Source organism: Sciurus carolinensis, chromosome 15 (assembly GCF_902686445.1).
Source record: "Sciurus carolinensis chromosome 15, mSciCar1.2, whole genome shotgun sequence".
Taxonomy (NCBI): domain Eukaryota; kingdom Metazoa; phylum Chordata; class Mammalia; order Rodentia; family Sciuridae; genus Sciurus; species Sciurus carolinensis.
Window position 1 is genome coordinate 55,642,040 of NC_062227.1, and position 473,090 is coordinate 56,115,129.

The 473,090-nt window shown below is 48.6% G+C and overlaps 1 protein-coding gene, 2 non-coding genes and 2 pseudogenes across 5 annotated transcripts; 4 read left to right on the forward strand and 1 right to left on the reverse strand.

The window, feature by feature from the left end:
- Positions 1-59,720: 59,720 nt before the first annotated feature.
- On the reverse strand, positions 59,721-386,029 carry Zbtb7c (zinc finger and BTB domain containing 7C). 3 transcript variants are annotated; one of them, XM_047526756.1, is made up of 6 exons: positions 385,736-386,029; positions 325,396-325,622; positions 319,093-319,316; positions 199,874-199,935; positions 71,979-73,202; positions 59,721-62,290 (listed from the first exon to the last, which is right to left on the reverse strand). In XM_047526756.1, exons 5-6 carry the CDS (start codon positions 73,184-73,186, stop codon positions 61,639-61,641), a joined length of 1,860 nt encoding a protein of 619 aa, XP_047382712.1. In that variant the 5' UTR covers positions 73,187-73,202; positions 199,874-199,935; positions 319,093-319,316; positions 325,396-325,622; positions 385,736-386,029; the 3' UTR covers positions 59,721-61,638. The 3 variants fall into 3 exon arrangements, with proteins under 3 accessions (XP_047382712.1, XP_047382711.1, XP_047382710.1); XM_047526755.1 differs by lacking the exon at positions 325,396-325,622; XM_047526754.1 differs by lacking the exons at positions 199,874-199,935; positions 319,093-319,316; positions 325,396-325,622; positions 385,736-386,029 and adding an exon at positions 154,679-154,964.
- On the forward strand, positions 183,890-183,961 carry Trnaa-agc (transfer RNA alanine (anticodon AGC)). Its single transcript has one exon. It is a non-coding gene; the product is annotated as a tRNA-Ala (tRNA).
- Positions 253,482-264,744, forward strand: LOC124965384 (60S ribosomal protein L21-like; annotated as a pseudogene).
- LOC124965385 (ribosome production factor 2 homolog) lies at positions 309,225-364,380 on the forward strand (annotated as a pseudogene).
- A 12,634-nt stretch (positions 386,030-398,663) lies between the features above and the next one.
- On the forward strand, positions 398,664-398,766 carry LOC124965897 (U6 spliceosomal RNA). The gene has a single exon (XR_007105280.1). It is a non-coding gene; the product is annotated as a U6 spliceosomal RNA (small nuclear RNA).
- The last annotated feature ends 74,324 nt before the right edge of the window (positions 398,767-473,090 follow it).

Consider the following 473,090-nt stretch of genomic DNA (forward strand, 5'->3'; position numbering starts at 1 on the left):
TAGTCAGAACTATAAGAATTGAATTCTTATAGTCAGAACCATTAAAAAGTATATCAGTAAACTGGACCACAGTATCACTAAATTCACTCAGGATGCAGCACAAAATACATTATAAGTTTTAAAGAATAATTGATGGACATGGAGAAACTATATGTTTAATAAGAATTTCAGAAAAAAATAATACAAAATAATGAAAGAGAAGTAATAATTAAAGGGGTCATAGTTGCAAATTTGCCAGAAGTAAGCAATGAGGCAGGAAGATCACAAGTTCAAGGCCAGCTTGGGCCATCATGGAGACGCTGCTCCAAAACTAAAAAGTAAAATAAAAAGTTCTGGGGGTATAACTTGGTGGTGAAGTGCCCCTGAATTCAAACCTCAGGACTGTAAAAAAGAAAACAAATCAATAGAAAGCATCTGTATTTGTTGGTAGTTATTTTCGGTTTTGGTACTGGGGATTGAACCCAGGGGTGCTTTACCACTCTGCGCTACATCCACAACCCTTTTAATTTTTTATGTTTTTTAATTTAGAGACAGGGTCTGGCAAAGTTGCTGAGGCTAACCTTGAACTTGTAATCTTCCTGACTCAGCCTCCCAAGTTGCTGTAGTTACACCATGCCTGGCTGCCTCTGTTGTTGTCTGATGATGGGGCCCATGTTACTAAAGAATGCTTTAAAATTTGCTCTGGTTTTCTAATGCAGATAATTCCATTTCCTACCTTACCAACATATTCATTAATTTTGCTCTTTGGGTTTTCACAATGTCCTTCTGAGACCAGTCTGGTGACAGATGATTTCTCCCTATTTCAGAGGAGCGGACAGAAATATAGAGCTGAAGTACCTATCCTAAGGTAGCTGTGTAATTAGAGATGGAACCAGGACGAGGATTCAGCTGCCTGCCCAAGTCCCTTAACCTAGGTCTCTTTCCAAAAGAACCACCTGGGACAGAGAACCTTGCATGGATACCATAGAAGTCAAGGAAAATAGGCCCATCAGTTCAGCAAAGATGGTCCATGCTTTGACCAACCACCTAAGGAATGAATGGATGTATTCTGTTAACTATTTGTTACAAATACAAATGCTGTTTGTATTTGCCCTGGCTCTGAGAACATATGGATACCTAGTCATTGTTCTATTCAAGTTTAAATGTAGCAAAGAAAAGCAAAAGTAAGACATTTTTTCAAAGAAGAGAGGAAAGTGTACAATTGGCTCCCCAAACAGCTAGAGTGGAAGAGCGGTCAAGAAATATTTTGTCTGCCCCACTTGTCCCTTCTCTTCAAACTGCTCCCTCACATATAAGGATCCCACAGGGACTCCCATGTGCTTAGACCACCCCGACCCTATTGTTCCCTGATCCAACCTGTGGCAATCAGAAAGGTCCTACTCAGGGCCACCACAAGCCCATATGGCACCTTTGCACAAATTAGAAAAATTGACCCTTCCTTGAGACCCCTTCCTTGAGACCCCATCTAGAAGGGAATTGTTGAAATCTGCCTTCTTGATGGGTCAAGGGCACTCGAGTTTGTGCAGCGACTCTAGCACCAGGATTTTTGAAGTTTGAATTAGGAAAATATGATGGGCAGGGTCTCTCTAGTCCAGAGATCATAAAATTCAGGAGCTTAGGACAGACACCCACTGTGACACGTGGCAAAGGCTGGTCTGTAGACAGACAGAGTGAAGTCAATGTGTGGAAAGAAGCCAAAATACGAGCAAAGGAAGATGGTTCTGTCCTATTTGGAGCCCTAGTTCCAATCGTCCTGGAGAGTCAACAGCATCCCTGCCTTTCCCACATTGGGTGCTCAATCCTTTACTTTTCTCCCACAAGCCAAAACATTCCTCGGTTTCGCCTATGCAAGATCAAGTAGAATTATTTTTTATTGTTATTTGCAATGCAGATGTGAATTTAATTTCACTTAATTTCCACATCCCTCGATTTTAAAAGCAACTAGAGGGGGGCACATTAGCTTTAATCTCAACTTGGTCAAGTATGATTTTTACACAAAGGGAAACAGCTCTGCTCCTATCTATTCCGACCCAGTAAGTGGTTTCTTATTCTAAGTCCATGCCTAAAAAGAAAATTACATGTTGGCTGCCCACTTTAATTGTTTGTAATCACTGAAATTTGCAATCCTCTCCTGGGGTGTGTTCTGAGACCTCGCCCCATGGGGTATTCTTTCAGTGTGCTTTGTTGGCAGTAGCTGTAGCAATTAGAAAATTGGGAAATGTATAAAATCCAGAGGGATATCAATTTTGGCTTTTTTTTTTTTTTTTTTTTTTTTTTTTTTTGCTTTAGTCAGTGTTGTTGTTAGAAATGTGTTAGAACCTTGGAAACAATTAAACAGTACTAAGGACTCCACTTCTGACATACAGAGATCACCTACTATCCCTATTGGTGAATCCAACCCTCAGATCACCGGGGTCCAATGAGCGTCTTCCTGGAGGCAGAGGGGTGGAATCCCTCTTGCTCCCTGAGATTGTTTAGATGCCAATATCTTTAGAAAACCATCTTCCTTCAGAATGTGACTTTTTTTTTTTTTTATGCTTGTATTTGCCATGTTGGAGTTTTAGTTTGTAGTTACACTTATATAGTGCAGAAAAATTGGGCCTTGTTAGGGTATGTGCTCATACACACACACACACACACACACACACACGCACACCTGATCAAATGCAGCTATAAAGTCATAAGACTAGTTTTTACACACACATAGAAGAATGGAGTATCCCCATCTCCAGTGTACTTTGAAGGTGTATTTTCTCTGTGGAAACAGGAAGGAGTTGTTTGAGCCACATTACCTGGTAAAATGGGTATAATTAAGCTGCAGGATGTAATTGTGGGTCCAAAAAAGTACTATTAACTTACAAGCCTGGTTTTTTTATATGGCTCAAATGATGCTTCCAAAAACAATTTCTAAAGGAAATCAGCAAATAACTTTTCAACAATGGAAGCATCCTTAGAATAATTGCATAGCTTTTAAAGAGATTGCTCAGAAGGGGAACCACTCTTTTGAATATAAGAGGTTATATAGGCTTGCCATTCCAAAAAGTTGAGACAAAAAGCACAAACTAATTCATGTGCACCAGATACAGCCATATAAAGATTATGTTTCTAGAATTTTCATCAAATGACACAGGGGAAATTGGCAGTTTGAAAGTAATCAAGTAATCAATTTGTTTTAGATCCTAAAACAAATTCCCAATATAATAAAGGGAAAGATAAATTCATAAAATTTTAGTGATTAACAAAATGTGAAAGAAAATAAGGACCAACATATATGTTAAATGCTCTTGGGATAGATTTTCTAAGTATAAAAATTATGAATGAAATAGAAATGTAAGAATGAGATGTCTCACTACATAAAACATGTTACAAAGAACAAAACACTATATACTGTGCATTAAATAAGGCAAATAGTTAATAACCTAACTATTGATAGAGCTATTGTAAAGTAATAAGAGAATGTTATATATTTATATAAACAGGAGACATGTATTTAGAATTGTTTAATCTTATTAGTTGCACCCCCCAAATTGCACATTAAAAATGTTCTAACTTGAGTAACATTTCTAAGCACATTAATGTGCTTTTTTTGCTTAATGGTTGTGTGCATTTGACTCTATCTTAATCTACCTATGAAATCCATCTGTGTTGTGTGAAAGGGAAAAAGGGGAGTTGATGGAGTGGGGGTGGGGACAGAAGGGACAGACAGTTCTTACTATAGCAAAAGCATTTGATAATTTGAGTCTGGAATCCAGAATAGAGTTTTTAAAGCATATCTCTCTTTCTTTCATGAGTTTTATTTTTTCTATTATATATTTCTGTATTTTTTCAAATGTTTTCTATAAAAAGCATATAAACTAAAATTACCTTTTTATAAAGGCATGCAATACCTTTGAAATTAAAAAAAAATACATATTTTTTGAAAATGTCTGTTTATTAAACAAGACCAGAAGAGACTCTGGGGTGGTATTTTAGTTGAAAATATTTTTTTCACCAGGCTTGGTGGCGCATGCCTCTAATCCCAGCGACTCTGGAGGCTGAGACAAGACAATCACAAATTTGAGGTCAGCCTCAGCAATTTAGAGAGACCCTAAGCAACCTAGTGAGTCCCTGTCTCAAAAGAAAAAATAAAAAGGGCTGAGAATATGGCTCAGTGGTAGAGCGTCCCTGAAGTCAATCTCCAGTACCAAAAAATAAATGAAAATAAAAGTAAAAAATAACTAATTTCTGTTAAGTGCAGCATTCCGTCAAAAATCCAAAGGTTCAGGAAGCTGGGTCTCCAGAACGCCATCTCTTACCCATACGTGCATATTTCATGGCTTTTTTTCTTAGATGAAAACCAGTCATCCCCTGCACCGATTTCAATTATCGCTACTGTGAAAGTCCACCACACTCTTGCCTAATTAAGCATATGCTTACTGGATTAGCGCGAGAAGAGATTTACCGTCCAGCGAGGCTCTCCGGGCCTAGCGCCATCTGTGCGGCAAGCTGTGCTGGGAGCGATTTGGTGATTCACTGGAACCTGGTGAAGAGCCTGGCAAGGCTCAGACAGCAAACAGGATATGGTAATTCTCTCGAGGCTGCGCCCGACTGCTGTGGTTTCCTTGATATGCTCTGGTTCCCCCAGAGCGGCCTTCAGTTTTTATTGCTCTACAGTGGTTTTTACACACACGCGCACACACACACACACCCTGGTTCAGGCAGAATGAATGGCACATGAATCTGTGAGTTTGGAACTTCTCTGTGAGGCCCAGAGGAACAGAGGCTCTTGCCCAAGGTCACAGTGCAAGCCAGTGGAAGGATGAGGAGAGGACCAAGCACCCATGAGGAGAGGCTGTTCACCCAGAAGTCCTGGAGCATTAGAGGAAAATACTCCCAATCCGAGGCCAAGGCACTTGTTACCTATCAACAGTCATGACCCCCCTTTCATTTTTATAATCCACTGGAGGGTGACTCAAGGTCAAGCTAATCTAGTCTCACATGGCAGTCACCAAACATGATATCTAAACTCGGGCAGGCTGCGTTGTATTTAAATACAGGCGTTCCCTTCCCTGGACCCCCAAAGGCTTTCCCTTCCCAGGATGTCCCTGTACCTGCCACTAACTGGAGTTTTTTCACAAAGCAGTCAGATTTATTATTATTATTATTATTATCATTATTATTTTGATAGGTAATACAAGCACACTGTACTGATGTCAGAAAGCACCAACAAAGTAACCAAAGGAAAGCAACTTTCTCACACACACAGTCATTCAGTTCTCATCCCCAGACTTACATAAGTGCTATTATCAGGTTTTTGGATACCCTTCCAGAGTTATTTCACGAATACACAAATATATATAAAATTATATACATATATATCAGTTTTATCAGTTTTTTTTAAATGGTGGAGGTGTTCTATTTATACTGTTACTCCTTGTTTGAAATGTCTTCTTGACTTATTAGTTTAGATGTAATAGAAATGTGAAACATATTTGCCTTCTTCTGTTTCTTCCGACTGTAACAGAATAATACAAACTAGGTAATTTATGAGTAATAGAGATTTATTTGGTTCATGGTTCTGGATGCTGGGAAGCCTATCAGCATGGCATGGCACCAGTATCTACGCGGATTCCGGGAAGGGGCGACTTGCTGCATCACAAGATGGCAGGCAGTAGTCCATGGGTGAGAAAAAGCAAAAGATTAAAGCTGCAGTCTGAAGCCCTGTCATAATTGGCATTCACTGAAATGCATTCCATGAGGCCACGCCGCTAACATTGTTGCTTTGAAGATTGTTTCGAATGCATGCTTTTATTTTGAGGGGGTGGGGAACACATCCAAACCATAGCAATAATATTCCAAAATAGAACTCCTGATTTCCCTTGATTGTCCCCCCTTCTCCCAATCCTAGTCTTTGCCATCACAGCTAATGGCACTACCCAACTGGGAGTCAAAACGTGGGAGTCAAAAGACAGGAAGACCGAAGAAATCTCGTAGATGGGGAATGAAGAAGAAATATCAAATGTAATATGGAATCTTAGATAGCTCCTGGTACAGAAAAGGGAACAGAAGTGCAAAAACTCTGGTGAAATTTTAACAAAGTGTGTAGTTTAAGCAATAGTATTGTGCCAAAGTCAATCTTCTGGTTTTGAGCATCGTGGTGAGGTTATATACAATGTGAACACTCAGGGAGCCTGGGGAGGATAGCTCAAACTACTCATCTCTCACCACATCTGTGTGCTTCCTACCTTGCTCCAGTACAACCCACTGTCCACAGAGCAGCCAGGATGCCTTTTAAGAATGCATCAGAGGATGGGCATGGTGGTACCTGTAATCTCAGTGGCTAAGGAGGCCGAGGCAGGAGGATCTCAAGTTCAGAGTCAGCCTCAGCAACTTAGAAAGGCTCTAAGCAACTTAGTAAGACCCTGTCTCTAAATAAAAAGGACTGGGGATGTGGCCCAGTGGTTAAGTGCCCCTGGGTTCAATCCCTGGTACCAAAATAAAATAAGAAGGCAGCAGCTTGTGTCATTTCCTTGGTTAATACATGCTGGTGACTTTCCCTAGTGCATCTCAAATGAAGCGTGAAGTCCTGTCTGGAGTTCACAGGGCCTACGTGACCCAGCCCCTGCCTACTTTTCTGACCTCATGTTGTCCCACCAGACTGGGATGCTGCTGCCATACTTGGCCTTATTGTTTCTCAAACTCTTCCTGCTTCCGGACTTTAGCTTTTGCTGTTTCCTCTGCATGGAGCATTCTCCTCCTGATTTTCCTCTTCCTTGAAGTTTTAATTCAAATATTAGTTTCTCACAGAAGCCTTTCCTGAAACTCTGAAGTAGTTCCCAGCCCCAACAACATTCTCCATTCTTTTTAAAAAACAATTTTATTGAGATATCACTCACATACCATGTAATTCTCCCATCAAAAACGAGTGATTCCATGGTTTTTAGCACATTCACAGAGTTGGGCAAACATCACAATTTTATAAACCACATGTTTCCCCCAGCCCTCAGGCCCAGAGAACCACTGATCTCCTCTCTTCTTTGTAGATTTGCCTGTTCTTCCTATAAATGGAATCTTACAATATATAGTCCTTTTTGGCTGGCTCTTTCACTTAGGATGATGTTTTCAAGATCTGTCCATGATGGAACTTACATCATTACTTTATTTCTTTTTGCGGTGGAGTAATATTCTATCATATGGACTTACCACATTTTGTTTATAGATTTATCAATTGATGGGCATTTGGATTTTTTCCACTTTTAGAATCTTATGCATAGTGCCTCTCTGGACATTTGTGTACTAGGTTTGGGGTAGATGTCCTATTTTCATTTCTCTCGCACCCTTCATTATTGATTCCTTTGAAAAAGGCAGACTTTTCTAGCAAAGGGACAGATAGTAAGCATTCTAGGCTTCATGGGACAATGGCTATAGAAATAGCTGCCAAGGCAGCGCAAAAGCACCCACACAACATGCAAACAAATGGGCGTGGCTGAACCACTCTAAGGTCTCATGTATGAACACCGAGGTTTGAAATTTCATGTAGTTTTTACATGCCATTAGATAATAGTTATCTTTTGTTTTTATCCAACTATTTAAAAAAAGATGTAAGAATTAGGGACTACAGCCCAGTGGTAGAGGGCAGGGCCCTGGGTTCCATCCCTAGTACTGGAAAAAAAAAAAAAAAAAAAAAAAGGGAATCATTCTTAGCTCACAAGCTATACAGAAACAAGCGGCAGGCCAGATTTGGTCCATTGTCTGTATTTTGCCAACCCCTGCTCTGAGACACATCAATTTATTTCCTTCAAAGCATTTACCACCAATCTAGAATGGCTGTGTAGCTATTGCTGTGCTTTTCCTCCCACAGGAGTGCTAGCCTCATCAGATGGTAGACAATCAACATTTGGCTGAATTAATAAATGTACCCTGATATGTCTCATTGATCCCCTCTCAATAAACATTTGGGTTGTTTTCAATTTTGTGAAGTGACAAATGCTGCTTTCAGGAATGATTCTGCCAATAGGTATAAATATTTAAGTTCAAGGGATTTGACAAATTGTCCTCCTGAAAAGTTACACTAACAAGAATGTGGCAACATTCCCATGCCCTGATTGACCTGGGGTATTAAGCTAGGGGACAAAGCAACCAAAGAAACAAGAATGAAATTTACAACATGTGAAGTATCAGTGATACTGGGGACTTTGTCCCAATTATTGGGCACTGATTTATAAGAGCCCTCATGACTTGTACAAAAGGGAAATTAGCCCTTACATGTCCCATGTGTGGCAAACAAGTTTTTGAGTGCTTTTATATTTTGATTTTTTGACTTTTGCTTTTTTTTTTTTGTAGGATATTCTTTTTTCTACAAGAAAAGTTTATTTTTTTAAGTTATTAAACTCATCAAACTTTCTTTAGTGCTTGCATTTTTTACATCATGCTTAGAGAAGTCTCTCTCATGCCAAGATTATAAAGATGATTCATCTCTGTTTTCTTCTAACTATCTTATGTGTTCACAATCTCCCCCCCCCCTTCTACCTGTCTCTCTCTGGCATTTTAATCTTTGAAGTTTTGGTAGTGGCCATTAGGATGGGTAAGGTAGGGACCAGCTTTATTTTATTCTAAATCATGAATCAGATCTCTGTACAAGCCGTATTTTCCCTGCAGATTTGAAACAGCAATTTTAGAAGATAATATATTTCCAAAAATATTTGGTATATTCAGGGTGATACTGAAAATGTTCTAAAGCAGATATAATACAGATTCCTGATGAGGGCATCCACAGATCAGAGCACAGGCTAGGAGAGTGTGAGTAGGCACTTGCCCCAGGTTGATTTCTGGATTTGACTTTTTCTCTCTGATCCAACCAAGGTACTCCTCTCTTATCACCTCTGAGGATAGGGCTGCTGGGGCTATGGTCCCTGAGGGGCTCATTAAATGCCTGACCCATGAGAACACCCACCCCTAGACTTCTGTCAGCTTTGATGGTAAATGGCTGACATCGAGCCACTTTTACTCCAAGATTCTGGTACCTGTAGCTCAAAGCATCTCAGCTGACACCTGGCTGTGGGTGCGCACAGGGGGACAGGGTTACCTGCCACATTTGTCAGCTCTCAGCATCACTATAATGCTGGCTTTGTGGGGGAAAAAAGAAGCAAAAAGTGTTCCTTATTTTGTTATGCTTTGGATATTTGCAAAACATCAAAATAATGTTTTTTGAAATATTCACCCATAAAGCTCCTTAGGCAGGGCACTTTGACAATTTTCTTTCTCAATTTGTCCCTTATCTTTATGCTTATTATTGATAATTTGGGTTTTCCTTCTTTTTTATATTTAATTTTGAATAATTTTTATTTTTTAAGAATATTGCCCATATCATTCAGATTTTTAAATTAGGAGAGAGCAGTGCAGTCTCCAACAAAGTTCTTGAAAGTTCTTTCAAGAAATAGACAGATGTTTCAAGCAGGATACAGAGAGGATAGGAGGGTAACCAGATTCACTGTTCTCTATCAACTTGGGAGAGTAGTTCTGGGTCCTCCTGTGTAATATGGAGATAGAAATCATGCTTCAAAGGGTAAATGCACGCAAGAAACTAAAAACGGTGTTGGCATGTTCAATTTCATTATTTTCATCTTGTGATGTTAGCTTCTTATTTTTATTTTTTGAGCTTGTTTCATGGTTTAACACTATAGAGAGGTTTTACCTAAAAAGGTTTTGTCTCCTAGAGTAATTCTTCTCTTAGAGTATTCTTTAATTTGTACTTGATATTTTCTATCTTTTTCTCTTTTCTCTTTGTAATGGCAAAGCACAGGGAATGTGGGGTGGGAGGATGGTTTGTCTTTGAAGGGTCATTCTGTTCCAGCTGATTATGTGCCCAAGAATCCTGTTCATAGATTATTCTGCACTGCTCTCCCTTCTTCCCTAAGCAGTGTTTCATAAATGCACTTGAAATTTCAGTGGGAAGGCAGGTCACTGATGGCAGCCTCCTGTGATGTTGGGTGCCCGTGGGAGAGATGGAAACCAGCAGCTATGAAAGAAAACCATTGTCCCTGGCCATCCCTCCTCTGCTTACCACTCCTCCCATGAGAGAGAAACTTCTCGGTTTGATGGTCCATCACGTTGGGACCAGTAGGACATCAAGGGTTTTCCCAGTTAGAAACTGAGTGAGACAGAAAGAGGGCAGCCTTGGGGCTTCTCCTCCAAGCTGACCTTCCTGCCTTCCTTTGTCACGAAATTGAGTCCAAGCAACGCATTCCCTTTGCCTTCAATGTCCTCGCCATCTCTCATTCCCCACCCAAGGGAAGGGACCTTGTCACTTCAGGAAGGCGTAGCTCACAAGATGTCCCTCACTCTGACTACAGTTGCAAGTTTGGGGGTCTCCAAGACCATCCTGAAGTTTGATAATGCACTAGAAGGACTCAGAACTCACCGTGATACTCAGCTGTGGTTCATTACAGTGAAAGGCTGCAGGTGACATCAGCCAGGGAAGGAGCTCACGGGCAGAGTGCCAGGAGGGTCCAGCACAGCGTTCTGGTTGTCCTTTACTGGTGGGGTTAGGAACAGGGCTGCTCTTTACAGGAGTGATGTGTGACACAAACTATTGCCATCTGGGGAGCTCACCCAAGCCTCAGTGTACACAACTCTTATTAGGACTCTGTCACTAGGCCGGGTTGGCTACCCATGTGACAATCCTGGTCTCCAGCTCCTCTGAATGTGGACTGATACCACGTGACCCAAAGTGGCCTCCTTAAATCACATTGGTAGGCTATCCAGAGTGGTCCAAGGCTCCCAGACAAACAAAAACATTCCTATCAGGCATGACATTCCAAGGGCTTTAGAGATTACCTCCCAGAAGTGGAGGGCAAAGACCAGATCTCGCTTAGGCAAGGGTGAATTCTTTACTTCACAGCCCCTACGAATACTTATTTACCTTTCTGAATCTGAACCTGGTTTGAATTCAAGGGAAACGATAATGGACCTTGGTGATCTTTCTTTTGGCTCTGATTTCCTTATATCTGGCAGCTAGAGTTCCTGGCATCTAGAATAGGGCTGGCATCCAAGAGACACTGAAGGTGTTTGTTGAATGGATGAAGTATGGATGGATGAATGAATGAATATTTCTTGACTCTGTGGTGTGAGACTGTGGTCACTCTCTCACCTTATGGTGGACATTTGTTTGGGTCTTCGTTCTGAGGAATTGCAGAGAATGGAGATGCCAACTCCCTGGAAGACAACCCTCTCGGTATACAAAGAAGGAAATGTCCAGAAAGGCTGAGTCACCTGTCCACTGCGGAGGGACGGAGATGGGGTCAGAACATAGGTTTCCCAACTTTCAAAACTTCTCTAAGCCACATATTTTTGTTCCTCTTTTCCTTGCAAAAATGACAAGAGGACCACTTCTTTCTAATGAATTCGTTACCGAAGTGTGAAACTCTCTCTTTGGGGACGTCAGGAAACTGCCAGGGTTGCCGTGTGCTGATGGAGTTCAGAAGCTGGGACTTCATCAGTGCCAGGGCTGAGGACTGGACCCTGGTTCCCACTTTGTGAGGTTTTTTTTTTTTTTTTTTTTGGGGGGGGGGGTGGATACTGGGGATTGAACCCAGGGCCTTGTGCTTGCAAGGCAAGCATTCTACCAACTGAGCTATCTCCGCAGCCCCCTGGTTCCCCTTTTGAACAACTGGGAATTCACAGCGTTTGTGCTGATGTTGAGAGCTGACTGTCTGGATTCCTCAAATGTTCCGATAGTGTTATAGTTTAAAAGAAAAGCTCCTCCCCAGGGGTGTGCAGCGCCTCAGTCAGTGGACAGATTCTTGGTGAGAGGTACGTTATTCAAAAGTCCTTTTACAACATAATGTTTGACCTGAGAGTTAAGATTATAATGAAAAGATAGAAACAACCAGTTTGGGAGCCCAGAATAAAATGCAGTGTAGCAGGTCTTATATGGGGTCTCTCTCCTGCCACCCTCAGTGTCCCTTGAGGGTACCAACACTTTTCTGACCCAAGAGCAGCTGTCAAGTGCCAGCATGTTCCAGGTGCCTATTGGATGTCAAACCATTTACTCCTCACCATGACCTATGAGTTGCCATCATCCCTGCCAGAGAAACTGAAGCACAGAGAGGTTAAGTAACTTGTCCATGCTCACCAAGCTAGTAAGTGGTTCAGGGTTCGAACACCAGCAGTTTAGCTTGAGTACAGTAGATTGCCTGTCTTCCACATTATGCCTGCACCCACAATCGAAATACCAGTTACATTAAATTCAAATGAACTCTAAAGATGTGTCTGTTTTCTTTCTCTTTTTCTTTGTGGTGCTGGGGATTGAACCCAAGGCTTGACACACTGAAGACGTGCATTTGTTTACTATTGCTGGGTAACAAGTTACTACAAATGTAACATGTGTGGATTGTACTCACTTGAACTGATCATCTCCCAGCTTCTGTGAGCCAGCAGTCTGGGGAGGGTAGGCTTAGGTCCTGTTATTTTTGGGTGGGGGTGGGTACTGGGGATTGAACTCAGGGGCACTTGACCACTGAGCCACATCCCCAGTCCTATTTTGTATTTTATTTAGAGACAGGATTTCACTGAGTTGCTTAGGAGCTCGCTTTTGCTGAGGCTGGCTTTGAACACTTGATCCTCCTGCCTCAGCCTCCTGAGCTGCTGGGATTACAGGTGTGCTGCCACCCACGCCCAGCCTCTCTAGGGCCCTGTTTTTGAGGCCTCGTCAGGTGGAAATCAAGCGAGGTTGGGGTCTCTCCCAAGCTCACTGGTTGCTGGCAGAACCCACTTCCTTGCTGTTATAGATCTAAGATCCTAGTATCCTAAGGGCTACTGACCATCCTCTGCCACATGGCCCTCCCTACCACATGGCTGCTGCTGCTTTAAGGCCAGTAGTTGAGCCTCCCTGCTATTTCAATGCTGAGTTCTCCTGTCTCTGACTTCCAGACGCTCTGAAAGGGCTTACCTGATGAGGGCAGGCCCACCCAGGGTGCTCTGGGTTTGATCCGCTTACAGTCAACCTTTGTTATATCTACACAGTCCCTTCACCTTTGCTGTGGACCTAACCGCCCCACACCACTACTTCCACCCAAAAGGAGGTAGACACAAGGCCACAAGGCACATGCACCTGGCAGGAATCCTGAGGGCCATCCCAGATTTCTGTCAGTCATAAAGCATAACATTGAACTGAAAAATGTCACAAAAAGTAGGAGCGGAGGGAGGGAGGGAGGAAAGACACAGGAGCCTGTAGGTGCGGGAGCCTCAGCTCACCTTTGAGAACAGCAGGTGAGCGAGCTGTCCCTTCCCCAGCCCTACCACCTCACCATGACTACCAGCCAGGCACTTCACCATCAGCACGCCCAGGGGCACCACATGCTGGCTTGTCTTTCTTAGACACCTTCACGTCCCCACCCCACACTGACTTCCTCCCAAAACGTTGGCCTTCTCAGGCCATCGAGGCTGGGTGCCAGAGAAGCGGTGTCACCGAGAGCTCTTTAAGAGTATGAGTGAAGGATTAGCAGTGATGTCGTCCAGAGAAAGCTGGGATAGAAAAGAAGCAGCAGTGACCTGGTTTATGTCACCTCTGTCCTCTGAGAGGCGGTCTCAAGTATCTCCAGGGCAGCTTTGGCCTCTCAGACCGACATTCCCTGGGGATGGAATCGCTATCTTGTAAGCTCTCCATCAAACTGGACACACCCGGGTTCCCCTCCACCACGGCCCCTACTTCTTCCATCTCCTCCTGGTGCTTGCCAGGCATCTTTCCTGCAAAACCTGGAAGTAGAAAAAAGTGACACAGCTCTGTCCAGGCCGTGGGACCATCACCAGTTCAGTGACTTTGTCCAGAGACAAAGTCCCACAACCATGAGCATCTGCTCTCCTGCCGTGGAGCCTGGGGAAGAGCTGAGTATGTGTGTTTAAGATAAAGGCAGAGAGCTAAAACGCAAGCCAGGAGGTGCCCATCCCAGCAGTCAGGAGCCTTCTCTGCAAAGCACCCTACCAATTTTGTACAGTGTAGGTAGAATTCGTAAATGGTTAGGATTAGGGCCAGCACCCCTGCCGTCTGTATCCACCTGTACACTCTTGACGCCCAGCATTCTGTCCAGCAGCAGCCTGCGGAATCTAAAGAAAGAGTTCACTTCCAGCGAGAGCTTCTATTGCATTTGGCTTCAAATAGCAGTTTTGGCCATTAGGGAAGAGAAGGACTTATGAATGTCTTCCTTCCTTCCTTCCTTCCTTCCTTCCTTCCTTTCTTTTTTCTTCCTTTCTTTTCTTCCTTTCTTTTCTTTTCTTTTCTTTCTTTCTTTCTTTCTTTCTTTCTTTCTTTCTTTCTTTCTTTCTTTCTTTCTTTCTCTTTCTCTCTCTCCCTCCCTCCCTCCCTTCCTTCCCTTCTCTCTCTTTCTCTCTCTCTCTCCCATTTAATCAATATTTACTTAATACTGTGAAAAGGATTATTTCAGTCCCAGGGACACTGACAATAGACAAAGTTTTCACATTTATTATCCTAGGCAATAAAGCAGGCAAGCAAATAATTATTCTGTGTTAACAATATACATAATGCAGGGTAGTGATGAGGGCTAGGAAGTTCTCTTGTGAGAACATGATGAATGCTGTGGTTCTTTTCTTAAAAGGAAAGGAAGAGAAAAGGAAGCAGTCAGACTTAGTGTTGACTATAACTTCCAGAAGCGCAGCCCCCCTCTGAATCCCGTCCCCGGCGCCTCTCCCGCCGTGGCTCTCCAGGCCATAGAAAGTCTGATTTAGTGGGGCTCACATCAGGTCTGAGAGTTTTTCTTTTCTAAAGTTCCACTGGTAATTCTGCACAAATGGAGTTAAGAGGCATTGTCTGAAAGAATCTGATTTTAATCAACACTAGAAAAAAGGAAAACAATACACAAATGATAATTTATGGAAGGTTTGCCAAGAAGGACAAACACACCTGCCAGACACCTGGCCACAGGCCTGCACTGAGTTCCTCAGAATTTGCCTCTGCTGAAAGGCCTCCCAGCCTGGGGAGCCCGCGTGCAGCATGCCTAAAGCTGTCTTTATTTTCTGAGGTCCATCCTTCCTGCAGCAACTCCACCCCGCTCTCATACTCTCTTTGGATCAAAATCAAAATCTCATGTCTCCCTGGAAGTTCTGAAATAAAGTCTTCAGTGGGGTATAACTCTCAAGAGAGAAATGTATTTTCAGTATAATCTCATAAACGAAGACTTTGTTCCACCCTGTTTTTTAAATGTGCATTAAAAAATATCAAGATTAAGATTATATATTAACACTCAATATGCTTTTCAAATGCACAGCATATAATTCATTCTCAACTTACCACTAAGGCTATTAATTTCTGTGTTCTCCGTTCTTACGCTGGTGATTTCCAGGTAGCAGAATAAATAGATGGGAACAGAAAGGGAGAGTTTGAACAGCAGGGAGTTTGTGTAAAGATGGAAACATTTGATTTCATTGCTTACTGCAACCCCATTAGGGTGCCAGAAAAGGGATTTTTTAAGGCACAAACCCACATGAATGGGAAAATTGGAGAGTAGAAAACAGCAATAAAATTGGAAACCCACAAAGCAACTAGATAAGGGGTAATTTACTTAGCAGACCCAAGAAAATGAAGAGAAAATTGAATTCTAAGCCAACAGCACAGAATGTGGGAAATCAACCCGGTTTGTAAGCCAGAATCCACATAAGGCATTGGCAGCACCAGGAACTTCTAGAAGTGGAGGTGAGGGTGAGGGGGACTTGAATCAGGAGGACTGGTTGAAGCTCTGTTTATGAAAGGTTTTCCATCATGTTCCTTCCCCAAGTCCGTGCAGTTGGACAACTGCCTCGCCCACTTTGTAGGAAAAGAAAGGAGAAGGCAAGAGCCAGGGTCTCGGTGAGGAAGGCAGCACCCCGAGCACAGGGGTGCTGAACTCCCCAGCACCATCTCCTGCGCCCAGAAGTCTGTCAGCCTGGCCTTCATTCCCCTTTAGACAGGAGCTTCATAGAGTTCCCTTTGACAACCTGATCAAAGGGAAAGACCTAAAGACACTGACATGGGAGTTCTACCAGGAAAAGATCCAGACACACAGGAGGAAGTCTACAGTGGACAAGTTCCCCTGAGCCCAGAGCTTCTGCTGACTGTACTGCCTGGACTTAAATATCAACATCAACTCCCCCCTGAACATGGGGATAACAATCTCCCTGCCACACAGGCACAGGATCGAATGAAATGGTGCTTGTTTGTTTTTGTGGTGCTGGAGGTTAAACCCAGAGCCTTGTGCATCCCAAGCGAGTGCTGAGCTACGGCCCTAACCCCTCAGTGAAATGATACCTGTGCAGTGCTTAAAGCCCTGTGCTTAGGCACATAAGTGGGATCTAGATAGCTTTGTGCTCTAGAGAGATGAATAGACAAAGGATTATTAGACATCTAACAAAATCTTCTAGTACAAACAATAAAGACCAAAACAAATAGAAGATAAAGTTGCTCAGAGACTCTGCCACTTAGAACAAGAAACAATACTCCCTCAAACCCATCATTTATTTAAGTAGAGTTACACAAAATATATTTATATGGATATATATACATCACATATTAAAAATATGTGTTTTGTTTATGTATGCAGACATACATACACAGAGAGTTCTTGAAAATGCAAAAGTAAATCTGAAAACTTAATAAGAGTTTGAATACAAAATCAAGGAAATTTCCCAGAAAACAAAGCAAAAAGTAATAAAGTTAAACTCTGGGCAAAAAAAAGAGAAGATAACTAAACCAATTCAGGAATTCTGACAATCAAGTGTAGAAACTTCAGAAACCAACAGAAAAGAAAAATAAATAAATAAATAAGGCAAAACATCAAAGAAATAATTCAATACAATTTCTCAGACCTGAAACATTTTCTGGATTGAAAAGGCCATGAGATCCCTAGGGGATCTACACGGAGGAAGACAATTAAAAATTTCAAAGCACAGGATATAAGCAGATTTTGCCATTTCCAAGGTGAGGAAAAAATTAGTTATAAAATTATCAAGAATCAAGATGGCAGGAGATTGCCTGACAGTAACACTGGAAGCAAGAAGGAAATGAAGTAAGAGGTCCAGAATCCTGGAAAGAAAATTGCTTCCAAGAGAGAATCTATCAAATCCAGGATGCAGGAAAGGAAGGAACCAACTCCAAGGTCGAGGGAGGCAGATGATGGTGCAGGGAGATGCCTGGAGGGAGGATGGGCCTGTGGTGGAGAGGAGCCAGCCTGTGCTGGAACAGACCAGAAGGCCCTGGAGAGGTCTCTTCACAAGATGGAATCACTAGAAAAACTGATATGATTCTCTTGAGAGCAGATAGACAACCGGGGAAGAAATTTGGGTCGAATTAGTGAGGCATGAATAATTACACAAACAAGAAAACAAAATAACTATTCTCCTGAAAACAGAAAGTAGAGGAAAGTACAAGTAATCACAACCTACCCAGAGAGAGCTCCCACTAACCGTAATAACGTGAAGGGTTCAGAGTGGGTCTGACCCAAACGTGCAGTCATTAGACTGGGAAGGAGGGTCAGGACAGAGTGGAGGAAAGATTGCTGAGTTCTGTCCTCCACAGCAGGAGGTCACTAGATAACAGCCCCTACAGAACAGCAAGAGCCCCAACATTGGACTATTATCTAGAGACAGAAAAGTAAATACTAAAATAACCAGCTGAGAATAAAAGTAGTTGTTTCTAGGAAGAAAAAAATTTGACATGGCGAACAGGGACTCCTGTTTTGTTTTTGTTTTTTTTTAACAATAAAACTAGAAATATTTGGTTTTATAACATAAGGTATATGTACAATTTGAATAAAAAATTGAATTCTTAAAAAAAGAAGTTAAAGCATTGAGCACACACTTTTTCTGTTTCTTCTCTTTTGTACCCAGGTGGAACTGAACAGCTCTGGAAACACCCAGGTCGACTTTGTTGGTGCTTCTCCCCTTGTCATTTGTTGGTTGTTTTCTTGCAGGTACGAACGTCCAAATCCAGCATGGAACCTTCCAGGCCCAACCACAGGCAATTACAAAGGCTTCATTCTCCAGCGGGCTTCATGGCGAACACTGCTCTTGCCAGGTCAGGCTGGGTGCAAGGTCTGGAGGGAATTTAAGTCAGGAGCTCGGCCCTGAGGGGTAAGGAGCCCCAGAACTGTTGTTCTTGTAAATTTCTGAGATGTTTTCAGTACCCAGTTTCCTAGCTTGGTTCCTGGGCTATCCTGCCTCCCACCAAGCCCCGGACTGTGGGAAGAGCGCACCTCTGCTCTCTCCCTCCCTTCCTTGGGTCTCAGTGTCTGCATCCAGAAAATGAAGGACCTGAATCAGAGCAAGTCTGAGGGTTCCCGAGGCATCTGGAAAGTTACTAACACATACAGCTCCTCTCCTGGGGACTGGCGACTTTGCCACCCCCCAAGCCAACCATTGAACACTTGCTTCTTGTTCTCCCAAAAGATCAATTATTTGTTTTATTTATTGTTTTGTTTTGTTTTGTTTTGGGGTGTATCTTCTTCGAATAGATGGAAAGTTCTCTGGGGCCAAGGCTCACCCTATACTTCCTGTGCCAGGCATTTACTGCAGCCCTGTCCACATGGGTCATGATCAGGGGAAATTTCGGAAAGGAATAATGAGGAAGGGATTTTCTGTGATAGAAAAATTGTTGCTACTAAGCCTTGGTTTTGTTCGTTGCCGTTTCTCAGCAGCTACAGCAGGGCCTGGCACTCAGGAAGCGTTCAGAAATGTATTTCTTGGATGGATGAATGAATGAATCATCTAAAAGAATGGCTGGAGTGAGGTTTGATGGCTAGAAATACTGAAGCATTTTGGAGTCCAAAGAAGAGATTATTGTGGCCCCACAGAAAGGAACTGGAGGGAACCCTCTCTCCCTCTTCTCAATAGGACTCCCAAGGACAGACTACAGATAGTAAAATCTGTCTGGAGGATGGGTTAGCTAAATATTTAAAGCCTTACCAATCTGCATTACCAACTACTTCCTGTCTGAGAACTCTTTCTGAAAGAAATATAGCAGAGGTGAGCACAAGGTAAATGAGCAAGAACTTTTATCGCGCATTATTCATGATGCAGAAAAATTGGAAACAACCTAAATGTTTAAAATAAGGGATTGGTTGCAGGAAAATGTTCACTATATGTTACTTAATGAGGAAAAGAAGACAAAATGCTCTTTTCTTTTGGGATATATAGCTATTTATATGTATATGCATATAAAGTTATGTAGATACATACATATACATACACCTGGACATAGAAAAATACTGGAAAGATACATACAGAGTGATTCTGTAGGACAGAATTGAAGTTTGGTTTTTGTTTTTGGCCTCTATGCTTTTCTATACTTTTAAAGTTTGCATTGTTTTGTATTTAGGGGAAAACATATTTTGTTCCTTTAAATGACATCACACGACATACAGCTAGCGAAGGTTATATGCACAACCATGGCAAATACATGTTAAACACTCTCATGGACAGCAAGACATCACTATCTGCATTTTGAGACAAGTGGAGGTTTATTCTGGGTCTATGTAATAGCTGAGTGTGATTCTGAATGATGTGCCAATTAACTTCATAGTGTAACTTGTTCATGGGGGATGTAGATATTAAAAGTGATGGTGTAGAAAACTGAGTGGTTGTTTAAAAAAAGTGATATTTGATAATGAGGGTGGGAGGCTTCTTTGGAAAGGGGAGAGGATTTAAGCAGGGAGAAGAGGAGACACAAACGGAAGACGTGAGCCAAGCAGAGTCAGACACATCATTAAACTTTTACCGTGCGTGGCCCGCTCTATGGCAGGTGCTCTGAGAGGTATTAGAGACGCAAAAGACAGTTTATAGTCTAATTAGAAAGAGGAGCCTAGCACTTACAAAACCATTAAAGACTAGGGCCAGACTAGATTGTTTATAATTAGTGCTAAACAGTGAGATTCAGATGAGTGCTCTGATAATAGTCTAGATTTTAAATATTTTAAGATGCTTTGTGTGTGTGTGTGTGTGTGTGTGTGTGTGTGTGTGTTTTGAAACAGAATTTCATTAAGAATTCAAATAGGCTAACAATAGGCAAGAATTCAACATTGGAATAAGATTATGAATTTTGATGTTTCTATGATTTTACAGTTGACTCTCTGTATCCATGGGTTCTGTCTGCTGATTTCAACCAATCTTGGACCAAAAACTTTTCTAAAAAAGATCAGTAAAAATAGCAACACAACAACAAAGAATGATAAACAAACAAAAAGAGAGTATTACAATTATTGATATACATCACATTTACATTGTGTTAGACATTGTAAGAAATAGAGAGATGATTTGAAGATGTACATAAGTTACATGACTCTACTGTTCTATTTTATATAAGGGATTTGCTCATCCAAGGGTTTTGGTATCTGTGGTGGTCCTGAAACCAACCCCCCAGGATCCTGAGGGATGGACTGTATGTAACCTCCTGGTAAGGACGTTCCAGGAGCTCAGCGTCGGGACAGGAAAGATGTGTGAGTGTTTAATCTATAAGATCAGCAGACAATGGTGCTGAGGCCCCTTTTCTCCCAGGAAAGGGCTGATGGACAGGAAAGATCTATAAGGTCTAGGGACTCGAGGTACAGAGGCAGTTAATGGATTTGTGGGGGAGGGAGGGAGGAAACAGAGTTTCAAGGAGATTGGATGTGACAGGAATTGATGCCTAATGATAAGGGTGCAAGGCTGGAAGCTTCTGCAGAGTCTGAGGCTTGGGACCTGGTGTGGTGCTGACTGGGACTTCATCCACCCCAGGGTCCCTCCCTGTCTCCAGACTCTCCATAAACAGACCCAACAAGAAAACTGTCATTTGCTCAGGAATTAGAGCCTTAGGATTTGACACCCCCACGATACCAAAATAAAACCTGTTCGTAATAATTTAGCAAATACAAAGTCAAAAGAGGAAATAAAAATCACCTGTAATTTTCCTTCAGCTAGGATTGCCAGATTTAGCAAAGAAAAATGGAAATTCAATCTTTAGGACGCACGTGTAGTAAAACGGTGTTCAACCCAGGTGGGTGCCCGGCTGGAACCTGGCAGCCCTGCTCTCCGGGTCACCACAGTGGCTGGCTTCACTGCCCCCTCTGACTCTCCTTGGGCTTTGACGCTCCTATACCATGTTGGAGTCTGTGTCTCAGACCACATTCATAGGCACCCCCAGGAAAGCTCTGGACTTGTCAATGCTATGCTTCTCTTCGGCCTCCCAGGGTTGTGGGCAGTGTCTGCCGTCTCCTTTAGGAGGCGACTCCAAGTCCTCGCCATGCCCCTGCCTGCAACATCTCCCCTATATTGAGTAAAGTATTGATTTACTTATTGATTGATAATGAATGACTATGCCCTAGGGAAATTTATCTCGGAATATTATTTCCTTTTTTTCAACTTTAGCAAAGACAAGCCAAAATTGCTGAAAACTCAGTTAATCCATAGGGTTTGGGGGAAAAATAGTGCCACCTAGGTTCATTCCTAAAGCAATCTCTGTCGATTCTTCATTCAAGATATTGACATATACAACTAGCTTAGTAAACAGGAACATTTTCCATGGAATTAAGCAGTTGCTCACTAAAATAATTATCTGATTTTGCAGGGACATGCTATGAACCCCAATCCAGAATTCAATTCTGAAGATTCTGGGCATTGGAGGAAGTGTTCTTTAATGTAATCCTTTAATCCACCTTAATCTCCACCCTCACCTCATTTGACTACTGAAATAGAAAAGTTAATTGTTGTTGCTGCTCATCATCAATGCTAAGCAAAAGGCACTTGTGTCCCCAAGAGAGGCCTTGTAGCAGATGGTTAACGCAGAGTAGCCCCCTGTGGCCATTTCCTCTTGATGCATTAGAGTTGAGCACCAAAATACCACCAAAACTAAAGTAAGCAAGCGTGAGCAGTTCGGTACAAATAATTGTTTTCTATGACTTATTTTGTTTATTATTTTTTCCTCGTCATTTTAAAAACATTAAAAGGACACATCTACTCTTTGTTAAAAAAAAGCAAACACCTCAGTGGGGTGCCATGGTGTATGCCTGTAATCCAGCGGCTCAGGAGGCTGAGGCAGGAAGATCTTGAGATCGAAGCCAGCCTCAGTGAAAGTGAGGTGCTAAGCAACTCAGTGAGACCCTGTCTCTAAATAAAATACAAAACAGGGCTGGGGATGTGGCTCATGGTTGAGTGCCCCTGTGTTCAATTCCTGGTAGTTCCCTCCCTGCCAAAAAACCCTCAAATCATGCAGATATACAGCGAAGTGAAAAGTCACCTTGGTTCTTCAGCTGAAAATTAAAAACAAAGGAACTCCTTTGCAGGGTTTGCAAGTGTCCTTAGATCTTCAGTTTGTAACCCACTGTGGGTGGATACCATGACGCCCAGACATACCAATGGGAAAGCAAGAACTGGACCCCGGAGCCTCCTTCAGGAAAGTGAACCGTGTCCCTGACACACCTCCAGCAATTTATTGCTGATTCCAAGTGAACACCAGGGTGTTGGAGAACACTGCAGGTGGTAACAGTGAAGAGATGAAGCCACTCGCCGCTCAAAGCCAATGTCAAAGGAGGACCGGCCGCACCCTCTCCTCCCTTTCCCCTGTTCTCTATGGGATCCTCTCCGTAGGAGCCCTGGAGGCCCGTCGCCGCATTCTTGTCTTGCTCTGATTCCCTGGCTCCAGCCGGGGACCCAGCACAAGTTATTTAATTTGGGAGACCTCAGCTGTGCTGTGTCAAGTAGAGGAGATAAATATTTTATATTCTTGAAGGCAGACGGCTTATGGAAAGAGTGCATGCAGGGTGCCCAGGGTTACAGTGGCCTCTGAGAGAGAAAGAGGGAACAAGGAACAACACACAGAAGCAATTCAGGCAATTAGAGGGATCTGCAGAGGGTGGTCCTCACTGCTCCCCAGTGCCACAGGGTAGGGTCCTGGAACTTGGGACTCTTCAAAACCCCATGCTCTGTGCCTGTCTGAGTGGATCCCTGCGTAACATGCAGGCGACAAATGAATGTCCTACAGCTCCTTTGTGTAGGACACGCTGCCTTGTCCCTCCATCTGGAAGTGGGGCTATCCTCAAGAAATCCACCAACCTGGCTACGTGTCTGGGTGCTGCCGACAGGTGGGGGTCTTATGGCTGCTGCACGGTCCAGATAGGCCCACGTTTCCAGTCCCCTCAAACTGCCACTCACACAACCTCTGCGTCTGCACCCAGTCCGCTGTCCTCTCTGTGATACCTGCCCTGACCCCGAAGACACTTGAGTTTGAGGCCACTGGCTATTGTCCCCAATGCCAGGTGCATGAAGCAAACTTAATACCTCTACCTGCCAAAGTGACCCCAAGCTTCTCACCAGGGACACACCAATCCTGGCTCTTGCTCTTTCGGTTCAATCCTGAAGAACGGTGCTCCCCCTGGACAAGGAGCATGGCCTTCTGGACATTTCAGGTCTGGAGCAGGAGTCTCTGCCTGGGCCCCTGTACCCTGTCCTCCCCTCCTGCTCTTCCTCTCCCTGGCTGCCTCCCTCCAGCTCCGTGGGGAGAGGGTTGAGCACCTCACTGCAGGAGAGAGTCTCTGCTGGAATGGGCATCAGACCTGCCTGGAGACTTGCTAGAACAGAGATGTCTGGGCCTGTCCCCAGAGTCGGCAGAGCTGGGGTGAGGCCGATTGCACTTCTCGGGAGTTCTGAAGTCCTGCTGACGCTGTGGCCCAGGGCATACACTCTGAGAACAGCACTCTCAGGATTCCCAGAGAAACTTGAGGCTGTCTTCTTCAGACTTTGCCGTGCCCCAACTTCCTGGCTAGCGGGCTTTCCTGCAGGAGGACTGGGGTTCTTGGCAGCTTCCGGTTCCTCTGTGAGGAAGAAGTTTAGCTCTCCTGCTTCTGATCCTCTGCTCTTCCCCCTCTCCTCATCTTTTCTCTCCTGCTCACCCCATTTTCTTGCTCTCCCCGCCGTGGCTCCGTGTCTGTCTTTAGGCCCCTCCATGCACACGCGTCCCCAGTGATGAGCTGGCATTGGATTTGTGGAATTCACTCACAGCCATCTGGAGACGCTGGGCCACCCTGACTGACATATGCTGAAATACAGGCGGCAGAAAGAGTCTGGGCAGCGAGACCAGTTTGTTAATTTAATTGAGTCTCACAAACAAGCAGGAAGCCAACAGGGCCTGCATAAAACCCACGAGGTGTCCTCAGAATTGGCCATCAGGCTGGCCTGAGATGAGGGAACCCCTGGGTGACTTCAGGCAGGGGTGAGGCTGTCCCCCTCTGTGCTACCTCCAGGGTATGCGGGTGTGGAAGAAGAGGCCCTGTGGGGGCTCTTTCACTTAGTGGGTACCGTTAGAGACCCCCTACCTCTCAGAGCCCCTTGACAGGGCTGGTGTATCCTCTCCTTTCTCCAGATCTCGACCTCAGGGCACCATGTCCATCCTGATTTGGTGCCTCTCTGCTCACGAGTAGCCCAAAGCCAGGACCAACTGGCTTGGTTTAAAATGCTGGGCCCCTGACGATGGCATTTGCTCTGAAACGAGGTTCCATTTTGACGAGGACAGTTGGTCACCCTACCATTACCTCACAGTGGCATGCAACTTGTGTTCCCCGCAGACTGGACTTCAGCAGAGGCCACACCTTTGCTGCGTTCCTTCCTGGCCTGCCCTGCTTCCCTTGCTCCTGAGCGCAGTCCCTGTCAATCATGGGTGCTGAATCCTCTGCTTCTGGTGAGCCCAGCCTGAACTCCACCTGCCCTTGTGAACTGACAAGTGGGAAGGGGGTTCTTCAGCACTTCTGGGTGTTCTGAGGATAAGGAACATCAAGGACAATAACAATAAGAACCATAATTATTGTTGATTTGCAGGAGGCCTCTTGGCTTCACTGTGATGCCCCCTAACTCCAGCCAGTTGCCAGAGGTCGCACCTCTGTTGCACAGGAGGCCAAGAGTCGAGACTGGACAGTTCACCTTTCTCTATCTGAATGTTAGGTGCTGAGTATGTAGCAACACTGCTTGGGGCTCTGGGAGGGAAGAGATGAGCTGACACGGGCCCTGGCCTCCCGTGGGGCTATGCTGATAGACCCACACAGAACATCTTACAAGGCCACCCTGCAGTGAGTGCTGGGGCTTGCAGAGGTGGAGAGGGAGTTGAGAGGAGGGAGGCTGGGGGGCTCCAGACAGGAAGGACTGCAGCTGGGTCCATCTGATGGTCTGAGTTACAGGAAGTGAGGAGGACAGCAGAGTGCCACCGTGTGCAGTGTGCATAGGGAGGCAGGTGTGCTTGGGAGTCTGGAGGGAACCGTTGCGTACAGAAGAAGAGGCCAGGGTCTGGGGACCGGCTCAGCTCTGAGGAGCTGGCACTGCATTTGGAGGGCTGGAGAGTTAGGAAGGCTACCTGCAGACTGGTCTTTGGGGAAAATCAGGTTGGTCTCAGCCTCCTCTGAGGGCTGAGAGCATCGCCATCTCCCCTGAGGATGCAGGTTCCTGGTGGGGAAGTCTGGCGTCTCACGAGAAGTGGGGCCTAGACAGGCCTGGGCTCTTTCCTCAAGATGCCACCACCCCTCACCTCATAGGATGAGGCGTTCTCCCCCGCCCTTCTGCCTCTGGACAACCCTCTAGTCTCTCACCTCAGACCCAGGTCACAGCTGACTACAGTCACTCACCTCCCCCGCTTCAGAACCTGGTTGTCAGATCCCTCTTCCCGAAACACCACTTGCAGTAGCACATCACCCTCCATCTCACAGACGTTAGCATCTACACACTCCCCTTGGGATGGGACTCTGCTCCTCAGATCAGCTTTCAAGGCCCCCCACACTCTGACTGCCCACTCTCTGCCCTCCTACTCCCCAGCTTAGCTCATTCCCACAGGCCCTGGCTCCTGTGGAGCCTGTGGAAATCCTCTTAGAAGCTTGTTTTGAATCTGCGTTCAATTTTTCTCTCAGCCAGAATACCTTACTCCTTTTCTGGACTTCCACCCATCCTTTTTTGGGCCTCCCAAACGTTTACCCTCTTGGGGCTTACCCATTCTAGATTTCTACGGCCTTGTGTGCTGTGATGACTGCAAAGATGGCCTCCGTAGGGGCTCCCGTTCCTGAGCCTCGGTGTTGCTCCTCCTGTCAAAAATTGCAGTGTAGCTGCCCTCTGGTAGGATTCTGAGCTGCTCCCATGATTCGCTTTGACCCCTATAGCATATTGGGGGCAATCCTGTGACAATGTTGTCTTAGACCTTAAGAGACCTGGAACTTCTGCTTTCAGAGTCTTAGGGAATCATCACATTTCTTAAAACCAGGTAAAGAGGTCAGCTGCCCTGCTGAAGAGAGGGCCACATGAAGAGACAGGGGACCTGAAGTCTGAGAGTTTACAGAGAGGCGAGGCCTGGCCATTTGCCAACCAATCTAGCTGTGAAGTGCCTTGAATCCTCTAGCCCCAGCTGGGTTGTCCCAACTGATGTCACGTAGAGCAGAGATGAGTCTTCCCCACTGAGCCCAGACTGCAGAATCATGAGCAAATCAAAGGTGGTAGTTGTTTTAGCTACTAAGTTTTGGGGCAGATTGTGAGTCAGCAATAGATAACCAAAAACCTAAGTCACCCCTGTCCCACAGCAGGAGGCCTCCAGTGACCAACCACTTAGGTATCACTAGCACTGTGCTGGATTCAGCACTGAAAAACCCATGTCCAGGAGGCCTCTCAGTTCCAGAAAACTGGGACAGTTTGCCTACCCTAGTCCAGCACTTTGAGGGACTATACTTCACAGGGACAGAGTGGTATTAGGAGTCCGCCTCCACTTTGGTCTGAATCCTGGCTCTGCCATTTAACAAGAACAACTTCCTTTGAGAGAATGTTCACTAGGCCCAGGCTTTGTGCTAAGTCCCTTATATGTGCTAACTCATGGAGCAGGTGCTGCGACTATTTCCATGCTTTTGAAGAAGAGAGTCAGGCACGGGAGTTAGGTGACTCGCTGAGTCTGCATCTATTAAGTGGTGAGTGTCTACCATTCCCTGGGGTTGTCGGAGTCCAGAGTCCTTATTTTTTTTTTTTTTTTTTTGTATCAGGGATTGAACTCAGGGGCACTTAACCACTGACTCACATCCCCAGTCCTTTTTGTACTTTTTTTAGAGACAGGATCTCACTGAATCACTGAGGGCCTCATAAAGTTGCTGAGGCTGGCTCTGAACTCATGATCCTCCTGCCTCAGCCTCTCAAGACACTGGGATTACAGGGTGTGCCACTGCGCCAACCAGAGTCCAGATTCTTAACAATTGCTCCCCTGTCCTATGAGCAAGGCATATCCCCTCTTTAGGCCTCCCTGTCCTTGACAGTGAAATGCAGATAAAAATACAGAACTGGTCAGGGATGGTGGTCTATGAAGCTTCAACGAGGCAGCTCACATGTGGGTTGAGCACTGAGCAATTGCTCATGACATGCTGGTTCCCTTTTCCCTGGTGTGATGTAGAAACAGCCTCAGACCTCTTCCAACAAACGCTGTTGAAATCCTGAAACCTCAAGTCCTAACTTAGAAATAACAGTACCAGACTAACCCATCACACATTTGCTCAGACCTTAACATGCTAGAAACCCTGTATATATGTATTGGAATAAAAATGTTAGTAGAAAATAATAGCGATAATTAAACAAAACTGAGCTTCCCAGTTAAGTTTAACAGAAAAATCTAAGAGTGAGGACTTCAAAATCTAAAACTGCAGAATCTTGCTAGTTTTTTGTTATACGATAGGCCTTGAGCTTAATAGGCACAGAGTTCCTCCAGAGAGGCAGAACTAATAGAATGTGAATGTATAGACAGAAATTCTATAATTTATTTATAAATTATTACAAGGAATTGACTAGTGATCATGGAGGCTAGCTGTAGTTGTGCCCTACTAGCTCAGTCGGTCGAGCATGAGACTCTTAATCCCAGGGTCGTGGGCTCAAGTTCCTTGTTGGGCGCCACAATGTAGTTGTGCCAGGCTAGCTCAGACGCTGGTAAGGACGCAGAGTCAAGACCCCCAGACTCCGGGAGTTGGGTGGAAGCAGGCTTGTGGCAAGCAGCCTGCAAACTCATTTATTGCGGGAATGGCCATACATTTTATAGGCTTCTTGCCCAGTCACAATGTGCCATGGGGGATCAGACCACCAGGCTCCTATACGGGATCCCTAGGTAACACTGAGTCAACTTGGGACAGTGGTTTACTTTCCTAGGTAGGAAAAGCCGAATGCTCCTCCCTGCAAGTTTACACACTTGAGACATTCACTGCTGCCAGCCAAGACCTAGTAGGATTTCTCCCAACAGCCAACAAGTCCCAAATCTTCAGGATGGGCTGGCAAACAGGAGACCCAGAGGAGCTGATATCTCAGCCTGATGTAGAATGAGGAAGAGCTTATGGTACAGATGGAGTTCAAAGGCCATCTTCTTCCTCGGGCGGGGGGCGGGGGCGATGAACTTCTTGTTCTATTCAGGTCTTCAACTGACTGGATGAGACCCACCCACATTAAGGGGGACTTAAAGTCCACTGACTGAAATGTTAACGTCATCCAAAAACACCCACACAGAAACATCTAGAAGAATGTTTGACAAATATCTGGGCTTCCTGTGACCTGGCCAAATTGATAAAATTCACCATCTAGTAGATGTCACATTCTTTCTGATTAGTCCTCAGTCAGCCTCACTTGATGGTTATTGTGAACCCCCTTTTTCCTTCAGTGTTTAAATATCTTGCCTAAGCTTCCATAGCTGGTGAGCTACGAGGCAGGAGGAATTAAGTCAAAGTCTTTGTGACATCAGGCACTAGTGAGCATGCTTTTTTGTTTTTGTTCTTTTTCTTATGGCATGAGGGCCAGATGAAGAGCAACGAAAATGTTTGTGGGCTATATATTTTCATCCACAATAAAAATAATTTGACTGGATCTGTGGGAAATATAATTGCCCGAGTCATTGATGAGAAATTGTCTCTTCTTTTTAGTCACTAAAATGTTAATCTGGGCCTATTTGGGAGAAAACAGCTTTCTAATATTTTACCCTGTCAGAGAACAGGGTGCACCCTGGCACCTTCCAGGAAGGGAGGCGAGGACAAGCAGGCTGAACCTGACGTGGAAGAGGACCCAGTTGGACAGATAAGCTAAAGGCGGCTTCAGGGTGCTGTCCAAGGCTTCAGGGGTGAGTGTCTCTGGCTTTTCATCAGGTCTAATCCTTTTTCAAAACTTTGGGCATGCCTTTCCCTAGAGTATTATTAGACCAGCACTTAGCTTTATCAACCTTGACCCGATGCTCGCTGGAGGTCACAAATGCAGCGGACAAGCAAGAAGAGGAAGGGGAGGAGGCCAAAAGAGAGTAGAGAAGGAAGAGTGGAGAGGATGCAAGCACTGGAGAGAAGCTTTTTTCTTTTTCTTTCTTCCTTTTTTTTTGAACTCAGAGGCACTCAATCACAGAGCCACATCCCCAACCCTATTTTGTATTTTATTTAGAGACAGGGTCTCACTGAGTTGCTTAGCACCTCGTCATTGCTGAGGCTGGCTTTGAACTCATGATCCTCCTGCTTCAGCCTCCCGAGTCACTGGGATTACAGGCATGCGCCACCTTGCCCAAATGAAGGAAAGTTTTCTCAGGGACAATGGGAAAGAAAGTGGAGAGGAAGAAGCAGTTTAAGGATGTCTGAATATTTGAGAAAAGGGCTGTGCTGGGATTCACAGGACCACAGGGCGGTGGAACTCAGGGACAGGGGGAGGAGAGGAAGATCCGGTGACAAGCGCGTGCACAGCCTGCCAGGGGTGGGGCTGCAGAGATGGGGCTGGGCAGAAAATCAGAAAGGTGTGGTTGGTGGAGGTGGTGGGGAGGTTCTGGAGATAGTGCCAAGGCCACGAGCAACCATCCGGATGCAATCTGAGTCTGTCTTCACTGGAAGTTGTCTGTCAGAGGACAGAACCGTCCGTCCCATCCGGCCTGTGTAAGGACGCTCTGTGACGGTTGCACCATGATGGAAACAGGAAGGACACATTCTCAGAACGTGTCCCATGGTTCATCGACTCACGCCTGTATTGATGCGGTATTGTACTGGGCAAAAAGAGGATACCACTTACCTGCTCTCAAAAGGTGTAGGAAAATTAAATACAAATAGCAAGTTCCAGGCATGGAATTGGCTCCTTTCTCCTGTCTCATCTGGAGCATAGCTTTGCCGCTTTTCTGTGTTGGTCACTGCTTCACATCTGTAATTTTATTTTTCTCCAATGAGATAGAAGCTCCTTAACGGCAGGGAAGGGGTCACAGTGGAGAAGAGCAGAAAAGAGGGGCCTGGGAGTCGGATGGTGGGTGCAGCCCTTGCAGTCACTCACTGACTCGCCCGGAGCTCATTTTTGTCTCACCTGTATAGGGGTTTGTAACACCTACCTTGTAGGGATGAGCCTTAGGGAAAAGGGATGTTCTCCGCCTGTCTTAGTAAGCCCTAAACAAATAATTGTCTCCTGAGCATCCAGTTCAGAGCTAGAGCTAGAGGAAGCTGCTTCCTGAGTACTCGCAGGGCTGAATTCTCTGGAGCCCAGGCTCCAGGGAAGCTGGATTTCCAGTGCTTGGCAATGGGAATTCTTGGGTTCTGTAAACCTCCGAGCCAGATGTGCGGGTGAGGGGGCACTGAAGGTCCAGCCCCAGCATGTGGACAAGGAAGCCCAAATCACACGACCTTCATGCTCCATAATCTGGTCCAGGAGGGAGTGCGCATGTGCCACCGAGAGGTCAGTGGAGAGGGACCCATCCCCAGGGGACAGTGGACATTGGTTTGGCCCCCGCAGCCCCTCTGCTCCAGGGATCCGTTTGTCAGGGCAGAACTTTGCTTCCTCCTCCTCTCCTCCCCTGACTTTGAAATGCTGAGATCTGGTGGAAAATTAAAACCCACTTGTCAGATTCCCCAGAGATGAAAGGGACTCTGGAGCAGATGTTTCACGCTGTACTTAACACTCGCTGACTCTGGCACCAGCAGCTCCCAGCTGACGTCCTCTGCTGCATGGCACTAGAGCCACATGCTCCCTAGAGGTGCCCAGCCCGGTGGGTCCACTTTCCAAGGAGAGAGGTCGCAGGCTCCGGGAGGGCTCTGTGACAGCAGTCTTCTCCTCTGCACGGGCGGGAGCCTAGCTGTGCCTCTGGATCAGCCCTGGTTGCGGGCAGGACTCTCTGGGGCATTCTTGCCTGTCTTCAATGGCACATCATTCCAGGTCCTCTGCCTCACCAGATCCGGTCCCTGCAGCGCCATCTTCAGTGTGGCAGGTCTTCAGGCCAGCTCAAACACTCGCCATCCCTTCCAGGGTGCACAAGTCCTTCTTGTCCACGCAGCCCTCCCTGATCACTCCGCCCTGCCTCATCAGCCTCTCTGCCCTCCAGCTGTCCTTGGAGGCACCTGAGGCCACGGTTACGCTCACAAGTGCTGTTTGGTTATCTTTGATATGAGTTAGTGAGGGAGCCACCTGGGTCTTTTCCTCCTTTCCCATCTCTGCCTGATACCTGCCTTGTTCTAGTCACTGTCCTCTGGGCCCTGGGCCCCTAAGAGCCTGCTAAGTGAGTGCTGTGCCCACTGCAGCCCTGGACCAATCCACTCACCAACCCCAGCGAGAGCACTGTGTTTAAAAATCAGCACTGACGAGCTCTAGTCCCTCCCGACACTCACCTGCAAAGCCACCCAAGGCTTTGCATGGCCCTCAGTGGGGTTCACTACCCTCGATGGCCTCGCGATTGTCAAGCGAACAGAACAGCGAGTGGCACTCTTCTTCTGGGTCCTGGGCCCCTTCCAGAGCGTACAACCTCTCTGCTTGGCGGGAGAGGGTCGTGTCTGATTTGGTTCTCACTTTACGTCCATGTTGCTTGGTCATCCGTTAATTTTGTTGAATGACTGAATGAACAGTTGACCCGGTGGCCTGTGCAGACTTGAGGTCACTGTTGCATTCAGTCCTTGTCCTGGGTGGAGTTGCATGGCAGTGGATGCTTAGCAGGAGGCTTCGTGTGTGCGTCACTTGTTCAGAAATGGTGCCCAGTGGGACCAATAAGCAACTTGGGAGAAGCCAAGTGTGATAGAATAAAAAAATGTATTTGGGCTTTGCCCAGGTTCCAGGCGCAGAGATTTCTAAAACCTTGGAATTTCCTGAGTGACATGGATGTCTATTTTTATTCCTAATGAACCTTGGTCAATCATACCTGAGTTTATGATAATGAGGTAACTCTTGACAGGACCCTGAGAGAATTTCAGGGAGGGGACTGGTCACCAGAGGAACTGTCCCTGTGATTAGATGAGCTAACTATTGCTGCTTATCTCAAAATAATGTCTCTCTCTCTCTTATTTCTGTGCTGACATTTTTTTTTCTTGAGCCTTAGAGAGCAGGATCAAGGAGGTCACAATTCACAAGTCTCACCCCAGGTCCTGAGGCCTGGCTGTGAGCAGCTTCCACCACCTGAGAAGCACTGTCCTGTGCTGGACTCACTGACCCTTTGCCACCTGTGTCCTCTCCTTGCTCCTGGGCACAGGGAGAGCAGGAATCTCTGAGCAGCAGCTTGAGGGTGATGCTCTGGTCTGTTGGAAGGGTGGGCCGTGGTCATGGGGAGGATACCCAAGCCAGTGATGGCTGCTGAGTCACCCATTGGCTGCCACAGGGCTCGGTTCCAGAAAACTGACTGCTCTCAGTTTTCTGCTTGTGATGAATCATTAAAGCCAGGCTCTGTCCCTATTCCCTGCCACCTTGTTTTAATATTAATCACAGCCAAAGCAAATTAGAAGAACAAATCAGCTGTTCCTGAAACATGCTGTGCATGACAGAGCCAAATATGATTTTATTTTTATGCAAGTTATTTATGTGATTGCTCTCTTCTATTGGTGCTTATAGAAAGATGACTGCCTTTGAAATGAGAGGTGACAGGAAGGGAACCAGGCATGGTGGCACATGCCTACAATCCGAGCAACTCAGGAGGCTGAGGAAGGAGGATCACAAGTTGGAGGCCAGTCTCAGCAATTTAGCAAGGCTCTAAGCAAATTAGTGAGAGCTTGTCTCAAAATTGATAGAGAGAGAGAGAGAGAGGCAATAGTTTCCTCACTGTCAAATAGCCAAGAGGTAACTGCTGGGAGTCCAAAAGATATCAAGATGATCCAGCTGTGCCCAAAGTTTTGAGGGAAGAGAGATGAAGAAGCTGCCTGTGTCCGTCCTAATCTGTGAGAGCAGGGACATGTCCAACTTGGCTCCCACTCCATGTTCAGGGACTAGCATGTTGCTTGGTCATCCATAAATTGTGTTGAATGACTGGGTAGGAGTGTGAATGAATGGATACCCTATGTGTCCATCCACGGTACCCTGGAGCCACATCAAGCAAGGGTTGCGTTCAGTCTCCATCCTGGGTGTTCTGGCAGATGCTTTGTGTGCACGTGACTTGGAAGGAAGGGCACCCGACAGGACCAGTAAGAAGGCTGGAGGCAGCCTGGTGTGGTAGGGGCTGGGGCAAAGGGGCTGGGTTTGCTTTGTGGTTGCACTGCATCTGGAGAATTGATCGAAGACATGTCCCAACGTCTCATCCATCCTGAGGGTCCCAGTGCTGTAGCTCCCAGACCACTGCCTGAGGCAAGTGACTTGTGTCAAATCCAACCCTTGGTCTTCATCACCCCGTTCTACTGGGGAACTTGAGCTGTCCAGGTTTGCTTAGGAGACCTTGAATGAAACTGTACATCACTTCTTGGTGTCAGGCTGGCTGGATTGATTACCTAACAGACAGACAAGGCATTTATGTAGGCAAACAGCAAAAAAAAAAAAAAAAAAAAAAAAAAAATTGATATTTCCATAAATGCAGAGAAATATGAATATTGGTAGAACTATTTTTGTGTCATTTTAATTTAGATGTATGTGTAGGAGTTGGTTGCAACAATAATCTTTTGGGATGTAGGGCTTTAATGATCTCAGGTATTTTCTCTTCCTGGAAAGATGGAGAATGGGAGGGGATGGGACATTAGTGATCTGTGTGAGAATTTAACTCTTTGGGAGTCAGAGGTAAGTTCAGGAGTTCTTTGCTTGGCAAAGCCAGATGTAGAGAGAAATAGCCTGGTTCACAGCCCACATCTCTAGGGGCTTGCGTGGGCCTTCCTGGGGCCAGGGGTGTCCTTATCAGGGCATACTGAGTGACCATCAACATCACCTGTAGGGTTGCCGGATCACAGATGGCTGGCCCTTCCCAGAGTGCCTCAATCAGTGGGTCCAGTGTGGGGCCCAAGAACTTACATCTCTGACTAGTGCCAGTGATGCTGATGCTGCAGGTTCAGGGGCCACATTTGCAGAATCACTGGCCTAGAATGTGGTAGGACACAGGTTGAGGAGCTGAAGAGCAGTTTCCCAGGTGAACAGGGAGTAGAGACCGTGGCCACTAGGAGATTGTGGTCATGTCAAAGGTTACAAGCAGTCAAATGCTATTAAATGTTTAATAACTGGCTCATGGGAAAGGGGAAATCCCAGATTGTAACTTTGGCCAATTGCTGCCATGTAAATACACCAGTTTCAACTCACCAGAGTGATACCATTGGACACTGGGCATGAGATGTGCACAGTTACATCTTTTAGCACATAAAAGAGGGGAATTTGACAGGTGGGGAATAAGCTTACATCTTAAGGTGTTTGCTGTGATAACAAATGGAACCACCTGTCCATCACAGGCAGAATTCCAGAGGACACCCCCCAGAAGAATAAAGAACAGAGGGGGAGAATGACCAGAAGGAAATAAATGGTTTTTCCCTCTAATTAAAAGGATAATTCCATCTAACCTGCTTGCCCTTTTCTTGCTGTGGACCCAAGACACAAACAACTATCACAGATATTTTTTTTTTTTAAATTTATATAATTTTATACAAACATTTTTTTCTGTTTAATAAAGTTGAAAAATAATAAAGTTGAATTTTGAAGAAGTGCAAATAAAAGAAACACCATATATTATTCCACTGTGGAGAAATAAATACTATTGATATTTTGGGGTATAGTCTAGATTTTTAATAATATACTCATACAGATTTCATGAGCTCATTCTACATACACAGTTTCATAACCCAATTCTTGCACATAATAGAGAAAAATCATGAGCATTCTCTCAAGTTATTAAATGTCCTATGACATGGTCTTTAAGGAGTGAAGAGTATTCCTTTATTGAGACACATTGTCATTTACTTATTGAATCTCCTGTTCTTGGAAATCTGCTTTGTGTCCAGCATTTTTCATTTACAATTAGGCTCCTGCTGAGCTGCTATGTATCAGGATGTTGCCATTTTACAATTGTTTTTAGGAATTCTGTTTTCTAATAGAAAACACTAGCTCAAACAACAGAGTGCACATTTTTGAAACTATTTTTTTTTTGCGGGGGGGGGTACTGGGAATTGAACCTGGGGCACTTTGCCACTGAGCCACATCCCCAACCCTTTTGACTTTTTGAGACAGAGCCTTGCTAAGTTGCTAAGGCTGGCCTTGAGCTTGCAACCTCCTGCCTCAGCCTCACGGATTGCTGGGATTACAGGTGTGCACACTGCACCTGGCTCATTTTTGAACTTTTGCTTCATAAGGTCAAAGTGCTTTCCAAAAAGGCATTTACTCAGCCACATTTACAAACTCCCATTTTGTGGCTTACTTATCAACACTGGGCTTTGCAAGTTTTTTGTTTGTTTTGCTTTTAATTCAACGCATTAGTTAATTTGTGGGGTGTTTTTTTTTTTTTTTTTTTTTTTTTTTTTTTGCAGTGCTGGGGATTGAACCCAGGGCCTTGTGCTTGCAAGGCAAGCACTCTACCAACTGAGCTATCTCCCCAGCCCACATTTGTGGGGTTTTTGTTGCTGTTGTTGTTTGCATCGCAATGAAGGAGCCATGTCAGGAAAGACTGGCCTCCATGCACAAGACAGGCCATCAACAAAACTACCATCCCCTCAAACGTCAAAGTTCCACCAAATCCTGCAATACTGGGCTTCCAAGGAGTTGATGAAAAGTGCAGCTGTTCTGCTCAGCTCTGCTCCTGGAATACACAGGTCTAGATTGAAACAGGAAGAGTGCGGGGCACCTGGGCACCCAGCTGTGCTCAGGGAGACAAGGACCAGGAGATGCATCTCTCCAAATAGGAGAGTGACATTGTGTGATCTCAATTCTTGAAAGGAACAAAGAGTGAACAATAGCAGGAAGTGGGAGAGAGAGAGGACAAGCTATTAACAAGCAAATTAAGACCAGACAAGAGATGAATCAGAAGTGATCTAATAACCAGCCCTGGATTAAGTGCATCTGGCTCTCCGGGGGGATTTCACAGTTGTTCGCTTCAAATTGCTAATCTTTTCTGAGAGGTTCCCTTCAAACTGTCTGGAAGGAACGAATAAATGGATGGCTTGGCCAAATGGTGACTCCCCGTAATGTTTTATGCATGGGTGCACATATACGTTGTCATGACTCATTTTTTGGGAATTGAAAGTGTGGCTTTTTGACAGAACCACAGGATTTGAGAGTTAGAGGAGACCTAGATAGCATTGGAAGCATCTGTCATTTTGCAGATGGGAAATTGAGGCTCAATGTGTGATTTCTCCTACACGTACACATCGAAACGTTGATTGAGCTGGGACTAGCGTCCAGGTCTCCAACATTTAGTCCAGTATCAGTCCTGTTACTCATTGCCATTTGTTTAGTATTTTCTGAACTTTATTAATGGCAAGAGACAGAAAGAATTATGAGTGACAAGAGTGAAAGGTAGGAGAAATCATTTCATTAATTGTCTTCCCCAGCAGGGATGTTACACAAGTAGGCACAACCAGAGAGAAGGGTCAGACAAATAACTCAGTGGTTGTGATTTGAATAATTCAGGCCACAGTCCCTCATCTGTAGTGTGGGACCACTAACTGTACCCATCTCTCAGCTTGGGGTGAGGAAGCAGAGAGGGCGTGGCCCAGTACCCAATAGATAATAGCTGTTTTCTTCTTTTACTTCTCCTCCTCTTTTTCTTCTAATCTGAGAGGTCAATTGCTTCTTGGTTTAAACTGAGGCAGAAAGCCACCTTGCAGGAGATAGTCTTTGCATGCAAATATATAAAGTTAAAAAGGCACCAGTCCCCCCAAAAAGAAAGAAGGTGATAACATCTTTTGTGGTTGGATCAGTCTGCCTCCTGGCCTCCCTAGCATGCTCATTGGTGGTTGGAGAGGGAGGCAGGTTTGCCTTAGAGTCCAGGGAAACAAGCAGGAGGAAAGCGAAGACTGGTCACCTACCCACTTCCTTGGGCCTAGGACCTAGGCAAAGCTGTGGTTGGAAAGCCCTCCTGACCCAACTGCCATGGCATGAAGCTTGCCCTGCAAAAACAATGGCCGAGCACAGGGAAGTGCCAGCAGAAAGATCAACACCCAAGGAAACGAGTGTGGGATTTGTGATCCGCGGCTCCTGATGGTGCTGCTAACAGCTGACCACACTGTTAGCAGGGATACCTTGGCCCAGTAGCCACCCGGCAATGAAGGAATAAAGACCAGCAGCGCCCCATGTGGTAGCAAGAATGTGGAATTGAGCACCATTTGGCTGCTCTCTCTGGCTGCCATTTGCAACCTGCACAGAGTTCCTTGGAATAACTAAGTCCTGGGCAATTCTGGGTAAAGTCGAAGATCTTTGGAGGGATATGTTAAAATTTCTGTTGATTTGGGCAGTGATTGCTCCTTTAGTTTTCTTGAAACATAAAATCTCCTTATTCGTACCTCAAGCTAGTCATACATGTTACTAATTATGTAGCTTGTTGACCAAAAACCTGGCAAGAACAACTTAGAGGAGGACTAGTTTATTTTGGGCTCATGGTCTTAGAGTTTCAGTCCATGGTCAGCCAGCTCTATTACTTCAGGCACAAAGATGAGGCAGAACATGTGGAAAGGTAGAGAGGAGGAAAGCAGCTCACCCCATAGCACCCAGGGAGCTGAGAGAGAAAGAGAGAGTCCTAGGAGCTAGGAAGAAAATATAATTCCCCACGTGCACATCCTATGACCTACTTCCTCTAGCCATACCCCTTCCACCTACAGTTAATACCCAGAAATCCATTCAAATTATTAATCCATCAAGTGGATTAATCCACTGATTAGGTTATAGCTCACGGGATCTAATCATCTCTCCTCTGACTTTCCAGCATTGCCACATGAGTTTTTCGGGGGGCAAATCATATCCACACCATAATGCTAATCCATACCCATGAAAACATATGTATTGGTAAATATGTGCAGAACATTCACAACTAAAGTCCTCAATAGTTCTGAATTAAATATGTCATACGCAATTTCAAAACTTTTGTTTAGCTAAGGTTCCTAGCTTTAGTTAATAATAATGATAGTAATAACAAAAGCATTGACTATGCACCTGTTATACGCTGGTTTCTGTAAGAAATGCTCACATGCATTATCTCACCAAATATTTGCAGAAACTTTACCAGGCGGTACATTATTATGGGTGCGAAGACTGGGGTCCTAGGGGTGACTTGATAAGCTATGCATCTGGCAGCTGTACAGTTAAGATTTGAAATAGGTCCAGCTGCCTCAAAAACATCCTTTTAAAAGAAGCATAAAGATTGTGTGTTCACTGATGTTCTTCACACCACCAGCTGGAGGTTTTAAGTATCTATTTGATGGCAATTATTAATATATTTTCATATCAATAGCAAAGGCATAATTGCTTCCTTATTCATGCATTGATCATGGGTAGATTTGTAGGTCAGCTGTCTGCTCACTGAAATAAGTCTCTCCTAGCGCTGGACACAAAGTAGAAACTTCATCAATATTAGTGAAGTGAAAAAAATGGATATTTTCCTTGGTTTTAATATTCCTCCTAAATGATGGACATTTCAGACTTTCCAACCAGCAAAAGGAGTCTATATCTGCTGCTGTTTAGGAGGAGCAGAGGCTGTTTTGAGAGTGAGGCCAAGATTTGGGCTGTTAGCCCCTCCAGAATTCTGACTTTCGTCCCTGTCCTCCTTGGCACAGTCCGACCTCTTGCTCTCTTGAGACCATTCTCTCTCTAGAGACTTGCTCCTGTGGGTCTCCCAGTCAGAGAGCATTCTCTGTTTCACTCTGGGCTAATCTCACTTCTACTTTTTCTTTAAGATATAGCTTTCCCCCAAAGCTTTGACTGTCCTTGTACTCTCTCCTGTGGGGATGGGTCTGTCCCCTGTGGTCTCACAGTGTCTACTACAACTTGTCCTGAGGACTGAAGCAGCACTGGGGGAGGCAGGATTTTAAGGGGCCTCAGACACCACCTAGGTGGTGGAGGGCAAACTTCTCCTTGACCTGGGGGCTTCTGGGAAGCTCCTCAGTGAGCCTCTGGGGGAAAAAAAAGATCAGGAAAGAGAAGGCCAGCCTGGCAGGGTCCTGGGTCCCCTGCCCCACTTACCAATATACCTTGATTTCCTCTGTATTATGTGATTTCATTAAAAAAAAAAAAAAAAAAAAGATAATTCCTGGTCAAAAAACTGAAAAACAACTATTTCGTTCCCAACCTTCTAATTTCACAGATCAGAAAACCTTAACTCTGGGTTATACTTTAAACTTCCTCCCTCCTTCCTTTCATGTAAGATTTTGGCAAGTAAGACCTTCTTCCTCCACTTTCTTTGCAGTGAGCTGTATGGGACCATGTGATCAAGTTCCCACAAATGGAGAACAGAGCAATGTGGGAAACCTTTGCAATGCTCTCTAGAAACAACAGGCTCTCCCCACTTCTGTCTTCCCTGTGCTGCAGTGATTCAGCTTTGAGTGTTCCTGCGAGGATAACCCCTAGGAAAAGGGGCCCTCATCTTTCTGTGCCGTGAATTCTCTTGGATGTCTGGTGTGGCCTATAGATTTTGCCAAGTTAATTTATTTTAAATGCATAAAATAAAATACATAGGATTACAAAAGAAACCAATTCCATTGAAATGTAGATATCAAAATAACCGGAACACACAAACATAGATTTGCAGACCCAAATTTGTGACATGTAGAAATGTACTTCTTTATTCACATTGGGCAACAAAATCTACCAGCAGGACTAATAACGATTGGAATGTTTAAATGGTAATGAACACTAAATGATATTTTGAGATATCTAACATCTCTAAAGTGATATGAAAATCTTCATGATTTCTATTGGCAACAAAGTCCTGGATTCTGTTATCCCTCTAGTGGTTTATTGCTACATTAGTAATTGAAGGAAATGCTAAGTTTCATGCAGAAAGTTGTGAAAATACAGGTGTAATCTTTTTCTTTCCAATTTCACAAGTCCCTTGAATTCTATTTATGAATTCCAGGTTGAGAACCCCTCCCTGAGAGGATGGTGAAGCAAAAAGATGGAGAGAACCTGGATCCCTGAATGCCCTTGTGGAACAGAGCTGCCCTACTGAAACAGGCCACTTACCTCTAGACTATTATGGGAGAGAGAGAAGCAAATCTTATTTAAGCATTGTAATGGTGCTCTTTGTTACAGCAACTTAGCCTAGATCCTAACTACGCCTATATCCTAATCCAGAGAGAAAATTACTTATTATGCATTCCGTTTCACACATTTATATAAATGGCTTTGTGTTAGTGGTTCTCCTTAACCATCTCTTCTAGGCTTACCTATAGACAGTATCTAGATCAGGGTCAGGTAGAGAGTAAAGGTTCATTTAGTATGTGTAGAACCAATACTAAGCTATACAACTGAGAAAAAACATCTTAAAACTTGAGGTCGGTGAACTGTGAGGTTTTGGGTGGTGAAGTCCTGTGTGTAAACATTGCTTCTGTCATCTACTGGCTGTATCACTTTGGGTAGCCACTCACATTCTGGGAACTTCCCCTGTGTCATGTGTTATAACAGGGATAATGATCTCTTGGTGTCTAAAGTCCAATGGTGTAGACTGCTGACACTTCAGATTCCACGCTGCTGCTGTTTCGCCACGGTTGCCCTTGGAGCCCTTTGGTATGGGCTCCAGCCCTTCCATGATCGCTTTTGCCTGGAGTCACTGTGTACTGAGTTGGAGGGCCAAGGTAGGGACAGAGGAGCTCTCACCATCTCCTCTAGCCTGCTTTTATCACTCGGTGACACTAATAACTAGGTGCTCCTGAGAGCTCCCTGTGCGCCAGGCCCTGCATTGTTTCATTACTGGTTCATGGAAGCCCTAAGATGACGCTTTCAGTGTTACTCCCATTTTGCAAAGAAACTGAGGCTCAGAGAGGACAAGTAAACTGTCCAAGGCCATTCGAACTCAATGTTAGTGATTTGTCACCAGGCACAAACACCATGCATACGTGTGTGTGGCAGGCATGTGGGAGGGAAATATTGATGGTGTGAGATCCCTGAGCAGAGAGTGGGCCGCCAATGGTGGTGCCCTCCACGGGCTGCTGTCCCACTTCCTGCTGTGCATTTTAAGCCCATGGTCTCCCTCAGGCTGAAGTCTCTCTGTCCCAGATCCGGTTTCCAGCCTCCTGGCCTTCTAGGCGACATCCTCAGCTTACCTGCTAACTTCTCTGCTTCTAGTCACTTCACTCCCTCTGGCCCCTGCTCTGCCCTGGCCTGTGCCTGTGGCCTGTGGCCTGGCCTGTGCCATGTGAATGGCAGTGGCATTCCAGTGGGAGTGAGATCACCTCCCACCACCCTGGAGAACAGGCTTTAAGGGGAGGTTGGCCTGTGTCACTTGATGGCCTTGTTGGCAGATCATAAAAGCTGGAAATGCCTGATGAGGTCATTGTGCTCGGACCCTGGGGGCTGGACCCTGCCGTTCCTGGGGTGGATGAGACATCCTGCCACCTCCCTCTGGAGAGGCAAGGCAAGCAGACCCAGGCGGGGGCTCACTCTGGCTCCTGGAGGGAGAGGGCATAACCTCCACCTTCATGCTGGGAAGCCCCTGCTCCCCAAGCCCAAGACCTGCCCTGCTGGGCCCCACCTCCAGCAGGGACTGAGCAACTGTTCTGTTGATTCACAGGGGTGAGAAGAACAGGGAGGGGAAGCCACAAAGTCATTAATGTTGCTGTGAGAAGCTGAGTGCTGCGGGGGACGAGTGTGGCTGGCAGTCAGGGGGCCAGGGCTGTCACTCCCTCCTCTGGGTTCTCTGGGTCTCAGGTTCCTCCACGAATGAGCACGTTGGCCCAGAACCAAGGATCTCACTCTGCTGGGAGCGTAGGGCCCTCTGAGGTCAGAGGGAAAACTGTGAGAACATGAGTTCCAGGACTGAAGGGTGACGCCTTTCCTCAGATGCCACTGTGGGGTCCCCAGTGAGATCGGGTCTTTAAAAATCTGCTCCACCTAACAACCTCTGTTGCTTGAAGGCTGCCAGGCCAGGAAATGACACAGAAGCCCCTGGAGTGGTGCCCAAATGCCCAGGCGGCCCAAAGCCTGCAGCTCCTAGGGCCCGGCCCAGGGAAGGGGTGGGGGATGGGCAGCACTCAACTTCTCAGAAGAGCTGGTGCCCACAGAACCACTTTGAAGTACTTGGCTGGGTCCTGGCACCAGCAGGAATGGCGCCAAGAGGCAGCCTTGTCCCCATGCTCCCTTATAGCCACATGCACTGGAGGCGGGCAGGAGGTGACTTGGTCCAGTGCCTGAGGTTGGCCACATCAGATGGGGGCTTGCTCTGCTCTCTGTGGTTTGGGCTCTGGCAAAAATCTCGGCCCTGCAGCTGCATTCAGCCCATCTGGAGCTGTAAGCATGAAGAGCTCTGAAAAGCTGGGCCTGGGGCACACACCAGTAACCCCAGCAACTCGGGAGGCTGCGGCAAGCGTAGGGCAAGTTACAGGCCAGCCTTGGTCACTTAGTTAGACCCTGACTCAAAATAAAAAATAGAAAGGGCTGGGAATGTAGCCCAGATGTGTTAGAGCAGATCTAGATTCAGTCTTCAGTAACCCCCAAGCCTCAGAACAACAACAACAACAACAACAACAACAACAACAACAATCCTGCCAGTATTTCCAAGAATTCAAGAAAACAGGGGATGGTTTCTTTATCACCTAGTCATCTGTTAGAAATAAGTCATGATGCCCAAATACACATTGTAGGTCTAAAACAAGGGTAAGCAATCTAGAGCCTGCTTCAAATCTTGCTGCCTGCCTGTTCTTGTAAATAAAGCTTTATTGGCACACAGCCACACCCACTCATGTACATATGGTCTTTGCTTTCTCAGAGGGCAAAGCTAAGTAGTTGCAACAGAGACTGATGGCTTGCAAAGCCTACAATATTTCCCATCTGGCCCTTTACAGCAAACTGTTGCCCTAGTCTAGAATATAGAAATCAAGATGTGTTTTCCCAAGAAAGCAGGTCAACCCAGAGAGGACTTCCTAACCCAAGAGACTACAGCAGAAATGCACCTGTATTTAATCAAAAGTTAATGACACCCTGCAGATGGTTCATCCCAAGCTTTCAAGTTACAGCCTTAGTATGGTCCATACTGAGTCGTGGGTGGTAATTTTGAGGAAACAACCACCAGAGGAAGTTTGAGGCTAGAAACTGGTGAGTAGGGAGGGGCAGGTTTGAGAGGAACTGCCCTTGGGCTTATTGTGAGAGTGGAGACTCTTCTGCTTCCATGCACGTAGGAGGGAAGCTATCAGCAGGATGGGGCTGTGTAGCGGGTCCCCACAGGGTCTTGCACACGGTGGGTGCACCATCAGCATCCTGGATGAAAATGCTGGCAACACGGTGTCTTGTAAAATGCAGGGCAGCAGGGCAGGCTGGGTGAGAGGGGGTCCCCATAACCAGGAACTGAGTGGAAAGGAGTTCATGGCCCTACAGAATGACTGCAGAGACCTGCCAGGAGGGCTGTGTGTGTGTGTGTGTGTGTGTGTGTGTGTGTGTGTTTTCCCTCTGGCTGGATGAGCATCCTGTTGGAGTTTACAAAGCCACTCTGCAGGGAGTCAGGTCTCTGGACTTTTCCCTCTTGGGACTAAATCCTGGAGGTAGAAGAGGACCTGCAATGTGTGGGCTGTGGAGCAGAGATGAACCAGGGAACTGAGGCCACAGAGTGTGTGGGCAAAGGCAGAGAGAGGGTCTCGATTTCTGACACTCTGCATCTGCTTCCCTTCCAGCATCCTGATCCCCAGAGGGGTCTTAGTGGATGCTCTGAGGCAGACACAGTGTTCAGGGAGGGCTCCTGTGGTCAGATCTGGGGCAAAGCCCCGGCAGCCATGGCTCGTGGGCTGTCTTCACCAGGGTCCTCTCCCCTGCCAAGGTGGGTGAGTCTGGGTTTGTTTTATTGCGGGAAGAGGCATTTCCTCCTTCTGACCCTAAGGGAGGTGATACTGAGCAGGGACTGCCTTTGAGGGCAGGATCAAGGGATGGTACGGGTATGAGCAGTGGTAGGGCTCCTGGACTGAGGGAAGAGGAGTTTGCTCTGGAGATGGTGGAGGTGCGGCCGTGAGTGACTGCAGGACCGCAGCTCCTGCTCCACAGCAGAATGCTCCCTCCCTCTCTTCCAACTCAGAGGGAGTAGCATCTCTGCAGGTCCGAGTGGAGCTTCTCGGGTAACCGTCCCCAAAGGGTGTGGCGTCACAGCTCCTCCTCCCCTTCCTGCTTGTCCCGCTCCCAGTAATCTCCAGCAGCAAGTATAGAAGCACCGATGCTTTCATTTGGGGCGTCGGTCCTCCCGGCCCCGCCCCGCCACCGTGCCGGCTTTGTTTCCCGCGGGTGCACTGCGTGCGGCGGCCACGTGGGGGCGCCGGGGACCGGGGCGGGGCGCGCGCCTCCGCCCCTCCCCCGTCTCCGCCGCTTCCGCAGCTCACCTCCGACGCGGTGTCGCCTCCCGGGCACCCTGCAGCCTGCTGGCCAGCACTCGCTCCGCTACTGTCTGCCGTCGCCCCCTCTCGGTCTACACTGCGCACCACTGGCGCCGCCGTCCTCCGGTCGCGGTGGCCCGCGCGGTGGTTCATCTTCCCCTGGGGGAGATTTCTCGCCACCTGCTGGGCTCCCAAGCCTCACTCTGCGCTTGAGAAGAAATACCCATATTACTCTTATTGATCATCTATCAATACACACACGGTAGGCACTCCATAGGTGTCTGCCGAATGACTGGCTGCATTCATCATCTTACCATTTTCTAAATAAATAAACTTTTTTTCCCAACAGTTTTAGGTTCGCAGTAAAACGGAGTGGGAAGTAGCGTCCCTAAACCCCCTATCCCCCTCCCCCAACAATCTCCGGCACTATCAACATCAAACCAGAGTGGCACATTTATTAGAATCCACAGACCCACGCTGACACAGCATTATCACCCCAAGTCCATGGTTTACCTAGGGTTCATTCCTGGTGGTGCATTCTGTGGGATTTGACAAAGGTATAATGTGCATCCAATATGGTAGTATCTAAGAGTGTTCAGTGTCCTAAATCCTCTATGCTCAGCCTATTCCTCCCCCTCTCTTCCCTAACCTCTGGCAACCACTGATCCTTTTGCTGTCTCCCTGGTTTTGCAGAATTATACCCAATTTTTACAACCATCCAAGAGATAGGAACTCTTCCTGAAATACCTTCGAAGAAACTAAGGCTCAGGTACAATTACAGAACCAGTCAGGGCCCAGATCCAGGCTCTCTGGCCTGGGGGAGCTCCTGAACATTAAAGCCAGTGATGATGTGGCAGCACCTGGGGAAGTCAGGCATCCCAGCACTACCCCACCCTGGCACAAGCAGGGTCCCTTCCCAGGTCACCCTACTCAGGTGGTGCCACCATCCAACCTGGGTGCTTTTGCAGGCAGGAGGTGGAGGAAGCGCAGGAGGTGTGGACAGCTGTGCTTGGGGGAGGCGTCCTTGTGTGCTGCCTGCAGGGTTGCCCTGGTCTAGTGGGCCACACACAAGTTCAAGTTCAAAGGGAGGCTGCTGACCCCTGCCCTCTTGGACCTTCCTGTGAGTCTCCAGAGCATGGGTGGACATGTGGCTTGCAGCCTAAGTGTCACCCCACCCCAGAGCCAGATATCCTTAGGCTACTCCTTGGGCCTAGGAGCTTCCTTCCAATGGGAACAGACATCTGTGAGAAGAGTGACCTGCAGAGGCCTGAGAATTGAGTTCTGGGCCCTTGCGAAGGGTCCCAGGTACTCAGAGCATGATTTAGAAGGCAGCTGCAGGTGGTCATGTTCTCTGACCATATTCAGCTCATTAAAACACAGGGTTAATTTTGAATTTCACATTAACAGTGAATAAGGTTTTAGCATGAGCAAGTCTCAAGTGCATGCTTATACCCCTCAAATTATTTGTTTATCAAAAGTTCAAATTTCATTGCGTTTCTCTATCTTACCTGCCAACCCTAACCAGTGGGTCATGAGGAAAAAGTGTGGGACTTGGGGCAGGGGCTTAGTCCCCTGAGCAAAGCTGTCCTGGTTGCAGGATTTAATATCCTGCAGTTGCAGCAAGGTTCCAGGGTCTGGGGGTGCTGGGGACAGGGTGGTTTGACCACAAATTCCACCTTCAAAGAGTGGAATGCATATGTGTTGGGAGGATGGGGAAGGAGCAGATGGGGAGGGGAGTGGGATGGAGGAGCGAGCCTGCAACAGCTGCTCCATCAGGGTCCCTCCTGGAAGGCTGAAGAAGGGAGGGGAGAAGAAGGAAGCTCCAGGGACATGTGCAGCACACAGAAGGGACACTGATGAATCCTGGACTAATGACATTGTCGTTGTGTGGCCTGCTTTTCGGGCTGGAAGTTCCCTCTGGTCTTGCTGTAGGTGGCATCCCAGGTCAGTTGGTAAGGCAAGCCAGGCAGTGTGGTGGAACCTGACCTGCCAGCTTAGCAACCAGCAGAGGCTGGTCTCCCGCCTGGCTTGGTGTCTAGCCCATTGACCTGGGCCTGGGTCTACACAGCTGTGTCATCTCTCAGCGCAGCAAGAGGAACAATCATGGGGACAGGAAGAACTGGCTCAGAGAGATGTTGGACATTGTGGAGAGGTCAAAGCAAATGTCCCAGAGTGACTTCTGAAAATCACTTGTGCCAGACTGACTAGACGACTTGAAAAGCTGCCTTCAGGGCTACCCTAGTGACTTGGAAAGGGGCTGCCTGGAGGAGAGAAGCCACTATTGTCAGGGCAATGTCCTGGACAAGCCCCGAGTAGGTGAAAGTTCTTTTAAAACCCTCCCTAAAGGGCCGGAACCATGTCCTCTATTTCTTTTCTTTTTTTTTTTTTTTTTTTAATTATTATTATTTTTTTTATTTTTACAGACTGCATTTTGATTCATTGTACACAAATGGAGTACATCATTTCGTCTCTATGGTTGTGCACGATGTAGATTCATATCATTCGTGTAATCATACATGTACATAGGGTAATGATGTCTGTCTCATTCCACCATTTTTCATACCCCCCTCCCTCTCATTTCCTTCTCATGTCCTCTATTTCTTAAATCCCCAGTTTCCTCACCTGAAGAATGGAGACAATTTTGGAAGGGCATTTTAAGATTCAGATGAAATCACATATAAAAGCGACTTGGAAATGGAAAAGTGCTTTATCAGTACAAAATGGCATTGTTGGTTAATCCATTGTATATGGAGCCCCGCCTTGAGGCCAGACCCTGTGTCAGTCTGAGAGGGACTGCATGATACCCAAGGAACTTGGCTCTAGTGGGAAAGATAGGAGGGTGAGCAGGTAACGCAGGTCAGACAGGGGATTTGAGGGGAAAGTAGTCCCTATTCCCTGGAAGAGCAGGAGTGGCTTACCGAGAGGCAGTGGTGCTGGACTGAGTTCTCAAGTAGATGGAGCCAGGTAAGGAAGGGGATCCAGGGAGATGGACAGAAGGAGAGTTGAGGCCTGAAAGTACCTGGGTGGCAGCTGCAGTATGTGAGGGTTGTTCCACACTCTTGTCAACACTTGGTATTGTCAGCTTTAAAAAAATTTAGCTATTCTGTGTTTGTGTAGTGGTATCCATTGTGGTGTTAATTTGAGATACTCTGATGATTAAGAGGGTTGAGCAATTTTCCTTATGTTTATTGGCCATTTTGAGATTCATTTTTAAGGAGCTTATTCAACGTTCTTGTTTGTTTTCCTAAAGGCTGTCTGTTGTCTTTACGTTCTGGATATAAGCTCTTTGTTTCTTGTAGGTGTACCAAACATCCTCTGCTCCAGGGCTTCTCCCTTCACCCTCTAATGATGTCTTTTGATGAACAGGAGTTCCTCATTGTAATACAGTCCAATTATTCTGTCTTTCCCTTTATGGTTGATGCATTTAACAGAATGTTTAAAAAATCTGTCTTTCCTTCTATCTTGTAGGGACTTCATTGCTTTGCCTTTTGCATTGAGATCTACACCTCACCTGGAATTGACTTTTATGTAATGGCATGAGGTAGGGTCAAGTTTCCTATATTTTTCATGTGAATATTCAATTCTCCCAACTCCATATACTGAGAAGTGTGTTTTGCCCATTCCTCTGCAGTATGTCCTTATTAATCAACTATTCCATTTCTAACCAACTATTAATTAGCTGTACATATTTATTTCTGGAATTTCTATTCTGTTTTATTGAGCTATTTGTCTTTGCACCAATAGCACAATGACTTAATTCATAAAGCGTGGCAAATCTTGATATCTGCTAGAGCAAATCCTCAATGTGTTCGTGCTGTACTTATCACACTTTAGTGCAATTATTTGTTTAATGGTATGGAAGACAAAAGTCAACATTTACATGGCATAACATAAATGTGCAAAAATCTTAACTTTAAAAATATTCCATGACTTTCTTATTTTTCTTCAAAGTCTGCCATTCCTCCATTTCTAATCAGTGTATTGCTATTTTTAAAAATTTTTACTTTTGTTTTTCTGTTCTCTCTAATAGCGGCTTGTTAGTTCTAAATTATTATTATGATTTTTTATTGGTTTTCTTAGAGATAAAAATATGCATCCCCAAGTCTAATATAAATTGGAACTTTTACCATCTCCCAGCAATGTGATGATCTTAGGACACTTTAGTTCCATTTTATTCCTTTTATTTGCTTGTATATTGTAATTTATATGTACATTTTAAATCCCATTAGAAATGATAATTTTTGCTATTGTTTTAAATAGCCAGTGTTAATTTGGATTTATGTAGATAGATAGCCTTATTATCTTTGGTTCTTCCTATTTTCCCCATTCTAATCTTTTAGTATTTCCTTAGTGTGGTTTTACTGATGATACATTCTCTCTGGTTTAGGTGTCTGAATGTGAATTTAATCTCCTGTTCATTTTTTGAAGATAGTTTACTGAGCATAAAATTCTAAGTTGGTTGTCATGTTCTTACAGCATTATGAAGATTCTAGTCTGTTGACTTCTGGCTATTTTATATCTGTTGAGAAGTCAATTGTATCATGGGTGCTTCTTTCAATATATGCCTTTTATTCTCAGGATGTTCTAAAGATTTTGTCTTTGTTTTCGGTTTTCAGCAGTTTTATCTGATGTACCTAGGAAAGTGTATGTGTTTTATTTATTCTTTATGGGGTATCCATAACTTTTGAACAATTTTCAATGATTGTTTTTAAAATTTACTTCTGATCTATTTCTTTTCTCCTCTCCTGTTGGGACATCACTTACATATATGCTGAATCTTTTCATCACGTGTTTTTTGTCTCTTATATTCTATTCTTTTTTTTTTTCTATCCTTTGATTCTGTGCTTCAGTTGAACATTTTTCTTTTACCAGGTTGCAAATTCTCTTTTCAACTGAATGTAACCTGTTGTTAAACCCATCCATTGGATTCTTAATGTCGTATATTGTGGTTTTACTTACATATTTAACATTTGTTTTTTTTTTAAAAATTCCCCTCTCTGCCAAAATTCTCCACCTCATTAATTCCATGAACATACCAATCGTGGTTACTTTAAAATCTGTTTCTAGTCATTTCCAAATGTGGATATTCTATGAATTTCTTTTCCTTTTCCTTTTTATTATTTTAAAAATAAACTGTTGTGTGCACTTGAGATTTACAATGTGATGTTATTGGTCTATAGAGATAGGGAAATGGTTACTATAGTGAAGCAAATTAACAGATCTTGTCATCTGATCCAGTTACTGTGTTTATTTCTAGTGTCTTTTTTTTTTTTTTTTTTCTTTCAGTGGTTGGTCCGATCTTGCCTTCTTGTTTTTGCTGGAAACCTTGTATGAAAAATAGTGGAAATCAATCTGATGTCCTGAACAATGTTATCTTCTTCCAGAGAGAGTTTGCTTTTGCTACCTGCAGGTCTGAAGCTAAGAACAATTTACAGTAATTCATTCGGGGTTCAATATGACTGTGGGCATTGTGAATACTGGCCAGCTTTCTGTTCACTCATACTGCTAGGATATATAGCCCGTCTGTGTTTCAACTAAAAGTATGGGATTCTTACCAACATTCATCCTCTCAAGTGGTCTCTAAACTCCAGTTGTATGTCCATAGTCTCTTGAGAGAGAAGTTCTGATCAGTTTCTCAGTCTGTTGGTAATTTACCTAGGGGAATTTGGCCCCAAATTCCTGGTTCACATTATTTTGGCTTATTTTTCAATTATGCTCTACAAATTCTTGCTTCCTCAATTGTTGTCTAATGCCTTCGATAGGTCTGATTTAAATTTTTTTTTCAATTTTTCTAAATTATTTTAGTAGAAGGATTGGTCCAAAATATCCTAGTCAGCCATAGGGGGAAGTAGACTCTTCAACTGCTTTTTAGTAAGACAAAATGGGTCAAAGGTTGAGGACATACAAATGCGGATTTTCCATGAAGAATTCTTAGGTGTCATTGATACTAAAAAATGGGCTCAGTCATGAATCTTGCTTTTCTTAGCTGTTGCAGTGTGTCTTCCCAGTCAGTAAGTTGCTTGGTTGCTTTTGTATCCCTTCTGTTGGGAATGACTGGGCTATCTTGCCATTCCTTATCTCTGTCCCTTGCACCTGCCACCATGGCCATTTTTTTTTTTTTTTTTTTTTTTTTTTTTTTTTTTTTTGCTTGATCTTTCCCTTCTAGTCCTACTCTCAGGTGGCCCAGTGGCCTGAAGGGCCACAGGCCTGTGCCTAGGAATGCAGCATCTCCCATCTTTCAGCTGCTGTGAAGTCCCATCTGAGAGCACCATGGAGAACCTTAGAAGTCTTGGGATTGATTTTAAAATACTTGTGATGGAGGAGTTCATGGAACTAATGTGACAGAGTTATGTGTGTTTTATATAAAGTAATACACATGGCTCGTGGGCACATTTTTTATTGCTAAGGCTTCTGCTCATGGAACTGCTGGGGAATGGTCCTCACAGGAGATGTTGAGTCACTTCCCGGGTCATGTGTCCCAAATCCATTGGAGCTGGCCTCCTCTCATAAATCAGGGTGCAACATTGGCCCCAATCATGGATTTAATTTATCTTCAGGCAGAACTTGAACAAGACAGCATAGCTCTACTTAGGCCCCTCAAGTGTTCGCTTCAAAGGCTCTTTCCATCTGACCCTATGCTCACCCCCATTTCTCCTCTGTCCCACCACTGCACAGTAGGAAGTTGGGGGGTGCAGAGACAGAGGCTGGCCATCCCAGAGAAAACGGAGCCTCTGGTGTCTGAACATTCCTGATCAGACCCTGTTCTGTCATGGACATTGACTAGGCGTATCTACAGGCTAGTCATCTGTCTAACGTGGAGAAGAAAGTGGAAAACCAATTGTGAATAGGAAGCAAGCAGGGCCTCAGACTTGCTCTTTGCCTGCAACTAAGGAAAAACATGTGGAAAACAGAGATTTTTACACAATTCTCCACACGTGCAACTCCAATGACCATAACACAAGCGTGTGTGTGTGTGTGTGTGTGTGTGTGTCTGCAGATGTGTGCGTGTGTATCCATGTGGGAGAAAAGAATACTTAGCACGCTTGCCCATACAGGAAAGACAAAAGTGGAAACTAATTTACGCATTGTTTGGCATGTGGCTTGAAAGGCATTTCCAGGGGATTATTTTGGTCCCACGGTGGAGTCATTTTCAACAGTATTTGATCACACAACCTTGGACAATGCACATCCTGCCCATTTGGGCGACCTCCATCCTGAGGAGAGAAGGGCCTTCGACCGGGAAATGAGGCCTCTTGAATGCTCCTCAGAACAGAGGCGTGGAATCTTGCAGGGTGAATAGAAAGAAATCCTGAGGATTCTCTTGCCCATCCCCTAATTTTCCAGATGACAAGGTAGAGGTTTAGAGGGTGGAAGTAGCCTTCTCAAGATTGCGCAGAGAACCAGGGGCAGAGGAAGGCTTGGAAACCGGGCTCCTAATTTTTGGCAACTCCATTGAGCTATCCTTAGCAGCAGTTGGGGGAAAAAAGGATGGAATCTGACAAAGGATTAAGGAACCTTTCTAAATCCCCAAGTCATAAATAAAAGACTTTGAACTATAAAACTCTAAGCCAATGGTTAGACATGGGTGGTGGCGACAATGCTGTCATGACAGAGCCTTCTCATAGGGACAAATGACAGCAATGAAGTGTGAGCATCTTTCTCGCTGATCATGGTCAATACCTGTCACTCATCCAGTTGAAGACAATTACTATAGGAGGCAGAAGCTAGGAGGGTTGGGAACATCCTTTTCTTGTCTCTGGGCAACTGCAGTAGGGGGAACCTGTGTTTTGGCCTTGGTCACTTGGAAGGACCTCCGTGGGACTTTGCATCTGGAGAGAGCGATACATAGATGAGTTGGTGACCACTGTTGGTGGCCTAGCAAGATAGTTCCTGGGCCACGATCACCACCAGTGTTGCTGATGCCCTATCTCTTTCAGGCACTGCCTGTTTCCTGAACCTGAGTCTCTGACTTTCAGTCAGTCTGCTGAGCTGCAATGTCCCTTAAATAAGTCTCCTCTCTGCTCCTGAGTTTGTCTTCGCATTTCGCCCAGAACCCTGACTGATGCCATGGGAGGAGGGTGAACAGCCCTCACACAGTTCTCACCAGGCCCAGCCATGCGTGGTTGGCCTCTTTGTTATGTATGTTTCTCTGTGAAGATCAGAGAGACACTGGTCTTTGATGTCCAAATAAAATTGGAGTCTCTAATTAAATTTCACTAGCACCCATAGCCTTGCTCCAGGGAAAAGAATTTCAAAGGTCAGAACATCTCAATGTCCAGCTGGTCACTCAGTGGAACCTGCAGAAACTTGTCTGTAGGGTTCAAGCACTCTGATGTCATCCACTCCTGTTCATGAGTGACCAACTCCAGGCTCGGGACGACTCTGCAGACTCCTCATCCTGGTGAAGAGAGCAGCTTCCGGCAGGGGACTGGTCAGTGCTGCTGACCTGAGGGAGGGACTCGAGCCATCAGGAATTCAGCCAGAGGGACACTGCAGGCTTGGAGGCAAGTGAAAATCCTCATTTTCAGCTATTTTTTAAATAGTCCAGCCCAGCCTAATAGCAAAGCTTCCATCAAGCCTGGAGGTCCTGATGGAAGTCCACAGCCCATGCCTCTCCTTCAGAGAGCCCATGGAACCACCAAGGCTCAGGGCTTAAACTCAGTCCTTGCCCAACATTTGCAGGGCCTGTGCAAGGAAACCAAAAGGGCCACTTGTCATATGTCCATATGCAAAAGCATAAGTCAAGCTAACAAACTGTTCACGAAACCGTGTTCTACCCTCCCACCTTGGCAACCCACCTTCAGAAAGATCTGGATATCCAGGGTCTAGTTGGAATCCTCAGGCTCCTCATGGTTCTGAGCCACAGAGTCATGGTGGGGCAGAGCCAGTCTGTGGCCCTAACCCATGGCCATCCTCCTCTCTGCCACCCTGACTCCATCGTGGACCGAAAGGCCTTGTGTCTGCTCACCCACACAATCCTTGCCCGTTCTCCCCAACAAAGGGCCACCCCTGGCTGTCCCAACACCGAAGTTTGAGGGAGGTCCAGTGGCAACCTGCCCTGGGGGAGTAGGACCTGGCCACGAGGTCCAGTAGGCGCTAGAAGCAAGTAGTGCCCCCTCCTCCCTTGTTTTCTTTTTCCTTCCTTTCCCATTTTAAGAATAAAAAGAAAAGGGTAAGGACAAGTGTTATTGATGGGTGGGAAGAAAGGAAAGCCACTCTGAGCAAAGACCTGCTAAGTAGCACGAAGGACTGTGTTCACAGTCCCCACCCCCTGACCCCGCCAACCCATTCAAATGGGTGCCATCACCACCTTTTTATGAAGGTGGAAAGGAGGAGAGCCAGGAGGCCGGAGGACCCTGGGACTTGTCACTGACAGAGGCCTGGGTCAGCTGCCAGCACCTTGGGGCAGACTGCAGGGCAGGGAGCCTCCCCTCTCCCAGTCCTTTCCTGGCCTGGAAGAGGAGGTAGGGCAGTGAGCCCCGGCTTCCTGGGCGTCCCTTCTGACACCTTCACGTGTTCTTCCTTGTCTCATCTGCCCCAGACTGCTACCCCCACAAGGGCCCACCTGCTTGGGATGTCCCAGGTCTCAGGAAATAAAAATGCACTTTCTCAGGGTGTGGCTTCTATAGGAGAAACGCTGAAATGGAACACGAAAATCTGTTTTAATTAAAACAGAACGCACACCCTGGTTCTGCTGTTCTGATGGGATGAGGAACCCTCATGCTCAGGAGGGAGGTTGAGCTTGGACTGACTTCTCTGCACAGTAGGGAAGGCTGCGGTATGATGGGGAAGACTGCAGGGCAATCTCTGCCTCTGAGCGAGAGAGGGGTGTGGACAACCCTTGATAACCAGGGCTTACAGTGGGGAAGGCAGTCTTGAATGTTCCCCTGGTTTTGGGTGGGTGAAGATGTGAATGAGTTTGCCAAGGCCTGCAGAGGGCTGAGGTGTCAGAAGGAAGATGGCCAGAATGAACTCTGTCTAACAAGACAAACACACCCAGTGGCCTGGACTCAATCTGCCTCTCGGCTTCTAAGGGGCAGTGTGGTGCAGTGGTCAGGAAGCTAGTGACCCTGGATTGCAGCATTGGCTCTGTCAGAGCTGGCCCTGTAGTCTTGTCCTTACCATTTGCCACTTTGAGCTTAGGTGCCTCATCTGCCAAAGACCACGTGGAGATGTGACACCGCCCAGCATTAATGGAACTTTGCTGTTTAGAGAACTGACATTTTCGAATCCCGAGAGCTGACCTACCCAGTGAGCCTGTTGGGACCTAGGGTTTTCCAACCAGATGCACTGACCATCTGACAGTATGGTTCATGTTGTCCCAGCTTCTGGTTTCCAGGCCATGGGCTGCCCTAGTCCAGTGGAAGGCTTGGTGTAAATTCCACAGGCACCTCTTCCAGACACGTTACCGCCACCTGGTGGAAAACTGTTACGATACACACTTCTGCTGTACAGAATACAGATCTTTCTAGGGCATGAATGGCACCCCTCAAATGCGGTAGGGTCTAAAACAGCCTGCATGACAGATCTTGGTGGCCCTGATTCTCTGGGCCTGTGGAAATCTTGTGGGAGATCTAATTTCCTTTAATAAATGACTTTTCAACTTCAGTTGATATTTGACTAGGAACACGACATGGAGGTGACTATACAAGCCTCAAAAGACCAAAAACCAGATAATCAATGAAGGTCAGAGTCCTCTGAGAAGACACAAACACCTACGTTACCAAGGTTCATGCTTTATTTGTTGATTTTTTGAGGAGGGGGTCTGACTCACTCTATCTTCCTTCCTCATTCCAGAAACCTATTGTTTTATTCTTTTGCTTTTGTTGTCAGGGTCAGAGTTCTTGGTCAAAGGGAGGAACCATAGGATGAGAATGAGTTATAAATATCCCAGCAGGGAGACCAGTTGAGAAAATGGCTCTGCCGGGTCTCGTCCAAGTGCTGTGTGTCTCCTCTTGTTACCAGGAGAGGTGACATCAGCCTGTGCGTCATTTCTTGGTGACCGAGTGTCCGTATAGAGGGTGTGGGGCGCGTCTGGTTGCGGATGCAGCCGTCAGTCAGTCTCCTGGCTTTCAGGAGAGATTTGAGCTCTAGTCCCCTTATTTGTCAGACCCTTTCTGGGCTCATTTTCTGGGGGTGGGGGGTTAGGTCATGTGGGCGCCACAGTTCAAGTTTTCCATAGCCCGTGCCTAGAGTGTGCCGAGGAAGGAAAAGGAGAGGGGTCTGTCTCTCCAGGGAGTCCTCCTTCCATCGATTTATGGAAATGCGTGTCTGACTCAGTGCTCTTCCTTCAACCCTGAAAGAAGCAGGGAGCGGGGTCATTTGCTTGCTGCCTGCATTCACTGGGGGAGCAGGAGGACACCGTAGGCTGTTGGTACCAGCCCCCTGGGGGGACTTCAAGGCCTTTCTGCCGGAAGGAGCCGCCCTTGTCTGCTGCTGGAGGCCTGGCGTGGCTCTCAGCACCCTGACGTCTTTCCATCCTGAGCGAGGAGCGGGCTGGCCAAGGCCAGGAGAGGGAGCCTGTGAGCCACGATCGGGCGGGTGACTCCTGCCACGGCCCCTTCCGGAGGCTGGTTGGAACTGGGAAGACAGAGAGCAGATATCCACATAATGAGGGGCACGGGAAGTGGAGGGTGATGCCAGGAACAGGGACCAGGGGAGTGGGGTGTCTGAGAGCTGGGGAGGAGGACACTGGTGACAGACCTCTGTGATTCTAGAATCCGTCCCAGTGACTCGGACACTCAGCATGCCATGTGGGTCCCATTGACCTCCTTAGTGCCTCACAAGGCTTCTGGCAGAGGGACCGAACTTTTGGACCAACGTTGCCTCCCTACTCTGTTCGTACATCCTTACTGAAGCCCCAGTGCCACCTGGTGCTCAGAAGGGACCTCTGCCAAGGGCACACCCAGTCCTGCCCCGTCCTGACAACATCCCCTTGCGTGCCCAGCTGCCAGCTCTGCAGTGAGCTCAGAGGACCCTCAGGGAGGGCAGGGTGCACGGTCCCTCCCAGGAGAGGGGAAGGCTGAGAAGGGGTCTCCAGGAGGCCTTCGTCCTGCTCAGCCAGGGGCAGGTCTGGATCAGATAAGGGCCAGAGATGGAGCAGGCTACTTCCTGTTGGCTCATTCCTCCCTCGTTGCCACTGGTGGCTCTAAATAGGGTCAGGGCCTTTTCGATGGACCCTCATTATTTATCTGGCCCCTCATTTCTGAAATCACCAAGGGTGTGAGGAGAGGGGGAGACCTTTCTATGGCCATAGGGCATAGGGGTCTCTATATATCTATATCTGTATCTTTCTGTATCTACCTATCATCTATCTACAGGAACCAGATGGAAGGGACTCAGGAGGTCATCTAGAAGATGCAGCATCCTACTCTCCAGCGTTTTTGAAAGGCAGTGTTGAACCTTTCCAGTGACAGAGACTCCCTCCCTCGCAAGGAAGCTTGCTTCTCTCTTGGACTACCCTAGGTGTTAGAAAGTCATCTCCCTCCATTTGGGCACTCAGTTACCTCCTGGATCCTTTTTCCTATTGGTTCAAATTGGTCACACTCTTGGCCAACCCTCCCCCTATCCATCACACATGTGGAAGCCCCAAAGCCAGTTTCAGTGTCCCTCAAACATCTTCTGTGGATGAAGATGCTCATGTTTCTTTGGCCTGTCATTCTCTTTCACCCCCTGTTATAATTTGGATATGAGGTGTCCCCCCAAAACTAATGTTAGATAATGCAGGAATATTCAGAGATGAAATGCTTAGACTGAGAATTCTAACCTACCGCTATGGTTATGGTACAGTTATGATAATTTGAATGAACCAACTGGGTGGTAATGTTGGCAGGTGGGAGGAAGGTGGCTGGAAGAGTTCCCTTGAACTCTCTGTCCCTGGATCCTTTCTTGCCTTCTCTCTCTCCTCTCCTCTCCCCTTCTCTCTCTCCTCTCTCTTACCTTCTCCCTCTCCCTCCCACTCTCTCTCTTTCTTGCTCTCTTTCTCTCCCCTTATTTCCCACTTGCTTAGAGCTGATCAGATCTCCTCTACCACTTCTTTCTGCCATGATGTTCTGTCTCACCTTGGACCCAGAGCAATGGAATTGGCCCATTATGAACTGAACCTCTGAACCTCTGAGACTAGGACCCCAAAATAAACTTCTCCTCTTCTGAATTGTTCTTGTCAGGTATTTTGGTCACAGCAATGAAAAGCTGAGTAACACACCCGATCTTCCCTTCCATGGAGGTCCTTCGTCATCAGAACCGCAACACCTCAGGCCTGAAGAAACAGGCCATCCTGCTGGGGCTCCTGGAGTTTCCACCTGACTGGGGCTGGGAGATTGTGATTCCAGAAGCAGCAGAGGTTGGGGTTTGCTGGGCCCATTCCCTATCCTTCTCCGTCTTCACCTACATCCCTCCCACTCCAACCCCAGAATGAGCTCCACACAATCCCAGGATGTCCAAAGTAGTGGAATCCGGCGGCCTCATGTTCCTGCTCTGGGCTGGGCTTGTCCCTAAGCTTCAGGGGAGCCAAGGAACATGCTGACTTCACTAGAAGATTCAAGGGGAGAGGCAGGTCATTTACCTGGCAAGTAGTATAAGTTATATTTTTTAAGACATTATTTTTATATTAAGACAAATGCAAATGCTATGTAGTAGAAGGTAGAGGCATGGATTTCAAAACCACAACAGGAGCTGGACCCGACAGGAAGGTGGCTTCTGACTATTTCATTAGACTTCAGCTTCCAATCTACCAATCAGCAGGGCCCCTCTGCTGAGCGACATTTGGGTGGAGAACTCGGGGAAGTTCTTTCAGTTCAAGAGGTCAGGAAGGTGAGGAGCAGAGGGGACACAACTCAGAGGAGTCTGGACTCAAAATCCTGACCTGTCCTCTCCCCTGTACCAAGAAATGCTGCGTATGAAGTACCTACCACGGGGAGAGAGGGAATGGAAGCAGAAAGGGCTCATGGCTAACCCTCAGCTGTCCAGAAAGTGCAGCTGGAGAGTCTGTGTTCTGAATCTGCTCTGAATCCAGTTGACCCCATCCAATGACAAATACGTTTCCTTACTGCCTTCAGGATCCAGCATCCTCTGGTTGGAAAGAGGCTCAGATGACAAAAGGGAAAGAATCCTGATTCCACACGGCGGGGGGTGGGGGGTGATGAGAGGAAGACGCCAACATGACAGCAAGGCCAGCAGGAGGCCACTCAGGCACTGAGCCAGGCAACTGGGAGAACTGGCTGTAGGACAAGAGTTGGCAGCCGGGAACCTCCCTTGCTCACACCCCACAGGCTGCACCTGGGCACATGTGCACGTGTGTGCACACGCACAAGCGCACACACACACACTCACACACACACCCCTTGTGCTTGGCTCACAGATACCTGAGAGCTATGGTCAAACAGTGCTGAACTGTGCGAGATGAGATGAGATGATCGAGGACTGAGCTCCCGCCTCCCGCCTCCTGGCACCCAGATACCCGAATGAGAATCTGAAGCGGGTGTCAGCCTTACCCAGGGAGTGAGGCAAGGGGAGCTTGCTTTCCCTCAGACACTGTCCTTCAGATGATTAAATAACGGTCAAAGGTTTATGTTTTTGTAAAGGCGTCTTTGACACCCTTCTAAATTTGTGACACCCAAGAGTCTAAACCTTAAGCACTGAATGTCCACAGATTGGCTTGTTGTCCTGTGAACTTGCCAAAGTCACATCTCACAGAAGTGCCACCCCCAATAATAATTTAATCAAGTCAATGAATACTGTTTAATAAATAGGCCAGAAAATTAGCTGAGAGTTTCTTGGCAGGATGCAGCGTGCGACCAAAGTCATGGAAGATTGTCCCTTGAATCACTAAGGCAAACTTTGCTGAGTGTCGTTTTACATAGAGCAGTCACATAAAAAGAGTTATAAATAGAAAAAATTCCAAAGTTCTCCCACAGACAGAGAAATCAGAAACATTAAAAAAAAAAATTGAAACAAACAAAACACATCCAACCCTCCCCCCACAGCCCATTTGCTTCAAGTTCTTGATCATACAGTACTCGACATCTTTGGATATTTTACAATATACAACTCCAAACTTCGGCCAAGAAAAAAACAAAAAGAACTAACCAGTCATCTGAAAAATTGCGTTTATAAGAAGTCATTACCTTTACAAAATAAAAACAAAAGCCCCAACACCACTGGATTCCAATTTGTTCTTTTTTTTTTTTTTTTTTTTTTTTCCTTTTTAAGTTTGGTTCAGTCCCAGTCCCTTGGCGGATGGGGGAGCATGAGCAGTGTTGGCTGGCAGGTCCCAGGAACGAGCATTGGAAATGGAGCCTGGCATCCCAGGCAGAGGCCTGAGGGGAGAGGGGCAGTGGGGATGAGCCCATTCTGTCTGGCTGGAATGGCAGTGGGGAGCACAAGGGAGGAGCCAGGGAGTCTCTTCTGGGAGTTGTGAGAGGGACAGTCTGTGGTCTTCTCTGGCCTTTTTGTTTTTTTTGTATTTGCTCAGGAAAAAGCCAAGGCGATCGGAAGAGCCAAGTCTCTTGCAGCCACAGCTCAGGGACTGGGGACTCCAGCCCTGGGCCCTCCGGGGGATGCCCTGTCCTCTCTGGGCTACTGAGAAACCAAAGCAAACTCAGCAAGAAAAAGAAGGGAGGGAGGAAAAGGAGAGAGCAGTCAGGAAGGCACCCGGCCAGCAGAGTTCTCTTCCTTCTCAGGACCTGCCACCAACCCCAGAGCCAGGAGAGTGAGGGACATCTTATCTCAAAACTCTCCAAGCCCCAAAGGCCTCTGCCTCCTACCTTGAGTTCTTTTCTCAAAAGAGGGGAGGGGTCAAACATGGCAGCTTCATCTGGGAGGGTGGAGGAAGGGAACGAGGGGCACAAGCACAGCAAAGGGGCCATCACCAGCAACGGCAAGGCCCAGGGAGTCCCTAACTGGAGAAGCAAAGAGATGACCCCTGGGTAACTACATAAAGTAGGCAGCTCCCAGGTGTTCAAAGCTGGCTCTAGCCCTTCAATGTTGGCCGCCAAGTCCCAAGAGATTCTGTACAGCCTTGGAGAGGGCACATGGGGCGGGACAATGCTGACTAGTGTTCCCAGGGGTCCAGACATGAACAGTGCCCTCAAGGGAAGGAGGGAAACATGGAGTCCCCAGAGCTGCCTGTGCAGGAGCCCTGGATCCACCCCAGCTCCCTCTCCCATCCTCATCTAGTTGGGCCCCATTTCTCACCTATGCTAACAGTGCTACGATCGAGGTGGAGGTGGTAAACTAAGTCCAGTAAGAGAATGTTCTCCCAGGGCCTTTGGGAGAGCAAGCCTCCTGCAGTCTCAAGGTTCTCATGGGAAGGTTGGGTGTGTATGGTGTGGGGGTCAGGGGAGGGACCTAAATCACCAACCCCCTTCATAGCACGGTGACACTGAGGCACAGAGGGTTGACCTGTCCAAGGTCACAGGATAGGAAAGAAAAAAAAATGGGACCAGACTCTAGTGGCCTGGCTCCTGGCTCTCGGAGGCCTCCTTGCCAATAAGGCCTTTGCTCTGAGTGGCCCAGAGGCGTTTCTCTAAAGGATGTCTAGAGACCAGAAAACCACCCCAGAGCAGTGCTGGGAGGGACGCCCCCATACCCGGGTGGGACTCTACCAATGTGTGTGCCCAGGACCCTGCCCTCCTTCCTGCTCCTCCTGGCCTGCCTTCCCACCAAGCAATCCCCTCCTTATAACCCTGCCTGCCCCCAAAGTGTTCCTGTGCACCCAGCAGTATGGCCCTCCTCTGTGGCTGGGCCCTGTGAGTTTCTGTGCAAGACAGAGAGACAGCCAAGAAGAGGAGGCTCTGCTCCAGGAGCTCGGGGAGGAGATGCCCATCTCAGACACCAGCAAAAGGGAGGTGGCTTCCTTGGAGGCCTGGAAAATGCCATCCTGCTAGTATGTATTTTTTGATTCTCCCTTTGTGTTTGTGAAATAAAAGTTCAGACCCACTGGGTGGGGCAGGCTGGGCCTGCTGGGAGAGGGGACAGGTCTGGCTAACTGGGGTTGACCAAGGCCAGCCTAGTTGTTGGCTTCTGAGATGGAGGCCACATGGTTGAGGCCAGCGAGCCCCGGGAGACCGGCCAGGCCTGTGGCCCAGGGGTCTGGCAGTGGGAAGTAGGGCCGCGCAGCGGCCACGTTCTCGGCCAGCGCGAAGGCCAGGAGGCCGCCGGCGTTCCTCTCGGCCTCCAGCTGCGCCCGCCCGAACAGCTTCATCTGCGTCTCCTCGAACTGCCGCTCCAGCTCCTGCAGACTCAGCGCGCCCTTGGGTGCTGCCAGGAAGTGCTTGGCGGGGCTGGGGCCCGGGAGGCACACGGCGGCGCCGCCCAGGTGGCCGCCCACCTCGCCCAGCGCAGGCGGCATCACGAAGGTCGCCTTCTCCGGCGCTGGGCCGCCGGGCCCAAAGAGCAGGCTGGCGGCCCTCCAGGCGGCGGGTTTGCGGCCGCGCCGGGGCCGGGCCATGCGGCAGCTCTGGCGCTTGATGTGGCGGTGCAGGTGGTCGGAGCGCGTGAAGCTCTTGTAGCAGAACTCGCACTGGTAGGGCCGCACGCCCGTGTGGATGCGCATGTGGTTCTTGAGGTCGTAGTTGTGCACAAACTTGGCGTTGCAGTGAATGCACAGGTAGGGCCGCTCCCCTGTGTGCTTCCGCATGTGGATCTTGAGCTTGTCCTGCCTGCAATGCAGAACCGGGAGTCAGTCCCTGCGAGGAACACGGGGGTCACTCTTCAGGGCCCTTTGTTTTCCCGTCCTCCAGAACCGGCTAAGGCTCCCTGTTGCCATGGTGTCAAACCCCAGGAATGGTGCCCATGCTAGGATCTACCTTCAGTGAAAGCCGCAGACTTCTGCCCCTACTCCCAACAGGTGTAGCTACTCACCTGGCTTAGAGGGATGGGGAAGGAGGGAAGGAGCTGTGTCCTGGAGGACAACCTCCCAACTCCTTTTACACAGTACAGAGTAATAAATCGCCCACAGTTTATGAGGGGCCTGTCTTAATACTGGAAAATAGATTTTCTGGGGAGATATGTATTCCCAAATTGGCATCCGGGTCCTAGCCCTCTGATGTGCAGCAACTCCTCCGGATGCTGGATCATACCTGAATCTCACACCCTCTCCTGTCAAGCAACAGCCTTCCTTCTGGGTTCAGCCTCCCACATGGTCTGCAGGTCCCAGTCCCAGCCCAATCCACAGGCTGTTGAGGTCTGTCACTAATCTGGAGGCTCTGGAGCCCCGGCACACCTCCCTCAGGCCTCCTGCACTATGGTTTCTTGTCCTAAGCCCTGGGCTCTCTCCTCTTTGTCTGTAGACAATTTCGGGGTTTACAAAGGAGCCAGGTGCAGCAGGAATGCAGCCTAATCTCCAGCGAAGCTTTCGGGATTTAGGAGTTATTATTCAGAGGTAAGGTATGGTATAGGTGGGGCTCCTCTGGGGGTCTGGGAGCTCCTGCTCTATCCGCAGACCCACACCCGTTTGCTGGGTGATCTTAAGCAAGTTATGTAACCTCTCTGTGCAGAGCAGAATTTAGGGCCAGACATCAATCCCCAGAGCTGATGGAGAGTCTGGGTTTGTGTGAGCTACAGTCAACACACCTCCTGGTGGTCTTGAAAGGAAAACTGACATCCTGGGTTGTTTTCCTAAGGACTGAGTGCTCAGCAAAGCAGTTTAAGGAGTCTTTCAGGCTGGCCAAGGTGGAGGAGCCTGGAGGCAGGAAGTCCTCTCGGGATTATTTTGTAGTTTTTCCCAGCTGGCCAGGAGGTCAGGAAACTTGCATATGGTCTCCCACCTCCTCCCTGCAGGTGTGGCTTGGGTGGAGTCTCTGCATGTAATTTCAGGCCCAGCTTTGAGGTCAGAGCAGATGTGTCCTCCCTAAAATGACCAGATTTAAACCACCCTTGGTATAACCCCAGGATGTAGCGGGAACCTTGGTGCTCTGTGGCCACTAGAGGTCTCACTGGCTCTCGTTTGGGAAGAAAAAAAAAAAAAAGTACCCCAGGGTCGGAGGAGAGAAAAGGAGAATCTTGTGAACACTGGTGGTGGGAGGTGGACCAGAGTGGACAGGGTGACAGGGTCAGCCCTCCTTCCTGTGCTCACTGGAGGGCTGGAGGGCCCCTGGGAGGCGGGGAGGGAGAGGGTGTGTGGGTAGGGCAGGAAGTGGGAGGAAGAGGTTCCGTGAGTCTCCTCCACACACCAGACCCTCCTCTCTCCCACAACCCACCAGCCCTCCCTGCTGTGACTGCTGTGACTGCTGCCCCCAGCTGCACTGCAACCCAGACCGTTGAAGATTTGAGCAGAGGGGGCTTTCCAGGGCATCCAGGCCCTCGGGTCCACACTTGGGTGTTGCATGAGAACCAGTATCGAGACTTGACGTGACAGAGTGCCGGTGCCTCCCAAAGCTCCTGGCTCAGCTCTGGGCTGGAGGAGGGGCAGAGAATTGGCATTTCTAACAAGTCGCCAGAGGCAACTTGCAGGTTGCTGCTGGTGGTCCACAGACCCGCAGTGAGCCCCACTGGCCTCAGTAAATCCTTCACTCTGTCGGTGGGCACACTGCGGCCCCGTGAGGGGAACGGGCCAAGATCACCGGAGGGTAATGGCAGAGCTGGAGACTAGAACTCAGGCCCAGGGCCAGGGCCTTTTTCCTCACCACTGCACTGAGACCTGGGCAAAAATGTAGGGATGGGGCACAGAGAGCCATTTCTAGCCCATGGTGGTGCTTTCAATGCACTCTACAAATTCACCCAGGATCTGATGGCAGCATGGGTGGAAGGAGGACTCTCCGCCTCACCAGGCCTGGCAAAGGGCTGCACTCAGAATCGTCAAGCTCTAAATACGTCATCTCATTTAGTCCTCCCCACAGCATCAGGGCATGTGTGTATGTGGGTACATATATCCTACTATACGCACAAACAGATGTGTATACATATATGCACACAAACAGGTGCGTATGTATGTATTTTAAAATCACTATGACACATAATTCATAGAATTGCTTCTTTGAGTCACTGTCAAACAACAAATGATGAAAACGGCAAATCCTCAAATGTCTAGGGCCTCCCTAGAAATATCTATAACTTCTCCCAAACTTCTCACTAGGGCATCCAAAATAAACCAGTGGCAATGGGAGGTGTCTCCATGTCCTTTGTTGAGTACCTGCTCTGGGCAGGGGACTACACTACTGTGGTGACCCTGGAAGGTTGCTATTCGGAGGCAAAATATTGTCACCATGAGGACGCCTGGCCTGCAGCCTCTGAGGGCTCCTCAGAAGTGCACACTGCAACAGTGGAAAGAAGGCAGGGCAGGTGGGACTCTCCACTGGACAGTCCAGAGAGCAGGGGCAAGGGGTCAGGACAAGCTAGTCCTGGAAACAATGCTAGAGATCGTGGAGCCCACCAGGAGCACTGCCCCCACGCTCAGTTTCCAAGTCTGAGTCCCGGGGTCCATTCACCTGTGTCATCAGCTGTGCACTTCCCAGAACCCTGAAAAGGTCCCAGAACCTTGAAAAGGTTCCCAGAACCAGATGGAGACCAGTTCCCTCACTTCCAAGATAAGAAAATCAAGGACCATCAGGGAAATGGCATTCTAAGGTCACACAATCTTCTTCGTGGGATGACCTTTCTGTGTGGATGTCATGTCAGGTGGCTTGGCAGAGCTTGGCCTGGGCCAGGAATGCCCCAGAGAGCCAGACCAGGTTCCTTCACTGTCTTGGACCTGTTTCCTGACCTGTAAAACAGGAGCCAGTCTGTACCATTTGACTTCTGGTATTCCAAGAGTGTTTGCATCTGAGGAATGGGCTTTGAAGAATTTCTTTCCTGTCCTATTTTGGCTGGTTGGCTCCATGCAGGAAGTTGTTCTACCCTTGCTTCCCCATGAATTTGGCCTGTGTATGAGTTCCGCTGGCATATACTCAACTATGGATCTCAGACAGTGGGCTCTTAGCTACCCCTTCCTGGTGTCCAACATCAACCTCCCAGGTTCCCTCTCCACTGGCCTAGGTGCTAACTTATCCCTTAGCTTGGAGTTTAAAATTCCTCATAAACTCTCTCCGCTCCACTTGCAGCATCCCCCACCCCAGCACTGAGCCCAGGTGCTGCGTGGATTATGCTGTTCTCCCAGGCCACCCTCCAGCCAGCTTTGTATCATGGAACTATTGCCTGCAGAACTGGACTGTCGGTCCCCCACTACAGAACCGGCCACTGGATGGAGGCTCTGGTGAACCCTGGCTCCTTTCCCTGGGGCCTGTCTGGTGTTTGCACACTGATGCTCCATCCTGGCCGCCCTCTCTGAAGGCCAAGGCCAGGTGCCAGTGTGCTCCTTCCTTCCCAGTCCCACGCTCCTCGTTTCAGCCCTCCACCACCCTGCACCTGCCCTGCTAGGATGTTTCATGCTCCAAATCTCGCCTCCACCCCCCCAAATGCTTTGAGGTCAAACTCAAGTGTGGTCTCACCCTATCCACCCAGGGCTGTTGCTCAGATCCCTGACTTTCCATGCACCTGTTGCCTAACCATGGCTCCTCCAGGCAGGTAACCTGAGGGATAAAGTGGGAGCAACGAGAAAAGATGAGGTGGCAGTGGCTCTTTTTCTGTCCCCTGGTGGTCAGTATTGCCCTCCCAGCAGGTCAAGAGCCAAGGAGGACCCAGACTCCACACATGCATTGCCTGTGGTCCCTGCTCCAACATCCAGCACTCCTGATAGATGAGAACAGCTATCCAGAGGCTGTCTTGGCCAGGACCACCTTTACTTTCCACGTGTGTGCTGTTTCCAGGACGAGGGCCACTGTGTGTGAAGATCCCTTGCATGCACACAGTCACTGCTCATCCCTGTCCCCCCATGCCCAGCCCTCTTGCTAGAATCAGAGGCAGCAAGTAATACGAATTCATGGGCAAGGAAGCAGTGATCCCTAACAAGTGCAGAGAGGGTCCAAAGCTCATGGAATGTCTCTCAGTACCAATTGTCCCATGGCTCAGGCGCCTACTGTGGCTGGCCATTCTGCCTTGTCTCCCTGGAGCCTATGAAGTCCCTGTTACCATGATGCTTGTGAGGAAGCAGAGGCAAAGCGAGGTGTAGTAATGTCTTCTCAGCTTCCCACATCTTGGGCAATATCGAAATGGAATCAGGAAACTGGGAGTGACTTAGGGGACACCTATCCACACGCTCAGGTTTCACCTGGGAAACAGAGGCCCAAAGAGGGTGAGGTGACACAGCTAGCAGAAGAACCAGGCCCCGAACCTGAGTCTCCCGGTAACCACCTGGTGCTCTTTCCAAAGTCCCACAATCCCACTGAGCCCTGCATGCACGGTTATTCCTGAAGCCTTCACCCAGCACCTGACCCTCGTTCTCCTCCTCTTCACATCCTTCCACTTCCCTGCATCAGAGGCCCAGCCAAGGTCACAGGCGACCAAGCTCCATCTGCAGCCCCGCTTCCAGCTCACTGTCAGGAAAGTTGGGCGAGTCCTCGGGAGACTTCCAGAAAGGTCCCAGTCAGGGTGATGTCTCCACTCGACTTCCTGGTTACCTGATGGTCTGAGACAACCTCTCTTCCGGCTAGCCCTGCTAATGACATTATCTTATCTTAACAAGGTTCCCAGGGCTGCCAGGAGGGAGCCGGCTGGAAAGAGAGTCAGGGAAGAGAAAGCAGGAGGGTTGGCAGCTGCCCAGGGGTAGAGGGTGGTCAGCGTTCGGCTAGCGCTGCAGGCTGGGTGGGGGTGGGGGGTGCTGGAGTCTAAAAGTGGCCACCTTTGGGGATGTTGGAGGGGATTATGAGAAAATGGTTCATCACGGAGTAAATTCGTACAGAGTGGAGGTTGTCCATCCTTTCCCAGGATGGCATGTCCTCTGTGGGACCTCCGTTGTGTCCGGGCCAGTCTCCTCATCTTGCACTTTTCTGTCTCCACTTCTTTTCTGGCAGACACACCTGGGACACCTGTATGAGCCACACTGTGCATGGGGCTGCAGGAGGGAGATGGCCTATCCACTCTGTAAAAGTTCCTGGCAGAAGGTCAGGTGAGGTAGGAGGAAGGTCCCCATGGCCTGCCATCAGGGACCTATGTGGCAGGGAGTGAGAGGAGGCAGTGCAGAGGCCACACTGGCAGTGATGGCTGCAGATGGGGCAACAAGGTGAGCAGGGGTCACCACCTGCAGTTACTGCAGACAGAGAAATGCCACCAAGCACAGCAATGTCCCTTCTTATCCTCCCTGGGCCACATGCTCCCTGTTCTTCAGGGGCCATCCTAGTTGCTGCCTCTGGCGGAGCCCCACAGTCCTTACATTTGGTCCCTGGCTGCCACACTCTCTGGGAGTAGAGGGTGAAGAACTCTTGGGGAGGGGGCTGGGGTGATCTAGGTCCAGACTACCACTGACCTTGGCCTGAGCTGTTTCTCTGTCCTGAGTCTGACCTGAGAGGGATGGGTTTGGGCAGGAGCCGTCTTTCTGTCCAGCACAGACACCAGCCTTTCTTAGGAAGGAAATGGTGTCCTTGGATCAGGCCCCTGTCCCTTGCTCTCACCCAGGGAACGAGCTCCTGAGGACTCCCCAATGAACACAGACTTGGGCCCTGGCACGGGAGGAGGCACTCAGAGCCCAGTGACTTCCGGGGGACCACAGCTAGGAGCGGGCAGCAGGGGCCTGTAGAAACGGCTTGGGTGAAGCCCGAGATGCCCTGCCTAGGGGTATTTTATATCTAGAACAGATTGATGGTGAGACAACTGGTGGGACAGGCCAAAATCTAGAGCTACCTAAAAGGTAAGGTTCCTGACACCAAGGAACAGACAACACCATGGTGGGGAGAACCTCCTCTCAGAGGCTCAGAGAATGAGAGCAACAGGCAGGGCCTCAGGGGTGGTAGGGACTCTGTTGACGGGACCTGCACCCCTTTCCCTTGGTGTGACGGCTGAAAGCATGAGGAATGGTGCCCACAGGGTGTGGGCATTCTGGGAATTGGCATTTGGGAGGCATAACTCAGAGCCTGGGCCAAAGGGCCATAGGACAAATGAGAGGTGGGTCTGAGGAGCTGGACTCTTCCCGGCATTGAGGAGGGAGGAAACTGGGCTGGGCCAGAGGCTGGAGCTCCGCTGCAGCTTAGGAAGGACTCCACCTCCAGGTGGGGAAACTGTCCAAGAGGAGGCCTGGAGGGCAGTGTCCGTCCCTCCCAGCCTCCGTGGGGGCCAGCCTAGGCTTGGCCTCACAAGGAACTATGGGAATTCCAGTGGCCTCTGCGCAGAGCCTCCAGGTGGGCAGGAAGGGGAAGGTGTTATGGATCATGCAGGGACTCGGCCAAAAAGCAGGTCCCCGTGGAAGACCAGCAAGGGGACTTGGCCTCAGAGAGGAAGGTGTCAACCTGGAGAGGCCAGGAGTGGGACTCTTAGAGGACAGGAAGGAATCTTTGCAGGACAGCCCTGGAGAGGGAGCAGGAAGCAAAGGAGCAGCGGTTCTGAGGAATGCGGTGGGGAGGGGCCAGGAGCCGGCAGCATGGCAGCCGCAGCCCACGCCCCTGATGAGAGGCGACCCAGAAAAACCTCCACCCCTCCTGCCCGCTGACCCCGGGCTTTCTATGCTCCTGGGAGAGGGGGCCCCAAAGCTTGTCTGCTCTTTTTCCGGAGGGTCAGGGCACAGTGGGAACCAAGTGAGGGGAGTCTGGCGGGGGCTGGAATGCAGCTGCAGCAGCTGGAGCCAGGCCTGGGGCCCAGATGCTGTCCTGCAGAGCAGGAGGAGCAGGAGTAACCCGAGGGCTGGCAGGGCAGAGGGCCGAGTGGCCGGAACTGCCCCAGGGCTGAGGTGGCCTGGAGGAGTAGGAAGACTGCAGACACAGGGGTCACCCTAAGTGACCATCAGGAATATGCTGGGTGGGAGCATTCTGGAACAAAATGCATCTCCCATACAAAACAGCATCGCTGCTCAAACCAGGAGGCCTACTCCCAGAGAATATTCCAGTGTCCCAGAGAGGGTGAGAAGTCTGCAGTGACTGACCAAGTTTAAAACTTTCCCTAGGGAAGTCAGGGCCCACAGACTGGCCAGACCCGGGCGAACCTCACAGGAGCCTGAGGTGAGAAAGGCCTAGAGGGGAGGGGATGGGGAAGGAAAGGAGCAGGGGACTCTGAGTGCCAGGTGGGCTCATTGTGTGGTACCCTGAGACACATATCCCATTGAAGTCATTGGCCTGAGTGTCCCCTGAAGGGAGAGGTGTTCCCAGAGTCCAGCCATCTGCCAAGGGACAGGCACAGGAAGTTAGGGAGGAGGAGCTGGCTGGGCAGAGGGTGCTCCAGGCTGATTCATGGCTGGCTTTGCAGATCTGGTCTGTCTTTGAAGTTGTTCCTGGGGCTGGGAGACTCAGGCTGGAGCAAGGCCCTTGCTGAAGATGAGTGAATTGTGCTTGAGTTTGGCCTCCCTCTGAGTTCTGGTTCACCGCCTTCCTGTCACCTGTGCTTTGGTTAACACCGTGTTTGGGTGTTCTAGCCTGCCCTCTGGGGTGAGCGAAGTCAGGAGAAGGCAGGGGTGAGGAGTGGGGGCTGCACTGCCCACACGGCATCAGCTCAGGAGCTTTGGGTCCAGATGCTCTGTGGAGTTACAGGGTCGGAAAGCCCTGAGGTCAGCATTGGCAGGTGGCTGGGCCCACAGCAGTGAGCTGCTAAGAGGAAGGGGACACATCCTGCAGATTTCCCCTCCACTGTGACCTGGAGGCATCTGGGGCAGATTCTGTTTGGGGTTTCCCTCACAGAAGCAGCTGTGAGCAGGACCCCAAAGCCCCTTTGGAAGCCATCGGTGGTGTCCTTCAAAGTCTCAGGGCTGTTTCAGCAATGCCACTGCTATTGCAACAGATTTCTGAAACCCTTCTCTGGCAACTCTAAACTGAGTTCCCACCCAAGTCGCCCAACAACCAGTCTCATCACTTTATAGGGCCCATCTTGGTTTTCTTCCTGGAAAAGCACAGTCCTTCACTCAATATCCACCTCGAATCAAAAATTTCACTCTGTCCTCAAAGGCCAAAGCTTTGGGACCACTGAGAAAAATCAAAGGAATGAGCCCCCAATAACCCCCAAAGGCACATTTCCAAAAGAATGTGGGGTGATGGTGGTGACATTCAAATAAGTGGGGGGCTGTCAAGGCAAGCTCTTTAGGGGACAGTGCAGAGGGGAAGGACCTGGTCTAGTAAATCCTGGTTGCAGGATAGGTATCACCAGGGTCTGTCTACATCCAGCACACTGAAGTGACCAAACCCCGGGGCCAGGCCACTTATCCAAGCTTCTGCACTGAGGACATGACTGAGAAGATCAGTCTCACACTAGGGAGCAACAATGGCACCAAACAAAACAGGAAAGACAGTAGAATGAATCGGACATCACTTTCCTATGGTCGTGTGAATACATGACCAGGGTAACTCCACATCGTGTACAACCACAAGGATAGGAAGTTACACTCCATGTATGTAAGATATTGCAAAATACATTCTACTGTCATGTAGAACTAAAAAGAACAATTTTTTTTTTAAAAAGAAGGAAAAAGCAATGGTACCAACAAGCTGTATATTCCAAAAACGAGGCCTTTCAAAACCTAGCAGCAGACAGAGCTGACCTCATATCATCTCATCTGTCAGTTTTGAGCACAAAAGTTGCACAGAGAAAGTACATGACACATGTTTGCTGAATTGGGATGGTGTCCCTGAGAGGCCAAAAATTTACAGTGTGTTGATTCCCAATCGTACAACAGCATAAAGCTATGTTTCTTCCAACATGGAAAGGCAAAGGAGAGAATATACAGGGAGGCCTGTCCTGTAAGGATGAAGGAAGGGTCACAGGGGTCTCTGCAGTCTCCTGGCCACAGACTTTGATGTCATTCATGGACTGGGGTTCCAGTTTCCTGTCATTTTCCAGGTGCACTTACAAGGGGCCAGCTAGGCACAGGGAGGTGGGCTATAAACAAAGGTGACAGTGCTTGCCTGTGTTCCCAAGGCCCTTCGTGTTCAGGACATGCTTAATGAAGGGGAGCTGCAGCTTGTCCAAATGAAATGCCGGAGCTGCAGCCCTCTGGGGAGCTCCAGCCTGGGTTCCATGGATTTGCAGTGGGAAAGGAGACAGGGAGGCCAAGCAAACCAGGTGCTGAGGTCCCTCAACCCAGCTGGGCCCTGACCTGTCTCATGTCTTATATTTCCACCTAATACTGTATTTGAGAACATATTTTAGCTCCCAAATAGGGTTTGGAAGTCAAGGTACCGGGTAATGCTTAGCATCCTGCCTAGCAATGAACTTAACACATGTCAAGGATCTAGCTGGGGCTCTCTCTCCATCCCAGCCTTCCATGCCTCTCTTTGCTGTCATCCCCTGGCCTCTGGCCCTGTCCCCAGCACCCTGCACCCTGCCCTCACTGCAGCTGCGCACCTGGTGAAGCGGACTTCGCAGATGTTGCACATATATGGCTTCTCCCCGGTGTGGGTCCTCATGTGCCGTGGCAGTTTCCCGGCCCCCATGATGACTTTGTGGCAGATGGGGCATTGCTGAGATGCCTTGGGCTTCAGCTTGCGCTCCTCCACCAGTGGCCAGGGTGGGAAGAGGCTCCCCAGGTGGGTGGCACTCAGGAAGTTGAGATAGGCACCGTAGTCGTTCTCTGCCTTGATGGGGCCCAGCGGCCCCCCAGGCAGGTCAGGGAACATGTCCTTGAAGAAGTCGCTGGGGAAGGGTGGTGGCGGGGGTGGGGGCAGCTCTTCCTTCTCCTCCTCCTTGATCTTCCGGTTCTTGATGACCAAATCCAGTGGCCCACTGTCCATCGGCTGCTCAGGCAGCTGGGCAAAGGCACCAAAGTCCCCTGGCCAGATGTGTGGGAAGAAGTCCGGGGCAAATGGAGATAAGGAGGGTCTCCTGTCAGGGATGTTGGCTTTGGGGTACAGGTTCTCCCTCAGCAGAGATTCGATGGAGAAGTCCCGGATCACCCCTAGATGGCCAGGGCTGCCAGCCTGGAAGGAATCGGGGAAGTCCCTGGGTGTGTCTGAATAGGCCTTCTCCGTGAGATGGTCCGACTTGGAGGGGCTTTGGTGGCAGTTGATGTCCTGGGGGTCAGGCAAGTTTTCTTGGTCAGCAAAGTCCTCTGTGTCGTCATCGTCCTCCTCCTCTTCCTCCTCCTCCTCCTCCTCATCCTCCTCATCATCGTCGTCCTCGTCGTCGTCGTCGTCCTCCTTGTCGTCCTCCTCGCCGCCGTCGCCGCCCGGCTCCATGATCTCCAGGCACACGTTCACGATGCACTGGATCTCCAGCATCCTGGCGGCATTGAGGATGTGCTTGACGTTGGAGGCGGTGATGGTGAGCGTGGAGGTGTAGGCGAACTCCAGGATGGCGGCCAGCGCCTCGGGCTGGACGAAGTCGATCTCGTACACGTAGGGCTGGCTGGCCAGGCTGCCGGCCGTGAAGAGCTTCTTGAAGTACTTGCTGCAGGCGGCCAGGACGGAGCGGTGCGTGCGGTACTCCTGCTCCTGCACCACCAGGAGCACGTCGCAGAGCAGACCATCGTGCCGCTGCTCGTTGAGGCTGCACAGCACCTCGCTGCTGTGGTTGGGGAAGGGAATGCCGATGAGCTCGTCAATGCCACTGGCCATGTTCTCAGCCAGAGCCCTGCGGGACACGGAGAGGGAGTCGGGTTAGCGAGCACAGCCAGGGAGGAGGACTCGGTTGGAGCTCTGGACCCCCTGCTCCCCGGCACCCTCTGCTTGGCTGAAGGCTCCCCTGCGGTAGGAAGCCAGCCCTCCTCTCAGCTTTGCCAAAGCTCACCTGCAACCCCCAGCCCAGCTCAAGCTGCAGCTGTTCTCTGTGCCCTAGGACTCTGGGAGCTAGTATCTGGCCAGTGGGCGTCAGCTGCTTAGCAAAGGCCACAGGGCTCCTCGCAGGTTCCATTCACCAAATTTCACTTTGTCAAGGGAATACCAGCATGAACAACCTCCTGAAAGTCAGCTGTTCTGTATGCTCGGGCATGGTGTCCACCTCCCACACAAGGTCCCCGGGGTGCTTCTGCTGACTGGTTGTTTCCCAAGTCCTCAGACTCCATAGCAGACTCACATTTTGCACTGGCTATCAGGAAGTTTAAGACCAATTTTATGGTCCATTATCAGCAAGTGAATGGGGCCTCACCGCATCTGTTTAGTCTCCCGCCCCTACTCTTGGCTTCACTGTAGGTGATGGACTTTCCTTTCGTTTGCAAATCTTGATCTCTTTTTCCTTTAAAACTAACATCTTATATATGTATGTCTGCTTCTCTTATAAATAAACATTTGAAAATCAATGTAGATGCAAGTGCATTGCTAATTAATTTATCATGTCTGTATTCTGTTAGCCTCCCATTTTTATAAACCCCCGAGGGAAGAATCCTCTTCTGAGACTCCTGTCATTATGGGTGGTCCCGCATGATGGATGGTTTGACTTGGCATTTTCAACCGTAGGGTGGTGTCAGAGTGCACCCCTTCCACCACTGTTTTCCACTTTCAGCACAGTATTCAATGAATTACCCGAGACATTCGACACTTGATTATAAAATAGCTTTGTATGAGAGGACCCTGCCCACCGCTGTAGGCTAATGTAAGGTTGGGGGGGGCCAGGTTGAGCTATGTTGTCTAGTACATCAGGTGCAGTACGTGCATTTTGACTTAAATATTTTTAACTTATAATGCATTTATTGGGATGGAGCCCCATCATAGGCAAGGAACATCTGAATATATGTTTAGTTTGAAGTGTGGCCAGTGGTGATCACCAGGAGAGAGGAGGACAGCACAGAGGTTGACTAGGTCCCCTCCTGTCTGGAAGTACAAATCCCAGACTGTTGACATTTGCAATCTGATAAAAATTGATTCATGCCAGAGCAAGAACTGAAAGGGGCCCGTGGATAAATCCTAGCACTGGCCTGATCCTTATCTTGGTACACATTAAAATGAGCAGAAAAGAAAAAGAAAGACTTGTAAGCCCCATATGTCAGTGGGATCCCCATAGCTCTGGGGATCCCCACACATGTGTCTTCTGGGAACTTCAGCCCAGATGGCAGAGGGAGGGTAAGGGAGGAGTGAGAGGTGCCAGGCTTATCATGAAGATGCTCAGAGAGCTGGTGGGCATGCAGGGTGCTGGGTGCTCCTCCCCCAGCCTCTCCATCACTGGGCAGCCTGGACCTTCCTAGGCAATCCCACTGGGTCAGCGCTCAGGAGGTCTCCCAGAGCTAAGGCTCTTGCTTTCTACCTTCTTATCTTTAAAAGGATCAGAGACCCCACTTGCCATGCCCTTGGTCCCTCAATAGCCATTGGGTACTCTCCCTGTGCCAGGCACTGTCCTGTGCTCTAAGGATGGATGCACAGAGAGCAAACCTAGAAGGCCCCTGCTGTGACCAGGCATGGTAACTGTGATGATAAGAGAGCATGCTCCACTAAAGAGGGCATACAGAAGTCATCTTATTTGAAAGATGTTCCTCATTATTAGTCATCACAGAAGTGCAACTTAGAACCACAATAAGCTATTGCTACATACCTATTAAAGTGGCTAAAGCTTTAAATAGTGGAAACACCAAATGTTGGTGTGGATGTGAAGGTGGATCACTCACACATTGCTGGTAGAAATGCAAAATGGCCACTCTGGAAAATATATGGCAGAAAACCAAATATGTCACTACCATAAGACCCAGTAACTGCATTCTTGGGCATTTACCCCAGAGAAATGAAAACTTTGGTCCACACAATAACCTCCACACAAATGTACATAGCTGCTTTATGTTACCAGTCAATAACTGGAAACAACCCAGATGCCCTCCAACAGGTGAGTGGGTGAGCACACCACAGTGCATGCAGACCACGGGTCAGCAGAGAGGAGGAGCATGCAGGACTCTCCATGGGATCATGCTGAGCAAAACCTGCAGGGACCTGAAGGACTCTCCATGGGATCATGCTGAGCAAAACAAGACCGTCCCATTGGCTACACAGTGCATGATTCCACTTATGTGACATTTTGGGTATGACAATATTACAGAAATGAAGAGTTAAGTGGTTGCCAGGGGCTCTGGTGGGGGTGCTGGTGGGAGAAGAGTAGGCGTGGCTATAAGGGCCACAGGAGGGGGTCTCCTGGTGCTGGAAATGCCCGGAATCTTGACTGTATTCATGTCAGTACTATGGTTTTGCAAGATGTTTCTACTGGGGAAACTGAGCAAAGGGTATATGGGATGTCTCTGTATTGTCTTTCACAAGTGCATGTGAACTACCAACTAACTCAAAATAAAAAGTTTAATTTTAAAAATCAAATGATAGAAACGCACCTAAATCAATCAATCATGCCCCCCACCCTGATGTCTACCTATCTTCTATCTACTGCAGGATGAGATGGGGGCATGGCAGGAACTACTTTATCCTGGGAGGTCAGTGGAGGCTTCCTGGAGGAAGCATCATTGGAGTTGAGACCTAGAAGATGAGAAGGACCCAGCCATGGGACACTGTGGGGAACAGGGTGGGAAGACCCACCAAGGTGCTCTTGGTCTGGGATCACTCCATTTTTGACTGCTGACAAATCTACTTCTGTATTTCTCTGGTGGCTCAGATGGGCCATGTCTATGCCCATCCCCCAGGGCTTGTATGGGACTTGCCTGTCCTTTGCTCTGACCAGAGACGGTGTCCCCAGGCCATATGCTTCAATGGGCTGTGCTGCCAAAAGAGATGTGGGGCTGCCTCCCTCCATCTAGAGTGGAAACAAACTCTTAGGGGCTCCCTCCTTTCCCTGCACCCCATGGCCTGATCCCCACTCTAGCAGGGGGAGCTGGAGGAACTAGGGCAGCCTGCGCAGCTGAATACCAGGTGACTTTCAGGACCACTCTGCCCCAAGAGGGTGGCCTTGTGGGCAGCTGGACTGGAGGCCAGTGGGCTGCCTCTCTGGGACCTGGATCAGAGGGGTGCTCAAGTTTGAACTACATTTAATTTTGAATGTGTGGAGTCAGAAGCAGAATGACCTTCTAAGCAGTGAGCAAGGGCACCTGAGGACACCTGTCCTTGGACCCCAGCTCTGCTTCAGATATTGAAGACCTGGGAGGACTAGGAGGAGAGGGCAGGTCCCCGGGTCAGCACCTTCTCTCTTTGGGCCAAGTGCTGGCCCTGAACACACGTTCCCAGATGAGGTGCCGGGATCCCCATCTGCCCTCAGCCCTCCTCAGTCTTTACACACTGGGATCTAGAACCCGCTGTGATCAGACTCCTGCTATCCAGACGAGGGGTGGGGTGCAAGGATCTGAGCTCCAGCTCCTGCTTCTGGCAGCAAGGGTAACCCCAGTTGTTTCTGCTGTCACTCGGTGAGTGACCTGGACTGTGGGTGATTGAGAGGGATACCTCTATGGCAGAGGGTGGGAGCACTGGGGACAGCCAGAGTTGGGTGGTCCTGCCTTCCAGGGAGGCTAAACAGGCAGGGGCAATGGCTGGCTGAAGCCCCCAGGCAGCCTCGGGGGTGCAGGGTGAAGACATTCGGACCCCCAGGCTCCTGATCTGCGCTTTCCAGTCTTGGGGAGGCTTCTTCTCGGAGGCCTAGACAGAGCTGCTGTTTCTCTGGGCAGTGTCCCTGCCCTGTGGCAGTGGTAAGGCTCGCCTGGGAGAAGAGGAGGAGGGGAGGAAGGAAAGGAGGCTACGACTCAAAAGACCTTCTCTGTTCCACCTTCTGAAAACAGCCGTGTTTGCCACTTACGTGGATGGGGTAGCTGGCCACAAGACTCCCCTTCCATGTGTCCCAAATGTACCTCTGTGCCCCTACTCTTCAATTCCCAAACATAAATTCTGTTCTCAGCCTTCAAGACTGCTCACGCTGGGTTCTTGCCTCCAACAAATACACCTCCAGGACTCCACATCCCACCCACACTCCAAGGTCCCACTCAGATGACCACTTCTCCAACCCTCAGTTCGGATGCTCAGTCTCTCCAGCCTTTGGTCTCCTGAATATTTGGTAATCCCTGTCATTTATTTGGTTCTGTCTTGTACTATAACTTGTTCTATGCATGTCTGGGCATCTCTGCTAGATTGTAAGCTTCTTGAGGGCAGATATTACCATTAAATGCTGGCGTTCAGCAGGTGAAGGTCTATGGCAAGGGCTGTCCTTAGCCATGCTAAAATTACTGTTGTGTGCGTTGTTCACTGTACAATGTTACTACATCTGTTAGGAGACTGTGGTGGCATATTCAAAGATGGTCCCTGTGATTCTTACCTCTTAGTGGCAAGGTTTCATGCCTTTGTGACCTGTGTGACCAATAGTATCTATGGAAGTGGTGATATGTGGCACCTCTGGGGTGGGGTCAGGAAAGACATCATTGTTTCAACTTTGCTCTCTGTTGGATCATTCATTCTGGAGAAACTAGTAGCCATGTTGGGAGGATGCTCAAGCAGCCATCTGGAGAAGACCATGAGGCATAGAACTGAGACCTGCCAACAGCCAACACCTGCTTTTCAGCTGTGTGAGTAAACATCTTTTGAGTGGCTCTTCCAATAGCATTAGACCTTCTGATAATGGCAGCCCTGACTACAGCCTCATGAGATCCATGGAACCAGAGCTGCAGAACTAGTGAGACAATAAATGTTTATTCTTGCTTTAAACCACTAAGTTTCAGTTATTTGTTATGCAGAAATAGATATCTGACACAGGGCACTGCTCATTTCGCAGACATTATAGATTTGTGATATTTATCATGACAATTTTCTGGCAGATGGCAGGTTAATGTCTCAGCCTAACAAAATCAGCATATTACAACGTTTCAGTAGATGAAAGCGAATTTATTGAGGAGGTGAGTTTTTTTCTAGTTCCCACAAAGCCACACTGTGGGAAGCAGGGTCCTGAATGTCAGAGTGGCCTTCTCCTCCGAGTGTCTGTGAGTGGAATGCCCCTTCCACTATTAGGTAAAAAGCCAAGGTCAGTAAAACCCCAGGGAATTAGTTCTTTATGGGGAGCTGAGTTTTATTGCTTGCCAGGCACTTATTCTTTTAAAGATGACGATGTTTGAAAACCCTTCTTTTGGAAAATTCCTTAGGCTTTTCACTGCCTTTTGAAGCAGAGGAGTCAGAACCCTTTGGTGCTCTGTCTCACTGCATGATGACTGTGTCCAAGCCCACTGAAGTGTCTACCCTACACTAAATGCCCCATCTCTGAGCTTCTGGAGCAAAATCTACTTGGCATCTGGAATCAGGAAACCATAGCTGTGTGCTTTTTAGGAGGCCCCTCCACCTCTCTGGGCTTCTGTATTCTCATCCTGTCATTGGATGTTTGTGAGAAATCTGATAACACATGCATGCACGTCATTGTGACCAAGAAGAACTCGAGGAGGGGTAACAGGCCCTGGTCACCCTGGACTTGAAGGCTGGTCTTCCCAGCAGCAACTTCTCACTGTGTCTTGGTTTGTGGTCTTTGTTCCATTCCTGGAGGAACAGATGTAACCATGGTAGCTAGGGGTTGTTTTTCCAGGCAAGAGACTAACCCCAGGGCAGGGGCTGGGAGGGGTGCGCTGTGGTCTGAAGGCAGGCGGGAGCTGCTTCACTGTTTCATTGTCTCTCTGGGAAGAAGCACCTCCACCCTGTGCTCTGGGAGCTTCCCTGGTGACCCTAAGATTCCCATGCCCTGATGGGGCCAGCAGACTTCAGTGTCCCAAAGCGGGTGCCATGCCCCTCCCCGCCTTCCCGCCCAAGCCTTCCACCCCCTTCCCTCTCATCGTCCCAGCCAGGGTAGTCTGTCTCCAAGAATAACATGCACAGGGAAAAAAAATTAAACATTCAGGCACACACACACACACACACACACACACACACCAAAACCCTCTCCACAGCTTGTAGAGGCTTGATGCAAAATATAACCTCTAGAAAGAAGGGGATAGAAAATACATGTACAGTAGATCAAATAAAGGTGAAAGAAGGAAAGAGCAGAAGAGGAGCTCAGACAAGGAGGAAAGAGGAAAGGGGAAGCGTGCCAGTGGGGTGGTATGCCATTCTTAGGTATGGCCACCATTGAAGAGGACACAAGGCCTAACTTAGCATGCCCTTCCACTATGGTGGTGGAAAGTTCTGGAACCCAGGCAGGTCCAAGTAACTTTGTCTGACAAACACAGGGCCTTGGATTCTCCCACTGTAAAATGAGAGACTCTGCTCTTCACAGAGAGACCTGTGTTCCCTTCTCTCGCTTCCGTGGGGTCAGCAAGGCAGCCAGCATTTACAATCATCATCAGTACTAGCTACCAGTACCAAGCACTTCTCACATGGCAGTCATCAAACCTCTGACGCTTCCTCAACTAGCACACCTCTGGAAGGTGGGCATCTTTACCAGGACCTCCAAAGCATGAGTAAACAGGTAGAGAGAGGCCAAGGGATGTGCCCAAGAAGACCCAGCCAGGGAGTATCCAAGCCAGGATTTGAACCCTGATGCTTTTGGTGCCAGAGCCCACCTTCCTGCCCCTTCACCATGCCGCTGCCTCCTAATTCCACCTTGGGGACAGAGGGATTTGAATCCCCCTGAAGCCTGGCTCTTACTTCAGGGTTTGAGCAGAGCCAGGCCTGAGGGATGCATACCAGGGGACCGAGGCTCACGAGGCGGGTAACCAAAGGGGGATGGAGAGGAGCGGAGTGAAAAGAGGTGTGGACAGGCCCTGGACCCTGTGGGTGGGGCACCAGGGCAGGCAGCCAGGAGCAGGGCCTCCCCTGAGCTATGGAGGATAGAGAGGATTTTGTTGGACACAGTGGCAGGAGGGACCTACCCATATCATTATAATCTGGAATGCTTTGGATTTCCAAAATTTCTTCCAAAAATATATTCCACCTGGAACCCCTAAATGGGATCACACCAAAGCACCTGGGGTTGACGGAGAGCAGATCAGGGTGAGGGCCCTGCTCTCAGACAGCCTGGTCTGTCTCGTCAGATGGCCTCTGGGCCTTGGCACCTGGCCTCCTTGAGCCTGTTTTCCTCCTCTGTGCAGTGAGGATGTGTCTACCTCACAGTGAGGCTGTACGCATCAAGTACCTCCTGGTCCATAACAGGCGCTCACCTAATGTGAGCAATTATAAAGTCTAGGAAGGACACAGGCCCCTAACAGTTGTCTTGGCAGGATGGGACCATATCAGGAACCAATGTGCCTTCTGCACAGTTTTGTGGAGATCTAGGCTATCTGAGTACCTCTCCCAGAGACACTCTGAGAACGGCCATGTGTAGGGTATCATGCTCTTCTCAAACCTCCTGTCTCAAACACTTCTAACCCAATGAGGCAGCAAGACTTGCAAAAAATTATGTCCATTTTACAGATGAGGAAAATGAGGCCCAGAGAGGAGCTGTGCCCAGGGTCACACAGTGAATTAACATGAGAGGCAGAACAAGAACTAGGGTGTTTTAAAGCCCAAAGCCCTGTGCCTCCTGTTAGATTGTGGTGCCCCCAGTTCGGAGCAGGGCTGCCTGGCTAGTGGAAGGCCCGTGTTCTCGGTTTCTCTAGAAACATGGGAAGCAGGTGTGGACAGGTCACATCCTCCTGCGGTCCTTGGTTTGACTATCTGGGAAACGGGAGGAGCCGCAGGATGTGTGAGTGGACTCGACTTGGGTAATTGGTAAGAGCCATCTGCCCTGAGAGATGACGTCCCAGAGCAGGGTCTGTTCCTTCTATGTCTGTACCATTCCAGAATGCCATCAGGCAGGACCTGGTGGACTCTGAATAAATGAGATTGGTTCAAATAAACCAGGGGATAGTTCTGTCATCACAACTGGTGGCAAGATGGTCCCCACATTCAAACACAGCTCTGTCATTCACAGTTCATCTCATCCTTACTGCTGGTATTATGATCCCTGTTTGATGAAGATCAGAAAGGCTCAGTGACCTGCCCCAAGTCACACAGTTAGAAAACAGCAGAGCAGGGACCTGCTTTCTGCTTGAATACCATCGCCTTCTTGTCCTCTGTGGCTGCCTTGGTGGTGTGATTTTCAAGATAATTCTATTGCTATGATTCACAATTCCAGCGCCTCCCTGAATCTTGCTCAGTTCAGCATATCTGGGGCTCGGATGGGGTTTCCATCTGCCAAATCCCCAGGGCAGGCTGGGCCCAGCTGGCAGGCTCTCACTGCCCAGGGATCAGCCCCACCCTGTCTCCAGCCCCCAGCTCCCCTTGCCCAGGCCTGGAGCCTCAAGCCACCTGGTGGGATTAGTGGCTGTGGAGGGAGTGGGCGCAGTGCTGGTCAGGGCGGGTGGGGTGTGGGTTTCCTTTCCAGAGCTGGGAACGAGGCTGGGCCGCAGCTACCTGTCTTCTGAGCAGGTCTTTCTCCCCTGTGATCAGTAGGCTCTGAAACCCATAAGCGGGGATGGGCCAGGTGGGACAGAGGGAGAGCAGCCTGGTCCAAGCCTCTGGCCAGCCTCTGCCTCCGCTGGGCATGCTCCACCCCAACCTTGGCTGTTTCCCCAAGCACGGTGGCAACACCCCTTGACCCCAGAATGCCCCTGAGCCTCTGCCGCCCTACAGGCCTGGGAGGCTGGGCAGGGCTACTTCAACTTCTAGCCTGTGTCCTGACTACCGCAAGCATCCCTGGCAGAGTGCCACACTGGGTAAAGCCAGCCCCACCTGCTCTGCCACCCTGCCAGGACATGCTTAGAGTCTGCGGGCCCCAGCTCAGTCGGGTCCCACGCAGCCCGTCAGGGTTTCTGTGACACTGGCTCTGAGCTTCTTTTGCTCTGCCAAAGGCGACGACCGTCCAGATGTTCCCTTGCACCCTCCTCCATCTCTCGTGCAGGCCCTCCCCATCTCACTGAAGCCTGCACCCTCCTCCTCTCCGCACCCCATGAGGCTGGTCCCCTCTCTTATCCTCAGGACAAGACCTGTGAAGGCAGAAACCAGACCTGGGAAGTAGGCACTCCTGGGCTCTTGTCCCAACCACAGACAGATTTTCCATGGGGGTCTTAGGGTTTCCTCTCGGGGGGCCCTCAGGTTCACTCTTCTGTTAGGTCCCAAGTTAACGATGGCACGAGCTTGCTGAGCTTCACCTTCAGAACTTATTCACTTCCACTTTTCTCCATATGCTTTTCTAGGGGCCTGTCAGCCCCACCCCCGCCCCACCCCCATCACCTCCTCTCCCACCCGCTCCATCTCCTCCCACACCGGCATCTGTTGGCCGGTCAGATGGTGTCCCTCCAAGCTGCGTTCTTTAAGTATTTATTCATCCTGTATTTATTAGAGGGTGTGGAGCGGGAGGGAGGTTTGTTTTCTTTCAAGAAAAATTGTACACCTTTTTCTTTATGTTCAAGATAAAGGATTTACTACTTGCATTTATTACAGGCGATTTCCTGAGCCAGAAAACTCCTTGGGAGCCTTATTAAACCTTATTAAACCACTGAAAATTTAGATAATAAAATAAATCACTCATCTCCCATAAACAGCACTAGGCCACGCATTACTGAGTTTCAGAAACCCAGCTGCCCCTGGCTGCTTCTCGGGAGGTGTCCCCGCCTGGGCTGCAGTGGGTGACCCCCTGCAGCCTGCAGTGGCACAAACACAACTCACTGGAGTTTGGGGACATACGTCAGCCCACCGAAGAGCCCTGTTCTTTGTAATCTTTCTGCCCTGCTGGACCACCTCTGCAGAGGCATGGAAATCGCTAGCTCTTTGAGGGGATGTGTGGACACGTGGGTTACACGGTGCTACATTTAGCACTTCCTGGGGATACTCGAGCCTCTGTTCTGGAGGCACCAAGGTAGCTGCACAGCTGGCCAGCCTCTAGGTGCCCCGCGCCTGCATGCCACGCGAGACACCTCTGCCCCGTGCCTTGACCCCCAGAGCTGTGGCCAGGGCTCCAGAAGCTAACTCCATGCTGCGGAGCCTGGGGATTTTACCCAGGGAGGAAGGGAGAGTGGCACCAAGTGAGTGTGTCCCAGCCGGAGCACAGAAGGGCCAAGAGCATGAGGAGCGAAGGCTGGGACATGCCCAGGCGTGCAGTTAGCAGCGAGGGGCTCGAACCTTCCAGATCAGGATGAAAACCCGAGCTGTTCTGCAACCGACTAATGGTGTGACCTTGGACTGGCCGAGTCCCTCTTGGAGTTTCAGTTTCTTCTTTAGTGTCCTCCAGCTAATCCACTTAAGTATTTTGGGTCCAGGACAGATCCTTGGTCAAGGTCATGAACAGCTCTACTGTGGATGTCTTGGAGCTGTTGTGCTGGAATGTATACTTCCTGTGACCCTGACTCTGCCCCTGCCTCCACCCCAGGCCCTGACGGGTCACACAGGAACGTAAGTGTGGGCTTTCAGAGGGCAGATGCTCCACGGTCAAGGAAGCGCTGTTATTGGCCACACCAGGTGGAGTGATGGAGACTGGACAGGCAGCTGTGTTTCCTCACCCTGAGTGGACAAGGGAGAGGAGGACTACAGGTCCCTCTCCCCTGAGTGGCCAAGGGTGTCACAGAGCTAGGGATGGCTGCTTCTCCAGAATGTGCACGTGTTCATTATGGACAACCTCAGAACCCTGTGCAGGACAGCGGGAACAAACGGGGACCATCCAGACACAGTGCTGATGGTAAGGATGCTTGGCAGACGCCGCGTAGGGGACAGAGGGCTTCAGTCCCAGATGCCTCCCACTTTGAGTCAAACTGGTGACTGAGATGCACTGAGTGCCCTCAGAGCCAGTCACTGTCCTAAATGTCTGATGTGGGTTCTCTCATTTTATCCTCTCCAGAATGTCATGAGTAGCTGTTGTCATCACTGTCACCTCAGGTTTCAAATGTGGAAGCTGAGGGAGAACTGACACTGGGGGCCAAGCAGCCGGGCTCCGGGGCTCCAAGGACTCCGCCATGTCGCCTCTCCTGTCTGTGGTGTTTGCCTGGTTTGCTGAGTGTGTGAAACAGGGATGTGACGGACGGGTCTCCTGCCCTTAAAGCCCCACAGACGAGTGGCAGAGAGACAGGTCAAGACCCCATAAGACTGCTAGGTCCAAAGGTTTGGACAGGCACCTGGGGTCAGAGGGCAGGGGCTTGCTGGGTTTAGGGAGGGGACTCCACCAAAGAAGTGAGACCCCCATGCACCCAGGGGGCAGGGAGCCGGACCTTCCAGCAAGGGGACAGCATGTGCTAAGTGAGGCACAGGGGCTGAGAAAGCAGGGTATGTACAGACAGATATGCAAGGGAGTTTGGGGTGCTGGGTTCCAAGGGTGGGTTCAGAGACAGATGAGCCAGGGGCAAGAGCTGGAAGGGCAGCAGCCCCTGGGGGAGGATGGGAAGGTGAAGCAGGGAGATACTGGGCCTCCCAAGCATTTGGACTCCATTAAAGAGGCCACAGAAGGTTCTGGATGGGAAAGGAATCTGCTTGGGCCTGCATGTGAGGAAGGTATCAGCAACAAGCAGTCCTGGAAGGGGTGGGAAGGCAGCCAGCAGCCAGTGAGGAGATTGTGTCTTCTGACCCATATGCTGGCCTCCATTATTCAAGGCTACTCCCCTGCCCTTCTCCTGCCCTAGACCTCTGTGTGGGATCGGCTGGGAGGCCCCCGTGGGGTGGCAGCTGTGGGAGGAAGGAGCTCCCACAGTGCAAGGCCTGTCACAAGCGTGAGATGTGCTGATATGCCTTGGCCCTTGGAAAGCACTTCGGCCTCCCAGCGTGGCCCGGATCAGGGTCCCAGCCTGATGGCCTCAAGATTCCAACTCTGCCTGTGTTTTCCCAAGGAAGCAAAACCTCAAGTTGTCTCAGAGTTTGCACTTTTCTTCTAAGCAAATGCCATCCACCACGAGAACCGCCTCGTTTGGCATTTGGCTGGGAAAGAACACACTGGAAGCTTACAATTTTCAGGCTTAATTGCACAGTTACATCTAATATTATTATATAGAACTTTTATTGCAGGAAGAAAGTCCAAGCATTTCCTCTTCCTATTTATACTCAAGCCCAATCTCTTCTCTGCTGGAATTTCTCCCTTGTCCACTGTAGAAGCAGAGGGATGTTTGGTGCCAGGACAGTTTTCCAAAGAAAGGGTGATTAGGAACTCATTTGCCACAATATTGTGGAATATCAGTCGATGAAGAAATGCGATCACTCACCCACCCACCATGCTTTTGACCTGGCTTTAGACCTTACAAAATGCCCTATACCTGCTTTTGGGGGGACTTCGGCCTTCACTGAGCAGGGAAGACTAACCCACAGCAAGATATCATAGAGCAACGGAGCCAGTGAGGAATCTGATATGGCAGGGTCCTGCAATCAGGGATACAGAGGTTATTAAGTCTCAGGTGTACCTGGGTGGGCCTCAAATGCCTGGACATGGTCATGGAGAAACTGCTGATGGTACACAGGAAGGCTATCCCTTCTCTCAATGTTGGGTGCACATCTTAGGCGACAGGAGCCAACCTTCTCTCTGTAGACACTACCCCCAGTCTCAGGAGCTCAGCACCAAGGACCAGACTCTCTTATGACCTCCATGGAGAACACTTCACCTCTCAGCCCCTTACAGAATCACCACCCCCAACCCAACACTCCCACCCTGCTTTGGCCACCATCGGTAGTTCATTTGCTCTGAGATATTTGGTCTGCAGACAATCAAAAATTACAGTGAAAATATTCCCAAGCCATGAGAATCTCCATCCCTGCCACCAGCCCAAGGAAGACTGAGTGATCCATGAATGAGCCAGAATGGGTATAGGAATTCCCTCCCACCTAAGATGCCTGTTTCCCCTTTAAAGTCTCAAGATCAGAAGTGTTGAATAAGAAATATGAGGTTAAAAAGTTAGAAAAGGGTTGGAAAAAAAAAAAACCTACACTATTTGCAGATGGTATGATTGGGTACTTTCCTATACAAATAACAGACAGGTTCAAAAAAATGTCAGAAGACCCCATGTTCTTGGCAATGAAAATAGAAACAACACCTAGAAGAAGGTCAGAAGAAATGTGCGAGGTCCACACCAAGAAAGTTCTAAAACCCAACAGACGTGCTTTTTAAAAAGACTTACATCAATAGAAAGACATCCCCTGTTCTTGGATAGGGAGCTGTGATATTGTAATGCCAATCCCCCTAACTTATTGAATAAATGTAATACGATCCCTATAAAAATATCAACCAGAATTTCTATTGAAATTAGATAAGCTGATTCTAAAGTTCATATAGAAAAATAAGCCTTTAAGAATATCCAAGAAACTTTTGAAACAGATGATTAATAGGAACAGGGAGACTAGCCCAGACTAACCTCCCAGGTACGAAAACATTAGAAAGCCATAAAAATAAAATATTTGGTACTAGATTATGAGCAGATCAATAGAAAGTCATGGCACACCATAAATAGACTCACATAAACTCATACGCATATGAATTTAGCATGTTATTCAGGTAGATTTTCAATTTTTGTTTTAAGATGAATTTTTCAATAGATGGGATTGGGACAACTGACCAATTGTGTAGAAAATAACACAAATCAAAATAAAAGTTGGATTCCTCCCTCACTCCTTATACCAAAACAAACAACACATATAGCAAATGTTCAAAAGTTTTATAAAAACAAGAAAATATTGAAGTTATTATTATTTTTAATTATTTGTGTGTGTGTGTGGGATTGACCCAGGGATACTTTATTACTGAGTTGCTTGCCGAGCCCTTTGTTATTTTTAGTTTTTGAGACAGAGTCTCCCTAAGTTGCCCAGACTGGACTCAAACTTGCAATCCTCCTGCCGCAGCTTCCCAAATAACTGGGATTACAGGAGTGCACCCCCACGCCTGGCCTAGAGAGTTATTTTATAATCACAAAGGGCAAATGCCTTTCTAAATAAGACAGAAAACCCCAAAGTCATAAAAACTGATAAATTTGATTAAATAACGATAGAAAACTTTTTACACATCAAAAATTCAACAACAAAATCAAGACAAGTAAGTGAAAAAATATTTGCAAACATACGATGAAGGACTAATTTCCTTTGAGAGAAAGAGCTTATGTCAACACACCAGGAAAAGACCTGTAGCTCACTGGAAAAATTGGCAACACACACACAGAATCACAGGAAAAATTGCAAATAGCTTTTACATGTGTGAAAAATGCTCAGCCTCACTCAGCATTAAAGATATAAAAACCAAGCAGGGTGTGATGGCACACACTTCTAATTCCAATGAATCAGGAGGCTGAGGCAGGAGGATCACTAGCTCAAGGTCAGGCTCAGCAACTTAGTGAGGCCCTAAACACCCTAAACAATTTAGCAAGGTCTGCCTGGAAAAAAAAAGAAAGGAAGGAAGGAAGGAAGGAAAGAAAGGAAGGAAAAAAATGAATGAATAAGTAAATGGGGGAGGCTGGCAATAGAGCTCAGTGGTGAAGCATCCCTGGGTTCAATTCCTAGTTTTAAAAAGTGGTCTAAAAATTAAGTAGTTTTTTGGGGGGCAGGGGTACTGGGAATTGAACTCAGGGGCACTTGACCCCTGAGCCGCATCCCCAGCCCTATTTTGTATTTTATTTAGAGACAGGGTCTCACTGAGTTGCTTAGTGCCTCGCTTTTGCTGAGGCTGGCTTTGAAGTCACAATCCTTCTGCCTCAGCCTCCTGGGATTACAGGCCTGCACCACTGTGTCCAGCTAAATTAAATAGCTTTTCCTTCTCACTTATCACATGGGCAAAAATAAAAATTACGAGCCGGAAATATCCCCTATAAATCTCTACCTTGCAGTTTCATGATTGCATGCACCCGGCTTATACACGGAGTATCATCTCTGCAGCATGGAATCTATAGCCAATAACGGAGGCAGTGGGACTGGCTAGATACCCCACAGAGCAGCACACGGCGTTGGAAGGGTGAGGTGTATGTGATCAGGCTGCCCAGAGAACCACCTCTGAGATCTGTCACTAACACAGAGATGCTGCACGGAACATGGTCTGTGGCCATGTTTGGAAAGAAAAAACTGCCCAGCCCACATGAGCACCCTGGTCTGTGGACGCCTGGCTCACACTGGTTACTGGTTGCTTCTGAGGAAGGCCTGGAGGCCCACCTGTGAGGGCAGAAGCCAGATTATTTTCCTATATATACTGTCTGGCAGTTTGGAATTTTAAAGCCATTTCTTTCTTTTTTCCTTTTTTTTTTTTTTTCTTTTGGTGGTGCTGGGGATTGAACCCAGGGCCTTGCGGTCGTGAGGCAAGCCTTCTACCAACTGAGCTGTATCCCCAGCCCTTAAAGGCATTTCTGTTTCATAATGTTGAATGATTTAGATTCTCTTCCTTCTTTCACAAACTGCCAAATCTTTGGGATTTTTTGTCACTTCTGATCACTACTGATTTGTTGTGGAGTCTTTTAGCTATTCTGTGTGTCTTTCTGCCTGGAGTTAAACTCCAGTCTCTCTCGGGGTGGTTGTGAGGACCAAACAATAAGTGACAGCAGAATTTGGCTGCTGTCATGCAGGACCCAACGATAGGCTGAACCTGCAGGAGCTTGGGGTGGCCCAGGCTCTGCCCAGCACCTGTCTCCTAGCCAGCTGTGGTCCTGTGGCTAGACAGGCCATGGGCCAGAACTGGTTCTTCCCACATATGATTTCGATCTCAGGTGGTTATTTATTGGTCCCACATTCATTGCATAGCAACAGAGGACACAGGCCATAGAAGGAGCTATGAGGTTTTGATACCCAGGCAGGTGTGACTGCAACTGAGGATCACACCTAGGAACACTTGGACTTTCTGGAACAATCTATTGCATGGAATGAACTCGTCTGTTACCCCCACATTACAGGTGCAGACACTGAGCTCAGAGGGTTGAAGTGACCCACTCAAGGTACCGGCTCAGTCAGAGTCTCACCACCTAGACTCTGTCATTGCTCTGTGGTGAAATTTCTGCTGAGTCCCTCTAGGGATCCCTCCTTCCCAGCCTGCTCTGCTCAGTCCCCCACCATCTGATCAGGATCTTATTTCTCACCTGGGCTCTCTGCAAAGCTGGTCTCTGAACAGCCCTCCAAACACTCCACGCATTTCCTTCTCAGGGCCTGTGATCAGCTCACCCTTCCAATCCCACCTATTTTTCTTCCAGTCTCTTCAAGACGCAGTGTGAGTCCATTTCACTTCTAGCCTGACATCTCCCCCAATTTGGGTGACTTTGCACGGTGTGGTGGCCAGCCTCCGGGATGGCTCCCAGTGATCCCTGCCCCTGGTATTCACGCCTGGTGTAGATCCCTCCCATCCTGTGTCTGGATTGGTTGTGTGCCCACAGACTGTCAGGATAGCACCGAGTACAACTTCAACAGCTAGGTTAGGAGAGATAAGGCCATTTTCACCATGCTTTCCCTGGGGACTCTGCCATGGGAGAAAACAAGACCTTTAAACAGCCGGTGGAGAGGTCCAAATAGGGAGGAACTGGGGTCACCAACAACCAGCACCAACTTGCCAGTTATATGAGCAAGTCAGTTTGGAAGCAAATCCTTCTACCTACAACTAGACTGCAACTTCAGGGAAACCCTGAGCCAGCTAAGCTGCTCCTGAACACCTGGCTATCAATATTGTGAGGATAATAAATACTTATTTTTGTTGTAAGCTACTAAAGGGGCATTTTGTTATGCAGCAGCAACTTACTAATGCACATTAGTTAGAGCAGGATGTTGATTTTTGGTCCCTGCCCATTTATTCTCATGCCTAGATTTTTGTGTGTGTAATCTTGTCTCTCCAACATAACAGTAGAGATAGCTGTGCTTTATAAGTCCCTTATAAGCCTCATGTTTAGCATGGACTGGAAACTGAAGGTGAGAGTCACACTGACTTTCCAACTCACTATTTGTGAAGAGCCAGCAGGTGAGTACCTGCAAGTCTCTATTACATGCAAATGCACAGTGCTTCTGTTTCGGCTGGAGTACTCCTGTGTATGTATGGTGGCTTGGATATGGCTTGTGTGTGTGTCCAAAGGTTTATATGGTGGAAGCATGGTCTCCACTGTGTGGTGGTGCAAAGGTAGACTCTTTAGAAGGTAGAGCCTACCTTAGGATAGGTCACTGGGGTACCATTCTCAGAGATGTAAATGCAGTTCTTGAGGTATCTCAGTTCATTCCTTCAAGAGTTGGTTTTTATAAAAAGAGTAAGTCTTTTCCCTAGTCTCTCTGGCTTCCTGTGTTGTCATATGACTCTTCTCCCACCATGATGCCATCTGCTATGTTGTGATGTAGCCAGAAGGCCCTCATTGGAGCTAAGCAGATGACAGTACCATATTTTTGAACCTCTAGAACAGTGAGCTAAGTAAACCTATCTTCTTTATAAAGTGACCAGCCTCAGGTATTTTGTTGCAGCAACAGAAAATGAATAAAATGGTAAGCACAGAATACATGTGAACTCATCACCTAAGCCCTCCAACTCACCACCATACTGCAGCATTCCTGTGTGAGCTTTCCCCCAACTTCCCCAAAGTGTCTGATTCATAACCCACTTCTTAGGGTCTCCTAGAGGGAAAGAGGAGGGAAGGGAGAGAAGGGCCCAGAGAGGGCTGTTACTGCACTGAGTGCCACTCATGATTTATTTACTTGGTCCACACCCTTTCCAAAAATATTTCTTCTATAGTCAGAGGGACAGCCTCCCTTTCAACTTTCCTGATGCTAAATTCTAAGTAGGTGGTATGCTTAACCCCACAGAACAACTTAGGAGCTTAAGAATCATAAAGAAAAATGCTGCAGGGAGCCACTGCCTCTCTAGTCTCTCGTGGAGCTGCTAGCTGGTCCCCAGAGACACATCTCCACTGCCGCCCAGGCCATTTTCCCTGAAGGCAGCCCGTGGGAGGGTGTGACCCTCCCCCGCCTCTCCCAGCTCTTTCCCAGGCAGGCAGGACTCTTCTCATACTGATCAACAGACTTCAAGAGGAGGAGGAGAGTCCCTTTGTTCCATGGGGTCTCAGCAGAGGCAGCCCCAGCACGGTTTAGGCTGGGTGGGTGGAGGTGACCAGAGGCAATTATGATGGAGCCCCTCCCCTCCCACAAGACCCATTTAACCAGGGTGTAATAAAGCCCCAGCTCATCCACCCTCTGATTTGGGTCAAATGAGATGAATTTTTAGCTTTTCTGGGGAGTTTGCCAACAGGGGAGGAAGAAGGGAGAAGGAAGAGGAAAGGGAGAAACAAATACGCCGAGTTCCTCGCAAAAGAAAAGGAGGGGTGGACTTAGCGGGATGGGCGAGGCTACGCTTCACTTCCACCACCATAGTTGGGCTTCCAAATGAGCCTCCCAGGTCCCCAACCCTGGCGTCGCTATGGGTGCCCTCGCTCTTGTTTGCTCCCACCATTAGTGACTCCGCTGTCACCCCCCCACCCCCGTCTGCAGCTCACGCTCAGTTCTACCTGTCCACCTTGCTCATGGGCCTCTGGGCCCTGTGACCTTCCAACACCTGGAAGATGTCCCTGGCACGCCCAGCCTCCACCACCTTGGGCTGGTCCTTCTGTCCTCTCAGCAACCTCCTCACCCCACCCCATCTCCACTGGGCTGCTGCGCTCATGCTCTAGGATTGCCCCAGGAGTCACTCCTCTAGAAGCCTTCCTGAATTAGGTCCCCAGCCCCCTCCCATTGTCCCATCCTTCCCTCTCTCCTCACCACATGGAGATGTCACTTAAACATGGGGGCTGCAGTGACAGCCAGGACAGAGGATATGGAGGGGACCGAGCAGGCCTCCTGGGGTGCTGAGGCTGGGGTGGGATGGGACAGCAGTAGAGGCAGAATCTGACTCTGAAATGGCTCAGGTGGCTGCACGGGGAGGGAGTCACTGCGCGGGAGGGAAGCAGGGCACCTTGGAAGTGGCTCTGGGCCATTTACAAAGCCTCAGGCTAATGGCCCTTCATTACTGAACCTGCAGAGGGAACAGTGTGTACTCAGATGGAAAGTGCAGCAGAGTGCGGAGGGCAGATTTCCTCCGACGGGCCAGGGTGGGACTGGAGGGTGCATCCCCCGCAGGAGAATGCCACTCCTCCCGGTGTCCCCATCCTGACCTTCTCAACTCTCTGTCCCCGAGGGGCACCTCACCAGCACACTTGCTCCTTGGGACACTTGGGCTTGCCCTTCCTTCACTGGATATTCACCTTCTCTGTCCCTGAGTCCATTTTCTCCCAGCAATAGTCCTGAACGCTCATTAAGCTTCAGGCCTTCGCAGAGTTAGGGCGTCTTCAGACACAGAAGCACCTGACTCCACCAGGTTGGGGAAGAAATCATTCCACACAACATACGCATGCGCCTGGGCTGAAAGCATGTGGGCCGCATGCAAATGATGCACCTGGGAGGACTCCCCACAAATGTGTGAACACCCCCGAACCCCACGAAGAGGAGACAGTCAGGCAGGGAGGAGCCCATGAACCCTCAGTCCCCCAAAGGATGCTCATCTTTAAAAGAGGACACAGGACGGGAAGGTAAGTTCCTTGAAGGAGAAGGGGTGCTTCTCTGTGCACCCCACAGGATGGAGCACGGACATCCCCATCAGTGGGCATTTGGTACAGTGTTTGTTGAGTGACTCACTGAGCACGTGTGGGCTATTTACCTGGAAGTAGTCAGCACCACCTCTTCCGTCGTTAGGAGAGAAGGACTCGGGAGTGTAAGTATGAAGGAGGGAAAGCCCTCGGTAAATAGCAAGTGCCGGCGTAGGCTCTGCCCTTCCGGAAAGGCTGGGCCCGTGCATCTGCTTATATGTGGCAAAGAGCAAAATGCTAACCCAGGACATTTATGTGGGCTAAATCTCTCCAGGAAAAATATAAGAATTCGATTTGTTCTGATTAAATAATCCTCAAATCAGGATTAAAAAGATTTTTTTTTCTGGAAACCTCTGACCTAGCAGTGCTTCAATATTGCTGTGATTTCAAAACATAACAAAGATAGACACTGTGAAGCATTCCATTTTGCTTCTGAGTATGGCTATCCCTCCTCATCCAGGGAGGTTATGTCCCCAGACCCTCAGAGGGGCCTGCAGCTGTGGGTGCTACTGAATCCTACATACACCACATGTTCCCGATCCGTAGGTTCCTATGGTAGTCTAACTGAGAAGTGAGGAACAGTAAGAAGTGGAGAATAGTAACTGTGAAGAAAATAGAACAATTAGATCAACTATGATAATGAAAGTTATTTAACACATGAATTACTTATTTCTGGAAAATTCCATTTAGTAATTTCAGATGACTGTTGACCACGGGTAATTGAAACAGTGGACACTGAAACCCTAATGCAAGAAGTGAGGGGACACCTTCGAAAGGGGACCCCTGGGAGGGGCAGAGAGTAAACAGTTCCCTGCTACCCACGTCCCAAGGAGAATCGGCACTATCTGCAAGCCCAGGTCCATTGTATCCTTTCAGAGCTAACCCTGATGTTCTCTTACAGTCACAGAATCCGTGGACACTGAGAGTTCAAGGGCAAGACATGTCCAGAATAATTTTAACAGTTTTGACTTTTTTTTTTTTTTTTTATTACCAGAAATTGAACCCAGGGGCACTTAACCACTGAGCCACAGCCCCAGTCTTAACTTAATTCTTGAGCACTTACTCTTTGTGCCAGGAAGTGAACTGGACTCTTTAACCTATATTGTCTCTATTTAATCCTTCAGGTAATTCTGTGAGATGGTGATTCTTACCCCCATCTTCCTACAAGGAAGGCCAGGAAGGGTAGGTCACAGGCCCCTGGCCTGCAGTGAGTCAGTGGCCTGTTCCATTCTGCCAGCTCCATTAGAGAACATCTGGTTAGGTCTGGAAGAGGGGGGAATGCTGTCTTCAGGCATCAGAGGAAAGCTGCTACAAAGCCAGGGCCGAGGAGGAACTTTTATACTCAAGAATGCCGAGTCCCAGAGAGAGAAAAAGACAGGTCTCCCTGGTTATGGCAGAAAGTAAGGCCTGAGTCCTTGTCACGGCCAGGATGCTCATGCTAGCACAGAGCACCATAGCAGCTGCCAGGGGACCCCCTGCCCAGCTCTCCACTGGGGGCGCAGGCCCAGGCAATAGCAGCTGGGGAGAAGTTGGTGGCTCTGACAGCCAGTGCCCTGGAAAGAATGATGAAGACGCCATCTCACCCCCAGGATTACACTCCTTCTTTTCCACCACTCAAGCCCAGAGGTGAGGCTGCCAAGTCCTGGTTTTCTCAGGACTTTCCTGGTTGAAGCACTGAAAGTCCCGCATTCCATAAATTTCCTTGGTCCCTGGCAAATTGGGACTGTTGGTCACCTGAGACTGTCTCCACCTTTCTGGATATACCACCCACCTCCACTGTCTTTAGGGATCACATGACCCCAGCTCCACCAGACAATGTGGGGCTTTTGCTCCCGCCCACACCTTCAAATGCTGTCCCACCCCACTTGATGCCAGAGGAAGAGCTCCTGCCACCAGGGATTGCTCAAACCTGGCACCTCTCTGCTTTACCTGTTAGGGGGAGGCCTCTGCCTTGTGGCTCCCAGAGGGATACAGGGCAAGGAGAGGCAGAAGGTGGGGAGAGAGAGTGACAGAAACAGGGAAAAGGGAGGGGAGGGGAATGGAATGAGACCTAAACATGAAGACTGGGACCAAAGGGAAGCAGAAAGAAGGACGGTGTGGAGAAAGGAGAGAAAGAAGGCACCCTAATAATATGGGTTGTACAGGTAACAAAACCGCCCTTACTCGGGCCCAGGTTCTTCATCTCACTGGGCAGAGATGTACTTAGTTATGTGGGGCTGTGAGGATGACCTGGTTCAACACCCTCATTTGAAAATTTGGGGTCTACATAATTGGAAGCTAAGGGCCTCCATAGCAGAAATTATGTTGATCGCTCTCTTTCTCTCTCTCTCTCTCTCTCTCCTCTCTCTAATCAACTGAGAACTGTCAGAGTGTCTTGCACACGGCAAGATCTTAAATGTTCCTTAATAAGGACGGTGACAATAGTGATATTGATCTCTGGCAATCAGGTCTCTTAGGCAGGTCTTTCCGAGTCCATGTCAAAACAAAGTTGGGTAATTATCTTGGAAATTTGAGCAACCTGGCCATGAAGAATGAGAAGGTGGCCCCAATCCACTGGGAAACAGAGGCAGGGCCGCTCCATCTGTGGGCGGTGACTGGATGGGGCAACTGAAGAGCGCCTAAGCTCTACCCACCCCAGTGTAAATCTTTCACCAACCTCATCCCATGCCACCCAGCCTGCCGTCCCAATGGCTGGGAATTCCCACCACGGGAGATTTTAACAAGGAACTCTGCTGGCGGAAGCCACTAAGGCATTTTTATCTTGCACCCAAATTATTGTAGGATTACTGGACTAGTCCAAGAGTCATATGTGTGAGCTCATCAGATCAACAGCTTGTCTCCTGGGTCAGGCCACTGGCCATGGGTGTTGAAGGATGGGAAGGTGCATGGGAAGTAGGAGAAGAAGGTGGTTCAGATTAGGCCTGGCCTCTCTGGGAAGCGGAATGGAAGGAGACATGGTGGAGGCTCAAGTGACATTTAGCACTTGCTCTGTACAGAAAGTAGCAGCGGGCAGCTTAGTGCACAGAAGCAAGGAAGTCCACAGTGGGCTTCTTCTCACCTGGGCCCCCCACGTGTGTCCTTAGGTATTCTCCTTCCACCCAGGAAAAGGACTCTGGAGTCAAAAGATTTTTGACTGCCACGCAGCTGACCTGTCTTTGGGTTGGGAGAGGGCATCATGGGGAAAGTTTTGAAGGCAGCCAGCAGGACCTTGCCTCCTGCTGAGGAAGAGGGGGCTCCTCCCATTCTCACCCCAACAGCTTGCTCAGGAGCACGTCACCCAGGCCCAGGCATCTGAACGCTGCTGCCAGGACTGGGATTCTTAAGCAAGATCTAGAGCTGCGGTTTGTGTGTTTGGCTGGCTGCTATAAACTTTGAATAACACAAATGTTGGGGACACATGAATACTGGAGCCCTGCCAGAGATTCCCGATAAATATTAGACACACACACACACACACACCCCTGAAAAAGCCCATCATCAGAAGACCCGCCTAACTCTGGGTAAGTCTGCGTTTCCTAGACTTGTTTGACCTCTCGGCTTTGCCTAACACCTTTTGACATCCTGCAGATGTGGAATGACAGGCACACTTTGGGGAACACTGGTACAGAGCTGGGCTTTTAAACTTCTCAGTCATGGAAACAGAGAAATAATGTTTTTATGGCACATAGGATCCAAGGGTTCTCTGGAGTTACTGACCTGTTCAGATGACAAAAGGGTTTAGGGGGTCAGTATCTGGGCAAAGCCACTGGGCAGGAAGCTCTGAGGAGGACAGAGTCCTCTGGGATGGCACATGAAGTCGTGACCTCTTGCCCTGGCTCTGGTTCAAACCAGCCTGCTTGAGGTCACCTGGATCCTCCTCTCTGGCACCGCATAACTTCCCTCTGTGACTCTAAGAGAAGTGGTCTTATCCGAGGAAGCCTGTTTTGTCATCAGAGATGGGGGGTTGGGGGGCACAGCTCATCTCCCAATCCGCCTCCTGCCCTTGGAGCTCAGGGTCCAAACAAGCCAGCTCTGCCTTCAGCTCACCTCTCCTGCCTCTTCCCACTCAGTGCCTGGAACACAGCCCCAGGAGGCAGTGCGAGGGAGTTTCCTGGGCCAGGCAGCCTGTCTGAGAAGGTGTCTTGTCTCCAGCATGTGCTACCTGCACTCTGTTTCTTTCACCTGCTACCCAGGCACCATCTCCTGGCTGGGCCTGACTTGGGCTTCCATACCCCATAGCTCCTGGGGGCCCTGGTCCTTGCAGGCATCATGTGGTGCTCCACCATTACCATGTATATTCAGAGGATCCACACACCTGCCTGATGGGGTGATGCCAAGCCCTCAGGAGGTGGGGCTGGGGGTGACTGGTACTAACAAGATCAATCATTCTGCTTTGATTTAGAGCAAATCTATTTCACAAGCCATATTAAATGTTAAGCAAGAGGCGAGTGTGCAGAGGCCATATCTAGGTCACAGCATACAGGGCTGAGCAGCCACTAGTCATCAGGAAGCCTGGGTGTGAGACCTAGCTCAATTCTCTACCCCAGGCTGAGCTTGGAAAGGGTGCTCAGCTTCCCTCTGTAAGTGCAGGAGCTTGGTTTTACCTTGAAGTTCTCTTCACGGTTTTGCAAACTACAAGACTCTGACAAGGGAATGGAACTGGCAGAACCAGCCGTGGGCCCCTGGATGAGCTGTCTACTCTACTTCTTTAACTTGTAAAGTCATGGTTAATTTTATATGTCAGCTTGACCAGGTCATGATAATTGGATCAAACACCAATAGATGAGAAAACGATTTTTTAGATAAGATTCATGTTTAGATTAGTAGACTGAGTTAAGCAGATGACTTTATGTATGTGGGCCTCATCCATTTAGTTGAAGGTCCTAAGAGAAATAGACTGACCTCCCAGAGGAAGAGAGAGCTCTGTCTCTAGACAGTCTGTTTTGTGTTTTTTTAATTTATTTTTAAATTTTTTTGATTGTTAATGAACCTTTATTTTATTCATTTATTTATATGTCTTGCTGAGGATTGAACCCAGTGCCTCACCCAAGCCAGGTAGGCACTCTACCACTGAGCCACAACCCCAGCCCCTCTATACAGTCTTTATCAATCTAAAAGATCAGCTCTTCTCTACATGTCCAGTCCTGCCAGATTTTGGACTTGCTAGCCCTAGAATTGCAGACACAAGTGTGTGCATACACATGAACCTATTGGTTTTGTTTTTATGGATAGCCATGATTAAACTTGAACCCTGTGGGTATTAATCCAGGCTGCACATTAGACACCCAAGAACTGTTGGAACACTGGCAACCAGACCCCAACCTCAGGCCAGTTGAATCAAACTCTGGGGTCACTGCATAGGCATCAGTGTCTTTGAACACCTCAGGGCCTCCCCAGGTGCAGACCGGGCTGGGAACCACATTGAATACACACTAGAGTCACTTCAGAGCTGACTAAAAATGCGTATTCCAAAAAAAGAAAAATGCATATTCCCTGGGCCCTTTGTATGGGCGCCTGTCCCCTCTCAGTTTAACAAGCTCTTAGCACACGGAGCAGCTGCTATCTAAAGTTTGAGAGCCTTGGGCAGCAGTGGGAGAGGCCAGTGGGGTCCCATGATCCAAGGCAAATCTTTCCAGTGAGCAAGGACTCAGCGTCCTCCTGTTTCCACCAAGGACATGCTGTTCCTGCCAGGAAGGCCCCTCCACTCCTACAGGGCCCCTGTGGCTGCCCACCACCTTGTCCCAAGCCCCAGGGCAGGGCAGGGCAGGGTGGGACACAAGCAGGCACTTAGGCATTGCCGCTGAGTGAATCCATGACCACACCGTCCCGTCTTTGGGCTCTCCCCTAGCCAGGTGTCTCTGTGACTGGCACGCCTTTCATCTTGCCCAATTCTTCCGTCGCTGTCGGGAAACGCCCTTCCTTTCCTTGCTGTCTCGCCTCCCAGCCATTGTCCAGGGTCCTGTGGCAGCTTCTCCCTCTGAAAGATCCTCCCCAGCTCTTCTCTTCCCTCCACTGTCTCCCATCACTGCACCTGGGTGGCCTCAGTCAGGCCCGGGGAGCTGCCCCACAGTTGGCTGCCCTGGACACCCAGCAGGATGCTGTAGCACTCACGGCACACGCACAGGAAACCCACTGTGGTCAACAAAGGCCCAAGCCAGCAAGTCGCACTCCCGCCCCATTTTTATGGAACCTCTGCTGTCAGGACCAAGGTTTCGTGCTATGCATGCATCACTTAGAACCCTGCTCCTTCCAAGGCCAGGGTAGTGCTTTGGGTCAGTGCAGCACTGAGAGTGGAGCAGAGGAAGGCTCCGCTCTGTCCTTGAGAAAGGCAAGGGTGAAGGGCAGGAGCGGGCTAAGGTGGTGGAGCAGGAAGGAGATCGGTCCGCCGATCAGCATTAGTATATTGTGTATTTCAAGGCAACCGGAAGACGGTTTTGAAAGCTCTCGCCACAATGAAATGATAAACTTTGGGAGAGAGACGTATTAATCGCCCTGATTTGATTATTCCACATGTTCACGTGTGTTTAAACATCACACTCTACTCCACAAGTGTGTGCGATCACTTTGTGTCAATTACAAAACAAAATAAAACTGAAACAAGCGGGGAAATGATTGTTGAGCCTGTCTCCTGAACAGCAAATTTACCCCAGATTTGCAAAGAGATTTTAAATTTGATAGTTTTAGAGATATTATTAAAGACTTTATATAAAGCCAACAAATGTTCTTGCTCTTTATAGATTTATTATAATTTTCCTACTGTATTTGAATAAACCCCTCATATGTAACTAAAAAGGCCTGGGGAGAGCAGTATTTGGGAAAGGCGTCAGGGGAGGTGGGTCTGGGTCCTGCAGGGAGAGCAGAGGGAGGGGATGTGACAGGCACTACTCCCCCTGGCCCTTTATCTTTTGATGAGATTGGCAAGAGCCCTGGAATCAAGGACCATTACACAGACGAGGCTCAAGACCTGTAGTAGCTCACCCAAGGCACAGAACTCCTGTGCAGGGGAGCCAAGACCCAAACCAGGTGACTTTAAGGGGTACCAAAGTAGTGTCGTGGAGGTAGAAAGGGACTCACCTCTTCAGTCACTCAACACATGCATTTTAAGCAGGTACTTTGTGCCAGGCTTTGCCAGGCATATGACAGTGAACAGAAGTCTCGGGCACAATGGATTTATAGTGTAGTGAATGAGGGATGGATGGTGCCATCTTGCAGCAAAAGAGAAGGAGGAGGAAGCTGTCCCCATCCCAGTGGATATCAGCCAAGGACCTAGCAAAGCTGGAAAGACCCGCCCCCTCTCAGTACGGGGGCTTGCCACAAGCAAACATAGACTGAAAAGGGGACAGAGAATTTCGCTCTCTGTGGGAAGTTTGTGGCAGAGGTATTTTTAGGATGGCAGAGGATGGGAAGTATTTTTAGGATGGGTTGCTCTTCCTATTACTCCTCGAGAACCCCCTCCCTGAGGGGAAGCGATGAAGGTGGCACTTGGGGAGGGGGAGCGGTTGTCAGCTACCGGACTCTGCAGAGGAAGCCAGCTAGGCTTTGTCCTTGGGCTGAGGCCCCAGATGTTTGACCCTGGCCAGCCCCCTGCTGGCCTTCCCTCCACAGCCACTTCCCTTTTGGGACTAGAGTCTGATGCTCCCTTCCCCCATCCAGGCCACATCCCCACTCTCCCTTCAGGATGACCTGAAAGGGAAGTTTATAAGAGGAAAATGAATGAAAAGGATCCTATTTAACAGCACATGCTGGGCGGAGGAACTTCCTGACAGGAACCAATGTGGAAACCAGGCCCAGTTTGGCCATGGAAAACTGGTTTGGCTCAGAACTGGCCAGAGTGGACAGGAGACCTCGGGCAGCTGTACATCGCAATTAAACTGACCTTGTCCAAGTTCACTTTCTTTCTTGTCCCCTCGAAGCAAACAGACACTATAATAATCTGCACACCACAGCGGGAGAAAGGTACCTTTTTTTTAATCCAGGGGGGAAAAACCCACCATTTAGGTCGCAGAGAAGGATGGCAAATCGGGAGCAGATGTAGGCAGATGAGCGGGCCAGGCTGAGCAGAGCTGTGCCACCAGGCGCCCAGCCTGAGTCACCCGGGTGGGGAGGGCGGGCAGTGGTGGGCAGGGGTGGTTATCTTTATTCCTGGGTTTGGGTGTGGGGTGCAGCAGGAAACAATGCAAACAGCAGAGTCCTCGGGGCTGGGACAGGCTCACGACTGGAGCAGGTAGAGACAGGCTCCCAGCAGGCTGCTCTTTGGGCCCAAGAATTACAACAGGTCCAGAATTTGAACAGGGAGGTTTCCTCCTACCCTACCTTCCTCCCTCCTCCTCTCCACCCACTCTGGGAGACCTTGCTGTTTTGTTCCTTTTATTCAGGGCTAAGCCTGGCTGTGGTTGGCCAGTCTCCACCCCCGCTCCCCACTCCCTTTCTTTAAGAGCCAGCCCAGGCCAGTGACTGGCAGGAGAGGGTTGGTGCGGGCTTTTCAGCCCCCGTTGGGCCTCTGGGCTCCCATGCCACGTTCCTGCACGGCGTCCATCCCCTCTCCTCAGTTCTCCCTTTCCTCCTGTCTGTCTCTTGTAGGCCCTCACGGAAACATAACTCCCTAGCATGAAGGGGCCTCTCTGCTCTCAGGCCCCTGCTGGGCCCGCAGTGGGTATTCAGCCCTCTGCCTGGCACTCAGGTTCCTGAGAGGGGGATATTTCATCCACCTGGCACTGCCCCCTGGAAACGGAACTCAGGGGCAGGACCCCCCTGACTTGGTGACCCTCTGGCCCTCCAGCAGTGGGTCTGGCACATAGCAGGAGCTCAAATGGTGCCCATCATATGAGTGGATGAGGATGGACCAGGACGGCTGGGCACCAGGGGAGCCCCTGCCCCAGAAAACACTGCAGGGTAGAACACAGAACCTCCCAGCACTCACCAGGGCTGCCTCAGGGGCACCCTCCTAGTGCGAAGAGGAAGGTTTTCCTGATGCCCTCAGGCCAACCACAGTCAGAATTTGGCTTGGGACAAAGTGACCAGCCCCTACGAATCTTCCAGAGATAGGCAAAGGAGAGTGAAGGTGTTTTCTCCAAGATGCTCTTGATGGGTCAACATAGAAAAAAGAATCGAATCAGCATTTAGCCAGGTCTCAGAGCCCTGCAACTGCGACACAGAGGGAAGAGGTACCATCAAGGTCTCCGCCTGTCAAAGTCCCTTCCACCCAGGGATGTTTTTATGACGGGTTACATAGTTATTAACATACCAGCACTTTTTTTTTTTTTAATTCTCAAATTTCCCTTGATCCTTTGACCCCTCTAGTTAATTAAACTCCCATCTTTGCCAGCATCAAAAATAGGTCATCTATCGAGGGGCTCAGAGGGGAGGAGCGGCACAAGGTACAAGGCAGAAGGGGCCAGGGTGTCTGGCGGTGTCCCGTGTGCTTTCTCCACCGGCCCCTCCCACCCGGCCGTGCTGCAGGCTCCTCAGGAGGTTCTCGAGCGCGGATCGCAGTCGCTGCAACGGGGTGCACACCCGACAGCCTACTCAACAGACTTGGGTTCTCTCAGTCGTTCTCTCCCCTTGCAAACGTCCATCTTGTCTCACGGGAGACAAGGACACAAGTCCCTAGAGGGGCTCCCTGGTGTTCGCCGCAGCCCCTCGCATTCCTGTCCACAGAGGCTGGAGATGTGACAAAGCTCTTCTAGCCCTGTGCCCAACAAGGAGAAACAAGATGGAAGTGGCAGCAGCCAGGCCGGAGAGGGAGAACATGCGAGAACCTCCACAGATCTTTCGACCCTGGGAACCCCCGAGCGGCGCTTCTTCCCCGCGGTGGCCTTGGCCCAGCTCACCCGCTCAGCTACAGCGCGGTTCTCCCCGCCCCCGCCCCCTCCTGGCTCCCAGGCTGGCAGGCAGGGCTCCACCTGCAGCTTCAGGGGCAGCAGGAACCTCAGGCCTGCTTCCAGGAGGGGGAAGGGCAGGTGACTCCTCTGCTCTTGCCTAGCCTTGGTTTGATCCTGTCTGGATGTCTGAAAGGGAGAATGGTGGGTTAAACAGAGGGCCCTGGAGGGGCCCACCTGCTCTATGGCTAATCCCTCAGCACCTGCAGAAATCAGACACTCGGTGGAAGACGCCCCATCCTCCCACGCCTGCTCCCTGAGAGCCCCAGCTCTCCTCTCCAAACTGAACACATAATCCACCTACGTGCACCTAGGAAGGCACCTGGCACGCAGCACCCAAAAACGTCGCTGCCTCACCCCGCCCCGCCCTCCCTTCACTCGCTCAGCCCTGGCGCCTGCACAAATTCACGAATGCTGGAACTCTTTTAGGGGACAGGTCCTGGGTGTGGTGCCCAAGGCGGGGCCATGATGGGACCCCAGTTAATAAGATGCTTCTAGGTCCTGAGTACCTTGTGAGGCACTTTACTCCTGTGGCCCGATTTAAATTATTTTCACACACACACAAAAATTTAATTTATGAGGAGACTGAGGCTCAATAACTGGTGGAGAGTATAGAGAACGGGTTCTTTATAAATCACCATAAGGTTCAAGGTGATAAAGGCTTGCAAATGCGAATTAGAAAGTGCTGGGGTGCCCAGGGGAGGGCGGTGGTGGGGGAGGTTTCCACTGGGGAAAAGGGGATGATGCTAAGAGGTGGCCACAGTAACGCCCAGCTCAAGTGGTGAGGATGACTGGCGGGGAATGTGTAAATGGGATATTTTTTCTATATTCAGACAATATCCAGGACACTGACCCCAAGTACTCCCTGCTTTCCAAGCACCTTGCCAGCCACTGCCATCGTGGTCCACTGGTTGCCGGGCAACTGACTTCTAAAGCAAGAAGACACAGAAACCCAGCAGGAAGCAGAGTGCCGGCTCAGCTTCCTTGATGGACTTGTATCTTCCTTGACTACTGAACCTTTGGGACAGGTACCGTGGTGGCTCCACAAAGGAATCCTCTGGACTTGCATGTCAGAGCCAGAGGACCCAAAATGCACTGCTCAGCTGAGGACCCACAGGATGGCCAGAGTACACAGTCTTTGCGCCTCTTCCCAGAGCCCTGAGCACCCTGGCTCTTCCAACTCATCTAACTAAACCAAGGAGGGGGCTTCAGCTAAGCTCCAGCTGGCCTTCACTCCTCTCTTTAACATCCGCCTGTGTCTGAACTCAGCCAAGACAGCACCTAAGAGCCCTTCCAGCAAAGGCAATAGGAACAGCATAGAAAAAAATCCACGATCTATTGTTAAAAGAAAATAAATGCAATTCATCCTCTACTTATTTTTTATTATAAGGCAATTCAGGCTCATTTCTTTAAAAATCAGAAAATCCTGACAGGGGCGGAGGGGAAGGCACAAACTTTTAGTTACAAGATGAATATGTTGGGAGACCTAATAAATAGGATGATGATAATAGTTAATCGTACACTTGAAATTTGCTAATTTTTTTTTCTTTTTATTAACATAAAATCATGCATCTTTATGGGGAGAGAGTAGATCTTAAGTGTTGTCACCACACAAGGTAGTGATGTGGGTTGGGGTGGTAATTCAGAGGGTGGGATAGACTGGTTCTCAAGGAGATCACTCTGCTGGAGATTGTGATGTGGAATCTCCCAACACCCTCACTCCCTACCTCTCATTGATGAGCACGGCATAAACACACAACACTGGGGGCTGGGGAAGGATGTGGGGTCCATCCCACCCAACCCAGTGATGAGTCTGAGCCTAGTCCTGGGCTTCGCATGGAACAACTGCTTCAAATACACAAGGAAATGAGGTGAGAGAGGACAGTCAGGGCACACAGAAAACATACCAGAGTCTTGCTGCGTTCAGCCTCAGAGGTAGGTAGAAGGCGGTGGGAGATGAGCCCTCAAAGACTTAGCAGGTGACCGTAGCCGTGGCAACACCACTACTGGCAATAACATTTCCGGGGCCCTCTGGCACCCAGGCATTGTGTCTTACATGCCCTGTGGCAGGTGGTCCTCACCATTTGAGCTGGATCTCATCATCACCAGCTCCCGGCAGGCCAGACCAGGACCTAGGCCCTGTGTGATGTCCTGGTGGCCAGGATGAGCCCCTGAGGAGGCCTCACCACAAGGCTCTTTCACTCTTGGCCTTCCCTGCTCACCTGGCAGGACTCCAGCTCAGACTTAAGCTGCTTCCACCCAGAATTAAAGTGCACCTGGCATATCCCGGAGGGCCTGGGGGCCAGGCGGTGGAGCACCTATTGGATGAAGCATCAAGTTGCCTCCAACCATGGCTCTTTCTCAGGTAGATGCAGTTAAAGGCCACACGCTGGGTCCTCAGACAGTTCCCTCCAGGTTGGAGGTGACGGGAGATTTGGGTACAGCTGGAGTTAGTCACTGAGATGGCCCTCTGGCTCATCCCTTATAATTCTAATATCCATTCATCCGTTCGCTCATTCATTCATTAGGCAAGTAATTATTAAGCACCTGCAGTGTACCAGGTCCTGCAATGGGAAGAAGTCTGAAAGGGAAAGAGCCTCGTGCCACCCACAGGTGCTGTGTGCTCCAAGACCCAGCTTTATGCTGCCATCTGCAGCAGAGACTCGGGTGGCAGCATGAAATTGTAATTGTCTGACTTCTGCAGGTAGCACAGTGGGGTCCCAGAGCCTCTGCTGCCACTGGACATGTCCCTCTGGCATGGGCACCCTATGGGCAGCAGTGGGCCAGCCCGTGGGCACTGGTGCAACTGGCCCCAGCCTGGGAAGAGTAATCTGGAAGCTTCGGGAAAACCGGTGATCTTACACCAGAGCAGCAGAAAGAGCCAGAGACTGTGTGTGCTCCTTCCATAGTGTCCCTCGTTCGTCCCCAGGGTGACATGAGAGGCACAGATGGTGCTTCTGCAATGGTTATGAAGGGTTCTAGAGTTGTTTTTCAAAATGAGGTGAAATTCATGGGACAGTGTTAACCATTCTCAGTGAAGAATTTGTTGGCGTTTAGTTCATTCACAGTGTCGAGGGACCACACCTCCGTCTAGTTCCCACCCGTGAAAACCCCGTGCCTGTTAGAACACATACTCGCCACTCTTCCTCTCCTGTGCCTGGCTACCACCAGCCTGCCTTCTCTTGGTGGACTGACCCATTCTGGGTATTTTATATGAATGGAATCATACGATTTGTGACTTTGTCAGTCTTCTGTCACTTGGCCTAATATTTGTGATGCTCATCCACATTATAGAAGGTAGTAGAACTTCATCCCTTCTATAGATAATATTCCATTGTATGCAAACACCACAATGTGTTACTCATTTATTTGTGGGTGGACCTGAGCTGCCATTTACTCCACATTGTGGGGCATGAGGGTCCCAGGCCCTCAACCTAGGGGATTGGGGGAGGGGCCGTAACTCTCTTTCCAGGGAGACCAACTAATGGGCATCTCAACTGGCAAGAAAGCCTAGTACATGGGCCAGTGGGCCGCTGACCAGGGCCATGGGGTCAGGAAAGTCTCTCCTCAGCCTTCATGTCCTCTGACTGCAGCAGTGAGGTGGTCCTGACGACAGACTGCCCCTCAGGAACAGGAGAAGATGACGGGTTTTACGTATCTCAGTATCCTCACAATCCTGCTGGGTGGGCGTGGGTTCATTTTCTAGATGAGAAAACTGAGGCTTCAAGGCTAAGTGACTCACACGAGGCCCAGAGTAGGTTGCTTTGGTGGTGGGACCGCAGTGTATACTTCCCATGATCCCCACAGAAAGGACCTAATGCCATAAACTGCTTCGGGGAAGAGGTCTGGCCTGGAAGTCGGGCCATGTGTCCTAGATTTGAAGTTCACAAACTGGGTAACGGTCCCACCCTGAACCTCCTAAAATAAAAATGCAGGTATTGGTGAGTAAGACCAGAGTTTCTCAAACATTTTCCAACTAGAACCCTCTGTACCATTTTTCTTCATGACTACGATATAAATCTCTGTGTGTATAAACCTGAAATAAGTTTTATTGAACAATCTGTACTCTAACTGCACATGAGGCACTTTGATATTTTCTATTTTATTCTATTTCTCTCTCTCTCTCTCTCTTTTGCTCTCTCACTCTCTTTAAGTTGGAGGTTGTGACATATTGGAGTGATCAAACGGCCCATAGTGGAGGGTTACACCTGCAGCATGAGACACGCTGCCTTAAATGACTGGTTTCCAGGCTACTCTCCAGAACTCACAGCTGAGGGGGTGAGACTGATGCCAAACGAAAAGTCTGTAGGACCTCTACCTCAGACCAGCTTTCCTCCTCTCCTCAGCCTGTTCTGGGCTCCCCTCAGTCACCCTCACCTCCACTCACAGAGGAAGGAGGCCTAGCAGATGCTACATATCTTTCCCCTGAAGGTCACACTGGAACCACTGAGAGACACCAGAGGGGTTGGCAGTTCAGGACTTTGCCTTGGATCCCACTAACACAGCCCTACTCCACAGGTCATTTGCTGGGACATGGAATCTCTCTATTATAACTGAATGCTTGTCTTATTAGAATTTGTCATATTCGGGCTTTACTGCCCAACCTAGCCACAAAAACATTCTGGAGCCCTGAAAAAAGATGAAATGAAAGACATTCCCTGATGCTGCCTTTGTAGGGAAACCCCTTTGTCCCTTCTGACGATGAGGTTAGAAAGAACCTTCTTTTAGCAAGCCATACCAGGACCTTACTTTTCCTTCTTTCCCTGAAGAAAGGAAGGGAGGCTTCCGGTGGGTCTGGGGCGGGAGCCTGAATTCCACATGGCAAATGGTGACTTCTGTTGGTTGAAGGCCTCTCTCCATGCTCCCCTCCTGTACTAGGGCGCTCAACCACTGAGCTGCACCCCAGACCTTTTTATTTTTTGAGACAGAGTCTAAGTTGCCCAAGCTGACCTCAAACTTGAGGTCCTCCTGTCTCTACTCCCTCGATAGCTGGGATCATAGAACATGCTACTGTATCCAGTTGAAGCCATTCTTTAAATATGACCTCAGGTGGTCTCTCCAGGGTCATCATGGTACAATCTTGTCCCTCTTCCTGCCAAGTGGCTAAGCAAGGTCTCCACATGGGAGGAACTTCTGGAATCTTTCGTGGGCACAAGGCCTCTCTGTATCCAGCTTCCTTGTCCATTACCTCTGAATTAATGTCCCCCGGTGCTGAAGTGTGGCATGGGGGCAGCCCCCAGCCCAGGCACACAGCAGAGCGGGGCGGGGAAGGCTGGAGGCTGGCTGAGGCTCAGTCTTCAGGGCACCTTGCCGTGGGACAGAGGAAGGGAGCCAGCAGCTAGGAAAGGGAGGTCTTGGACTAGCAAGGAAGGGGGGTCCTGCCAGACAAAGTGCTGTCGCCTGGCCACGCTGCGTATTTCAGGTCTCCTTCCTCGAGTGGGCAAATAGCTGCTTCACTTCACATGTTCCCTCTTCAGCTTGGGGTGGACTCCTAGGAGTGGCGGCAGGTGGCTCTCCGGTCCCTGTCAGCCTTCCCTCACTCTTCTGCTCCTTTGGGCTGGCTCTCCTGGGGCACATCTGCACAGTCTGGGGCATTCAACACACCCTGGAGTCCACAATGTGCCTGGGAGCCACGGAGGAGTGACAGACCCAGGCCCTCAATGCTCACACAGGCTCACACCATCACGAGTGCTTCTCCGCCTCCTCCGAGCCCAGACGCGCTGCAGGCATCAGGACACAGACAATGTGCTGTATCTGAAGCCCCGGGGCAGAGCGCAAGGAGAACCGGGGGCTGCCTGTGGGGATGGTCTGTGTCACCCTTTGCCTAGTGACTTCCCAAGCCTCCCCAGCTGGCTGATGCCCATAATTCCACAATCCAACCTTATTCCTTTGGGGTAAGCCGGACCTGTTCTTTAGCTCATATTAAGCAGCTCAGGTCCCAGGAGGGGTGTTATTAAATCTTATCAGTTACATCTTAGAATGGGTGAGTTCATTCAAATCAACTCAGTTGGGCTCAAGGACCCTCCTTGTGTCTGGTCCTCTGCTGGCCCTTTATGGGGAGGTGAAATGGCAAGGAGACAGTCCTCGTTTCAAAGACCCCAGCACCTCTCCTGAAAGCAGGCTTGCAGGGTGGAGCCGGGAAGGTCCACTCCCCACCCATGCAAGCTCAAGCTCCTGACGCTCACCCAAGGGGCTCCTCACCTCTCCCCACCAAACAAGTTTGTCACCAGCTACCGGGAGCCAATTTGTGCTGCTGTGGCAGAACAGGTATGAACTGACGGGGAGCAGAGCTGTGGGGAGGTAGCCCCCAGACGAGGCTTGGAGTCCCGCTTGGTGGCTGAGCCAATGGTGGAAACAGTGCCTCGTTTTCCCATCTGTCAAGCGGAGAGAACCGGTGTCCTAGGACTACTGTGAGGATCCAGCGAGGTTGTGATCTGAACACAGAGCGGAGCCCGCCCGGCACTCTGCTAACATCAGCTACGATTTTATCTAACAGTAAATGTCCTCAAAGGAAAATGGAGTGCAGGTCATGCAGAGTGGGTTCTGGGCTCACTGCAAAGCTTGGTGGTCAGACAGACTCTGGTACCCTTTCTGAATGTTTGGGACCTTCAGATACCCTTCCCTGACTGGTGAGGGGCCAACTGAGGTGACTCTGGCCCTGTGGAGGCCTCTGCAGGGTTCCAGTCCCTTCTCTGGTCTTAGTCAACATTCCCACTGCTGCCTAACCAGGCCTGGGTGTCTTGGCCCCAGGTGGCTGTGGACCACCTGTCCTTTCTACCTGCCCTGGTCTACTCTGAATATCACTGGCTGATTCAACTTCCCGGCAAACAGCATGGATTGCATCACTCTCTTGCTCAGTCACCTTTCATGAGTCCCCACATATGGCATGTGGGACAGTTCCTTAACCTGCCATTCATTTGTCACCCGCCTCCCAGCCCTGATTCCTGGCTTTTCCTTATCTCACTGCTGTGCCCCACATGGTAGCCACAGGGAGCTCCCATTGAGCCCTTAGAGGGTGCCCTCCCCTCTTCCACTGTATTATCTCATTTAACCCTAACAACAGCCTCATGCAGTAGACACTATGATTACCCCACTGTATAGATGAGGACCTTGAGACACAAAGAGGTTAAATAATGTACTCAAGGCCAGACAGCTAAGAAATTGGAGAGCAGGGACTCCAAAGGTTGTATCCATATCTCCTGTCCCATAGGGTCACACCTAGTATCCTCTAACCTGGGTCACTGTCTCTTCCCCCAACACACTGTGCACTGCCCTGCTGCTCCCTTGAGTTTATCCTGCCCGCCTCACCCCTGAATCCACTCTCCTCCATCACAACGGATCCTGGCTCAGCTCACGTAGAAGGCATGCAGACAGCCTCAGTGCCCAGGGAGAAGCTGACTCCTCCAAGCCACAGAGCTGAACACAGTGCCACCTTAAAGCATGGTTCCTGCTGGTTACAGAGTGGGGGTCTCAGGTCCTTGGCACTCGCAGTAAGTTATATTCTTATTCTCATTACTCTCTCACTTCTTTTAGTCTCACAGTCTCGTAGGGCACAAAGAACACACTCAGAAACACACTCAGAAAACGTACTTTGGCCTCCACCAAGTGAATCCTACAGTCTGAAACTTCAGGAGTGTAAACGGGCTCACACTGCTGAGTTTGGACTGCCAGAGAAACTGGCCTTGCTGGACAACACAGCTAGGGATGAACAGGTCAAAGGCGGAGAAGAGACTGACATTCTGTCAAATATAAACTAACAAATAAGCAAGTACAAACACTCCACGATGGTAGAAACTGAGGAACAAAGGAATGAATCTAGGTGACGTGCTCAGCCCGTCAAGGGGTTTCGTTTTGGTTGGTGGAACAGATTGACAGAACAGCACTGTGGCTGTGGACTTGGCAGTGAGGACGGGAAACCCTGGAGCTTCATGGCGGCCAGCCTGAGGAATCTCGCCTTCCCCTGGCAGGCCACAGGCAGCTGCTGAGGACACCTGGGTGCCGGAGTGATAAGTCGAAGACACAGCTCACCTGGTGGTGGCAGGCAAGCAACCTCCTGAGCCCGTGGACTAACCACACGGGGAAGAAAAGCTTTTTGAAAAGATTAAAGTCAGGCGAGCGTGGTGGGGTCTCTCATCCCAGCTGCTTGGGAGGCTGAGGCAGGAGGATGGCAAGTTCAAGAACAGCCTGGAAAACTTAGTGAGACTCTGTCTCAACATAAAACTTAAAAAGGCCCAAACCCATTATTCCAATTAATTATAATCATCTTCCTGCCCCTGGCCCAGACTTGAAAGTCGAGCACAGAGATCAGGGGTCCAGATTTCTAGTTTCCCCAACTGCCCAGGTGACTGATGTTCACTGCATCAGGCTGTCACTTGTACTGTGCAGAGCGATCACCTGGGGCTCTCACTCAACTGTGGAGTCTGACTCAAGAGGCTGGGATGGGGCCCTAGGCCAGGCCTATGCTTCTGGTTCAAGGGCAACATTTTAGGCATCAAGGTGATAAATAAGGTTTTGTTCTAAACCTAAATGGTTGTTCTCCATGCTATGAAGCTTAAAAACAAACACCTTCTACCACCTTCCACCTGGTTACTGTGGTCTAATCAATCAGACCCTCTGGAGGCTGGGTCAAGCTTGGGTATAGTTTAAAATCTTCCTGGGCAAGTCTATGGATCAGGTACGGTTGAAATCTACCATCCCATAACTCTACAAGGTAGCTCTCCCTTCTTCCCAAGACGGGGAAAGTCCCATGATTCAGAACTGGGCACAGGTGGTGGGAGTGTGGGCAGCCCTAAGCCCTTCCCACCCAGAGCCAGCAGCTGGTGCCCAGGAAGGTTCCCATGGGCTGGGACCCAAGCATGGAGAGTGAAGGAAAACAGCCCTGGCCAGAGACAATATGTGCTTTTTCCTATGAGCCCTTGGGTTTTCTCAGGTCATAAAAGGGAGAGGTGAGATGGCACCTGGCACTAGGCCAGTCACATGGACTGGGTCTGCTTACTAACGCACGAAGGGGCACCGGCACATGTGTTCAACAGCAGGAACTCTGCCACTGGCTTCGATTTGGGTTGTCCTGCCTAGCCCTGAGGTGTGAATCCCTATCTAAGGGAATTCTTTGCAATGACACCTGCAGGATTCTAAATGTAATCCTGTGTTTTCCGGAACATTCACTGTTCCCTCTGATGAATCATGCTGAACTAGCCTCACAGACAACAGGGCAGGATGAATGAAGCAAGTCCCCTTTCTGCTATTTCTCTACCCTCAAAGCTCCTCACCGGGCTGAGCATGCTCAGTGAGGAGCATCAAAACAGGAGCAGAAAGTGGAAGGTGACTAGTGGAGTTGGGGGAACAGAGAGAGGTTGAGACCATGAAAGCTCAGTGGGATGCGGCCTGTCTTTCAGGGTTTTGCTCCCATGGTCCTTTCAAAACCTCCACTTCCAGAAAGGTTGGCCATGGAGTCTGTTGGCTGCGGATGGGTTTCCTGCTGCCTACCCATGCTGGCCTCAAACTATAATCAGAACCAGGACCAGTGCCTTCCAGTCCCACTGCCTTCCTACCCTGCCGAGTGACTGCAGTTTGCATGTGTCCTTCCTCTTTGGATGTCTGCAGAAGGCGCGTGCCGGACACCTCTTTCCTCTTCCTGCAGCTTTTCTCTGGAGCAGAGCTTTTCCACAGAAATGACTGCAAGCCACAAAGGCAACCTCAGCTTGCCTGCTGCCACATTAAAACAGTAAAAGGCAACAGGTAAAGTAGAATTGAGCAGTATATTTTAGACCAATATCCAACATATTATTGTTTTGAGAAGCATCAGTAATGAGGTTTTTTTTTTTCCACCGAGTTTTTGGAATCCAGTGTGTATGTCACATTGGCAGGGCATCTCAATTTGAAGTGGCCACATTTCAGGTGCTGGATAGCTAGAAGCAGCTCATGTTTGATGCATTGAACAGACCTAGACTGTGAGCATGTCCCAGGCAGAAATCATGTCTGAGAGCCCTTGGACACATTGGCTGTAAGAGATGAAGGAAATTTTAGGACCACATGGTCCTGTTTCTGCAGGTAAGAAAACTGCCTCAGCCAGGAAGGGTGAATAACTTGCTCTAGATCACATGGTGCCAGAGGGTCTAGCCAGGTCAGAGGTCCTGCCTTCCAAATAAGACCCTAATGATCTTTTCTATGTGCTGTTCTGTTTCAGTCTGTGCAGGAAGACTCTGCCATCCCAGACATTGGGGCCCTTAAGAAAGGTGTCAATTGACATTGCCCAGAGTGATACCTTCCATTTATCCCTCTTGGCAGGATCCAGTGCTCTGAGTATTTACACTTAGGCCAATGCCTCCCTCAACATCCAAATCCTACTGGGCCAACAAGTAAAGACATGTGGACACAGAAAGAAGGACCCTTGACAAAGAATGTAGACGTCAATCACACAATTTGTGGCAGCAGAAGCCATTGAGGGATCACTCATTCACTGATACTGCAAAAAAGAGCCAGCCATCCATTCCATCAGCCCCTGAGTCTTATCTCTCCATAGTGGGTCCATGCCACCTACCACAGAACGCTGGCTGGCTTATAGCAGGAGAGCCACCTCCAGTTGCTAGACTCTGGCATTAGTCAACTCTTACCCCATCCCCTCCAGAACACATTCTGAACACTGAAGGTGACGGATCTCTCTCCAATGCACCCCAACACCCTGCACCCAGCAACCCAGCTGCAAGCCCAGGAAGGAGCCCAGACCCAGCAGCTGTACTTGTTACTGTTGTTACTTCACAGTTGATATACCATTTATACTGATGAAATAGAAATAAAAAAGGAAAGCAAACTGAAGTTTTCATGAAAACTAAATTGACAGACTGGAAGGTGAGTTATTACCAAAACTCTGGTTGTATTAGTTATGGACAAGATAATAAAAATATCAGAAAGTAAACCAGAAACCTAAGAGGATTTTGCACTCAAATATGCTTTGCATATGTCTTTAAGTTCTATGCCAGTAAATCCATTCTAGAAATCACAGAAGATTCTTATGGGATGGTTTGTGCAAGAGCAATAAGGGGGTACCCCAACTACTAGGCCCATCTGCAAATGAAAGTTCTTGACTCACCCCAAGATTAGTGAAGAAATGTACATTTACATGTTCTAAGTTAAAATAAGTTGTGTGAGTTATTTATGGAGCTTTGGCTTCTGATAACTGCTTTAAGTAACTTTTTAGTCAGGCTCACTGCCAGTTTTGATTAGGTAGACTGAGGCTTACTGGTCAAATTTTTCTGGGCCTCGCTGCTGGGGGAGAGCCCATGGCGTGCAGCTGGTCTCCACTGAACACTGGGATTGGCTGTATACAGGGATTTTGAATTTTCATGGGGACCTTGTATTGGTCAGGGACCAGCCAGAACCAGATAATTCAACAATGAGAATTTCATGCGGGGCACTCAGCAGCAGGAACTCATGATTAACAAGAGCAGAAGCTGCTGGAGTATGCAGGTGACAGTGTATGCAGTGGAGTATGCAGTGGAGCCAACTCTAGGCTTCCCCCTTGGTGCCAGAACCATCGTGGGGCCATCTGGGAGAGACTAAGGCTGCAGAGCAGGCACAACCGTGGTAGAGATGCCATCAGATTTATAAGCGGTACAGACAAGCAGCTTCTGCCTTCCTTCTGCCCTCCACGGGCCAAACCCAGCCAGAAGCCCACTGGCGAGGGGCCCCCAATGCAGCTGGTGGGTCAGCTCCCAGCATGCACAGCAGGGAAGAAATCTGAGGTCATCTGAGGGCAAACAGGCCAAGGCTGACCCAGATCTCCTGAAATCCAGAGTCCCCACTGAATGACTCAGAGTGGAATTTAAGACACTGCTAAGGCTGAGCAGGAAAAGTGAATATTTGAGGCTGGAGCAGGGAAGGTTGTCCTCCTGGTGCCCTACAATTGTGCTATGTAATGGAGTCCTGTTCTCAGGCTGGCCTGGAGGGGAGCATCGAGGAAGAAAGAGGCCCAGAGATCCGTTTCCACAAAGAGGCAGCAACTGCATGGGGCAGTCAGAAAAGACTTGGTTGGGAAGTGATGCTGGATGCACCTTGGCTTTTACAAAACTTTCAAAGACTCTTTAGATCAATAGGCTTCTTGTTTATTATGACTCAAATCCAAAGGGTGGTCAATTTAAATTGCATTCAATTTCCTGTCCAACTATTGTCCCAAAGGCAGATGCTCTGCACCCAGTGAGCAAGGTGGTCCTGGCAACCTGGCGAGTGGATCCCCTGGCAGAGCCCCTGTCATTTTCTCACTCAAGTGTTGTGCTCCCGTGCAGGCATTATGGGGACTCCCAAGATTAGGCAGCTGAGGTTGGGGTCGGTGGCACCTGGTAGTCACAGCATTTGACGAGCATTTGGAGACTTTGCTGCTTGTTGCTACCAGCTCTGTGTCCCAGGGCAAGTCACTGCACCTCTCTGGGTCCCAGGCCCTCTTCTGTAAAATTAAGGAGGTGAACAGACACTACTCATTGTAGGGTCGTCACACTGAACATTAGTCTTCACCCTTCAGGTTTCGAGTGGCGGGGAAGAGGGAAAGAGAGATTAGGGAGAAGGTAGATTGAGTCCAGGATGACTTTGGAACTGGTTTTTAAAAAAATTCAGGTTTTAAAACAATCAGATTTACACCCCTCCCCCTTATCATGTGCTTCCCCCCCCAACCCCCAAGGCAGAATTCTAAGAAATAAATCCCAGGTAATTGAGAGTTCTGGTTACTTGGGGTGCACTTAATCAAGGTTTTACTGCATTTTCAAACGCAGTGAGTTACACAGAGGTTTGCATATGCAGTTATTTCTTAAGTGACTTCTGTTCCCTGACCTCATATCTGTTTCATTAAAATTGAACACTCTGAAAGGAAAAAACGAAGCCCGGCGCAGAATGGTTCCACTGGATACAGCTCTGGGGAAACAGCAGGCGAGGTGATGAAAGCAGAGCCAGCCATGCCCATACATTAGCTGCCCTGCCTGAGAGCCAGTGACTGTATTTTCAACCACACTTCACAGCAGATTTCAACCTGGCGAGGCATTTCTAGGTTATTCTTCTCACACCGGCAGGTGAATTTGGTGCAGAAATCTGCCCCACCCCCCAACTCCCTGCTAGTAGTGATCATACTTGAACTTCGGCTGGCTAAGCAAATAAGAGATCACCTCAGTGCTTGCAAAATACTGTGCAACCAGAACTCAGGCACATCCTTAGGTTTGGAGAGAAAAAAAGCAGTCCTTGACTTCTCATGACCACTTGGAAGCAGTTGCAAGGCAAGAACAGTATTGCCATTTTATATTGAGGTGGAGTCGGGATACACAGGGTAAAGCAATGAACAGACCTGCACCCAATGTATGCCAGAGGTTTGGTTGTCAAAGCAAAAAAACCCCTGAGCAGGGTATCTCAATAAATGATTATCGGGTGGAAGAATGAGTGAATGAATGCATTTCTCCCAGGTGTCCTCCTGCAGCCCCCAACTGAGGGACAGATGACTGTCCCTTACACTTGTTCCTCCCTGAGAAGGTAGATGGGGAAAATCCCAGAGTTCAAGAGCTGTTAAACTGCTGGTGACCCGGCAATGGGTGGGAAGCCTGTTTCAAGCAGGCAGAGCGGGTTGGAGCAGGGCGGCTCCAGCAATCACCCAGCCTCTGCAAAAAGTTGCCCGTTCTTCTGGAAACTCGTGTCAGTGTCTAGCACCTGCAGCTCTGCCTTTGTAGGGGGCTCAGGTCCCCGGTCCCAGGATGCCCTGCCTCCCTTCAGTGGAAGTTTCCTCTAGTTCAGGCAGGTAAATGTGGTCCCATTCTTTAGCAGGAGAAGAAAAACAAGAAAGTGCCAAATGCAAACATCTGGAAAGCTAAAAAAACCAAAATGAGCATTTTGGATTTTTAAGAGCATGTGTAGAAGTGAGCAGTAGAGAGGGAAACTGCACCATGAGGCTTGTCCCCTAAAGATGGGGTTCGAACAGAGCCAACCTTCAGTGAATGCTCTGACATGCTCAGGGCGCAACCCCCTGACTGTAACTGTGCTTTCTGGGCAGGGCAGGTGGAGGGAAAGGAAATGAGGCTCCTGAGAACTCCATGGTGGCCATGATGGTTTTCTGTGCCCCAGCCTGATTTTATCCTTATTTATTTCCTTTCTTTTAAAATAACTCCCAGGATGTGAGAGTATTTGACAGGGAGATGACAAAGAGAGGGCAGGGGCTGGCTGATGCTGGTTGATGTGCCTGCCCTGAGCTGTTGCTCAGGGGCAGAGAGCACTGCTCCACTGGTGGAGGAGGGGTGGTCAGTGGGGATGGGACAGATGACAAGATGTTTCCACCTTTGGTCCAAAGTCTGAATCTCAACGTGATCATGCAGTCATGAATAAACATGGTCCCACCCTTTGTGGGGTTTGGGATGAATGGGTGAGGAGAAAGCAAGGCGTGTGGTGAGTCAATTCAGCTCAGTGATCTCCCACCCTAGTTCCAGAAACTTCTTTTCAACAGTTATTAAACTGAGTCATTTTTGCCTCTAGGTTGCAAGTCCCTCAAGGGAAGTCCAAGTTGCATTTATTTCTGTACATTTGCTCCCGCTCCATCATCACTGCCATTGCTACTCCTATTTCCCCTGTGGCCACCATCAAGGTGTGGTCAGCAAACACACAGGATACCTAGAAAGGAGCTGCTCTTGGAGTAGCAGTCCAGTTCTTGATGACTGTCTTCCTAAAAGCTTCCTAAAAGAGGAGCACCCTAGGAGCACGTGGGGAACCATGCCCTTAGACAGGGCCTTCTGAGCAAGGATTTCTTTCCTCATGCAAGATCCCTTGTTCTTGAGGAACCAGTCCATTGACTGCACTTGGTGGGTCAGGTAAGAGGTCACTAAAGCTCAGGCCAGCTGAGATTTTGTCTACACGTGCTGGAGCCAGATGCCATGTGTACATGGATCTTGTATGTCCTCCTATCACGTGCAAGGAAAATCAAAGAACCCTTGTCTGCAGAAAGGAAAGCTCAAAGAAGCCAAGATGAGAGTACATGGCCCCAGAACCATAGACAAATATTGAAGAAATAATTAGTCACCCATGGCTTTCCTGGTTCCTGTCTCTCAAGAGGTCTTGCTTTAGTGTTCTTCCTACTTTTAAGACCCATAACAAACTTCTGTGTCCTTATAACAAACGGCATTTTCAGTGTAAGCTTAGTTTGAATTGACTCTCTGCTTGCAACCAAAAGCTTCTTAATACAGGGGACACCACCCCGCCTTGCTTAGCAGGCATCACTAATCAATCGGAGTAGCCTTCCCAAGCTGCAGAACCCTTCATCTGACAGTCACTACTGATTGATCCAAGTTAGTAGACCAGCTAAAGCGCTTCTGGCAAAAGCAAACAAAAGTCCCCACACACTGTTGACTAGCCCACAGTCTCTGGATGAGCCAGAGGAGAGAGGAGCACCCTAGGAGCATGTGGGAAGCCATGCCTTCAGACAGGGCCTTCTGAACAAGGATTTCTTTCTTTCTTTTTTTTATTGACAAAATTTTTGTGTTTATTGTGTGCAACATGGTGTTTTGAAATATGTATATATCATAGAACCACTAAATCCAGCTAATTTACATGCATTATCTCACATACTAATCATTTTTTTGTGGTGAGAATACTTAAAATTTGCTTTATTCAGCAATTTTTGAAAATATAATATATTGGGGGCTGTGGATGTGTCTCAGGGGTAGAGGCCTTGCCTCACACTTAGGGAAGAGCCTGAAAAAGCAAAACAAACAAAAATACATCCATAGTCCCATGTTGGGCAACAGAAGGAAACTTAAAGTCCTAAATGGATAAGGGAAAAGATCAAAGGCCAAAAGTTAATGAGACAAGTAGCGAATTAAAAAGTTATAAAGTAACAATAGAATAAACCCAGGAATTGGACTGTAGAAATTATAGAGAGTAGAGTAGAAACCAATGAAAAAGAGACAAGGTAAGAAAGGATTAACAAAGCCAAAACATGGTTCAACATTATGTAGAGAATAATAAAGGGACATACCCCAAGGAGGATCAGAGGTTATAAAGAATTTAAGAGAAAATTTTCATGGCACTAAATTTTAAAATAAGGAAAAATGAACAAATGTCTAGAAAAAAAATGTAATTTGCCAGAATTAACTTGAAACAAGCAAACCAACCCCTGAGTACTCGTTTAAACATGTGGAATTAGACACTTCAAATGGGATTTTGGTAAAGGAAAAAAAAAAAGAAGAGTCTGAGCCTGGATTTCAACCCTGGGTGAACTTCGCCAGGCAGAGATGGACAGAGTGAGCTACAGGGATGATGGAGACACCAGCAGCCTTTATGACCATGTCCCCTCTGGATTGCAGGTCCCTTGAGGGAAGTCTCAGTCGCATTTATTTCTGTGTTTGTTCCTGTCGCCATCACCACTGCCATTTCCTTTTTTTTAACAAAAGGAAAACCTTTTTTTGTGAACAATTAGTTAGATGTTCTAGAAGAATCCACTTAGAAAAGGGATACTAAACAAATGGAAAAGTTGGCCTTGGGAAGGGCATGGTGGCACATGCCTGGAATCCCAGTTGCAGGAGGATCTCAAGTTTGAGGCCAGCCTCCTCAGCACCTTAGTGAGACCCTCAGCAACTCAGTGAGACCCTGTCTCAAAACAAAAAGGACGAGGGATGTAGCTCAGTGGTAAAGCAGCCTTGGGTTCAATTCCCAGTATGAGAGAGAGAGAGGAGTTGGCCTTGGCCAGAGCTGAGATGCTTGCTCTCCTCCTGCTTGCCAGCTCCCTGTGGGGCTGGGAGAAGAGCTGAATGATTCAAATGGCTTTGTCACCAAGACACCTTCCCTAGGGAATGCTGTGCTTTGGCTTCCTAGAATTCATTCCACCTTCTTCAGCCATAGCTCCTGATTTCCTTCAGTGGGTCGCTGGCACCTACTCTGGTCCATGTGGTGTGGAAGGACCCACATGTAGTGAAGCAGGGGGTGAAGCTTGTTGCATCAATCAATGCGTTCTGTTCCCTGGCCACAGGAATTGGCTCAGTGACAGACACGTGGCATAAAACAGCCACACACACTCAGTCAGAGCTAACTGTAAGGCTTGGTCTTAAATAATCAGAGAGTAGTGTTCTCTATTGCTACTGGATTCGAACTGCCGGAGTTGTGAGGACTCTTTGCTACTGCCAGCTTGCCACCTCTGCAGACCCAAGGGTGCAGCCTACCCATCTGGAAAGCAGAGTCAGGGACAAAGAAACCTGAGTCACCCGCTGCTGAGCCTGGATATGAGCTTGACCTTGATGGCTCTCTGCATTCAGTAGCCAATACATATTCCATTTTACTTACGTCAGTTTGATATGGGTTTGCTCCCACCTGCTTCCCCCAATTCCTACTGCACTTGGTCTCAGTCATCTTATCAATAAAAGGGATTCATAACAGTTTCTCTTGCATACAACTGAGAACTTGTGAAATATTTTATTAATTAGCAAGGAAGCCGTAATGGAAGATGATAATATTACTCCAATGAGTGATTTTAAGAAAAGGGATCAGTGTTCTCCAAAGAAATGCAAATGTAGGTGTGTCGTCTTGTCTTTCACACAATTGATACTTGCCTATGCTGGGCACCAAAGAGACACCTAATACCTAGTGGGCAACTTCCAAGGCAGAAGCACTGGCCGAGGCTTTCCTGAGCTCTCCTTTGGGGTGGAGCCAGCCCAAGGAGGCCCCATGCCTTTTAAGTGAACTTCCACTCTCTGACCTGAGATGGAACTTGGCAACAACCCAGCACCCCTCCTCCCGGCATCCCTCTGAGAACCTCATGCTTGCCCACTCACCCTACCTGATTGCGAGGTGACAGATCCAACTGAGGGACTGGGCAAGTTTGGTAACTGTGATTCTTGACGCTGAACTGGCAGGTGGCCCCCCGCTAACTCCCAGTTCTGCTGGTTGAGATGGGTAGTGGGGATCAGGTGATCCCAGCTGGTTCTGAGTTAGCTGCATGCCACCCCTGGATCCCCAGGTCACTGGCAGCCTTTCCCCACCAGCCAGGACAACGGGAAGGCTCCGTTTACAGCTCAGTTGTACAGATATTGTTAATCACCTAAGACGAACCTCATAAAAGGCCAAAAATGCCCCCCAAGACGATTCACTTCAACATTATTGGCATCTCCCTTAACCTGCTGGGCTGCAGGCCTGACAGGTACCTCTGAGCCCAGAGCTGTCCCCGGAGCACCCCTCTGCACCCCCATTTCTCTGCTGCCACAAAGGATTCACTTGTGCTCTCCTTCGCTGTCCCCATCAGCACCCCTCTCGCCCGCCGTGGGTTTGGGGGAGTTGGCGGCATTCTCCAGCTCCTCCCACCCGGCCGCCTCCCCTTTCCTCCAGCGTCAGCACATTAGCCTTGGAAAGAATGCTCTGGAAGCAGGGCCGCTGAGCCCGCGCTTGACAATTAGCTAAATAAACTGCTTGGGGTCACTTGGAGTAACAATTCACAGACTTCCCTGTGACAGGCAAAAGTTAAGCCCCTCGGTGAGCGGGACCTCCCCACGGGGTGAGGAGGAGGCTGGTTCTGCTGGAGGAAAATTCTAGGCATCTTATTATTCACAGGCTCCCTTTCCAGTTCTGACCTTAAGAGTACTCTTAACCTTCCTCCTCCAGCTTGCTAATGGGGAAATAAATCTTGGGAGAGTATCTTAAATTCTTTTTTATCACAGACTGTATCGCCGAGATAATAAGACCAGCCTTCAGAGTAACCATTAAGCCACAAAAGGTGTGGTCATCATTTATGATTTTTTTAGCCTTAATTGCTAGACAGACACTTTAAGTGGGAAGTCTGTCTAATGAGCCCAGTCATTAAAACATCAAAAACTGTTATCTGGGGTTTCTATTTTAGTTAGACATTACATTATTTTAATAAGGGGGCCGCATTTCTTGTCACAGGGTTTGGTAATGGAGGCGGAAGCAACCCCGTGGGGAATGGGGGAGGGGAGGCAGCTTGCCTTTGGAAAACAAGGTCGCAAATCAAGCAGGAGCCCCAGAGGGAGGGTGCGGGGGAGCAGTGGGTCTGGGAACGGAGAGGGAGGAGGGCCTGCCTGCAGGGGTGGGGGACGCAACCCTCCTAGCGGGGATGGGGAAGGCGGTGGTCGCGGGGAGTGGCGGCAGAGCCTGCTGCGCTGTCCCTCACCTTTCTGCACAGCGCCCTAGTTCTTGGCCCTCAGGGCCTGGGGAAGGAGCCAGCCGGCAGGTCCAACCCAGCCCCTGGCCCCTCAGAGCACTCCTGCACTCCTGTCCCCTCTGATGAGCCCAGAAGGGCCCAGGAAGGGCCCCTCCCCTTCCTCCAAAAACCATCATCAGGGCTCCTTTACCTTGATCTGGACCAGCGCTGTCCTGGAAAAAAAAAAATGCTATACATGACAAGTAATTTTAAATGTTCTAGGGACCACATCTAAGAGGGAGGTCCTGGGGAATGAGATGGATCGAATTATGTGACGTGCATGTGCAGATGTGCACAGTGAGTCCCTGTTATGTGTAATCAATGCACCAATAAAAAGAAAAGAATTAAAATAAACAGGTACTTTCCATTTTAACCACCTATTTTATTTAAACCACTATGTAAGCCTTACATTTATAGCTTATCTCAATTTCGACCGGTCACATTTCCCGTGCTCAACGAGGCTCTGATTTTCCAAGCAGTTCCCCAGTATGGAGCATTTTCTAGGTGCCAGGCCCTGTTCTCAGCAGCCCACGCAGGCTAACTAATGGATCGCTGTCAACGAGCCCGTCAGGTGGGTCAGTAGGACGACTAAGCCCAGTTTACAGATGAGGAAGTGAGGCAGAGAGAAGTTAAGCAACCTGTTTGAAGTCACACTGCTTCTAAGGGCTGCTGCACGGAATGGACTCGGCCTGCGTCTGATGCCCGGGTGTCTGGCCTCTCGCTTATTCTAAATTTAACCAAGCCCCAGATGACCTGGCAAATGTCAACGTGCTGACAAGCCCCCCACCAAACCGGGGCAGCTGGTTTCCTCAGGATGACTGACATCCCTGGCCATGAGCGTCCCAGGAGCCAACCTGCCTCTCTGATCCCAGACCCTCCTCAAATAGGGGAAAATGCCAACTTCTCATCTTTATTTTGAAAAAAGAAAACAAATCAAGCCATTAGTTTTAAAAAGACAGCCTTTAAAAACCAACTTCTGAAAAAGAGGTTTTGCCACTGACACCTTCGGCCATGGAAGTATTGAAGATCATCCTGAAAGGACTGTTCATGCTGGAAGAGCAAATGCTAAGAGTAGCGGTGGTCAAAATGATGGGAAGGCACAGTGCACTCTGTTCTGTAGATGCTCAATTAACACCGACTGAAAGAAGCAGCCAGCCTAGTCTTCTTGGAGAAAGTGAGCAGGGCTTATCACCAATGAGAAGGAAGTTATGGTAACTACTGTTTTCACCCAGACAAAATGGAGAATGAGCAGCAAACCCAGGAACAAGGGGTAAGGTTGCTTAAGCAAAGAGGTTTGCATAAAGGGGAACCAAGGCTCAAGGTGGATGATGGAGACAGAAGGCAAACTCCTGAGGGCTCATGGCTGCACCACATTTATCATCTCACCATCTTTACTAGGTCTGCAAAAACACACATAAAGATGGGGTGTGTGGAGAAGGGCCCCGCCTTTCAAAAAGGGAGTTAATTCACAGTTCCATTGTTTGGTTTTAAAATTTCACCAAAGTCCACTTCAAAGGATTAACTGTATAAAGAAGAGAAGCAGGAAAGGCAAATAAATCCCAGGGAAGAAATGCCAGATCACTAGAAGAAAATGCCACGGTCCTAGTGGGTCGCAGACCAGCCTAAGACTTACGAAGTTCCAAAAAGCACATTCTCAGAAAGAGAAATGAGAGTCTAGGTATGGCCCCACCAGGAAGACCCAGATTTAGGGGAAACAACAAGGACAGCATAAGCCACCATGGCCTCGACAAACAGGAGAGGATCATAGGTTACAGAGGTGAGAAAAAGGCGACCGAGGGACAAGTCAATGTTAGTTCACCGAAATTCTGATTGAGAGACAGCACCAAGATGGTGGAAGAAGAGAGTCACACAACACAGGTGGGAATCCGGACCCAGCAGCTCCCTCGCTCTGTGATCTGAGGCAGTTTCTTTACCACTGGGAGCCTTGCTTCCTTTATCCATTAAACAGGGATGATGACAGTAGCCCTGGCAAGTTCAGCAAAGTGGTAAAACTACATATAAGGTAAAGTGGTATGGCTGAGGGATTCCATGCCTACACATACACCCAGGGGAAATGAAGACACACACCCACATAAAACTGTTCATAGCAACTTTATCCAAAAGAACCAAAAAGTAGAAACAACTCAATTATCCGTCAACTGATGAATGGATAAACAAAATGTGGTATATCCATACAGTGGAATATTATTCAGCAATAAAAAAGAATGAAATACCATTATATGCTACAACATGGATGAGTTGGAAAATCATTATGCTAAGTAAAAGGAATTGGGCACCTAGGACCACATATTATGTGATTCTAGTTTTATGAAATATCCATAATAGGCCAATCTAGAGGGACTGAACGATTAACAGTCATGAGGGGATGAGGTGGGAGGTAGGTTGGGGGCACTGTGGAGTAACTGCAAATGGGTACAGATTTTCTTTTTAAGGTAATGATTATGTTTTTTTTAAAAAATGATCATGGTTGTACTGCTGTGTCAACATTAAACACTTTGAACTGTACTCTTAGTTGGTGGCTGGCATGTCATGCAAACTCTCTTCTATCTGTGTCTCTGTATCATCCTATCTATTTCATATAGACAAACATAAGAGAGAAAGTTCTCTATATGGAGAGGTCTGTATCTAGCTTGTCTATCGCAGGCACTCTCCAGGGTGCCTAGCAGGAGGCATATTGAGAAGATTCGGTGCCCGCACCGGGCTTTGCTAGGAGGACACAAGGGAAGCCAGCCATAGGGAACTAAATACCCTGCACTTAGTCAGACTCTTCATCAGGTGGCTTCAGTTTCCCTGGGGGTCCATTCCCCAGGCAGGACAGGAAGGGGTACAAAGCACAGGGAGTGGTTGCCTGCAGTGCCTCCCAGGGCCTAGGCAGCCAGCCCTGAGGTGCAGGGCGGCTGGGTGGGGCCTAGGAAGAGCAGGCCACGCCCAGCCGTCTCAGGATAGTTCAGCCCCGGCCTGTGCTGAGGGCAAACTCCCACAGGCCTCCCGGATGGAAACACCCCTCCCTGCCTCTGAGGCCCGTGGGAGGCGCCTCAGGAGGAGGGCTTGCCCCCCAGGTGAACCCTGTCCAGAGTGCTGTTTCCAGCCCCTTCCTCTCCGTCCTCTCCGCAGATGACATGCCCTTGCCACACCCCAAATCTGCTGATGGGCAAGTCAGAAATGGGGCTTGGGATGTGGGTGACCTTGGTTCTCAGGAGACTTCATCAACAAAGTGGTTTCAGGATCATGGAAAGGCAAAGCTGAGAGTCTTTGTCACCCACTTTTGGGGCTTGGATGAACCGGATGCGACTCCTGCTTCACTGACAAAGCCGGGAGCCTGGCAGAGAACCTCAGCGCTAGTGCATCTCATTTGCAATAATCAGGGGACACGTGGGACCAGTATTTTGGGGCGAGCGCAAGGCCTTGCAGAACATTTAGCATCCAGGGTCCTGGCTCACTTAACAGCTGTAGTGCCCCCCAGTGGAGGGATGACCGCAACACGCCCCCACACACTCAAATGCCCCTGGGGCGGGCTGTTCCCGGCTGGGACGTTGCCTCTGTTGATCTCAGAGTCTTGCTAGCCCTGATCTGGTGTGCCGGTTAAACCTTACCACCAAAAGAAAAGAAAAGGAAAGGAAAAGTGGGGGAGCCCTGATGTGTGAACCACTGATATTAGGGCGGTTTTCGAGAATAGCCGCATGGAACACCAGGTTTGCAAAGATCCTCTCACGCTCGCTGGCCAGAGGAGCTGGTACCAGCAGACCACCGCCTGGCATCTCGGGTCTTAACCTACTCCCTATCGGCACCAGGGCGTGAGTGGCGGTGCACACTTGTAATCCTAGTGACTCCAGAGGCCGAGGCAGGAGGTTCACAAGTAGGAGGCCGGCCTCAGCAACTTAATGAGGACCTAAGAAATGTAGCAAGATCCTTAAAATAAAAAAAATAAAATAAAATAAATAAGGGCTGGGGATGTAGCTCAGTGAAAAAGTGTCCTGGGTTCAAACCCCAGTAAAAAAAAAAAAAGTGCACAAAACAGTGTTTCCATGGTCTCATATTTTAGAACCAAATAAAACTACTGCTAATTAAAAGTGCTGATAACACATCCTACGACTGAGCCAGGCCATTGACAAATGAAAAATGTTTCACCATGGCAAGGCTGATACCAGGCAGGACCAAGGCCACACAGAGCTGCCTGCTTCTGCCACTCCCCCCTGGCCTTGGTGGCTGTCCTGTACCTCACTGGTGGCGGTGGGGAGTGGATGCTTCTGGGTAGGTGCACCTTCTGATCATTTACCTACTTTCCACACGATTCCTCCCTCCTCCCAACTCCTCACCTTCAGAAAGCACCCTGCCCAGCCCCTTCCATCCCAGGTGGCATAGACAGAACTCCTGCCTTCTCCTGGGGAAGTGGCATTTCCAAAAGGGACAAAAAAAAAAAAAAAAAAAAAAAAAAAGAAAGAAAGAAAGAAAGAAAGGAAGGAAGGAAAAAGAAAAGAGGGTGACATTTAGCCCAAAGTGTTCCAGATGTCTGCAAGACTAGTGAAGTCAAGAGGTAGCCAGGGCCAGATGGTACAAGAAAGTAAAAGCCCAGGCTAGGGCTGGGGACCAGGAGGGGCAGGAGGTAAGGGGCGTGGAGCTGGCTTTGATTACCCCTTGATGGTGGTGTTTTCTCAGGTGTCTCCATGTGCCAAGCCCTCTCAACACTACCCTTTAAACACAGGAGATTTATTGTGCATCAATTATACTTCTATAAAGCAGCTTAAAAATGTCCCCAGGGGGTATCATGGGGATGGGCGTTGGGCTCAATTTGGATACCCACCAGCTTGGAACAAAACCATCCTGGCATGAGGAAGGGCACAGAGGAGCGGACTGGGGTGTTGGGGACGCTCCTTGGAATCTCACCTCCTACAGAGGCCCAGAGAGGGCTGCGGGAGCAGGCAAGGCACTGGTTATATAAAGCAGCCAAGCAAACACCGCACTGCCCGGAACCATCCGGTTGAGGATGTTGGTGATACAATGGGAATCAGAGCCTCGGCTGAACCAGGAAGAGGGGAGGTTTAAATATCAGGATGCAAAGTTTACTTAAAGGATAGGAGACAGGGAGGGGAGGAGGGAGGCGAGGTGGAGGATCTGTGGAGGGGCGGGGAGAGAGGAGGGATGGAAAGAGTCAGGAGAGGGAGGAGCAGGGCTTGGGAGGGAGGAAGGCTGGCAGTGGGGAGGGGAGGAGGGAAGGGCAGGCTAGGGAGGATGGGGAGCAGGGGCGGGAAGGTAGTGGCAAGGGAGGAGACTTCGAGGGGAGGAGGGCGGGGGAGGGCAGAAAGCAGCTGGGGAAGGGCTGAGAAGAAGGAGGGGAGTGAGAGGAGGTGGGAGGAGGGCGAGAATCCGCTGCAAAGGCGCTGACGCAGCAAAGCCAGGAGAAGTTTGCACAGTGGGCTCTCAGAGAAGGTTCCGGGAGGTCAGTGACCCCTCCCAGGCAGCTGGAGGAAAGAGGAGCCTGGAGATGTTTCTGGAGATAAGCAAGGCTTGAGCAGAGCAGAGGCCAGAGGCCACCCTCGGCAGGCACTGCTGGCCAAACTGCAGGTCATTCCCAGGTGGCAAGTTACACACACACACACACACACACACACACACACACACACAGGAGCCATCTGGACTGCATCCTCTCCCCCACCAGGGGGCTGTTCTCACATCAGAGCAGTCTGGGGGCATCCCCCCGAGTGCTGGCGGGAGCCTGGTTCAGGCGTTAGGACAGAGCCCAGGATGCCACCACGGGTACCCAGGGAAGCAAAGGGATGTCTTCTGCAACCAGGCCACCCAGAGAGAAGCTGCGCATCAGCCGCTGCAGCTGATTTTCTTAGCCTTGTCTCTTGCTCCCGAAAGTTTCCCCAGGATTTGGGCTTATGCCAAGCTCAGGGACACCTCTTTTTCTTTCCCTCATGGAAGACAGAATCTTCTCTCCAAATATTTGTCAGAGCATGTGAAATTCCACGGGTAGTCGTTTCCCTGAGTGGCCTCAGGGGCTGGGGGAGCGGAATTACTCGCTCAGGGTCAGAGGAGTCTGATTCCAGAGCCCATGCCCTTTCCACCCTCGGGGTGCAGCTGGGTACCTGTAGGGTGAGGAAGTGTCTCGGAGCAGCAGCAGGCTGGCATGGAGGCTGGCGAGCCGCCAGGACCTGGACTTTGCTCATGCGGGGAGAACCCACCGCAGGAAACTGAGAAATGAACCGTAGGGAGTAGCGTGCAGTGCAGAGACTGGAGGGCCAAAGGCTGGCCCAGCTGACAGGAGCCCTGGAGAAGGGACACCCTAGGCCCCGGCCTGGTGGTCCACAGGGCAGAGGCCTGCTTAGGCCTGACTCTGCAGGCAGGGCCTGCCTGGGCTCGGGCTTAATTAAGCCTTCTAGCTGTTTTGTCTGGCCTTGCCACACTCCTCTGTCCTTGGAGATGGGACACTTGCTCCTTGGGACTGGTGAGTTATGACAGTTACTAAATGACCCCGGAACTCTGTCTAAAGAGTGGAGAGAAGAAAGCACTCACAGGTGGGTACAGCCACAGTGGGCACATCCCTGGCAGGAAACATTTTTCAGAGGGTGCTGGAGACCTCCTGGGGAGGAGACTTGGAAAGAAGAAGAGAGAAAGACCAGGCAGGTAAAGTGTGGGGAGGAGGGTGCTGCTGGGAGCCCAGGGTGTGGGCGGTGGGCCGTCAGGGGCCCATTGGAGGCCAAGGGTAGAGAGCAAGGGGCGGAGGGGATGCAAGGCCTGCTGCCCTTCAGTAGAGGGTCCTGCCCCACCTGTCCTGCCCACCCTGTTTTCCAATTTTGCACACCTTGAACTTTGTCCCCAGGAACCCCTTCCTTTTCTAGAACTGGAAAGATTCTAGGTGACTTTCGCCCTGCAAAGCTGTGCTCATGAAAATGCTTACAAAGATGAGTGAAAGTGTGGGATATGGACTTTGGAAACAGCATCATCATTAATGTGTTGCAACGAACACCCAAAAGAGTGCAGGCGCGGAAAGACGGGTAGGAGGAAATACAGCAGTGATGGACGGGGCTGCCGGAGGCCGGGCCTGGGAGGAGGCACGGGAGGAGGAGGAGCGGGAGGAGGGCTGCGGGTGTAGATCTTCTAAATGTTCCATCACCAGCGTGCCTTACTGCTAACGAACACAAATAAATGTTATTTATTAAAAAGGAAAAAAAGGCCATATTTTTAAAAAAGAAGAAGCGCCTTCTTGTGCAGATGCATTAATGAGCGACTCAGACATAAGCAGGCACCTTTGTTACAAACAGTTCTCTACCTCAGCCCTGTGCAGGGAGCCTGGAGTCTTCCCAGGCCCTGGAGGTCCACTGGCCTGACCTGCAGCAGGAATGGGCCTCAGAGAAAGCCGTGGTGCTGAATGGACCCAGAGCGCTCAGTCCACGTGTGTCTGCAGAGGCAAGGAGGGCCCATTTCACAGACAAGGAGACTGAGGCTTGTCTTAGCCACAGGCCTGTGGGAATCATTAGGGGCAAGGGCCATGAGCCTTTAATTTCAGCTTGGCACTAACTTGATATGATTTGGAAGTGGTACCCAAAGGCCATGTGCTGAAGGCTTGGTCACCAGCCTGTGGTGCTATGTGGGACGGGGGATGGTGGCACAACTTTTTAGGAGGTGGAGGCTAGTGGAAGGAAGTGAGGTCACTGGGGGTGTATTCTTGAAAGGGATATTGGACTTTGGTTTCTTCCTGTGTCTCTCTGCTCCCTGGCAGCCATGACACGAACAGCTGTGCTCCATCATGTACTCCCACCATGATGTTCTGCCTCCCCTCAGGCCCCCAAATCAATAGAGCCAACCAACCATGAACTGAAGCTCTGAAATCCTGAGCTTAAATAAACCTTTCCTCCTTAAAAGTTTATTGCCTCAGGCATTTTGTTACAGTGAGGGAAAGCTGACTAAGACAATACTGTTCTGCATTATTGAATTTGTTATCATTCGCATCATCATCACCCAGCAACAGTGGAGTCCTCTTGCAGAGATGGGGGTGATCATTTTGTGTGTGTGTTTTACACATGGATGCACACTGATCAGAGGGTGGCATGTTCTTGTTAAGGACCCCCTGCGATTCCCTTGACCACATCTGTATTTGCTGTCCACACTCTGGCCCTGCCGTGTCCTCTCACCTGGTTTGAAGAGCAGCGCTCCGGAGACCCCTCCTGTACTGGCTCATCTCTCCCAGCTTGTCCTGCACTCCTGAGCATCTTTAGGGAACTAATTACCTAATTAGTGCATCTGGAGGAAGGCGAGAGTCAGGAGGCCAATACGAGGCGAAAGCATGGAACTTCGTGCCCGGCGGCTCCTCGTCTGTGTCAAATTATTAATTACGATTCCTAATCACTCCTTTCCTGTCAGAACCCCTGAGATTTCACTCACTTCGTCATTTGGCCTTCTCGAACACACGGATCTCCATGTCTTTCTTCCCCGGCGACAGGGAGAGGCACAGGTCTAGCCAAGCAGCCGTTCCTTGCTCAGATCTCAGCTGAGGTTGGGACGTACGTGTGCCAGCTGGCCCTGCCCTTGGAAAGGAGGGTTCAAAGAGGGGTTCCAGGATGGGGAGGTGACAGAACCATATTTGGGGAGACAATACGGGGGATCTGGAGGGAGGAATGGCACTGTGTCGCTGCTGGTGATCTGATGGGGCTGTGGGGGAGAAGAGAAATCAGGCGAATTCCACTGCTCTAGCAGACGGAGCTCCGAACGAGGTGCAGGTGGTGTGGAGGTGGGATCTGGGTGTGCGTGATAACCTGCTGTCAAGCAGAGCCGTGCCAAGACCACCTGAACTGTGGGGAGCAACCGGCCCTCGGGTACTGAACTCCATCTGGGTGCAAGAGGATCCCTCCCTGTGCTGGGCCTAAATTACTGGGGGGCTTCAGGGCCTGTCTCCTTAGTCCCCAGCCCTAAGGCCAAGGCTGTGCCTGACTCATGCCTATGTCCCCACTACCCTAGAAAGGGTGCTGGAACAATGTCTGTGGACTTGAGTCAGAATAAAAACAACTTGAAATTCAACAAATTATCATAGCTTCACATGCATGCAAAATGGGATATTCGGATTAGGGGAAATGTCAGTGGGGACTTTGTTATTATGGTTCAGTTTCTTCCAAGGAGTGGAATGAATTCATGCAATATTTGTGAAATGAACAATTAATTTGAAAATTAAAAAGTCAACATAGGAAACTTTAAAAGATTCCTTAGATGGCATTTCTTTTTCCTTTTCTAAATACTTGGGTCACCCACAGTGAGCTGCTCCCTAGGACTGTTCTGATTCTGTTGCAATAGTCCAGGGGATGGGGGCAGAGGGGAGAAGCCTGAGCCCGGGGTTGGGGAGGGCAGGAAGTGGTATGGAAGACACACTCTGTTTTCACCTCCAGTGTGCTACACACACATCAGAAGGAACTCAGACATAGTCAGGAAAGAAACAGAGAAAACATAAATACACAGGATTTCTTGTTAGGCAATTTAGCAATTTAGGACCCTAAAATGATTATGCATATTCTCTTTGAGTCAACAATTTCACATCTAGTTGTTTATCCGAACAGTTAAGCGTGTGCAATGGTTTTGTTACATAATATTCATCTCAGTATTGGTATGTTGTGGAAAAAATTGTAAATGTCCAACAAAAAAGCATACTGGTTAAGTATAAAGTATGAGATTACATATTTATACAATGAAATGACTTGTGGTCATTAAAATAATACAGCTAAGTATTTTATTACATGGAAATATGCTATGCTGTTACATGTACAAACAGTATATACAAAATAATCCCAACTTGTTGAGCAGAATTTATGTTCATAAAAAGTGTTTGGAATAATATACATTTGTAGTAATAATACTCAGAGAATTACAGTACTTTATTTTCCTTCTCTTGTTTGTCTTTCCCCTTCTCTCTCCTTTCCTTCATCTTTGCAATGGACATGTATACTTCTATAAATAAAAAAAAAATTGAATTATGTATACTTTCTCCAGGAAAAGAAGATCATTATAAAATCGAGGAAGAAAGTTTGCAAAGTGTACATGCAGTAAATCCACTCTGTGTGTGTTTGCACCCACTGAATGAAAAAGTGACAAGCTTGTCTGAAATTAACACCAGGCCACGTAACAAGAATTTGACTTTGGGTGCCTGTTATAGGAAAATCTACCCACAGAAAACCCTAAATTGATAGGGTGATAAATATTGAGGAATCCTTGAGAATGTCCTTCTTATCGTCATATGAATGGCATTTTGATGTGGATAGCAGTGTGACAAGGGGGAATGGTCCCTGGACCTGATGGTAACATTAACTGTGGAAATCCCCTCCAAGACTCAGTTGTCTCACCTGCCAAATGGAGATAACCTCCCTCTATTCTTAGGGCTGTGGATACACATGAAAAAGTGGAATTCCACCAGCCATAAGGGAGAACCATCACTGATAGTTATTGGGAAAGACAAAGCGCAATGAGCTTAAAAAGGGTCATCAAAACTCAACTGGTGTCTGGACCTGCTCAGGCTGCAGACCCTCCCTGGAAGTCACCCGATATCAAAGCCTGACAAAAGAGAATGAGGGTGGGGGGCCCAGCTGGGCCAGGCCATTAGCCCTCATCTGGTCACCCCTCCTGGCATAGAGTTTGGCCATTTTCATTTGGCTCAAAGTCAAGTTCGAAGTCAAGAAATTCCACAGGTCCAGGTCTGGGGATATATAACTTAGTGGTAGAGTGCTTGCCTAGCATGCTCAAGGCCCTGGGTTCGATCCCCAGGACTCCAAAAAGAAAGAAAGAAAGAAAAGAAAGAAACACTACATGTCTAATATTTCTTCCAGAGTCTTAGGGACAGAACATGTGCGCATGATGAATTTATCCTTAAACCCCACCCTCAGCAAGGATTCCACCGTAAGGGGAGTTTTGGCTGATGATGATGGAAACAGTCCTTGCTGCGTCAGAGCAACGACCCAGCTCGCTGGCTGTATGAGGAGCCTGCTGTCAGCAGGGCTCACTAGTGTGCATGGTGGCCTGGGACCCACTGGGACATTGCAGCCAAGTCCCTTCACTCTGGGTTTCTGTTTACCCGTATTGTTCCACGAAAGGTCTTTTCCATTTTGTGGATCCTGTATTGCTTGGTGATTTGGAGTGTATCTAATTCTTTCCTTGATTGTCCACCATAATGGTGGGTATGTATGTAAATTTACAGATGGCTCAAGAACAGGGCAGACATAGAGCCCAAAAAACAGACCCAACATTCTTGGTTGGGATGTAGGATAACAGGGAACTGATGGATAGTTGAAGAGTGACCACAGCTACCAGTCTTTTGGAAAACTGTTTTCACATTCTTTTATGATGTCAAATACACATACACCTCTGACCTGGCAACCCCACCCCTAGACATAGAGAAGAAAATATCTGGGGCATAGGCTCTAAGTTCCCACAGGCACTGCTTTTAAAAGCAAAAACCCTGGAAACATCTTCAGCATTGCTGACCAAAAAATGGATAAACAGGTTGTGGTACAAGCACACCATGGAATATTACTCAGTGGTGAAAACAGATGAACTGTAGGTGCCCGTAGTCGGCTGCTTCAACACTGATGACTTGTAAGAACAACACAGAGTGAGAAAAGCTAGTTGCAGAAGAACACATGCAGTTTGATTTCATTTGTGTAAAGTGCAGAGACTGGCACAACCATGAATCTATTAATACATATACGCACAAAAGTTGACGTTTGGCCATTTTTAAATACACAATTCAGGGGCATTCGTTGCCTTCCTGGTGTTCTGCAGCCTCACCACTGTGTAGTTCCGAACCTTTGCATCACCCCAGATAGAAGCTCTTAAGCACTAACTCCCAAGTTCCCCCCCACCCGGTCCCTGGTGAGCTCCCCCTCAGGTAAGTGGAATCGCTCCACAGCTATCCTTGGTTTCTCTCACTTAGCCAGTGTTTTCAGGACTCATTGATGTTCAGCACATATCAGAATTTCATTCTTTTTACAGTTGAATAACATCCATACATATATGGATATATGTATGTATGGACATACATATGACATAACGTTCATATATATGTCATATTATTTATATATAACTTTTCATCAGTTCATCTGCTAATGGACATTTAGGTTGTTTGTACCTTTTGGCCTTTAGAAACAACACTGCAGTGGACATGTGTACAAGCGTCTGCAGGAGTCCCTGTCTACAGCTCTTTGGGGTAGAGAACTAGGAGTGTCGCTGCTCAGTCACCTGATGATTCTGTGGTTTACCATTTGAGGAACCATAAACACTTTTGAAGGGGCTGGGGAGTGGCTCAGTGGTAGAGCACTTGCCTGGTATGTGTGAGGCCCTGGGTTCCAACCCCAGCACCGCATATAAATAATAAATAAATAAAGGTCCATCAACAAAAAAAAACATAAAAAATATTTAAAAATATTTAAAAAATATATTAAAAAAATTTTTTTGGAGTCCTACCTAAGAGGTAAGACCATCAGAAAAAGCAAGAGAATGATACCACACAACTCACCACAGTGATTATTTCTCGGAGGAAGCAAGGGGCTGCCAAGGAGCTTGAGGCACTTTTAGTTATTATTTAGCACCATTTCTTGAACAGAGAAATGGGTTCACAGGAGTTTCATTATTATTCTTCACAGTTTCTCTCTCTCTCTCTCTCTCTCTCTCTCTCTCTCTCTCTCTCTCTGGATACACACATGCACACATATTCACAATGTTGTGCAGTCATACTACACATAGATAATTATATATAATATATTCATATATGTAATTCTTTGATATATATGTCAGAAGATACAGTAAAAAGGAACAGAAAATGCAAAAGAAAAAAAAAGGTCCATCGATTTCCTCCCACCTCCATAGGATGGTAGCACAAATGCCCTCAGGGTGGGAGGGAGGCCCCACGGGGCTAAGGGGGCAGTTCCCTGACGCCCTGGTTGGCACCTGCCACGCGGCCCCTCCAGCTAGTCTGCAAGCTCCTGGAAGGTGGTGCCGTCCCTGGGAAAACAGTGCTTGCTCCACACATGGGTTCAATGAATAAATGAATATGTCAATATTAATCCACAGCCTCTCCCCAGATCCTGCCAGCTGTGGTCCCTTGTGTTCCCACCAATTCCTTACACAACCTGGAGGCCACCTTCTCTCTTCCATCCTTACCGCAAGTCCAGAGTCGGCTCCTGCCCCGTCCCTGCTGAGCTTGCTGCTTTCTGCCTCCATCATCCCACTTTCTAAGCCCTCTGCCCTGGGGCCAGCCAGGCGCGGGCCTTCCCCCGGCTTCCCTGGCCTGCTGGACTTCAGCACTTGGGGGTCTCTGCTCCAACCCTTCGCCTCTGTTGGCTGTCCTGGCCACTGCTGGCCTGGACCTGGGCCCTCTCTCTGTGCACCTGCTTTGGTCCTCACCTGTATTTAGAACGAGCTTATGTGCCGTCTGTTCTCATCATGCACCCCTCAAGGGGAGACGCTGAACAAGCCGGTGTGTGACACGTGGTCACTGGACGAGGAGCTGGCAGTGCTGGGTACTGGGTGCGCCACCCAGACTCCTGGGCTTCTAAGCCTGCTGTGACACGCCATTTCTCTACCGACCACACCCAGCGGGGCACCAGTCTGCAAGTCCTCTAACACACAGCCTGGGCTGAGGACCCCGGCTCATAGTTCCTTCTGTTCTCACTCAGTGCTCCTCTGTGCTCCTGTGTCTTTAGTGAGCTCACCCAGGGGAGGGTCCTGGGCACCCAGCTCTCAGAGGCTGCCTCACGGAGGCGGTCCTGCAACTCTTGAAGGCCCAGACAGGAGATAGGACCAAGTCCATAGTAGAAAATGGCACCTCTCAGAATCCCATCATCCCCATATGGGATGGACAGCAGGGTCCAAAAGAGGTGTGGTCATTCTCCCAGAAATTGTGGCAAGTCACAAAGGTTGAACACACTCCTGCCAGTGGTTTCCACAGGCATCGCCTTGCTCACCCAATCCTAGTGGGCTCACGGTCTCCAGGTCTTAGTGCCTCCTGATTCCTCCTGCTTGGGCATCACCCTCCCATCCCTCACCACTTGGGCTTCTCTTTGCGCTGACTGAGCTAAGATACTCCATCTCACCCTTACACACCCTTGTTCAAGCACTTCCAGGTTTCTCAGTCACCTCCTGACGTGGCTGACACACAACCACACATACACACACACACTGAACGCTTAGTAGGTCCTACAGCTTCTCATAGCCTCCGCTGGGAACTGGGAGGCACAAAGAGAAGAGAGCATGGTCCACAAGCCTCCGCCTATCAGGAGAAGCCTGGGCTCCAGGGATCTTGCCCATATTTCTGACTGGATCCTACCTGTCCCCTCCACACAGCTCTGGACCCGCCCCAGTGGATCATTCGCTATCTGAGACACCCAAGCCTACCACCCCTGTCTGTCCTCACTGATTGCCGTTGAAATCCTTCAAGGCCCAGCAAGCCCAGCAAGGGACAGTTCCAGCAAGCCCTCCCTGGGTAATCGCATCAGAAGCCTTGAGTCTGGGTGGAGAAAGTGCAGGGCCTGCTCCTCTTAGGCCACCGGTTCCTTTCCTGTCACCCCATGAGTGTGTGTCTGTGCTGCCTCCCAGGGCCTCATTCCTCAAGGGCAGGAGCTCTCTCGTTAATTCCTCTGATCTCACAGGGCTGAGCATGCTCACGGGCCCTGACAGAAAGCTGTGAGCTGAGAACGGACTGCACGTTTGCCTTTCTGAAGGTTCCACAATGCACCTGGGGAGGGTTGAGAGTGGGAATGTGGCCAGCTGCCACTCCACTCCAAGGGTCAACAGCATAGAAACTCCAGGTATGTTTCCAGGCAAAACTGGATATCCCAGGACACACCAGTCTCTGTGTGGACAAAGCAGGAGGCAGGACAAACTAGAAGTCATGGGCGAAGTCAGCAGATGGCGGGTAATGAAGAAGATGAACGAATGCTGAGCTAACAGACAAGAGAGAGCCCTTCAGTCTTGGGTGGCCTGGTGTAGGTAGCTTAACCTCTCTGTCCCTTAGCGTCTGCCCTATTGGAAGGCAACCTGTCACACAGGTTAGGAGCATGGATGTCAGAGTGAGAACTCTTGGGTTGAAATCCTAGCCTGGCTGCTTTCCTGTTGTGTGACCTTAACCAAGTTACTTGACTTCTCCGGTATTATTTTGTCATCTATAGAATGGGAATAACAAATAACCCCTGCCTAGACGGCATGAAGTTTCAAAACATTAATATAAGAGAAGCATTCAAACAATGCCATCTCACGTCCCGAACTGGAGGTGGCTTGGCTTACTGTGTGACCTCGTCCCATGTCCTAGAACACTGTTCTGTGGACAGACCTTCATGGAGCTGAGTGGAATGAATCTTGAGTAAAAGAGACAGAACACTTTCTAGAAAGGCGGTGCCCAGCTACAGGCCTTTCAGAAAAGCTGAGGGAATATCCATTTCACTGAGTCACTGTTTGCCAGCAGGGCTGTTCTAATTGTCAAAAAAAAAAAAAAAAAAGAAGGTAACTTGGAGTTTGTTTTTGATACCAGGGATTGAACCCAGGGGTGCTTAACCATTGAACCACATCCCCAGCCCCCTTTTGTTTATATATATATATATATATTTTTTTTTTTTTTTCTTTATTTAGAGACAGGGTCTTGCTGAGTTGTTTAGGGCTTCGCTGAAGTTGCTGAGACTGGTTTTGGACTCGTGACCTTCCTGCCTCAGCCTCCCAAGTCACTGGGATTATAGGAACGAGCCACCGTGCCCTGCTACCTTGGAGTTTTAAAGAGTTTTTTCCACTTGCAATAAGTTTCAGCTCTTTTTGGCATGTAAACTGGTCATTAGCTATATTTGTGAACGACCACTTCCTCTCTCCCCTTTCCTGCCCTGAGGTGTAGGGCTCTTTAGGCTAGGGAAGGTCTTCTCCTAGCATTAATACATGAATTTTATTTTGCCATATGTACTGCAAATATGTACATATGTTTTTAAAATGTCTTAAAAGTAAAAATTTCATTAAGAAACCTAGAATATTTAGTCCTCCACTTGTCCTCCCTCTTCTAGCATTTTATCCTAAGAAGATAATCAGAGTTTATTATCCAGAATGTTCATTCTCATGCCATTCATATTAGAAGAAATAGGAACTACCTAAAATATAATGTATTATGGTACATTAGCATGAGTGGATATTATCCAATCATTAAAATGAGATTTTTCTAAGAATGATGAGCTCAAAGATAAAATGCTGTGTTAAAGGCAGCATAATATCCAAAATAATTTCGATTCTTTAAAGTAAAAAATTACACATATGCTTTTAAAAAGTTTGCAAGAAGATACATCAAATATTCATATTAATAATATTAAATGTTAATAATATTAGAGTTATTTCTGAGTGGTAGAATTTTACTTTTCTGACTTTCTAAGTTTCCTATATTAATTATCTTGTACCTAAGAGATTTACATACTTAGATCAGATCAGTCCCTCAGTTCCCAGCATGTCACAGAATTACTTGAACAGCTGCTGTGCCCCACACCCAGACTTTCTGAGATGGTAGGTCCAGATGGGGCCTGGGACCCTGCATTTCTAACAAGCTCCCCATCAATGGGACCAGCTTCTGCTGCTGGTTCAGGGAACACACTTTGAACACCATGGTTCTATAGTAAGGTATTTCTCCTCCTGTGGCCTTATCTCCATCTAGATTGAGGAGATGACAAACATGAGCTTCTGATCTTTTTAATCTTTGAAGACGGATTGTTTCTACCTAGTGAGAAGAAACCAGGCCATCACCAGAACCCAACATGGGCGAGGTTCCAGAAGAACTGCGTCCCATATGTTCCTTTCCTGAATCCACAGTGCATCTCCCCTTCTTTCTCATTTTTCTGACCAAGTGAACCTGAAGTAAGGGGGGATTTCTCATTTTGAATTAATTCTCTTTTGTGACTGAACATAAACTCTGGGAGGATCTCAGCACCTTGCTTAGGTTCATTATAGGTGCCTGGGACAGGTGAATGGTTTGACTGGGTCCCTCCTGATCTCTAGGGACTGTCATGGGCTCAAAGGAACCCTCACGAATCTTGCATTCTTGTGTGAAGATATATAAAAACACATGAGTATAATAATGATCTTGATGGGGATGCAAGCTCTGGAGGAAATAAAATAGGAATAAAATTGCAGGTGACTTGGGGTAGGGGGCAACTTTATTTGGGGGCTCAGAGAAGGCCTCTGAGTCTAAGTGTATTGATCCTAAGTGAGTCAAAGGGATAGACTGGGCAGACTGCGGAGGGTCCCTAGACTGGCATTTCTCAAATTGCCATGTGCACACAGCCCAGGGATTTTCAGATCTAGGGTGGAACCTGAGAAGCAGTATTTCCAACATGCTTCCAGGTGGGGTCCAAGTCATTGGTCCCCAAGGATGTCCCTGTCTGAGCAGCAAGACTTTATAGTCTGCAGTGAAGAACTGGGAATTCAATCTAATCACAATGGGAAAACATTCAGGGGTTTGAAGCAGGAAGTGATAGTTCCTATTTGTGTTTTAAAAGATGATTCTGGGTGAGAGAATGTGTGGGAGGCTCTGAGCAGAAGTAGGGACATCCGAGTTCAGCAGCAGCCGTGGGTGCCAGCCCCCTGGGGGCGGCGGTGGAGGCGGAGGAGGCCACCAGGTCCAGGGTGCATGTTTGAACGGGGGCTGGCAGGACAGGCTGAGGGACCGGATGCTGCGGAAGCAGAGAGGATGGGAGAAAGACTCCAAGCTGTCATGCGCCCACCAGGCATGTCTACACAACCCCAGAGAAGGGGCAGGATCGTGCTGACTCCTTCTGCGCTCTCAGGTGGCTTTTTTTGCATCATGCACATGATGCCAAATCAGAGTCCCAGGCCTTTCTGGACTTGCCTCCAGATGGTTCTGAGAAGAAACACACTTCCTTCCCTGGAGTACCTGCCCTGATAGGACGGAGCAGGGCATGAGGGCTCTGGGGACCCAGGAGAGCCAGTGGGCACCTCAGGAGCCTCTGCCAGACCCTCCCAGTCTCAGAAGGCAGTCACTCTGCATGCTGCTCCCATGCTTCCTGCAGAGCTGTGTGCCGTTCTTCCCTGTCTTGCTCCTCTGAAAAGAGAGCTGTCCCTCAGAGACAGATCCAGGCCATCAGCTGGCCATGAGCCAGCAATGGTAGGTGGAAAAGAAGGAGGTGGACCATCCATCTGGTGGCAAAATTATGACATAAATGGCTCTCAGACATCTGTGTCTTTTTTCCTGGGCAACCTGTGTCCCTCTGCTGTCACCAGAGTCAGGGGACAGGTGACCTTCCCAGCTGCTCTTGTTGTGTGCCTTGAGCCTTCTAAACTCTTTTGCTTTTGAAGGCTGGTCTAGTGATAAGTTTCATTTTAAAAATATACTTATCGTATCACACTATTAAAGGCAATTTAACGGATGTGCTCCCTAGAACCTCACCCCCCTCCCTTTTAAATACACCTAGTTCCACTTCTCGGCTCCCTCGGAGCCTCCCATTTACATACACTGAGTCACAGTGGCTCTAGCAGGGTGTTGCCCTCGTGCAAATGGGGCTGTGGACTTCGCCGTGTGTGGAACCGATGGGCAGATTCTCATGGAGAGTCTTGGACTCAGTGGACACTGGGGATGGACAGGAGCAAGATGACAAGACCAGTGGTGTGACCGCCACTGGGCCTAAGAGTCGGGTTTGTATCGAGAAGTGAGGACTTGGGAGAGAGACTGAGGACTGTGGGGCCCTGGGCCCTGATGACAAATGGACTGCAAAGAGAAGGTGAGTTGTGCTGGGTGCAAGCGGCTCTGGTGTGCGGCAAGCTCAGGGCGGCCTGAGTGGGGACCCCTAGATGCAGAGGCTGAGGAGTTAACAACAGAGCTGACCGGTGCCTGGGGCCTGTGAGATGCTGCGGTCCTGGTGACTTGCAGCAGTAACAGGTTTCCTGCTGGTGCAGGGAGGAGGTGCCAGGCTCCTGCAGCTGGGCAAGCCAAGCTCAAGCCATTGCAGTTGGATCTTAATGTTTCCGTGACCAATATCCTGGAGACCGAGGAAACTGAGCTCTACTTGGACAGACAGCCATGCTAGCACAGAGCAGTGGAGGCCCAGCAGCATGGCCAGCATGATTTCCAGGCTGTTCCTTCTAAGCCAACAGAGCTTCACAACCCTGCCCCATGTTTCCGGGCAGTGTCTGGATATGTCCCTTCGATGGTGTATGACACTGAACCGAGCAATCAGTTGACAGTACCATTCTCCTATTTTGGTCTACATGGACAGTACTAAATTTTTTTCTCTTTCATTATAAGGATGGAGTGGTTGTTTTATCTTTATGGGAACAGAGCTGCTAGAGCCAGCGTGTGGGAGGCGGAGGGCGGAGACGAGATATTCTATCCTGCCGGCGAGCAAGCGCCCTGTGTCAGGGGCCTCTCAGCTAGTGAGCCATTAAACCATGGTGCCTTGTGGTGACAGCCACTTCAGCGAGAAGGCCCAGAGCAGCTGGATCACGGGGATTAGGCTGACTTCACACATTACAACACGCTCCAGAAAATATCTGAAATGGGCAGTGAAGTTCAAGGGGTGGAGCTGGGGCAGGGGGCATGCCAAGGGCGAGAGGAGGGTTATGGGAACCAGAGGCCCAGTGGATATGAATAAGATTTCCCTGGGTCGGTGGCTGTGGAAGGGCCGGGTGTGTTGCAGAATCCTGGTCCAGCTGTGCATACAATCCACCCCACGGGAAGAAGGCTGCCCACGCCTGAGCTCCTGAGCCATACAGGCTGCAGAGGGTACACAGATGAGCCACCAGGGTAGTTGCGGCTGCCAGGAGCAAGGTTAGTGGTCAGCTGTCAGCTCAGGACAGCCCCCAAGTGTTGTCTCCCCTGGAAAATACCACTTGGCCCTAAATGATTTCCTTCCAGGGACCATCCACATTCAAGGACTGCAGGAGGCATCTGAGGCACTGTAAAGGCCTGGGCATTTTGACCCAACTTGGAAGAAACTTGAAGGGTCATTTCAGTTCCAAAGGTCCCCATGGGGCGGGCTGAGACTGCGGGGCTGTCTTTATTGTGGCTTCTCCCTCCACCCCTCCTGCTGGCTGCCCCTACTCTACGCAGGAGTCCATCCCTCAAATATCCTGCACATCAAACTGCTTCCTAGTCGGTTGCCCAGAGAACAGGAAATACAATAGTGAAAAAGAATCCACACAGCAACACTCAAGGTTAATTCTGTGGCTCATTCTCCAAGCACGGAAAGAAAGGTGGATATAGAAGTAAGTGCTTTAAGATGCATCCTTAAAATATAGCTCTCCCTAGGAATGTTTATGGAAGTTCATATTAATGAATTTGTAAGACAATACATGTAGATTGTATTGTTTATTAATACCAAGAGTTGTTTCTTTCGTATTTGGGGTATAATGCTCAGCTCTGGGGTCGCTAATGGACAGGTATGATGTAGCCTGAGGACAGTGAGATGCTTTCTTCCCTGCAGGGCTCAACTAGCGAAGAAAAATGCCAATTAAGGCAAAGCTGTCTGCAAGGAATCATTTCAGTTGTCACGTTAACCCCATGACCTGGGGATTACAGGGTAGGTACCATCGCCTTAACTCTCCGGGCACTCTGGGCCCCTTTAATTGGCATCAGTTACTTTGGGGCAAGGTGACCTCTACCTAGACATGTCAAATTCTCCTGACTGATGAAAAAGATGAGCAAAGCCAGCAGTCTGTCCTGGCTGTGACCAGAGGGCAGCCTGGGTGGGAGGAGTGGGAGTAGGTGTCCATGTAGACACGGGGCACGTAGACCTTCACCCACTGCTCACAGCACAGGCTGGAACAGACTCTGTGCCACAGTCCCCATAGCCAAACCAAATGCAGCCAACCACGCTTGAGAACCGTGGTGTTCTGTTGTCAATTCCTTTTTCAGATGCATTCATAACTGATTTATTGTTTATCACGTTATTGATAAAATTAATCATCACTGTGGAGGAGCCAGCTGGGTAGGGGTGGATGATCCCACATGGCCACCCTGCAGTCCTGGCCTGTGTGAGGACCACAAGGGCCTTTGGACACAGTAATGCAGGGTGTTTGGGGGTGGTGGCTGGATGATCCCAGGATCCTGGGATGAAGGCCAGGCACTTACACTCAGATGGCAGATACCTGGGGATCCTCTTGGGATACTGGTTGGGATTTTTGGTTTGTATCAATTAAGTGCTGTCTGAGCCAGCCCCAGAGTCTCCAGTTCCTCAAACAGCAGGAGAGGGTGAGAAAACAGGATAATGAAAATAAATTTTTGGGAAATAGGAGGAGTTTTAACATTAATTGGGAAGAAGGCCCCTGACCTGTGCCCTCTCCCAGTGACTTTGGGAGCAGCAGTAGCCAACATGGGGAAGACCAGGAGGGAATCTAGGAGCAGGCCAGGGTGGGCAATGACTGCTCTTCTGCACTCGCATATTAATCAGTGGTGGCAGGAGAAATGTCAAGGTCATGAGCAGAACTGGAGAGTCACTAGGGGAAGAGGGGGTGGGGCTTAGAGATGTGTTGCATGGGAGAGAGCTCTGAGCCAAAAACTATTTTCAAAATTAAGGTTACAATGTTACAGATACATTGCATAATTTATCTTTTGAATCCTCTTCTCAGCTGGGAGGGTGGCAAGGATTATTCCACTGTACAAATAAATACCATGAGGCTTGGATGTTCTAAGAAGTCCACGGTGACTCAGTTAGAAAGTGGACGATCTGAGACTGGAACTCAGGTCCAAGTGGACTTATACCCAGTACCAACCTCCTGCCAGCCACGGAAGCCAGGGAGATGGGGCGTGTACCCTTGAGTCTCTTTTGCCACCGACTTACTAGGGAACCACCTGAAAAGGGTGCGTGGAGAGTCCTCTATGCCATGATGTGAGCCACCATTCAAAAGCAACCTGTTTAGGGATTCTTCTAACCCTAGAGAGCCACTAGGGAAGGATGACAGGACAGTGGTTGTGCTGGCTATAGTGATACAATGGCTGGTGAGGCTCTCAAACATCTTGGCAAGTGTGGCCTTGGCAGTCAAGCAGACCCATTTTCTGACTTCATTGTACACAGGGCAAGAAATTCCGGACCAGGAGGGTTTCTGATACCCTCACGTTGCTTGCCTTGCCTTCATCGGAGAGCCCCAGTGGACTAGGGAACCCAGGGCAGCAGCGCTTGTCCAGGCAGCCCCACGAGACACTGTCCGGCAGATGTCCATCTGGAGTGAGTGGCTGCGCTGTGGTAGCCCGCCGTGCAATCTAAGAATGTGTGGCATTGTGAAACTCTCTCCCTAGGGTGCTGTGGGCAAGAGATTCCAGAAGGGCCCTGCCAAGGGAAGGGAAATCAGTGTGCAGGTGGTAAAGCCACTGCAGGGACACGTGAGCACCTACGATCAGACTTTTGGAAGCTGTGCACATTTGGTCAAGACTATTCTTTGACAATATGTCATTTTTATAATGTTTGATCTCTTCAAGGCATATAATTTCAGAAGTTCATATAATGGTATTTTCTATTTCCTTTATTACATCTCATGCTGATTCCCCCCTCCCCCATATTGTTACCTTTTCTTGATTTCTGGTGCTAATTACTTCAAAAACTCTATTATAAGACAATTCTTTACTACAACTTAGTCTAAGAGCGGGCCAGGATTTTGTCATAGGCAGATCTAAGGAGTTTCTGATTAAATAGATCAGAGGAACTCTGCCTTTAACATACCCTCTAACCCCCTGAGACTTAAAGACAGCCAGGTGCCCCTCCCCTCTGTCTGAATCACAGCAGTGCTCAGAGCCCAGGCCTGGACAGTGACCACCTGTGGCTCCTGATTCTAGTCACCTGAAACCGACTGTGGTCTTAAGTCTTCCCTGTTTCCCTAAATCAACTTATTTTCAAAATTCCGGGGGAGATCCTATCTTTAGGAAACCTTTCATTAGCTTCATGATGCTCAGGGACACCTGCTTGAAATGGGTCACTGTGACCAATCCTGGTTTGTCGTGTGAAATTGCAAATGCACATTTACATTGCTCTGGGGTCCAGGGAAGCCTCTGAGGGTGGGTGTGAGATGGGAGCGAGGAATGAGTCGCTCCACGCCTGGTGGGAGCGAGCCTCCCAGAGCGGCTCCGGGACGGACCTAACCTGGCCAGCCCCAGGTAGGAGGGAAGGGGACTTCTACTCTCCTGGCTGGACACAGGTCAGAGTGACCACCTGCAGCCTTAGGGCAGGGCAGAAGGCGGAATTAGCAAGGGAAAAAGAAAGAGCAGGAGGAAAAGGAGATGGGGGGGTGGGAGAGATCTAGAAGGGAAAGCAGGGGAGGAAGGCGAGAATGGCTTCACAAAGGTTCTGTCCGAGTCGTGCAGGCTGCACGCACTAAGATGCGCCGGGCCAGGCACTGACGAGTTCTCCCCTCAGTCTTCTGAGGCTTCGTGCCCATTTTACACAGCGCAGAGAGGCTAAGTACTGAGGCCAACATCAGAGCCTATAAACGACTGAATACACTGGAACCAGGTCCTAACTGCACAGTCTGTGTGATACGACTTCCATGTGGGGCCTACTCAGAGCACCTCTCTGAGGCCTCCCGGACCCCGTGGGCCACGGTTCGTCTGGCACTCCTTTGTGTCATTCATCTGGGGGGTGGGGCCACAGACCCTTGCTTCCTTCTGGTCTTACCTGGCTAAACAGACGACAGTCCTTCAGAAGGGAGGGGAGACCTACATGTGTGTCCTGCTGGGCCAGCAGGGCCCTGGTGCGCAGGTTAGGTGCTTCTCTGCCCTTGCTGATCAGGCATCTCCTGGGACAGCCCTGGCCATTGGGGAAGGTCCAATGGGCCAACATTTCTCCTCCAAGGGCCCCTTCTGTCCCTCCTTGGCTCCTCACAAGAGAGCTCACTTGGCCTTTCATCGCAGCAGGAACTCTGGGGTTGGCTGATGTCCTGCATCTGCAGAGCTCACTCCTGTGTTATTGGAAAAGCTTCCAAGAGCTGGAGGCCAGATCCACTCGATACGACACTGGAGGGGGGGCAACAGTGGGGAAGCTGCCCCCCAGCAGGAGACCAGAGGGAGAACCAGGCAGCCGATTGCAGCATCCCACAACTGTGTGTCCACCAGAGCCGGGGCAGAGGCCACGCAACCACACCAAGGGGCACCCTCTCCAGGGTCTGAGCCATCTAGAGTAGCCACTAAGTGCCATTTATCCTCCAACCTGCCCAGGTCACACCCAGTATTTGTTACCTCAAAGAAGCCCAGTGCCTATGAGGAGGGAGACCTTTCTGCCTGCTTGAGTATCAGCCACCTGTTTCAGCCCTGTTTGTTCTTTCAACAGCCTTTGCATCTTCCTGCCATATGTGACAAAGTGACTGTCCTTCCCAGAGTACCCTCACTACATGAGGTTGATCCTGTGCACAGGCCTCATGAACAGCTTCCACATCATGTGATCAAAGTGTTTGAGGGGGTCCACTTCCCACTTCCAGTATAGGCAGCAGGTTCCACACTGCCCAGGGGGACGGTTCACTTTCTCCTTGTGCCTGATTCCCACCATTGAGAACATGCCTGCAAGTTCCCTGTTGCAAACTCAGACACCCTGTGCATAGCTGGTGTCTCCCGCCTGTAGGTGAACCAGTGTACAGCTGGCTTTTTCCTAAACCAGGTGGGATCCTTAGAATCAGGGGATGAAATGATGAAAACTTGGAAGAAGTGCCAAGAGTTTATAGGTGGCAGCTAAGCGGGTGCTGGGAGACAGAAAGATTCCTGGGTGGGTGGGCCCAGTGGGCTGGGGGATGTGAGCAATGGAAGAAAAGCAGGAAAAACAGTTTTCTGTAAATGCCTGTTCCCTGTCTCCTCACCTGGCTAGAACCCTGAAGTTTAGAGTTTAGGCATTTGCTGAGGACACACACACACATACCACACAGAAAGTCCAGAGGAAAGTACAGATTGCCCAGAAAACTGCCCCAAACATATTCCTTTCAAAGCTGCCAACTGGGAGGCCTCCTGATCAGCTGGAGGCAGATCAAGCCCATTTCCTTTTATTGCAACTTCCACCCTTCTAGAATTTCTCCCTCCTGCAGGTCCAGGCCACAGAGACATTAATCCCTATTCAAATGAACCCTCATGTTCTTCAATTGCACACGCGTACGCACAGACACACACACACACACACAATCTCAAAACACTCCAAAGCAGCAGCTCTAATGTAATCTTGTGTACACTCGTCAGGAAGGGAGGGAGGGCTCTGGGCATCTGCGTGGAGGCCAGCCTCAAGTTTCCTCACCTGGCCTCTCTCTTGTTGGAAGGCAGAAATGCGACCCTTCCTTCCCTCCTCCCCCTTGGCCCTCCCTCCAGCAGCTTTAATAAACACTGATTATTTCAGTCCCCAGAGCACAGCTGTCCTGTGAATTGTCCAGTCAGGGTTACGGGGTGGGAGCCAAGGCTGGAGCGTGGAGTTCAGATCTCCAATCAACCAGCCCTCCCCTCCCCTCCTCCGCCTGCCTGCTCCTAGCAGGTGGGAGTTGAGGGGGAGGGCATGTCTCTGGCTGAGACTGGGGATGACAGAAGCACTTTCCGAACGCCTGAGGAGGGCCAAGCCCCAGCGGGGGAGGGTGGGGAGTGGATCTGGCAGGCAGGGCTGGAGGTGGAGAGCCCACTGCACGACCTACCTAGGAGAATCAGGCGGAAGACCCTCCTTCATCCAAATCAAGGAGCCCTGAAATCGCACCTCTGGGGATGAGCCTCTGGCTGCTTCTCTCCCTGAAATGTGCCGGTACATTATTTGAGGGAGGAACAGCTTTAGTCAACTTGTTCTCTATAGGAGGTGTTTGGGAAATGTCGCTCTGGGCTACCACCAGGCAGAGAAATAGAAGGAAGCAGTGAAAAACTCTGGGGACCTCAAGGGAAGTGGGCAGGAGCGGGGAGAGGAAGTGGGACTAGGGCAAATCTGACCTCTCACGGTTGTGCAGGCCACCAGCCAGGGCAGCAGCCATAGACGGTCTGGTCCTTGCCCTCAAAGAATACAACTCTTGTCACATAAGTGCATTGTGCCGAATTATTTTCAGCACCAGTAGCCCCCTTTTAGGAGATCAGAACCCCCCAGAAATGAATCAGCTTAGTGGAAACCCTCTGGAGAATGCCAGTCTGACATATTCCTCATTCAAGAAAGGTGAAGGAGGGTCAGCCTGTGTTCTGAGACTTCACCACAGTCACCTGCCTGGGAGAGTTGACTGCATTCCTTCCAGGGCAAGCCCCGTAATCTTTCAAAAGGACTCACAGGTGATCGGTTGCAATGCATATGTTCAGGAACTGCTAGACTCAGCACTAGCTTGTAGGTGAAGAGTCCATTGGTAGCAGAACCAGGTCCAGGATGCTCTTGGGTCATACAGACCAATTCTATTACAAGGAACTACTGGCACTGAGGTTTGGTTCTACAGAACACGAAGCCACAGAACAGCTAACGATAGGACATTAGCATGTCCAGATGAAAGGGTTTTTATAATCTTTGGTGGTTTTAAAACAAGGTGAGTTCCCTTATTCACTTGGCTCCAAGTTGTCTCTGTTTACTGTCGGTCCCATAAAAATGGCATAAACTTATTCCACTGCAGATCAGCAATATCAGGGGGAACCCAGGCCCCCCCAGCCACACAAAGCAATTGCCTGTGGAAACTTAAAGAAAAAACTCAGTCTACAGCTCAAGGAAATATCTGGGTAGGTGGAAGGCTCCAAAGGCCCAAAGGACTATCACCACAGCTATGGTAAACATGACTGAGTCAATTCCAGAATACCTCCTGGGTACTGCTGCCGTGTGCATACGAACCCATAGAAAATAGAATGACTACAATGAAAAAGACATTATCAACAAGTGCTGACAAGGATATGGTGAAGATGGAGTCTTCGTACACTACTGGTGGAAACGTACAACGGTGCAGCCACTTTGAAAATCAGCCTCATAATATCCAAAAGGTAGAGTTGCCATATGACCTGGCAATTCCACTCCTTGGCATAAACCCAAGAGAAATGAGACCTATTTCCAAACAAAAACCTTGCACACAGATGTTCACAGCAGCATTATTTACAAAAGCCAAAGTTGGAAATAACCCCAGTATTCACCAACTGGCAAATGAATAAATACAAGGTGGTTTATCTATACGAGGAACACTCTTCAGCAATAGGACATGAAGGACTGAGCTGCATTACGAGGCGGATGACTCTGGAAAGCATTATGATAGTTGAAAGAAGTCCACAACAAAAAGCCACACGTTATGTCCTTCCATTTGTATGAAATGTCTGGAATAGGCAATGTAATAGAGAATATAGATAATTGCTGGACGGGGGGTGGGTAAGAGCTTGGGGTGAATAGGTCGTGACTCCAAATAGGTACAAGGGGTTCTTTTTGGTGTGACAAAAATACTCTTAATATGATTATGGCGACAGATGCACAACCTACAAATATACTAAAAACCACTGAATTGTCTACTTTAAATGGGTCAATTGTATGGCATGTGAATGACATCTCAATAAAACTGTTATTAAAAAAACAAAAACAAAGGGCTGGGGATAGAACTTAGTTGGTAGAGGGCTTGCCTTGCATGCATAAGGCCCTGGGTTCAATCCCCAGCACCACAAACAAACAAAAACAACAATCCTTAGAGAAGGTACTGCTTACTAGAGGCAATTCCTGCTAGGATTTCCTGGGGCTAGAAAAAGGCAGGTGTCAACGAGAACTGAAACCACTGTCACCTCTTTATGGACTTTATTAGTTACTTCACAAAGACCAGTGGACCAATCTGTTATCTCCAGAAACAACTGAACAGAATTATCAGCCAGAGTTCATAGCCAATAAAACAACAAAAAAAAAAGGACAAGAGCCTCGGGTGAGTGTGTGCACACATGTGCGCAGGCCACACAATTCACCCTGAAGGTCAAGTCCAGTTATACGCATCATTCCAGAGGGCCACGTGTTCACCTGCATCTGGTCTGTATCTAATCTGACAAGACCAGCAGAGATTGTGTGCCATCTTCTGTAAGTTTGGAGTCTCCGAGTGGCTCTGCTCAATTTGTCCAGTGAATGAACTCACTTATTAACTGATGGATTACAGCCTCCAAGGGTTCCTGCCCTGGAGGGGCAGGCTGCGGCCAGGCAAGCGCTCCTGCTCTCTGCTCTCTGCTTTCTGAGCACACAGGCCATGCTGCTCTTGGGGAACAGCTCTGATCCCGTGGGGGAGCTTCCTTCTCCCTCCTGCACAGTGGAAGGAGGTGCATGGGGGAGCGTGCGGTGGAAGGAGGCCCCACTTTGGCAGATCCCCTTCGGAGCAAGGCCAGGATGCAGGGCTCTTCCAAACGGAACAAAAGCAAGTGCCACAGAAGACAGCAAGCATTCCTCTTTATCTAAACACAGGATCGAGATGTGCAGAGGGAAAGTGAAATTATGCTTCAATTGTGAATGTCATCCACTGAAGATAAACTCTCCCTTCAAAGGAATTACTCATCACACTCTATCATGGTACCTCGGGGTCGATCAGTATTCAGATTTATTAAGCAATGACATCCTGAATGTATGATATCAAGGATCCATTTCATCACCCCATTCCCTAAGCTCTTATTTATTTATTTATTTTTTTACTTAGTCATGAGAAGTTTAGCAAGTTACAAATCAAAACAAAAACTAACAAGCATGCAACACACACACACCACAAAAAATGGGAGGCAAAAGCTTTGCGTGGAAGTTGCTCCGAGGCGGGTGGCTTCAGAAAGGAAAAACATGATCTCTGACTAATATGAAGGAGACTCCAAATTGCTCTTGGCAACAATCTCTCCACCCGATTCCCCTCCCTCTATTCATCTCCGTGGTTCCCAGCCAAAGGAAAATAAACTGAACAGCCCGCTCCCTGGCCCAACCTGTAGGTCTGCACGGGCTGAGCAAACAAATATCCCCATGCAATTATACACCTGTGTCATTGCTGTAAACACGGGACAGCCAGGCGGGTGCTCTCGCCCTTATCAAGTTGATCATCTCAGTATTAGGAGAAAATGCCTTTATTCTGTCAGCATGACATCAAAATGGAATGCACTTGTGACCTCAAGTTCAAGAATTTTTTTTCTTTTCCTTTTTCTTTTTAAGGAAAGGAAGAAGAAAGAAGGGAAAACTCTCCTCCTGGATAGTTGGTGTCCCAGAGCATGACCCAGACAGGCAAGAACTCTGAGGTCGATTTATCAGGTCACTGTCCTCATGACAGAGATAGTTCATGTTAGAGATAGTTATCTCACACTATTACACCACTTGAGATGGAAGGAGAGTTAAGTGGCCAGATGTCCTGGAATATTTATGGCTGCTCCATCTCAAACATTCCTCTGACACCGTTCTATTAGGACAGATATGTCCGGTCAGCTAAAACAGAGAGGGCCTGGAGTGTGGGGAAATGGCACTGTCGACGCAGGGCCGAGCAGGTGGAGTGGTCTTTTTGGTTGAGCCCTGAACTTCCCTGGCAGGCCAGCGTGTGCTGTTCTAAGAATCATGGTTGGTCGCAGGCGGGACTCCAGTCCTGGCTTTGTTCCCAACAAGTCCTATAGGGGCTTGAAGCCCCACAGGAGTCCAGAGTGTGTGGGACACACTATCCTGGCCATTGAGGGACTTGGTGGGTGATCAGGAAGGGGACACCCTAGGTCCATTTTCAGATCTGCAGGCGTTGCTCCCAAGAGGGGCCAATCCTTTCCCAGGCTGCACAGGTCTCTTGTCACTTCCAGCTGGCATGTGCCAAAACTACAAACTTACTGCTCATTTTGGAACCTGCAACCGTAACCCTTAAACTGATCATATGAACAGCAGGGGCTCAAATGGCTTCCTGGACACTAGGAGCAGAGGCGGATTATGCCGTGTGCACTCCACAGTGTCCCCTTGAGCCAGGGACAAGTCCTTGTAACTGCAGCATGGGGACAACTCCTCATTCCAACTTCCTCACCTCTTTCCCGGCTTCTTTGCCCCATCCCTCCTCTTTACCCAGGCAGAGGTGCCTAACCAAGCTCTGCCTCACTGTCCTCTCAGTCCCAGGGAGGGATGTACATTTCTATCACTACTCCCCTGACAGAGGTCAGAGACCAGTGCTAATTTCTCTTATTGTTGAATGCCCAATGATTAATTAGCATGGCACCTGTAAGCACACGGTACACAATAGTTGTTTTGATTGATTGATTATAAAAAAAATTAAGTTTCGAAAAGGTTGATCCCATGAGTAACTCATATTACTTTATATTGTTCTATAATTATACCAGAATAATTCCCATCTCCCTTCTTATGGTTTAAGAGTCTAAAAGATGTGGGGTAATAATGAATAGCTTTGAATTCTGCCTGTCACTAAACTGCTGGATAGCTACTTAATCCTTTTGAGCCTCAGTTTCCTCATCTGCAGAGTGGGCTAATGATTCATATCTGACGGGGATGGAGGACTGGAGGAGATGGTGTGTGCTGAGCAGCGTCTGGCACATAGGATGTTGTCCCCAGGTGCCCTGCCCCTTGCCTGCCTCCTTCCCTCTCTGATTGATCTCCCAGCACTTCTTCATAGGACAAATCTTATGTCCTGCAGCCTCCAGGCTTTGTGCTCTCTACGTCTTCCTCCTTTAAGTTCCTGCCGCACTGACACCTAATTTTTGGAGATGCTGTGAAACTCTCTAGCCACCAAGTGCCTCTTCTCAGATCCCAAAGTGGCTGTCCCAGCGAATGGTGGCAGGGCCCTCCTACTTGGTCCCCTCGCTTCCCTATGGTTGTACAAGTCTTATCCACCTGTGCTGGATGCCCCTTGGGATTGGGGCTCCAAGCCTGTGTACATATCCCTGCAGGGCTCAGAAGGAACTTGGTGGAATCCAGATTGATCAGGTTTGTTTGTTTGTTTATCGGTACTGGAGATTGAACCGAAGGTGCTTTACTACTGAGCTCCACACCCACTCCTTTTATTTTTATTTTGAGACAGAATCTGGCTAAGTTACTGAGGTTGGCCTCCAACTTTTGATCCTCCTGCCTCAGCCTTCCAAGTGGCCAGGGTTATGGTGCCCAGCAACTTTACCAAGTTCTGTAACTCAAGCTGAGAGCCACAGCACCCACTTGGCACAGGTGCCCCATGGTTCTGTGTAAGTGGCCCTGGTCTCCTATGCTGTCTAGCTTGTGATCTTGGGAAACTCACCTTGCCCTTTGGCCTTAGTCCCTTGCCTATAAAATGGAATGGAAAAGGATGATGGTGGCTGCGCCAGACATGGTCCTTAGAGTGGGGGTGTGGGAGAGCTTAGGAAGTACCACCAAACACGCTCCAGAATACCAAACCCATGGAGAGCCGCAGAGCTTGAGGGAGAAAGGGGATTTCTTTTCCTGTTCAGTTCAAGTTGGGCCTTAAGAGGACATGGTGGCAGCACCCAGGCTGCTTTCCTTTCCTAGGGGCTCCTAAGGCCTTTTGGCCTGGAGTCTGGAGAGAATTTCACTGGGTGATGGCAGTGGGAGAAGGGGAGCTAAAACTTGAACCCGACAGGGCCTTTACCATCCCACCCCTCCCATCCCTACCCCTTCCAAAAATTTATCTAATCCGGAGAAAACTGCCTGATTGCTTCAATCACTTCCTTTACATCGTCCAAATCCCGCGTTTCGCGGATTGGAAGTGGTCCGCCACTAGCTGATAAAGGAACAGTGGGGACTGGGACTGGGGCTTCCTCCTGCGCAAAACCAGCACCAGCTGCTGAAGAGGGCATTCGCCCGCGGGCGCAGCCACAGCCCAGACCGAACCCGCAGGGTCAGAAATCAACTCCTGGGAGCCTTCACCACTGCGCGCCTGCACAAGCGCCCAGGCCCCTGACACCGCACGCGGGGGTTGAAGGGTGGTGGGCAGATCTTTTTAGCTCCTTTCGCAGGTCGGCTCTGGGGCCGCTGCGCGGTCCGCAAGGACCCAGACCCTCGGGAGGGTGTCGCCCGCCCGGGTGCCCGCGGGGATCCGGGTACACCCCGCTGAGATCCCCCTTCCCTCCCCGCACTGGGCCGCTTCAGGCTTTTCAAGACACCAGCTTGACTCGCCCGCCAAGGAGGGAGTTTTCCCAATCCACTCGCCCATGCCGGAGTGCAGGGAAGGCTCCAGCTGCGGTTCACACTGCGACTCGAGCCGGGGACCCAAACGGGACTCCCTCCGGCGGAGCCTAGAGACTCCGGTTAATTCTGCCCGTCTCTGGATCATGGCTTCTGCCAAGTTGCGCTGCATTTTCTTACCCCCCCACCCCCAAGTTTTGCATCTGACATCTGACACTGGGGAGAATCGAGGTGGGTTTTTTTTTTTTTTGGGGGGGGGGGTGGGGGCGGTTATTTAACAATGTATATCCGCAACTGCCTTTAGGAGTCCCCTTATACTCTCTCGCTGTCCCCTCGCTCAGCGAGAGCCCGCCGGCACTAGCAAAGCGACGGGAGAGCGGCTGCGGAGCTCCAGGTTCTCTCCCGCGTTCCTCGGGGGCTGCGCGGCCCCGCGCCCCTGCCCCTTCTCGGGAGAGGTGGGGGCTCGCAGTGTCTCGCGACTCCGCCACTCGCGAGCGCCGGCCCCAGCCGCCCCACGGTCCCTCGAGGCGCCACCCTGCCACAGGGTCTCCGCGGCGAGGAGAGGGAACGATCGCAGCGCCCAGAGGTGGGGGCCGCCACGGGACGCCGGCCGAGCTCCCTCTGCCGCCCAGAAGGGCTGCCTCCCCACCGCCCGGCCGGGGCTCCCCGGAGCCCCGATCACAGCCCCGCTCAGGCTGAGGCCGCCGCAGACCCACCTGGCCGCCGCGGAGACGCCGCGCTGGTGCCCCGGCCGTGTCCTTAGCGCCGCCAGGGTCCGGGGCTGGGAATCCACGCGGCAGCGCTGCTCCGGGAGCCTGCCGCAGCCGGCGCGAGGTTGTCATTGATTCGCGCCGGGCGCGTTAAGCCATTCCAGGAGTGGTTTGGAGCGAGCACTCCCACCCCTCCCTCCAACCAGAAGTATTTGGCAGGCAGCCCCTTTCGTCCACCTGTACTGTTAAGCGCGGGACAAGGACCAATGTCACCGGTGGCGCTTTCTGCTTCACTTTATGACCCGTAAATTAAGCTCTTTGGGGGAAGGCAAAACAGAAACGAAAGCAGGAGGAGTTTTCCTTTTCCCCTCTTCTCTTTGGCTACTGGCACTTCCCCCACCCCAAGAGTTCACAAAACGCGTTACCGTTTATCTCAAGGCAAGAGAAGCTTTTCAGATCATTGTTTTATTCAATTCTGGGTGTTTTCTTATATTTTTAGAAGTATTTTGTTTCCATTTGCCTGGAACCTGAGCCCAATAAAATTACTAGAATTATATGTTTTCTCCTTAAAGGGTCGTGATTGTAACTTAACACAGCAAACACTACAAGGATTTGTTACTATTCAAGTGACAAAAACAAAACGACAAAGTGCAGGTGGTGAGGACGGAATGCAGCTCCTGCCCACTCAGGGTGACCTTGCAGGGCCTGGCCCAGGTGGGGTCACCAGGCCTGAAATGGGGAGGGTACCACTGCCACCCCTCTTCACCAAGCAACCCACACATCATACAGGGTGACTCAAATGGTAACAAGAGGTTCCAGCCTTCCACATCCGAGGTGGGCCATCCATCCATCACTGAGAGTGTGGCCCAGCACCCTCTCCCAGTCTTTTCTTCAAACCACGCACCACACCCTATTTGAAAACTGCCAGCTGTGAGGCTCTGGCTGGCTGGCTCCACCAGGCCTCTTTCCCCTGGAACGGTCTGTTCACCTGGAGAAAATTGTCATTAACTCCTCAACAGCTGGCTATTCTCAGAAAAGGAGGAGGAGCCAGGGGAGATTCCTCCCTGCTGACCAGCTGCCCCTGTGCCCTGAATGAGTGCATACCACAGGAGACAGTGAGATGCTCAGCCTTCTGCCTCTGCCACATGTCCAGGGGCAGGCAAGGAGCCTTAAAGCACCTCAAAGCCAAATGTAAATTCCAAAGACTCGGTGGTCCCAGGAGAGCCACAAAGGGACTGTGATTTGCAGAGCTTCTGAAACACGGTTCCCACTCAAACATCTCCAACAGGTGCCCCCTGTCTGAAATCCCAGTGTTACTGATTCATTTCTTTTGGGGGCCCACCCTGCCACCTAGCCAGACACACCAAATTGCAGCAGGAAGGGTGTCTCTCTGTGTTTCACCCTAAAGGTTCCTCTAACATGATAAATGCCTGGGAGCCTGGGGAGCAGGCATTTCCACAACAGCCGTGAGTGAGTTTGTCAGCTCCTCCTCGCCATGACATGACAGGAGGGCCACAGAGTGCTGCGCGGTGGGGAGGGAGTGCTGGATCAGGGAATCAAGGACCGAGGGCAAGACTTGGGCACTTCATCAGAGAGAGTGTGGACAGTTTCCAGGATTGGAGGACTCCATTTTCTTAAAAATCAAAACCCGCACATTCCCACACTTCCTGGACACCCAAGTGAAAGAATGAGAAGTCAGATCTCTTTGTCCAAGTCACTAACTAAATATCTGATCAAGTGTAACTCCATGCTCCACTCCCAGACCCAGGCAGGTAAAGGTGCCAACACATGACCTGGAGGGAATCAGTCTCAATGCAGAGTTGTTTGCCATGTGTCCACAAGGGATTTGCCTCCACGGCTGGCAGGTGGGTGGGTGCAGTGGGGTGCCACCCTCAGAGGCTCTCATCTGCAGGGCAGATAAGGCACAGGGGGACTGTAAAGTGTGGGGTAAAGTGCATACAGCACAGTCCACTACCGAGGAATGGGAAATGACAGGAGCCCAAAGCAGAGAGTGGGGCAGGCTTCTGAGAGCAGGGCTCCAGGAGGAAGTGGGCAGGCAGGCCAGAAGTGCGTGCTGCTGAGCGCAGGAGTGCAGTCAGAGGCCGAGTGAAGTCAGGTGGAGTCTGGCTCAGGGGTCGTCTCCACGGGTAGGGCATCAGGTGGGGATCTATGGGACAGAGCTGGTTTACGGCAGCTTCCCAGGCAGGGCTGAGCCTACTTTGGAGGGGAGGGAGGCTTGGAGAACTATTTCGAAGCCAGCTGGAGAGGGAAGTGGGCTGAGGGGATGTGGGGGAGGGCTCCAGCAGGGAGGGGTGGGAAGAGGGGAGGTGCCCAACCCAGAAGCCCTAGGCTGTCCCTCCTCACAGGGCTCCAGCTCCGCTCTGGAGGGAGCCTCTGGGTAGGCCAGTGGGTGGTGCCAGGGCCAATGACATTGCAGCCAAGATCCTGGGGGAGAGCTGGCTGCTGTCCAGCCCACCCGCTGGGTCCTGCAGTGGACAGTGACTGTCACTCCTCCCTCCCCCTTAATCACTGTGTGTGCGCCCTGCTGGGACGCGCCCTTTGGAATGGCTCTGGGCAAAAAGTGGGGAACCCCGCCCTTCTGCCCCTCCAGCCTCACTTGGTGCCAGCTGCCTCCTGGGAACAGGAACATAAAGGAAGCCACTCAGAGAGGGCTGGGGTGGGGAGAAGGGGCAGGGAGGCTCCCAAAGCCAACCACAGAAGGGGCTCTGGGAAGGCCAGACTCTAGACCTGTGATTGTGCATTTTCTTCTCTGCCCCATTCCTTCCGGGGCCCTATTTGGCTTCCTCCCTCTTACTCACCCTGTTCTCAGGCTCCTTCCCTCCCACCCTGCCCCACCTCTGCCCCCACCCTGGCTGTCGCTCCACCTTCCTGGGTCAGGTCAGCCTGAACACTTGGAAACAGGCTGGCTTCACAGGCACACTGACTTTCATGGCTGGTCCCAAAACCCAACTCCTTCCTGTTCCAAAAGGGCAAAGCCTCCTGCTCCCCAGAGGCTAAGCAGAAGCACAAAGCCCAAATGCACTACTGTCTTCACTTGAAACCCAGCAGGGTCTGGCTGTCAACTTCGTTGTGTGCACACAGATTCTGTGCACAGTGCACACATGGACACAGAACCTACTTGTACATGCACAAAGAGCTGTGTGGCCTGGAAATAGCGCTACTAATATCCACCGAGGGTCTACTCCCTCTCTGAGTCCTTACAGCAACGTCATGAGGCAGATCCCATTTTCCCACCTTACTAATGAGGAAATGGGGCTGGGAGAGGTCTTATAACTTGTTCAAGGTCATACTGCATGACACATCATAAAACTGGCAGTCACACCTGTCTTCATGGCCCGGGTGCCCAAAGGCTACCTTGGGGTTCAAGCTCTGGCTCTTGGTTTAGTTCATGTCATTGGTTCCCTAAGGGGCTTGGCTTCAGTGATGTGTGCCTGTTTTTCCATCTCCTGAACAGGCAAGATAATGCTTCTTTCTGACCCCAGAGTGTGAGGGTCATGCTAGCTGTGGCCAGTGGGGGGAAAGATGCAGATCAGACTTCCACCTAGAGAATGTCCTCAGCACTGGGGAGTGAGGGTAACTCAGTCCAGAGGTGTGAGGCACCCTGGCTGCCTCCCTCTCCTTTCTGGCCCCCCTGCCTGCTACCCTGCCCCCAGTCAATCCGTCCATCAGACAGAGTCTCTTTTCACAATAGGTCTTGAATCTGCCCTCTTCCTGCCCACTGTGCTACCTTTCCCCAGGCCATGCCACCATCCCCTCTCGCTTTGACTTCTGAGGGGACCTCCTAATGCAGCTCCCTGATCCACTCCTGTCCTGCTCTTCAGTCCAGGGCCACATGGCTGCCCACATAATCCTCTTAAAGCGAGCAGTTGGGGCGAGGAAGCAGTTGAGTGGTTGGGCCCAAGCTTAGCATGTGCCAGGTCCTGGGTTTGATTCCCCAGAACTGAAAAGAGAGAAAAAGCCTGCACTTGTGTAAATATGAGGCTTTTCCCAAACTGCCCTCAACCACTCAGAAAAGTCGCAAAGTATTTTTGTCCCTTATTTTGTCTGTAAAGGCCAGGTGGCCGACCACCCTTCCCCTAGCGGTCAGGCTGACCCAAAAGCAAACTTTGCTGATACAAAAGCGAACTTAAAAATAACGACCACCCTCCTCTCGGTGGTCAGAGTGACCCAGAATTTAAGATAACATACTTTGTATGCAATTTTATATGTTAACCAATCAAAAAGAGCACTGTAAAACTGCTTGCCTTTCATTATAAAAACCCTGCTAACCATGGGCTCGGGGCCTCTTAGCGTCACCGGTTACCAAGTGCACGGAGGACCAGGCTCGAGCTTGCTAATAAATGACTCTTTGTTGCTTGCATTAATTGTGGTCTCTGGTGGTCTTTGTGGGGTCTTGAGACACTGGGCACAACAGAACCACAAACGAAACCGAAAACGTGCATCTGGTTGTGTTCTGGGCCCTTTGGATGTTCAACGAATGTTTCATTAAATTTTGAGAAAAATTGAGAGAAAACTCAACCTGTTGGAGCAAGAGGAAGATGGTGACACCTCTAACTGAGGGTCCTTCAGGGGAGGACCTCTTCCTTTGTGGCCTCTGCTGCTTCCATCTGACAGCAGCCCCGTCCCTTCCTACGCTGGAGCCCCGGGTTCAGGGAGTGCCATCGGCGCCACCATTCAGGTGAGATCTCAGGGAAATGTGTTCAACGTCACTTTGAAATAACAATCCTTTGTTGTTTAGCATCAAGAACAGGGAGGGGCCACGCATTGACTCTAAGCTTGCTTTAACCTCCTGTGTTCACTGAGTTTATCCAAATCACTGAGTTGCCCAGGCTACGTCCAGTTCTGACCTGGTGTTTTACAGGGATGATCTAGTCATTGCTAGAACCCTCAAACCCCTCCACTCCTTCAAGCACTCAGTGGTGATCCAGAGAAGTGGCCTCCCAGAGAAGACTGGCCTTTGGCTGCCCTGTCCTGTGGGAGCTGGAGGGCAAGGGCTGTCACCCGGAGGAGAGAACAGATAACCCGCCTCCCGCTTCTCAGGTGCACTGGGGACCAGTTGGTACTTGTCTGGGGAGGTGCTGACTAAGCACAGAGTGCTGGGGTGTTCTCTCTGGGGGAAGTGAGGGGAAAGAACCCTGCTGGGCGGGGGCACAGGAAGGGTCCTGAGTCTGGCCGGCTGCACCATCAACAGGGCAGGTGAGTGGGGTCCCAGCCCACTGCGCACAGCCCGAGGGCCCAGCCTGCCAGGGCCGCACCCTCTTCTCAGATAGCCAGGCAGGAGGCGGGAGGGTGCCAGGTAGGAGCTTTAGCTAAGCCTGGCTGGGCGTGGGGCTGGGCCTGTCACCTCAGGAGCAGGCTGGCAGCCGGGCAGTGGGGGATGAAGGAGGCTGGTCAGAACCTGGCCAAGGTGGGGCAGTGGCAGGAGAAGGGGGTGACACTGCCTGGGGGGAGGGCGGATCCCCCCTCTCTCCCTCATTCCCTCTCCCCTTCCTTGCTCTTACAAGTAGGCACCATCTATCCCACCCGAGACCCCAGGCTTGCTATGAAGCAGTAAGCGAACCAGTGTGGTCTCCCCTCTCAGAGCTGACCTTCTAGCAGGGGAAAGACAATAAACAGGTGTGCATCTATGGTGACCTCAGGTGGGTGAGTCCAGTCATGCACCTCAGCTGCTCCCTTGGGTAAACCACTTGTCATCTCTCACAGCCTCTCACCTCAATCGATCCCCACCCCCAGGGACCGGCAGAGCAGGAATTATAGCTCCATGTGAAGTGAGGAAACGGGGTTGAGGGCGGGGAAGTGACTTGCCCAAGGTCACTCTGGGAGCAGTGGTGGAGCTGCCAAGGGCACACGGGCTTCCATGCCCTGCCCAGTGATCCCAGAAGCCAGCTGGACTCACCTCCACAGCAGGGGAGGCCTTGACTCTAGAGACACTACATTTATACACAGAAAACTAAGAGGAAACAAACCGAGAACTTCAACCTGGACAACTAATCTGCCTAAGAGTGAAGGAACACTCACCATGCAGGAGGGGTCCCCTGCGGGTGGGGGCCACACTAGCAGCACACTAGCAGACGTGACCCATGGCCCCTCTGGTAAGCATGGTCAAAGTTGGCCTGTCCTTCCTGGGGTCCCGTATGTCTGTGAGAGCCCCATTACCCAACCAGGTTATTGGGACCCTTGGCCATAACACATATTCTCTTGGTGTAGACAGGACTCTCTGATTCCCCTGAATCCACTTCCCTACTAGGTCTTGTCTCTGAGCTCTCTCTTGGGCTTAACTCAGTTTTAATAAGAATTCTGCTAAGTTTGTTAAGCACCCCACCCACCTCCACCCCAGTATCTAATTACGGGGGCCTGCTGGCCTGCTTCCAGCAAGAAGCCCCCTACCTCACCCCCATAATAAATTTCTGCTCATCCTGATTGAATTCAGAGCTGAGCACCATCTCTCTCCCCTTGTGCAACTGACTCAACTCCAAATACAAGCAAGAATAAGTGGGGAGGGGGATGCTCTTATTGTAATAGTCCTGGATAGGCTTCCTTACCCACCTTAACGACTGTATGGATAATGTCTTCTTCAATGGCTATGATGCCACACTCGGAAAGGATTGGACCCCCAGGACCCCAGGTGTGCCCCTCAGAAGCCTTTGTCTTCACTCCTGACTGGAGTGACCAGGGATCAGCTGGTGATCCTGTCTCCTGGTCCAATCCAGCGCTCTGATGACAGTCCTTTGAAGCATGGCCAGGATACATTTTGACTCTTAGGAGACTGAGTGTACTCTGAGTTGGGTTGCAAAGTACCTATTTGAGCAAGACTCTTCCTGGACGGAAGTCTTCTCAGCGCTTTCCTGGTGACTTAGTCCCTGAGTGGGGAGGAGCAGGACATTTTGGCTCTCTTGTGAGGCTTCTCAGCCAGAGGCTGGGTTAGAGCCCCAGGCAAGAAGGCGGGGTTAGAGTCCCAGGCAAGGAGGCGGGGTTAGAGTCCTAGGTCTCTTTGTTTGGGAGGTATCATTAGTTAAGAAGGTGGAGCTTCTTGGTGGACTCCTCCTCCTGCAGAAGCCCTGTGGACAAGGCTCCACAGTCACACTTCAGATAGGGTGGATCCTCAGTGGCTCCCCAGACCCGCTCCTCTAAGACCTCTGCCTCCCCATTGCCCTAGCTCCTCTTCCTTTCACCTCCTGCAGGGTCCCTTTCACCTCCCTTCAGTCCCTCCCTCCCCCATCTCTCTGTCCAAAGGCCCCCACCTCTCCCAGTCCAGTCCCTCAATTCCCTGCAACCAATTGAACTTTGAACCCCTGATTCTGTGGAGGCTGTCAAAGGACTCAGAGACCCCCAAAGCAGCAACCTATCAGGGCAGAAGAAAATCTTGAAAGTCTTTTCCAGGAATATTGATAAAAGCTTTAGCCTTCGTACAGAGCATGTGAACTTAACTCGTTCCATCTGTCAGAAACCAACACAGATAAAAATAGGAAGTAGAGCGAAGACAAGAGCCGACCATGATGTGTAAACCAGGGAGTTTTGTGTTACTGTGTTTACATAACTCATCGTCAAAATTTCAGAGTAAAAGCTGTAAGGTCTCATTTGTGTCTCTGTGTATGTTTATGCATGCATGCACGTATGCCCATGTGTATGTGAAATTCTACTTCCAGATGGTATTACCAAATTAATTTATAAAACCCTTTAAGAGAGTTCTAGTCAAATTGACTTCAGTGCAAATGCAGCAGTCCCCCTTATCCATGATTTTATGTCCTGCAGTTCCAATTACCCACTGTCCCAAAATACTAAACAGAAAACTGAAGAAATAAACAATTTATAAGTTTTAAGTTGCATGCTGCTCAGAGGGTTACTTGAACTCAAGTACAGTAATCCTGGGAGAGTCCATCTGATAAATGACATGGCCACTAAGCATACAGCCAGTATATACCGGAACAAAGGGATAATTCAGGCCCCAGGCGCGGCAGAATGGGAAGGCATGGGATTTTATCACACTACCAGAAGGGCATCCTGGGGACCAGTGGAGGTCAGTAGTAGCTTAATGCTACGACACCAAGGGCATTTGATCACATAGACGTTGTATCAGTTCCTATCACTGCAAGAAGGGTGAGTATAGTACGAGAAGATACTCTGAGTGTGTGTGTGTGTGTGTGTGTGTGTGTGAGAAAGAGAGAGAGGGCACATTTATGTAACTTTTATTATAGTATATTGTTATAATTTTTCTATTTTATTACCAGTTTTTGTTAATCCTTTCCTATGCCTAATTTATAAATTAAACCTTATAATGAGCATGTACATATTGGAAAAAATCTATCTATCTATCTATCTATCTAGCTAGCTAGCTAGCTAAGCTAGCTAATCATCTATCTATGGATCAATGGGCTAGTACTATCCATAGGTATCCAGTGGGGGCTTTGTATGTTCTATGTTAAGTGCTTATATAAATCAAGTATTCCTGAAACTCTCAGAAATATCAAAACTAATCCAAATGTTTTTCAAGTTCATATAATTTAGGTATATCTTTGGCAAATAAGACTAGTTTTAACATTGTTGGTTTAATAAAACCAGCTATGTATTTTGAGTTATCAGCATTAAATGTAATATGAGCATACATTTTATATTTGGCTTCTTTTTTTTAAGTTTTTTTTCCCTTTTGTGATTTTTTTTTTTTGGATACTTTCCTAACATGCATGTATTATAAAAATAGTGCATAAGGGAATGCCTTTAGGTGATGGCAAGCTTTGTTTAATGTCTTATGGAAATTTCAAGACAATCCAATCAAAATTGCTTATATGTATTAAGTTAGTGTAGGTGGGTTAAAAGTTTTATGAATGGACTTTCCAATAATAATTATGTTTTATAATATCTGGCTAGAAATGCTTTCCAATATCTTTTTAGTAACTTGCAACCTTAGATCTATGCTGAATTATGCTAAGCAACATTCAATTTCATTAAATGGCTGGATCATTTTTTAAAAATATATTTAGTAGTCGATAGACATAATAACTTTATTTATTTATTTTTTAATGTGGTGCTGAGAATGGAACCCAGTGCCTCACGCATGCTAGGCAAGCACTCTACCACTGAGCCACAACCCCAGCCCAGAATGGCGGGGTCATTTCTAAGTGAAACAAATTACTGAAAATTAATTACTAAGCACAAGTTTTAAGTTTGCATAATTTTGGGGGGAGTGGGTCCCAGGGATTGAACTCAACCACTGAGCCACATCCCCAGCGATATTTTTTTGTATTTTATTTAAAGATAGGGTCTCACTGAGTTGCTTAGCACCTTGCTTTTGTTGAGGCTAGCTTTGAACTTGTGATCCTCCTGTCTCAGCCTCCTGAGCCTGGGATTACAGGCATGTGACACTGTGCCCAGCTTAAGTTTGCATAATTTTGGCTTCTTATAGGCTTTATATATTTGGGCCTATTAATAAACATGATCTTTATGCTGAGAGTTGCACTGTAAAACAGTATACACCTAAAAAAAAGGTGAGTCATAACATTTGCTAGTCTGCTACAGAATCTTTGTACATGACAGACAATTGCCTATTTCAAATCTTAAATGAAATCTTGGCCTTCAACTGACCTTGAGATCTCCCAGAGAACCCCTGGGAAATTGAAAAGGTTTTTTTTTTTTCCTATCACTTTGTAAAAAGATATGTTAAAATGATTAAGTTTATTTGATATGTTGGAACTGCATGAAAAGTATCGTCAAATAAGATGTACTTAACCTTTGCTATGGTATAGTTGTATGGGCAAATGTTATTAGTATAAATATTGCAGAAACTATGTAAGCGTCCTAGAAATTTGTCAATAACTTTGCTGTTCATGAGAGGTCCTGGATATAATGCTATCACTCATAATTAGGGCTACTGTCTTAAAACATCGAGTGTCACAGAAATAACCAACTTTTATGCAAATGAAGTCTCATCAGACCTTTAACTACAGTCCTCTTAAATATTTTGTCATCCAGGGGTTGTTTTGCTCTAGTCTGATTCTTCTCTGCTAGGTTTGCCACCAACTATGGGCTTTGTCTTCAACAAAAAGGGGCTCTCTCCCAGGCCATGGACATGAATGTTCCAGGTATTCTGGGCTCCAGATGTTGGCATTGCTTAAGTAACTGAGACTCTACCACTGGGCACAATCAGAATTTCCACTCTAGCGGAGAAACTGTCACATTCGCAAACCTGCTAACCCAAGATCAAAGCAAAGCAAGAATTAATTACATGAGAATGAGTGAACTGAAGAAGGATGAGCGTCTGTTGTGTAGAGTAATGCTGTTGGCTTTATGGAATCCTGTTTCCTTTTCTTTTAAGCCATCTGTAACTCACAACCATTTAGTAGATTACACTTTTGTAAATAGCAATGAATCCATTTTCTTTCTGCCTGATTCCTCCACAATTCAGGAACTCTTATTGAACGTTCTCATTTTCATGGCAATAGAATTATTTGCATAAGTTCCATAAAAATCTGTCCCTCCTTGTAACATGACATACTTGGAAACTCTATTTGTAACCAAGGCTTTGACTGAATGTCATATTTGAGACTGATGCCTTATCTCATGGTCATGTGACCAGACACGGTTGGGGAACCAAGGTTGACTTTGTGGAATAGAGTCTATAAAACCTTCTCAGGTTCCCAAACCCAATTTACAGGGTCCCAAGCCTCTAACAGGAGTGGCAAAGTTGATTTCCTGGCAGGTCCAGGAACCTTAGGATACTTAGGGGATATCAAGAAGAGAGGAGTCCCCCAAACCTATAGGCCCTGCAGACATAATCCAGTGGCAAGTTCTTGGCTGAGCACCCAGCCTTGAGGGACTTCTCAGGGTCCCTCCTGAGGTTTCTTATGCAAATGTCCAGCAAAACAAATTTTAAAAGGCTTGTGTGGTCAGTCACCATGCTTGCTACATTTAATGCACATCATCGGGCCAAATCTCGTGAGACCAGACTTATTTTATAAAGAAGAATAATCCTGCTTTGATTATCTTCAATCACAAAAGGGTGGCTGCAGAGAGGAATTTTATGTTTCAAAATGACAGTACACCCTTGTGAGCTACCAGCTTCTGTCCTGTTGATGGGCTGTGAGGTTTTATTATCCCTGCAGACCGGATGGGATCCTGTCATCTTGCACAGAGAGTCAGGGCTCCCTTTCCTTTGCTAGTGTTTGCCAAGAGGAGGAAAGGTAGTGGCAAGGATGGGTGAGGTGAGTGCAGGCCTGTGAGTGTGTAATATGCTCATGCAGGTTAACGTGTGAAGAGACACTGCATGGCAGTATCTGGGCTGGGTGGCTGATGGTTAGGTGGGGAAGGGCGTGTACCTGCAGTTTTTCTGTTGCATCAAGCACCCAACAGGGCTATGACACCTTCCAGGAAAGCATCTTCCTTAGCTGGCTCCAGCACACGCGGCCAGGGGCTGACCTCACTCCTTGTGCTGGTCATTGTTCCATTAGGGGATTATTTTTTCTTTTTTCCAGTATTAGGGATCGAACCTAGGTCCTCACACATGCTAGGCAAGTACTTTACTACTGAGTTGCATTCCCAGCCCTTTTGGGGGGTCTGACGGGGGGTACCAGGGATTGAACTCAGGGTCACTTGGCCACTGAGCCACATCCCCAGCCCTATTTTGTATTTTACTTAGAGACAGGGTCTCACTGAGTTGCTTAGCACCTTGCTTTTGCTGAGGCTGGCTTTGAATTTGAGATCCTCCTGCCTCAGCCTCACAAGCTGCTGGGATTACAGGTGTGCATCACCGAGACTGGCTATCTCCAGCCCTTTTAAAATTTTATCCTGAGACAGAGTCTTGCTAAGTTACCCAGGCTGGCCTCAAACTTGCAATCCTCCTGCCTCAGCCTCCTGAATGGCTGGGATTAAAGGCATATGCCACCATGCCTACTTGTTCATTAGGGGATATTGAGAACAAATGAGCCAATACACTGCCCCTCTGCAGGAAAGGACGATGGGTCAGCACAATCTCCTTTGCCACAGTACGGGACCAGTGAGACAGGGACCTTGCAGCTGAGGCTGGTCATTTTGTACGATCCAAGGTTAGGTCTGGAGGATGGACAGGGGAACAGAGGAGAACTAAACTCCTGCTACAAGATCAAAACAATGGACTTGGTCTCCAGCAAGGACCACTGTCCACTCCCAAGGACGGAAAAATAATTGTGATCGTTGTAAGCATCGTGCTCAGAGCTCTGCATGCATAATTTCTCAATTCTCAACAACAATCCTGTGAAGTCCATCTATTATTTTCTCCTCTTACAGAATGGCAGCTCAGAGCCAGGATCTGAACTCGGGTCACATGTACCCCTCTAAAATCACTTTTAAGCCTGAGGAACTAGATAAGGTGGCTCTAACGCAGCGGGGGAAACCAAAACAAGGCAGAAGGAAAGCTCCGTTAATCATAAAAGAGGTAAAACACAAGACAAGGCCCTTGCTTGAGGCTGTTGGTGTTATTTGGGGGCATCTCCTAGCAGAGAATAAACTGCCCTCTGTCCAGCATAGTTAGCAGGATTACCTAGCTGCAAGTTCACAGACAAATGCAATTTTGAAGCCCTTGATAAAGACTTTACATCTCACTGATGGAGAGCAGAGGTTCACCAGCCTGGATTGTGAGCACAGAGGGTGGACTCGCAATGATCAAAGCGTGGTGTGTTTCCCAGATCTGGACGGATGGTTACCAAGCAGATTCCTGGGCTCCACCTCAGGCCACTGCCTCAGAATCCGAGCCCTGAATCTGCATTCTCACTGACAACCTGGGGATGCATGCTGAAGTGGAAGAGGCAGTACTAACTGGTAATTGATTGGTTGGGCTGAAGTTTTGCCATAGTCAATGCCAGAGCTGGGACAGGAACCTGGGAGTTCTTATTCCTGGGCTGGGTGCTGTTCCACTGCAGGGCTCTTCATTCTCTGACCGGTGCGGGTGGAGGGGCATCAAGCCTGGCACACCACTCTCTCTGTTCTGGTCTCCCTGCCAGCTCTGGCCTCAGCCATGTTAGCAGGTCACATTTCAGGGCTCTTCCTGGCTTTTTCACCTTGAAAGCTGGGGCCCCTCTGCTTGGCTCGGGCTCCACATCCTCCGTGAACCCTCCTCTGATCAGGCCGAGGGGGTCACTGCACACTTGCACTGTGAGTTGGATGTAGATAAGGGGTGGGGGAAGGGTGCTTGAGAGTGGGGAAGCAGTGGGACAAAGGTAAGGGACAAAGGCCAACCAGCCTGGTTGGAGCCATGGGTGCACATGGGGGACAACGTGGTGGGAAAGTGGTTGGGGCCAGGTGATGGGTTGGCGTGCCAGTCTTGGGAGTCCCAGTATTGGAGGTGTGGGGGTCAGCCACACATCTCATCTGCCATGTGTGTCGATGGCGACATGGTTGATGGTTGTTTATGTGGGTGAGCTGGGCTCTGGCCCCAGCAGGGTCCTTCACAGGGTGTCTCAGGTGGGCTTCCAAGGCCCTGAAACCCCAGTTAAGCCATACATGGGTATGGTACAGAATCAGGGCCTGGGTCTCCTGTGCGTCTTATCTTCCACTGCTTGAGAGGACGGCTGCGGGGAGAAGCACCCTGGTGCTGAGGAGCGCAGAGTCACCGCCCTCCAAGGATGGCTGAGGCAAAGATGAAACCTTCGTGAAACGATGAAGTCAGTTTGTGGGAAAACGGGATTTGTTTTCACAACATTCCTCGAGCCATGGCTTGCGTAAGATGGGACACATATGAACTAAAGACAGCGAGGCCTCACTGAGCACTTGGTGTCGGGCAACGTGCTGAGTGCTTTACAAGTACTATCTTATTTACTCTAGAGCAGCGCTGTGCTTTGGGCAGTACCATAACCTCCATTTTACCAGGGAGGAAACGGAGGCCGCGGATGGTGTGTCGCCTACCCCAAAGCAAACAGCTGTAGGTAGAACACTGGGCCCCACAGCTGGGGCCCTTGGTGCCTGGGCTGGACACCACCTCTGAGAGCAGTCATGTCCCCTTCTCAAAATCAATCCCCTCTCTGTCTTCCACAAAAGGGCCTGGCCCTAAACTTCTTCACCCTACCGTTCCCTCTGCCTTTGAACAGTAGTGTAGTGTATCCAGTTGAATTATACAGGCTAGTTGTCAACACAGGTGAAGATTCAGCAAGATCTGAAGCAGTGATGTTAATCCCTCCATTTACTGAACATCTAATACGAGTCAGGCAACATACAAAGCGCTTTACAGGCATTTTCTTAACCCAATTCTTTCAACAAGTTTCAAAGGTAAGTATTGGTATGCCCATTTTACCAATGGGGTACCAAGGCTCAAAGAGGCTTAGAAAGCTGCCCAGGGTCAGCTAGTGAGTGGACAGGGACCACACTCTCCGCCCCTTCTTTCTGCTTCTCTGCCTTTTGCTGGGTAATGCAGGGCCCCGAGGTGCAAGGGCTGGCTTCCTTGTGGGCATGCCTGACGACTGGGACATGGAAAAGTTCCCTGCCACCGTCAAAAGGAGCAAAAGGGAGCAAGGAGAGAGGGAAGAGGAAAGGAGAAAGGTAGGAAGGAAGGAAGAAGGAGAGAGCGACAGAAGGACACGGATGCAGATGGGCCGGGTGTCAGGGAGAACTAAGTTGTTAAGGAACCATCCAGGCACAGAGCTATAATTTCAATAGCTTTACATAAAACGGGGCACTGGCCACAGTGCTGGGGATCAGCTTGCCCGAGCTGCTCACTCCCGGATACAGTAAGGTGAGACCTATGTCTTGGGAACCTGGCTATGGTCTTTGAGGTCAGAGCTCACTGACTCATAAAATGTTCTCGTGAGGGGAAATAAAGGTGGCAGAGTGCTCCTTTAGTTAAAACCAGTGGCTCTTTGAGCTCCTCCCCTTTCTTGGGGTTTTGGCCTTGATCTTAGCAGTCCTAGTGCCTGGAAGGTATGAGGAACCTGAGGGGGAGGCCAGTGCCAATCCTGTCAATTCCAGAGGCCCAGCTGGATAGAGTCTGAGAGGTCTCTGGTGGCAGAACACACAGCCAGCGTTCTAAGCTGGCCGGCAGGGGTCAGGGCCAGGCACATTTCCTGGCAGTGGCCTGTCGCCTGGGGCCCTGACAAGCAGACATAAACAGGGGTCAGGAGTCCACTAAGCAGCCAGGAGAAAACAGTCTGGGGATGGAGCCCTGGTGGGGGTGAGTGGAGCCCCTGACAAACCACAAGTGGGCCTCAGGGGCCTCAGGCGATGGAGGTGCTTTCTGGGCCATGTTGTCCTGGGCCATGCTCTGGAGCGAGGCAAGGGCTGAGCTGTGACCAGGGAGAGTCGGGGAGTCCCAGGGGTGAGTAGATACTGACTGTGTCCCAGAAGCCAGGTCTACCTCACAGTGGCCTTTCTCCCTGTCTCCAAAGTCGGCCCGTCAGTCTTTCAAGATTCACTCTCCTAACTCCATGGCCCTCCTGGGTCTGGCATTTCCTTTCATTTTAGAAAATAAACTATAAAACTTTGTGTTTCTTCATCTTTTTTTTCTCCTATTAGTTTTGGGAATTGAACTCAGGGGTGCTTTACCAGTAAGCTACATGGCCAACCCTTTTCTATTTTGAGACAGGGGTCTCACTAAGTTGCCCAGGCTTTTAAATTGCAATCCTCCTGCCTCAGCCTCCTGAGCAGCTGGGATTACAGGTGTGTGCTACTGTGTCTGGTGGCATTTTGTTTTTTATTTTAACATTTTTAAAATTGTCAATGGAGTATTTATTTTATTTATTTATATGTGGTGCTGAGAACAGAACCCAGGGCCTCACACATGCCAGGCAGGCATTCTACCACTGAGCCACAACTCCAGTCCCTGGCAAAATACTATATACACCTTAAATAAAACTCATGTGTTTGGGACTCTATTATAAAGATAGGCTTTTTTACCCTGGATCCTTCACCAGTCATTTTAAGGGGACCGTTTTCCCAGGATGCACTTGCCCTCATTCTCCATTCCTGTTTCTTACCACCTCATGTCAAGTCTTACCTTCAAGTGCCTCCAGCTGGCATCTGTGTCCTCTGATTAAGCCCAGTCACCCTCTGAGCTACATTGTCACTACTAAATGCTCAAGTTCTGGTCTCCTTATGGGCATTGCTTAAACCATCTGAAAAGTCTTGTTTAACAGAAATCAGAGAAACCCTATGCCCTCTCCTGCTGTGCCAATCCTCACCACGCTGCCTCCTGGAGCCACCAAATGAGCAAGAGCGGGTACATACCTGGTCTTCATTAGCAGTCCTCCACCCTATTCCCATCTGCCACCAGGTCTCACGTAGGCTTGGAAACTAGAAAACTAAATATATTAGGACTGTGCATAAAACAAGAGCAAATAGGCCCCTAGTGACCTATTGGTCTATGGACCCCAGGGGAATGTGTGTTAGAACATCTATTCTATGACCTGTTTGGGTCATTCACAATTATTTGATTTTCTTCTCAGGTTTTTGGCTTTATCCCAGATATAGGTGGTAGCCAGAGGAATGAGGCTTCCCTGTATCTCTCATATTCTTTACTATGTTGTATGAGGATTTACTTCTTTAACATTTGACATTAGCTCTTTCCTGATGCTGTGATATCTGTGAGGTGTGGTCGTCTTGGTGGGGGAAGGGACCGCTCTTGAGACCCTCTGGCTGGGCTGAGAACCACTTCAGGGCAAACAGGGCTAGAGCAGAGAAACCAGATTTTGAGATCAAGCTGTGTGTCCCCAACAAGGTGGGAAATAGCAGCATAGGAGCTGCTGGGCTCCTCAGAGACCCCAAGGACCACACCCTCACTTTATTTTTGAGGAAATGGGGGGTTACAAAAGAAGCTCTTGGCTAATCTGTAAATATCTCCTCCATGGGAGACCTTATGAAATGATTAACAACAGCCTGTGTAGGAATGTGTGCAGCATAACCCACCTTGCTCCAAAAAGGATCGGAGCCAGCTTCCGAATGTGACTGTCATACCAAGTAAACGCACATAACAAATCAGGAAGAAAAGTGAGGCAAGGCTCAGCGTAGGGTGGAGATGGAGCCAGACTGAAGGTCGGCACCCAAGACGAGCACCCACAAGCACTGTGCCTGGCCATACAGGACTGCACCAGATGCCACATCATGAGTAGGGCGACCGTGCCAGGGCCCTGGGGCTCTGCTTTCTTGAGCTCTAGTTCTTGCCACTAACTCAGAATGTGCTGCTTCTTTCCCTGGGCATGTCTTCTAGTCGGTCTAAGGGGCAAATATTGCTTTGTAGGATCTTTGTGTGGATCAAGGTAGCTCTTGTATGCAAACGAAAGCACTTGAAAGGTCATGTAGGATATACACAAAATGGCGTACCCTCCACCTCCTGGGCTTTCTCCTTGTCATATGCTCAACACTGTTCATGAGCCGTTGGCTGATGTGGCTGCAGACCAAAGCTGCTGTAGTCGGTCAAAGTTAATTCTCCTTGGGTTCTTAAGAACATCAAACAAATACTGGGACCATCCAAACCTGGGGGGAAGTGCATGACATTTCCTGAGCTTAAGTTATACCCACACCATCATTACATCTTTTTCCCTTTCCTTGATACAACTGGGGAAAATTAAGGCACCTATAAGGGAAAAGGAAGGAATAATATCAGGTTGATCTCCCTTAATGATGTCTGTTTTCTGTAGCAGGAGTAATTTGGATAACGCAGAGAAGGGAATAGTGCTGGAGGAGAGCAAACACCTTTAGGGGTCTTTCTAGCTGCAGTGTGGCTGGCCTGGACCCTGCCTGTCACTCAGAGGGCTTCTCTAGGCCCAAGTGTTGCAGGTAGGATTAAGCAGCTTCTGAAGGCAGGCCAGAAGTTTAGCTAAAAGTTAACAGTGGTCTAGAGCAAACAAGCCACAATTCCAAAGGGAATGGGGTGAAGAAGCTGGATGTGAACGAGCAGAGCTGAGGGGGTGCTCACCTGGCTTCCCCTATATGGTTTTGCCTATAAATTAGGGGTACTCATGGAGAAGAGCTTTTCGATAATCAAGAACATTCACTAATAGCAAGAAGAATCATAAATACATCAGTAACACAGCTAGTATGTTTGGTTTGGGGTTGAACATGGGGATGTCACTATGGAAAAGAGGTCATCAACCTCCTTGGGAACACACTGGTCCCATGGGCAGGGAGTGCTCCAGAGCTTGCTGGCCCTGGGAGAGAGGAGCACACAGTGAGATGAATCCATTCTGCTTCATATTACAGATGAGGAAACTGAGACTTGGGTCTGTTGAATTACTTGTCAGATTGGCAAGAATCTGGTTGTCCCAGCAGAAAGGCAGCCTGGAATCATGTGAACTCTAGAGCTGGACTCTGCATCCTGGCTCTGCCACTGCTTGCTGTGGGGCCGTTCTCTGCCTCGGTGCCCTAATCTGTAACAGCTATTGTGTGGATTACCTGAGCTAATATTTGTCATATGCTCAGAAAAGCCCCTAACATATAAGCATGTCAAACACATAAACTTGTAACTCAGTGCCTGTCTCTGCAGCTCCCAAGCCTAAGGGGGGGCACAGGCAAGATCCCAAATATACACCCCTTTCTGCAGGAAAAGTGCTGATCTCACTCAACGTCAGCCAAGGCTGGTCACTGGGTAGTGTAAAGAGGGGCTAGAGTTGAGGGGATGAGGGAAGCAGGCACCTGGCAAACTTCCCCAGTGCCCTGGGGACAGTCCCTGCTTCCTTACTCTTTGAGGACTTTGCCAAAGAGGAACACTCAGTTTTGATAAACCCTTGCCAAGCAGGAACGAGAAGGTATCTAGGTTGGACAAGCTGACAAGTTAAACATGCCCAGGGTGCCAGCCAGGGCAAACACTGGCTCCCAGCTGTCTCTTTCTCTTTCCCTTTGCTCTAGGTGGATTTGTTTAAGTTGCTGCCTAGGGTACCCATCCAAGGTGGTGGTTGGTTTGTCTTTGGGGAGGGCTACCAAGGTTCCAGAAGAACAAGCCCTGGGGAACTTTCCATCACTGTGGCTCTAGCAGTCACAGGATGACCATGGGACTGACCAGTGTTTCCAAAGCCATGGGCCTGAATGCTTAGGAGCAGGGCTTCGACTGGGAGGCTGGAGCTTGCTTCTAGCCCTGGCCCTTCTTCCACATATCCTCAGACAAAGACCTCTTCCTCTCTGATCCCTACTACTCTCATTGGTAAAATGAGAATCTTGCTGGGTGTGGTGTCACGTGCTTGCAAACCCAGACACTTAGGAGGCTGAGGCAGGATTCCAAGTTTGAGGCTAGCCTCAGCAACTTAGCAAGACCCTCAACAACTCAGTGAGACCCTGTCTCAAAATAAAAAAAATAAAAAGGAAGTAGCTCTGTGGCAAAGGGGCCCTGAGTTCCATCCCTTGTATCAAAAAATTATTAATTAATTAATTAAATGAGGGTCTTGGAAGGATTGGGTGGGGGTGATGAACTTGAGGGACCTTTTCAGCCCTTTCACCTGTGAGTTTGTAAGAAGCATGCTGGGGCTGGGGCAGCAGAATCCTGAGTGGTTATTGCCAGGCCTGTGTCCTCCCGGCTCCTGGGCCCTCTTCAGCAAGACTCCGTTTTGTTATTGACCTGGCAGTACACTGGAGTGTTGGTTCACTCACAAATGGAGTGTCCCAGTGCCCTTGGCCCTGTCCTGGTGAGAACAGGAGACAGAAGACTCCAAGAGCAGAGGACGGCCAACAGAAGTCAACCGGGACTGTGTTGCGCCCCGCCCTTCCCACCTCACTGCCCTGTCCACCCATCTAGAGGCTCTGAAGGCACCTGGTTTTAATGATGGCTTGGGGTAGCCATCAATTTTCTGGGGGTCAGGGAACAGACTGGGATGGAGCGTGAAGGTGGGGTGGGGAAGCCGCAAGGCCTTCTCAACACAGTGGGAGCTCCCCACAGGCTGGAGATGAGAATGGGAGATGGGCAGGGACGATGAAGGCTCAGCCATCCTCTTCTCTTCCTTCTTTCTCAGGCCCCGCCTCTGCTTCCAAGCAGCCAATCAGAAGGCTCCTTCCGCTCTCATGGGAGGTCTTCTCATCGGAAATAGGCCTGGGCTAAACAACAGTTCCTGCAGTTCTGTTGTCTGTTTGGTGTCTATTGGGCACAAGCCTTGGGGAGGCAGGGGCAGGAAATACTGAATGGAGCCCACCCCAGCCTTCAAGGAGCTCAGCCCACCTCCTCACTCACTGTTTAACTGATGGTTCATTTGTTGACTACCTACTTACTGCCAGGCCCTGTGCTGACTTCCCCTAACTGGATCAGAAGCTTCTGGAGTGGTAGGGGCCATGGTCTACCATGTTTTCTTTTCTTTCTTTTCTTTTCTTCTTTTCTTTTCTTTTCTTTTTTCTTTTCTTTTCTATCCTACTGTGTTAAAATACCTGCCCACATGGTGGTTAAAGGCCTCAGGAACCAGGTTTCCCTAGTGGTCTTCTACTTGCCAGCCTAAGTTCCTCACCTGTAAAATAGGAATCATAATAATTCCTACCTCATAGGGTCCTCACAAGGATCCAACAAAGTAATGCCTAGAGAACACAGCCCAGGACCAGGCACATAGAGGGTGCCCCATGAATGTTTATAAATGAAAGGTTTATCACAGTGAATGGGCTGAATTGCTTCTGATCAAAATTTGTCATGGCGAGCAAGTCACCTGAGCATTGATAATTTATTCATCAAAGATCTGTGTCCACAGACAGTGCAAAGATGAACTTGACCACAGCCAATCTCAACTCCTTTAAATTCCAAATCATGATGTCTGAGTTTGTGAGCATCTACTATCCCTGACAGTGTTCCTCATTCATTCCAGCCTCTTTCTCTCTAAAGACTTTATTAAAATTGACAATAATAGCCTGCTGGCTTCAATTTCCTCTGCTTCACTTCCCCCCAGATGCTGCCCCCATCTCATGTATGTGCCAGAGCAACACTCACTATAGCTATGCCCAGAGACAGGACCTCTGAGGCCTGGAGGACAGCAGGTTCACAGAGCCCTGGGCAGCCCAGAGCTGACAAGGGGCGGGGGACTCTTGTCCCAGAGACCATGGATCTGTGGAACCATGGGCTCAGAACACAATGCCTGGCAGGGCTGCAGAATGGCAAGCACCCCGGCAGGAGCAGACATGCCCCAGTCTTTGGTAACCTGTTCAGATATTGGTTGAGGCTAATGAATGGAAAAGAGTCACAGCATTAATCTCTCTGATCTGGAGTTGCCAATTTGGCTCACACTTAGACCCTACCTTCAATTCACAGCCTTCTTGGGCACAATGACTGGGCTTGAAGTGACCCAAGGTGATGCCAAACTCCCGTGGTAGTCACCACTGGCTGGCTGATTGCCCTGGAGAAACATTATGCTAGCACTGGCAGTGGGAAGGGGCTGGAATCCCAAGAGCCCTAGGAAGCCTGGGGTCTTCTCATGGTTTCCAAAAGATGAATTAGTCCAATCCACTTAGTCCACTTGTTGAGGGCTCATTCAGTTATTTGTCAGTATGTACTGAGCATCTGTTCTGTGCCACACAAATGCCAAGCTAGGTCCCTAAAACAGAGCTATCCTAATATTAAAGTATAATAGGAAACACTAGCACAGGAGCCAGGAGGCTGGTTAGTGTTCTGGAGGGTCTCATCTACCAAACCTGGTTCTGGACTGATGATGCCCATGGTCCAGCTTTATTAAAGACCCTGATTATTTAATTTATTAAACATCCTGATGTATAGCTAGTGGCAATCTTGGTGAAACAGCTCTAAGCTTATAGAAAACACAAGCTTAGCAACCTACCAAGCTCCCCAGGACCACAGGGAGGGTTCCTAGTTTGCTACCTGGAAATGCAGCTTTGGAAATGAGGAGTTGAACCTGGCCACAAGGAGACCTGGGACAAGGCAGTGAGAAGTTTAAGAGGGAATTGACAGCTTTCTTGATGTGATATGAAGGCTCCAAAGACCTCCCCTGCCCCAAGTATCTGTTCCCGAAACCCCAATCTAGGGCTCCTATTGTGGGATTCTACCATTGAAACTTTTGAGAGGAGTATTAATCTCTGATTGCAGGAATACTCATGTGAAGCGAAGACAACCTTAAGAAGGGTGAGGGTCCCACTCTGCTAGGTTGCTTGGGTCCTCCCTATTTGCCAGCAGGGGCCTGGCAGCTTGTGGCCCTGTTTGAGGATGCCAGGGCGCGGGGTACCCTTAAGGTACTTGAAAGGGCTGTAGGGGTGGGGCAGGTCCTCTGGGCTGAATTCAAGTTAGAAGACTTTGCATTAATACACAGAGGGCCTGGGGGAACCGGGAAGGGCAAGAGAAAGAGAATGCGCAAGATTTGAATTCTCCAGGTCGGGTGGGAGTTGAAGAGTTGAGGGCAAGAGCCCAGTGCCTCCCTTTGGCTAACCGATTCCGCGGAGGAGCCAACACCGAGAGGGGAAGAAGGGAAGGTGGGTCGGAACACAGGGTGGGGCCGGGACAGGGGAAACTATAAAACCAATGGGGCGGATTCACGAAAAATTCCTGAGCTTGGAGAGCGTACAGGGTGCGAGGCAGCACCCCCGTTCGCCGGGCCCACGCCCCTCGAGTTGTCCGGCCTGTTCAGACTGGTTCGCCCACCTCTCCCTCCCCATCAATCCCCTGGCATGAACCCTGAAAAAGCAGGATCGGGAATGTGATGTAACCATAGCCTCTGCGCAGGCACACGAACGCTCCGGACTCTGCACCGGCTCGCAGCCCTTCTTCCGGAACCCCGGCTCCTAACCCCGCCCCCGGCCCGCCCCCACTGCCCCGCCCACAACGGGGCGCGTCCTGCCCGGCCCCGCCTCTCAGGGCCCCGCTTCCCGGGACTCGCGCCCTCCCGCGCACCCAGCACGCTCTCTTCTCCTGGGAGCGCGGTTCTCCTCCCGGCACCTCGGCGCCCGGCGCCACCCTCTCGCGCCCCTCCCGCCGCCCCGGCCTCATTCCCGGCCTCTCCTCTGCGTTCTCACACCGCGCCTGCCGACCTTTCACCCGCCTGCCTCCCCGGAGGGCCCGGCTCGGGGCCGTGCGGCGCCACCCCTGCCCGCCGTCACCGCGGGAGAGGCAGGCGCCTGCCCGGGCGGGCGGGACCTGCGCTGACCCGGGAGAGCGGAAAACTCGCGGCCGGACCCCCGCCGCCCACCCCCAGTTCAGGCTGTGTGCCAGGGCCCAGTGTGCGCCCGCCCCCAGGCCGCCAGGCTGACTGCCGCTATCTACTGGGTGGAGGGCAGTGCCAGCTGCAGGAGGCCTTGAGGCGCGAGTACCCGCCCCCGGCCCTTCTCCCCCAATAGCAACACCTTGTACTGGAAAAGGAGAGGAGCAAGGAGCTGAAGAGATCAGTGACCACAGGGAGTCTGAAATCCCACTCACTTACTTTCTGGATTATTTGGGCATATTACTTCCCTATGCCTTAGTTGTTGCATCTGTAAAATGGAGATAATAAACGTACATGGTGGAGTGTTATGAATTTTGGTGCCTGGCATGCCTCATAGTTATTACCTCTTCCGGACTTTTTCATTCCACAGAGGGATGTCCTTAGGGATTGGTTATATACCTGCTTTGTATGGAGGTCACGTGGTGTGCTGCAGATCTAGGAGTTAGTTGTGGAGTTACCCCAGTCACATTGCAGCTGAATGTGATCTTAAAGTAGTTCTTCTCTGCAGACAGTCCTCCACAGTAAAACAGGGACTGCAATGCCCACCATGCGGAGCCAGTGCTAGATTAAATGAGATTGTGGAAGAAGAGGGGTCCAGGGAACTTCTTAGCACACAAAAGGTGAGAGTGGAGAGACCTGAGAAGGGAAGGACAGACTTAGTTTCAGCTATATCAGAAATCTAGGGAGGTTAAAACCTATGTGAGAAAAATACCCCTAACTTGGGATGGGCACTCAGGCCAATGGTGAAGTCAGTAGGAAAGGCAGCAGCCAGCAGGTCTTAGCTTCTGAGAGAAGGAAGAGACTGCCAAGGGTGGGAACGCAGGCATGCGTGGGGATGGTTCCCAATGAGACCTCTCCGTCTTCCCCCACCAAGTCAGGAGGACCTGAGAAGGGAAGTCAGTGCTCCAGAATTACTGATGTCAGCTTCTGCTTTATCAGGGAGGCCCCCAAGATGGCTTGCCCATTTCCTCCCATCCTAACTGGAGGAAGGAAAGGACTGTTGGAGAATGAGCCCTATGTAAAACCTCCACCCTCTATAAGTACTCTGAATGTGCAGACCTGGTCCTGCCTGTGCTGTGGCTGTGTGACTCTGGAGCTCAGATGATTGTCCACAAAAGCTTGGCCAGATGCTTTACAGGGCCCCTGAACCAGAGCCCACCTGTCTTCCTGAGAGCAATACTGCACTCTGACCTGTACAAATGCAGGAAGAGGCCACTCCTTGGGGGAGCAGAGCTGGTTTTGGGTGTCAGCAACCCTTCTGTGAACTCTTAGGCGCTCTTCAGTGGAGTTGAAATGGAACAGGTTTCCTGAGGCAGCCCGGGAAGACTGGCTATGCCACTGAACGTGACTTGGTGTCGTAAGGAGCCTTGTGGGTAGGTGTCCAGCCACCCTTAGAGGACAGGAAAGCTCAGAGAGGGGAAGGGACTTGCCCAAGCTCACATGTCTTTTCAGGGACAGAGCCAGCTGCCTTTAAATCCCCTATGCTGTTCAGGCTCCAATTAATTTGGTTAACACCACCACCCAGTACACTGGTAACCAAGGCTGATCAAACCTCACTGAAGCCATGTCACAAAAGCAAAATGGAAATGCATTAGTGTCACTACTGGAAAATGCTTCAGAAAGTGAAAAGAGTCATTCAAACAGCCCAAACAGCCCCGGAAGTACTGTCCTGGGCCGGAGGGGTTAATGGGAGGCAGCGGGTGGCTGCTCCTACCAGGTCAGGGGCGTTTGCCTTTGTGATCTGCACAGCAGGCTCCATGAAGAGAGTCCAAGGACACTGGGCTCCGAGTACTAATATGCATTTTTATTCTGCAATAATTTTCATACTGAGTTCAAGAGGCACCAGCTCCAAGTACATAAAACCAAATCAAATTAAATTAATTGATTTTATTGAAACCTGCTGCAGTCGTATTCAAGCCCACAGCCAGGGGCATGACCCTCATGAAATACCAAAGGGGCTTTTGAAATAATTAAATTAATCACACCCTGGGTTATGCACAAGGGCTCGCTCCTGTGCTCACAGACAGGCGCTGTTCTGGTCACAGATGCATGCAGGAGAGGTGCACATAGCCATGACACAGCCCCAATTGTGGCACTGCCCGGGAGCTGAGGACCCAGACTTCTCATGAAGCCTTTGTTCATGCTCTTTTGGCAACACATGCACACGCACTCTCATGCACACACATGCTCAGATATGTCCATGTACACTCTCTAGCTGGAACTCTGTCCTGGTTCTCCCTGCTCAGCTCAGCTCAGGTCAAGGGCCCCCCGGCTCCCCTACCCTACTCTGGTTCCCCTTTCCTCTAAAAACTCAGGCTCCTGGACTTGGATGGCACACGTTCTTCCTGGTTATTGCTTCATTTTTACCTCACTAAGCCATGCCTAATAAGTCCCTGGATGGCACAGAGTAGGCTGTTCCTTCTCCGGATCTCTCAGGAAACCCAGCATGACCCAGGGCAGGATTAACCATTTTAAGCAGTCTGCACAAAGAAAGAACTCCAGACATTTATTAAACATCTACTTCGTGCTAGGCACTGTTCAAATGACTCTACTACTTCATTAACTCATTCAGTTCTCACCTGACCCCTCCCTCCTTACCTGAGTTGGGGTTGTTATGATCCTTATTTTACAGATGAAGATATTGATGCACAGAAAGTTCAGGTAATTTGCCTTAGGTCACCCAGCTGATAAAGGGTACAGTTATATTGCTTCTTGATAAATCTTCAACCAGTTCCATAAGCCTTGCTGCTGATCAACAGTGATACATTTGCTTTTGTGATGAGATCCCCAACACCATTTTGGGGCACAAGATTCCAGTATCCAATTAGAAGGAACCACCACCAGCCCTTCATTTTACAGAGGAGGAAATTTGCAAACTAGCAAGGGGGAAGGTCCTTGTCCGAGGTCACAAAGCAATTTAAAGGAGAGGAGCAAACTACCTCCTATTGTCCCCAGCTCTGCCTGAGAAAAAGGATGCTGGCTGGTCCAGTGACCCATGTATTCCAGGCTAAGAAAAAACCTTGATTTGGCCTGATCTTTGGATAACGTAAGTGTCCAGCGAGTCACTCTGTGGTGCTGCCCACAAGCTGAGCACCAGGACCTCCTGTGCATTCAGGAAGCAAACCCCCAGACCATGGTCTCATCAGAACAACCCTGATTCATTCCCCAACACGCCTGGACACCTTAGGAGCAAAGCCTGTGGCTCCGTCCCAGCAAGCTTTCAAAGCCACCCTGTCACCCCTTCTACGGTTCCCTCACTATGATATGCTATGCCCTCAAAGTTAACCTCAAAACAGAGCCCTGACACCTGCCAATATGGGTCCCCTCCCTAACTGTGAACCTGAGTCACTTAGTCCTGATGAGAGACATGGTCATCAGAACCTTGGCAGCTAGTCTTGGAGTCCGTGCTGCTATGGACCAGCCGCACATACTGCTGTTCCATTTAATGCCTGTGACAGTCTCATCTTACAAATGAGGAAACTTAGGTAAAGGACACAAAGCTAGTACCTGGCTGGGCCTCGACTTGAAGTTGGGTCTCACTTTCTCTCTCTGTTTAAAATTACTAACAATTTTTGTTAGTAGCATGGTATATCTTTTAGGCGCACCTGCATAATACGTTTCTCCCATATTTTTTGACTGATACTCTTTGATTATCTCTTAGAGGAAAATATTTTCTTTAAAAGTTGTGGTAGATATATAACATAAACACTGCTATTTTAACCAGTGTAAGTGCACAATTCAAGGGCATTAAGGACATCCACAGTGTTGTGTGACCCTCGCCACTGTCTACACTGTCAGTCCAAACCCAAACTGCTCAGATGACTGCAGGTTGACTCATTCATCCACTTTCATCAGCCTAAATACCCACTCCGTAACTGTGCAGCAGTGATTTCTCACTCCCTCTCCTGTTCGCCTCTGATCCACTCTGCCGCTGTGAATTTGCCTATTCTAGATGTTTCGCACCAATGGAATCACAGAGTATTGGTGCTTTATGTTTGCAAGTTTAGTTCTTCTGAGGAGTAAGAGATCCCTCTACTTCTCAGGCTTTCAGTTTCTCACCTGCCTAAAGGACACAGTGAGGAGTCCTCAGGGATGCTGCAGGGAGGCAGGCTGACATGGGGTGTCACACAGGGAGCGCCCGTCCCGTGGAATCTCAGTATCCTTGCCTACTTGAAGGCAGAAGGCCCTGGTTCAGTCTCGGGTGGACCAACAGGATCAGTGAAGCAACATGTTAGGGAAGAAGAGAAGGAAGTCTCCAGCGGGAGGCCACAGCATGAAGCCACCCCAAAGCTCCCAGGGCACTGTGTGGTCACAAGTGACCAAAGGCCTGGGTGGTGCTTTTACTGACACGAACCTAGAAGTCACTGTCCACACGGGCCAACAGGCCAAAGCCCTTTAGAATGCCATCAGTGAGGCCACTGGCACTTACTAGGCACCTCTGGTATACTGAGCAAGGAGGTAGCTGGGTCGTGCTGTCCTTACTGAAGGGGGCGGGGTGGTTTTGGTCGGTTTCCTTGCTCCCAGCCCCCACCCAGGAAGAGGCCTCTTCCTCTCCTCAGGAGGGACCCACCCTCGTGTTCAAGCCCAGGGCTCAGTCGGGCTCCACTCTCTGCTCAGTCCTGCCCTTCTCTGGCCTGCTGACCTCCAGCCCGCCCTTCCACCAGAGCTTCAGTGCGGCTCTTGGCACAGTGGCCATCCGGAGGTGGTTCTGTGACCCTCCCTCCTTGGCCAGAGGCAAGGTCCAGAGCCTTCCTCCACCCGCAGACCTCCCACCCACTCCTGAATCTCCACTTTGAAAACTGTCCTCTGACAGTGATCTCCTCCAGGCGCAGTGACCCCCGCCCTCCCTGGCTTCCCCTCCCGTCCTGCCTGCCCCTCCCAAAGGCCCAGCTACCCATTTCCTTTGTCCTTTTCACCCTTTGGCACCAGGACCTGGCTATTCTGAGCCTTTGGCCCAGCTCCTTCCTCCTTCCAGCTGCTCCCGTACTGGGGCCTCCATTTCTTGCCTTTTCTCGTTGGCATTAACTGTTACCAGGCCCTGCCCTGCACTGGGTGTGTGTGTGTGTGTGTGTGTGTGTGTGTGTGTGTGTGTGTGTGTAAATAGACTCTGGGTCCTTCCCAAGGGTTTTTGTTTGTTCATTTGGGTTTTTTTTTCTCTGCAATCTTTCCCCCCTTGCCAGAAACAATGAACGAGTAAGGACGAGCCCCACAGAACGAAGAGTCCTCTCTGGTAACCCAGGTTTCTTGCTTCCTTTATAACCCAGCAGCCACGGGGTTTCGCAGTTCCTTTGAGAAGATGCTAGGGCAATTACTGCAGGGCTTATAAAATTGCACTGAATGATATGTTTGAAAAGCTAATTTTCTGTGTTTGGCTGGGTGAAAAGTTTTCCACAAAAGCAGTTACAGTCAGGTAAATGTGTCTGCCCACATAAAACAGTTTTAGTAGGGTTTCAGGTCTCCTCTAGAGAGTGGAGGGGATGGGAAGAGGATCACAAAAAGGAAAACCAAGTCCCCATGCTCTGATTTGGCCTTGAGGAGGCCTCGGTCAGTACTGCGTCAGTGAGCTCAGTGTTAGCTGGGACGCACGGGGCGCCAAGGGCGAGTCCAGGCACGGAGGCTGAGCAGTGAGGGGGTCAGGGTGAGGGCTGCGCTGATAAGCTGTCCTGGGCCTCCCGGTCCAAGGCTCCCTGCAAGAAGGCCCGCGGAAAAGGCTTGCTGGCTGCAGGGCAACCTCCTGGCACCTTTGCAACAAAGCTTTCAGAGCCAGAGTGCGGCTGATTTGTGTTTGACAAATGCATGGTCCAAGGGCAGGCTGAGTAAGGCATGAAACCCAGGAGACATACAGGGGGGAAAAGTGATGAATTTGGTTAAAGAAGTAAAAGACCTTTACGTGATGGGCTGGGTAGCTCAGTGGTGGAGTGCTTGCCTAGCATGTGCAAGGCCCAGGGTTCAATCCCCATCACCACGAAATAAAAAATGCGTATGACAAAGACACCACAATCCAAGTTAAAAACAATGGGAGAAAGCATTTGCTATATATAATAGACACAGGTTAAAGCCTATAATACGCAAAGAGCACCTTTAAATCAATATGGAAACCAACCAAGTATAAACGCCCACTAAAATTATTTAAGCTGGTGGTGGGGGTGTAGCTCAGTGGCAGAGTGCTTGCCTAGCGTGCAAGAGGCCCTGGGTTCTATGCCCAGCACCACCAAAACAAAACAAAAACATGGACTGTCACTAATGTTTTCATTATTTATTTATTTATTTTTGAGACCAGGTCTTACTAGATTGTCCAGACTGACCTTGAACTTGCCATCTCCCTGCCTCTGCTTCCCTCGTAGCTGGTATCACAGGCATGGCTCTCCATGCCAGTGGGCTTCACTGATGTTTTTATATGTAAAAACTAACCGTTAAGAGATGATAAAAATATGTAGACAGAAGAGGGGATGGATATTTTAGAGGAACGACACTAGATTTAAGAGCTAGACCTGAGATCTAGTCCCCTGTCCTGTGAGACCTCAAGCAAACCATTTTCCCTGTGTGGGGACTCCCTAGTTAATATTTTAATGGAAGTCACGTCAACAATGGTGTTGGTCTTGGGTCTCTGCATCAAGCGTGAGGATCCCTGTCACATGCTCCCCTTCCCTGAGCCACTTCAGAGGCTTATTCCACTTTCTCTTCTACCCTTGACACACTGGCCTATTAGAAACGGGAGATGTACTCCCCAGCTGTGGAATCTGAGAACACGGAACACTGATCCAGGGCTCTTGCCCTGTCCCTGTGGGGTCTGTCTGTTCCACAGGGTCTTCTGTCCTGGTGGCTCTGCAGGGGACTGGAGCAGGCAGTGCTAGACAACAGAAGGATGAGGTATAAGGAAAGAGCAGGGCTTTACGGCCAGGCAGCTCTGGGTTCGAATCCCAACTCGGCCACCTCCCAGCTGTGCGCTGCCATCTCTTTGCAGCTGAGGTTCCTCTTCCATATACGGGGCACACATTTCCTCACCGTCCAGCCTCCTGCTTGTCCTTCATGCTCCCCATGCAACTGGGCACACTGCAGAGAGAGCCTTGCCCTGCTGCCACTTGGGTTTCCACCTCCCAAGTTTACTGCATGCCTTCATGCCTAGGAACCGTGTCTCTGGAGGGAACAGGACCCCAGGGGGCTGAGAGCACTGGACCAATGTCGGGGCCCGGCCTTTGTCATTTTTGAAACCGCAGCATCTGTACAGCATTGTCTTGTACACAGAATTCACTAAATAGTAACCACAGAATAAATGAATGAAAGTTATGCGTGAGGAAGCCAAGAGTCAGAAAGGCAGAGTGGCAGGCTGAGGTGTCTCACACAATGCATGAGGTGTCTGGAGAGGGTCCTCAAGTCCCTTATCACGGGCAAAGTGGAGAAGGGAAAACATGGCCAAGATGACAGGCGGCTGAAGTCTCACATTTGCCAGGGAAAGCCCATTTTACATCAGTTCCTCTTATAATTCTAGTAATGCCCACTTCCACCCTCAAGAGGGTCCCATTTTGGATGATAAATTGCCTGTCCTCCCTGTTATGAGGGAGAGTAAAGGGAAGGACTCTGGTTCCCGACTCCATCTCCTTCCTCATCCCACGTCTCTCTTAACCTTAGCCAGAAACAGATTAAAATGGCATCCATGACCTATTCACTGAGAGCACCCTCTGAACCACTCTCACCTGAAGGCCACCGCCCCCGGCAAAACCTGCCAACGTGCAGACCTCCATCAAGGGCGCTCTTGTGGCACGGGCTGAACAGTGGGGCGATGGGGTGTCCCCTGCTTAACCGTCCTCCATGTTCCACCCATGAGTGGACCCAAGGGCTAACCCTACAGCGTCCTCAGTGTTTTGAATGACTATGGACACACCCTGGCCAGGCCTGTCCCCAAGCAGCTAGGCTAACTAAGATGAACAGGGACTCATTGATCACAGCCCTGGGGGCCTGGCAGCCTCTCCAGAGGGTGGGCAGGGAGAGATGCACCTGGAGCTCCATCCTCCTGGAGAAATTCCGGGCCGGGGGAGGCACAGAGGCACCAGGAGCCAAGAGAAGGCTCCACCCAGGAGCTCACTAAGCCTTGGCGGCCTCAGAGATGGGCATTTTCTGACCTGTTCTGTCTTGGCTGATGGCTGGGAGGTTGTGACATGGCTGCCCAGCCACCGAGTCACACAGCCAGCCCATTAACCCCTACAGAAAAGTGGTGGTGGAGCAGGGGAAAGGCTGCCTGGTCAGGCGGGAGTCCCCGCTGGGAGCACAGGCCCCGGGCACGTGGAGCTCACCATGCCTGCTGCAGGCCTCAGGCTGGTAAGCCAGAGCTGGGCAAGCAGGGCAAACACACCTGTCACCCCAAAGCCAGGCCAGGGCCAGCTCCACACAGCCATAGTCGAGAACCTGAGCATCCACCATTGCATGACCTCAACCGCCTTCTTTCCAATAGCCACGGGGAAAATGGAAACGGGGCAGACCTGGACTGGGCTGCAGGCTAACCAGTAGCACTAGTACTTCAAGCCCTGATCTGCATCAGCCTGGACCAGTAACACTGACCCAAGTGCCAGAGAAGCCCCCGACTAGCACACTCAAGCGCGGCCGTCTGGACCTGCGCGAAGCCGATTTCTATTCTTGAATAACTCCTACTCCTTCCACTCTTGCCTTCTGCTGTCTGTGAATTTCTTTCTTGGGATTTACAAAACATGGACCTGGAAAGAGGTTTTCGGTGACCTGCCGTGGTCTGCGGCAACACTGGAGGGCACAGCCCGCCATTAAAAGCTGCGATGCTGTTCCCTGGCTGCAGGCCTGTAGCTTACGCAGACCCCACCCGCCAGCAGAAGGGGAGGAACTCGGGCTTCAGTTGGGGCTGCCCTCCTGCTGGGCCTCGGCTTCACAAGAGAAAAAGACCCACTAGCAACTCCACAGAGTGAGCACCTGAGAGCCCCGCACATCCGGGACGCCTTTCCCAGGCCTTCCTTAGGCAGCTCACGTGCCTGGCTCAGCCCCTCCCGGCATTCACCCCTCTGTACTGACTGACAGGCATCAGAAGACCCACTTGCTGGTGTTCCCCCAGCCTGACCCCCACCCGGGAGAGAACCTCCACTCCCTGACCCCCACAAAAGGCTGCATCCTGGGCCAGCTTAACTGTCACTTACCCAGTTGCCCCTCTGGGAATGGGGCATTGGAAATTGGAACCTGGGGGTGGCAGGTCGCACTTTGCTGGGCCTGGACCCAGAAGTTTCCTTAGCTTGGCGTCTCCCTAGTTATCCCCTGGACTTGCCTGAGCCCAAGGAGCCCCATCCATCACCTGGTGTTTCCAGGCCCTGCCCCCAATTAACCAGAGAGCAAAGCAGGTCTTGCTGTGCCTCTGAGCGGGACCCCTGCATTTCCCTGGAGGAGGAACCTGGGGGGTCTGGCATCTCTTGGGGAGCAGTGGGGTGCCACACCTGAAGCTCTTTGCTGTCAAGACCCAGCCCTCTCTGCCTTTTGAATCCTCCTCTCCTTCCAGCCCCCTTCCCGCTTTGGGCCAGGCCCTCTACTCTGTGAGGAACATCTCAGAAACCATCTATCACCGAATTCTGGGGGTTGATCTCTGCAACTATGTGGCTGGAAAGAACCTGGAAAAGTCATTGCTCCCGCCATGGGAGAGTCTGATAGTACCTGAGGGCAGAGACGCCGTACCTATGACCAAGACACCATCGAGCTGGACAGAGGGCTCTCCAGAGTTCTGCAGGCCACACTCAGGTGTCCACTCACTGTCCTCTAGACACCCTGGGTCACAGGTCATTGTATCTTTTAATGAATGATAGGTGCCAGCTGGGGACCAGTACTATTCTGGGCACCCGAGTACTACGTCTGGTGCCGTGGTCTGCAAGGCAGAGATGATGTCCCTGTTACTGGGTGAGGAAATGGAGGCTCAAGCAGGGCACATGGCTTCCCTGGGGTCACTTGGCAAGTGCCAGGCCAGAGTTTAAGTTCAGTCCTTCCTTTCCCTAAAGCCTGTGGTCTTCCCAGTTGCATCTGGGGGTTCAAAGTTGAATAAGAAGTAGCCCTAGATCTTAGGTAGCACTTACTGAAGAAGGCAGACAGGGTTATTCACAACCACCTGCTACAAAAACCAGCTGTGGCAGCAGAGGCAGAAAGTCACTGTCCCTCTGGGGTTTGAGAAGGTATCTGGTAAGAGGTGGCCTGGGCCATGCAGGACAGAGAGGTTCTGAGCCACCGACAGGCTGGGGTGAGGTTGGGGAAGCTTCCAAGGTGGATTTTAAGCAGTCTTCTCAGAGGAAGCCCCCTGGTGGGATGGGTCTGTGGTGGGGGCTTCCCAGAGCTCCTTAAATACCCCAATGCTGCTAACTGGGGTAGCCATTTGCCCAGCCTAGTGGAGTGGGCTGTGGTGGAGGAAGAGCTGGAGGCTGGAGGTCCCTGGGGAATCTGCTGGCCGTTTAATCCTTAGCAGGAGCTGCAGAACTGGAGGGGGCAGGGAGGGTGAGAGGGGGCAGCCACATCGGCGTGCCCTGCCTCTGCAGTGTGTCTGGGAGATTCAGCAACCTCCTGGCCTCCATCAGCAGGAGCTGGGGAGAGGCAGATAAGCAAGCCTGGAAGGACGCCGTGGCCACATCACTGCAGACTTATTATTTTTCCCACACGCTTGATTGACATGACCCATGGGGCACGAGGAATGGCCTTCACTAGGGCCCTCACTGGAGCTGGGAAGGGAGGGCAACGACAGCCCTGGGGTCCTAGGGCGGCCCCTCCCGGGGAGCCAGCCTGGGGTGGACAGAGGGGACTGCTGCTGCCCCAGGCCTGCCGTGGGGGCGGGGCGGCGCCCTCCTGCCTGCTTCAGGCTCTTGGCTTTTCATCCTTTCTGGGTCAGTGAGGGTGCTGCCTGAGGCTGCCGCAGGGCCTCCTGCAGAGTCTGAGAGGCCCCGGGCTTGTGGGGGCGGGGACTGGGGGAGGGGAGTGCGGAGGGAGGCGGGCGGCCCTACCTTTCTCAGTCTGCAGAGACCCTGTGGGGCACAGCCCTCAGCTTACTGTGGGCCATTAGCACATGGGAGACCCTCCCTAGGCCTCAATGCCCACTTCCGCACAGGAGTGGGGTACCTGGTGGGGTCCGGTGACCAGGGCCCTTGGAGCTGCCTTCTAGCTAGTGCTTGAACAAAGCTGGCTTCCTCCTCTGAGATGTCCCCAGACCTGAGCTGATCTCCTTTCTGGTGGCACACTGTTCTTCTCCTCCATTCTGATCTGAGCAGTCCACTGTGTCATGGGTGTTGGACTTGACACCTGATTAAGAAAATCAGTAGGTCGCCTCAAAGTACAGGGACAAACAGGTCTTGAGCTTCTGCTCCACGCAGGGCCTGATGCCAGGCGAAAACGCTCACATCAGCCGTCATTTAATGTTGAGCTCAGCTCTGGGAAGAGACCTTTGCCATCCTCCTTTCCCACTTCTTAAAGTCCCCCGTAGCTTCCACCCTTTTTGTTATAAAACCCAGAGAATTATGCAGCTGTGAAAAAGACCAAGGAAGAGCTCTATGAACTGGTACCAAGTGATTTCCATGAGATATTATTCCATGCAAAAAGTGTAAAAAGAAAAAAATATATAGAATATTTGACTTCTGTGTAAGAAAGAGAGAAAATATGAAAACTTAATATAATTTGTCCTCTTTTTACAAAAGCAATAGAATTGTAAGCAGAAAACAATTCAGTTGGTAACTTATAGGGGGTGGGACACGAGAGAGTGACTTGTCACCAAGGATACCTTTTGAGTACTTTTGGTCTCGAAAAGTGTGTTCTACCTATTTAAAAATTTAAATAACCCAGTAAAAATGGAAAGGGGGAAATCCCTCAAACTGAAAGCAAACAAAAAAAAAAAAAAAAAGAAAAAGAAAAAGAACTTAACTAAATTTGGTATTTCAAATAAATACCAAATGACTCTGAAGAGTCAAAAAAAGATGGAAGGAAAGAAGACAAATCCAAGTCATTCATGAACACAGCAGGTTGGGACAGAGGGCGAGGGGCTCGAGCTGGCTGGTCAGAGCGGGATCAGCGAAACAATTGTCAAAGTGATTCCGGTAAGGAAGGACCAAGTGATGGGGGTGCTGATGGTTCGGGGAGCCCAGGTTTCACTGTGGAAGGTCACAAAATAGATGGAGCAGGCAGGAAACAACCCTGAAGAAAGGAACTGGAATTGGAGGCATCAGTGTGGACTCGTGACTTCTAATATGGGACCATGCGCGTACATGCATATTAACACATGAGCTCTAGATGCATGTGAGTGTGCATGAAAGGTATGGAAATGGATAGGTGCACAGGCCCACGGGGACTTCAGGGTCTGTCCCTTGAAGGGGCTGAGAAGCAGAGATGCCCAGCGGATCTTGGCAGTTAATCCCATTTCCCACTATAAAGAAATCAGAGCTCCTCAGAGAAATGACCGATTCCCGCACTAGGGCAGGGCAGGCACGAGGTGAGCCTGGAGCTTCTCCGGCCAGAAAGCAAGAAGCATGTGCTCAAGACGGGGATGGCGGCATAGCAACGTCTCCCGTGAGGTGGCTGGAAGGAGCTCCCACCCATCAAGCCTGAGACAACTTAAGCACCAAAGTGTCTGAGGACAGTTAGAAGTAAGACCATCAGCAAAACAGGAAAACGTGAGTTAATAAGATGGTAAATAGACAAATAATACATTCTACTGCTTACGGTGGAACACCAAAGGCCAACTGGTAGATAGGAAGCCAGTGTGGGAATTTGAAAAGCAACATTGGCCACCACCGTGTTAACGACCAGATGAAGCAAGAGTCATCAGCAGATGCACAAGGAGCAGGGGACCTGTATGCCTTGACAATGCTCCCCACAGACTGCTTCCTAGTTTTAAGGAGAAAAGCAATCATTATACAGTGGAGAAAGCAGACAATACCTAGACTGGAAGATGAAAATTAACCTCACCAGTTGGGGAAGGTAGCATATGCCTGTAATGCCAGCGACTCAGGAGGCTAAGGCAGGAGGATCACATGTTCAAGGCCAGCCTCTGCAACTTAGTGAGGCTATAAGCAACCTAGTAAGACCCTGTTTCAAAATAAAAAATAAAAAGGACTGGGGATGTGGCTCAGTGGTTAGGCACTCTTGCGTTTCAATACCTGGTACCAAGAAAAAAAAAAAAGAAAAGAAAAGAAAAGAAAAATAAAGAAAAGAAAAAATAACCTCATCAATGAAGACTGGTGAGAGTCTCTGGATGTGGTTCCCAGAGAAGAACCAAGAAAGTCTATGCAGGATTCTGACCAAGAACACATAATCTGAATCCAATCATAAGAAAACATTAGACAAACTTAAAATGGGAACATTTTGTTAAAAACAAAAGGGGGGGGGGTTCATTCTTCAAAGATGTCCATGTCATGAAAGATAAAGAAAGGCTGTGGAAATGTCCAGACTAGAGGCTAAGGGGACATAACTAAACGCAATACCCAGCCTCAATGGAATCCTCTGTTAGACGAGACATGCTGTAAAGAACATCATGAGGTTAACTGACAAAGTTGGAATAAAAATTGTAAATTAGATAAAAGTATTGTATGAATATTACACTTATTGGTCAATCACACTATGTCAGGGAACGTGCCCCATCTTTGGGAAACCCATGCTGAAGGGTTTAGGGTCAACAGGCCCTGATGCATGCAACTTGCCCTCAAACGACTCCAGAGAAAAAAAGAAATGCACTCAAGAGCGCATACCTGAGTGAACGATAGAGCACAGGTGATGGAGACAATCAGGAGATGTTTTAACAGGTGAATCTGGGATGTAGGAATATAAGGGGATTTGGGGGCTGGGTTGTGGCTTAGTGGTAGAGCACTTGCCCAGCATGTATGAGGCACTGGGTACGACCCTCAGCACCACAGAAAAATGAATACATAAAGGTATTGTGTCCATCTACAACTAAAAAATATATTTAAAAAGAATATAAGGGTATTTAATTACTTTTTTGTTGCTTTGAGAAAGAGGGAGAGTGTGTGTGTGTGAGTGTGTGTGTGTGTGTGTGTGTGTGCGTGCGCGTGTGCACGTGGTACTGATGATTGAACCCTGGTGTGCTCTACCACCGTGCTACATCCCCAGCCTTTTTTATTTTTTATTTTGAGACAGGGTCTCGCTACGTTGCCCAGGCTGACCTTGAACTTGCAATCCTGCCTCAGCCTCCTGAGCTGGTGTGATTATAGCCATGTGTCACCATGCTCGGCTCCTGATTTTCTTTTTGCCATTGTTTTGTAACTTAAAATTACTTTTCAAAAATTAAAAATAAAACTTTTCAATATATGTTCCCACCCTTACAAGGAACTCCCTTCTCTGCAGGTGCAGACTCCTCAGTTCGGGGACGACAATGGAATCAAACCCATCTGGCTGAATGCGTGGCCTTGGGGGACTGACTGTGCCCCCGTCTCTGCTCCTCCTCTGCAGGGTGAGGCCACCCCTGGGCCTTCAGACCCTTGATGAGATCCCACCTGGAAGTGCTTAGTTCAGGCCTCAGCCATAGGAAGGATGATTTTCATCACAAGACTTTTCAGGGACACAGCTGAGACCTGCCTCCATTTCCCAGAGGCACTGTGGCCTTGAGCAGGACTGTGACCTCAGGACAAGGATTTGTCACAGGCTGCCTTGAGCAGGCTCTCACCTGGCCAAGCTCCACTGTGGGGTTGCAGACCCTGGTCAGGCCTCAGCTTCAGGGACACAGGCCCTTGACTCTCGGCCTTGACCCACCCTGTCCCACCTGTGAAAGCTTTTCCTTTGGGCTTGACCTCCTTCAAGGGCACTCCTGGATACCGGGGCACCCTGCTAGAGCTATTCCAGGCCCCTCCATGGACTTCTTCTCCAAATAAGGATCCAGTGTGACATTTCAGAGTCTTCTTTCCCAGCAGGACCCTTTGTGACAGTGTCACTGTTCCCTGGCAAAGAGACCTGTGATCCCGGTGAACAGGCAGTGTGTTTGTGCATGGGGTGATGCATGCCTGTGTGTCTTTATTTGGTCTGAGAACTTTCCCGGAGGCCTTGCAAGCGGCCCTCAGGCCACGCGTGCCCTGAGGAGGACTCTGGGCCGACCCTCACCCTGCTGCAGCATCTGGGGTGAGGTACTGGGCCACTGCCTTCCAGCAGCCCCCCCAGGCCCACTCTGCACCCTTCTCCACTCCTTGCTGTGCCCCAGGAGGCTGACACCTTGACCCCTGCAGACCACAGCAATGGGCTCCCTGGTCAAATCCACCAGTGGGGCCTCACGTGAACTCCACGGGAGGTCAAGGTTGGGTGTTTAATATCTTGTCTCCCTTTCTTCAGAGATGCTCAGGCTGACTGTGCCCCTGGACCAGCCATCTCAGTCTGGGTCAGGGGGCCCTTCATCCCACCTTCCCTGTCCCAAGGAGGAACAGTTCCCCAGCATTAAAAGCCCTGGGTGCTGTGCTGGGTCTCGTGAGCCCCCACACTTGGGCTTTTGGACTCAACTCCCTTCACGTGGCCCAGGGAATGTGCCACCTATTTCTTGCAGGCCCCTCGCTCACGCGGACGCCCGTGGAGGGCGCTGGCCCTGCCCATGACGCGTCTGGGTTTTGTCTGTGCGAGAGGCCCTGCGTTCCGTGCTCAGCGAGGGTCCACGGCAGACCGAGAGCAGGGCGGCCACTTCAGGCCCCCCTCTGCGGCGTGCTGCTCCCTGTTCCCACTTTATTTCATCTTTTTGTAACTTACTGTTAACTGAGAAGCGTTACAAGAAGGGAATTAAAAGAGAGAAAAGTTGGTGGAGGAATGCCTTTCTTCTTGGCAAAGCCTTTTGTTTGGAACTCTTTAGGAGCCCGATTCAATGAGCGGAGCATGTGGCAGCACATGTTCTTCAAAATTAGTTCCGAGAGACGCTCGGGGCTCTTTATTATTCATTCTATTAAAATCAAAATATTAGCTAATGCCTGTCGCGTCGTCAGAGCGGGTCTGGCAACTCCTCTGATGCATTGTCTACTTCAAAGTGGAGAAGGCCTTTCATGCCAGGCCTGTCAAGTCCATTCTGTCCCCTGCCCTGCATTGGAGACACTGGCAGGTCCGGGACAAAGCAGTGGAGCCAAGGTGTGGCCCACTGCTGCCTTTGCCTGGGTTGCACCCTGCGCTGGAGTCCCTGAGGGTGGCCTTGGAGCAGAGGGGAAGACCTCATCTGACCCCAGGAGGGGGTCTCCCACCTCCAGGGTCAGAACTTATTTTGAAGTGGGTGGAGGGGGTGATGCCCAGGGACCCTGAGGCTGAAGAATCAAAACTACTTTGCAGTTTTCTCCACTTCCATTGCTGCTTTATCTCTGGAAGGAAAAACCACAGTGCAAGCAAGTTCCATGTCTCCAGCAGGACACCCAATCTGGCTTCGGGTGCACTAGCATCCGCCAGAGATGTCGTGGCGGCCTTGTAATGGCGCCGTGAGGAAGATCGTTCAGCTCTTAGCTTAGTGGACACTTCACTTCCTTGAGGCCTGTGGGAGGGACCAGAGTTCCCAGCTGACAGAGTTCCCTGAATGACTGAGTGGGAGTAGCACCTGACAGCTAGGTTACACAGCAGAGCAGTGCATCTCCCTCTGGGGCCCTCCAGCTAGCTGGGAGCAGGGCTTCCTGGACCCCATGTGGGAGCTGCAGGTGGTGGGAGGAGGCTGGGTGGACCAAGGCAGGCTTCCCAGGGGAGGTGACAGACGGGTATACATGGGAGAGGAGAGGGAAGGGCAAGGAGGAACGTGAATGACGAGCTCAGGACCAGGCATCTGCTAGGGAACAGGCCAGAGGTCAGGCTGGAGGGACCTTGACAGCAAGCAGGTATTTCTTCTTCCTTCCTTTTGTTTCCGTGAGCATCCTAAATTCAATATTAATTCCCCAAGACCCATCTCGTTGATCAGTGTCGATTTCCCCAACACACCTGTTCATATCCAGATGAAGATGTAGTATACAACCACTCCATCTGGCTGGTGATTACCATGGCAATCAGGCACTCACCGTCAGGACAGCACTGCTCTTGAAGACAAGATTCTGCAGAGAGGGGTGAGGCAGGCAGTGGGCGGGGCTTGGGGGCACAGTCCCAGGGCCTGGGGGGCTCTGCAGGAAGAGGGGGCTGGGTCAGAAGGGACACAAGTAAGGGGCAGGCAGGTCCTGCATATGTCAGTGCTCTAGGGTCTGTAAAGTAGGGACAGCTTTTCAGGACCCCATACAAGAAAGCATCTGAGCCATCACGCACCCAAGGTCAGGCACCTTGGCTGGAAGACCATTCAACCTCCCACTTGGGACAGAAACCGCCTCAAATGTCCTCATGAAACATTACAAAGATGTGACTATTGTAGCTCCATTCCATCATAGGATTATGGCTCAGGGTCTAGTGAGAGTGCTTGGAGTGTATTTTTTAGTCCTGATGCAGACTCTTTTGTTTTTAAGAGCTCCAACCAAGCTGACTTCTCAGCTTCACATCCCAGCTCCATGATCCACTGGTTGTGTGACCTTGGGCAAGTTACTGAACTTCTCTGGTCCTTTTCCCTCATAAAAGGCAGATTCTAGAAGTTTCTAATGCACACTATTGTTGTTAGGATTAAGTGAATTAATACATGCAAAACAGAACAGTACCTGTTAGCTAAGTGCTCAAAAAGACTGGCCTCTGATCTCCTTGAATCACCCTGCACAGGTGTCACAGGGAGGGAACTGAGGCTAGGCCACAAGGCAAGTGGATAGCGAGGGCTGGACAGACTGGACTTGCAGTCAGGGCACTACACTCTAACGCTAAGAAAGCCTTTCTTCTGCTGAAGGAGTGCATGGAATTGGAGAGAAAAACAAGAAGAAAAGAGTCCTCATGACAGCCAGCATTTTGACACCCGGAAGACCCACCAGGGTTGTAGCAGTGCACAGGGGCAGGGAGGACAGAGGGTACAGCCGATATCTCTGACTTTGCTCAAGCACCACCTCACCTCAGTCTCCTGATAGCCCGCTGCCACCCTCTCTGAACAAAGAGGACACCAAGGCCCCAGTGGTCCAAAGCTGCGTGGTAATAATGGCGGGCAAGCCTGGGATCCAGGCCCTCTCCCTCTCCACCACAGTCCCTTCAGTCCCTTCCCAAAGATGTCATTCAGCTTGCTGGCTTCTGGCTGACCTTTTGACAACCACAGCTAGGTCCTGGTCCACCTTCTCAAGCCCAGTTGCCCCCTTAGTCCAAAAGAAGCCCTGGAAGCTCAGCTCTGGGAACGGAGCTCCAGAGCACTCACACCCTAAAGGTTCGAGAAAACAGCTCAGTGTTTGGTTGTTTCCACGACTGCCCAGATGGGGTGGATGTTGCCTAATAACCACAACTACCTTAGTAACAGTCATGGCTGCGCTTATTACTGATGCTGTTCTCGGCCCTATGCCACCCTCTTGTTTTCATACAATGACATTTGTCTAGATGGGATTATTTTACATCGTACCAGACACCATATCATGCAAACCTGTCCGGGAGCCTTGGGCTCTGTGTTACAGAACCTGCCCACCAGAGGCAGTGACAGGCCATTATTCTGTGTCCTGCAACTCCGCAGTGATAAGGAAACTCTACCAATTTGATGCTTTATCTGGTTGCAGGTTGAGGAAAGATATTATTTCAATCAAGATAATGATTCTATTTCTCGGACGGAAATGAGATTTTTTTTTCATGTGGCCTCATGGGGGTGCCACCAAAATCCGTCTTGGGGCTGGAATAGGCCATGCACACATTAGAGGATTTCTTGCAATCTGAGAGAGAGCATAAACATGAAGGAGAACTGGAAGAAGGGAGCTCGTTTGCAAGAGAAAAACACAGGCATCTGGCCTACGAGATTATAAAGTAAGTTCTATTTGGATATTTATTGGCATTAGACAAACCCAGGAGACGAAAATGCATCAGGTAAGCGAGCAGTGTGGGCTGGACAGCCTGTAAGGCAAAGGATGATCACAGAGAGGCAGAGACTAGACCCAGCTGTGATAGGACCTCGGACATCCTCTACGCCTGCCTGTCTCCTAGCAGAGGTTTCCTGTGCAACTTTGTTGACAGACGACCTAACTACTGTTTCAACACCTCCTACAGCAGGATGTTCACCCATTCCCTCACTGACCAGGTCCTATGCTGAGAAAGTGCCTCCAAATAATATCAAGTCACTTCATCAAAGGAAAGCACAGTGAGAATTCCCAAGGTGCTGACAATGCAGTAGATCTAAATATACTTTGGAAACCAAAAACATGTTTCGGTAAGTCATTAAACAAGTGCGAATGACAGTAGATAATAAATGCAGCAGGACCTCAATAATCTGCACTAAATAGAGCATTAAGTGAAACTTGAAATTATTTTCAATATTTGGGAATCCCAAGGGCTGCAATACAGTATTCTCAAACTACGTGTGATTGCTTTAAATAATAATTATTATTTGCATTCAGAAAACATAGTAGCTTGCAATTCTTATTTCACTTATTAAGCAGTTTGGAAATGTGTACAAAGTTGTTTAACATTTTAAATCTTCCACTGGGGGTTGACCAGGCTATGGACTATTCTCCAAAAAAAAAAAAGGAGGCACATTCCAGCTCAGCCCTTTCTGGAATAATCCCAACTGCTGATTCTTGAGACCCAAGAGTATCTTTCAGTACAACATTAGAGTCACTAAAACTTTGTATCTAAATCACACTGTCATTGTGAGCATAGACTTATGGAAAGCTCTGGTGATATTGGGTGTCCTTAGGAGAGGGGCAGCTCAGGACCAGGGATGGGGAGGGGGCTTTCTACTGGGGATCTTTTGGTATTTTTGAAGTTAGAGCCACAAGATTATAACACCTATTAAGAATGAAATTCCAATAAAATTCAATTTTAAAAAGCAAACATTATGAATTTCTTTCTTCTTTTTTTAACATCGCAAATAAATATAATTTTCATCCATTGTACCTCACTAAGGCATTATGAATTTCTATTTTAATACCTACACCCCTAAATGCAAACCCAACTGCAGTGAGAATGACTGCCAGGTCAGATGAGCAAGACATGTGGCTGTCTTCACACTAGAGACAGTTGTAGGCATGACAGGAAATGCAACCGGTCCCCTTTACCTGCTGGCATGCCCCTTGCCAGCTGCCGAGAGCATGGTACGAGGCTTTCACCTGTGACAGTCTCTGGATCCACTGCTCTTGGCTGACACAGTGCCATGTAGGCTGTGCCACCAGCGACTCTCGGGAGGCAGCAGCTGGTGAATGGGGTACCCAAGCCCGACCCGTGTCTCCAGACGCCGCTACAGGGCCATATGTGTGAATGGAGTCAAGGACCCTCACCCTGAGAGCACATCCTCGCTCAGGGCCTCCTTCCCTTTCCTGCCTCCCCTTCTCCCTAACAAGTGCTTCCTAAGAGTGCTCTCTCTAGAAGATTCCATGCACCCAAAGCCTCAGGCTATGCTTCTGGGGAGCCCCAACTAAGCAGTTACTGATGGTTCCACATGGAGCCCTCTCATGTTGACAGAAAGTGTCCCTGGTGCTAGAAGCACTCAGGGCCTTCTGTTTTCAGGGCAAAACCATAGCCACCCTGCGGAAGACCATCCAACTGACATACAGCCCATGAAAGCCAGTGACCCAAAATGCTGGTCTCCAGAATGGAATTCCTACAACAGGACCAGACAACAATCACTCTTCCTCTCCAGGATGAAGGCACAGAAGTCAGGACTAGGCCTAGAAGGGCCTGCTCCTTAATCAGAGAGAGATCCAGTCATGGGCAGTGTGGATTTCTCAGCTCTGTCACTCATGAGCTCAGTGAACATTAAGTGACTCCAAGCCTCAGTGTCCTAATCTCTAAAATGGGAATGCTGACAGAGTCTTTGTGAAGCTCTTAGGCAGCAAGAATGACACGTGTGCTACAAATTGGTAATGCAATGGAAATGTTGGTTGCTGCTGCTGGGATTCAGAACTAGCGTGGAACAAATAACAGATTAACTTTGGTTAAATAAATAAATCCCAGCTGCCCTTCATCCTGGGTACCAGAAGCTCTAGGGAAGGGCAAGGAGACATCTGGAAGCATGATCTTGGTGACCACCTGGAGCTCAGGGAATGAGCCACCACTTGTCCCATGGGGTGCTGGTGGCCCTCAGGTGCCACTGCTTGGAGAAGACTTACTCTCTGTCTCTCAGACCTAGGGCAGATTCCCAGTACAGGGTTTCCTGTAGTCTATCCAGTGTATGTATGCATTGATCTCAAGTACAATGTCAAGTTCGGTGAAAAATCCATGCAGTCATTTCCACATGTAGCAGCAGACAAACTATCAGAAATTTAATTTTATTTGCAGAGATGAGGGATTCTTCATTGCATCCTGGTTCTTTGCATCTGGACTGTTCAAGAAGCTATTCCAAACCTTCAGCACCTGACAATCTCACAGCCCTTCAGAACCATGCGCTGCACTCCACACAGGCCTGTCCAGGTTCTGGGAGGGGCCTCTGGCCCTGGTCCTGCCTCCCTGGAAAGGCCTGCTCCTCCACCCCAGGTCAGGAGTCTCCTCCCCAGGAAATCTTCCCTCACTCTGCAGCACCAGTCCCTCCGTCTGTGCCACGTGCCCTTCCAGAGAGCTCTTTATTTGTCTCAGATGTCGATGTCTTCTCTTCCCACACTGGGAGCTCCTCCAAAACAGAGCCTCGGCTGCTGGCTCTCCTAGCCTGCTCAGAGCCTGCAGTAATGCCTGGCCCCAGGTAACTAAGGATCTCAGGCTGGTAGAGGGATCGTACATATGACTGCTCTTAGTTTAACACGCTATAACATGGTCTAGATGAGAATTTACTGTTATAAATAGGGTCGGCCTAGCAGCAAACTTAGAACTGTGTGAAAGCTCCCCCCTGTTTTCCCAGAGGAGTCCTGCTCTGCCCAGTCACCCACCAGCAGGCCAAGGGAGCGACTGTCTTATGAAGCCAACAGGAAGGTCCTCCACTTGGAGGACAGAGCCAGGGTTCCAAGTCTCCTCTTTCAATCTGATGCCTTATATGCCAGGGTCCAACCCACCCAGAAAGAGACACCTTCCAGAAGAATCCAAAGCCAATTCCTCCCAGGTCTTGCTTCTTTTCCCTGACAGGGAAACTTGCACACTGGCCAGGAACGCTGTGACACCACACAACCAAACAAGCAAAATTCATACTCACAAGCACCAACGCCTTAGTCTTCAATTTCAGGCCACCAGCTTTTCGGCCAACCTGCTCATTTCCTGCAAAGAGAAGAAAGGGATGGAGAAGCACATTAGCATCTGCTCTGGGCATCCCTCGGCGCGCTCCTGGCCGACCTCAGGCTTCTGCACCTTCTCCGCATTCCCGCTCCCAGCAGCTCTTCCCTCCCCGGGAACACCATGTGCTAGCTGGGTGGGCGCCCCCACTCCCGCAGGCCTGTAGGCTCAGCCCACGCCGCCTCCTCCCGCTCCCGGCGCCGTGCCAGTCTCGGATTGACCACTGCCTCCAATTCCCTGAAGGCGCCGGGCTTCTTCCCACTCCGGAGAGAGGCCTCCACTTCTGTAGCATGGGGTTGCCTAGCAACCCTGCGCGCGCTCCGGAGGCCCTCCTAAATTGGACCTCGCAGCGCAGGGCATCTCCTTGTACAGCTGCCTGCATCTTAACAATCTGGCCCTGAATAATAACACAATGGTAATTGCATTCATGGACCCCCCAAACTACATTTAAATAATGTTCAAGAGCTGACACAAACCAACAAAGGCCAGAAAATGCATTGCGGAGGTTGACGAGGAGGCCAGGCGGGAACGCTTGGTGCGGGAGGGAGTTGACACCAAAGACTTGAGTTAATGACAATGCCAAGCTGCACCGCGACTTCTCCTGCCTTCTGCCGGAGTGTGTCACTGCTTTAATGTGTTGTAATGTGAGTTTGGGCAATTAATGCACAGAAGTAGTGACGCTTCGCGACAGGATGCCCTTTAGCTCTGCGGAGACACATGCGTACGTTTTTGGAGGGAGCAGGGGAGGGGAAGATGGTGGATGGGAAGGGGACTGTGCCTGAGTGATTTTTCTTGGCTAAATACATTTTAGAAGGTGAGGGAAAGGACTTACCACGCAAGGGTACAAAGCACTTGCTACTTCAGCGAGGGACAAATGCAGCCTGACTGATGTATTTTAGGATAAGAAGTGAAGGCAAAGAGGTCTTGGCACGGGCTTCAGCACAGAGCAGGGGGCTCTGTGTGGTGTGGCATGCAGGCCTGGCCTTCAGTCTGTGGCCCTGGCTGAGAGGAAGGCGAACCTCTGCTCAGGTGCAAGAGTCTAAGGCAGGTGCAAGAGCCAGGTGGCAATCGGCTCCTTGGGGAGCGGCAGCAGTGAGGGCCAGTAATCAGGCCTCATCATTTGAAAGTCTGGAGCATTTTTTTTTTCAGTTCACATACCTCCCATAAGGCACTCAAACATGTCATGCACACACGCCCACAGCAGCGTTTACGATAGCCCGAAGGACCAGGCAACCCAGTGTCCAACGGAAGCTGAACCGGTAAACCAAAGGTGGCACATACATACATACAAGGGAACATTATTTAACTTGAAAAGAAGGAAATTGTGACCCATGCTGTGCCATGAACGAACCTCAAGAACGTAGTGTTGAGTGAAAGAAGCCAGTCACAAGAAGAGACACCCTGTGTGACTGCACTTTTGGAGTCAAACTGGTAGAGACAGAAAGCGGAAAGGTGGTTGTGGGGGGTTGGGGGTGGCGTGGCGGCTAGCATTGGATGAGGGAGTTCCAGTTGGGGAACATGGAAAGTTCTGGAAATGGGCAATGGCGATGGTTGCACAGCAGTGTGAATGTATTTAACACCACTGAACGACACACTAAAAATGGTTTAAAATGGTAAATTTTCTGTTATATATATTTTACCTCAATTTTTAAAAATCCCCTTGCACCAGCAATATAACAGGCACAGCTTTTCCCTATGAAATTTCTGTCCTCTTCATCTTGGAAATCAGAGTGGACAGTGTCACTCACAAGCTTGGACAGAAAGACGGTCACCAGGACTAAAGGACACACTACAGTGTGTGCAATAAACAATTGAGTCCTTACAGATTTCGCTAACTTGGAAAGACCACTAGTACTAACAGTTTCTTTGAATGAGGTTGAACAAATTGCAAGGGTAATTTGGTTTTGGCCAGGGAAACCCATGGCTGGCAAGCATGGTGTTCGGGCAGTACAGTCTCACACGGGGGTCGGAACATTGAGAGGCAGGATTCTCTTGTACCCACATGGTGAAGTCTAGACACCATCACCCTCCAGAACCTGATCTCTTTCCAAGGATAGCACCTTCTGCATGTCCCCAACTGGCTCACTCTCCATGTGGACACGTGGGCCTCAATGACACCCTCAATCTTACTCTTCCTGGGCAAACTGACCCAAATCCTATTCTTTCTTCTGGGCTCACATCAAATCCCACATCTCTCGGGGACTTTCTAGATCCCCCCAATGTTGCTTTCTCTGAATGCCGTGGCCAGCAACCCAGCCCTTGCTTAGGTACTGTTTTACGTCCATGTCTGCAAGTGACTGGACAGGGATTGTTACTCGCACCTTATGTGTGCCATGGGCGGAGCACAGGGTGGTTGCTGGGCTGCCTGGGAACGCTAAACGCAGCTCCCTTGCCCAGGGTGCAGAGTTCGTGTGCTGGCTGCAGAGCCCTGGAGCTAAAGATTCCAGGCAGCCTGCAGTTCCCCGCAGCCATTCAGAGGGGCACCTCAGTGTGCGCAATAAACAATTGAGTGTTTACAGATTTTATTAATTTGGAAAGGTCATTAGAACTAACAACTTCTCTGAGTGAGAGTGAATAAATAGCATGAGTAATTTTTTTTCAGTGTCCTGGATTTTTTTTTTTTCTTGGAATAATGTGCTTTAAATCTCAAAAAATAGTGTTGCAAGCAAAAAAAAAAAAAAAAAAAAAAAAAAAACAGGCCTGGGGAGGAACTCAACAGGAGCTCTGAACAAGCCTTGCTTCTCTCTCTTCCCTTCTGTAAAGGGGGACTGATCTCAATGATCTTTCTAGCTCAAACAAATAATAAACTTGCAATTGGAGGCAACAGTTGCCTTCTTCCCCCACCAACTTACCAGGTGCCTCAGGGCAAATGAGGCGCCAGGAACACCCTCAGCCAGGACAAGGTTCTCAGTCACTCCAGGGAACTTCCCAGACACTGACCTGGGTGCTGGCAAAACCTATGCCTGGCTTGTCTGGCTCCCATTCGATCATTAAGGAATATTCGAGACTAATGACTTGTTTTCTCAAATCTCCAGGCATGGCTGGAAATGGGCCAAAGGGCATCATCCAGCTCTGTCTCCCCAGCTCTTGGCTCTGTGACCAGCGGCACTGTCTGTCAAGGGCCAGCCGCTGTGGGACAGATGCTCCTGGTTCTCCCAGACAGGCAAAATTAAATGGAAGCAGCATTCAAAGAGCGGGGGCTCCGGCTCCCGCCTGCAGCCCCAGGAGAAACGGCTGGCCCTTGACCAGACTGTGCTGTTAGCCAAGGCTTTCTCCGACATCCCGTGTTTCCTGATCATCATCCCCTCTTCTCTTTGCCTTGGATGCAGTTAGACATAGAAAGGTGGGAAGCCAGCGTCTGTCTGCGAATGTGTGACCACAAACACCATGTCTCCACCTCTGGATTGCTTGTGACTTTCAGGAGCAATAAAAAGACTAATAGTTGAGAATTAAAGCTAATAGAATAACAGCAACAACACTAATATCAACATCATTATTAACTAACGTTTGGGTGATGCTTTCCAGGCAGGTAGAATAACTTTGACCCAGATATTGGGTATCTGCCATGCCCAGGGGTCTCTGCCATGCCCAGGGGTCTCTGCCACTGGCTGGCAATGCAGACATTAGAAGGTGTGCTTCCCAGCTGCAAACTCCTCTCGGGAGGCTTACAGATAGGAAGGAGGCGTGGGGGCCTGGGGTTCATCACCCCACTGCACCTGGGAGATGAGCACATGGCAGTCACCCAGCAGGCATCTATGACTGGGACCAGGGCTCATTGATGTTGAAGGATGACTGGCATAAGCAGAGACCCACCTGGGAGATTCCCTCAGGATGGCCAGATGATGGTCTCTGTGGCAAGGTCTGCAGCTCCAAGGAGGCCATAATGTCTGATGGTTTAGAACCAGACTGGCCCTTCCACTTAGCAGCTGTGTGACCTTACAAGTAACTTAACCTGTGTGCATCAGATTTTCACCAGCAAAACGGGCGCACTAAAGACACCTACCTCTAACCTCACATGGATGAAGCAAGAATTAGATCAGAAAATGGAGGGCATACTTGGTATTGGGCCTCAGGTGAGGCCAGTGAGCCTAGCTTTTCCCTGGGAGGTCAGCAGCAGGAGGGGAGGATCCCAACTATTGTGCTTACTGCCAGGTCCCCAGTGCCTGACAAAGGGCCAGCACATAGTGAGCTGGTGTCCACAGAAAGTGCTTTGGGGGATGGAGGCAGCTCAGCACTGGTAGGAAGAGCTTGGTGGGATGAGCTGTCACTGTCAGCCAATCAGCCTTGGACTTGGAGACCCTGGGGGTTGGCTAGCAGAGGGTCTCTGGTGACAAGAAGGCAGGGTCACTCCTCACAGAATCTTTTAAAGGTTAAGCTGGATGGGTTGAAGTTTGCTCTTCCTTTGATATTGAATTAGCCACCTTAGGAATGCAAGATGGTATTGTGAGAGACACGCTCACCTGCCCACACCCAAAGAATGGACTAAGACACAGGAGGCAGAGCAAAAGTGGGGATCTTACTGCCTGTCTGAGGAAGCAGGCACACCCAGCGGCTGCAATCAGCATGCATTCCCCAGTGCACGAGGTCCCTTCCCGGGTTCTCACTGGCTGAGTATTGTGGGGTGTAGACTCTTCTAGGTTTTACTGTCTCCTGTTGGTTAGTTAAGGAGATGAACCTTTAGCTATCCTCACCTTCCTTTGTCTCTTAAGGCACAAAGTTCTTCTGGGTTGAGAGCATCTTGCTGTTTATCTCTGTCAGGTTGGTCCTTCCCCCTGTTTGTCAAGGGGCTGTGAACTTGTCACAGTTGGGTGTGACCTGCTGGTAACTTTCCACTCTGCTCTCCCCTCCTGCTGCTGTTCTTACATCCCTGTTTTACACTGAAGGCTAAGTGCTGCATTCTGAGAATGGACCACCAGACTTTCCATTTCTCACAGTAGAGTCACCTTGGAAGACAGCGTGGCAGCTCCTTCCAAGGCTAAAAGCAGGCCCATCATACAATCCAGCAAGCACGCTTGGGAATTGGCTCAAACGTACTGAAAACTCATGTCCACATTTTAAAAACTAAAAAATCCATGCAGATATTTATAGCAGTTTTATTTATAATTGCCCCAAACTGGAAGCAACCAACATGCATTCTCAATAGGTGAATGGATAAATAAATGGTAGTATATCCAGATAACAGAATATTATTCAGTGATAAAAAACGATATTGTCTCAACCAGTGAGAAGACACAGAGGAATCTTAGAAGCATATTGCTAAGTGAAAGAAGGCAGTCTAAAAAGGCTACATAGTCTATGATTCCAACAATATAACATTCTAGAAAAGGAAGAACTGTGGAGACAATATAGAGATTGGTGGTTACCAGGGGTGGAGGGTAAGAAGGTGAATGCGTACAGAATAGGGAATGACGTGGGGCACAGGCTGTACTGAAAGGCGGGTCAGTATGATACTCTGGGTGACATGCTAATGGTGGACATGTGTCCTTGCACATTTATCAAAACCCCTAGAACATACAATACAAAGAGTGAGCCCTAATGTAAACCCTAGTGTGAACGATTCACCAACATTATTCACCCAGGGCATCAAAGACACCAAAACTGGGAGACATAAGGTAATAACCCAGGAACCTGGAGGGGTAAGGAGAGAGGGGTGTATGGGGCCCCCTGTTCTTCCTGCTCACTTTTCCTGCAAGCCAAGAACTGCCCCCACTGGGCAGGTGGGGCCTTTGGGGAAGCCCAGCAGATGGCTGTAGAGTGAACTGGGGTCTGAGTCGTTCCACTTGGCCCACCAGAGCATGAGGCCAGTTTGGTCTGGTTTGATTCAGAGAGAGAGAAGAGGAGTGTGTGTGTGTGTGTGTGTGTGTCCAGGGAGATGGTATTCTAAAGCAACTGAATCCTCCTTCAGTCATTGCTTTGGGGAGATGGCCCTTATAAGTCTGAGTTTCTGTGACCTTGGCCTAGATCTTAAAATAGCCCTGAGAAAGAGGGAAGGCTGAGCCCACAGCCAAGGCCAACAGTGGAGCCTGGGCCAGGGGAGAGGAGAGGAGGGGAGAAGAGGGAAGAGGAGAGGGGAAGCGGGAGGGGAGGGGAGCTGACAAAGGCCTAATCTCCCTGGTCAGGCTGCTTCACCGGGTTCTTGCTCAGTCATGCACATTTTAGTTTCTCTGGCCTCAGGGAGGTGTTCCTGGGCCGGGCAGATCTGAGCAAGGGCCTCCAGCAAGGATGGCCTGGAGCTGTGGGGAGAGAGGGTAAGGCCACCCAGACCTGCCCCAATGTCCCCACTGCTATGGTGGTGGGCAAAGAATATTCAGTGTTATAATATCCAATAATAGTTTAAATGTGGAGAAAGGAAAAAACTTCTCTGTACAACACAAGGAAAAGAAATAAGGCTTAGGTGTCTGGGGCTCTCAGAGGCTGCAGGACCGCTCCCGGCGGGTGAGGGGTGGGGCCCTGCTGCTTGCTGAAGTTCACAGAGGGCTCCTGCTGATACCATCTGCTGATGAGCTTGGGTGCGCGCTGCAGAATTCCCAGGGTGGTAGCCCCAGCCCTGCTTCCTGGTTCTGCTGCCAACTGGGGCTGGGATTTTTGAGGCTGCCTCTTGGGAAAGTCCTGGGAGGGGAAACCAGAGGGAACACAGGCAAGGGTCAGGCCCCAGGTGGGATTCCCAGTTCAGACTGTGCACTGGGAGGCAGGCGGCCCTGTCTTCTGCAACCTTGGTCTCCCCTGGGTACCTCTTCTTGCCTCTGTTGGTTTAGTCCTTTGTCCTAGTTCCTGGTGGCCTGAATCCTGTTAGATTCCTTTAGACTCTACACCTGCTTTCCAGAAAGTTCTACCTTCACCTGGTGTCCAGCATGATAGGCATACTTAATGCCAGTCTTTTCTTCTCTCAGAGAAGAACCAGGAGTAGACAGGTGTGTTTGGAAAGGGGAGGAGCCGCCTGGGAGAAGCTGCCTCAGAATTTATACCCATGGTTTCTAGGCTCTTCCTAGGATTAGATCCCACCCAGAGTGGAGCGTCAGTAGGTTATACATGTTTCTCCCAAGCAGGACTCATTTAAGTGTGCAAGGTGACACTACTGATAGCTACCTGGGACAGCAGACAGTGCCAACCAGGATGTGTCACCCACCACAGTGTCCCCCCACCCTCGGGGATTGGGAAAACTCAGTACTCCTCTGGAGCTGCCATGGCATGACACGGGAGATGTCCCCTGGAGCACCCATTCCCCTCTCCACAGGAGGTGTCGGAAATGGTCCAGAGGGAGGCAACCAGCACAGCACAGGCCCCAGCGGAAGCACAACTGCCTCACGGGAAATGTGAGAACTCGGCTTGCTGGGTTCTGTACACTCCCACCTCCAGCAGGGAGTTTGCCGGGACATCCCGTATCCAGGTCACCCGATGGGCATTTCATACCTCATGTACCCCCGTTCCTCCTGCCAGCTCCCCTTGCAGATCTGGAGGGCAGGGGCTGCTGCCACATGTTGTTGCTTTCTAGAACCTCCTGTCTCTCCCTCCCCAACACAGCCTCCCATTTCAGGACCTTCACTTCTCTGGCTAAAAGTTGCTGGAAAGAACTAAGCTGATCTGAAGCCCCACAACCCCCCGTTAGTACTGGGACCCAGGTTCTAGACGGTGTCCTCCTCACTGTCACAAGTCACCCTGTCTAAGTCCCTAGCAGGGGTATTCATGGTGGAACCTGTGCAGGGCTGCAGAGTGGCGACGGTGGGTGGCGTGTGTGAAATTGAACCCAGTAAGAGGCCCCAGAACTGCGTGTCCACAGCTCAGGGGAGATGCGCTTCCCCAGGGGACTCTGGTGAGGGCTGAGGATGGAGGTGGCACATGCCGTGAGCTGGGGCAGGCGAGCTTCTTAGGGAGGCCTCTCTGGAGACAGCAAACAGTGAGTAGAGTCTGGACGGGTGGGGAGGACATGGAGAGGTAGGGTCAAAGCTGTAAGGAAGGAAGGGACCCAGCAGGACGGCTCAGGGCAGTGAGGACCAGGCCCTGCGAAGGGAAGCAGGAGATGCAGCCCTGATTCAGAGCTGGGCTGGGCCGCTGTGAAAGCACTCGTCCCACTGCCCTGGTCCCAGGAAGGGCAGAGGGAGCAGCGGGGGCTGGACTGCATCGGGCTCAGGGCCCCTGGAGAAAACTCTGCCAGAGACAGAGGGACTGGCCGGGCTGAGGCCATCCAACTTTCTTCCTGCTTCCCCTTGGCTATTTCCAATTTTGCCAGAAACCCACCCCACGAAGCATCTCCAGCCCAGAAATGAAAGCCCTTTCTGCACACCAGGCTCTGATCCCGAGGGATGGGAACTGGTTTCCAGGAGCCAAAGCCCGCTGCCTGTGTGCCGAGGTAGCAGGTGCTTGTACATTCACCCACGAAACTTCCAATGCCAAGCCAAGGCCTTTTCTTTAACGCTGCATCTCCTGAATGGAATTGTCCTTACTATCTTTTGTGCATAAATCACACACACATGACATTGCCTCCAATTCCATTTCAGTTGTTTCCCACCCCCAGTGAAAAGAAAAATAAAATATATTTGCAAAATAATCTGAACGTAAGGTTGGGGGTTTAGCTTCATGGTAGAGCATCTGCATAGCGTGTGCAAATCAAGCCCCAAAACTTGGGGGTGGTGGAGAGAAACAAAGAAAATGAAGGAAAAAATTACTAGATCTTTTTGGATATTTTCCCAATCATAGTTGTTTTACCTACATCTAACTCAACAGCATTTAAAAACAAAACATATTTTTAAAAGTCTTTCAAAGAAACAACCTTTTCTTCTTTATTTTGCAAAAGTATTTAATTCGTTTGTATATCATTTAATTAAATTGCATAATTACAATAGCAAGTTTCACTGGCAAAAAACAGGTTTGGGAACTAAGCCAGCTGCGCCCAGCAAAGCATTTGGCTCGGTTGGTGAGAGCAGACACAGGGGATGTTCTGGACAGTGGCCTTCCTGTCCCAAGTGTTCCTCCAGCTGTGGGCATCAGTCAGAGCACAGGAATCAAGTACACTTGGCAAGACAGCTAGCTGTGGTTTAGAGATGTGCACTCCCCTGAGCAGGACCAGGGCAAGGTTAATGCTCTGGGGCCTCAGGTGCTGCACTGCCCCCGCCTCACTCAGTGCTCAGCAGGTGCCACCTCCTCCCAGCTGTGCCCCAGGTCCATGGCCACACCTCTGCAGATGCCTCCTCCCTCCTGCCCATGCCCTAGCTCCCCATGACAGCTGTCTAGGAAAGATCTGGCCAACCCGGCAGCCAAGTGTGCCAGTCTTCACAAGTGATGGGATTTCTTTCAAAAGTGAATTTTTTCTAATGGTGTCAGTCATCTGCAGTAGGTAGGGAGGAGCTGGGCACGGGGGAAACATCTAGGAGTCCCTCAGTCACACTGCCCAAGGCTGAAATTTTTGATCATATCCAACTGTGTCAGGGTTTTGATCATTTCCCCTAAGAAGATGTGGCTTTAGGCTCGCCCCCATCTTGCATTCTTCATGTTTCCAAGTCCCTGGGTCCTGTGGAATGCACTCCCTCTTAGCTCCCTCATCAAGTCATGATCTTTATACCTAGACTTTCGTACCTTATGGATCACATAGAGCAAAAGTTAACTTTTACCCCAAATGCCATTCAACCAACCAACCAATCAATCCCAAGTATCACTAGGCACCAGCAACTCAAGAAGACAAAAGAAAATACTCTCCAAAGGAACATATTCTTAGTGGACATTTACTATTTTAAGGCATCCATCATTCATCTCCCCTTGTACTTAGTAAAAGAATCCTAAATTCCTTCCAGCTTATCACCCACCCCCAACCACACACAGCCACAGTGTTTCAGAGGTAGGTCATGGTTGACTTAAACCAATCTGTTCATCTAAGCTCTCTGGCCATGGATTGGACCAATTTTATCATTTAAGAAGATGTTTGCTGTGGATTTCTGGGGAAGAAGCTTCACCACTGATGATGTAGACAGTGCATGCAAAGACTGGACCTTGCCCTGGGCAGACATTTTGTTTCCAAAACAGCCCACAGTTCAGCACTGTGCTAATCACAGAACTGGAGACCGGATTAGAATCCTAAATTTCCTTTACCAATTTTACTTGTTTAACTTTTTTTTTTTTTTAAATCAAACACATATATATGCTTTGAAAAAATCAAAAGTAAGAAAAATCTAATAATGAAAAGTAATTTAGCTCTCCTCACACTAAATCTCAATTTCTAGAGATAACCACTCTCAATTGCTTTAGCCATCTCTTCTGTTCGTTATTGTCATATTTCTAAATAACATGATGCATCAGTCAGCTCAGGCTGCCATAACAAAATGCCACAGACTTGTGACTTCAACAACGGAGATTTATTTGCCACAGTTCTAGAGGGTGGAATTCCAAGGTCAAGGTGCTGGCCGATTGGTTTCTAATAAGAGCTCTCTTCTCGGCTCGCAGAGGGCCATCTTCTCACTCTATGTGCACATGGTAGGGAGGGCAGGCTCTCTGGTGTCTCCTCTTTATAAGAACATTCATCCTATGGGATCTGAGCTCTACTTTTATGACCTCATTAAGCCTTGACAATGTCCCCACTCCAAATACAACCCTCCTGGGGTCAGGACTTCAATATATCAATTATGGAGAGACACAGTCCAGCTCACAGCACGTGGTAACCTTACTGTTGTCAGGTATTACACTCTGACACATTGGGTCTCAGTGTCCCATAATGGAAATGAGGCTTTCTCTTTCTTTTGGCCCCATCTCCACCTCCAGTAAACACACAGTTCTGTTCTCTGTATCTTCCTACCATTTTTAGTAAAATCAACTGTCAGTGTTCACAGTGTGGTGATGATGTAAGTGTTGTTCATGGATGAGCCACATGATAATATTTCCTTTCTTGCATAACTTTTTCATCTTTGCTAGTGTTAAAATGGCTTCGTACACACCTGATATCTATTTGCATACCAACTGACTGCCAGAGCTATTCAAATCCCTTCGGAAACAGTTTAGTCCATGGACTCAAGTGGCAATGTTTCCTCTGGAGTTCCTCATCTCCAACTCCAGTCTGGACCAACTGCTCCTGAGTCTAGCACTCAGGATGTAAGAATTCACCTGGAAATTCTTACATCAGACCCCGAACACACTGCACTGGTTTCTACAGTTGCTCTAACAAATGACCACAAACCAAGTGGCTTAAGACAATCCCAATTTATTATCTTCTGGTTCTGGAGGTCAGGGGCCCAAATGGGAGTCACTGGGCTAAAACCAAGGTGTTGGTGGAGCTGTGTTCCTTTGGACCCTGGGGGAGGACACTCTTCCATTACTCTGACCTGCTCTCCTATCTCCCTCTTTCCCTCACCAAAGCACCTGTGTTTACACAGGGTGCACCCGGATAACCCAGGACAACCTCCATCCCAGGGCAAGCTGATCAGCAATCAGTTCTCCATCCACCATCTTGAATCCCGTTGGCCATGTACCCCAATGTTTTCACAGGCTCTGGGGATTAGGAGGTGGACATATTTGGGGACCATTATTTTGCCCAACACACACATATCGTTTTTGTTTTTATTTACTCTTGTCTCAAGATATAAATCTTCCTTAGGTAGCTTCCTGAGAAGAGAGCTCTAGGAGGTTCAGCTTTTGAGACCATATCTATCCCAAAGGGTCTGATTCTCCCTCCCTCTCCATGGTCCATCTGGAAGTGAACAGAACAGTGAGGCACAGGCTATGTTTCTCTGGAAGTTTGAATGCACTGTCCCCAGGTCCTCTAGATACCAGGGACATGGGTGGAAAGTCTAAGGCTATTCTGTATTCAAATTTCTGTATGTAAGTCACCACTTTTTCCTCTCTGAAAGTTTTATAAATCTTCAGTATTCTGAAAGTCCACCATGGTGCCTCTTGGGGAGGTTCTGCCCACTCATGGTGTTCCTTTATGAAGTTCAGAAGTCAGACCTGGCAGCTTTCTTGCAGAACTTCTCTGATAAATTCCTCCTCTTGGAGGTCTTTGTTCTCTGCTTCTGGAAGTCCTCCTGCTGGCCCTCCTGCATTGGCCTCCTAGTATCCTCAGTTTTTTCTATCCCTCTTTCTATGTCTTCTCTTCCAATATTCTAATGAAGTCCTTCAATTCTGTCTCTCAAACCTTCTACTGCATTTTTAATTTCTGACATTGTATGTTTAATTTCCTAGAGTTCTCCCTTATTCTTTTGATGTTCCCTTTTTATAACCTCCCATTCTGGTTTTATGGATACATTATCTCCCCTTATCTCTCTGAAGATATCAATTAGAGTTTTATGGATATTTTCTTCCACTCCTGGACTTGGCCCTATTCCTTCTGGCTCCTTTTTAATTTTTTGTTTACCTATGTTTTCTCTCTCTCTCTCTCTCAGAAATGTCCTTTCTACAGATATCGCGTAATCCTTGACTGTCATTTACACGTAAGAGTGAGACACTAGAAAGTTGGTGATTTCTCTACAGGGGTTTAGGTAGGGATCTAGTAATCTCTTTGGGTAAATGTATATCATTCCTTTTCCTCCCGAGTCAGTCAGTCACCTGCTAGGGAATTGCCCAGGCTGCCTGAACTCCCGGAGCCCAGGATGGAGAGTGCTCAGGGTGCTGACTTTAAATAAATTCTTCTATTCTGAGTACAGTGCTTAAACTTGCCCTCATTGTGTGCAGCCTCTCTGAGTTCAGACCTTCTCTGGATGGTTTCCTCTGGAAAAGCAACTTCTAGTCTCCGACCAAGGGGATGCTGGGAGTTGAGAAGGGGGACCTGGGGCTGACTCTTAACACAGGTTTTCAACAAGTCCCAAGTGTTCGAATCCATTCCTCACCTCACCTTCGCAGAACCTAACACTGCTGAGGCAGGTTTGAGGAAAGGGAGGGTGGGCAAATGCTTCTAGAGCCTTCTCTTCAGCACCCTGGCTTGGACTTCTGCTTTCTTGTTAAGTGAACATTCAATCACCGGCCATAGACTCCCAGCCTCTGTTTTGACACCCCTCACCTGCTGTCATCTATTCTTGTGTTCTAGTTGTCCTTGTGAAGCTGGGCTTTTCCCTGACTGTCACATGGTGGCAGGGTGGGGGTGACGAGAGGGGCAGAGACCAACATATGTGGTCACCTTGTCACTCTCAAACAGAGGACCTCCTTGGTCTTTTCTGCAGCTCTGGTGGACTGAGCCACAGGTGGGGGCAGACCCACCACGGTAGCTAGTTCCTGACATGCCGCCCACTTCAGGGCCCACAGGTCCCTCCCTCCCCAGGACTCATGCTGCCTCTGCCTGCAGTGCCAGGAGCTCCTAGCAGGCACCACCGGCTCTTGTCACCAGCCCTCAGCTCACACTCCCACTCTCAGGTCAAGAGAGTGCCCACCTGGGATCCCCCGCCCACAGCAGACAGGCCTCCACCCTGCACGCATGGAGTCCCCCAGGAGACTCAGAGCGAGCCTGTTAGGACAAACCAGTGCACAGCCCTCTTGCAGGCACAAGTGGCACCGATCATCCACATCTCCAGGCTGGTATCCTTGTGCAGCCCATTTCTCAGGTGGGAAACGAGGGTGATGATAGAGGGAATTCCTACCCTCCCCCAACCACCCGTGTAAGCGCCTGGAGCAAAGACACAGCAGGGACATAGAGCCAGGGGCCTGGTAGGCCACAGAAGACACGCGTTTGTATCCCTGCAAACTGGATCAAAGTGCCTCTGTTGTCCACTCCCACAATGACATCACCCCTGGCTCTGTCCTGGCCCTGGCATGGTCCCTGTCCCACGCTCTGGCAAGTTCCCGACAGAGCCGTGACTCACGGTTCTGGGTTTTCCATGCACCTCCTTCTGTCCCCTTGCTGGAACCCTGCCCCTCTTCCCACCTACACTCCAGGTGGCCTGCCTTTCCTCCCTCCGGCTTTTCCAGAGCCACCTCCTTTACCATGGCCCCAGGCGCCTCTTTCTTTTAAGAATTTGTTATGAAATATTCCAGACAAGCAAGGTGGCAAAAAATGAATACGATACACACCTGCTTATCCCCCACCCATGGCCTGAAGAGAGGCAGCTCCTCCTAATCCTGGGCCCACATCTCTCTCTGACATCACGTTTCCTCGAAGCCTTTGTTCCGTTCTGCTCAGAAAAGCCCAGGGAGCTGCATAAATCCATGACATAACCCGTTGTCACCTGGACTCTGCGGAGTTCCTGTCTTCGCCCCACCCACCAGCCTGGCTCCCTCCTTTGTGACTGTAGTGCTTCCCTGTGGGGGCAGGGAGTGGCTTGCTGAAGGTCCCCACCTTGGTCAAAGTCACATGAGCAGGTCAGGAAAGTTGGGCCTGGAACTTTTACCTGGGGGAAGCACCAGGTGGGACCACAGTGCTCCTTTCACCCTGGGGCACTGGGTTCCACGGTGCACCAGGCAGGTGCAGGGGCCGGGAGGAGGCAGGACGGGGACACTTCCCTCCTCCGTGAACTTGCAGTCTCTAGGGGGCAACAGGCCCATGACCAGAGGCAACTCTGGAATCTGGGGATCTGCCCCTGCAGCAGAGAAGGGGACTGCAGAGACCCCGGGAGGACGTGAGGGGTTACAGCCTGAACTTGAAGATGGGGAGCAGTGACGGAGGCAGAAGGAAACAAGTTGGGACCTTCCAGATGAGAGATGGCAAATCAGGAGTCACAGGTGCTGGCGACCAGGAGAGGGCGCCCAGCCAGGAGAGGAAGGGAAGCAGGCCCCAGATGAGGCCAGCTCTGCAGGTTCCTGAGACCCTCTGCTCAGACCCAGGAAGCGCTTTGTGACTGTGTCCCCCCATCCCCTACCACACACAGGCCATGGAATGGGACAGAACGTGGGTGCTGTCAACCTTAGCACCACCTGTGCAGAGGCTGAAGAGGACTGACCAGATACCCCTCTAGGCAGAGACGACCGCACAGGCAGGAGTCCATGGGGTCTGGTGCCACAGCCCTGGTGAGGGTTCGGGGTGGGGACAGCCCCCCAGACTTGAAGGAGGTCACTGCCTGCTGTGCACTGCACCCTGGCCTTGCCCCCACCTGCGCCAGGCCATTTCTCCCAGCAGTCACCCACCTCCAGCTACCCCTTGCTCACACCGGCTCCTGGCCCCGCCCAGGAGTGTCAGACTCTCTGCCAAGCAGGGTCAAGGCCCAGATGTCCAGCTTGGGTGCCTCACCCTGTGCGTCTCTGCCCCTTCCCTGCCAGAGCCCTCACGGCCCTCCCATTCCCTGGCTCACGAAGTCCTCACTCAGCATGGCACTGTCAAGGGCAAAGGGCTTCAAGCCATACTCAGCCTGTCTCCCAAGGATGGTTCTATCGCTCCAGGTGGGATCTTGGGCAGGTGCAAGAGACCAGGACCAGGCACCATGATTAGACACAGGCAGGGGCCTCAGACCTGACCGCGAGGGTGTGGCCTCACAGTGGCTGAGCTGGAAGGCAGCTCGTACCTCTGGGAGTTCTTTGCTTAACCCCTATTAGGAGAAAGCTGAAAGATGCTGAGAATAAAATAACAGTTTGAGTCCATCTTGGGAACACTCAGAGGTGCAGATGCACTCTCTCTCTTCTGGCTCCACATGAAATTCTGGAAATGCCAACATCAGAACCACTGCTCTGTGGAACTGCTTCCAGGTGCCCATTTTCTGCATTGCCCCTGACACTTTGTGAACCTCTCCAGAGTGACCTTTGAGCATCACCTTCCCTCTGTAGCTGGAGCATCAGCCCCATCCCCGCCCCACAGCTTGGCTGGGTGCTCCCATGATCTTGAACTCAGCTCCGCCATAGCAGCCATCCCACCACTGCATAAACAATCCCTCAGGCAGAATCTGTGTCTTACTTATCCTCATATCCCCAGCCCCCAGCCCTGGGCCTGGCACGAGGGAGGTGCTTGGTCAATATCAGATGACCCCAGTGGTCTTTGCATCGCTGGATTGAAAGGACCAGGCATCTGTGATACCCACGATTTCTCCATGGACTTTTCAGGGACAGCTGTAAGTCTACTAGACCTTTGTGCATGGGCTCCTGAGCCTGAGCCAGGTGCCCAAACCACCAGCCACAGTGTGAACCAACCTTGTCCACCTATGGACGGGTCCTCACCCATTCTCTCTGCAATGCCCACCCATCTTTTATGTTCCTTCCGCCTCTGATTTATACCAAGGTCACCTCCTGGGGTAGTGAGAGATGGAGAGAGGGTCCTTGCAAAGACAGTAGACACTCTGGGGTGGAGGGCCTCCTCCTCTCGATCCCCCCAACTCTTCCCATGCCCAAGTTCTCATTCAAGACCAATCTCCCCATGAATCTTCCCACCTTCCATCCCAGCTGGATCTTTCTAGTTAATTCCTCACTGCTCTTACTGTCTTCACCTCTTGCTTAGCCTCTGGACTGCTTCTAAGGTAGAGCCTCAGAGCTGGGCAGTGCTATACAGGACAACTAAGTCCCCTTTATCATTTAGCTGGGAGGCAAGGCCCAGGCAGAGTGGGAAGGCGCCTGTTGGAAGTCTTGGAGCTCATCCTTCCTCTTCTTGGGGCTTGAGCTTTGCTTTCTTATCTGCAGCACAATCCTGAAGAGAGGGGCCAGGCTACAAGCCTCGCTGCATCCTTGTGAGGGCCAAGTAGAAGGGTTGCCCTGACTTGGATCTTGGTGACTACTTGGCAAGCAGTTGTATTAGGTGTTCCAAGGCACAAACTAACCTCCACAGACGCACTCCTGGGTACCAGTACCAGCCTCGTCTCCTAACATCCCAGTGTTGCATCTGCAGCCTATGCCACAGCCTCTGCGGAAACCCTGCTCCTCAGAGGTGACGGAGGGGGCCTCTATGTTTAGACTCTTTGAACCCACAGGTGATTTGCATTTGGCCTGCTGCCTGACTCCTCTCAGTCACTGAGGAAACAGGCAAATCCTCATTGTAATTGTGGCAAAGGGAGGGAGCCACTTTGGTGTGGTTATGCCTACAGAGGGACCAATGATTGGGGATGTCCTCTTTCCCCTCCCTCTGCTGGGAAGGTTTTCAGGACAGCCAGTGAGCCATTATGGAAGCCCAGCCTTGTGCAGAGGGATTAAGGTCATCCTTCCCCCAGTAGATTATAGTTAAGGCAAAACTAGAAATAATAAATGAAACTAGCGAAGTTGCTGGGCACAGATCAATGATCAAAAGTCAACTATTTTTTTCTATACATTAGTGACAAACGTGGGAAATAAAATTATAAAGGTACTGCTTACAATAGCATCCCCCCCCCGAATTGAACACTTAATAAATTCAGTGAACATGGCACCACCTCTACACTGAGAAGTAGGAAGGAATGCCAGGAGAAATTGAGACTTAAATAAATGGTGGTACTGTCATCCATGGATCGAAGAATCAGTAATGTTAAGATGTCTGTTTCCCCAAGTTTGATCTATAGGTTCAATGCAAGTCCAATCAAAACCTCAACACGTGTGTGTATGTGTGTGTGTGTGTGTGTGTGTGTGTGTGTGTAGAATCCGACAAGTGATTCTGATGCTATATGGAAATGTGGAAAAGGACCTAGAATAGCCACAGCAGAAGAAGCCAAGTTAGAGGACTCACACTACTGTAAAACCGCAGTCATGAGAGAGTGGTATAGGTTCAAGCAGAGACAGAGGCCAACAGAACAGAAGAGTCCAGAAATCAATGCACTTGTGTATGGTGACTTGGGACAAAGGAACTGCTGCTCTGCAGTGGGAAGAATCACGCTTACGACAAATGGTGCTCAGTCGGATGTACATCGATATCACAAAAATAAATGTTGGCTTCTGCCTTACACCAAAGAAAAATTAATCTGAGACGGATCATAGGCCTAAACGTAAATGATAAGACAATAAAGCTGCTAAGAGAAAACCTTGGACCTTGGAGAACATACGCTCATGACCTTGGGCAGTCAAAGAAGACCCGTCAACAGGATGGAAAAAAGCACAGAGCAGCAATGAAAAGACTAATTGGACTTTATTAAAACTTAAAAAACCCTCCTGTTAATCAAAAGATCCCATTAAGAGAATAAAAAGTAAGTTATAAAGTGAGAAAGAAAAAAGTGTCAGAGAACTCATACCCAGAATACACCAAGAAAAATTACAGACCAGGAAAAAACAGATTTCTCATTTTAAAAATGGGGAAATGCTTGCATTTTGCAAAAGAGGAGATCAAAATGGGTGATAAATTACAAGATCATGCAAATGTAAAACAATAAGACCTGAGTGACATATCACTTTACCAACTGGAACAGCAAACTACAACATCATGCATGGGTGGGAGTGTGTGGCAACTGGAACTCTCTTAAAATTACTCTCGAAACTACTTCAGAAGAGTGTTTGGGAATACTTATGAAAGCTGAGTAGACATGCACATAGCGCCCAGTCATCCACTCCTGGGTATAAACCCCAAAGACATTAACGTCCACCAAGAACCATCACTAAGAATCCTTGCAAAGCTTTTTCCAATATGGTCTCAAATGAGAAATGACCCAAATGTCCACCAACAACAGAAAAAAACTGTGGTATGGTCACGCCATGAACATTGTACAGCGATAGAAAGAATGAACTGTGGCATAAGCCACAACCATAGACAAATCTCAGGGCTCTGACATCAGGGGAAACATGAGAGTGAATAGGCAGGACTCCACCACACGACCTTGAAAATAGTGACACTATTGTCCCATGACAGAAGATAGGGTAGTGCTTATTTTCAAGGGAGTATTGATAGGCAGGAGGAAAGAAGAAGGTATCAAGGGTGCTCAGAATATTCTAGAACATGGTCAAGGTCTGAGTCCAGGAGTGTTTACTGGCATCAAAATTCATCAAACCTGTACATTTAAGATTTGAGCAATTAACAGAAAGATGGGAGGGTGTGTGCGTGGGGAGAGGCCAGGGCTAGAACCAGAGGACAGGAAGAGACTAGGTGGTGAGGACAGGGATCATGAGGGTTGAGAGCTGACCTTGTGGCTTTCCTTGGACCCAGGAGCCTTGGGGGACAGAGTTGTCATCCGAGTAAAGAGGTGAATGCATTAAGGGCCCGTCCCAAGGATGAAAAGGACCTGTCACCACATCTAGTCCACTTTGAAAGGACAAACACGAGTGGCTACCCTGCTTGTGGAGTGTGGACCCTGACGTTACAGGAGATGGGACACTGAGGCAGGCCCCAGGGGCTGCAGCAGTTTCTGTCCTGTGTCTGGTTTGCATCAAGTGCTGGAAATTAACAGGATAAATTTTCTTTCCTTCCCCTTTTAAATACTGGGATCTATAAACTCACTTCTCTCTAACTTCCACTCTTTCCCCAAGAGAGGAAGCGGGGAGATACCTTGGCTGGCACAGAGTCTGGAGCTTACCAGATAAGAGAGACGTGGCTTTACGTTTCCTTTAACTCCTGCAGGCTCCTCAGCCTTCCGCCCACTGAATGTGGACTGCGCCGGCTGCCCCAGGAGCACTCGGTCAGCACTTCTTGTCATCTCTGCCACAGATCCAGGCTCCTCGGCCCACGATCTGGAAGCCCCTGTCAAGTTCAGCTCACACGCCCTCTCCCCACGTCTGAGACTCAGTGGCAGAAGGATGCCTTCCGCAGGCCACTTTCTATTCACTCTTCTTTTCCCCACTTAATTTGTGATTTATTGATATTTGTTTGCTTTTAGCAAACTGGCAATCTGGCTTCACTCCCCAACTCCAGTCACTTCTCTTAGGGTGGCTCGGGAAGTCTGCTTGGCTCTGCTCTCCATCTGTCCCGTGTACAGTGTTGCCGTACTCCATGTTATACTGTTTAAAAATAAAGCCGAAAAAGTAACAACCAAATAGATGACAGCCTGGCAAAAACAGCAGCTGTTGCCCATAAGGCAAAATAGAAAATATTCTCCTGGACGTATTTATAGAGCGATGGGTATCACAGAGGGAATACAGGGGGAGGTGGACCAAAACCACAGGAGAGGGAAGAGGTCTCCGTCCATGCAGGGGCATTTAACCCGCTCTGACGCAGAGGCGGAAGAGCATCCCCATGCCCGCACCTGTTACTCCAGCCCTGGGGCTGAAAACGGGAATGTGCAAGGCCAAGGTGTCCAAAGAGGCAGCTCGTGTCTGGGAACACCTGCGTTTGCATCCTGACCCAGGAACCCACCAGGTTCAAATCAAGTCATAAGTCCTGATGCTGGAGCAGCTACAACGAATTTCACAGGAATTCTGCCTTCAAGAGGCTTAAAATGGAGTTGAGTTAGAAAACAGCATTACCAAGAGTTAACAATAAAATTTCATTTTTAAAATCCAAGTCATCTGACACCAGCAGCACCAGAGACAAGAGAAAAGTTACTTTGGACTTCGCTGAAATTTAAAATATTTGTGTGTCAAGGGACACCACAAGAAAGTAAGAGGCAACCCACAGAATGGGGGAAAATATTTGCAAATCACATATCTGATATAGGACTTGCATCTTGAATACAGAAAGAACTTTTAGGACTCAAAAATAAAAAGACAATCCAATTTTTAAAGATGGCCGGAGGGTCTACACAGACATCTCTCCAAAGAAGACATACAGATGGAGGACGAGCGCATGAGAAGACACTCAACATCATCAGCTTCCAGGGAAATGTAGATCCACCCACAAGGAAATACCCCATACACCCAGGAGGATGACTAAAATCAAAAGTCAGCTAATACCAAAGTGGGCGAGATGTGGAGAAAGAGCAGCCTTCCTACACTGCTGATGGGAACGCACAAGGCACAGCCACCTTGGAAGGCAGCCCAGTGGTCACTCAAAAAGTTAAAGACAGAGCTATTTTATGATGCAGCATCTGCATTTCTAAGTACATACCCAACGGAAATGAAAATATAGGCCCACCTATAAACTTGTACATGAATGTTCACAGCAGCAATATTCAAAGTGGGAACAAATGTATATCAATTGATGAAGAGATTTAAAAAATGCAATATATCCCTTCAATGGGATATTATCCAGGCATTAAAAAGGATGAAATTCCAAACATGCTACCACATGGATGAACTTGAAAATGTTATGAGTGAAAAAGTCAGTCCCAACAAAGCACATATTATATGATTCCATTGATGTGAAAAGTTCAGAGACAAATCTATAAAGACAAAAAGTAAATTAGGAGGTTGGTAAGGGGCAAACGGGGAATGATACTGAGGGGCATGGGGTATATTTTGGGGGTGACTTAAGTGTTCTGGAATTAGTGTAATAGTTACCTAACTTCATAAATGTACTAAAAACCAGTAGGTTATATGCTTTAAGTGGATGAACCACATGCTATGTGAATTATATCTACTTAAACTGTGTAAGAAAAAAAATCCATAAAGCTCTTATAGAGCAGCAAAAGACCCAGAATAACTAAGTCAGTATTGATGAATGAAACAAAGTGGTTTGATTGAAATCATCTGACTTCAACACTTAACTATAAAGTTAGAGTAATCAAGTCAGGTGACATTGGTGAAAGAAAGGATGAGTAGACCAGTGGAACCAAATAGAGAGCCCAGAAATAGACCCACATATTGTTAGCTGATCTTTGACCAAAGAGCAAAGGCAGTACAATATGGAGTAAAGAGAGTCTTCAGGAGATGGTGCTGGAACAACTGGACAGCCACATGCAAATGACAAATCTAGAAGCAGGTCTTATGCTCTTCACACAAATCAAAATGGATCATAGGCCTAAATGTAACTCTTTAAAACCCCTAGGAGTAACAGAAGAAAACCTCACTGACCACGACCCTGGTAATAACGTTTTAGATACAAAAGCAAAGGCGTGATCCATGGAAGAAATAACTGATAAGCTAGACTTTACTAAATGAAAACTTCTATACTGTCAAGAGATTGAGAAAACAAGACACAGACTGGAAGAAAATACTTAAAAAGACAATTTTGATCAAGAAATGTTATTCAAAATATACAAAAAAAAATCAACTCATTAAACTCAATGATAAGAGATGAACAATACAAATAAAAACAAGTAAAAGACCTGAACCTCATCAAGAAAGATATACAGAGGGTAAGTAAATGTATGAAAAGATGTTCAACACTGTATGTCATTAGAGAATTGCAATTAAAACAAAAATGAGATGTCACTACAGAACTATTAAAATGGCCAAGATCCAAAATACTGACAACATCAAAAGAGAATATGGAGCAACAGGAACTCTCGTTTGTGGCTGTGGGAATGCAAAATGGTGAAGCCACTTTGGAAGACAGTGTGGCAGCTCTTTGTGATTCAACTTGCTGGTATTTATCCAAAACTTGTGTCCACACAAAAATCTGCATGTGATATCTATGGCAAATTTATTCATAAATTCCAAAACATAGAAGCAATCAAAATGTCCTTTGGTAGGCAAAGGGGTAAATAAACTATAGTATGTGCAGAGGGTGAAATGATATGAAGTGCTTAAAAGAAATGAGCCATCAAGTCATGAAAGACATGGGGGAAACTTAGATGGATGTTGCTAAGTGGAAGAAGTCAGTTTGGAAAAAAGAACCACACCATATGGTTGATTCCAAATGTCCTAACACCCAGCAGCTGACAGGGCTGGGGGAGGCTGGGAGAAGGCTCTAATACCTGTCCCTCGGCAGGAGGGACTAACCACTAACACCTAGTGGGAGTTGACTTCCCACAGGCCCTGCTCCAAGCGTCTGCACAGATCAGTTCATTTACTCCTTGCCGCATCCCTTGGAGACAGGTACTTTTATTATCCCATGTTCCAGGTAAAGACACTGAGATACACGGCGTAAGTCCCTTCCCAAGCCACGCAGCTGGTAAGAGGTGGGGAAAGGATCCAGACCCAGGCAGCAGCTTCTGGCTTCCAGGCAGCAGCTTCGTGGCAACTCACACTAGAATTGATTCCCAACGAGGACCGAGGAGTCTGCATTTCACAGGAGGCAGTGCCTGCATCCATAGAAAAGGTAGCTCAAATGGAGACAAGGGGACATGGTGACAGGGGGCGTGGTGACAGGTGGCGGAAGAGAGATGTCTGAGTGAGAGACCTGGCATGCTGCTTCCCCGCTTCCTTGGCCAGAGTGGGTCAAAGTGCAGAAGCAGCAGGGGATGGGCCAGTCCCTGTTTGGGTAACTGGTGTCGGAACAGAGAGCAGAATGGGTGGAGAGGGCTGGAGGCAGAGGGACTGGTCAGGAGACAACGGCACTGGAACCAGACTAAGCCGAGGCAGTGGAATGAGGAGGAGCACCCCGAAGGCCCCCTTCTGGCTCCTCCCTGCAGAGAGGAGGGCCCTGGGGTGCGGGGCTAGTCGGCTTCGCCAGCTTCTGTCAGCCCCAGATGTGGCGCAGCGTCCACAGGCCTGCTGGCCAGACTCGTCGTTTGCTGCTGAAGGGCCTCACGAACCCAGCAACATCTGCTCCCGGGCCACAGAGCCAGGGCTCTGCTTTATCAAATTCCGGTACTTGGAGCTGTGCAGGTGCCAGCGCCAGCGGCCTCTGCTGTCAGAGCACAGTGAGGTTCGCTCGCCGTGGAGCTGACCTGGAGAGTGTTTTGGCCCCTGCTCGACTCAAGCACACACCCAGGGTGACCGACAAAGGTGCCCCAGCCAAGCTCCACTCTGCTGAGGCCTGGTCCCAGTGCCGTCAGCTCGCAGAGAGGCTTGGGCATATTCAGTGATGCAACGCTGATGCTCAAATGAGGGCCAGGCCTTATTGTCCCTCAGATGCAGGGAGGGCAAGTTGCTTTAGGAAACAGAGATGCTTTAAGCTCCTGTGTCCCGGGGCCCATGCCGGGGAGGGGTGTACCCCAGAACCCACACTGCCAGGGCCCTGGGCACTGAACTCCAGCATTTCACCCGCATGCTGCGCCAGCAGGCAACCAGCTCTGCAAAACTTGCCTTCTGCCCCAAAGGAGCTCCATGGAAGCACCCAGAAACCTGGGAAGGAAGGAAAGGAGGCAGAGGTGGGGCTGGCACATCTAGGTGCAGAGTCCCTGCCCTGGGGCTGGGCAACCCTGAGTTGCATTCCGAGATACCAACCCCCCAGGCCCAGGCTCTGTGCCAGTCATGTTTGAAAACGCCACACCCATAAATCCCCAGCCTGTTGCCAGCAAGATCCCAGCCCTGGGAAGGTCTGGGATTACACACAGGGCCTCATGCAAAGCACTTCCTGATTTCTTCAGAAGAGCTGGGGGCGGGGGAACTTCAGAAGCAGGGAGGGCGAAGTGTACGCCAGGGCAGCCGCAAGACCCAGAGCCCACTCCCTGACCTGTGGGTGATGGGCGTGCCTCAGTAAAGGCTCCCAAACAAGGATCCAGGAGAGGATTTTCCCCACCTGCTAGAAGCCCAAGGACTTCAGCCCTGGCCCCACCTCCAGTTAGCAAGCAGCTCGTGGTGAGCAGAGACACCTCCAATTAACTGAGCTTCACAGGAAATGCGGGTGTGGGGGGAACCTCTGGGGTCTAGAGTATTTCCTCTACTTGAGCTCCTTTCAGTGGTCCCTAATCACAGACCCAGTCGCACGGTGCACATGTGGGTGGGTGTGTAGAGCTAACTTCTTCAACAGGTTGGCCCTAGAAAGAGGTGCCAGGAGTCCCAGGTCTTAGTCCCTGTTCTGCTACTGTGACTTTAAACGAGTCACTTAACCCCCTTTAGCCTTCCATTCTGCGTCTGTACAAGGGGAGAATAGCCTGTTTTCTCTTCTAGTCCATCCCAACAGGTGGACAAGGATCTGCTTCAGAGACTGCTGTTTTCTTACCCAATGGTCATCACCCCTTATGACTTAAGAACTTGGGTGACTTACCTACCTTACATTTCCCTGACAACCTAACAGAATGTTTAAAGCAGTTTCTAAATGGAACCTCAAAAAAACCCTTTAAAAGTTGCAATAGCTGGTAGAATAGAGTAATTGAAGGTCCAGATAGCTGAGGATATTTCATACCAACCCTGGACTACCTACCAATAGGTTTTCCTTACATGAGAAAAAAAATGCTCTTTTTTGTTTTTTGTTAGTAGATACTGATCTCAGGGCGCTTTACTACTGAAACACATCCCCAGCCCTTTTTATTTTTTATTTTGAAATAGCGTTTTGCTAACTTGCTTAGGGCGTCAGTAAATTGCTGAGGCTTGTCTCAAACTTGCAATCCTCCTGCCTCGGCCTCCTGAGGTGCTCGGATTAGAGGTGCACACTACTACACTCCGCTGAGAAAAAAAAAAAAACAAAAAAAAACTTTGAAATTAAAGTCACTGCCATCTCCGGCGTCCATTACCAGCAGCTGAAATACAATGTCTCAGTGTAACCTACTCTCCCAGAGCTCACAGTCCAGCACTCACCAACTCCACAAAAGTCACAATTGTAGAACCAATGGACACAAAAAAAACTCTCAAAACATAAAATCTGATTAATAAAACCAAAGAAAGCTAAAAGCATGGGAAGAAAGAACAACCAGCATAAGGAGCCATGGACAGTCCAAGACAGAAAGAAGCCAAGAGCAGACGGAGGCTGGAGAGGACAGGGAGGACCCCAGTGGGAGAAAAGGCAGATGGGACCACAGACAGGAAATGGCTCACACAGCAGCTTGGAGCCACCCAGAGTCTCTGCACCTCACTAAGGGCCAACCAGGCCAAGAACAGAGTGTTCTGGAACATTCAGCATGAGACGCGAATGGAGGGTCTCTGTCTGACAGTGCCAGGTTCCAGCACAAGACCACTCAGGCCCCCCTGGGCAAGCGGAGTAACCTGACCAGGCCTTGTCCCCAGTCTGTGAACTGGGAAGGATCAGATTTTTTATTCAGAGTTTCTGGGAATTATAGATGATGTCTATAAAACCACACATCTCACACAGCCCTAGACACACAGTAAATGCCCAATAAGCAACAGCTAAACAGCCTGAACATAGTCAAGGAGGCTGTATTAAAGTCATCTGAACTGGGTTCTAAATACTCAGTTAACTCAGGCAGCTATTTTTTCCATCCAAATTGCAAAGTCTTTTAGTGGCTTACAGCTTATTCATCAGATAAACATCGGTTTGTCCATTGGTTGCAGAATTTCCCCTCCTAACGTTTCCGAGTCTCCTCGCCCCAGTCCAGAGGCCCAGGGGGGTTCAGTGCCTATGGTTTCAGAGCATGTGCTTTTGCCCCATTACACACGTGTGTGCACCTGAGCACAAACATTCCCCACCCACAATCTACTTCCTCCCGGGGCCAAATGTCATCCACTTCTTCTGACAATTAACCCGACTTTGTTAGAGTCTAGACATGGAAGAGAGAGCGGGTAAGAAAGAAGGAGAGGGAGAGGGTGAGAATGAACCTGCACAGTGACCCAAGACCCCTGGAGACTCTGCCTGGTGCATTAGACAATAAGGAAAGTGAGTCTGCTACGGGGGGCGAGGTGGATGGTTCGACTCTGGCTGCCGTGATTCCCTTCCATCCACACACAGCCTCCTCGCAATGGGGACTCTGCTGCTCCTCTCATCTGATGGTGGATTCTGTTTTTCCAGCATTTGAATATAGGTTGGCCTTGTGACTCGCTTTGAGCAACAGAATGCCATGGGTGTTAGTCACCTTTGCAGCACAATAATAAGTACTTGAGTTAATCAACTTATAAAAAGAAAATGGTGGTTTTGGTTCGGTTTTGGAGGTTCCAGTCCACGCAGGGTTGGTCCCATATTGCTGGTGTAAGGCAATGCGGCACACAGAAAGAACAAGGCGGAACCCGCCTCATGTCCATAGAGAAAAAGAGAAGGAGGAGAAGAGACCAGGGTCCCATAATTCCCTTCACAGTATGTCCTCATTGACCCGGTGAGAGATTATCCCACTAACCCCACCTCTTAAAGGTTCTACCACCTCCCAATAGTGCCAGGGGCTGGGAACCAACCCTCTCACACCATGGCCTTTTGGTACATTCCAGATCAACGAGGGCACAGTGCAGTGACTGTAACTTCTGAGATCTTGCAGCTTCTATTCTCTCCCTCATAGAATGTCAGCACCATACAAACAGCTAGCTTCAGGGGGGATGAGAGACACACCAAGAGAAGCCCAGTCATGTCAGGCTGTCCCAGCCAAACCCAGACACGAGTGACCCAACTGACACTGTGCACAGCCTGCCCCAAAAGCCAATCACCATGCAGTAGCATGTAACTGGTTGTCATTTTAAGCCATGAAGTTTTTTGACTGGTACACAACCACAGATGAGTGACACAGGTAGATCCCTCCATATAGGAAGCATCTCCTGGGTGTCCTCTGAACTCTTCTGTCTCAGGCTGCTGGTGGGCAAGGAAAACACCCAAAGGCTTTCTTCCGGTTCGTTTTTCACTTTCTCCCAATTCTTAGTCCTTAGCATGCACATGCCAATCAAGATGCTATGTTGTCAAGGAGCTGCGGATCCACATTACAGTCAAAGGCCATTACGCATGGGAGGGCTGGTGGGTGGGCCTGTCGAGGACTCCAAGGCCCATGCCCTCCTTTAAAAGTAGAAAACTAAGTGAAATAAGTCAATCCCCAAAAAAAACAAAGTCTAAATGTTTTCTCTGATAAGCGGATGCTGATACAGAACAGAGGGGAGGGGAGGGCATAAGTGAAGAATGGAGAAAGATTAGACTGTGTAGAGGGAAATGAGGCGAGGGGAGGGGACGGGTATGAAAGATGGTGGAATGAAACGGACATCGTTACTCTGCGTACATGTATGATGACATGAACGGTGTGACTCTACATCCGGTACAACCAGAGATATGAAAAGTTGAACCCCACTTGTGTATGATGAATTAAAATGCATTCTACTGTCATGCATAACTAAGTAGAACAACAATTTAAAAAATAATAAAATAATTTTTTTTTTTAAAAGTAGAAAGTTGAGGACCAGGGCTCTTATATCGTGTGTTTGTGCCTCTTCTCTTGTCACCTGCACTGGAGCATCAGAGCGTAGGCCATGCCCAGGGTGCTGCCTGGGGCCTTGTTCACAGTGGGTGACCAGGACACCAAGAGAGTGCTTCTGTGTCCAGCTGACCACCAGGCTGATGGCAAATGAGCCCCTACCGCGTGGGCCAAGAGTCACAGTCTTACCTTTCTGTTTCCAGCCCGGAGGATGGCCACCCTCAGAAGCGTCCCCAGCAAAGCTGTGTGGGTAACGTCTGAAGGGCACTGCCAATCCCGCTACAACTAGAGCAGAGAGGTGCTGCGTGCCACCCGCAGCCTGCTGTGGGCTGCCCTGACCTCCTCGCAGGCTGGCCCTGCAGAGAGTGCCGTCTCAAACCTCCCTCCTCCCCTGACTTCTCCCGCCATCCCTCAGGTGGGGCTGGTGGGTAAGCCAGGCTGGATCACCATGGTCCTTGGAATGACCTCTACCAACACTGTGGATTAGATCTGGAGTCCATTCATCCGCCTGCTCCTGTCTTCCCTTTGCCACAGGAATCTTAAATGATCCCAGGAGGAGTGACTGTCATGTTGCCATTGGCTATCGCTGCTGTGAACCTGATCGTTCTCACAGCCCAAAGCCTCCAGTGAACAGGGAACCAAGGGACCACCGTCGAGAGTTGTTCGGATTCCTTCAGAGCCTGGTGAAACAGCGGTCCTCCTTTACCAAATCCTGCTTTACAGAAGGATTTTCAGCTGAACTTGCTGGAATGGTCTTTGCTTTCTAGGAACTAACCGGGGGGGGGAGGTTAGGGGAAGAAAGGTGTCTGGGGGCCTCTCCCTCGCCTTCTCCCCTCCAACTCAGAGTGAGGGTGGAGGACAAGGAGACATTTATTCCCTTTGAACAGTCATTCCAAAGGCCCCGCAGTGTGGCAGTGGGGGAAGGGAGGGGCACCAAGGGGAGAGGGGAGGGAGGCCTGGGAAGCCGGAGGGTGCTGACCCTGATTGCTGAGGGAGAGGTTGCCCTGAGCAAGGCCAGCGGGGCAGGAAGTGCGCTCAGGACCCAGTCCTGAGCCAGAGGATGGGCCCTGTCGAATGACGGCAGCAGTCAGCAGCAGAACAGTCACAGTGACACAAGCAGAAGCCTCCCTCACATCCGCTCACGTCACCTGTGTAGGCCTCGGTTTCCTTGTCTGGACCTAGGCAGGGAGGGCTGCATGAGCTGCAAGGGCAGTGGCCACAGATGGTTCGTGGAGGGTCAGCCCTGAGCGTGAACGCCCTCTACTGCCTCACTGGTGGGAGGATGTGACCCCTGCCTGGCCGGGGACACCGGGGCCTGGCCCTGGGAGAGGGTTCTGGACGGCAACCTGGCGGCCCGTGGGCGGGGCAGCCTCTTGGGCTTCTCCTGCTCCTCCCACCTCCTCCACCCTGGCAGGACCCCTCCTCACTCCCCACCCCACCCACTGGCCTGGAAGCAGCTGCCAAGGGCGGAGGCTGCGGCAGGAAGAGCAGAAGCAGCCTGGGCACGCTGTGGCTGCCCCCACCTCCCCACCCGCCCGCAGCCCTTCCCTGGGCGCCAGGAGTCAGGAGGCTCCAGGCAGAAGTAGAAACCATCGGCCTTTCAGCTCGGAGGGCAGTACACACTCACACAGCCACACCCCTCACCCAGCTGGCAGCCCACGCACACACACACACACACACACACTCCCCTCTAGACTTCAACAACAAGGATAGTTCTTCCCCTCTTCCCTGTCCCCTGACCCTACCAAAGGAATCCATCTGGCTCTCTAGTGGCAACCACAGAGCTTCCAGCCATCTGGAAGCACAAGGGAAGAGCAGCGCCAGGCCAGGGTGAAGACAGCCCGGGTCACAGGGAGGGAGGGAAAACCAAGGCGCAGCCAGGTTCCAGGCACAGCGTGTGTTCAGCTCCCAGATCTAACCCCGGTGGCCCCCATGACCCCCACAGGTCCCCCCAGTGGCTCTCCCCAGGCTTCACGTCCCTCCTGAGCTCTGCTCCAACCAGCCTTCCCAACCCATCCTGCCACCAGCACCCACGCCAGTGACATCGAAACACAGCCACACAGTCTAATTTTAGCGCTAATCTTCCCTGGCCATGGTTGCATGGTTTCTAATTATTTTATTCCCAAGATTAACCTTGATGGATAGTTATACATTTTCCAATTTACTATACAATATCTTGTAAAGTGCCCTTTAAAAAAATGTGTGGATTATTCCACGTGGTTAATTTTCCCAGCTCTAAGGAGAAATCTGCAGATAATCACCCACCCCAGAAGCTCTGATTCAATCCCCATTTCCTTTAATACTAATAAAATGGACAGTTCATTTATAAGAAGTTCCCTAAAAGAGGGTATTGAAAAACATTATATTTCTTTTAAAGTTGTTAAAGGGCATAAATCCATTACTCAGATAGAGATCGCTTAATAATTTAATGCCTTTGGCTTGGCATTGTTCCCGGAATATTTTTACTTTATCTGTCTTTATTTTCAGGTTGGAACAAATTGAGGAATAATCGGCTCTGTTGGCGGGAATTGTCCAGAGCCTGCAGGAAGGAATGGGGACGACTTGGGGAACCGGCAGCCTTAGGGAACTTCTGTCTTCCTCACTGGGCTTCGGTCCTGGGGCTGGTTCAGGTGGGAGCGGAAGGGGGACCAGGCTTTCCTGTGGCCTCCGCGTGGTGGGGCACGTGGGCTGCAGGTTGCCTGGCAGGCTCCAGGTCCCAGAAGCAGGGCCCCGGGAGAGGCAGCCCCTCCCTTCTCCCTGCCCCTGCCCAGCCAAGCGAGCAGGTTGGGGGAGGGGGCCATGAGACAGAGCCTTTCTGCAGAGGAAAGTACTTTGCATTTTCCAAATAAAATCATTTACATGATGTATTAACCCAACCCCATAATCAAAATCGTTAACGTTTCTTTGTGCAGATTAGCAATAAAGAGAAACTAAGAGCAGGAATCCACAGCTCCTTTGGCTCATCAAACACCCCCTGAAGAGGTCTAGAGGTGCAGCCCAGGCCCACCCCACTGCCCTCGCCCAACACGGTGCTCAGCTGACCCTGCTGAGGCCCCTCAGGGGTCCTCACTGCCTAGTTCCCTCCAACCCCACCAGAAGCTGTTTGAGAGCAGGGCCCAAGGGGTTTAGGAGACTGTCCCCTAGCGAACAGAGGGATGCTTGGCTCTTGGACCAAATCCTGGTGTGTTCCTTCCCCTCTGCTCCTTAGAGTCTCCTGTAAAAAAAATCCACAGAACTAAAATAATGTTTCAGGGTTCTTTCCAGTCCCCCGCCATGTGCAGGTGTGCTGTCCCCAAGCCTGGGACAGATTTTGGCCACAATTGGCACTGAGTGCATGTTTATTGAGGAAATTGAATTGAACATGCCAGACCAGGGAGAGGAAGGTACAAGGGGGCGGGGCGGGGGCGGAGCCAGGGCAAGGTGGGGAGCGCCGGCCGGTGGAGCTGAGCAGCTAAGGATGCTCCCAAGGGAAGGGCAGCAGGGGCCAGCGGCATGGCGCCCTCACCCACCACTCTGGGAGTGTGGCTGCCTCTCCAGGCCCCACCCAGGGAGTGACTTCACCTGGACTCAGTGAATAGAGAAGAGTTAACACAGGCTGTTACAGGAAGGATCAGCAGGGGACCTGGTGTGCAGGAGGACCAAGCAGAGGAGGCTCAGAGTCCAGAGTGTGACTTATCTTCCAGGGACAGCAGCCAGTTTTCCTGCAGAGGTGGACACAACTGGTGATGCCAATCACTGTACCAGTGAGTGCATCCTAGCACTGGCTGTCCCCCAGGACGGCTGGATGGGGAAGGGAGGATTTAGCAGTGAAGTGATGTTCCTGGTGACGACTCTGGGCCCAGGGAAATCTTACTGTCCTTGTTTGTGTACCACATACCTGAGTGCCCACAATGGCATGGGCACAGAAACCTCACACTTATGCCATCCCAAGGTTTCTGGAGCAGTTCAAAACATCTAGTAGCAACAGGAACTGGCTCTCTTTTTTTTCCAGGGTGGTGTCCTAGGACAGACATGCTTCAGAATGAGATAGCCAGAGTTTCAAATCCTACATCCAAAGTTCACTAGCCGTGTAGCTTTGAATAAATTACCTGACCTCTCTGAGTTTTGGTGGTAACATGAAGAGTGAGTATAACCTGACTCAGAATGGCTAGGAGATTAAACGAACACAAAATGCAAAGCCATCAACTGTGCACATGGAAGAGTAGTTTCTACAAAGATCACACACAGTGTGGCAGGTGAAAGATGGCTGTAAATTCTTGGACATTTCTTGTATCAAGAAGTGGGTTCCCTGTCCTTGAATCCAGCTGGTCTTGTGATTTGTTTGTCCAATGGAATGTGGCAAAAATGACACTTTGGGCTCCCAAGCCCACTTCATAAGAAGCCATGTAGCTTCCAGGTGGGTCTCTTGGGACACCTGAGGCCCTGAGCCACTACTGGGAAGTACAGCTATCTAAGATCCTCCAGCTGGAGAGGTCACAAGCAGGTCCTCCGCCCAGACTTCCAGCCAATCTGACAGTCCTATAGTGATCTGAGAGCGTCTCCTCCCCAAATAAATTCATGTCCACTCAAGTGAGATCTGTTTTAGAAATAAGGTCTTTGTAGATGTAATCAGGTTAAGAGGAAGCCATACTCAGGGGGTCCTAAATTCAATATGACAGATGTCTTTTTAAGAAGAGGCAAATCTGAACACAGGGACTACACAGACAGGGGAGACGGCTAACCGTGTGAAGACGGAGGAAGAGGCTGGAGTGGTACATTCACAAGCCAAGGAAGGCCGACCACTGCCGGCAGTCACCAGAGGCCAGAAGAGACAGGGAAGGATTCTCCCCTGGTGGTCTCAACGGGACCACAGCCCTCCAACTCCTTGATTTCAAACTTCTGGCCTCCAAGACTGTGAGAGCACACATTGCTGTTGTTTGAGCAACCTGGGCTGTGATATTTTGCTACAGCAACCCTAGGAAACAAATATACCAGCCAAGATGCCAGACATGTGAGACCACCTCAGACCCTCTGGACCATCTCATCCACCGGTTCAGTCAAGGTCAGCTGGAGGAAAAAATCACCTGCTAAAATCTGTCCAAATTTCAGACTCACAAAGTCATGAGATACAATAACATAGATTCTAAACCCTTAAGTTTTGCTGCAGTTGACAGATACACCCAGTTAGTGATTAAAGTGGACCCCAAATTCAGGTCTCTTGCCTCCTACTTAATTCAGTGGGACTTTCCATTCCTCTACAATTTTTCCTGTTCCTAAGCCAGTGTATTTTTAGCACTTTCGTATCTCCCAAGTTTTATCTCTGGACGGTGTCTGTGCACAATTCATTGAGATCAGGCACACAGCATGCCACCTTTGGATAACTCCATCAACTCCCACCCCTTGGCTGAATGTTGGAGGTGGGGGTATAAGCAATGGTGAAAATCATGAAAACAAGCAAGGTATGCAGGAGAGGTGGTGACAAGGGACAGGTTTTAAGGTGGGGGGAGTAGGGGTGTTGAATGGGAGAGATGAATTGGGATCATGAGGGGCTTTGAAAGCCAGGTTGGGAAGCTCCAGTACAAAGACCACAGCACTGGACATTCTACCGAGAGGATCTGTGCGCTGAACTCTGCCAATTGTTCAGCTGCCTGGGTGCTCCCAGCTCTCCCCTGCACTTCCTAGCAGTTAAGAATGCCAGCAAAACCCTTATTTGTACTCACAAACCAGCTACAAATATGCCAAATTAGTAGCAGTTTTGAAAATCAAGGTCCAGGTGTTGAGAGCTGTATTGCTTTTAAATGGGTCTTCGTAAGTCTCTGAGACAGGACCCACGTTCATCTGCGCTTCTGTGATAAAGGGAAACGCTCAGCTCAATCATCTCAGCTCCTGCAGGAGGCGGGACGCAGCAAAGACCAAAGGCCAAGATCTTCCAAGATCTTTTGATCCAATCTTTGCCAACTCAGCACTTCCCAAATGGGTTGGCATCTCCTTTGAGGACAGTTGGGTCCTGGCCTCCGCGTGGGTCATTGCCTTCACCAGGCTCCTCGCAAGCCCAGGAGCACCTCTTGCCTGGTGTCAATCTCCAGGCCAATGATCACAGCCTAGGAGCCTCAGGGAACTGCCGCCAGAAGATGAGGCTCCCAGGAGGCCCTTCCACTTTCTCCCGGGTTCAATCCTTCCTGAACCTCAAGGTCCAGTGGGGGAAAGCCCTTCTTTCTGAAGTATCCTGCAAGTGGAAGTCCACAGCAGACTGGTTTCTCTCCAAATGACAGTAGCTTACTGTCACTGCATATGGAGAGCAGGTTGTTTAAAAATATTTCTATATATTTAAGAAATATATTTCTAACTATTATAATATTTCTATATATTTGTCCTAAACCAATTTTACAGCTGCTTAAGCATATTTTTAATTTATAATTTTAATAAAGAGTAAGACACACTGATATATAAATATATTCTGTGTATATGTATTTACCTGCTAAAATACAAATGCAGCACACCAGGCCCCTTTTGATACCATAATCTACTAAGCCTTGCTTTTTAATCTCATATAAAATTGGTATGGGAATGGCTCATATGTATTCTCAATTGGTTGACACTTGGCCACTCTATTAAGCATCTTGATTGACATTTTCAAGTCTTCTGCTTATTACTTCTTGGTCCACTGTATTGGTCAACTACTGAAAGAGTTGTACTTAAGCTTCCCAATTACGAATGTGGATTGGTTTTGCTTTTCCTTGTATTTTTGTCTTTTGGAGCTTTTATTCCACAATTAATCTTTAATACCAGTACTTTTAATAACATTAATATTTTCTTATATTTTCCCATTCATTTATGGAGGTTTTCTTTCTTATTCCTCATTGCATCTTAGATCTCCCTTCTGTAACGAGTCTCCTTTTTTAAGCGCACATCTTAGGAATTCCTTTGGTGACTGTCTTCTGGTATGGACTCTCTGAGTTTTTAATCCACATACGCCTTTTTTATAATTTACATTTGCATAAAATTCCAGTTTGATGCCCCCACCCCATCAGCGTTTTGACAATGTCTTCTGGCTGCCATGGTTGCCATGGAGAAGTCGCTAGTTTTCCAGTTTTGTTGTCCCTTGCAGGTCATCCATCTTTCCTCCCTGGCTGGCGTATGATCTTTCTCTTATTAGTATTGTACAATTTCACTTTCGAGTTTCTCAATGTGGGTTGTTTTCCATTTATCTTCTTGGGATTCATTTTAGTTCTCTAATCGGAGAATTTATGTTTTTCATCAATTCTGGAAAATCCTCAGTCATGTTCTCTTTAAAGATTCTTTTATTCTTCTTATTCTCCTCCTCTCTTTGCATTAGACAGGTGTTAGACCCCCCTATCAGTTTGCTATTAGCCCCCTGGTGTTCTCTCAGTTTTTGTGTCTCTATGCTCCATCATTAATCCTTTCATTTCCACAATCACTCCTGTGTCCAAGTTTATCAAGAATCAAGTAGGAAGCCATTTGAATTAAGCTGATCTACACTTTGGCGTAAGGTCAATGTCAACCTTTCCTGAAGACTTTTAAGCTCATAAGTGAATACCTACTTTCACACATTTGGAGCAGAGTTTTGCTCACGATAGGGGCTTGATAAATCTATGTCAAGGGGATGTATTAACCTTGCAGAAATCAACACACTTAAAACTCAGGAAGTCAACAAAGATTCCACCTAAAATCCTCTCCAGACTCAGAGAAGTTGAGGGTTTTGTTTGAATCGAAAGAAGATTTCAGGGAGGAAATGGTGCTTGGACTGAGCCTTGAAATACGAACAGAATGTGTACTCTGTGGGTTGTGTGTGTGTTGTGTGTGTGTGTGTTTTCAACTGGCAGACCTACCTGGAGCAAGAGATGAAGGTGGGAGTGAAGAGACCAATCTACTAAGAAAAGTAGGTAATGTACGAATTACTGAGGGTTAACTGTGGAAATAGACTGTGGGCTCAGATTATGAAAGTGTTAGAGGATTTCAATCTGCTCTATTGGTAATAAGAACCTGATGATTCCTTGATTGGGTGTTTTGGCAAGGGGAGCCTGTTTAAGTCAGAGTCCAGGCAGAAAAGCAAAGTCCATGCCAGGTAGCTTCACAGAGGGACTTTAACATGGGAAACAGTTTTAAAAGTGTTAGAAGGGCTGATAAACCAAGTAGGCAACTGATGAGGGAATCTGGGAATTAGAGCACAGGAAGCTGCAAGCATCCCAAGGGGTGGCAGGGAACAGGACAGGTGACGTTAGAGCCAGGAGTTGTTGGGGAGCTAGAAGTGGGGGGCTGGGAAAGCTGCAGTCACTGCAGGAGATGACACTCAGAGCTAAGAGGAGGACAGATCTGTTCGGGCTCCCCAACACCCCCCCACACTAATATGCTTCTTATCTCCTATTCATGTCTTATGTTGGCCAAACTTAGCCAAAACCCATCTGACCAGGAAAACTGGAGAAAGAAATATAAAGGGGTCATTCCTCTGCAATACAGCACAAAGCAAACACCAGGAGGAAACGGCACAGAGCACATAAGGCAACAATAAGTAGAGACCCCACCAAAGATGACCTGTTGGGAGAAGCAGGTGAGGCTGGGAGCAAGAGGACCAGCTGGGGAACCCACAGACCCGTCAATATGGGGAGCTGGGACTCCAAGCACACCAGCGGCTGGGAGAAGAGAAAGAAGGAGAGTGCTAAGATCTCGAACAGCCAAAAAATAAAAGAAAAGATGCTCAATCTTGGCAATCAAGAAAGTAAACATTAAAACCAGACTCAACACACATCGGAAGAGCAAAACTTGAAAGATCCAACAACAGCAAGTGTTGATAAGAAGGTGGAGCAACGGGAAAGCAGTTTGGAATATGGCCTTTGCCTGCTTGAGAACAGAATTTGATACATTCGTTTCAGAAAAAAGCAATTTGCCATTATTTAGCAAAAAGGAAGACAGGCATATTCTAAGGTGCACAGTTCCATCCCTAGCTCTAGATTCCACGGAGATGTGTGCACATAGCTACCAGAAAACATGCTAAGAAAATGCAAAACAGCTGTATTTGTTATTAATCTCCACCTCAAAATAACCAAACATCCAATCAAGAGTAGAAACAATTGTTTTTAAATTAGCATACAAGCTCATATATTCATATAGTGGGTTGTAGTAATGAAAATGAACTACAACTGCACACGATCAAATAGATGATTCTTAGAAACACAGCACTGAATAAAAAACAAGACGGAAAAAGAATACATATACATTTTTTCCCTGTACTGGGGATTGAACCCAGGGATACTATGCCACTTAGACACATCCCCTGTCCTTTTTATTTTCAATTTTGAGGCAGGGTCTAGCTAAGTTGATGAGGTTCTTGGTAAGTCACTGAGGCTGGTCTTGAACTTGTGATTCTCCTGCCTCAGCCTCCAGAGTTGCTGGGATTACAGGTGTGTGGTACTGCCTAGCTTATAAAGATTCCATTTTTATTAGGCTCAGAAGCAGGCAAACCTAAATGATAAAGATGAAAATAAAGGGTATTTTTTTAAGCAAGGGAATTATTACCATAAAAATAAAGATAATAGTTATCTCTCAGGGGAGGAAGGAGTTTCTAGAGGTTCTTTCTAAAGGAACATTCTGATAATTTTTTTTTAATGGATGGTATTTGTATCATATTTGTATCATAACTATTTGCTAAACTGTACATGTAAACTGTATGCACTTTTTTCTGTAACACAGGTTTAAGAGTAAAAATAAAATAAAATTTAAAACAGAATGAAAGGAAGCAGGAAGTCTCATGTACCTTTTCTCATGAAACTATTACAGGATGTGCTCCATCAAAACAAGGGAGCAGGCAAAGAAAGGACAAGATATTAGGTAAAGAAACAGGAGATCCAAACAGAAATGAGGGGAAGCGAATCCTAGGATGAAGGAAAGGGAGGATCCCAAGTTGACGGTTATGGGCCAGAACGCTCTGACAAGAGTGCAGCAGGTCAGGGGTCTCCAGGGAGATTTCAAGAAGGAGGTGAAATTGACAGATTGCTGAGGTACTTGAAAAGACTAGGAAGGGACCCTAAGGGAATGTTTGGAGTTGAATGAATGATAAATACACTGAAAACAAAACAAACAAACCCCAAGATACATACTGATTCCAGAAAACAAAACGTTGTACCTAAAAGGAATCACCACGAAGCACACTGCTTAGTTAAGGTGTGACCAACGTATAGCATCACAATGACATAAACACTAAATGTGACAGTCTCTTGCATGATAAAAGGACGGGATATGGGAAACGTGGGTTTCTTATGTGGATGTAGGGTGAAGGGAGCCACCATCATCTTCCAGAGTAGGAAGCAAAAAAATAACACTTGAAATAGAAAAATGAAAATATAACTGTATAAGAAGGTTACTTAGAAAGAGGAAAATTAAAAATTTTAAAGGAAAATGGCTAGAAAGGGAAAAAGTAGTTGTCTCTGGCAAATGGGAAATGAGGTGGTGGGTTCAGAAAGCACTGCTATTTTTTTGTAATACGTTTTATGGGACTATGTGATCTTGAACCATGGACATACATATCTTGATAAAGACTAGAACTAAAACTTAGAGGAAAGATGGAACATGACGTGCAGGACTAAGTCAGGGACAGGGGGCCCCGCTGAGCTGACTATGAGCATAGAGAAGACTGTCACAGAGGATAGTGAAGTATCTGATGATACATTGGAAGGCTACCATGACAAAATAGAACAACCTCAGGATCGTAAGTAAGTTTGAGAGGTTCTGTTCTGTATCACGCTGCGCCACATCAAGATGCAAAACAAGAAAATCGTCTTGTAATTTCAATGCATACTTAAAAGGTATTTTATGGAATTAAACTACCATTCCTAATGAAAGACCTAGAATGAAAAGAATTCTTGATAAAAATATCAGAGAGTGCATCCATAGTTAAACTATGTCATAATCCATCTAAATTCAGAACATGTAAATATTCCTCTTCTTATCATTATTATTGAAATCATTAATGAAAAGGTAATTGTTTAACATTGTCATGAAAGTTCTTGTCCAAAAAATAGAAGGTGAAGACAGGGGCCGGATTGTGGCTCAGCGGTAGAGTGCTTAGCACTTGTGAGGCACTTGGTTCCATTTTCAGCACCACATAAAAACAAATAAATAAAGGTAATGTCTCCATCTACAACTGAAAAAAAAAAACATTAAAAAAAGAGGTGAAGACAGTGGAAGAGGAATAAGTATTGAAAAGGAAGAGATAGAAACATGTCTTTTATAAGATGTAACTATACCTAGAAAATCAAACCAGCCCAAATTATATGAATATAAATACGCTTAGTACTGGTAGCACATGTCTGTAGTCCCAGCTACTTGGAGGCTGAGGCAGGAGGATGGCCGGTTCCAGGCTGGCCTGGGTAATTCAGTGAGATCCTGTGTCAGAAGAAAATGGCTGGAGATGTAGCTCAGCGGTGGAGCACATGCCTGGCACGCAAAAGGCCCTGGTTCCGCCCCCAGCACTAGGGAAAAAAAAAAATCCACTGATTCAGTTAATTTGTGAGGCAGATGATTTCTCTTTTATTCTTGTCAATTCCAGGGATGTCCCATGTCCCTCAGATTAAATCCAGTGTCACTGGCCCTAGGTCATCTGGGGACACAGTCTCAGACTCATCCACTCCACTGCAAGCACTAGGCCTTCCTTCTTTCTCAATAGGCCATGTATGTCCCCCATCTTGGGGCCTTTGCACTTGCTGTTCCTCTGTCACCTCATTTAAGTCCCTCCCTGCTCAAGTGGTAACTTACAGTAGTGGCCCTCTCTGTCCTCCCTCACAAATGTCACTTTGTGAGTGGCCCTTCCTGGGCACATCATCTTTTCCCTGTCCTTCTTTATGTTCCTGCCCCGCTTTATTTTCCTCTTTATAAGATGTATTGCTATCTGACATATTAGTTATGGTTTTCCTCATTGTCTCTCTTTTCACTAGAATCTAATCTCCAAGGGCAGATGTGGTGGTGCATGCCTGTAATTCCAGTGACTCAGGAGGCTGAGGCAGGTGGACTGCAAGTTTGAGGTCAGCCTCAGCAATTTAGCAAGGCTCTAAGTAACTTACTTGGACCCTGTCTCAGAATAAAAAAACAAAAAGGGCTGGGGATGTGGCTCAGTGGGGAAGAGCCCCTGGGCTCAACCATGTGTGTGTGTGTGTGTGTGTGTGTGTGTGTGTGTGTAAAATCTCCATGAAGACAGGCATCTTTGGAGCGTAACAGGATCTCTGCCCCATGAAAGGCATCAGGTAAATCCATGCTGAATAGATGATTAAATTAAAGGCATATAAAACACTCAAAAGATCTGAGAAGAATTATTTTCTCTTTAGAAAAATGAAAAATATTCACAGATTAAGTGATCTGCAATTCCCATCCAGAACATCATAAAGCTTCTCTATAATGAAAATTAAGACTAAAGAAAGGACAACCAACAAGAGCAAATGTTTGAATAAGCAGGACAAAAGTAATTAATATTTATAATCTATAAAGACCTCATTTAAATTTATAAGAAAAACACCAGGACCATAATAGATGAATGAACAGATAATTCATGGAAATTATATGTGATATAAACAAACACATGGTGAAATAGGGATCTTCCCTAGTAAACAAAGGAATGTAAATAAGGCAAATTTAACACTGCTTTATCTGTCAAATTAAGGGAAAAATGCTTTTCCTAACTGCTACTGAAGTTGAGATAGAACTAGTACATTCATTCCAGAGTAATGACACTGTATTAAACAATATTTTCGGAAGCAATTCAGCAATACAGAGAAAAAGCCGTACACACGTCTGTGTCCTTCACCGGTAATTCCTCTATTAGGAATTATTCCTATGGAAATTTAGCAGCAGCCAAAAGCTCTTTGCAAGAGGATGCTGGCTGCACTGTTATCTATAAAAGCCCCAAACCGAAAACATACAAATGGCCAACATTAAAGGAAATGGCTTAATAAATTACGCTGCCTCTGCACAATGGAATATTATGTGGCCATTAAAATGATAATTATGTAGAAGCATGAAAAATATTTATGATCCACTGGTCACTGAAAACAAGCAGAATGCAGGTGTGTACCTTGGATGAAATTCCCAGCATGTATATTGGTTTAGAAGAGGTAAAGTGTGAAAATAATCTAATAGTTGGAGTGGGATTAGGGAGATGTTGAGAGGTGACATAGAAAAATTATTTTTAAAATGATTTCTTTAAATTTTCACTCAGACACTCCTGTGGTTGCTAACAGGTTCAAGCCTGAAGGACTCTTCCTGAGTCTGAAGTCACTGCAGGTGCCCATCTGGGCATCCTGGTGAAAGGGCATTGTCTTTACTTTTATTTACACTACAACGGTGGGACTCTCCTTACTGCCACTTTGAACTCTCCCTCTGTTGTGGTGCTTAATGCAAAGATGCACAGATATGTCAAATAAACAACAAAACGGAACTCTTAAGGCCAGGGTTCAAATGGGCTGAAATCACTCCCTCAACAGCTGTCAGTCAGCTGAGACAAGATATTTGTGCCTGGGGGAACCTCGGCTTTCCTATCTGAAAGCTTCCAGGTGGAGGGGGTCTCCAAGCCAGAAGTATGGACTGGACACCCAGCTGGGACTTGAACCAGCCACCCTCTGGAGCCAAATCACAGCCCAGGTGGATTTCCTGGGAGTTCCACCAACCCGGAACCCTGTGCGCTCTCAATGATGTACGTGACTGGATGGCATGGAAGGGGGTGAGTCCAGTTTCCCAGAATGCACTTGTCCCTGTCATCCACCTGGGGACAGATTCTCTCCAGCTGTCCTTACTGTAACCTCCTGACTTTCTGCTGTTAAACAGAACTAAACTCCTGCACAGTGCCCTGACAGACTAGACTAAAAACCAACATGGGGTCACCCATACCACGGTTCCACATCATCGTAGCTGACCTGAATCAGAGAGAGAACAAATTTCTCAAACAGCTGATTTTCAACTGGCATGACCATGGGGTTCCCTCTGCTTTAGTTGGGACACATAAAAGGTGACCTGAAGGAACCTGATGTTAACCAATTATTTTCTTATTGTTCCCACCTTAGAAGAAAGTCACTTCGAGATGACCGATCTGCCTTTCTTTGTTTCTGCTTTCGTCAGCCCTTCTCTGTCTATAAAACGAACCTCCTGCGCTTGTCTTATTGAACATTTATTCTGTTTTATGGAATGAAGAATTGCTTGATTCTAGAATTAAAAAAAAACAAACTGAAGATCTTTAAACTCAACCGCTATGTCTGTCCTTTGACACTGCTGCATCCTAGAGGTCAGATCCCAAGCATGTTACTTAGACTCTCTAGGCCTCATTTTCCTCCTCTGTAAAATGGGCTGACAGCCCCTGCCTCATAGCACCACGTGAGAACTGAGGGCATGAGTAGTTGTCAGCGAGGGGACGGAGCCTGCCACGTAACGAGCCAGCTCCCTGCTGGCTGTCATGGCTGCTGCCATCTCACGGCTCCATCCTCTCCACACAGTCCCAACCTGGTGTGGGACAGAATCTCTCCGCATGATGTAATTCCCAACCTCCTTCTGGGAAGAAATTAGTGTTGATAAATGCGTAAGCAATTTTCTGATAAACTTTAATGAGATTAAGACCTCTTCTGGGAAGCCAGTTACCCACCCACTCAGCGGCCCGCCAGTCAGGAGCTAATGATCTCGAAACAATCCTTTTCTGCATCCAGTCTGACTGTGATTACCTAATTATCCTGTTTCCCCATAAAATTTTTCTATATGAGGCAATCCCTAAATTGGTCTGTTTGAACTGAAACCTTGACACATATTTAAAAGCAAAATGTCTGAAAATATTAACAAACATTATATAACATGAATACTTCACAGCAGATATTTGTATTTCTCTTCTCATTTGTATACCCTGGGAGGCAGGGACTACACCCTTTATGGGTAATTTTTACCTATAAAGCATTTAATAGGGCTGGGGAGATAGCTCAGCTGGTAGAGTGCTTGCCTTGCAAGCTTAAGGCCCTGAGTTCGATCCCCAGTACCGTAAAAAAAAAAAAAAAAAAAAAGCATTTAATATTGTGACTGATTATAAAAAGCAATCATTGTTTGTCAAGAGAATAAATTAATGAAAGAAGAAATAAACTTTTAAAAAGAATATATATATTTTTTTGGCATTGTTAGGGATGAAACCCAGGGTCTTGCACATGCTAGGCAAGTGCTCTACCACTGAGCTACACCTCCTAAACCCTTTTAAAAGCAATTGAAAATAGCAACAATTAAGCCAGAAGGAGCCAAGCATGGTGGCGCACACCTGTAATCCCAGTGGTTCCAGAGGCTGAGGCAAGAGGATCACAAGTTCAAAACCAGCCTCACTGAGTTATCAAGGCCCTGAGCAACTTAGTGAGACCCTGTCTTTAAAACAATTTTTTTTAAAAATAGGCTGAGGATGTGGCTCAGTTGCTGAGTGCTGCCGGGTTCAATCCTGGTTTTAAAAAAAAGACTGGAGGCTGCCTCATATAGAGCTGCTGGCTTTGGATTCAGCTGTGGGGCCAAAACTTGGTTCTAGTTGTGACTTTGGGAAAGTGCCTTTGCCTTCCCGAGCGTCCATTTCCTTGTACTCTGGGGATAATAGCAAATTGCAGAATTATTGTAAGTTACTCCAGAAGTCAAGTCAAGTTCACAATGTAAAGAACAAAAGGACCTCAAGGCCTCTCACTTCTGCCTCCTGCATTCAATCTTTTGGTGACACTGGAAAAGTCATGTTTCCCTCTCCAGGCCTCAGTTTCCTCATCTATAAAGTAGAAGTTTTTAAAAAATAGATAAAAAGAAAAGTCCCTCATGTGCCAGGGATCTCTCAGGAGGAAATAAGGTAATTCCTTAAATATACTTAAAAAAAATACAGATCAGAGCAGACTTTTGTTTCCAGTCAAGATGGAGAAACAAGAAATGAATTTACCCTTCTGTCTGGAACAATGAGAATACCGGGCAATAACACGAAGCAACAATTTCGAAGGCACTGAATGTGAGGCCCTGAAGGACAGTGACACCTGAAATACGAGGGCGAAAATGACGTGGGCCCTACATTTGTCTCAACTGTAGCCTTGAGAAAGGTCACAGGCCACAGAGCAGGAGGGTGGAAAAGAGGCAGAGCATGACATTCTCCTGAGCTGAAGAGGCAGAGCTGAGAGTCTGGAGGCCGTTAAGGTTCACAGGACAGAGCACCAGCGAGAGGAGAGTTGCAGAGAGAGAGAGAGAGAGAGAGAGAGAGAGAGAGAGAGGAAGGGAGGGAGCCCCAGGTAAGGGTTCTCCTCAAGTGCTCACCAGCATGCAGATCAAAACACATCTGTGAGGCTTATGTCCTGTGCCAAGGAAAGAACCACCCAAAAGGAACCAGAAGAAATGGTACCAGACACTCGCATGGAGCAGAAGCACGTGTTTCCTGCTGGGCAGGAGAACCTCACAGTTCAAGGGCATGTGGTAGAGTGTTCAGAGGGGCCTAACCCTCCGCCATCCGTGGATCTAGTCCCACTTAACCAACCTTAAAAGCAAGAATCAACAGGGCCAAGCTGTTTCCCATAACGAGTTCTAGAACAAAGTTCAAGAATATTTAAAGGAATACAAAAACATCCAGCACAAAAAGTAAAATCCACAATGCCTGACAGCCAATCAAACTTACCAGGTACACAGCGAAGTCAGAAAATATGACCCAACATGAAGAGACAAAATCAATCAAAATTGACCCAGAATTAGGGGCTGGGGTTGTGGCTCAGTGGTAGAGCACTTGCCTAGCATGTGTGAGGCACTGGGTTCAATCCTCAGCACCACATAAAAATAAATAAAATAAAGGTACTGTGTCCCTCCACAACTAAAAAAAAATAAATAAAAACAAACATTAAAAAAAAAAGCAACCCAGAATTAATACACGAGTTAGAATTAGCACTGTAGGACAATGAAAAAGTTAGAACTACATTCTTTATATTCAGAAAGTCTAAGATAAAGAAAGTAAGAGAGGAAGAGTCTCCAATCAAACTTTGAGGAATGCAAACTATAAAATGTTTAGGATGGAAAACACATTGGAGAGGATCCAGTTAACTGCTGATCAGAAAAAAGTGGGGAAACTTGAATACATAGTAATAGAAGTTATCTAAACAAATAAACAAAAACCCACACACTTACCCAGAGGAAATGTGCAGAGCAGCTGCAGGCTGTGGGCTAACTCCCGGCTGCCTAACTGTGTGTCGCTGGAGTCTCCAGGGGAAAAGGAACTTGGAGGACAGGGGAAAAGAATCTCAAAAAGCAACAGCCAGAAATCACTAAGCTTAAATCTATAAACCCACAATTCCAGGAAGCTCAACAAACTTGAAACACAAGAAATACGATGGAAAATGTATCAAAACACATCATAATCCAATTGTTCAAAATCAATAAAGACAAAATCTTAAAAGCAGCCAAAAAGAAAAGACATTATATTCAGAACAACAAATATAAGGATGAGAGCAGATTTCTCATAAAAAATAATGTGGGCAAAAAGACAGGGAAGCAATATCTTTTTTTAAAAAAAAAGGTCAACCTAGAATTTTTCACACAGGGAAAATATCTTTCAAAAGCAAAAATGAAATAATGACTTTTTAAGTCATACAAAAGTTGAGAAAAAAAAAATCGGCCAATAGACCCACACTATTAGAAATGTTATAGACACATTACAGGAAATGCTATAGAACATTCTTAAGGCAGTAAAAATGATACCAAGTAGAACTATGGTATCAAAAGCAATTACGGCATCAGAAATGGTTATTATATTTATATCTATGTTTTAAAAATAATCCAGCACTTATACAAAAATAATAATTCAATGTGGGGTTTCTAACTTAAAATGCATAACATTAACATAAAGGTCAGGAAGTGAGAAATGAAAATTTATTGTTACAAAGTTTATATACTGTACATAAAGTGTTATAATGTCATTTGAAAAAACACTGTAATATTAAATATTTATTCTGCAAACCTGAAAGCAACTATTAAAAGAATAAAGCAAAGAGTTGCAGATAATAAATTAACAAAGAGATAAAAGGGAATCATAAAAAAACATTCAGTCCAGAGGAAGGCAGAAAAGGAAACATGAAATGAGAGAGATGAGATGAATAGAAAGCAAAATGAAAGATTACAAATTTAAATCTAAATGTCAATAATCACATTAACAATAAATGGTATAAACAATGTCATTAAAAGGTAGAGATTGTTAGATTAGATAAAAAAGACTCAACTACTATACACATTGCCTACACTGACCCACTTTAAGTGGAAATAAATAAATAGGTAAAAATAAAAGGATTCAAAAAGATATACCATGTTAAAACTAATTAAAAGAATCTAAAGTATCTGCATTAATGTCAGACGAGGGAGACTTCAGAGCAAAATCATCACCAGGTATAAAGAAGCAGTTGCTTTAGGAGCAGCTCATCAGCAGAAGGACCTAACAGTCCTCCTCCAAATTATTATACATCTAACAATGAGCTTTGAGAAACTTGAAGCAAAAACCAAGGGTGATTTTAATAGTTGTATATTTATTAACATAATTTCATAGTTAAAAATCTTCCCAAACATAAAACTCTAGGCCCAGATGGCCTCCTGGTGAGTTCTATCATTTAAAGAAGAAACTGTTCCAATTCTAAACAAACTTTTTCAGGAAACTGAAGAGCAGGAACCTCTGACTCATTTGTGAGGCAGCATTATCTTGACACCAAAACCAGAATAAGATATGTAAGAAAACTACAGACCAACGTCCCTCATGAAAAAGATAAAGAAATTGTCAGTCAAATTTGGCAAATTGAACAAAGTAATATTTTATAAGGATAAAATATCATGACTACGTGTTATTTACCTCAGAATTACAAGGTTGTTTTAATACTTAAAAATCAGCAGAAGTTACTATATTAACAAACTGTTAGTCAGTTTTACATTACTGTAACAAATGCCTGATATAATCAACTTGTAAAGAGAAAAGGTTACCAGTAGAGTAAAGAGAAAGGGGAGGGCAGAGGAGAAAGGGGAAATATTGGGGAACGATATTGACCAAACTATACTGTTGCATCATGTGCATGTACGAATACATAACAACAAATCCCACCATTATGTATAATTATGTTGTACCAATAAAAATATGGGGAAAAAAAAGTTTAATTTTGGCTTACAGTTTTGTAAGTTCAGTCCATGATTGATGGGCCCTGTTGCGTTGGGCCTGTGGCAAGGCACGCATCATGGTGAGAAGGCATGGCAGAACAAAACTGCCTACCTCATGGCCAAGAAGCAGGAAGAGAGCAAGGAAGACCCTGGGGTCCCACAGACCCCTTCAAGGACACACCCCCAGGAACCTAAGAGTCTCCCAAAGGCTCCACTGCCTCCCAGTAGCACCACCCTGGAGACCAAGCCAGTAACACCTGGGCCTTGGAGAAGTTTAAGATCCTAACTATAGAACAAACTAAAAGGGGAAAAAAACAACTTACAATCACCTGAATTGATGCAGAAAAAGCATCTGACAAAAATCCAGTCATTCCTGATTAAGAAAAAGAAAACCAGCAATAAACTTGGAATAAACATCGATGTGGCTGTGTCACTGTAGTATGCTAATTTTAAGTCCTTTGGGTATAAACTGAGGAGTGGGATAGCTGAGTCAAAGGGTGGGTCCATTCCTAGTGTTCCAGGGAATCTCCATACTGCTTTCTAGAGTGGTTGCACCAATTTGCAGTCCCACCAGCAGTGTTTGAGTGTACCTTTTCCCCACATCCTTGCCAACACTTAATGTTGCTTGTACTTTTGATAATTGCCATTCTGACTAGAGTAAGATGAAATCTTAGTTTAGATTTGTAGTTCTCTAACTGCTAGATATTGAACATTTTTTCATGTATATGATGAACATTTTTTCATATATTTGTTGATTGACTGTATTTTTTCTGTGAAGTATCTGTTCCGTTTCTTAGCCCACTTATTGTGTAGGTTATTTGTTTTTTTGGTGTTGAGTTTTTTGAGTTCTTTGTATATCCTAGAGATTAACGCTCAATCTGAGGTGCATGTGGTAAAGATTTTCTCTCATTCTGTAGGCTCCCTCTTCACATTATTGTTTCCTTTGCTGAGAAAAAGCTTTTTAATTTATAGCAGCTCAACACACAATAGCTAGATTATGGAACCAACCTAAGTGCCCTTCAACAGATGAATGGATAAAGAAACTGTGGTATATATACAAAATGGAATATTATTCAACCTTAAAGAAGAATGAAATTATGGCATTTACTGGTAAATGGATGGAGTTGGAGAATATCATGCTAAGCAAAATAAGCCAATCCCCAAAAATCAAAGGTCAAAGGTTTTCTCTGATATGCGGATGTTAATTCACAATAAGGGTAGGGGAGCTAGGGAAGAATAGAGGTACTTTGGATTGGGCAGAGGGGAGTGAAAGAAGGGTAGGGGGTTTGAGGGCAAGGAGGATAGCAGAATTAATCAGACATTAATACCCTTGTGCATATATGACTACATGACTGGCATGGTCCTACATCATGTACAACTGAAAGAATGAGAACTTACACTCCATTTATGTATGATGTGTCAAAATGCATTCTACTGTCATGTATAACTAATTAGAACACACTTTTAAAAATTTTTTAAAAAGAAATTCTTTGAAGAAACATGAAGCAAAGCTATTTATTAAAATCATAGTATTGATGCTAAATTAAAAAACAAAAAAAAAATGGAATAAAAGAGAACTTCCTCAGCTTACTAAAGGACATCTGCAGACCTACACTTAATGGTGAACAACCTGTACCTAACAGCCAGCATACTTAATGGCGAACAACTGAATGTTTCCCCTCTAAGATCAGACGCAAATCAAGGGTATCCATCCTCACCACTTCTATTCAACAACATCCTGAAGGTTCTAGCAAACACAGTTAGAAAAACTAGTAAAAAGCATCCATATTGAAGAGATAAAACTGCCTTTATTCATAGACAAACATGATCATTTATGTAGAAAATTCAATGGATTCTACAAAAGAAGGCACTAGAACTAATAGAGTAGTACCAAGTTGTATTTCTTGGTATTGTATTTCTATATGTTAAGCAACAATTGAAAATTGAAATTTTTAAAACAATGGCATCTTCTCATAATAGCATCAAAACGTGAAATGCTTAGTGATAAACATGACAATAGATTTATAAAACCTGTTTTGAACTACAAAACATGGCTTATGGAAATTATACGATCTAACTGGTTGTGGTGGTGCACACCTGTAATCTCAGCTACTCAGGAGACTGACGCAGAGGGATCACAAAATCAAGGCCAGCCTGGGCAACTTAGTGAGACTCTGTCTCAAAACAATTTTTTTTAGAAATGAACTGGGGATATAGTTCAGTGGTAGCATGTCCATGGGTTTAATCCCCAATTCTGTAAAAAAAGAAAAAAAAATCAAAGATCTAAATAAATGGAGTGATATATTGTGTTCATGAGTTAGAAGATTAATTAATATCAATTCTCCCCAAACTGATCTATAAATTCAATGCAATCCCAATTAAAATTTCAGTAGGGATTTTTTTTGTTTTGTTTTAGAAAGCAGAAAGTTAATTGTAAGGTTACATGAAAATGCAAAAGACTGAGAATACCCAAAAAACTAGGACGAGAACAAATTTGGATAGCCAGCACTACCTGATTTCAAGACTTTTAGAGCTACAGTAATTAAGACATTTTAATGTTGACCCAAAGACAGATAAATTGATCAATGAAACAGAATAGTCTCTAAAAATAAAACCTCCCATATATAAACAACAGATTTTTAACAAAAGTATAAAGCTAATTCATTGGAAAACAGACAGCCTTTTTAACAAATTGTGCTGTAACAATTAGGTTACCATATGCAAAAAAAAAAAATCTTCGATATATACTTGTACCATATATAAGCATGAACTCAAAATGGAGCACTGTCCTAAATAGAAAACATAAAACTAAAATTTCTAGACACAAAGGTGAAAAATCTTTGTGCCTTGAGTTAGACAAAGATGTCTTCGATATGACACAACAGCATTATGAATAAAATAAAAATACTGAAAAATCAGACTTTACTAAAATCTAGAACTGGACCTTATAAGACATCATCAGGAGAATGAAGGCAATTTACAGAATGGGAAAAACATGTGGGACTCATATATCTGATAAAGAACTTGTACATAGAATACATAAATCCCAACACCCAATCATTAGGAAGTAAATGACCTCCCCAAACAAGCAAAGGATTTAACCAGAGGTTTTGCCAAAAAAGTTACAAAGATACATGAACGGCGAGTAAGCACGTGAGAAGATGCTCATCAACATTGGTTCAAAGGGAAATGCAAATTAAAACCACAGGAAGACAGCAGTACACAACAATCAGATACCTCTGATTAAGAAAACTGAGAATACCAAGCTCTGAGGAGGATGTGGAAACACTAGAACTTTCATTCACTTTCAGTGGAAGTAAAAATGACATGACTATTTTGGGAAACAGTTTGGCAGCATCTTAGTAAGTTAAAGGTATATCACATAATCCAGTCATTCCAATCCTAGGTATGTAGCCATGAAAGCCATACAAAGGCTCACTCACAAATGTTCTAGCAACTTTGTAACATCCAAGAACTGGAATCAACCCAAACATCCATCATTGGGCAAATGGAGAAACAGCTATAATAATACACAAATCATGGAATACTATTCAGCAATAAGAAGGAACACACTGTTGATATATGCCACATCATGGATTAATTTCCAAGTAATTATGTTGAGTGAGAGAACACATAAAAACAGAGTCCAGACTATGCAACTCTATTTATATAAAATTCCAGAAAATGCAAATCATCCGCAATGACAGAAAGCAGATCTGCAGAAAGAGTACCTCTTGTGACCTGGTGGTAGAATGAATAGGAAGGTTCAAGGAGGCACGAAGAAAATTTGGGGTGAAAGATATGTTCTTTTTTTTTTTTAATTGTGGTGATGTTACAGGTGTACACCTAAGTCAAACTTCTTGAACTATCCACTTGAACCACACACAATCTACTGCACCTCAGCAACCAGCACTACCAGCTACTCCTGGGTGTCCAGCAGGAGAAAGATCAAGCCAGCGAGCAGCAGCCACTGTCCAGGAGCTGGTCTGGGCCTCCTTCCCACCATCCCACCCACTGATCATCCCGCCTACTCTCCCTCCGACTCGACTCAGGTTTGAGCAGGAGAACTACAGGCAAGTTTGCAAAGGGAGACCACCAGTGAGGGTCTCACGAGCTACTGAACTGGCACTGAAAGGAGCTTGAACTTCCCCCTCGAGATCTCCCACTTCCTGCCAGCAAAGCCAGTTCCCACCCACCAGTCTGGCCTCTCTGCCCACTCTGAGAGTCCTGCCTCCTCCTAACGGAAAACTCTTCTCCAGGAAGAAACCAAATCATGATAGAAGGCAGCAACATGGCCCCACACCGGGCTCTAATGGGCAAATTTGTATGAGCAAGGGCAAAGTGAAGGACAGCAAGTAAAACACTGAATTAAAAGCCACTTAAATTAAGAATTCAATAGCATCCACTTAACTAATAAATAGTATTCCTCTTTGCCATTGATCGACTCGGGATTGTAATGAAGAGTTCCAGGGGCAACGGCAGAATGTCTTAATTCATGGCATAAACGTCACCAACCCTTGGGTTCCTAAGATTGAATGTGCCCGAGGAGAGGGGAACGGAGAGCCCACAGGAATTAATTCTTGGAACATCCCTGCGGGGTCAGCATTATTATACCCTGCTTCTAGGTGGATTTAATATCTCGAGTGCTGGGCAGGGCGCCGTTTGCCCAGGGGGGGGCTCTGTAATCGTTATTAAGTGATGATCGGGTAGATAGACCAGAGCCAGCGCTCACACTAGATCAGCTGTCCTCTTTATTTCCAAGTTAAGAGACTGAACAAATGTAGTGTTGTTATTATCATGGTGATGATTATTGCCATGGTGTATAATAATGGCCCCGCGCCGGCAGAACGATGGGATAGACAGCACTAAGTCACTGGCAGAGAGAGCTGATTTCTCCTAGGGCAATGTGCTGCCAGGGAAGAGCTGCCGGGAGGGTGCCCCACGTTCCCAGCCTAGACCCTGCCCGCTGTCCTCCTGGGATCCTCTCCTCTGAGCCACTCCTGCATCACAGTGTCTTTGTGTCGTGGACACCAGGCCCATAACAGATCCTGAGCTCTTGCTGTGCTCGCTTCTTCAAAAGGAAATGCCAGGTGGCTTCAGCTCGGGCTCCTAGCCACTCCCGGGGAAAGGCTTCAGGGGTGTGGCCACTCTGAATCTTCCAGACCATCTCCAGGTCTATTTCCTACCCTGAAGGGGAGAGGATGGTGTGGTTTAGCCCTTCTTGGACAGAATGGACACCACCTGAGCTCTGTGTGAATGGTGCAGAACAGAGGACCAGAGGGAGGAGCAGAGGGGACTATGGTGATTGTCACTATCTTCTGGTACATTCTCATGTATGCCTGGTCATAGGGCTGGGCTTCCTATGCCTGGAAAGTACTGGAAAGTAACAAGAGTGTTGAATGCACATTAACATGAAAACTGATCTGAGATGTCACTATTCCCACTTTGCAATGGCTCGTTCTGTTTACAGGTGAGGAAACTGAGGCACAGGAGAGTAAAATGAAGAGCTCAGAGTTGTGCAGCCAGAGGATAGCAGAGCTGGGTATAAACCCAGGCCCCCTGGCTTGTGGTCCATTCTAGAGTGCTTCCAGTCTCTCAGGAGTTTAGTGAAGTTAAAGGATGAGATACCTAAAGAGTGGCCCCTAATCAGGCCACAGAGGTGTCTTGAACACTTCCTATGACTCTATCCTATGGTCAGGCCCTACCAGGATTCTGGGGAAAGTCTATTATGGCCTTCTCCTCAGAGAGCTTCCTCTCTCACTGAAGAGATGAGACAAGGCCTATCCTTAAGAAACCTCCAAGAGAAACACCAGGCAGAACAAAAAGCAAGGTCCATGAGACAGTGTGGAAATGCTCAGAAGATGTGGAACTCTTAGGGTGGTCCCATCTTAGATAAGCCTACGGATCTACTCCATAAGTGAGCGCCCTACATCACCGGCACGCACAGAAGCATTGCCAGCCCTTCTTTTCTGTTGGGCGTGCCCTCCCCAGCTAGCACACAGCACTCACGGCAGAAGGCACACAGGAGACCCTCTCACCTCACACTGTTGTCTTTGTTTCTGGGGATTCATGGCAGGATTGGAGGAGTTTTATGTTCTACCAAGGCCAAGTCCACAGAGCACGTCTGGGACCATTCGCATGAACCACAGTGCCCCCGCGGTCAGATCTCCTGGGGTAGGACCCCAGGCCCCGCTGGACCCTGCCGCAGAACCATCTGCCTTGTATTCTCTGCCGTCAGATCAAGTCCCCTCCAGAAAGCCTGTGTGCCCCGCTCATGGGTAGCCTCCTCTTGGCCTGGCTCAGCTTCCTCCCAGCACGGGCTACCCTTCCTTCCCAGTCCGGGGTGGCCCCAGCTCCCATGGGAACCATGTGCTCTGGCCCAAATCAATTTCTCATGTCCCCCAACACTATGAAAGTTCCTGTCCCCAGGGCTTGGAGGATGGTTTTTCCACTTAGCACGTCCTTCTCATCTCTCCATCCTTCCCATTCTTGGGGCTGTCCTCCACACCCTGGCCTGCCACAGCCCACAGGGATCTCTCTGGACTGAGTCCCCAAGACCCTTGCCAGCAGCGTCATTGTCAAGGTGCCAGCACAAGCGTGAGATGAGATGCCCATGCACCCTCCTGACCATCACAGCAGCCTGTGGGCAGCATGGCACCTGTTCATGTCCGCAGCCTCTACACCCGCCCGAGACTCCAGGGTAAGGACTGGGGCGATGGAACCGACAGAGGTTGTCTGGTGGTCCATTTCTTTTTCCAGACGAAGGGAGAGAGAACCTTCAAAAGTGGACTTAAGGAATGTGTGCAGCTGAGCTCTCTGTCACCTTTAAAATGACCTCCCTGCTCCCTCCTGACCTGTCCCCAGTGGCAGAGTCCAAGGGGAGGAGCTGGGCTTTCTGACTGTAGCCCCTGGGGAACTGTGGGGATTCATGTCCATGGGCTCCTTGGTGACAATAAGGTTGCTTAAAAAAACTCAGCAGAAAGGAGCCAAGGACACAAACACAGAACACACAGGAGAAAATACAAATCATAAACCAACATATAGAATAGACCCATAATCAAAGATATGCAAATTAAGCCACCCAGCCTCCCAGAAGCAAAGTAAGGCAATAATGTACCATTTCACACCAACAAATTAGCACCAAAAAGATGGAATTCATAAATCAAATGCTGGTAGGACCGTGGAGAAATGAGAACATTCATAAATGGCTAATGGCATTAAAAATCTGGTACTATATATGGGAGAAAATACTTAGAGAAACACAGCAAGACCCATATAGATAATTTGTGCCCTATAACCTTGTAATCCCACTGCTGGGATGTCACCCTAAAGGAACAAACAGGAATCTGTTCCCTGCCTTGCTGAATCAGCACTACTTAAGGCTGATGATTGCTAATACCTCCAGTGTGTGGGTGACATCTCTACAGTCAATTAATGAGCCAATCTTTGTAAGATATAACATTAGCCAGCCTGGCTAACATCAATTACAGTCAGAAGCTGAGCTGTAATCATGGGGCGCGGAAGACGGAGCTATTCATTGTTCAAAATGACCACAGAATCAAATCACCTTTCTGAACAAAACTGGGATAAATCAGAGAGAAACAAAGAAAGGAGCACTCGCCGCAAGTCCCTCCACACAGCTGGCTCTGTGTCACAGCACATCCTCACAGATCCAGCCAGGCTTGCCCCCTCCAGCTCTGGGAAGCCAAAGCCACCGTCCCGGGGCTCAGCTTGACGAAGGACCTTCTGGGGTCTGCTGGGTGGCTGGGGTCCAGCTGTCAGACACAATCCTGGTTTCCCAGAGGGGGAAGCACTTTCCCAGGTGCTGGAAAGCAGTGCTTCGCAAAGCCTGGCTGCAGGGGTTGGGATTAGGGAAGCTGGGGAGGGCTACCACCAAGTCACCATGGCAACATCCTCCCTGGCATCACCCTCCCCCTAGCCCGGCCAGCCCCCGCCAACTGGTCTGCTCACACAGGGACTGTGACTAACTGCAGCTTCATGTGGCGGACACTCCCCCACGGGCTTGTGCCTGCGAGAGAGCCAAAAGGGCACCCGGTAATCCTTCACCTTCACAAGGAACTTTGCAAAGCTGTTTTCCCTGTTATCTCAATTCACCCGCACCACCAGGAGTGAGGCTGAGGGACAGGGTTGCAGATAAGAGGACGACAGAAAGGTTAAGCCCCTCGGGACGCTCACAGGGGAGGAGACCCTCCTCTCTGGGAGAGAAAGAGCGGGAAGATGGGGTGAGAGGGGGACTTGCTGTCTAGTCCTGGTGGTGCCTCATACGGCCTTGTGACCTGGGCATCTCATGTAACCTCTCTGGCTAATGGAAAAGCTGGAGAACTGGACAAGAGCCAGAGCTCATAGGCTTTTGGATTAAATTGACTGAAATAAAAATTAAAATGGGGCTCTGACATAGGGTTGCCAGGTTTGCCAAGTTATATTAAAAACCACCTATTATCGACTCTGTCACTGTAAACCATCTAGCATCACTATGGTTTCCTAAAAGAGGGGACATTTTAGCCCTCAAAGAGGAAGACACAATCCCCATAAGTAATCCTTTAGGTGAACATATCTGGCACTGTGAATCAGCCTTCGTTTTTCCACTTCCCTCCAGACTGGCAAAGACTTCAGTGCCCACTGGCAGACATGGAGGGCTAGAGTTGGAACCTGGGTACCAGAAAGCAGGGTGGCAACAGCGAGGTCCAGAGATGCATGCACATGAATTCAGGGCCCCCGCTGCCTGGTGCTGTGGCTCTCCTTGTCGGGCTCAGCAATGCCAATGGGATCTGTTTTTAAAAATAGATTTTCCAAAGCAGGAGCAACTTTCCCCTGAACAGCTGAAAAGCCTGATTCTCCTTTGCCTCAGTGATTCTCCCAGCTGATCTCTTCTGCAGATAGGTTCCTTCTGGTGGGTGCCTGTTGCTCTAGATAGTTCCTGGCCTGGCAGGACAGTCCCTGAACCCTCACCCCTGCATGACCATGAGGTCCTGGATTTGCAGCATTTTGTGAGGGACAGCGGATGTGGAGCTGAGGGCTTGGGAGGGAAACGGTGTCACCTCTTCGGTGTAGGTGGCTCTGTCCATTTCTCTTGAATGCCCGGCTCAAACTCAAGCTGGGTATCAGAAAGAGTCTATTAAAATATGGATATGGACTCCTCCCCACTATTCCCTGTATCTGTGATTTGGGTCCAGAAGTTTGCATTTCCAGCAAATTCCAGGTGATGCTGATGTTGCTGGTCTGATCTTGGAACACATTTCCCCCTCTCCCCCCCCCCGCTTTTTTTTTTTTTTTTTTAAATCCTGGGAGTTGAATCCAGAGCCCCATGCATGCTAGGCGAGTGCTAGACAACTGAACTACATCCTCAGTCCTGCTTCAAGCTTATCCTTTCTGGATCTCCCCAACTTAAGACATGGCAGCTGGGATCTCATGACAATTGAATGGGGCAGTGGGCTAGGTCAGAAAGAAAAGGATCAGAGGGGGCGGGGCCTATGCAAATAGTAAGCCTGGAGGAGGCCTGGCAGTTCCAGAGGTTAAGGGTCTGCAGGGTGCCTGTAATCCCCATTAAGGCTGGAGGTCTAATTTACAACTGTGTCGCATAAGCAGGGCGCTCCTGAAAAGCTTCCTAGTGGGAGCCTCCCTACCCACCCCCACTCCGCAAGTCTTGCTGGGGAATTTGAGGCTCTGAGGCCAAGAGTGGGATGGGGAGGACACGTCTTCTCCCATCCATCCATCCACACCCCAATGGGCCATTGGGTTTCAAAGAAAAAATTATTCAAGCTACTCGTTACAACAGTATGAGGCACGCTTAATTCAGGGGGAGCACTTCCATGGGCCATCACAGTAGGGGAGAGAGATTGGGCTTAACTGCAAATGCACCAAGGAAAATTTGGAATTTAGAGTCAAAGAGCAGAGAGGGGATGGAGGGAGGGTTGGTAGATAGGAAATGACCCAGAGGAAACACCAGGGGTAAGGGAGGATTCTGGCTAAACCAACCCAACAGGATTCTTGCTGAAGGTAGGCTTGAGTGACCAGATATGACTGCAGGATGGTGGAGGCGAGGACTTAGCCTGGACATTGAGAATGAGGACTTTGACCAGACATTGAGGATGATCTGACATGGGGAGCGGGGGATTCTGGGAAACCCATTCAGCAGGATTTTTGCTAAAATTGGGTTCTTGGAGGACATGCCCAACAACAGGATCTAGCTGGGCTTGGTGGAGCATGACTACGGTTGAGTTAAGGAGAGAATTATCATCAGGGGCAGGCCGAGGGTGACTGCCCCAGGCCAGTGGGCTCTGGAGTCCTCACTTCCATTCACAATTCACTTGTGTCTCATACAGAGCTCCTGGGGCTGTGTGCAGTATCTCAATTCCACTTGGCTGCAACTTGCCCAGTTTATTCTTGCCCAACTTCCTTGCCAAGCCCACCTGAGTAATGGACTTTGCCCTGAGAATACAGTGACTTGGACCTGGCTCCAGGCCTGCCACCAAGATAGTGTGTGGCCTCAGCCTCAGAGTTTCCATCTGTTATGGGGCAGATTGATCACCCCGCACTGAGAACTGAGAAGATGAATTGTATATTCCTTGGAAGTGTAAATACACAATGTGAGGCATGTGAGTATGACAACACCCTCTCCTTGACCAAACTTTAGTCAGGGTCCTCTGCACCCTTTTCTCTCCTAGGCTTCAGTCTTGGTCCCAGTCCTTGCTGGAACTGATGAGCCCCAATTAAGCAAGAATCCTTCCACCCTTGATACCTGATCACCCCCAACTCTGCTCCTTGGCTGTCAAGTCCCACTTGTCCTGTTGTGTTGGAACTGACTTCAGTTCGACACTGAAATCTCTTTTCCCCTATTAAAATAGTTTCTGATTAAAACATGACTTCACCACCTGAACTGGTGTGTGTCTCTGGTTCTCTTTGATGATGGTCAAAGACAATGGGAGCCGGGAAGCAGGGGCACCTGAGTTCAAGTCACAGGATGTCTCTGATTACGGCTGAAGCTGGGCAAGTTACTTATCTTCTCTGAGCCCCTGTTTGATCATCTCTAGATCAGTGAGTGGCATGGACCATACTTCACACAAAAACCAAATGAGATCACCCAGGGGAAGTACTGAGCTCAGTGCTGGTCCAGGGTGAGGGTAAAGTAAATGAGCAGTTTTCCTTATGGTCACATTTTAAATAAAACTGACAAAGGAAAGAAAATGGCATTGCTGTCATCCTATCAAAGAGGTACTTCCTGTGTGGTGCAGAGACACACACCTGTAATCTCAGGGGCTTGGGAGGCTGAGGTAGGAGGATCACAAGTTCAAAGCCAGCCTCAGCAACTTAGTGAGGCCCTAAGCAATTCAGCGAGACCCTGTTTCTAATAAAATACAGGAAAGGGTTGAGGATGTGGCCCAGGGGTTAAGCACTCCTACATTCAATCCTGGTACCAAAATAAATAAATAAATAGATAGATAAAGGTACTTCTTGAATCTAATCGTGCCAACATCTGACACACCCTCAATGAAGGGCACTTACAAAATAACTGGTCAGAGACTCAGAAAGTCAAGGGTCAAATGTTTTCTCTCGCATGCAGAAGCGAGAGTGCAAAAAGGAATTAAAAAAAAAAGGGGGGACCATGCAAAAATAGAAGGGAGAGTAGTAGCTCAGAAGCAGGGGAGCGAGGGGGGAGAGGAAGAGAGGGAAAAGGGAAGCCCTGGGGATGAAGCTGACCAAATGATGCTACGTGTCTGCACGAACACATCACAATGCATCCCAACTTCATATATAACTACAGCATACCAATTAAAAAAGAAAGAAAGAAAGAAATAGAAGGAAGACCAACAGAGTAGAGGAAAGGGACCAGGGGAGGGAGGAGGGGAAGGAAAAAGGAAGTACCAGGGAATGAAATGGAGAAAACTGTTATATGCAAAGTAAACCCCACTATTATGTATAAATATAATGTACTGAAAAACAAAAAATTCACCCTAAGTGGGAGGAGGGCTAGGGAAGAATAGAGTTACTTTACATTAGGTAGAGGGGAGTGAAGGGAGGGGAAGGGGCATGGGGAAGGAACGATAGTAGAGTGAGACAGACATTATTACCTCAGGTACGTGACCAATGTGATCCTGCCATGTGTACAATCAGAAAAATGAGAGATTGTACTCTATTTATGTATGATCTATCAAAAGGTATAAATGCATTCTACTGTCATGTACAACTAATTAGAACAAGTAAAAAAATTAATAAAAATTAAAATAAATAAATAACTCCTATAATAACCAAAAGCATCCAGGCCTGAGAGTCAGAGAGAGACTGAGAAACATTCCCAGAGCTTGGTGGACTAAGGCGTCCTGGCAGCTGGAGGAGGCACCTGTTTCGGAACTGGACCCTTAGTTGAGGAGACATGGAGAGCCCTGGCAAAACTCAACATGGGTTTGAGGACTGTGGAATAGTCGCACATCAACGTGAGCTTCCTGGTTCTAAAGAATACACACCAGAATATTCTAGGGCAACAGAGTGTCTGGGCCACGGTTTCTTCTCTAAATGCTTCAGGATGGCGATGTTTCCTTGCACTGTATCTGTACCTTTTCTGTAAGACTGAGATTGTTTCAAAATCTAAAAATTATTCAAAGATAATAAAAACTGAAATAAAGATGACGCTCAGGTCGAAATGGTCTGAAGGGGCTAGGACTCGCCCCCGCTCAGGCCTCCCGCCCAGGACCAGCTTCCCCGTGACTCCGGAGCAGATGGGAATCGTCAGGAGCTGATTGATAAGTACCATTTCGAGGGCCGTGGGTTCTAGCTCCCACTGTGCCTTTAACCCCAGGCAAGCCCCCTCTCCTCTCTGCATAAATCTGTCCGCCTCTGTCGCATGAGTAGGTGGCAGGAGCCCTAGATTCTTTACCAAGGGCACTGCTTTGCCCTAGATGTGTGGGAATGCGGACACCAAATGTCCACCCCAGGCCCCCACAGTCAAGACCCGCCCTGCAGGCCAGCACTGCAGACATTGTTCATGATTCTAGCAGGAATTACTCACTATCCTAAAAGAAACCTCACCACAATAGCAGTGCTGCCCTCAGTAACTGAGCTGTCTGCACAGCCCCCAGCGCCAGGACCACGTGGGGGCTCTCTGCACAGGGGGGCTTCTGACCACTTTGCTATGTGGCCGGGCCCAGCTGTGCTGAACCACAGAGGGAACGAAACATGTGATTTTATTCCAAGTCACTTGTCTTTGATTTCCCTTTCATGTTCTAGGTAACTAGATAGAATCGATCTTTAAAAATCTTGTTTAGCTATTATCAGTATTATCAGACATGTTATCAAAAGGGGGGGTGGGGTCTACAATGGGAACCTACCATCCCATTGGGTCCCCCTGATTCTTTGGCTCATGAGCCCATGAATAGTTTGACTAGTAGGTCAAATTACACTAGCATACAAGGGTATCTCCTTTCGGCCAGCCCCTTCCGTTACAGGGCATACTCCCCTCAGGACCATGGGCCTACATGACAGTAACACTTTTAATTTTCTTGTCCAGGCCTCGTCACTGTCAACAACCAACCAATTCCTGGCAACAATTCACCAAGCACCAGACAGGATGCATGTTCAAGGCTTCACATGGAGGACCCCCTTAAGAGCTCCATGCAACTGAAACCAATGCCCTAGCAAAACACTCTCCACATGAGTGGATGCAGACAGAAATGCATTTTATTTGGGGAGCAAAGTATTTTTTGCCAACTGAGTGTTCATTCTTGTCAATATGGTAACCAAGCAAACCAAACTCTCCCTCAGGCTCAAGATTCACACATGGCTTCCCTCCAAGGGCTCCCTAAGCACATCATTTGGTGGTTTGCAGGATGAAGGGTGGTATAGAATGACCATGTCTCCCCCCAACTCATATGTTAAAAGCATAACCCTCAAGGTGATAGTGTTCAGAGATAGGGGAGCCATTGGGAAGTGGTTAGGACATGGGGGTGGGCCTCATCAATAGGATTAGTGCCCTTATAAAAGAAACCCCTGGAGAATTCCCTCTGTCCCTTATGCCTACGAACCAGGAAGGGGGCCCTGACTAGACACCAAATCTGCCAGCATTTTGATCTTAGACTTCCCAGCCTACAGAGCTGTGAAAAATAAATGTCTTTTATTTAGCCCTCACGAACTAAAACAAAAGGTCTTTTAGATCTCTAGCAACTGAGTGTCTCATTCTCACACAGGTGAGATACAATCATTCACCACAGGCCTATCAAGGTCTATCAGTGAGTTCAGGAACTGGACACAGAATTTAGCAAAGATATTTTCCATAGGCCAATGAGAGCAAGTTTGAAGGGGAATGTTTGTGAAGAGTAAGCAATCTACTTGTTTAAGCATTGCATTTAACACTTTTCACAACTTACAAGTACTCCTCCCATCCCATGCCATTCATTTATTAATTTCTTCACTATGTAGATATAGATCTAGAAGACTGTAAATGAAAAATTTTGCACAAGATACTTACTAAAAATGGTAAGACAGGGTTTATTGAACTTAATGCAGTAGGGGAGAGAGACTTCAGTGTAGAACTAAGCTCCTCTGAATATCAAGACAGCAGGGGATTTACAGCTAAGGAGCAGAGAGAAGAGGCTGGAGGATGGAAATAACTAAGAACTTGATTAGATATCAAGGGTAGGGGATTTTTGCTAAACTGGCTTAACAGGATTCTTGCAAAGGCTGAGGGTTTAGATATTGAGGGTGGAGAAGGAGGCACTTGATTAGATATCAAGGGTAATCAGATATCAAGGGTGGAGGATTCTCAGTAAACTGGCTTAGCAGGATTCTCTGCCAAATCTGGGTTCAGTAGCCCATGGTCAAGGCCTAGTTGAAAAGAGGGCTCAAGGAGGCCTGACTAAAGTTTGGCCAAGGAGGGAGTCCTTGTCAAGACATATATGTTGATGCAGATGTGGATATAAATATGGAGATAGAGTTACCAATATCTCTATCTACATATGTATGCATATTGCCCTAGTCCATGGGCTGCTGTAGCAAAATACTCTAGACTGGATAATGTATAATAACAAAAATTTATTGCTCACAGTTCCAAAGGCTGGGAGCATCAAGATCAGGATACCAGCCGATTTTGCCTCTGGTGAGGGCTCGTTCTCTGCACCTCCTTACAGCATTACCACAGAGCAAAGGGCTTATAAACTCTAGCAGGCCTCTTTATAAGGGCACAAATCTTATTCATGAGGGCTCCACCCTCATTACCTCCCAGAGGCTCCATCTTCTAATATCATCACCTGGGGTTAGGTTTCAACACATAGATTTGGGAGGCACGCAAACATTCAGACACATATAATCAGGTACTGTGCTGGAGGCAGGCATGAAGCAGTGGACAAGCATAAATCCACATTTAGCGAGAGCCCATCTTCAGAGCTGCTGCGCCCCGTGCTGATATAGCAGGGCAGACCTATAGCACCCAGGTCAAACATGAAATCCACCATTCTAAAGAATGTCCATTCTCAACTGGAAAGGACAGCTGAGATCATGGGGCCTCCAAGACCAATCTACAGACTTCCAGAAGACTCTGGGGACCTGAGGAAAGACAACCCACCACTTGAAGGCAGAAGTCACTTTGAAGGGGAGATGGTTCTGATAATGTTTTACTTTCAGGGGTGATTTCCTCTAAGTCACTGACCTGGAGAACTCTAGGCCACAGTGATGTTTTGTTAGCTGTGGTTCAAAACTGGATTAAAATCACCTGTGAAAAACAGTCTTGCCGGGATTACATTCCTATAATCCCAGGGACTCTCAAAGGACTACAGACCAGCCTCAGCAACTTAGCCCCCAACGACTGAGTGAGACACTGTCTCAAAAAAACTAAAATCAAATACATTAAACTGAAAGGGGTTGGGAATATAGCTTAATGGTAAAGTGTCCCTGGGTTCAATCCCCAATACCAAAAAGATAGATAATGACAACGATGATGATGATAATGATGATGATTATATGTGTGTGTATGTGTGTGTGTGTGTATATATATATATATATATATATATACAGTTATAAACATACATACATATATATGTATACACATATATATGAAGATTCTTGGGTCGGAGATGTAGCATAGACAGAGCATGTGTTTAAAATGTGCAAGGCTCTATAAATCTAATCCTCAGCATGTATGTATTATATACAATATATATATATGATAGATTCTCAGATTAGATAAAAAGAAAAACTCAGCTAATTAAAATTGTTACAAAGACACTTAAAACACTACAGAGAAGCTGAAAATTAAGTAATGGAAAAAGACATTCCAGGCAAATAATAATGACATGATAGCCGATGTAACACTGTCAGTGTTGGACAAAAGAAAGACAAAAGACATAAACATAAATCAGTTAAAGATTTGTCTCAAGTAGTTAGTAAAGCAACAATAGATTAAACACAAAGAAAGTAGAAGAGCTGAAACAATAAACATAAAAGCACATATTAATGAAAGAGGAAACTAATTACCAAAACCTAAACCTGATTCTTCTTTAACAAAACTGAACAAAGGGAAAAATACTATGGCACAAAAAATTAATAATAAGATTATTTGAAACTTTTTTTTTAGTTGTAGAGGGACATAATACCTTTATTTTATTTATTTATTTTATGTGGTGCTGAGGATTGTACCCAATGCCTCACACATACTGGGCAAGTGCTCTACCACTGAGCCACAACTCCAGTCCAATAATAGGATTTAAATGGAAATTTCTTAACAAAAAATGGAAGATACGTCTTAAATTTAAAAAAGATTCTATGAACCAAGATAGAAAAAATAATTTTCTTTAAAACTATATATATGTATATACGTGTGTGTGTTTGTGTGTGTGTGTGTGTGTGTGTGTGTGTGTATATGATCACAACTGACTCAAGAAGTAAAAAACTTATATTGACTAATAACTACCATGTAAACTGAATTGATAAATCTGTGATCCCGATCCTTTATGGAAGGGCTAACCTCTATCCCAAGCAAGCTGTCTCAGAAAATAGAACAAGAGGGAAAATTAGCAAAATGCCTTTATGAGGCTAGCATAACAACTTTAATAAACTGCACGCAGACAGTACAAGAAAATTATAAAGCAGTCTTGCTTAGAAAAAGAGATGCAAAATTCTATTTAAGTTAGTCTGAAATCAAATTTAACAATGTATAAAAATTATATCATGACCAACTACAGTTTATCTAGGAATGTAAAACATTCATCATCAGAAAATGTGTTAACATGCCACATTATCAGATTAGGAACAAAGAAGTATGACCAGCCTAGTAAATGCCAAGGAAAAAGCATTGGACAGAATTCCATACCAAGTCACAACAACTTTGCAAATTAGGAATAAAAAAAAGTCTTTAATCTGATAAAAGATTTTATTAAATACTAGTGGTAGCCTTTCAGCCGGAACTGCCATCTTCCAGTTATTCTCGAAAATGACCAACACAAAGGAAAGAGGAGAGGAACCTGATATATGGTCTCTAGGTCTTTTAGAAAAAAGGTACTTGTTCCTTTGGCCACATATATGTCAATCTACAAGAAGGGTGATATTGTAGACATTGAGGGAATGGGTGCTGTTCAAAAAGGAATGCCCCACACATGTTATCATGGCAAAACTGGGAGAGTCTGCAGTGTTACCCAGCATGCTGTTGGCATTGTTGTGAGTAAGCAAGTTGAGGGCAAGAGTCTTGCCAAGAGAACTGATGTGCGTATTGAGCATGTCAAGCACTCTAAGAGCCGAGACAGCTTCCTGACATGTGTGAAGGAAATGATCAGGAAAAGAAGGAAGCTAAGGAGAAAGGTACTGGGTTCAGCTGAAGCGCCAGCCTGCTCCACCCAGAGAAGCAGGTCTTGTGAGAACAAATGGAAAGGAGCCTGAGCTGCTGGAACCTACTCCCTAAGAATTCATGGCATAGTAAATGTATAAATAAATAAATAAATAAATAAATAAATAAAGGTCCATGGACTATAAAAATGAAAAAAAAAAAAAAAAAAAACAGTGGCAAACATTGTTTGTAACAGTGAAAATTTAGATGTCTTTTCATTAAAATCAGGATCCTAACAAGAACATCTCTGTTATCTACATTACTCATTACTGAATTCAAAGTCCTATCCAAAGCAATAAGACAAGAAAAACAAAGTATAATAATTGGAAAGGAAGAAAAAAATCTCATTATTTACAGATGATATCATTGTTTATGGTACACTTTGTGATGGTTGATTTTATGTATCAACTTGATTGGACTAAGCAAGGCCCAGATAGCTTGTGAAACATTATTTCTGGGAGTGTTTGTGATGGAGTCTCTGGAAGAGATTAGTCTTTGAATCAATAGACTAAGTAAATAAGTAAATAAGATCACCATCACCAATGAAAGTAGACATTATTTAATTCTTTGATGGCCCAAATCAAACAAAAAGGCAGAGGAGGGATGAATTTGCTCTCTGCTTGAGCTGGGACATTCATCTTCTATTCTTGATCATTAATGCTTCTGGTTCTTGGCCCTTTGGACTTGAACTGGAACTTACACAGTAGGCTTCCCTGGATTATAGGCCTTTGACATTGGTCTGGGACTACACCCAGCTTGGCGATGGCAGATTGTGGCACTTCTTAGCCTCTGCAATCACATGAACCAATTCCTCACAATAAACTCTTTCCAAGTATTTATCTATATATTATTAATTCTGTTTCTTTGGAGAACTCTAACACATACACACCTAAAGCTAAAAAAATAATAAATGAAGGAGTTCAAAAAGAAAATCTGATCAAATGGAAAGAAACATGCCAAGCTTACAGATGAGAAAACTCAATATTAAAGTGCTGATCTCCCCAAACCAATCTGGAAACCAATGTAATTTCAATCAAAATGCTATTACCTCACACCCACTAGAATATAAAATGGTGCAGTCACTTTGTGAAATAATCTGATAGTTTCTCAAATGATTAAACATAGAGTTTCCAAAAGACCTAGCAATTTCACTACTATGTATATACCCAAGAGAGAGGAAAACATATGCCTATACAAAAATGTGTGTGTGGAATGTCTGTAGCAACATTATTCATAATAACCACAAAGTGGAAACAACCCACATGTCCATCAACTGATGGATGGATAAACAATATGGTATATTCATACTATGGGATGTTATCCAGCCATAAAAAAGGAATGAAGTACTGATTCATGTCATAGCATGGATGAATCTTAAAAACATTATGCTAAGTGAAATAAGCCAGACACAATAAGCTTATAGTATATAAAAAGCATAAATTGTACGAGTTTGTTTATATGAAGTGTATAGAATAGGCAAATTCATGAAAACAAAAGTAGATTAGTGGTTTCCAGGGGCCGAGAAAGGAGGAATGGGAATTAACTGATAATGGGTGTGGAGTTTCTTTTGGGGTAATGAAAAAATTCTTGAATTAGTATTGATGGTTGCAAAACTTTGTGAATATATTAAACCCCACTGGATTGTTCACTTTAAGAGTGAATTTATGATAACGTACATTGTAGCACAATTTGTAACAATTTCCATAAAGGGTTTTTTTTGTGGCATATTACATAAATCATAAAACTCATTTACAAATGGGCCAAGAATTGCTAATACAATTTTTGAAAAATAAAGTATTGGAGACACTTACCCTGTTATACATCAAGACTTAAAAGGAAATATGGTAATAAGACTTGTTATTATCACAGAGATAGGCAATTAAGTAAAAAAAGTAACAGCAATCCTAGGAAGCAACTCATACATAGATGTAAACTTGGTGTATGGTGACAACATTACAAATCAGTAGAGAAAGGATAGACTGATAAATTTACCCCCAAATGGAAGGCAATAGATTTACCCCCCAATGAAGTTTAAAACAACAATGGAATACCATTTGACATTCAGATTAGTAAAACAACCATTGTGTCGTTGTTACAGGGGAAAGGAAAGAGAACAGAAAGGAAAGGAGAAGAGCAGAGGGGGATTCATGGTGTTATAGTTTGGATCATAAACGTCCCCCATCCCGACAGTGCTGGAAAGCGGGTGGAAATTTAGAAGGCAAGACCTATTGAAGGAACTAGGTTACCAGGGGTGTTCCCTTGAAGGACATATTGGGACCTCCACGCCTTCCTCTCTGCTTCCTAGACTCAATGAGGCCAACAGCTTTCCCCCTCCACACACTTCCACACTTTGGGGCTTGGTACAGACCCAAAAGCAACAGAGTCAAAAAACCATGGACTGAAACCTCTGAAACTATGAGCCAAAATAAACCTTTCTTCCTTATGTGTTGAGTTTCTCAGGTACTTTGTCACAGCAACAGAAAGCTGACTAAATCAAATGGTATCTATCATGTTTCATTTCTAAAAAGGAAAGGATCCGAATCAAATGCTGCAGAACTGTCAAGATTGATTACTTATGGCTCATGATTAATGGGTAATGGTTACATGATTTCCCTATATATGCTATGTGTTTGAAATAATCCCTAATTTTTAAGCTTTTATAAAAACACTCCTGCAGGAAATATGACAAAATATTAAGAGTGGTTTTCCCAGAGTGGTAGAAGTGTGGGTGGTTTTCATTTTATTTCTAGTTTGCTATATTCTCCCTCCCTCTTTTCTTTTTTCTTTTCTTTTCTTTTCTTTTTTTTTAACAATAAGCAGGTCTTGTTTCACTAAGAAGGGAGAACATTAAAATTATCCAAAAGGTCAACAACCCACTTTCTTACTGCTATCTTGCAAAGAAACCCACATGATAAGGGGAATAAAATGACGATTTCTATAAACTTCACAGCCATGTTTTGCTTTTCATAACACATCCGCCTGCCTGTTTCATAAGTGTGGGGAGCAGGCAAAGTATCATAACAAGTTGTTTGTTCGAGTTACGTGTGGCTAGTTAGTGCTGGAGCTGGGTTGAGAATCAGACTTTTAGGGCCTTTAATCCTGTGCTTTTCGGCTCCACCAGACTAGCTGGTAACAAGCCCCCATAGGTCCCTGGTGTAAACCCACACAGCTGCTCCCCCGCTGCCAGACAGGCCTGAGGTTCATTGGTTAAGCTGGGTGTTTTGAACTTGAATCCTGTTTTCTTACAGGAAAGGCATTACGATAGGCAGCCAGGGCCGGGGGATGACAGGAGTCATCACCGCCGCCCCGACCTCTCGCCAAGCCCTGCCTCCAGCCGCTGGTTTCTGCCAGGGCTACCAGGAGGCTGCAGCAGGTGCCTCCAGGCACCGCCAGCCCACAGCTGGTGACCGTCCTCCCAAACTTGCCTCTTCCATTTCTCCCTGTTTTCACAAAGGCCACGCCGATCCACCTTCAATCCAGAAGCTCTGGGGAGTCACCCTAACTTCATCCCTCTTCCCCTCCAGCCCACAGCGAGCCCACCGCGGTTAACATCCAACCATCCACACTCTGTGGCACCTGCCTCTGATTTAAATCTCAGTGCTGTCATCTTATCTCCATTCTCCTGCGACTGCTGTCGTCCAGGCCACCATCCCCATGCCCCCAAACTCACAACCAAGGGGTGTTTGGCAAAAAGCCAGAGAGGGGGGAGGCCGGTCCAGAACCAGGGCCCTGGCTGTCCTGCGTGTGGTGTTAGCAGTGAGCTCCGGCTCTGGTCCTGGCTGAGAAGCTGTCTGCAGCAGTGTCCTTGCTACCCCCACTCCCATCACAGCCTGTTAGTCACCCACCTTTCCTTTTGCAGGAACTTACTCTGGTGGCCTTGTCATTGTCAACTTGAAGCCAAAGTTATTTGTCCTAATTATGCAAAGAATTTATAACTGGAAAGAGTCACAAGTGAGCAAAACGATGACTTAATTAAAAGAAAGGTTTGAGCTCTAGTCATGAAAAAAATGATTAATTAATAAATACTAAACCAGGACCAGCTGAACTGGCAGAGCGCATACCTGCACAAACCTGAGAAAATACACGTGAATGTCAATGCTGAGCGCCAGTGTTGAATTCTCCCTGTACTCTTAACTAGAAGACAGCAGACTGCAACAGGGTGGCTTCCCCTCTGCAGAAGCCAGCTGTCCCATTACTAGAGGTCAAATCAGGAGGTGCCTCTGTTGGGGATTTTCATTTATCATAGAACTGCAGTCATTTGTGACACTTAGTTTCTTACAGGCAGAACTCAGGCTCTGAGCTCAATGCCCGGCACAGAAGTTGACAGAATGAATCAAACCCGAATCTCTGACTTAAAGACAGAAAGGTTGAAGCCCAGGAAAGTCCAAGAACGGGGGGTTCAATCTGAGGAAGCTGGGATCCTCCTAACCCTCCATCCACACTATTTAATGTATCCAAAGAAAAGTGATCTGCATTGGATACTTTCTTTCCTCTGCACTTGGTGTGATTTTCTAGCCTTAAGTGACCTAAAGTGTCTGCTTAGCACGTCTTCCAGGAAGCAGATAAACAGCACAGAGCAGCTAGGAGGTACACCTTGGTGAGCCTGGACTTTCTTCCCTTGGCACTTAAGGTTGCCATGTTTACAATCAATGAAACCAGACGCCCTTTCAATTCCTATCATCTGCTAAGCAGCTTTAGCGAGCTCTAGCAGCAGGAACCGACAGGGACCTGTTTTCTCTCCCCAAAGGCAAATTTGATTTTGGAAATTTGCTTTTGGAAACCTCTGAGGCATGAGATCCTGGAAATGGACATGGGATGAGGAGGCAGGAGGACAGAAACACAGATGGGATTTGAGGAGGTGGAGCAGGGCAGGGCAGAGGACATACCCAGGGGCAACCTGGCTGAGGGCAAAGCCTGAGGCCACCTTTAGAATTCTCTTCCTGTAAAAATTCCTCCTAAGTCTCCTGAAAAGCACCCAGGCTCTCCATTCCTAGTCTCATTTTTTTCCCCTAAGGAAATGGCCACTAACAGGGTGGCAGGTGCATCCTGAAGTTTACACTAAGATTTTCTGCCCCAGATGAAAGTGTAAAATAAATAGCTATTCTCCTTACATTTTTGAGGATTTACAATTCACAGCTATTCTAGGGAAGTCTAGAACAACTAAAGAGCTGTTTCCCAATGTGCGAAGTGCAAGTTTTATGGCTGCATAATTAATTATCACTCGGCTGCTGAGGACACACCCAAAAACTGGAAAGTGGGGAAAACAAGAAAGGGGTGCTGAGCTCCTCCTGCCTCGCAGCAACTTTGCAGCTTTCTTCAATGGAAGGCAAAGAGCATTCCTTCAAGGGCCTGATTTGTAGACAGACATTTGAGGTTTAGAATGGACAACAGAATTCTGGAACATAGTTTGTAACCACAAAAATAGCTTTTTTTTTTTTTTTTTTTTAATCATCCGCCTTCCTGCCAGGTAGCAGCTCTGTCCTTTCAGGATGAGGGTGTCGGGGCACAGCTGTGGGGCAGGGGAAAAGGAGAAGGCTCAGAGGTGAGGGTGGAGAGAGAGAAACCAGCAAAGATGGCCACACAATCTCCTGTTGTGAGGTGGGTTGTTTTTCCCTCTCCTTTCACCTAGACTGGCCGTGTGGTTTGTTCTGACCCCGAGAATGTGGCACAAGTCACTTACTGGGCTTGAAGTGGCCTTGCAGATTCTGCTTTCACAGAGGCAGGTTCTTGACACTGTGTAAAGAGTCAGGCTGTTCTTCAGTAGAGACACCACAAGAGAGAATGGCCTGGAGGACAAGGGGCAATGAGCAGAGGACCAGCCCCCGTGGAGAAGTACCCCCAGGCTTCCAGCCCAGGGCAGCCTCCACAGCCCAGATGGGAGAGGCGCCATCTTGGATCTTTCAGTCCCAGTTGTGTGTCCCAAGGGGAGGAGAGTCCTGTATTCCTCACCCACATGATAGTGAGGAAATAGTTGCTGTAAGCCACTGTAGTTGGGGATGGTTTACTATGTAGCAAGAGACAACTGAAACTCTACCTAACTCCTCTCTGCCGCCCACTAGTTCCTCACAGGCTGTCCCCTGAGGCACTGCAAAGAGTTTAGGTTTTGATTTTGTTTCTGAGTTTTGTTGTTATTGTTTTAAATTCACCAACTGGCGGATCTTGCTGGGAACAGTGAAAACTGATTTAAGGCTTACAGAGCCCTTAAACAGGCCTGTCAGGAGAACTGGTACGCGGAACTCACTGTCACAGGGGTCACACATACTGAGAGAAAAGAGATCCGCAGCACCAACCCACTCTAGTCGAGAAGGCAGAGCTGGCCCACCCACTCATCGCCTCAGAACACCAGCTGCTGACTGTTCTGTGAGCACACAGGCCCTGTTCCACCTTAAAAAGAAAAATGCCCTAAAAGGAAATCGGGTTCACCCAGTGCCCAGAGGCCTTGCTCCCTCTCTAGTCTGAAGTGACAGGCTGGCAGAACTGGAGCCTGATGCTCCAGGCTCCCTGCCTCCCCTCTGTCATTTTATGGTCAACACAAAAACAGAAACAAGAGAGAGGCCAGCTACTCCACACAAAGCTTCTAGCAAGGCTGTCGTCCCCCCACGCATGGCTGCAGGTGGATCCAGCAAGACGTGGATGCCTCATCACCGTGGATCATGGTCAAGCTGCATGGCAGAGAAGCCCCCAAACAAAGGAAGGCAGGGCCGCATGGGGCCTGGTGCCAGGGCTCTGTCTTCTGCTGGCAGCACCACCTGGCTTTTTTCCCCCCCAGTACCAGGGGTTGAACCCAGGGGTGCTTAACCACTGAGCCACAGCCCCAGCCCTTTTCAATATTTTACTAGAGACAGGGTCTTGCTGAGTTGCTTAGGGCCTCGCTGAGTTGCTGAGGCTGGATTCGAACTCCCGATCCTCCTGCCTCAGCCTCCCGAGCCCCTGGGGTTACAGGCATGCACCACGGTGCCCAGCTCACAGCCTGGCTTTTGTGGGGCCAGAAGCAGACAGGGTCAGCTGCCCCACGAGAACTGCACTTGGTCGCTGCTGAAATGAAGGTACCCTCAGTCCTGAGCCTCAGGCAGCCCCCACTGCAACCGCTACACAGGGGCTGGGCAAAACCAGTCAGTGGGGCCAAGGTCCTGTTCATAGGAGCAGAGCAGGAGGGACCTGCCTCTGTACTAAGCTAGCCATGTACCCTCACCCGGAGGCAGGGTTCAAAAGCCTTGAAGAAAGGGTGAGAGAAGTCCCAAGGCAGTGACTAGGAGCAAAGACAGGCAGGTGGGATCATTCAAAAGGAGTCAAAGCAAGGGAGAGGGGCGCCATGTAAATGAACATTTCACCCATACACAAATGTTTATTGAGTATCTACTATGTGCCAGGGGCCATGCGAGGTGCTGGGAGCAGATTAAGAAATAGGAGACACATTGTTTGACCCAAGGACCTCACCCCACAGTCAGAAAATCATGGGCAAGTGCTCTAGTGCAGGAACAGAGACAGGCGCTTACTAGAGGGTGCTGGGGCTGGCAGTGCCAGAGCAGGGGTGGGTGGAAAACACGTGCGGGTGAGGAGGTGAGAGAGCAGGCAGAGTGACCCAGGAGTGCACGCACCCCGAGGCACCCCGTCACTGGGGCCATTCTGCTCCCTCCCGGGACTCCCAAGTGCTATTCCATCCAGCATCCGTGGCTCCTGGCTATCTTCCCACATTTCCTAAATGTTCCTTCCGCGGAGCTACTAACCTGCTCAAGAGCCTTCGATGGGCAGCCACCACCTAAGAACAGACAGACTCTCCTTACAGAATGAATTCCCTGGCCGCCCAAGCCCCACACAACCTCCCCAGCCCATCTAAACACACCTGGATCAAAAGCTCCCCCAAAGGGACCCTGCCCAATCCCCACCCATGGTCGTCTGCACAACCATGTGACCGGCCCCACCCTCGACCCTGACCACATTTAGGTATATTATCTGCAAAAGGCCTCCATTGCGACATATAAACCCAAACACAGGGGTCTTTATATTCACCTGGTTACACATGTGGAGGACGGCAGTCCCCAACAGAGAGACATCTAGGGAAAGACCCCAAGGCCCACCACCCACGAATTTCCCCATTAGCAACTGAGCCTTGATTTAAGCATCGGCTTTACTAGGTCATGTTCTGTTTAAATTAAAAATACTGGTGTCATGACGGGGCAATTCCAGTTCCAGGTATACATAGCTAACAGAAATGCTTCCAGTCACCCTCTAGAAGACAAGAGGGCTCATGGCAGCGTGGGTGGTAAGGGTCCCAACCTGGAATCATCCCGATGCCCACCGACAGTGAGACGGGTAAATTATGGTACCAAAGCACAATGAAGTGCAGCATGGAAATGAGAAGGCCCAGCTAGAAGGATGCCTGGCAGCGTGGGTGAGTCCCCAGACATGAAGTCACGTGCTACCAGAGAGCGCCACGCATGATTGACACCAAGTTTGTGTAAAGTTCAAACACAAGCCTGACAAAGCTGTGAGGCTAAGAGTGAAACGCGTCCCTTGGGAACATGATAAAGGCCAGAATGGGTCACCCAGGTGGCTTCTGGGTGTGAGACTCTTTGCCACCAGGATCCAGATGCTGGTTCATGACTTTATTCACTGGGTGGAAATTCATTGAGCAACACAACTCCGATATCTGCACTTTTGCTGGGTATGTGATACTTCAATAAAAAGTTTACCTTATAAAGGGAAAATAAGAGAAAGATATGTAGATGGGGGTACACAGAAATTAATGCTTTCTTACATCGGGAAATGCAGATTAGTAAAGCTTTAAGGAAGGGAATCTGGTAATATTTATCAAAACCTTTAAAAACTTCATCTCCTTTGACCTGGTAATTTCAGCTCTAAGAATTTATCTTCAGGAAAAAATGAGGATGCAGTGGTCCCTGTCACAGAATTATTTATAATAGGGAAAATTTGGAAATACCCTAAATGTTGAGCACAGGTATATTTATTGTGCAGCCACTAAAACATGCTTTATAAAATATTTAATGAGAAAATTATGGGAGATCTTAATTTCACCTTTCTACTTTCTGTTTCTTCCAAATTCCCTATAATGAACATGGTTCACTTTTACCATGAGAAAAGAGTAATTCAGAAATAAATCAATGCAAACACCCATGAAGAAATTAATAACTCAATTCAGCATTCATTCCATAAGTATGTATTGAAATCTCTCATTGCCAGGCTTGGGGATGGTAATGAGCAAGACTTAGGGCCTGTGATCAGAACCTTAGTCTAGTCAGACATAAAGTCAAGTATGAATCATTCACAGTTGACACAATGGGAAAAGCAACCAATCTGAAGCCAAAATATATGGATTGTGTCAGCTCTACTACTACTGTTTTTACACATTTAGGGGAGCTTCTCTCTATTCATCAGTTCATTTATCTGTAAAATAAATATAAGAGCTCTCTCGGCTACCTCCCTGTTATGGTTTGGATGTGAGGTATCTCCCAAAAGCTCACATGGAGACAATGCAGGAAGTTTCAGAGGAGAAACGATTGGGTTGTAAGAGTCTTAATCCAATCAGTGAATTAATCCGTGATGGGATTCCTTGAAGTGGTAGGGTGTGGCTGGAGGGGATTGGAATTGGGGCGTGGCTTTGGATTATATATTTTGTATATTTTGTATATTTTTGTATCTGAGAGAGGAGTCTCTCTCTCTGCTTCCTGATCACCATGATGTGAGCTGCTTCCCTCCGCCACCCTCTCCCGCCATGATGTTCAGCCTCACCTTGAGCCCCTAGGAGTGGAGCCAGCCTTCTATGGACTGAAACCTCTGAAACCGTGAGCCCTCAAATAAACCTTTCCTCTATAATTGCACTGGACAGATCATTTAGCCACAGCAGCAAAAAAATGCGGACTAAAACATCCCTTTGACATAGTCAGCTGCAAAGGAGACTCAACTGAGCGTGCTCTCTGGATGCAGGCTGCAAATATCATGACCTGCTTATCACTCGTGTCATAGCAAAAGGGGCACATGACATGCTGTCAGTTCTACTGAGAAACATGGTCCCCCCACCCCTGCCTCCTCCTGCCTCAAGATTATCCCACCCTTCCCTGAGCTCCACTCCAGTGGTGCCAGCATCCATGGTACAGTGACTCATGGTTTGAAGAAGGAGGAAGTTCTTTTTGTCATTGAATTCCAGTGGCATTGCATGGTGTCAGAAAATGTGACCTACAGGATGTTGATGCCCGGCACCTGCTGAGACATCCTTAGTGCCCTCGTCCAAGGTCTGTTTTCATATATGTGGACATGGAAAGATGCTTTAGGTTCCATTTGTAGGGTTAGGGTTGCACGTAGACCCACGCTTGCTGGCGCTTGCTCCCCTTCTGTTCATAGCCTCAGGAGTTCTAGCTCCTTGATCTCTTTCTGAGAGGTGTGTTAGAAACCTATAGCAATTGTGTGTGTGTTCTTTCCTCCTTTCAGTCCTTTCAGTTTCTGCCTCTCTTGTTTGAGGCCATATTGTTAATACATACTGATTCATGACTATGTGTGTCCTTGCGGACTGTCCTTTTGATCCTCTGTATTTATTCTTTTCCTCTTACGCTCAACCAGCTGTCTGGGTGTCTGCCTGGTACATTCTTTCCAACTTATGGAGGGTGCGGCTTTCATTTCATTAAATTATACGTGTGTCTCTTATGAATAGCACATCTCTGGATTATTTTGTCCTTAAAATTAAAAGGATTTCTCTCTTGAATGAAAAATTTAATCTGTTTTGATAAAAGTGTTTTGAGATCCGCATGATATCAGCTCAGTTTCCATTTTCCCATGGGTAAATTTTTGTTTGTTTGTTTGTTTGTCTCTGTTTCTTTCTTGGCCCTTGTAGATTCCTCACACTTCTTTGTGGATTCCCTGGGCTGATGAGTAGAGTGCTTATGCTCATTATTTTACCAAACAAAAACAAAACAATAACAACCACAAAAACCTGCCCTTTGTAACTCCTGGGCGTGGGCCATTGGTTTCCCCCACACAGACCAATATGGACTCCCTCCTTAAGGGAGGGGAACTGACTTCTGACTATGATGATTTTAAAACATAATAAGAAAATAATAGGAAGAACTTTATGGGACTTTAAAACTTTGGAGAGCAATTGGGCAATATAAAAAAGTAATAATAAAGACATGTTTTCTAAGGCCTAGAACTTTATGTGGATATATTTCAAAACTCAAATAAAATAGACAAATTTCTAGAGGAATATAATTTATAAAAATGGGCACTAAAACAAATAATGTTATAATCACTACAGATATTCAATCAGTAATTAAAAACTTCCCACAAAGAAAACAAGACCCCAGAAGGCTTTTCAGGCAAGTTTTATCAGACACAGGATAAAGAAACTATTCCATCTTATATATAATTTTCCTAGAGCATAAGAAAGACTGCTTGGTAACCCATTTTGTAAGACTAATAGAAACTTCAGACCAGGAGAGTCTGTAAAAGGAAAATTACAGGCCAATCTCACTGATGAATAAAGATACAATAAAACTGAAAAATAACTGGTAAACCAAATTCAGACACATATATTTTTAAGAATACATATCATTATCAAATTGAGTTTTTCCAAGAAATTGGAAAAATTGGTTTAGCATTAAGAAATCTTCTAGCATAATTCGTTAGCTCAATGCACTGAAGGAGGCTTGTCATATAATTATCTTAGAGAACCGTGGGGTGGGGATGGGAAGCACCTGATAAAATTTAATTTATTCCTGATTAGACTCCTAGCTAACCATGAACTCAGTGGAACTTTCCTAACCTGGATTCTCAGTGGTGACGCACTGGGAAGGTTCCCTTTCGTACTAGGAACTACACAATGCGGTCTTCCATCCCTGCTTCCATCAACCCTGTACTGAATGTCCCCAGCCAGTACATTAAGGCAAGAAAAAGAAATAAAGGCTAAAAAAAAAAAAAAATTGGAAGGAAGAAATGAAACCATTGTTATTTGAATGTGATACAGTCTTCTGTACAGATCTGAAGAACGCACGGCAGCGGGATGTCATTAATAAGACCAGGAGAACTGCTAGCTAGATTGCAACCACCGGAAGTTTGTGTCCCTCAAAGATGGTAGAAAAATCCTAATCCTGAGGCGCTGGCGTAGGAAGTGGGGCCTCTGGGAGGTGATCAGGCCCTGGGGGTGGACCCCTCAGGAATGGGATTAGCGCCCTCACCAATGGATCTCCATGGAGCTGGTGGCCTCTTCTACCACATGATCACATGAGGACTCAGTCAAGAGGGGACATCCAGGACCAGAGAGTGCTCAGCAGGCACTGTTCTGGCCAGCGCTGTGATGGTGACTGTCAGGCCCCAGAGTCGTGAGAAACAATTTTTTAGAGTTCATAAAACACTCCATTCATAGTATTTTGTTGTATCAGCCTGAACGAACTAAGATAAAGTTCAATGCACTGAACAATTATATTAGTATACCCCTGAGAAAACTAGTATTTTAAAAGCAGATATCACTTGGAATTAGAAGAATAAACATTTATTGAAATCACAAAGTGGAACTGTCAACATCCTAAAGTGACCATTGAGAGAAGTACAAGGTTATACACAATGCAACACCACTTCCCCTCACCAGAGGGTTCCAGGGAGGGATTGGAAAAGTAGAAATGCTCACACACTCCTTTGAAGAGTGTAACTGAGTTTTTAAAAACTTTGGAAAGCAACTGGGGCACAATTGGGCAATATAAAAAATAATAATAAAAACACGTCTTCTAAGACCTAGCAAATTCACTTCTAGGCATGCCCTACGTAGTCTCTCACATTTGTGCTCCAGGAATTGCGTTCAAGGATGCTGATATCAGAGTTGTAATAGCAAAAGAATCACACACAACCTAAATACTCATCTGCAAGAGAATATTTAGATGGTCTATGGAATATTACATAGCAATGAAAAAGAATGAGGCTAATCTGTCTGTACTGAAATGGAAAGACATTACATTAAGAAAAGAAAACCAAGCACCTACAGAAAATAAATACAGTATGATTTTCAAACTGCACAAAACCTAATTATGTATCTACTTATGCATTCTGATAAATATTTACTGAGTACCTATTATGTGCCAGGCATGCTTATAACGATTTTTGCCCACTTAAAGCTTAGAATCTAGGATACGTACATGTGTATGCGCGCACACACACACAGCTTTGGGCCTTATATGAACTGTGTATATGTCTGAGTACAGTCAAATCTTATCAGGGTGCACAGTAACTACGAGAGATACCACTGAAGATGGATAACCTTGCAGACGTTCCTAGAATGAAATACAAGATAGCAATTCAGGTGAATAAACCTGATGGCTAGGTAGTAATATAGATGGGTGCTTTATGAGCTTTGGTTACCTATCGTTGGTAAGGCTCAGCTTCCATACTTGTTAAAGTGGGGGTGACAAGAGTCAAGTCTAGAAGCTTCCTTATAGGGTTGTTGTGTGCCTTCAAAGAGATAACTAATTCAGTGAATCGCGAATGTGGTGCGTTCTCCGTAAATGACAGCCCTTGAGAGTTTACGAAGGAGTCAGTTGAGACATAGGTGGCATCACATCACCCCCAGCCGTACTGTGGGCTCCGGCTAGGGTTGCAGGCTCGGGTGCCCAGACTGCAGGGCCTGGGTCCTCAGGAAATCAGTCCAATCTTGCTTCCCGGAAGGTCCCCACATGACAGGGAGGCTCCCCAGGATCGCCCAGGTTCTGAGGAAACTTGCTCCTGCGGGGAGGGTGAGCCACAGCTTCTGCAGCTGGGAGGGCTTGCCAGAGAGCTCCAGGCGAGGAGGACATGCTCCGCTGCCCCGCTTCTTCCTGAGGGCAGACCCTAAGTGTCCTGGGGACTGAGCAGACTCTTCCCCTGGGGACTGAGACATCTGTAGGAGCATGTGAGGAGGGAATGGGGGACAGCCTGTGCTTCCTTCCCTGGGCAGGCAACAGGGTCTATGACTGGAGAAAGAAAAAGAACGTGCCCGCGTGGACCATTAGCAGCTCTGCCCCACAGGCCAGGTCCCCTGGGCCCCACCCTGCCCTGCTGCAGGATGCAAGGCCTCGTCCACTCACCTCAGGGAGAGGTTGGCTGACCAGACAGCCCTCCCCCTGCTCCCGGAGGACACAGCCAGGACAGCCTGGGCCCCTTCCAAGTCCTCCACACGGGTGCTCTGTGGACAGATGGGCTGAAGGTCAAACACCTGGCCCCAGGCCAAGACGTCAGGCGCTCGTCGCTTCCGGGATTGTGAAAGGAACGGTCTCCAGACCCTCTAGATGGGAGGCGCCTTAAGTAGTAGTTATCACTTTGGAAAGTCGGGAGTTGGGTGCCCGGTGTCCTCTCCTCAGCCCCTGCTCTAGCTTTGTCACCATAAAACTTCCTGCTGTCGAGGTAAAATACGGTGCTCCAGGCTCCGGGCATCTTCAGGAAGAAAGGTGCGTGCTCCTCAGAGGGTCTGCTGGAGATGACTTCACATGCAAACAGGCTTCTCAGCAGTCACAGCTGTATGGCAGTGGGACCCTCCTCTCACCCTGGCTCCTAGGGTTCTGCAGACTCAGAGTCGGGAGAGGAGGCTGGAGCGGGAGGCTGGGAGCTATGGCTCTGGGCGTGAAAAAGAATGTCGGTCCTGTTCCTCTACCCAGCTGGCTTGCGTTCCATGACCCTGTAAAGGAAGCTATGTCCACAGAGATGTTCCTTCCCAGAGGGGCTTAGGGGGCGACAGGCTGGAAGGCAGGCCTGAAAGAAAGCTGCCTGAGAGCCAGGCTGCTGGACCCCATGGGAAACACAAGGCCTCTTCCTTCACCAGGCTGGACAGTGGCTGAGCCTGGTTGTCATGCAAACATCTTAATATTCCTGTGACATTTCAAATTTGGAAAGGGCTTTAAAATAATTTACATCCAGAGACCTATAACTGATCAAGATATTGCCTTTCCCTAACCATGGCCACCGTAGTCACTGGAGTCCGTGGCTTGTGACTAAGGGGGTGTCACTGTGTTGGGGTGGGAGGAGGGAAAATAGCAATTAGGGGGATCTGTCAAGGCTCTGGCTTCTGGGGCAGGGCTTCATCCGTACAGGACACCAGGCCTCTGTTCTCAAAGTCTCTAACGGGAAACTCAACCTCTTAATTTGCTGCCACCCTGTAACATCTGTCGCTGTGCTCACAGTCATACGTGTCCATAATGTCTCCATGAAGCAGGTGATGCTGTCTCATGCTATGGTGGGAAAACTGAGGGACTGAGAGGTAAGCCGCTGGCCCAAGGCCATGCCGCTAGTGAGGACAGGGTCGGCGTGAGACGGGGCCTGCCTGACTCCAGAGCTTTTTGCTATGGCCCTCTGTGCCCCTGACCTCCAAGATGCCCAGACCCCAGAAAGCACCCCAGGAAATGACGCTTAGAGTTAGGCATCTGCGGCCAGAAGGCCCGGTTTTACACCAGAGTCGGTCGCACGGGGCTCTGCTTTCTTCCTGTCACTCTCGCTCCTGCACCTGACCCTGGAGAGGTCAGAAGCAGCAGCCAGCGAGAGGGAAACGGAGGGCAGGGAGCAGAGATGCCACTGTGTCCCTGTGCTGCCACAGACCCCAAGCCTGGGCAGGGCTTGGAGTTGAAAGAGACTAAGGCTTCCTTCTAAACTGAGGCTTGTGTCTCAACTGACCAGCAAGTTCAATAACTGAACACAAAGCCGTTCTTCAACACCTGGGTGAGACCAGGGGAGGTGCCCAAGGTGTGACTCAGGGTCTGGGAGAGCCCGCAGAGGGATATGGAAAATGAGGAAGTGATCAGACGGAAGCTCTTTGATGTCCCCCTTGACCCCAAGTGTGGTTCCTGGCATTAAGCACTCCCATCCACTGCTACTGTGACAGCGGCTACCTTTCTTGTCCCTGGCTCTACAGCAGGCACTGAGCTGACTCAGCCCCGTGCCGGCCAGCTCCACCCATCTCTAACCCCTTGAGCAGGACCTGTGTCCTCCGTGTCACAGCTCCCACGTTAGGGGACCCTCAGCCATCCCTGACCACCGAGTCCGCAAATGCTATAAGCTATTGCCTTCACCAGCTTGAGCTGCTATCACCAACAGCACTCGTGGGGAGCTCGGAACAGAGATCTCTTCCGCAAGTCCTGCAGTCTGGGAGGACCAGGATCAAGGTTCCGGGCCATTCCGCTCCTGCAGGTGTCCTCACATGTGCATGGGGACATTTGTGCCTCTTCCTCTTATCATAAGGACATTTGTCCCGTCTTGAGGGCCCCGTCTTCAGGATCTAACCTGAGCATCATCACCTCCCAGAAGCCTCGCCCCCAAATACCCTCACGTTGGGGATGAGAGTCTCCACACATGAGTTTTGGGGGGACCCAAACTTTCAGTTCTTTAGCAACCGCCAATCATCACTTGGAACTTTCTGATTCCTGTCACTTCCCATCCCACCCGCTTCTCTTTCTGACTCCGTTTCAATTATTGGAGAGGCCTACACACTCCAGGATGGCCCGCACACAGTGAGGAAAGAAACGGCAGGAAAACAAGGGCGAGACTGAACACACGAGTGCGATGGCGGTCAGAGGAGGAGAGCGTGGGAGCGGACGGAATTGCAGCGGGACCCCTCTCCCGTCTCCCCAGGAGGCACGGCGCCAAGTCTCAACATGGGCCAGAACTGAGGCCTGACCCAACTGCCGTCCAGAACTCTGCCGCGCTTCCCACCTTTGGAAACTGAGAGGAAAGACGCTGGGAATCCGGGCTCCTGGCGGCGAGCCTTCCTGGGCGAGGTGCAGGGCCGCTGGGAGAGTCATTAGGAGGACGCAGTCTTGACCTCCCTGGGGAAGGGCCAGCAGCTTGCTCCGTGCTTCAGAATGCGCCGCCCCCTGGGACCCAGGGAGGGGACCTGAGCAGGGGCTTGGAGAGGGACTAGGCAGTCTGCAGGTGCGTGCGCGGATGCCAGCCAGAATCCGGAATTGATCACCTGCAGAGGCACCCGGGCAGATGGGGGAGTTGCAGGGAAGGAGTCACAGCAGCCCAGATAGTCGCTAAATTTAGGTTGGTCCCCAAAGCAGGACTTAATTAAATTAATCCCGCCTCCCCGCCCCCCACCTCCAGGCCCATTCCCAGGAGTCTATTTCTTGCTCGGCTCCCATGATAACATGGGCCTCCAAACACTGATCCTTGACAGGTGCCCCGGGGCAGCTCCTCTGGTGTGGGTGCTGGGGAGGAAATGCAATTCCCAGCTGTCCTTGGTGCCGCTGCAGTGCTGAGTGAAGCCCAGCTGAGCTGAACCTGGCTCTCGACCATCCCTCGTCTCCAAACGAGGCAGGGTCCACATCAGGACTAGTGTTTACTGCCCTGCCCCACCTCCCACTTCCATGCAGCCAAGGCTGGCCTTCCCCAGTCACTACCTGTCTCCTGCAAGGCAGTTGTTCCAGCTGATCTTACTATGGTCCCCAGGGAGTGGCAGGGAAGTCCACAAGGGTTTCACGTGTCTGCCGAGAGTTACGAGTTCCTGAAATTTCGACCCTCCCCTTAGAATCTGTGCACCGCCCTGCTGGGCTCCCTTCTCTGCATTTATATGACTTCATTAGTTGAACAGGTGTCAGGAGCCCTGAGTTCCTCCAGCCGCTGCAGCTTGCAGCAGGACAGGTGTGGAGTGTGTCCCTGGGCATCTCTCCCCTGGCAACACAGGAGAGGGGAGAGCACAGGCCCGGGTGGGGCACCAAGGCGGCCCTCAGAAAGCTCTCCGAGTTGAGCCTGCCTGCAGAAGGACTCCTCACTGGGGGAGGCTGGAAGGGTCTTGGCTCAAAGGCCACCACCACGTGCCCAGGATGCGTTCCAGCTCTCAGGAACCCCTTCTCTCCTTGTCTCCCTTTTACTGTTGTCTAAGGTCTCTGCTTTTGTTTTCCTCTAAGTTTTGGAAAATACTGACGTCATCTGCAAAAAAAAATTAGGTAACACAGGCACGCAGGAGAACATCCAAACAGCAGGAAAGGACAGAGTGACAGAAGCTTCTCGCAGGCAGTGTGGGCCTCTGCCCTCCGCCTGCGGGCATGTGCGGGAGCGCGTTCGGGGCTCTGGTCGCCCCAGCAGCTTGGTTCTCTAGAAGCTGCCCGACGCCTTTCTCCTACATTTTTAATTACACAATATTCCGAAGGCGCTGACAAACAAGCGCCCAACAACCCTCCAGCACCACCATATCTTAACATTATGTTGTCTATACCTTGGGTTTTATTTTTGGAAATACAGTGTTACAGGTCTGCTTCAGGCCCAAGGCTCTCCCTGGTTCCATCCCCCACCCCAGAGAAGCTCTCTCATGATTGGCTGTTTATTGCCCCCAACTTTTCTCCTTGTTGCACTCTCTCTCCAAGCCACCAGTCCCCAAGGAAATACCTTCTGGGCTGGGTCAGGCCACCGTCCCTGACATATGGTGCACACCTGGGGTCTTCCCTGTCGTCTCATGAATGAGGTGCAGTGAGAGAGGGCTTGGTGATGCTGCCTCACTGGGCGTCACGGGGGTTTTAAACCTCATGGACTCCCGAATGGCACTGTCCCCTTCGGTCAGAGGTGATTGCAAGTGGCATACATCACTATGGCATACGTCATTAGTGGGCTAAAAATCAGTGCCCACTAATGTCCCTGCTGGAAGGCAGGAATGTCGACTTCATGAAGCCTCTTTCTGTTTGCATGCTTATTAGAAAGAGCAATCGTGGACTGGGACGCGGTCAGAGGACTGCGCTGGCCTGGCTAGCATGCACAGTGCTGGGTTTGATCCCCAGAACAGAAAGGAAGGAGGAAGGAAGGAAGGAAGGAAGGAAGGAAGGAAGGAAGGAGGAAGGAAGAAAGGAAGGAGGAAGGAAGGAAGGAAGGAGGAAGGAAGGAAGGAAGGAAGGAAGGAAGGAAGGAAGGAAGGAGGAAGGAAGAAAGGAAGGAGGAAGGAAGGAAGGAAGGAAGGAAGGAAGGAAGGAAGGAAGGAAGGAAGGAAGGAGGGAGGGAGGAAGGAAGAAAGGAAGGAGGAAGGAAGGAAGGAAGGAGGAAGGAAGGAAGGAAGGAAGGAAGGAAGGGGAGAGAGAGGACAAATGTCACTGGTGCTGGCTCAGGCTCTCTGCCCGCTCAGACCCTGGGTCCTGTATGAACCAGGTAAGGCCAGTGTCACAAGTCTGAAGGGCAGACCCCAGCATGTCTCCGTGGTCGCTAAGAGTGGGAATTTCAAGGGAAGCGCTGCGCTTGCTGACCGCCCCAAGAGTCCTGTTGTAACTGGAGCTGGCACACGCCTGCCCGCAGCTCTTCCCACGAGGGCACTGCCTCCCTGGTGAGATGGCAGCAGATGCCAGCGTGGAGGGCAGGGGCTCTGGAGGCAGCTCAGCCCACATCCCGACCTGCACCACCACGCGGGGACTCCAGCCCACGGGGACTCGCGGGGTGTGCTTCCCAGGGGCTCGTCGCCACGTCTCCTCCCTGCCGATGGCCCAGACCAACAGCATGCCACACCGCACTCAGCTGACGGCACTCCAAGATGTTGCCAGTCCCATGTTCAACATTACCAAATAAGGCAGCTGAGCCCAGAGCCAGGGAGCCAATGTCGGGGTGCCCAGCAGGCTGGCCCCTGGGTCTCCCAGCAGGACTAGTCTCCCGAAGCAGAACCAGGCCACAGCACACGTGGGCCTGGGGTGGGGGCTCCTTTCCAGTCTCTGGCCCTGTCCTGGCCCTTTACTTGCTGCATCCAAGTCCCTGGGCTCCCAGTGGCTCTGCAGACCCATCACAGAGACCTAGGGCTCTTCTCAGAAGTCACGCAGCGGTGACTGTGTGCTGTGCACTTTGCGTGTCATCTGTTGTCCTACAGTGTCCATAAGGCTCAAAGTGGGCAGTGGTTTCTGAGGCCAGAGAAGCCTTCTCCCCACCCTGCTCAGTCTCGGGGTTCCCCTGAGGCACAGAAGTGAGCGTCCAGTCCCACATGTCTCAAAGACACGCCCCAGCAGTCTTGACTCAGATGGGCAGACAGGGCACAGTCAGAGGGCCAGGGCAGCACGGCAGAGGTCAGGAAAACCAGATGCGGGCCAGTGTCACTTGGCACCTGGGATGAAGGGCAGGGGGAATCAGAGGCCAGCGGAAGACCCTCTGGGGACTGTGATGTGTGACTCTCTCCAAACACGACACTCAGACTCAGGAGGGGAAAGACATGCTTCCCACAATCCCAGGCGAAGAGTCACGCTGTCCTCAAACGCACTGCATCCTGGACCTCAGTGCCCGGCACTGCCAAGGAAGGCTTTGAGCTGCGTGTCCACCATGCCATCTGACCCTCACAGCACCCAGGAGGCAGACGGAAGACGGACATTCTTGGCCTCTTCTTGCATAAACATGAGGAAAGAAGGGAAGTGACAGAGGAGATGAGGAGGCAAGCTGATTCTCAATGCCCAGGAACGGGGGCCAGGGAGCCGTGGCTGGGAGATGCCAGGGCGAAGGGTGTGGACGGAAAGGCTGCCTCTCTCTCTGCAGCGGGAGGCCAGTAGGAATCTGCCCGGTGACAGGGAGGAAGGGGAGGCTCTGGGAGGAGGAGGAATCTTCAGGGAGCGCTGAGGCTAAGGGAGGAGGGGAGGCTACTGGGAGGAAGGAGAGGCCACGGGAAGATGGCAATGCACCAGCAGAGACAGCACGTGCAAAGACCCTGTGGGCAGGGAGGAGTTCACATCTTTGAGAAAGTGAAGCTGCTTAGAGCATAAACGTAACCTTTATTTTTCTGCACATCAATATCATCTGACATTGGATGCATTTTTTACACCATACCTATACCCCAAATGGATTTGTGGCCACATATGAAAAATAGATATCACAGGCTAAAGGGATCCTCAAAGATCTCTTTTGAGTGAATGAAGTGCTCTCCAAGAGTTAAGTGCTCAGGAATTCTCTGGGGCCTTGTTCTTGGGGGCACTCTTCCTGGGAGGTCTAGGGGGGCCCAAGGCTCCGCACTAAACAAGATCCAGAGCTGCCGCCGACGCTGCACCGGGAGCCACACTGCGAGCAGCAGAGCTGGTGGCCCAGGCCAGAGCAGGGCTTCCACTGGGGTCACCTGGGCAGCGCTGAGAACACAAAGAACTGAGCCCCACCCTAGTCAACTGAATCAGGCTCTCTGGACGTGGGGCCTGAGCTGTGGCATATTCTAAAAGTTCCCGGGGTGATCCGAATGTGAAGACCAAGTGGAGGACGCCCAGCTAGGCCCTGCCGAGTTCCAGTTATGTCCATCATCCTCCTGGCAAGTGAGCTGTGAACAGTCTCCCTCTGAGAGTTTTACCACAGGAGCATGCAGGCTGCAGAGCAGCACACCTGATTTAACCCTTGTTTTACCGCTGAGCTCTTGAGCCCCCACAGCTGGTGAGTGGCAGGGTCAGGACCAGACCCCTGTCCAGAAGTTGTGCACTCCTGCCATCTCATACAGGTCAGGAGCAGGAGGGCTCCCTAAAAGACCCAGGGCTAGGAGGGGCAGAGCCAGGAGGAGCTACAAATCTGGGAGGCAGGGCGTGTCCCCAGCTGTTCATGTGCCGGAAATTTAATCCCCAAATCCACTTGCTAATGGTATTTGTAGGTAGGGCCTCTGGGAGGTCATTAGGATTAGATGATGGCATGAGGCTGGGGCCCCTGAAGGAATTAGTGGCTTTGTAAGAAGAGGAAGAGAGACCAGAGCTAGCATGCTTTCTCTGTCTCTGCCACTAGCCATTCAGCAAGAAGACCCTCTCCTGATGCCACTGCCATGCTCCTGGGCTTCCCACCTCCAGAACCATGAGCTACATAAACCTCTTTATTTTATTTTATTTTATTTTTTTGGTACCAGGGATTGAACCCAGCAGTGCTTAACCACTAAGCCACATTCCCAGCCCTTTTTATATTTTATTTAGAGACAGGGTCTTTTCAGGTTGCTTATAGCCTCACTAAGTTTCTGAGGCTGGTTTTGAACTCATGATCTTCCAGCCTCGACCTCCCAATTGCGCCACTGCAACCGGCGTAAACCTCCAATCTTTGTAAATTACTTAGTCTGTAGCATTCAGTTACAGCAACAGAAAACAGATGAATACAGATATCCAGAAAGCAAATGGATGGGAAAAAATGTTGGAGAAGAAAGTAGAGCCACCCCCAGTTCCTTTTAAACCACACGATTTCTGCTTTGATTGCTTTGACCACATGACAGACAAACTTGGATGGTTGACGTGCAGTAGCAGACAGGCAGAGCTGGTGAGGAGCTCAGCAAGGGGACCAGAGAGCCATTACTAGGACCAGGCAGGTCAGCCCACAGGTCAGCTTTGCTCCGAAGCAAGGGCCTTCCGAGTCCGAGGACATGCATCTGAGAGGATGTGGGCAGAAAGACGCGGCCTGGATGTTAGGATGTTAGGAAGTTTCCAGAAAATAAAAATCATAGTATCTTTAACCATCTACTGCAGATGCCTTCTGAGGACCCAATAATGTTATTTACTTGTCATGAGCAAGGAATGTCATTGTCAGTCTGTTGTTATACACCCAGACACCCATGACAGACGAGGAAGGGAGGAAGGGACAAGAGACGTGCAGCCAGAAAATAACTCAAAGGACAGGACAGCAGGCCGCAGGCACTGCCAGAAGGGCTGTTTGCTGTGCAGCGGGGGCTGCAGAAAGCCAGGGCAAGTGGTTGGGGGTGGAGCTGGGGCAGGTGGGGTGCCGCAGAGTGAACTTCCCGACAGTTAGAGCTACGTAGAAGGGAGCTGTCTGCTTCCAGCAGCGAGCCCGGGCTGGGAACACCTGAGTGGAGGCTCCGGCCAGCTGTCACGGATACGGCGGGAAGTGATTAGCCACAAGAGACAGGGAGAGAAGCGCTGGGTGTGTTCTGCCAGATCTCAGATGCATGGCCTCCTCAGGGCGAGCCTCTGACTTTGGACAGCCCTTGCTCTGTGGGCGTGGAAGGACCAGGCTAAGGACAGTCAAGGTAGCCAGGCTGGGGGCCAGTCAGAGGTTTTGTCGACCGGCAAGAGCCCCTGATGGATAGAACTGGGGGGAATACAAACAGCTCAAGGGGGTCTTCAGACAGCTCTCGTCCCACCCACAGAGGATGGGCTGCACTCAGGCCAGGACCAGCCCCGTGAGTGCTGCGGATCCTCCTCACTAACCTTCACTTCTGACTTCCCGCGTCTGTGGGACTCCCTTCCTCTGCCCCACGAGTTGAGGCTGCTCCTTCATCTCTATCCCTTGCAGAAGGCCCAGGCCCATCTTTAGAGCTCCCTTGTCCTCCAGCATCGGGCACACGGGCCAGGGGTGGAAAGTGGACACCAATGGAAGGGCAGGTGTTATTTTGGGGGGAGGTGTTATCAGGGAAGGCAGACAGCTCCTGTCCCTTCACCTCCCCTCGGCCATTTCCACTAACTCAATCCCAGCCTGGGGACAGGGTCTGCCCTCTCTCCGTTCATTCATCTACAGTCCATGCTTGCTTGGATTTTGGTATGGTTTAGATGTGAGGCATCCCCCCAAAACTCTTCTGTGAGACAGAGCAAGAAAGTTCAGAAGTGAAAAGATTGGGTTGTGAGAGCCTACACCTAATCAGTGATTAATCCCTGACAGCGATTAACTGGGTGGCCACTGTAGGGAGGAGGGGTGCGGCTGGAGGAGCTGGGTCGATGGGAGTGTTAGGCTTTGTATTTTGTCCATAGTGAAGGGAGTGCGTGCGTGCCTCCCTCTCTCTCTCTCTCTCTCTCTCTCTCTCTCTCTCTTGCTCCCGGGTGTCCATGTTTTCCTGACCTGCTTTCCTCCACCACACTCTTGTGCTGTGATTTTCTGTCTCATCTTGGGCCCAGGGCAATGGAACCAGCCATCTATGAACTGAGACCTCTGAAACCATGAGCCAAATAAACTTTTCCTCCTCCAAAATTGTTTTTCCAGGTCTTTTGGTCACAGCAGTGAAAAGGCTTTCTCAGACAGATTTACAAAGAGGATTTCTCCCTACTCCTACCCTCAAGGTTTCATCTCTCACCCAAATGACCCATCAAGGTAGTTCTTAAAAGAAAGCAGCTCCTTCACTCAGAGAACACTAAGGCCAGAAGGTAAAATAATAATTTTCCACACTCTGCAGCCGTTCGATAACCAAGTGCCGGCTGTGGCAAACCAGATGGATGTCCACTCTCTTTGGTGAACCTGCATAGACTGGTTGAATGTGGATGTTTGAATCTGAACTTGACCCTCTCAGGTGGGTTCTCAAGTCATCTCTCCAAAGAGGCCTTCCCCCCCACACCAGTTGAATCACTTCACAGTTGATTTTCAGTTTTGCTGCAGGCCTGAGCAAGTTCCAGCAAAGCTATTATTGACCAAGTGGGGTCTGTGGACCATTATTCGCAGTCCTGTTCTTTGGATCAGGTCTACTATTGCATCCTCTGGAAGGGACTTCTCAGGACAAACCTCCCTTTGCATGGAGCCTATGGTCCATGTGGAGTCTCTTATTTTGAAAGTGTTTAGGTCCATTAGTGTTCACAAGGGTAGGAATAAGGCAAGAAAGGGGGACCTGAGCCAGGTGCATTGGTACACACCTGTAATCCCAGTGGCTTGGAAGGCTGAGACAGGAGGATCAGGAGTTCAAAGCCAGCCTCAGCAACTTAGCAAGGCACTAAGCAACTCAGCGAGACCCTATCTCTAAATAAAATATAAAAAGGGTTAGGGAGGTGGCTCAGTGGTTAATTCAATCCTCAGTATCAAAAAAAAGGATGGGGTGCACTGAAGGCTGACCAGGTAGCTGTCCCAGTGTGGACAACGTAAGACAGGCTACTAAAGCTCCCTCCTGCCTTTTCTGTCACTGAGAGTGCTTAAGAACACCTGTGCAAGAAGACCAATTTCCATCCCCTGAGGAGCGCACAGCTCTGAATTCTTGACTTCAGACCTCAACTGCCAGTGCTTCCGCTTTTTCAGCCTTGCCTGTTGACCCCAACTCTCCTTCGAGGATAGGAAGGGGAGAAGTTAAGTCAGTTTTAACAGTCCGTGTCGAAAGTTCCCAAAACACAGGCAAAGAGTCAAAACAGACAACCAGCTCACAACTGCCAACACTCCCCAACCTCCAGACTCCCTTTGAGGAACCCTCGAGGCTCTTTGCCACCTCCCAGCCCTGGAGCTGGAACTCAGGGCCTCCGCATGCTAGGTAAGTGCTCCCCCAGAGAGCTGCACCCCCAGCCCTCCAGGCTCCTTCAATCCCCAGATCGACAAGGCTAGGCCAGTGGGCAGTAGAGACTGAGTAGGCACAATGCCATGCGGGGTGACAGCCGGGCTCAGGGACGGCCTCTGCCTCCCTGAGTGCCTCAGCACTTGTGAGCAGATTCCTGACACGCTACAAGTTCATTCCGGTAGCACAAGGTGTTGACCCTCTTAAAACACCAACCACCCCACAAGGGATGAGGCTTTGAGTTGACCTTGACCTTGAGAATGGAGGTGAGAACGGAAGAGCTCAGAGCTAGGCTAGCCACAAGTTAGAGATCAGAGCTCAGGGCAGCTGGGAGGAGGGAAGCAAGAGGTAGAGACCAGCTGGACAAGGACCAGCTCCACGGCTCAGATGGTACCTACTCCAGATGACAGTCCTCCATCCCAGGCTCTGCTCTGTGAACCTGGGTTAATTCACTCCTTTGGGCATCGCTATCCCTTTTGCAAAACCAAACCAAAAATAATCTCACCTCGCTCCTTGCAAAATCAAGGGTATCTTGACTAGTCTCTTTGTAGGAAGAAGTGGAGCAAAGACTTTGCTGTGTGCCAGGCACAGTTCTAAGCCTTTAACTTGCACCAAATCATGTAACTCTTTAAAAGACTCCTGAGGTCACAGCAATGACCATGCTCATGGTGCAGATGAAGACCTTGGAGCAACCAGCCCAGGATCCCCCAGTGGGTGAGTGGCAAGGCCAGGAATGGACGCAGGACACCTGTCCAGAATCCACTCTTTAATCATTGCACTTTGTGTGCAGGAACCTCCAAACACAGAGTATAAGCCAGGCTGTCTGAATCGTGCATTCTAGTCCAGTTTACCAGGGGCATTAAGTGCCCTATGTGACCCCAGTCACAAATAGGGGCAGCCTCAGGGCCTTTTAACAAAGTTCTTCATCCACTGAGACCAGAGTAACTGCCTGATCCCATTTTAAGGCTGCTCCTATGACGGACTGTATGCTCTGGAGCAAAGCAGGCCCTGATACACAAGAGGGCCTTGCTGGATTCACTTCCGATGCCCAGACTGCTTCCAAATCCCCTTTGAGACAGGGCTGTCTGTGCTATACCAGCTGACGCTACAGGGAGGCATGAGGCACCCAGCGCCTTTGCTACCTTTAATTAGGTGTGCTCTCATTGATTGATTGATTGATTTTCTCCCCCGAGGTGCAGAAGCCGGCCATCCTGCTCCCCAGGTGCCCGGAGCCTGCCACGGGAACTATAACAAGCACTAAGCGGCCCAGCACGCCGTTCCAGGCCTGCAAGACCTCCACCAGCTCCCTGTCAAACCTCAAATTGATTCTGAAATTGCTTTGAGGACATAAAGTGGCGAACAATTTGAAGCCCGTGTAATTATCTGAGCAGCTGTTGCTGGGTGCGGCCATCAGGGCCTGAGCCCCTCTGAAGAGGCCCGAGCTACCTCAGTCGCAAAGATTGAATAGTTGTTGAGACCCTCACACCGGAACAGACTGGCTCCCGGAACAGTTCCCCAGTCAGGGGCCTGGAGTGGGACTGCTCTGTGAGCGGATGAAAGGTCTGTCTTTGGAAAATCCACCAGGCCTCAGCTTTAGGAAAACTGTTCATCTACTGAGTGTCTCTGGAGAGCCTGCCAGGTGCCCAGCGCCGCCAGACGGGGGTGGGCAAAGGAAGAGATGACACCTCTCCTGGGTGCTGTGCAACCTGAGCAGAGAGAAGAGTAACGTGGAGAAATGTTAAATGCTGACAGTGATTCTGTTTAAGACGGGAAGGGCTAATATCCACGTAAGAGCTCCCCGGAGCTGACGGTCCCGGGTGCTGGTGGCCTGTGGCTGGGCGCGCTCCATCACGTGTGCTTGCAACTGCCTCAGGGCCTGGTACCGAGAGAGAAACTGAGGTCTGGGGAGCTTCAGGCGCTTGTCCAGGCTCCCCAGGGTGGCAGGTGCATTCATGACTAATCCACCGGCAATAGGAGGAGAGCCAGCCGCGCTGCCAGGCAGTCCCAGCGCACCGAAGTTTCTGAAAGGGAAATGGCTCAGAAACATTCGGGAAAGAAGAAAAGCAGAGCCTGTGCTCAGGCCGTCACCATGGTTGCAGTCCCGAGGTCTTACAACTGACAATTTCTGTGAACAAAATTAGCTCCAAATCGACATTCCAACCGGAGCACCGTCCCTGTGTCGGCAACATCTCAAAAATCACATTTTTAGCAAGAAATGTGTCAAAGGGACAGTCACACCCTCTGGTGCATACTTTCAGGGGCATGTGGGTAGGTGGCCTTCCTTGGCCTGCTCTGGGTATCCCTAGCCTTCTGAGGTCTCCTCCTAAGGTTCCCCCTGACCCCCACATGGCCAGCAGCCCTCATGGTCCCGGCTCTGGGCCACAGCTGGGGTAAATCTGCAGAACACCAGCTGCTTCTGGGAATCAGGAACTTCATTCTGTTCCATTATCTTATTTTTTGTGTGTGATAAATATATACGACATAAAATTTACCATTTTAATCATACTTAAATGTACAGTGCAGGACCCTGAGGACCCCCCACCACCACCACCATCTCTAGCACCTTCTGTATCCCCAGTCAGTTCAGTGGTTGAGAACAGGTGTTAAGAAATACCTGTTGGCTTAATGAAAAATCTCATATCCAGGTGCCTAGCAATTCCTTGGCTCTGACACAGAATTCCGTATAGCTGTAAACCCGATGCTTATCAGATCTCCTCTGCTCACCCCCGAAGAGTGACCATTTAGCACTAGCTTAGCAACTGCCCACCCTCACCCCTCCACCCTGGCCACACACAGAGGAAGAGCCAGGCACAGAGCCGAGCCCCAGTACCCACTCCCTAGACCAGGCACGCATTTTATGCAGTACCGATTGCAAAACACAACAGAAAAGGCAGCTTTTTGGAGCTCAGCATTAAAAACCAACAGGAATGAGCTACAAAGGAAAATGGGTGGGTACCCGGAGCACATATGCCTTTTGCACCCGAGCACTCTGAGGCACGCAGCGTAAAAACGCGAGCCAGCGTTCTAGGGAGCAGGCCCGGCAAGAGGTGATTTGCCAACTATCTGCCACCTCCTTCCCACCTTCCCTGCACTCTCCCACCCCACCCTCCTGAGGAATCTCAGGCCTGGCACGAGAAACAAACAAGGGGCTTTACTGTCCCTGTAATTGCTCCAAATCCCATTAATTACCCGGTAAGCCTCCAACAATGGGCCGGGCAGCCTGCCTTAACACAAGTCTGGCTTGGGGCGGATTCTGGGCCTGTGGAGCCTCAGTTTCCACCACTCTACAAGGAGGGATGGTGAATGCTAAGCCCCTTCCAGCAACCCATTCTATGACCCTGAGCTTGAAAGCTAGTGACCTCCTCCTGTGCCTGAAATTACAGGACACTAATCACTTATCACACTGTCACCCTAACATATCAAGAGGATGTCTAGGGAGAAGGCAGGTGGGGCCCTCGGGACTTTCTTTCCTAGTTGAAAATGACTTGCCCAGGCCAGGGGCTGGTGAGGACCCATGCCAAAATGGGCTCCCAAGTGCCAGGCTCTCAGGCTGGAGCCCCTCCAACAAGAGCCACTTATTGTATTTATTGCTACCAGAGATTTCTAAGCCATTTATGAGGCTGCCTAAAATTAAACTGCCTTTAAATTCTGCCACCTTCCTTGGCAAGAACAGGTAAAGCCCTACACTATGCAAATGACTGTCCCGGAAGCCACACAGAGTCCTTCCTTCCTTCCCTCCCTCCCTCCCTTCCTTGACTTCTTCTTAAAAGGATTTATCCTCACGATGTGCTACCAGGCTACCCCTTTCTGTACACTGGTTTTGCATAAAACAGGAGGTGCCCATAAGACAGCAGCAAGCAACAGCCACCCAAGGACTCACACCACCCAGCACGAGGCCACATATACACCCCCAAGTTTACTATGTACAAACAAGGGCGCTCCTCCAGTCGATCTGGTCTGACCTGTACATCCCTACACTCCCCGTCCCCCAGGTCTCCCTCCAGAAAGGAGGCAGGGGGTCCAGAGTGAGGCCAGCTTCTTAGCCCTGCCTTCCCAGCTGTGGTTCCTCAAGGGGGGGTCCACTGGCACTCAGAGCAGGACCGTTCTCTGCTGTGTCTAGGCCCACCCTCAGTCACTAAATGCTAGATTTCCCCACCACCCGCTGAGCATCATGACAACCAGTCCTCATCCCTCTCCAGTATTTTCAAACACAATCTGGGGTCAGAGTCCTGCCTTGGTTTCTCCACAGGCACACTCCCTCTCTCCTGCCGGCCTGGGGCTGCCCTGAGCCTTCGCCATTACTCAGGTTTCTCATGGACAGAGTCCTCAAGCTCCTATCAATGGAGGAAAGACTTGTTTTAACTACCAAACCACCATGCACCAATACTTTTGTAAAATACAATGCAAATGAATCCATGGGAAAACAATCACACCATGTGCTTGGATATGGTGGATGTCCAAACATCGATTAAAGTTTCTAAATGTTTACTCTCCATTTCGGTTCTTGTGTCCAGACGGGTCACAAAGAATGCAATAGACCACACTTTGAGTAGTACTGTTTGTTCTGGAACAGTGGTTTTCAAACTGTGGTCTCAACCAGCCACATCATCATCTGGGAACCTGATGGAAATTCAGATTCTTCAGCCCCACCCAGATCTCCTGAATCCATCACCCTGGGGGTGGACACAGCAACCCTTGTCTTAGCACGCACTCCACATGATCCTAACTAATCCAAAGTTGGAGAACTAGTGTTTTAAGCAATCCCTAACCTCAAGGATGAGTCTGGCCTGAGACACCAGGAGCCCTACAGAAGTGAGGTCTACCTGAAGATTCTAGAACCTTCCAGTCCAGGTCTCCTGCCATGTTCCTTATTCCACCCTCTCTGGAATTAGAAGAACCTTGAAGGTTTGGCCATAGGCCTGTGGTAATGGGGGAGGGGGCAAGGGGTGTAAAACAGCCCCACACTGCTGGAAATACACTCTTTAATTAGGGTTGGACTCCTAGAGATCACCAAGGCAGGCTTGCCTGAGACCACTAGTCTCCATTAGCATTTTCCCAAGGGCTACATCCCGGTTATGAAATAAGAGGGCCGTGTGATTTGCATATAATTTGCATGTGCCTTCTTGGACTGCACAATCTTCTCCAGCAATTTTCAGCAGAATTACAATCTTCTCTTTAAAATCCACTACTGCCCTAAGGGTTGCCACTTACCATTTTACCTGCTCTCTCCTCACTCTTCCTTTCTGACAAACCCACAACCCAAGCTCGGTGGGGCTGGGTGAGCTCAGTCTCCCGCTCAAGAAGGAATAACTCAACTTTTGGGAATTTCGTAGGCCTATAAAACTCATCTTTTGAAGGGAGCAGGGCACCAAATTTCCACGTTGCCAACATCTACTGCCTCATAGTTATCATAAGTGTCTCTTACTACCAAAAATTATTGAGAAAAATGTAAGTCTCAGAAAAAGGACCACCCTTTAAAGAGAGAAAAATTTTAACCTTATATAAAACTCATTATTATGTTTACTTTTCCTTATTTCTTCTCAGATCCATGACCTGAATTCTGGCTCCCTAGAACACGCTGGGGGGCAGGGGCAGCCTCAGGATTCAGCTTCCCACGTAGACAAGACAGTGAGAGCCACTTGCGGGGATCTGGGCAGAGCTGCAGAGGGTAAGTGTCTGCACCCAAACTTGGTTTGCTATTTTTCAAGATCATTGTCTCTTTGAAATCGCTGTTGCCGACTAGGCATGTAGCTCCCTGGTAGAGTGTGGCCCAGCACGTTGAGTCCCTGGGTTTGATTCCCAGCACCGCGCATGCGCGCACAAACACACACACACGCACACACACACACACACACACACACACACACACACACACCACCCTCATTGGGACTCCTGGGGTCTTTAGGGGCTTTCATTTCTTGCCATTCCTGAGCAAAGGAAAACCATCCCTTCCATTTTTTGTTTCCCACACTGTTCACGCAGATCTGGATTTTAAAACCAGAAATGTTCAGAAGTGGACTCGAGCTGAAAACAAGAGCTACATCCAGGACTTCCAAAGAACGGCTACTGTTGGAACACACAGCCTTTCTTTCTTTCCTAGCACGAAGAAAAGGGAGTAAAAGAAGGACTTTTTTTCTTTTTTTTGTATTTTTGCTTTTCTCCAGAGATGGCGAGCAGCCTTATTTCAGAAGGGCCAGGAAAGGCACTGGTGCCCAAGCCCATGAGGCGGCAGACAAACTGCCTTCCTGAATCTCCATGTAGACCCCCAAGCAGAGAGGGCTCTTTTCACCTGCCCTCCCCGAGCCCAGCCTCCAGGCTATGGGGGTCTGAGGTGGGAACACGCTCCACTTGGCCATCTGGCTGGGAGTGACAGCTATTTCTTTGTGAGGTGACCTAATAAACCCATTCCTCTACATTTTGGCTTTGCTAGGGGACACATCAGCAGGCCCCTGGCCACCTGGTTCCAAATATCAACACAAACTAACTGCCCCTCCGTGTGACAAATCTGTGCACATCTTTGCAGCCCACTGGGGCAGGAAGGCTTCACGCACAGCCATTCTTAACCATCCCCAATTCTTCCGTGGACAGGAGGAATGGAGGCTTTCTGAATGAATTAAAAAGATGAATGAATGAAATTCAGCCTTTTCTGCCTAAGGGGAAGCACAGTCTCTCAGAGTAGCTCTCAATTGTGCTGAATTTGGCCTCCCAGGGGGCATTTGGACATGTCTGGGGACATTTTTGATTGTCCTCAACTCAGGAGGTGGGATGGCTATAGCCCCAGAGGGGTAGAGGCCAGGGATGATCCTCAATTCACAGGACAGTCTCCATATGACAGATGAGGAAACAGAGGCTCTGAGAAGTACAGCAACTTCCCAGGAACGCAGCTACTCCGTGCTGGGGTGGAACTCAAACCCAGCGAGGCCTCCACTCCTGCGGCCTCACCTCGTGCCTGGTGGGGAGGCCCTCCAGTGGTGTGGATTTCACGGTAATAAGGTCAGCATTTCTCCAAGAAAAGTAGCTTTTATTCAGATTATTTTTAGTCAATAAGACAAAGGTAAGTGGAAAGGCAACCACCGTGGACCAAATATTTCACCGCAGCAAATCTGCTTTGATTCCCGATTCCTTAGCCGGTTCCACCTGCAGACCAAGGCTAGAAGCTCTACCTCGCTGAGGGTCTTCTGCCTCTTTGGGTCGTCCTGGACTTCCACCTGCTGCTCCCCAGTTTCCACCCATCTCTCAGAGACGGTGTGCAGGGATTCTCCTCTGGGAAGCCAGGTCAGACCCCCTGAGCAGGGGGGTCCCTCACCTTCATTAGCACCTGCAGCCGCCCCTGCACGGGGGCATCGGAGGAGCCCGAGGGCAGCGCCCAGTTCACTCGCAGGGCTTCCAGTCTGTGGGGTCTCCCTGAGGCAGACTGGCAGCCAGCACACCCGTTCATCCCACCTTCCCAGCACACGCCCTGCCCCAGGAGGTTGAACTAGCTCCCCTCTGGGCCTCTCCCAGTCACCCGCAGGGCCACAATGAGCCATGTCACTCCACGTGGTGACTCCAGCATGGATCCAAGTGACAACCCCTTTATATCATGACTCAACGCTCATGTGGTGCTTTAGGTATAGGAGAAGGTAAAAGGCACGTTTAGCAGCTTGCTTTCTGGAGGTGAACTTCCTGGACCCCAATCCCAGCTCACGGCTTCCTGGCTACGGAACCCTAGGCGAGCCCTTCAATGCTCTGCGCTCATGCGAAGCACAGTTAATAACGGACCTCCCTCCCAGCAACTGTGAGGGTTCGATAGATGAAGAGTTGGCAGAGTGCCTGGCACACAGGAAGTACTCCATGGGAGCTGGTGTCACTCATGGCACGTGCACCACCCCTCGGGGTTCGCTTCCCTTGGGCTTCTGGGACTGGGTCTCAGTGACACATTGGTTCAGTAGTGTGTTTGGAGTGCCCATCACGCGCCCACCGGAATGCTGGTGTTGGGTTAGGTCCTGGGGCTGTGATGAACAAGACAAATTCTTCCATGACGCCATGGGGTCCGGGTCCCTCACTGAGTGTTGATCGATTCCATTTCACCTTCTCGGCCACAGAGAATGGTACTGGATGTAGTTTCTTCATTGTCCTCAAGTCATCTGACATTCCCATGGCTGTTGATGGATCCAAGAAGCTCTTGTACCATGGTTCATCTGATTCTCCTTTTATGATAGTTATCCCTCCCCTATTTCCTTTTTAAGAGTGGACCTGAGGTTCAGAGAGGTTAAGTGACTTGTCCAAGATCACGCAGTATTCAAAGTGTGGATTCAAAGGGAGGCTTTCTGCTTCCCAAGACAGTTGTGACTGGCATACCCAGTCCCAGGGGGCCACTCACACTCACAAACAGCACCCGTTGGGAGTTGTGGAGTGGATCTACCCTCTACCAAGCAAAACCCACAGGCCTCAGGCCAACAAGAGCAGAGAAAAGTTGCCAATAAAGAGCCCAAAACAGTGGTTCTCAAGCCTGCCTGGGAATTAGATCACACAGGAGCTGTTAAAAGTGCTGAGAGTGGGCCCTTCAGACAAACTAAACCCTGCTGTGGGCGGACAGCCCCAGCAGAAGTGCTCTGAGCTCCTGCCCCTACGCTTGTGTGAGTCTCATGTTCACAGTCCTACTTCTTTGCTACTCCAAGTATGGTCCCTGGACCAGCAGCAAGGCCTAGGAGCTGTTTGAAAGGCAGCTCAGCCCTGTCCAAACCTACTGAGTCAGAGCCTGCATTTTTTATTACGATCTTCAGAGCATCAATATGTGCAGCTGGTCTTGCAGAGGCTAGAAACCACTGGACACAGATGGTCACCCCTCTTGGGTTTGGCCTGGTTGCAGGAGGAGTTCTCTGTGGAGCAATCAGATTGCTCAATTTAGTGAACAAAAATACAAGACACCCAGTTTCATTTGAATTTCAGATAATATATATATTTTTTGAACCGGGGATTGAAACCAGAGCCACATCCCTGGCCCTTTTCATGTTTCTTATTTAGGGACAGGGTCTCAGTTGCTTAGGGCTTCACTAAGTTGCTGAGGCTGGTTTTGAACTTGCAATCCTCCTGCCTCAGCCTCCCGAGCTGCTGGAATTATAGGCATGCACCACCCTGCCCAGTCAGATAAGAATCCTACTTTGTGGGATCTATAAATAGTAGACTCTTTCCATTGCTTACCTGAAATTCAAATATGCCTGGGTGTTTTGTATCTGGCAGCCCTGCCAGCGAGATCCCCAAGGTGAGACAAGAGGTTGGAGTTGCTGCAAATCATGGTCAAGTGCGTCAAGAACTGCTGGGACTCTGAAGGGGATGGTGGGAGGTGGCAATACTGGAACCTTGGTCAGGTGCAAGATCCACCCCTTTCAGAAAGGCCTATCCGCCTGAGCTTCCTTGGAGGCCAGAGGAGGAGGAGCCCACAGGTGCCCCCTCCCAAGACCAGACCACCCCAAAGATGGCTGACAGCTGGGAGAAGGGTGCAGGCTGCAGGCCACCCGAGGTGCCACCCTGACCCTGGCTTTCACTTTTAATGAGCCCTTTTCCGAGGACTTCACAGGCAGGCAGGCATTGTTTGCAGCCAGCAGGGGAGTCCTGAGCTGGCTGTTAATAGGCAGGATTCCCCTCAGCTCCCCTCCTCACTGGGTCTGCACAGCCCCTGGGGATGAAAGGAACCCGCAGCAGAGGGCATGGCAACCGCGGGATGGCAGCCCTCTCCTGTCCTCTTTGAGGCCATCAAAGCCCACCCAAATCCGCCTGGGGAGTGCCTTCAGGAGTGCCAATTACAGTGGGGACGCAGAGCGTGTGATTTCAGAAGCCAGTTGAGTGGGGACACTGGGAACACAGCAGCTTCTGCATAAAGCAGGTGCCTGGGGGAGCTGACCTTAAGAGAGGCTCTGTCACCGCCACCAGCAACACCTGGAAACGTGCTGGGGGTAGATCGGCACCCTGATGCTGAATGAGGTTCACAGGACTCGGGGTCTTTTGAAAATTCAAAACTGCAATAGGACACAGGAAAACGACCAAAGGTTCTCAGTGACCCAGCATGGAAGACAAACCTGAGGGCTCAGGGCTTGGAGTGAAGGTCATTCCCAGAGGGGCTCAAGTCCAAGGTCATACCGTTTTCTCCACCCGCTACATGTCCGTCTCCGTTTGAATGCAGGGCTCACTGCCCTGATACTCTACTCAGGAGTCCCCAGTTTTGCCATTTACTAGCCTGAGGACCCCCAAGAAGACACCTCCTGCTCTGGGCCTCAGTTTCTTCATGTTAGGCAAGGTGGGAGGTAAGGGAGTAGTCTGGGACATGTGTCCAGTCCCCAGTCCCACACTCCCAGCAGGATTGACAGCTCCTAAAGGGCCTGGGTGGACCTGCTTCCCAGGGCAGTGGGGCGGAGCTTGGCCCCTACTCCCACCCAGCTGTGCAGAGGCCTCCAGGCTGCAGGAACTCGGTGGCCTTGAGATGTGGGGGTCTGAAGAAGCTTCATGTCACCCACCCTACAGTGCAATGCAAAATGGAAAGAGGTGTATAACAAGCCTGGGAGAGGCCCGAGGGATGGAGAGCAGACTTCCAGGTCCACTTAAGTACTGAGGGGCCTGTAGCCCCCCTCGAGGGATCACGTTCTCTCTGCCCCCATCCTCCTGTCCTCGAGGGCTAGCCAGGTGGCACGGTTCCCTTGGGGTGAGAGCTGGCACTAAGGCTCCCTGACTTTCTCACCCCGCCCCCTCCCTCCACACACCAGCACCCGCTGGGCCTCCGCAGAGCACTACCTCCTCATTTTTCTCTCCCTTACACTTGGAGTAGAATTGGAATTTTCAAAAGAATGTTACTAAAAATCTTCAGGGAAAATAAACTGAGGAAGTGGGAAAAAAATACACTTTGAGAAGAAGGCCCCTTCCATGTACACACAGAAAATATAGCATTTCCAGCAGGTTTGGCTGCAGCACTGTCCCTAGCTGAAGGCCATGACTGAGGTCCAGGCCTTTAGTGGAGCAGGATCTTCACCTTGTGCCCAGCTCATTGCTGACGTCAGGCTCCGGTACAAGTCACTGCCTAGCCTTTGACCCAGGTCCCAAGGGCAGCTGCACCCAGATCTGATTCCAGAAGTGAACTGTCTCCCCAGGTGATGTTTGTCCTCCCTGCACTTCCACTCCGAGGATGCCAGGTGCAGAGCTCACTTGCAAAGCTCACGGGAGGCACCGGCGTTGCCGGCTGAGTGGATGGATGGCTTCCTCCTGGGTGGCAGCCGCTGCCAGCCAAACTCTACACAGGTATGGCAGTTAATCCTCGTGCCCCCGGATGTTAGCAGGAACCATCACCATCTCCACTTTACAGGCAATGCAAGCCAACACCCCAGGTCTTGCAGCAGCTAAGGGGACAAGTCTGTGTGCTGTCAGTGGCACTCTCTCTGGGAGGCTTTGAAACATCCAGAGCCCCAGTTCTCTCCTCCAGACATTCTGATCGCATTGGCCTAGGTAAGCCAGGGCATCAGAATCTTAGAAGTTCCCAGATTGAGATAACTCAGCCTGAGCTCATTGTCCTTTCCCTCCTTCAGGAGGACGCCCTACCTCCCTCCCAGCCTTCCCACCCCAGGAGTCCCTCTTAAGTGCATGCACACTAGCAACAGACCCCAAGCCCTTCAGTGGTGCCAGACACATGCACTCAGCTGGAGGCTTCCAGGCCCTCAAGGTGTTTAGGGGAAACTGAGGGTTGGTGTGTGGAGGACCGGCTGTTTGTCTCCTGCTCTCTGCTGCCCCCTATCGATACCAGTGGAATATATCACTTGCTGGAAAAAAAAAAAAAAAACAGCCCAGGCTCACCTTCCTCTCCTCCCACCAGACTGATCAGGAACCACCTCAGGAAATACACTCAGTTCCTGCTCCCACCCACCAGGTGAAGACCTGTGCCAGAGGCCCACCCTGACTGATCCTCAGGCAGCTGGAGCTCTGGAGGCGACCCTTCTGCCCCTCATTCATTCTTTCATTCAGAAAGACGGTGTGGACAGTGGTGCAAGCAAGGCCTCTGCAGCAACACTGCATCGGGTCAAATCTGCCTTGGGCCGTTTGAGTGTGACTTAGGACCATTGCCCGCCTCTTGTGTCTCAGTTTCCCCATCTGTAAAATGGAGTAAATAAAACAGTATGCCTTGCACAGAGGAGGGACGTCATAGATTCTAGCTGTTATTATGAACTTGGAACTGTGGGTGGACATAGTGCTAAATATCCTTCTACAAATATCTTTTGTGGTTAAAAGGAAAGATTGACAGCCATGTAACAATATAGGGGGATCTTAATATAAAATGAAGAAAAGGACTCCAGGAATTGTATGTAGCATAGTAAGGCTGAAAAATAACTATAATAAAATATGCTTTTTTAGGAATACATACTGATGGAGTAACCCTAGATAGAAAGAACAAGAAAATGAGATCCATGGGATTAAGGAAGATGGATGTGGACCCCTCGGGGTGGGTTGAGGCAGGATGATATGTTTGGAAATAGGATTTTGTCAAACATTAGTTTTATTTGGGATGATGGGCTCTTCTGTGCTTATGATATTAATCAAAATAACTAATTATATAGATATTTAAATTAAAGCAGACCGTGAATGGACCAGCAGAAAGAATGTCGTGGGTCAAAGATTGTAATAACATGACTTCTAAATACAAAGGATCAGAGCTGGGTATGGTGGCACATGCCTGTAATCACAGCATCTTGGGAGGCTGAGGGAGGAGGATCACAAGTAGGAAGCCAGTCTGGGCAACTTACCAAGACTTGGTCTCAAAATAAAAAATAAAAAAGGCTGGGGATGTAGCTCAGTGGTAGGGCACCTCTGAGTTCAATCCCCAGTACAATAAATAAATAAATAAATAAAAATCAACAGTACAATAGGGAGACACAGAAATCCGCTGAGCACCGTATGCAGCTTTCACGCTGCTCAGGTTCCTGATCTATAAAGGCAAAGGGAACAGAAAAAATCTCCACCTTTAGGTGCCTGCATTCTGGTGCAGGGCGACAGAAGCAAACAAAAGGTATATAGTTATCCAGAGAAATGGAGAAGATTCGAGAGACAGGAAGTGGATGGCCAGGGGAGGCTTCACCGGGAAAGTGCCATTCAAGCAGAAACCTGAAGAAAGGGAAGGCAGGAGGTTGTGCAGATTTGGGGCGCAGGGCTTCTAGGTGTGCATGGGCAGGTAGGGGTGTCCATCTAGGAAAAGGCCCTGAGGCGGGAATACACAGAGGGCCAGAGGCAGCCAGTGAGCTGGGAGGAAGAGGGTAGGTGAGTCAGGAGGGAAGACAGAACCAGGTCATTTGGGTTTTACTCTGAGGGACACCAGGAGCCACTAGAAGGTTCTGAGCAAAGGAGGAAGCCATCAGACACAATTTAAAGGAAGCTGCTGGCTACTGTTTTGAGAAGAGACAGAGGAGGGCAGAGGCTGGAGGCCAATCTGGAAGCTATTGTAACAATCCAGGTGAGAGATGACAGCGGAGAGGTGGGAGGTGGCCAGGCCTGGATATCACTGTAATACAGCTGCTGCTCTCCCGGGGTCTCCCAGTCTGGCAGCAAAGACCAGACATGCATCCAAATGACTGCAATGTGAAATCTGCCGACAACTCTACATCAGGGCAAGTCCAGGGGGCACCTCCTGCCTCCTTCTCTCTCCTTGCCTCCCTGGAGGGTCCCTGCCAACTGCAGGAAATGTGCTGGCAGTGCAGCCCTGCACCACAGACCCCAGATCTGGGCAGCCACCACCTCTGAGTCACGCTCTTTCCCAAACGGATCATGCAGCCAGCCTGCCCGGAAACCTAGCCATCTGTGCAGCCAGAGGGGCGACAGCCCTTCCCCACCCAGGGTCTGTCAGCCCCACGATTCTCTGCTCGAACTCCACTAGCTTCCCCGGTGACCCCGTTATAACCTCCACGTGGCCAGACTGCTGGGGCCAGGGAGACTGGAAATCAGTGCTTCTCTGCCTTGGCTGCGCATCGAAATCACCTGGAGAAATGAAAAGTACGAGAGCCTGAATCCCAATCCAGAGTCTGCTGTTACAAATCTGGAGTATGTACAGCCTTGCACTGAAATTGTTTCAAAGATCCCAGGTGATTCTGATGCGTAGCTGGAGCTGAGAACTGCTGCTCTGGGGGCCTGGTCCACCCACCTACCCCATCCCCCGCAGGTGCCACACACCACAGGCCTCTCTCCAGCCACTTGCTCTCCCAGACAAAGCCCTAGTTGGTGTCTCTTCCACGGAGGGGCAGGGTCTGATCAGTCCTGATTGAGCTGACTGTGCCCACGCAGGCAAGGGCCATGCCAGGCAGGGTTTGTGCCCACCTAACTCATATGGTGGGCTGGGACCCAGGGACTTTCTGCAGGGCCACCCCACAGGCCTGGAAAATGGAATGGATACCAGGGACCCACCACTTCCTGGGGCCCTGGGGCTGCTTCCATGACCAGAAAAGCCCCGTGGCTCAGCTACATTCAATGAAGGCAGGCTGGGCGGGCTCCCCTCCCGACTCCTCCCCGCTCCGGTTCCTTTAGGACTAGGGCTTGGAATGCATTTTTATTAGACTTTTCCTAGGTGAAAATGGTGCCGGGCTGGGGGTGGAGAAGCCGGATGGAGTGTGATTTACACCTACCCTGCGTCCTCACACCTCCCAAGGGCAGCGGGGAGCTGCAGCCTGCTCGCAGAGTCTCCGCAGCTGGGCTTCAGAGCCGGCTGCTGGCGGATCTGCCCCTGCCAGGAGCAGCTGCTTCTGCTCCCCCATCTCAGTCTCCAAGGCGCTGAAAGCCTTTGGAAAAGGAGGAGGGGAAAACGGACGCCGATGTCCATAAGGTTCTGGCAAAGATGCCAGAGGACCGGCCTTCCTGGCCCAGATTGCACACCCATCTGATCGCTTTGCTTCCCACATCTACTTTCATTCCCCATGGCCCCTCGGTTCCATCCACACCTCTGCCCCTGCACAGCCCCAAACAATAGAGGCCGTGGTCCCTGGGGATAAGCTTAGTAGGAACCTCCGGCCCCTTTGAGAGGGGTGCCCTTCTTTGGGTGAGTTTCCAGTGGACTTAGTTTGCCTGGGGTCCCCTAAAAACCCTCAGCAGGATTTCTCAACCGGGCACTACTGAGAATTTGGGGTCCTAGATCAGTGGGGTGAAGGGGAGGCTGTCTCTTACACGGAGGATGCTGAGCAGCATCTCGGCCTCTACCCACTCCGTGCTCCACGCCAGGAGCATCTCTCTCCTCGAGTCCACAACAATCAAAAACGTCTCCGAACATCACCCCCTGTTCCCTAGAGGAGGGCGGAGAGCGTGGCCCTGGCTGAGAACCGCTGCTGTAACAGCATGACAGGACACCACAGGAGGACAGGAGTGTTTTAGCACTTCCAAGGGCTCAGTCAGTGGCCAGGATGGAAAAACAGGCTCTGCATTAAGTGACTGCCCTCTCTGGGCTTGAGGGTCACCTTCTGGCCAGTATTTGCTCAGGCTGGCACTGTGATAAGCACCTGGCATGGAGTTTCTTATGGAACCCTCATGACATTCCTCTAGGGAAAGAACTGTCCCTTTTTTATGAACAGAGAAACTGAGACTCAGAGAAGATAGGCGGCTTGCTCAGAGCACAGGGCAGGAAGAGGTAGTCTGGGTCAAGAGCTCAAGGTCTTACCCACATGGGTCTGTTGTCCCTCCCCAGAAGGAGGAGGCCACCTCTGGAGTCCTCCGACTTCCCCATTCTTTTGATAGTGGCACTATGAAAAGGATGTTTCCTGGGGACACAGCTTGCCCAACCTGCTTCGCTCAGTGAGTGACATGTCCCACTACATTCTAAGTGCTGGGTTGGGGTCCACTATCAACAGGGCATGGAGCAGACCCTCCAGTGAGGAGATAGGTAGTGAAAGTCTGTTGTATGCTTATTTAAAGCTGTGATGCTCTGGTCTGCATGTGAGTGTCCCCTTAAAATTCCTACATTGAAATCCTAATCCTAAGGTGCTGGTATTAGGAGGTCAGGACTTTTGTAGATGACTAGGTCCTAAGGGCAGAGCCCTCATGGTTGAGGTTAGTGCCCTTATAGGAGGCCCCAGAGAGCTTCCTTGAGGCTAAGGAAAGGCACAGCAAGAGAAGGTCACCTGTGAGGAAGTGGGTCCTCATCAGACACCAAATCTGCTGGTGTCTTGATCTTGGACTTCTCAGCCTCTGGATTGTGAGCAATAAATTTCTGTTGTTTATAAGCCACTTGGTCTATGGCATTTTGTTACAACAACCTGAATGGACTAGGACTTGCAATAGGCTAAGGCACACCTAATGGAACCTCACCCATCCCAGAGGGCCAGGGCAGGAAGAGCCCAGCTGCTCTGTCATGGATGAGCCAGAGTTAGCCCACAGCCAAGTGGAGAAAGCCCTCACCAGAAAGAGCAGGGTGCACACCCGCCAAAGCAGGAAAGAGCACCATTTCTTCTAGAAACCAAAAAGGAAGAGAGTGCAAGAGGGGGCTGGTGCTGTGGCAGGAAGTTGAGTGGCCCTGGCAAGAATCTACCTCAGTCCTAAAAGCCCAGAGGCCATCAAAGGGTTTGTATAAGGTAGTGACATAATGGGACCATCATATTTACCACAGCAGGCTGTGTGCAGACTGGGGTGGAGTGGGGGCTGGCAAGGGAAAACGGGCTCCCAGGAGGGTCTGGGGGGTGGTTAGTGGCAATCTAGTGACAGACTCCAAAGGCACTCATCGGTAGAGTGGATGAAGCCCCTGAGCAGGAGAAGGGGAGAGGGCAGGCTGAAGCAGGGGCGGTGGGCAGGGTGGAGAGCCCGCTGTTTTCTGGAACAGCCAGTTCCTAGGGGTGTTTCCATTGAGCACCTTAAGTTGAAGGGGTGCTGTGCACAACAGTACCAGGCTGAGTGACTCATGGGTCCACTGATTGATCAGTACATGACGCTGAGACTTCTCTGGGATGCAGCCCACTTTGAGGGTCCCAGTGAACTCAGACACACCTGGACAGGGACAGAGAGACAACAGAGAGGGCACATACACCAGAGCAAAGCTTCGGGGAAGAAGGCCACATGATGAAAACACAAGTTCTTATTGCTGTTGCCTTACTGGATCTGAGGCGATCCCGGTACAAGGTGAGGCGCAGCAGCCTGTAACACCGTATGAATGGGCTCTCGGTGGCAGCTGGCTGCTGCACTGATTCGCATTCACCCAGAAGCTGCATCACAAGGCTAATGTGAAATGTGTGAAATATCCTTTTTTCATGCAATAGCAATGAAAGGACTTCACAAATCTGCCGCCAAATGAATGTACTTATGAGTAACGGGAATGTGTCATTTTATGACCACGTACAGACAGGCTTCATCGAAGTTTGATCTCACATAGAAGAAAGCACTCCAGTCACTCAGGAGGGCAGGGATATACCAGCACAGGTCCCAAGTTGAGAAGGTGACTTCTGATTGGCCATTCAGGGGCTGGGGATTTAAACACGGTACTTCACGCCACTTGGATGCTTCTAGGACTATAAAATGTCAGGTGGGAAAGGTCCTCGGGTCTTGCAGCTCGCCTGTGTGACAGGTGACGGAGGTCTTGCACAGGTTGCCCAGTCCACCAGCAGCAGATCTGGGAGGAGAATCCACAGCCTGTGAGTCCAGGCCACAGCCACCTCTCCTACTGGGTCCAGGATCCATCAGGAAGGAAGCAAAGGCTCCCAACAGGCCCGCAGGCAGGCAAAGGAACCTGCACCCTGACAAGCACTTGGGTGACTGTGGGAGACTAAGAGGCTGGGGACAGAGTTGCTTGGAGGAGAGGGAACAAAGCACAGGAGTCTGGAGACAAAGTCTTAATAATTTATCTGCTTATAGCTAATGCATATTCTACCTACTTCCAGCAAAGATTTGGGATGGTTTGTAATTAAACACATATATACAACAAAGCAGTTCAGATTGATGACAGATTGACAATTATTTTAATAGCAAAAACATGGAAGGGCCCAAGTATCTCTCCCTAGAGGACTGGTTAGATAAACTCTCTCCATGCATGCCATGGAATACCACACAGCTATAAAAACCTGAGGAAGCACTCTACACTAATGGGAGATTTCTAGAATATAGAGCTAAGGAAATAAAATAAGCAAAGGGCAGAATGGAGTACACAGTCGTCCATGTTGTATATAGTAAAATGGAAAACTAACAATGTCCAAATTTTGGTGTTTTAGCACAACAAAAGAACTGGAAGAAGAAACCAAAAAGAAATACAAAGGGTTGCCTATATAGGGCAACAAGAACAGTGTGGAAGGGGACAGGGACAAGACTGAGAGGTGTTAGTGTATACCTACAGCATTTTGGTTTTGATACATATAAATGCTGTACTATTCAAAAATCCCAATTCAATTAAACACAAGAGGAAAAGTAGGGCTGGAGCTGGGGCTCAGTGGTAGAGCCCTTGCCTCGCACATGTGAGGTACAGGGTTCGATTCTCAGCACCGCATATAAATAAATGAATAAAATAAAGGTTCATCAAAAGCAACAAATTTTTTTTTTAATTTAAAGAAGAGGAAATGTAAATTATTGCAAGTGAGAGAGCCTGCAATTTCCCCCTGCCTTTGCAGAAAAATGGAGGCTAATAGTTCTGTGACTGGGATTCCACTCTCACACCGGCCCAGGAAGCAAGTCGCCTGCCTCTGGCCAAGGAGGAAGCTGGGATCAGAGTACAGAGGGATCCAGGGGTGCCAGGCTCCATGTCTTGGGGGCCTGGCCTTCCTTCTGCCTCACTGGAAGGATTGGCATGAATGGCATGGAACCTGCCTGAGGCCAGCACCCACCTGTGCTTCTCTAGAGAGTGAGCCCACGTCTGCTCCCAACCTGCCCCTCACTCACCAGTGTCCCAGCTCCTGACACTGGTTCCAGGAGCAAGCAAACTTCACTAAGTACCTGAGCAAGCTCTGGGCCCCTCCCTTCCCGGCACTCTGTCCACGGCTCCATCCCGCCCTCCCTGTGCCTTTCTCTCCCTGCTACAGGGTCTCCACCCCAGCTCCAGCCTGGTGCCCAAGTTCCTGGGAGTGGCGCCCATGCTGCTCAGCCACAGTACTTGTCAGCGGTGAGAGGGCCCCCAGCTGAGGATGGAGCTGCTCGGTGTGAATGTGCTCTTCCCCTCCCCGAGTCTCGCCTCCCGTCCCTCCCAGGCCACCCACCCACATGTCCACCAAAAGTTAAATTATTTATATCCCATTAATAGATTCTATCCATATTATAAAAAGCATATGATAAAGAATTAGTGTGATAAACATAAGCAGATTTTTTAACACATATTTCACATCAAGTGAAAACGCAAGCAGTGTCTTAATATACAACTCAATCCCACTTTAGTTTACATCATGGGTCTGGAAAAATATACCCATATTAAACAGCTATCTGTATAGATGTATAGACAAGGATATGGATGTGGATGTGGACGTGGATGTGGAAATGTGGATGTGGAAATGTGGATGTGGATATGGATATGGATGTGGATGTGGGTGTGGATGTAGATGTGGGTGTGGGTATGGTTATGAATGTGGATGTGGATAGAAATATAAATGTGAATGTGGATATGGATGTGGATATGGATATGTGGATGTGGATATGGATGTGGATGTGGATATATGTGGATGTGGATATGGATGTGGATGTGGATATGGATGTGGATATGGATATGTGGATGTGGATATGGATGTGGATGTGTATATATGTGGATGTGGATATGGATGTGGATGTGGATATGGATGTGGATATGTATATGGATGTGGATGTGGACATGGATGTGGATGTGGATGTGAATATAATAATTCCCTAAATCACTGATAGTGCTGATCTTTGGGGGAGAGTAGAGGCACTCAAGTTCCTTCATTCTCTCAGTTAAACACTGAAGCTGTTTGAATTTTTTTTCTTGTATGAAGCAGTTACTTTGGTACACTGAGCAAAGATCTAATTCATTGCATGCCTGCCATACACCATTGGGCTGGCACACATGATGTCTTGAATCAGGGTCTCAGGGAGGAACTCCCCTCTCAACCCTGCCCCATCCATCCAGTAGGGACCTGAAGGCCCAAAAGGGTCATGTGACTTTTTTGCTTGGTTCCACACAGGAAGATGATGGCAAAGCTGGGACTCCTTTCTTCAAACACACAGCCCTGTGCTCTTTCCACTACACCATGTGGCTTTAAAACAAGTGCATGTCTGAGGGGGATTCTTTAAGACTGCTAAGGGGAAAAGTAGAGGAAGAGTGGTCAAAAAAAAAAAAAAAAAAAAATGGATTTGGTGCTGCCGGACTCATTTACATGGCTGCCAGGTCAATACCATCACTTCTTAACAGTCAGCCATTGGCTAATGGAAGATTCCAGACAACTGTTCATTTAAAGATGAACCATTAACTGTAAATCAAAGCCCGGAGTGAGTGCTGAGTTACAAAACTAATTAGAATAAGTGGGTAAATGGATGTCTGGTCTCAGCCCGAGTGGCCACCTGTTTTCCACCAGGGCTGGGGAAGATACATCCTTTGACTGATAAACGCAGCAGAGGCTCAGGTAAGCTTCTGTACGAGTGGCTTTCTAATGTAAATAGGATGGCCACTGTCTCCCCAAAAGGCAGATGAAATGGCAGGCTGCACATTAATCCATTAACAAGCATTATTAAACCTTCGGTTCCAGTGAGCACGGCTGCTTCCAACTCAGGAAGGTTTTTCCAGACAGTCTGTGGATCCCTCCAGTGTTGTCTCTGGTATCTTTTACCTTCAGTGCTGAGTCTGAGCAGGCAGTTACAGACAGGTTGAGTAGCAGAGTCGGGTGCCAGCTCTTCCTGGCCTTACCATGCTGTGGGGGCTGTAGGGAGCTGGAAAGGTGCATACTGACATCCCTCCCATGCTGGGCACAGACACAATTTGCCACTCTGAGACTTTATCTTCGGGGTGTGGTTTCTGTCAGTGGGTTGCATATTGATACAATAAGTGTTTTTAATGTTTGACTAACTCTTCTCTCTCCTGGAAGTGTTCGTGCACAAGCTGCCCATGAAAACCTCTCTCCACAGTTCATCGGCATTGGTAAGGCAATTTAATTATTTCCATTTCATAGCCAAGGAAACTGAGGCCCAGGGCAACTTGTCCCATGTTTCATTACTTCTTAGTGGAAGAGGTAAAAACTGAAGCTCCTGAGGTCCCTGGGATCAAAAGTTCTCTCCACTCATCTCATTTTGTCCTCTCCACAATCCCAGGAGGGAGACTCAGTCACTCCGCCTTACACTTGAGGACATGGAGGCCCAGGAAGACCACATCATCTGTTCCACATGGCAGAGCCAGAACTCAAAGTTGAGTCTCGGAGGTTGCCATACAAGTCCACAGTGGGCTGACTGGACCAGGAACTGAGAAAGTCCTTTCCCAAAATATCAATACTAACAATAGCTCCCACTTCATGAGCTAAGCCCTGTCCACCCAGGACTCTTGAGGACAGGGCATGTGCTCAGCACGTCTTTAAATCCTGGCATGGCTTGGGGCAGGGCACTCAGGCACTGGACACACCTTGTTGAGTATTCGTCACGATGCTGACCTTTTTCTTTCATTTGCTCTGTGCAAATTAGAGGACACTGTGGGCTCTTAGGTGGCATGTGGTCTTGACTTCACATCCCAAATGACTCCACACATGGCCCCAGCCGTCTCTCTGCACCTAGGAAGCCCAGCTGGCCTCTGGTGTCTCACAGACCTTTGCCTCTACCTCAGCCACTGCACCCACCTTTGCTGACATTCCTCACTTGGGTTGTGTCTCCCACTGCCCTCAGGAGAGGCTCCATGATGACAATGAACGTCTCTACTTTGGGGCTTGGCTATCAGTCGCATCATGCTGCTTTGTCTCTGTGGCTTGAAGAGAGGACAGGAGTGAGTGAGGGCAGATGAATTGAGCAATTCCAGCTTTTCTAGGCTCTGGTGGGAAGCAGGAAACGGGGGAGATGGAATGGAAGTGACAGGAGTGGCTGGGAGGACGGGGCCGGGGAGCATGGGCCCCTGCTCCGGACAGGGAGGACCTATGCCCCCAAGTCAGATATCTTAACCCAAACAGGGTTTAAGTGCTCAGCTGCAGAATGTGGGTCTGCAGGGGCAGGGGCTAGGGCAGTGTTCCAGCTGAGTGATCCCTCTCCATCTAAATCTTCCCAGACCTTCACCCCAGGCAAGAGCAATCCCCCTTTCCTTTGGAACCTCAACTGCTGATCCTCCCCAGAGCTGGGTGGCTTTGATGGTCCCCTCACTGCTTATTCTTACGCCTCTCCAACTCCACCATGAACCCTCAAAAGGCAGAGAACTTGTCTTACCACCTCTGCGTCTGCCAAGTGTGTGACACCTGCGAACAGTCACCGACTGGATAATGACGGACTGCACCCTGTATACAGAGCCATGAGCACAAGCGCCAGCAAAAGTCTGTGGACTGACGTTCAGAAAACGGCACCACACATTCGTCACGCACAACCTCTGGACTTGGGCCTTCCTGCTAGTGGAGTAGGCGGCAGCGGAGAAGCAGCTCATCTTACAGACGGGGAAACGGAGGATCGGAAAGGGAAGTGGTCGCACAACAGCTGGCGACCTGAAACAGCTCTGGACCAGCATCTGACCTAATCTGACTTTCCTTGCAGGGGCTGGAGATTTCTCTTTCCTCCAAAGCACATGACAGATCAATTTGGGGGACGCTGCTTTGCCTTAGCCTGCTCTCTTCCACAATGCACAGAACCACCAGAAACCAAGGCCCTGAAGGAGTCTCTCTGGCTTCGTTGAACACCACCTTCTCCACACTTACCTTAACTAGCAGCACTTCTGCGTGTGACCCTGCAGTATTGTGTCCTGGGTACCTGTTCTGCCCCGTTCCTTTCCTAAAGGGTCGACTGCGCTCCCAGGAGAAGTTGCATATCACTGAACTAGCAAAGGCTTAAGCCAGATGAGCGGAGCTCTGAAGGTAAAATCTTAGGGTCAAACGGCTAATAGGGACATTTCTTCTTCTTCACTTTCTTTTTCTTTTTCTTTTTTTTTTTTTTTTTTACACACACACAAAATAGAAGGTTGTAATAAATCCCCACATACCCTTCACTAGTTACCAACCAGCTTAAATGGGGTTCTGTATTCCATGGCTTTTGCTTTATCCATTCCTCTTTTTCCTAAAATCTCTTAAAGGAAATCCAAGACATTGTATCAAGTGATCTGCAAACACTTCTGCATGTGACACCACCGCAACGCCACACAGCCTAAACAGCTGGCACTGATTGCCTACAACCTAACACCTAGTCTGTGTTTAATCTCCCAGGTTCTTTCCAACGCATCCTTCCGCTGTAGGTCAGCTTGAATCTGGATTCAAACAAGTCCCACAGCCTGCATCCAGCTGGTGTGTCTCTTTCTTAAACGATAACAATTCCCCTCATCCCTTTTTCCCATTGACGTCATTGATGCTGGTGAGATTAGGTCATTGTCCCGGGGCGCTTGCCTTGGTCTGGATTTGCAGACAGCCACTGTGGTGGGGTTTCTCGTGTTCCTCCGGCCCCTGTGTAAGTGGTAGTGAGATCCACAGCCTGCTCAGGGCAGGCTCAGCTTCATGGCAAAAGCGGGCCACAGGTAGCGCCATGTCCTCTCCTTCCCGCTGCATCTGGGTACCCAGCTTTCAGCCAAACTGATGAATGGTCCATGGGTTTGGAGGGTGACAAAAAAATCCTTTTGACAAACTGAGTTTTCCTGGGGTCTCCAAATTCATAGCACATTCTGGAGGTTTCATCTGGATACATCTCTAACCTAGGATCGGCCCATTTTTCTATAATATTGCAAACCACTCTCCCATCGCTCTGTCCTACAATTCTATCAGTCTGCTCTTGCCTACCCTGCCTCTGGGTTTTCTTTTACTTTTCTTTCTTCTTTACTTTTCCTTTAAGAAAAGACATGTTAATTACCAGACAAGCTGGGAACCTCAGTTCCCTTTCAGTCCCAGCCGACCACGGAGTCCAGGAGCTGAGCTGAAGGCCCAGGGTTTCAAGAGCCTGTGGGTTCCTCCGCCCACATCTCAGGAAACAAGTCAAGATCTCAAGGAGAAAACACAGAGTTGATCATAATAAATATGCATCCAAATTTTTTAAAAACCAAATTACACAAATCAAGCTTATTCTGAGAGGTTCACGTTGCCTGGGGTCTCTAGTGCGCCAATCAGCATAATTAAATAGGAAGATCTCTCTGGAATTGATTGTGGTTTTCACGTTTTCTTTTTTTTTTTTTTTTTTTATCATCCGAAGACCATTTCAGTGAGATGATTTTAAGCTAATAAGAACCCCCAAATTAGAAACTAATTAAGGAGATGGAAAATACAAATGTATTTGTTTTTAGTCGGGCACTATTTTTATCAGAAGAATCATGAAAAATTAAAATTGTTAAATACATGTATGAAGGTTGTCAGTCAAGGGCAATGTGGCTTTCTGCTTCTCCCTGATGCAAAATTTAAGGTGATATATTAGGAGCTTCTCCCTGTGGGCCCCTAGGAAGCAATACAGACGCTAATTTCACAGAGCAGAATGACGCAGTGCCGGATTTGGCAAGGAAAGGGTGCTGTGATAATGGCAAACCCTGGGCCACCAAGGACCTTTGTGCCTCTCGCTCTCAGAACGTGTGCAGCAAAATCAGAGAGGGCACTTTCTTGTGACCATTTAAGGGAGCTGAACGGTTAAAGCCCAGGGAAGTGAAGAGATCTGCACAGGGTCACACAGCAAACTAAGAAAAAGTCAGGACTACTGCCCTATCTAAATGCTCTCCATTCTGTAGGTCCCCCACATATAAACACTGATCCCCAAATATGCCATAAATTACCTTCTAAATGAGATGCTAAGTCACAATGACACTGGTTTAAAGGATTCTTAGGATTCGTGACATCTTGAAAGCTAAGGGCGCAGGAGAGGTGGTAGGGAGCAGAAGTTAGCTGCAGGGCATAGGGAGGCCTATCCTGCAGGGGCTAAGTCCTATCTACAGTGACCTCAACACCACTATGCCCAATGTCAAAAGCCCATCACCCCCTGCAACATGGTCCCAACCTTGAAAGCCCAGGGTCAGTGCTGGGGCCTAGAGTGTTCTCCTTTGTTTCAAAGCCTGGGCCCCAATTCTAGCACAGCTGACACTCAGTTCTCCATGTCACCACCTGCATCTTCTGATCCCGCTCCCCACAACCAGGCAAGGAAGATGTGGGATCAGCCCAGATCCCCCCTTCAGGAGCAAAACAGTCCTCTCCAGACCCACTCCAGGGGGTGGGCAGGGCCGGGGGCTTCTTCAGATCTGCAGCCTTGCTCTCTTGTCCCAGGAAGGATGGATTATGGACACCCATGATAATCTGTGTGGGTCCCAAACTCAGGGAACCCGGTTAGAGACCCCGCCCACCAGACCGAGGGAAAATAACGACATCAGAGGCTCCTATCACTGCCGTGAACAGACAAGCTCCTCCCTTCTCCCAGAGGAGAACCGGTAAATCAGAGATCACCCTGGGGTGGAGCCCCTGGGGGCAGCGCTTTGCTGAGTCAGGGGAGGACATGCGCAGTGCGTCACCTGCGGCAAGATGGAGAGAGGGGTGCTTCAGAATCCCAGCGGCAGCCTCCACCCAGCTCCCAGGTCAGACCATTCCCCACCCGGGGAATTAGGGGTCTCAACAACAATTGATGACTTTACAGCGGACTGCCACACTCACTCTCAGTGAGTCTCAGGAAAACCCCAGAGGACAGAGATTATTTAACACATTTTTCAGATGGGCTGGGCATGGGGAACTTGACCTTGTGGAGTGCGGACCTCGTGCCAGCTCCCTGAGGAAGATACTAGGCTAAGGAAGGAGAAATTAATGCTTTCTGCTGGCAGCCGCAGAGGCTAGTCTCAGAATAACAAGAAATGTACCCCTGTTTCCCAACCCCCAGAAAGAATAGCCATATTTCCTGAGTGTCCTAAGAGGAAGTTATCTGTAATTTTATGGCCATGAAAGAGGTAAGGTAGGGATGGGCCTTTATTTTGAAGGCTGCTGCCGGAAGCTGGAGAGAGAGGGCTGAAGGATACGCAGCTTTCAGGGGAGGACCCCTCGGTTGGCCCCCAGGACGGTTGGGATGACAGAGTGGTTGGCAACCTTCAGCCCACTGGAATCCACTTTGGCAATGTTGACACCCTAGAGACCTGGCATCCCCTGTGGCAGGGCTGGTGTCGGGACACAAGCCGGATGCAGGGGCCTGCCTCCTTCAGATGACACACGGGTCTGCAGAAGGATGGGCCACAGCAGCTTCCTTCACCAGCGCGGGCGAGGCCTGGGCCTCCCTCAACAATCCCCATTTTTCCTCAACAGCCAAGCCCCCACAGTTCCCAGGCACCGGAAGGGTGGAGACAGCAGCAGAAATGCCGGCTAGCAAACGTCTGCCAAACTCAGCCACTAAGGGAACTCAGAATTGTTTTCATTCGATTTGGGAAAATAAAAGGAATCATTTCTTGACATGGAGTGTCACAGAGCCATTTATTCATTATTTAGTCCTCAGAGTTGCCCAGAAAGATAGACATCATTAGGTTCATTGTCACTGAAGCTTCTGAGGCCCAGGGGACTTTAGGAGAGGATGAAGTCAGGTTCCAGAACCCACAAGTGGCCCAGTCCTGAACCTAGCTGGTGAGCCTTGGAGCTAGGGCTGGCTCCTGAGGACACATGTCACCTTCTAGAGCCATCGAGATAGAATTTATTATTCAAGCAAATTTCTCCAAGGAGTCATTGTGGATCTTTCATAAAAAGGCAATGTAAAGAGTAAATCTGGTTTTTAGCTCAGGATTCACCCTGGGTGCTCCTTGGCAAGAGACTCCAGATTCCAGACCTGTGTTATACAACCAGTAGCCACTAGCCACATGTGGCTTCTGCACACCTGAAATGTGGCTAGTCCCAACCAAGATGTGCTATAAGCATAAAATGCACCCTGGCCTTCAAAGACTTTGTATGAAAAACTATAAATATCTCCTTCCTAAGTTTTTATATTAATTACATGTTGAAGTAGTAATATTTTGGACATATTGAGCTAGATTAAATATGTTATTAAAACGAATTTCACTTGCTTATTTTCACTTTTTTCAATGTGCCTACTAGCAAATTTAAAATGACTGGTGTGCCTTGTACCTGCAGCCCACCCTCCATCACTACTGGGTTACCGCATTCTGGACCCCCAGTCTTGCCTGGGCTTCTGCACACACACACCCCGCCGCCCCCAGCCCCTGGAACGGTGTTGGAAGCAGCAGTCGAGACTCTCCAAGCATTCTGAGAATGTGCTCTCTTCTCGACACCTCACCAGACTCCTGGGCTGCCCCTCCTGCCTCCTGTCTTACTCCCGCTCAGCAGCGAACCCAGACCTGGAATAGGCAGTCACCCGTCCTGAGTGCTAGGGTCCACTCTAAACCACATTTTCTGTGGCCAGAGGAGTTCTGACCGCCAGGGTCTCAAAGCCCAGGCCTTAAACGCTGTCAGTCACCAAATGAGTCAGAATGAATTTCTCCCAGCCTACCCTGTTCCCAGATCGGCAAACCTGAGTTCCACCCAGGGCAAAATAACCGAAGTCAATGAGATACACTGATCACTTATGGTGGTGCCGGCTGCTGGGCGCAGGGCTCTGCACTTTGATTGTATTTAATTCTCCTCCCCAGCCGAGGTGTGAGACAGGTTGTCCCTGTTTTGAAGACAAGGGCCTGCGGCTCCCAGAGGCCTGGACCTGCCTTTGGGCTTTTTTCTCTGCCACACACACCCTCGCCAGGGATTAGGTCACATCTCATTCACTGCTTTTCTGGCACCGGGTGTGGTGCCTGATCCACGTAGGTACTTGGTAAATACCAGCAAAATCAGCTGAGAAGGTCAGGCACAGCCAGGCCTCTGCTCTGTCCATCTCAGGTCAGGAGGCACGCTGCCCCTTCCCCAAGGCCACTCGTGTGATAGGAGTCCTCGCCCAACCCCACAGGGCTGGGCCTTTGCTGCCTCCACCCTGTTCTCCACAACTTCCCACCACAAGGCCCTGCCCAGGTCCCAGCCACAGTTTACATGTGTGAGCCACCACCGGCCCACTGACAGCTGGGGCCTGGGGATTCTCCAGGGCTAGCACCCCAGGCACTTGCGGGTGCTGCTGCTCCCCACTAAGCCCCTCAGGCATCACCAGTCCCTGGGCTCAGCTCTCCCTGTTTTATCACACAAGACAGGACTCACGTCCTGGGTCTGCCTGGTGCCTGTGGTTGGCCCATTTCCCGTGAGCTGGGCTCAGCTTTCTGGATCCCTTTAACTTACTCTTTCTGCCTGATTTAGAACAAGGCCACCCAGAAGTCCTGCTGCTCTGCCCCTCCCCAGCCCTTGGCTCTGACCCTGAGGACCCTGACGCTGGCCTGTGCTGGAATGGAATTTGCCACACCCTCTTGGGCCTCCTGCTCCAGGCCATTGGCCCTTCTCCCCTTTCCATGCTCAGTTTCCCAAGCCTCCAAGCTATTTTTGCTTCCATCTCAGCCTGCCATTTCCTCCGTGGTGGAAGTTGCCAGAGTGGTACCCTGCACAGCACACACAAGACTTGGACATTGGATCCGAGCTCACCTTTGGGGTGTCCAGCCTGAGAGGTCCCCTCTTTCTCACTCAAAGCTCTGACTTCTTGGCTCTGGGGAATCTCTTCTTGTTTCCTGCCTTGGCTGAGTCCCTGAATCAACTGCTGGACTCAAGGTCAACTGCCAGACAGACCCTGCACATCCTCTCCAGACCCCTATTCATGACCTACCCCGCCACCTTTGATCATCTTCCATTCGCCTGGCACCCTTGAATGGATGGGGGGCCACTGTCCTCTCTTCTTCTTTTCATGAGGATGGCTGACCCATCACCACACTCTGTCACTCAAGGTCCGAACCAAACCTGAAGTCCTCCCAACCAGTGAGATGTCCAGGGCCACGCCGCATGTGTCACAGATGCAAGGAAGAGCTCCTGTGCCTTCGCTGCCTCTGTTTCCCCACTGACACAAACTCCCGCCTCCCACCAGCGCTGACAGAAGTAATGACTTCTTGATTTGTTACTCTGAGTTCCTCAAATAAGACCTGCTACATCCATAAAGGCATCAAGCCTTCCCACAAGGCAAGGAAGTGAACCCAGCTGATGCTAAATCTTCCGGTGCATGGCTCCAGCAAGCACGTGGGCAAAAACTAATAACTATAAAGCATCCATCCATCATCTTATCAGGCCTGCCTGTGCTTTGTTTGCATAGTTATCTTCCCCAGGGTTGACACTTTGTGTCTCCTGCAGGCTGATATATTCTCCTACCTGCCATATCATTCATAAAGGATAGATGAGCTTCAGGTTCATTACCTGTCATTACACCATGTACATGTCGCCGGGGCCCGAAGCATCGATTCTTCTTGAGTCACCCCAGTGGTGCAGCCCCCAACTCAGAAGCTCCAGGTCCAACAGGCTGTGGATTAGGCTCCTCCTCAAGCCCTGGGTGGGCTGCACGCCATCCCTTCCTCCTCTCTGGCTGACCCACTCCTCCAGGATGGGGAGCCTTCTGAGTTCCCAGCTGCTTCAGAGGGGATCTGCAGGGAGAAAAGAGGCCCCTTTCACCAACCAGGACTGCAGATGCACGTCTAGTTGTGAACTGGTCTTAAATCTTCAAGCCATCCCTTTATTATTCTTTATTATTACTTCAGTGCCTGGTGACTACACAACTCTGTCATCCTGGGCTTTTAGTGACCTGGTGATATGTCCTGCTCCACACACACACACACACACACACACACACACACACACCCTCCATTCCTATTTTCTTATCTCTGCATATTTCATTCTGTCTGAAAGACCCACCTCCCAATCAAGCAAGCAAATCCTGGCCTTCGCTCAGAGTTTAGCTCAGACCCACCAAAAGAACCTCTGAGCTGTACCACCACCCCAGGAAAGGGGAAGGAAACACGCTCTCGCTCCACCCAGGAGATGTGCAAAGAACAAGGCTGTGGACCATGGAACATTCCTCTACTCTTCTCGCCAGGCCCCCGAGGCGAGACTTTGAAGTGCTGTGGTCTGGAAGGCTCCAGGAAAGCCGCCCACCTGTGGTTGTGATGAACCTCTTTCCAAAGCCCTTCTCAAAGCGAGAGACAAGGGAGGGATGCGGAGCTCCCTACCCATCCCTGTAGGGCTCCACTAAGTCACCACATTTCAGGGTCAAGCTCATGCCTCACGCTCAGCCAGGAGGTGCCAGAGCACCTCCAGCTACAGCCACCCTGCCTCGCTCATCCTCGGACACTGGGTCCGTGCTGGCCACAGCCCTGTACCTCTAACTAGGCCTGGCCTCCAGCTCCTGGGGGTGGAGGGGCAGGCTCCCACTGCCCACAGGTGACCTGAGCTCCACACCAACCTTGGGAGCTCCTGCAGGCCTCAGTGGACCATTGCTGAGGAGGTGCTGTCGGGGAGGGAGAGCAGTCCCCAGGGACCCAGCACTGCAGGCCAGAAGAGGCACCATGGGCAGGGTGAGGGCAGCAAGGGAAGGGAGGGGCAAAGTCTTCCTCTGGCCCATGTGGACTTGTTAAGTGTGGCGATTTTGTAAATGGCAATGTCTTACTTGCCACACATACAACGGCCGATGCCTTTCTGGCTTCTTTTACACCGTGGTGTGCATTTGGCAGCTCTGTGAAGGGGTGTTTCAAAGATGAGGAAACAGACGCTCAGAGAGGTTGAGAAGCTTGCTGGAGGTCTAAGCTGGTGTCAGAGTCAAGACCGGATTTTCCAACTCCCAGGCATCATTCTTTCCAGTCAGCTTCCGGTGGGAGGTGGATTTCATCTCCTTGCCAAGTCACCCCAGGGGTAGTGGGTGGGTGGGAGTGAGGAGGGGCCGGGAACAGGGGCCAGTTCACCCTGCTATGGGGTGTCGGGGGAGAACAATCGGGCCTTTGGCTTCTTCGCTGATATGAAGGCCTGAGAAGAAAGCATGCAGCAAACTGAGTGATAAACAGGGAAGACAGGAACGTGGAGGTGCCTGGTCAACAGAGCAGCTCCGGCAGACAGGAAATGGGCTGTGAAAAAGAGCCACAGATTCCAGGGAAGGCCATGCTGACCTTGAGCCTCCTGGGCCGCTTGGCCTCCACAGTTTGGTCTCCAAGGCTTTTCTGTGCAAAAGAACGTGGGGGCTTAGAAGCCCCTTTAAAAAGCAAGGCAGTTGTCGTTATTATTATTATTATTATTATTATTATTTGGTAGCAGGGACTGAACCCAGGGGCGCATAACCACTGGGCCACATCCCCAGCCCTTTTTATTTTTTATTTTGAGACAGGGTCTCCCTACGTTGCTTAGGGCCTTGTTAAGTTGCTGAGGTTGGCTTTGAAATCATGATCCTCCTGCCTCAGCCTCCTGAGCCACTGGGATTACAGGCGTGCACCACCATGCCCGGCTGCAGTTATTGTCATTACTTATCCACATCTCTTATGCTCTTTTACATATGTGATACGCTCCTCAAAAATAGAAAGGGAAAAAACTGTGAAGCTCTGCCCCTGTGAGGAAAGGTCTCCACAGCTCCTGCACAGCAGGAATCTCTCTGGATTCCAGAACAGTTCAACTCTCACTGACACAGAGGATGTGCACGGAGGACAACCCTGACTGGCCCTGGAGGCCAGGGCCAGACTCCTGCTAGAGCAAGCAGCACAGGTCAAAGCCCAGGAAGTCCAGGCCAGGTGGCGGATCCACAGAATTTGCAGGAAAATGACCTGCAACATCCATGACAGCCGTGTGGCTCAGTGCAGACCCACTTGCTCACTCCAGTCAACAGAGGCCCAGGCCTCAACACAGGAGGCCCCAGTGAGTGACAGAAAACCAGTCCTCTGGCATTAGTGCTGTGCCCCGGCTGCCCATGGGTCCTTGGAGCGCTTAGTGAGTCCTGCCATGGGCAGCGGATGCTGTGGGGAAGGAGAAGAAACTGCACCTGTAAGCAGCCAGGCACCATCCCAGGCCCCTGTACCGGTCAGCTGGTGCTGGCCCCAGGCGCACACGTCTTTGTGGGGGAGGGCTGCATAGCCGCACTTCCGGGCTCTCCTGCGAGGTGGGGCCGAAACATATTCACAGCAGATGGTGCTGTCGCCCTCGCTCCGGGATTCTCAGTCCTAATTATCTGTGCTGTCAGCCGAACAATTAACTCTCCAAGAAAAATTGCACAGCCCACTCCCAACCATATGAAAAGGCAATTTTCCCAAGGACGAGGGACACTCAGGGCAGCCTTGCGTTCGTTTCCGGATCTCGTCATCCCCTGACCTCCCTGCTCCGTCGACGACGCCACTCCTCCGGGCATGCGGGCTCTTTCCGGTAAAGAGGGGCCGCCCAACCGCAGGGCTCCCTTCAGCCGCCCAGTGCCTCGGCGCTTGCCCATCCCCTTTCATCCGAGTTTTAAGTCCCTTTGGAGCCGAGATTGCGCTCCCATGTGCTCGCCCGTCTATTTGTCCACCCTCTGTTCGTTTCATTACTGCACCTCCACCGCGGCTTCCGGAGATACAAAGGAATACCTGCTCGGGCTGGGGACTCGCTTGGATTCCATCCGCAGCACGAAGGGAAGGGACACAGGGCAGGAGGGAATACCTGTTCAAGCTTCAGGACCGCTCTGGGCGCCCTTCTCCCCTGATGCGGGAGTGGTGGGGAGGACCGGCAGGCCAGTGGGGACTGCCAGGGGTGTGAGGACATGGCTCTGCCTTGGTACCAGTCTGCAGGCATAAGTTTTGATGCTGCATTTTGATTCTCTCTGAATATTTGGCTACAGGAAGGGAGCCTCCTCCTCTCCAGAGAGCTGGTGAGCAAGCCACTTGGGTCCCTGAGACGGACCAGCAGAGAGGGGGAGCCCTCACCCGGTCTCCAGCACAGTCTCCTTGGACACTGCAGTGTGGATGGATGAGCACGGGGCCTCCCCTGCAGTGGTTCAGGAAAGAGCTGAGGTACGAGCGGAGGAACCACGATGCCTTCCTGGAAGGAATTGTTTTAAAAGAAAAGAGTTTTCACAGGGCTAAGGCATGGCATTTGTCACCTAAGAGGACCACGATTTAAAGACCAGCTCAGGGGGTCTGGTGCATCCATCACCGCACACTGTCCTGGAAATGAACGCAGGCGAGGGGGCTGCAGACCTGTTCGCTGGCCCTGTTGAAAGACCCTTCTGGGATGACGTCCCTCTTGGCCACCTTTCACAGATGGGTGCCATCCCAGGGGGTCAGGGTCTGGCTTCTCCAGAGGGGAGAGGTGGAGCGGGCCCTGCAGCAGCGACCTTGCTCGTGTCCCACCGGCGGGAGCTCACGAAGCAGAAAGGAAGGGACCAGACTGGGGCACTGTCTGGCCCAAAGAGGGGCGACGGATCCCCTTCACAGGCAGGAGCAGAGCCTGGGCACCTGGGGAGTGGTGAAGAACATGAGCAGGGACGGGGGGACGGGGAGTGGACCCCTCCGCCGCCACCCTTCTTCCCAGGACACGCCCTGCTGTCTACCAGCACAGGCTCCCTCTGTGCCCAGGAGCAGGGCTCTGCCGCCGCCAGCTCCTGGGCACAGGGATCGTGTTTACATTCCAAGTGGGCTTGTGCCCACTCGGAATCTGCCCACGTGAAGGCAGCGCCTATGATGGCAGCCCCTGCCCAGAGCCCACGTGGGCACCAGGCCAGCGTCTGGCTGGAGACAGTTCTAAATATGAGCTTGGCCCAGAGAGTCAGGTTCCCAGGCCTCCTGCTCTCGGAGACCCGGCCAGGATCTCCAGGCTGCCCAGAGGGAGAGGGCTGGGGGCGGCGGGATCAGGAGGCAGCCAGCTGAGACCGCCAGCACGCCGGAAACGGCCTGAACCTGGCGCCCTCCAGCCTCGTTAGGGGAAGAGAAAGGATTACCCAGCTCCCAGGGTCTCATCCATTGCCACAACACCAGCAGCGGGGACAGGAAAGCCACTGCCTGCTCAGATGTGCGCGGATTAAAAATATACAAATGGAATATTTTTTCTTCCCCTCTCCTCAACCCCCTGAAGCCTGGGATGCTTGTTAAAAATAGCCTTGCTGTGGCATAGATCCTACACAACCCAGGGGCTGGCAGGAAAATCAAGGAGCCATGGGAGACGGCACTGTTAAGTGGCTACCCCTGGGGAGTGGGACGGGGAGCGCCTGGGGGGAGGGGTGCGTTCAAGCATCTCTGGACACACCCCTACCCTGCAGGACGGAGATACGTATGTATATAAGTGTATATACGTAAGTATATACATATATATTTTTAATAGATATTCATCCATTGCATCCTCCAGCCTGAGCTTAAGGCTGAGTTTATACGGACTTAGCAACCCGGCAGCTCAGTGCTGGCTGGCCTGGAAGGACACCTAGGGCACCGAGGGCACAGATACAATCGTATCAGCTGAAGAGCACTGCATCCAGAATCACTGCTTCCTACCTGTAACTAACTGGCTGTGTGGCCTCAGACAAGGTGCCTGAGCTCTCTGGGCCTGTTTTCTTAACTGTAACGTGGGGCAATTAGATGGAATACTAAACCAGGTCCAGTTACGAACATCCAGTCCTAACCTTTCACTCTTAAGAACTGAGGAAAGACGTCTAAGATTTGTCCCTTGTTTCTGTCCACCATGAAGAGATGAGGGGATCCGTCTTTGGGTGCAGGAGGGGGTTTTAAAACCTGGGAGTAGGTAGGCAGGAGAGAAGCTGTTAAGAGATAGAGAGCAGCTCCACACCTTGTTGATGATGTGTGCCAGGTAGAAGAGGATCAGTTTCATACCTAAAATATCCTGGGTTCAAATCCTTTCTTGGGCTGTCAGTACATATGTGAACTCAGATTACTCCCTAATCACCCCTGCAAACTGGCCCCCTCAACCTGCTGTTTGGCCCACACTTTGGAGGCCTTATCTCACGGTGGTTAAGGCTTGCAGGCTCTGGAATCAGGCTTGTATCCCAGCTCCACCACCTATTAGCTGTGTAGCCTTGGGTCAGCAACTTAACTTCTCTGTGCCTCAGCTTCTTCATCTATAAAATGGGAGTGAATGGGAGGAGTGCTTGTGCTACTCAAGCCCATGGTCCTGCTCCAACAGCCCACTGGACTCTAAATGTTCCATCTGGCATCTTCGGAGGATTTGGCTGGTAGCACTTCCTTAAACCCCAACCCCACCCCCTGCAAAGTTCCTGGCCCTCACTCGTGAGCCACCCCACTGGCCTGGAGCCCTCCCCGTTCTCTCCATCTCCATGCTCCCTCTGGTCTCTACCCAGCCGCTGTGTACCTGGCTAGGGCTGTGGCTTCTACCCTGGAGCCAGGGGGATGAGATTTGGGGACCAGGGCCTGTCATACTTCAACATGCAGGTAATAAGAAAATCACCTGGGGATCTTGTCCAAATGCAAACACAGCTGCCAGCTCACTGGGCCCCAGATGGGTCCAAAGTCTGCATTTCTAACCAGCCCCTGGGGGCTGCCCATGTCTCTGGTCTGAGGTCACCCTTTGATTAGCAGGGCTCGTGTGTGTGTGTGTGTGTATGTGTGTGTGTGTGTGTGTGTGTGTGATGGAGGGCATGGGGAAGGGGGCTGAGGACAGGCCGAGGCACAGTCACCCACATCAGAGGAGCAGCCACTTAGTGGTGGCAGTACAGCAGGGACCAGCATTACCAAGTGCACCATTAGGACAACTGACCTCAGGGCCATCTAACTCCAAAGGACCAGGAAGGCCGTGCCACAGCAGAGGAACTATGGCTGGTTTCGTTTGTCCTTTCTGAGATTTTCCAGATGACGTTTCATCACTTTTGTCATTTAAGATGCATCTTATCCACGTTCTCAGCTGTCCGCTCCCCAGAACGGCCAGTTATTCTTTGTTATGGAGACTCTATGCGTTTTCAGTACAAGCCACCATCGTTGCAGAGGCTGGAAAATGGCACATTAAATCTTTTCAGTCAAACCCAAAAATAAAGCAGCTCAGATCGTGTCTTTCCTCGGAGCCAAGGGTCCAGCGCTTTGGAAGACTGGCGCCATCACCTCACTATAGCAACAGGGTGACCTTGGCAGCCCCCAGCGTACAGTTATTAAGAGTAAAAATAGGAAGCAAGCGGGTAGATGTTTGGCGAGGAGCTGCTGCAGATCCACGCTGGACAGGCAGGTGGGCTTAGAGCCCTCTTGGCCTCTCTTGCAGGAAACGCAAAGCAAACAGCAGCCCCTGGGAGCTGGCTCCTGTGAGATGCCAAGGGCGGCTGACCTTCTCTTCTTTCTGCTGTTTCAGGGCTCCCCGCCACCCTTCAAACCGGTTCCAGATGTGCTTGAGGCAGGTCATTCTAGAAAAACTGTCACAGGACATTCCAGATGCTGCGGCTCCCGTGGGCATTGGGCAGGTTCACCCCACCCTCAGCTCCCTGCCCCAGGCGGCCCTGTGCACTTCCGTTCTGCAACCCAGACTCATCAGCACCCGCGACTCCGACCCCACCCCACCTGCACAGGGTCTTGTCGGCTTGCTCCTGGGCAGATGTTTCAGGCCCCCCAGAATCCCCCCAGGCTTTGGTGCTGACCTGAAGCGACAGCAGGAGGCCCCAGTTCAACTGATTCTGCCCAAGACACAGCATCTGAACCCAGTTCCTAAATCCATTGTGCACCACAGAGCCAAGTTCAAGGTCCAGCTCTGCCACTGGCTGAAGGACCTTGGGCAAATCACCTTCTAGCTCTGAGCCTCCACTACATCATCTATAATATATGTCTATATATATGTGTGTGTGTGTGTGTGTGTGTGTATATATATTTATATATATATATATATATATATTTTTTTTTTGTACTGGGGATTGAACTCAGGAGCACTCAGTCACTGAGCCACATCCGCAGCCCTATTTTGTATTTTTATTAGAGTCAGGGGCTCACTGAGTTGCTTAGTGCCTTGCTAAGTTGCTGAGGCTGGCTTTTAATTTTTGAACCTCCTGCCTTAGCCTCCCAAGCCGCTGGGATTACTAGTAAGTGCCCCTGTACCTGGCTACATCATCTATAAAATTTTTAAGTGAATTTATGAGATCTCTTCGTCCCATTTGCCTCTCACACTCTCTGTTGCCCATGGAAGTAACTATTTATCTAGCAATACAGATAATATATTCCACAATATGATGACTTTTCCAGAAAACAAAATAAGACTCCTTCAAGTGAATGTGTTTTATTTTAACCCTACTGAATGAGGTATTTTTTAAATGTTTGCGTATTTCTCTTCCATTTGTGGCAAAGGATATAAATAAATCTAAAAAAAAAAAAAAAAAAAAAAAAGAATGGGCTGGGGTTGTGGCTCAGTGGTAGACCACTTGCCCGGCATGTGTGAGGCACTGGGTTCGATCCCAGCATCACATAAAACTAAATAAGCCAAATAAAGGTATTGTATCCATCTACAACTAAAAATATTTTTTTTAAAAAAAGAAAGACTAAATTTTGCTTGAACACCTGTCCCCAGCCTCGTTCCACAGAACGCCCTAAGGTTGAAACACGGCCATCACTTCACCTTGTCCAACGCCCACCGCCCTCACCGTGGCTCTGTGCTGTGCTGGGTGCCGTCCCGCCGCTCTGGCTCTCTCCTCTCTACCCATTACCCCACTCGGGCTCCCCCGGGTGGCACCCCTGCTTACAGCAGCTGCCTCTGCTGTGTAACTGGGGACCCCTGGGCCTGGCAAGCTCGGGCCTGAGTCAGGGCCAGAGGGGTGCTTGGGAGGAGGGCCAGGCTTAGCCATTTCCGCTGACCAGAGGACTTGGCCCTGGCCTTGGCCTTAGCCGCTGAGCCCTGTCTGCATGGGGGAGACGGGGGTCTGCTTGGGCCCCTCTCACTTCTTTCAGCTTAGCCCGCGGGTTCTCCCAGACCACCCACATCACCGCGGGGTGGAGGGGAAGGCAAGCTCAGACGGCATCCCTGCTGTCCTCCCTTCTCCCCAAACCAGTCCCCCGGGATCTCTCTGCCCTTGCCTTTCACTTTCTCCTTAAGAGAGAAACGCTGCCACCAGGCTCTCTTGCCTGCCTCCGGGGAGCTCTCCAAGGCCTGAGGTCGGAGGCGGCTCCTCTCCAGCCAGGAGCCCGCAGAGCACTCAGGGTCCTCTCCCTGCAGGTGGGCCAGGCACCTCGCTCACCCCACCCATGTGGGCACAAGCCAGCGTTCGCCCACACACCCCTCCACGCCAGGCCGGCAGCCTCTCCCTTACCTGCCCCAGTCCGCTCCCGCGTTTGTCAACAACCCTGCCACTGTCCTGTGGGGACCCTGGCACTTCCTGCTCAGCAATGCAGCCAGCAGAGAGCCTGGGGGGTTTGGGGTCAGAAAAGAGAATTCCAGAGTTTCCAGGCATTGGGGGAGGATGGTTCTGAGGGACAGTAACATCTGTAGAAAGGCCAGGTTCCAGCCACAGGAGGGAGAGGGCTCTGGGGACAAAACAGTAAAGTCACCTGGAGACCCTGCAAGAGCCCCTGAGGGAGATGGAAGGTCGACAAGAAAAGACAGAAAGGGGCAGCGGAGGATGGGAGGCCGAGGAAGGAGGCTGAGAAGGCAGGGGACGGACGTCCTTCTGAGAAGCAGCGGAGGAGCCTGGGAGGCCTGGTGGTGAGGTGAAGCAGCCCTACTGGACAGACTTGGACTTGAAGTTCCACCCAGAGGGCTGGTGGCCTCTGCAAACCGCAGCCCTGCCTACCTCTGGGAGCCGCACGATGGCTCAGAAATGAGCCAGCCCTGTCTGCAAATCAGCAGGAACCTTGCAAAAGAAGAGCAACCGCCACCGCCAGGCATTTTCCACGGGTACGTCAAAGCGGCTGTCGCGACCCCTGACCCCGCATGGCACCTTTTCCTGCTCTGCCGTCTGGTTTTCCCGAGGGGCTGAGGGTTGCACACTGTCAGGAGTCAACGTCGCCACAGGAGCCAGACCAGAAGGCGAGTTTGGATGTAGATCTAGACCCGCCTCTGGAGCCACCCTAGGTCTGAGTCCACTCTCAAGTTTACAGCCAAGTCAAGTGAGGCTGAGGACGGGTGAGTAAGGAGGCCACCCAGCTGGAAGGCGAGGGGTCTCGATCAAAGCCTCCTCTGCCTGGTTCCAGAACATGTCCCCCGGGAGAGACTGACCACAGTCTCTCACTGGGGCAGGTGGTGACCTGGCTGCTTTGTTCCCGAGGACTCTGCCATCTCCCTGATGGAAGCACTGTGGCACCCAGAGGTTCAGCTGGTGCTGGCAGGACATTCCCTCTGGTGGGCCAGTGTTCCAAGAGCTACAGAGTGGACACAGGTCACCTGGCTATGCGTGCTGTCATCGCTGCTCTTCACAGATGAAGACGCCTTCAGGGAGGCAGCAGAGGCGCAGGAAGCTAGGGGAGAGGGAGAGCAGGAGGAGGTGGAGGGGAGCAGGCGAGGGCTGTGGGGTCGGGGCCTCTACATGCAGCCCTGGACGTGGCTCTGGCTGACCGGTGCTGGCGGGACTTGAGAAGACCATTGGTGGCTCAGTGGTTCCTGTAAACCAGAGTCCCAGCACCCTGGCCCTGCATGCTGGTATGGGAGGACACGAGGAGGGGAAATCATCTGGCTCCCTTTGTATCTTTTCTAGTATTAAACGGGCCTGGACAGAGGAAATGGCCAAGAAGAACAGGGATGGAATTTCTCTTCACAACTAGAGGAGAAAGCCCAGGACGGCTCCAGCGAGTCCCTGTTGAGATGACAGATGGTGACACACGAATAAAACAGACCCCTACATGAGGAAGCGGTGGTCTCGGGGGGGAGTCAGGACACATAACTCCCAGGGCAGAAACCCGGTGTCACCTGACCCTCAGGAGAGGCTGGAATGAATGGTGCCCAGGCCGAGTGCAGAGGAGGAAGATGGAGAGCAGAGCCGAGCCTCTCGAGGGCTGAGGTTCTGCTCTCTGGAGGTCTTCACTGGAGACCAGCCATAGCAGAGGAATGAGGTCCAAACTGGCCCACCCAGGCCCAAGATGGCAAAGGGCCCACAACGCCACGCCCAGCGGAGGCCATGGTGGGTGGGGGCACGGTACCTGCATGCGAGGGGCCAGTTTAAGGGGAAGCGGAGAGAGACGGCAGAGCTGCCCTGGGGTCCCGCGTCTTTTCCACGTCGTGGCCTCTGCAGCTGGCACAGCACCTGGCCTGCAGTGGACACTCCCACCCTCCTTCACGGAACAAGCCGGGTTCCCTGTGTTCAGGGCTCTGACCTGAAAGCTACTATGTGTCTCCGGTGCATGTGCCACGAGTCCGCCCCTAACTAGACCCAGAGCATCCTCCGAAAACTGCTTTCTTCCCGTGTGGCTCTAACACGGCGTCGGTCTTCCTATTACTGTCGGAGCAAACCGCCACAACCGAGTGTCTCGATCGATGAGAATGTATCTCGCCATCTGGAGGTAGAGCGGCTCAGGGGAAGGAAGGTTGCATTGCCCATGTTCCTTCTGTCCTTCCGGAGGCTCTGTGGGAGGGACGTTTCCTGGCTTTGTCAAGCTGCGAGAGGCCATGGTGGGGCTTGGCTCCTGGGTCTCCCCCACCCCCAGGCCATCCTCAGGACCAGCAGCCCAGCGTCTTCATGGGTTGGTCCATCGTGACATCTCTGCTCATGGCCCAGAAAGGTTCTCAGCTGCTAAGGGCTCACGAGAGGAGACCAGGCGCACATGGATAAGCCGGGATTATTCTCCCACCTCAGACTATAAATCTGAATCCCACCTGCAAAGACCCTATTGTCACCACGGACAGCAACATACCACACTCGCTGGTTCACGGTCCGTGGAGAGCTTCAGGGACCGTTATTCTCCCCACCACTAACATGATACACGTTCACGTTCAAAATCCAAATGGCACATTCAGTTACCGAGCAAAATGCTGCTCTCCCGGCCCTGTCATCCACCACCCAGCCCTTCATTTACATTTCCCGATGTTTCTAACCAAGAACTCACGCCTAAACAAACATCAATATGCATTAGTTTTGCACTTTTTGACACAACTGACCAAACCACAATAGTGATCTGCACCCTGCTTTCATCAAGATATTTTCAAGATTGTCCTGGATCAGTATATAGAAACATCTTTATTCTTTTTATGACTGCATACTATTCCACCTTGTGGCTGTATTATCAATGGATGAAGCTAGTCTCCTACTGATGGGCATGAGGTTGTTTCTAATCTTGTGCCCTTACAAACAAAACTGAAATGAACAACTTTGTACAAATACCATTTCTTGCATAAGCCTGGATGTTAGTAGTGTAAATTCACAGAAGTGCGAGTTCTGGGTCAAAAAATATGTGCATTAAAATTTCCCAGATTTTGTTGAATTACTCTCCAAAAAGTTGAATCCCTTGACACATACCCTCCCCAGCCCAGCCATGTGTGGGTGTGAGATGTCAGTTCATTATAGCCAAAAAGTCATGGTTCATGTCTTCTATATCTCCCAATGTGCTTATTCTGGGATGCACCTAGGAAGCCCTGCAGATCTCCACTGCTTACAATTCCCTGGACTCTGGATAGCATGAGGACAGGGACTGGAGAAGAAGATGAAGCCAGCAGCCAGCACAGGGGGCCCCAATTCAAAGATTTTAGAAGGGCAGTAGCTGTAAGCATGTCCCTCAGCCAAACGGTTCCTCCAAACCACACAGGCCTGCTGCAGGCTTGCAAGCTCTCTGCTCCCTGTGGGGAGACACTGCCTCGCAATCTAAAGGAGGAACTGACGTGTGACAGCCCAAAGTCCACGCCACACACCTGTTAGGAAGACGCCTTCACCCTTTCCTTTCCCCTGGCTCTCAGGGGTAGCCTTGGGCAAGCCGTGCACCCCAGCTGTCTATGCATCTTGACCAACTGCAGTACATTACATCAGAGAGGCTGAGCAAAGTCCTGCAGAAGCCTGAAAGCAGGATGAAAACAGAAAGTGCTATGAAATAATCCTTTGCTTTCTCAGAGCTTGCAGTCTCTGACAGCCTTCCCATCCAGCAACTCTGGGCCCTCAAAGTCACCCAGGTAAGGACAGTTACACCCAATCCACTGAGGTGAAAACTGAGAAGCAGACAGTTCCAGCCCAGAATCACATAGACAACAAGGGACTGGACTGACAGTTGTGTCCAGGTCCCCTGACTCCAAATAGCGTGCTGTTTACCACACCAAGACACACCCCCCACTGCCTAACGTCACAGCCTCTGGCTGTGCAGAAAGCCCTCCTCCTTCTTCACTCTTGTTGATTCCTTCATCAGTCCTTCCTGGGTTTGCTGATTGGCAAATGAGTTTCCCTATCTCTTTGTAACCAGGAGCGTTAGAGTGGGAGGTGGGCACAGTCCGTGTCTCACAGGAAACAGCTGCAGGTTCAGCTCAGCCTCGGACCTGCTGCTGGGCTGAAGGAGAGTTCCTGTGCCCCCAGATCCTCCGATTCCTCTACCGCGGATGTTAAAACCACGAATGCCCTTGATATGGGCGTTTCCGGGAAATGCGCACAGGGCCTTTCTTGAGGAGCCAAACCCTTTTGTGACAATAGAGAGAGCAGGACGGAGCTGGCCTGTGCTGAGGGCACCTGTTAAGTCCAGGCACTCCATGCACAGTCCTCAGGATACCTCTGGGTCTCTACGAGTACACATGAGGAGCAGAATGGTTGCATGACTTGCCCACAGTCCTCACAGCTTGGCAGCGGTGGGGTGGGAATTGAGGCCGGGAAGTCAGGCCCGCAGGGTCATCCCTGCATTTTGCATCAAAGCATGGGCAGGAGAGAGAGACAGGGACACGGTGTCTCCCCTTCTAAAAGGCTTCATTTCCACTTCAGACGCCTCCTGGGCCTTCCGAGTTCTCCTTCCAGATTTTCCTCCTGAATTTTGTGGAACAGAAGGCACTCAGTTGCTAGTGGCCTCCTGCCTCTGGCATCTCGGTCACATCATTCTACGAAAGCAGTGCTGCGGGGTTGCCCAGAGTGCACCTGTGTAACACACCTGTGGGAGTGCACCTGTGTAACACACCTATGGGGAGTGCACCTGTGTAACACACCTGTGGGCAACGCTTGGCCTGCCACGTGGCCCGCGGAAGCCGCTGGCACTCCTGCTGACATCCCATCCTCAACCTGAACACAATTAATGAACGCGCTCATAATGGCTTCCTGTCGGAGGCTGTCTGTGCACCGCATCTGAACACGGTTCTCACATACAGACCATCCGGCCTGGAGAAAATTGACTTGGAAACCGGAAAATAGGGAGGTGATTAATTGCCGGCAAAAGGACTCACTGGCAATCTCCTTTTCAGACCCTCATCCTCAAATACAATTAGAATAGAGCTTCTCTTCCCTATGGTTTCGGGGACATGTCTATCTAATGGACTCAGGAACAGGACTTGAGAGAGGCACTGTGTCCTGCCTCCCCCCTGCAAATCTCCCAGTCATTCCAGCCCCTCCCGGCCATTCAGCAGGAGGGGAGCGGGCTGGCGTCCTTGGGCAGCCTCCTCCTCAGCATCTGCAGAAAGAAGGCAGGAGGGGGGCTAACTACCCTGGGTGCCAGGCACACTGATGGCCTCCTGCTCCCTCACACCCAGGCCCTGGTCTCACGCCACTCAACCTTCTTAATGCCCAGGCCTTAGCAGGGGGATCCCCTTCACCACCTCTGTCTTCCTGCTGCCTCTCTGACTCCAAATGGGGGTATCCACCTCTGCCACACCTTGTCTTTCCCTGTCTCCAGCTCTGTCAACGTGTACCTGTCCCACATCCCCTGCCCACTGGACCCTGGAGAAAACTCCCTTGAAGGTGACACAGCAGAGCACATTAAGGTTACTTTCCTTTCTGAGCATCTCTGGTTTATAAAATGAGCCTCTTGGAGAAGAGGAAAAGGAAGTAATCCGTAATTGTGAAATTTCAAGAACCGTGGGGGAGACATGGAGTGAGGCTTGGGGGAGGGAATCTGGGGACAGAGAAAGCTCTGGGATGCAGCCTTGAAATTATGTCGCACAGACGAGTCTTGAGCTCCTACTGAAAATGTTTTTCAAAATACAGAAGAGTCCATTTCCAGATGTCGGCTCCAGGGAGCCAAGCCACTGCTGATCTGTTCCCTGTTCACACTAGACTGCACTCCCCAGACCTTTGCAGACCTTCCTTTATAAAGCCTTCTCTACTTCCTGCCCCTCCCAGGAAGCCCACGCCGTGGCTGGCTTCTCCACTCCCCTGCAGGCCTGCTCTGGCCTCCAGGCTGGCCCAGCCCGGGACCCTGTCCACCAGCAGCACTGACGGCACAGCACAGCTCTGCGGGGACGCCATGCCCATGCTAGGCTGTGTGTGCTGGCCACCCTCCCAGCCTCTCTGCTTTGGGAAGCCCCACCCCACCTTGCACACCGCCTCTCCCCAACTTCCCTGGTGTTCAGCCACCCTGACACTCTTCAGGTCTCGGGCACTTACCACCTCATATTCTCCTGACAGGGCTGAGTGGAGGTAAGTCCCCATCCTAGACGGTAGAAAGCCCCACCCACAGGCTAGAGCGCTAAGTCAGCAGGGCCTTCAGGGTGTAGTCCGGGGACCAGCAGCAGCACCTCCTGAGCCCCGCCCCAGAGCTCCTGTAGACACCCTGGCGGCGGAGCCCAGACCCTGCTTTAGCCAGCTCAGCAGGCAGCTCTGATGCACCTGAAGTCTGAGCGCCACTGAGATACGGGGTCCTTGATGCACCCTTGCTGGGTCTGCTGAACCAGGAAACAGCTGTCCAACTAGGAAAGGAGCCATCCCAGCTGCCCATTCTACTCTGTTGGACTCTTGGGGACCACGACCGTTCTAGAGAATCTCAAAGTGAATGAGCACAGAAAGTCTTTGTGGCGACCTGATGTCAAGGCTGCAGCAAACAGCACAGAGCCGCAGCCCCCTCCAAAGAGCAGGCCTGTGCAGGGTCCCTCGCCTGTCCTGCTAACTGGGCGGTTGAATTATTCAGCAACCAATTAGAGCTCAACAATATCCCTGTCTCCCAACCAAGTGCTTTGCCCCTGTGTGGTAAGTGCTTTTCCCACACAGAGCGGGGCAGCGTGTAGGAATGCTGCCTGGGGTAGCTCCTCCTCCACGCCCCCCACACTTTGCACAGCTTGCAGAGGCTCAGCCCGCATCTCACCTCCTGGGGAGGGCAGACCTGGGTGGGAGGCGAAGTCAAGAAATGAATGAAGAGCCAGATCCCAGCACCAACCCAGACTGAGAAAATCAGATTTGCTGGGAGCAGCCTGGGAATCCAGGCGTTGAACAAGTCTCCCCAGCCATTAGCCTCACCGCTGGGCATCTGAGGAACAATGGACTGGACAGCCACCCCCCATATCCTACAGATGGGTGACCTGAGGCTGACAGTGGTGACCTGGCAGTTGCTGACCACCCACACATGGCGTTCTCACCACCCTGTCGGCCCCACAACACTCATGGCCCAGGTCTCACTCCAGTTCCTAACACGCAAGATCCTGCGTGACCCTTCTGAATGGCCCCCAATCAGCCCCACTGAACTGGAAGTGGCCAGACAGGCTGGGCCAGCCCTTGGTCAGCAGCCCCACTCTACCCCACAATGCTGGGCACAAAAGAGCCCTCTGCTAGCCCCAGGCCACCTCACTCTCAGAAATGTATGCTCCGAGAAGGGTCTATCAGGTCACCGGACAGGAAGCCCTGAAACCCAGGGCAGGTCCTGCAGAGCGGTGAGGGAAGACGCGCGCTCTGACAGAAGCAGTCAGTGCCTGGGAACAGGAGGGGGCGGCCAGGCCCCGGCAGAGGCTGGGCCTGGGCTGGGGGCATCGTGAAGACACGCCAGACCTCCTTGTTGATTTTTCTCAGAGACAACCCCAGGAGAAGCACCACAGGGCTGGGAAATGTGTCACGGTGCTCACTTCTGCACCTTTGCCTCTCCAGAGCCCTCATGCTGACACACAGAGAAGGCGACAATGAAACAGACAAAGAAGAGCACCAGGGACAAAGTAAACCTGCTCAGCCAGAGGTCCAGGGGACTCTCACCAAGTGCCCTGGTGGTACAGGACAGGGACAGACATCCCCAGGGACACAGAAGGTGACTGCCAAGCTGAGGGGCTGCTTGGGACTGCAGGACTGCGCTGGCATTCACCCCAGCCAGTCAGTCAGACAGGCTGGCAGCAAGAAACGGCCACACTCCTGGGTCCAGGACAGCAAGGGTCTGCCACGCTTGCTCGACATGTCCACCCATCCCCCTCTTCACTCCATCCTCTGCATTCGGGATTGGTCCTAAGACAATGGCAGACGGTGCGTGTTTCTCATGTGACACACTTCTTCCAGGCCTGGAACCAGTCCCTGGGCCAGGCAGGGTGGGCTGGTTGTGCTGCAGTATCAGCAGACTCTCCCGAATCTCAGAGCTCTGGACAGTGCAGGCTTGTGGCAATGGGTGTGGGGCTTCTTTCTAAAGTCATGACGATGTTTTAAAATCAGGCAGTGGTGAAAGGGACTCAGTTCCACAAATAGACTAAAGAACAGTAAGTTGTGCACTTGAAAAGGGTGAACTTCATCTCCATGAGGCTGTTCAGCACGTGCCCAGGTTGATCTCTTCATCATGCCTGGGCTCTCTGGCTGCAGGCCCATGGGGGTGTGGCCTGTCAGAGTCACCCAGGACACTGGGTGCCCAGGAGCGCTTCCAGCAGTCCTGTGGGCTCCAGAGGGCTTTGCACTGGAACCTGGAAGTGAAACTCCCACTCCACTCCACAGCTGGCTGGGCAGGTCCCCAGCCCATGACAATGGGTAGAGGAAGGACATTCCTACCAAGGGTAAGAAGACGAGAGCTGACAAAGTGCCCTGAAGATCTCCACCCCACCAACACATGCACAGACCCCAGATCTGGCGCCTGACATTTCCCCATTAATGCTTTGTCCCTTTTGCTTTCCTGGGAGAAGCCAAACTTTCTCCTTTTATTTGTTATTTGCTCCTTGGAATGAAGAAGAACTTTCCAGGACAGTCTCAGATAGAAGAAACCACGAAGATAACCAAAACATTTAGGGAACCTTATTACCATATGTAACAGTACCACCTTGTACTACGTAACAGTACTCAAATAGGTAACAGAACACGAACAGGTGTAACAAGAAGTGAAACTGTTTATAGTAGTGACAACATGACAGATACCACGAGCCACTCTGGGAGAGAGAGGCAGGTAGACCAGGTAGAATGTACAAAGGAAAGTTTTAGGGATGAGTGTAACACCCGTAGGGCCTTCCACCAGATCAAGAACAGATCAAGAAGCTGAAAGCCCATCAAAAAACTAGCCACGTTAGGTTTGTGACTTTAACAAGCTGTCCTTTTCCTTTTGCCCAAAAAGAGAAGGGTGGACGAGAACCTGGAAAAGAAGTCATGGTGCCCCGAAACAGGAACAAGAAGTCAGGCGCCAAGGCCAGGGTGGGGTGGGGGTAGTGCAGGGGTGGAGGGGGAGAGAAGAGGCCAAGTCCAGGGGTGCTTACCAGGGGTGGGGGCCTGGGAGACCTCAGACCCAGGAAAAGAACCCAGAGGAGCTTCCAGGGCATCAGGGTTTCTCCCGGGCTCAGAGCTGCTGGGTTCTGGCCACTTCCACAGGCCCGGCCACAGTGTTCTAGGATGTGTGAGAATGTAGAACTGCTCATGGGTGGAGCCTTTAGGAAGGAGGCTACCTGATATGTGCCGAGGTGAGAACACTGTGGGGTCTGGAAAAATCAGCCCTCACCGTGCCTCAGCAATGACTCCCAGAGCTACTTACGGCACTGAGCCACGGGAACCCAGTGAAGCTCCGTGGATCTTTACGTGGATCTTTCCTTCAAGTCTCATTTGCAGACTGATCGATGTGATCCGATTCTACAAACATCTGTTGAGTTCCAACTCTGTAGATCTGAGAGCGAGGCACGAAGGACAGAGCAGCAGGCCTGGACCTTCCCTCTGTGAGCTCGCGGGTCCTGAGCAAAGGCAGCCAGAAAGCAGAGCAGCGGAGGCACAGGGCCAGGCAGGAGAGACCAACTCCCTGGGGAAAGAGCCCAGGCATGAGGGGACGTTCCCGGGGAGGCGCCACTTGAGCTGGGCTTTATAAAATGACATTCCCCCAGTATAAGCTTGGGGTGTTGGGGTCAAAGAGGGCTTTAGGGAGGAGTTATGGCATGTGGAAAGTCCCAGAGCCACGACACGTCTGATAGATCTAAGGAAGGACGTGAAGGTGAGAGGAAGAGTTGGAGGTGCCGGCACTGGCCAGGGCAATAAGAGCTTGGCACTAGACTTGACCCTGGAGGACGGGGGAGCCAGGGGTCAGCTCAGGACACCATGAGAGGCTGGATTCACAGCCCGAGCGAGAGATGAAGGACTGAACCAAGGTAGTGGAGTGGTGGGCCCTGAGGGAAGTTTACAGCTTAGAGAAGAATTTAGGATGTAGGATCCCTAAGACCAGGTGACTGGTCAAAGGAGGGAAAGGAGAGGGGAGAGAAGGACATGGAGGAGCCCGAGAGAGTGGCCCATCGGGCACACAGCACAGACCCAGGTAGATAAGACAGGGCAGCTGGTGTCCGTGGGCAATGGTAGAAGGAGGTGAGAAGAGGGAGGACTCCTCACAGGTCACGGGTCCCAGAAGCCTGACTGTGAGGCACAGCCAGAGGTGGGAACCAGAGGGACCAGGGAGCAAGGTTTTCCGGGGGGGCTGAAATGAGCATGTTCCATGCTAGGGGAAGGAGCCCATGGAGAGAGATGGGCGTTGAAGGTGGGGAAGCAGGATGGATCAAGTCTGGAATGCACACCAGGGGAGCCAGGGCAGGGGACCAGGAACTGGGGACCTCTGGTCTTCCTGTGCCTCATAAAACTCATAGGAGATGGTCTCCAGAGAATCCCAGCGGACAGAGCACAGGATGGTTTCCATGAGTGTGGAAGGCTTGGCTTCTCAAAATGTTCTCTGGCGGGACCTCACCTGTGCCCCACCTGACAGGTGGGGAAGCTGAGTTCTGGGGGCGGAGGCAGCCTCCCTGAGTCACAGGGCGGGTGCCGCTGGACTGGCCTTGGCGCCCCGTCTCTGGGGCTCAGGGTCTGCTATCACTCTGCCTCCAGGCTCCCCAGTGCGACTCAATTCTCAGATCCCAGAGGACGCCATGCCGGCTCACCCCACCTTCCACGCTAGGCACAGACTGGTGGCCCTCCATTTATCTCATTTAACAGTGCCGAATCAGGCCTGGAGCAAGCAGCGTGCTAAACATGCTTCTGGAATACCTTTCCAGGCCTGCGTGCTGCCTGGGACTCTGAAGGACCGTCTCTGCTGGCGGCCGTCTCCACAGGTGTCCTGTGGCTAGAGCAGGGCTCCACGGGGCACACTGGAATCCTCGGGACGCCTTTAATGACATCCCTAGGACAGGCCACGCCCCCGCACAAGATGGGCACCCTTGGGGCAGGTCCCGGCACCAGGGGCAACCAAACTGCTTGGCTTCACAGAGGGGCTCAGAGCCCAGGGAGGAGGACAAGATCCCCGGAAGGCTCACGGGGCAGGCCAGGGAGAGGAAGGGGCACTGAGCCTCTCAGTCTCCAGAACTGTGAAAAAGAAATTTCTGGTGTTATAAGCCACCCAGTCTCTGGTATTTTGTTATAGAAACCGGAAATAGACTAAGATGGAGCCCAATGTGCCTGAAAGAGAGCTAGACTCAGAGAGGCTGGTCACTGTCACTGCTGCTGTGTTGATTCTGCGCAAATTTGATACTCGAGGGAGTGGAGGATGCTGGGGTCTAGAGCATTCTGACAGTGTTTCTGCAGAAGGCTGGCCCTTTAAGAACTAATACAGTGGAAGGGCGGGTGCCATCCACAAGGAGGACAGAAGATGAGAATCCCGGAGTTGGAATTTGGACATTAATGCACTGTCGGGGAGCCACGAAGCGCGAGGCCCAGCCCCAGCCTGAGCCCCCTCCATTCCTGCTGCTGCCGTAAGATGGACCACGTTATTAAAGAAAATACCCCACAGGAACCCAAACCAAACAACTCCAGGCAACACGAGTTCAGGGAACCTTCGGCTCTATCTCCAAGGCAATTGAAAAGAGCTCAAAACAGATTAAAATACGAGATGAATTTTGAAGCCTGGGAATGAGATAAAATGAATCCTGTGACTGAGGGGCCAATATGATTATTTCATTATTTGGTTAGAAAGTTAAAATGTGCAGGAAATGTCAGCTGCTTTCCCGAGACGCAGGGAGGCGAGGGACAGTACCGCTGCTGGACGCATATTCTCCTAATATTAAGCAACAGATTCACCCCTGCCTTGGTTTTAATCAGAAACCCCGCCCCGGGGGGGCCACCTGCCCTCCTGGCCACCTGCGGGAGATCTTTTAAGGTCACATATTCTGCCCTCACCATGCACCCCTCCCCACGAAGCACATCTGTCTTCTTAAAGAACACCCCCCCTCGCCAATAAAATGAGATGCCATGGCCACCCAGGCAAAGGGACCCCCAAACCTGACCCAGAGAAAGCCCCGCTTCCAGCTGCCCCCCACACCTCCCCCTTCCTTTCCTGCCGGGGTCATTCTTGTCAGGGTGACTCCCCTCTCACGCCTGCCCAGTGTCCACGTCCCCACCTCCATGTCCACATGCACGTGGCCGCTCAGTCATTTATGAAAAGAGTCTTATGTGCCAACTTGCAGGCCACCAGGGGAGCGGGAGCCCAGAGGCTGCAAGGTCAAGTTTGCGCCCTCGGAGCGGACGGCCTCACAAAGTCCGGTGGTCCAGCCTCGGCATAGGCATTTAGCCTTGAACCTAAGACGGGGATGGAGGAAAAGCAGCAGGAGGGGAGAGTTACAAGCAGGTGACGCCGAGGGTGACCAGTTGAGAGAGAGGGGGTCCCGCCTGACCCACTGCCCGTGTGCCGACAGCCACTCCATCCAAAACTTTCCTGCCACCCGGGGAACAAAGTGGGGGGAGCAGCAAAGATGTGCCTCTTTAGGTGACCCGGTGGGGGCCAGCAAAGCCTTGCAGTGTTGGGAAGACCGTGCTCCCCCAGCACCTAGCCAGGGAGGGACAGGGAGGGACCCTGGGTTCTAGGGGACAAAACGCTGGTTGTAACCGCTCTGGGGCGCCTGCTCGCCCAGACACCCCACCTTGCAGGACCGGCAGGGAGGCCTCTTTCCTCTGTACCTCTGCCTCTCTGTCCACTCTCTGGGTGTGGGAGGCCTGTGTGCTTCTCACCCAGGCACGGGAACGAGGGAGGGAGGCGCCAGCCGAGGCCAGCCAGCCCGCAGGAAGGCTGAGGCCGGAGGCCGGAGGGCGTGGGCGTGTCTTCCTAGAGGAGGCGCCTGCCATGGGGTGACCTTGAGGGCCGGGGCTTGGCGTCTGCAGGGAGAGTACAGGAAGTCCAGGCGGGAGCATGGAAGTAAGCCAAGGCCCCTGCCAGGAGGTGCCACCCAGACCCGAGGGACGCGGATGAGACAAGTCAGACTGGCATGAAGAGCCCAGATGGGAGGTGAGGGAGAAAGCTAAGGAGGACGCTGGAGATCAGACGGATGGGGACTCCCGGAGGTAAGTCTTCTAAGTAAGTACATCCGTACATGTGCAAAAACACGAGCTCCGAAGGCCAGGGGCCGAAGCTCACGCAGGGCCCTGGACACACAAGTCACCACCTCCTCCTTCTCCCCAGTCGTCCTATTTCCTACCTCACAGGCAACCAGTGTGATATGACTTTCCTTTATCCTTTCAGAAACAATTTATTCATGTATGAGTAAATACGTATCTCTTCTATCTTTCATGAACAAACAGTAGCTTACCAAATACACTGTTCTGCCATTTTCCATTTAATTATAAGTACTGTAAATCAATAGTTCCCAAATAGGAACGTGCATGAGAAATAACCTGGCCAGCTTGCTAAGACACAGATTGCTGGGTCCACCCTATAGTCTCTGATTCAGGAGGTCTGAGGTGGCGCCGAGGACACGCACTCACAACAAGTTTCCAGGTGATGTGGATGCTGCTGGTCCAGGGACCACACTGTGGAAACCGCTGGCATAGATCATGCTACATAGATCTACAAAGAGCTGTGTTTATTCATGTTTAGGGCTGTGTACTATGCCACCATGTGGGTGTATAGCAATGTGTTCAACCGGCCCCCTCCATTTTCCAATTGTCGTTTCCAGTCTTTTGCTGTTTCAAACAGTTCTTCAGGGGTTTACACTTGTGCATTTGTTGTTTCACTCAGAGGAAGGAGGGCTCTGGGAGAAAGCTGGGAATGTGCTCAGGCAATTTTGACAGATACTTCCAGACCATTCTTGGAGGAAGCCTTGAATGCTAATATAAGGAATTTTGAATTTTAACGAATGCAGGCTTTGGAGCAGAAGACTGATCAGAGACACACTTTAGGAAAATAAATCTAGCTCCACAATGACGTGTGAACTAGAGTGGAGGGAGTCTAAGGGCAATGACCACCACAGTAGAGACTAAGGGTGCCCCATGAGCCCTGCCCCTGGTGTCCACACCTAGGGATCCCCTCTCTTTGAGCGTGGGTGGGACCTGAGTCTGACTTCTGACCAGTTCATAGGGCAGAGGTGGCGGAGGGTCGCTCCTGTGGCTGCACTATGCTATGCCAGCAGACCGACACTCAAGGCTACCTTTCCACCTTTGAAGAAGCAAGCTGCCATGAACCCTACCACACAGGAACTGCCGTGACCGTGACCACGACTGGGAAAGCAGCTCTTACCCTCTGAACCTTCACATGAGGACTGGCTCTGGCACCTGAAGCTCAGGGCCAGCCAGCCGGGACTCCTGCCCAAAGAAATCAGAGTTCTGTGAGACGAAAAGTGTAGATCACTTCAAGCAACTAGGTTTGTGGGGATTTGAGGCAGTGGCAGATAATGAAAACGAACATTGAGGGGATGTTCAAAGACAGATCATCGCAAGGAAGGCCTGAAATGAACAAGGGTCGGGGAAGAAGAGGGGAAGGCAGAAAGGGAGGATTGGGAAGATATTTCCGAAGGCTGGCTGCATGCTCCTGAGGCCAAAACTCAGGGTGCTCAGAGACAGGGAGAACGATGCCCTAGCTCCTCATCCCCCTCTAAACGCGTCCCTTCCCTTGCAGGTGGCTCTGAAACTACCCCAACACAGCCTCCCCAGGCCACCAGCTGCCTGCCACCTGCAATTTCTGGCAAGTTGGGTAAGTTCCCACCCAGAGAAGACCCACCATAAATCAAGGCGGCATTTCAAACAAGTGAAGAAAAGATAGACTATTCAACTTAATGTGTTGAAACAACTCAGGAATCATGTGAAAACCAAAAATGGATCACAAGTATCGAAGACTAAAACAAAAACAAAATCATAAAAAGAATTAGAAGAAAAATTTAGGAAAATGTTTACGATCATCTTCAAGTAGGAAGGACTTTCAAAGCATGACCCAAACAATGTCATTTTAAAAAAGTACATCTGAGTTCGAAATTTATAAAATATTTAATATTAGGAAATAAAATCAAAAGATAAATGTCAAAATAGGGGGAAAATATTTGCGACATATGCCAGGCTGAGTGGCACATTAGTGTATCGTTCGCTACCAGGCAGGCTGAGACAGGAGGATTTTAAGTGTGGTTCCAGCCCTGGTAACTTAGTGAGACCATGACTCAGAGAAAAGTTGTTGGTTTTTAAAAAAAATTTTTTTTAGTTGTAGATGGACACAACATCATTATTTTATTTATTTGTTGGTCGGTTTGTTTTTATGTGGTGCTGAGGATCAAACCCAGTGCCTCACACATGCTAGGCAAGTACTCTAAGCCACAACCCCAGCCCCAAAGTAAAGTTTTTCAAAAAGGACTAGGAATGTAGCTCAGTGACAGTGCCCCCAGGTTCAGTTTCCAATACTAGGAATGGGGAAACATGTAGGTGTATGTTTATATATATATACATTTATATATATTTATATTTGTGTGTATGTGTGTGTGTATGTGTGTGTGTGTATACATACAGGCAATATATATGGCAGGCACAGAGTTAATTTTCTTACTACATAAATAACATATGTAAAAACAGGTGCAAGTCAATAATAAAGGTCAACAAGCCAACAGAGAAATGTACCATAAAGGAGAAACTGTCAATACTCCCCAAACAGGAATCACATGCATTTTCAATATCTGAAATGATGCTCATCTTCACAGTACAGGAAATGCAAATTAAGACTATAGACAGATCCAACTTTTCATATATCAGGTTAACAACCATCAATAAGCTTTAAAATACATGGTGCTTATTGAACTAGAGTAGGTATAAACACCCTACGTATGGTTGGTGGAAGTTTAAATTGGTCCCACTACCATGTATGGGAAAAAGAACACACACAAACACATGGACACATACATGTACAAAAATATGAACTCTCTTGAGGACACACAGCACATGTGCCAGAGGCTAACTCTTGTAGATGAATTATATGATTGCTCCCCATGTGCAGGAGAAGAAAGGAGACTTTTCACTCTTTCCCTTTTTAAAAACTTTCCCTAAAATATGTATGACATTGTCAACAATTTTTTAAAATAATCAAGAAAAGGAAGTAGAGAGAATTTCCGATTCTAGGGAAATGGAGTAGAGTTGCTTTTCCCAATTCCTTCCCCTAAGTACAAACAGCCCCTCTGACTATGACGCATAAAATAAACATAAGATGACTCTGAAAGGTAAAGGGAAAAAAAGCAACCAGCAAGGAACCTTGGAATCTGAGGAATGGCAGGATTCTAAGTTTCCTGAACCTTCTTTTGGCTTCATGTATCCCAGATTTGGAATTGAAGATGTCAGAAATCTGCAAATACCAATGGACACAGATAAGAAAAATTCCAACAAAAGCCTGCTCTCTCTAGCCAAAGGACTAGGAGTAGGACAGCCTAAGAAGACAAAACTTATAAACAAGAACTGTTCTACTCCAGTCAAACACCACAGAGAAAACTGCATCCCCACTTTGTGGTCAGCAAAACAAAACGGGAGCTTAGACTTCCATACCATCTGGCAGTAATGAGGCAGTGCCCCAGCCTCCCTACTGCAGTATGTAAAAAACATCCGTTAAAGTAAAAGGTCTAAGTAGGATCCAGAGTGCAAAAATATAATGTCCAAGATGTCCAGGTTTCAATTAAAAATCACTTACCATGCCATGAACCAGAAAGATCTCAAACTGAATGGAAAAAGTTAATCAATAGATGGCAACTGCAAGATAACTGAGATATTAGAATTATCTGACAAAGATATTGAAGCAGTCATTACAAATGACTAAATAAGTAATTATGAACATGTTTGAAACCAATGTGGGTCAGGGAGACAGGAAAAAAATAAATCCAGCAAAAAAAAAAAAAAAAGAAAGAAAGAAAAAAGAAAAAAAAGAAGTAAAAGATATAAAGATCAAATGGAAACTTCAGAACCAAAAAATACAAGAACCACAATACAAAACTCAATGGATGAGCTCAACAGTAAAAAACAAAGGTCAGAGGAAAGAATCAAAAAACTGGAAGATGAAACAATAAAAATTACCTGATCTGAAAAATAAAGAGAAGCAGATTGGAGGTGGTAGAGAGTGAAGCATGAGAAATCTGTGGCACCAAAACAAAAGATTTAACATTCCTGTTGGTGGAGTCACAGAAGGACTGGAGAAAGGACAGGGTTGAAAAAAATTCTAAATCATTGGAAACCTTCCAAACTTGGAAACACATGTAAACTCAAGAAGCTAAGTGAACCTCAAACAGAAAAATCCCAAAGAAATCTCATGTCAAGACAAAACTCATGTTCTGAAAACTCAAGACAAAAGAAAAAAACCCTGAATGAAACCACAGAGAACTGACACCCACCTGTGGAGAAAACCCAATTAGAATGACAACAGATTTCTCATCAGACACCATGGAGGAAAGAAGGAAATGGTACCGCATTTTTCAAGTGTAAAAGGAAAGAAAACAATTATCAACCCCAAATCCTATAACCAGTGAAAAAAATCCTTTAGGAATGAAGGACAAATTAAGTCATTCTGTGATGAAGGCAAAAATAGGAGAATTTGTCACCAACAGACCTACCCTAAAAGTAAGAATAAAGGAAGTTCTTGAAACTAAAAAGAAGGAACCTTGGAACAGCTAGAAGGAAGAAACATGGTGAACAAAAGAACAGGAAATACAGGGACTTTATTTCTCTTCCCAAGTTTCTAAATTGTATTTGACAACTGAAGCAAAATATACTGTCTGATGTGGTTCTACATTTATATAGAAAAATAATTAAGACAATTACATAATAAACAGGTGGAGGGTAAAAAGCAGTAAAGGGAGGTAATGTTTCTATACTTCACTCAAATTAGCAAAATGATAACATCAGTAAATTTGAAAAGTCATATACATAATATGTACAGAACCACTAAAAATGATACAAAAATAGACAAATCAAAGTGGAATGCTAAAAAATATTTTAGCAACTCACAAGTGGGCAGGAAAAAGGAAACAAAAATGGAAGTTACAGAAAATGACCAAAAAACAAAAAAAATGAAATTAAAATAGTTAAGTAATAGAAAAACAATTAAGTCCTAACATATTAATAATTATACTAGGTGTCAATGATGTAAAGACACCAATGCTGGTTACAAGAAACTCACTTCAAATAAAGTGATATAGGCAGGTTGAGAGTAAGAGGATAAAAAAATTATATCATATAAACATGAAACAAAAGAAGGCAGGAGTAGTTATATCAATATGAGATAGACTTCAGAGCAAAGAAATTCTTAGAAACAAAAAGGAATATTATATAATAATTAAAAAGTTACTCCACCAAGACATAGGAATCATAAATGCGTATGTGCCAAACAATATAGCTGCAAAATATGTGACACAGAAGTGACAGAACCAAAAGTAGAAAGAGACAAAGCCCCAAAATTGTATTTGTGGACTTTAACGCTCCTCTTTTAACAACTGATGAAACACTGGACAACTAGCAAGGATCTAAAATACTTCATGATAGCATCAACCAATGGAATCTAATCAACATTTATAGAGCAGTTGACCCAACAATAGTAGAAGACACATTATTCTTGAGTATCTGAAGAACGCGTGTCAAAGTAGACCATATCCTGGCCATAAACAAACCTTGATGTATTGAAAAGAATTTCAATCATATAGTTTTCTGACTTCCATGGAATAAAACAAACTAGAAATCAATAATAGCAAGATAAGAGGAAAATCTCCAAACATTTGGAAATAAATCAACAAATTTCTAAATTTGCCCTGGGTTAAAGAGGAATCTAGATGTCCTTCAGTGGTTGAATGATTCATCTGACTATGCTACATCCATACCAACAATAAAAAGGAACGAACTATTGAAATGTGCTCCCACCTGGATGAATCTGCACAGAATTATGCCAAGAGAAAAAAATCCAATCCCCAAACATTAGTTACTGTATTATTCCCTTTGCATCCCATTCTTGAAGTGACAAAAGTACAGACAAGAATAGCAGAATAATGACTTGCAAGGGTTAAGGAGAAAATGAAGGCGGGGGAAGGAGGTGTAGGTACAGAAGGATAGTAGGAAGAAGTCCTCATAGTGACGGAAATCCTCTGTATCTTGACTACATCAGCGTTGATACACACAGTCCCCAAACTCATGATCATCCAACTCACAATTTTTCAACTTCATGATGGAGCGAAAGTGGCACATGTTCAGGAGAAACTGAAGCTCGAATTTTGAATTCCTGTGTTTTCCTGAGCTAGCAATATGCCACACAACACTCTCCTGAGACACTGGGCAATGAGACAGCTCCCAGTCGACCCCACGATCACAAGTGGGAACATCCGACACCACAGTGTATTGTGTTACCAACCCAAGGTATCTTCTAGGTTATGTGTTTAAATGCACCGTCAACTACAATATTTCCGACTTATGGTGGGTTTGTTGCTGTTAATCCCATCATCAGCCTGTATCCAGATAGTGACACTGAGCTGTAGGTTTATAAGATATTGCCTTTGGGGGAAAACTAGGTGAAGGGGATAAAGGATCCCTCTATATTGTTTTTCACAATTGCCTAAAAATCTGTGGTCATCTTAAAGTAAAGGGGTTAATTAAGAGAAAGTACAGAATCCCTCTGAGAAGTGTTGATCAAGATAACAGTGCCAACACACACACACACACACACACACACACACACACAGCAACACCTGGCATGTAGGCACCATTTAAGTTTGTACTGATGTTTACGCCTGATGTGATTTTTTTGCCTCTGCCAGGAGAGGCCTCATCCAGCTCCTGTGAAGTCAGAGGGAAACCTCTGACGCTTTTCCTTTGGCCTCTTGAGACTCTTCCAAGGCTTGGCTCAGGAAAAAGGATTACATTTTTAATAGAAATCCAGAACCCACCAGGAAGGGAAGAGCAGGTGAGTGGCAGCAGGTGAGTGGCAGCAGGTGATCCATGCTACACCAGAGGGAGGCCATGAAGCCCCTGCACTTAAATGGAAAGGGGGTCTGTATGTGGCACATGGAACTGTGCATGTCAAATGGTTTTCTGGAGTCGTGGTCCGTGGTTTTCACCCTTTTCTCAAAGAAGTTCATTTCCAGCAGAAGAGGAGGAAGCCCACACCAAGTACCCACAACCCATGGTGTCTGCAGCCCCAGGAACAACTGATGAGCTCGTCAGGCTGCAGTCCACCTTCAAGAAATTCCCCAGAAGCCTCTAGGTATTTCATCCCTAGTTGGAAAAGCACTGTTATTTTTGTTTGTTTGTTTGTTCTTCTTTTTAGTTCTACATGACAGTGGAATGTATTTTGACATATCACACATATATGGAGTATAACTTCCCATTCTTGTGTGTATTCATGATGTGGAGTTATGCTGGTTATGTAATCATATATGAACAGAGGAAAGTTATGTCTGATTCATTCTACTGTCTTCCCCATTTCCATTCCCCCTTCCTTCCCCCATTCCTCCTGTTCAATCCAGTAAACCTCCACCACTCCTACCCAACACCACCCCACCTATTGTGAGTCAGCATCCACATATCAGAAAGAACATTTGGCCTTTGATTTGGGGGGATTAGCTTATTTCACTTAGCATGATAACCTCCAGTTCCATCCATTTACAGGCAAATGCCATAATTTCATTTTTCTTTATAGCTGAGTAATATTTCATTGTGTACATGTACCACATTTTATTTATCCATTCATCTATTGAAGGGCACCTAGGTTGGTTCCATAGTTACTGTGAATTGAGCTGCTCTGAACATTAACGTGATTGCATTACTATAGTATGTTGATTTTAAGTCCTTTAGGAGGAATGGGATAGCTGGGTCAAATAATGTTTCCATTCCAAGTTTTCTGAGGAATCTCCATACTGCTTTCCAGAGCAGTTGCACCAATTTGTGGTCCCACCAGCAATGTATGAGTGATTTTTCTGCCCACATCCTCGCCAACATTTATTGTTACTTGTATTCTTGATAATTTCCATTCTGACTGGAATGAGATAAAATCTCAGTGTAGTTTTATTTTACATTTCTCTAATTGCTAGAGATGTTGAACATTTTTTCATGTATTTGTTGACCCTTCGTATTTCTTCTTCTGTGAAGTGTCCATTCAGTTCATTTATTGACGGGGTTATTTGTTTTCCTGGTGTTAAGTTGGAAGAGCACTGCTCAACCAACTGGATGCTAAGCCTGTCTGTCTCCATTCTGTGCAAGTGGCAGTGTCAAGTCTGAAGACCATCTTACTGAAGAACCTGTTCACGTAACTCCTGACTTACAGAAAGGGAAGCCCAGGCCCACAGACGGAAGATGACTTTCTGAGACAGTCCCAAAATATAAATTAGATCTCAGGTCTCCTCCCAGCGGCTAGCTTTGTGACCCTCATCCCTTAGTTTGGCTTCAGAGCCTGACAGAGGGCAGGGCCACCAGAAGGGCAAGCTGGACAGGAGGACTTCCCTCCCCACGGTGTTATCAGTGGACGGCGGCAGTGGAAGCAAAGCTAGGCCCAGGGTTAAGATGAGCACAGACAGGCAGCGGTTGATGAGCAAGAACCTCCTCTGCAGATGCCTGACAGTCCTGATGGGCAGCTTTGGCTACTCCTAAGACACAGATAGGTGACAAGGACTGTAGGAACACTAGAGAGATTTTACTGCCTTGGGAGACAGGCCATTGAATGCCACTGTTGCTGGGGACATTTCCATCCGGTCCTTCTTTCACTGATCCCCTTCATTCTCGCGGCTACCGATGGCCTACTAAGTGCTAAGATCACAGGGTTCCTGAGACATGGTCAGTCCAGCCCAGGCTCACTGGGCCCCTGACTGCCCACTGGATGCCCTTCATCACCGCTGTCTTTCAGGGTCGCTCCCCTCCCTTGATGCATCACCATCAGCTGCTTGTGGTCTGGAGAGAATCTGGAGCAGGAGGCGTGCTCCCACGGGCAGCCGGAAGAGCCTCTGCCTGGCCTCTCTGCCTCCACTCTTGAAGCCCTTTAATCTCCTCATCAGTCACTGCCAAAGCGAACCTCTGAAATCCCATCAGACCACATTATTTTTCTGATTCACATCCTTCCTGGCAGTAACAGTCGACTAGAGCTCTCCAAACACGCACGTGTCCCCTGCTCCTGACATTTCCCAGCCTCCTTTGCAGTCAGCCATATGACTGGCTCTCAGTGGAACTATGTCACTTCTAGGCTGAGGGAGTTAAAAGCTGGTGTTCCTTCTCCATCTTTCTCTTTCTTCCCACTGAGATTGGGAGGTTTCATCAGACTTCACAGGGATAAAAGTAAAGCTTTATTGGGGTTAAGTCATTAAGGTGTTAGGAGCTGCTTATTGGAGAGTTTGCTATGATTGACTGATTGTTCAGTGGCTCCCTATGGCCCTCAGCATGGTCCTGTTCAATGCCTTATGGCCTGGCCCAGCCTCCCTCTCTGACCGGTCTCCTGGCCCTGTCTCTCAGCTCTTCTCTAAATACATTCTGTTGATAACCATCATATCTACAGGTCGTGGAAGGGCCATAGCCCCTCCCCAGACTAAGAGTCCCTCTCCACTTGGGATGTCCTTGTCCTCTCTACTCTCTTCTCTTCTATCCTCTCAGCAAACTGTTCATCATATGATACCTAGCTCAAATGTCCCCAACCTGGCCTCCCTGCACTAGGCAGGGCCTTCCTCCTGACCAGAGGTACCCCTCTATAGTTCCAGGAGCACCCTTGCTCACACTGCATCTTGTCACTGGGACTTCACTCTTCTGTGTCACCCACTGGACTGTGAACTCCACACGAGTAAGGGCAGTGCTTTCCTCTGCCTCCCCAGAACCCTCCTCAGATCTGGTTCCTAGGAGATGTCCTGGGATGTTTAATGACCACACAAATAGAGCCCACTAGAACATCCTCCTGAGGAAAGCCACATCTGCTTGACAGAGAGTAGCAGTCAAGTTGCAGGACTCTCCACAAAAGAGGAGGCTTGGGTGAAGAACTAAACAACCCATCATCACTGGTTTTGGAAATAGCTCTATGTCGGAGCCCACAGGCCAAATCTGTCCATCTTTTTCCCCACCAGCTACATGGTCCTGGGTGAAGCAGTCCCTCCTCCATTATCTCTGGGGTCATCTGCAGTACCAAGTGACATAGTTCTGAGCACTGGCAAGGCACTCTGCCATGCTCTCTGCTCTTCCGTTGCCTCCACTCAGAGTTCTTGGACCCCTTCCTGGGACCCCCACTTGTTTAACTAAAATCTGATAAGGTGCTAACCAACCAAGGACTGGCTTCACTTCCATTCTACCTTAATATGGGACCACTGAAGCCCCAAAGGAAGTGGATCATGGGGGATTTCAGGCACATGACAGGCAGTGGGTAGACATGGGGTCAGGGATAAGGGGCTCCCTGGAGACACACCTTCCCTGCACTGCCCCCATCCCATGGCAGAGGCAGGAGCTCTAGATCGGCTAGGCCCCAGCAGGCAGCAGTGGGGGGGAGGGGGTGCTGCCCTGAAAGAGTTAATATTGGTGGAATATCCCGAGGGGGAGACCCAACTCCTCATTCCTCATTCCATGGTTTCTTTATCTGGTATTTCTGGGCAAGACAATGAGCAGGCAGACTGGAAAGTTACAGGCCAGGGTTGCCAATCCCTGCCAAAAATGCAGCAGAGTGGGCTGGAAGGAAGCTGGAGGGAGACTTGAGCCTCTTTAATTTCCTCCTCTGTTTTGCTCTGTGTGCACTCCCCAGCCCCACACCCCATCTGTTGCTTTTTGCCCTTGTGCTCTTCTTACTCCAAAGGAGCACCCTTTCCATCTCGGGGTGCAGAAGCCCATGGGCAGTCTCTCCTGCCTGCTGTGCAAGCCACCTTTGGTAAGGCTCCAGCCCTACCTTGAGAAGCAGGGGCCACGGCACACCCAAGATCAACCAGGAAACCAATCCCCAGGCCAGGTGGAAAGACAGGGCCAAGAAGGGCGGGTAGGTCTGTGTTTCTCTCCCCTTCCGCTGGAGTCAGGACACAACAGGAAGCAACACTGGACAGATGGTGGGTGGGAGAGAACTTCCAAACTCCCTGCCCTCCCCAAGAGAAGGGGCTCTCAGAATGCTCCGTGACCACTCACAGTGCCCCACCCTTGCCCAGAAGCTTCGAGACCTCAGCTCTCCAGGACCTACCTGTGCAATGTACACATGCAACACATGCAGGTAAGTGCAGAGGAGGGAAAAGAGATCTGAACTGAAAGGGCCAGTCAGTTAACCACATGGAGCCTCACCTCCTCCTCTTCCAGCTGGGGACAACGTGCATAACTCAGGGAGGGTCAAAGCAACACTCCCTCTCCAGGACTTAGATGCAAAAAATTCCTTCCTGGATCCTGGCAACCAGTTGTCATTTAGAATTGAAGGACTAGGAACCAGAAGGCTTGGCTTTGGGTCCTAGTTCCACCCTCAACTAGCTTTGTGAACTTAGGCAAATCCTGCACCCTCTGAGTTTGTCTTTCTGTCTCCCAGTCTTTAGGAACAGAGCTTCTCACACTGCAGGAAGCAGCAGGAGCACCCGGAAGGCTTGAAGAACACAGGTGGCTGGGCCACCCGAGCATCCCAATGTCCGTGAGCCACGGGGGTCTGATGGTGTCCATTCCCAATGAACTCCCAGCAGATGTTGCTGCTGCTGGCCTAGGAGCCATGGGAAGGTGAGGCAGTCGAATAATCTTTCTAGTGCTAACAGCTTAATGAATATTTTAAACCGATCCAATGAAGTTGCTAGTGACTGATAGTTGTTTAATGTGTTCTTCTTGTGGCTATTTGCATTTTAAATAGAAAAATGTATCCTCCTGCTAAGTTGGATAAAAAACAGCTCTAGAGTCTGTGTGAAGAAAACCACTGGGAGGGGAGAGCTTCCTGGGACTCTCCAGCTACCCTAACTCCAGCTGGTGTTACCCAAAAGACAGACCTTAGGAAAACTCTAGCTTCCCACGTGATCACACGCACTTGGTTAATTACTGTTTCAGGCACAATGTCTGAGCTGAGGAAGGCCGTTGGTTGCCTGAAATCAGCCCAAGGCCAGTCCCTATTGCTGGAAGCAGGGCTGTCAGTCAGCTGATGACATTCCAGGTCCCCCTCACTCCAGTCAGGGCCCTGGAGAGCAGCCTCCTGCCCAGGGTGGGAAGCAGAGCCCAAGGCCTGCACCCCGGGGCAGTCACTCAGCAACGTCTGCCGGGTGAGCTGGGAAGCCCCTCTCGGCTTCACTCCCTGCTTTTGTGTCACAGTAAGACCTGTCCAGCCAGGTGGCCAGGCTCTGTAAACGCCGCTGTCATTCTGCTAATGCTCTGGGCTTGCCTCAGGGAAGAGAGCCAGCCTGCTCATCAATTACAGAATAATGACACCCTCCTCCTGGGCCTCCCACCAGTCCCCACTCACCAGGGCCCTCCTGCCTCTGGTGCACAGAAACACGAAGAGGAATATGTCTCCATATTCCTAATCTAATCTCAAACTCAAACATGCAAATAATGTCTTAGGGGAAAGGCCTAGATTGAGAAAAAAAAACAAAAAAAGATTCCCAGAAAGCATCCAGGGGCTGAGATCAAGCCTTCGGGGACCCAGCCTACGACCTACCTCGCCCTATATGCAGGTCACAGATAGTGGAGGAGGGGCTGCCTTGGGCAAGCCCATTGCACCAGAGCATCCCACAGAGCCCTGGGTTTTGCTGTCATATTAAGAATCTTTAACAACAGTTAAACCCGAACCCAACCCAATCAGGACAGATGCTGATTAAACATGGCTGGTTAGACACATGCATCTACTTTTACCTCCTCCCCAAACCCTACTAGACTGACAGTTCCAAAAAAAAATTAAGTACAAATACACATGAATGAGAAGAACTGGACAGGAGACAAAAGCAACACAATTTTGGAAGCTAGATATCAGATGGACAAGTGGTAAATTGTTCAGGAATTCCAAAAAGCTGAATTCAAAGTCAGCAGTTGGGGAAGCTGAGAATCAATCCAATTTACACTGCAAAACTCTCTTCCCAGTTCAGAAACTGGTGGTACCAATTCCTCTAGCAAGCAAGAGTGGAGAGGAAGGAGGTAAAATAAGGCAAATTGATTGGTACTCTGTTTAGGAAGCTGTAACAGCCTCAGGTTCTTTCCCTGATCAGTGTTTGTCCCTTGCCCAATCTGGCAAAAGACAGAGGGTTATTCTTTGAAAAGGATAAATAAAGGCTTTATGGACCAAGAGACAACAGGCAGAGTTGAGGACAGACCTACCATGATGCAAGACAGGAGGACTCGAGAGCATTATTTGCATCTGGCTCCAGTCCTCATTCCCTGGACTTACAGAGCACCAACTCCCAGCGTCTCGCCTTCAGGTGGGAGGTGGGTGAACCCTCTCTGGGGACACTCCCAAATAAGAAGACTTTAGATGCTGACATAGAAGATTCCACAAGAAAAAAAAAAAAAAAAAAAAAGGCCAAGAGATCATTCTGCAGTGAAGCCCCAAGTCATCAAACCCCATTACACTCAGGGATTCCTAAATATGTGCAGATAAACAGGAATAACCAGACAACAGAAGAGAACATCAAAGTTGAACAACAGAGACCAAAACAAACCCCTTAGAAGAAAAAGATTATACAGAGATTATGCAAGGAAAAGAAAACTCGAAAGAAATGTATCACTAATTTTTTTTTCAGAGAGATAATATACAATCATCAAACAAGAACCAGAAAAACAAATCCTGTATAAGAAATATTCGAAGAGAACAAACAGGATTCTTGTAAATTAAAATTTATGATAATGAAGCCTTTGATAGTGGACTGGAAGTTAAAGTTGAAGAAATCTTCCAAAAAGATGGAAAAGAGGAGGGAAAAGTCAATAAAACTACAGAACTAGCTCAGAAGGTCTACTGCTGTTCAAATGAGAGTCTCAGAGAGAGGGGACAGGAAAAATAAATAAATAACAAGAGAAAGAAACCATCTCCAAAATCAGGGAAATTTCCTAGAACTGAAAGACTACAGTTTATAGGTTGAAAATATCTGCTGGCTGGGACCTTAGCAAATTCTAAGCCTAGCTGGGCTAGGGGTGAAGCCCCCAATGGTAGAGCACATGTTTAGCATGCATGAGGCCCTGGGTTCAATCCCCAGCACTGAAAAAAAGAAAAAAAAAAAACCAGATAAGCAAAATCATAATGAAAATAGATCCAGTGTGAGGTGAAAACATACCATGCTCATGGATTGGAAGACTCGGGATTAAAGATATCAGTTCTTTCTGACTTCATCTATAGATTCAACACACTTCCAACCAAAACCTCAGAAAGGTGTTTTGAATACATTGGCAAATTAATTCTAAAGTTTACATAGAAAAGCAAAAGACCTAGACTAGTCAATACAATACTGAAAAAGAACAAAGTTAAAGGACTCGCATTATCTAACTTCCAGACTGCCTATAAAGTTATCATATTCAAGACAAGATGGTATTAGCAAAAGCTCAGACACTGAGCCAATGTAACAGATTACAGAGCCAGAAACAGGCCCACATGAAGGTCACCAACTCATCTTTGTCAGAGCAAAGATAATTTAATGAAAAAAGGATAGTCTTGTTAACAAATGGTGCTGGAACCACTGAGCTCCTATCTATTTATATGCACCTACTTACCTATCTACCTATCTATCTATAAATGCCCCTAGACATATACTTTACACCTTACATAAAAAGAAAAATTAATCTAGGGCCTTAAATGAAAATGAAAAATTATAAAACTTTTTGAGGTAAGCAATATAGAAAATCTCTATAACTTGGGTTTGGTGGTGAGTTTTTAAATATACCAAGAGTGTTGAAAAAGCACAGGTGTTTAAATGAAAAATAAGTTGGATTTTATTACAACTAAAGACTTCTGATCCATGAATGACACTGTCAAGAGAAGGAAAAAAACAAGACCAAACTGGAAGAAAAGGTATGTAAAACATTTATCAAAGAAAGAATGTGTATGCAAAGTATGCAAACAACACTTAAAACTCAACACTGAGAAAACAAACAACCCCATTAGGAAATGAGCTGAATGCCAAAAAGATATACAGATGGCAAAAAAGTATAAAAAGATATTCAGCATAATTTATTATTAGAAAACTTCAAATTTAAACAACAATGAACTATAACTACATACCTGTTACCTAAATCCCCAAACTAACAATACCAACTACTGTCAAGGATGTGGCACAAGGAGAACTCTTAGTCATTGCTAGTAAGGGTAAAAAATAGTACAGAAACTCTGGAAGCCAATTTAGCAAAATTTTAAAATAAAACTAAACATAATCTTATCATATGATCAAACAGTCATGCTCCTAGGTATGTTCCAACTGACATGAAAACTTATGCCCATATAAAACCCTGTATGTGAATGCTGATAGCAGCTTTAGTCATAAAATTTCCAAAAATTGGAAACAACCAAGTCATTCTTCAGTAACTGACTGGAAACAAAAACTGTAGTATATCTGTACAGTGACAAAAAAAGAAATGATCTACCAAACCACAAGAAGATAGGGATGAACCTTACATGTACATTGCAAAATGAATGACATCTATTTTGAAAAGGCTGTATACTGAATAATTCTGATTATATTATATTCTGCAAAAGACAAAGTGATAGAAACTTACAAACCATTGGTTACCAAGGGTTCAGAAGAAGGGAGAAGATAGAATAAGTAGAGGGATGTTTTGGGTGATGAAACTATTCTGTAGGCTATTGTAATGGTAAGTATAAAACCCTAGCATGTATCAAAACCCAGAGAGTTTTATAGCACAGAATAAACCTTAATGTATGAAAATATTTTAAAAAATCATTTAGAAGGTGGAGGAATCCCAGGATGAAACATTGAAAGTGACCCAAAAATGTATTACAAATATACAAAACAAGCTCCCTGGAGAGACTGAGAATACAGTATTGACCTTAACAGCTTTGGAAAGAGTGGAGTGTGTAAGACTAAAGGCAAGAGGAACTGTACATAGCACTCCACTCTGGTTGATAAAGCTGATCTCCATGAGGACATAGGCTAACAATTCCCAAACGACTACACATTTACTGGAGCTGAATATTACATAACTGGACAGCAGATGGTGGGAGACAGGTTTCTTACAGTGTGAATTTTAGAAATATTTACAGATATGTGTATACACAAGAGTTAGTACACACACCACACACACACACACACACACACACACACACACACACATGCATATATATATCCTCATCCTACAATCTAGAAGAATCTGGAAGCAATGGCACATCAGTAGCAACAAGCACCCACAATGGCCCCCCCACAAATCCTTTTAGCATCATTCTCTAATAAAAGGAATGAGGACTCCTTGAAGAAATGGCTGACTTCAGGACCAGGGCAGAAAATATATAAGCTGAGCCTGGAGCATCAGTACTGCCAGAAAATTTTAAAAAGGATACTCTGCCATACCAGTGTTGAGAGTATGCCAAGGGGATATAGGAGCCAACTGAAAAGAGCTACCAGTAGCTACAGGTAGGGCAACTTAATAATGAAGTAAATAACAATAATATTGGAGTATAATCCAAAGCATACAGTGAATATTCATGAGTCTGCAGCAAAATAAATAAGTAACCAAATGAATAAAACAAATAATAAAGAATAGATAAATCTCCAGTGCAGAAATATTGCAAGTAAGTCAGGTCGGTACTCCATCCTCAAGGTTGTAGAGCATAACTCACATTTCTTAAGCGTGAGCTGTGCATGTGACTTTCTTTCAAGGAGAAAATTATGGAAAGGGAGGGGAAAAGAGTAACTGAAAGGTGGAGAAACATGGGGCTGGGGATATAGCTCCATTCCTTCCCATGCACAAGGCCCTGGGTTCAATTCCCAGCAAGACCACCAAAAAAAAAAAAAGAAGAAACATGGCAAACACGATCTCAAGTCAGGTGGCCAAGGTGAAGTGTGCAATGACAAACACAGCGGCAGTGACAGAATATAACCTTGATGGAGGTAATGATCACCTGGCACTTTACCCCATGATCACCTTCCCCCAAATGCATTCCCCCAGTTAGTGAGAAAAACACTAAATATATCGCAGTTGAGCAACATTCTACAAAATACTTGACCAGTACTCCTCAAAACTGCCCAAAACAAGGGAAGTCTGAAAAACTGTCAGAACCAAGAGGAGTCTAGGGAGACCTTATGACAGAAGGTCAGTGGTCTCCTGGATGGGATCCTGAATCAGGAAAGAAAAGCAGGGGAAAACTAAATCTGAGTAACAAGTTCAATTTAGTTAATGATAATATGCCAATATTGGGTCATTTATGTTGAAGATGCATCAGACTGATGTAAGATGTTAATAATAGGAACAAGCAGATATGGAATAGAATTCTGTATAATCCTCACAATAATTCTGCAAGTTGTAACTGTTCAAAAATAGTCTATGTTTTTTTAAAAAAATTCTTTCTGGTAGCAAAAACTGGTATGGACAGAGGATCAAGTATTGGAAGAGTTTCAGACTTCTCAATAGTAGTTAAACCTAAAAGACAATAGTAAAATGTCTTTAAAATTATGATCTTCATACTAGAATTCTATATCCAGCCAAACTAGCAAATATGATGGTAGAATAAGGATACTTGTGGACATTCGAAGTTTCAAATAGTTTATGTCTGATTGACCCCTTCTTAGAATTACCCCTTCTTGGAAAGCTCCTGGAGGATATGCTCCAGCAATACCTGGGAACAACGCCCCGCCTCTGCTTTAAAAAAAAAGAATAAGAGAAGAGCAGCAGGGGCTGGGGAAATAGCTCAGTTGGTAAAGTGCTTGCCTTGCAAGCACAAGGCCATGGGTTCGATTCCCAACACCACACACACACACACACACACACACACACAAAAAAAAAAAAAAAAAAAAAAAAAAAAAAAAAAAAAAACGTGGAACGAGAAGCAGCAGAAGCAGCCGGTGCTGCCTTGGGATGTAGAAAATAGAAAATTCAACACAGGAGAGAGTCAAATAATCCCAAATGATGATGGAAGATGATCCCAAGATGGCAGATTTGCACCAGGTGTAGAGGTCAAGTGGTCCAGACTAGAGCTCATCAGAGACACAGAGAGACTTCTCCAAGAAATATGAACATCTCCAGAAGACATTTAGACAGCAGGTAGAGCCTTGGGGGATTGGATTAGTAGCTGTGGAATCATAAACAAAAATAATGCAATTCTAGGAAAAACAGTAATTCAAGAAAGGAACAGCACCATAGACACACTCATGTGAGAAGAACAAGTACAAAGTGATAACGAGGTAAACATCCAATATTTATCCCACCAAAATTATGAGATGAATATGCTGGGAGGATGGGGGCGGGAGGTAAGTGTCAATCAATTTTTGCTAAGTTATACTGCAGTAACAAAAAGGCCCAAAGGCTTATAAGAACAAAAGCTGTTTTTCACTCATTGACAAGGAAGCACAGCTGTGGGCCAGCTGTGGTTGCACTGCATGTCTTGTTCCTTCTAGGATCTAGGCTGAAGGATCAGCCCTTCTTTTGGAACATCTCCATTTTTTCAGAAGAGGAAGAGCACCTCGGCCAGGCCACACAATGGCTCTTAAACTTCTGATCAGAAATGGTAAACGTCACTCACTCACTCACATGCCGCTGACCAAGCTAATCACACAATCACGTGTAATGGCAATTCCTCCCGTGAGCATGCTGTCACATGGCAACGGAAAGAGGTGTACGTGCATTCACAGGCAGGCGTGGATCAACAGGAACCAGAATCCAGTCGACGATCGGCTATGGAAGGCAGTGTGAGGGGAAGGGAGGATACAAGGAAAGAATTCAATTTTCACTTCCACGAGTGGGAAACCAACAGATCATGCCTAACACTGAAAAATCAAGAAGCAGTCATTTGGGTTTGTTATTTAGAAATATGGACATAAGGATCAAAATTCAGGGGCAAGAATGGAAGGCGGTTCCTTCTGAAGAGGTAAATGCAGGGGTCAGAGGATTATTTTTCATAAGTTGGTAAACCATTTGCTAAAACTTATTAAAAGATAACAAGTAGTGACAGAGGGACCAAGCTGCTCTTACTGCCTAACTTCACTGTGCCATGGTTACTTTTCACTGCTTTTGATAGTGAGAATCTCTTTAAAACAAAGAAAGCAAAACCATTGACAGCTATTATTATAACAACACCCCTTCCAAACCCATCCCCTAGTTCCACATCCTCAGTAATGACACTTCTTCCTATAGAAGAAAAACCTAATTTTTCCTTACTCTCTTTTAGTCAATTTCAAATAATCCAAGCCACAAAGAAAAAGAATGAGTAATGCAGAATCTGATAACAATATAATTCAAAAGCCACATGATTGACTTCAGAGGCATCAATGTTATTGCTATGGAGGAGATTTTCTCACCAAGTACAATAACTCCAGTTAACATTTAAATTCTCTCCCCATGCACAGATTAGATTAGGACAAGCAATGCTAGAAGCCCTCCAAAGAAGGAAGTAAAAACTTACCTAAAATTTAAAGTTAAGGAATAAAGAACAGGGAAGTTCAAATTCACCAAGTAAAAATTTACCTAAAATGATACAACATAAACAAAAGGTCAAGAGTTCACTCTGATTTTTTCCCTCTACATTCTCAAGGTGCACCTGGCACCTTGAAGGATGTGAAAGTAGGAGAAAGTGAACATTTTGACCATTGTCTAACAGAAAACGCAATTTGCTCCAGTATTTTCTTCTTAACTTAGCCAGGCCACCCATGAACTTCACTGACAGGCATTCTGCCACTACTGATTTCCAAAACCTAAGCAAACTGGAGGCAACAGCATCTTAGTCTCTGACAACCAGGAGTCAAATCATCAGACGGTCAACCCTCCACTGGCCAGGCTCAAGTCAACATAGAAGTCCCCTTCGCTCATATCCCCTTATAGAATCCTCCAAAACAAAACCGTCAGATCGTTTGATTGCGATCTTTTTCAAACTGATGGGGCTAAAGATCAGGAGAAGCTGGGTGTCGTGGTGCATGCCTGAAATCCCAGTGGCTTGGAAGGCTGAGGCAGGAGGATCACAAGTTCAAGGCCAGCTTCAGCAATTTCATGAGACTCTAAGTAACTTAGCAAGACCCTGTCTCAAAATAAAAAAAATATAAAAAGGGCTGGGGTTGTGTCTCAGTGGTTAAGCACCCCTGGGTTCAATCCCCAGTACCAAAAAAAAGACTAGGAGAATACATTGACTTCATTTCTTTTTATAGTTTTAGATGTTTGGATTTTCTATATAAAGTAGAGGGGAGATAGAACGTGTAAGAATTTAGAATTTAGAATTTAGAAGTGTAGATGTTTGAAAGGTAATTTGGAGTGGGCTGGGGATGTGACTCAGTGGTACAGCACTTGCCTAGCGTGCTTGAGGTCCTGGGTTCCACCCCAGCACTACAAAATCATCATCATTATCATCATCATCATCATCCTGGAGGCTGAATAATTTTAGGGGTGAGAAGCAGTGGGAGGGAGGGACCCTACCTGTATTAGTAGTCCTTTGTTCTTACAGTGCTTTACATCACAAGATCCCCAATTAGAGCAAAAAAAAGGAGCCAATGGGATGAAGTCAAAAGATACTTTGGTGGAGGAGACAAGACTGGGGAATGTTTCAATGAGGAGGTGAAGGGAGGAAGGATAGACATTAGGAAAAAAAACTTGAGTAAGGGTTAGTTTGGGGACTGTCCCCATCCCAAAACAAGCTCCACCCCAGCCTGGGCAGGGCACCATGGTCACTCCGAGGGAGCGGGCCAGGCGAGCCCAGCACGGTCTTACTACAAATCGGCCTGCACTAGGACCAGCCTGGTAGCCCCTGCAACTCCCACCACACTGGAAACTGGAAAACAGGGGACATGACTGACCAGGTGACAGACAGGCAGGAAGAGGATCATTTCTGACCAGGCAGTGTTCCCCAGCCCGCTGTCACTACCCCGCACAACCGAAGTCGTTGGAGATGGTTAGAATGCTGAGACAGACTGGAAGAGATGTCCCAGGAGGCAAGGCTGGGTACGAGTCTCTGGCCTGGTACGAGGTGTGCCTTACGTCAGAGCGTCATACTAACATGTACCCACATCCTTCACTGAAATGACAAACTTGGAGCTGACGTGAGTCACAGGGAGCCTGATATTACTTTGTTGGGACTTAGCTTGGTGTTTACTACTTTCTGGTTTGAACACCTCTTTTTAAACTGAAGTCAATATTTTTCTTTTGGGGTCTCAAGGGTTCTGTAGATCAATGAAGGTCCTAGCAGTACCTGCACCAGCCTGTGGTGTGTGGCTATCAGGAAGCCAGTGGTGACCTCTGTTGAAGCTGATTGGGTCACTGGATTCAAACACCACGATAAGGAGCTGCAGTCAGGGTTTCAGATCCCAGCCTGGTCCGCCGATTTTGCATAGCTCAGCAATTATAGATCCCATTTTGGGATGCGGACAGAGACAGGGGGATGGCACCATACAATGTCTACCTGCTTATGCTCGCGAGTCGCTGATAACGTGCCCTGTGCAAGGGCAGGCCTTCCCAGAAGGCACCAACCATCAGGAGGGGGAGGCAATCGGGCAGGGACAGACGTGAACAGAGAAGTAAGTGAAGCACACAAAAAGTCCCTTTGACCTCTTCCAGCTAGCAGTTCAGAAACACACAGGAAACCCTCGATATTTGCAGAGTTGTGATTTGTGGTTTCAAACATGCACAGCGCTGCTGGCTGCTGGCTCCCTACTCCTCGCCAACCCGCATGGTGATCCTGCAGGCAGCCAGTGTGGCAGACTCACTCCTGGGTACCCTCAGAGCTCTTCTCAGAGTGGCCTTTTCAGCTGGCCTGATTCCCCACAGACCCTCAGCTGTACTCTTTAACCCCTTATGGGGTAGTCACAGATGTCGGAACTAACCCTAACCCCACACCACCCCCACCTGCAATCAGGAAGTGCTGTCTACCAACGAGGGGCTACACACCTGCTGAACACACTGAAGGCCACGCTCTGATCAGGTAGGCTTCCCCATCCACCCCACAGAATATCAGTGCTGTTGTGCTGGCCTCAGGAAAACCTGTCCTTCCTACCACCTTTACCAATTGCCAGAATCTTCCAGGATGAGTGTTAAAAGGTGGAAAGAACAGATGGACGGAAAAGCAGAGGACAAATCCTGAGACTCCACAGGGGAAGAACATCACCAACCCAATCCACTTCCTTCCGCCCATTTGAGAGGCACTTACCCTTGCCAGTGCAGAGGGTGCCTGACAGCTGAGGCCCTGGCACCTGCCAAGAGGGGATGCAAACTCAGCTCTAGAGGCTGGATTCACCTGCAGTGAACATATATACAAAAAACTAATCAGGGCTTCCGTCTGCTGGGGTGCATGCGCCTATCTGGTGTAACCACGTGGTTTCCACCTTTGACCAGTTTGGGGCTGCGGTAGCCACAGACGTCTTGGATTGAGTTGTAAAACCCAAAATGAAAAGGGCCACGAGATTCCTTGAGAAGAGAGAACTGAAGCTCAGTGAAAATATTAAAAATGCCACACTGATTTAAGGGCGAAATGTGAATGCAGCAGTGACACAAGTACTTAAAGATGTGTATGCACTGAAAAACCATGCGGCATTTTAAATAAAAAGAAAAATATTACAAGACCATTTGAGGATCAGACATCACTGGAATTCTTTTCAAAGAAGTCAGATTGCGCTTTATTCATGTTTGGCTCTCATAACAAGACGCGGCCAAATAATCTAGTAATAGGTCGCATGTATGACTACCATGTGCTGGATATGATTGAATTAGGTATTGGGAAGTTTGTGTCTCTCAAAGATATTAAGAATAGTAAATGTCCCGAGGGAACAAAACCCATGTTAATATTTGATGGTGATGCTTTTGATTCAACTGAAGACTATAGAAGACTAAAAAGTCTTCTTATTGACTTTTTCAGAGGGCCTACAGTATCAAATATTCGCCTAGCAGGATTAGAGTACGTTCTGCATTTCACTGCACTGAATGGGAAGATTTACTTTTGAAGCTATAAGTTGCTGTTGAAGAAATCTGGTTGCAGAACACCACGGATTGAATTGGAAGAAATGGGACCTTCACTGGATCTGGTTGTGAGGAGGACACACCTGGCATCAGATGACCTTTATAAGTTATCTATGAAAACGCCAAAAGCCCTCAAGCCAAAGAAGAAAAATATCTCCCATGATACTTTTGGTACAACTTATGGAAGGATTCATATGCAGAAATAAGACCTAAGCAAACTACAAACTAGGAAAATGAAGGGGTTGAAAAAGCGACCTGCAGAAAAGATAACCGAAGATCAGGAGAAAAAATCGAAGAAAATGAAAAGAAATTAGTGGAACTTAGCCAGCCCCTGCAGTTTTATTCTGGTCTCTTAAAGGAGTGGTCAAGCTTCATTTCATTCGGTTTCTTACAAGATTGTATCATAGGACTGAGGATGCAGCTCAGTGGTAGAATACTTGCCTAGCATGCAGAAGGTTCAATTCCTAGCACCACACACACACACACACAAAAGATTTTATCATATATTTTTATAACATAACTTACTATATATTATTATGAACAGTAATATAAAGTAAACCTTTTACTTGTACTGTTAAAAAAAAAAACTAATCAGCTCCTGATGGCTTAGATGTTAGGTGTCCCCCAAAATCTCATGAGTGAGACAATAAAAGAAGGTTTAGAGGTAAAATGATTGGGTTACAAGAGTCTCAACACAGTCAGTGAATTAACCCCCTGATAGGCAGTAACTGGATGGTAACTGGAGGAGGTGGGCCTCTGGGCATGACTTGAGGTTTATATTTTGTCCTTGTTGAGCACAGCGCTCTCTCGCTCTCTCTCTCTCTCTCTCTCTCTCTCTCTCTCTCTCTCTCTCTGCTCCCTGGTCGCCATGTCCCCTAGCTGCTTTCCTCTTCCACACTCTTCCACTATGATGTTCTGCTTCACCTTGAGCGCCAAGGATTGGAACCTGCCTTCCATGGACTGAGAACTCTACAACTGTGAGCCCCCAAATAAACTTCTTTCCTCCTCTACAATTATTCTTGCTGGGTCTTTTGGTCATAGTGACGAAAAAGCTGACTAAAACAGCTATCCTGGAAGGTCCAAGTCACAGAAGGGTATAACTTTGAGAGAGGGATGCTGGATACAGCTGGGGTGCGGATGTGCTGGGAGAATGGAATTGGTAACCCTAATAAATCCAAGGGCTCCATGTCACCTAGTCTCTGCAAGAATGCAGGGTCCAGCAACTAACATGACTATAAGGAAAATTCTTACAGGATTCTTTAGCTTCATCTTAAAGAATGTCATCAGATGCTGTAACCAAGTCGCCCCTGCCTCTCTGGAGCTTCAGATCTTTTTGAATCTCCCAAACCTTTCCAAATGTCCAGCATGCAGCTTCTCCATTCTCTCTCCTTCCTCAGCCCCGAGCCCTGTAGAAGTCATTAGTTCCAGTGGGATGATCCAGAAAGACTTCTCAGAGTAGGAGGCAGGTAGGGTGAACTTTACCAAATGAGTTGGATTTTAATAGAAGTGGAGTAAAGAACATTCCAGATTGAGGGGCTATAATGAGTACACAGGAGCATGAAATGTCACGTCCTGTTCAGGAACAGCACCGTAGCTGGGGTCGGGGTGCACAGATGCAGAGACAGGGAGGCTGCAGAGGTGGTTGGAGGGTTGACATGGAGGTCGGAAGGCTAAGCGCCCTGGATGGGTTTTGGTGGCAAGACGAGTGTGCCAAACAGTATTCCAGGAAGACCCGTGGGTGAAGTGGAGAAGAGGCCAGGGACCAGTCCTCCGCATTCCCCAGCAGCCCGGCTCCATCTTAATAGATGCTCAGAATGAATGGGGCTTTATTTCTAGCAGGCAGTTGAAATGGAGACGACCGGAAAACTCGGTCATCTGAAAGTTAACTCCCTGTCTGGTTTTAGCATCACTCAGGCCAGCTGCCCTCTCCAGCACATCTCTTCCCTCAGCTTCAGGAAGCTGCCCAACACGAGCTTACCTGCACATCTCTTTGCCTCTATCTTCCCTCAAGAAACCAGAGCTGTGATAGGCCACAGAAAGAGGGGCATGGAGAGAGGGCTGGGTCCCTGTGACCTGGGCGCGTGCACACACGCACACATACAGGTTGGCCAGAAATGGCAACCAGTTGAGAATAGAGTATAATAAATAACAAGGTTTGGCCAAAAGCATGGTTGCCACCCTGCACCCTGCTCTGATTGGCTCTGCAGGCTTGATTGACAGAGCCGATTCCCTCCTTCCAATTGAAATCCCAGCCATCTGTCAAAACACCTCAGTTGCCACCCTCTCTACCCCACCCTCTCTGCTGTCCCCCTCCTAAGTATCTTCAGGACCAATTGATTTGCCACTTAATGCCAATGCTGCCTTGTTTTGGGGTTTTTATCATTATTGTTTCAATGAATACTGAAATCATCTCCCCAGTGGGGAATATGTTTTTTGGGGTCAAGAATCGAGCCTGACATTTTCACATGGACTTTCCCACAGCACCCAGCAATGTGCTGGGCATGTTGAAAGGATGGAAGAAACTGTCTCTGAGTCATGAATTGCTTAAAAACTGTTTCTGCCTTCTTCTTTTATACTGGGGAATCCAAGAGAGAAGTTGACTTCTTATTTTAAAAGCAAACTGATTTTAAAAGATCTGATTTTGCTTAAACCGATAAACACTAGTACCATGGAAGTTGGGACTGGAAAAGAGATTTGTGCAACACAGTCCATCTCACACAGAAGCAATTGGGGCCTAACTGACCCGGAACTGGTAGGGATGAAAGGATTCTTTGGAAGAGCACATGGGTACTTACAGGCCATGTTCTCTTACAGAGCTCAAAAGCTGCACTCTCTCCTCTTGTTTACAGGATTAATTTGACCTCCCCCCTCATACCCATGTACACACACACACACAGAGTCCTTATTTGGAGTATATCACTACTTCAGCCCAACAGAGTCATGAGACTCTGAAATAATTGTCCTCCAGTCTGAGTGATGAGGAGGCTTTGGGCTGAGAGTAGCAGGGTAACTTTGCAGTTTCCCAAACCGCATTTTGTCATTTATTCATAGAGTGATGTTTAGAATGATTTAATTCTTTCTGTGTGTGTATGTGTGTGTCTATGTTATGTGTATGTCTGTGTGTATGTGTTTTTCCATGTTGTCTGTGTAGTGTGTATGTCTGTGTGTGTTTTATGTTGTCCGCGTGTCTATGTGCATCTCTGTGTTGTCTGTGTGTCTGTGTGTATGTGCAGGTCTGTATGCATGTGTATGTGGCTCTGTGCTTGTGCGTGCATCTTCCGTGTGTCAGCTGGGCCTGTCTGTGGACCCAGTGAATACCTGAATACCTGCACTGGCCCAGACACAGGGCTGTGGAAGAGCAGGTGGAAACAGTGGCCTCGGAAACAGAAGGAGGTGGATTTAATTCCTGCCTCTGCTCCCTCCCAGATGTGTGACCCAGAGCTGAGCCCTTCATTTTCATGACACTCAGTTTCCTTGCCTTTAAAGGGTTTCTGCAGAGATTAAAATAGGTATAAGCAATTATCCCAGTGCCTGGTGCAGGAAAACATCAGTCAACAGCTGTGACAGGCACAATTTCCGTGGGGTGCTCCCTTGGGTCGGTGCCACCTCACCCTTCATCCAGGCCACCTGAGGCCCTAACCCCTGCCTCCCTGTGACTGAAGAGTCCAGCTGAGGCCATCTTCCTGTTTGGTGAGGCTCTCCCCTGGTTAAGAGATGAAGAATTGAATCGATACGGAAAAGGAGACAACTCAGAGCAAAAGTGATCAACCGTGCTCTGTAATTCTCTGTGGAACTGTGCCTGGCACAGAGGCACTTGCTACATATTTCTGAGTGGATGAATGAATGAACGAACGAACGCTATATCTATCTGCAATTTCTCTAGAGTCCCATCTCCACCTTGGGAGATGCCCTATACTCATTGAGCTGGAATCAGAGGATTTCCCACAGAAAACATATTGCTGATGTTAAATGAAGCTATGGCCACCCATTTGAGGGGAGAGGGCTGGACTGGGAACCCTGGATGAAGGAGTCTGATGAGTCGTCCAAGCTCTTTTCTCTTTTACTTAAAATCAATAATTATTTTTGTCTAACTACAAATGTAATATATGTTCACATTAGGAGAAAAGTATGTCCAGATGGGTTAAACAAAAAAAAATTAATTCCAATATTACTGTAATATACATTGTGTTTTCATACATAGGTATGTGTTTATAAAAATGGATTCATTTTTAAAATGTGTCCTTTTTGCTTAGTCATTCACATTGATCATCTTTGCAGAATATTCCACGTCTCCACAGAATTGATTTCCTTAGTCAAGAAAAGATCTTCATTTTTCAAATCAGCTTTTTAAACACACATAACAAAAGCAAGACATAGTCATAAATTCAAACAGTATCAAAGAGGGTAAATAAAGTGTACAGGAAAAGCCCTACTCTCATGCCCAGTTGGTCCCAAGAGGCAATAACAACACTGAAAAGCCCAATTTGGGGGATTGTTTAAGAATTGCGACCATAACACAGGACTCACCCACGTGGGTGCTTTCAATGGCGTCCGGTGGCATACAAGTCCCCACCTGCCAGGCCTGCCCTCTCTGCGCCCCACGTCCCCACTGGTCATAGGGATGCTGTACTCTACTATCATAGCAGACCCTTCCCGTACCCACCTCCAAAAGAGGCAGCTTCTTCCTCCCTCCAGAGCCCATGCCTGCCGGTGGGGAAACCCAGGCACTAGAGGCAGCTGACAGCAACAAGCGAGAAAGAGCCACCTCGGCTCTGGCATTCTCTCCCAGCCCCGGGCCTTTGCACTTGACCATGAACCCTATCTCCGACCCTTGCTAGGGCCTCTCACGTGGGCCTTCATGTGCTGCAGGGCAAAACACATGACGGCACAAAGCCTGGACAAGAAAGCTGCTGAGCCACAGCAGACACAGGAGCTCCAACCCTTTCTCTGCTAATATTGAAAACCCTAGTTTCCCTTTACACCCATTACATAAAGTGAGTGGACAGGAGCCTCAGATCCCTTTTTGCTTAGTTCCAGAGAAGCAAAGCTATGGCCTCTGGGTGGCCACCACCAGGTGAGAGCAGCACCCCCAGAACAGAGCCGGCCAGTGAAGGGACACCCTCTCAGTACTGCCCCGGGGCAGTAGCTCCGAGCTGGATGCTGCCCACATGGTGTTTCCCAGTCTCCGTTCCTCTCAAGAACCCCCTGCAGTGGGAACTACTACCCTAACAAGAAAAATGGGGCCTGGGAATCTGAAGGAACCCTGGCTGGTCAGTGGCGCAGTCAGGACATAAAGCCCAGGGGATCTGACTCTCAGAATCTCCTTTGTCCTCTAAGTGTGGTTCCTTGGATTTTTGCTATGCAAGTCAGTCAAACACATTTTGTATCAAATAACAGAACTATTAAATGGCCCAGGCCTGACTTAATGAATTAACATGTTCACAGTAATAATACCGAAGCAGTACTTGCTCCTCCGCCGTTATCAGTCACTGCTTCACGTAAGCTCCTTTCTACAGCAGAGATTCTCAAACCAGAGGGTTCATGGGACCCTCCAAGAAGTCATGTTCTACTACAGATCTCCAGGCGCACCCTGAGAGTTTCTGATCCAGGTGGTTTGGGCAGGGTGGGGCCCAATCACGGGCATCTCTCCTAAGTCCCAGGAGACCCTGAGGTTGCTGGTCTAGGGTGGGCCCTGCTGAGAAAGCCACTGCTGTAAAACTCTCCGGCTGCCTGGCTCCCCCGCCTGGAGAGGCGCCAGCAGGGTGCGGAGTGTGTAGCCATCTCCTTTCAGCACTAAACCCTCCCAGCCTGCCAATGGCCTGGCTGTAAGGCCTTGGTGTTCCTCTGCTCTGGGTCTGCCGGCTACCTCTTTCTCCCCTCTGTGGCTCTCAGCTCAAGGGAGAGCTTGGCTTTCTGCCCCATTAGTTGGCTTTCTGCTCCACACCAGCTGGCAGAGGCTGAAAGGAAAGGACGTCTAAGCAGGCATCCCAGCGGGATGAATTCCCTGTGATGGTCCTTGGAACCAGAGGGCAAGCCTGTCCCCCTTTCAAAGCATGAGATCTTCCCTTCCCACCACACGTCAATGTCTAATAAATACTTGCATCTACATACAATGGGTTTCTTTACTAACTTTTTAAAAATTTTTTGAATTCTTAAAAATGAAATGCCCTTTTTTCCCTAAAATATGGTCTTTTACAGAACTTTTTTTCAAAACGACACACAGGCACACCCCCATAGAATGCAAAACAGGATTTAAAACAGTGGTTTCTGAACAGTAGTCCAGGTGCCCGCTATGGCTGAATTTCTCTGCGTGGCCTAATTCCTTGCTTGGAGTTACCAGGTATTAATCAAAGGATTGCTACTTTGGGAATGAAGGCCTAAGTTAGGAGGTCTTCCACTTGAACTCTACTTCTTTCAGGGCTGCAAAATGAGAAAAACGGCTAAAACCAGTCCACAATAGCCCAGCGTCTTCACTGAGAGGGCTTTAAGGAGCAAAGATGGCTCTGGAGCTGAACCAGGACGCCGGCACACCAGAAACCTGTGCAGGAGGTGAATAGGTCTTGGTGACCTCCACGCTGCCTTTCTGCTGTCCTCCTCTCATGCCTGCATCAGGTCATCCCAGCAGGGCAATGCCACGAGAAGGCCATTCCACCAGCCTGGAAAGTCGGGGGACCAAGGACGGGTCTCCACTCACCTGCTGAGCAGTGAGTGTGCTCCTGGTCACTCACCTCGCTCCAGGGATAATACTTGGTTCTGTGGATACAGGGGGAACTGGCCTGGGACGTGAAAGAAATCACTTCAGTAAAATCTGTGAGAACCAGAAAGAGCTGGGTTCACACATGCCAATGAATATGCTTCTGACGTGACAATGCCTTGGCATTTCCAAATTGTTAATGACGATCGTTATTGTCTGAGCACTGAGGAGCCCCTTCCTCCCTGCTAGGGTGGGAGGGGACAAGACAGAAGCGGCCCAGCTCAGAGTATGGTTGCCCCTCTCCCACGGTGCTGCAGGCGCCTTGGCTTCCTTCTGCAGGGAAGGTGAACTGGGGTGTGTACCCACACAGGTTTGGAACAGAAGGATTCCTTTCCCTTCTTCTCCATTCTACAGTTCCTGCTCACTGATACTCTCTCTCCCTGACGAAGTAGATATAAAAGTAAATGTTAAATTCTACACCTAAAACAAAGCAAAGTCTATGGCATGTAAATCATACTTTGATAAAGCTATTAAAATATTTTAAAGAATTTTGTGAATATAAAGATGTCATTTGATTCTTCTCTAATGAAGCTCTGAATGAAAACTGAAAGTAAGTTTAGTCAAAACACCTTCAAAATGATCACTCACACACACACAACTAATGCAAATGCCCCTAATTAAAAATAAACCTCAGGTTGGGGATATAGCTCAGTTGGTAGAGTGCCTGCCTCACAAGCACAAGGCCCTGGGTTCAAATCCCCAGCACCGCAGGAAAAAAAAAAAAAAAACACACAAAGAGCAGAATCTAAGAGGCATCGGGACAATTATAACGAACCTGAACCCGATGTCAGTAACCTCAGGCACGTGAGCCAGGAAGAGCCACCACTTGAGCAGCTGGGAAATGGTGTTCTTCCCAGTCCAGAAACCAGGAAAGATGCAGAGCTGCCAATCTGCAGGGAGCTCTTCAACAGACACGCTTTCTGATTGAGCATCATTGAGCAAAGCAGACCACACACACAAAAAAGTCGCCATTGGTGTCCCTCCCCAGCCCTGGCCAGTCTCCAGTCCCAGCAGTCCCCAGGTTGGCAACGCCACAGTGGATTTCTGCAGCATTTCCATCGCACTTGAAAACTTCTATAGGCCAGCTATTTTATTCTTGCTACACTGAAATAGGCTAGAATAGACTTCAACTTGGCATCCTTTTTCCCCTGAACTTCAAAAAGAAAACCTCCACGTGATCGTTTTTAAAATTCAGGTGCCTTGTACCTGCAAGACCTTAAAAAATGTCTCAGAAGTTTCTTCTCTTCCTGCTGCTCTATTTTGTTTGGTCAAATCAAGTGCTGCCAATGGCAAATGCGCTAATGATTGATTAGAGAGTGGGGTGTGGGTAGCTGGATTTTCTGGTGATTTTAGCTTGAAAGAGCAATTTCTGAAGAGCTCTCTGCCTCGTCACGGAACTCAGTGAAGCCAGAGACCGGCAGATGACTTAAGCTGGAGGTGGGGGTGAGGGTGGGAGGCCAGGAACGCCAACCAGGGAAGATCAGATGCAGATACGGCAGGTTCATTTATTTTGATGAATCTTTTCTTTTTAATCATCTGTAATAAGACCAAGCTACATTTTGCCGTGCATATGATATATTTTGGAAAGGTAATGAAGTCTGGGGATAGGCAATCCAGCTCAGTTCCCAGCTATTCAATCTTTGCTTAGAAATAGGGTAAAATCAGAGTGTGTGTGTATGTGTGTGTGTGCGTGTGTGTGTAAATTATGGGTCTGGCACATTAGCAAGGGCAGAAATTAGCCAGGTTCTACTACTATATTGAGATTTAGAACATCAGAGTACAGTGACTACATTTTTCTGTGGAGATCTTTACAGCTATTTGGAATTATGAACCCATAATATGCAAATGCATGGGGCTAAGAAATACACATTCTTGGCAGAGACTGAAGATGTTATAATGTGTGCTGTAAACGGCGACGCGTATGTGTATAAAATCAGTGCGCACATACTAACTGGTCGATTATCCCCTCTAAAACCACGCATAAATTCTCCTGACAGGAATTGGAATTTTGCACACATCCCAAGAACGCAGACTCTTAATGTGCTGTGTGTGTATGAAGGATGGAGTATAAAAATCAACGAAAGGGTCACTAAGCTAAGTAAGGGAGCTTTCTGATTCCCGAGCGTGACAACAAAGGGTTCCAGGGCTACATTTTCCTCCTGAGCATGATAATTATAATATTAGTAGTTGTCAATAATATTTATTGAGTTCTGGGCTCCATGACAGTCACTGTGCTGGGTGCTTTCCATTCATGATCCCATTTAGCTACAGGATGTGTATGCACCGGAGGGGCTGGGGACTGTGTGCTTGTGTGTGTGTGTGTGTGTGTGTGTCTGTGTGTGTGTTTTCTACTCAAAGACTTTAACACCCTGGCCAATGAATACTTTTCCAGGAAATTTAACACTTCATACTAGTAAAAATGTTAGCTTGTCCATGAGGTAGCATGAAGGAGAATTCAGTCCCCAGATACTACCTGGTGGCAGGGGACAGAGTCCCAGTACAATGATGTGTCCTTTTGGGGTGAGACTACTACAGACCTGGAGTCCAAATCCAGGTAATTGCCATTTCTCAGCAAAGAATTGAAAATTAGGGAGCTATAGCCCAGAATCTGAGACGAGGTAACCAATGCCCAAAATAGAATGTTGCTGAGTCAGGTCTGCGCAGCCGCAGGGACTTGGAAAATGGTAGGGAAGGAAATGAAAAGCCTTTAGTTAAACAATGGCTTTTAATGACTTCCGCAAATAGGTGACTCTGCAAGGTGGCTGAATCTGGTGCATCAGAACCTCAAGGAATGAGGAATTCCTAGCAAAACCACGGAGGGAGAACACAGCAGGATTTCTTTTTCTATCGTGTTAGCAGAAATGTTGTTTTACCAAATAATTCACTATTACAATCTCTCTCTGCATCTCTATGCCCCTGGCAAAGCAGTTGAGGAAGACATCCCAGTACTCTGGGTAGACAAAGGCCAGCACACGCTTACCTCTTTTCCAGTGACTGGCAAGGAGAGGAACTGAGATTTTGCCCTCTGCCTTGTAATCTGTACTGTCCAGCTTGTGAGCAAGATTTCTATGGTCGTGGAAACTTGCTGAAATCTGAATTAGAAGATGATTTGCAAAATGGGCACAATCACATCTTCCATCAGAGCTAAACCACAAGTAGGGAGCATTTTCCTTGCCCTCCATAAATATGCTGCAGAACTCAGCTAAGGAGCCCGAGCTGAGCTTCACTTCATCAGGTGAGATTCTGATCTGCCACCTACTATTCTTTCATTAAGGCACAGATTCTCAAGTGCTAGAGATGGTCAGAAAATTAACAGGCAGACTTTTCTGTTTAAATAGTATGTATTTATTTGGAAGATAGAATGAGGACAGAGAAACCTTGAAATTACAAAGACGGATATAAATCCACTGGAGGAAGCTTATGCAAACTGGGACCTTGGAGTTGGGTCCTTGGATTTCTTCACCACATCTCACAGCCTGATCATGACACAGGATTTACTAGCCCTCAAATCATTTCCTCTGACCTGTCCATTCACCACCTATACCACAGAGAGCAGAACTAATGAAAGCGAAATTTTATCCTCCACCATGGGGCACAATGATGGTGGTCAGCAAGTCCCAGGGCCCTCACAGAAGTGCAAAACAGAACTATCCATCTGCAGAATTATAAAATTTGCATAAATGCACACCTCTGGGAGGTCTTAACCCTGAATTTAGTGACGTGGGGTGGGGTTTGTTTGTTTGCTTTTGTTTCTGGGGATTAAACCAGGGTCTCACACACACAAGGCAAGTGCTCTATCCCTAGCCCTGACCTGGTATTTCTTTGTACTGGTAGTTGCATTTTTACAACGGTATTTAAGTGGCTCCGAAAGCAATTTCCTAAAATGCCATATGAAAGAGATATTGGCCAATGAATAAAAATCATACTTGTTTGGTGCTAAGCTAAAATACATGCATTTACTATTTGGTATCAAGTGGATTATCTCTTCCTGAATTTCTCACCATTGAAGAATTGGAAAAGGAAACTACACCACCAAACTAATGGAGGCAAGGAAGTTGGAAAGTGTACTGGACAGGGGGCCTGAGAGGTCAGAGCTGCTGCAATTACTTCCCCACGTCTGACCCCTTAACCAAATGCATTTCCTCCTCCTTCCTACATTACTGCAGAAGGGACGCTTCCTCAATAAGCTTGGCCCATGTCATGATGGTCCCACAACCACTCCTTTTGCCCAGGCCAGTCCTTCCACCCTGAGCCCTCTATGGAAACCTTGGAGTCAACTTCAGTGCAATGGAGAGAATTTGGGCTCTGGAATCAGAGCTCTGTCATTTCCTGGCAGGCGTATCACCTTAAGCAAATTAACTTAAACATTCCAAGCCTCAGCTCTTCGTCCGCTAAATGGGAATAATAATGGGAAACTGCAAGTTGCTATGAGGATTAATGGATGTGCCACACCCAGGAAGTGCCTGCTGGGCCCAGTTGCTCATAGCATGTTCTCATCCTCCTACCCGCTCCCTTCCGGAGGGTCATCTCAAGTCACATCTGCCCACTCCAGCATACAGACAGGAGAGCATGCAACTGCTCTTTCCTTAAAGCCTTCCAGCCTTCCAAGCCCCACGACGCCATCCAGCCCTCCAGCACAAGGTTTGCACGATGCACTGTGTGTACCATCATCTTCCAGATTTTTGGTTCCTTGAAGGCAAGACCATGTCTTGGGCTTCTCCTGACCCTGTGAAAAACAGTCCATGATAGAAGACCCCAGAGGAGCCCAAATGTACCTCGTGCCCTGTGGGATCACTGCTTCCCTACCTGCACACACACACACACAAAGCAAAGATTCTTAGTGACCAGAGACCATCCAGAGCAAGTCGGGAACCCTTCAGCAACTGCAGCCCTCACCACGGAGCCCACTGAGGGCTGGGGGCTGCTTCAGAAAGAGGGTGGGCTGCCAGAACTGAGACCAGGGCTCATGGGAGGCAGATCTCTCTCAACACAAGAGGGGAACGAGGAGCTGCATTCACGCAGGGACAGGACCTGGACCCTCCAGACCAGGTGGGAAAACGTGCCTCCTTAGATCCAGCCAGGTTCCTCTCTCCGTGACGACCAACCACAGTCCCCACTGTCACTGGGCTGCTCCCCCATCACTGTCCATTTGCTGCAAAGGGATTGGCCTGAGGGTTGGCCTTGCTCTGAACTCTGAAGCCAGACCTGATTCCCTGGGATAAAGAGGGTTTCAAAGCCCCTCAAGGTCAGTAGACACACACCAAGGATAAACAGAGTCCTCCTGGCTGAGCCAGGGCCACAGAGGACCCTACAGAAAGGCAGTGACCTTGAGAAGCAGCTGAGGGGGAACAAGGACACAAGCTGTGGTCAGACAATCCTGCTGCTCACAAACAGCTGACCAGACCACGGTCCCTCCCTGGCACCCTGCACCCCAGCTGCATTTCAAGGGCCCAGCACTGCCCCTGGGGGCTTCCATTTTCCTTCACTGAAACTCCCTTCCCTAGAAAGAAGTGTCTGTTCTTTGCTCCTATCAGAGTGGCCATCTGAGACTCCCCCCCAAAGTGTGAGCGCTACCCTGCAAGCCTTTCTCTCTTCTGCACCCCACCTTCACCCCACATAGTAGAAGCTCGAGAAACACTGGGTTAATAAGTCGAGGTTGAATATATGATTTTTTTTTTTTTCTGGGAAGATCATCTGAAAGTGTTTTATTCTACTCTTAATCCTAAGCAATTTCATTCCTTGAAGTGAACAATAACTCAGAGAACTTATTCCTGGAGTACTAAAAATTTGCTTGTATTCAGAAAAATCAAGGATTCCTTTCATTAAAAAATCTCTGAGTACTACACCAACAAGAGACTGGAAACAACCAAAATATTCATGCATAGGGACAGTCAAATTTAGTCCTGGTAGAATGGGCAGATCACAGGTATCTACAAGACATATTAAGTAGAAAGTGGAATAAAATGTGAACATTCTGCTTCCATTTGGATAAAAAAAATTAGGAATACGTGCACACATGTCCGCACACACACACATGCATGTTTTCTTGTGTTCGCTTCAAATGTCTTCAGGCTGAAGAAACCATCAGTTGCCTCCTGTAAGAGAACTCACAGCGGTGAGAAAAAGATGTTTCACTTTAAGTACCCTTTTGTACCTTTTGAATTTTAAACCATGAAAGTGATGACCTATTCAAAGAAAATTAAATTTAAAATTCAAAACAAACAATGTGGGGAAAAGTAATAAAAAAAATCTAGTTTAGGAAAACATGAAAGAGAAATCCTCATTTAAAAACAGTTCAAGGCAGACTGTTGAGTCATCTGTGAACCAGGGAGGAGACAAAACCCAGGAGGCACAACCCAGGAAGGCAGAGGGCTGCCCGGAGCCTGGCATCCTCCTTGCTGCCTCCTGGGGTGATCTTTGATAGCAGTGTGGCCCCTCTGAGCCTATTTCTTCATTTGGAGACAGCAGCCCAGGCCTGGCCCTTAGAACACTAAGACCCCTTTCCGGTATGGGAGGTGGGAGCCCCAGGTGGACACAGCAAAACACTTGGTGACGATGTGACTTTAAAAGGATACCTCTTAAAAAGGAGGTAGAGCCAGGTGTGATGACACACGCCTGTAATCCCAGAGGCTCGGGAGGCTGAGGCAGGAGGACCACCAGTTCAAAGCCAGCCTTGGCAAAAGCAAGATGCTAAGCAACTCAGTGAGACCCTGTCCCCAAATAAAATACAAAATAGGGCTGGGGGTGTGGTTCAGTGGTCGAGTGCCCCTGAGTTCAATCTCTGGTACCAGCCCCCTCAAAAAGGAGGGAGAGTTTCCTTCCCCGTCTAGAGGGCTGTGGTGGGGAGATAAAACCCAATTCCCTCCTCATCTGAACGCAGGAAAACCAGGCCTGTGACTTCAGTTGCTAAAAATACCCCAGGACCCGCCCTTCCCTCCAAACACACCTGCTGCCCTGTCCCTCCCTCTTCCCACATCCTCCCTGGACAGGCCCAGTGCCCATTTATGACAGAGCAGAAAAAGTTCCTTTTTGTGCTAATATTTCCTGTAGGGCCCCTCCTGTCTTTGATGACTGCCATTCACAGCCCTCTGAGATGACCAGGAACAAGAGGAAGCTCCAGAATTTCAACACAATGAAAACATGCCGCTGTTTTAAAACAGCAACACTCCTGCCCCATCTCCAGGCACACTTTACAAAAGGCGATTTCACGGCGGCGTCTGGACGCTGGCCACTCTTGGAGAGCCTTACTGTACCAACTGTCCAGACACAGCTCTGAAAGGCTACGCTTTAAAATGTGCGCTGGAGGTTCTCTCTGCCAGCCATGCCTGCGCTCCACACCCACCTGCATGCTCTTCATGCTAGCAAGTGGCTAAGTTGGCTTTCTATGTCTTTCTCTCAGGAATCAGAGAGCACCAGAGCAGAAATGGCTCTTACAGACAATACAACCTCATGCCACAAGTGGGGACACTGCGGCCTTTTGTGAAATGGAATGGCTTCCTAGAAATAAACTATATGCCCACTGCTGGGCTAGGATAAAAGTCAGCTCTCACGGTCCTTTAATTCCTCCCAAATTTGCCTGCACTAAGTATGTTCCCTCCATGGGGAGGGCAGCTGCTTTCCCTGGAAATGCATTGTCCCCCCAAGTAGCCCCAGCCCTCCCAACCTGTGCCCCAGGCTCCCCCTGCTGTCCAATATGGCAGCCACAACCCCAGGGTCCTACTGAGCACTTGAAATGTGACTAGGGTCCCTTGTTAAAATGACAATATTTTTAAGAACATATATTACAAAAATTCATTTTGCCCATTCGTTTTTCACTCTTTTAAAATGTGGTTACTAACAAATTTTCAATTATACAGATGGCTCACTGAAATTCCTACTAGGCTGCACTTCTCTGGATCCCATGCAGCTCCCAATCAGCAAAACTTACCTGGCCCACTCCTGCCTCCATGGCCAGACATCCTCTATTGTAAAGACCATTCGGTGCCCAGGGGAAGTACTGTGCCCCCATCAGTGACCTTTGGATTAAGCTCCTGACTTCAGTAAATGCACTCCCTCCATATGAGGGGGCGAGGAAGGGGTCCCAGCACCCCACGAGAGATGCGGACTCTACCTACAGGTGTGCACCTGCCCCCACAGTCCTCGTTCACGTAGGCTAGGTTTTTCTCCCTTGAAACAGGGGGCAGCCTTTCTCTCCTTTTCCTCGGGGTTAGGAATAGAAATGGACAAAATGTGTAACAGTGGCTTCCATGCATGGGTCCCTCGATCTTCAGCTAAGTGACTCCTGCATGCTAGCTCATCTTGTTTTCCCCACCGCCCTACCAAGTAGGTTTTCTTGCCACCGACAGACAAGGAAACCAAGGCTGAGAAGGAAAGTGGCCAAGCCAGGCACTCAGCTCTGCAGAGCTCATCATCATGAGCCATACCTCACCATCCCTTCTCGGTCTCAGTTTCCCCACGTGCAGTTGAGGATGGTACCTGCCTTTAGGCAGGGAGGTGCCACAGTCCCCAGGACCCACCCTCTGCTGGGACCAGGTGCTGGGCCCTGGGGAGGTACCAGTTTGAAGAGTCTCTTGCCAGCTCTTGGCTTGGGCTATACTCTTGATCCCAGGCTCAATTCTGTCAGACTCTGCCCATGCCAGTCCTCCTGCCTGGGTCCCTCTACTTGTCCCCAGGATGTTAAGTGAGTCTAGTCCCTTAAACCAAGCTCCCACCTAAACCTCACCTCCTCTGAAAAGCCGCTGAAATTAAGTCAGTGTATTGTTTCGGGAGTGGGCCTTCCTGCACTGCCTTTCTGCTCTTCCTCCTGTCCCTCTGAGCCCTGGGGCCCTAGGACCCACCTCCAGCGGGTCAAGGAGACCTTGACATTCCTTAACTTAATCAGGAACGATTGTCAGCAAAGTAGTTCCCTAGTAGTCCCTACTAGGTGCTGGACACTCTTCCAGGCCCTTGAACAAGGCAGCAAAGGAGAAAAAGTGGCCGGGTTCCTGAAGAAACGAGGCTTCCCGCAATAGTGATGCCCTCAACGCCGTAAGAGAAGGACATGGGTCCCTATTCCTACAGTTTCTCCTGCTTCTCTTATTTTTAGGTCAAAGAGTGATTAGTTAACGGACACCAATCTTTTTTTTTAATAATAGATACAGTATGGTGCATTGCCCGAAGGGATGCTACACATCCTTGACAAATACATTTCCAAGAAGAATGAAGGAGGAAGAGGACACTGGCCACACCATGGGCCCCAGTCCTTAATGTGATGGTGCAGAGAGGTGGGCAGTGAGAAGCACGTCCCTGAGTGCAAACACAGTGTGTTGGGGAACAGGGAAGGACAGCTGTTTTCCTTGGAGTACAAAAGGTAAATCCATCTGGAATCTTCTTTTTGGATGAGGAGACTCCCCATTTTCTTTCAGTATCAGTGATTCAAAGTGGGAATGTGAGTGTCGAGCTCCCAAGGGAAAGGAATCTCTAGGTTTAGTGCAAGACCACGTGGGTTTTAAAAGTTTGGGGAGACTGTGTATACTGCCACTTATAATTTATGTATGTGTCTCTATGTGTTAATGGGTGTAAGAGGGGGAAAAAAAAGACTGGAAGGAAATACACCAAAACTGAGGTGTTGTAGCCATTTTTCATTTTAATCGTATACTTTTCCACATTTTCTAAATTTTCTGTCATGACTCTTACTCCCTTTATAATCAGAAAATAAGCAGTAAACTGAATGCTAATAGTTTTTTAATTTCCTCATGAATCTGTTTTTATGGGCACTGTTTCAGTGGGGTTTGGAAATCATCAGGGTGTGAAACGCCAATGAAATTCCCCACTCCTGCAGGGCTGAGCGTGCCCCTTGGCCCTGGAGAGGAACCCTCCCTGAGCCATGCTGGCAGACAGCTGTCCACAGCTGTTCTGAGGAGGCTGCCAATGAATGGCGCTGGTGGAAAAACACAACATTCCTGACTCTCCAAGGATGGCATTATGCTTGGAACTCTTGCCCACCAAAGAAGTAAATAGAGAGAGAGAGCCAGCTTCGCAAGGTAGGGGAACTTCAGCCGTGGAGGTGGGTCAGCCTCCAGAGCTCCTGAACACATCCTATACCATCTGACAGACAGCCCCTGCACTAAGCCAGCCTTGACAGGGACCCTCCTGGGCTGTGCTCCTTGAATGCCACCTCCCTTCCTGCCACCCATCAGGATACACACACACCCACACACACACACACACATCCACACACATACACTTTAATTATGCCTCTAGGCCAAAGAGACGCAGAGGCAAGGCCCCTGGCTGACTCTTCTTCACACACCCCAGCAGTAATCAGCATATTCACTCACCAGCTATCCCCTCCGGCACCGCCAGGGGTCAGCCACTGTTGAGGGAGTAACAGGGAGCAAAACCAACAAGGCCCCTGCCCTCATGGAGCTTACAATCCAGCGGGAAAGCAGGCAACAGCAAGAGGAGAACCCAGATGCATCGCAGATGGCACTGGGAGCTGTGAAGAATATAGTACAGGACGACGTTTCGGTGGAGATCCAACTGACCAGGAGAGGTCCGCTGGGAGGATCTAGCCGAGGGAAGGGCAACCGAGGTAGAGAAGGGCCACTCAGACATGCAGGAGCTCTGTGGCACTCTGAAGTGCTCAGAAACAACAAGGGGTAGGGCGGGGTGGAGAGCAGGGGAGGCCAGAGGGGCAGGCAGAGGCCAGAGCAGGAGTGGTCACTGAGAGTCATGGCAGACAGTGGCCTGATCTGCCTTCCTAAAGGCACCTGCCGGGGTGTGATCCTGGCTGGACAGAGAGGGCTTTTAGCTGGGACCCACGCTGGTAGAAGCTTAGCTTCACAATGCCTGTGAAACCCTCATCTCTCCTCACACACTGCCACCACATCCCTGCCCTCCAGACACCCTGTCACAGCACCACAGAACAGCCGATGGCAACAAAGACCCCAACCTGACTTCTGTCCTCCCATACACCCATGCTCCACCTATGACCTTGGGTCAGCAAACACTTTCTGTGCCCAGGCATCGTGCTGGACACTGAGCACATGGGAAGGAGCCCTGCCCTAAAACACTTAGGACATGTGCCTGTGCCAATCTTGCCAGGCCCACCCTTCCATGCTGTCCAGCCACGACCTCTCATGTCATCCAGCACCTCTAACTTAAGTCTTCTCCCCTGGTGAAATCTGCTATTAGCCCCCGAAGGGTTGTGATGGGCAAATCAATTCTCACCAAGAGGGAAGGAAAGACCAGCCCAATGGTGAGGCTTGATCCACCCTGCCCCACCCCCATCTCTCCCTCCAACCGCCCGGGAGAAAGTTCAGCCTCAAGAATGAAGCTGTGGCTAGCAACTTGGCAGGTACAATTTATTCCAAGACAAAGGAGGACTTGGGTGTTGGTTTAAAGAGTGGGAGAGCCAGGAGGACCTTTGGGACCGGCCTGGGGAGAGCCGAGGAAGACCTGAGTCCCTCAAACCTCCTCCACCAGCCCCCGCACAGAAGCGCCTCAGCTTTCTGTCAGGGGAAACCACATCTAATCTGCCACTTTGAGACTCTCCTGCATAAAATCCACTGTTGTCAATATTCAGAAAAGCCAACCACGCTCCCTGCAACAGGTTCTCAAGTTCTGCCCAGGAGAACTTCACTGTGCAGTGCGGGCAGCGCTGGAGAAAGGTGCCCATGCTGGCTGCAGGAAACCTGGGCACCCTAAATCCCCCAGGTCTGCGGGTGTCCCAAGACGCCCAAGGGCTCACTCCACACAGGTGGGGGCTCACTGAAATAAGATGGGCATTCTTCCAGTGGGACTTCATCCCAGAGAGAAGTCAGCACTGCAAATGGTTCCAGACCCTTGAGTCTCTTCTTCCCAGGAGGGGAGGAGGGGATATAAATAGCCTGGACTCCTTCGGCCCTACACAGGCACGGCTCCCACACCCCCGCCCCAGCCCCAGCCAGCTGGTCCCTCTGCACCCAAGTTCCCACAGCCTCCTAAGAGGGAGGACAACTGCCCACACCCGGTGGGGGTGGGGAATAAAATGCCCCGATGACTGGTCTTTGGCCTTCAATGACTATAACTGCAACCCCACCTTTCCATGCCCCTCAGTAACGCAATGCTGGAAAGGGACAAGGATCCAGAAACACTAGGGAGTCCCTTAGATCCTGGTCAACCCAGGAAGCCAAAACTGCATACTCAGAGTATGTTTTCCCTCACTGTGCCTCAGTTTCTCCATCTGGACACAGAGCTGAACTATCTAGCTCATGGGGATGCAAAGAAAGTGAATGATACTGTCAAAATGTAACCCTGCATTATTATTAGGATACCTCTTCTACAGGAGTCCTAAGCATAGCTATGGGGACACATTCTTATCTGATCAAGAAAGCAAAAGAATTATACTCAGTGGCACTGCATTAGCCTTGAATTCTTGATACTGCATGTCCTTGAAAGCAATAAAACTTCCAAAATGTTCTCTCTTACAAGTCATCGCTGACTAATACAGATTGACACACACCACACCCAGACCTATTTTGATTTAATAACACTCTGTCAAGACTGTACATAACATTATAGACTGAAGGCTAAGCACTGCCCTACAGCATTTTAGTTTGAGGAGGAAAAGTTCCCTTAATCATTCTGTTTATCATTTTATTCCTTCCCGACTCCACCCTTTACATGTAAGAAACAAGTGGTTAAAATCTAAGGGTCCAACTCGAAGCTCTTTTTAATTAAGACACTTTGTTTGCTCAATAAAATACAGAGTAAAAAACGTTTACTGAAAACCAACTCATTGATGCTTAATAGCTGTGTCAAATACTCATAACAACATTTATTCCAACACCCCCAGATAATTGCTCATCTTTCTCATTTGGTATCCACAACAGCACAGGATTTGTGTCCAAGTGTAATTGATCCAAAATTGGGCTCCCTTTCAAAAATATCTGTAAAACCTAATTACCAGGAAAACAGAGTTCTGGCATCCTATGGAAGTGGGTGCTTTCGTGAGACAAGCTGTAAACCCATCTCAGCTAATCAAGTCACATTATCTTCCCAAAGGAGTCTGAGGAATCTGGGGTAATGAGGGAACAGGAAAAGTCGGGATAGTGTCAGACTGGACTCTGCAGTGATGTTCGGGTTTTCTTAAGCCTAGGACCAGGGAGAGGAAATATACCACGTTGGCTGGTGAGCAGGGACTTAGAAAACACAGATAATAAGCCCATGATGGGCCTGGGGTCTGGGGGTGGCATTTCTGATCTCAGGCCCTACAAGTTCTTGTCCAAGGGACTCTCTTCACCCACAGCCTGATACTGATATCACCTCTAGGGCTCCTGGCCTCTTACCACTGTGCAGGTTAATTTCCTTCCTTGGGTATAAGTTGCTCATTTGTAAAATATGTGCTCCTAATATCTAGGGACTCTTTCAGTCCCCAAATTCTGTGAGTTTCTTTAAAGCAAAGAGCACCCTTTCTGCTTATGTACTCGTGGGGGAGGGGAATAGGGAGTGGGCGCAGGACCAAGGAGAATGAAGGACCGAGTGTTTCTAGTGCTCACGCAGTTTTGTACCTACTTGCAACACTCAGGTATCAGCCCCGCTCTGGGAATAATGATTTCTTTCAGCCCAGGATGGACCTACCTACCGGGGTGGTTCTACCTCGCTGCCCTGGATTAGTCAACCTGACCAATGAGGAATGGGGCCAAGCCACCGGACCTCAGAACCTCTCTCCCAAAGCTGGAAATCTTGAAAGACTTCCTCTTTTAAGGGGTCTTTTCTTCCCACGCCACCCCTCGTTCTGTCCTAGAAGCCCCAGAAACCCCAATCCTAGCTTTGCCAATGATTCAGCCAGGCTCGCTGGGCAGACAGCACACGCCGCTGACCCCCAGCTTCCCTCGCTCTGCGCCATAGTCGCTGAGGCTTGGGTACCAGCCTCCATAACTCTATAGATTTCAATGGTAACGGGATCTGCCACCTCGTTTTTCTTTGGCTCCTCTATGCCTTGCTCCTGCTGAAATCAGACAAGCAGACGGAATAACAAAGCAGCACAGCGCCAGAGACAATTAGCTTTCAAACGAGTAAGAGACGCGCACACAATTAGAAAAGATGCGCGCGGTTCCCATGCGTGTAGCTAAGAAGGGACCCTAAGCTGCCCCGCGCGGGCGACAGATAACACTGCCAGGTTTGGCTTAACTTGACCAAGGCTCTGAGGAATTCCGTGCGTGCACCCATTTCCCCTAACTTCCCAGTCTGAGAGCGGCGAGGACAGTAGATCCCGTCTGAATGACCTCTCTGTCCCGGACCACCACGTAGCCCTCAGGCCTCCAGGAGAGATGCGGGATCCCGCATTTCCAGCCCTTTTCTAATTTTCAAGGAAGGACCGTGTAAAGTGCGGGTTCCCAACTCCCAGAAAACCGTCACACCCTAGAATACTTCCGCGCCTTCGCAGCAGAAGTGCGGTAAAACTTTTGGCAGAAACCACCTGTGGCTGCCGACAGGCCCGCTCTGCCCGGGCCCGGAGGCGCCGCCGAGCCCGGGGCCGTACGCACCCGCAGAAGTTCCCTTCCAGCCCCGCGCGCCACTTCGCTCCGGGCCGCGGTGCCAGCCAGGAGGCGCGGCGCCCGCTCGCTGGCTGACTCTCCGCTGGCTCTCCCCTCCCTCCTTCCCTCCCTCTCTCCCTCCTCCCGCCTCCTCCGGTTGCATGGCTGCCGCACGGAGCCCCTGAATAGCCACCGCAGCCCCCCGCCTCCTGCCCAGCGAGAGGAGGGCGCCCCTGCCCCCGCCGGCGCCCTGGGGCTTGCGGACCGCCTGCCTCCTAGCAACGGCCTCCGTGACCGCTTTCGGACGCTGCTGATGCGCAGCCACCCTTCTCCGCGACCCGCGACCTCGGCAGCTGAGGTGCGGGAGAGACCCCTGGCAGCGGGTACCCAAGACCGGCGCGCGAAGCTGCTCACCTCTGCGCGCCGCCGGCCCCGCGCGCCTCCCGCACTTGGCGCCGGGCCGCGGTGCTCGCGTCCTCCCTCGCCGCCGCTGTCGGTCCGTCCCTGCGCTCGGGAGCAGCGCCGGCCGCACCGCTGTCAGAGTCTCGTGGCGGGGCTACGCCGGCGGGTGTGGAGCCGAGCGGCGGCGGGCGCGCGGGCAGCTCCTCCCTCCCGGTGCCGCGCCTCCGCCCTCCTCGCGCCCCGCCTCCCGCTCCGCGGCTGTCAGCCCCGCGCCCCGCGCCCGGCGCCCGCGCCGCCAGCTCTGGGGGCGCACGGGGCTAAAGGGCCCGGATGTCTGCGGTCGCCTGGCGCTCGCGCCAGCCCCCTCCGCGGCGCCCCCTCCCCGCCCTGCCACACATGCACTTGCTGCGTCCCAGCCTCCTCCCGGCTCCGTTAATTTCTATTTTGACAGTAACTGTGGCGAGTGGGCGGCGCTGCGGGGGGCGCTCAGGACCCGCGGAGGCGGCGGGCGGGAGTCAGGCCCCAACGCGGGGGAGGAGTAGGGGGCCGGGCAGAGCCACCAGCCACTCGGGGCTCCACCGCGTCTTTTTTCTTCCTTTCCTTTTTTCTCTTTGCCTCCTCCAGGATTTAAAGGGACAGCCCAGGCCGAGGCTAGGGGCCAGGTGGCCGCCGTTTCTCCGGTCTCCAGACGCCCTCTGCGGCCCGGCCGGACCCGCCCGCACCCGGAGCGCAGGCTCGAAACTGTCGGGTATTTTTAGGTGCACACCGGGCCCGGGATAGTGGTGCTGCAGAGCTTGGCTCCGTTGCCCGGCGCACGGCTATTTTTACAGAGGCCGATTGGGGGAGGAAATCAAACAACTCAGCAACTGCTTTCCCACCCGAAAGTGGGGAGCAAGGAGTAGGGGCGAGAAGTTTCCTAAATGCTCTCGGAATTCCAGTGAGCGCAACAAGACGCTTTCCCGAAACCAGAAAGCGCAGCACTCCGGGGCGTTCAAACCCCTACAGGCAAACCCACCCTGGAAGCTACTTGGACGCTAGACCCTCAGTACTGTGCATCCCGCGCGCCCGCCACCGGCACCAGGCCACCGGTCACTCCTCAGGATAGCCTGGGAGGCGACCTTGCGACGCATCCAATCACTACGCTACACAGCCAAGGACTGGCTGAGGGGGACTTGGCTCCGCCCCATTCCACAAAGCTCCGCCCCCACGGAGCCTGTATGGAGTTGAGAAACTCGGTAGGACGCGCTAAGCAGTGCGATGATGGACTTTAAGAAGGACCCATCCGAGGGAAGTGGAGGGGATCTTGGCTTCGTAGAGACTGCAGGAGCTTGCACGTGTTCTAGTCATCAGCAGGCCAGGGCACATTCGAGCTGGCTATCCCCCTACTTTTTTGCAATCCACCCCTTGATGCTTCTGGATATAAGAACCCTTGGCTTCCCTGGCTCAACATCCACGACTGCATACCCTATGTCAAGGGGTCCTTTCCCCGGCTCCTCTCTTGGAAAAGGGAAAGTCTGCTGTTCTCAAACTCCTACAAAGCTTCTTGATTTTAGTCGTGCGCCAGGCTCCCAGAAGAGGCCACCTGGCCACTGACCACTAAAAGGGCAGTAGTACTGTGACCGTCTGGTGGAGTGTTTTAATGCTGAAGATACTAGATGAAAGCCTATACAAATACACTGGTAGACCTTTTGCTTAGCACTTCTTCCTAGTCATTGGGATTCTTTTTAACCTTTTGTTCCATCCGAGTAACAAATGCTTATTGTAAAGCACTATGTTGGGAGTAGAAAAGACAAAGACAGACAAACCTGAAATAGCATGTGACAACAGAAAGCTAGGTAGAACCATGAGTCTGGAAGATAGTTTGCACAAAGGCATGGCTTTTAATGTGCCAGAGAGGCCTGGCTTTTCCTACTAAGTAAATGTTACTCACTTGAGTTAGGACACTGTCTCATCCAAACTGTTCAAAGGCCAATAGAAGTCTTTTGTGGAAACTAAGAGATTTTCAGACTTGGGATGTCAGGTTTCCAAGTTGCTAGAGATTCTAGAGTGGCAAAATATTATTTCCTGCTTTAAGTAGCCCTGGGATCTACTGCCCTCCCAAATTGGGCTGTCTCCCTGCTAAATTAGGTTGTCTGTCTCGCTTCCTTTCATTCACTGTGGAGTGCTGCTGGTCCAGCTGAAATGGCCAAGCTTCTAAACCATAAATCTGACTGTGCCCCATGCCAAGCATGGGCATGTATTTAGGGAGCACCTGGAGGATTGGAACCCTGGAATGCCAAGACATCTGCAGGCCATAGGAATGTAGTTCTGGAAGTGAGGGCAGCCACAGCCCTGGAAAGGGTGTATTGTTTGAGAAAAGTGGACATGGGCGCTAAGGTAGAAATGGCTCTGAATTGGAAAATTTCTTCTCCTCTGTCTCAGAGTAGAGGTTCCATAGCTGTAGATCACGGAACAACTTGACATGTCATGAGCTATGGATAGAGGTTTACCTTATGTTCCGGACAAAAGTTTCAACCGAATCACAATAGGTAAAACTTTTATAAATTCAAGCATAAACAAGATGAGAATGGTCTGCAGCAGTGAATATGATATTTTTTGAAAAAGCAGCTACACACTGCATTTATAATTTTTGTTCATTTGTATTTTTCCCACAAGATTTCAAGCTCCCAATCCTTCTTGTTATCCTGAGTGCCTACCTCACGCTCAGCCCCTAAAAGATCTTCATTAAAAGTTTAGATAAACCGAATGAGCAGAAAGCCTTTTCAGAATGTTAGAGTATAGTTGCACATAAGAACCATAGATCCAGTGAACTTTGTATGATTCATTTGTAATTTACTTGTTTGAATATAAGTGCAACAGTAAATTTTACTTTGCTACAGTTAATGGGATTCACTGCCAGACTGTACCACTGATCAGCCAACCTAGAAAAAAAAAAAAACAAATCTAGCAAATATATAAAAAAGGCATAATAATAGGGCCCTTTTTACTCCATAGGGATGCTGGGATGATCAGGTAAGAAAAGATCTGGTGAAGTGTTACCCCATAAAATAACATTCATGAAGGGGTCACTGTGCATCAAGGCCTATGGAGGATATTATAAATCAATATTAGATAATTGTAACAAATTCTAAAGAAATTTTCTGAGAATTGGGCTCAAACTACTTATTTATATCACAAGCATGTTGAAAGACTGCTTATAAAAAGCAAAAAAAAAAAAAGGTGGTTAGGGGAACTAACATTTACAGAGCTCCTTCTAGAAGCAGAACTTATGATATGCATTGCTATGTGTTCCTCATGACAACTGTGTGCAATACATTTCGCTCTGACCATTGTATAGATGAGATATCCGATATCAACAGCAATGGTAATGACCAGGGTCCTACAGCTGGCTGGTGCAAGGGCAGCACTGGGACCTAGGTTTGTGAGTTCAGAAGTTCAGGAGCATCTACCTTGTGACGCTGCCCCTAGTGATGACAGAGCGTAGGCTTTAAGGAGATGGAACTGAAGAGAATTCAAGGAAACCATTGTCCATGTTACGCACAGGTTGAGTGGGGTGCAATCTATAGTGAGGGGCACCTCCTGGAAAAATCTCTTCCTCTCTTTTCTCTTTGTTTTTTAATATTCAGTTTGACATAATTTCAGAGTTACAGAAAAGTTGCAAAGATGGTGTAGAGAATGCCCATACACCCTCGCCCAGGTTCCCCAAATGCTGACATTTGCCACGTTTGCTTCTTTCTGCTGTCTAGGTACATGCGATTTCTTCCTGAATCATTTGAGAGTAAGCTGAAGACATGACAGTCCTCCACCCACAAATTCTTCAGTGAGTGTTTTCTAAGAAGAAAGACATTCTCTACCACGATAATCAAAATCGGAACATAACCACCAAAACATTATTATGTAATCTAAACAGATTTTACCAACTGTCTCACTAATGGCAAAAATGAAAAATAAATAAATACTGATCAGGATCCAGGGGAGGGTTATAAACTGCATTCAAACATCACATCTCTTAAGAGTCTATTTTCTATTAGCAAATATAATTATCAATTTTTGTTTCTTATTTTAATAGCCTTGTATTTATAACCCATAGGAAGTCACAAAGACTCTCTCCTTGACCCAACTTTAGACAAACTTTTGGAGTCCTTTTTTTTTTCAAGTGGGCCCTCACCTTTGGGCCTTCTCTTGAGTCTGCCTTGTCCAGATTCAGCAAGAGTCCTGCTGAGTCAGTTTAGTGAGAATCCCCAACCACTGGTACCTGTCACCTCAATATGTGCTCAAATTCCTCATCCCCCACCCTTGATATATGCCTTCAACAAGGATCCTGTTAAGTCAGTTCATCCAGTCACCTACTCTTGATGTTGCCTCTTAGAAATTTTCCATCCATCCTCCAAACCTCTTACTTTGCTCCTTGACTTTAAATCCCTACATTTCTTTTTTCAGACCTCTCTCTCTCGCCTCTTAAAATACTCTCCATTGAATAGTCTTGACCTGTAACCTTCCTTACCATTTTAACAAGTGCCAATATCTCTTTTGTGTGTGTGGTGGGGGGGGCAGGTACTGGGATCAATCCCAGGGTGCTTAACCAATAAGCCATATCCCCAGATCTTTTTATTTTTCATTCTGAGACAGGGTCTCACTAATATGCTTAGGACCTTGCTAAGTTGCTGAGACCAGCTTTGAACTCATGATCCTCCTGCCTCAGGCTCCCAAGCCACTGGGCTTGCAGGCATGCGCCACCATGCCTGACTCATCAGAATTATTTTTTTAACAGGGCCAAAAAAATATTAAAAATATAAATAAAATCCACTTATAATTATCCACCAGCTGTAACCAGTTTTATTGTTGAATTTTTAAAAATCTCCATGTGCAATCTAAGCAATACAACTTCCTCTGTCTCCCAGGGAAGCATCCCCAGTATCCCCTAGAAAATGCTGTGGACATGGCAGTTCTACTACCTGTCTACCCTGCATTCTTCTCCAGTGTCCACTATGGCTCCTGCTACTCCCAATGTGGCCATAACCCACCTTGCCCATTCGTCCCTCACCACACTCTAGTTATTATCTCCCTAGAGAAGATGCTGCATGCCCTACAGACCCCATGAAGAAGCTTGTGTGGGCAGACCATTCGCCTGCCCCCCACCCTATTCCTTTGTTTTCCACACCAGGCAGGGTCTACAAAGCCTATGAGTGACAGATTAAGCAAAGGGTTGGAGTAGTTCGAGGGAGTCACGTACAACTGGACCACATGAGTGAGCTGTGATTTCCTCCATATTCCAAGGAAGAGTGACCAGGGTTTAACTCTTCACAGTGGGTTCCTTCCTGGCACATCTCTGTTTCTAACCTGGCTCCTCAACTTTCAGGAATCCTTGCCCCACATGTGGTCTGCCTACCCTTTGATGTGACTCTACCGAAGAACCAACCCCTAACCTCAGAGAAGGACTTTCCCTAAGATTTCTGTTTCTTTTCCTGCAAACGTATATTTTCCCAAGCTTTGGTCAGTCAAATCACCTGAAGTAACACCCTGGGGTGTTGGGTGGTCACCAACAGACTGATCAATGATGACCATTGGCATCCCAAGTATGGCTAAACAGCTAAGCCAGCCAGGGCAGACGAGGTCTGCAGGTAAGCCCAGCCCTCAAGCTCTCCCCAGCAGTCTGAGTTGCAGGTGCAACTATGGATTCCTCCAGTTGTTCCACAAGTAACTGTTGAACCAAGTGTATACATGTGTACAATTCACTGCACATCCCAAGGACAGTTCTCAGGGATGATTCTGTCAAAATCAATGAGGATCAGAGAAACAATTGCTAAGTACCTCAAATTTCTGCAAAATAGTAGTATTAGCTCCTTTCCTTCACCTGTCTCCAAATCATATTGTCTCACTGTTCCATGGCCCTCCTGCATGAGAATGTGGAATGAGAATCACTGAGCTACGGCTCCCACTGGGATTTCCGTGCTTAGTCGAGCACCAGGTCAGAGCTGTCAATTACAAGGATGTGATTAAACCTTTGGTGGAGAGCCCTTACCCTACTCAGAGGCTGGTGGACAGAGAAGAGAATGGCTTTCATTCAGGATGTGCTGGGCATCAGGCAAATATTTGTTGCACAGTGTCTGCCTATATACACAATTTGATTTAAAAGTGCATTATGAAATTTATGGCCCATTTGAAATATAGTGATTTAATGATGAAGATTTAGAATAATGGTTAGAGAAGAGATGTGTACATATTTATGTAAATATTCCTGGTATGAGGTGAAGATTCTTCATAGTGTCCAGATATCATCTCTTTCTGTTCAAGTTTAAAAGCCATCTTTTGAATTTCTCTCTTTCTCACGATTGTCAAATGCACTGTTCTTCATTAACTTCACATCTGCTCATCTCCACCTTGGGAAAAGGGAGCAACTCTGTTATGCTCCTAATGCCATTGTTCTTCAGAACCTGCTTGTTTCGAAACAACTTTAGCCCCTCTTGTTTCTGTAGTTCCCAAAGACCATTTTGATGTTGCACCCTCTGGTCCTGAATCTTGGCTTCCAAGGACTTTCTCACAGGTAGTCACTGTTTTTAGTTGACAAGGACCTCAAATGCAAGTCTTAGGCAGAGTATGTAGGAAAATGTGAGCAATCATTCCGTTTCCAGTCATGTTAAATTGAACATGTGGAATTTTATTGTGTGAACACAAAACAGCACATATTCCACCCATGTCTCCTTTAAACTCTTAAGTCTGTATTTACTGTATCCTAGAATGCGACCTCTTTCAGTATTGATCAAACCCCTGGTTCTCAATTGAATAGTATCCTTCCAAAATTCTTGTCCACCTGGAACTTGTAAATGTGACCTTATTTGTGAAGATTTGGTTTTACAGATGCAATTGAGTTAAGAGCATACTGGATTCTAGGGGGCTCGAAATTGAATGATTGATGTTCTTAGAAGGAGAGAGAAATTTGGAGACACAGAAACACATAAAGGTGAAGGCCATGTAAAGATGGAGTCTGAGACTGGAGTGATGCACCTAAAAGTTAAGGAACTTCGAAGACTGACAGCAACCAGGAACCAGGAGAGAGCCATGGAAGATTCTCACTCAGAGCTCCAACAGGAACCAGCCCTGCTGATACCCTGATTTTGGACTCTGGTCTCCAGAGCTATGAGAGAATAAATTTCTGCTAATTAATTAATTAATCAAGTTTGTGGTATTTTGTTATAGCCGCCTTTAGAAACTAATACACTTTCTACAGACTGTCATCAGCGAGAATGACAGGCTAGGAGCCTGGGGCTAGAGTGAAAAGAAATGTCCATCCTTGGTCCAGAGTGGTAAGAGACCAAGATGGAAAAGCACAGCATCAACATATCAGTTGGAGCCTTAAAGGCAGGGAGGACATTGATGAGAAAAGTCCATAGGTATTAGGGAGCAGCCATCTCAAAAGCCATCAGCAGAAATGGTCAATGCCACTCCCAACAACTGCCGACTGATGACATAAGACCTAGTGAGGGCATGCGGTGACAGCCAAGCATTGGTGTATATATGTGCCAAACTTCTCGTTTTACTTTACATTTTAAAATCATTAACAAGACTGACAGTTTTTTCATAAGCTCTCTGGCCATTAATGTGTGTGTGTGTGTGTGTGTGTGTGTGTGTGTGTGTGTGTTTTCTAATTGCTTGTGACCTTTGCCCATTTTCAGTTTGGTGGTCCATCTTGTTTCTTCCTTATTTGTGAGAGTTCTGCACATAATGAGGATATTACTCTTGACTGTCACATATGTTTCAAATATTTTTACCACTTTATCATCAACTTTTAAATCTTCTTTTTATTGATTTTTAAATATATTAATCAGACACACAATATGTTATCTATGCAAACTTATCATAATACAAAGTATATTTGGTTTTTAAAAATTAAATTCCCTTTAAAACACAAGAATTTTCCTCTTCTCACCAGGGGTAACCACTTTTAACCACCTGTTGTTTGACCACTTTCCAAACCCTGTCCCATGCATCTCTATGACAATTCCTTTTGATGTACCCAGGGTTTCAATTTTGCTTAGTTAAGTTTTTCATTCCATAATGCTTGGTAGACAACATACAGAAATCAATAAATGTAATTCATCACATCAATAGACTTAAAAACAAGAATCATATGATCAGCTCAATTGATGCAGAAAAAGCATTTGACAAAGTACAGCACCCTCCTCATGTTCAAAACGCTAGAAAAACTAGGGATAGTAGGAACATACCTCAACATCGTAAAAGCTATATATGCTAAACCCAGGGCCAACATAGCTCTAAATGGAGAAAAATTGAAAGCATTCCTCTAAAAACTGGAGGAAGATAGGGATGCCCTCTTTTACCACTTCTATTCAACATCGTCCTTGAAACTCTAGCCAGTTAGGAGAATGAAATTCAAGGGCTATGAATAAGAAAAGAAGAAATCAAAAAATAAAAAAGAAATCAAAAAGAAAAAAATCATGGTTCTATATTTAGAAGATTCAAGGAATTCCAGCAGAAAACTTCTAGAACTCATAAATAAATTCAGCAAAGTAGCAGGAAATAAAATAAACACCCATAAATCAAACATGTTCCTATACACCAACCATGAACCTACTGAAAGAGAAATTAGGAAAACTAACTCATTCACAATAGCCTCAAAAAAAATAAAATAAAATACTTGGGAATGAATCTAACAAAAGAGATGAAAGACCTCTACAATGAAAACTACAGAACGTGAAAGAAATCGAAGAAAATCTTAAAAGATGGAAAGACCTCCCATGCTCCTGGATAGGTAGAATTAATATTGTCAAAAAGGCCACACTTCCAAAATGTTATACAGATTTAATGCAATTCCTATTAAAAGCCCAAAAACAATCTTAATAGAACTAGGAAAAGCAATCATGAAATCCATTGGGAAAAATAAGAGACCCAGAATAGCCAAGACGATCCTTAGCAAAAAGACTGAAGCAGGAGGCATCACAATACCAGACCTTAAACTATACTACAGAGCCATGGTAACATGGTAACAGCATGGTATTGGCACCAAAACAAACATGTAGACCAATGGTACAGAAAGAAGACACAGAGACAAACCCACATAAATTCAGTTATCTCATACTAGACAAAGGAGACAAAAACATCCACTGGAGAAAAGATAGCCTATTCAACAAATGGTGCTGGGAAAATTTGAAATCCACATATAACAAAATGAAATTAAATCCTCCCATCCTGCACAAAACTCAACTCAAAGTGGACCAAAGACTTAGGCACTAGAACAGAGACTCTGCACCTAACAGAAGAAAAAATAAACCCAAATCTTCACCACATCAGCTTAACAAAACTCCTACAGCACAAGAAATAAAATCAGGAATCAATAACTGGGATGAATTTAACCTAAAAAGTTTCTTGTTAGCAAAGGAAACAATCAATAACATGGAGAGCCTACAGATTGGGAGAAAATCTACCACATGCACCTCAGATGCAGCATTAATCTCCAGGATATTTAAAGAACACAAAAAACTCAACACCAAAATAACAAATAACCCAATCAATGAATGTGCTAAGGAACTGAACACTTCACAGAAGAAATGCAGTCGATCAACAAATACATGAAAAAAATGTTCAACATCGCTAGCAATTACAGAAATGCAAATCAAAACTACTCTAAGATTTCATCTGACTCCAGTCAGAATGGCAATTATCAGGACTACAAGCAACAATAAATGTTGGTGAGGATGTGGTGAAAAAGGTACAGTCATACATTGCTGGTGGGAATGCAAATTGGTGCAAACACTCTGGAAAGCAATATGGAGATTCCTCAGAAAATTTGGAATGGAACCACCATTTGACCCAGTTATCCCACTCCTCAGTTTATACCCAAAGGACTTAAAATCAGTAGTACTACAATGATGCAGCCACATCAATTCACAATAGCTAAACTATGGAACCAATCTAGGTGCCTTCAACAGATGAATGAATAAAGAAAATATGGCATGCATACACAATGGAATATTACTCAACCTTAAAGAAGAATGAAATTGAATGGAGCTGGAGAATATCATGCTAAGTGAAATAAGCCAGTCCCAAAAAATCGAAGGCCAAATGTTTTCTCTGATATGCGGATGCTAATTCACAATAAGGGTGGGATGGATAGGGAAGAATAGAGTTAATTTAGATTAGATAGAGGGGAATGAAGGGAGGGGAGGGGTCATGGAGGTAGGAAGAATAGTTGAGTGAATCAGACATTATTCCCTATGTACATGTATAACTATATAGCTGGTGGAATTCCACATCATGTACAACCAGAAGAATGAGAAATTATACTCCATCTATGTATGATTATCAAAGTACATTCTACGGTAATGTATAACTAATTAGAACAAATTTAAAAAGTCAAAAAAAAAAAAGCTTGGTAGAGAGGTCATTCAACCCATGACCCGTGTCATTTTACGTTCAGAACTACCTGGAATTTAGGTAGAGTATGTCTTGAGGTCAGGAACTTCATTGTTTATCAAAGTCGGTGAACATTAAAAATGCACACTCCAGAACAAAGAAAAAGAACAGACCCATGCGCAAAGGTAAGACTCAGCAAAGTTAATCAAGAAACAGCAACTGGAGCACAGGAGACTGGAAAGGGGAAAGAGAAGACACAACCTTCAAGGCGGTTAGTTCAGACCAGAGAGGAAATCAATGGAGAGCGATTTTCATCCATCAGCAAGCGGGAGACCAGAGGGTTCCAGGAGAGTTCCTGTGCACCAGCAAGTTGCCCAAGAGTGGCAGGAGAGCTGGGTCCCCCAGGTGCACTGATGAGATGTAGGTGGCAGGGCTCTGGACACAGCAGGCTCCCCTCACGTGTGTGCACACAGGGTGGGGGACAGTAGGCCAGGTGGCACGTGCACTGCCGATTTCTCTCCTGGGGTGGTGATGGGCCCAGGTGCTGCCTGGGTGGCTTCCTCTTCCCAAATAAACAATCATATGACACAATGTCTGAAAGCCCAGAATATTTCCTGTCTCCTCTGGCCCGGTGCCCTGCGGCTGCAAACCTGGAGCCCTTAGAGCTACCCCAACCCTTCACTTCCCTCCACCTCGGTCTCCAGCGCCAGGGCCCATGGAGCACTGTGAGCTCACTGAGCCTGGCCTGCTTGGCACCAGCAAATGAGGACTGAACCGTCTTCTGCCAAAGAAAACCCAGTGGCTGGGCCAGTGCCCTGGACTCACTCCAAAAGGCTGGCTCGCCGTGCTACCCACCAATAGGCTCTGTCCCTTCCAGAGGTCTGTTACTCCCTTTGGGGCCCTGATCTGAAGGATCCTGAGTAGGGTCCACTGTACCAAGAAGTCAGATATGTTTCCCAGGGATCAGTCTCTTTATTTAAGTTGCCAGTAAACAAGCAACAGTGTAGAGAGTGAAAGAGGACCCGGAAGTTCCCGACCTACAGAAATCTCTCCTTTAGGGTCTTAGTTGATTGGTCATCCACTGTGTGACTCTTTACCAAAATTCCATGGAAACTCACTGGCCAATTGCTCCTCTGTGCTTCCATAGCAATTGTGTATAGTATTACTGTAACCCCTGTTGCTTGGGAAGCAGCGGCTGTATCTTCTAAGCCAGGTCTGATTGATGGGTGCTTATTGCCTGGTAGTTGTCTCAAGAAGGATGTTGAGACCACAGCGGGCACATCAGGTGGGCCGCGGTCACCAGTTTGGAAAGACACCTGCAGTGGGTTGTGTCCAGGCACCATGCAGTTGCCTCTACCAGCCCAGATTGCCATGCTGCACCACCCTTGGTCACCCCACCTGCCTCTAATCTCCATGTGAACAACCTGGGTGATTTGCTCATTTTTGTATCTTCAGTACCTTGCACAGAACTTGGCACTTAGTAAGTGCTTAAGAAATATTTCGTTGACTGAATGATTGCTAAGACTTCTAATCCTTCCCATAGGGTGAGAAGCAGATGCAATCAACCTGGCCATGGACAAATAGGAGTTCGGCAACCTCATGCTCACTCCACCCGGAGCCCTCCGCACAGGGAGGCCACGCCTTCTCTGGGCACTCATGGTCTCAGCAGAAATCTTATTCTTGCTGACATCTTGTTTGATGATTTTTTTTATAGCTGTATTTGTGTGATCCAAATTAATAACATGAGGTTGGGACTTGGTAACTTCTACTTTAGCTCACACCACGCCTAGCCCCTTGGCACCTGTTGGCACTCCTTGGCACTAATTTCTGGCTAAATGAAGAAGCATCATGTTCTGATTCTCCAGTACCATTTTCTCTTCTGTTTTTTAAACATCATTTGTCCAGATTAATATCTGGTAGTAAATGGATTTCTGTGTTATCTAAATCTATCTGATTTCCTCTTATCAAGCAGTGATCATTTTAATTGAATTATGAATATTATTTAAATCACAGAATTCAACTTGGAATGCACCACGCCACTTCAGGCTTCCAGGTGCAGATGCTGAGACCCTAATCACTGACAGAGGTGCTGTCTCCTCTCTCCACTTGCACACATTTATTCATTAAGTTGATGGTAATATTTAGGGTGAAATATTTAATAAAAACAAGTCAGGAAAGATCATTTGGGGGACAACAGAGTAAACCATGCTCCCGAAAGCTCTGATATCTACTTTCTATTTATGTGAGCTCTTAGACAAAACCAGCCATACGTGTAGGCAGAAAACCAGCAGGGCCACCCCTCAGATTCAGGGGACTTCGAGAAGCCCCTCCCCAGGGCACACACAGCCCTTCAAGAATTGACCAACAATCACAGGTTTGGGGTATAGCTCAGTGGGAGAGCACTTGCCTAGCATGCTCGAGGCCGGGGTTTGATTCCCAGCACAGCCAAAAAAAAAAAAAAGAAAAAGAAAAAAAAGAAAGAAAGATAAAGGTTACTTATAATCTAACACATGCATCTTAGCCAAGCATCACCAACGCTACAAACAAAATAGCAAACACACTGCACACGCTCCCTTTGGCGGGACATACACAAAATTGGAATGATGCAGAGAAGATTAATATGGCCCCTGGGCAAGGATGGTATGCAAATTCATGAAACACTCCATATTAATAAAGAAGAAGAGGAAGACACAGTCCATGCCCTTCAACTACTTACCCCTGTGATTATCTGGAGCTTCATGGGCTGCCAAAGCTGCAGCAAACCCTCACTTGCCTGGCATGCCATGAAAGTAGATTTTCTAGAAGTTTAAAATTTAGGCCTCCAGAGAACAGGACTTAAAATATGTACATGTTATTGCGTACGTTAGAAATAAAACTTCCTAAACCATATTACACACCCATTTTTAAAACAGAAAGCCCTCCATAGAACTCGCCTCCTCTGCAGGCTGCAGAGGCCTCTTCCTGGGACTTCTTGAGGGGCTCAGGTTTGCAGGGCACCCCCACAGTTGGGGGCCCTAGAAAGCCAGGGTCTTTCGGTTTCCCCGAAGGATGTCTCCTCCCTTCTCCTACAAACTGTTTTCTGGGTTGTCATTGCCTCGCTTTGCTGGTCTTTCTCCTTCTTTTTGCTGTTCCCACTTGGTGTTCCTCACAAGGGCCACCAGGGCAGCCCTGTGGCCTCTGTTTTGTTTGTTTTTCTCTGTCTCCGTTCCTTTGGCCCAGTCCCTTATCAGATGGGATTCATGAACACGTGACCTGTGCAGGGCCTCACGTGAGGCCCTGAATGCTGAAGAGCAACAACTCGTGGCTTACGGAGTGCTGATGGCTTAAAATTCTTGATAATTTGGTCTTTGGGCTCATGTTTTGTGAGTACAGTCCAAAAGGTCCACAGAGCACCTGCAGGAGCAGAGAAGGTAGGCCCCATGGTGCCCCGTTGGCATGCAATGCTAGCCAGCCACGATGCAGCCTCCAGGGCACCCTTCCCTCTTACCTTCTGAGCTGTTCTGAACCCCAGGCCTAGGGACTGTGGGCACTTTGTACCCCCGATCCACATCCACACGTTTACGACAAGTAAATGGGGCACTGACAGCCCGAGAGGCGAGTCCTGCCATCCAAACCCGAACTTGCTGCAAATACACAAAGACAACAGTGACATTTCTTACCAGTGACCAAGGAGCCCTCGTATATTCTTTTACTCACAGTGTCTCTGTCCTGGACAACCATTATGCCGAAAATGATGACAAAAAAAGAACAGAAAAGATAGTGCAAACCAGGCTCCTTCCCTGGTGAGTCTTCACTGATTTCTCAGTAAACCGAAGGCAGGGGCAGAAGTGGTCACGCTGCCTGAGCAAAGGGAACCCAGCTGAGTCGGTCTTACCCAGGCTTCCCGCATCACAGAAAGAAGGAAACACACAGGAATGTATGAGCTTCGAAATACGAACTGTCATTTTGGCCTTTCTGCATGTGAGTCAGAGCGATTTTATATTTGCATTTAAAACTGGCGTAGCCAGAATGTGAGCAACCCAGGTGTCCATCAAGGGGTGGATGAAGCACCCAGAGTCCTCAGACTCCCGGAGACAATGTGGGATGGTGGGTGCCGGGGCCTGGGGAGGGAAGGGTGGAGTTTTTGCTGAAAGGGGACAGTTTCAGTTTCCAGGATGAGGTCATGGATGGATGGTGGTGACGGTGGCACAGCAACTAGAATGTGCTTGGTGCCTCTGAAATGTACACTTGGAAAGGGTCGGAGGGCTCAATTTTATGTGTAGGTTATCACAACTAGAAATAAACAGTGAATAAATAAACAAATGACACTGTAGAAGATGAACAGCAAAATTCATGCTGCTAATTTAAATGATCAATTTCCCTTTACTTGTAGTAATACTAATGGGAAATCAGAAAAACGTTAGCAGAGAGAAGGAAGAAGAATGCTTTGTGTTTTGGTGCCTCTGACTGCACAGGGCCCCTGTCCTGAAGGGCCCTGCATATTCACTTTGCCCTGGGCTCTGCCTGCTCTGCAGCCAGTGTCCTCGTTGTCCCTCAGCTTCTTCCTTCCTGTGCCCTGGCTCCTCCTCAGCCCCGTGCTCCCCACCCTGACACGCGCCCTCTCCTTGTCCATCTTGCTTCTCTCTCCTCCTTTCGAGTTCTTGCCTCTCCTGCTTTTCCTTTTCCTAAAAGCAAGCCAATAGCAGTTGTATCTTCCCACTGACCTTCCTGAAGGACAGTCCCCTCCTCTCTGCAGCCAAGTCACAGCATCCAGCCAAGAGCCACCCCCATCCCTCCGGCTCTGCGCCCTCTCCACTCACCCCTGCCCCACCCACCCGCTTCCCTGGCAGGCCAGCCCTCCTCCTCCCCCTGCTCCTCCTACATCCTGCAGCCCCCGGAAGCCCCAGATGCCCCTGCCTCCTGTTGGCTTCTCCATCCCTCCTGCGCTGGAAGACTCTGGAGAGATCCAGCCACTTGGAGATCTGATGTGTATTCTCACTCCTGGCTCCTGGATTCCACGAAGATTATCCCAGAAACACCTTTCTTTAAAAAGAACAGGTGGGCAGCCCAAAGGTCCGTCAACAGATGAATGGACGTGGGCTTCTGGTGATGGTAGAATTGAGGGACTAGAACTTTCGATTTGGAAGGGAAGTCCCCCCAGTTAGTGGGGGGAAGGGCAACTCCCCAGAGTCTTGCTTCTCGATCCTCCGAGCAGTTGCACGCATCCTGGGCTTGTGACCAGGGACGACAATGTCATGAAGCAGCAACTCTAAGAAAGACAGATGCAAACGAGCAGTGAGCTCTGCTTCCAGGGCTGGACAGAGGTGGCTCTGAGCTGAACGTCTGTGGCACGCCCGCCAGTTGGCAACTGCTAACAATTTCGGAATGAGAGATGCTTCAGAGGTGCTGTTCATCGTTATGGTGATGAGGAATTAATGTGCTGCTCTGGAATGAACAAGAAGCCACCACGTCCTGCCGGTTCTACTTATGTTAATTGAGGCAGTAGCGCCAATGGTGCTCAATAGTCAATATCACAACAATTTTGGAGTTTCCTAAATAAAATATTTAAGACCTACAGAGTCTCCCTTACCAGCAAGGAAGTGCTTCATAAAATGAATTGTCCGCCCGAACTTAATTTCCAATCTGAATTTGCATGCTTGTTCAAGGTGAGGACCACCATGGTCATCTGTGAGGACAGTCAGCTCCTGGGAAAGCCTCCATGTCCTCGCACCGTCCAGAAATCAGCACTTCTCTGACTCATGGTCATGGTGCACAATCTAGCCTTGTTAATCTGAATAAATGAAGGTCCCGTCCCCTGATATCACTTGCTGTCACTCAAAATGCTTCGTTTGCAAAGTACTTTTGGGATTATCATCCGCTGGTCCCGGGTATATCTGGAAAGTGGAAGAAGGAATTCGGAAGGTGGGGAATCCTGTGGCCAGTGACCAGGGTAAGGAATCAGAATTTCTGAAGGTACCCTGCCCACACGGGTTTCTGTGTGATCTTGGACCAAGCACATAACCTCTCTGTGCTCTGGTTCCCCATCTAGAAAATGGAGCGCCTTGATTCTGTCTACTTCACAGTGTTGTAAGGGCCAGTGAGGGTCCTGCTGGGGTACAGGGCTCTAAAGAAGTCAGAAGACCACAGACGTGCTGGAGAAATACAGAGTGAGCAGCCCGGCCGTACTTCCTTTCTCTGCCTCCCTCCCGCCAGCCACTGCCACCTCCACCTCCAATAGTTCCACATCTTTTTCCTTAAAAACTCTCCCATCGTCCTTCACTCTCCCTCTGAATACTGCACAGCCCCGACTTGCCCACGGTGGCTGTTCCTCTTAGTGGAGGAACACCCAGGAATCTCTCCCCTCGGATCCACCCCATCCCCAAGGTCACAGTCAAGTGTCCCAAAGGCTCCTCTCTGCCCAGTCACTGCTCAGCTGGCTGCCATCCACTCCCACAGTGACTGTTTCCACTGATGGTGGTGACCGCACCCTCCTCTTCCCTCTGCCTCTCTGCTCCCTCCCCGGCCCCACAGTCCCCAGGGCCTTAAGTATGCTCCATCCTGCTCCACCCTGTTTCCCGCACTGCACACTCTCCATGGGTGCCATGACACCCCAAATCTGCCTCCAGCCCAAACCGATTCTTGTTCCTGAGGTTCCAGAAGTCACCCTCGGATGGCCCACAGCATCTCAAACACAACTGTTCCCCAAGGTTATACCTGGGTTCATTTTATTTAATAAAAATACATTACATAGTCTTAGTTTGGTTTACCCCAGAATCCTACCTCCAGATGAAGCTCTAACTCTGAGGAGATTAATTGGAAGGTAATATGTCACTGTGACCACTGCACTTAAAAGTCCAGTCCCCCGGTCCCACCAGAACCATGCTCTTTTCTTGGGGTCTTTACCAGCTTCTAGCACACTCTGTCAATGACTCATTGGTGAGGTCTGTCTTTACGGTCTGTCTCCCCCCACTAGGGTGCAAGGCCACAGTGCAGGTCTTATCATCCATTTTGTTTTCTGACATCTAGTTTGTTTGTCAAGTGTCCTGAACAGTGTGCGGGAAGCCTCCAAGCCCATGTGATGAAAAGAGGGAGCTGGAGAACTTCGATGGCCTCTTCCCTGCCCCCTGCATTGGACAGGTACCACGTCCAGGCAGACGCCGCTCCCTTCTCTGAATCCTACTCACTTAGCGCAGGGCCCTCCACTCTCCAGACATCAATGAGTGTTTGTCAAACAAGGACTGAATATGAGACGGTGTAACTTCTCAGGCGACAGTTCCGGGCCACGCACCCCTGAGATAAGAGCATGAATCCATACACCCCTGCCCTGGTGGCCCAGTTCCCTCTCCCCAGGCCCCACCTTGCAGCACTGTGGCTGAGGACTGTGTTTCTAACCTGTGCTGCTCGAGTTACATATTCAAATCACAGCGTTTTGCAGTGGTTTTTATTTTCCCCTTTTTTCATTGAGCCATTCGAAAGGTAAGTGTTGAAGAGTCATAATGGAGGCACCCACTCCCCTGGAGGTCTTGGTGGTGTGCTGGGTGGTTGGACAGCTTGGGGTGGCAGGTTGCTTCTTGGGAACTTCTGGACTCCACACACCACTCAGCTTCTGATGTCCACTTTGTGTAGATGATCGCACCAGAAGCTGCCGGTGGCCTATCTTCATGATCTGGGGACTCGGCATCCCATCCCCTTCCATGAAGTCTCCTTGCCATCCCCTGACTTCCCCTGTGAGCCCCTTCTCTGAGCCAAGCCAAGGGACCATGCCCTGTGGCCCGGAGTTAGACAATACATTCTCCAGCACATCTGTGGGACCCTGGGTACATTTGGTCCTGGCTGCCACAGTTCTCCAGGGGGGTGGAGTGCCATTTGCTGTCACAGGAAACTGCCCCAAGACCCCTCATTGGTTTCCTTCTCTTTCCCGTCTTGGTTCCCTGACTCCCAACAAGTGCTTCCTGGGAAGGTCTCTTAACTACTGCTGTATCGAAATCTTTTTCTTTCCATCTGCTTCTAGAAAAAAATCAATCTATGACCAATACACCATCATTTCCCCCAAAATAATTTTCTGCTTTCCTCAAATTGCTCCTAGACTTTTTTTTTTTAACCTTTATATTGTGGATTCTAATACATATCAAACTCAAATATTATGTACCTTCGGGCCAGTGAATGACTGCAAAGTGAGGCTCCAGACAAGAAATGAGAAGGGGCCAAAACACTGGAACTTTCTCTTGCTCCCTGCCATCCCAGTGCATCACCTTCCTCGGACACTGTCTCAATTTCTAACACCACTGATAACTTCACCTGTCTTTGAACTTTACATAAAATGCTCTCGTTCAATATATATGCTTTTGGTCTGACTTCTAACACTCAACACCATGTGTGTGAGATGTAGCCATGAAACCACTTGGGGCCGCAGTTCATTCATTTGTGCCGGATCATATTCTGTCGTGTGGATAGACCACCAGGTACTCTTCCACTCTGCTGTTGATTGTCACCCAGGGCTTTTATAGAGCACATTCCTTGCACGTGCCCATGGGTATACAATTCTGTTGGCTCTATGCCCTGGGATGGTCTCGTAATGGATTTGAGGATTCTTGTGATAGTAGGTGGGAGAAAAGACTTTTTTTAAGGAGGAAAACTCTGGGTACACATGATGTGTTACCATACAGGCAGTAGAGTTCTTATTGTTCCATATACAAAAGGTCCAATAATAAGGAAACTCGTGGTGGTCTCCTGTGGCTGGAGGCCAGACGTCAAAATCGAGCTCTCAGCAGCACTGGTTTCTTCTAGAAGCTTGGAGGGAGAATCCGCCAAGGCCTTCTCCAAGCTCCTGGCAGCTCCTGGCTATTGCTTCCGTTCTTTGGCTTGTAGATGCATCTTTCCAATCCCTGCTTCTGTCTGCGTGTCTTCTCCCTTCTCTCCTCTGATGAGGTCTTCCTAATCCCCCTAATCCTTCCTAACTTCATTTTGAGATCCTAACCTTAGTTATATCTAAAGACCCTTTTCCGAGTAGGGTCCTATCTTTGGGCCACCATTCAACCCACAACAGGACCCAAGAAGTTGAAAAGCTCTGCTGGCCATGCACCATGGAGTTAAACTCTTGAAATCAGTGTACGATGAGGAAGCAGTTCCCTGAGGAGTCACCTGGGCCCAGGCAGGGCGTCTCCCAAATCAAAATGAACCAAACTCCCCCATAAATGATCAGCAAAGTTTTTTCATTCTGTGAAGAGTCCCAATGCTCCTGATCAGGGTCAAGCTTACCTTGTTATCATCTAAGGACTTGGTCCCTGCCACCCCTATTGTCCCAGGCAGTCTTCCCAAAGAAAAGTGGAGGTGACAGAAGGAACCCCCAGGCACAGAGGGAGGATCAGCCACTAAATGAAAGAAGAAACCCCAAAGACAAATTTGAGGACGTGGGCCAGCCTTGAAAACACACACACACACACACACACACACACACACACACACACGCAGGAATAAACAATGCTTTACGAAATATTCTTTCCAGAGACACTGCCCCATCCTGTCTGGGCTCCTTTAGAACTCAAGATCTCTTTCTACACTTAAAACCACATTCCCTTTCTTAGCATTGAGTTTGCTCACAGCCGTTCAGGATCGCAGCGACACAGAGCCAGGTTTCCTCGTCCCAGTGGGAAAGCGTTGACCGCTCACTCCTCCTTTTGCCGAGGTCTCCTGAGCTCCTTGCCGTGGGCTCTGGTGAATACGCTGATCTCATGTCCATCCTCATCTGGACAAAAGCAGAGCTTTCTCCCCACGAACAAGCCTCGTTCTGTCCGACCATCCTGCATCAGAAGCCTTCTGTTCTGGAACCGCAGGGACCCGGGCATCTCATATCCTCTCTCTTTTCCCTCCCTCTCTCCAACTTTTAAATAGAACTAACTAGTTCAAACATAGTGGGAAGTCTTTCTTTGAGAGTCTTTGTGTAAATCTAAATTTATTCAGGAAGAAATCTCTATTTCTCTTGCACAACAGCGTCCGTGACTTTGATCGACTCCGGGGTTTGCATGGGGGCTGGAGCGTGGGATGTCCGGGCAGAGATGCTCACAAAGCAGTCACGGGACCACACGGCCACCAGCAGTGACAACACCATAGTGTGGGTCTGAGTCTCTGACTTCGAGGACCCTCTTGTCCCCTCGTGGTGTCAGTCAGCAGGATCCCACCCTGCCATGTCGGCAGCCAGAGACCCCTCCCAGCCTGCTTTCCGGTCTCTCCTGCTCACCTCTGTGTGACGCCGCCATGACACTGCCCTCTTCCACAGCTCATGAAGCTGAAGCAAGAACCTGCACCATGATTTGGACATGGTTTGAGTCTCATGAGTTGGGAGCTTGGTCCCCACTGTGGCAACGTGAGAGATGGTGGAAACTCGAAGAGGTGGGGCTTGATGGGAAGTAATTAAGTCACTGGGGGTGCTGTCCTCAGTGGGAATCAATGTGGTTTTCATGAGTACCTGCTTCTCCTGAGAGACTGCTACTGCAAAAGAGCAAACAGCCCTTCTGCACGCTCTGGCTTCCTGTCCAGCTGTGTGATCTCTTTTTCTCTCATGTGCTGCCACCATTGTGATGCCATCTACCATGAGGTCCTCACCAGAGTTGCTGCCAGTGACAGGCCCTTGGACCTCCAGAACTGTGAGTGAAAACAGAACTCTTTTCTTTATAAAGTATTCAGCCTCAGGTGTTTTGTTATAGCACTGGAAAAAGGACAAGTACAGTCTGTCTGTTATGGCTATACTCCACTGAAAAGATAGAAAAAGCCTGCACTTGTGTAAATATGAGGCTTTTCCCAAACTGTCCTCAACCCCTCAGAAAAGCTGCATAGTATTTTCGTCCCTTATTTTGTCTGTAAAGGCCAGGTGGCCAACCACCCTTCCCCTAGCGGTCAGGCTGACCCAAAAGCAAACTTTGCTGATACAAAAGCGAACTTAAAAATAACGACCACCCTCCTCTCAGTGGTCAGAGTGACCCAGAACTTAAAATAACATACTTTGTATGCAATTTTATATGTTAACCAATCAAAAAGAGCACTGTAAAACTGCTTGCCTTTCATTATAAAAAACCTGCTAAACATGGGCTCGGGGCCTGTTAGCGTCATCGGTTACCAAGTGCGCAGAGGACCAGGCTCGAGCTTGCTAATAAAGCTCCTTTGCCAATTGCTTCCATGGTGTGGCAGTCATGGGGGCTCTTTGCAGATCATCCAGGGTTCAAGTTCAACTTTCTATCTGTGTGACCTTGGACAAGTGGTTCAACTTCTCTGTTTCCTAAACTATAAAGTGCAGATGACAAAAGGCCTACCTTACAGGGTTATGGAAGATGAGATGAAGGAACGTGGGTGAGGCATGCTGAGCAGCGCCTGCCACGGGGCAGGAGCTCCATAAATGTCGGACATTACCCCCCAGGTTGGGGGACTCACATGAAATGCTGGGTGTGGGGAAACTCTGAGAGGCAAAGTCAACGGGCGGTGCGTGGTGCCGGTCCTAGTGCCCACACCCTTCTTAGGTCTCCTTCTGTGGCCTTCTCAATTCCTTCCTCTAAGAAATGCCCACGCCGTGCATGGGGCGATGGCCAGCCTGGTGGGGTGGGTCTCGGCAAACCTCTGGCCTGGATCTGAACAGCCCTTCTGAGAGTCGACACCCACCACGTGGACCGGAAGACCCAGGTTCCTTCCCTGAGCCTCGGCCCACCAGCACCATGACCTTGAGTATTTCACTCGCTTTCCTCCTCTGAAACAGGGGTGAGTGACAGCATCCCCGCCTCTGCGAGGGATGCCAAGAGGTCGGGAAGGAAGTGATATCCCTACCCCCTGAGAACGCCCCAGGCGCTCTGAGGAGGGCCAGGGCACTGGCAGGGCCAGAGCAGGTCTCCTCCTCCCTTGTCCAGCACTTCCTCCCACTGGCCTTCCCAGCCCTGGATGGCTCCTTCATGCAGTCAACCCAGCGCTGGCTGCGACAGCTGAGGCTGGGAGGGAGCAGGGCGGGAATCCACGGCACGCGGGTCTCCCCCACCAGGGCCCCGACTGCCACCTCTCAGCACTATGGCTGCAGGCTGCGAGGAGCTTGCCAGACACGTCACCCGTGAAATCACAGGGCCACCAGGAGGGCGGCCTGGGGCAGGGCCAGGGGAACTGACTAACTCTGTGCGCTGCATCACGCCATCCTGCACACGCCCATGGGTGGCAGCGAGGCAGAGGAGGGAAGGCAGGGAGAGGCGCCATTCCACGGCACAGGACCACAAGTCCTGCCAGATGGCTCACAAGCCTGGGGCTGGCCCCGGGCAAAACTGCAGCAGGAAGGTTGGTTTTCCCTGGTCTCTCCGTGTCGTCACCGTCTCCATCCCCGCATCCCCAACTTCCTCCTCTGGCCCCCTCCCTGACAAGGCCACTCTTCCCTCTGGAAGCCCACCTTCCTGGCCCTGAGGGACCATGGCCTGGGCATTTGCCCTCTCCCTGCCCTAGGTCCACACATCCCTCACCAACATTCCCATTCCAGGGTCCAACTGCCCAACAGTCAGGTCCTCCCCTATCGCAGCAGCACTGAATGGCTCCCTCCAGGTAACAGAGTCTGAACTCCGCCTTGTATGAGCACTCTCTGAGCCCAGATCTCTCTGTCAAGGAGAAGCAGGTCCCTCCAAATTGGAGACTGTGCCTGGTCCTCTGGAGCCTGCACAGAGCCTAGTAGCATCTGCATGATGGTAGACGCTCCGAGAACACAGGAACAGGCTGGGGTTTCGTTTTTTTGGTTTTTTTTTTTTTTTTTTTTTTTACCAGTTACCTGCATGTTATATACAGGCAGCCATGAGGTCAAAATCTCTAAGAAGGTTGATGGACTCAAGAGAGTCTGCAGCTTCCTGAGAAAGGAGGGAATGAGATTCCTAAAGGACCTGACTGGACCCTCACTCCCTCAGGCAGGGTCATGGGACCCTAGTGTTCCAGGGCCAAAACCCAGTTCAGCTGGGGTGAAGGGGCTTTGGGAACTCCCTTCGCTATTTTGTGACTTTTCCATTAGTCTAAGAATTATTCCGAAATAACAAAGGAGGAGGAGAAGAAAGGAGATGACAGACCCAGGTGGTTTTACATAATTTTCATGTAACAAATTATTCCTGTTGTATTCAAACTCTTTCAGAGCATGGAAAAGGTAAGAAAACCAACTGACTCACCATATGAGTTTAAACATGACTTTCATTCCAAAAGTAGAAAAGGTCTTATGAGTAAGGGAAATCAAAGATGAGGCTCACTCATGAACTCACATGTAATAATGTATGTATATGGTATAAAGACAAATGTGTCCTAACCAAATAGACTGCAATCCAGGAATGTAAGGATGGTTTGACATCAGAAAATTGTTTTAACGTGTGATTAATTAATCACATTGTGTTAGCTAATACAAGAGAAAGTCGATACGCCCACATCAAAGCAGAAAAATCATTCAGGAAAATTAAATATACTTTGACAGTTATTCAGGACCAAGAAGTCTTAGAAAACTAGGAACCATAGATCATTTGTTAACAGAACGAACGGATCTATCACATTATTAGAATAAGTAAGTCGAGGGAAATCGCCACATATAAGAACAACATATAAAAATTAATGTACTTTTATAAGTCAGGAATGGACAACTAGAAGATGTGATAGAGCAAAAAAAACTTCACTAAAGCAATAAAATATAGAAGGAACATAGAACTATTTTTGGCCAAAGAAAAGCATGCAAGAGTTCCAGACAGAAATGTCCCCTACCTGTGGTTGTGGGACAAGCAGCCCTGGCTCTCAGCAGCCTTCCGTGGCAGTGGTTTTACTTGTCCACGTCCCAGGTGTGGGCTCAACTGCCCTGCTCTTTTGCTGGTCTCCCGTGAGGTCACTCGTGGCTGCAGTGTGGGGTATCTTGGTGGGCTGCACCCCCATGATGTGGTATTGGTACTGGCTCTTGCCTGGTCACCCCTCTGCAGCCCTGTAGCAATGGAAGAGTTCCAAGGAGTTAGAGCAGAAGCCACAAATCATCCTGAATGATGTCCCAGCTCCAAGACATTGCTATGGGGTGAATGTTTGTGCCCCTCCAAAAATCACATGGAAATTTAATCCTCAACGGTTTTAAGATGTGGGGCCTTCAGGTGACAATCAGACCAGGCTCCCCACTTAGGAACAGATTAGGGGCTTTTTAAAGGGACTTAATGGGACAAGTTTGCCCCTTCCATTCCTTCTACCATGACAACAAGGTGTCCCCTCCAGAGGATGCGACCTCCAGGTGCCATCATGACAAAGCAGCTGGCACTCTGGCACCTTGATCTTGAACTTCTGGACCTCCAGAACCTGAGAAATAAACCTCTGCTCTTCATGAATCACCAAGTCTCGGATGGACAAGACGGATATTCAACAGTTTGTTTCCACTACACTCTAATGATCATCCATGCACGAGCCTGATCCTGGCTTTCCCTATAACCAAAGCAAGCCTTAGAGCCAGCCCAGCTCGAGGGATGGAGGAGCGACAAAGTAGCAACGCACCGGGCAGTGCGCCTCGATGGAACCAGGTGCCGTGACCACCCTGCAAACAGCCTGCCACAAAGAGCCCTGTTGAGCATCAACAATGCGCTGAAAAAACAAAGAGGTCCATATTAAAAAAAAAAAAAAATTTATATTTGTTCTTTTCAGATACACGACAGTAGTATTTTGACATATTAAACATACATGGAGTATCACTTCCCATTCTTGTGGTTGTATACAATGTGGAGTTTCACTGGTGGTGTGTTCATATATGAACACAGGAAAGTGATTCATTCTACCCTCTCTCTCCTGTTCCCATCCCCCTCCCTGCCTTCATTCCCCTGTGTCTAATCCAATGAACTTCTAGTCTTGCGGCCCCCAACCCCTTATTGTGTGTCAGCATCCACATCAGAGATTACATCTGGCCTTGGGTTTTGGGGGACAGGCTTATTTCTCTCCGCACAGTCACAGGAAAACAGCAAAGCTGTTCTCTGGAGGGGATCTGCCAGGAGGTTTCCAGAACAGAGACCACCAAGCAGATTGGAAGAGAGGAGTCTCCTCCAGAAAATCGGCTTGTTAGTGAGTGTACCTGCCTCTCCTCCGAGGGCCCTGGAGGCCAGGCAGGAAGCAATTTGGTCTGCCCAAGAAGGAAGGCCTGAGGATGCTGGTACTGAAAACCTCTAAGAGGTGATCTCGCTGGCTCAGCCCAGGACAAGCTGCCATTGCACATCCCATCAGCTGGTTAGCCCGGCTAAGGGCATAAAGCAAAGATCTCCTGATAGGTGGGAAAAGTCACCAACGTGGGAGGGAGAGGCCCAGGTGAACTCAAGAAGCTAAGCTGATGCAGAAAGAGAAAAAAACCATAGACATGCTACAACTAATAGCGCGGAGATGGGAGAGAAGATGCTGCAGCTGCAGAGCAAAGGCAAGTTGTTCTGAAAGGAGGCCCGGAGGACAAAAGCAGGCCCTGCCAGGCACGGAGACCCCAGAGGAGAAGGGAAAGGTGAACAGAAGCACAGCGGACAAAGTGGAGAAAGAAGAGGAAAGAAGGGGACAGAAACAGAAAATCAGAGAAGAAAAACGTGGCGAGTCCAGGAGCTGCACTGTGCCAACACTAGGGGCTCCCGCTGAATAGCAAAAGAGGAAAAGGAGGAGAGGGCTCAGGAAGGAAGAGAGAGGGAGAGAGAGAGAGATGGGGGAAAGGGAGAGGAGGGAGGGGGAGGAGGAGGGGTGTGGAAAGGAGCGAAGGAAATCTAGAACCAAGGACCCTCCTGGTGCCTCATACAATGGGTGAAATACGACTATCATTTTAGAAATGTCCTAAAAGAAATTTTAAAAGGAACCCTGTAAGCTTATAAAGACCAGGAAGGCTTTAGACTTCTCAACAGCATTACTGAAAGTCTGAAGATAACAGTGAGCAGGCCTTACAAATTCTGAAGCTGAAGTTCTTCCAACCTAGAATTCCAGAATCATGCACAGCACCTAGAATTCCAGAATCATGCACAGCACCTAGAATTCCAGAATCATGTACAGCACCAGCCTTCTGGGAAAGAGGAATAAAGACATTTTCTGGCATGGAAGGTCTCAAAACATTTACCTCCCCTAGGAATCTCCAAAAGGATTCGTGGCTCTGGAACAGGAGATAATCCGAACTGGGAAGGCCTGGGGCGCAGAGGTTCCAGCAGGACAGAGAGGCAAGGGGGCAAAGCAAGGGCCCAGTGGCAGCTGTGCATGGGCACGGAGGCTTCCGGTCCAACCGCAGCACATCGGGAATCTTGGAGGGACTTCTCGGAAGGCCAAATTGCTCCCTGATGATTGTGAAGGGAGAAACCGGACAGCTGATGAAGTCTTCAGGATGGAATTAGATGTGTCCATAGAACAAACACAAGAGCAAGACGATTATTGCCACTAGGAACAAAAAGTTGTGTGGAAAAAGAAAAGTCACCATGGTTTACTCCATGATTCATTTGTAAACAGGGTTTTAAAAATTTTTTTTATTTGTTCTTTTGATTGGACATGACAGTAGAATGCTCCTTGTCATATTATACATACATGGAGTATAACTTCCCATTCTGTAATGTGTGTGTTCATGATATGGATTTACATTGGTTATATTCATATATGAACATAGGAAAGTCATGTCCAATTCATTCTATTGTCTATCCCATTCCCTCCCTCTCCCTTGGCCCCACTCCCCATCTCCCCCCAATCTGGTGAACATCCCATCTTCCCCTCCCACCAGCTATTGTGAATCAGCATCCACGTATCAGAGAGAACATTCGGCCTTTGGTTTTGGGGGATTGGTTTATTTCATTTAACATGATGGTCTCCAGTTCATCCATTTACCAGTAAATGGGTCATGATTTCTTTCTTCTTTATGACTGAATAATATTCCAGTGTGTATATATACCACATTTTCTTTATCCATTCACCATGTTGAAGGGCACCTAGGTTGAATTGAGCTGCTATAAACACTGAGGTAGCTGCATCACTATAGTATGTTGATTTTAAGTCCTTTGGGTATATGCTGAAGAGTGGGATAACTGGGTCAAATGATGGTTCTAGGTTTTCTGAGGAATCTCCATATTGCTTTCCAGAGTGATTGTACCAATTTGCAGTCCCACCAGCAATTTATAAGAATACCTTTCTCCCCACATCCTTGTTTATTTTTACTTGTATTCTTGATAATTGCCATCTGACTAGGATGAGATGAAATCTTAGAGTACCTTTGATTTGCATTTCTCTAATTGCTAGTGATGTTGAACATTTTTTCATATATTTGTTGATCAGTCATATTTCTTCTTCTAGGAAGTATCCATTCAGTTCCTTTGCCCATTTATTGATTGTGGTATTTGTTTTTGGTTGTAAACAGGGTGTTTATACAGTCATAGCAATGTTAAATTCAAAATTATAGTACAACCAGCCTGGGAGGCAAGGAAGGTAGGCTGCACACGGGTGGCAGGGGCAGAGATAGAAGGAGGGTTAGGATTTAGTGATTGCAAGATTAATAGACAGCAAGATATGTTTAGATGTATTATGCACACATGGAAATAAGTTCCAAAACAGAGTTAGATATGGTCGCTCCTTAGGAGGGAAACATGGGAGGGGAGATGGGGGCTGCTATTTTTCATATCAAAACATGTAAAATGATTTAACTCTTTAAATTATGCAGATGTACAACTCTGATGAAAACAGAAACTTTTAGCACAAAATTCTTAAACTAATTGAATGATGGCCATAATATAGCCTCTTACCACTCTATCAGGTTTGAAAAATTGCACAGCGCCATGTGAGTAGAGGTATTTGATGGCTAATGAGGCACAGAAACAATTGAGCAGGTCAGTATTTATAACCCAGTTGATATTTTGAAATGTCACAGCTCTGTTATTTGTGCTCTATCTTCCAAATTGTTTGTGCTTATGTAGCATAAGTTGCTCCAAAATAGAGAAAACTTTCATGCTACAGAGAAAGAGAGAGAGAGAGACAAGAATAGCCAAGGCAATTGAATAATAAGATGTCAGGGTGCTTGCTTTATCAGATATCGGGATTTCCTCAGTGAGGGCAAGGAAAGCTTTTGAAACAGAAAAAGCAATAAAGTGAGAGGAAACACAGGAAATAAGCATATGCAGATTTTGTTAGCCTGTGCTAGAGAGGCTGAGGCAAGAGCCATTTCCTGGGTGTCCCCAAGGCCCAGGGGAAGTGGGCAGCCCCTCAGCCTTTATCTCAGCCTGAGAGAGTTGCTCTTAATTTTAGAGGGGCCCCCAACTTCAGTCTGTTTATTAACATTAATTGTAATGTTTTATTTTTCTTTGTGTTATAGGTTAGATAAAAAGTGTCCCCCAAAACTCATGTAAGACAATGCAAGAAAGTTTAGAGGTGAAATGATTGTGTTTTGAGAACCTTAACCTAATCCGTGCATTAATCCACTGATAGGGTTTAACTGGGTGGTAACTATAGGCAGGTAGGGTGTGGTTGGAGGAGACCGGTATTGAGGAGTGCCTTTGGGGTTCATGCTTTGTCCCAAGGTAAGAAGAGTTCTCTCTCTGCTTCCTGATCATGTCCTGAGTTGCTTTCCTGGTCCACACTCTTCCGCCATGACGTTTGACTTCACCTTGGGCCCAGAGCAATGGAGTTGACTGTCTATGGATGGAGACCTCTGAAACCATGAGCACCAAATAAACTTTTCCTCCTCTGACGTTGCTCTTGCCAGGTCTTTTGGTCACAACACTGAAAAAGCTGACTAAAACAATAAGGGAGAAAGTTGAAATGAAGGACAAAAATGCTAAGAATTAAGATTTTAAAAGCTGAATGGGAGTTGGGTTCAATGGCTTGAATGCATTTGTCCCTCCCAAATCCATGTTGAAAACTTAACATCCAAGGTGATGGCGTTAGAAGTGGGTGATGGCGTTAGAGGTGGGTGATGGCGTTAGAGGTGGGGTCTTTGACAGTGAACAGATCGTAAGGTCCCATGCTCAGGATAAGTGCCCTTCAATGAAGAGTCCAAAGCACTAGCCAGTCTCTTCCAGCATGTGGGGACATAACAAGAAGGCCACAAACAAGGAAGTGGGCCCTCACCAAACGCAGAATCTGCCAGACCATTGATCTTGAACTTCTCCACTTCCAGAACTTTGAGAAGTAAATTTCTGCTGCTTACAAGCCACCCAGTTGATGGTATTTTGTCATAGCAGCCCAAAGAGACTAAGAATATATAAAAACAGAAAAGCAAATTGTGAGGTTGTGAGATAATAAGAAATATATATTTGGCCTCTGGTCCTAGTTCCTGGCACATGGATCCTAACATCCTTGTACCTAGAGGCACTATAAAAACCTTTTGTTCTAAAATCTGGTCATTGCCCTGGTTTCTGACAGAGTTCCTAAGACCTTTGTAACTTCCTGAGTGATAGGAGAATTTGACATGGAGTTTCCAAAACTCCTGACATTTCCTGGTGATAGGAGTATTCTCTGCCCTAGTGAGGTGATTCTTGAAGAGCCTCCGGATGGAGGCTGGGGACCAGGAGAATCAACCTTCTGATTAGAGGGTTGGAACTTGCAGTCCCACCCCTTAACTGGCAGGGAGGGAAGAGGAAGTCAAGGTTGAGTTGATCACCAACCAAGTCCACTGGTTCCATCAGTCATGCCTCTGTAGTGAAGTCTCCATAAAGTCCCAAAAGGATGGGGTTTAGAGGGATTCCAAATCGCTGAGATGCCTGGAGGCTGGCTGGAGAAGACATGGAAGCTCCCAGCCTCTTCCCACGTGCCCCGCCCTACGCATTCTTCCATTGGCTGTGGATCTGTACCTTTTGTAATATCCCTTGTAATAAATGGATAAATGGAAGTGTTGGCCTGAATCCTGTGAGCTGACCTAGCAAGTCGATTGAACTCAAGAGTGGGTAGTAAGATTTAAGCCAGTTGGCAACCTGGGGATTGCAATTGGTGTCTGAAGGCAGGGGGAAGAATTGTGGGAGCCCGCCCTTAATCTGTGGGATCAGACACCATCTCCAAGGAGAGAAGGCTGAATATTAGGACACTCAGCTGCTGTCTGTGGAAGAACAGATAGGTTGTTGGTGGGGGAATCCCGCTTTCATTTGCTTGATCACTGGCGAAGCACTCTGTGTCCTGAGGGTACAGAGGGGGAAAAAGTTTGTTTTTTCTTCAGACAAATAAAACTTCACAGTAGGTACCTGCTAGGGTTTGGAAATGAGGTGTTCCCCCAAAAGCTCACGTGTGAGGTAATGCAAGAAGGTTTAGAGGAGAGATGACTGGATTACAAGAGCCTTAATCAGGATTAACTGAGTGGTAACTGAAGGCAAGTGGGATGTGGCTGGAGGAGGTGGGCATTGGACGTGACCTTGGGGTATATATTTTTATCTGTTGAGTAGAGCTCTCTCTGCTTTCTGATCATCATGTGAGCTGCTTCCCTCTTGCGCCATGATGTTCTGCCTCACCTGGAGCCCCAAGGAATGGAGACTGCTATCTATGGGTTGAGACCTCTGAAACCATGAGCCCTCAAATAAACTATTCTTCCTCTGATTGCTCTGGTCAGATCTGTTAGTGGCAGCAGTGAAACAGCTGACTAAAACAGTAGTTTATGCTTGAGAGTCTGATAGGAAGAGGGAATTCCACCAGGCAGAGCAGTTAGAGCCTGAAGATTTAGAGTCCCAGGAGCCACAGAAAGGACATCTGGAATGGAGTGTGGCCAAGCACCCTGGTGTCCGGGTCCTGTCCCATCCTAGCCCTTTCTAAAGAACCCACCCACCCACAGGCCAGGTGCCACATTTATCCCTGTCCTAAGAGACTAATTAGAACAAAAGTGGACACCTACCTACAGCTGAGCCCATCAGTGGAGAGGGGTCAAGGGAAAGTAGAGGAAGAGAAAATCAGCACAGGACAAACCAAGGTCATGTGACATTTGTGAATGAGCAGGGATTCCAGGGAAGCAAAGGGGTCCCCATTTCCCCATGATGTTCTAGTTCCCCGCTCCAGTCCCTGCCAGACCAGCCCTGACCTTAGGTTTTATGGGACTCAGTAATCCCCCTTTTTCTTGAGCTTGTTTGAGTGGATTTCTGTCTTTCCTAGCTGACCAGGTTCAGCTAGAACTGTCTTGGTACTCATCTATTATTTACATAATCGCTTTAAGGAGAATCAAATGCCTGTGGACTCATGGAACTCCCTCCCTTAACTGGAGATTGTCAGTTACCTCTACTCATTAAAAATATAATGGCACTTGGAACACCAACAATTAGAATTTCGGAGTTGGAATCTGCCAGCCAGGGAAGTGAGGGATTGCCAGCAGCCATATGCTATTTAGTGACCTGGAATGGATGCTATTTGGTCCAGACCCCCTGGTTCCCAATCCAGGCACTTTGACACAATCTTCCCCTGTTCCCTGATCCCTAGGCTCAGGGAAATGAATGTCAATCACTGTACAGTGGGGCTGCCCCACCAGTCCACCCTCAGATCTAACCACATAAGGAGACACTCCAAGCCCTTGTCCTACCTCTCTACAGTAAGATGCCTCTAACAGGAAGGTGGTTTAAATGAGTTAAAACCTGCCTAGGTTGGCCTGCGATGAGGGCTCCCTCCACGCAGAACACTAGGCAGGACTCTGGCTGTTGAAATCCTCCTTCCTTTTGTGCATTTGAAGTCACATCTGGTGCCGACCTTAGGACCCACATGTTGGTGCTGAATGAGGGTGGTGTGACTGTGAGCTGGGGGTTGAGGATGTCTCTGAAGGGTGCGCCCACCCCTCCCAAACTGGCACAGGATGTCCGGCCGCGGTCGGCTTCCTCCACCGCGGCAGAGAATGCCAATCGAAACACGGCCTCCTGCCAAGGCTCCGGGACCATGCTCAGATCCCAGGCCCTGGGGGCGAAAGGCAGATTTGTGCCAAGTTCTCCGAAACTCAGCTCCCCCTGGGCTCTCATTCTGGAAGGGTCCTGGCCTCCTCTTTGGAAAGGGAGCATCAATCTTCCGAGGGACCCTGACAGCTGCGGAGCCGGGGAGCTGCGGGCCCTGCTCCGGCTCTCGGTTCTCCTGGCGCTTTCCCGTGGGCAGGGCTGTCCGCAGCGTCTGGAAAAGCATTTACTGGTTTGTTCGTGGTCTGTCTTTGCAGCTGAGCAGCCTCCAAGTGCCACGTCTCGGAGTGCCACTCTCTCCACCAGCTTCTGCAGCCGGACGGAAGCCATTTAGGAAAGGTGAACAAGGGGCTCACTGGCACACTCGTCTGGTGCTGGTTTTTTGGAACTCAAAAATGTTTGCTTTTGTGAATGACTAGAGAAAAGGGTCATCCCCATTGCCTACGTCCCTCCTCCAGGAACAGGAGGGACACACTTGACGGGACAAATGCTCACCCTGCAGCCTGAAGGAAGCTATGCTGCGAGAGAATTCCCTGCATTTGTGCCAAACGAGTCTCTGTTCTGTGATCCATGGGTCTCCATGACCTTCTTGGGAGGAGCTAGGGAACAAATCTCCTATTTTGCACATGGGGGAAACTAAGGCTAAGAAAACTACAAAGACAACTACAGAGAAAGAGACAGTCGGGCAGCAAATTAGGGCCAAGCTGAGAAAAGGTTGCTGACAAGATCGTCCTTCTGACTTCGGGCATTTATAGTCATTAGACACCCGGGGCACGATGGGTGGGGAATTAGCAGGGTAGAGGAAACTCTGGGAAACTGATTTGAGTGACCTCAAACTTAAAAATGCACCCCAACCTTTCATCCCAGTGGTCCCATATCCTAGCACTAGAGACCTGAGCCCCAGGAAGGGTTCCCTGGTCCCTCCTGTCCCTACTCAGTCCTCCCATCTAAGGATGTTCTCCCAGTCCCATCCCCAATCACTTCCCTCCTTTACTGTCTCTAAATTCTCTTTGGTCTTTCCTCACTCAGCCAGTCTGCTAGCTGCTTCTCAAGGGCACGGTGACGCCTAGATCTGGGAAACCCCAACCCTACTGGGTCTTCTCATTGTTTGCCAAAGGATGGTGTCTCATACATAGCCCCAGGGGCAGGATCAAAGAAGGCAGTCATTTGGGACTGGGAGAAAGCCATCTTGTTCTCCATAAGCACCAACCAGGGAGAAACCAATCAAGGTCTGAACTGCCTGCTGGTGCAGTAGTGTGGCTTTCTCTTCAAGGCATGGGAGGCGGCTCTGAGGTCAGCCTCATGCCAACAGAATGGACCCAGGGCGGGCCCCTGGTCAGCTGGCCCAGGCTGACTCACCCACATCGAGCAAGGGGATTTCCCAGCAGCTCCCTACCTGGAAGCTTCCATCTGTGCGCCCCCCAGGCCCCTTGCTCCCTGCACGAACCATGCTCAATGCCATGGGTGAGACTCAGACTCAGGGGCCACAGATCTGCCCACCTTGGACCTTCTGAGAATTTTTTTTTTTTTTTTCATGCTCTGGGTTCCAGTGTATCTTTGTAGAACAAAGGAATTGGACCAGTTGGTCTCTGAGGGACCCTCCACCATGGTCTAGAGTGGCAGGTGATGCATGGATCTGGCCCTCCTTGGGTTGCTTTTCTTGCATGTGCGTCTTGGCCCCTCACAGCCATTTTGACCTGGGACAGACAACACAATTCACTACATTGACACCCACTAACCAGAGAGTGGTCATCATGTTGCCCTCCGTGGGGTGGCCTCGTAGGGTCTAAGCTGCCCCCAAATCATGTGAAATCTTTGAACGTCCAATTTCCCTTAAAAAATCAGGTAAATTTTATACCTTTTTCCTATATTATTATTGAGTTGCTTAAAATAGAAATTTAGTTTATAAATCTTAGAACGAAATGACCTTCCAGGAGTGTGCTTCACACTAACACGCCTTGAGGCCCCGTTGTGACTTACTGCATACCGTACCCAGAAAGCATCACTCTCTAGGTATCTGCAGGGACACCAGAGCTTCCATGGCTAAAAATGTATCCTTCCATCCAATCAGAAATCCTTCATCAGATATTCATCCTTTTCTGGTAAAATACAAATTCCCTTGGGAAGGGGCTAAAAGTGGGACCAGTCTGAAACAAATATAAGATTCTATGCTCGGTTCTGAGAAGCCAGGCAGGCCGGTCTGGGGCTGTCTGGATTAGCAGGAGCTGGTGAGAGCCACTGAAGATCTCAATAGACTTCAACTGAGCCAACACGGCAATCTGACTGTGTCCTCCAGACCAAGAAGGACATGTCTCTGCACTGGACAGTCTCCCTAAGAGCTGCACGCAGAGCTGGAACTATGTCCCAAAGGCACTTGGGCTACCCCAGACACGGATCAGGATTGTACACCACGTGAGGAATGGACAAAAAGACCAGAGGGGACCCCAGTTGCGAGTATTCCCAATAGTTGCTGTGAGGATGGGTTTTGGATTTGTGGAGCTCCAGAGGACAGAACCGGACTGGAGGTCCCATGTTTGAGGAGTGTAGATTATGTCACAGCAGGGGGAAGCTCAGCACCCTGGGAAATGGAGACAGGATGCCGGGGGAGGAAGCGAGCCCTCTGGGCCTGGGAGAGTCGGGCAGGAGCTGGAGGGCCTCTGGGTAATGGGATCCCATAAAAGAGGCATACCTGGCCCCCGCTTCCAGCACGGACAGCTCTGGGGAGTGTGGTCAGCAGACAGCCACCATGGTCAGCTCTTCAGGGTCTGGTCTGTCTCAGTTGCAGAGCCTCCTCCCTGGGCACTTGGAACTGGTGGCTGGGAGCGGCCTGACCGCCAGGTTCTGTCGTAGGAGACCCTGATGGGAACACTCACTTGAGCGCCTGGCTGGCCAGGGTTTTGTTGGTGTCGTCACTATTGCCATCTTTTTCTGAACCTCAAACTCCATCACAGAGTCTACCTCTGAAAACTCCTCCAGAGACAAAAGGATCCTGCACAGGCTGGGTCACCTGGAGACTCTAGGGGATCTTACTGTAATTGGTATCCTATTCTTTAATATGAATGAATCCTAAGACATCTTTACAGAGAACAAGTTGATACATAGGTATCCTAAGACCATATGGAGGAGAAAATCCACAAGACAAGGAGGTTAGGAGAGAGTGGATTAAAAAAAGAGAAAATGGATTGAATTGTATACTTTAAATGGGTAAATTGCGTGGTTTTTAATTATATCTCAATAAAACTGTTTATAAAATGTTGATAGAGAAAATGGAATTGGGACTGGGGATATAGCTTGGTTGTAGAGTGCTTGCCTTGCAAGCACAAGGCCCTGGGTTCAATCCCAGCACTGGAAAGAAGAAAGAAAGAAGGAAGGAAGGAAGGAAGGAAGGAAGAAAGAAAGAAAGAAAGAGGGAAGGAAAGAAAGAGAGGGAGAGAGAAAGGGAGGGAGGGAGGGAAGGAGGGAGGAAGGAAGGAAGGAAGGGAGGGAGGGAGGGAGGGAGGGAGGAAGGAAAGAGAGAAAGAAAGAAAAGAAAGGAAAAAAAAAGAAAAGGGAATTGACCTAAATTGTCTAGACCCTCCCAAGAAAACTCCAGTCCCACAGAGCAGTATCAGGAACTGGAAAGACCCATCCAAGACCCTTGGCACCTCAGCAAATCTGTCCATCCCCTTAGAGAAGATTAAGCATGCCCAGGGGTGGGTAAGCCACCCTGGGAGGTTCTGCTGGCCCTACCTTCATTCCTGTGCCCCCAAGTGCCCAAGGAGGAACCCCCTGCCATTTCATTCTGGTAGAACAGGGGTCAGCAGCCTCTTCTGTGAGGGGCAGGGCGTCAGTGTCCTAATCTGAAGAAGCAATGTGGTATCTGCTGCCACAACCTAACCCTGCCAGGAGAGTGCAAAAGCTGGCCCAGGCAACACATTAAGAATGGGCATGACTGTGTTTCAATAAAACTTTACTTACAAAAGCAGGCAATGGACCAGACGTACCCCACGTGTTCTAATCCGCTGACCTCTGTGCTAGAATTCTGGGTCCATCTCCCTGGAAGTTCTTCTCTCTTTGTTTCTCAACCAGGCATCATGTTCTCTGCCTTCTGGGCCCAGCTGAAGTAGTGGGACCACGTGTTCTCTATGTATTTGACATCTATTTTCAACTGGGAGCAGAGATTCATAGATACGATCCCTGCTTTCAAGAGGCCCAGTCTAGCTCAGGACACAGGTCAACAAGCAGGCGGTTCTTATTCAGTGTGGAAAGCACCAGAGAGATGCAGTAGGTTCTTGGGTGTATGTTTGGGCCAAAGCCTCACTGGCAACCTCACCAGGATTCAGATCTTTGAGGTGCTCATGCTGGGCTAACAAACTGCCATCTGTGGTCCCTTTCTGCCATGCTGTTTTGCACATGTGCGAGGATTTGCCTCTTTCAAATTAATCTTGGCAACAAGGACAGATATCATCCCAGCTTGCCCCTGAGCCAGATCCAACAGGTACTGCTTTGGCTCATAAGTCACTGGAGTATCCACGAGGAAGAGTATAGTATGGCAAAGTCATGGCTGGGAGTGGCTTCAGACGCCACACTCTATGTCCTCGCCTGCTCAGTCTGCTTCTGCTTTCCCCTCTGCTGTGCCTTGATGTCCAACCACAGCTTTCTCAGCTGCTCAATAGCCAGCCTGCCCTGGCAGCCTCCGCGCCCTCGCAGGCCCTGTCTGTGCACGCCCTCTGGTGGCTCGGCAGCTGGGGAGCCAGGGAGAGAGGCGGGGTGTGGGGAGCTGCCAGGGCTTGAGACGGGGCTGCAGACGTTTCTACCAGCTCCTTCTTGCCCACACGAACTCCTGCCTCCCCTCGGGGTTTTGGAATGCATTCAGAGCTCGCAGAAGGAGCCAAGTTCATTCCTAATCCGATGCCCTTCGTTCTTTTAACTGGAATGGTTCGTTCTATCAAACTGCATGAGACACCTGGCATTCCAGGTTACTTATAAAGGAAGGGTGCGGGAGGGCCCGGGGGTTGAGCTCTTCTAAGGGCACTGGGGACCCATCAGGTAAAGAAGCAGCTCCTTTGGGGGAGCCAACCTTTGCAGCTGCCCTCACCCCCGGTTCCTGCTCCTTCAGGGCCTGCCACAGTGGGGGGGCTCCCGGGGAAAGGGCAGTCTCCCCACTGCAGGCCTCAGGGAGTGTGTTCTGAGTGGGGAGAGGGATCCGAGTAGGGAGAGAGCGGCTGCTGCTGACGCCACAGTGCTGGCGGGGCCGCCCTTGGTGGGGCTGAGATGTTGGTAACACCCACTTCCGGTTCCAGGACCCCGCCTTCCCAGGGCCCCATCTTTGCTGCCCTGCCCTCTTGGCTCATCCTTCCATGGCGGTCCCGCTTTCTCCCCCTTGCCCACAATGTACTCTCTCACCTAAAAATCCGCGCACGCGTGCTGACGTTCTTCTCCAGGACCACCTGCCTTTTGCAAATGAGCATCGGTCTGGGCATCAAAAAGGCCTGGGCTCTCATTCCAATCCCGGCCCTCCAGGCCAGGTGACACGGACCAGCCACTTTCCCTCTCAGCAATGAGGGGACCCACTGTGGTCAACAGTTCCAAACTTGCCTGCACATTGGAACCATCCAGGAGACCTTTGGAAGTACCCTTTGTTGCTAGGAGCTGACCCCAGAGAGTCTGGTTCCCTTGGTGACCCCGCCACCAGGGTTTGTTCTGAACTCTTGAGATGATTCTAGTACAGCCAAGGGGGGGCTCCTGTTCAAGGCCCCGCCCCACACAGGGTAGGTTGGGTGGGTGGGGAAGGGGCATTCTCAGGGGTTCCGGTGCTGCCCACTGCTACTTGTCTGCACCCAAAACCAGCCCTGGAATCTGGAAATAGATGAGGAGAGCCCTCTGGGAACCCCAGAAAAACAGAGGACAGCGATGGCTGAAGTGATTGAGGAAGTAGTCTCACTATAGAGACTCTAAGTAGGAGCTTCCTGGTCTCTGGAAGGGGCATGTGTCCTCCTTCGGATCTGGGAGGACTCTGAGCAAAAGCCGATGTCATGTTCAGCAGCAGGTCCCTCCTGTGACTAATGGTGGTGTTTATAGGAGAAGTACAGGGGCTGAGCCCAGACAAGTCCAGCTTGTTCTGGAAACACCACGTGGCCCTGCCCAGTTTCCCCACCCACCTCCCACATGTGAGTCTAGAGGACTCGGCAAGGCCCTGTGGCAAGTGGTTCACAGTGAGGACCCCAATCTGGCTCCTCCACCTCTCCGCCATGTAACCTCAGACATGTAACTTGACTTCTCTTGGATTTTTGTCCATGAGATGAGAATAATAATAGTACTTCCTCTTGGGTTGGCTCTAAAATCAAGCGGGTTGACACCTGAGAAAATCCTCAATAAACGTGTCCCACTGTTACTCAGGAGAAAACACACACTGCACCGGAACGGAGCCAAAACCTGCCCTTTCATTCCAGCTCCACCTTATTGAGCTGTGTGTTCTGGGATAGGTGACTTCACCTCTCTGTGCCTAGCACTCTCTATTCCAAGATGAGGGGTAGGACTAACTACCTTCCTCTCATCCTCCATGGTTCCCCACTGACATCATGGAAGAGCCCAGCTCCCTCACTTGGCCTCTGCCGCCCCTCATGCCCTCAGCCTCCCCCACCACCACGCCGTTTGTCAGTAGTCTCTTCTCATGAAAAGCCCAGGGTATTAACAGCCGATGAGGGGTCTTGTAAAACAACAGTCACACCATGTCCCTCCTCTGCTCAGAGCCTGCAATGACTCTCTGCTGCTCAGAGTAAAACCCAAGGTCCCTACGGTTGGACCTCGGCTCCTACCTCTTTCCTCTCAACCAGCACTGTTTCCCGGCCACTCCTGCCTCCGGGCCTTGGCACCTACTCTTCTCTCTGCCTGGAGCACTTTTCTCAGAGAGCCGTGGCTCAGTCTCGCCTCCTTCAGGTCTCCAGCCCAGGGACCCCTTGGGAAAGAAGCCTTCCGGGACCTCCCGCCTCCGCCCACAAACCGCCCCTCGCCCCGGGCCCACCCTGCTCTGTTTCTCAGCGGTTCTGCGCACCCGGTCCGTTCTGTGCTGACGCTCTCCGCGCGCAGAGGAAGCTTCGGGGCAGCAGGGACTTCGTCGTGCTCCTTGCCGGGTCCCCAGCTCCCGGACTCATGTGTGGGATGATTTGCCTGAGGAGCTGTTCCTGACAAATCCTCCAGGAGAGTCATAGCTTCGAGCGGTCACCTCTTTCACGGGGCACGTCCAGCACGGCACAGGCGCCTGAGGCAGTGTGTTAAGGAGCAGCGGGAACGTCCTTGCCAGGGGCCCTGGGACCAGGACGCTCAGGCAGTGCCCCCTCCTTGGAGCAAGAGGCCTCAGAAGGCCAGAGGGCAGCCCTGTCGCACAGGAGCCCCGCCCCACGCCGGGGCCCAAGGTCCGCTCCCTCGGAAGGTTTCCAAGAGGGGAGAGAGCGCCCAGGCCCCCGCCACTGCTGCCACCCGGCCCTGAGCACCGGGCAGTGCAGGGACAGCCCTTCTGGTTTCTGCCTCTCACCACGTGAACCCTCGGTGGCTTCCCAAATGACGTCATGTGGTTTGATGGCCGCTTTCTGGGTATAAACGCCACCCTATCATTGTCCTCGAGACGCTCCTGAAGATAGAGTCCTTTTTATCCAAAGCCTAATTCAGCGAATGTGCCCGAAGGAATGGATGCTGGAAGGCATTAGTGAGGTCCGCGTTCGTCTGCGGTTTAAAGTCCCTTCATCTTTGCCTGCATGGAACCCGTCTAAAACCCCCACCCCAGGAACCTCCCGGTTCACCCCAGGGAGGGGTGAAAGGGACGCCCCAGGATATCTGCCCATGTACCCAGAGTCCCAGACTAGCTTTGTCCTGTCCCTAGCACCTAGCTGGTCCCAGGGGACACAAGAGAAGCTGTGGTCCCCTGAGGCTCACTGGGGTCTATGACCCTGAGGGGTGGGCCAAGGACACCCAGGAACGGGACAAAGCAAGATGGAGCATAATCATGTAATCCCAGCATCCACAGTCGAGTTCATTTTACGAGGCAGGCTGGGTGTGATTCCTCAGTTCTGGAAGAGAAAGATCAGGGTGGACTGGAATTGTCCAGAAGCTGGATGGTCCCACCACAAGCCCACCTCCTCCAGGAAGCCTTCCCCACTTCACCGGCACTCTTGCATGGTCTGCGGCTCTCAGGTGGCACTGAGCCATCGCCACCACACCGGCTAAGCTGGACCCAGGTGAAGTCACTCCCTCAGGGCACCTGCTCTGGTTACCATCGGCTGGTTCCATGCTGGCATCCCTCGCTGGGCCTCATGCTCTGGGAACGGAGGACCACAGTGCTGTGGGTTGTTGCCAAGCGCCTGGCGGGGACCACGGTGGGGCCTCCATGGACACTGTTCACTGAAGGGCTCTCCCCCATGGGGGTGCATGTCCTCGCTGTGTGGGGTCACGATTCCCACTCCTTTGCCCCCTTACCAGTGCCCCTCACAGTATCAGTACCCTGCAACCACAGCCGCTGAAAGATGGAGGAGAGGCAGGCACCGGCAGAGTCGGGATCCAACTTGAGCCTTCGAGGTTGAGGCAACCCAGAAAGTCCCAGGAGGAGTGTCTTTGGCTACAAGTCCAGAGACTTGTTTCTATGATACACCCCCTGGTGGGGTCTCATGTACCAGACCCTGGTTACCAGCGGGAAGGCCACCAGAGGCATGAGATGGTATGCCTCCCGCCTCCACTCCGCATCTATAGCCGCTGCGTGCACACCACGGTCATCTTTATATCCTATGAGCCCAGCCTGGTGCCTGGCGCATGGCAGTGTCCTCATAGTACGCATGGGTGGGGGCAGGGACGGAACACCTCAAACCCATTAGTAAGACGGCAACATGCAAGAGCCTGGGCTTTGGGGAAAGGAATGGAGAAGCAGAAACCTGGGGAAATGCCCCCATCCGCTGGGCTCCACTCTGCAGCTTTAGGTTCTGCAGAAGCAAAGGGATTCCAAGGCTCGCACAGCCATGGAGCCCTGTCGAGTACAAGCTATGACATCTGTTCCGAAGGCCTGTCATGTACAAGACCACAAGGCAAGAGGCGTCCCCCTGCAGCTGAGCTGGGAGGAGCGCAGCCCAGTGCCTCACAGCCAAGCGAGGGTGGATGGGCAGAGCGGCATCTGGGTGGGAGGCAGCATCCTAAGGACAGGAGGGTGCAGAATTCAGAGATGGGGCGGGGGGTGGTTGGAGTCCTCACATCCTGCATCCTCTCTGCAGGAGAATCTGATCCTTGAGGAGTTTGGACTGGGAAAATCCTAAATGCAACACAGCAACTGCAGAGGGAGGTGTTAGGGTCCCCTTCCTCCTGTGCACACCCCTCTGTTCACAAAAAAGAGGGGTGGGACTGAAGAAAATGTCAGGCAGCAGTTCCAATTCCTGTCTCCAGCCTCCAGTCCGCACTCTAAAGGAAAGTTCCTTTTGGTTCACCAGATGATGTAGGTGCTGCTGGCAAGAGAGTCCTGGGAACGGGCTGCCAAGTTCATCCAGACTGGAAAGAGCTGAGCTGCTCTGGAGCAAAGCTGGTGAGCCATTTGCCTCCTGTGCCCCACGCACAGTAGTGGGGCCGCTGGGTCGCCTCCGGGGTGGAAGGTCGGTGGGCCTACCTTCAGTCCAGCTTATGGCTTAGTCGCTGCTACTCCCCTCCTCTCCCAGAGTGTTCTAGCAGCTGCCAGGATTTTCCGAGAGCCCCACACTGTCAGCCCTGGGACCAGACACTCCCAAGTCCCAGCCCAGAACAGTGCAGAGCTGCTGCAGGGCCCGGGCGGCACCTCTGCTGCTTCCTTTGGTAGGAAGCTCTGTTCCTTTGGGTGTACAACAGGAACGATAATAATGCCCTCCTCTCACTAACTGGGGACTATGGGCCCAGCACAGGGGGCACGGGCATGGGACCCTGGAGGACCTGCCCAGGGCTCCAGGCTGATTATGGTCATTGCCTCTGCTTGGCTCGTGAAGGAAGGGAGGGGGGGCTCCGGCAGGCCTGCATCCACCAGGGCGGGGCGCCTCCTCTTTTACCAGGACTGCAGGAAGGAGGCGGGGGCAGGACCAGGCGTGGGCACACATGGGGGAGTGGGTGCACCTGGCCAGGGGAGGGCGAGGGGACAGAGGGCGACCATCTCTACTCAGACGCATGCCTGCAGAGTGGCTGGGGCCCAAGGCGGGCAGGACAAACAGGAAACCGAAGAACCACAAGGTCATTCGGGAACCTCCCAGCTTGCCCCCAGATCTGGGAGTGAATGGCCCTAGAAAGGGCACGTTGAAGTGTGTCCCGGGCTAGACTGGAGCATCATGGGCTTCTCTGGAGGCCTCCCGGGTCCTCTGAGGCCTGTCTGCCTCTGAGTTTCTGCCAGACTCCCCCTGCAGAGCGGTGGTGCCCTCTTTAGGGGCAGGGAATCTGTCAAACTGAATGGGGGGCCCCCTGGGGACTGGCTCCCCGCCTGGCACTGCTGGGAACACAAAGGGAAGCTGGACACCTTCTAGATGATTCCAGCCCCTTGTGAACATTTCAGGAAGAAATGTGGCAGGGAGGGGACAACGGCCGTGGCTGCCATCCAAGGCAGAGGGCAGGGCCCCAGAAGACCAGGGAGGTGCTTGGAGTCAGAGAAAGGGGACGCTGCCAATGGGGCGTCAGGAATGCCTCCCGGGTGGAGGGCCAGGTGGCCGCTCATTCATGATGGCTCTTCGTGGTGGTTCAGCTCTTGGGTGGGTTTTGGATCTTGACTCTGACTCCCTCGTTTTGAACTCCCCAAACCTGTGTTTTTCTCATCTGTAAAATGGGGGAAATTAAAGAAGAATGGAATTCTGGCATGTGCTGGTAAGTGGATGGAGTTAGAGAATATCGGGCTGAGTGAAATATGCCAAACCCAAAACACCAAAGGCCAAATGTTTTCTCTGATATGCAGATGCTAATTGACAATAAGGAGGCAGAGGGGATAGGGGAGAAGAGTTGTTACTTTATGTTAGGTAGAGGGGAGTGAGGGGAGGGGAAGGGGCCTGGGGAAGGAAGGATAGAAGAGTGGAACAGACATTATGACCTCATGTACATGTATGACTGCATGACCCATGTGATGCTATAATATGTACAATCGGAAAAATGAGATTGCCCTCCATTTATGTATAATTTATCAAAACGTATAAATGCATTCTACCGTCATATACAACTAATTAGAACAAATAAAATAAAATAAAATTTTTAAATAGGGAAAATAATACACTTGACCACGAGCTGTCCTATGATCCAGTGAGGTCATGCACACAGCATTTTAATCAGGGTGTCTGCCGCAGAGCGACTCAGCAACAATCACCATGATTAAGGATGGGTGGCTTGAACTTATCACGACAGGGGTAAGAAGGATGGGACAGGGGTGGCAGTGGGGGACAGGATAGATCAATCCAGTCCATCAGTTTAGGTCTGAGCTACTCAAATTAAGTAGCCCAAGAAGTTTCTATGTAAAGGCCTCAGGGGAGAAATGGTTTGTGAAATCAACATTGCTCCTTAGAAAGCGAGGGACCTGTCCCTGTTCTCGGCCTTTCAGGTCAGAGTTTCACTTGGTTCTCTCAGTGTTTTTAAGCATGTCCTTGTCCAGGATGCTGTGCTAGGGGGTGTGGCCATCCTGAGCGCTCAGGTGGTTTTCCCCCTCAAGGAGTATGCAAGTGACAAGTGGAAGCACACAGATCTTACAGGGGAGAGGTGACTTCAGGGAGCCACATCTCAAACCCCGCGGCCAGGGCACTGCTGAGGATGGGATCCCCCACCACCCTGGCGCCGCAGCGCTGGGCAGGCCTGCAGCTTCTGCTGGGGTCAAGGGCAGATGGGCCACGGCTCACCAAAGTGAGCACAGCGCAGCAGTCGGAAGTGAGCGGTAGACTGTTGAGACATTCCAACGCCGGGCCAAACTTCCCCGTCCGCCTCCTTTACTGAATCTAAAACCAACAGCCCGGCTGCAGAGGATTTGTTCTGTGTTCACGGAGATGTGGTATGTGAAGATCTGGCCTTGGCTTTGACTTTCTCCCCACTTTTGCAGCAGGTCAGAGCCACGGAGGCCTTAACTCTCCACCTACTAAACTACAGCTGCTTAAGAGAAATATATCCAGCTCCCTGTGAGGGGCGAGTAAGGAGGTGCAGTACGTTACAGTGACTGTTGACTGAGTTTCGTGTACTCTGTGAGGTAGCTCAGTGATGCTATAGGATGGGGCCTTAGGGGTTGGGGTTGTAGATTGAGAGTAGAGCACTTGCCTAGCCTATGTGAGACCGGGTTCAGTCACAAGCACTACAAAAAAAAAGAGTCTTTTATTATCCCCATTCTACAGATGAGGAAACCGAGATTTAACAAGGATCAGTAACCTATCCAACACTCATACAGCTAAAATGAAACAGACAAGGGATGTTCGCCAGAGCTGTGCATCAGCACCTGTTTGTAACCACTACTGTCTGCCAGTTCCCAACTTAGAACTGTATTTTAGGAAACCCTTATGGGGCGGGACTCTAAAACTTTTCTTTTTGACCCCTTCTATGTTAGAATAGGACAACTATGATTTGTAAGAAAAGGACTATGGTTTTTATACAGCCAAGGACTGAATCTGCTGGGGAAATGTGTTTTATTTGACTAAAATACTAATTTTTAAATTTAAAACTTTTGATTTAAATGTTTTAAAATTTTAAAACTTTGCCTCTCTTATATCCTGTTTTTACATCTGGTCCTTTCCCTATTTAATTGCCTGCTTGTCCACAGAAAGAATGTGAACCTGTGGCCCCTGGTAGAACCCATGTGTCTATCCCCTGTGACTTTAGGGTTGGTGCCCTGAGATGCTTGTCTTGAAAGTACGCCACCTTCTGTCCCTCGGGGGATACTTCGGGGCCACCTCACCTGCACTGAGATTTCAGACCAAGGGACCAGCAAAAACAGTTCCACTCTTGTCCCTCCCCTACTCCACCAACTTCACCTCCCCTGTGTGCCCTGCAAAGGACTCCACAGTCCCAAGCCAAAGAGCCTGTGTTCCCAAGGCCAAAAGTCCAGCATTAACCCATGGTCTTGGCCAGACAAGTAACCCACAAGGCCTGGCGCAGACCGAGACCTCTGAGCTCAAGCCCGGTTATCACCACTGGACCCGAAGAGGCTGCAAACCCCAGGCGGTCCCATCCCAGCTCTGCAAGCTTCAGCCAGAGCCCCCAGCAGCTGAAACAGGGCTCCCAAGTCCAAGAGAGGAGATTGGCTGATCCTGAGCGTCCAAAGTCTGCAGGCACCCCTTTGTTTACACGGTCCTGGACCCGGTCTCTGAATCTCCCGCAAACTCGTCTCACAAAGCCAGGAAACAGCTTCCTGATGGGAAAACTACCACGGGGGATTCGGGGGGAGAGTGAGAGTGAGAGAGAGTTGGAGTAGGAATCAAGGGAAAGAGAGCAAGAAAGCAAGGGAGAAATAAAAAAACAAACCAGTTCAAAAGATGTGGTTTTCTTCTTGTGGCTAAATGCAAGAAAAGCTCTGAGCCCAGATTGTGGGGCAGCTGCAGACTGGGTGGGGCTGGGCAGAGTCCTGAGAACAGAGCCAGTCTGTGGAGGGTGCCCTGCCCAGGGGAGAGGCAGCAGCAGGAGGGCGGGCATCTCCCCTCACCTGGGTCGCTGCCCCTTGGCTCGGGCTTCTGGTCTCCCTGGAAAAAAGCCTTCACAAGGACGACTCACCCAGGAACTGGTCTCCATCTGGGAAGGCAGCTGCCAGAGCCATTGCTGTGCAAGAGAAGCTCCAGATGCTACGTGAGCCTGCGCAAGAGCCAGGCGTGGGATTCAGAAATCAAAACCGCACAGGCAGCGCCCTGAGATGAGGAAGGGGCTTTAATTCTGGAATGGTCACAAGCACTGGGCCAGGCCTCAGGGCTTGGACGGGTCATGCGCTGCTCCAACTTGCTAAGGTTCCAGACCCCTTCTCGAGGTGTGCCTTTCTTCCTACTTCTTGGGCTCAGCAACATCAAGGTGCCTAAGAGATGGCATAATGATAATAGCTAAATCCATGTGACGGTTTGCCAGACATGAGTCTAAATTTCCTCTCCCATCTCATTTCATCCCCACGTGTCTATAAAGGAGCTTCTATGACTACTGCTGTTTTGCAGACGGAAAGGAAATAGATGCAGAGGGCTAAGTGACAGGACAGACGGGGCAGGTGGCAGTGAGCTCTGTATCTTTATTATTAGTGATATGCTGGCTCATTACAGGAAAGAGAGAGGGCCCAGGACAAGAGCAGTACGAGATTCCCCACTCCCCAGGAGGCCAGTGTCCCGGCTCCCTGACCCAGAGGAAGGGGAGTGGGGCCACCTGACCCCTCTACTCTGAGAGATAAGGCTCAGCACTGGCGGAACCAAGTCAGGCCTACAGTGCAGAGCAGCCTTTGACTAAAACCTCCACTGTGATTACAGTACCCAGGAATTGGAATTTTCTGGTAAATTGCAATTTCTGGGTATTACAAACCTTAGTGGCTTTCATTATTGTTGCTGGAAACCTCCTTAAAATGGCTGTGTGAGAAATAATCCCAGGGCTACTGTCAACCCATCTGGGGTAGCGCCCCACCATGTCCAGAAGGAGAACATGGGGCTGAACACCAACGCTTATTTATTGGATTTCTTTTCCACCGGACCAGATGCTTTGGGAACTAAACTACTGTCCCACCTCCTGGCCCCCTCACCCTTGCCTCCGCTCCAGGAGCCTCGAACCTCCCCTCCTCTCAAATCACAGTGCCCACTGAGGCCAACAGAGACATCTGGGACCACACAAGATCCTGCAAAGCCACACAGGGTGCAAAGAGAACTCGGGAATCGCAGAGACCAGGGATTTGAAGCCCTTCCCTCAAGCTCTCTGAAATAAAGAAACGAAACCAAAAAACCAAAAAACCACCCTCCTGAGTGGGTACTGTGAGGATTAAAAGGGAGTTCCACTCACATGACCCCGAACACAGTGTCCAGCCCAGAGAAGCTGCTCGGTAGGTGCTGACCATTATTTCCCAGACCAGCACCTGAGTTTACTGATAGAGAAACGGGGGCTAGAGAAGTGGTAGTGAAGAGTGAACAACAGCACTTTACAGGTATTTCCTTATTTATTTTATGAAATCAGATGAAGGATCATTTGGGACCCACAGAGGTTAAGAAGGTCATCCAAGCTAGTAAGTGGCTAAGGTCAGATTCACTGGAAGATGCTCTGGAGGAGGAGGCCCAGAGATGGGCTCTACCTGCCTGGCACCCAATAGACTCAAAAAATGTGAATGGACGAAAGAAGGAGTGAACAGATGCATGTGGAAGATTCGAGTTCAGACACACCGTCAAAACCTTATGGAAATGGTATCATTGATGAATCATCCCCTGTCACTGAGGAGACTGGTACTAATTTTCATGGACGAAGGTAGGTCAAAGGAAGTTCGTCAACAATGGTAGTGTTTCTGGAGGGAGCAAAGGTGTTGGCATAACGGAAATGACCTCACCTGATACAATGTACACTCAAGCCTGATATGTTGTGACCAGACACAAAGTCCCCTCCAGCTTTCTGACTATTCTGGGGACATAAGAAAAGACCACTTAATTCTGTTGTTATGATCCAGCAAGAAGGAAAGGAGATACGAATAAGCTCTGCATTGGAGGAGGAGAAGGTTGTGTGTGTGCAGGGCCTGAGTGCTGAGTAGGCGAGTGAGCACAGGAGAGCTGGCAGAGGGATGTTTGGGTGGCCGTGGATTCCACAGCTGTACTGCCCCTCCCAGCTCCTGAACATCTCCCTCCTCAGCGACTGGGCGGAGGAGCATCGCTCATGGAGGGTCCAGCCCCAAGTGTCCCTCTACATCTTCTCTAAAATCTGAACCCCCGGTATAAAGATATGTTAGGCCCTGAGGCATGGGGCCTTCCTGATGGCTAAAATTCAAGGTGGGCCTGACAGCACCTGCCCAGTCTTCCCCTGTGAGATATCAGAACGAGAGATGAGGAAGAAAAGTGATCAAAAGAAAGGGACACTACAATAGTAAGATCACAGAGACAAACAATGCAGAGAAGACTGAAAAGCAGCTATGAAAGCAACTGTCATGATTGACTGGATCCTGAATTAAAAAAAAGAAAAGAAAAGAAAAAGATGTCAGGGGGAAGTTCTAAAGAACATATAGATTATAGAGAATTATTCTACTTTCTTTTCTTAAAGTTTGGTAGGTTTCACCAGTGAACCTGCATGAGCCTGGTGCTTTCTATTTTGGAAGGTTATTAATTATTGAGTCAATGTCTTTAATAGATACGGGCTTATTCAAATTGTCTTTTTCTTGTATGAGTTTTAGCAGATTGAATCTTTCAAAGAATTGGTTCATTTCACATAAGCCATAAAATTTTTGAGCATAGAGTTGTTCATAATATTCTTTTTCTATCCTTTTTAATATTCATAAGATCTATAGTGGTGTCCCCTCTTTCATATATGATATTAGGAATTTGAGTCTTCTTTTTTTCTTAGCCTAGATAGAGGCATATCAACTTTACTGCTCTTTTAAAAGAGACAGTTTTTTTGTTGATTTTCTCTATTGAGTTCCAGTTTTCAATTCCATTGATTTCTACTCTAATTCTTATTATTTTCTTCTGCTCGCTTCAGATTTGATTTTCTTTTTCAAATCTTCTAAGGTGAAAGTTTAAATTGTTGATTTTAATCTTTCTTATTTTTAATAAGAGCACTTGATGCTACAAATTTTCCTCTAAGTCCTGCTTTAACTACATCCCACAAAGAAGCTGAGGTGCTCAGACCAGAATGGCAAAACCTTAGAGTGAAGATAAACAACTACATTCTAATCTATGACAATATAGAAATCCATGATTCCCTCTGACCTCTGCAAGCCCCCACAGTCACACAAAGATTAATTTAAAACAACTGTTATTAAAAGGAGTGCTCTAGTTGTAAAAGTAACTATGAACACAGTAACTTCCTGATCTGGCCCCACCCTGCCTTCTATAACCTTGTCATCTGGATTTTTCAGGGAAGCTGCAGAGATCAGAGTATGAATGATCCCAGGGACTTACTCGCTAATATGGCCTACTTTATTCTTCACTTGTTGGCAAATACAGAGCTTCTCTCAGACCTTCTGTAAAACCAGCTGTTCAAGAGTTAGGCCTATTTGTCCAAATAGAGACCTTTTCCTTCCAAGAAAATTTCAGATTCTACCATCTTCTGGATGAGATGAGGGCTCTCAGTCTCTAGACTCAAGATCATCTCCCATTTCTGCAGAACTGTCTTCCAAGTCCTCCAAATCAGGCCTCACTCTGTCCTGTGCCCTCAGTCAAGGCCAGACCAACCCCACGTAGCACAAGCAGGGCAGCTCAGCCAGGTCCATCACTGAAAATTCTGCAACTTTAAGACACATCATACCTGCCGTAAAAAGGAGATGGGCTATTCTTCTGGAATAAAAGGCAGCCCATTCTATCTCAATGAAGGTTTTTCACTCCTGTCTATATCTACCTTTCTTGCACCTCCCAAGCACTCCTTGGGACATATCCTGACTTTTAGATTGCAAGTAAATGGATTAACACTTACCAAATGCCCACACTCAAAAGCGATGGGTCTTTGCAAGACACTGCGACATTTCTCTCTCAGTAACATGCTGGATCAGATAGGGGACAGGCTTTTGTAACTATTTTTATTTATTTCAGTAATCAAAAACTCAAGCATCTCCCACATTTCTGCCATGAAATAGTTACTAAAAACACAGTCGTGTAAAGAGAGATACGATCTCTGCCTTCAAGAAAATCACAGACCAACAGAGACTTAGCAACTGATATAGAGTCCTACACAGTTACGGCTCAGGGAATCCTATTTCAGTCACCCCTTGTGGTAGGCATCCAAAAAATATGCATTTGTTCACTGGAGAGGAAGGTAGGTAGGTGCATACATACCAGCATACCTACAGAGTTGGATTTATGGGTAAATGGTCCTTTCTCTATTAAACACCAGGATCCCACACTTAAACCAAGGAGGCAGCTAGATGGGGCCTCAAAATTTGAATTCAGAAAGTATCCTCAAGGGATCAGCCCTATGAAGATAAGCTATTACTAACCATTACCTCCTAATGGGACTGCGGGATTAAAATTACATAGGGAGTTTTCAAAATGACAAATTATTCTCGGCCCCATCCTTAAAAGATTTTGATTCAGTAAGGATGGTATAAGTCTTGGGTACCGGTATATTTTTTAAAGCTTTCAGGGTTATTCTGATGCATCATTGAATTTGAGAGCCTCTGGGACAGAATCCCAGATGCAGAGGTCACTTCAGCAGGAGAGGGTCAGGTAATTACAATGGACCCAGTAAAGAGAAAGCACCAGGAAAATAGTAAGCTTCTTGGCTCATCCAGGGCAGAAAATAAGGTTCCTTGCACCCCCGGAATATGGGGGCAGAATTCAATTGTGAAATAGACCTAAATCTGCTGGCAGGTGCTAAGAGGGTTGCACATGATTGTTATTAAAGTAACATGACTCTTAGTGTATTTAATGCTAACATCAAAATGCTCAGCTAGGTTTCCCAATCAAATTTCACGGCATAACTCTCTACGAAGAAAAGATTCTATGGAAAAAAGAGAAAGCATCTTAATATTTTCCCAGTATAAAGTATTTTTTTCTACAATGAAAATGTGAACAGTGATTATCTCCTTCATTAAACCCTACAAAGTTAACACTGTTGAGCTCAATCAGCTTAACTCCGCCTTATCTTGTCATCAGCATGTCCTGAAGCCACCAAAAAATGACTGATCAAGGCTTCACTCTTACTTCTCTACCAGTATCTGTCACTTCCTGGCCTGAATAGCTCCACAAAACCCAGTCCAGAATTGCAATCCAGGAACCATCTCCTGAGACAAATACAAGCCTTTCAGCTTCACTTGAGAATGGACTCTATCTGGAAGCCACTGGCTTTATCCCTGGTGAGTAGAATTTCAATCTGGTCTAGGCAAACAATGAATTCGAATTTTGTAATCAGGATACGACATTGAGCTGTGTGAATCTTTAAGAAAATCTATTATGTTAACAGTTAATTCTCCTTAAGTGCCAAATCAGAAAATTATTGTTCAAAGAAATCCACACACTACAAAAGGGTTTTCTACCAAGCTCCTGGAAACACGGGGCTCTTCCATACTTTTCAGGACCAGAGCTATTGTGTGCAATGAGACACACCAGGATGCTTCCACAGACAACATTAGCATACTTACATCTTAATTTATAATGGGCAGAGCCCTTGGAAAACAACAAAATCGCATCTGGCTAAATAGTCTCCAAGGTAAGAATTACTGCGCAACATGAACCTAATTTGTCCCTGTCATCCCAGAGCATAGCATATCTGACACAGGCTTTGGCCTCCATGGATTCTTTCCCAAGTTGCTGCCTGTCTCCTGAACATGCTGCTACCACTGCTCATAATGACCTCTGTAAGCTGGCAAGAATCCAAGTCAGACCCAGGCCCTACATGACTTACATGTCCTATGTACCCAACTGAGGTGTCCTGCATTTATCAACTTGGTTAGAATGCTGTGTCCGTTCACGCCAGGGAACACGCACGGCACCAGATCATACAGCACGAGGGCATTCGCTCCTATCAGGAGACGGAAGAAGAGGGGTGGGTGCAAAATAATGTCTCCTCATTTCCCCTTTCTGTGGACTATTCTGAAAAAAGGCTTCCTGTCAAAATTATCCTGGAGGACATCCAGCATGCAGCTTGAACACACTGTCAACTGCCACGCCTGCCTCTTCATGGCTTATTGTGAAGCAATGCCCGCACAGTAGCGTATTACATGGTTTTGTATATTTCTTTGCCTCCCTTCCCATTTTTTTTGACCCTCATATTCCTGGTCTTACACCTTGAAAATATAGTATCAGCACATTGGTCCTTGCTTAAAACTCGCCTTCTAGAAGACATGAGCTAAAGAATTTGTCCAAGAGTGGTTCTAGAAAACAATTTTCAGGATGAAATTGAGAAGTTGAATGACCCGACTTTCTTAAAGTAATAGGTACTTTATTTCTGGTGGAACACGGATGGGAAGCATCCTTTAGCATTTGGTAGACTCCTAATTCTTTCAATTTTTGCTGTAGTAAATTGGGACAATGTACAGGTGGAGGAATTGGGAGTTCAAGTGACAATGGCCCTCAACCAGTATCGAGGCCAGGTGACTTATGAGGATTGTGGATGAGGGCAGTTACTATTGACATCTTTAAAGAATTTATATAAATAGCTGGGACCAGGAAGTTGACTTAAGGCTCTAAAAATCAGATTACACCTCCAGAAATATTAAAGAAGGAGTTTTATTTCATGCAACCTCAGAGAAAGCTGTGTTGAAAACGAGGCCCGGGATCTGACTGGAAGGGTTTCGGAGCTACCATGAAGAAATGCATAACCTTGGCAGACATTCTATGCGAAGAAATCAGAGTCCCGATAGGTAATGTGTAAGTACCTGAGACTTGAAGAGGGGATACTAAGGTAGATGATGAAATTGAACATCTAGAAACTCCAGACTCCATTAAATGCCCCTTTCACCTTTGCCAGAAGACTGGACTCTATCTGCCCAGAGAAAACACGATAATCTCAATTGAAGCATTTGCTTCACTAGATAATGCTTGTTCTCCTCGAGACAAGGTAGCCTCCAGCAATCCTCACTGGTAGCCAGGTCAGGTCTCAGCAACTCAGGTCCCTGTTCCAGAAAAAATGACCCAAATAAATTAAGTGGATTTTGAAAGCAACAGAAATATAAACTTCTGTTTTATGTCTCTGTTGCCTCTGAAACCATCAGTGTTGATTATGGGCAACAAATCCAAGTTGTGGTTCTAGGAACATATTCTGTTTCTTGGTCCATGTGACTGACAGACCCAATGATGGTGGAGATATCTGTCATGCATAGGAATGTGGCCTATGGGATGGGTAGCATCTGCATGGATGGACCTTTGGTCTCACGTTAATGCTCACTGGGTAGCCCTATGCATTTGGGACTCTTCACCACCATCCAGACAGGATGGCCCATCCTGTATTTGTCATCGGATCTCTCTCCTCAGATAGCTCAGTATTTGTTCAATGTGTCTACGAACAGGGCAGGCAAGGTGACGAGGTCACATAAAAGTCCTAAAATAAGAACTACCATTAATGTACCGAATACTCAACCCACAAGCAAAACAAGATCAATGCTTTTTAAAAGTAATTTTTAAATTAAGAAATAAAATGCTGAAAAAATTTTACATGAAAAAAATATTTAAAAGACCGATGCTGAGTCCTTGAAATGGCATCATTCACCACGCGGAGCAGCTAGTCACCTGGTGGCAGGTCAACTACAGAGGAGCACTTCCGCTTCAGAGCAGGCATCGCACACACGCACGCACGCACGCACGCACACACACACACGCCCTGCAACACATTGGCACAATGACAATCCTGGAGCATTAGAACAATTTGTTGGAGAAGGAGTGAGGAGTGAATATGTGAATGACACTAGTGAGTGTGTAAATCAGAGAGTAAAACCAGAGAGTGAAGGGCTCGTGGGCTCATGAGCACACCAAGCCTCTCCAGCCTCCTTGCCCCAGTCCTCAACCCTGGGCCAGAGGGCAGGCACTTTCCTGAGCAATCCCTATTTGACACTTGTACATCTGCACCTCTCTGACACCCCCTGCTTCAGATTTAAGCCCCCAAAATTTATCTTCTTGGTAAAGCACCCTGACCAAAATTATTTTATTTCATCCTCACTGTGATCTCAGAGGATAGAGGTGTGTGCAAGAGACCGAGGGTGCACCAGTATCCTTTTCCTCCTCTTCCTGGGCACATGGCTGACCTTCATTGCCCAGCCCTCTGCAAGTTGCTTAGGATCAGGTGACCTCATTCAGACAAATGGAAAATGATGCCTACCACTTCTGGATCCAGCACACACAAATCTCTCGTGTGTGACTCTCCAATCTTATCTGACTGTGGAGACCTTGGAGATCACACAGTGGAGACAGCGCTTGATAGGTGGGAGGAGGCTGGAGCTCTGAATGACTGTGTGGAGCAGGGACTCCTGTCTGACTTGCATGGGACTTGGACATAAACTTGAAAGGTTTCTGTCTTGTTAAACCACTGAGGGTTCATGATTATTGGTAACAACAGTTAGCCCAGCCTGAATAAAACTGGAAGACAGGTGTGCATTTGATTAGAAAGAAAGTACAAAGCCGATCAAAAGAAGAAAACAGTATAGGAAAGGAAAAATCACCTGGTTTGTAGTCAAACACATCAAGAGATGATTTCACAGATCAGCTGCATGCTGGCTATGGAACTCTAAGCATGTCATTTAACATCTCTGAGCATCAGTTTTTGCATCTGTTAAATGAAGGGGAAAAGAACTATCTTGCAAGTTGTCACAGGACGAGAGATCATCTCCGTGATAGGCCAGGCACAGAAGCTGGCAGACAGTAGGTGCTCAGCAAACATCCTCTCTCATTGTCATTAAGTCATGGATTCACATTCCCCTCTACCTAATCTAAAGTAACTCTATTCTTCCCTAGCCAACCCCCTCCACATTGTGAATTCGCATTTGCATATCATAGAAAACATTCAGCTTTCGATTTTTGGGGATTGGCTTATTTTACTCAGCATTCTTCTTCAAGGCTGAGTAATGTGTGTGTGTATATATATAGTTTCTTTATCCATTCATCTGTTAAAGGGCACCTAGGTTGGTTCCATAGTTTAGCTATTGTGAATTGAGCTGCTATGAACATTGGTGTGGCTGCATCACTGTAGTATGCTGATTTTAATTCCTTTGGATATAAACAGAGGAGTGGGATAGCTGGGTCAAATGGTGGGTCCATTCCAAGTTTTCTGAGGAATTTCCACACTGCTTTCCATAATGGTTCCACCAATTAAGAGCTGGAGTTAGGCCCCAGGCACAACTGAACCAGTGTGGCCTGTTTTGTATCCCACTAACCTACTGCACATGGAATAAAGGTGCTGAAGAGGTCGCACACAGTGACCAGAGCCAGTTGTCCACTCTGCAGTTTTCAGATTCAAAGTTTGCCTATTTCCAAGACAACATGAGGAGGATACACCAAATAAAGTACTTCAGGAATGAGTTTTTGTGGTCTTCATTCAGGGCCCTTAATTGTAGCCTGCGTCTCACTGCGCCCTCTGGTGGCTGCGAATTTAATTGGGTTGGTTTGCTCCTGGACTCCAGGAACCATGGAAATTCTCATGCTAGAGCAAGGGAACCACCCCTTGTGAAAGATGAACGGCCTTTCTTCAGCACTGTAAGGAAGATCAGGGCCGTGCCTGTGCAGCCGAGGGCAGAGACCCACCTCAGGGCCTCTAGAAAGATGCTCAGGCATGGAGAGGAGAGGCCACTGCAAGGAGGGTAGCCTCCTTGTGTTTGGGAGGAAGGCAATGCCAATGAAAGGAAGGAAGCGAAACTCGGGCTGGGAAGTCTCTCCTGGTCGCAGACTACCAGCTACACCCTGGCCACTGCAGTTCACTCAGGCGCATGCCTGTAATCCCAGAGGCTCCGGAGGCCGAGGCAGGAGGATTGCGAGTTCAAAGCCAGCCTCGGCAACAGTGAGGTGCTAAGCAACTCAGTGAGACCCTCTCTCTAAATATAATACAAAGTAGGGCTGGGGGTGTGACTTAGTGGTTGACTGCCCCTGAGTTCAATCCCCAGTACCACCACCGCACCCCGCCCCCAAAAAAGATTATACAGAGTACAAAACTTTGGGCAGTTTGGAGACAGCACCATCTACTGTTACCAAGCTGCTATTGCACTCTTCTATCTTTTTGCTACACCAGCGGGGAGTTGGGGGAGGGGGTCGCCAACCAAGGCCCTGGCAAAGGAAACGGCGCAAGGAGGACACCTGAACCCCTCTCCCACTGTCGCAAAGTCCAATTCCCTGTGCAGAGATTTGGCTCCTTCGTGAAAGCTTTTCTGGGCTCCAAAGCACAGTGCCAGCAGACCTAGAAAAAGATAACATCAATTTTTTTTTTAATTTGGAAAAACTAAATTAAGCAAAAATGAATAGCTTTGTATACTGCAGAACTTAGATTGGTAAGGACATCAGTGTGCTATGAGAGTTATTCCAGGAGATTACAGGATGCCATTTCCAAACTTGACTTGATCACTGAACAAACTTGAACACTTGAACGACCTGGAAATTACAAGACTTACCAATGTGGACAGTTACTAGCCATGTGGTATGACCAAATCACAAGACCTTGGGGGAATTTTTGGACTTACGCCATTCAGTTATTCAGAATAACAAAAGAGAGAATGGTGTGCCCACACTTGAAATTGTTACGGGACACATTTGGGGGGCGCATAGAACAGGAGAAAGTGTCACCTGAGAGTCGACTGTGAAAAGAAGATGTTCATCCCCACACCCAGGTCAGAAGTCCTAGGGAGGATGACACAGTCACTTTTTCTGTGCAATGATTCACGTGCAGGATGGAGGAAACAAAAGGCCCAGGTTGTGCCAGCTCTGATGAGATCAACTGTGTCCCCCCTGGGCACCCCGGTCCACCAAATCCATGTGCTGAAGTCCAGATCCCAGAACCTCAGAATATGACCTTGTTTGGAGAAGGGGTCTTCACAGAGCAAATCAAGTTAAAATGAGATTTATTATGGCAGAGCCTACCCAATATGACCGGTGTCCTTATAAAAGGGAAAATGCGGATACAGACATAGAGAGAGAAGATGATGTGAAGAGATGGAGAGAGAGCTTGGCCATCCACAGGCCGAGGAGAGAAGCCACGCAAGAGCTTCCCTCGGCCCCTCGGAGGAAAAAATCCTGCTGACTCCTGATTTCCGACTTCATGTTGTCTAAGCCATCCAGCCTGTGGTACTTTGTCACGATGGCCCTACACCAGCCCTGAGGACGGTGGGAGGCAGGGGCTATGCTTGATTGACGGCAGGGAGTTGGACTGGCACCAGGGCAGAGTCCAGAAGCTGAGGTCACTTGTCCTTGGGTTACACACAGCTTCCTCCTTTCCTGCAGGTCCACTCTCTTCTCCTGCCTCGTTCATAGTAGCATCAGGTAAACTTCCTCAAGTAGCCCTTTCCTAGCCAGGCACGGTGTCATAGAGCTGTAATCCAGCAGCTCAGGAGGCTGACTTAGTGATATTCTGTCTCAAAAAAAAAAAAAAAAAAAAAAAAAAATATATATATATATATATATATATATAAAGGGCTGGGGATGTGGCTCACCCTGGGTTCAATTCCCCAGCACCCCACCACTACCACCAAAAAAAAAAAAAAAAAAAAAAAAAAAAAAAAAAAAGCCCTGTCCTTGCTCCCTGGATTCCACCCAGGGACCTACAAGAATCTTTGCCACCTGTACAGAAGTTCAACTGCATGTCCCAAAAGGCCACAGCAATCTCTATGACTAGTTCTGAAAAAAAAAAAAAAAAAAGCAAAACGGATAAACATCAGTTTTTCCGAGTCTCCCAGGAGCTGCTCCAAGCTGCACCCACCCCCTTATTCCAGCTCCTCTACTCCAAATGCCCAGCCTGACCAGATCTATCAAAGCAGGACCTCCCAGGAGGCGTCAGGACCAGCGTGCCCAGAGTATCGCCAGAGCTCCCTCCCCCACAGAAGGATCCTCATGAATAAGGGTAAGAAACACTTCTAGACTCTGCCTCTTCCCCCGCCAGCTCTCCCTGGCTATGACCCAGGCTCCACAGATATTTCTTCTTCTTGGGCATCTAGACTTCCATTCCTGCTGTGAAGTTAAGTTTAGCTAAAAGGAAGGCAATCTGATTGATGCACGCGGAGGCTTATAACATATTGTCCCAAATGACCTTCTGGGGGACACTTACCATTAAAAGAGTTATAGGAAAAGAAGAACTCAAACTATCCCTATTTGCTGGTGATATGATTGTATACTTAGAGGAACCAGGAAATTCCACCAGAAAACTTTTAGATCTCATAAGTGAATTCAGTAAAGTAGCGGGATATAAGATCAATGCACATAAATCTAAGGCATTTTTATACATAAGTGATGAATCTTCAGAAAGAGAAATCAGGAAAATTACCCCATTCTCAATAGCTTCGAAAAAAATAAAATACTTGGGAATCAATCTCACAAAAGAGGTGAAAGACCTCTACAATGAGAACTACAGAACACTAAAGAAAGAAATTAAAGAAAACCTTAGAAGAGGAAAGATCTCCCATGTTCTTGGATAGGAAGAATTAATATTGTCAAAATGGCCATACTACCAAAAGTGCTATACAGATTCAGTGCAATTCCAATTAAAATCCCAATGATGTACCTTACAGAAATAGAGCAAGCAATTATGAAATTCATCTGGAAGAATAAAAAACCCAGAATAGCTAAAGCAATCCTTGGCAGAAAGAGTGAAGCAGGGGGTATCGCAATACCAGATCTTCAACTCTACTACAAAGCAATAGTAACAAAAACGGCATGGTATTGGTACCAAAATAGAAAGGTGGATCAATGGTACAGAATAGAGGACGCGGACACAAACCCAAATAAATACAATTTTCTAGACAAAGGGGCCAAAAATATGCAATGGAGAAAAGATAGCCTCTTCAACAAATGGTGCTGGGAGAATTGGAAATCCATATGCAACAGAATGAAACTAAACCCATATCTCTCACCATGCACAAAACTAAACTCAAAATGGATTAAGGATCCCGGAATTAGACCAGAGACCCTGCAGATTATAGAAGAAAAAGTAGGTCCAGAGCTTCAACATGTCGGCTTAGGACCAGACTTCCTCAACAGGACTCCCATAGCACAAGAAATAAAAGCAAGAATCAATAACTGGGATAGATTCAAACTAAAAAGCTTTCTCTCAGCAAAGGAAACTATCAGCAATGCGAAGAAAGAGCCTACAGAGTGGGAGAAAATCTTTGCCAATCATACTTCAGATAGAGCGCTAATCTCCAGAATCTATAAAGAACTCAAAAAACTCTACACCAAGAATGCAAATAATTCAATTGACAAATGGGCTAAGGAAATGAATAGACACTTCACAGAAGAAGATCTACAAGCAATCAACAAACATATGGAAAAATGTTCAACATCTCTAGTAATAAGAGAAATGCAAATCAAAACCACCCTAAGATTCCATCTCACCCCAATTAGAATGGCGATTATCAAGAATACAAGCAACAACAGGTGTTGGCGAGGATGTGGGGAGAAAGGTACACTCTTACATTGCTGGTGGGGCTGCAAATTAGTGCAGCCACTCTGGAAAGCAGTGTGGAGACTTCTTAGAAAACTTGGAATGGAACCACCATTTGACCCAGCTATCCCACTCCTTGGCCTATACCCAAAGGACTTAAAATCAGCATATTACAGAGATACAGCCACATCAATGTTCATAGCTGCTCAGTTCACAATAGCCAGATTGTGGAACCAACCTAGATGTCCTTCAATTGATGAATGGATAAAGAAAATGTGGTATATATATACAATGGAATATTACTCAGCCATAAAGAATGATAAAATTATGGCATTTGCAGGCAAATGGATGAAACTGGAGAATATCATGCTAAGTGAGATAAGCCAATCTCAAAAAAACCAATGGACGAATGATATCGCTAATAAGTGGATGATGACACATAATGGGGGGTGGGAGGGGTTAGTGTTAGGGTTAGAGTTAGGGAGCAGGCTATATAGCACATTTCGTAGAGGGCCAGCCTCTCATGCTGGAGGCCCAGGTTCGAATCCCCAGCACTCTGGGGTTCTGGAAATAACAAACAAACGAAACCTAGAGTTAGGGTTAGGGAGGGGGCAGGAATGGAGGAAGGAAGGACTGTATAGAGGGAAAAGAGGGGTGGGAGGGGTGGGGGGGAAATAACAGAATGAATCAAACAACATTACCCTATGTAAATTTATGATTACACAAATGGTATGCCTTTACGCCATGTACAGAGAAACAACATGTATCCCATTTGTTTACAATAATAAAAAAAATAAAATAAAATAAAATAAAATAAAACAGGAAAAAAAAAAAGAGGTAATGCTTAGCCAAACTAACCCCGCATAGGTTCTTATTTTCAAGTAAATAAAGCTAAATACTGTCTCTTTCCTTCTCTGCCTCATTTGTATGCCTGAGCAGATGGAAAAAAGGAATTTATAACTCTATTTTTCATTCCCCTTCAATAACAACAACAAAAAATCAAGCCTTTCTCACATTGCTGACACTAAACAGTCACAAAACCCCAAACATGTAGAGATGTGGTTTCTACTCCAAGGAAGTGACAAACAAGGGTTTGGAAAGAGGTGGCATGGGTAACCCAAACTGAAATCGCCCCATCTTTAAAAATAAACAGCCTAAGAGCCTTATGTACCAAAAATCTGTGGGCTTCAACCAAAGCAGAATTTGGAGGAAAATTCTTAACTTTAAAATCCAAATATTTAGGACTCAGAAGGAAAATGTATTAACTAAGAATATAACTCAAGAGCAACAGGGTCAATTCCGTTCACCAATCTCTCTCTACCCTCTCTGACAATCAAGCGGACCAAATAGGATATCCTTCACCAAAATAAATAAATAAATACGTAAATAAAATGAAAACTACAACAAAGTAACCCTAACTTCTTCGGCCACTTTAAGGTAACTATCACAAAACCTATCACACCCTAAGATTTGGGACAAACACATCTAACCAGCAGACTTGGTCACAAAAATGAAAAAGTCCCGCACACAACCTCACCCCCAAAATGAGATGACGTCCTGAGCATCCGAGAGCATCCTGCGCAGAGAGAAGTCCCGGGGCGGGACAGTGGGCGGCGGCAAAAATAACCCAGCTAGGGTGTGGGCGGGGCACAGAGGGTGGCGCCATTTAAGTCCCGGGAGGCTCAGAAATAGCCTGCGAAGGACGCGTTCCAGAAGGAAGGAGGCCCAGTGGAGGGAAGGTTACTGGAAACAGAAACCGCGTGGGGCTGAGCAGGAGCACTAGGAATGCGTGGAAGGGCTGGGGTGGTGGGGAGGAGGAGCAGAGGGAGAAGTTCTTTGACAATACTACACCACCAAAGGTCGCCCCCTGAGGCCCAGGGTGGTGGTGCAGGCCTACAGTCCCAGCCTCTAGGGAGGCTGAGGCAGGAGGATCGCAAGTTCATGGCCAACCTGGGCAACATGAGGAGAGCCTGTCCCAAAATAAAAACTGAAAAACCCTGCGGATGTAGCTCAGTGTCAGAGCGCTTGCCTTGACTGCCAGAAAGCGAGACCCACAGACTCAAGGATGGGGTGGAAGGTGGGGGTCGGAGACAGGAAGTGTCCCTGAACCAGACTCATATTGGGAGGCATAGAAGTGGCTGCAGGGACAGGCAGTCCTGATTTCCCGTCATGGGTGGTGCCGACCTGGGAGGTGGCTTGAGCCGTGAAGTTGGGAAGGCTGCCTGGCCCATCTTCTCCCACACTGTCCAGCCGTACTTCCCAGAAGGAGCCTTCTCTAAAGCCTGCTTCCAGCATGGGAGAAAAGAAATTCCACCTGCTTTCCTCCAGGCACGGTGGCATGTGTCTGTAATGCCAGCAGCTTGGGAGGCAGAGGCAGGAGGATTGCAAGTTTGAGGTCAACCACAGCTACTTGGGGAGACCCTCTCTCAAAATAAAAAATAAAAGAGGCTGGGGATGTGGTTCAGTGGTAAAGTGCCCCTGGGTCCAATCCCCGGTACCAAGAAAGAAAGAAGGGAGGGGGAGGGAGGAAGGAAGGAAGGAAATTCCACCTGCTTTGTAGGTCTTGAAGAGAAAGAGTGGCAAGTCAGGTTGGTGGTGTTTTAACCCTGAGCACAGTGACAGCAAGAAGACCCCACAGCATGTCAGAGGCTCTCACACCCTGCCACTAGAGGGAGCACTGGCGGAGGCCGGGGATTTACCATAAAGGTTCAGAGCGGCACAGTTGCTTGAGAAAGGTCCTGTTGGCTAACGCTACGGCTCTATGGGAAAGGAGATGGGTGTGGGGCCTGGGGCCCAGGAAGCTCTGGGCCGGCACCAATGTCCTTCTCCCATTTGCTGGAGGACAGCAGCCTCCTGTGCTCAGAGGCTATTCAAGGATGGAACCTGAAACAGCAGCCTTGTGCAATGAGGTGTGTCCTGCCCAAGACCTGCCTCTTTGCCTCCCGTTGGTTCCAGGACGGAAATGAGGTCCGACTGCTTCACAGCTGGAGTGGGTATCCAGATGTGTGCACAAGCTGGCATGTCTGTGGGGGCGTTTCTGGATGAGACTAACAGGTGAAGGTGTAGACAGGGGAAGGCCCATGGGTCTCCCTAAGGTGAGTGGGCTTCGCCCGACCCTCTGAAGAGCCGACAGGACTCGAAGACCAGGCGAGAGAGCTCTGCCCGCCCGGCCCTGCTCGCTGGGTCGTCCGTCTTTCCTGCCTTCAGACTCTCCTCAGGTTTCAAACCCACAGCTTTCAGACTGAAACTGCAGCATAGCTCCCTGGGACCGGGTGACTGCAGGTCTTGGGACTTGTGGGTCTCCGTAACCCTGTGAGTCCACTCTGTACACTCTCTCTCTACAAACACCACCTCCTCTGTTTCTCTGGAACCCTGATATGAGGGAGTGTTAGGATAAATGAAGGAAGGACTCCCTCATTTGGGATTTAATGACCAGGCAGGGACACCTAGAACGAGTTCCGATGTGGCTGCAAAGGCTCCTTGAAGCTTGGACGTGACAGTGGCAGACGGGATGAAGACACTGGAGCTGCCTTGTCAGGTTGGAATGTGAGAATGGATTTATTATGTGAGACGAGAGGCAGATGGCCAGGCAGCAGGAGCCTTGCGGCCAGGCGAAGCAGATCCACACCCAGAAGATGTGTCCTCCCCAGGAGCCCAACTCCGCCCCACTCCGCGACAGAAGACGTCCATCAGGAGGCCAGTCGGCTTCCCCGGGAATTAGAGCATATTGCTGTTTGTCTCTGCTGTTGGCAAATTAAGCACTCAGTAGTAGCCACTGCCAGGCCAGCCTTGGCGAGGGGAGATTCACCATCCCCGGTGTGCATAGATCGCCTCCTTCTCCACCAGCGTGGCTACTTTGTTCCTGGCTCCATTCACGGGTGGCTGGGGAAAGATGGTGCCTGACATTCAGAGCATATCATTTAGTTCTCCTATTAAGAGCCTCCTCTGCAAAGGATGCTGTCTGAAGAGCAGCCACGTGGAACGTGAGCATCCCGTCTGTGCCCGTTCTGAAGCTCCATCTATGGAACCTCCCAGACTTCCTTGTCCCCAGTTCTTCAATCCTGCTCTTTCCAAGTCCTTGACATTTGACCAGACCACTGCTCAGGTGTTAGCACAGATCCGTATCATGGACTGAGTGTTTATGACCCTCCCAAAGTTCCTGGGTCAAAGGCCTAACTTCCAGTGAGGCTGGGTTTGGAGATGAGGAAGTAATGAGGGGTGAATGGTGTCATAATGGTGGGACCCCCATCTGATAGAATTACTGTCTTTTACAAAAAGTTCCCTAAAGAGAGAGTACTGTCTCTCCCTCTCTCTCTCTCCCCCCTCCCTCTCTCTCTCTCTCTCTCTGTCTCTCCCCCACCTGACTCTTTCCATGTACACACACCAAAGAAAGTCCATGTGAGGACACAGGGAGAGGTGGCCATCTGCTAGACAGGAAGAGAGCCCTTACCAAAACCCAAGACAACTGGAACCTTGACCTTAGAATTCTAGCCTCCAGGACTGTGAGAGAAGATGTATTTCTGTTGTGGGAGCCTCTCCGGCTATGGCATTTTGTTATGGCAGCCCAAGCAGAAAAATAGAAACAAAATAGATACACACCCTATGATATATTTATATAAAGGTTTAAAATATGCAATTCTACCATATGTTGTTTAGAATACACGCATATGTAGTAATAATGTAAATGCATGCGCAGGAAGGATAAACACCAAATTGAGGACAGTGGCTCCTCTTGCTGGCTGGAGTGTGAGGGAAAAGCAATTGGGGAAGAGCCAGGGAGTGTCCACCGTGGTTGTTATTTTATCTCCTGAAGGGGATGCGGTGTTGAATTTTAAAGATCTTTTGGTGTGTCGCACTGATTGAGGCTAGGTGGGGGTCCTTGTGAATCAAGGCTGACCCAGGCGGAGGAGCCAGCCACCGCCATGATGGCGTCGGCCCGTTGGAGGACGACATTCTGGTTACTGCCGCCCGAGGCTCCTCAGGGACTCGTTTCCCTCTGTGAGGACTCATCTAACCTCTGTGGCTCTCAGGTGAGCCTGTCAGCTTTCGTCAGCTTGGATGGCTCCCGCCTGGTCCGGAGTTTGCTCCCTAGTTCCTTCACGTGCCTTTATCCACCGTGGAAGAATACCGACCATTGCAGCGGCCGCCCCTTCTCGGTGCCTTCCGTGCTGACGCGGCGTTTCTCTTTCTACATCCATCACGCCACACCAGCCTCACCATAACTAACTCCATTTTGCAAACTAGGAAACTGGAGCTCAGAGAAGCTGAATGACTCATTCGAGATCACACAGCAAAAAGAGAACCCAGCCCATCCATGGCTCAAAGGCAGGGCCCTGTCTACTGGCCAGGGCAACCTGAGGCAGGCCCAGTGTGTGAGATGAAGTCATGGCCGACCCTCTGCCCTGGGCCATGTGCTTTGGAATAGAGCCCTCCATGACAAGGCCTGACTGCAGGGTGGCTGAGTGGGACATTCCCTGGTGAGGGCTGCACTGCCGTGGCTCCCGAGAGCCTGGTGGGCCCCAGCCCGCAGGCAGTGTGAGCACCCCCTGTTCTTAGCCGGGCGCTGAGGCTCCTGTGCTCTTACTACCATCATCCACTAGGTGCCAGTGTTACTTTATTTTTCTGGTGCCTGAAGGTGAACCAAGGCCACTTAAAACTGTTCAAAGCCAAATAAGTGGGCTGCCTAGAATTCTGTGGTGACTTCAAAAAACAACAGACTCCTACCACCAAGCCTGTGGCATGACAGGGAGGAGAGGCGCGAACTCACATTCAACGTAGGCCTTCTGCACCTCCACCAGTTAGTATGCCGTTAATAATAACCAATGAGCTGGGTGCAGTGGCGCACGCCTGTAATTCCAGCAGCTCAGGAGGCTGAGGCAGGAGGATGGCGAGTTCAAAGCCAGCCTCAGCAAATTATCGAGGCCCTAAGCAACTTGGTGAGACCCTGTTTCTAAATCAAATAAAAATTTTTAAAAAGGGCTGGGAATGTGGATCAGTGCTCAAGCACCCCTGAGTCCATCCCCTGGTACAAAAAACAAAACAAAACAAAACGATAGTGACACTGCACATGCCAGGCACTATGGTATGCTATTTACAAATGTTAACTCACTTATGCCTCGTAACAAACTGTGAGACAAATACGGAAGCCCAGAAAGGTTAAGTAAGTTAGCCAAAGTCACACAGCTAGTGAAAGGTGTGGTCATGTTTTATCTTTCAGTCCTATTGCCATCCCTATTTTGCAGACATGGAAACCAGACCCAGGACTAGGCAGTGACAGAAAGAGAATTGAACCCTCCATCCACTTGACTCTATTTGTCCTTTCTTTGAGAGTTGAGAAGACTAACTGGAAGGTGGGGTCCCATGTCCTTGGCCTTATGGGGGTAGCCTGTGCAGCCTCGCAGACACCGTAAAGGAGTGTGCCACCTGCCCTTCGCAGTAGACGGGGCTGAGCTGTCCTGAAGGCTGAGTCTGCTTCAAAGGAAAGAGAGGAGTAGCTGAATCTGTCACTCTTGCACACAACCCCTCCCCAGGAGTGCAGTGACGTGTGAGTGCAGTGACATGGTCACGTCCAGCTGCACGCGTCGGGAGCCAGCGTGCAGTTCTTCACATGTTCCCTGTTCCCTCTCCTGCGGGCACCAGCAGCCTCTGCATCCTGCCAGGCTTACCAGCCGGGTCCCAGGTAAAGACACCCCACTCCAGGGCCACCAGGTAAGAGTGGGAGACAAGTCTGCGGCCTTAGTCCCTCGATGCTGGTGCTGTTCGTGACGATGGCATGCTCTAACCTGTCCTGTCATTCAGCACCCAGGTGCATGAGTCTGATCCTTGGGCTTCAACATCCAGGTGTGATCTTGCACACGGCCAGGACTTGGGGGAAACTGGAGCTTTCCTGGGGTTGGAAGAAGGGTCGATCCATGATACTTAACCTCCAAAGATGGCCCTAAACCATCCCTCCCCTCCTGTGGGTGATGTCACTCCTCAGAGCAGAAGGTGACGTCTAGTTTTCTCTGCTTGATTCAGAGCTGATGTTAGTAACTTGCTTGGCCAGTGGAGGAGGGTGGAAAGACGTCCCAGGACTTCCAGGACCAAGTCGAAGAAGCCTCGACCCCTTGGAATGATCACTGATGGGAAAGCAACTGTCACACTTGAGAAGCCCAAGTCACCACAGGTGACAGAGCATTGGGCCTTGATTTGTAGGGGAGGGGAATATAGGTCCCTTTGAGGATTTAATGAGAATTATGTATATTCTTCCAATAACAATGTGCGGAGGCCTGTCCATACTGTTTTGTGATGATTTCAGGCGATATGGACATCCTGAAGCCCTCCCGTGGCCTCTGAGACTCTCCGCCTGAGTCTGAGCTGGTCTTGGCCAGGAGACCTTCAGTTGGGCAAATAAATGAATGACATGTGACTCTGAACCTGAGGGCGGCCGAGTCAGGGAGGAATGTTGACTTGGGCATGGCATGAACAGACTCTCAGTTTATAAGGAAGACAGCGGCAGCCAAGAGGGGAATGGACGAGGGGGTTGGGAGGCCACTGGGGAAGTACTGTGGCCGTGGGGGGCGTGGAGAGGCCCTCGGGCTTAGCATATCCTTTTGTTCATTCATTCAACAAATGTTGACCAAGCCCTGAATACGGGTCAGGCAATGTTTTACGCCTCGGGAATTATTACCAAGAACAGAGAGGTATCAACCATATGGTTTTGTTATTTAACTCTTCTAATGAATTCACACGTTGACCAAATTAGGGTGTTCCTTTACATTTTGCTCCACAAACAGAATTGAATTAAATCCAAATAATACAAGGATTCTGAAAAATCCCATCACTCCCCAGATAGATGGTTAGACCGTGGATGGAAGAAATAGATACCAGATGTCATGAAGGCAACATGAGAAGCTCCCATACCCCAGATCCTGCACACGCCCGGAGCACCTGCACATTGTCATGGAAGGACTCAAGGTCACGCCACCTGTGTTCTACCTTGCAAACTCCAGGCACATGCCCCGTCCTACAGAAGCCCAAGTCAGGACACTCTCTGGGTCCCCACATTTTCAGACCAGCCATCTACTCCCTACAGACGCTCCCAGCAGCATGTAGACTGAGATTTAGGCAGAGATGTCCAGAGAAGGCAGAGAAGAGGAAGGCTGGTTTAACAACAAAGTGGAGCAAGGGAAGAGGAAGCCTTCTTCTTAGCATTTCTAAGCACAACCCCAGTCAAGACACCTCATTCAAAGTTATTCAAATATGAAAGCAAAATAGAAATCTTGTGTTGTTGTTATTCCCCAAGTTTCTCCAAAGATGAAACACATCACCTTGATCTGTATGGCATCCAGACAGTGAGTGATCCCTGTCCTGTGCATGAAAAAGCTCTTCAGGACAGCGGCTGCCTTTGGTGTGTGAGCAAGTTTTGTTAGGGATCTGTGCTTACCTGCAAGAGGAGTAATCGGAACGAAACAAGCAACATCAAAATGGCGGCACTTTGGTCAACTGTTTTGGCTTTTGCCTTCATTTCCATCTATACGTGCAGGCTCTTCATCTCCACTTCTACACAACACGGGGACTGGTCTCAGTTTCCACTGACCAGCTCTAGAACTTAGGCACTCAACCTGTCTGGGTCTTGATTTCTTTACCTGCCAAACAGGAATCGCAGGCCTGTATCCCAAGTTGTGAGCATCTCAAATAAGAATGAGGTTGTAAATTTGAAGACTCAAAGGTATTTTTTATACACAGGACCTTTTCGTGTTTCCCTTATTATCCATTCCTCTTGAAAATGTGAATTATTCCCCACCCTGACCCTGACACAGCACACACAATTCATTTACTCATTCAACAAGTGCTTCTTTAGTATTTATTATGTGCAAGGACATATTCTAGGCACTGGGAATACATCAGGAACAAAATGTTCCTCCCGGATCTGTATATTTTAGTGGGAGAAGGCAAATAAATAGAAAATATGTCAGGAGGTAAGTAATATAGAGAAAAATAAGTAGACGATGAAACCTGAAGTCTAAATACTACTCTGGTGAGAGATAGTGTGTGTGTGTGTGTGTGTGTGTGTGTGTAGAGAGAGCATACAGAGGGAAAAGAGTGGAAGGGGGAGGGAGCTGGAAGTGGAGGTGAGTGTGCCACATAAGTATATGTGTATGTGTGTGATTCTGGTGGTAAGAATTCAGATGGAATTGTTTTGACTTTTGGAAGAACATAGAGTCTGAGACCTACTTATTCTATGATTCATTGTTCTGGCTTTGCCTGGACTGGGGCAGAGAGAGTCTAGACAAGGTGTCCTGTGAGCCCAATGGCAGATGACCCAATTTGGGGAAGCTGAATGAGATGGTGACTGGGGAATTGTACCCATCAGGGTCACTTTGCTCTCAGTGGGGAGTGAAAGGCACCTCTCTGGAATTTTCTGGTGTTCCTCCCTCTCCTGTTCTCAGGATCAGCTCCCAGAAACTCCTTAGGCTCCATTCTCCTTGTCCTCTCTGGGAGGTGGGAGAGCAGACTTCTTCCTACCATGACCCTTGCCTGGCCTCAGCTCACCTGGGATCACCTGGGCTGTGCTGCACCACAGATCCTGTAACTCTGACTCTGGAAGATGCAGCTTCTGAAAACTTCAGGATGCAGTGGGCCCTCCATGTGTGGTAACCATTATCTAATCAGCTTTCTGAGGTTCATCTCCTCAGATATAGGATGGGTATAATAGTTACAAACTTGTAAGATGGATCATGGGTTTCATTCATAAATAATACACTGCACACAGAAAGATTTACTATGTGCCAGGCACTGTGCTAATAGCGTCACATGCATGATCCATGAGTACTATTATTATACCCATTTTACTTAGTCTATTTTCTGTTGCTATAACAGAATACCAGAGGCTGGGTAATTTATAAAGGAAATTAGTTATTTAACTCACAGTTCTGAAGACAGAAAGTCCATAATTGGGCAGCAGTAACTGGCAACAAGCTCATGTTGCATCTGTCCATGGTGGAAAAGCAGAAGGGTTAGGAGATGCACACAGAAGACATGAGGGGTGGCCTTGCTTCATAGCAACCCACCTTCCTAGTAACGAATCCAGTCCCATGAGAAAGTTATTAAACCTTCTTAATGACATAATCACCTCCTAATGGTCAGCTCCAAACACCATCACAATGGCAGTCAGCTTTCAACAGGAGATTCAGAGGGGACACATCACATTCAAACCATGGCACCATTACAGATAAGAAGGCTGAAGCAAGTTGTAAGAAATTGCTCATGCCAAGCTCGGTGGCTCATGCCTGTAATCCCAGGGGCTCCGGAGGCTGAGGCAGGAGGATCTTGAGTTCAAAGCCAGCCTCAGCAACAGCGAGGCGCTAAGCAACTGAGTGAGACCCTGTCTCTAAATAAAATACAAAATAGGGCTGGGAAATAGGCTCAGTGGTCAAGTGCCCCTGAGTTCAATCCCCAGTACCAAAAACAAACAAAAAAAAAGAAATTGCCCAAGGTCACATTGCTAGAATGCCATACAGCCAGGACTCCAAATCAGATCTGTCTCCAAAACTAGTGTGCCTAATTAATGTTTATAGAGTACATCAGTTGTAATACGACTATCAGTTAATAACTGCTAGGAAACAGATCACCCCAAAACCTAGCAGCTTAAGACAGTCAACAATTTTTCACCCACAATCCTACAGGTCAACAATAGGCTAGTCTTAGCTGGACAGTCCTTCCAGTCTTTTCTGAAGCCCCTCGTGCATCTGTGGTCAGCGGAAGGTTGGCCAGGTGGCTCTCCGTCTGGCGCTCTCAGCTCTCCTCCTCTGGTGGCTCACACCCTGCAGGCCAGTTGGGGCTTTCTCCCATGACTCCAGCTTAAAACTTGTACATGGTGACTTTTGCTGCATTCTGTTCAAAGTAAGTCAGAAGCAGCCCAAATTGAAGAAGTGGGAAAACAGGCACCACTTCTTATTAGCAGGTGCTGCAAAAGACACTCTCAGAGGACAAGATTCAGGGAGATGATTAGTGGAGCCATGGTTGAAATCAATCCACTGCAGTGGGAATTTAATAAGAAGCAGGTGGTGGTACTACTCGCGTTTGCAGGCAATGTCCACCACGAAAGCTCAGGTAGTGGGCTTGCTGAGTTCCCTAGAGAAAGTCTTCTAGTAATCAAGACCCTCAGCTCCAGGGGTCTAGAAACAGGGCTCACCAGGAACATTTGTCGATCTTTGGTTTATATTTCTCTGAGATGGCATCCTTGTCCCATGTCCCCAAGCGGTGGCAAAGATGAGCACCAGCAGCTTCAGGGTTCCACTCTCCTGAATCAGCTCCCCGCCTCCAGCAGGAGGGGAAAGTCTCTATCCACACCTCTGGAAAGCCCTGGAACACCCCACCAGTCCAAGAGTTGTCCCCAGCCCTGTCCCACAGGTCCTCACAGTCACCAATGGGCCAGGTCTGACATAGGAGGGTGCCTCTCCCTGAGGAAGCCAATGGTGCTATGACCAAGAGAGGAAGCGAGAGCACCAAGAAGCCACTCCAAAGATGTCAACTGCCTGCCTTTGCTCCCCCCCCAGAGGAGCTCCTCCCTCTGTCCCTGGAACTCCTGCCTTAATTGTCTGAAATTTCTAGGCCAGCGTACCTGCCAGACCTAAAGTGCTCTTCTGTGTTAAGGTTCAGAAACACTTCTTTGAACTTGAGCAATATTACCTTTAAATGCTAATGGTGATATCCTAAAGGAGGCTATTGTAGAAGCTTCAAAAAGAGAACTATTCAGATTAGAAAGTGCAGGGGATAAAAAAAAAACAAGAGAACAAAACAAGACAGACAGGAAGTCGATAAGAAGAGAGGAGGCCTTCTGCATACAGAACATACTGGGTGCTTTCTTCCAGGTCCGGGGAACATCCGGGAATGGAGCCTGTACAGAGAGCCAAAGAGAAAGGAGAATTCCTGGCTCCCACCCGGGAGGATGTTCTTACTGTTAACCTTGTGACTCCCGTTTTCTGAGTCAGAGCCACCTGCCTTCCTGTCCTGTTACCCTGACTTCCTAGCTGCGTGATCTTGGCAGGGTGACATACAAGTTACTATCCAACCAGGACGCTTCTGGAAGTGAGAGGGGACGCTAGTCGTGACTTCTGCTAGGAGCAAGTAGTGAGACTAGAGTCTCTTTACCATGTTGGTCATTCTTTTTCTGACATGTCTAGAAAAAAGCAAGGGGGAAAAATCTGTTTGTGACAGATTTCTTAGGACATCAAAAGCAGGATTAGAACAGAAAATTTTGGTAAATGAGACTTCAGCAAAAACTGGGAACTGCTCCTGAAAAGACAGGGGTAAGAGATTGAAAAGACAAGCCACCGAGGGAGAGCTTACACATCACATATCACAAATTCAGTTTTGGTTATTTTGAATAAAGCTGCTGGGAGCATTTGGTCACAGTCATTTGTATAGTGCATGTGTTACGTGTGTGGCCATGTACTTTGATTTCCTTCTTTCTTTCTTTTTTCTTTTTCTTTTTTGTACCAGGGATGACCAGGGGCACTCAACCACTGAGCCACCTCACTGGGTCCCCTATATTTTCTACTTTTCAATAGGGTCTCGCTAAGTTGCTTAGGTCCTCACTCAGCTGCTCAGGCTGCGATCCTCCTGCCTCAGCCTCCCAAGTTGCTGATGGTCTTTTTAATTTTGGCCATCCTAATGGATGAGCATATCATGTCATTCATTGTGATTTTATTTCACGTTTCTCTGATGACTAATGAAGAGCATTTTTCATGGGCATATTGGCCATGTATGTGTTGTGCTTTGTTAAAGCCTTTGCATTCTTATAATTGGGTTGCTTCCCTTTATTGAATATGCTAGTTTTTTTTTGTATATTGTGGATACAAATCCTTTGTCCTTTGTTTAGAGAATATTTCCTCCCATTTGTGACTTGTCCATTCATTTTCTTAATGGTGTCTTTTTCTTTTGATGGGTATAGGTTTTTAATTTTGATAAAGCCTAACTTATCTATTTTCTACTTTTATGATTGTTACTTTCTGTGTCCCACTTAGAAAATTTTTTTCTACCCACAAACAGTAAAAATATTCTCCTATAGCAACTCTATAGTTATGTTCAGGCCTATGATCCATTCAACTTGAATTAATTCTTGAATATGGTGTGAGGTAGGGCTGAAGTTCATTTCTCCCTATAGGAATATCCTGCTGTTTCAGCACCATTTGTTGAAAACATTTTCTTTACCCCCATTGAATTGCCTTGATGATTTAGTTTAAAAATCACTGGATGACACAGGGTCAGGTATATTTCTGCTATGTTTTATTTCATTGATCTTATTTGTCTCTGTGTCAAGATCATGTTATTCTTCAGTATTGCAGCTTTATAAGTAACACCTAAAAACCAGGTAGTTTAAGAATTCTACCTTCTTTTTCAGATTATTTAAGCTAGTCTGTGTTCTTTGTGTTTCCATACAATTTTAGAATAAACATCAATTTCTAACAAAAATCCTGTTGGGATTTTGATAGTGATGGTGTTCAGTCTATAGATAACTTGGGAAAATGGATATCTTCATAATATTGAACTCCCCAATGTATTTATTTAGGTCTTCCTTACTACATCCCAACAATATTTCATAATTTTTAGGATAGAGGTCTTTCACAATAAGGTTTTGAGTTAAAAAAAAGATACATGACTGTAAACTACCATTTTAATTTTTACTAGGAGTAAATTTCCAATCAAATAAAGAAATAAACTTCATTCATTCATTTTATCAACTAATAACTAAACAACCACATAACCCATAGCAATAAGACTATGATAACTGCTGTTTATCCAACAGGCAGATCAGATTAGCTCCTGATCAGAGAGCATCTCTTTGGCTGATTTGAACATCCCTTAACAGATTTCCTAGCGCGGTGCCTGGTGTACAGGTGGGACTCTCGTAGCATCTTTAAAAACTCATGACATCTCTCAGCCAAATTTCACTTGTTCTCCAGGTCTCAGTTCAAGTTCATCCTCTTTAAGAAATTCCCTTTGCTGACAGCCTGAGGCCAGTGCCCGGCCAGTGCTGCGCTGTCTCCCGTGGAGCCCTGTGTCTACCTCCATCATAACTTGTGATTAGCTGGGCAGCGAGGAGCAGACTTCAAAGCACAACAGTTTACTCATTCATGGAAATGACCGTCTGGAAGAAGGTGGCCTGAGGCTGGCATGGCAGTTCCATAAGGTCACCAGTGACCTTTCCCTTCACTTACTTCTTCAACATTCTCACTCTATGATGCTCATCCTCAAAGTCACCCCTTAATCCAAAATGGAGTTGTAAATGCAGCCATCTGGTCCAAACTGCACACAGGGAAAGGCAAGAGATAAAGACTCCCTTTAAATGGTCTTCCAGATGTCCCACCGGCACTTCTCTTAACACTGCCTTGGCCAGGCAAGCAGGGGCCACACATAGGTAAGAACCCTAGGGCTGTCACCTCTCTCTTGGAAGCAGCTAAACCTCAGTCTCCTGTTACTCCTGAAGGAGGAATTGATACAGACAGGCAACCCGAACCTCCTGACGAGATACCCTTAAGACACCATGGCATAACTGCCCCATTGTCTGTGTTATAAACTATGTTCTCTGCATACCTAGTGCAGTGCCTGGTGTACAGTGGGGACTCAAAAAAATCCAATCTTTTGAATTGAGCTTTCTTACATGTATATGAATATGCTAATCTTAAGTATAGATCCTGATGAATCTCTGCATATAAATATCTATATAACCATTACCCACATCAAGATGTAGAACATTTCTAGAAGGTTCCTTCGTGTTGCTTCCCAGCCAACTCCTCTCAGAGGTAACCGCTATTCTGATTTCTCTTGCCTCAGTTACTTTGGCCTGTTCTTGAACTTCATTTGAAAGAAATCACTCCATATTTTAGCTAAGACAATTAAAGACCTCTAGATCAGGGACCATTCGTTGAAAATTTTCTGCATTGGTTTTCACTTCAGATAGGTTGTTACATAAATTTCCATTTAGAACACAGGCGTGCACCACATAAGGGTGTGTCCATGGATGACGGACCACACATACAGCGGTGCTCCTGCAGGATCATGTCCCTGATGATGTCGTCGTCGTCTTGGTTTGCGGAGTTACACTCTACAACGTGCAGACAGCGATATTGCCTCGGGATGCCTTTCTCAGAATGTGTCCCCATGGTTAAGAAATGCAAGAATGTCACGGGTTCGTGATTGACATTCCAGAACAGTCAACGGACCCGCAGTCCAGTTTCCTCTCATCGGAAGCACTTTCCACAACACTGTTCGCTCACCTTTCCTTTTCAAAAGAAATATGCCTTCACTGCCACCTCCATGGGACCATCTGCCGCGGGTCTCAGTGTGCCAGGGCGCTCGACGTGCCCTGCACGGGAAGTGAGGGCGGTGGAACATAAACAAAGCTGGCGACGCAGAGGAGCAGCCGCGAGGCCGGCCATCTGGAACACCTGCGCCGGCCCAGTGTGACGCTGTGTGCCAGTCCACACTGCCCAGCTGGAGGATTCCTGCCTCTGCCACCCCACCGTTGGCAAGGAAGCATCGCCCTCCGCGCCGGCAGGCAGCTCTTTCTCTATCGGCCAGAAACAGAAAAGTGGGCCCTGGCTTTGTTACTTGGGCGCGGCAGGATGTGGCAAAAGCTTGGCGGAAGAATGAGCTGCAGACAAAAGGCTGTCCGAGCGGGTCTGGCGGAGGGAGTTGTCCTTGCAGCAGGAGCGAGCATGTCCCTCCCCAGTGAACACGACCCCATTCTTCCTGGGAACCACCCCAGAAAGTCTGTCCTGCCACGTGTCAGGCTTTGGCCCCGTCAGGTTGACGGCACGGGAGGAGGCAAGGGAGGGGCGCAGGGAGGGGCAGAGGGGCCACTGCAATGAGGATGTCACAGCTCCCACTCTCAGGGAAGGCGGACACGTGGAAGGGTGGCACTGGAACCAGGTGCCTCCTCCCTCTCGCCCTCACCTTGAGGCACAGCGCCACGCCCAACAGGTGCCCAGGGAATAGAGCTTGAGGCCAATGCCAGAGCATCCAGATGATTGTTGGACATCTAAAAATGTCCCCTGCACTCAGAAAGTCCTAGCCCACACACTCCCATGCAAACAGCGACTCCCTGTAAGAAATGAACACCCCCCGGGCGGGGAGACCGCTCTGGGATCAGGAGAGGGACCAGTGTGTGTGGACAGAGGTCTCCAGGTGAATGGGATTTATAGCTTCCAAGCTGAAAATCACACAGTCCAGAACAAATAGTTAAGCTCTTGGTATACACTCATTTGTCCTCTCTTCTTTTTGTTTGGGCCTACCTGTTCTTTGTGTCTCCTTGTTCAAGTCCTAGTGACCAGAGAGCAGAGCCAAGGACCAACGCTTGCGTGCAAGTACCCTATTGGAGGACATGATTTCAGGAAGTGAAAGCTGGGACGGGAGAAAAGAAGAGCAAGAGAAAGCGCCAACAGAGCAAGAGAAAGTGCCAACACCAGGGTCCGTTATGGATTTGGTCATTTCTTATGGGCCATCGCTTGGCTGGCCCCACAGGTCCACCTGGGAATCCTATGAAACACGTGCAGGATTGTCCCTCTGGGAGAGAGGGGCACAGCATCCATTTACTGGCATTTGGCGCTACTGGTCAGTTTTGGGGTGGGTATTCACTCACCTGCACTCCCAACCCTACATGCAGGAGGGCACTGAGTGAGCTGCCATCAGCCCCACAGGAAGCACCAAGCAACTCAGGACGGGACCTGAGAGGGACAAGCAGGACTGTCCCACAGAGTCCCATCTTTATACACAGTTCCACTTTAAAATGTGTTACAGATTTCACAGGTCTACAGGCGGTACAGCCATCCGTCAATGACGCTTTAGAGCAGACAATAGGGAAGTTCCTATTGTCCTATCGATACATGGAAAGATTTTTTGCAGTTCTTCCGGTTCATTCCTGTCGAGCCCCCATTCCTGACTGATTATCTCTCTCGCTGAGCAAAAGTAACAATGTTGTTATTACTCACTACACCGGGGCTCTTCAGACCTGTGTGTACCCACACCCTGTCGACCTAGCGCCAGCACTTCATGCCGGCGACGTCGTAACTTGACGCCACATCATCTTTCCTGCTGCCTGTGAATCTTGGCTTCCAGTGGTTCTCAGAAGCTGTCAGCTGCTTCACGAACGGCGACCACAAACGCGAGTCCTGACAGGGTGTGCGGGAGACTGTGAAGGGTGATTGGTTTTCAGGGCACACATGGGAAACTCACCTGCTGAACTGCACAAACTCAGAACAGCGCGTCTTGCAGCCAGGGGTCCCGGGCACTCTCTGCAATCACCGCATCCTAGAATGTGGTCTCTCTCAGTGTGGGTTTTGCCCCTGCCTGCCAGGCCCAGCCGTCAACAGGGCCAGTAGGTGAGAGGCCTGCGGGGAGAGCCAGAAAGCAGAAGTTTCCACCAGGCCACCGGGATAGGGAGACCATGGTGTCCCCATATGGGTCAGAAGAGTCTGTTGGTGTTGGGAAGCAAGGGCCCGATCATCTGTGGATGGACAGAGAAGGCCATCTCCACAGGGCTGCCTTGGACTCAGTGGGATTGGGCCCTGGGTCAACCACACAGGCTGAAGAGCTGGAGCTCCTTCTGAGTCCAGTTGACCCTCTGCATGGTGTGTGTGTGTGTGTGTGTGTGTGTGTGTGTGCACACTTTGGGAGAAACTGGGTCCCAGGTCCATGCAGGTCACAGTTCATGTTTAGCAGCTCTTAGAAACTTTCAGAGAAGGAGTGGGGAGGGGGTGGCAGATCCTGAGAACCCGCTCAGCAGCATGGGTCCTACTCGCTTTGACCCAGGGCCCTGGGTATTTGGCTCAGGTCTGAGGTGACACACTGTTGGGTGGGCCCTATCACAAGCTGGTTAGAGTCCCTTTCTGGTCACCTCAGAAATGGCTAGAAGTGAGGCTTAGAAGACCTGCAGTGGCAGTAAGAAGGTCTGACACACTGTCCAGTAAGTCTGTGGACTCGGCTGGGGTTGTGGCTCAGTGGTAGAGCACTTGCCTGGCATGCGTGAGCCACTGGATTCAATTCTTAGCACCATGTATAAATAAATGAATAAAATAAAGGTCCATCAACGACTGGAAAAAAAAAAAAAAAAAAAGACTGTGGACTTCTTGAGGACAGGGCCGCGTCTGCTCTTTGTCGAATATGCTCTGAGCACGCAGCGGCCGGCTGAGAGGACCCAATAAGTGCGTGGCCAATGTGCTAAGCGTCCTCCTCCCTAACACTGCTGCCGACTGGGAACGTTCCCCCCATACTTTTTATTGGTGCATTATAGTCGTACGTGTGTTGGATTTGTTCTTACGTATTTGCACATGCACACAATATGACAGTATCGTGGCTGGTATCATTTCCCAGTATTTCCCCTTTCCCTCCCTCCTCCCACCCAGGTTATAGTAGGTGAGGCTGATGGTGGTCAGAGCCACTCTGAAAGGGCCACTCAGGGTGTCGCACTTCCCGAGAGCCCCTAGAAAGCCCCTTCCCAAAAATGACAGTACTTTTCCCATGTTTACAAGAAAAGAAAATCAGTAAGTTGATTTCACCAACTAAAATATTACTGATAAGGCTAATGCAGAGTTCTATAATCTGAGAATCGTCCATAACCACAATGTCAGAAATCTCCAACTCTGAGGTTCTCTAGCCAGCTTCATATTAGGAGCTCCTGAGTTTTTACTCTTATTTTATTTTCAATTTTTCCCCCAGTACTGGGGATCAAACCCAGGGATACTCAACCACTGAGCTACATTCGCAGCCCTTTTACATTTATTTTTAAAATTTATTATTATTATTATTGTTATTATTATTATTATTACTAGGGATTGAACCCAAGGACACGTCCACTGAGTCACATTCACGGCCCCTTTTTATATTTTATATGGAGATAGGTTCTCACTGCATTGCTTAGGGTCTCGCTAAGTTGCTGACTTTGAACTCTAGATCTTCCTGCCTCAGCCTCCCAAGCACTAGGATTACAGTTACGCACCGCCGCACTCCGCTAATTTTTTTTTTTTTTTTAAATCTTGAGAAAGGGTCTTGTTAAGTTACTGAGGTTTACCTTGAATTTTTGATCCTCTAGCCTTAACCTCCCGAGATGCTAGGATTACCGGTGTGAGCCACTGTGCGTGGCTCCCAGGGAGCTTTTGAAATACAGTGACTCCTCGTCTCTGCCCTCAATATTCTGATTTAACAGGTCTCTGTTGGATCTTGGACATGGTATTTTTTAAGCTCCCCAGATGATTCCTGTGTGCAACAGGGGCTGAGGACCACTGATCTAATCCCTCCTTGCCCCTCTCCTGACTTTATTCATGAGAAGTCGAGAACTAGGAAGGGAAGAGAAGAGTTGCCCAGGGTCCCAAAGCCAGGTAGCAGCCAAGCCAGCATGAGACCCTCAGCTCCTGGCTCCTGTTTGGATGGTTTCTTCTTCTCCACAGCCGTGAGCAAGGGTGGCAGGGCTCTTCCTGGGTGTAGCTTCTGCTAGAGGAAGGATGGGAGAAAGACCAAGGGTGCTAGATGACTAGGGAACAAGAGGAAGAATGCAGCCAGGGGCAGAAGCCATCGTCAAGTTTGTCCCACTTCACAAGAGTAGAAGGCAACCACATTACCATGTGCACAGCTTCCGCCAGAGGAAGAAGAAAGTAGTTTAGTCCTAAGGTTACACTTTGTGGCCATTGTTGTAGCCTCCCCTGTTACCAGCTTTGTATCACTGTGAATGTTACCACAGTCCCCAAACCCAGGTACGATTCCCAACTCTGAAAAGGCTGCACTGGGCTTGACCTGCTCCTTTACCCTGCCCAGGGAAAATTGCAGCCGACACAAAAACAGCCACTCCCCGGGGACAGTCATACTGAAAGGGCCCTGTGTCTTGGAGGCTGCACATAATACCCAATTATCCCCTGACTCCCCCAGGGAGAGAATGGAGAGGTGAGGGCTTTGAAAAGCCAGCATCCCTCCAGGTTCCATTATGGAGAGCCTCACACAGGGCACCTTTCTCCTGACAGCCCAGAAGGTCACAGGGACCTGGGGAGGCAGAGGCAGCTCTTTGGCAGGCTCCCTTCCTGTCCCAGCTTTCATTCTTAGCTACAGAGAGGAAGATAGAGGAAGCTGATGCAGAAACCGAGCATCACAGAGGGTGACTTCCAGCCCTCCTCCTGGCTTTGGACCAACCCACCGGAAGTCCAAGCCAGGAAGTCCTGCTCTCACCCGAGCTTGCTCTGTGCTCTGCACACCCCTTCCGATGGCTCCTGCCCCACGGTCCCACTGGGTGTTTTCTTGGCATGCCAACCCTCTTCCCCTCTCCAGGCGGGGCTGTCCTCTCTGCCGCCTTACTGTGCCTCTCAGTCACCATGGCAAGTTCTCAAGGGCAGAAGCACACCATCTCCATGGCCAGCTTCAAGCCTCCACAGCTATGATCAGTGCTGGCCTCACAAAAATCCAACTCAATAAATGTTTGTAGAGTTGATTAGCAGATATTAGGAGATAAGATATTTCCTTGTCTCCAAAGTTGAATCTCTGGGCTTTATTTCACCTCCCCTTGTTTCACCCCTGGAAATATTTGTTTTAATATTGAACATACAGCTCATAAAAAGCATTTATTCCTAAATTCCACAATTATTTCCAGGAAGGAGCATCTTCCAGGAGCTAAGTGTATAGAGTCCTGATGTCTGCTCCATCTTCAGCAATTCCTGCCTAGGTTACGCTGGATACATCTGTAAGGTAGAGATAATTTTAGTGCCTAGATCCTCAATCTGTGGTGACAATAAAATGACCCAATGCTAGTAATATTCTTAATATGCTGATGGCACATAGTAAGTGCTAGATAAAGTGATAGATTATTATTTATTAAGCTCCTACATCTTTAGGCCCAGGTTCTGGGCATATGGAAGAGAATAAAGCAAATGTATATAGTTTTAAGATTTCTAATCCGTGGGGAGCAGTCTCATAGAGCCCTCAAACTGCAGGGTTCTATCTGCAGTATAGAGATATAGACAGGGTATTTTAGAGAGTGCAGAGCAGAAACCCAATCAGACTTCCAGGAGGAGGTGACAGCTGAGTGTCAGATGCACAGAGGGCTAAAGGTGGTGTGGGGGTGGCAGTTCAGACAATGGAAACAGAAGGAAACAGGGGAAAGAAACCTATCAAGTACATGTGTGGGGATGGGGAATTGGCGTTTTGGTATTACTGGAAGAAACAAGACAGGAAGCAGCATGGCGCTGGGCAGTTCTCTTCTTTCCCTCCCCTCTGCTGTTGCCCACAGAGATGCCTCCGAGTGAGAGATGCAGGATGGAACACCACCTCTGTGTCTGCCACCATTTCCTTTGGGAAGCACAGACCTGAAGGATGAGGAAGAACCCACAGATGGAATCTATCTGAGACCCGAGACCATGCACTTGGCACTGTGTCCCATCAAACCTTGCACCATGAGGAGCCTGCAGGACACAATGGGCATCCTCAGCTCACAGAGCCCCTTGCCTGGGATTGCCACCCTCCCACCAGGAAACCTGCTGGCCAAAGGCCTGGTAGAGGATCCATACCTAAGGGGAACCTCCTGTCTCCCTGCCTGCTCAGAGACCAGCACCTGCAATACCCTGGTCACCTAGCCTGGTCACTGTAGACCTCTGGGCACACCACACTGAAGGATGAATTGACCGAGTTGGAAGACCCACACAGTAGGAGTGCCCTTTTATAGTCTCATGCAGGGGGCGGGGCCAAGCCTGCAAGCCAGGATCTGCCCTCATTACCATACAAGGAACCAGTCCAGCACCAGGTCTTATGCTTCCCAGGTCTACGGCACGCTACATCGTGGACCTGCCACTGCCAACAGGAGGGATGGATACACAGAGGTGGTAAAGCAAGACAACCAGACCTTCTTCCTCTAGCATCAGACAGTCCTGAGTCAGGATTCAGGCTCCACCTCTTACAAAGTCCACAAATTTATGATCACTCCAAGCCTTGGTTTCCACCTTTGTAAAATGGAAATGATAAGAATAGCAATCACATAGGAGTCTTATGAGGATTCCATGAAATCATGCATGTAAAAAATTTGGCATATATTATATACTCAAGAAAGGTTAACTGCTAGTATTGATAATATTAGTGCTATTACAAGGATTAGTGCTATAATCCAATTCATGAGTTTCATTTTGTACCAGGTACTTCGGTAGGTATTAGAGATACTAAGGCAAATCAGCCATGGCTCTTATCCTCAGGGGTATATAGTCAGCGGTGGAAGGAGATAAATAAATGAAAAGATATCACAAATCCAGGCATAAATACCACAGTGTAGGAAGCACAGGAGATGTCAGAACTCAGAAGGGAGTTGAAACCAAGTCGGGGGCAGGGAAGAGGCAGGCAGTTAATGGATACAGCTTGTAAGCTGAGTCCTGAAGGACGCAGAGAATAAGCCCAGGAAAGGGCCCGGCATGGCTGCGCATACCTGTAATCCCAGCAGCTCCAGAGACTGAGGCAGGAGGATCAAGAGTTCAAAACCAGCCTCAGCAACTTGGCGAGGCCCTAAGTAACTTAGCAAGACCCCATTTCTAAATACAATATAGAAAGAGCTGGGGATGTGACTCAGTGGCTAAGTACCCCTGGATTCAACCTCCAGTACCCACCCCCCCCAAAAAAAAAAAAAAAAAAACAAAGCTAGGGAAAAATGAACAACAGCTCAGAGAAAATGTGGGCGTGATCAAATCTCCTGGCAAGTCTACCAAACAGACTATCCTCTGAATAGAAGGAAAATGTTGTTGGGTGAGCAGGGGGGCTTCTGATTCAAAGAGAGTGCCAGAGTAGCAGTTTCTATGGCTTCTTAGGGAGTGTGCATGGCAGAGCGTGCCAGTGGCCCACAAGACATGCACGTCCCCTTCTTCCTCACTAACGGGACTCCATGGGGCTGAGCGTGACAAACCACCAGATAAAAATCCACTCCCCAGCCTCTCTTGCAAATGTGGATGGCAAATGAACTGTGTGTGTGAATTCTTTTCTGACTTTTCAAAACACACAATTCCAGCCTGTACAAAGGTGGGGAAACCAGTGGAAGGCCTCCGCTGCCTTCTCCTCGCGCCCCTCTTTAAAGCAAAGGCCAGATGTTATATTATTTCTACTCATAAATAATTCAGCTTGTCTCTCCAAGAGATAAGAACTCTCTTTATAATATAGAGATACCACAATACCAATATCATACCCAACAGAATCCACGACGCCTTAGGATCACCTAACACGCAGTCTGTATTCAGTGGTGAAGCCTCCTTAATGGGCCTGGCTTGGCAGGGGACCAGGTGTCCCTTTGCCCTTCCTCCTATCCCTCTACTACAAGGGCAGAGCCCAAGTCACCACTGGATGACCATAAGCCCAGCTTAAGGGTGGAAGCCATGCACCGGGGAAGGTAAAGCAGGAAGGTAAGGTAGCAGTAGCTGGACCCTGAGACCTGGAGCCATACCCCCCGCGAGACCCCTGGGCTACGCTCTCTCTCAGTCTCTTTTTCTCTTACAGAGAAAAATTCACAGATTTTATTTTTTGAACGCTTTTAGATTTACAGGAAAATCTAGCAGAAAGTACAGAGAGTTCCCAAATCCCCCCTTGCCACTCCCGGGGTTTTCCCTGGTATTAACATCATGCATTTACGTGGTACATTTGTTATAATTGAGGGGCCAATACTGATGCATTACTATTAACTAATATCCCTCGTTCTCATTAGGGGTCACTCTTGGCATTGTACATTCTATGGGTTTTGACAAACGTATGACAGCATGTACCCACCGTTACAGTATCATACAGAGTACACCAGGGCCCTAAAAATCCTCTGCACTCCGCCTATTTGCCCCTCACACCTCTTGACTCCTGGCAAACATATATACCTGTGTGTATGTGTGAGTGTGTGAGTGTGTGTGCATGTGTGTGTGTGTATGCATGTGCGCGTGTGTGTGTGTGTACATGTGTGTGTGTATGTATGTGTATGTGGTGTTGGGAGTCAAACACAACCATTGATATTTTTACTAATTTTATAGTTTTGTCTTTTCCAGAATATGGTATTCCAGAATCATATAGTATGTAGCTTTTTTAGATTGGCTTCTTTCATTTAGCAATATACATTTTAGGTCTTCTGTCTTTTTGTGATTTGTTAATTCTTTTTTTTTTTTTTTAATTGCTGAATAATGTTCTATTGTCTGGATGCGCTACGGTTTGTTTATCCATTCACCTACTGAGAGACAACTTGATTGCTTCCAAGTTTTGGCAATTACTCTGTAAATATTGGCATGCAGGCTTTTCTGTGGACCTAAGTTTTCAACTCATTTGAGCATCTACTAAGGAGCCTGATTACTGGATTGTAAGGTGAGAGAGTCTGTTTAGTTCCATAAGAAGCTGCCAAACTTGTTTTGTGCACATGAGAAGAAATTTTTTATCTTTTTAAAAGCCACTATAATTTGAATCTCTATTATTAGCAGCAAAGTAACAATTCCTAACTGTTATGGTGGGAATATACCTACTACATGCTGATTAATTGGACAGAAATCTTCAAGCAACACACCACATATGTTTATCATCTCAACCAAATAGCCAAAAGAAAAAGCTCCTGTAGTTATGTTATTATCCATTGGCATTTCTTCTCTCTTTTAGATGAGGAGCGACTGTCAAATGCTTAACAGATCATGACTTTCTCCTAGTCTAGCTCTCTTTTAGCATTTGCAAGACAAAGGAGGTTTGGCTGGTATTGTTTATGCCTTGTTGAGGAGTCTTCATCAATTACCTCTTGCAAACCTTTTGTTGAATAATCTGTTCCACCTGCCTTGGCATTTCTCTGGTCTTTATAATTTCACCAAGATTGAGTACAGTGGTTTGATAGGTGAACCTGCAAAGCCTTTCCTAGTTGGAATTCTTGAATGCTGAAGTGAGCAAATATTCCCCACTATCATTACCAGTAATCAAAATCATTTTAGCAACTTGATTTGGCCTCATGCTGAGCAATAGCTGTGTTCTGGGAGAGCTATATATACATCATATTGTTGTAAATTAATTCCTATTTTAAATGAACGGGGAGGCTCATCACAGAAGAGGATAATCCAGTGAATCCTTTTATAAAGCAAATAATTTCATTATATGAATAATCACCCTCTAATTTAGTTCTCCAGGAATATGAAACATTCAAATATTGATGGTTTTACTTTCTTCTTACATATGGAAATTATAACTGAATGTTGGGTTTCCTCAGTTCCTTTCTTCTTCCTAACAACATCAACTTCAACCTCTTCTCCTCCTTCTCTTTCTTCCTCATCCTCTCCTTCTCCTCCTCCTTCTTCTTCACTGTTTTTTGCTATCACTATCAGAAAAGTCAAGAAATTTTAAACATATAGAACTGCATAGTTACAGGTTGCGAGAGAAGGCCTTTTTCTGTGCTGAGGAGTGTCCACCTTCAGTGGTATATAATGATGACCTCGTTAAGTGACCTTGGGCAACTCACCAATTATATAAACTCTCTGAGTGTCAGTTTATTCATCTGTAAAATGGGAATGAGGATGGCGTACTCTCATCAGGTTTGATCAAATGAGATAATGTGGAGTACCATGTGCTCAATTCATGTCAGCTACTGTTGCTATTAGTATATTGTTACCAATAGTTGGTGGGCTTAGAAGACCCTCCCCTAAAAAGACAATAAATGCCTCAATCCCATTAGGATGGCTACTATCCAGGACAAACAGAAGATAACAAATGTTGGCAAGAATGTGAAGGTACTGGAACTCTTTTGCACAGTGGTAGGAATGTGAAATGGGGTAGTCACTATAGAAAACAGGAGAAGGTTTCCTCAGAAAGCTAAAAACAGAATTACCATATAATCCAGCCATTCCATTTCTGAGCACATATCCAAAAAGAATTGACAACAGGAATTCAAGGAGATCTTTCTACACCCACGTTCACAATAGCCTTGTTCACAATAGCCAGTAGGCCGAAACAACCCAAGTGCCCATCAATGTATAAGTGAAGAAACAAAGCATGCTATATACATCCTCTGGAATATTACTCAACCTTACAAAAGGAAATTCTGACACATACTAAAACATGGATGAAAATTGAGAAAATTATGTAAAGTGAGATAAAACAGGTACAAAAGAACAGATCCTGTATGATTCCACTTCTGTGAGGCTCCGGGAGTAGTCAACCTGGCAAAGACAGAAAGCAGCGTGGTGCTGGCCAGGGGCTGGGGGAGGAGAGACTGGGGGGGAATTCCTGTTTCATGGACACAGTTTCAATTTTATAAAATGAAGAGTTCAGGAGATGGATGGTGTTGCTAGTAGCACAACAATGTGGAAGTACTTAAGTCACTAAACTGCACACTTAAAATGGTTAAGATGGTCAATTGTTATGTTATGCAAAATTTAGCACAATTTTTTACAAGGTAACTGTTATTCCACAATTAGGAATTTTTCTATATCTAGGAAATGGGAATATTCCTGGTGGAAGGAGATAGTAGGGAAGGGAGAGTGACGTTGTGGACCGGCTGGAATGTTCCCGAGAGGAAATGAATGCTCTCTCGCTTCCCCACCGTTGATGGGTGGACTACTCAGACAGGGCTCGCATTTCGCAAGAATCCTTCCAGCTAATTCCATGGCTGAGTGGCTTCCTGAAGCTCAGCGTAGGTTAAGACCCGCGTCAGGATAACCACAGCTTCCAGAGATGGGCCCTGTCCAAGAAGCTGGTATTCAAAAATTATAACCCAGTTGATAACAGGAGAGTTCACTGGTGCCAGCTTAGTAATTAAATTACAAGGTGATTATTAGTCTCCTCAGACAAGAAGATCACATCTGAGTACTGGAAGTAGCCTAAGACTAAAACTCCTCCCAGAAAAAAAAAATTACCTGTGACTAAATTAATACCATTTTCTACCAGTTACAGAGGCCCTCTAGTGACCAGAAGGTTGCCATGGTGACATGCCCACCGAAAGGGTATGTTTCACAGGACCTGAAATAAAGGAGAGCAGAAAGGGACTATTTTGCATCTGAACTCTGGGTCAAACCAAAACTGTTCTCTTGGGGTGAGGAGGGGACAGGAGAACTGTCCCTAGCCTGCTTCCCCTTTCTTCTGCGGCCCTGTCAGAGGTTCTGGGCTGGTTGACCACTTCTGCCACCGCCCTACAAGGAGATCGGCAGCCCTGGCATTTCCCCTACGTTGTTCCCTTCCCCTGGGATGGGCTCCCATTCCACGTCAGCCAAAAGGCATCTTTCCTTGTTTTTCTACAAACTTCTTTACCTCCTCCTCCAAGCCATCTCCTGCGACCAACTGGTGGCTCCGCTCTCGGAGACCAGATTCCATTCCATCGTTTTCATCGGCACAAAAATACACGCAAAGGCTTCTGCATGCACGCCCTTCATTCAGTACCGAACTGATGAGGATCAGGCAACTCCTGCCCGGTGACAGTGGTGAGAAGGCCTAGGTCGACACTGCAGGCGTGTTCCAGAAAGAACGCTGGGGAAGCAAAACTTCGGGGGTCAGATCTGAAGCTGCTCACACCAGATGAGCTGCTATTTAAAGAAACCGTGCTTACTCCTTTCCTAAAAGGAATAGCCATCTCCAAGTGACTTCAGTGCCAACTTCTCTTTTCCTGTGGTAGGTGCATGTTAGGACTGGAAAGCTACCTTCAGTCCTTTCTGGAATAAGCAGAGTAAAACCAAATCTGATAATCAGCATGGTCAAAACAGAAACAGAGTTGGGGTGTTCCTGTGTTCTGTGTGTGGGAGGGGAAGGGAGAGGTCAGTTCCTCACTCACTGAACCCCCGGAGGTCCAGCCGAGAGTGACATGCACTGGGATCTCTGCTGAGGCCAGGGGGAGATCACGTGACTGGCCCACACTGCACCATTTGTCAGAATGACCACTTATCAGCAAACTGGCTTCACCTCCTGAGGTCACAGAATAAAGCCCAAACTACACAGATTTTTTTTTTTTTTTTTGCCTTCCCACGCAGGCTGGGCCTAGTGTAACGACAAAGGTAACCAAAAGATAAAACCTAGCCTGACTATATGCTAAGTGCTGCGTGCTATCTCCTTCAATCCTCCTAGCA

Excerpts from the sequence above, each read along its gene's own strand:
- Zbtb7c (XM_047526755.1), bottom strand. The coding sequence starts at position 73,186 with ATGGCCAGTGGCATTGACGAGCTCATCGGCATTCCCTTCCCCAACCAC. Across the intron at positions 62,291-71,978 it reads TGCGAAGTCCGCTTCACCAG|GCAGGACAAGCTCAAGATCC; the intron begins GTGCGCAGCTGC and ends TCTGCATTGCAG.